This window comes from Pseudophryne corroboree, chromosome 5, assembly GCF_028390025.1.
Source record: "Pseudophryne corroboree isolate aPseCor3 chromosome 5, aPseCor3.hap2, whole genome shotgun sequence".
NCBI classification, from domain to species: Eukaryota; Metazoa; Chordata; class Amphibia; order Anura; family Myobatrachidae; genus Pseudophryne; species Pseudophryne corroboree.
In genome coordinates this window covers 696,001,830-696,545,474 of record NC_086448.1, presented here as the reverse complement: position 1 = coordinate 696,545,474, position 543,645 = coordinate 696,001,830, and the positions used below count along the sequence as shown (strand labels likewise).

The 543,645-nt window shown below is 45.4% G+C and overlaps 1 protein-coding gene across 3 annotated transcripts; it reads left to right on the top strand.

The window, feature by feature from the left end:
* The first annotated feature begins 260,478 nt into the window (after positions 1-260,478).
* On the top strand, positions 260,479-540,870 carry CPA6 (carboxypeptidase A6). Of its 3 annotated transcripts, XM_063923868.1 has the most exons (11): positions 260,479-260,817; positions 437,613-437,688; positions 455,504-455,628; positions 465,738-465,852; positions 466,450-466,551; positions 479,283-479,402; positions 479,680-479,790; positions 500,430-500,517; positions 518,116-518,318; positions 539,503-539,587; positions 540,571-540,870. In XM_063923868.1, the coding sequence occupies exons 1-11, from the start codon at positions 260,717-260,719 to the stop codon at positions 540,756-540,758; spliced, it is 1,314 nt and encodes a 437-aa protein (XP_063779938.1). In that variant the 5' UTR covers positions 260,479-260,716; the 3' UTR covers positions 540,759-540,870. The 3 variants fall into 3 exon arrangements, with proteins under 3 accessions (XP_063779938.1, XP_063779940.1, XP_063779941.1); XM_063923870.1 differs by lacking the exon at positions 479,283-479,402; XM_063923871.1 differs by lacking the exons at positions 260,479-260,817; positions 437,613-437,688 and adding an exon at positions 454,564-455,172.
* Positions 540,871-543,645: the final 2,775 nt, after the last annotated feature.

Genomic DNA, 543,645 nt, shown 5'->3' with positions numbered 1-543,645 from the left:
CATTACCTCGAGTGTGACTGGGTAATAAACTAGTGTCGGATAGGCATTTCAAAGCTGGCTCAGATTGGATGTATGTATATATATATATATATATATATGTATGTATGTATGTATGTGTATATATATATATATATATATATATATGTATATATATATATGTATGTATATGTATATGTATATGTGCGTGTGTGTCACTCTATGTGTATATATATATATATATATATATACACGCACATACACATATATATGTGTGTGTATTTATATTATACTTTGTAGTGATTACGATTTTAATATTACATTTTAGGGCCCCCCTGTCGTAAGTACCCCAGGCCCCCCAAAGCCTTAATCCAGCTCTGGTCCAGATCGAGCATGCATGCACAGCCGACAGCGTCGATCGTTGCCGACCCGTGGGGCCGCGCATTGGTCATCGCTGGCGGCATACACACTTGCCGATAAAATGAGCAACGTCACTCAGGGAGGGGGAAAATGAGCGACGTCGCTAATTTTATCGGCAAGTGTGTATGGGCCTTAAGACTTCCTCTATTGTAATTGGGGCTATCAGAGAATCTGCAAGATCTTGTAAAATTTGAGGTAAATTTAATGAGGACCAAAAGGTAGACCTCTTGGCGTCATATATCTGTGGAGAGGAGTACAGCTCTGCATAAAACGAGTGGAGGACTTTAGAAACCTGTTTCCCTGAGGTGACACGAGTACCAGTGGGGGTCTTAAGAGATTTAATGATGGAAGGAGGGTGTTGTCCTCGTAACATATTGGAAAGCATTTTGCTTGATTTGTTTCCAAATTTATGAAATCTCCATTTAGAGAGAAAAGAATAACAAGACTCATATTGTGATAATAAGTTATCAAACAAGGACTTGTGCCGCAAATAATTAGCCTTACGTATTGGAGTAGGAGATCTTTGAAACTCTTGATATACTTTACTCAAAGCCTCCTGCATTTCTAAATACAATTTATTGGAGTCCTTATTCCTCAAAGCGCAAAAAGAAATAATATCCCCTCTTACTACTGGTTTAGAGACTTGCCAAAAGACCAGGGGAGAACTTCCTTCCATCTCTAAGTTATTATGCTTATATGACATCCAAGACGCCTCAAGCATATTTCTGAATTTAATTGAATTAGAGAGATGATAAGGGAACCTAAACTGCCTATAAGGGCCTCTGTCAACTGAAGTAGAGATCTTGACCCAGCATAAAGCATGGTCAGATATGCAATTTGGTTCAATCACAGACTCCAAAACATGGGAAAAGAGCGATGATGATAAAAGGACATAATCTATGCGTGAGAGTGTGCCATGGGCGGATGAAAGACAGGTGAATTCTCTCTCAAGAGGATGATATACTCTCCAAACATCAATCAGATGTAGTTGTTGCAATATATATTGAATGCTTATCTTACAGGGAGATGGTGTAACTCTGGAGGGAGGAGATCTATCCATTTGGGAAGATGCCATAATATTGAAATCGCCCCCCAGAAATATAGATTTATCAGCATGACTATACAAAAGAGAAACCACATGGAGAAAAAATATCTTTGGAGTACACATTTGGGGCATAAACATTATAGAAAACAAATCTATTCGAGAATATAGAGACATCGGAGAGGACATATCGACCCTGAGGGTCAGCAATTGTCAAGTGGACAGTGACAGGTAATAATTTCTTAATTAAGATAACCACACCTCTTGCCTTGGACTTATAGGGAGCTGAGGCCAACACAGGCCACCCAAGAGTATTAAGTTTCAAAACCTCACTAGGAATAAGGTGTGATTCCTGTAATAGGACTACATCTAGTTTAAGCTTAGACAGATATAACAGTATTTTCTTTCTCTTAATCGGGGAATGAAAACCCCCAACATTGAGGCTACCAACAGTAATATCTGGCATTAGATCATCAGGTAATGAAATTATACATGACATAAGCACAGTATAGTGTGTATGGGGAGACAAGACAGGATACAGGAAGAACACGGGGGAGGGAAAGAGAGAGAGAGAGAGAACCGTAGTATCAAATACAACAGTGTCTATGCAACCATACATCACTTGCACAGAATCAAGAGGGGAAAAAAACAGAACAAAAGGAGCACAGATAGTCTTTGTCCTCTACAAGGAGATAACAGAGACTTCCAGAAAATCTGTATTTGCGTTAAACAAACAATAAACAACTGATAAAGTGTGCACTTCAAGCCAACCCCAGCTGAAAATAAAATTATAAATTAAAGACAATAATGGCTAGAGAACCCACGCACCTCTCTTCATTCAATGTATAGCCGGCAAATAAAATATAGTAGAACCATTCGGAAAATATTGCCTAGGTATAACCCTCATTAAATCTAGAAAGGAGTGAATAGTAGTAATAATAAACAAGTAAAGGTAACAGCAGTAGACAGGGTTCGCTGAAAGTACTTGGAAAAATTAATCTTGCTTAATTAAGATAATGTAGCATCCAAACTTGTTCAGCAGGTGGAGGAGGAAAGCAAAGAAAAAATGGGCAATAATAAGAGTTTGAAAAATTAAACCAGCATGACACCAGCAAAAATAGTCCACATATCCGGGCCCAATGTCTCGGAGTGGGAGTCCTGCGAGGCAGGAGAAACGTCAGCCAGATAAGCCTCAGCATCCGCTACAGTAAGAAAGTCTTCAAAACAATCATTCTCAAACAGATGCAATCTAGCAGGAAAAAGAAGAGAACATTTCTTGTGATCTTTAAACAGGTGGGAACAGAGGGGGAAAAATTCTTTCCCAGCTTTCGTGACCTCCACTGAGTAATCGTGAAAAATATGCAACCAGGAGCCATTCTAGTGAAGATCCAGATGACGGTATGATGCCAACCAGATCGTTTCCTTGTGTATATAATTATGACACCAAAATATTACAGTGCGTGGCCGACTATCTGCAATGGTGCTGGGAGGACCCAGTCTGTGCGCTCTCTCCACAATTAAATCAGAACAAGCATCTCGGATCTGAAGAATTTCTAACAGGGTATCAGTTATAAAAGACAGTAATGCTGGCTCTTTAAGAGACTCAGGAATACCGATTATTCTGGGGTTATTCCTCCTTAATCTGTTATCCAGGTTGTCTAATTTATTCGTAAATTGGTAATTTACTTTCTGCAAATGAGACACCTGTGTTTTTAATTCAGAAATATCTTGAAAAGATTCCCCCCAACCTTTGCTCATTGCTGGTGACCTCTTTGGCCAGTTGTTTGATCTGTAATTGTATGTCCTGCACAGCTTGGGGGAAATTTACTAAGCTCCCGATTTTGACCGAGATGCCGTTTTTTCATCAAAGTGTCATCTCGGTAATTTACTAAGCACTAATCACGGCAGTGATGAGGGCATTCGTAATTTTTTGCAAGTTCAGGTAAAAAATTACGAATGAATACACCATCGGTCAAAACGCGGCTGTTTAAGTATGAATCTCGGTCATTTACTAAGAAGTGCAAAGCAAAAAAAGAACAAACACTGCCGTGAAAAATTACAACTCGTAAAAAAGTGCTAAAAAAAAACAGACCTGCTTTTTTTATTCGTGATTGGATAGGCATGCACGGATCCATGAGATCCGTGCATGTATATCAGTGGGAAGGGGTGGGAAAGTTGTTATTTTATTAAAAAAAATTGCGTGGGGTCCCCCCTCCTAAGCATAACCAGCCTCGGGCTCTTTGAGCCGATCCTGGTTGCAGAAATATGGGGAAAAAATTGACAGGGGTTCCCCCATATTTAAGCAACCAGCATCGGGCTCTGCGCCTGGTCCTGGTCCCAAAAATACGGGGGACAAAAAGAGTAGGGGTTCCCCGTATTTTTAAAACCAGCACCGGGCTCCACTAGCTGGACAGATAATGCCACAGCCGGGGGTCACTTTTATATAGTGCCCTGCGGCCGTGGCATCAAAAATCCAACTAGTCACTCCTGGCCGGGGTACCCTGGGGGAGTGGGGACCCCTTCAATCAAGGGGTCCCCCCCCCCCAGCCACCCAAGGGCCAGGGGTGAAGCCCGAGGCTGTCCCCCCCCATCCAATGGGCTGCGGATGGGGAGGCGGATAGCCTTTGTTGTAAAAGAAAAGATATTGTTTTTAGTAGCAGTACTACAAGGCCCAGCAAGCCTCCCCCGCATGCTGGTACTTGGAGAACCACAAGTACCAGCATGCGACGGAAAAACGGGCCCGCTGGTACCTGTAGTGCTACTACTAAAAAAATACCCAAAAAAAGACAAGACACACACACCGTGAAAGTATAATTTTATTACATACATACACACATACATACATACTTACCTTAAGTTCCCACGCAGGTCGGTCCTCTTCTCCAGTAGAATCCAAGGGGTACCTGTTGAAGAAATTATACTCACGAGATCCAGGGGTCCAGGCTCCTCGGGAAATCCAGGGGTAATCCACGTACTTGCATAAAATAAGAAAACGGAAAGCCGAGCCACGAACTGAAAGGGGCCCCATGTTTTCACATGGGACTCCTTTCCACGAATGCCAGAAACCCACTCTGACTGATGTCTAAGTGGGTTTCTTCAGCCAATCAGGGAGTGCCACGTTGTAGCACTCTCCTGATCGGCTGTGTGCTCCTGTACTGAGTGACAGGCGGCACACGGCAGTGTTACAATGTAGCGCCTATGCGCTCCATTGTAACCAATGCTGGGAACTTTCTGCTCAGCGGTGACGTCACTTTAGGTCAACCGCAGGGCAGAAAGTTCCCAGCATTGGTTACAATGGAGCGCATAGGCGCTATATTGTAACACTGCCGTGTGCTGCCTGTCAGTGAGGACAGGAGCACACAGCTGATCAGGAGAGTGCTACAACGTGGCACTCCCTGATTGGCTGAAGAAACCCACTTAGCCATCAGTCAGAGTGGGTTTCTGGCATTCGTGGAAAGGAGTCCCATGTGAAAACATGGGGCCCCTTTCAGTTCGTGGCTCGGCTTTCCGTTTTCTTATTTTATGCAAGTACGTGGATTACCCCTGGATTTCCCGAGGAGCCTGGACCCCTGGATCTCGTGAGTATAATTTCTTCAACAGGTACCCCTTGGATTCTACTGGAGAAGAGGACCGACCTGCGTGGGAACTTAAGGTAAGTATGTATGTATGTGTGTATGTATGTAATAAAATTATACTTTCACGGTGTGTGTGTCTTGTCTTTTTTTGGGTATTTTTTTAGTAGTAGTACTACAGGTACCAGCGGGCCCGTTTTTCCGTCGCATGCTGGTACTTGTGGTTCTCCAAAAACCAGCATGCGGGGGAGGCTTGCTGGGCCTTGTAGTACTGCTACTAAAAACAATATCTTTTCTTTTACAACAAAGGCTATCAGCCTCCCCATCCGCAGCCCATTGGATGGGGGGGGACAGCCTTGGGCTTCACCCCTGGCCCTTGGGTGGCTGGGGGGGGGGGGACCCCTTGATTGAAGGGGTCCCCACTCCCCCAGGGTACCCCGGCCAGGAGTGACTAGTTGGATTTTTGATGCCACGGCCGCAGGGCACTATATAAAAGTGACCCCCGGCTGTGGCATTATCTGTCCAGCTAGTGGAGCCCGGTGCTGGTTTTAAAAATACGGGGGACCCCTACTCTTTTTGTCCCCCGTATTTTTGGGACCAGGACCAGGCGCAGAGCCCGATGCTGGTTGCTTAAATATGGGGGAACCCCTGTCATTTTTTTTCCCATATTTCTGCAACCAGGATCGGCTCAAAGAGCCCGAGGCTGGTTATGCTTAGGAGGGGGGACCCCACGCATTTTTTTTAATTATTTTACAGTGTTTAATTAAAAAAAAAAAAAATAAGAACCCCAGCACGGATCACACAGATCCGGCCGAGATTGATTGTAAAAAAAGTCGGCAGTGTTTTGCTAATCACTGCCGTAAAAATAGGTAAAAAACCACGAATGACATCGACATCGGAAGAAAAGAAAAACCCGAATACGACAGCTTAGTAAATCCATCGTAATCAATTCAAAAAGTTGCAGTTTTACACTGTCGATGTCATTCGTGATTGAACTTTGACCTTTTTTAGGAAATTACGAATCTTAGTAAATTTACCCCCTTGAGTCTGCTTGGCTGCATATGTATCTAGTATAGGAGCCATAATGTTCTGTATTGCCCTAACCATATCCGAGTATGTGACAGGTTTATCAGGGGCAGGAGGGAGAGTAAAGTGTAAAATGAGCGCTAGATGGTTAAATGAGTGGGCTTATAATTGTAAATATAGATATCGGTATAAATATAAACCGTGGCACCTGTTATTTTTTAGGTTAGTAAAAATGTTTACACTCCTTTTATGGACAATATGATGAGTGGTGGATGTTGTTTACCAGGTTAGCACAGTCCGTTTTTGCCATTCTAAAAGAATCCGTTGGTGAGTCCGGTGAATAGTCCGGGACTGACTGGCGTGTCAGACTCCCGCTGCACGTGGAGCGGCCGCTGTGTCCAGCGGCTGCCATCTTCGGCTGATGACATTATTCCAGCGGGCGGCAGGTGGCAATCGGATGCGATGGTGTTCTCTGCTGTTTGTGCTTCCACTCCTGTAGTCTCCAACGCATTTCGTGCGGCTAGCGCACTTAGTCATGGATGACTAGCTCACTAAAAGATTGTTTATACAAAAAACTTTATTGTTCAGACCGGAAGTTCCGGCCGGAAATCTAAAATTAGGTGGTAACCATGTGGTAAAAAAGGAGTAATCCTCCAATTTGATCCATTTAATAATAATTTAATATAGATGGTCCAAAACAATTAAAAATAAAAATAAAATAAAGGTGCCACGTTTATACAAATAAAAATGTATATATGAAAATATTATTGAAATTTAAGTAAAAAGATATTAAGATAAAAAGGCATTGAACTCGAAGTCTATATTTAATCCTTGTGGTTCCATTGTTCTCAGTTCGTAGATCCATCGACTCTCACTTTGTTTTAATTGTGTTATAATATCCCCTCCTCTCCAATTTTTCTTGACATGTTCAACAACTATGAATTCTAATCCCGAAGGGTTTTTGTTATGTACTTGAAGAAAGTGGTTGGAGACACTATGGCCCTCATTCCGAGTTGATCGCTAGCTGCTGTTGTTCGCAGCGCAGCGATCAGGCTAAAAATTGGCACTTCTGCACATGCGTATGGTGCGCACTGCGCACGTGCGACGTACTTTCACAAAAGCCAATGCAGTTTTACACAAGGTCTAGCGACGCTTTTCAGTCGCACTGCTGGCCGCAGAGTGATTGACAGGAAGTGGGTGTTTCTGGGTGGTAACTGACCGTTATCGGGGAGTGTGCGTAAAAACGCAGGCATGCCAGATAAAAACGCAGGAGTGGCTGGTGAAACGTAGGCGTGGCCGGCCAAACGCAGGTCGTGTTTCTGACGTCAAAACAGGAACTAAACAGACTGAATTGATCGCTAGCTAGGAGTAAGTCTCGAGCTACTCAGAAACTGCACAATTTTTTTTGTAGCAGCGCTGCGATCCTTTCGTTCGCACTTCTGCTAAGCAAAGATACACTCCCAGAGGGCGGTGGCTTAGCGTTTGCACTGCTGCTAAAAGCAGCTAGCGAGCGATCAACTCGGAATGAGGGCCAATGTGTCTTTAATCCTTTTTTAATATTGTATATATGTTCTGATATCCTAATTTTCATTTTACGTTTCGTTTGTCCTATGTACTGAAGTCCACATGGACATTGCAGTAAATATATTACTTTCTCAGTTTCACAACGCAAATGTTCTTTGATTCGATATTCCTTTGCTGTAATGTTCGAACGAAATTCGCATGTTGGTTTTGTGTTCAATTTTCTATTATTTTTACACCCTTGGCAATTTAGACAGTAGGAGAGAGAGTGTCAACCAGCTCACCTAGGCTTTGCACAAGCGGGGCAGGTAGCGTGTCCTCACACGGAGAGGAGTCACAGTTCTGGCGCGGCGGCCATAGAAATGTGATCGCATACTTGGGCGGTGAATATAAACTTCCCTTGGGCGGCGGCTACAATTTTAGCAGCCTAGCGATCAGGTCTTTATCATCCACCATAGAACACATAAATACTGTATACTATACACACACATAGAACACATAATCATACCTATACACACTCACACAAAGAACACATACCATAGATACATATACAGGCAAACACACATAGGTCAAATACACATAAACACTTACTTTTAAAGCCTGGCTTGGTGGATGAAGTTATTGCAGGATGTCATTGATGGACTGTAGGCATTGGCACTTTTCATAATTATGCCAATATGATGTGATTCACCTGTCTCTGTTGCCTCAAACCCAGCCCAGCTACCCCACCTGGCCCTGCCGCCTATCATCGTGCCCAGACATCCCACTTGTCCCTGTCGCCTCTTACCCTGCCCAGTAACCCCACCTGTCCTGGCCTCCTCACCCTGGCACAGCCACCCCACCTGTCGCCTCTCATCCTGCCCAGCCACCCCACCTGTCCTCGTCGCCTCCAACCCTGTCCAGCCACCCCATTTGTCCCCGCCGCCTCGTTCCCTGCTCAGCCACCCCACCTGTCCCCGCCATCTCTCACCCTGCTCAGTAACCCCACCTTTCTCCACTGCCTCAAACCCTGCTCAGCCACCCCACCTGTCCCTGCCGCCTCAAACCCTGCCCAGCCACCAATGTCCCCACAGCCTCTCACCCTGCCCAGCAAACCCACTTGGCCTCACCACCACAAACCCTGCCCAGCCACCCCACTTGTCCCTGCCACCTTTTACCCTGCCCAGCCACCCCACCTGTCCCTGCTGCCTCTCACCCTGCACAGACACCCCACCGTCTCTCACTCTGCTCAGTAACCCCACCTGTTCCTGCCACCTCAAATCCTGCCCAGCCACCCCACCTGTCCCTGCCACCTCTCACCCTGCCCAGTAACCCCACCTGTCCCCACTGCATCAAACCCTGCCCAGCAACCCCACCTGCCCCGACTCCTCAAACCCTGCCCAGCCACCTATGTCCCCAATGCCTCTCACCCTGCCCAGCAACCCCACCTTTTCTTGACACCTCGAACCCTGCCCAGCCACCCCACTTTTGCCAGCCGCATATTACCCTGCCCATCCACCCCACCTGTCCCCACCGCCTCACCCTGCACCAGTGGCGTGCGGTGAGGTCAGTTGCTGGTGAGGCACTGACTGGTATCAGAGCCAGATTTACACCCACATATACTATGGACCCGAAAGAGGTACCTTAACTCTACCATTTATTGGCAGTTTGCCTAAGTACATAAATTTTCCTGTATCTCAATAGGATTTACAGCACAGGAATACTCAAAAAAAAAACATGTAGGGGGTCCCCCCTATTTAATGGACCAGCACCAGGCTCTAGGAGCCAGCCTGGTTCTAAAAAATATGTGGGGGAAAATTGTATGGGTCCCCCATATTTTAAATTGTATATCCCCCCCAGGCTCCACCAACAAGGGAGGGTAATGCCACAGCCAGGGGACACACTTTACGGGGTCCTGTGGCCAAAGCATTCAGGCCCCCCCTAACTAGTCAGCCAAGGCCAGAGGTTCCTAGGGAAGTGGGGACCTCCCAATACAGGGGTCCCCCTCTCCAGGGTACCCCAGGACTTTGCTGAAGCCCAGGGCTATCCCCCACACCCCTGGGCGGTGGGTGCAGGGTTGATAGTTTGTGCAAAAAGCAATATTGTCCTTTACAATGGGGACTACAAGTCCCAGCAAGCCTGCTACTCATGCTGGTACTTGGAGAACCACAAGTACCAGCATGCAAGGCATTAAAGGCCTGCTGGTACCTATAGTCCCCCTGTAACAGAAATATTTAAATAAAAACACAACACTGGCTTTTTTTATATTTTTTTTATCTGCAGCTTTGCCTGGTGGGTCGGCGGCCATATAGCTCTTTTGCGCGGCCGCCAACCCACCAGGGCTTCCGTCGTCTTCGCACTAGGGCTTCTGCCATCTTCGCCTGGCGGGTTGGCGGCCATATAGCTCTTTTGTGCGGCCGCCAACCCACCAGGGCTTCCGCTGTCTTCGCCTTGCAGGTCTTCGCGCACAAGGGCTTCTGCTGTCTTCGCCTGGCGTGTCGGCGGCCATATAGCTCTTTTGCGCTGCCACCAACCCACCAGGGCTTCCGCTGCCTTCGCCTGGTGGGCCAGCGCCCACCAGGGCTTCCGCCATCTTCGCCTGGCAGGACGGTGGCCATATAGCTCTTTTGCGTGGCCACCAACCCACCAGGTCTTCCGTCGTCTTCGCCTGGGTGGCAGCAGCCTGTAAGCTCTTTTTCATGGCTCTGCCCACCAGGACTTCACTTATCTTCTTTTTTCTGGAGCTCTTCCCTGCCCCTACCCGGCCGACAAACTGACTGCCATGGCTCGTGCTGGCTTCTATAAGCCAGCCCTGGGGGATGGGGCAATGATGCGGCAAGCCGTTATTGGCTCGCGGCGGCCATCTTGGATTTCAAGAATGGCTCTGCAGCACAGTGCCATTTTTGAAATTGGAAATGCCTTTAACTGTGGTGCCCTAATGGCTGCAGGGACTGGATCCATGATCCAGACCTGCAGCCAAAATGTTCGCTGAGTCCGGCCGCCGATCCCCGCTGCCCGCCACTGCTAAAGTCCAGCCGCTAAAGTCCCGCCGCATAAGTCCCGCTGCCTCTGCCGCATAAGTCCTGCTGCCGCCGCATATGTCCCGCAGCTGCCGTCCGCTACAGCTGCCCGCTACCGCCCACCGCCCCTGATGCCGGGTTCCGCGCCCCAAAGTGCCTGCTCATCAAACGTGATGAGCAGGCACATATAGTGAATTTTAGTGAATGAAAATAAAAAATCCTCATGTTTGGAACTGGGGTGGGGAAGGGGGAGGAAGGACATTAATATAATATTGTTGTTCAGGACTTCCATTAACTTAGTAGCACTGCGGTTGTGGCGCTATTAAGTTACTGAAAGACCTGGACAACAATAAAGCACTGGTAGTGAGTGTGACAGTGTCAGTGTGTGAGTGTGTAAATAAACACTTACATGCACTGACACTGACTGCAGCAGACACTGGCTGGCCTGGCACTAGCTCTCTCCCTCCCTGTACAGCAGCAGCACTGACAGCTGAATGCAGGTCACTGTTACTGCTGTATCTGCCCCACACTGCCCAATCACATTGTCAGCAGCCTCTGTGCACCTATACAAGTGCACAGAGGCACTTGTATAGGTGCCGCTTAGTGTGTGTTTTTTAATGGGCTTTTACAGTCCTTTGCTTGGCCCCGCCCCCTGCCTGTCCCCTGCTTCCTGCCGTTTACAATGGGCAGCGTGAGGCACTGCTCTCGGTGCCACAGAAATCACTTTTTAAATACTGAAAATGATTAGATTAATATAAGAAGATACTTATGACACAGAATATGTGTCATAAGTATCTTCTTTGTATTATTTTAATCCTTAATGACAGCCTCTCACCCTGCCCAGTAACCCCACCTTTCCCCGCCACCTCTTACCCTGCCCAGCCACCCCACCTGTCCCCGTGAACTCAAACCCTGCCCAGCTACCCCACCTGTCACCGCTGCCTCAAACCCTGCCCAACCACCCATGTCCCCACCGCCTCTCACCCTGCCCAGCCAACCCACCTGGCCTCGCTGCCTCAAACCCTGCCCAACCACCCCACCTGTCCCTGCCGTCTCACCCTGGCACAGCCACCCTACCTGTCCCCGCCACCACTCACCCTACCCAGTAACTCCAACTGTCCCTGCCGCCTCAAACCCTGCCCAGCCACCGCTGTCCCCGACGCCTCAAACCCTTCCCAGCTACCCATGTCCCCACCAACGCTTCAAACCCTGCCCAGCAACCCCACCTGGCTTCGCTGCCTCAAACCCTGCCCAGGCAACCCATCTGTACCTGCCGCCTCACCCTGCACAGCCACCCCTCCTGTCACCGCCACCTCTCACCTTGCCCAGTAACCCCACCTGTCCCCGCTGCCTCAAACCCTGCCCATCCACCCCACCTGTCCCCGCCACCTCTTACCCTGCCCAGCCACCCCACCTGTCCCCGCCACCTCTCACCCTGCCCAGCCACCCCGCCTGTCCCCGCTGCCTCAAACCCTTTCAAGCCACCCCAGATGTCACTGCTGCTTCTCACCCTTCCCAGCCACCCCACCTGTCCCCGTCGCCTCTCACCCTGCCCAGCCACCCCACCTGATCCTGCCACCTTTCACTCTTCCCAGCCACCCCACCTGTCCCCGCTGCCTCAAACCCTGGCCAGCCACTGCACCTGTCCCTGTTGCCTCTCACCCTTCCCAGCCACCCTCATGTGTCCCCGCTGCCTCTCACCCTGCCCAGTAACCCCACCTGTCCCCGCCACCTCAAACCCTGCCCATCCACCCCACCTGTCCCCGCCACCTCTTACTCTGCCCAGCCACCCCACCTGTCCCCGCCGCTTCTCACCCTGCCCTGCCACCCCACCTGTCCCTGCCGCCTCAAACACTGTGCAACCAGCCCAACTGTCACTGCTGCTTCTCACCCTTCCCACCACCTCACCTGTTCCCGTCGCCTCTCACCCTGCCCACCTGATTCTGCCACCTCATCCTTTCCAGCCACCCCACCTGTCCCCGCTGCCTCTCACCCTGTCCAGTAACCCCAACTGTCCCTGCCACCTCTTACCCTGCCCAGCCACCCCACTTGTCCCTGCTGCCTCACCCTGCACAGCCCCCCCACCTGTCCCTGCCACCTCTCACCCTGCCCAGTGACCCTGTCAAAGTCGAAAAATATCATGAATCACTTGCCTTGTACTAACCCCTCATGCACATGCCCACTGCACGTGCACACGCTCTGCCGTGAGTGCACATATCCGCAATTTGCGTAAGATCGCTCCGGCGATCACGCGCGGTGTATGTGCATTTACGGTAGAGTTTGTAGGCGTCTAGCGTGCGACTCGATCATAACATATTTAACCCATATAGCGTATATTGTAGTGAATATTCCCCTTAACAATGTCAGCAAGTATGTTTAGTTTAAACGGTTCTTGGACAGAGAAATTCCTCTTTGCATGGTGGGAAGGGTCAGATAAAGGTTGAACGGTGGTGTCTAGTATCCAGCTGTAGAGTATTTTAATAGTAACATTTCGGTGTTGGTTAGGAAGAGATTGCTCGCTCCTGCGCATAGTTATGTACAAAAGTAGTTTATAGACATTTTCTGTATTTGCTGTTCATTATCCATGCGGGGGGAATCCAGAGGATACCACCCACTACAGCAGTTGGGGAGAGACACAGCCCACCTGTTCGAACCCACCTATGACCTTTTGTTATAATGCAGAGACACATTCCTGTGTCCAATGAACCATGAGATTATAGGGACCATTGTATTGTTACTGTATGCTGTGTATATAAGGACCACCATTGCTGGGCCAGTCACTCACTCTCTCTGCAAGGTTTTCACATTGAAGGCTGAGGGCTGGATTCAGGACGCGCCTGCGAATCATTCCCACGTGTATAAGTTCTCTGTAGCCATTTTGTTATCCTCTGTGTTTGCCATTTGTTCTCATTGTGTACTCACTCTGTTTGCTTGTGTTTGCGATCGTTCGCTATTGTTCATATTATTCCTTGTTATTCTGTTTAGATTTTGATGTTAGTTTTGTAGTGTATAAGCTGTACTGTTTTTCCCCTTTTTACACTAAAAGAATTATCCACGAGGGTGTTAGAGCCTAAGTGGTTTTTAAATCCTAACCAGGTCTTGTGTTTTCACTAGTTACTGTAAAGGGTTTTCTGAGCGTCTCAATCGTTCAAACAGCTTCTCATATTATCAAGGTTAATAAGCATTACATCGTTATAGTATTTCATTGCCAAGGTTTAAAGTGTAAGCATACCCTTACGGTGTGTTGTTACTAAGGGTTACTGTGTAACATTCCGTGAGCGTGCGTGTCGCTCGTGCGTCGCGCCCACGGCCTAGCGTCTGCTACGCTAGGTGCGTACCCTTACGGTACTCAGTGCGCCAATAGCGTACTTAGTCCATAATAGAATATAGCTTAATGTTTATAGGTAATATTCGACATTGTCAACCCCACCTGTCACCGGCGCCTCAAACTCTGCCCATCCACCATACCTGTCCCTGCCACCTCTTACCCTAGCCAAGCCACCCCACCTGTCCCGGCTGCCTCTCATCTGCCCAGCCACCCCACCTGTCCCCGCTGCCTCAAACCCTGTTCAGCCACACCATCTGTCACTGCTGCCTCTAACCCTTCCCAGCCACCCAACCTGTCCCCATCACCTCTCACCCTGACCAGCCACCCCACCTTATTCTGCCACCTCTCACTCTTCCCACCTGTCCCCGCCACCTCAAACCCTGCCCAGCTACCCCACCTGTCCCCACTGCCACTCTCCCGTCCCAGTAACCCCACCTGTCCCCACTGCCTCAAACCTTGCCCAGCCACCCAACCTGTCCCCGTCACCTCAATTCCTGCCCAAACACCCAACCGGTCCGCACCACCCAGGGCCAGATTTACAGCAAGGTCACCTAGGCACCCACCCGGATTCCACAAAATCCATTCCTAGAGAAGCAGTGTGTGTGCAGTGGATGTCATTCTGTCTTCGGCTCTCTCTCTGGTGACTTCTTTCCAATGGTCAATGTATCCCTTTTCTTCCGGTGGCCAGATGTCTCCTGTCTGCAACACGAGATCCTGTCTATCTGTATTACCCATGCGCTGCCTGCTAAAGCCTCCTTCAGGGTCCACTGCCACTAAGGCAAAATAAATATATGTGGCTGCTTATATTTATGTATTTACAGTATATAACACAATAAGCATTATAAGTCATAGTAATATTTGTTAATAACTGTATTAAATGTATTTATATGTGGCACCACTAAAGGGGACTCACACAAACCCAAAAGATCATGTTTCATGCCTCCATAGATTAAAACGTTTAGATGGATTCGGTATGGGATCCCGGTGGTCAGGAGACCACCACCGTAATCCCGGCAGCGAGTGCCGTGGGTACGCTCGCCGCGCTCAGAGCCCGGTGGCAAGCTTAGCTTGGCACACTATTTTATTCCCCTTTTGGTGGTGACATGTACCACCACCCAAGTGGGAATACCGGGCTTGTGTCGGGATTCCATTCAAAGGCATTAACCCGGCTGTTGGGATTCCGGCGTCAGTATCTTGATTGCTGGGATCTCAACAGCTGGTAAGTTAATCGCATTCTGTTTAGATACCAGCCATAGATCTCCCTAGTCAAGAACTCAGTTGCAGAAATACAAGTAGTTAAGCACAGCTCAGGACAAACATATGTCTGATAAAACTAAGTTGTGTCGCAATTGCTTCTTCAAGTGGGATAATAATCCAAGTAGGTAGAGGCTTTAAGAACTCAGAGAGCCGCTGTCTATGGGTCTGATTCTCAGTTGTACACAGGGCTGCCCAGCATGTATGGCGCTGCCCAGCATTGCGATTGCATTTACATTGCGATCGCATCACAGCAGCTCAAACAGAGGATGACCCTCTGCATACGCAGCAGAGTACGTATTTAGGGGCACCAGCGACATGTTTCTGATCACAGGAACTACTGGCTACGTACTCAGTCTACTCCGAAAATGGCCATGACACACCTGCGTTTCCTGTTCCACTCCCCCCCAATGCCACATAGGTGCTCCCGAATGCCCGTTGCCTGTCAATCAAATTGCATTTGCATCCTTCCGGGAAGGCAGCGCATGCACCGATGGCCAAAATTGGTCTAGCCTCCACCTCTAAATAAGGCCCAATGGCATTTTGCGAGTGCATCTGAATTAAGCCCAATGTGTGGTGTATAAAGTGAGCGGTTTCTTAAAGGACAAACTTCACAGGAAATCTGTAAATTTAAACCACTAGGGTTACCTCTCCATCCCAATTTGCATACATGGGAGGTATAGAAACCGTTCCCTGTATTGGGCAGTGATTTGCTAACCTACACGGCAACCAGTCACGAAGTAATGTTAAGAACAATCTGCCGCTAACAGGCCAAATAGTTCACACTACATGAATTGTGGAGCCTGGACATCAGGGTGCAACCTTAAATATTTTGACCAAAATATAAAGTATTACCTTGCTATAGTTTCGCTGACCTGCAGGGGTAAGGACAAGCGCTGACCATTGTTTTCTTCCTCTCTGAATTGAAATAATGAAGAAAACATTGTCCTTCCCTTCCACTTTCTATAAGCCCAGAGTTACTCGGCCTCAGGCAAAGTCAATTGAAAAAATGATGAGGCTAATGCGCCGAGCATGACCTGCCCAGTGAGCAGCCTTATATTTGTCCAGTCACTAACCTTATGTGAATAGCTTTTCCGGTGATATCGCCTACTGCTGGTGAGCTGTATGTTGCCAGGGCTCTGCAGGACTATGAGACAGGATAGCAACAGCAAAGTCCTTGTATAGGCAGTTGTTACCATTATGACATCACAGCATGACCTCACAGACAGAGCGGACAGACAGACACACAAACAAACAGACCAATGCATTTTCTATATGCAATTTTGTGGTTGGGGCCCTGGATTTTTTCACTTGAATCCCCGCCAGTATCACATCTGCCCCATTATCATATAAATAATATGTGGCAGCATTCATGTCAGTGACTATATTCTGATGTATTACATGGCTGAAATAAAGACCTCATATAACTCAGTTCTGGTGCTAAGGTTTCAGGTATAGTTCAGTTTTGGACCCCCCTCTATTTCAACTGCTCTGTATGTACCATCTATTTAACTGTATGGGAGATAGCGCAGTGGGCGGAGCCTTCATTTGCTGTAAGGACACAGACAAATCAGCTTCCCGGGGATCACAGATAAATGACGGGTCATAAAGAGATTTTAAGACAGTGTAAAGTTGGAGAATCATAAATTGACATTTCACAGTATATAAAAATGAATGAATGTATATATATATATATATATATATATAGATATGTGTGTGTGTGTGTGTGTGTGTGTGTGTGTGTGTGTGTGTGTGTGTGTGTGTGTGTGTGCGCGCGTAAATGTATTCATACAGTTTTTTATATTTTATTCCGGAACTATGAAAATAAGGTCTACCTGATGATGGGCCAAATATAATAGCCACTGAGGTTTCGAAAGTGCAGATATTTTGGATATTTAGCCACAAGGTTTAAAGTGACAATTTAAATTTAAAGGCAAAACCAAGTTGGATTTGCCTTTACAATAATTGCTACTTTACTTTACAAAGCTGATTCATGAAACGTGTGTCTCTTTGTGCTGGGCGGAGGCTATAACATTTGGCATGATATAAAGATATGGTGAGATCACAGCCAATCAGAATAAAGATAAGTAGCACCAGAATGTGGAGATTGGTTACTTACAGTTACAAGCGATGATCTCAGAAGTTCTAAAGTATGCACTTTCCAAGAGGTCACTGTCTCGCTGGAAACTGTCTCGATGCTTAGCTAGAAGTGTGCATGCGGTCACAGTGTCCTCAGCTGTCATCCAGGAGGGCAAAGACTCCTTTATGACATCACAAGGCCATGACATGACATCACAGAATTATACAGCAGAAGTAACGCATTAAAAGTAATGGTTAAATCAACTCACTAATGAAATCTACATATCTAAAAATGATCATGCATTCTATACAGCACCATATAACTGAGCTAGTATAGGAGAGAAATTGTTACTTTTTGGCCAATTGTTGAAGTTGCTGCAGTTATTCCAGTAAAATCACCATTTTCAATCATAACTCCTCAAACAAACATAAGGAGCACCCGCCTCAAATCCCCCAAAGTAGAGGCAGTTGTGATAACTTAAATTGCTGCAATGTTGCTTGTCATTCGGTAAAAATGAAATTAAAGAAATAGAACCCCGCCCTGCACATCCTTTCTCAGTGATCTATGGTTCTGGTCCTATGGGCAAAGGAGGTGGTGGGCCGGGGGCGCATACATTCATCCCTGCAAACTCAGGAATGTCTGGGTCCAATGCTAAGTAACATAGGGGTCTATGTATTTAGCTTTGGAGAGAGATAAAGTGGACATAGATAAAGTACCAACCAAACATCTCGTACAGTAACTTTCATTTTTCAAACACAGCCTGTAACATGGCTGTTAGGAGCTGGTTGGCTGGTACGTTATCTCTGTCCACTTTATCTTTCTATCCAAGGCATAGGGCCCGATTCAGCATGGAACGGAGGTGCGATTGCGTTCGCATGCTGAGGCCTTTTGAAGTGTGCGCATGCGCAGAAGCCGCACTGCACGTGTGCACACTGGGAGATGCGATAGCTTCTCACATCTGTAAATGCCTTTGCCTGATTGACAGGCAGAGGCATTCGCGGGGTGGGAGGGAGCGTCACAGGGGTGTTGGGGGGGACGCGGTCTGGACAACGCTAGGCTGGTTAGGCAGAGGGCTACCCTAAACATGCACAAGCATTACCGCCAGGTGATGGCTTCACATGTGTGCTGGGGGGATGGGGGCATGACCTGGCATGCAGGGGTGGACTTGCCCTGTACTGGGTGTCCCCCGCATGTCAATGTAATGGATTGTAGATGTGTGATTTTTCAGACATCTATGATACATGCTGAATTAGGCCCTTAGTACGTAGACCCTCTAATCCCACTCCTGGTATACCTGACTGGCAGGTACAAGGGTGGCCCTATAGTTTAATAAACTATGTCCCATTACTATATTAATATATGTATATATGCCTCCTCTCTTATACTAATTCATATATGTGCCTCTTCCTTATAATAATAAATGTGCTTCTGTTAAAACGAGAAATTATTACTGTGCTCACTTTCTTATAATAAACAAATTATGATCTCCTTTCAAAGAATAAATACTCTCTATTCCCTTTTATTTTTAAATACTTGGTTTTTTTTATTATATGTAATACAGCACAGAGTGCCAGTCATCAGTGGCAGAGTGCCCATAGGCAGTGGCGTAACTAGAAAATTTGCTTCCCCAAGCCAAAAAATAGTGCAGCTGCAGCATAAGTAACTCTGAATTATTTTAATACTAAAAATGGTCCTGTAAGGGTCTGCACAATATCAATATTGCTCAGAACACCTGTCATGCACATGTAATGAATCCTGAATGATGCAATGCTGTTTGCAAGCACCTGTGAGGTTGTATAAAGTGAAACAATACTGAGAAAGCCAAGGATAATGCAGTTGCAGCATTAGTAACTCTGCATAATCTTAATGCTCAAATTGGTCTGTAAGGGTCTGCACAATATCAATATTGTTCAGAAAACCTGACATGCACATGTAATGAATCCTGAATGAGTCAATGAGTCTGCCGGCACCTGTGAGGTGGTGTAGTGACAATACTGAGAAACCCGAGGATAATGCAATTGCTACTAAAGTAATGGTAATCCTATAACCATTAAATACTGTGCAGTTACATAGCTTAAGGAACATAGAAACAATAGGCTTTGTGCCATAGCTTGCTCCAAGTTGTCTAAATGATGAATGCACACATGGTCAGTGTAAAGTAGATAGCAAGTACATCAGTAATGAGAGGCATCGATGAGTGGCATCTACAATGGTGTCCAAGAGTTATGGGCCCTACACACTTGCGATCCACCGCCGAGCTGCTACACTTCCCCATCACCCGGCTCCATAGCAGTGCAGGCAAATATGGACGAGATCGTCCATATTGCCCTGCAAGCACAAGCGACGGTGCAGCAACGATGAACGAGCGCAGGGCCGCGCATCGTTCATCGTTGCTGCATCCACACTGAAAGATATGAACACTATCTCGTTCCTTAATGAACGAGATTGTTAATATTTTTCAGTATTATCGCCCAGTGTGTAGGGCGCATAAGAGTCAGAAATCCCCTCTGCGGCCTCTCTTAACTGAGCAGAGGGAAGGAAGAGAGTGATCGCAGACACTGCTTTTGGAAATAGAATAGAGTGAGTGTGGGTACCATATCCTGTGCGCGGTATTAGATGGTTCCTGGCATTGCAGAGACCAAATGTGCCACAGGAACTTGGACCCACACACTGAAAAGGGTACCTGGTAAGTGATGTGTGTAGTTACACACTGTCAGAACTTGTTACAAAGTAATTCCCTAAAAAAAGTCCTCTATAAGCGAGAGTGAGGCTTGGAATGCACAGGAAGCACACATGCGCAATGGAGTGAAATACATTTAGAAGGATTTACTTTTAACATTACCATTCATTTCAATGTGAGGAAGTCACCGAGACTGGTCACAGGCGGGGAAACACGTCAATTTGACCTGTTATACACCATCCTGTAATTAATTTATTTGATCCCGCTGCTCTGGAAGAATCCAGCAGAAATGTTTTATCATATTGCACCTTACAGCGGTGTGATGTGCTGACGGGAGCGTTCTGCGTGTCTTTGCAACTCTGACACAACTCAGCTGCAGACTGACGCTGTACAGCTTGGGGAGATAAGTCCCCATACCACCTTTGTCACCAATAAAATCCTCCTCTGGATAAAACCGCGAATAAAGGATGGATTACCACCGGCCGGGAGGACTGCATCAAAGAGTGACTCCGTGGATGGGTAAAGTGTCCCTGCACCTTTTAAATAAATAATATAAGGCGTTTTCTCTCTGCTGGACACATATGATAATAATTATCAGTCTCCACAAGTGCTTAAATTTGCAGTGGACCAATTTAGTAAGTGCTCCTTAATGTTGGGACTTTATTACTTATGCACTGCTACACATTTCCTTCAGTTACATTTTTTGGAGCTATCTGAATTTCTGTTTCCGTGATTTAGCTTCAGCAAAATCATCGATAACTTTCTCCATGTTCATTTTTCTAGCCGCGTCACATTCGATGATTAGGATTGAAAGACATTTCAGCCGCTCCTGAGACATTGTGCTTCGAAGGTAATTCTTGATTAATTTGAGTTTAGAGAATGATCTCTCACATGAAGCCACTGTGACTGGTATGGTCAAGAACAAAAGAAAAGCTGTGCATACATTACAAAAGCTGCTTGCAATAGAACAGTTTTCCACGATCAGCATATGTGCAAAATCAGCTATGTTTTTTAACTTCTGAATGTCCACCTTTAATGCAGTTATCAAGGTTAGCAACTCTTTGGCTAGTGAGCTTGACAAAAAATTTGGATAAAATGCTACAATCTTATTTGCCGACCTTACAACTACTTCATCTGTACCCTTCAACAAGTTGGCAGGTATAAGAATGCCAAACCTGTCTACAACTTCCTTCATGCCTTTAAACCTGTTTTTAAGCTGTGCAGTAACTACATCAAGTGTGGCATAGAACACGTTAACTCTTCAGGGTCTTTGAAGGGCTCATGTTTGGCCAAATCATCAAAGTGTTTTGATACAACGCGTAAGCGTTTTCTGTAAAAACTGGCATCAATCTTCCAAGTTTTTGCTAATGTCACAGCTTCCTCCTTGGTTGGCTGTTAATTCTTTCTTAGTTCAGTCATGTCATTGGTAGCCTGTGCCAGAAAGTTTACACTTTTTGACAAGTCTGTATCTTTTGCCTGAAGAGACTTCGAAGTTGCTTGAACTGATTTCAGGACCTTGTACCAAATAACAAGGATGAAAACAAATTCAAAAGATTCCATAGCTTTTTTTCAGGCCCTTAGCCTCAGCTTTTTCATCTGGTTTTCCTTCCAAAATAATTTTTGTTAGTGCCTTCATTACTGTAACAAATCGACACTTCACTGCCATTACAGCATCAAACCTACTAGCCCATCGAGTAGGACACAATTTCTTCAATGTAACATTAGGATGATCCTGTACACAAATGCTTTTAACTTCAAGGTACGGTTCTAGAAGACTCCACCGTTTAATGCTTGCTGCTAAAAAAAAGTGTACAACTTCTGCAAGACGTCAAAGAACTTTTGAACATCTGGAATTTCTGCTACGTCATTCACAACCAAATTCAGATTATGGGATGCACAATGGACATACAAAGCATTTTCTGATACCTTTTTAATTTTAGCTTGGACACCATTGTAGATGCCACTCATCGATGCAGCTTCATCGTACCCTTGGCCAACACATTTTGACACATCAATTTTTTTTTGCTGTAAACCATTCAGAATTTCATTAGACATCCCCAAGGCACTTTGATCAGTGATCCGTCTAAATCCAAGAAACGTCTCTTTAATCAGTACTTCTACTGGTCTGCCACTCTCATCCTTATTTACAGTGACATATCTGAAAACTTCACTCATCTGATCACACTTAGAAATGTCTTGCGTCGTGTCAATGAGAATTGAATAGAATGGTTTTTCAGCAATCTCATCTACCAACGTCTTCTCCAAATGTGATGAAAGTACATGAATGAACTCATTTTGAATTAGTGGACTTAGGTACTTCACTTTATACTTCGCAGCACCAGAATCCTTCTCCAAAAGTTCTTTAAGAACAGGATCGTATTCGGTCAAGAGCTCAACAATAGCAAGAAAGTTCCCACTGTGTGACTGCCCTATAACTTCACGATGACCACGAAATGGCAAATTACAAATTGCCAACGTCAATGTAACATTTAGCAGACGATCCAAGATTTTCTTCCAAAACCTTTTCTCATTTTGTATTCCGCTCTCCAACTCCTTGTCTATTCTTCCATGCAACCTCCACTGATCAAACACGCAACAGGCACAGGTATGTATGGCGCTATGTTCATGATCCATCACTTTTCGAGACAGTCCCTTCCAATCAGAAATTCCCGATACCCAGGTTTCATGGTATCCTTTCCCATTACGATCCGCAAACAGCCAACAAGGTTCACAGTACACTTTGTTTAGTATTGGTGAATAACATAGCCACATTCTTGGTATTTTATATCCACAACCAGACAGTTTCTCATAGTAGAACTCAGTAAAACTTCTACGGTTTTTATCACGTGGAAATGGCCGCACAGGCCTGCAGGAACCATGTTCTATGATGAAAGCTTTAATGTGTGGATCAAGAATATTTACAGGGGAGTGTGCTCTGTCCGTGGGATTTACTGCAGTAATTGGTAATTGAAAGCCAACATTGTCATCCTGGCGAGGCTGTGTTTGTTCGGGAACTTGACTAGCGTCTGTGTTTGTGTGGCTGTTGGCTGGCAGCGGCAGAAGGGTGTCTTCATTATTATTATTATCATCATCATCATCATCATCATCATCCGTGATTAAGGCTGTTGATACTTCCTCATTTTCTAAGCGTGACACTGGCATGGACGTTTAAAGGTCTTCCGTACATTGACATTCTGTACTTGGCACTATTTCCCCATTTTTTGAATTAGAAGGTGTTTGTACTCTTAGAAAAAACTTGAGCAGTTTTTTAACAGCTTCTTGTTCCTTCTTGCGTTTTTGTCTATTCTGCGCTCCACTAAGTTTTTTCATAATGTGCAACATTTTGTATTTGCTTGAACCTTCAGAGTCCACACTCCAAATCAGAGCCCTTTATGGCCACCAGAGGACAATGCAATCCTAATACAATAACCTGTCCACTAATTCAAAATGAGTTCATTCAGGTACTTTCATACAATTTTAATTGGATTAAAGCCAAATGAAGCAAAATAAATCCCAGTGGGGCAGTAATTTTGTAAACTGAAATACTTATTAATAAAGTTAAAATATAGATTTTATTAAGAGGAGCCTCTAAAATATAAGAGTTATATGTAGTCTGTTATTTTATTCTCCCTTTTTTGGTCAGCAGGAAATTGTTATATTTGAGAAATATACACATAAAAGGTAAAAACAGATACCACAAATGGTCCTGTAGTGAGAATATAGAATAATTGTAATTGATTACAGGAGTGGATGTAGTTATGTATGAACAGTATGAATAATCAAAAGGTACAAGTGGATCATATTGGACAGTTCTTTCAGAAAAAGATTGTAGGTAGAATACCATATGTCTGGGAACCATTCATTATACTTTAAACAACTGAGAGGTAATTATAATAACATGCATATAAATATAGTGACTAAAGTCACTCTCAACCTACAAAGAGTACCAACATGAATCAGCGTAACGACAGCAAGTTAGTAGATACAATGGGAATATCTGGTTTTAGCACCTAGTCCTAATAAGTAAATTGCAATCTGTGCTGCAGCTAGAGATTGCAAATATTACCCGGTGCAAAACCTGATACAATGAAAATGGCAATTAATATCATAAATTTATATTACTCATAGTTTATAAATTTCAGCATAGCCAAGGGTTAACAATCCTGAGAAAGGCTGCAGCAGATAATTGTAAGAGATCAATCTCTGCATGAAGAACTTTATCAATTGATACAAGGTAATTCAATTATGCTTCGCATCAGCGACTATAGCAGACACAAGTAGAAAATAGTGCAATTGGTATAGCATATACAGCTTGTATGGTTCAATTGTTGCTGCTACATATGGTGAACTGAGAAACCAGATAATGTGTGTGCTGTAGTATACATATGATAATGTGGAGCACGGCAAATATAGTAAAAGTATAGCACTAGTAAGGCCTCTGACGGCTGACCCTTCAGTTTTCCACTGTCTTCGTATGAGCTGGCAGCGGATGAGAACAGGAGTGGGGGAAACGCTGACAGAAATAGATCAGACAGTGTGTGGGAGACTACTCTGTAGTCAGTTAGATGGTCCCTAATATAGTTCAAACGCCGCAGGAAAGTCCATCTCCACACCACAAGAAAACATGGAGGGAGTGTGCGAGTATAAGTTGTTGTGGAATCCTGTGCAAGTCAGCTGTGTTGTCTCCCCTTGCAGTGAGGAGCCGTTGGGTGTTTCATAGAACGATCATTTCACCATGTTTGACTTGATCACCAATCAGCCTCAATGTAATCCTGCAAGTGGTTCTGCTGCTGCCTGCAATATCAAACTGGGGGGGGGGGGGTGTTAGTGAAGGATTTCCAGTCCTCTGTATTGTTGCCAACTCAGACTTGGCTAAATATCCCTCCTCCTTAACCTTTGATTTGACACTGTGCTTTTGTTTTAAACAGCTGTACACACTCACAGTATGTTTTTGGATTGTGGGAGGAAACCCACACAGGTACGGGGAAATTACACAAACTCCACACAGTTAGGGCCATGGAGAGTATCAAACCCATGACCTCGGTGCTGTGAGGCAGTAATGCTAACCATTACACCATCCGTACTTACTTTAGAATGGAAGAAGAATATTTGTGAAGCTTGTACTTGCTCCAGGCACCATGGGTCCTCTGGCCATGAGATCTTTCCCAGAGATTATCTGTCAGGCACATTCACTTGTTATGGGCTGGATATTCCATATAAGCTACAAACTGTGCCTAATGGACATGTAGAACTTTATTAGAGGTTTTTTTTTTGTTTTTTTTTAACAGTTGTTCATCATTTGCAAAAGATACCACAAATGATAAATCATTGTATTTTTAAATTGCATTCGGAAAAATAAATAACATTGATATTAATTTGTATTAAGTCACCCATATGTTTTATTATTATGCAAACTAGAACCAATAACCTAGAAATAATGACACGTACAACTGTATAGATTGGAAAAATTGGAGGTCACAGCCAAATTTATTAAATTGGAATCAGAATTGTTAATCACCGGTGGCGAAAAAAGCAGTGCCAACTCGGCCATGGCTTAAAACTTTTGAATCTTTAAATAAATGGGGCGGAGTTTCCGCCCCTTGCGCAGTCCGTCCTGGGTAGAACCATCTCCCCTTAATTAGCACAGTGCTGGTCCCTCCTTAAGATGGTGACCTGGTCCTCCCCTGAGGTAGTGACCGACTCGCCTTTCTCAAAGGGGAAATGCTAGCCAAGCTCTGCTGCGCTAAATTGAGCCGCCGAATAGCACTGCTTTCCGCCCGCTGCGCCTCGCGCTTGCTGGAATAATTATAGCTTATTATTCCAACGATAAAAAACTTTCAAAGTACATTGAAATAAAAACACAATTCACAAATTTAAAAATTGCTGGGTGGGTGGGTGGGATCACAAAATGGCAAGAGGAATTTGAATCCTCTGCCAGCACTTAAATAAACTAATCTACCCCGCCTACCTAACTACTACCTATTGGATAATGCTTGATTGACATCTATTAACAACCTATTAGAAAATATCAACACAAAAACCAGATCTAACTAGCTTGGCTACCTAACAAACAGGGAACCCGCCTACCTAACTACTCCCTATTGGATAATGTTTAATTGACATACATCAACACCTATTAAAAATTATCAACACAAAAACCAGCTCTAACTAGCTTAGCTACATAACAAACAGGGTGCTTATATTCACTCTATCCTATACAGTCTCTCGTTCTTTTTAAGTCACCCATGTGTTTTATTATTATGCAAACTAGAACCAATAACCTAGAAATAATGACACGTACAACTGTATAGATTGGAAAAATTGGAGGTCACAGCCAAATTTATTAAATTGGAATTAGAATTGTTAATCACCGGTGGCGAAAAAAGCAGTGCCAACTCGGCCATGGCTTAAAACTTTTGAATCTTTAAATAAATGGGGCGGAGTTTCCGCCCCTTGCGCAGTCCGTCCTGGGTAGAACCATCTCCCCTTAATTAGCACAGTGCTGGTCCCTCCTTAAGATGGTGACCTGGTCCTCCCCTGAGGTAGTGACCGACTCGCCTTTCTCAAAGGGGAAATGCTAGCCAAGCTCTGCTGCGCTAAATTGAGCCGCCGAATAGCACTGCTTTCCGCCACATTCGAAGACTCCAGACTTCGAAACCGCCACCAACAGCCTACCTTCACAATTCGTTTAAACCTTTCAACAATGCTGTGACAAACAACTCCAAACCATCTTCAGATAAATGCACTCCATCTAATCTGTACAATTCTACCTTCTCGTAACGCAAATCTGGATGCTTAACCACTTTCCCTTTTAAACTAATAACAAATCTGTAGGTTGCGGCATTGAGCTTCCTTCTTACTTTATCTAAGGCCACTCCCCCTTGGGTGCCCCTCCAAAATCTACGCGGTACCACTTCTGACCACACCACCTTAACCGCCGGCCAATGTTCTGCAATTATTTGAAAATCTTTCTTTATGCTGTTAATTAACTCTATACCCTTACAAGTACCTAAATCATTGCCTCCTAAGTGTATCAACAAGCAATCAGGGGCACCCCAATTCTTCTCGCCATCCCAAAGCACACTCAATAAATTGCTCCATCTCATTCCCCTTATACCTATCCACCTCACTTTAAAAGGGAACGACTTAGATGCCTTGTGCCTACTGGCCCAATAGACATATGAATGACCCACAATCCACACCCGGCTTGACAATGTCAAAAAACCTGCAGAAAAAACAGCAAAACAAATAATATTTTATTTAAATTATGATTCAACAAACCTTTAAAAACAGGGAGGGATAAAACTTAGTTATTTTGGCGACCCAGATGGAGGTGAACGACACCAAACCTCAAAAATTCTTGTGAGGGAAAAGGTGAAAAGAACTCCAATCCCCCTTTAACGGCGGGTAGCTTATGGCCCTGGGTTTCCTAAATAACAAACTCGCAGGATGCCTCTATTCATGCAACTTATCCCCTCTAACATAACGCTTGTAAGCATCTGACTTCCACCGTCCCAACCTCTTAATCTCTTCCTTGGATGAGCCTGCCACTGCTGCGCAAGTCGCTGCTCCTATCCTGAAAGAATGCGTCCCATAATGCTCTAATGGAAGGCCCAATGCTATTAAACATTTATTAAAAATACTCGTGAATTGAAATTTAGATAAAGGACTCCGATCCCTATGTACCAACCACTGATCCCCCCCTTTCGGACGAATTCGCCCGAAGGCCTCAGCTAATCTTACTGGGCAGATGCTCGGCTCCAAATGCATAGGAACAGAAATCCATTTACCCCTTCCCAACTGATCCGTTTTGGACCGGTGTATCTTGATAAGAAGCTTATCACTCCTAACTACTACATTACTCAACAATATACCCGTATCAACTGAACACTTGTTTTTTGCAACTAGTTCACCTACTCTTAATGCACCAAAAAAGGCCACTGCAAATGCCAAACTAAAAAGGTTAACCTCGAACTCTCCTATCGCAATACCCGAAACGCCCCTAATTAGATCTCTCAAAAGCTCGATGTCAATTGGCCTACGCTCATCTCTTATATTTGCCTGCTCCTTAGACCACCCCTTCATTGCCTTTGATAACATAAAAGATTTAGTTGGGTCGATCAACCCTTCTAAACGTGAAAAATACGAGATTCCTGCTAAAGCACCCGACATAGCCGCTTTAGAACGACCCTTTTCATGCCCTAACCATACAAACGCTAACATAACATCCTGTACACTCTTACCACCACCTTCCGAATTCATGTACGCCTGCCACTCATTCCATGCTGCAGAATACGATCTCAACGTCCCAGGTGCCAATGCCTTCAATGCTAACGCTTTCATGCCGGATTGATGATCTGCCATACAAATTTAGGACATGACAAACCCTCTAATCTAGCCTCTGGAGCTAATGCTCTAAATCTATCCCATTGAAAACGGGACAAAGCATCCGCTATCTCGTTCCTCACCCCAGGCACATGCCTAGCACTTAACTCTATATTCTTCTGCATACATCTAAGAGTTAAATGCCTCAACAACTTCAACGCATGATAACATGAAGACTTTTGGTTGTTGATTGCTTGAACTACCCCTAGATTGTCGCACCAAAACAAAACCCTTTGATTACCTAGCTTATAGCCCCATATCTCCACCGCGACAATGATTGGAAAAAGCTCAAGTAAAAGCATGTTATTAGTAAGCCCTTTCCTACACCATTCCTCAGGCCAAGCTTCCGCACACCATTCACCTTCAAAATATGCACCGAAACCTAGGGACCCTGATGCATCTGTGAAAAATTGCAAATCTCTATTGCTTACTTCTTCCTGCAGCCAAATACAAACCCCATTAAATTCTCTCAAAAATTCTAACCAAACCTTACAATGTTCTTTCAATTCCGATGAAATGCGAATAAAATGGTGCAATTTCTTTACCCCTGCAGTGGCTCTTTCTAGCCTACGACTAAAAATCCTTCCCATCGGAATGACCCTACAAGAAAAATTTAATAACCCCAGAAGTGATTGTACCTGCTTCAGAGTCATCTTTTTTGCAGAAATAAAATTCTCCAATAAACTCCTTAAACCATTCACTTTTTCCGCTGGCAACCTACAAAGGCCTGCTTCAGTATCAATCTCTATACCCAGATAAGATAAACGGGTCACAGGCCCCTCCGTTTTTTCCTTAGCTACGGGTACACCCATTACTGAAAAAAGAGCTTGAACCGAAAACAGCAATTCATTACATGCCGAGCTACTCGCAGGGCCTGCTAACAAGAAATCATCCAAATAATGAGCGACTCCTGTCTGACCTGTGCCAGCCTTCACACACCACTGTAAAAATGAACTAAAACATTCAAAATAAGAACACGAAATTGAACAGCCCATCGGCAAACACCTGTCCACATAAAATTGGCCCTCAAGCTTGAAACCCATGTATTTAAATGAATCCGGATGCAGCGGCAACAATCTAAAAGCCGATTCTATATCTACTTTTGCTAACATAGCTCCTACACCAAAACCTTGAACCATATCAACGGCTTCCTCAAAAGACTGATACTTAACGCTACACAAAGAAGGGTCCAGAGCCTCGTTTATTGAGCCCCCCTCCGGATAGGAAAGGTGCTGAATTATCCTAAATTTACCCGGCTCCTTTTTTGGAACTACCCCCAATGGTGAAACACAAAATTCAGCTAAAGGCGGACTTTTAAAAGGTCCACACATGCGCCCCAAACTAACTTCCGCAGCAATTTTGGCTCTTACTATTTCTGGATAATCTCTAGCTGATTTAAGATTCCTCCTGGCTAAAACTAAAACTGACCTAACTATTGGCAATTTAAAACCGAACTTAAAACCTTGCAATAAAAATGGCGCCTCCTCCCTGAGAGGATAGCGGTCCAACCAACGCTCTAAAACTACTACATCTACTGGGGACTCGGCTTTACCTATTAGCGGCCCTCTGCTCCCCTCTACCCCCTGATTGAGTTGCGGACCTGCTGCAATCCTTTGCTGCGCGACCTCCGCCGCACAGCATGCAGATATGCCTATATCTACATGTTGTTCCCCTACTGCATTGCGCGTTATTGAACGCGTAACATTTTCCTCTTCCTCCTGTGTTAAAGCCTGGTCTAAACTGAAAGGGCTGTTTACGACCCATCGACTCCGCAAAAGACCTATTACTATGAGTTACCTCCAACCAAACCTCTACATCTTTGAAACCTAAACTTAGCAATTTCTGACCGTCTTGCTTCTTCCTAAATAATTTGTCGTACTGACGCCAAACATTATGTCTAGCCGTCAGAAACATATTATGAATAAGATGTAGATATTTAATCACGTTAAGAAACTCCGATGGACGAGATTCTATATAACAAGCCGCAAAAATGTACATCCCCGTAAGCCAATTGGGATAACTCCTCCTTGCCTCTTCCGCCACCGGCCCCCCGGCCTTTGCTGTATCTAGAGCCTTTTTAGCTTCGTGTGTAATCGCGAACATATCTACGAAGCGCCCTTTCTTTATACGCTCCCTCACCTTAGACCTTACTCCCCTCAATATTGCCGTATTTGCACAATGCACACTATCGCCTGACGCATCTGGAGCCGAACTGCCCGCTAAACTGCGCCCTCCCTTTGAAACCTTACGCTTTCCCCTAAGATGCTGAATGAATGTCCGCATAAATTTACGCGGATTCTCCAGCGAGCTAGACGTATCCGACGATTCGTCAGAATGCGAAGATTTTGCGCTAAGCTGAATTTCTGTAATTATCTTACCAGCTCCTGATGTAGAAGGACCTTCGCCTGCGTCTCCTGCGGTCTCCTGTCCCACGTTGTGCGACGCGCCCGCCGCAACTTGACTCGATGATTGTTGATCCTGCGAAATCCCAACGTCTGCTGACGAATCTAACGAAGCTGCGTGAGACGCTAACACCTGCGGACTCAATAAAACAGCGTTACTTCCTGCCTGCCCCGCCCCGTCTGACCCATCGGCTGCTACCGACGATGCACGTGCTTGAGAGTGCACGTTTGTCTGACTCTCTGACTGCCCTGGTGATGGGGGTCTAGCTGGTGGAGGAACTTGTGGCAGAGGCGGCATCCCTATCTGATGAACACCCATAAACTGATTAGGCGCAGGCTGAAACCAATGCCCATATTGAGGGCCCGCCTGCGGGGGGCTCGGAATATGCATAAACTGTGGAAAAGCAAACGGTTGATATAAATTACCTAACTGCTGGGTATATTGAGGGTTAAAGAAATGCTGCTGTCTTGTTAAAGGCAGCTGCGCGACATTTTCTTGTGCCCCTTGACTAAAATACGGGGACCAGGACCCTTGCTGGGGTTGAAAATTCCCCCTTGTCTGCACTTTAAATTGATGGGAAAAAGGGGGAGGGGGGGGAATTGCAAACAATCCCCTTGTCGTACCCAAACCTGCTACTGCAGGCCCTGGGGAACTCCTCATATTCCCTGTTGCCCCCACCACGTTTACATTATTATTACTTTCACCCAAAATGGGAGAGGCTAATATATTGCCTCTCCCTTGGGTTACTAATGGCTGCTCGCCTATCCCTGCCCCTGCTCTCCCCTCCCCAGCTCCTGAAGCTGTGGGAGAGGGGCTAACGGCCGCCGGGTCCGTCGCCATGGCAACGGGGGCGGGGCTTGGAGCAGCGGGTGCCGAGGCACCGGACCCGCTGCTTAATGCTGGGGATGGCCGGCGGGGTGTGCTCGCAGGGCTGGCTGTCGCTCCCGACAGCCAGGCCCGCAGCACTGAGGGAGACGGAGAGGGAGGCGGGTGACTCGTCACCGCTACCTCCGACGGAGCCGCGCGAGTGCTGGAAGCCGCGCGAGCGCTGGGAGCCGCGTGACCGGCTCCCCTCACAGAGAAACGCCGCGCTCCCCTCACGGCCGGAGAGGCAGCTGCTGCAGAAAGAGGTCTGGATACCTCGACCAAGCGGCGGGGAGGGGGCGCACTGCGGCGGGGGCGAGGCATTATAATAGCTAAAGCACTTAAGTGGCAGCAAAAACCCTACCTAAGCCTAACCCTTAAAATTACCTCACAATTTTTTCTTTTTACCGAATAAAACTACAATATACAAGCCACCAGATTTAATATGCTTTACCACATAAGTGTTAATAATATTATAAAGAAGTAAATTTATCTTAAACCAATTAGCAATATATGAAACACCTGTGGAGTGATACTAAATACTTTACCAGCCCCAGGGATCACAAAATGGCAAGAGGAATTTGAATCCTCTGCCAGCACTTAAATAAACTAATCTACCCCGCCTACCTAACTACTCCCTATTGGATAATGTTTAATTGACATACATCAACACCTATTAAAAATTATCAACACAAAAACCAGCTCTAACTAGCTTAGCTACATAACAAACAGGGTGCTTATATTCACTCTAGCCTATACAGTCTCTCGTTCTTTTTTTAAATAATACTCTGAAACATTACAACGGTGACATGGTGCCAGATGAATTAACCTGGAGAAGGCATAAGGAAGTGATAAACCAATGATCAGTGCAAGGTGATTAACGCACCAGCCAATCAGCTCCTAACTGTTAATTTACATATTGGAGCTGATTGGCTGGTTCGTTTACTGCTCACTGATTTATCACTTCATTATGCCTTCTCTATGTTAATACATCTGCAGTGGTTTAAATGTAATCTATTATACGTGTACACTACACATGTAATTTAAACGGGTGCTTTATACTTCAATTACATCATACAACACCGCTTAAACTAAGCGAACAAAGTTGATCAATGGCATAGACAACTCTCAGTGAAAAAGTGTATGGGAGCTGGTGGTGCATAGAGGAGGGAGAGTACTTTCATATATGGGAGACTTTTTGCAAACTCATTTACATGACTCTTACCTGATCTGGAAAGGTCTACATTGAAAATCTGAATATACTGTATTATTTCAAATAGCAGACGATATCGGGAATCAGAGTCAGCAAATGTATCATCCTGTGGACAAGAGTCATTACTTTTTAGCTACTAATATGAATACGACTTTTGTAAATAAAAATAAAATAAAAAAAAACATTTTTGGGAAATACCACTATTTATTAACTATCTTTATCAAACTTCTCAAATGCATGCTGCCTCTCTCCTGCCAACTGATTACATCCTACCATTCCTGCCAACAAGGTTTTGACTGTGGTGCTCCCTACCTCACTTCACCTTCAGAATGTAAGTTCTCATGAGCAGGGCCCTCTTCTCTCATGTGCTTTTCCTTCTCTTACTTACACTATCTTCTCAATACTCCCTACAATGGCACCTGACCCTCAGTTGCAGCTATACTGAGGCATATATCAGTGTCATGTTCCCTAATGCAGAATTTTTTATATACCATGTACGTGTCCTACATTATTTTTGTACTGTAAGTCACTGTTCTTGTTTTGATCATTCGTTTATGTATTTTGTTAGGCGCTGGGGCACCAGAAAAATAAAGGATAATAATACGTTTGCTGTGATTCTGTATTTACTGTATACTGCTACTTTAAATGCCTTTAAAAATACATCTTATTTCAACTGTAAGGGTGTGTACACATGGTGAGATATTTTCTTTTGATTTTGACTATATAGTCAAAATTGCAAGAAAAGTTAGTGCAGCCCGATTCGATCCCGATGCGCAGTCTCGCCAGGTCGGCATCGCAAGAAAAGATAGACTGTGCAGGCAAGTCAATCCTTGCTAGATCGGTGTACTATCTAGTTCATCTCACATGTCAGTGACATCTCACATAAGCCAAAATCTTACATAAGCCAAAATCGTAAGCACACATAGTCCATATCTCAAGAAAACTTAGTCAAAATCTGTGCTATCTGGGCTCCGGGGAGTTCAAGGGAAATCACAAGTGAAAATCGGGCATAGCAAGGATCTCACCGTGTGCACACACCCTTACGTTCATTTTACACATACACCCCACTAGTATCAGAAACAATCCACATCACTTTTGGCTACACTACTTCAAAGTACAGATAACTTATTTGTTTGGGACGCTAATAATTCCATGGCGCCCTCAGAAATAAATGAGTAGCCAAAGGGAATCTGCACCTTCCATTTTCTCACATATTTGTAAATTTTGCTGCCCTTTGCATATGAAACCAATGCCAAACAGAATCTAAGAAATTACATCACATAGAAAACCATAATGTAGAATAGTCATCAAGTACAAAAAAAATATGTATTCAATTAATCACACCTGGTTTCTCTCCAACAAAAGGAAGTCTTTGCATCCACCAGTCAGTCCAAGCTCATTGTATGTTCTTACTAAGCATAGGTCAGACTCAGCGTGAGCACTATTGCCTGTCATAAAAACATAATAACAATCACTGATGCACCATCACCTGGAGTTTTTCCTCTAAAATATAATTAGAGATCAGTTCTCAAAAAGCTATAACAATTCAGGGGCAGATTTATTAAGCTCGGTGAAGTGATAAAGTAGACGGAGATAAAGTACTAGCCAGTCAGCTCCTAACTGTCATTTTTCAAACCCAGCCTGTGACATGGCAGTTAGGATCTGATTGGCTGGTCCTTTATCACCTTCCACTTTATCACTTCACCAAGCTTAATAAATCTGCCCCTCACTCCCTAATACCTGCCCCCTGGGGTAAATTCAATAGGCGCCAAGTGCAGAAGTGAATTATTCATTTTACACATTCTCTCAGTCTCTCCAGACCAGAGACCAAGTGGAGATGGGTCCTGACTCATTAGTCCTTACGCTTGAAAAGAAGAAAAACCGCGCTGTTACTGGGATTTTTTGTGTTTGAGCAGCCCTGAGCAAAAAAGGATACTGACAATGTGTTTGAGGACAAGGCGCTTGTAACAATGTGTAATGTGTATTGCAACAAATAATTGTTGCAATACTGCAGTGCAATACCTGTAATTTAAAAAGGATTAGTAAATGTTTACAGCCCCTTTTGTGTTTTATTTCCCGGTCCTGCCGGATTTCTGTATTGCCGGCTCTTAGTCCCGTTAATGTCTCTGTGCGGGATGGCAAAAACCCTATCTATCCCTATACTACCCACCTTGTACTTGGCAGTGGTGGGACGGGATCTTCACTCCTGGCGGCTGGCTGTTATTTCTCCGCAACAGCTGTTTGCTTTAGCCGCGTCTTCTGTGTGCCGAGCTGTGCGGCTGCAGCCGCTCGGGATCCCGGCTTGTGAGGACGGACGGAGGGTGTCTTCTTCTGTGCGCTCTGTGTAACTGAGAGTGCACGGACCGTGTGATTGCTTCCCGTCCCACCACTGCCAAGTACAAGGTGGGTAGTATAGGGATAGATAGGGTTTTTGCCATCCCGCACAGAGACATTAACGGGACTAAGAGCCGGCAATACAGAAATCCGGCAGGACGGGAAATAAAACACAAAAGGGGCTGTAAACATTTACTAATCCTTTTTAAATTACAGGTATTGCACTGCAGTATTGCAATAATTATTTGTTGCAATACACATTACACATTGTTACAAGCGCCTTGTCCTCAAACACATTGTCAGTCCTTACGCTTGGCCTGGGGACTGGGGCAGCTGCATATGTTCAGGTTCAATCAGCCAGCCTCTCTCTCCACACACACCAGCAGCAGCACCACGCCATGCTGGAGTGGAGAGACTGACTCGTTCCTCACTGCCTGCGGCGCGCTCACTGCGTATGTGTGACTGACTGAGAGTCTCACCACACACAAACAGTATGGAGCTCCTGCTCTGCGTGGCCGGCGACTGCGACCCAGGCACTGGTTTAGAGAGTCTCCCAAAAGCCGCACTCGTACTGCAGGATACGCAGAGAAACTAGGTCATCTGGACGTGGACATCCCAGTGATATACTGTAGGTCCGACACTCACTCATTTAATCGAGATAAAGGCCACGCCACATAAATATTAAAAATCATGAACAGTACATTTACATCTACTGCATTAGGGGCTGTGACTCACAGTGCTGCAGTGAGACTTTAAGTCAGTCACTCACAGCCCCTAATACAGTAGATTTAAATGTGTGTATTGTTCTTGCTCTTTAATATCTATGTGGCGTGGCCTCTATCTTGATTAAATGAGTGTCAGTTTTAAACAGAACTTCATGAAAAATAAATATTTGGGTAATTAACCCCCTTGCCTCCCCTCCCCAGCTAAGAACTGCTGTAGTTATTGGTAACCATACCAAGACAACTGAGTGGAGAGCGGCAGCGCAGCTCACCCTGCCCAGTGCCCTGCCCTAATTAACAGCCGCGCACACTAACCAAGAGAGCGGGGTCGGCAATTACAATGGGCAGGCGGCTGGGAGCGGCGGCGATGTCTTCCCAGGTGGCGTGGTGCGGCGGGATGGAGCGGACTAGGCCACAGTGACAGCCGCACGCAGCCGCGCACTTACCAAGAGAGCGGGCGGCAATGAAAATGGGCAGGCGGCCGGGAGCGTCAGCATCAGCGATGTCTTCCCAGGCGGGGCGGCGGGACGGACCGGACTAGTCTAGGCCGCAGTGACAGCCGCATGCAGCCGCGCACTTACTAAGAGAGCGGGCGGGCCGCGGGCGGCAATGGGCATGGATGGCGGCAGCAGCGGCAATAAACTCCTGGCTTCCTTCCACTGCTTCCGAATCCAGACCCTCCGGCAGCACAGCAGCAGGACTCGGACGGAGGACCCTGCACGAACTCCCAGCATCGCCCGCCAGTACAGTCTCTCCTCCTCACTCACGTACAGGGGGCGTACACGGCTGACATGAGTGACCCTCCCTCAGTCACAGTGAGATATATATAAAGCCGCCCACCCTACAAACCGCTCCTTCCTCATCTCTATGTAATTGGCTGGCCAATCTATCTGTCAGCATAGCTGACAGCCAAAGCTAGTCGCTCAAAGTGGCGTTGCCCCCACGCCACGGCGGGGTCTGCGGGGGCAGTAGTTACGCCAGTGCCCACAGGAGGGATTGGGCACTGGGAATAGGCATGTACTGGGAGCATGTGCACTCGTGTACGAGGCATCCACGTCTGCTGTTGCTATTTTACACATGGTTTAGGGGATTTTCTTTGCTGTTTGTTAACTACTGTACTACTATTACTTTTGAGCAATGATAGTCCACACACTATTTTTAGTAAATTTCTGTGTTGGATTGTTTTCTATTGAAAGTACTTGTGAGTTGGTTCAATTGGATACTTATTGCTAATGCATTACTAAAATTTGCATGCAGTGTGATATGGAGGAGGAATGGGGACCGGTGTGCGGTGTAATATGGAGGAACGGGGACCTGCATGCTTTGTGATATGAAGGAGGAATGGGGGACCTGTGTGCAGTGTGATATGAAGGAGGAATGGGGACCGGCATGTGGTGTGATATGGACGGATGGGGACCTGCGTGTAGTGTGATATGAAGAAGGAACAGGGACCTGCGTGCTTTGTGATCTGAATGAGGAACGGGGACCTGCATGCAGTGTGATATGGAGGAGGAATGGAGGAGGAATGTGGTGTGATATGGAGGAGGAATGGGGGCCTGCATGCGGTGGGATGTGAAGGAGGAACCGGGACCTGTGTGTGGTTTGATATGAAGTAGGAATGGGGACCTGCATGCGGTGTGATATGGAGGGATGGGGACCTGCATGCAGTATGATATGGAGTAGGAATGGGGACCTGCGTGCAGTGTGATATGGAGGAGGAATGGGGACCGGCATGTGGTGTGATATGGAGGGATGGGGACCTGCGTTCAGTGTTATATGGAGGAGGAATGGGGACCAGCGTGCGGTGTGACATGGAGGGATGGGGACCTGCGTGCGGTATGATATGGAGCAGAGACAGGGACCTGCGTGCTGTCTGATATGGAGGAGGAATGGGGAATCTGTCCTTGCACATTTGGACGCGCGGCTGAATACCAGGGAAGGGCTATGTAGTGGCATTAGCATGAAGTCGCAGACCCAACTGCAGTAAAAGACGTAAGGAAGGCCTTGTCAGGCTTTATGAGGAGGGAGTATCCCGCCCACCTTGACAGACCCCACCCCCTCAACAGACCCCACCTCCATTAGGGCTGCTTCCAGAAATTTCCTGGGCTGGTTTTCCATCCCAATCCGCCCCTGCTTCTACCATGTGTGCATCTGACCTGATCCACATGTGCCTCTGCCTATACCTATGTGTGTCTCTACCCGTACCCATGTGTGCCTCCACTTTTACCCATATGTGTTTCTGCTTCTACCATGTGTGCCTCTGCTCCTAACCATATGTGCCTCTACTTCTATTCATGTGTGCCTCTGCCCTGACACATATGTGCCTCTGCCCGTACCCATGTGTGCCTCTACCCATACCAGTGGCGTAACTAGAAATTTTTCTCCCCCAAGCCAAAAAATTCTTCGCCGCCCCCCCTCATCCCCCATCCCCCATAATTGGCACTAGTAAAGGGATAAACATGCCGTGTCGCAAAAAGGGTGTGTGGCTTCATTGAAATGGGCGTGGCTTTGCATAAAGGGGCGTGGCATTGCAGGAAAAGACTACCTAATACCCCAGTTTTGCAATCTGCACACCCAGACGTTAGCCACCACAGGAAAGAAAAATAATCCTGATTCATGCCCCTTACATTATTTGTAATTTTTCCTCCTTATAGTAATGCCCAGTATACATTATGCAACGCACTGCAATGGCCCTTAGACATTATGCCACACACAATAATGCACATGACACAATATGCACACATCTGCGCTAAATCAGTGGCGGCGCCCCCGCAGCCCTGTGAGTGTGCCCCCAAGCCACCGCGAGGGCTGCGGGGGCAGTAATTACGCCACTGACCCATACCCATGTGTACCTCTGCTTCTCCCATGTGTGCATCTGCCTTGACCCATGTGTGCCTTTGCCCCAACCCATGTGTGCATCAGCCTGTACCCATGTGTGCTTCTGCCCGTACCCATATGTGCCTGTGCCCGTACCCATGTGTGCCTCTGCCCTTACCCATATGTGACTCTGCTCTTACCCATATGTGCCTCTGCCCCAGGCCATGTGTGCCTCTGCTCCTACCCATATGTACCTCTTCCCATACCCATCTGTGCCTTTGCCCATACCCATCTGTGCCACTGCCCTTACCCATATGTGCCTCTGCCCTGACCCATGTGTGTCTCTGCCATGTGTCCCTCTACCCGTACCCATGTGTACCTCTGCTGCCTCTGCTGCTCATGGGCCAGTGCTTTGGACTTGCCCCCAGGCTAATATTTGCTAGCCAGCCCACGTGCAATAGTCTTGTCAGGCATTGTCTCCACTCCATTCGGGCCTATTACCTCCGCATCAGAGTTCCCTCCAAAACACTTGCAATCAGCTGACCATGGATTCCCCAACCACAGGCTCTGCACCTGTTACATGACTCTGCTGTCCTCTGCTTTACCAATCCCTGGCCTAGCAGTGATCATCTGATCTGTTCCTCCTATAACCACTCATCAGGGGGAATATATGGATTGCACTGGCAGAGTACAGGTGCCTAGAACGTCACTTCCTAGAGCTACGATCCTGGGCTCCAGACTCCTGACTCCTGCAGCTAGAAGATCCAGTCTGTATCATTTGCACTTCAGTCCAGTCCTGGTCCAGTTTCAGTGTCATCCCGGTTCCAGCCCGGTCAGCACTCCAGTCCAGTCTTGGTCCAGTTACAGTGTCATCATCCCGGTTCCAGCCCGGTCAGCAGTCCAGTCCTAGTCCGGTTCCAGTGTCATCATCCCGGTTCCAGCCCTGTCAGCACTCCAGTCCGGTTCTAACCCAGTTCCAGTATTAACATTTCAGTCCCAGTCCAGTCTGTCTCCCCAGCTTCCAGATTCCATGGCCCACCTGAGTCACAGTCGGGAACATAAATATCTCAGACCTGACAGTCTCTTATGATCTTAACCGCATAATTTTGCATCCAGTCACTAGCACGATTTTCCTTGAATCCAAAGACACTCATACACAGTTTCAATATGCACGTTATGCATATGTATGTTACCAAATATGTAAAGTAGATGCAATTTCTTATTCACATTAAGAGATGTCCATCTCATGACACATGTAAGACATAATCATGTCCCCACAAGGTGTGTAAAGGAATGACAATAGTGAGAGTACATTGACACCTTCAGGAAATATCCATATCAAAATGATATAAGGAATTAAGGGTAGATTGGAAAAGCAAAACACGGGAGTGTTCATAACACGGGTGTAATCACAAATATGATCAAATACACCATCGGCCAAACTGTGAGGTACTTTTCATAGAAAACAACAGAACACGGAAATTCACCAAGATTCGTGTTTGCAAATCCACCAGTGAATTGTCCAAACTCGCTCCAAAATAGAAGTTTCAAATGCACCACCTCACCAGCAGCGTGTTTGCAAAATCACCCATGATAATTTTATTTACTTACAATAGAAAATTTCTAATTTAATCCAAAAAACTTTAAGAATAACCAATATACTTATCATTATAAAACAACAATTAAAAGAGAACAGTTCCCAATGATTTTGGATACAATAACCATACATGTTCATTTTAGTTTTAATTAATAAACTGTATATACTGTACACAGGTCCTTTTTTTAAAAAAAATGTGAAGGTATTGTGATTTTTTTTTCTTATTTGGGTTACTTGTATAACTGTTTAAAATAAATACACATACAGTATACCTTTCCCATGGATACTTAAAAATGAAAATATCTAAATAGGTTTTGTAGTCAGGAAATACAAAAAAATATATGATGTAAACCTTTATTTGGTAACATTTAAACATAAATGAACAGGTTGCACTTTTCATAAGAAATGACATATTACTTTAAGAACAACATACACAATGGTGTACAGTTTGTACATTTTGCAAACACGGACCAGAATACGGGCACAATGGAAAAACATGGACCGGACTCAAAACCAGTCATTTACAGGAGTGTTTGGTGATTCTCGCCTGAAATATGCCTGTAAAATACAATTGTATACACCATCGGAAAACACGATCCCCCAAAAAATGGGAGCATAGTAAATTTCCGTATTTCAGTATCAAAAATACTCCCGTGTTTGATCAGTCCCACCCATGTTTAATCTAGGACAAACACGGGTGAGATATGATTTTTAGTAAATTTACCCTACTCTGTCATATTTACAGACTGCAGCCAGATACAAATCTATAGAACCTCAATAGGTTTAACTGTTAGCTCTAATAATCTGGTAGTCCTAATTTAAATCAAATTAAAATGAAAAAACAAAAACAAACCTACGCGTATTGAGAGTTTGTGGAGAAGAAAGAGAGTGTGGAGTATTACCTTATTAACTGTGCATTTATGTGGCTGCTATTCAGTGTGGGGATCCCAGTGTGCATACAGCAAGATATCCCCTTGGACCTATGGGGGTCATTTTGAGTTAATTGCTCGCTGCCGTTTTTTGCAGTGCAGCGAACAGGTTACCACTGCGCATGCATATGCACCGCAATGCGCAGGCGCGTTGTACGAGTACAAAGCGGATCATTGCTGGGCGATGGATTTAACAATGAATCCATTCGCACAGCTGATCGCAAGGAGATTGACAGGAAAAGGGCGTTTGTGGGTGTCAACTGACCGTTTTCAGGGAGTGTTTGGAAAAACGCAGGCGTGTCCAAGCGTTTGCAGGGAGGGTGTCTGACGTCAATTCCGGGACCAAAAAAACTGAAGTGATCGCAAGGGCTGAGTAAGTCCAGAGCTACCCAGGAAATGCAAAAAACTTTTTCGTCCTGCTCGGCTGCACACGCGTTCGCACACTTGCAAAGCGAAAATACACTACCCGTGGGCGGCGACTATGCGTTTGCACGGCTGCTAAAAGCAGCTAGCGAGCGATCAACTCGGAATGACCTCCTATGTACGTTTTACCCAGTGGGCTTGGTCACGGTCTGTGTTGCACGTGGCCAAGCTCACTGGGTGAACTATACGTAGGTCACCTCTCTGCAATGCTTCCCAGGTTTACCACATCGCGATGGCCCTGCACACTGTAATGCTCCAATTGATAATATGCCACACCTTAATGCCTCATAGATACTATGTCAAACTGTTATGTACCAGTTGATAATATGCCACACCTTAATACTACCAAATGATAATATGCAGCACAGTAATGCCACCAACTGTTAATATGCCCCACAGAGCCCCTTTATGTACCAGCAGCCTTAAAGTCCCCTCATTTGCCTCTTCAAGTGGCAGCCTCAGAGCCCTCTTGGGGGAGATGTGTAGAGAGATAAAGTAGCAGCCATTCTGCTCTTGGGGCCTAATTCAGACCTGATCACAGCAGCAAATTTGTTGGCTAATGGGCAAATCCATGTGCACTGCAGGGGGGGGGGGTAGATATAACATGTGCAGAGAGTTAGATTTGGGTGGGTTATTTTGTTTCTGTGCAGGGTAAATACTGGCTGCTTTATTTTAACACTGCAATTTAGATTTCAGTTTGAACACACTCCACCCAAATCTAACTCTATCTGCACATGTTATATCTGCCCCATCTGCAGTGCATATGGGTCTGTCCATTAGCTAACAAATTTGCTGCTGCGTTCAGGTCTGAATTAGGCCCCCTACCTAATTTCTCAAACAAAGCGTGTAAAATGACAGTTAGGAGCTGCTTGGCTGGTACTTTATCTCTCTCCACTTTATCACCATCCAAGGCTTAGTACAACTGGCCCCTTGTGTCCTATATACTAGCCCAGAGCCCCCATCAATACCTTGCCTTAACTTCACCACTAAAGTGCTCTTCTACAACCACTGTCCATCTATTCAATTGTCACTTGCGTCTGTACACAGCTGCCCTATGCCAATCACAAGCCCAGGGCAAAGTGGAGCAGAAGAAGAGGCTGGCCCAGCAGTGAAGTTGGCACACCGCACCAAGTGACAGCGGGATCCGGTCTGAAGATCGACAGTGTCTAGGTCGACAATGTTTAGGTCGACCACTATAGGTCGACAGTCACTAGGTCGACATGGATGGAAGGTCGACAGGGTTTCTAGGTCGACATATGCTAGGTCGACAGGTCTAAAGGTCGACATGAGTTTTTCACATATTTTTTTCTTTTTTTAAATTTTTTCATACTTAACGATCCACGTGGACTACGATTGGAACGGTAAAGTGTGCCGAGCGAAGCTGTAGCGGAGCGAAGGCACCATGCCCGAAGCATGGCGAGCGAAGCGAGCCATGCGAGGGGACGCGGTGCACTAATTTGGGATCCCGGTCACTCTACGAAGAAAACGACACAAAAAAAAAATCCTCATGTCGACCTTTAGACCTGTCGACCTAGCACATGTCGTCCTAGAAACCCTGTCGACCTTCCATCCATGTCGACCTAGTGACTGTCGACCTAAACATTGTCGACCTAGACACTGTCGATTTGATGAACCACACCCGTGACAGCGCCTCCGGACTCTGGACAGTTGCTAATTAACCGTTTCATACTAAGGTTCGCACTTTTGGTGCGTTCTGTTGTTACTTACGGACTTCTAATGCTCATGATTGACTCCATGTAAGATTTAAGATGACATGCTATTTACTTATTCATTTGATATCTTAATTGTGAAATTACTGATTACATTTTACTATTTCACTGCAATTGATGCTTTATACAGTAAGTTAAAGAGGATTGTGGCCACAGCTTCAGCTTTTGGTGATATACGTTGTATTTACCTTATAGCCTAGAACTTCTCAGAAAAAGACCCACAAAAGGGGTTATTGTATTAGCTGTTCAGCAGTTTTTTGTGATACAGTAGTGTTCTGGTAAATGCTACTCTCTTTTTTCAAGGAATATTTGAATTAATCATCGGTGACATCTTTGTTTTCCAGTAATTATGCCAATGTTTATTGACATTTTAATGCATTATTCTGAAGAAACAATCATATGTCTTCTCCTTTTTGCAAGAGAGTGCATAGTAATGAGATTATACTGACAGCAAAAAAGAAATCCGCATGGTGAGAGAAGTTTTACAAATATGAATCCATATGAAAGACTATCCAAGGACAACCTAAGTACACTGTAAAGGAAAAGCAAGCGATCATTGTCCGTGACATCTTCCTTAAGTGAATTGAGGTCTGCATAGTGAACATTGTTTAAATAATTTTCTAAGCAGTTAGGAAAAACAAATCCATAAACAACGTTATTTAGAGCTGTTTCCATACTCATATATTGGATCATTTCCAAAATCAGCATTATAACAGACAAACATCATATCCTCCAGCCATTCACATTAATTCCTTCATGTTCCGAATAGGCACTTGTTCCAGGAAGCATCCCATACGAGGTTCACTTGTCAAAGTAAAAATAATAAATAAATACCTGCCAACAGTTAAATCATTAGGTCACACTTCCCAATCTCAGACTGGCAATTACCAACCCCCAATCTACCTAGTCACACCTTGATCCACCCAATGACATTCTCTGGGCCAGATGTACTATTCTTTGGAGAATGATAAAGTACCAGCCAACCCGCTAATAACTGGCTGTGTTTAAAAAATGACAGGAGCTGATTGGTTGGTAGTTTAACTCTTTCCACTTTATCATTCTCCAAGGCTTAGTACATCTGCCCCAATGGTCATCTTCTAATCAGTAGGCTGCGATAATCATTGTGATAACATAAATGACTTCCACTAAAACAGGTTTCTCCCATGAAAAATACTAAAAAAATTTCCCCCTTATTGCAAAATAATAGCTTAGACTAAAACAGTAGCTAGTGCGCCAAAAGTAACACCCTTCTGTAGACACCACCCTTTTTTCTAGATTCAGTTCAGATTTATTGTTTGAAATGTCTGTAAATTAGTAATTTCATCAATATGCTGTTCTGTATTACATTGTGTTCCATTAGTCCGTTATATGTCATTGTATGTTGTGTTTTGTTCCATACCTCTCAGCATGTGGAGCAGGTGAATAGGGCCTCCTTTGCGCGCAACCAAAAAGGGGCATGGACTATGGAAAAGGGGCATGGCTTCATGGGAGTGCAGCGATCGCGAGTCACTACCCCATTTACGTCACTGTGGGGGGATGCTCAGCGCTCTATGAGCTGCTGGCATGCTCCCAGTCCCTCTGTCTCCTGTGAATAGACGCTGTGCACATCTATTCACCTCTGCTCTGGTCAGCAGAGCAGTTAGTGAAAGGAGCCTCCCAACTGCCCCACCCCCCCTTCCACTGTGGGACACTGAAGCTCGCGGGTGAAACAGCGGGACAGTTCCAAAAAAACGGGACTGTCCTGCGAAAATCAGGACAGTTGGGAGGTATGTTGTTCTGCTGTCTCACCAAGTGGTTCCCAAACTGTGTGTCTAGGCACCCTGGGGTGCTGTGATACTCTTGCAGGGGTGCCTCAGGAGGGTGGTCCAGGACCAAATCAAATTGTGTTAGGCAAAATAAGTACTAGTGGCTGCCAATCATAAAACATGTGGAATCACAACCACAACTGTACATCACCACATAAATGACCCTAAGTACATACCTTGCAACATGACCCAATTCAGGTGGGACAAAATGCTCTGTTCCTGAACGTCTATCTTAATTTATGATTGTGATAATCTGTGTTGAATTAGTTAATTAATAAGAAAGGTGTTTCACCACAGTTAATGACAAAACCTTAAATTAAGAGGTAAGTCTAGGAACAGAGCATCTTGTCCCTTTGGGATGGTCATTTTTAATTTAATTTTTTTTAAACAAATGTATCAATAAAAACTTTTATCCTAGGCTTACCATGAAGAAAATGCTGATACTCTAGGGTACCGTGATTCAAGTAAGTTTGGGAGCCACTGTTATAATCTCTTTATCGGTAGTAACCATCGGCAGATACTGTATATCTGCAGATCAATTGAACTACAGATATATCTGCCAGTGCATACCCAGCTTAAGTGTTACGAGCCGCATAGCGGCTCTCCTCCATTGTGGGTCCTGGTTGTTGCTAGGTGCCCGGGATGCTGTATCACACCGCCGCACTGCCCGATAGTCCTGACGGTTGCTAGGAAACTGGGACTCCAAGCGGCCATGGTAGTTCCTGATCCCAGCTGTTGCCTAGCAGCTGGGATGCTGGCAGTATGTGCAACTTTACAGCTGCAATCCATTCCTGTTAATATGGGTCTGGTCTCCTGTTGGTGTTAAAAGGCAGTCAGTCCAACACACCCATGCCAGTGATAGTTCTTCCTGGAGCCTTGTCATTTGCTCTCAATTCTTGGCTGACTAAATTCTGGTGTCTTGCTGCTGCTGCCTGGCTATGCTTCTACAACTGTTTCAGCAGCTGCCTGGCCATGCTTCTAGAACTGTTTCGTCAGCTAGAAATATCATGCCTATATCATTATTACCGCTCTAACTCATATTGAAGGTTAAGTGCTAATCTGTGTACATTCTTCATTGTGAATCCACCTGTACAGTATCTAGAATCATTGAGTATTACCGCTGCTACTCATAATGAAGGTTCTGTGCAAATCACCACTGCTACCTTTATAGTTAATGTGAGAACCTGTACTGTCCTGCATTGCTCTAATACTACACCTGTCAGCCATATATTGTTTTTCTGCTTTCAGAGATCTGTACACTCCTGCACTGCTGCTTTAACAATTTTATGTTGCTATTCTGGCCCAGCCATACATATATCATTTTTTGTGTTTCAGTCCTGCTGTTGTTACCTGCTTCAGATTATCTCCTGCAATCTCTTGTTTATTATATAAGCTACTACTGTCCAGAGTTGAAGACCTGGTGGTATCCTAAGTACCGATGAGTGCATCATACGCTATGGGAACAATGGGGGTCATTCCGAGTTGATCGCTCGCTAGCTAGTTTTAGCAGCCGTGCAAACGCTATGCCGCCGCTCACTGGGGAGTGTATTTTAGCTTAGCAGAAGTGCGAACGCTTTTGTAGCCAAGCTCTGCAAAAAAAGTTTGTGCAGTTTCACAGTAGCTCTGAACCTACTTAGCGCTTGCGATCACTTCAGTCTATTCTTGTCCGGATTTGACGTCCTACACCCGCCCAGCGAACGCCCAGCCACGCCTGCGTTTTTTCAGACACGCCTGCGTTTTTTTACTAACACTCCCTGAAAACGGTCAGTTGACACCCAGAAACGCCCCCTTCCTGTCAATCTTTTTGCAGCCGTCAGTGCGACTGAAAACTTCGCTATAACCTGTGCACAACCACAACGGGCTTTGTACCCGTACGATGCGCGTGCGCATTGCGGCCCATACGCATGTGCAGAAATGCAGATTTTTAGCCTGATCGCTGTGCTGCGAACAATGGCAGCTAGCGATCAACTCGGAATGACCCCCGATGGGCGGTTGTTATAGGCAGAAAACCTCTCTAGCATGACTCTAGGAGGGGGAGGCCTTAATGTCATGTAGGCTAAGGTCATGATTAACAGCGGTTGTTGCAATATGTTTTATTTCTAAAAGTAGCAGAAAAACAGAATAACAACTTGGTAAATATTCTAGAGAAATTTGCTACATTCAGGAGACTTGAAGAAAGGAGTAAGGAAGTATTTATTTCTAATAAAGTAAATTGAAAAGACAATTTACAAGATACATAAAAATATATTTTAAAAATAATTGCTTTGAGATAAAAAGCAAATGATGAGCATGTTTTCATGTAACAGAAATATATATATATATATATATATATATATATATATATTAGTGCTGGGCAAGATAACACGTTATTAACGCGTTAACGCCATAAGGCAATAACAGCGATAATATTGTTAACGCCGTTAACGCTGCTGCGCCGGAAGAAGCCGCCGGAAGCAGTAATTCATCTGACCCCCTTGATGGAGAAGCCGCTGGATGCCGCCGGAGAAGAGGAAGCCACCAGATGCCGCCGGAGAAGAGGAAGCCGCCAGCCGCCATAACCTCTTGAGACTGAGACATCTTCACAATATCTCTGTGAGTACTGGTTTTTATACAGAGCCCTAGCAAAGGCATAGGATTCCCTTATAGCTGCTCTTTAGCATTTAGTTTTTAGTTAGATAGGTAGCGATTAACTTAGAAGTTCTAACTAAGTTACCCAGCTCCGGCCAGCGCGCGCTACGGGATCCCACTCACCCAGTCCCACCGCGGCGCAGCTCCCGCTTGTGTTCTAAGCTAGAACACAAGCGGGAGCTGCGCCGCGGTGGGACTGGGTGAGTGGGATCCCGTAGCGCGCGCTGGCCGGAACTGGGTAACTTAGTTACGTGGCTTAGGAGAAACCTCGGTCGCGTGGGTTGCAGCGAGCAGGGCAGCCCTTCTCTTCTCTGGCGGGCGCCGCTGTGGGACTGGATGAGAATGGTCCCGCAGCGTGCGCGCTGACCGGCGCGCAAGTATCAGAGACAGCGCAGGAAGCACTTCTTATCACCAGGAAGCACTTCTCACCGGCGGCTATTCACTGGTTCTATCAACGCCGCTGTGGGACTGGATGTGACGGGTTTATGTACATTGGGGCTGATATTGCTTATATTAACAGGAGAGTTAGTGGATGGGATTGGAAGTTTGGGCCTCCTTCGTTCATTAAGGTCTCCCTGCTGAGCTATTATACTCCCTTTTATTGCTGGGGTGCCTAATCTGCTATAAACAAACTGTTGTTCATATAGAAGTACTAAAAGTGCGCAATACACCACTTTTGAATTCATTATTGACTTTAGTCGGCTAACAATACGATTAATCGCTATTAATCGCATGAAATCCTGTGATTAAAAATTTCCATCATTGCCCAGCACTAATATATATATATATATATATATATATATATATATATATATATATATATGTGTAGGGTACTAGACCCGGCACTCACCCTGTTTCTTTATGCTCCGGTGCCCTCTGGAATCATTGACATACAACCAGTAGAGACATGCAGCGGCACTCAGAGACTCCTCCCAAATGATTAAAGTGCAAACTGTATTTTAATGCATCATAAAATGGGTGACCAACGTTTTGGGGACGTGGCGCCCCTTAGTCAAGGTGATACAAGTGTAGTGCAAAACAACATACCTTAAATATAATGAGAAGACCCGCGAACGGGACACGCGCCGGAGGTAGGGGGTGGGAGCTGCTTCCGTCCCTGACTTCTCCGGCCGTGGTGACGTCAGGGCGATCCAGCGTCATAGGCCGTCGTTGCCTGGAAACCGAAGCTTGCACGGTAGCCTTGACAACCGGCGCTCGTGTGTTAGCCAGGCGTCGGATAGACTCGGGCGCCCCTGTGTACAAAAACGTGACAAGTGCATGGGTAAAACAGTGTTAAAGCTATAATGAATGAACAAATTGCTCCTGCAGATCTACCATCTGAACGTACACCACTAGTGGCTGTAGATGTACTTCTAGGGGACAGTTATAACGGGAGACACAACGCCTGACTCTAAACAGTATACAGTACATGGCAGATAATGGAAACACAAAATGTGTACCCACAACTATACTACTGTACATAAAAATTACGTGTATGTGAATGTATATACAGGACCATAGTATAACTGTGACTACTTCTGCATAAATGCACGTAGCATCCCAGTCACTGTATACTGTAACCAATATACATAAGACTGTATTGAAAACAAAAATATGCTATAACTGAGTAATCCTGATGATCTAAAGAGTGCATGTCACAGCTAGATGGACAGAAAATCACTGGAATATACTCCACGCAATTTTGTCATTGAGACCTTTAGGTCGTATTGTGTCCAGAGTGTACAGTATATCCATCTAGCCTCCATGCGGTCGCCCCCCTGTATAGATTTGGGGATGTGGTCAATGATTTGAAAATGTTATTCATGAAGAGAGTGTTTGAGTTCAGCATAGTGTTTCGCGACGGGTTGATCCGAGGGCTTCCCAGCGATGGCATATGTGAGCGCTGATCTGTGCATGGCCAACCGTTCACGGGCAGTGCCTACAGTCTTGCCCACATACTGTAACTTGCAGGGACAAGTAATTAGATATATAATGTGAGTAGTGGTGCACGTAACAACGTGCCTGATGGAAAACCTTTTACCATTGACGGAAGAAACAAAGGAGGCACCAGGTTGCATATTGACACACGTCTTACACCCAAGGCATTTGTAGCAGCCTGGTGGTTTGGTCAGAAAGTTAGAAGTAGATTGATCCTCGAAGCCTGTGATGTCAGTGTGTACAAGATGGTCTTTAATGCTCTTGCCTTTTCTATAACATGTAAGGGGCCTTTTGTTTCTAAATGTAGGTAATTTTTTATCTGAAGATACTATAGGCCACATGGCTTTAAGGGCTCTAGGTACGACAGGGGTAGAAGTATTGTACTTGGTGACCAATGGTAATATTTGTTCTTGCTGCTTAGGCTTCTGACATAGCAGTTGTTCCCTAGGTGGCAACTACCTGCTTGTGTTTTTGAAGCTCCTTGGAATCATAACCTGGTCAGGTTCAAGCGCAACAAATGCACCATTGTCAGAGAGGACTACGAAGCGAATAGGGTCTACCGTTGGGTTGCTGTCGGCGAACCGGGTAACCACCGATCATACAACCAGAGAGCCAAACATTCCTGGCGCAAACGCAATGACTCGCGCAATAGGGACTATGCTACTTCTAATAGCGACAACTAATTTGTAGTCGTCGACTCTGACGGACCATCTGACGCCACCAGCATCCCTTTAGGGACCTCCCCTGTCGGCGTAGAAGCAAGCAAATCAAGAGGACGCCCACCAGCAGGGGCCAACAGAACAACCGGATCCAGAAACAGCACTCCCAGAAGGAAAACTTAATTTACAATCTTTCGGACCGTACCCTTACTGATTTAGAAATTAGGGTACTTAATAACGGTTTATCGTTTATACCTACCAATAGGTTCGATGGACTCACATGGCAAGCTGAGTTACATCAAATTGCCCGCAAATTACGTCTGCAGGAGTACTTTCAGGATCACCAATCCAGCCCAGTTATGGACACACATCAAGATTTCATAAACAGAGGCTCAGATCATCTTTTGATCACCAGTCCAATAATCCTTCTAAATAAATCTGAAATATACAAACAACTAGCGGATGTTACTGTATATGCAAGCCTTCCAACGGACCCTACGTCTAGATACAAGCTTGAAGTGGACGGTATTTTGGATCAAGCCTGTCGGTCCTCTCTGATTTCCGAGAAATTATGTTGTGCTCTTAAACAAGATTTTCCCAGAGTTCTGATCCTATTTACAGTGCCTAAAATCCACAAGAACCTGACATGTCCCCCAGGCAGACCTATCATTTCTGCCCATCAATCACTGTATCATGCGATCTCTGTATTTCTGGACAGTATCTTAGAACCCCTCATTTCAAAGCAACCCAACTTTGTGAAAGATACCACCACATTCTTGAACCGTCTAGCAGCACTCAATCACATTCCGGATGGCACCCTTATGTGTACCATTGATATATGTAGCTTGTATACAAGCAATCCTCATACACAGGGTCTAACAGCCATGAAGCAGTTTCTCATTAAAGAAAAAGTAACCACATTTGACTTGGAGTTATTTCTTAAGTTATTGGAAATGACTCTCATTAGAAACTATTTTTTGTTTGACGTAAAGTTTTTTGCCAGACTAGCGGATGCGCCATGGGGAGCAACGTCTCCCCCTCCTTCGCTAATGTATTTATGATACAGGAGGAGCAAGAGATGTTTTTTGCCGATACAACCAGTAGTAGACACATGTTACACTACACGCGTTACATCGACGACATGTTCATCCTTTGGACGGGCAACCAGGCACAGTTTGATCAGCTAGTTACCAATATTAACAATAGAGACTCCCCCATCAAAATCACAGCACAGAGTGTTTCCAATTCTCTCAACTACCTGGACATCAAGGTCACTATCGACAACAAGAAAATTCACACTGATGTCTTTTACTAACCGACCGACAAGAATACCTTGTTGAGAGCCAACAGCCACCATCCAAGGGCGTTGAAGAAAGGCCTTCCTAGATCTCAATTGACATATATATTGGTAGATGCTCAATTAGCTTAGTGATATCATTCAGGTGCTCAAAAGGGAGGGGTATTTCTGAGCAAGAAAAAAAGGCAATTGGTTTCCCCCAGCACCCTGAATGATAACAGTAACTAGATGTAAATCCCACATAATAATAGAATTCAGAGATCTTCGTTACACATATTTGCGCAAATGTGTGGTTAAGCCCCATCAAGGCATCTCTGTATATTTGGGGTCCCTAGCGCTATATCTAGGTGCAGGGTGTGGGCACCCCAAAACACCAGCATAAGCCAGAAAGCCCAGCGTAGCATACCAGTGAAAAAACTATAGTGTTACTAAATTAGTATTTAGGAAGCCAAAGCTATAGAGAGGGTGATACAAACATGAACTGTAATTAAAATAGAGAAATAGTGTTGAAAAATTAATAAGTGAAAAGTGTTAATAGAATGTAAAGGTATGCCACACTAAAGCCATCCAGCTCAGCAAGTCCAGAGGCACCACACCTCACACCTCCATTACCCCAATATGGGTCTAATATTAACCAGCAAGGAGCCACATGATAATGGCTCCTTACTACAATGTGTCTAAGCTAAGAGCTACCCACCTTGGAGCAACCCCATAATGCTCCATGTGGCATATCAGGGCCTGCACCTCCTCCTAATGCAGGAACCTCTCTGCCTCTCACAACAGACATATATATTGGTAGATGCTCAATTAGCTTAGTGATATCATTCAGGTGCTCGAAAGGGAGGGGTATTTCTGAGCAAGAAAAAAAGGCAATTGGTTTCCCCCAGCACCCTGAATGATAACAGTAAATAGATGTAAATCCCACATAATAGAATTCAGAGATCTTCGATACACATATTTGCGCAAATTTGTGGTTAAGCCCCAAAGCCGCATCAAGGCGTCTCTCTATATTTGGGGTCCCTAGCGCTATATCTAGGTGCAGGGTGTGGCACCCCAAAACACCAGCATAAGCCAGAAAGCCCAGCGTAGCATACCAGTGAAAAAACTATAGTGTTACTAAATTAGTATTTATGAAGCCAAAGCTATAGAGAGGGTGATACAAACATGAACTGTAATTAAAATAGAGAAATAGTGTTGAAAAATTAATAAGTGAAAAGTGTTAATAGAATGTAAAGGTATGCCACACTAAAGCCATCCAGCTCAGCCAGTCCAGAGGCACCACACCTCACACCTCCATTACCCCAATCTGGGTCTAATATTAGATCTCAATTGATGAGGGCCGCAAGAATCACAAGTGATCCGTCTAAACTTGATCTAGCCTTATCTACAATGGTACATCGGTTCTCAGCCAGAGGGTATGATTCCAAGGAGCTTCAAAAACACAAGCAGGAAGTTGCCACCATACCTAGGGAACAACTGCTATGTCAGAAGCCTAAGCAGCAAGAACAAATATTACCATTGGTCACCAAGTACAATACTTCTAGCCCTGTCGTACCTAGAGCCCTTAAAGCCATGTGGCCTATAGTATCTTCAGATAAAAAATTACCTACATTTAGAAACAAAAGGCCCCTTACATGTTATAGAAAAGGCAAGAGCATTAAAGACCATCTTGTACACACTGACATCACAGGCTTCGAGGATCAATCTACTTCTAACTTTCTGACCAAACCACCAGGCTGCTACAAATGCCTTGGGTGTAAGACGTGTGTCAATATGCAACCTGGTGCCTCCTTTGTTTCTTCCGTCAATGGTAAAAGGTTTTCCATCAGGCACGTTGTTACGTGCACCACTACTCACATTCTATATCTAATTACTTGTCCCTGCAAGTTACAGTATGTGGGCAAGACTGTACGCACTGCCCGTGAACGGTTGGCCATGCACAGATCAGCGCTCACATATGCCATCGCTGGGAAGCCCTCGGATCAAGCCGTCGCGAAACACCATGCGGAACTCAAACACTCTCTTCATGAATAACATTTTCAAATCATTGACCACATCCCCAAATCTATACAGGGGGGCGACCGCATGGAGGCTAGATGGATATACTGTACACTCTGGACACAATACGACCTAAAGGTCTCAATGACAAAATTGCGTGGAGTATATTCCAGTGATTTTCTGTCCATCTAGCTGTGACATGCACTCTTTAGATCATCAGGATTACTCAGTTATAGCATATTTTTGTTTTCAATACAGTCTTATGTATATTGGTTACAGTATACAGTGACTGGGATGCTACGTGCATTTATGCAGAAGTAGTCACAGTTATACTATGGTCCTGTATATACATTCACATACACGTAATTTATATGTACAGTAGTATAGTTGTGGGTACACATTTTGTGTTTCCATTATCTGCCATGTACTGTATACTGTTTAGAGTCAGGCGTTGTGTCTCCCGTTATAACTGTCCCCTAGAAGTACATCTACAGCCACTAGTGGTGTACGTTCAGATGGTAGATCTGCAGGAGCAATTTGTTCATTCATTATAGCTTTAACACTGTTTTACCCATGCACTTGTCACGTTTTTGTACACAGGGGCGCCCGCGTCTATCCGACGCCTGGCTAACACACGAGCGCCGGTTGTCAAGACTACCGTGCAAGCTTCGGTTTCCAGGCAACAACGGCCTATGACGCTGGAGCGCCCTGACGTCATCACGGCCGGAGAAGCCAGGGACGGAAGCAGTTCCCACCCCCTTCCTCCGGCGTGTGTCCCGTTCGCGGGTCTTCTCATTATATTTAAGGTATGTTGTTTTGCACTACACTTGTATCACCTTGACAAAGGGGCGCCACGGCCCCGAAACGTTGGTCACCCATTTTATGATGCATTAAAATACAGTTTGCACTTTAATCATTTGGGAGGAGTCTCTGAGTGCCGCTGCATGTCTCTACTGGTTGTATATATAAATATATATATATATATATATATATATATATAAAACAAAATAGAGGTAATGGCGCCAAGGGAGTTATATCAACGCCCTACCTTAAAACGGACCCTTACAGTACTCTCCAGATAAATTACGTCAGATAACAAATACTAACATAAAATTTATTAAAACAACATATAAACTCAACACCAATGTTCATAAGTATACAGAGTTGGTACATTTACATTTGTCGCACAATTTGAACAATCAGTTTGTGGTGATGAGGAAAAGTGTAGATATATCACTACAATTTCCTACTTCTCCTTATTGTAGATTCGGAGGTAACATCAGATAATAGATAGATAAATAAACCAACGCGTTTCGTCTTGTTCCAAGACTTCATCAGGGGTAAAATCTCTTCATTTCAGAACATATTGTCTGCACATAAAAGGTCATTCAAAGATGTATGAACAACGTTTCAATATTTCAATGGAAATAGCTCATTTTACAGAGACTTGGCTGTCAGCACTGCACTACTGGAGGGTCTACTACGTGTTCTAAACTGGTTAGACATTATACCTATTTGAATTACCTTCACTCCTGAGTCTCTGAGTGTCAGGTTCAAGCTGTTGACCGATGAGGTTCTTTATGCTTGTGAACCAGTTAAATTCTATACACATATGAATCTTCCCCATATTCGAATATCTTAATGTCAGATTCAAGCTGATGATATATGAGGTATGGTCCTCGCTGTATCAATCAAGTTCCATTGAAATATTGAAACGTTGTTCATACATCTTTGAATGACCTTTTATGTGCAGACAATATGTTCTGAAATAAAGAGATTTTACCCCTGATGAAGTCTTGGAACAAGACGAAACGCGTTGGTTTATTTATCTATCTATTATCTGATGTTACCTCTGAATCTACAATAAGGAGAAGGAGGAAATTGTAGTGATATATCTACACTTTTCCTCATCACCACAAACTGATTGTTCAAATTGTGCGACAAATGTAAATGTACCAACTCTGTATACTTATGAACATTGGTGTTTAGTTTATATGTTGTTTTAATAAATTTTATGTTAGTATTTGTTATCTGATGTAATTTATCTGGAGAGTACTGTAAGGGTCCGTTTTAAGGTAGGGCAGTGATATAACTCCCTTGGCGCCATTACCTCTATTTCGTTTTATATTCTCACACATTTAGTTCCTCCTAACTGGGAACTTAGAGGATACAGGCAGCCATATAATTAATTTTAGTGTTTTATTCAAAATAGCGCAGTAGGAGAGTAATTCTTGTCATATATATATATATATATGTTTCCTCTTCTTAATAAACTAGCAAAGATGGTCAATAATATATATAGTACAGTATGTCAAGCTTTAAAGTCTTCAGATTGCCCTCTCTGTACATATCAACAACCCCAAGAGGAAGCGCATGCAGAGCTTTGGTAGAAACCAGTTTTACTAGTTTGACCAAGTATTAACACTATCTTTACTTGTGTACAGTGCCGTAACTAGCTATGGGCGAGAGGTGCCTTGCACACAGCGCGATGCGCTGTGAGGCGGAGAAATCTTCGCTGGCACCCGCTGGGCCACGCCACACTACCAACCCGCCAAGGCACCTCTCGCCCCTAGGCTAGTTATGGCACTGACCCGCCCGCCATCGCCACAATGCTTCCAGGTGCATCCCCCTTCTCCGTCCCACCCCAGACTGGGCTGCGCCGCTCCACTCACCAGCATTACTACAGCATGTGGACGGAGTGGAAGACTGGAGGCGTCACCTGGCATGAGCTGTCATGGGGGAGGAGGCTGAGCATGCTCTGGTCTTCCCCAATCCCTTCTCCCCTCGGCTGCGCCGTGCGTGACGTCATCATGCGACCCAGGGTAGGGACATCCTCTGACTTACCCAGCGTTCGACGGCTGATTTTGGGAGCTGTAGTCGGGGAAGAGCTGGGGAAAGAGTTAAACAAGGATGGAGCAGGGACCGTGCACCAGCGCCTGTCAGCGCTGCACTCCTCACTCCAGGAGTTGGATTCACTGGTGCGCACACCATCACCACAAGGTAGGGACTTACTACAAACCCCCCATCCCTCCCTCCATGGTGTGCCTCTCAGTTGCTCTCTCCATAGCTCTCCCCTCTATATTCCGCTCACCTGTATCCCAAGCCCTCCCCCAGCGTTCCTCTCATCTGCTCTCTCCCTAGCCCTCCCCCACGTTCCTCTCACCTGCTCTCTGTAGCCCTCCCCCCGCATTCCTCTCACCTGCTCTCTCTAGCCCTTCCCCTGCGTTCCTCTCATCTGCTCTCTCCCTAGCCCACCGCCCGCGTTCCACTCACCTGCTCTCTCTAGCCCTCCTCCCGCGTTCCTCTCACCTGCTCTCTCCCTAACCCTCCCCCGCGTTCCTCTCACCTGCTCTCTGTAGCCCTCCCACTGCGTTCCTCTCATCTGCTCTCTCCCTAGCCCTCCCCCCGTGTTCCTCTCACATGCTCTCTGTAGCCCTCCCCCCCGCATTCCTCTCAACTGCTCTCTCTAGCCCTTCCCCCCGCGTTCCTCTCACCGGCTCTCTCTCTAGCCCTCCCCCCGCGTTCCTCTCACCTGCTTTCTCCTTAGCTCTCCATCAGTGTACCACTCTGCTGCTTTAATGTGTAAAAAGGGGGACTGTCTGCTGTAATGTGTAAAAAGGGGGACTCTGCCGTAATGTGTAAAAGGTGGAGGCTGTCTGTCGTAATGTGTTAAAAGGGGACTCTGCCGTAATGTGTAAAAGGTGGATGCTGTCTGCCGTAATGTGTAAAAAGGGGACTCTGTCTGCTGTAATGTGTAAAAAGGGGGACTCTGCCTGCCGTAATGTGTAAAAAGGGGGACTCTGCCTGCCGTAATGTGTAAAAAGGGGGACTCTGCCTGCCGTAAAATGTAAAGGGGACTCTACCTTTTTTTCGCGCGCCAACGACGCTCACTGGCATGTATTGTATATGGGAGGGGGGGGGGGGGCGCTGATGCTGTTTTTTGCACACAGCGCTAAAATGTCTAGTTACACGCTGTTTGTGTATATTTCTCACATACAGCCAAATGCTTCTAAATGAACATCGATGTCCCATATCAATGCTGATCTATAATGCTGTCACTTTTATATAGAGATTCCACAAAAGTAATTTAGGCTGTAGTCATTGTTAATTTGGCCCTGGTGTAGAGAGAGCAATTTATGTGAGTGTGTCAATAAAAATGTTTAATAAGCACAGCTGTGGCTGTGCACGTGTCAAAACTTAGGAAACACAAAAGGAAATGCACAAAACCTGTAAATACTTGTGTATTCCTCAATGCTTATGTTATTTGTGCCTACTGTGTATACATATATGTAAAAAAATACATTCATTATTATGAGGAAGCGCAATACTTTGTAGGCCTAAATGGTGGCATGTGCACTTTTTGTCTGCCTTTTTGTGTTGTTGCCAGTGATTGGTCTGATTCTGCAGGGGTCATTTCTGCACACCAAACGTTGCCTGAAACAGATTCAATCTGTAGAATTATTTGGAACTTAAATTTTTAGAATTCAGATGGATCAGTGTGTTCTACCACCCACATATTAGGATAAATTAATTTCTCACTCTGTACATGATTGAAAACATTCCTAAGAGATAATAACACTCTGGAGCATAACATCACATAGCATTAGCATCCACATTTATATCCACAGTGCAAATAATTTAAAAACATTGCAATGAATAATTTTTTTAACATTAAATAGTTTGTCAAATTTCATATGGATACACACACAGACGGTAGAGAACAATGGCCCTCATTCCGAGTTGATCGCTCGCTAGCTGCTTTTAGCAGCAGTGCAAACGCTAGGCCGCCGCCCTCTGGGAGTGTATCTTAGCTTAGCAGAAGTGTGAACGAAAGGTTAGCAGAACAGTGCTGAAATTTTTTCAAGCAGTTTCAGAGTAGCTCCAGACCTACTCCTTCCTTGCGATCACTTCAGTCTATTTAGTAACTGTTTTGACGTCACAAACACGCCCTGCATCCAGCCAGCCACTCCCCCCGTTTCCCCAGGCATGCCTGCGTTTTTATCTGACACACCTGCGTTTTTTTAACACACTCCCGGAAAACGGTCAGTTACCTCCCAGAAACACCCACTTCATGTCAATCACTCACCGATCAACAGAGCGACTGAAAAGAGTCACTCAGCCTTGTGTGAAACTGCATAGTTTTGTGTGAAAGTACGTCGCGTGTGCGCACTGCGGCCCATACGCATGCGAACAACGGCAGCTAGCGATCAACTCGGAATGACCCCCAATGTACCAAAAATAAAAAAAGTCCAAAAATTTTATTAAATTAAATATATATATATATATATATATATATTTCCCTATGTTATTTGAGCATACATTTGGCTGCAAAATTGAATACCCACATTGTTTTGCTCTAACAATGTAATATTTAGATCCCGTCCTTTCACATCACTGGACGCTCTGGCAATTCCATTAACTGTTTCTTACATAGTTTATGAGGCATGAACCTGTGCACACAAACTGCAATAACTATGTCACATAATATTTTATAGCCATGCAATGTGACTATCTTTGTATTTATGCTGGTATGAGCTGTGCCCCACATAATATAGGGAATCTTGTGTGTTTTTTTTCTTTCTTCCATTTTTTAGAAAATGATTGGTATTCTTTGCAGGCTGAAATCTGTAAATATAATCATTCAAAGAAATATCTCTTTTGGTTCCTCATACACATTATGTACAAAGCAGTCATCAATTCAATTGGGATATTGCTCAGTGGCAAACGCAGGATTTCTAGAGGGGGGTTTCCAAATAATCCACAATCTCCACTCTGTGGAACATTAGCGCCAGTGCAGGAGTCTGGGGGAGCGGTAGAAGAACCTAGTGACAACCCTTACACATTGGTCTTTTTATGCACTGGACACTGTAAGGAATACAGTATTAATATTTAGCACTATAGATGGTCTATAGTATAGGCTATATCAAACATATTTAAATAATATAAATAAGTCGTCAAGAAAAGGTTAAACAAACCATAATAAATACACAAATATAATAGAACCAGTACTGTACTTTCTAAGCACACTTTCTCTCACCTCTTGGTAAGACTCCTGTGTCTTCTTCCTGGAAGCTACTCTCTGGTCTAATGCAATGACTGAGGACTCCACACACACTGCAAACTTGGTAGAAGAAGCTTCTACCACTGGACATATGCAGCAGCTCTGCTCTGTCCCTTACACTGCACGTTGTGGCAGCAGCTCTCACATTGCTATTGTTGTCATAATTTGAGCCACTTTCTAAGTGGAAGGGGGTTTCTGGGCAACCGGAACCCCCCTCCATGCGTTTGCCTATGTTGCTGTAATGTGTTTCTCCGCCAGAAGACTCAAAATTCAGAGAGGTGTCACGTGTGTTGGGTTTCTGGCACAATAACTGTTCATCTGACTTAATGGAATATATCTACCAAGCTTTGGAGAAAGTTAAAGTACCAGCCAAACAGCCACGTTACAGGCTATGGGGTCTACTGATGTAAAAAAAGAAAAAATGAATTGATACTTATCACTATACATTGCTTTGGTTTGATCAACATGATCTGGATATAAATAAGGAGATTTATGGTAAGACTTACCATTGTTAAATCTCTTTCTGCGAGGTACACTGGATTCCACAGGGAATAACATTGGGGTGTAGAGTTGGATCTTGATCCGAGGCACCAACAGGCTAAAGCTTTGACTGTTCCCAAGATGCACTGCACCGCCTCCTCTATATCCCCGCCTCTAGGCACTAGAGCTCAGTTTTGTTAACCAGTCCAATGCAGTAGCAGGTAAAAGAGACGACAGTAGTTAGTAGCCACAGATAACCACATTCTCATGACAGGAGAAGGTACCAGCGGCTAATGCCATACAAACCCAGAGACGCTAAGTGCGTCAGGGTGGGCGCCCTGTGGAATCCAGTGTACATTGCAGAAAGATATTTAACAATAGTAAGTTTTACCATAAATCTCCTTTTCTGCAGCGGGGTACACTGGTATTCCACAGGGAATAACATCAGGGGTGTCTTGAAGCAGTTCCTCATGGGGGAAGACGCACTGTAGCGGGCACAAGAACCCAGCGTTCAAAGGAAGCATCCTGGGAGGCGGAAGTATCAAAGGCATAGAACCTGATGAATGTGTTCACTGAGGACCACGTAGCTGCCTTGCACAATTGTTCTAGGGACGCGCCACGGCGGGCCGCCCAAAAAGGTCCAACAGACGAGTAGAATGGGCCTTGATAGTGGCAGGAGCTGCAAGTCCAGCCTACACATAAGCTTGTGCAATCATCATTCTAATCCATCTGGCCAAGGTCTGCTTATTCGCAGGCCAGCCATGTTTGTGAAAACCAAAAAGGACAAAGAGAAAATCAGATCTCCTAACAGAGGCGGTTCTCTTCACATATATACGGAGAGCCCGTACCACATCCAAAGACCATTCTTTGGAAGACAAACCAGGAGAGATAAAGGCCAGAACCACAATCTCTTGGTTAAGGTGGAAAGACAACACCACCTTAGGCAGATAACCAGGGCGAGTTCTAAGAACCGCACGGTCGCTGTGAAAAATCAGATAGGGTGACCGACAGGATAAGGCACCCAAACCTGAAACCCTTCTAGCAGAGGCAATAGCCAGCAAAAAACGAGACCTTAAGTGTAAGCTACTTAAGGTCCACAGACTCAAGAGGTTCAAACGGAGACTCTTGTAGGGCATCCAGAACAACCGACAAATCCCAAGGAGCCACAGGAGGGACATAAGGAGGTTGAATCCATAAAACACCCTGAGTGAAAGTATGAACGTCAGGCAGAGACGCAATTTTTCTCTGAAAACATACCGACAAGGCTGAAATATGAACCTTGAGGGAGGCCAGACGAAGGCCTAAGTCCAAGCCCTGTTGCAGAAAAGCCAAAAGTTTGGCAATACTGAACTTGTATGCATCATAATTCTTAGCCGCACACCAGGTGAAGTAAGAATTCCAGACCCTATAATAAATCCGAGCCAAAGTCGGTTTACGTGCTTTCAACATAGTTTGAATGACCGCCTCAGAAATTCCTTTGGCCCTCAGAACTGAAGCTTCAAGAGCCACGCCATCAAAGCCAGTCGGGCCAGATCCTGGTAGACACAAGGGCCCTGAATGAGGAGGTCTGGGCGTTGCGGAAGTAGAAGAGGACACTCTATCGAGAGACCCTGCTGTTCTGAGAACCAATGCCGCCTGGGCCACGCCGGAGCAATTAGAAGTAGTATTCCTCCTTCTTGCTTGAACTTCCTTATTACCCTGGGCAGGAGTGACACCGAAGGGAACACATCGGAAGCAGCCGAAAGTTCCATGGAATTGCCAACGCGTCCACGAACGCTGCTTGAGGATTCCTTGTCCTTGCTCCGAAGACCGGAACCTTATGATTGTGTCGAGACGCCATCAGGTCTACATCTGGTAGGCCCCACTTGTCCACTAGGAGCTGAAAGACTTCCGGATGAAGGCTCCACTCTCTGGCGTGTACGTCCTGATGACTGAAGAAGTCCGCTTCCCAGTTGAGGACCCCCAGAATGAACACTGCCGATATGGCTAGAATCTTTGACACTTCCATCATTGCCATGCGGCTTCAAGTGCCGCCTTGATGATTTATGTATGCCACCGTGGTGGCGTTGTCCGACTGTACTTGAACAGGCCTCTTCTGTACTAGAGGCAGAGCCAGTTTCAGAGCATTGAATTCTGCCCGCAGCTACAGAATGTTTATCGGAAGGAGAGATTCCTCCCTGGTCCACCGACCCTGAAGAGAGTGTTGCTCCAACACTGCGCCCCAACCCAGCAGACTGGCATCCATCATTAGGAGGACCCAGTTGGAGATACAGAAGGGACGACCCCTGCTCAATCGTTGGTCCTGGAGCCACCAGCTCAGAACCAGACGAACTTCAAGGAAATCATGTGAGACCTGAACCGGTGAGGCAGGCCATCCCACTTGGAAAGGATTAACCGCTGCAGAGGTCGAGAATGAAATTGAGCGTACTCTACCATGTCGAAAGCCGACACCATGAGGCCTAGTACTTGCATCGCTGAGTGTATCGACACACGTGGGTGAGAGAGGAAGCATCTTATCCTGTCCTTAAGTTTCAGGACCTTCTCCGGAGACAAAAACAACCGTTGGTTGTGTGTGTCCAGTAATGCCCCCAGGGTGCACCATGCTCTGAGCAGGGACCATCGAGGATTTCTACCAGTTGATGAGCCACCCGTGGGCTTGCAGGAATTGCATCATCAGTTCCAGATGACAGAGGAGAACCTCTAGGGAGTTCGCCAGGATCAACAAGTCGTCCAGACACGGCAGGATCCTGATACCCTGATGATGGAGAAGGGCCGTCATGACCGCCATGACCTTAGTGAAGATTTGCAGAGCCATGGTCAGTCCAAACGGCAAGGCTTGGAATTGATAATGTAGTTTGCCAATAGCAAACTGCAGATATTGCTGATGTGACATGGCAATAAGTATATGCAGGTAAGCATCCTATATGTCCAGGGATACCATATAGTCCTTGACTCCAAGGCCAGAACAATAGAGTGAAGAGTTTCCATATGGAATTTGGATACCTTCACAAATTTGTTCAAAGACTTGAGGTTGAGAATGGGCCGGGAGGATCCATTCGGTTTGGGAACTAGGAACAGTGTTGAATAGTACCCCTTGCCTCTCTGAGCCAGAGGCACCGGCACTATCACTCCTGTGTCTAGGAGGGATTGTACCACCAAATGTAGAGTTTTTGCTTTAAACGGATCCGAAGGGATATTTGTCGAGCAAAACTGGCGAGGGGGACGTTTCTTGAAAGAGATGGCGTATCCTTGAGTGACGACTTCCCTCACCCAGGCGTCCGAAGTGGTCTGTAACTATACCTGGGGGAAACGCAGAAGTCGGCCTCCTACACTGGGGTGCCTCAGGGGGAGGCCCGCCCTGTCATGCAGCAGGCTTGTCTGGTTTGGAAGCAGGCTGACGGGCAGCCCAGGAACATTTAGGTTTTGGCTTAGAGGTTTTGGATGTGCGAGCCTGTTTCGGGTACGCCTGACCCTTTGCTTTTCTTGGAGGTTGAAAGGAACGAAAGGTGGTACTCTTAGCCTTCAGAGCCGAAGGATTAGTACTCGGCAGACATGCAGTTTTAGCAGACGCTAAGTCAGCAACAATCTTGTTCAGATTTTCCCCAAAAAGGATGTTTCCCTTAAAAGGGATCACCTCCAAGGTCTTTTTAGAGTCCAGATCCACAGACCAGGACCGCAGATCCACAGAACAGAATCCAGCGATCCAGAATGGACGTAGTAGACGCTTTGGCTACCAGCACAACGGCATCAGAGGTAGCCTCCTGAATGTAATGAGAGGCTGTGGTAATATATAAAAGAAACTGTCTGGCATTATCAGAAAAATTCAGAGGTAGCTCCGCTTCAACTTCTTGAACCCAGGCTTCAATAGCTTTTGCAGCCCAAGAAGCCGCTATAGTAGGTCTACGCACAGCACCAGTAGGAGTGTAAATAGACTTCAAGCAACCCTCCACACGCTTATCTGTCGGTTCCTTCAGAGAGGTGACGGTAGTGACAGGCAGAGTAGAAGAAACCACCAGACGTGCAACATGTGAGTCCACCGGCGGCGGTGTTTCCAAATTTATACTTAACTCTGCAGCGAGGGGATAACGAGCTAGCAGCTTTTTAGACAGGGAGAATTTCTTTCCTGGAGACTGCCAGGATTCCTGACGTCAGGGCCGTAACTAGGGGGGGGGGGGGGGGGGCTAATGGGGCATGCGCCCCGGGTGCAGGATTTGAGGGGGCGCCAAGGAGTTACAGAGGAGCAGGGGTTTTTTTGTGTTTTTTTACTGGCAGTGCTGTGCTGCTCCAGTGAGACAGCAGACAGCTCCCAGGGCAATGTATCTGACCCACCTGTCTGCTCGCAGCTGGCTCCGACGCTGGGCAAGTCAGCTCCAGTATCTGGGATCGCGCAAAATTACTGCCTTGCCCCGGGTGACAAAAAGCCTAGTTTTGGCCCTGCTGACGTATGTCAACTAAATGGTGATAATGTGGCAAAACTAATTTAGTAACCTTCTGACGTTTGAACTTATCAGGTTTCTTAGACATATCTGGAAGTTCAGGTTCATCATCAATCTGAAGAATCAGTTTGATAGCCTCCAAGAGGTCAGGAACATCTACCTGTGTTGTAGATTCCCCATCAGAAGCATCTGCATCAGTGTCTGATGGGTCAGTATATTTGCCATCTTCATCGGATGAAGTATACGAAACATGCGTGGACTGTGAGCAAGAAATGGCCTGCTTAGATGACCCTTTGGTCCTAGGAGGACGAGGGTCAGGCTTTTGTTTAACCAAAGTCGGATTTAACTGCTGTAACTGAGCAGTCAGAGTATCCACCCATGGTGGATTTACAACAGGGACACTATGTGATTTTACAGGCACAGGAGGTCCCACAGGGGGCGCAAGTCTCATTACTAGCGCAGTCAGTTAATTAGAAAAAGCAGCCCAAGGTGGGTCTTGGTGTGCCACCGGTGCTGCAGGCTGACCGAGGGGTACAGAACCCCCACCACCTGGACCCGCAGCTGGAATATTTTCCTCAGATAAATCCGCGGCGTCAGCACTGCATGACGCAGGATCAGCTACGGATCTCCCGCCAGGTGACACAGACATTATTGGAGAATGTAACCCTAGGGCGTAACAGTACAATATAGCCAGACACAGTACTGACAAAAAAAACCTGTGGAGTGTGACTGCAGATCACAAACAGAGGATTTAAGTGGTATAAAGTGACTGAAGTACACAGAGAAAAATACTAAACAGTATTTCCTGTGAAACACTATATAAATAGGACCCTGATGCACTTAGCCCCCGTCAGGGTACAGAATATAGAGATAGCAATATGTTTGAGATACACAGAATAGGAACCACATGGCAGCTGTAGGCACACACAGTCACATGTACAATGCAGAAATTATTACAAACAACAATAAAATTGCACTGGACTAGCAATACTACGTAAAGCTATGTACGTATACAGATATAACAATGCACAGTAAATACTGGATGTATATCACAGAATACTTGTACTAAATATTCCTGTAGTTATGCATTTGTTCTTAACTAACACTGTCTAAACGACATGTAGAATACTTAAGTGTCCTGTAAATGAACAGCGCTGATGAGGCAGGCGGCTTTACAGAGGAGACAGTGCCCAGCAGTCCCAGAATCAGCGCAGCTCTGTGCAGGGGCGGAACTAGACTTCTCATATAGTGGGGGGGGGGGGCGGTTTTACAATTAATCCAGACTCCCCCCACTTCCAGTCCACTAGGCCCTAGTGATACACCATACATACACTACTAACACACACACAGACACTAGTGATACAGCGTACATACACTATTAACACTGTAACACACACACATGCACTAGTGATAAACCATACATACAAAACTGACACACACACACACACACCACACACTAGTGATACACCATACATACACTACTAACACACACACAGACACTAGTGATACACCGTACATACACTATTAACACACACTCATGCACTAGTGATAAACCATACATACAATACTGACACACACACACACACACTAGTGATACACCATACATACACTACTAACACACACACAGACACTGGTGATACACTGTACATACACTATTAACACTGTAACACACACACATGCACTAGTGATAAACCATACATACAAAACTGACACACACACACACACACACACCACACACTAGTGATACACCATACATACACTACTAACACACACACAGACACTAGTGATACACCGTACATACACTATTAACACACACACTCATGCACTAGTGATAAACCATACATACAATACTGACACACACACACACACACTAGTGATACACCATACATACACTACTAACACACACACAGACACTGGTGATACACTGTACATACACTATTAACACTGTAACACACACACATGCACTAGTGATAAACCATACATACAAAACTGACACACACACACCACACACTAGTGATACACCATACATACACTACTAACACACACACAGACACTAGTGATACACCGTACATACACTATTAACACACACTCATGCACTAGTGATAAACCATACATACAATACTGACACACACACACACACACACTAGTGATACACTATACATACATACATACATACATACACTACTAACACACAGACACTACTGATGCACCATACATACACTACTAACACACACACACACACACACACACACACACACTAGTGATACACCATACATACAATGCTGACACACACACTAGTGATACACCATACATACAACACACACATTAATGATATACCATAAGTACACTACTAACACACACACACACTAGTGATACACCATACATACAAAACTGACACACACACACACACACACACACACACACACTAGTGATACATAATACATACACTACTAACACACACACAGACACTAGTGATACACCATACATACACTAACACACACACACACACACACACACACACACACACACTAGTGATACACCATACATACAATACTCACACACACACACACACACACACACACACACACACGATAGTGATACATAATACATACACTACTAATACACACAGACACTAGTGATACATCATACATACACTACTAACACACACACACATGCACACACACACACTAGTGATACACCATACATACACTACTAACACACACTAGTGATAAACCATACATACAATACTGACACACACACACTAGTGATACACCATACACACACTACTAACACACACACACACACACACACACACACACTAGTGATACACAGCACACACAACCCCTAGTAACACTTCATGCACATATAGACACTAGTGATGTACTATACAGCACAGACACAATAGGATAGTGTCTCTGGCTTTCCCCAGCACAGCACTCCGTCCGCTCTCTCCACATCAGCGAATCGCCTCCCGTCCTCTCCCCGCCCCTCACCTGTCAGGTGTCACTGTCCTTGAGGTTCCCGGGCTGTTAGACATGGCGGCAGCAGCTCCTCCGCGGCTGATGGAGCGAACAAGGATGCGCCGCGGAGAGTTGTGCTGCTGATGCTGCTGGTAGCAGGGGCCAGGGCAGCGCGGTCTCAGCTGCCCTTTCTATGCGGCCAGGTCCCGGCCGTTGCACTCAGCTCCCCCGACCTATGCTGCCCGCAGGAACAAGTGGGCGGGGCTGGGTCGCTGTGCTACGGGGGCGATCGCCCTCATCGCCCCCTGCTGGATCCACCACTGGCTCTGTGTAATGGCGCCCAAACGCTGACAGGGAGTGAGGGAGAGAGATGCAGCTCCAGGGCGGGAACATCTGCTGTAGATGGCGCCTGGGGCTGGGGGAGGGGTTACAGATCAGAGCCTTATCCCCTCTGCTGGTCTTCACCACTGGGTACTATGGAACCTGTACTAAACGGATTTTAGTAATTCCGACCTGTGCTCCTTGCCCTGGTGGATATAGTGGGGTCCCTGCACGGCCACAGTGTCCATGCCAGTGGCGTGGTCCGTCTCCGGAGACCGCGACCGGATTGCGATTTTGTCGGGTCCCGCCTGGCGGACCCTCTTACCTCCTCCCTATCGTGTGGCCACGCGATCCAGGAGAGCAGCAGCGGTATGTATGCCTGTGAGACCGGAGCGCCTCCGCTGTAAGTACCCAGCATCCAGGGCGCGGGAGTATACAGCGCCGCTGGGGGAGATGATGGAGCCGCATCACGATATGTCAGCATTACATATAGCACCAAGTGCCTCTGCTGCTGCCCTTGAAGTCTCCTTTCTTGTCAGAAAAGCTCTTTTCAGGGCTGCCTGCACTGCAGGTACCAACTTACAAACTGAGCTCCAGTGCCTGGAGGCGGGGATATAGAGGAGGCGCATCCTGGGAACAGTCAAAGCTTTAGCCTGTTGGTGCCTCGAATCAAGATCCAACTCTACACCCCAATGTTATTTCCTGTGGAATACCAGGGTACCCTGCTGCAGAAAATGTACTTTTTGGGCAGATCATGGTAGCTGTATAGTAGTAATATAGTTTCTGTAATGTTGCCGGCTCAGCCATTTCCAGTATAAGCACTTATTTTCATGCTGATAACAAATAAGTTTAAAAGCTGGAAGCATAATTGGATTGTCTTTCTTTTACTCACTACATGCACAGCCACCTTAACGAATCCTAGGGCCTTCGAGCTGGGGCAGTCTGGGCCGGGGAGCTTCTTGGGAGGCTGCCAGGACACTCTCATTGTGATTACACACAATCACAATAGCCAGACAGCATCCCCTACCTGCCTCCCAGCCTGCAGCCAGACAGTGAATGGATGTCAGCATGCTGATTGGTGGGTGGCTAGAGCTAGCCACCAATCAGAGTGCTGACAGTCCTTTACTGTATGAAAGCATGTGGAAAGACAGTTGGGACCACATGAGGTGTACGTTCTCATTTTTTATCATTATTATTTTTTATTTCCATGAATAGGTGGGGAGAGGTCACAATTAATTGCTGTGCCCAGGGCCTACAATGCTGTTGAGACGGTATCCGGTCTATAGGTTGACAGTAACTAGGTCAACAGTGTCTAGGTGGTCCACTATTGGTCGACAGTAACTAGGTCGACAGGGTTTCTAAGTCGACAGGGTCTCTAACTTTTTTTTCTTTTTCTGAACTTTTTCATACTTAACGTTCTACGCGGACTATGATTGGGAATAATAACCTGCATGAAGCCATGCGAGTGGACACGATGCACTAATTGGGGTTCCCGGTCACTGTACGGAGAAAATTACACAAAAAAACCCATGAAAAAATCATGTCGTCCTTTTGACCTGTCGACCTAGACCCTGTCGACCTAGCATCCCTGTCGACCTAGTTACTGTCGACCAATAGTGGTTGACTTAGACACTGTCGAACCCACTGTTGACCTAGTTACTGTCGACCCTCCATACCACACCCGTTGAGACAGCCCTGACTACATAGTATAGGACATTTGTATTTGCAGCTTAATCAGTGAATCTTTGCAAATGATTTAACTCCAAATGTGCTTTGTGTTTCTTTATACTAATCTTCTTTCTGTGTACATATGACAGATATGGGCAATGTAACTTGTAACTCCGTATAAAAAATATTCCAATTAGGTTGTTACATTTAGCAGAAAAGCATTTGATTGAAAAGTTAAACATTGCAACATTTCCCTTCCAGTTATCTCTCCTGCTGAAATTGACTGAGATAATCATGCAGAGAATTCTTTTAGATACACAAACAACAATATTTTTCATTCAAAATGCAAATGAGGTTATGGTGCGGAATACATTCTAAGTAATCCTAGATAACAGAAAAGACTCCAAGCAATCTTAAAATAAAGAGTTTCAGCAAAGTTTCAAAAAAGCATCTGCATTACAGTGTCATTACTTACAACCTTGGTCATTTTAAGAAGAGTTTATGATGGATTACAGTCAGATCAAGATCTGCATTACACGAAAGTTTGAATCTATTAATTTTATATCCTCAATTCTGTCTTATTGTAATCACTTTACCCTAATTTGGCCACTGCATTCTACAGGTTGTTGTCCACATAAAAATCCAAACTCCCATCTTTCAAACGCCATTGAAACTATTAATTCATGTTTTCCACCCCTTCTCCTAATTTTGCAGTCTAACCCTATTGTATCCACCAAGATATCCTCTATTAATGTTAAGGTGGTGGGAAAAGAACCCTCCCCTTTTTGTCTTCTCCACATAATTATGCTAAATGCACACTGTAATTATGCATTTATGTGAAATTGTTAACTTGTTTGTATAAATCTATACTAAAGTCACATACTGTCAGTTTTAGTCCCCTTTACAGAGCTAGTGACCTCTTGTGGCGCCTTATTAACCAAATGTATTAATAAAAAAATTATATTAAATGCACAGAGAGCACATTTTACTGTTGAACCATTCTGTATATTGTGAAATCATTAAAGGGAAATATTGTGTCAGGTTTTACACCATACAGTACTTGCCTACTGTCCTGCAAGTTGCAGGAGACTCACAAATGTTTGGCCAGTCTCCTGCACCCACAGAAGAGTGGCCGAATATTCCGCATTCTGCCTGTTTCTTAGTAAAGTGGGCAGGATGAGGATATCATACCCGGGATTCCTGCTCCGTACAGAGGGGGCGGGACTAATTGATGCAAATTCATATAATTTAGCCCCACCTCCTCCCCGCAGACCCACTAATCGCGGCATTTGTGATAACGGGGGCAGGGCTTAGCGAGAAGACAGCCTGGCCCAACCCCCCAAAGTGTCCTGCAGTGTCTCCTCTCTGGGCTTCTCCTGGAGAGGAGACCATAAAAGTAGGTAAAGATGATTTACACCTACATGAAAAATATCTAGTATGTAATGTGTATAGGCCATAGGGAGGGGTTGTGTGTGCGGTGCCATTGCCCAGGACGCTGGGCTCTGGGGGGGACACTGTTGCTGCCTCACAGCACTTGCATTTGGCTAGCCTGGAATAGCACTCTGCAGGCAGTAGTGCAGCTTCAGTGCTGCTCAAACCATCCAAGGGATGCTCCAGACATGAACCCTGCAGCAACCTGGCAACTTTCCACATTTCTATTTACACCCCCTGATGTGATGTCACAGGTTGGGGAAAGGGGCCTGCACAATGCACCGGAGAGCACTGCTCCTGTGCTATCTGCTATCTGGCTATAAGAGTATATATGCCTGATTCCAGCTGTATCTTTAGCATCTAGTATAGGCCAGGGGTGGGTGCAAATGCATACTGATGATGGCAGGGGCGGATCCAGAAGAAAATGATAGGGGGGGGCACCATGGAAGGGGCAAGTACATTTGCGTGCGGCTTCGGTGCATGTGAGGTGGCGCTTCTTATACAATGCCCACAGTTGTAGCGCTCATTATGCAATGTCCACTGTACTGGTAGTGCCCCTTATATAGACCCCATAGTAGTGGTGCCCCTTATGCAATGCCCGTATTGCCCCCAGTAGTAATGTTGCCTGTAGTAATGCCCCCAGTCATTTAGCGCCCTAGTAGTTATGCCCCCAGTGGTAATGCCCCTGCAGTTATGACCCCAGTAGTTTACCCCCCTTTAGTTTAGCCTCCCAGTGGTAATGCCCCCAGTAGTTTGCCTGCTTGTAGTTTAGCCCCTGTAGTTATGCCCCCCTTGTAGTTTAGCCCCCAGTAGTAATCCCCCCAGTAGTTTGGCCCCTGTAGTTATCCCCCAGTAGTTTGGCCTCTGTAGTTATGCCCCCAGTAGTTTGGCCCCCCTGTAGTTTAGCCCCCAAGTAGTAATACCCCTGTAGTTACGCCACCAGTAGTAATGCCGTCCTGTAGTATGCCCCCAGTAGTTAGCCCCTTTGTAGTTGGCCCCCAGTAATAATGTCCCCTAGTAGTTTGCCCCCAGTAGATGCCCCCCAGTAATAATGTCCCCCAGTAGTTTGCCCCCAGTAGATGTCCCCCAGTAATAATGTCCTCCAGTAGTTTGCCCCCAGTAGTAATGCCCCCTAGGAGTTTGCCCCCAATAGATGACCCCCCAGTAGTAATGCCCCCAGTAGATGCCCCCCAGTAATAATGCCCCCAGTAGATGGCCCCCAGTAAAAATGTCCCCAGTAGCTGCCTCCAGTAGTAATGCCCCCAATAGATGACCCCCCAATAGTAATGCCCCCAGTAGTAATGCCTCCCCAGTAGTAATGCCCCTTGTTGATGCCCCCCAGTAGTAATGCCCCCAGTAGATGCTCCCCCAGTAATAATGCCCCCAGTAGTAATGCCCCCCCACCCAGTAGTAATGTCCCTTGTTGATGCCCACAGTAGTTATGTCCCCCCCTAGTTTGCCCCCAGCAGATGCCCCTGCTGCACTGAGGTAGAGAAAAGAGAACATACTTACCAAGCCACGTTCCCGCTTCCAGACCGCTGCAGTACTCCTCCTCCTGGCGTCCTCTCCTCAGCACTATGAGAGAGACGTCATGACTGACGTCTCTCCCATAGCGCACGCCGCATAGTGACAGCGCCAGAGGCAGGAGCTCAGTACTGAGCTCCTGCCTCCGGCTGCCGCTGTGCAGGGAGACGGGCGCCCGCTGGTAACACAAATCTCAGCAGGCGCCTGTCATCTCCCTGTGCAGCGCCAGGGGGGGGGGGACTAACGGACGGGGGACGGAGGGACTGGGGACGGAGGCACAAACGACAGGGGGGGCACGGCCCGAGTGCCCCCCCCCCCCCCTGGATCCGCCACTGGATGATGGTAATTAACTCTGCATATGGGGGAATATACACATTTATTTCTGTGCAATGATGGAGCATATACACCCAATTTCTGTCCAACTATGCATCAGAACTTTGTGTGCATGTAACTTGCCCAGGTACCAAGTCTAGGAAACAAGTAATTCAGACCTGATCACACGCTAGACTTTTTCACTGCGCTGCGATCAGGTCAGAACTGCGCATGCGTAGGCACCGCAATGCGCAGGCGCGTCGTACGGGTGCAAAGCGGATCATTGCTGTGCGATGGGTTTTATGAAAAATCCATTCGCACAGCCGATCGCAAGGAGATTGACAGGAAGAGGGCGTTTGTGGGTGGTAACTGACCATTTTCTGGGAGTGTTTGGTAAAATGCAGGAGCGTCCAAGCGTTTGCAGGGCGGGTGTCTGGGGGTCAAATCTGGGACCTGACAGCCTGAAGTGATCGCAGTGGCTGAGCAAGTTCTGGGCAACTCAGAAACTGCACAAAACTTTTTTGTAGTGCTCGGCTTCACATGTGATCGCACACTTGCAAAGCAAAAATACACTCCCCTATGGGGTTCATTCCGAGTTGTTCGCTCATTGACGATTTTCGCAACGGAGCGATTAAGGCAAAAATGCGCATGCGCATGGTTCACAGTGCGCATGCGGTTAGTATTTTAACACAATACTTAGTAGATTTACTCACGCCCGAACGAAGATTTTTCCTAGTTGAAGTGATCGTAGTGTGATTGACAGGAAGTGGGTGTTTCTGAGCGGAAACTGGACGTTTTCTGGGAGTGTGCGGAAAAACGCATGCGTGCCAGGGAAAAACGCGGGAGTGTCTGGAGAAACGGGGGAGTGGCTGGCCGAACGCTGGGCGTGTGTGTGACGTCAAACCAGGAACGAAACTGACTGAACTGATCGCTATTTGTGAGTAAGTCTCGAGCTACTCAGAAACTGCTGAGAAATTTATTTTCGCTATTCTGCGAATCTTTCGTTCGCAATTCTGCTAAGCTAAGATACACTCCCAGAGGGCGGCGGCTTAGCGTGTGCAATGCTGCTAAAAGAAGCTAGCGAGCGAACAACTCGGAATCACCCCCTATAGGCGGTGACTATCTGATCGAAGCGCGGCAAAAAAAAAAATAGCTAGCAAGTGATCAGAAACAAGAAAAGAACAGCAGCGCTCGTGGGAGCAGATGATACAAAACCAGTGCAGGGTTAATTTATAAATTCATTATTAAATAAAACATATTAATATTACACCATAAAAAAACACAGTTAAAAACATAATAATTAAAAAAATATTCTATATGGAATCTGCTGATTCACTGGGTAACCGCAGTAGTAAATCAGCTGTTAAAGCAATAGACAAATGCTAATATACAGAGTCTTGAAGCTGTATTAATCAGCTAGTGTGCCGTTATTATCCTCAGTAAAGAACCAAACTGGATACAATGTTACATGTGGCAACTGTAGCATATGCCGTCTGCAAATTGATGATGAGTGTTACAGAGTATCTCAGCAAAGTTACTATGTACGTATTGTACCTGAGAACAAATTAAATAGCGGAGCTCCCAATAACCATTGAGGATAGCGGTAATTTGTCCACTAAATGACCGGTGTCTGTCACAGCAAATTCATAATGAGGTAGAAAGCAGGTATTTGAATTACCTCTCCGGTGGGCTGGTCAACCTGAGCGTCCTCTGGTGAAGTCCACTGTTGTGCCCACTCCTGTGTTATGGGGGAGAGATAAACCTGCGGCAGGCTTGCCAGAGTGTGCCGTAGGACACAGCGGTGTTCCGCTCTCAGTGAGGTGGGGAAGCCGCTTCAGTCTTAGAGGGAGTGCCGGTAGTGAAGCTGCAGAAGCTGTGCGGTAGGGTGGCCAATCCCGGGATCAGGATCGGCGGGATCCCGGGATTTAGGCCTAAAATTGGCCGGGATTCAATCCCAGGATTGGAGCTTCCAATCCCGGGGATTTCGGGATTATAAAGCTCCTTGTTTTTTCAGTGTTGGGCAGCATCCTCAGGAGGCTCAGACACTGCCCGGCTCCACAGCGTGATGTGAAGTTAGGGGTCACGCTGTGCAGCCAGCAGACTGTCACCCGCCGCCGAACCTGGAGGAAGTGTGCGCAGCCAGTCACCCGTCATCTGCCGCACCTGGAGGAAGTGACCCCCCTCCCGCCCATGTGGTATGGTGAGTTGTGTGTGGGGTGGGGCGGGAAGGGGGGCGGCCACACAGGAGACAAGTCAATCCCAGGTATCCTGGGAATCCCGGGATTGACCATTTTTCAATCCCGATACCTGGGATTGAAAAACTGGCCCGGGATTGGCCACCCTACTGTGCGGTGGTCCAGTGACGTAGGGGGAGGAGTCCTGATGCGTTTCGTCGCGGATCACGTGACTGTAGGGGAAGGAGTCCTGATGCATTTCGGCATGGATCACGTGACTTTTTCAAAAAAGTCACGTGATCCGTGATGAAACGCATCAGGACTCCTCCCCCTACGTCACTGGACCACCGCACAGCTTCTGCAGCTTCCCGCTAAGACTGAAGCGGCTTCCCCACCTCACTGAGAGCGGAACATCGCTGTGTCCTCCGGCACACTCTGGCAAGCCTGCCGCAGGTTTATCTCTCCCCCATAACACAGGAGTGGGCATAACAGTGGACTTCACCAGAGGACGCTCAGGTTGACCAGCCCACAGGAGAGGTAATTCAAATACCTGCTTTCTACCTCATTATCAATTTGCTGTGACAGACACCGGTCATTCAGTTGACAAATTACCGCTATCCTCAATGGTTATTGGGAGCTCCGCTATTTAATTTATTCTCAGGTACAATACGTACATAGTAACTTTGCTACATGTAACATTGTATCCAGTTTGTTTCTTTACTGAGGATAATAACGGCACACTAGCTGATTAATACAGCTTCAAGACTCTGTAGATTAGCATTTGTCTATTGCTTTAACAGCTGATTTACTACTGCGGTTACCCAGTGAATCAGCAGATTCCATATAGAATATTTTTAATTTATTATGTTTTTTACTGTGTTTTTTATGGTGTGATATTAATATGTTTTATTAAATAATTCATCTATAAATTAACTCTGCACTGGTTTTGTATCGTCTGCTCCCATGAGCGCTGCTGTTCTTTTCTTGTTTTTGTTTTCTATCAGAGGTATACACATTACCTTTACAGCAGCGAATGAGGGACCACTAATTAGTATTTATTTGTTCATTGGCGCTTTATAGCAGTAATTCTTTTGAGCGAGTGATCAAGTCTGAATTAGGCCCTCAATGCAAGAAAGCACTTATATGACTTGTGCATGTATTTATCCAACATTCTGTGTTTTGGTTTGGTGCTAAAACCTTTTCCAAGCATCTTCATTGTCTTCAGAAATAGCGCAAAAATCAACTTTGTGTAAATAAATTTCATGGTAGTGTTGCGCTTTCAAGGATGTAAAAATATGTATTCACAGCTTCTTCGTGTAACTTTTCTTCTCTCTGTGTGCCGTCATCTATTGTACAGATGCATCCTCATCCATCTAGCCTCAATACACCATGCAGTGCAAGATGCCGGCGCGAGTGAGTCACTAAGTCCTGTGCTAACGTCAGGCATCTGTTTTGCTGATGCAACGCAAAGTGACTAGGACGCACGAGGAAACTGCTGATTTGTTTGATATATGACACATATATTGTGTGTGACTGAGTCTGTATACTGAGCAGAACATAACTTGTATTGGATAAAAGCTGCATTGTAGCGCTTTGTGTGCAGATTCGGGGACTCAGGCGCACAGATATACGAGTGTCATAAATCAAATTAATCAGAGACTCACGGGACCTGGCGCGCTGAGAAGGGGGCATTTGGAGCAACTGCAGCAATGATAAATGAGGACACATCAGTATGTAGATAGATAGATAGATAGATAGATAGATAGATAGATAGATAGATAGATAGAGGCATATCTAGAGAGGAGGGGACCCGTGTGCAGTCTCCATGTGTTGGCCCCCTCCTCTCCCATAGCCGGCAGTGCCGCTGTTAGCGCTCTGAGCACTAGAGACTCTGGCACAGTGCCACAGTCTACGGCGCATGCGTAGTTCTCCGGGAAAATGGTGTAGCGGACATTTTTTCGGAGACCTGCGCATGCGCTGTAGACTCTGGCACTGTGCCAGAGTCTCTAGTGCTCAGAGCGCTAACAGCGGCACTGCCGGCTATGGGAGAGGAGGGGGCCCACACACGGACACCAGAAAGGTAATTATACAAGAAATGGGTGCAGTGTGTGCGACGGGGGCCCCCTCTGGACCCAGGGGCCCATGTGCACCGCACACACTGCACTCATTATAGATATGCCACTGTCTAAGATAGATAGATAGATAGATAGATAGATAGATAGATAGATAGATAGATAGATAGATAGATAGATAGATAGATAGATAAAGATAGAGATATATCATGAAAGCACAGCTGCAGGAGATATGGTCATACAGTATATACTTTGGTGTGGTCTTGCATATATGAAGGAATCCTTTGGTACTTTCTACCTCCCCATCACCATTTATCTTGCTAGCCCTTTGTTCTGCCTGTTTCGGATAGAATTGTTGAAGAAATGCCTGTATGGTGCCTCATACTGTATGTTCTATATAAATGTGGGGCCTGCACGTCTGTCCTTTTGCTGACAATAACAATGTGAGGGGTCAGTAGAGACTAACACGAGGAAGGCAATGAATACAAATGTAGAACTTTTATCCACTTCAAAGACTGTAATAACTTGAAATCCCCTCTTCCCTCATATGCAGAAGTGAGACAGATAAATGATGTAACTGCTACTACAGTGCAGAGACTGATGCAGATTGCTGTGTAGTTAGACTCAATTCCTGATCTAGGTCAGAATTATTTTAAATTGTAGCCCTATTTGTGTTTTTGTTTTGTACACCTGCCCTGGACGTACTGATATCGACTAGCAGCTGGGTAAGCGGAGCCAATACACTTACAAAGCTTTCACACGATCTTGCAGTGCCACCTCACTTATATGTAATATGCATAATACAGATATTATTCAGCTATGATAAAACATGTAGACCTAAGGGTTTTATAGAAATCAAGTAAGAGGTGCACTTTAAGAGTTTGCCAGGGGCCTCCAACTCTCTAGTTATAGAGATTTTGCTATGGAACTCCGCAACGCTCCTGCAGAGCCGGCCTTAGCTATAGGCAGGCTAGGCATTTGCCTAGGGCATTCAAGCATGTCTAGGGGCATCCAAGCATGTCCCTGCAGCATCTCATGCTGAGAGGGACAGTCCGCAAACTAACTGTTACTTTCCAAATGTATTCAATCAGTACTTGTATACACTGCTGTTTACATTTGTCAAAAAAATGCACACTGTGCCTTAAACTTCCTCTGATATGTTTGAATGCCCCTGACTTGTGAGACCTCAGACAGACAGCAGAAGCCCAGTAAATGCAATTCCTGGACCTGTGACATTTTTACTGACTATATAAGGTTATTACTGAATGGCTTCTTATGATAACACATGTGTATTTTGGAAGACTGCTTCACAGAAACCTGACATCACCTATACTGCTTGTGCACATGGGGGAGGGGGACCCTGCCATCCTGTGTGTGTCCCTTATCCCTGTGCAAACCCCAGGTGTCTGCAGGGACATAACATGGGCAGTGTTCTCCCCACACTTTATTTCCTAGTCAGTCCATACCGTAAAATTCCCCTGCCATCTAGCACTGTAACGTGGTCAGTAAGTTGCGTTGTGCTATTTCTATATGAAACATCAGTGCAGCGTGACTTTTGGACACATCAGGCTGGAGGGCAGAGCATTTAGCTCCCACAGTATAAAGTAAAGTGCATGCAGTTAACGGGAGTAACAGAGTAAGAGAATGGACAGTTTCTACATGTTTGATACTGATCTTTTTGTATAACCAGCAAGTGTGGCAGTATCTGTGGCAGTATATGTGTATTATGGGCATTACTAATGTGGGGCATATGTGTAAGGTGCATTACTGTGTGGCATTATGTGTATTATGGGCATTACTAATGTGGGGCATATGCAGGGGCGGATCCAGAAGAAAATGATAGGGGGGGCACCATGGAAGGGGCAAGTACATTTGCGTGCGGCTTCGGTGCATGTGAGGTGGCGCTTCTTATACAATGCCCACAGTTGTAGCGCTCATTATGCAATGTTCACTGTACTGGTAGTGCCCCTTATATAGACCACATAGTAGTGGTGCCCCTTATGCAATGCCGTATTGCCCCTAGTAGTAATGTTGCCTGTAGTAATGCCCCCAGTCATTATGCCCCCAGTGGTAATTCCCCTGCAGTCATGACCCCAGTAGTTTACCCCCCCTTTAGTTTAGCCCCCAAGTAGTAATGCCCCTGTAGTAAAGCCGCCAGTAGTAATGCCCCTGTAGTTACACCGCCAGTAGTTAGCACCTTTGTAGTTGGCCCCCAGTAATAGTCCCCCAGTAGTTGGCCCCCAGTAGATGCCCCCCCAGTAATAATGTCCCCCAGCAGTTTGCCCCCAGTAGATGCCCCTTAGTAATAATGTCCTCCAGTAGTTTGCCCCCAGTAGTAATGCCCCTTAGGAGTTTGCCCCCAATAGATGACCCGCCAGTAGTAACGCCCCCAGTAGATGCCCCCCAGTAACAATGCCCCCAGTAGATGCCCCCCAGGAAAAATGTCCCCCAGTAGCTGCCCCCAATAGATGACCCGCCAGTAGTAACGCCCCCAGTAGATGCCCCCCAGTAACAATGCCCCCAGTAGATGCCCCCCAGGAAAAATGTCCCCCAGTAGCTGCCCCCAATAGATGACCCCCCAGTAGTAATGCCCCCCTACGAGTTTGCCCCAATAGATGACCCCCCTGTAGTAATGCCCCCAGTAGATGGCCCCCAGTAGCTGCCCCCAATAGATGACCCCTCAGTAGTGATGCCCCCAGTAGATGCCCCAGTTATAATGCCCCCAGTAGTTTGACCCCCCAGTAGTAATGCCCCTTGTTGATGCCCCCTAGTAGTAATGTCCCCCATAGTTAGCCCCCAGTAGTAATGTCCCCCATAGTTGGCCCCAGTAGTAATGTCCCCCATAGTTAGCCCCCAGTAGTAATGTCCCCCATAGTTAGCCCCCGGTAGATGCATTAAGGAAATAAAAAACATACTTACTGAGCCCCGTTCCCGCGCCGCTGCAGTCCTCCTCCTGGCGTCCGCTCCTCAGTCACTCAGCACTTTGAGAGAGACGTCATGACTGACGTCTCTCCCATAGCGCACAGTGACAGCGCCGGAAGCCGGAGCTCAGTACTGAGCTCCTGCCTCCGGCTGCCGCTGTGCTGGGAGACGGGCGCCCGCTGGTAACACAATCTCAGCGGGCGCCCGTCATCTCCCTATGCGGCGGCGGCGGCACAGGGGGGGGGGGTGTTCCCAAATGACAGGGGGGGCACGGGCCCGAGTGCCCCCCCCCTAAATCCGCCACTGCCTGCCCCCCCCCCTTAATCCGGCTCTGCTGCTGGAACCCCCCCTTAATCCGTACCCCCTGATGCCTCCTCTCCCTCTGTCTCCACTATTCACCGCTGCTCTGCTAAGCAGAACAGCGAGTACAGGAGCTTTCCAACTGCCCCCCCCCACCGCAGGACACTGCGACCCGCGGGTGGGACAGCGGGACAGACCCCAAAAAATGGGACTGTCCCGCGAAAATTGGGACATTTGGGAGGTATGGGGGTGTGTGAGGGGGTATGCCATACTTGACCCCCACATCAGCATACTCAGCAGGGTCTCTCTGGCGGGGAGGAGCGTCACATTCTGGCACACTCCACGCTTCTTAGCTGTAGTTTTGTGGGTCACCAGCCGCTGTGCACTTTCCGTACTGCCTCTGTTATCTCCAGCCCCTGCGACCCCACCGCTAGCTGCAGCGCTGCCACCCGCAGTGAGTTGCGCCCAGCTCCTTCACACACTTTAGCCGGCGGGTAGCGCTGCAGAAGTCCGCGCTGCTTGCAGGCTCTGACCCCCTCCTCCCTCCAGCATCAGCGTCTCCTGGGAGCTAACCAGTCACTCCCAGTCTCCCCTTACCATAGTGCCCAGCAGCCGTGAGGTCCGCGCCACGTGCATGCTATGACCCCCTCCTCCCTCCAGCCGCAGCATCTCCTGGGGGCTAACCAGTCACTCCCAGTCTCACCTTACCACAGTGCCCGGCAGCTGCGCGAGGTCTGCGGTGTGTGACTGAGGAGGGGGGGAGTGATGCGGACGGGCAGAGGAAGCAGGAATACAGCCTAAGAGAGTCAGCCATGCCAAGTCTCCACCAGCAGCAGATGCCAACAGGTTGGAGTGGAACAGCAGCAGCCAGCAGCAGTGACTCCGGTAAGACACATCTGTCTGTCACCACTGTTCTGTCCCTAATACCAATCTCTCCCGTGCCCTGTGTTCTGTCATGTCCCTGTCACCCCTGGCCTTGACCTGCCACCCTTATCCTGGCCCTGTCACCCTTATGCTGGCCCTGCTACCCCTATCCTGGCCCTGTCACCCCTGTGCTTGCCCTGTCAACCCTATACTGGCCCTGTCACCCCTGTCCTGGTCCTGCCGCCCCTACACTGACCCTGTCACCCCTATCCTATCCCTGTCATTTCTGTCCTGGCCCCGTCGCCCATGTCCTGGCCCCGTCGCCCATGTCCTGGCCCCGTCACCCCTGTCCTGGCCCCGTCACCCCTGTTCTGACCCTGTCACCCCTGTTCTGACCCTGTCACCCCTGTCCTGGCCCAGTCAACCCTGTTCTGACCCTGTCACCCCTGTCCTGGCCCTGTTACTGCATACCCTCCAACTACCTTTTTGGCAGGTACAGTACCCGCAGCACCTCCAGACCTCTCCCCAATGCACCACACCTCCTCACCTTCCCCTCCACCACATGCGGCACTCCACCCCTCCCCCACATGCTGTGCCTCCAGACCCCCTACACCACCCGCGGCTCCCACTCCTCCGCCCCTTCACCACCCCCAGCAATCTCCAGGCCCCCTCCACCATTCACCCCCCTTATATGTCTCCCCCACACCTGCCCCCCTCCACCCGCAGCATCTGCAGACACCCTCCTCCATCCGCGGTCCCCCCCTCACCCACCCCTCCCCCACCAATGGCACCCCCGCACCTGCCCCACCACCACCTGCAGCACCTCCGGACCTCCTTCCCCATCTGCCGCAACACCCGTACCTGCCCCTCCCCTACCCATGGTGCCTGCGGACCCCTACCCCACCAGTGGCACTCCCGCCCCTTCCCATCCCACAGCACCTCCGGAACCCTTCACCCATCTGCAACATCCCCACACCTGCCCCTCCCCCACCCATGGCACCCCTGCCCCTCCCCCACCTGCAGTGCCTCCGGACCCCTCCCCCATCTGCATCCCCCACTCCTCTGCCCCTCCCCCACCCGCAGCACCTCCCAACCCTTCCCCATCCGGGCCCCACCCCCACTTCCGCCCCCCTCCTTCCGCAGCATCTACAGACACCATCCGCAGTACCCCCCGCACCCGCTACATTCTGTACATTGTGGCCTGCAGGTGCTGTTCACGCCGTTGCAAGGGGCTGCGCCTCCTTTACCATCGCACACCCTTTCATTGTGCAATATTTAACCACTAACAAAGGAATGCAGGTGATACTCCATATAACACAAATATTGAACCCCAGAAAGGCATGCAAGGGTTAAGGGGGCGTAGCCCCTTGCGACGGTGTGAAGAGCGCCCGTAGGGCGCGATGAAGCACCTAGTTTATATATATATATATATCTGTACTTTAGCACAGCCACACAACAGAATGAAACAAGTACAGTAATATGCAGTCCTGGAGATGTAATGCAAGTACCGTATATTATCTGTTCTGATAGTTTCTCTTATTCCAAGTTTAGATGTTTTTTAAATTAAGGTGCTGCCTGAAAAGAGGATGCAGCAGTTACTCTCATGCCTACACAAGATACCTTAAATAAAGATGAAACATTTACAATTGTCTGAAATAGGCAGTTTTTATCTTTCTTGGTCCTATTGAGCTTATTAAACTGGAAAAAAATAACCTTTTTTGTGCCGATGATATAAATACATGGCTAAAACACACACAAAAGCTAGACATAATGTGTATAGGAAAAGGTGTAGGAGGGAGAATAGGGGGTATATTTAATAAAGTGCGAGGTTATAGAAGTGGAGATGTTGCCCATAGCAACCAGATTCTATTTATCTTCTAGAAGGTGCTAGATAAATAAGTACAATCTGGTTGCTATGGGCAAGTCTCACAGAGTAAGACGCATGTTTGATAAAGAGGCCATCCAAACTTACAGAGGAGATTGGAAGATTTCCTAAAGAGATGCCAGATCACCAGAGAAAGCTGCCAGGCAGGCAGGCAGGAGAACTGTCGGCCCCAGAAGATAGGCTGTTATTGCCAGAGAGAAGCTGTCAGTAATCCTGTGCAAGCTGCCAGAGATACTGTACGAAGGGTATCCAGATTCAATCCAGAGGTCAAGGGAAAGATTAAGTCCTGCCTTCTTGCCCAGAGTTAAGGCTCATCCATTTCACAGGTCAAGATAGAGTCCAGTTACAGTCTAGAGGGGGATCAGAATTGGTCCGTTGTTTGGTGAATATCCAATTCCATTTTCTTTGTACTGGCAATGAGAGTCTGTTGCTGCTGTTGCTAATACTACTGCATTATATCCAATAGAAGACAGTCACTGCAGAATCATCTAGGCATTCAATTCTTATTTAAAGGGCCTTCCAGTTTTGCTGAACTGGTCAGTGTCGATGAAAATTGTTAGTAAATTGTTACTAATACCACGTTCACATTGCCATTACCGGGTCACACCCGGATATTGGATACGGGTCCTTCCCAGGTAGAATACAGCATTGGACCTGTGCAGTGTGAATATGCCGGGTCTGGTTGCCATCCGGGGACAGGGCCAGAGGTGGCATCAGCGGCGGGTGCGGAGGCGGCGCAAGAGATTACATCATCTTTGCACCACCTCTCCCTATGCTGTGAATGGGTGCCGGGACGCATGGACCCGGGTAACCTGTTCACACTGTGCCTGACCCGGGAATAACCCTTCTTTATTCCAAGGTTGAATTACTGGGTCAGGCAACCCGGGAATTCGTCAGTGACCCGTTCACACTGCACAGTGACCTGTGTTGACCCGGAAAAATACCGGGTATTTTGTACAGTGTGAACGGGGTATAAGTGTATTGTCACTGTGAACCAATTCACCAATGCTGTTATTGGCTTTCTTAATTTAGTGTTACTGCTGTATGTTGTCAGAATTGATTGTCTGTAATCAATGCAATTGTTGAATGCCATTGTTCAGTTATCTTTCCTGACATGCTATTGTATCATTGTCATTGTATGCCATTCCATTTCATGGCTATATTAATCTGACCTAGTTTAAGTTTGTCAGAAAATACACTTTTTACCCTTCATCCACTATTTATCAGGTTACAGACCTTGAGATTTAATAAAAGTGCCTAGAGGTTATCCCCTTTCCTGGTGTCATTTTTAGGGAGTCCACTTCTGGCCGACCTGATCACATCTACCGGATATAGAAGAAATATCACAACTCAGGTAAAAAAAATGCTGTATTTGAGAAACTGAGAATGAAGTAAGATAACATTAAGGGGCATACTGTGTGTAATACTGTAGGGTCTGAGTTTGCTGGAGGTGCGGGATGCTGGCTGTTCTTGCACCTTTTTTTTTTACAGAGGCAATCATTTACAATCAGGCTTGGACTGGCGCACAGGGGTACAGGGGAAACCACCGGTAGGCCCCACTGCCTGGGGGCCCACTTCCTGCTCTAAGGATCAGGTTCTAGACTGTGCACTTGAATTATACATTATACATACTGTATGTTACCTTATACTAGACGTTGGTGTATTTTCTACAGTGCATTACAGTTATTAATCTGGTACATTATCATGCGTGCAGCAGCTGAATTTACGGTATATATTTATGAAGGGGTCAAGATGTTGCACTCTCTAATAGTTAGTCAAACCAATGAGGTGGCAGGCCACACCCCCTCTGCAGACTCGCCACACCCCTAAACACGGGCCTCTACCACTGCATTCCCCCGGTGGGCCCTACATGCCCCAGTCCGACACTGTTTACAATGCATGAGGTAGTAAATCTGGCTGCTGGTGGACCCTTCATGGCCCAATCTGACACTGACAGCAGGAATAAAGAACTGGAAGAAATTATTGCCGCTTTAAAAAAAACATCCAAGATTGGCTGGCATCCCACACCTCCGGCAAACTCAGACCCTATAACATATGCCCCCTAGCGTGTCTTACCACCACTATTACCTCCTGGTACAGAGAGGTGCCTGGTGGCGCAGGCTTAGGTAAGGCTTCCATATGCCTGGCGTGAGATAAGGAACACAGTGAGGGGTAAATTTACTGAAATGGGAGTTCTATTTAAGATGGGATGTTGCTCATAGCAACCAATCAAATTACAGGTATTATATTCTAGAAGATGCTAGACAAATGAGAAGTAGAATCTGATTGGTTGCTATGGGCAACATGCCATTTTAAATAGAACTCCCATCTTAGTAAATTTACCCCTATTTTCCCTGCTCATTAGATGAAAAAGAGTGACTAAGTTATATTACACTACCTAGTTTAGATTTTTCCTGTCTTTCCTGACTATTGATTAATCTGCCTCATGTATTATTTCACTCTGTGACAGTAGCTTGAGCAAACGCTATCAGAGACAATGCAATGTATGGATTCCAGAAGACCACATGGGAGGTGTAATGTTTAGATTTTTTATTTTTTTTTTAGTCTTTTTTTGTTATCGTCTCTCAGGAGGATAAACACTGTGTTGTGTGCCGGCTTTCTTCCACCGCTTTTCTGTAGAAATAACTAGTGCCCATCCATTGCAATGCAAGTCTCTATCTCAGCGGGTGGTCTTCAGGTTGCCGGCGGCCGGGCTCCTGGCGACCACCATACCGGCGCCGGCATACCGACATCTTTTCTCCCTCTTGGGGGTCCACGACCCTGCTGGAGGGATAATAGATAGCATGGCGCGCATAGCGCACCACCGTGCCCGCAGCATGGCGAGTGCAGCGAGCCCGCAAGGGGCTCATTTGCACTCGCCCAGCTGTCGGTATGCTGGTCGCCGGGACCCTGACCGCCGGCAAACCATACTACACCCATCTCAGCAATGCATGGGAGACAGTGCTTGAGTTTTAGTCAGCACCAACATGTATATATGTATTATATGTAGAGATGAGCCCCACGAACTGGGTCGCTTAGATTAGTCATCCAGCTACCTCATTGCACCTCTTTTTCTTCTTTGCATTATGTGCTCTTTGGGGCCTGGTTTTTAAAAGTGCCATCCTGTCTGACACTGCCATGCCACTCCTAGATGGGCCAGGTGTTTGTGCTGCCCACTTGTGTTGCTTAGCTTAGTCATCCAACGACCTCGGTGCAACCTTTTGGCCTAAAAACAATATTGTGAGATGTGAGGTGTTAAGAATAGACTGGAAATGAGTGGAAATTAATGTTATTGAGGTTAATAATACCGTAGGATCAAAATTACCCCGAAATTCTGTGATTTTAGCTGCTTTAATGTTTTTTCAAACATCATCCATATCCAAAACCAAAACCCGAAAGGGTGGTTTTGGCAAAACCAATCCAGATCCAAAACACGAGCAATGATCCAGATCCAACACCAAAACCCGAAAAAGTGCCCGCTGCACATCTCTATTATATATGATATATTATATACAGATAAGAGTACATGTTATGGAAGCATAGTATAGTTATCAAGTTTACATTAATTTAAGACTTCCGCTGACTTCCTCTCATCAATCCACCTTCCTACCAGACTGTATACCAGCCTGCACTGCTTCAAATGCTTCCCCAGGAATGCACCTTTTCCTCAGAGCCTATCAGCTCTCTCCAGTCTCTTGGTTCTCATTCCCTGTCCTGCTACCTTGTTCTTCCCAATTCACCTCCCACAAGCAGTGCCCTCCTCCCTCTTGTTCTCTCCTTGCACTATATGTCTACTTCTAATTTCAATGTGTTTTCAATGTAATTATTTCCTTATTTGGAGATACAAACACTTGGGGGCCTATGTATCATCCGATATTGGCCTGTTACGCATGTGGAAATGCTAGATTTCACATGTTTTAGTAATGAGCCCATTCATTATTAGGGGCCCAATGGGGACACCTAGTATTTAGCAAACGCTGCAAACTTTTAGTATTTGGAGTTTACATGTGAGAACAAACGCTATTTGAAGATGGCGTTGGATCCCAGAGTCCCACTCCTTCCTATGGGAAAGAGGTCTGGGTGGCCAAGAGGGGTCCGATCACTGCGTGGCCTATGTTCAATCGTGAACTTAGGTCATGCATATGCAGTCGGCCAGATCGGCAGGGGCAAACTGCTTTTCCTCATTAACGTCTCCCACCCATGACATTGTCCTGTGTAATTTATGTCTGTGGTTTCTGGTTGCTTGAAGTACTCCGATGAGCAGGACCGTCAAGTGTGGATACAGGCCTGGGTACTAGGTTGTGGCCCCCGTTCCAATGCTACCGAAATCTAACTGCCATGTTACAGGCTGAGTTTGAATAATGAGAGTTAGGAGCTGGTTGGTTGGTTGGTTGGTTGGTTGGTTGGTTGGTAGGTACTTTATCACTGTGCAATTTATCACTTTTCAAGGCTTCTGGACAGTGTTTCTGTAAACAACATTCCAGATGCTATTTTCCTGTCTGCTTTCCAGTGTTTTGACCATTGGTTTTGGTCAACTACCTCTATGCTCTTGATCCCTCCTTTTTTGGCAACAACCTCTCCAGCTCTTGATGTCTTCCTTTCAAATAAATACTTCTTTAACTCTTGACCCCTGTCTTTCAGATAACTATGACTCAGTCTCTTCACACCTTGCTTTTGAGATACTACCTCTGTGACTCTGGGGTCTATTTACTAAGTCTTTGATGGAGATAAAGTGGATGGAGATAAAGGGGTCTATGTACTAAGCCTCAATGGAGATAAAGTGGACGGAGGTAAAGTCCCAGCCAACCAGTTCCTAACTGTCATTTTTCAAACACAGCCTGTAACATAGCAGCTAGGAGCTGACTGTCTGGTACTTTGGGGGACATTTACTAAGCAGTGATAAAAGTGGAGAAATGAGCCAGTGGAGAAGTTGCCCATGGCAAACCAATCAGCATTGATGTAACATTTATAATTTACATACTATAACAGTATACAGAGCAGCTGATTGGTTGACATGTGCAACTTCTCCACTGGCTCACTTCTCCACTTTTATCAGTGCTTAGTACATGTCCACCAAAATGGCTGCCTCCACTGTTTGCAGACAAGTACACTACAAGCTTCAGCCCTACAACTATTGCTATACTACATTTTTCATGATGCCCAATCAAAAAACTTGACTGGTCAACAAGTGAAATCTAGTTCTGTAAACAATGCAGAAATGTTGCTTTACTTAAATTTCTGTAGGTCAACATAAAAGTTATACACATTAGAATTTTATGTATTAAAAAAAATCACATTTTGATCACACAGAATTTTCATCATTCTGATATTCTAGATAGAGCATTTAATACCACATTTAATTAAAGAGTTAGGTCAGTAGATAATGGTTCTGCCTAAGAAATTATTGAAATGCATTTATCATTTTATATTTAAAAATCACAAATCTTTTTTTATGACCCAAAGGATGCGTGGGTCTTTTATTTATCATAGCAGCAGAGAGACACATTTCTATGGGCCGTTTAATACATTCTCAGAGGCAAGGCAATCGGTGAGCCATGCCTGTGTGACTAAAGTGGCTATATGACGTTTCTAAACCCCTTAGAATGAGCTGAATTCCTGCATTCATTTCACTTAAAAGTGTTCTGATCTAAATAATAATAATAATAATAATAATAATAATAATGTAGGGTAGTGGTTATGGGTAGGATGTACTAAACCTGAAAATGTGGACAAAACTCAGAAAATACCTTTTTTGGAGGACTGGCTGCATTTCTATATGTTCCAAGCTCTGGAATGGCTTGGACCTGAAGAACAATGCCTTCTTTAAATGGTGTTGCCCAATAGAAGTCTATGGACTTCTTTTCAAATTCCTTCTGAGAGGGATTCAATCGGATCCCTCCCAGGTTCCCACATGGCTCAGGCATCATTCTGTGCATATGCTGAAGAACTCTTGGGTCATAAACACGGAAATTCATCTATTGCAAAGGGTAGCTCTTATCAGGAGGGCTGTCTTATGCAATTTTAATCGCATTTGTAGGTACACACTGGCGTTATTACGTGGCGGGATGTATCGCATCCATGATGCGATGTGTAATACATCCCGCCCTATAGGCCTGATTCAGATGTGGTTGGAGCACTCCTTGGAAGCAGTAGTTATAGCGCAGTATGGTAATGTGAGGCCCATACCATACTTTGCGCATCCCACACCAAATGCTTTGGGATCTGAAAAACTCCCTATATATTTTATATTCCACTTATGTATAAAGTCCCTAAGAATGATTCTCATCTCCTGGATCGACGTATGTAGCAATGTTCTTGTGAAAGAGCAGTGATTCATCCTTAGGCTGTTGAACAAGTTTAAAAATATTGGGCCTAATTCTGAGTTACAGAGATGCAAATGGCGAGTCTCTGCATACAGTACATGTCCGGATGCAACTGGCTAGTCTCTGTATGCAGCGCATGTATGAATGCAAATGGAGAGTCTCTGCATGTAGCGCACTAGGGCAGTACGGATGGTGTAATGGTTAGCATTACTGCCTCACAGCATTGAGGTCATGGGTTTTTCTTCCCACCATGGCCTAACTGTGCGGAGTTTGTATATTCTCCCCGTATTTGCGTGGGTTTCCTCCGAGTAATCCGGTTTTCTCCCACAATCCAAAAATATACTGGTAGGTTAATTGGCTCCCAACAAAATTAACCCTAGCGTGAATGTGTCTGTGTGTACATGTGATATGATTATAGATTGTAAGCTCCACTGGGGCAGGGACTGATCCGAATGGGCAAATATTCTCTGTACATCGCTGCGGAATATGTGTGCGCTATATAAATAACTGGTAGTAATAATAATAATGTACAGATCCAAATGGAAAGTCTCTGCATGCAGCGCATGTACTAATGCAAATGGAGAGTCTGCATGCAGCGTATGTACACATCCAAATATATCTGCATGCAGCAAATCTATGGCTGTAAATGGTGAGTCTCTGCATGCAGCGCATGTATGAATGCAAATGGAGAGTCTCTGCATTGAGTGCATGTTCGGATGCAAATGGCGAGTCTCTGCATGCAGCGAATGTTCGGATGCAAATGGCTAGTCTCTGCATTCAGCGCATGTACGGATGCAAATGGAGAGTCCCTGCATGCAGCACACGTACGGATGCAAATGGTGAGTGTCTGCATGCAGTGAATGTACGGGTGCAAATGGTGAGTCTCTGTATGCAGCGCATGTATGGATGTAAATAGCATGTCTCTTCATGCAGCACATGTATGGGTGTAAATGGTGAGTCTCTGCATGCAGCAAATGTACGGGTGCAAATGGTGAGTCTCTGTATGCAGCGCATGTGTGGGTGTAAATGACATGTCTCTGAATGCAGCACATGTACGGGTTGCAAGTTTATGCATTTTTGTGTATGTCCGTCCTATTCTGTCCTATGCCGTGTGCATGTCCATCTGAACATGGCTGAATCAGTCTTTCCATGAAATTGGTGATTTCAGTGTGGGAACATGGTGGGGACAATGTGATTGCATGGAACTGCCTTGATTTGTGGGAGTGCCATGGAAGTGTTGTGTATCTAATGTACTGTGCAATTCTGAATGGTGCATACAGGGAAGGGATAAAGAGCTGGAAGATGCAGCGGCTGTTTCTGACAGATCTCTTGTACCTAGTGTAGGGCTGGAGTAAGTGTCGATACCAATGATGGCCCTTGTGGCAGCCTATGTAAAATCCAGGGGCATAACGGATTGCCATTTGCAGATGCACAAACCTCCACATTAGCCCTACTGATTCTCGCATATGCATAAGGTATATAAGGCATAATCTGGCTGCTGGTGGACCCTTCATGGCCCAATTCGACACTGACTGCAGGAATAAAGAACTGGAAGAAATTATTGGCATTTTAAAATAACTTCAAAGATCCCGCACGTCTGTCAAACTTGGACTCTATTACATGTGCTAGTTACTCTCATTGTGGGGCAATGTGAGTGAGTCTATGTGCCAATCAGTATACTGTACATGGCAGTAGATATGTGCATGGACCCCCGTGTTTTGGTTTTGCCTTTAATTTTATCCTCATGTTGTAGTTTTTGGTTTTGGTTCAGATTCCATTTTTGGTCCAGTTAAAACTCAATAAAGAATCGATAATCATTGCTAAAAAATCAATAACAATAGCTAAAATCATTTAATTTCTGCAATACAAACCATGAAATTTGGATTTGAAATCCGTATTCCGAACCGCGGGAAGCTCTGAGCTGGGACTCGGTTTGAGCCGGATCTCCTTGGAATATCCGGGCCAGGTTTTGGTTTGGTTCAGATCCACAAAATTCGTGTGGATTCAGATTTCTGGAGAACCGAACAGCGCATCTCTACATGGCAGCAAGGTTGAACTAGCCCACTGGGGTACACTGGAAACCCCCAGTGGGCCCCACTGCCTGGACCCCCACCTCCTCCTCTAGGGATCAGGTTCTAGACTGTGCACTTGAATTATAAATATTATATATGTTACCTTATACTGCACAGGGCTATGGTGTATTTTGTACAGTGCATTGCTGGTATTAATCTGGTACATTATCATAGAAGTATTTGCTATATATATTTATCATATATGCACTCTCTTATTTGTTACTCAAATCAATGTGGTGACTGGCCACACCCCCACTGGAGACTGGCCTCTCTCCTAAACACTAGCCCCTACCCCTAGTCCCCCCGGTGGAACTTTCATGCCGCAGTCCGACACTGCATGGCAGTCTGAGTTAATGTGAGGCTGTGTGTCAGTCTATGACATCACTGGTCACTGGTGTGATCTCCCTGCTGGAGAATCGTTTTTTATTTTTAAATATTTAAGAGATAATGTACTTTCTAATGTAAATTATTACCAGAGTCGGCCCTAGGCATAGGCAAAGTAGGCAAATGCCTAGGGCATTTGGAATGCCATGGGGCACAAGCAGCTTCTGCTGATTAAAATGATATGCAGCATGCCTATATTCTGTGTGTGACTGCGGCTCTATCTGCATAGGAAATGCATTACTAATGTGCGGTGTTATGTGTATAAGGTGTACTACAGTACCTTGTGGCGTAACGTATAGAAATGGCACTACTGTGTGGTCTAATATGAATAAAGAGCAATATGGTGTGGTGTAATGTGAATAAGGGGCACTAATATGAGTAGTAACGTGGTACTACTGTGTGATGTAACGTGAATAAGAGACACTATTGTGGCGTAATTATTGTGTGGCGTATTATTGTGTGGCCATGCCTCTTCCCAGCAAGAACACGTACCATTTTGGTCTGCGTACCGAATGTGCACACTGTTCCTATTTAAAATATAGTAGGTATCAGCACCAAAATGAGGACTGCTATGAGTGAGGGGTGATGGTGTTGGGAAAGGGGTACAGGGCCAGAGGCAGAACTAGCGCCTGTGCAAGGGGATACCAGCCAAAATCTTGCCTAGGGCATCATATTGGTTAGGGCCGGCTCTGATTATTACAGCTATACAAAGTTGTATAAAATCAGTCTCTGGCCTTTTAAATGGTCATGCAATTTCAATTAGTTTTAGAGTCCTTTTAATTTAGAGTCCTTTTCATTTACAGTAGGTATTATTATCATCCCATTTTTCCCAATATGTCAGTGACCTTGTCATCTTATCAAGTAAAGTGGTAACACGTGCTGCATACTGCAGATTCTCCATTACAGCTGCACTCACATCACTTTAGAATTATAAGTGGGCCATGGCAATAAGATGTGAGGCGTCTAACATACTGTATGTGCCCTGTATAATCCACAAAAAAAGGTATAGCGGAAGGATTTGGTTGCAAAAATAAAAATCATTAAAGAAAGAAAAATAAATAAATAATTAAAGAAAGAGAAAAAAGGAAAGAAATACAGTCACTCTGTACTAGTAACAGGGAGGGTTTTGTATGTTGTAGCACAGAAATCATTGTTAAAGACTGCCCTCTAGTGGCTCTCTGCTATGAGCTTTGCAATACTGTAGATTATATCACACCAACCTTGTACAGAAAAAAAGTATAAATGTATTTGCTTCCCTTGCATGGCAACGTAGTTTGTTTAAGACACAAATTTACTTGCTTTTTTTGGGGGGGGGGCTTTACTTGCAAATCTGAATCAGGCACTGATTATACACTATCTCTTCATACATCTAATAATTAGTTGTGAGGTCTTAACCAGTTGCCTGGTGTGGAGATGTGCCCTGTATCACAGGGCACATCGTTGCAGCGGCAGAGTGCAGGGGATCTGCGTCCCCTGCAAGGTGCGGCGGTGGCCGGCGCTGGGGCAGTGTGTCTGTCCCCAGCGCCGGTCAAGATACGGAGGCGGGCAGCGGCAGCGACGCTTTAAACTTGGCGCCAATCTGGGCGCCAATGAAAAGCGCCGCCCGTGGCCTTTCAAACCCGGCGCCGCCCGCAAGCCAATCAGAAGAGGGTGCGGCGAGCCAATCGGCGCTCGCTGCGTCCTAGGCCCCGCCCCTGGCGTCTGATGTCAGACGCCGGGCGGGAGCCGAAGAGAAGAAGCGCGTGGAAGAGCGCTGAAGAGGACGCCACCAGGAGAAGACGGGAGGCCGCGCCGAAGAGCGGTGAAGAGCTCCGGTGGCCGCGGAAGAGGCCAGAAGACTCCAGGCTCCAGAAAGAGGCGACGGCGGCGCCGCTGGCCAGGACGGGCCAGCGGCCGAAGACTGAGAAGGAGTGCCGGAGAGGCCACCAGGGGTGGAAGGGAAGAGAGCTGACGAAGCTCCCCCCTGGTGCCTCTCCCAGCGGGTCAGATAGGCCCTTCTCAGGTGGCCCTGTACCTGCTCCTCCCTAGACCACCGGGTGTTCGGGCATTAGGCCCGTGGGCACAGTCAGGCCCATCCGGCCTGTGGGCACATAGTCGGGCCCTCCCGGCCCGTGGGCACTTATGGTCGGGCCCTCCTGACCCATTGCCCTGTCAGCCGGGCACTAGGACCGTGGCCACATGTAGTCGGGTCCCCCCCCCGGCTCGTGGTGCAACTTCGGAACCGGGTGGCTGTAGAGCCCGTGTGTGCGCTCTGCGAGGCTAGGGGACATGAGCTTCCCGATTGTCCATGGAATGAAGACCGGATGATTGCGGATGGTCGTGCCCAGCTCTGTCCCAAGAAAGCGACCCCAGTAAGGAAGAATCCTTTCCCGCATAAGGCGGAGGTGGACGACTGGGAGGTGAAGAGACCACGCTGCGAGGAAAAGCGTGAAGACCCAGTGACGGGGACGTCCGGAATCTCCCCGCGTTAGAACTGTCAAGAACTGTCCACGACCAGGACGTGTGGAACAGGTGTGTACTGGGTACCAAGAGATGCCAGCGGAAGCGAAGGAGTACGCTGAGGAAGTAGAGATGCCAGCGGAAGAGAAGAAGTACGCTGAGGAATTAGAGATGCCAGCAGAAGAGAAGTACGCTGAGGAATTAGAGATGCCAGCGGAAGGGACTAAGTACGCTGAGGAGGAAAATAATCCCCTAGTCCAGGTATCGGTGGAGGAGGACTCAGACTACTGTGAGATGTCCGCCGACAAATCCCTCCAAGAGCAGATGGAGGACGACTCGGGCATCGGGAGTGCCGACGAGTGTGACTGGCAGGATCGGGTGGAGTCGTGCTCCCAGTTGATTGCCCTCCGTGAAGAGGAGGAGATAGTCCTGGAGCAAGAATACCTGCCGGAAGTGCTGAGTTGGACGGACGTACGGGGAGAGGATCATGATGCCGTGGGAGGACCCGTTCCAGAGGAAGACATGGGACCTTTGGAGATGCCCCACAAAGAAATGCGACAGATGGTGGTTAATTGCCCGGGAGGAAACGGATGCCCCGGAGGATTCCGCTGTTGGGTGGTGGTCGGTACCACACCCTGAAGACAGGGACGATACCCCAGACGATATGGGAGGCCAAGAGTGGGTGTCTGTTGTCCCCGTGGAGGAAGATTCCCCTTGGTGGCCCACGTCGAGCGACCGTGAGGAGATGCCACTCCCCCAGAGGATCCACCGATGGAGGTCAGGAGGAACGAAGAGGAGGAATCCGGAACCAGTGGAAGAAGGATGTGGGGTCACAGTCTGTCCGGGCTGGGCCCTCGAATACAACCTTGCCAGAGGGACCTCGGAATTCCCTGACCCGTGGTCGATGGACGTCGTGGAGACCTTTGTAGGAACTACAAAGGAAAAAAAAGGGGGGGAAATGTGGAGATGTGCCCTGGATCTGCGTTCCCTGCAAGGTGCGGCGGTGGCCGGCGCTGGGGCGGTGTGTCTGTCCCCAGCGCCGGTCAAGATACAGAGGCGGGCAGCGGCGCTTTAAACTTGGCGCTAATCTGGCCGCCAATGAAAAGAGAGGAAGAGAAGAGGGCGCGGCGAGCCAATTGGCGCTCGCCGCATCCTAGGCCCCGACCCCGGCGTCTGACGTCAGCTGGTGGCGGCTGGACGCGGAGAGGCGACAGCGGCACCGCTGACCAGGACGGGCCAGCAGCCGAAGACTGAGAAGGAGCGTCGGAGAGGCCACCAGGGGTGGAAAGGAAGAGAGCTGAGTGCCTCTCCCAGCGGGTCAGGTAGGCCCTTCTCAGGTGCCCCTGTACCTGCTCCTCCCTAGACCACCGGGTGTTCGGGCATTAGGCCCGTGGGCACAGTCAGGCCCTTCCGGCCTGTGGACACATAGTCGGGCCCTCCCGGCCCATGGGCACTTATGGTTGGGCCCTCCCGGCCCGTGGCCCTGTCAGCCGGGCACTAGACCCGTGGCCATGTGCAGTCGGGCCCCCCCCCCCGGCCCGTGGCGCAAGATAGGCGGGCATTAGGCCCGAGGGGCAAGTGCAGGCAATAGGCCTAGGGTACATTAGAGGGCATTAGGCCCTACAGTAGTTCAGTTGGCGGCCGCTAGGGACATAAGGTGACCCTGGGCACTAGGCCCAGGTAACCCAACAGGCGACAAGTTAGGCGGGCGCTAGGCCCGAGGGTGATGTCAGGCCTCTGGCCTGTATAATTAGGGGTGCTAGGCCCAGTAAATAAGTGCCCCCCCAAGGTGAATAAAGGTGGCACTGGGCGCTAGGCCCAGGCCACCCCAAGGTGTATAGGTAGGCAGGCTCGCTTGGCCTGAGCCCCACATAAGAGAGGGTACAGGAGGTGGGTAGGCTGTACGGCGTCCACCCCTCAGAGTGCAGGTAGGGATTTAAAGGAACAGCACCGTTTGATTTTGTACTCTGATGATGTTATGTGTGTTGTTACCGTGCAGGGCAAAGTGTTGTTTTAAAGTTCGTGCATAGTTTGTGTTGCACCACCCACACTTGAGCCATTTGGAGGGCTTTGTTTATGTAGCTAGTGTAGTGGATGCACACTAGGGTTGTTCTTGGCCCTGCACGGCTGTTTCTCTCTTTGCCTCCTTACAGGGACCTGTAAGTGGAGAAGATTGGAGTACAAGATGTAGGACGGTGAGTATCATCTGTCCGTGTGTTCCTTCTTTGTTGGTCCCTATCTGTCTCCCTTCCTTCAGGGCGAACGGTGAGCCTTGCACGCCGGTGCAAGGATGAATTTCCACCTGGTGCGAGAGTGCCAATAGGTGAAATTCGGGCTCTGAGGCCGTGCGCCCAGGATGACTCTCACCTAGCCCGAAAGCGCTATTTTCCTCGGTTCCGGAGGGCGTTTCGGTCCACAGTCAGGAGGACGGCACTCGGCAATCTCCTTCCTCCTAGGTCATAGTGTCCGGGTCCAGTCTGAAGACTTCCAGGTCCGTTGAAGGTTCCGGTACCTGAAGGTGAGAGAGTGCGGCGCCTGGTGAGTAGCGAAACTACACCTGCACGGCAGCAGGCACTACACGCACCGCCCCCCCCTCTTACACTGGCATAGTCGCATCAGATGCGACCATGCCTGCAAGCGCTTAATCTGACCTGGTCGCACAGGATGCGACCAGTCAGATAAAGTGTGTTAGCAGCGTCAGGGAAGAGAAACTTCCCTCCGCTGCAGTTGTCAGAGGGAAGCCACCGCCAGATCACCCCGTGTACCTGGCAGCTGTCCGGGCTCTAAAAACTAAAGTTGCAATGGTACCAATGTTCCAATGGTCACGATGTTCCCGATCAATGTTTCGATGTTGTGGGGATAAATGTAATGTAAAATATATATATATATATATATATCTATCTCCAAAACGATGTATCAGATGGCGCTAATAATCACTTATTTATTCAACCAGCCATACGATTGACCACATCAATAAATAAATAATATCAATTTATTAAAAGCATATAATGCAAAAAGAGATAACCCTTTCATAGATACATAGCATTGATGAATGTTAGATGAAATAATGAAGGGTATATATTTTCTCTTCCACCCTGACGCGTTTCGTCCTTAACGTACTTCTTCAGAGGGGTGATCAATACAGCTATACTCCAAAATGAATCTTCAGATCCTTAGACCATTTGTCAGTATAGGTTTGTATAACAATTTTAAAAGTTTGAAAGACTTCTGTCTTAGTTCGTAAGGGTCAATTAGTTAAAATCTGAAAAATAGCCCACCTCAGGGAGAAACTCATATATAAATTCGCGTATATCCACATAAGGACCACAGAATCCTGTGTGCTCCTGTGTGCTCTCCCAAAGTGCATATATATATATATATATATATATATTTTTTTTTTTTTTTTACTAAAATCATTTTGGAAAGGGTTAAATTCATGTTCTTCACCTAATTCACTTATTTAAAAAAAAAAAACAATTTCTGAGAGTTTTTTTGGAGAAAAAATCGTCAGTTAAGTGGTTAAAGCAGCAGTCCCATTTAAAATTAGGTCTGTTTTTTTTAACATAAATCACTGTGACAGGCTATAAGAATGCTGCTGTTTATCTTTTTATCTAGATTGTTTCATGAGGTTGTTATTAATGATTTATAAGCTATTTACAGTGTCATACACTGTCATAGCAACCAAATGATGAAATGAGCAGAGAGGAATGACCCTCCGGGCTCTGTCTGCTCTGTGACATACTCCACCTCCTTCTCCCTGGACTGTCATCAAATGACTTCACTAATTCACACCACAAAACCTGGGTCCATCCTGGGTTACTGAACACGGTTTCAAGTTGTGTCACAGCAACTTGAAACCCTGTTTACACAACAGGCTGGACCTGGAATATTGCAAGGTCTTCCCTTTGCCGGCGTTCGGAGATGACATCACCTCCAAGCTCCAGTAATCCGGCACTCTGTACGCTCTTAGCATGACCTGGATCACTCTGTTTACACTGCAGGCTATCCGGGTTGGTGCCAGATTCCATTCTGGTTGCTAACAGTGTTGGATTCCCGGGTAACACAACCTAGGTAGACCATTTCACACAAAACCTGGTGTCAAGACGCGCAACCAGCATCAGCGTCCTAAACACGCACCAGTGTCACTGCGGGTGTGGCAGGTGGTCTGTCAGGTCCTCTGACAAGGGGGCTCCGACGTCTGGCAATCTGTGATGATCCTCTGCAGGGTTCCCAGGGTCTCTATACTAATTTCCAAACTGCAGCACCTTCCCAGGCTGATTGCACAGAATCTGTGGGATGCCAAGGGATCACGATGTATAGACCGCACCCGTGCTCCCTAACTCATATGAATTTTGGACCATACTTTTTAATACCGATATCTGTTTTGTTTGTCTGTCATGGATACACCCTGACATTTCTTTTTAATAAATATTTAATAAATGTGAAATTTTAATGACTTACTAACTTTGGATCATCTCCTTTTGCTATAAGAGTGCACCCAAACAGGAGTCTTCTTTTCTTTTTGTGTAATCCTGATATACCCACTGACTCTGAGTGCACCACCCAGTTTACAGTATCAAGAGGGCTTTCCTCTTACTGATAATTTTGGTTTCTACTTATCAACTGTGATAATTTTCAGACTGGTGTGGTGTCACTCACCTCCTGTACAGTTTCCTCAGCCGGTAGCCAGTCCGGTCCAGCAGCATCTCTTCAGCTGGTAGCCAGTCTGTCCAGCTGTATTCCTCAACTGGTAGGCAGTTCGGTCCTGCAGCATCTCTTCAGCTGGTAGCCAGTCCATTCCAGCTGTATTCCTCAGCCAGTAGCCAGCCCGGTCCATCAGCATCTCTTCAGCCGGTAGCCAGTCCAGTCCAGCTGTATTCCTCAGCCTGTAGCCAGTCCAGCAGCATCTACTCAGCTGGTAGCCAGTCCGATCCAGCTGTATTCCTCAGCTGGAAGCCAGTCCGGTCCTGCAGCATCTCTTCAGCCGGTAGCCAGTCCGGTCCAGCTGTATTCCCCAGTCCAGATTTCTTCAGCTGGTAACCAGTCTTGTACATTACCATTGCGTGGTTCATAGTCTTGAACTCACATCAAAGGCAGTTCTAACTGCTACCCAAATCCCATGCAAGCTATATTCAGCCTCCTCAACTCCAGCTCCAAGTCTCAGATCCTGGACATCGGTCATCCCCTAACCTAGGTAACCTTGTGCACAAAACCGTGACACCTGGACCTGGGTTGCCCTGTCAACCCAGTTTTTAAGTTTGGTGTAAAAGGGTATAACTTTACTAAGTGGCAGGTTTGCAGGGATTAAGAAAACTATTGAATCCAAGGTAGCAGTAATAGTGTAAGTCAAAACCACTGTATTTAAAAAATATACCAAGAGTAAAACAGATATTAACAAGTGCGCGGTCAGCAGCAGCTGGTATGGGGATGGTCAATACCCCCAAATACAAATTAGTGAAGAAATAAGATAACCAGCGCTGGCTGTATAAATATATATATATATATATATATATATATATATATATATAGTGTGTATGGTGTATACTCGGATCGGCACTCTCCATATAAATTCAATGGTGCTCCGGTGCCATCTGGAAAATGCATGCAGACGTTTACACAGAGAACAATCAGCGGCACTCAGAGACTGCAATATCCACAAATAAAGTGCAAGTGCTTTTAATCCATTGTAGCAAAAACAAGGGGGGATCACCCCTTGTTTTTGCTACAATGGATTAAAAGCACTTGCACTTTATTTGTGGATTTTGCAGTCTCTGAGTGCCGCTGATTGTTCTCTGTGTAAACGTCTATATATATATATATATATATATATATATATATATATATAGATATAACTACCAGCAGATCGGCACTCAATATAATAAAACACAAATACCCTGCGGGTTCTATTATGTGGGCAAGACTATCCGCCCTTTCAAGGAAAGAGCTAATCAACATCGCTCAGCAATTCGGGCGGCTTTAATTTCAGGCAAAAAAAGCCTGGAAAAAAAAAGCCGGTGGCCCAACATTTTGCCAACAGGAACCATAGTCTGGCCAGTTTGAAATATATGATCATTGATCACCTCCCCGAATTGAAACGGGGCGGTGATAGGAACCAGAAATTATTGGTTATGGAGGCTCGTTGGATTGTCCGTCTGGACACTGTTGCTCCCCGTGGGCTGAACGAGAAGATTTGTTGGAATAGTCTGTGTTGATCAGTGTTGTTTAGTATGATTATTATTATTCATGCATTATAATGTGTTATTCCTGTAAGCTTCACTTTTGCTCAGCAGCTTATCATGTACGCAGTGTGATGCACATTGCGTTTTTAACCTCTTCCCACATGTGTTTCTATCATGTGTGGTTTCTCTTTTGTTTCATACTTTGGGATCCCGTTCCTGTCCCGCAGTAGACAGCAGGGGTCGCTAACCCCTTGGTGCTGCGGTGCGTGATGTGTCCTAGCAACAGGGGTGGTTGCGTCCTGTTGCCTTAGCAGCGGCGTCGCGTCACTCTGGCGCACCAGTGGGTGACGTCATTGCGATGCGTCTCGCCGCGCCAGCGGGCGGGCTGGGCGGCTTCACAGGTGTGGGTGTTTTCTGGTACTTTGGCTCCTTTTATAAGTGTGGTAAGTGGCTCTTTGTAGTTGTCTTGGTCACGTTTATTTACAGTTATATATCCTGATGACGGTGCTGTGACACCGAAAAACGTCGATGAAGTTCTGATTTCTGATATTTTTGGATTACAAATGCTATAATCAAAACCCTGTGAGTGCCGTCCTCTTTCTTTGGAGTTATTTATATATATATATATATATATATATATATATATATATATATATATGTGTATATACTGTATATAAAATTATATAAAAAATGTGTATATATAAAACAGCTTGTTTATAAAAAACACATTTATTAAAAAAACATATTCAATTAAAAAAGTTCACAAGGTACAAGTCACATACCAGTAGTGTAAACATATGATACAGATGAGAATACCACTTAGGATGCCACTGGATTTTATCTGGCCAGAATTTGTAACATTTAGAGTGTTGCACTCTATAGGAAAATTGATGATCAGTGGGAGTCAGTTCTTATTAAGTCCCAGTGTTCATGTAGGAGATCTGTTGGTTACAGTTGAATTTTTCCCATGAAAGGCCGTTTGGCAGTGAATCCTTTCTATGCAGGTGGGGTGAACAAGTTCATCCAAGGTCTTTCATCACACAGCCATCTCCATAAATTGTTTATTCATTTAGAAGAGTCCTTAGAATGGTAAATTACATTTTTAGGACAAACCTCGATTGTATCCAGAATGGGATCCGGTCTGAAGGTCGACACTGTCTAGGTCGACCACTATAGGTCGACAGTCACTAGGTCGACATGGATGGAAGGTCGACATAGTTTCTAGGTCGACATGTGCTAGGTCGATAGGTCTAAAGTTCGACATGAGTTTTTCAAATTTTTTTTCTTTTTTGGAATTTTTCCATACTTAACGATCCACGTGGACTATGATTGGAACGGTAATCTGTGCCGAGCGAAGCGGCAGCGGAGCGAAGGCACCATGCCCGAAGCATGGCGAGCGAAGCGAGCCATGCGAGGGGACGTGGTGCACTAATTGGGGTTCCCAGTCACTTTACGAAGAAAACGACACAATAACAAACAAACCTCATGTTGACCTTTAGACCTGTCGACCTAGCACATGTCGACCTAGAAACCCTGTCGACCTTCCATCCATGTCGACCTAGTGACTGTCGACCTATAGTGGTCGACCTAAACATTGTCGACCTAGATACTGTCGATTTGATGAACCACACCCATCCAGAATACAGATTACTCCCAGTGCTGTCAAGAATAATTACCAGGGTCCCAGTGGTAGCTGAAAGGCTCAACGCATTTCCCTGGTGGTCTCTCGCTATCCTCAGGAGCATCTCTCCTGAATTACAGTTAGGAGCTGATTGGCTGGTGAGTTATCACCTTCCACTTATCACTTCTTTATCACTTATTTATCCCTTCTCCAGGCTTAATTCATCTGCCTCTGTGTTTGCAAAATGACAGGAGCTGATTGGTTGGTAATTTATCTCTCACAACTTTATATCTCTCTGAGCTTTGATAAATACCCCCCTCAGTCACGATAATCCACTGGATGGTACTAGCAGTACAATAATTTGGTGTCAGTTTAAAATGTAATAGTTTACTGGCATCTGTTATTATTGCATTAAAATATTAGACTGCATCGTACTGTAGTCTTTCTTTTTGTTAAGTTACTCGCACACTAAAAGGCAGCGCTCGATTGGATAATACATTTAACTGCATGCCACTAGAACAAACAACATATACAGCTGACACATTAATAGTTGCAAAAGGTTCCATGTGCGGACCGCCTGCATTCACAGCCTAGTTGCGGCTGCAGGGGGTCGTCCACAGTTGCTGGGACTGCAATTAAATTGAGGTCGCAGCCACTGGGCAGGCCATTTAGCATGCTTGGCAGACTTGCCCTGCAATGGGCAGCCCCCTGCATACAATAAAAAGGATTGCAGATTCTGCTAAAAAGTAGAATCTGCAATTCTAACTGAATAACCCCCTTTACCCTTTGGTTAAGGTGTTTACTGAAATTTGAGCTAGGGGTTGTTTATTTATCTAATATGAAAACGTTTTCCTTATGTATCAAAGGATGCTGCCACAATATTCAGTAAGCTGTAGAAATCCTAAGAAGAAATGCTTTGTTATATTTATCCATTTACAGTATCACAAAACAACATTGTTAAAATACCTTTAATTTTAGTGGTGTGAACTGTAGACAATTGTCTTCTCTTTGTTCATCTTTCATGCCCAGATTCTTCTTTTTGTGACTATTCAAATTTAATGCCAATCAATCAATCAATCAATCAATCAATCCTCACTTTCAATCCAGAGTCCATTGCAGCTCAATAAAGACATCATGTTGGAATTGATGACTCACATTTGTTTCATATCAATCTACCCTACCTTTCTGAACACGGTATGGGACAAGGTACAGGGAGAAACATTTCACGGGGAAGGTCTATCACATAGCCACCAAACACCTTTGACACCTCTCTCAACCACTTAGACATTCCCTCCAACCCCAGGGTGTTACACTTGCTCCCAATGGCTGATAAAATCCATATACAGTATATCATCTGTATCTATGACACTTTATCTGTTAGGCAGGTTAATCTATGTGGCACATCTCAGTCTCTATTCTTCTGCCTTGTTCTGAGGCACAGTACTCACACTAGAGAAAAACAACAATTTCTACACCTGCATGAAAATGCGCATATGAGCAGCAGAAGGATGGGAACCTGAAAAGGGTGTTACCCTCACCCCAATGAACACTCTAGATTAACAACAAAATACAGGTATCCCTTCTCCTGCGCTCCTTTAATTAGTGAGTGATATAAAGAAGTCAACTCTACTTATCTTGAAGCAGAGGATTTCTTCGTGTCCCGCTATCTCCTGGATTTAATTTGCACTTCAATAATAATCAAGTGTACTTCCAGTGACGTTACATGCAAAGAAAGAATTAAAACACAATCTAGTGTAATAAATTCATAAAACTTTTTGAAGTTCTACAGCAGATATTTTCACTTCAAATATAATAGATCTCAGTCCAATGGATAAATAAAAGTCTCTTTTTTAATGTTAAAAAATGCAATCCAATTTCAGCAATCTTCATCATAAGAAGAAAAGATATATAATCATTTCACATCTCAGACTTATGAGGGTGGCCTCCTACCAGATTTTGGGATTTCAAAGTGCACGTATAGAAGCTGTATAGATGTTATATATCCCCAAGGATGCTGGCTCCAATCGTGGATACTTTGTCCTCTCCTCGTCTGGTCAGTCCGCCACCGATCTCCTCTGTTACCCAACGCGTTTCGATCGGATGATCTTTTTCAAGGCATATTCCAAATGATCCATCTTCCCTGATATTTATACCCATATGAATTAATATCCCTAATTACTGGGAGGAGCCACTCTCACTTACAATTCAAATCCATTTATAAACATCTTGTGCATGTAAATTCCTAATCTAACATCTGTATGCTACTCTATAACATATATCCTAACACATTCAATTAAAATGGGCTACATAAGAACCTTATTTCATAGTTAAAAAACTATAAACATAAAAAATCTCTGATACCGGAAGTGGTCTGTGTACATAAAATCATCCACCGATTTTCCTTTACAAAAGGTTCCCCATCCTGCCTGAACTGAAAAAACGGGCCGTGACTTCCGGTCACGTGACCACCAAACACTGTGCATATAGAGCTCACACACTTCCGGTGAGAGGCCCGGTCACATGATTTCGTCGACCGGAAGTCCTCCCGCGGCCATTGCGATGGAATTCTCCATCCTGCACAGACATAAACATCGGCCGTGACTTCCGGTCACATGACCGTGTTTGCTGAACTCACACATTTCCAGTAAATGACCTGGTCACCTGATCGCCTTAACCGGAAGTTCTACCGCGGCCATTTTACAAAATCCCGGAGAGGAAAGAAAAACACATGACATCTATAATGATTGATAAAAAAGACACCATATTGATTCCTGGAAAAAAACTTTTTTATCCCTCTTAGTTATACCTTAATTATAAATATACACAGAAACATCAAACATTGTATCTTATTAAGTCTTGAATGCTGTCCAGATGGTATTGTTCAATTTCCAAATTTTTCCAATTCATCCATAATACCAAGAATTCCAATATGATGGACCGCAAAATTGATGTTTCTCTGATGGATAATATAAAATATAATTATACATCCTTTTATGTTATCTTTACAATCCATTACATATAGAGGTGTTCATACAGAAGAAATATTCTATTTAAGGAACCATTTGACCTCAAAGTCCTTATTCAGACCTCCCGGAATTAAGGTCTTCGGGGAGTGTATATACTGCATTTCCGTCCTTGCTAGGACTGTTGCTATGTTATTACACCTCCAATTCCCCTTTACCTGTTTAATTGCTCCAAATTTTATCAGTTGTCTTGTATCTTGATTATGAACACTTTTAAAATGGGCTGAAAGGGCATGTGTTTCCATACCATTTCTTATGTTGCGTAGATGTTCCGCAAACCTTATCTTTAAATTCCTGCCAGTCCTACCGATGTAAAACAAACCACAACTGCACCCCAGGAAGTAAACTACATTTCTTGAGGTGCAAGTTATAAATTCATCGATCTTTATATTTTGGCCATTTATCTCAATTTCAGTACATTTGCTAGTGCCACTAACTGTTTTGCACATACTACAAATCCCGCACCTGAAAAAGCCTTTAGTAAGGGTGCGAACATTAGCCCTTGGGGGAGACAGGGCACTTCTAACTAATTTATCTTTAATGTTCTTAGCTTTACGGCAAATGAATTGAGGCCTATCTGGTAACACTTTTTCTAGCAAAGGATCACCTTTCAGAATCATCCAGTGATTTCTAAATATTTTTTCTATATGTTTATGATCAATGTTGAAATTCGTAATGAATGCCATCGAGTGATCCTTATTGTCACTTCCAGTTACCTTCAATTTCCTCTTTGGGACTAATAGGTCCTCCCTATCTATACCTTCACATTTAATTTTCGCTTTCTCAATACTTTTATCGCTATAGCCACTTTTTTTGAATTTCTTTACCATTAATCCAGCTTGTTCCTCATACACCTCTTTATCTGTGCAGTTCCTTTTTAGTCTCTGTAGTTGACTGTTCGGTATGGAGTCCAACCAGTTGCTGTGATGGCAACTGGTGGTATGAATATACATGCCCGAATCAGTAGGTTTTGTGTAATTACGGGTTTTTAAGTGTCCCTTATCCACATAGATATTAAGATCAAGGAAATTGACACTGACATTACTGATATCAAATATTAATGAAATGTTGTAAAATGTTGTAATCATTCTCATTCAGCTGTTGACAGAAGGTGGATAAAGTCTCCCTATCTCCTCTCCAAAAGAAAATTATATCGTCTATGTATCTAGACCAGGATACCAGGCTCGCCCCGAATTGATTATTTTGCCACACATGTCGTGCCTCCCACATGCCCATAAACATGTTGGCATAACTTGACTTCTTTATATCACTCACTAATTAAAGGAGCGCAGGAGAAGGGATACCTGTATTTTGTTGTTAATCTAGAGTGTTCATTGGGGTGAGGGTAACACCCTTTTCAGGTTCCCATCCTTCTGCTGCTCATATGCGCATTTTCATGCAGGTGTAGAAATTGTTGTTTTTCTCTTGTGTTTCTTACCACCAAATACACCAGTAGATTTTGCTGCTTACAATTATGTTCTCAGTAAGAGAGAATAGGCACACTATGTGCACTAAATTTTTTGATCAGAATGAGGATATCGTGTCTATAGAGGACGATGATTTGGAAAGTAGTATGAAAAAAAATGGAGAAATTGTTGTTGAAAGAAGGAAGGTTATGGTGGGAGGTTACCTCCCTTGAGAAGTATCTATCGAATAAATTAATTCCTAAAGGCCTCAAAATAAATAAAACAGCTACTTTTTCCGATTCCACCGAAGAGTTCAAGAAGGAATGGGAAAAAATAGTAGAGGGCTGCTCATTTCGATTAATGGAGTTGATTATACAGGAAAGAAAGGGGAATTTGAGAGCTGTAGAAGAAGAAATCAGTTTATTAAGATCACTGATTGCACCTTTCTCTAAATTAGCTGATTATAAAGAGCTGGAGGCAAGTATTGCATTCAGATTACAAAAAAATGAGAAGGAATTAATGTTGAAAAAATCTAGAAAATTCAATAGAGATAAGAATGAGGTGGGGGATACATATCAAAAAGAAAAGGCTCAGCCTGTTCCCATAATTGAAGGTGGTAGAGAACGGGTGAAGGATCAAAGAGAATATCGGACTGCTCAAACTGGGGGAAGGAGAGATAAATATGAAAGATATAAGAGGCCTGAAACACCATTAAGGTGGAGGAGGAACAGAGGAAGGATCTATTCTAGGGATCTAGATAGATATGCCCCACAAGTCCGACGGGAAAACCACTCACCCATTAGAGAAAGCAATAGATATGAACCAGGTAAATAATGGAGAAGGGATGATTTCCCCCCCCCCCCCCCCCCCCGCCCCAGAAATAGAGTAAGGGATTTTGATAATCCCCTTTATCTCCGGAATCGCTTCAATCATTGTCAGGAGGATAATCTTTTTTTAGGAGGTGGGAGGAAAGAACACTTTTACACATAACAGATAGGAAGCATAGAGGTAAAAGAGGAGGGAAGAAAAGAAAAGTTACTAAAAGGAGGAAATGTAATGGTAGAACAAAAAAGAGGAAGGATAGGAATGAAAGGAATGAGTTACCAGTAGGTACTGAGACATCAGAAGTAAGAAATAAGGTTAAAATTTTCAATTTAAGTCAGCATATATTAAGGGAATCAGAAATTTCAGTACTTGAAAAGGGATTGAAATTTGCCCCAATGGCAAAATTGAATAAATTTGATGTTTATGTTGACCTTCAGAAGTACGTTAGAAAGTTATCATTAAAAAGATTCTTTGCTAACAAATCACAAATGGAAGATGAAGGTACTAATGATGTTGCTCAGATAACATCATTTAGACCGAAGTCCGTTTTCAACCCCACTTTCATGAGGGGTAATTTTGTAGAAACTTTTTTCTCCTTAGTAAATAGGGACATCGAGGCCCTCAAATTGTCCAAAGTTAACTACAATTTAACGAAAAAAGAAAACGAGGCCCTGAAAGAATTAAAGTTAAACAAAGAAATTATAATAAAACCCACAGATAAGGGTGGAGGGGTCGTAGTAATGGATATTGGTAAATATGAGACCGAGGTATTAAGACAACTGAATGATGGTCATGTGTATAAAAAATTAAGAGGAGATCCTACCAAAAGAATTTTATCAAATTTAACAACGTTGGTAAAAACTTATGTAGATAATGGGACTATCACGGACACGATAGGTCAGTTTTTGATACCTGTAGAACCGAGCAAACCAGTTATTTATGTACTTCCAAAAGTCCATAAGGACGCCCAGAATCCGCCAGGCAGACCCATTGTGTCCGGGGTCAACTCCATTACCGCCAATATGTCGGAGTTTATAGACTCTCATTTACAGCCGTTGGTATTAAAGAATCCCTCCCATTTAAAAGACACTAGGGATGCATTGAATATTATTAAGGATATTCAATGGGACGATAATTGCTACATGGTTACAGCGGACGTAAGTTCGCTGTACACAATTATCAATCATGACTTAGGGATAGAGGCGGTGGTTACCTACTTGGAGAAAAGCGATTATGGAACGGAACTTTGTGACTTTCTGGTAAAAGGAGTTGATTTTATTTTACGTAATAATTATTTTCACTTCAAGGACTGTTTCTATGTGCAGAAAGTTGGAACGGCCATGGGTACCAGGTTCGCCCTGAGTTATGCCAACATGTTTATGGGCATGTGGGAGGCACGACATGTGTGGCAAAATAATCAATTCGGGGCGAGCCTGGTATCCTGGTCTAGATACATAGACGATATAATTTTCTTTTGGAGAGGAGATAGGGAGACTTTATCCACCTTCTGTCAACAGCTGAATGAGAATGATTACAACATTTCATTAACATTTGATATCAGTAATGTCAGTGTCAATTTCCTTGATCTTAATATCTATGTGGATAAGGGACACTTAAAAATAAGAATTTACTTACCGATAATTCTATTTCTCGTAGTCCGTAGTGGATGCTGGGGACTCCGTAAGGACCATGGGGAATAGCGGCTCCGCAGGAGACTGGGCACATCTAAAGAAAGCTTTAGGACTATCTGGTGTGCACTGGCTCCTCCCCCTATGACCCTCCTCCAAGCCTCAGTTAGGATACTGTGCCCGGACGAGCGTACACAATAAGGAAGGATCTTGAATCCCGGGTAAGACTCATACCAGCCACACCAATCACACCGTACAACTTGTGATCTGAACCCAGTTAACAGCATGATAACAGAGGAGCCTCTAGAAAAGATGGCTCACTACAGCAATAACCCGATTTTTTGGTAACAATAACTATGTACCAGTATTGCAGACAATCCGCACTTGGGATGGGCGCCCAGCATCCACTACGGACTACGAGAAATAGAATTATCGGTAAGTAAATTCTTATTTTCTCTAACGTCCTAAGTGGATGCTGGGGACTCCGTAAGGACCATGGGGATTATACCAAAGCTCCCAAATGGGCGGGAGAGTGCGGATGACTCTGCAGCACCAAATGAGAGAACTCCAGGTCCTCCTCAGCCAGGGTATCAATTTTGTAGAATTTTACAAACGTATTTGCTCCTGACCAAGTAGCTGCTCGGCAAAGTTGTAAAGCCGAGACCCCTCGGGCAGCCGCCCAAGATGAGCCCACCTTCCTTGTGGAGTGGGCATTTACAGATTTTTGGCTGTGGCAGGCCTGCCACCGAATGTGCAAGCTGAATTGTACTACAAATCCAACGAGCAATAGTCTGCTTAGAAGCAGGAGCACCCAGCTTGTTGGGTGCATACAGGATAAACAGCGAGTCAGTTTTCCTGACTCCAGCCGTCCTGGAAACATATATTTTCAGGGCCCTGACAACGTCTAGCAACTTGGAGTCCTCCAAGTCCCTAGTAGCCGCAGGCACCACAATAGGTTGGTTCAGGTGAAACGCTGAAACCACCTTAGGGAGAAACTGAGGACGAGTCCTCAATTCCGCCCTGTCCGAATGGAAAATCAGATAAGGGCTTTTACAGGATAAAGCCGCCAATTCTGACACGCGCCTGGCCCAGGCCAGGGCCAACAGCATGACCACTTTCCATGTGAGATATTTTAACTCCACAGATTTAAGTGGTTCAAACCAATGTGACTTTTGGAACCCAAAAACTACATTGAGATCCCAAAGTGCCACTGAAGGCACAAAAGGAGGCTGTATATGCAGTACCCCTTTTACAAACGTCTGAACTTCAGGGACTGAAGCTAGTTCTTTTTGGAAGAAAATTGACAGGGCCGAAATTTTAACCTTAATGGACCCCAATTTCAGGCCCATAGACACTCCTGTTTGCAGGAAATGTAGGAAAGGACCCAGTTGAATTTCCTCCGTCGGGCCTTACTGGCCTCGCACCACGCAACATATTTTCGCCAAATGCGGTGATAATGTTTTGCGGTTACATCCTTCCTGGCTTTGATCAGGATAGGGATGACTTCATCCGGAATGCCTTTTCAGGATCCGGCGTTCAACCGCCATGCCGTCAAACGCAGCCGTGGTAAGTCTTGGAACAGACAGGGTCCTTGCTGGAGCAGGTCCCTTCTTAGAGGTAGAGGCCACGGATCCTCCGTGAGCATCTCTTGAAGTTCCGGTTACCAAGTCCTTCTTGGCCAATCCGGAGCCACGAATATAGTGCTTACTCCTCTCCATCTTATCAATCTCAGTACCTTGGGTATGAGAGGCAGAGGAGGGAACACATACACTGACTGGTACACCCACGGTGTTACCAGAACGTCTACAGTTATTGCCTGAGGGTCCCTTGACCTGGCGCAATACCTGTCGAGTTTTTCCCAACGGTTTATAATCATGTGGAAGACTTCTGGGTGAAGTCCCCACTCTCCCGGGTGGATGTCGTGCTGAGGAAGTCTGCTTCCCAGTTGTCCACTCCCGGAATGAATACTGCTGACAGTGCTATCACATGATTTTCCGCCCAGCGAAGAATCCTTGCAGCTTCTGCCATTGCCCTCCTGCTTCTTGTGCCACCCTGTCTGTTTACGTGGGTGACCTTGAAGCAGAGGACTTGCTAAGCTTAGAGCATTGTAAATGGCCCTTAGCTTCAGGATATTTATGTGAAGTGATGTCTCCAGACTTGACCATAAGCCCTGGATATTCCTTCCCTGTGTGACTGCTCCCCAGCCTCGCAGGCTGGCATCCGTGGTCACCAGGACCCAGTCCTGAATGCTGAATCTGCGGCCCTCTAGAAGATGAGCACTCTGCAACCACCACAGGAGGGACACCCTTGTCCTTGGTGACAGGGTTATCCGCTGATGCATCTGAAGATGTGACCCGGACCATTTGTCCAGCAGGTCCCACTGGAAAATTCTTGCGTGGAATCTGCCGAATGGGATTGCTTCTTAGGAAGCCACCATTTTACCCAGAACCCTTGTGCATTGATGCACTGAGACTTGGTTCGGTTTTAGGAGGTTCCTGACTAGCTCGGATAACTCCCTGGCTTTTTCCTCCGGGAGAAAAGCCTTTTTCTGGACTGTGTCCAGGATCATCCCTAGGAACAGAAGACAAGTCGTCGGAACCAGCTGCGATTTTGGAATATTGAGAATCCAATCGTGCTGCCGCAACACTACCTGAAATAGTGCTACAACGACCTCCAACTGTTCCCTGGATCGTACCCTTATCAGGGAATCGTCCAAGTAAAGGATAACTAAAATTCCCTTCCTTCGAAGGAATATCATCATTTCGGCCATTACCTTGGTAAAGACCCGGGGTGCCGTGGACCATCCATATGGCAGCGTCTGAACTGATAGTGACAGTTCTGTACCATAAACCTGAGGTACCCTTGATGAGAAGGGTAAATTTTGACATGAAGGTAAGTATCCTTGATGTCCCGAGACATCATGTAGTCCCCTTCTTCCAGGTTCGCAATCACTGCTCTGAGTGACTCAATCTTGAATTTGAACCTCTGTATGTAAGTGTTCAAAGATTTTAGATTTAGAATCGGTCTCACCGAGCCGTCCGGCTTCGGTACCACAACAGTGTGGAATAATACCCCGTTCCCTGTTGCAGGAGGGGTACCTTGTTATCACCTGCTGGGAATACAGCTTGTGAATGGCTTCCAAAACAGTCTCCTTGTCAGAAGGAGACATCGGTAAAGCCGACTTTAGGAAACGGCGAGGGGGAGACGTCTCGAATTCTAATTTGTACCCCTGAGATATCACCTGAAGGATCCAGGGGTCTACTTGCGAGTGAGCCCACTGCGCGCTGAAATTCATTGAGACGGGCCCCCCACCGTGCCTGATTCTGCTTGTAAAGCCCCAGCGTCATACTGAGGGCTTGGCAGAGGCGGGAGAGGGTTTCTGTTCCTGGGAACTGGCTGATTTCTGCAGCCTTTTTCCTCTCCCTCTGTCACGGGGCAGAAATGAGGAATCTTTTGCCCGCTTGTCCACGAAAAGACTGCGCCTGATAATACGGCGTCTTCTCATGTTGAGAGGCGACCTGGGGTACAAACGTGGATTTCCCAGCTGTTGCCGTGGCCACCAGGTCTGAAAGACCGACCCCAAATAACTCCTCCCTTTAATAAGGCAATACTTCCAAATGCCGTTTGGAATACGCATCACCTGACCACTGACGTGTCCATAACCCTCTACTGGTAGAAATGGACAACGCACTTTGACTTGATGCCAGTCGGCAAATATTCCGCTGTGCATCACGCATATATAGAAATGCATCTTTTAAATGCTCTATAGGCAATAATATACTGTCCCTATCTAGGGTATCAATATTTTCAGTCAGGGAATCCGACCACGCCAACCCAGCACTGCACATCCAGGCTGAGGCGATTGCTGGTCGCAGTATAACACCAGTATGTGTGTAAATACATTTTAGGATACCCTCCTGCTTTTTATCAGCAGGATCCTTAAGGGCGGCCATCTCAGGAGAGGGTAGAGCCCTTACAAGCGTGTGAGCGCTTTATCCACCCTAGGGGGTGTTTCCCAACGCACCCTAACCTCTGGCGGGAAAGGATATAATGCCAATAACATTTTAGAAATTATCAGTTGTTATCGGGGGAAAACCACGCATCATCACACACCTCATTTAATTTCTCAGATTCAGGAAAACTACAGGTAGTTTTTCCTCACCGAACATAGTACCCCTTTTTGGTGGTACTCGTATTATCAGAAATGTGTAAAAACATTTTTCATTGCCTCAATCATGTAACGTGTGGCCCTACTGGAAGTCACATTTGTCTCTTCACCGTCGACACTGGAGTCAGTATCCGTGTCGGCGTCTAAATCTGCCATCTGAGGTAACGGGCGCTTTAGAGCCCCTGACGGCCTATGAGACGTCTGGACAGGCACAAGCTGAGTAGCCGGCTGTCTCATGTCAACCACTGTCTTTTATACAGAGCTGACACTGTCACGTAATTCCTTCCAACAGTTCATCCACTCAGGTGTCGACCCCCTAGGGGGTGACATCACTATTACAGGCAATCTGCTCCGTCTCCACATCATTTTTCTCCTCATACATGTCGACACAAATGTACCGACATACAGCACACACACAGGGAATGCTCTGATAGAGGACAGGACCCCACTAGCCCTTTGGGGAGACAGAGGGAGAGTTTGCCAGCACACACCAGAGCGCTATATATATATACAGGGATAACCTTATATAAGTGTTTTTCCCCTTATAGCTGCTGTATCTTTAATACTGCGCGTAATTAGTGCCCCCCCCCTCTTTTTTAACCCTTTCTGTAGTGTAGTGACTGCAGGGGAGAGACAGGGAGCTTCCCTCCAACGAAGTTGTGAGGGAAAATGGCGCCAGTGTGCTGAGGAGATAGGCTCCGCCCCCTTATCGGCGGCCTTATCTCCCGTTTTTTTATGTATTTTGGCAGGGGTTAAATGCATCCATATAGCCCAGGAGCTATATGTGATGCATTTTTTGCCATCCAAGGTGTTTATTATTGCGTCTCAGGGCGCCCCCCCCCAGCGCCCTGCACCCTCAGTGACCGGAGTGTGAAGTGTGCTGAGAGCAATGGCGCACAGCTGCAGTGCTGTGCGCTACCTTGTTGAAGACAGGACGTCTTCTGCCGCCGATTTTCCGGACCTCTTCTGCCTTCTGGCTCTGTAAGGGGGCCGGCGGCGCGGCTCTGGGACCCATCCAGGCTGGACCTGTGATCGTCCCTCTGGAGCTAATGTCCAGTAGCCTAAGAAGCCCAATCCACTCTGCACGCAGGTGAGTTCGCTTCTTCTCCCCTTAGTCCCTCGATGCAGTGAGCCTGTTGCCAGCAGGTCTCACTGAAAATAAAAAAACCTAAACTAAAACTTTCACTAAGAAGCTCAGGAGAGCCCCTAGTGTGCACCCTTCTCGTTCGGGCACAAAGATCTAACTGAGGCTTGGAGGAGGGTCATAGGGGGAGGAGCCAGTGCACACCAGATAGTCCTAAAGCTTTCTTTAGATGTGCCCAGTCTCCTGCGGAGCCGCTATTCCCCATGGTCCTTACGGGGTCCCCAGCATCCACTTAGGACGTTAGAGAAAACCCGTAATTACACAAAACCTACTGATTCGGGCATGTATATTCATACCACCAGTTGCCATCACAGCAACTGGTTGGACTCCATACCGAACAGTCAACTACAGAGACTAAAAAGGAACTGCACAGATAAAGAGGTGTATGAGGAACAAGCAGGATTAATGGTAAAGAAATTCAAAAAAAGTGGCTATAGCGATAAAAGTATTGAGAAAGCGAAAATTAAATGTGAAGGTATAGATAGGGAGGACCTATTAGTCCCAAAGAGGAAATTGAAGGTAACTGGAAGTGACAATAAGGATCACTCGATGGCATTCATTACGAATTTCAACATTGATCATAAACATATAGAAAAAATATTTAGAAATCACTGGATGATTCTGAAAGGTGATCCTTTGCTAGAAAAAGTGTTACCAGATAGGCCTCAATTCATTTACCGTAAAGCTAAGAACATTAAAGATAAATTAGTTAGAAGTGCCCTGTCTCCCCCAAGGGCTAATGTTCGCACCCTTACTAAAGGCTTTTTCAGGTGCGGGATTTGTAGTATGTGCAAAACAGTTAGTGGCACTAGCAAATGTACTGAAATTGAGATAAATGGCCAAAATATAAAGATCGATGAATTTATAACTTGCACCTCAAGAAATGTAGTTTACTTCCTGGGGTGCAGTTGTGGTTTGTTTTACATCGGTAGGACTGGCAGGAATTTAAAGATAAGGTTTGCGGAACATCTACGCAACATAAGAAATGGTATGGAAACACATGCCCTTTCAGCCCATTTTAAAAGTGTTCATAATCAAGATACAAGACAACTGATAAAATTTGGAGCAATTAAACAGGTAAAGGGGAATTGGAGGTGTAATAACATAGCAACAGTCCTAGCAAGGACGGAAATGCAGTATATACACTCCCTGAAGACCTTAATTCCGGGAGGTCTGAATAAGGACTTTGAGGTCAAATGGTTCCTTAAATAGAATATTTCTTCTGTATGAACACCTCTATATGTAATGGATTGTAAAGATAACATAAAAGGATGTATAATTATATTTTATATTATCCATCAGAGAAACATCAATTTTGCGGTCCATCATATCGGAATTCTTGGTATTATGGATGAATTGGAAAAATTTGGAAATTGAACAATACCATCTGGACAGCATTCAAGACTTAATAAGATACAATGTTTGATGTTTCTGTGTATAGTTATAATTAAGGTATAACTAAGAGGGATAAAAAACTGTTTTTTTCCAGGAATCAATATGGTGTCTTTTTTATCAATCATTATAGATGTCATGTGTTTTTCTTTCCTCTCCGGGATTTTGTAAAATGGCCGCGGTAGAACTTCCGGTTAAGGCGATCAGGTGACCAGGTCATTTACTGGAAATGTGTGAGTTCAGCAAACACGGTCATGTGACCGGAAGTCACGGCCGATGTTTATGTCTGTGCAGGATGGAGAATTCCATCGCAATGGCCGCGGGAGGACTTCCGGTCGACGAAATCATGTGACCGGGCCTCTCACCGGAAGTGTGTGAGCTCTATATGCACAGTGTTTGGCGGTCACGTGACCGGAAGTCACGGCCCGTTTTTTCAGTTCAGGCAGGATGGGGAACCTTTTGTAAAGGAAAATCGGGGGATGATTTTATGTACACAGACCACTTCCGGTATCAGAGATTTTTTATGTTTATAGTTTTTTAACTATGAAATAAGGTTCTTATGTAGCCCATTTTAATTGAATGTGTTAGGATATATGTTATAGAGTAGCATACAGATGTTAGATTAGGAATTTACATGGACAAGATGTTTATAAATGGATTTGAATTGTAAGTGAGAGTGGCTCCTCCCAGTAATTAGGGATATTAATTCATATGGGTATAAATATCAGGGAAGATGGATCATTTGGAATATGCCTTGAGAAAGATCATCCGATCGAAACGCGTTGGCTAACAGAGGAGATCGGTGGCGGACTGACCAGACGAGGAGAGGACAAAGTATCCACGATTGGAGCCAGCATCCTTGGGGATATATAACATCTATACAGCTTCTATACGTGCACTTTGAAATCCCAAAATCTGGTAGGAGGCCACCCTCATAAGTCTGAGATGTGAAATGATTATACATCTTTTCTTCTTATGATGAAGATTGCTGAAATTGGATTGCATTTTTTAACATTAAAAAAGAGACTTTTATTTATCCATTGGACTGAGATCTATTATATTTGAAGTGAAAATCTCTGCTGTAGAACTTCAAAAAGTTTTATGAATTTATTACACTAGATTGTGTTTTAATTCTTTCTTTGCATGTAACGTCACTGGAAGTACACTTGATTATTATTGAAGTGCAAATTAAATCCAGGAGATAGCGGGACACGAAGAAATCCTCTGCTTCAAGATAAGTAGAGTTGACTTCTTTATATCACTCACTAATTAAAGGAGCGCAGGAGAAGGGATACCTGTATTTTGTTGTTAATCTACAGTACTCACACTGGCTATATGCTGTGCAGGCTGTTTGCTCTTAGTATGACTGTCTTCAGGACTTTTTCATTCACAGCTCTCAAACTCGCTATGGGTCTACAGTATCTTCCCTTCACAAGTTCAGCAGCTGTGCAGACACCTGTTTCTGTTACGATATGGTCTCTCAGTGGGCTATGATGTAATTTCCTGGTGTCTTACTACTCAGGTATGATGGGACTTGTAATTTCCAGTACCTGAGGCTGCCATCTACTACTGACAACTCAGCAGATCCTGCCAATTAACTCGCAGGATCTACTCATTTCCCCAAATATGATTGCTATTTCCGGGCGTTATGCTATTAATCTATTTTATTAATTCTACCTTATTACAGATTCTAGTAAACGCAAATGTAACTAATGTCTGTACTGCAGCTACATCAGCATGAAGATTTTGTTGCATTTTAAGCATATGACTCCCTACTAGCGTCGGACTGGCGCACAGGGGTATAGGTGACATCCCCAGTGGCAAAGCTTGATTAAGCAAGGATCACATGGGCCTGGGGCTGAAAATAGTCCAGGGAGGAGCTATGACCAGTGCTGCGTGGGTGTGGCCATAAACACGTGGGTGTGCACACCCACTACACTATCATCCCCACTGTCTCCTTGGCCTGGATACATACAAACTGAAAAATGTCACAATTTGGACAGAAAACAAAGGGGGGGGGAATGAATACTTATGATTTTTGGCTGACTGGGTGGCCAGCAAGGGAGGTGATCATCATCATGCAGTCATTGTGATGGGGCTATTTTAATGTGGAGTCCTGGAGTTGTAGCTTCATCCACCCTATTGTTAATTTGGCCCTGCCTGGTGGGTCCCACTGCCTGAGGGCCCACCCCCACACTTTCTCTCCCCGCTGGACACTGCAACCCATTGGTGGGATGGCAGGACAGTACCCAGAAAATGGGACCGCCCTGCCAAATCGAGACATGTGGGAATTATGTATATAGACATGATCACCATCATGAGCTTAATAAATATACATATATTACATTATACTGAATTCACAGGTCTCCGGTGTATTCACTACAGTGCATTTCTATTATCAATCTGGTACACAAGGTTTCATCCAGTTTTAAGCAGTCACGGGTCTGGGTCTGCCTGTAGCAGTGTCTGGGAGGTTTGGCTGCAGCTTGTCCCAAGCAATGTGCAGTGTTTGCCTGGTTACAGGACCTGGAAGTGGGAGATATGCTGAGGAGGATGCAGATAATTATGGGTACTTTCCCTACCATAATCCTCATATACTGTATACACAATGTGGGACTGTAGTTACAGTACATATAGGTGTGAGAAGGATGACATTGTGCACAATACAGAGAGTCCAGCAGGCAGCAAGGGTATAACGTGGATACACAAATTGTAATATGGAGAGAGCAGCATCTGTATAACATGGGTACACTAGGGATGTCACTGTGTGTGACAGGATGTAATTTGAAGTTTACAGTGTATTGGCAATTGCCCTTTAGGACCTAATAATAAAAAAATAAAAAAACTTCTTTTTTTGGGGTGGGGGGGGGGGGGGGAGGCGGGGGGTTTGCCCAAAATTACCACCTTTCCCCCGGGTGATGAAATCCCAGAGAAGCCCGTAGGAGAAGTAGGTAGGCGGTAACGGGTGCGGGGTCAGACTAACCACATCATAAGGTCCCGTCCCCTCACAGTTAAATGCTGCAAGTCATGGGGCTAAAATGACATGATTACCATAAAATCACATGATTAGACCCCGCCCCTCCTGACGGACCGCAAACTTACTGGATTTATCTCCCCATTCTGCTAAAGATGAGCGGGTTCGGTTCCTCGGAATCCGAACCCGCCCGAACTTCAGCCTTTTTTGCACGGGTCCGAGCAGACTCGGATCCTCCCGCCTTGCTCGGTTAACCCGAGCGCGCCCGAACGTCATCATCCCGCTGTCGGATTCTCGCGAGACTCGGATTCTATATAAGGAGCCGCGCGTCGCCGCCATTTTCACACGTGCATTGAGATTGATAGGGAGAGGACGTGGCTGGCGTCCTCTCCGTTTGAATAGATTAGAGAGACACTTGATTTACTAATTTTGGGGAGCATTAGGAGTACTCAGTACAGTGCAGAGTTTTGCGGATAGTGACCACCAGTTTTATTTATAATCCGTTCTCTGCCTGAAAAAAAACGATACACAGTCACATACCATATCTGTGCTCAGCCTCAGTGTGCTGCATGATATATCATCTATGTATATCTGACTGTGCTGAGTGCTCACTGCTCACACAGCTGAATTGTGGGGGAGACTGGGGTGCAGTTATAGCAGGAGTACAGTGCACACTTTTGCTGCCAGTGACCACCAGTATATTGTCTGCCTGAAAAAGTTAAACACTCCTGTGGTGTTTTTTTTTTTTTTTTATTCTATAGTATAAACGCATTCTCCTGACAGTGTCCAGCAGGTCCGTCATTCATTATATTATATAAATATTTACCTACAGTAGTGTTATATTTATTTATTTTCATCTCTATCATCTTTATCATCTCTATATTAGCAGACGCAGTACGGTAGTCCACGGCTGTGGCTATCTCTGTGTCGTCAGTGCTCGTCCATAACTGTATACCTACCTACCTGTGGTGGGTTGTTTTTTTCTATCTTCTTCATACTAGTAGTTTAGGAGTCTGCTGACAGTGTCCACCAGGTCCGTCATTATATTATATACCTACAGTAGTAATATATTTAGTATATTATCTATACTAGCAGACGCAGTACGGTAGTCCACGGCTGTGGCTATCTCTGTGTCGTCAGTGCTCGTCCATAATTGTATACCTATTTACCTGTGGTGGGTTTTTTTTTTCTATCTTCTTCATACTAGTAGTTTAGGAGTCTGCTGACGGTGTCCACCAGGTCCGTCATTATAATCCTACAGTAGTAATATATTTAGTATATTATCTATACTAGCAGACGCAGTACGGTAGTCCACGGCTGTGGCTATCTCTGTGTCGTCAGTGCTCGTCCATAATTGTATACCTACCTACCTGTGGTGGGGTTTTTTTTTCTATCTTCTTCATACTAGTAGTTTAGGAGTCTGCTGACAGTGTCCACCAGGTCCGTCATTCTAATCCTACAGTAGTAATATATTTAGTATATTATCTATACTAGCAGACGCAGTACGGTAGTCCACGGCTGTGGCTATCTCTGTGTCGTCAGTGCTCGTCCATAATTGTATACCTACCTACCTGTGGTGGGGTTTTTTTTTCTATCTTCTTCATACTAGTAGTTTAGGAGTCTGCTGACAGTGTCCACCAGGTCCGTCATTATATTATATACCTACAGTAGTAATATATTTAGTATATTATCTATACTAGCAGACGCAGTACGGTAGGCCACGGCTGTACCTACCTCTGTGTCGTCACTCGTCCATAATTGTATACCTACCTACCTGTGGTGGGTTTTTTTTTCTATCTTCTTCATACTAGTAGTTTAGCAGTCTGCTGACAGTGTCCACCAGGTCCGTCATTATATTATATATACCTACAGTAGTTATATATATATTTTTTTTATATCATTAATTATCATCTCTATACTAGCAGACGCAGTACGGTAGTCCACGGCTGTAGCTACCTCTGTGTCGTCAGTCACTCATCATCCATAAGTATACTAGTATCCATCCATCTCCATTGTTTACCTGAGGTGCCTTTTAGTTGTGCCTATTAAAATATGGAGAACAAAAATGTTGAGGTTCCAAAAATAGGGAAAGATCAAGATCCACTTCCACTTCGTGCTGAAGCTGCTGCCACTTGTCATGGCCGAGACGATGAAATTCCATCAACGTCGTCTGCCAAGGCCGATGCCCAATGTCATAGTACAGAGCATGTAAAATCCAAAACACAAAAGATCAGTAAAAAAAGGACTCAAAAATCTAAATTAAAATCGTCGGAGGAGAAGCGTAAACTTGCCAATATGCCATTTACCACACGGAGTGGCAAGGAACGGCTGAGGCCCTGGCCTATGTTCATGGCTAGTGGTTCAGCTTCACATGAGGATGGAAGCACTCAGCCTCTCGCTAGAAAAATGAAAAGACTTAAGCTGGCAAAAGCACAGCAAAGAACTGTGCGTTCTTCGAAATCACAAATCCACAAGGAGAGTCCAATTGTGTCGGTTGCGATGCCTGACCTTCCCAACACTGGACGTGAAGAGCATGCGCCTTCCACCATTTGCACGCCCCCTGCAAGTGCTGGAAGGAGCACCCGCAGTCCAGTTCCTGATAGTCAGATTGAAGATGTCAGTGTTGAAGTACACCAGGATGAGGAGGATATGGGTGATGCTGGCGCTGGGGAGGAAATTGACAAGGAGGATTCTGATGGTGAGGTGGTTTGTTTAAGTCAGGCACCCGGGGAGACACCTGTTGTCCGTGGGAGGAATATGGCCATTGACATGCCTGGTGAAAATACCCAAAAAATCAGCTCTTCGGTGTGGAAGTATTTCAACAGAAATGCGGACAACAGGTGTCAAGCCGTGTGTTGCCTTTGTCAAGCTGTAATAAGTAGGGGTAAGGACGTTAACCACCTCGGAACATCCTCCCTTATACGTCACCTGCAGCGCATTCATCATAAGTCAGTGACAAGTTCAAAAACTTTGGGCGACAGCGGAAGCAGTCCACTGACCAGTAAATCCCTTCCTCTTGTAACCAAGCTCACGCAAACCACCCCACCAACTCCCTCAGTGTCAATTTCCTCCTTCCCCAGGAATGCCAATAGTCCTGCAGGCCATGTCACTGGCAATTATGACGAGTCCTCTCCTGCCTGGGATTCCTCCGATGCATCCTTGAGTGTAACGCCTACTGCTGCTGGCGTTGCTGCTGGGAGTCGATGGTCATCCCAGAGGGGAAGTCGTAAGACCACTTTTACTACTTCCACCAAGCAATTGACTGTCCAACAGTCCTTTGCGAGGAAGATGAAATATCACAGCAGTCATCCTGCTGCAAAGCGGATAACTGAAGCCTTGGCATCCTGGGCGGTGAGAAACGTGGTTCCGGTATCCATCATTACTTCAGAGCCAACTATAGACTTGATTGAGGTACTGTGTCCCAGGTACCAAATACCATCTAGGTTCCATTTCTCTAGGCAGGCGATACCGAAAATGTACACAGACCTCAGAAAAATACTCACCAGTGTCCTAAAAAATGCAGTTGTACCCAATGTCCACTTAACCACGGACATGTGGACAAGTGGAGCAGGGCAGACTCAGGACTATATGACTGTGACAGCCCACTGGGTAGATGTATTGACTCCCGCCGCAAGAACAGCAGCGGCGGCACCAGTAGCAGCATCTCGCAAACGCCAACTCTTTCCTAGGCAGGCTACGCTTTGTATCACCGCTTTCCAGAATACGCACACAGCTGAAAACCTCTTACGGCAACTGAGGAAGATCATCGCAGAATGGCTTACCCCAATTGGACTCTCCTGTGGATTTGTGGCATCGGACAACGCCAGCAATATTGTGCGTGCATTATATCTGGGCAAATTCCAGCACGTCCCATGTTTTGCACATACCTTGAATTTGGTGGTGCAGAATTATTTAAAAAACGAGAGGGGCGTGCAAGAGATGCTGTCGGTGGCCAGAAGAATTGCGGGACACTTTCGGCGTACAGGCACCATGTACAGAAGACTGGAGCAACACCAAAAACGCCTGAACCTGCCCTGCCATCATCTGAAGCAAGAAGTGGTAACGAGGTGGAATTCAACCCTCTATATGCTTCAGAGGATGGAGGAGCAGCAAAAGGCCATTCAAGCCTATACATCTGGCCACGATATAGGCAAAGGAGGTGGAATGCACCTGTCTCAAGCGCAGTGGAGAATGATTTCAACGTTGTGCAAGGTTCTGCAACCTTTTGATCTTGCCACACGTGAAGTCAGTTCAGACACTGCCAGCCTGAGTCAGGTCATTCCCCTCATCAGGCTTTTGCAGAAGAAGCTGGAGACATTGAAGGAGGAGCTAAGACATAGCGATTCCGCTAGGCATGTGGGACTTGTGGATGGAGCCCTTCATTCGCTTAACCAGGATTCACGGGTGGTCAATCTGTTGAAATCAGAGCACTACATTTTGGCCACCGTGCTCGATCCTAGATTTAAAACCTACGTTGGATCTCTCTTTCCGGCAGACACAAGTCTGCAGGGGTTCAAAGACCTGCTGGTGGGAAAATTATCAAGTCAAGTGGAACTTGATCGGTCAACAGCTCCTCCTTCACATTCTCCCGCAATTGGGGGTGCGAGGAAAAGGCTCAGAATTCCGAGCCCACCCGCTGGCGGTGATGCAGGGCAGTCTGGAGCGACTGCTGATGCTGACATCTGGTCCGGACTGAAGGACCTGCCAACGATTACGGACATGTTGTCTACTGGCACTGCATATGATTCTCTCTCCATTGAAAGAATGGTGGAGGATTATATGAGTGACCGCATCCAAGTAGGCACGTCAGACAGTCCGTAAGTATACTGGCAGGAAAAAGAGGCAATTTGGAGGCCCTTGCAGAAACTGGCTTTATTCTACCTAAGTTGCCCTCCCACAAGTGTGTACTCCGAAAGAGTGTTTAGTGCCGCCGCTCACCTTGTCAGCAATCGGCGTACGAGGTTACTTCCAGAAAATGTGGAGAAGATGATGTTCATTAAAATGAATTATAATCAATTCCTCCGTGGAGACATTGACCAGCAGCAATTGCCTCCACAAAGTACACAGGAAGCTGAGATGGTGGATTCCAGTGGGGACGAATTGATAATCTGTGAGGAGGGGGATGTACACGGTGATGAATCGGAGGATGATGATGAGGTGGACATCTTGCCTCTGTAGAGCCAGTTTGTGCAAGGAGAGATTAATTGCTTCTTTTTTGGTGGGGGTCCAAACCAACCCGTCATTTCAGTCACAGTCGTGTGGCAGACCCTGTCACTGAAATGATGGGTTGGTTAAAGTGTGCATGTCCTGTTTATACAACATAAGGGTGGGTGGGAGGGCCCAAGGACAATTCCATCTTGCACCTCTTTTTTCTTTAATTTTTCTTTGCGTCATGTGCTGTTTGGGGAGTGTTTTTTGGAAGGGCCATCCTGCGTGACACTGCAGTGCCACTCCTTGATGGGCCAGGTGTTTGTGTCGGCCACTAGGGTCGCTTAGCTTACTCACACAGCTACCTCATTGCGCCTCTTTTTTTTCTTCTTTGCGTCATGTGCTGTTTGGGGAGTATTTTTTGGAAGGGCCATCCTGCGTGACACTGCAGTGCCACTCCTAGATGGGCCAGGTGTTTGTGTCGGCCACTTGGGTCGCTGAGCTTAGTCACACAGCTACCTCATTGCGCCTCTTTTTTTTCTTCTTTGCGTCATGTGCTGTTTGGGGAGTGTTTTTTGGAAGGGCCATCCTGCGTGACACTGCAGTGCCACTCCTAGATGGGCCAGGTGTTTGTGTCGGCCACTTGGGTCGCTGAGCTTAGTCACACAGCTACCTCATTGCGCCTCTTTTTTTTCTTCTTTGCGTCATGTGCTGTTTGGGGAGTGTTTTTTGGAAGGGCCATCCTGCGTGACACTGCAGTGCCACTCCTAGATGGGCCAGGTGTTTGTGTCGGCCACTAGGGTCGCTTAGCTTACTCACACAGCTACCTCATTGCGCCTCTTTTTTTTCTTCTTTGCGTCATGTGCTGTTTGGGGAGTATTTTTTGGAAGAGCCATCCTGCGTGACACTGCAGTGCCACTCCTAGATGGGCCAGGTGTTTGTGTCGGCCACTTGGGTCGCTTAGCTTAGCCATCCAGCGACCTCGGTGCAAATTTTAGGACTAAAAATAATATTGTGAGGTGTGAGGTGTTCAGAATAGACTGAAAATGAGTGGAAATTATGGTTATTGAGGTTAATAATACGTTGGGATCAAAATGACCCCCAAATTCTATGATTTAAGCTGTTTTTTAGGGTTTTTTGAAAAAAACACCCGAATCCAAAACACACCCGAATCCGACAAAAAAAAATTCGGTGAGGTTTTGCCAAAACGCGTTCGAACCCAAAACACGGCCGCGGAACCGAACCCAAAACCAAAACCCGAAAAATTTCCGGTGCACATCTCTACATTCTGCCCACTTCACTAGAAAGTGGGTGGAATGTGGGAGGGGTGCCTACTTTTCTGGGGGTGCAGGGGACTACCCAAAAAAACAGAAGTCTCCCGCAAGGTCTGGGAGAGTAGGCAAGTACGACTTTAGTTTGTCAGTGATCCTATGTAACTGCGAACTAGCTAGTTTTAGTTTGCTTTATTTGGGCAAATTTAGTAAAGAATAATTTTTCTTCCACAAAATGAAATGACAAATGAACTGGAGACGTCATAAAGTACCACCAGCCTAGTTCAACTGTTTCAAAACATTTAATTTAAATTGGAATTTGAGAAAAGTATCACTGTAAGAATAAATCCTGCTATAGTCTGTGGGGGTGTTAACTGCCAAAACTATATTAAAACCACTGAACTAAAAAGTACAACCACATTATGAATAAGTATTCAAAAGCGTTAATAGTTATGGAATCACAATACTCTAAAATAAAGACATTTGAAAGAAGATCTTGGAGCTTGGTAGCTACAAAAATGTGTTTTAATAAATCAAGAAATAATTGACCTACTTGCCAATACTCCTACACCTTATCTTCTTCATGGACCGATTCCTGCTATTGATCTTGGTCTGTTTACATGATTATGTTTCATGGATTTCTTGTGTTGACATCGGGCCTTATTTTGACTGTGTCTTGAGCCGAAATATTCTGCTTTCTTCTTGATTATGAGCCATGGCTCGCTCAGCTGTGTTCCTACCTTCAGCTGAGTCCATTATCTCCACTACGTATGTTCCCAGATGTTGGAATCCTCTCATGTATCTTTGCACGGAGCACCCAACAAGAAGCCAGTACTTTATTTATTATTATTATTATTATTATTATTATTATTATTATTTATTATTATCAGTTATTTATATAGCGCTCACATATCCCGCAGCACTTTACAGAAATGATTTGCCCATTCACATCAGTCCCTGCCCCAGTGGAGCTTTCAATCTACTGTATATTCCATACCATATGTACATGCATACACATTCACACTAGGGTTAATTTTGTTGGGAGCCAATTAACCTACAGTACTAGTATATTTTTGGATTGTGGGATGAAAATGGAGTACCCAGAGGAAACCCACACAAGTACGGTGAAAATATACAAACTCCACACAACTAGTGCCGTGGTGGAAATCAAACCTATGACCCCAGTGCTGTGAGGCAGCAATGATAACCATTACACCATCTGTACTGCCCAAGTCAAAATCATGGGCAGCACAAATGCACTGGGGTCATGGGTTTGATTTCCACCACGGCACTAGCTGTGTGGAGTTTGGATATTCTCTCCATGCTTGTGTGAGTTTCATCCACAATCTGAAAATATACTGGTAGGTTAATTGACTTCCAACAAAAAATAATAATCCGAGTACGTCTGTTTGTATAGGGCAGACTAGATAGACCAAGGGGTTTTTATCTGCTGTAAAATTCTCTGTTTCTATGGGAGATTTTTATGAAAGCATTGAGAGAGATAAAGTAATCTACTCCTTTCAAAAAAGAGCTGTAACATTACTATACTAAACAAATTCTTTTTTACAGGTATGTGCGTTTAGTTTATACAAGCGCTCCTTTTTAATATTTTAAATGGTCACAATTTTTATGGAGCTGCTACACATATTCATAGCGCAGTATTGATATTACATATAAAATTACGTTTCTTTTATTTTACTGCTGCTTACATAATGTATATTTCACACCCCAGTAGAAACAATATTAGCAATATATTCATTACGGATAAACCACCACCTGAAACAAAGCCCGAAGATGAAGGCTTTTGTGCACAATTCCTGTTATTGGAAAAAGATTATGGGCAGGAAATAAAACACTGGTGGGAAGTTACTACCTTATCCAAATATCTGGAAATGAATATGATTCCTAGGGGCCTGAGGATTCAAAAGAATCCAACATTTGATCCAATAGATCCAGAATTCTTTATCAAATGGAATCGGATTTTGGACAAATGCTCCCAGGAATTAATCTCTCTAATTGTGGAGGATAGAAAAAAAATCACTTGAGAGCCTTTTTAGGGGTATATGCAATCAGCGGCGAATCGCGGCAAATTATCGCCGTTTTTTAATTCGACACAATTCGACCATCCAATTTCGGCAAGTGGTTGCCGAAATTCACCATATTCAATGGAAAACGGATTCGACAGTCCCGTGGGCGAAAAACGGCCGATTTGCCGGATTTTGCTGCGATTTTAAAAAACGGGGAAAAACTGGAAAAACCCGAAAAAAAATGGCGTGGGGTCCCCCCTCCAAAGCATAACCAGCCTCGGGCTCTTCGAGCTGGTCCTGGTTCTAAAAATCCGGGGGGGAAATTGACAGGGGATCCCCCGTATTTTTAAAACCAGCACCGGGCTCTGCGCCTGGTGCTGGTGCAAAAAATACGGGGGACAAAAAGAGTAGGGGCCCCCCGTATTTTATACACCAGCATCGGGCTCCACTAGCTGGACAGATAATGCCACAGCCGGGGGTCACTTTTATACAGTGCCCTGCGGCCGTGGCATTAAATATCCAACTAGTCACCCCTGGCCGGGGTACCCTGGGGGAGTGGGGACCCCTTCAATCAAGGGGTCCCCCCCCAGCCACCCAAGGGTCAGGGGTGAAGCCCGAGGCTGTCCCCCCCATCCAAGGGCTGCGGATGGGAGGCTGATAGCCTTGTGAAAATGTAAAGAATATTGTTTTTTCCTGTAGTACTACAAGTCCCAGCAAGCCTCCCCCGCAATTGCATATACCACTTAATAGTAAAATACAGGCACTGAAAAGAGATTCGACCCATTAAAAACGATGCCAGACTATATAAATTGAATGAAATTAACCAACGATAAAATGGAGAAACTGGAAAGCGACATCATTTTACAAAAACAAAGGAAGTTCTTCAGGGACCATCAGGAGAAGTCACACTTCTCAAACTCAGAAAGAAGAAAAAATGGGATTCCGAATATTCCTCATAAACAAACAATAAAACAATCAATTCCATACAGACGGAGATATCAGTATAGTAAAGGGGGGTACTCACGGGAGAGATGTGTGCTGAGCGATCTTAACACAGACCGCTCAGCACACATCTCTCACCCCGCTCAGCACAGCGCGATGTGCTGAGCGAGGGGGAAAGCCGACGGGGGGCCGCTCACTTCACACAACGGTGAAGTGAGCGACCCGCTAGATTGAGCCTGCATGCAGCTCAATCTAGCATCGGCGATAGCGATGCGCGGGGCCGCGCATCGCTATCGCTGGAGGGCATACATACGGCAGATCCGTGCTTAAAATCTAAGCAATCTAGCAAGATTGCTTAGATTTTAAGCACGGATCTCTCCATGTGTACCCCCCTTAATCCCGGATCACAGAGTAACAATTTACAAAAGAAAGGCATAGATGGACCACGAAAGACTAAAGAACCCCTTATTAGGGAACAACCACGAACACCAGCATTAAAGAAACAGTATCCACCATATAATCCTAGAAATTTCCATTATGAACGCAAATCCAGTATTTCAATTGAAAGGGAGTCGTATAATAAGGGAAGAGCAGAAGCACGAAAAGAGGAAAGATCAAATTATCAAGCGCTATTGAAGAATATAGAAAAACAAAAAGAGGCTGATAATTCTGCTTTGAGGCATGGAAAGAGATCATATACTGCAGAAGAAGATGAAGATACTGAGGATGATTTTTTAGGAGAACTCATGGACGACGAGCAACAACTAGAGTGGAAAAAAAAAACCTGGAAACAGAAAACAAAACGCATGGCCCTCTCGCCAGGAGAAGGGGGGTCAGGGGTGGGAAGAACAAAAAATTAAAAACCAAGGACCCACAGAGTGATGGGATTTTTAATTTAAGTCAAAAGACATTATCTATACACCAAATTTCTCTTTTAAGGAAAGGGTTAAAATTCTCACCACACTCGAATATGAACAAGTTTGATCTATTTATGGACACTCAGAAATTTGTTAGAAAATTATGTATCAAAAAATTATTTTCTGATCAAAAAGACATCCCTCAGACATCAGCTCCTCAAGACCCCTTCAGACATAGCAAGTTTAAACCGGTGTCAACCTTCAATCCATCACACATCAAAGGACCCCATATTGAAACTTTTCAGAGATTGGTAGAAAAGGATATTCAAAAACTCACAGGAGGAGAAAAGAAAAAGTATAACCTTACTAATGATGAACAAAAAGCCCTACAAGAACTGAAAGCAGACAAGTCAATTGTATTAAAACCTGCGGACAAAGGTGGAGGATTAGTTATTATGGACCAAGAAAAATATCAGGAGGAGGTCCAGAATCTGCTAAGTGATACAAGCACCTATAAAATCCTTCCAGGAGATCCTACAAAAGCATATCAGAAAGAACTTAAAGACCTATTGGAGGAAGGTTTGGAAATTGGAATTTTAACAGAAAAAGAATTTGCTTATATATTTGTTGATCATCCAAAAATTCCCACATTTTATCAACTTCCTAAACTCCACAAAAATCCTGTTAACCCTCCGGGCCGCCCCATAGTCTCAGGAATAGGTTCTTTGTCATCACAACTCTCAAAATATATTGATTCCTACTTGCAGGACTTAGTTCAAAATCAAAAGAGTTATTTAAAAGACACTCTACATGTTTTGCAGATTCTGGAGACATTAGACTGGCACGATCATTATATACTCTGCACAAGTGATGTTCGTTCGCTATACACCTGCATAGCACACGATATTGGCTGTGAAGCGAGTCGACACTTCCTTTCGAACTGTACACAATTACCTAATTCTCAGATAAACTTCATAATTGGTTGTATGCAATACATACTTAATAGAAATTATTTTTGGAATCAGGGACAATTCTACAACCAAGTCAAGGGGACCGCGATGGGATCATCTTTTGCACCGAGCTATGCAAATCTTTTCGTGGCCAAATGGGAGGAGGAAAGAATTTGGCAAGGAAATCCGTATAAGAAACATCTTATACTTTGGAAAAGATATATAGATGACCTACTGTTCGTGTGGAGTGGACCAGAAGAAACACTGACTGAATTTCTGGAATATATGAACAATAATGCTTATGGTTTAGAATTTACAACAACAGTTAGTAAAAAAATGATCATATATTTAGACCTAGAGATTTTTATTCAGGATCAGAAAATTTGCACAAGAAACCATACTAAGGAATGCAGCGGAAATAACATGTTAAGCCAGACAAGCAATCATCATGCCCATTGGCTTAAAAATATCCCCACTGGTCAATTCAGAAGGCTGAGACGAAATTGTACACATCAGGAAACATACCAGCAACAAAGCACGACCATGAAAGAAAATTTCTTGGACAAAGGGTATAAAGATGAAGTGTTACAAAATGAAATTGAACGAATTTCGTCTATGGAAAGACAAACATTACTCCAGTATAAGCAAAGAACGGATGAAAATAACTTCAGTACAGCCTTTATAACGCAATTTAACAGTCAACACCTTCAGTTTGAGCCCATTCTTAATAAACATTGGCATATTTTAAAACTAGACAAACAACTGGTCCCACATATAAAGGAAAAACCGCAAATCATATACAAAAAAGCAAGAAATTTAAAACAAAATCTGGTTAAGAGCTATTTGGATATGGATGAAGATAGACCGGTTGAAGAAAAAGGAAGTTTCCATTGTTTAAACTGCAGAGCATGCAAATTAACTGGCAATAAGTCAACAAGGCCAATTACAGAATTCACATCGACTATAACAAAAAAAGTTTATAAAATAAAAGAAAGGATCACATGTAACTCAGAAGGGTTAATTTATTTATTACAATGCCCATGTGGATATCAATATATTGGCCAGACTAAGAGAGTCAGAATTGCAGAGCATATATACAATATACAGCGGGGATTGGAAACTCATAGCGTCTCCAAACACTATAAAGATTGCCACAATAAAGACCCCAGCAGTTTAAGATTCTTGGGCATACAAAAAGTATTGAATAATTGGAGGGGGGGTAATTTATGCCTTGAACTAAGGAAAAAAGAAACAAAGTGGATATACCACATGCAGACCCTCCAGCCAGATGGTTTAAATGTAGAAATTGACGTGAATGCCTTTTTATAGTATTCTTATCCACTCACATTAGGGATTTTATTTAATGCCATATTAATTTTTTAATTAATAAATAGTACATAGAAAAATATATTTATTCATTATAACAGTCATTGACAGTCACAATCATAAACGCCATACCTATAATTTAAGTTCTAATAAAAATAGATATAATTTTATTTTTGAATCCATTGGATTTATAGGCACATGGTTGCCGCTTTTTATTAACTACATCCGTTTTTAACATTTCCTGTTTTAAAAAAGAATAATAAAGTTTTTTTATCATAAAAAGGAGAATAGGAAGTTAATCCATATCCTAGTAAAAGGGTGGATAGCCCGAAACGTGTTGGATACGGACACAGCAGGAGATTGGGAAGAACTCTGAAAAAGGTTCATAAATACTGACACTTCAAAAAGCCGTGAGCCTCACGGAGGAGTGTAAGCCGGAGCGATCAGAGAATGGGAGCCGCTAGCCGCAGCCGCTAAACTGCGCTCCCCACAGCCGTACAGGCTGTACAGCTTTCATCGTAAGCCGGAGCCATCAGAGAACGGGAGCCGCCAGCCGCAGCCGCTAATTGCGCTCCCCACAGCCGTATAGGCTGTACAGCTTTCATCACCAGCCGGAGCGGTCAGAGCATAGGAGCCGCTAGCTGAAGCCGCTAATTGGGCTCACCATAGCCGTACAGGCAGCCCAGCTACACAACCATCTAAACCCGGCATGTAAGGTAGGGAAAAACAGGGAAAGTTATTTCATTTAACCTTTAAAAATAATCAATTCTCACCTCCTGCACTTTTTCAAAAAAGAGCTGTAACATTACTATACTAAACAAATTCTTTTTTACAGGTATGTGCGTTTAGTTTATACAAGCGCTCCTTTTTAATATTTTAAATCTACTCCTGACTGTAATTTTTCAAACGGGTGGTCTTCAGTATGCTGACTGTCGGGATCCCGACGCACAGTATACCGGCGCCGGAATCCCGACAGCCGGCATACCGACAGATTTTCTCCCTCGTGGGGGTCCACGATCCCCCTGGAGGGAGAATAAATAGCGTGGCGCGCGTAGCAAGCCACCGTGCCCACAGCGTGGCGAGCCCGCAAGGGGCTCATTAGCGCTCGCCACGCAGCCCGGCCGCCGGCATACCATACTACACCCTTTCAAACATATCCTGTAAAATGAGAGTTATGCTCCTTTCACATCGCAAAACCTGCTTTTGAAATGGTTCTTTAAACGGTTCTTAAAACGGGTCTGAGCAGTTAAACCCCCTTCACATCGCATGTTGTAACCAGTATATTACCGTTTTGGTACCTTTCACACTGAACCCGTTTCACCCATACAAAACAGTGGTTGTCATTTTAAATGTTTATTTCCTGCTTCTGCCTGGTGACATCACACATGGAGACAGCATATCATCTTCTGGGGCTTGCAAATACCGTTTCAGACCCTTTCACACTGCACAATGAAACGCGTCTGAAACAGGTAGGACCCTGCTTTTTTACCGTTTCAAAATACCGGTATTTTGAAAACGGTAAATTGAAGGTGACCCTTTCACATCGCAGCTCGAACCGTTTAGGAAGCCTTAAAAATCGTCAATTTACCGGGTTCAAGCTGCGGTGTGAAAGGGGTATTACTATTAGAAGCTGATTGGTTAGTGCTCTAACTCTCTTCATGCTTTGATAAATACTCCCCAATGACTCACCTGTCTTCTTGAGCAGAGGGTGTCCTCTGGGAACAATAAAGAAGCTCACAGCCATTACAGCTACTGGGATGAAAAACGGAGCTGTCGGATAAACTGGAGAAAATTTATTTTAAGATATTCACATTATGAAAGAAACTATTAAAGTTGTACATGTCCTTGAATAGCTACTGACTGACTAAAGCTATATCTATGCAATTACCCTCACTAGCAGAACCTCAACATTAACACTGCAATGAGATGTGCAGATATCTTCATTAGTACTTTCATCTATCAATCAGATAAAGGATGCTCTGTGACTAATAAAATTACATCAAAATGAGAGCGCAGGTATTCTGTGAAAAAAGTAAACATTAATTTATTACATATAACTTAAAAAGTATATAATTAAAACCATTTAAAAAGACACCATAGTATACAGAAAAAAATATATTACTGAGCACAATATAGTGTATTTTTGTGTGCTCTGTGGACTATTTTTAATTGGTTTTAATTGTTTTTTTTAACTATATACTTTTTCAGTTATATGTAATTATATTTTCTGTATAATTAATGTTTACCTTTTGCACATAATACTTGAGCTCTCATTATTATTTAACTTTATTTGTCTTAGCTAGTAACCCAGATAACTAATTGGGAGCTGCATCTTTATGTTATGCTGGGTACACACTGGCCGATATATCGGCCGTTCTATTAAATGGCCGATATATTGAGGGTCTGTCAGGCAGTGTGAACCAATGAACGCCGTTGATCACAGACATATCATGTCGGCTCTGCAGCACAGCCGATGACCAATATATCTACCGATATATTGATGCATCGCTGTATGTGTACGGGCCAGGGCCGTAACTAGGTGTGTGCCGATGGTGCCTTGCCCACAGCGCAAATGTACTGAAGGTGCACCATCGGCAGCACCCCCCGCATGGCGATTTTTGCCAGGCAGCCACTCACTACCACTTGAAGTTCTGGCACCGCCGCCTCTTGTGTCCCGCCTCCAAAAGGAGTGCGAGCGCTGTTGTAGGCACCATCTGGCAGCACACCTTCCCCCTGTACTGCTGCCGCCGTCTCTAAGTCCTGCTGTGTCTGTGGGTGGTGTGCCGCAGCCGCCATCCCCCCACTCCGTGGCTGAGTCCCGCTGGCGGCTGTCTCCCGCTGGTAAGGGCTGCGGAGCATCGCTGCTCCCCCCAACTCTGTCCCTGAGCCCTGCTTGCGCCGGCTGTCTTCTGCTGAGGACTCCATAGCGTGGCTGCAGCTGCCGGACCCGAGGAGCGTTCTGTGGATGCTGGATCATGGCCTTCCCCCAGGTGAGTAGACACACACACACACACACACACAATCAAATCTGCCAGGACTCTGTTACTGTAATGTGTAAAAAAGGGGGACGCTGTCTGCCGTAATGTGTAAAAAGGGGACGCTGTCTGCCGTAATGTGTAAAAAGGGGATGCTGTCTGCCGTAATGTGTAAAAAGGGGACGCTGTCTGCCGTAATGTGTAAAAAGGGAGACGCTGTCTGCCGTAATGTGTAAAAAGGGAGACGCTGTCTGCCGTAATGTGTAAAAAGGGAGACGCTGTCTGCCGTAATGTGTAAAAAGGGAGACGCTGCCTGCCGTAATGTGTAAAAAGGGAGACGCTGCCTGCCGTAATGTGTAAAAAGGGAACGCTGCCTGCCATAATGTGTAAAGAGGGGACGCTGTCTGCCGTAATGTGTAAATAGGGACGCTGTCTGCCATAATGTGTAAAAAGGGGACGCTGTAAAAAGGGGATGCTGTCTGTCATAATGTGTAAAAAGAGGGACGCTGTCTGCCGTAATGTGTAAAAAGGGCATGCTGTCTGCCGTAATGTGTAAAAAGGGGACGCTGTCTGCCATAATGTGTAAAAAGGGGGACGCTGTCTGCCGTAATGTGTAAAAGGGGCTCTACCTGGTGTAGTGGTGCTTCTGTGCGTCGTAATTTGAATAATGGAGACTACTGTGCACCGGTGTATGAATTAGTATTATTTTGTGGCCACACCCCTTCCATGCGAAGCCACGACCCTAATTTTGGTGCACTGCCCATATTATACATAAGGGGGGCGCCAATGCCGTTTCCTGCACACAGCGCTAAAATGCCTAGTTACGGCACTGGTACGGGCGGTCAGCTGCATTGCTGGTAAGTTCAGCTGCCAATGCAGGGTACATACATGGATCTTCCCGCCGCTGGTATTTGCTGCATATACAATACACGCTGCACTCTTTCTATACCTTCAGTCATGATCTACATTGCTGGATCCAGGCAGGTGTATGGCTGACCTGACAGACAAATCCTGCTGCAAGTGCAGCTTCACCGGCACTCTCCTACAGCTAGAGCTGGTAAGTTATACTGCATAATGATTATCATCACTGCAGCCACTGGAGGTTTTAACAAAGTTCAGGAGGGAAACATTCTTCAAAGGAAGAGAAGTATTAGAACTCGAGGACATACACTGAAACTGGAGGGGGGGGAGGTTCAGGGGAAATTTAAGGAAAAATTACTTCACAGAAAGGGTAGTGGATAAGTGGAATAGCCTCCCATCAGAGGTGGTAGAGGCTAAGACTGCAGAGCAATTTAAACATGCTTGGGATAGGCATATGAATATTCTTTCAAAGAATTAAGGTTCAAAAAGGGTTGAGATTACCTAAAGCAGTGGTTCTCAAACTCGGTCCTCAGGACCCCACACAGTGCATGTTTTGCAGGTAACCCAGCAGGTGCACAGGTGTATTAATTACTCACTGGCACATTTTAAAAGGGCCACAGGTGGAGCTAATTATTTCACTTGTGATTCTGTGAGGAGACCTGTAAAACATGCACCGTGTGGGGTCCTGAGGACCGAGTTTGAGAACCTGTGACCTAAAGGATAAAAAAAAGGGGCAGACTAGATGGGCCAAGTGGTTCTTATCTGCCGTCAAATTCTATGTTTCTATGTTTCTATGGATTCACTCTGTATTTGGCAGTGACACCTGGACCCTCATTCATAAATGATGTGGTTGGAGTTTCTATTGCTGCTGCTTACATAGAAGCAGCAACGACAGCACTAATATGGTAATGCAGCTGGAGGCGTCACACATTATAATAATAATCATTTTATTTATATAGCGCTCTTTCTCCAACAGGACTCAAGGCGCTTTACAGACATCAAAAACAATGCACATAATACAGAAGATTTAAGTAATACAGCAGTAGAGGAGCCATCCTAGGACGCAGTATCGGATCATTTCTGATACTTTCGGCCACTGTATAATCCATGGGGACGCACAAGCTGGCCAGCGATGCTGCTACTTAGAGGACAGGAATTCTCTGTCCTCTGATGGAGATCCTGGCCTCTTTCCTCTACTGCAACGGCGCTGACATGCCTCCGTTTGGCGAAACTGAGGCTGTTGCTGTCCCCTCCCCACTTCCACACAGCATCAGACTGTCAATCACTGACAGCCTAATGCCATTCCTGCGTCCGTCGTCGCAGGACCCATTCGCTCACGCACAGAATGGGTCCTCCACATGCGCAAATACAGATACTTTGCGACGTACAAAGCTACTCTGTCCACATCTGAATGACCCTCCTGGATAACAGTGGTACAAAGCGATTGGTATCCCCTAATCATCATACAGATCAAATCAGACTTGCCAGGCCCCTTCCACAGGCCTTTTCCAAGTGTGCGGCTTATGTCCCTAATTGAAAGGGGAAGGGAGGGGGGGTGCCAATGTTCTTTCTTGCCCAGGGCACCAAAAAGTATTGTTACGGCTCTGCATACTGGACCCTATGTGTCAGATCAAACAACCACATGTGCCTCATGCAAACCAATATATCCAGTACAGAATGTTATAACTACAGAGAGTACTCAGTCTAATAAATTCACTTTTATGTAAGGTTACTCTTGTTTTAAATTAAGCAGTAATAATAGCTATAATAACTTCTTTGGAATAGACAATATAACTTGAAGGACAATTTAGCTGTCATGTGACATGACTACATTCTTGCAGTACTGCATACAATTACCACATTGATTATTTGAGCCAGAAAAAAAAAATGGAAACAGACCTCCCTGATACATGCTTCACCAAAGCACATGACTATAACCTGAAAATTATAATGTCAAGTTTCTGCAAACATACTGGCTGAATTTGGCTGGATGCTTAGGCCCCTGAACAGACAGTCTGTTCGGGGGCCTGAGGAAAGGGCGGATGCCCTGAAACAGCTGTAGCCCGAAATACATATTTTTGCATCTTTACAATGCCTCCAGTGCCGTTCTTGTTTGGATGGTATTGCTTATTTATGACTCAGGCACGGAGGGTCTAATTATTTTGATTTGAGTGCCGGCTGCTGTGGACGTGCTGCTGCACTCAGGGTCTTGTGAAGAAGTCAAACTGTATTGTTACATCACAAAGTAGAACACCAACGTTTCGGGGTGTCTAGCCCCGTTGGTGTTCTACTTTGTGATGTAACAATACAGTTTGACTTCTTCACAAGACCCTGAGTGCCGCAGCCGTTTTTTCAGTATAACTACTTCCACTGAGGGCACCGGGGCAAGCATCAATTACGAGGAGTGCCGGGCTAGTCTTTTGATATATATATATATATATATACACACACACACACATACAGCCTACTAAAACTACAGGGTGGACACTGACACCTTTCAATTAATTAAACTGCCTTACTGTATTAAATAAATGTAGTACCGACCTGGCAGAGCCCTCACTTTTAAAGCTGTTGCTCTGCTTTGCGGTGACAATGTAGAAGAGCAAGAGCTCGGTTACAGCTGTGAAGAAGCAGTGCCTGGAGTCATCCTGACTCCGCAAAGGACCATGGGAGGAGGAGCTGCTACGGCCGGGCATGCGCAGCAGCCTTCCTCCCGGTGCAGTGGCAATCTTTGTTAGGGGCAACAGACGCTAGAATGCCCAGACTGCCCCTCAGTAGCTCCATAGCCGCAGGTACACTCTCAGGCGCTACCGCTGGCGGCTCTGCTCAGATAAGAGCAGAGCCACCGGCGGGCGCTGAACATCGGGTGCCCCACTACCACCAATGATTACTGAGCCAGCCACTAGGTGAACGCAGATGCCCTAGGCAATTGCCTAGTCTGCCTATAGCTAGGGCCAGCTCTGCAGAATGCGATCAGGATATTATGCAGTTCAGGCAGAGACACAGGAGAGATACCGATGGAGCTTTCCAACCATCGGAGAGATAGGTGGGTGGAGAGAGCTGGGGGTTCCAGCTTTTTCTCCTCCCCACCTTGGTGTCTAGGTCCTGTGTTATAAAATAGTTGTCTTTCAATTAGGTGGAGCTATAAACAGTACCCAGGCATTATTACACTGCTAGTTTAAATCTAATGGGCCCTACACAGATAAAGATCCACCGCCGAGCTGCCCTACGGCGGATACGGCCGACGGGCGATCTGGCGGCGGGGGGGCAGTGACGGGGGGAGTGAAGTTTCTTCACTACCCCCGTCACCCGGCTCCATTGAAGTGCAGGCAAATATGGACAAGATCGTCCATATTGGCCTGCATGTACAGCCGACGGGGCACCAGCAATGAACGAGCGCGGGGCCGCGCATCGTTCATCCCTGGTGACTCCACACTCAAAGATATGAACGTTATCTCGTTCACCACCAACCACTATTCACCCTCGCAAATTAACACCTCAACCCTGGCACACCAAATGCACCAGATATCTGCAAAAATGCTCACGTACTGCTGAGCGACACTGGAGGAAATCACGCTCTAAGGCAGACTTCCTCCATTTCAAACTTATGCTCTCATCCTTCAGTGCTGCCCTTTCTCTTGCTAAACAGTCATACTTCAAGAACCTCATCTCCTCCCAGTCTTCCAACCCCCGGCGCCTCTTTGGAACTCTCAACTCACTCCTCTGCCCACCTCCACCTCGTCTCCCTTCCTCACTCTCTGCTCTTGACTTTGCCACTTACTTCACATCCAAAATTGACTCCATACGTCAGGACATCACATCACACCAGACCATCAGTAACCAGCTTTCTCCCATCCCTTACCAACCCTCCCCATCCCTCGCACCTACTCTGACATCTTTCTCCCATGCATCTGGAGTGGAAGTCATGGCCCTCATTCGTTCCTGTCCCCTCACCACCTCCCCACTTGACCCTATCCCCTCCCGCCTCCTCCGCTACCTCTCTCCTTCTGCTTGTTCCCATCTTTCCCACCTTCTCAATCTATCCCTCTCATCAGGCACTGTCCCCTCTGCCTTCAAGCATGCACTCATCTCTCCTATTCTTAAAAAACCTACCCTTGATCCAAACACTCTCTCCAACTACCGACCCATCTCTCTCCTCCCTTTTGCCTCCAAACTCCTTGAGCGTATTGTCTACAACCTCCTTACTTCCTTTCTTTCCTCACACTCACTGCTTGACCCATTCCAGTCTGGTTTCCGTCCTCTCCACTCCACTGAAACTGCCCTTACAAAAGTATGCAATGACCTCCATGCTGCTAAATCTAAGGGACACTACTCTATACTTATTCTACTTGATCTCTCTGCTGCTTTTGACACTGTGGACCATCCTCTCCTACTGCAAATTCTTCACTCCAGTGGTCTGCGTGACACTGCCTTCTCTTGGCTGTCCTCCTACCTTTCTGACCGTTCTTTCTCTGTCTACTCTCATGACTCCACCTCCCCCTCACTTCTACTAACTGTAGGGGTACCCCAAGGTTCTGTCCTTGGTCCTCTTCTTTTTTCTCTCTATACGTCCTCACTAGGTAAGCTCATTAGTTCTTTTGGTTTCCAATATCATCTTTATGCTGATGACACCCAAATCTATCTTTCTTCTCCAGACCTCTCCCCTGCTCTCCTCACTCGTATCTCCAACTGTCTCTCTGCTACCTCTTCCTGGATGTCCCAGCGCTTTCTTAAACTTAACATGTCTAAGACCGAGCTGATCATCTTCCCTCCCTCCCGCATAACCTCCCCTCCTACAATCTCATTATCTATTGATGGCACTACTATCTCCTCTAGCCCCCAAGTGCGCTGTCTTGGAGTAATCCTTGACTCCTCCCTCTCCTTCAAACCACACATTCAGCACCTCTCACAAACCTGCCATTTTCATCTAAAAAATATTTCCAGAATCAGACCCTTTCTGATCCAGGATGCTACTAAGACTCTTATCCACTCACTGGTCATCTCCAGACTGGACTACTGTAATCTGCTCTTGACTGGCATTCCTGACAAATACCTCTCTCCATTCCAATCTATCCTCAATGCGGCTGCCCGGCTCATCTTCCTCACCAAACGCACTACGTCCACCTCTCCTCTCTTACTAGACCTTCACTGGCTCCCCTTCCCTTTCAGTATCCATTTCAAGCTTCTCAGACTCGCTTACAAAGCCCTCACCCACTCCTCTCCCATCTACATCTCTGACCTTATCTCCCTTTACACTCCTCCCCGTCCTCCCCGTCTTTATTCCAGTGTCATCTGCTGATGTAACTATGTTTATTTACCCTGCACTTGTCCTATACTGTCATCAACTGTAAGTTGCTGTTTTCCTGTTTGATTATTTGTTTATGTACTCTCTAATTGGGCGCTGCAGAACCCTTGTGGTGCCATATAAATAAAGGATAATAATAATAATAATAATAATAATAATAATAGTTCATATCTTTGAGGAATATCGGCCAGTGTGTAGGGGCAATAACATACACCATACTTGCCTACCTGACCCTCTCCATGAGGGAAAATATGCTCTGTTCTTGGACTTTCTTATCAATTAACTAGCTCACCACAGGTGATGGCAATCATACCAGGAAAGTCCAGGAACAGAGAATTTTCTCCCTCATGGAGAGGGTCAGGTAGGCAAGTATGGTTGCACTGGGTGAGTAACTGCAGCCCTGATCTTGTTTTACTTGAAACTTTTTTTTAGCATAAAAGGGCTGCACAGCGTTTGCAACCCTGCTATGCTAAAATACACTCCCCCATAGGCGGCGTCAGGTTGATCGCACGAGCAGCAAAAAGTTGCTACGTGCGATCAACTCGGAATGACCCCCAAAGTCTCTAATGATTAACACTGCAGTGAATGCCTGATATAAGATACTCTGTAGCAATAGCCTGCTGAAATTTATAAAACACCTGACACTTATCTATAAGTAAATACAAAGTATCTTTTTGGAATAGAGCTATAGGATTACTGAAATAAATCTTTGTGTTTATAACGAGGTGGTTTTAAGGCATACTTGCCTACCTGACTTGCCTACCTGACCCTCTCCATGAGGGAGAAAATGCTCTGTTCCTGGACTTTCCTGGTAATGTATGATTGCCATCACCTGTGGTGAGCTAGTTAATTGATAAGAAAGGTGTTTCACCACAGGTGATGGCAATCATACATTACCAGGAAAGTCCAGGAACAGAGCATTTTCTCCCTCATGGAGAGGGTCAGGTAGGCAAGCATGAGTGCAACGGATCCAGCGATGAAGATCCCGGTCCTGACGTCAGACATCCGCCCTCCAAACGCCTCGACACGCCTGCGTTGGACTCACCACGACTGGAAAACGGTGAGTATCCGCCCCGGAACGCCTCCTGCCTTCTTGAGATTGCCGCTGCGATCACATTTCTCACGATCGTCGCCAGGTAACAATGCACGTGCGCAATGCGACCGCCGCACATGCGCATTTTCGACCCGTTCACACCGCAGCAAAGAACCACTGCGTGCGAATGGGTCGGAATGACCCCCTTTGTATCCAGCTGAAAGGTGTCACTTAGCAGGCATTAGTATATATTCTTTATCCGATGCTAGTAATCATGCAAATAACTGATCAGTTTCTAGTTAGACTTTTCAATGCAGACAACTAAACAGTTCTTAATCAAACTTTTCCATGCAGAGTGATTGTTAATTAAACATGGCCATGTTAGTATTATTCAACATGTAGTCATTACCAAATCCTCTCTCTGGTGAAGAAAATGTTCGTTAGCTCCCGGCTCTGGTGCTCCAACCTTTTATTGAGCCATATCCGGAGGTAAGTCGAATTCCCAGTTGAGAGACAGGGTTTGGATTGTTCCAACAGCTTTAGTTTAAGGGCGATTGAGTACAAATCCCTGTAAAATTTTAAATCTAAATACACGGAAAGGTTGATGGGAGCTACAATGGGATGTAGTTAATATCCCGGTGGTCAGAATACCGACACTGGGATCCCGACCGCCAAGAATGCTGACAGCTGCGCCAGAGCTATTCACTCTCACGGGTGTCCACGACACCTATGGAGTGGGAACAGAACTTGTGGCAAGTGCAGCAAGCACCGAGCCCGCAAGGGGCTTTCTAGCACTCGCCTCGGTGCTGGCATTCTGATGGCCGGGATCCCAGTGTCGGTATACTGACCTCCGGGTTCCCGTACGCTGTGATTCCATCCCCGACCCGCTAAAACATACTTTGGGCCTAATTCAGACCTGATCATAGCCGTGCAAAATTTTGCACGGCTACGATCAGCCACCCTGACATGCGGGGAGACGCCCAGCACAGGGCTAGTCCACCCCACATGTCTGGCCATCACCACCCCCGCACAGGTACAAAAGCATCGCACTGCGGCAATGCTTTTGTACCTGAAGAGTAGCTCCCTATCAGCGCAGCTCCTATGTTGCAGCCGCTGCGGCCTCCCCGCACGTTCAGGGCACGCCTGCGTTGCCCGGATCGCACCCCCAAAATGGCGGCCTAACGCTGCTGGCCTGCCCCCTCCCGCCCAGCGACCAACTCTGCCTGTCAATCACTGGGCTGAGATGCCAATAGCATCTCTAGCATGCACCTGGCGCACTGCGGCACCTGCGCAGTTCAAAGCTGATCGCCTGCTGTGCGAAAACGCACAGCAGCGATCAGGTCTGAATTAGCCCCTATAACTGCCATGACAATTGCAAATAAGTATGGTAGGAAATATGTCCGATCTGGTTGTCTGTCTTACAGCTTCAGATATTTCAGCATAACCGGCTCTATAAGGCTTTAATAATTGTTTCCACTTTCAAGCTATTTTGTTCCTGGACAGTTTGGGAATCCAGGAAATTTTACTGCAAAGTCTTTTTCCCCCTCCATTTCCAAAGTTTCTATTTATTTTGCAGTTATGTTATTTAACTGCTTCATGGGGGTAATTCTGAGTTGATCGCAGCAGGAATTTTGTTAGCAGTTGGGCAAAACCATGTGCACTGCAGGGGAGGCAGATATAACATGTGCAGAGAGAGTTAGTTTTGGGAGTGGTGTGTTCAATCTGCAATCTAAAATGCAGTGTAAAAATAAAGCAGCCAGTATTTACCCTGCACAGAAACAAAATAACCCACCCAAATCTAACTCTCTCTGCACATGTTATTTATGCCTCCCCTGCAGTGCACATGGTTTTGCCCAACTGCTAACAAAATTCCTGCTGCGATCAACTCAGAATTACCCCCCATGACCGGGCAAATTTGAGGTATTTAATGACAAGCCAGGCTACATTACAATTACTCTGTTATTTGGTCGCTTACTTCACTGGATCTGACATTGTTTTGGGGCCTGTTAGAGCCTTTTTTATACCATATATTAAGACTGTTTTTTAATTTTATGAGGAAAAACGGCTACAAAATAAAAAATAAAGCTCCCTGGAATTAATCCAAAAAAGTTATGAAACAGCAATAACAGTGTATCACCAAAGACACCCTGGGGTAAATTTACTAAGTTGGGAGTTTTTTTAAAAAACTGGTGATGTTACTCATAACAACAAATCAGATTCTACTTAACATTTATCTAGCTGCTTCTAGAAGATAATAGATAGAATCTGATTGGTTGCTATGGGCAGCATCACTAGTTCTACAAAAACCTCACACCTTAGTAAATTTACCCCCAGTGTATGCGAGTTTCACTCTCCTCAACAGGGGAAGGATATTGGTGCAAGTAAGACAGGAGTGAGCAGCACAGCAATCTGCAGGGTAATTATTGATATCATTAGTTCACCCCTGACCAGGGCCGGCAACAGAAATCTTGGGGCCCTGTACAGTGATATCTCTGGACCCCCCTCAGATTATATTTATATATTAAAGTGCAACGGAATTTGCTGCGCTATATAAGAAACTGTTTATAAATAAATATATATATTTCTCTATACACATATATAAATATGTATATCTCTCCTTCCTCCCCCACACAAACCACAGTCTGTCTCTTCCCAATAACTCCATGATGCGTTCCCAGCTCCCTCACCCCATCCCAAAGCCCTGTATCCCCTCACCAATCAATTTTCTCTAATGTCCTAGAGGATGCTGGGGTCCACATTAGTACCATGGGGTATAGACGGGTCCACTAGGAGCCACTTGCACTTTAAGAGTTTGAGAGTGTGGGCTGGCTCCTCCCTATATGACCCTTCTACCAGACTCAGTTTAGAAAATGTGCCCAGAGGAGCCGGTCACAGCTAGGGGAGCTCTACAGAGCTTCTCTAGTAAAAGTTTTCTTAGAGTTTATTATTTTACAGGGCGGCTGCTGGCAACAGCGTCCCTGCTTCGTGGGACTGAGGTGGGGAGTAGTGTCCGCCCTGCGGGGTCTGAGCCATTATCTCCACTGTCAGGACACTGAGCTCCTGAGGGTGCTGATCATTAGCAACTCCAGGCGACCACTCGCTCCTGCAGCATGCCGCCACCCCCTTACAGAGCCAGAAGACTTCGGTGGCGAGTTAGTCACCGCCCCCCCCCCGCTGGCAAGCGGGGAGCCAGTGTGAAGATGGCGGCAACAGGGTAGGGAGCGCAGTACTAACTGCATTCCGGGGCTCAGCGGTACATAGTGCGGCGCTGTGAGGGGCGCTGTGAGGGGCGCCCTGAGCCAGCGCCTATACCCTACACTGGTCAGCAAGCCTGTCAGGGTCCCCGGATCGCTGAAAGCAGAAATCCTCAGGCCTGTATAATAAAATGAAGAGCGGGAAGCAGCACCATGTTCGGGTGGCGGAGCTTCTCCTCAGAGCGGACCCAGCAGCGTTCAGCGCCATTCTCCTGCCTGCAGTTCCTGTACAACAGACGCTGACAGGGAGAGCTGTCCCTCCAAGCAACTCCAGCTATCCTCTTCGGTACCAGGGGGTTGTAGAAGGGGGGGAGGGGGGAGGCTGTGTAAAGTCTGTGTAGTCTATTAAAGTACACAGACAGCGCTGGTAGTTTCATTAGTTCTACCTCAAAAAGCGCTGTGTGTGGGTTGGCTCCAATCTCTGTGTCTCTCTGTGGCATACTTAGGGGGAAACTGTGTCTGACATTTCCCTGTGTGTGTGTGTGTGTGTGTGTGGGGGGGGGGGGGAATTGTGTTTAATATCTCACATAGCTATGTCTAGGGACTCTGGGGGTAATTCCAAGTTGATCGCAGCAGGATTTTTGTTAGCAATTGGGCAAAACCATGTGCACTGCAGGGGAGGCAGATATAACATGTGCAGAGAGAGTTAGATTTGGGTGGGGTGTGTTCAATCTGCAATCTAATTTGCAGCGTGAAAACAAAGCAGCCAGTATTTACCCTGCACAGAAATAAAATAACCCACCCAAATCTAACTCTTTCTGCACATGTTAAATCTGCCTCCCCTGCAGTGCACATGGTTTTGCCCAATTGCTATCAAAAATCCTGCTGCGATCAACTTGGAATTACCCCCTCTGTGTCATATGCTGCAGAAGATGTTTCCTCTCAGGAGGGATCCATTCCATGTACACAGGATTGTAATGCTTTGTCTCAGATCCCTATTGTTGAACCTGAGTGGTTTTCTTCTATCAAAGGAATTATCTCTCAGATCTTTACTAGGGTAGCTAATACTGAGACTGAAACTCAGGTGTTGAATGGTCAGGCTCTGTCCCTATTCCTGCAAAATCCCCTAGCATGTTCCCACAGAAACGTGCACTTGCCCAAATTATGCAAGATGACATGGATACTGATTCTGATACTGCAGATGGTGATGGGGATGTGCTGAGGGGGACGGCATCCCTTGCTAAGGGGGTGCAGCTCATGATTGAGGCCATTAGAGATGTGTTACACATTAATGACATCACACCTGAGCAGGTTGAAGAAAGCCTCGCTAACCTTTCCTGCGTCTAAAGAATTAAACGCTATATTTGAAAAATCCCGGGAAAACCCGGAGAAAAAAATTCCAGATCCTAAAATGGGTTCTGGTTGCTTTTCCCTTCCCTGAGGAAGATAGGGAAAAATGGGAAAACCCATCCATTGTGGACGCATCTGTCTCTGGATCTACCGCGTTAAAAGAACCGGCTGATCGTAAGATTGACACTACGCTCAAATCCATTTACACTGCTTCAGGAGTGGCGTTAAGGCCCACTATTGCCTGTGCATGGATTTCTAAAGCCATAGTAAAATGGTCAGGCACATTACTAGAGGATTTGGATACAATGGATAGAAGTGACATTGAATTGTTTTTACGTCACATACAGGATTCTGCGGGGTTCATGGTGGAATCCATGAAGGACGTGGGTATGCTGACTGCACGGATATCTTCCATGTCGGTCTCAGCTCGCAGGGAACTCTGGCTACGCCAACGGTCTGCAGACGCGGAATCCAGGAGAAGTGTGGATAACCTACTCTACACAGGTCAGGCTCTATTTGGGGTTTCCACGGCAACCGTGGGTAAGTCACCTTTCCTTCCCTCTGCTACACCTTCTATGAAGAAACCATTTCCTTCAGCTGTGCCGCAGTCCTTTCGGACCGCTAAGGCAAAAAAGTCCAAGCCTCCTACCACTTTCTTTAGAGGTGGTCGGGCAAAATCCAAAAAGCCTGCACCCGCAGGCTCCCAGGACCAGAGACCTGCTTCTGGTATCTCAATTTGTTGCAGTCCATTGTTCTCACAACTCATCTGCTCAGGGAACACGGTTGTATCCTGAATCTTCCAAATCACATTTGGAGCCGACCAGGAGGTTGTCTTTTCTGGGAAAGATTCTCGACACGGAAGTGCAGAGGGTGTTTCTCCCGGAGGAGAAAGCATTGGTGATACAAACAATGGTCCGGGATGTCCTGAAGCCAGCCCGGGTTTCGGTTCATCAGTGCATTCGCCTTCTGGGGAAGATGGTGGCCTCTTATGAGGCTCTACAGTACAGAAGGTTTCTTGCTCGGCCCTTCCAACTGGATCTCCTGGACAAGTGGTCGGGATCTCATCTACACGTGCACCAGAGAATACGTCTGTCGCTGAAAGCCAGGATTTCACTCCTCTGGTGGCTGCAACTACCTCACCTTCTGGAGGGCCGCAGGTTCGGGATTCAGGACTGGGTCCTTCTAACCATGGATGCAAGTCTCCGAGGCTGGGGTGCAGTCACTCAGGGGGAAACCTTCCAAGGACAATGGTCAAGCCTGGAATCCAGCCTTCCGATAAACATCCTGGAACTAAAAGCCGTCTGCAACGGTCTTTTCCAAGTGGCCCATCTTCTGCGAGATCGAGCCATTCAAGTGCAGTCGGACAATGTAATGATGGTGGCTTACATAAACCGACAGGGCGGAACAAAGAGCAGAGATAAAACTCCTAAGGAGAACAAGAGTTCAGGCAATCCTCATTGCTCCGGACTAGCCAAGAATTGATTGGTACGCGGATCTTCTGGATCTACTGCTAGAAGAGCCGATGCCTTTTCCTCTTTGGGAGGACCTGCTGCAGCAGGGGCCGTTCGCTTATCAAAACTTACCACGGCTACGTTTGACAGCATGGAGGTTGAATGCTAGATATTAGCTTGGAAGGGCATTCCGAACAAGGTTATTCCTACCCTGATACAGGCTAGGAAAGGAGTAACGTCTAAACATTACTATCATATTTGGAAAAAATATGTATCTTGGTGTGAGTCCAAAAAGTTTCCTACGGTGGAGTTTCATCTGTGACGGTTTCATCTCTTCCTGCAAGCAGGTGTGGATATGGGCCTGAGGTTGGGATCCGTAAAGGTCCAGATTTTGGCCCTGTCCATTTTCTTCCAGAAACAGTTGGCTTCCCTCCCTGAGGTTCAGACTTTTCTGAAAGGGGTTCTGCACATCCAGCCTTCCTTTGTGCTGCCTACGGCGCCCTGGGATCTAAACGTGGTGTTACAGTTCCTCCAATCGGATTGGTTCAAGCCTCTGCCGGAGGTTGAGGTCAAATGTCTTATGTGGAAGGCTGTCACTTTGTTGGCCTTAGCTTCTGCTAGACATGTGTCGGAGTTGGGGGCTTTGTCTTGTACGAGCCCCTACTTGATCTTCCATGAAGATAGAGCTGAGCTCCGGACACGTCAGCAGTTCCTTCCGAAGGTTTGTGTCGGCATTTCATATCAACCAACCTATTGTGGTGCCAGTTGCTACTGACTTCAATTTCATCAAAGTCCTTGGATGTTGTAAGAGCTCTGAAAATCTATGTGAAGTAGTCTGCTCGTCACAGAAAATCGGACTCTGTTTGTCCTGTATGATCCCAAGAAACTTGGGTGTCCTGCTTCTAAGCAGACGATCTCTCGCTGGACCAGGTTTACTATCCGGCATGCGTATTCTACGGCAGGATTGCCGTGTCCTACGTCTGTTAAGGCCCACTCAAAAGTAGTGATGTGCACCGGAAATTTTTCGGGTTTTGTGTTTTAGTTTTGGATTCGGTTCCGCGGCTGTGTTTTGGATTCGGACGCGTTTTGGCAAAACCTCCCTGAAAATTTTTTATCGGATTCGGATGTGTTTTGGATTCGGTGTTTTTTACAAAAAACCCTCAAAAACAGCTTAAATCATAGAATTTGGGGGTCATTTTGATCCCATAGTATTATTAACCTCAATAACCATAATTTACACTCATTTTCAGTCTATTCTGAACACCTCACACCTTACAATATTATTTTTAGTCCTAAAATTTGCACCGAGGTCACTGGATGGCTAAGCTAAGCGACACAAGTGGCCGACACAAACACCTGGCCCATCTAGGAGTGGCACTGCAGTGTCAGGCAGGATGGCACTTCAAAAAAATAGTCCCCAAACAGCACATGATGCAAAGAAAAAAAGAGGCGCACCAAGGTCGCTGTGTGACTAAGCTAAGCGACACAAGTGGCCGACACAAACACCTGGCCCATCTAGGAGTGGCACTGCAGTGTCAGACAGGATGGCACTTCAAAAAAATAGTCCCCAAACAGCACATGATGCAAAGAAAAAAAGAGGCGCAATGAGGTAGCTGTGTGACTAAGCTAAGCGACCCAAGTGGCCGACACAAACAACTGGCCCATCTAGGAGTGGCACTGCAGTTTTCTAGCGAGAGGATGAGTGCTTCCATCCTCATGTGAATCTGAACCACTAGCCATGAACATAGGCCAGGGCCTCAGCCGTTCCTTGCCACTCCGTGCAGTAAATGGCATATTGGCAAGTTTACGCTTCTCATCAGACGTTTTCAATTTTGATTTTTGGGTCATTTTACTGAACTTTTGTTTTTTGGATTTTACATGCTCTCTACTATGACATTGGGCATCGGCCTTGGCAGACGACGTTGATGGCATTTCATCGTCTCGGCCATGACTAGTGGCAGCAGCTTCAGCACGAGGTGGAAGTGGATCTTGATCTTTCCCTATTTTAACCTCCACATTTTTGTTCTCCATTTTTTAATGTGTGGAATTATATGCCAGTATCAATAGCAATGGCCTACTACTATATTTACTGCGCACAACTGAAATGCACCACAGGTATGGATGGATAGTATACTTGACGACACAGAGGTAGGTAGAGCAGTGGCCTTCCGTACCGTACTGCTATATATACTGGTGGTCACTGTCAGCAAACTGCAAAACTAAAATGCACCACAGGTATAGAATCTAGATGGATAGTATACTTGACGACACAGAGGTAGGTAGAGCAGTGGCCTTCCGTACTGTACTGCTATATATACTGGTGGTCACTGTCAGCAAACTGCAAAACTAAAATGCACCTCAGGCATAGGCGTGCGCAGCTAATTGTATTAGGGGGTGCACCGCCAGAGAGGTGTGTCTAGCACCGCCTTTTGGGCATGTCTAGCACCACACAGGGACATGTCTAGAACTATTTTACATTCTTACAGTAAAATCACATGGCTTAATCTAATTTCTCCCTAGTTCCTAATAATAAAGCAGATATAATATACCCCAGTGAAATAAAATAAAACATAATGGTGCGACCGCCGGTACACCACACGGTATGAGATGAAATTCACATTACCCCATACTGTATGAGCTGATATTCGCATTACACCACATGGTATGAGCTGATATTCACATTACACCACACGGTATGAGCTGAAATTACCATTACCGCACACAGTATGAGCTGATATTCGCATTACACCACACAGTATGTGCTGATATTCACATTACACCACACAGTATGAGCTGATATTCACATTATGTTTCACAGTATGATCTGATATTCACATTACGTTTCACAGTATGAGCTGAAATTCACATTATGCCACATGGTATGAGCTAAGTTCACATTATGCCAAAGTGTATGCCCCCAGCAGTGCCAGAGACTCATAATACCCCCAGTGCTCACCATTATAATGTAAGTAAAACACATTATTAATAATATACACTTCGAGGGATATAACTAATCTATAGTAATAAAAAAATAGAAATGTAATATATATTAAACAGACATGTTACATACGGTGACTTACAGTACTGTCTCACTCGGCTCCAACTCAAAGCCTTCCCGAAAGGAATGCTGGCCTGATGCTGTAGCTGCACATTGGCACAAGAAGAGAGAGTGCAGGCTGGAGGGGGGAGAGAGAGCGCGGACGGGAGGGGGGAGAGAGCGCAGACGGGAGAGGGAGAGAGAGCACGGACGGGAGGGGGAGAGAGAGCGCGGACGGGAGGAGGGAGAGAGAGCACAGACGGGAGGAGGGAGAGAGAGCACAGACGGGAGGAGGGAGAGCACGGATGGGAGGGGGAGAGAGAGTGCGGATGGGACGGGGAGAGAGAGTGCGGACGGGAGGAGGGAGAGCACGGATGGGAGGGAGAGAGAGAGCGCAGATGGGAGGGGGAGAGAGAGTGCGGGCGGGAGGAGGGAGAGGATAAAAATATTAGTCCATCTTGACTGGGTGGCGGGCAGGGCCAGATTAAAGTCTGTAGGGGCCCCAGGGCAACAAACTTGTGGAGGCCCCTATCAATAAAAGTGATGTAGTGGCAATTAACAACATAATTATTGAATATAGCAATTGTTTCCCTATATATGTAAAAATATATATATATATATATATATATATATATATATATATAATATTTATCTTATTAATTGTGGTTAGTACAAATTCACTAGTTAATCCTACAGTAGTTTAATCTGTAAAATCACAATTATTATTGAATAAGTAATTCTTACTAAGGGATTATTAGTAATAACCTCTTAGAAAAAATGACTGATTCAATATTTTTTCTGATTTTACAGCTTAAACTACTGTAGGATTAATTAGTGAATATGCACTAACCATAATTATAAGATCAATATTATATTTTACACATATATAATAAAATTAATGCTATACTACAGGCTACTACCTAAAAAACTCACATTTCTGCATACCACTGGTCCAGGCAGCACTGCACCACAATGGGTAGGGGGTCCGGTGTAGTCAGCCAAGCTGCCCGCCAGCACCTGTCAGCTAGCGGCGCTGAAGTTGGAGCCTCATTCACTCATTCACTGAAGCTCCATCACTTCAGTACTGCAGCATCCGCATTGAGTGTCTCGCGGGATTTGGCTTCCCGCGAGACTGTGTTCCGGCAGTATGATCATGATGAGTGGCTCCTCGGCGGCTGCACAGAGGGGGGAACGGAGACACGCTAAATGCTGTGTCCCGTTTCAATAGTGTCTGATTCAAGGGACAGTGTGTGGGGGCCCAGGGATGACCGCCCCTTCTTTAAACCGGGCTTGATGGCGGGAGGGGGGCACAGAAACGAGCAACGATCACTGTGCTGCAGGTGTAGCGTGTGGGGGGTGCCGGACATTAGGGGGTGCCTGTGCGCACCAGGCACCCCCCGTGCGCACGCCTATGACCACAGGTATAGAATCTAGATGGATAGTATACTTGACGACACAGAGGTAGGTAGAGCAGTGGCCTTCCGTACCGTACTGCTATATATACTGGTGGTCACTGTCAGCAAAACTCTGCACTGTACTCCTCCTATATAATACTGCTGGTCCCCAGTCCCCACAATAAAGCAGTGTGAGCACAGATATATGCAGCACACTGAGCACAGATATGGAGCATTTTTCAGGCAGACAACGTATAATACTGGTGGTCACTGGTCAGCAAAACTCTGCACTGTACTCCTCCTATATAATACTGCTGGTCCCCAGTCCCCACAATAAAGCAGTGTGAGCACAGATATATGCAGCACACTGAGCACAGATATGGAGCGTTTTTCAGACAGAGAACGGATAAAACTGGTGGTCACTGATCAGCAAAACTCTGCACTGTACTCCTCCTATATAATACAGCTGCTCTCCAGTCCCCACAATTAAGCAATAAGCACAAATATTTGCATCAACATTAATAAACGGAGAGGACGCCAGCCACGTCCTCTCCCTAACATTTCCAATGCACGAGTGAAAATGGCGGCAACGCGCGGCTGCTTATATAGAATCCGAATCTCGCGAGAATCCGACAGCGGGATGATGACGTTCGGGCGCGCTCTGGTTAACCGAGCCATACGGGAGAATCCGAGTATGCCTCGGACCCGTGTAAAATGGGTGAAGTTCGGGGGGGTTCGGTTTCCGAGGAACCGAACCCGCTCATCACTACTCGTAAGGTGGGTTCTTCCTGGGCGGCTGCCTCTAGGACGTAAGAGAAAATAGGATTTTAATTACCTACTGGCAAATCCTTTTCTCGTAGTCCATAGAGGATGCTGGGCGCCCGCCCAGTGCTTCGTGATCCTGCAGTGGTTACTTGGTTCAGTACTGCTTAGTTCTTGGTAAAGTACTGTTTTGTTACTTGGTTAAGTAATATTGTTCAGCCGTTGCTGATGTTTCAAGCTGGTTAGCTTGGTTTGCCTTGTGTGTGAGCTGATGTGAATCTCGCCACTATCTGTCTAAAATCCTTCTCTCTAAATTGTCCGCCTCCTCGGGCACGGTTTCTAGACTGAGTCTGGTAAGAGGGGCATAGAGGGAGGAGCCAGCCCAAACTCTCAAACTCTTAAAGTACCAGTGGCTCCTAGTGGACCCGTCTATACCCCATGGTACTAATGTCGACCCCAGCATCCTCTACGGACTACGAGAAAAGGATTCACCGGTAGGTAATTAAAATCCTATTTTTACTAGAGATGAGCGGGTTCGAGTCCCAGAGAACTGAACCGTACCGAACTTCCCCATTCGAGTCCGGTTCCGAGTCAGGCTCTGGTTTTCCTGCCTGACTCGGAAACCAGAACGAGGCAAAACATCATCATGCCGCTGTCGGATTCTTGCAGGATTTGGATTCCATATAAGGAACCGCGCGTCCCCGCCATTTTCACTCAGGCATTGGAGAGTGTACAGAGAGGACGTGTTTCCGTTGTCTCAGTGTCCTCAGTGTCCGTGGCTTGTGCTGAATCTGTCCAGTCACAGTGCTTGTGTCCTCTGCTGCCATATGTCCAGTGCTGTCCAGTGGTGCTGTGTTGTGCTGCATCAGTTCAGTGGTGGTGTGTTGTGCTGTATCAGTCACAGTGGTGGTGTCCTCTGCTGCCATATGTCCAGTGCTTCTGTATAATAAGTCCCTTACAGTGTTGCTGTGTTGTCCTGCATCAGACCAGTGGTAGTGTCCTGGCCATCAGTCATTCCAGTGACCATGCAGTCACAGTGGTATACGCTGCTGCTATATGTCCACTGCTGCCGTATAATAATAATGTAACCCAATGTGTAGTGATAATATCTTAAATATTTATATTTAATGTAGTTAGATATAGGATGTATAGACATTGTATATATATATGTGATCAGAACTGGGAAAATTGTGTTTCAATGTGTTAAAACATGTGCAGTTTATAACATAGGGTTAATGTCTTCAATGCCCAAGTGCAGTGAGGGATATGTAGAGTGTGCAGCAGTGGACTGAGCGGGAGACATACGGGGAACTAACAGTAAAAGCTATAAATAGCACAGCTCCGTTCTGAGAGGGAGAGACTCCTCTGAGGTAATCAGACTGAAAACAGCTGTGCTCCTGTCCTGTCACCTCAGCAGGGAGCAGGGTGCTGTGGTTACCTGATTTACAGCATGGAAGGATCAAGAGCCTGCCCCTTGTTAAGTCCTGTCTGAGTGAACTGCTCTGAGAAGGGAAGTCGACAGTGATCAGCTGAATGGGCAGTGCTATGTCTGGGGGAGCAGCAGAGCTGTAAATACAGACATCCAGGTAAAGGAATAGTGGGTAGCAGTAAACTAGCCACAGAAAGCTGGATCAGAAGGCAGATTTAGAAGTGACAGCTACCCAGAAACAGGAGAGGAGGTCAGGCTGAAGAAACATTGAACACAGGCTGCAGTTCCTGGATGTTTTCAGCCCACACAGAGGATCCAGCTAGTAAGTTAAAGCAGACACAACAACACTGTATAAAATTGCAGCCACAGTTAGTTACACAGTAAGCAAAGCTGTAACTTAACCCTGCATCACTAATTAAGGTGGTAACACCAGGAAAAGTGATTTATTAAAGGAGCTACATCAATGACAGCTGAAGTGAGTCCGTATTACACACTGGAGAGGAGATAACTTTAGCTCTATTACTAGTAGTGGACTTGCAGCATTCCAGTCATATATTGTATAGCCTGAATGAGGTATCAACGACTACGGGCTAAATAACTTCAAGTACCAGACTGGTATTTCATATTTGCAGGAGCACAGCCATAACTCATAGACCAATAGAATATATATCACCGTTTCAGTAAACTCTTAGGATCTTCTAAGAGCTGCCCTCTAGACTAAGTCAAATTCTGAGCACTTTTTAGACAGCTAGACAGCAAGTGGGATATATAAAAACAGAACAGTGGTTACCCTGAAACTGAGATTTTGTTTAAAGAAGGGATTAATACCCTTGGATACTACTATATAAAGATCTAGGAGCACGTCACTGACTACAAATGTTGGATATTAACTGATATACAGAGATTATAGTAGAACATCAACTAATTGTAACTTTATTTAATTCAACTCAGCAAGGGAGAACTACAGTGTAATTGAACCCGGGTTCATCAAACAATAAAGAACCATCCATAATAAACAAATTTGTGCACCAACGAGAGTATGGCCAACAACAAAACTTACAAATGATTTACAGTATTTGCTGGCGTATAAGACTACTTTTTTGCCCTGAAAAACATGCCTCCAAGTGGGGGGTCGTCTTATACGCCGGGTGCACTTCAGTTGGAATAGACATAGCTGCCATAGTGGCCTTCCGATACTCGCCCGGTGCCCATAGTGGCCTCCCGATGCCCGCCCACCTCATTCTACATACCATCCAGTATCGCGCGGTATCCAGTGCGGCCACGGCGGGTCACTAGTGTCAATTACAGGGAGATGCAGGGACTGGCCGGAGGCGCCGCGGCCGCGTTGTGGCCGTACAATGGTGACAATGAGAGGTACTGTAATGGCACTAATACTAATGGCACTCATGTGAAACCGGTAACAATAAATGCACACAGGGGTATACTTTTATACATTTTACAACTTTCTCCTCGCCCCCTTCTTATGCATACCTTGATAAATACTCCCTATCCAAATCTCTTATCAGGTCATAATATACAGTATGTCACAAATCTGATGTTCTTTTACGTTTTATTTGGTGTGTGGAAGTAGGTAGTCTTATACGGCGAGTATATAACAAACTCTATATTTTGAGTGGAAATGTTGGGGGGGTCGTCTTATATGCCCAGTCGTCTTATACGCCGGCAAATACGGTAATTCTTAATATTTTAATTATTTCTGTATTTTAGAGTTTCATAGACTATAAGAGTAGTAACGTTCGTACAGCGCGTGAGTGTGGGTTTGTGTGAGGTAGTATATCTTATTGGGTCCAGGACCGTTTTAACTTGTGAAATAAGGGTACAAACTCAAGGGTGCTGGAGGGAGTTATAGCAAATAAATGTATTATTATTTATTCAAGCTTTTATATCAAACAAGTTTCTGTACTCTATATATTTATTGAAATGTGACTGCATCCAAATGTAATATATCAATAGCTTTTGTGGTCATTTTTATATGCTGGCCATGGGAGTTCATTAGCTAATAATTGTTTACAAGTTAATGCTTTATTTTTATTCTGTGCCAGTCTATGGAGGATTTCGGTCGAAGAGCAAGTTCCAGCTTAATAAATTCTTCATATGTATTTTTTCCTTGTGTCAATTTAATTGACTGAGTGTACTTATTTGCTAATGGTATTAGGGTTTCCCAAGACTGCCCTATTATTAGAAATAACACAAAACTTGGGTGGAGGCATAGCCACAATCAACTGAAAAATAAAATTGTGAGTGTAGTTTTGTTTACCACGTCCCATCTTACAGGTGAGCAAGTGTTACACTTTTGGAGCCACAGGCTGAGATTTGAATATAGGATCTCCTGTTTATTAGAGACAAATCTATAGTTGCTATGGGGGATTTTACTTGTGAAGACATATACGATTGGTGTAAGAGGAAAGATGTGAACCCTGATCATTGCATAGGAATATGTGGAAACTTAAATGATGTACCAGAGGAAGACATTGAATCTGTTCTCCGCCCATTATATGGAGTAGTAAGACCTATTATCATCGATCAGTGGAAAGGAGATTTGGGAGTAATTTGTGCTGTATTAGTTGTCACACAAAATCCGTTGGAAAGGGATATGATTCCTATGGCACTTCCAGCTGGCAGGAAGAAAGTGGAAGGTAATGTGGCCCATAGCTAGAAAAGATTCAGAGCGGGAAGATTCCCATGGCATAGAAAATGTTAAATTTTCACCTGGTCTTTTGGCAAAGGAAGAACTTCCTCTGGAAAATACTCCAAACTTGGCACCGAGTGAAGGTAACCAGCTGGCTAATGCTCTTAACAACATAGCAGGAGCATTTGGTCAATTGCATCATGAAGGGGGTTATCGGAGATTGCGAAATTTCTCAGGAATAATGCCAGTTCCATCAGGAGAAGACAGTTATGAAACTTGGAGAGAGAATGCTGTGCAACAATTGGAAGAGTGGCAATGTGCTGAATCAGTGAAGAGGCAGAGGTTAGCTGAAAGTTTGCGAGGGCCTGCAGGAGAAGTTGTTCAAGCTACCCGACGAGGAAATGCCAATGCCACCTCCCAAGACTATTTGAAAGCTTTAGATTTAGAATATGGTTCTCCAGAAGATGTAAACAATCTTGTTTATAGGTTACGTCATACCTATCAGAAACAGGATGAGAGACTTTCTTCCTTTATTTATAGACTAGACAAACTAATTTATAACATTGTCTACAAAGGAGGCTTTCAGAAGACTGAAGTAGACAAGCAAAGACTGCAACAGTTATTGCGGGGGGCACTGGGTTCAGACCCCATTGCTCAAAAGTTGCGATTCACAGAAGTGGGGCGTGAAGCTCTCCCATTTAATCAATTGATGAATATAGTCAAACAAGAAGAGGTTCTCGTAGAAGCTCGAGACAAGAATATGAAAAAAGCTCATACTGCGGTAACCAAGGCTGATGTTACCGTTTCTATGGAAGAGTTGAATAAGAACATAAGTGACTTAAGTAAGAGGTTACAGCAGTTAGAAACCAATCGTGAGAAAGACCAGCAAACAATTGTAACAGCTAGATATCCTTCAATGCCATTTGGTCGAGGTCAAGGTATCCGAACGCAAGATTGTTTTCGATGTGGAAGGCCTGGACATAGGGCATTTGAATGCCGACAGAGATTAAATGCCCCATTTTCCAACTCTGAACTACCCTCACAGAACCCAGAAAGATCGGAAAACGGGAGAGGGCGACCAGTGAACCCCGCACTGGTCCCCTAGATAATTGTATGTGTTTAATGGGGAGTGCCCAGTGGAGTCTTAACATACCAGATGGTCTGATGGGACCAGCTCCTTTAGTGCAAGTAGATATAAATGGGAAGCCATGTACAGCCCTTCTTGATAGTGGATCACAGGTGACCATCATATTTGAGAACTGGTATAAAGAGAATCTGGCTAATGTTCCTATCTCTCCCCTGGCTGGATTAGTAGTTTGGGGCCTTAGTACACAGAGTTACCCATACCTTGGTTACATTGCCATCACTTTGATTTTTCCGAAGGAAGTGGTAGGAACAGAGATACCGGTCACTACTTTGGCTTTGATTTGTCCTGAGTCACCGGAAGAGACAAGAAATGCTTCCATTATTGTGGGAACTAACACGAATATGTTTAGGACTTTGGTTAAGTGGTGTCATGAAATTGAGGGAAAACAATTATTTCAGGATGTGGTAATACCCTTAAAAAGTCTGACCGTTAGTACCCAAAGTCTGCAGGACAAGAAGGCATCAATAGTTGATTTGTCTGGGGATGACTTCCAACAGTGTTTCGAGGGTAGCGATATACCTTTTAATGCTAAAAGCAAATTGATCACTGCTCTAACAGAACGGAAATCTGTTTTTTCTGTACATGAGTGGGATATAGGTCGAGCTAAAGGGGTGGAGCATAAAATTCGGTTAAAGGATGACACACCATTTAGGGAACGCTCTAGGCGCTTAGCTCCTGCAGATATAGAAGACATGAGACAACATCTGCGTAACTTATTGGATCATAATGTGATTATTGAGTCAGGTAGCCCATATGCTTCCCCAATTGTAGTAACTCGTAAGAAGAATGGGGCTGTTCGAATGTGCATAGATTACCGCACTTTGAATGGTCGTACTGTTCCAGACCAGTATACTGTTCCTCGAATTGATGAAGCATTGGACTGTCTGTCCGGAAGCCAATGGTTCTCAGTTTTAGACTTAAGGAATGGTTACTATCAAATCCCAATGAGTCCAGAAGATGCTGAGAAAACTGCCTTTATATGTCCTTTGGGATTTTTCCAGTTTGAAGGAATGCCACAAGGTTTATCCGGAGCTCCTGCTACCTTTCAAAGGAGCATGGACAAGACTATGGGAGACATGAATCTTCGTGAGGTCCTCGTGTATCTCGATGACATCATTGTTTTCGGGAAAACATTGGAAGAGCATAATACACGTTTATTACGAGTACTTGACAGGTTACTGAAACATGGTTGGAAGTTATCTTTGGACAAATGTAAATTTTGTCAGACATCAGTTAAATACATTGGTCATGTGGTTAGCCGAGAAGGCATTTCCACAGACCCTGAGAAAGTAGCTGCAGTAGCTGATTGGCCCCGACCAAAGAAACTGAAAGATTTAAGATCATTCCTAGGTTTCTGCGGATACTACCGTAGATTTGTACCAAATTTTTCTAAAACAGCTAAGGTATTAACAGATTTAACCAAAGGATATCCTCCTCCCAGACGAGCAAACCTTTCAACAAAGAAAGTTCAAGTCCATGGCCCTTATTTTAAGTCCAATGAGGAGTTTGGAAAACGTTGGACTATTGAATGTGAACAAGCATTTTTGAAGCTAAAAGAGAGTTTGACCAACAGTCCAGTTCTTGCATATGCGGATCCTGCATTACCTTATGTGCTTCATGTGGATGCCTCTTTCGAAGGATTGGGGGGAGTGCTTTATCAGCAACATCAGGATCAACTTCAACCTGTGTCATACATAAGTCGTGGGCTTAGTGCAAGTGAAAAGAACTACCCAGTGCATAAATTGGAGTTTTTGGCATTAAAATGGGCTGTAGTGGATAAACTTCATGAGTATTTGTATGGTGCTCAATTCGAGGTTCATACAGATAACAATCCATTAACATACATTCAGACAACTGCCAAGCTGGATGCCACTGGACACAGGTGGATGGCTTCTTTAGCCATATATAATTTTTGTATTAAGTATCGTCCAGGAAGAAATAACACTGATGCGGATTCTCTGTCTCGAAGACCAAATTTATCCTTTCATTCACAAGAGGATGAGTGGGTTGAGGTCCCCGCTTCTGAAATACGGAGTTTATGTCGAGTAGGTAAGGTCATTTTGCCTCAACTCGAGGGAAGTGTTGCTGCCTTGGGGGCGACTGGGAGTGCTCTTCCTTTGGCCTTTTGTTGGTTGTCCAATTTAGAAATTGGGGACTTACAGAGGTTAAGCAGAAACCAAATTATATCTGAACAAATGAATGACCCTTATATAAGGGACGTGCGATTAGACGTGAAACATGGTAAAGTTTTACCAATTAAACATTTAAAATTAGTTAAGGCCAGGCTCTTGGCGAAACAGTACAAATCGTTAGTGGTAGACCATGGCATACTATACAGACGAGTGACTACTAGGAGTGGACAGATAAAAAATCAGTTAGTACTCCCGGAAAAATATCGTGCTATGGTACTAAAAGCTCTCCATGATGATCATGGACATCTTGGCATAGAAAAGACCATGAGTTTAATATCTGACCGTTTCTTTTGGCCTCTAATGGAAAGTGAAGTTTCTGAATATTGTCGGACATGTGGAAATTGTATTTTGAGGAAGACCTTGCCCACTTGTTCAGCACCTATGGTAAATATATCAAGTAGTGGACCTTTAGACTTGGTTTGTATAGATTTATTGTCATTGGAAGGGGACTCAGGACAAGTGAGCAATGTGTTAGTGGTCACTGACCATCTCACCTGGTAGGCTCAAGCTTTCCTTACTAAAGACCAACGAGCTGCTACAGTAGCCAAAACCTTATGGGAGCGATATTTTGTACACTATGGGCTTCCAGCTCGACTGCATTCTGACCAGGGGAGGGATTTTGAGAGCCAGATCATTAAAGATTTGTGTCATCTTTGTGGCATCAGGAAGTCAAGGACTACCCCATACCATCCACAAGGGGATCCTCAGCCTGAAAGGTTTAATAGGACTCTTCTGAATATGTTGGGCACCTTGGATCCACACAAGAAAGTGCATTGGAGTAGACATATTTGTCATCTGGTTCATGCATACAATTGCACTAAAAATGAATCCACTGGGTACTCCCCATATTCCCTCATGTTTGGGCGTGAAGCCCGTCTTCCAATTGATGTTTGCATGGGTCTAGCACATGAAAAGCCTTATCGTTCTCACACAAAATATGTGGAACAACTTAGACGAGAGTTGAAGGAGGCATATACTATAGCTGAAGAAGCTGCAGAGAAGTTGGGAAAACGTAATAAGATTAGGTACAACAGAAAAGTAAGGGAACATACTCTTAATCCTGGTGATAAAGTATTAGTACAACTGCTAGGATTACCTCGGAAAAGGAAATTGTCTAACCGCTGGAAATCTGAACCCTATGAAGTGATTGAAAAACTTCCGGGAATTCCATCTTACAAAGTGAGACCCGACGGGGCCACTGGGCCTATTAAGACATATCACCGGCAGCATTTGCTTCATTTGGGTCATCCAATGAGATTCTCTCAAAAGAGACTAGATAAAGAAGGTTTGGGAAATACCACTAGACTTCGTAGTCATTCTTCACTACATAGTTCTCAGCCTAATCTATTAATTTCACATCTTCAAAGGGATGATGTTGATTCCTCTTATGATTCTGATGAGAGTGGGTGCTTTTATTATGAATCCCCTAAAACTCCTTTGGATATTGCTGCAGAAGAACAGATTATAATGGAAGCATCTCAGGAAGGAGCACCTGAACAGATTCTCCCTGTACCTAATGTCTTTGGAAAAGATGTTGACTCAAGCTTCAAAGAGATGAATATGCCATTAGATAGTGGGGAATTTAACACAAATTTTGAGTCTGAGCAAATGTCAGTATGGGAGGGGGATGAAGTGCAAAATACTTCCCTTCGGCCCAAAGGAATATTCACCCTCCTAACATTCTCACATATGATCGCTTGGGTAGCTCTAAAGATATGCCTAGGGTAGTGCATCCAAGTGTTATATATTCATGGCCTTATTTTGGGTATAACCCTGAGTATGTGTGTGGTGTGAGTGAAAAATATATTGTTTAGGTAAGTTGCATCTACAGTATATATAAAACTTTAGTTGGTGTCCAGTCACCTATAATTGGATAAGTTTTAGGTGTCAGTACACCAGGGGGAGAATGTAACCCAATGTGTAGTGATAATATCTTAAATATTTATATTTAATGTAGTTAGATATAGGATGTATAGACATTGTATATATATATGTGATCAGAACTGGGAAAATTGTGTTTCAATGTGTTAAAACATGTGCAGTTTATAACATAGGGTTAATGTCTTCAATGCCCAAGTGCAGTGAGGGATATGTAGAGTGTGCAGCAGTGGACTGAGCGGGAGACATACGGGGAACTAACAGTAAAAGCTATAAATAGCACAGCTCCGTTCTGAGAGGGAGAGACTCCTCTGAGGTAATCAGACTGAAAACAGCTGTGCTCCTGTCCTGTCACCTCAGCAGGGAGCAGGGTGCTGTGGTTACCTGATTTACAGCATGGAAGGATCAAGAGCCTGCCCCTTGTTAAGTCCTGTCTGAGTGAACTGCTCTGAGAAGGGAAGTCGACAGTGATCAGCTGAATGGGCAGTGCTATGTCTGGGGGAGCAGCAGAGCTGTAAATACAGACATCCAGGTAAAGGAATAGTGGGTAGCAGTAAACTAGCCACAGAAAGCTGGATCAGAAGGCAGATTTAGAAGTGACAGCTACCCAGAAACAGGAGAGGAGGTCAGGCTGAAGAAACATTGAACACAGGCTGCAGTTCCTGGATGTTTTCAGCCCACACAGAGGATCCAGCTAGTAAGTTAAAGCAGACACAACAACACTGTATAAAATTGCAGCCACAGTTAGTTACACAGTAAGCAAAGCTGTAACTTAACCCTGCATCACTAATTAAGGTGGTAACACCAGGAAAAGTGATTTATTAAAGGAGCTACATCAATGACAGCTGAAGTGAGTCCGTATTACACACTGGAGAGGAGATAACTTTAGCTCTATTACTAGTAGTGGACTTGCAGCATTCCAGTCATGTATTGTATAGCCTGAATGAGGTATCAACGACTACGGGCTAAATAACTTCAAGTACCAGACTGGTATTTCATATTTGCAGGAGCACAGCCATAACTCATAGACCAATAGAATATATATCACCGTTTCAGTAAACTCTTAGGATCTTCTAAGAGCTGCCCTCTAGACTAAGTCAAATTCTGAGCACTTTTTAGACAGCTAGACAGCAAGTGGGATATATAAAAACAGAACAGTGGTTACCCTGAAACTGAGATTTTGTTTAAAGAAGGGATTAATACCCTTAGATACTACTATATAAAGATCTAGGAGCACGTCACTGACTACAAATGTTGGATATTAACTGATATACAGAGATTATAGTAGAACATCAACTAATTGTAACTTTATTTAATTCAACTCAGCAAGGGAGAACTACAGTGTAATTGAACCCGGGTTCATCAAACAATAAAGAACCATCCATAATAAACAAATTTGTGCACCAACGAGAGTATGGCCAACAACAAAACTTACAAATGATTTAATTCTTAATATTTTAATTATTTCTGTATTTTAGAGTTTCATAGACTATAAGAGTAGTAACGTTGGTACAGCGCGTAAGTGTGGGTTTGTGTGAGGTAGTATATCTTATTGGGTCCAGGACCGTTTTAACTTGTGAAATAAGGGTACAAACTCAAGGGTGCTGGAGGGAGTTATAGCAAATAAATGTATTATTATTTATTCAAGCTTTTATATCAAACAAGTTTCTGTACTCTATATATTTATTGAAATGTGACTGCATCCAAATGTAATATATCAATAGCTTTTGTGGTCATTTTTATATGCTGGCCATGGGAGTTCATTAGCTAATAATTGTTTACAAGTTAATGCTTTATTTTTATTCTGTGCCAGTCTATGGAGGATGTCGGTCGAAGAGCAAGTTCCAGCTTAATAAATTCTTCATATTTATTTTTTCCTTGTGTCAATTTAATTGACTGAGTGTACTTATTTGCTAATGGTATTAGGGTTTCCCAAGACTGCCCTATTATTAGAAATAACACAAAACTTGGGTGGAGGCATAGCCACAATCAACTGAAAAATAAAATTGTGAGTGTAGTTTTGTTTACCACGTCCCATCTTACAGGTGAGCAAGTGTTACAATAATAATAATAATAATAACAACTACTACAACAAGTCCCTTACAGTGTTGCTCTGTTGTCCTGCATCAGACCAGTGGTAGTGTCCTGGCCATCAGTCATTCCAGTGACCAGGCAGTCACAGTGGTATACGCTGCTGCTATATGTCCACTGCTGCCATATTATAATAATAATAACAACAACTCCCTTACAGTGTTGCTGTGTTGTGCTGCATCATACCAGTGGTAGTGTCCTGGCCATCAGCCATCAGTCATTCCTGTGCCGCATATTGTGTTATATAACTCCAGAAACATAAGGGCGAACAAAAATTTGGAGGATAAAATAGGGAAAGATCAAGAACCACTTCCTCCTAGTGCTGAAGCTGCTGCCACTAGCCATGACACAGACGATGAAATGCCATCAACGTCGTCTGCCAAGGCCGATGCCCAATGTGATAGTAGAGGGCATGTAAAATCCAAAAAGCCAAAGTTCAGTAAAAAGACCCCAAAAAATTAATTTCAATCGTCTGAGGAGAAACGTAAACTTGCCAATATGCCATTTATGACACGGAGTGCCAAGGAACGGCTTAGGCCCTGGCCTATGTTCATGACTAGTGGTTCAGCTTCACATAACTGAGGCCTTGACACTTATGTTGGTGATAGACGTGCGTCCGGTATACGCCATTAGTGCAGTGGGATTTAGACAATTGATGGAGGTATTGTGTCCCCGGTACCAAATCCCATCTAGATTCCACTTCACTAGGCAGGCGATAGCGAGATTTTGCCATTTAATTCCAGTGATTTGGACGTATAATTATTAATTACAGTGATCTTTCCAATTAATTCCAGTGATTTGGACGTATAATTACAGTGATTTGGGTGTATAATTATTAATAACAGTGATCTTGCCAATTAATTCCAGTGATTTGGACGTATAATTATTAATTACAGTGATCTTGCCAATTCATTCCAGTGATTTGGACATATAATTCCAGTGATTTGGACGTATAATTCCAGTGGGAATTGTTTGTGTCGCTTGGCTTAGTCTTACAGCTACTTCATTGCACCTCTTCGACATCTTTGCATGAGGTGCTGTTTGGGGCCTAGTTTTTTAAAAGTGTCATCCTGTGTGACACTGCAGTATGAGTCCTGGGGTACTGCTGTATTAGTCCTGGGGTACTGCTGTATAAATCCACTAATTGGCTTGCAGATTTTTTTAAAAGTGACTGGAGCGTGCTGGAGATGCTGTCAGTGGACTGAACAATTGTGGCCCACTCTCGACATTCAGCCACTGCGTGACATTACTAGATGGGCCTGGTGGTTGTGTCGCTTAGCTTAGTCATCCAGCAACCTCGGTGCAACCTTTTGGCCTAAAAACAATATTGTGAGGTGTGAGGTGTTCAGAATAGACTGGAAATGATTGTTATTGAGGTTAATAATACAGTAGAAGCAAAATTACCCCCAAATTCTGTGATTTTAGCTGTTTTTGTTTTTTTCAAAAATCATCCAGATCCAAAACTAAAACCAAAACACAAAAGTGGAATTAGAACCAAAAGCAAAACAAAAAACATGAAAAGTGCCAGTCGCACATCTCTAATTTTTACCCCGGGGAGAGACTCACCTGCGCTGCATTCCCCAGTATCCAGACCGAAACACCGCACAGCAGGTACCATACGGCCCTACAACTCACCAGAAAAGGTTGGCGCAGGGCACGGAAATCCTGCCCAGCAGGGCTGCTGCCATGTCCAATTACTGCCTGCAACAAAGCTGGACCCATAAGAGATGTTGCACACTCGCGCCATATAGTCATTGTGTGTGAGAGGCTCCTGTCACTCTGAGGCTGTGCCCACACTGCCTATAGCTTACTGCCCTATTTAGACAAGACGGCTCATATACCTGCAGCACACTTGTTAATAGCCAGGACCAGATGTGGAGGAAATTGTGCTGCTAATAGTCATAGGTATTATTATTGCATACTCTTGCACCTGCCCTCCAACACCGCAAGGGATACAACATCCAAAATGGTATCATAATTACTGTACACGAACACCCTCTTTGTATACAACACCCCCTTCCCAGTCCCAAGTTTTCAAAGCCCCTCCTACCCCTGACTGGGATGGACTATGAAGTGTGATTGGGTGGAGGGTCGGGAGGAGGGTGGCTGTTGGGCAAGATGGTGCTGCTGCCTCCAAGTCTGCAGTTGCAGACTGATCTGGTGAATATTGGGCCTCATTCAGTAAGTATTGCATTTACAAAGCTGCTCGCCGCAACCTTAGCAATGCACATACAGGAGGAGGTGCATAGCATTTGCAATCTGTATACTACAATGCAATCGCAGTACTGGATTAACATTGTGGTTCATCTGTGACTGCAGGCTGAGTAAGCCTGAGATTACTCGGACTAGCGGTCACAGTGCGGCTTGCGAAGCCAAGGAAACTACGTCAGGCAAACAGTCCTTGGACTGGCCACTCCCAGAAAATGGGAGCTTCATGTCCCATTTCCTGCTATGTCAGCCGCCGCCAGTGGCAAACGCAGGATTTGCATGGGGGGGTTTCCAGAACTGGGCGGAGCCAATCACGGGGGTGGGGACTGAGGTGACCCAGTATATGCTGGGTCCGTAAAACTAGTGTGTGTGTGTGTATATATATATATATATATATACATATATCTACACACACACACACATATATATATATATATATATATATATACATACACACACACACATACATATACACGGGTGGTCTTCAGTATGCCGGCGGTCGGGCTCCCGGCGACCAGCATACCGGCGCCGGGAGCCTGACCGCCGGCATACGACACTTATTCTCCCTCGTGGGGGTCCACGACCCCCCTGGAGGGAGAATAGAATAGTGTGGCACGCGTAGCGTGGTGAGCGTAGCGAGCCCGCAAGGGGCTCATTTGCGCTCGCCACACTGTTGGTAAGCCGGCGGCCGGCCTCCCGGCGCCGGTATGCTGGTCGCCGGGAGGCCGGCCGCCGGGAGATCGTAGTGAACCCATATACACATATACATAGCATATTAAACATGCATACATATATATATATATATATATATATACACACACATACAGTACACATATATATACACATGTATATATATATATCTATATATCGTGTGTGTGTGTGTGTGTGTGTGTGTGTGTGTGTGTGTGTGTGTGTGTGTGTGTGTGTGTGTATGTATGTATGTATGTATATACATGTGTATATATGTAGGCACATGGATATATATGTACTATAATTGAAATAAAGTAAACTTTTATTGCACTTGCAAGTGCCACCAGGAAGACAGCAGGCTGCAGAGGACGCTAGACAGTCATTAATAGTACTCTTGCAGCTAAAAAAAAAAAATTTTTTATTTTTTATTTTTTTTTAGTGGAGGGGGGTTTCTGGGTACTCGGAACCCCCCCCCCCCCCCTGGGTGCGCCACTGGCCGCCCACCACTGTCCCTGTCCTTCCCCAGAAACACCTCTGCCTCTCAATAAGGCTGAGGCATTCGCATTACTACAATGCGATATCTGGACCCTTTCTACACATGCGCAGAACAGGTCCTGCGGCTGTGCAGTATCCCAACCGCTGGAAAACTGCTGGTTGGATCACATAAGCAATTCAACCGAAATAAGGCCCTTAGTGTATAAGGCCATGTATATTATTATTATTTATTATTATCCTTTATATGGCGCCACAAGGGTTCCGCAGCGCCCAATTACAGAGTATATATGCACATAATCAAAACAGGAAAACAGTGACTTACAGTTGAAGACAATATAGGACAAGTACAGGGTAACTAAGCATAACTACACCAGTAGACGACATAGAGATAAGTTTCAAGGTGGCCAAAAAACTGCGGGATTTGGGCAGTTGAGGATTATTACAGTAAGAAAAGTACTGTATATCCAACTCTAAATGAAACCCTAAGACTGGTTGAGAATTGTTTCCAGACCGGAAAGATGTGCAGTGCTTACATATGTGGGAATCTTTGAAGAAACTCATTGACAATGAATGCCACATTTGTAACTAATTTTTGAATGCAATTTTAAAATATGTAGTGACTGAAAACACATAAATTGTAGATTGTAAATACATTGGCCCTCATTCCGAGTTGTTCGCTCGCTAGCCGCTTTTCGCAGCAGTGCACACGCTAAGCCGCCGCCCTCTGGGAGTGAATCTTTGCTTAGCAGAATTGCGAACGAAAGAATCGCAATATTGCAAAAAGATTTTTCTGTGCAGTTTCTGAGTAGCTCGAGACTTACTCTTCCACTGCGATCAGTTCAGTGCTTATCGTTCCTGGTTTGACGTCATAAACACACCCAGCGTTCGCCCAGACACTCCCCGTTTCTCCAGCCACTCCTGCGTTTTTCCCAGAAACGGCAGCGTTTTTTCACACACACCCATAAAACGGCCAGTTTCCGCCCAGAAACACCCACTTCCTGTCAATCACACTCTGATCACCAGAACAAAGAAAAAACCTTGTAATGCCGTGAGTAAAATACCAATCTTCATAGCAAATTTACTTGACGCAGCCGCAGTGCGAACATTGCGCATGCGCAGTTAGCGGAAAATCGCACTGATGCGAAGGAAAAGAACGAGCAAACAACTCGGAATGAGGGCCATTGTGCGTACTTACAAAGTTTCTAGGGTCCTGCCTTAACTTGTGGTTGTTAGTTTATCCAATATTCCTGCTACTGACATGTTACAGCTCTTTATTTTGTTTTCAAAAGTAGTGTGTAAACTAAAACCAGATTTGTTACTTATGAGATGAACATTGATAGCAAGAAGCTGCTCTGTCCTAGCAGTAGTTGCGGCTGCTAGCCACGTCCTGCAGCAGGGACTGAGGGGATTATTCACAGAGATGAACGCAGATGGCTGCATGCGCATCCAGATCTGCGTTCATCTCTGCACATGCTGGGGGCCGCCAAGCACAGGGCAAGGCCGTCCAGCATGTGTGACATGCTGCCGCCTGATGCGTTCTCAATCTAATTGCGAATGCATTGAATCTAAGGTTGACCACTGGAAGTGCAGTCTGGCTGTGCTGTCAGCTGCCATTTTTTTTATCGGAGCGGCTGCGTGTGATGTCACACAGCCGCCGTGAAAACAGGGCCGGCCTGGCCCCCTTTGCCCCGCCCCCAACGCCGCGTCACCACTCCAAAAACACCTGCAGCTGTCAATCACATTGTGGTCGCATCCATCGGGAATGTGACCTCAATGTATGAGTCCGCATAGCTGCTGTGTGGCCGCTGCGTATGCGCAGTTTGCCGACACCGGCTGGGTCTGAATGACTCCCTCTGTCACTCAGAAGTCCAGACTTTTGGTTTTTCAACGGTACTCAATGTAGGATTACCATAATACCCCTTTATTCTGGGACACCTATGATCTACACAGTCTCTGTGGCTAGCTAAATTCAAACCTGTATTTTACCTGGGTTTAATCAGCCACAGAACCTGTGTAAATCATTGGTGTCCCAGATAAAAGGGGTATTATAGCAGGTCTAATGCAATATTTGCTGTGAAAAAGTTATTCATTAGTTTGCAGTATTTGAAATGCAATGGGTGGGATGTACTAATGCTCTCCGCCACAGAAAGCATTAATATCGTTTACCGCAGAGGCCATTTGGGCACTGAGATGCCCTTCTCACCGTACAGCTGGATGGCCGAGCCGGGTGGGTGGACAGCCAGTAGCATGAGCAGCATGCCGGAGATTCAACAGTGCTGAGAGCCTCCGGAGCCCGCGCCCCCATGAGCTGTAGTACACCGGCAGAGGACACTCATCCCCCGAACCCTGCGTAGCCCAAAGCGGAAGCTGCAGCCACTTGTTGCCGGTCAACATGCTGCTGATCTCCGGCACGCTGCTCCTGCTCCCCCCACCCGGCTCGGCCACCCAGCTGTACGGTGAGAAGGGCATACATATGCACCTTCGGTAAATGGCCTCTGCGATAAACTGTCCTAATGCTTTCCGTGGTGGAAAGCATTAGTACATCCCGCCCAATGTGAGCTGTTGCTATGTTCATTCCACTGCAACTAAGAATAATGTAGCTACCACCTCTTGCTGTGGAGGATCAATAACAAAAATTAAAACAAAATAAATGATAGTCTTTAGATTTTCATCTGATTACCAGCAGCGGCCGCAGCCCCTGGACTACCTTGTGCAGAGGGGAACGCTAAGAACATATAAACATACATGTGTAGATGTATGTAATATATGTACTGGCGTGTGTCCGGATTGGCAGCGGTGCTATATACCACAGCCGCCATGCAAATCCCAGCACTCGCCACTAGTCTTCCCACTCCTAAGCCCGCCCCCAGACTCTCATTGGCTAGTTCCACAGGAGTCTGGGGGCAGGCTTAGGAGAGTTAATCCTAATGCCAAGTCCTGTATTCTGCACAGTGGCTGTGGTATACAGTGCCACTACCGATCTGGACACACGCCAGCACATATATTACATACATCTACACATATATTTATATGTGCATAGTGGTCCCCCCTGCACAAGGTAGTTGGTTGTCAAAGTCGAAAAATATCCTGATACATATGCCTTGTACTAACCCCTCATGCACATGCCCGCTGCACGTGCACACGCTCTGCCGTGCGTGCACATATCCGCAATTTGCGTAAGATCGCACCGGCGATCACGCGCGGTGTATGCGCATTTACGGTAGAGTTTGTAAGTGTCTAGCGTGCGACTCGATCATAACATATTTAACCCACATAGTGTGTTTTATAGTGAATATTCCCCTTAACAATGTCAGAAAGTATGTTTAGTTTAAACGGTTCTTGGACAGAGGAATTCCTCTTTGCATGATAGGAAGGGTCAGATAAAGGTTGAACGGTGGTGTCTAGTATCCAGCTGTAGAGTATTTTAATAGTAATATTTCGGTGTTGGTTAGGAAGAGATTGCTCGCTCCTGCGCATAGTTATGTACAAAAGTAGTTTATAGATATTTACTGTATTTGCTGTTCATTACCCATGCGGCGGGAATCCTGAGGATACCTCCCACCTGAGCAGTTGGAGAAAGGCACAGCCTACCTGTTCGAACCCACCTATGACCTTTTGTTATAATGCGGAGACACATTCCTGTGTCCAATGAGCCATGAGATTATAGGGACCATTGTATTGTTACTCTATGTTGTGTATATAAAGACCACCATTGCCTGTCCAGTCACTCACTCTCTCTGCAAGGTTTTCACATTGAAGGCTGAGGGCTGGATCCAGGACGCGCTTGCGAATCGTTCCCACGTGTGTAAGTTCTCTGTAGCCATTTTGTTATCCTCTGTGTTTGCCAATTGTTCTCATTGTGTACTCTTTCTGTTTGCTTGTGTTTGCGATCGTTCTCTATTGTTCTTATTATTCCTTGTTATTCTGTTTAGATTTTGATGTTAGTTTTGTAGTGTATAAGCTGTACTGTTTTTTCCCTTTTTACTCTAAAAGAATTATCCACGAGGGTGTTAGAGCCTAAGTGGTTTTTAAATCCAAACCAGGTCTTGTGTTTTCACTAGTTACTGTAAAGGGTTTTCTGAGCGTCTCAATCGCTCAAACAGTTTTCATATTATCAAGGTTAATAAGTATTACATCATTATAGTATTTCATTGCCAAGGTTTAAAGTGTAAGCATACCCTTACGGTGTGTCGTTACTAAGGGTTACTGTGTAACATTCCGTGAGCGTACGAGTCGCTCGTGCGTCGCGCCCACGGCCTAGCGTCTGCTACGCTAAGTGTGTACCCTTACAGTACTCAGTGCGCCAATAGCGTACTTAGTCCAAAATAGAATATAGCTTAATGTTTATAGGTAATAACTGACTTTATCAATTGGGGGCATCGTCCGGGCCTCCTCATATCCGCAGCCAAGCGGAACCAGGCAGACTTTATCCATCAGCAAAGGGCGGGAAGGTAGTATCCCCTGTTAGCCGTTTGGTGGTTGGGGATACGGTAAGTGCTGATTAGATAAGCGTCTGCTCCGTTTGGTTTGTAGGGATGCTGGTGGGATCTGGAACCGAAAGGTAAGAACATTAAGCTATTGTCTTTTAAATCTGTTTTAATTTCTGTATTTGTGAAAATTGCGCACGCAACACACGCACACACCTGTATTTCCATTTGCGTATTTTCACATATCTACCTTTCTGTTTGCCATTAGCATTGATCACGTGCTGAGAAAATTTGTTGCTATTTAGTTAAAAGTAAAAGTAATACTTAAGGGAGTAATTGTAAAACACGCACGCAGCCTGACCTAGTTATAAAGGTTATACAGGAGATACTGTGTGGTGCTTGGTAAACGATTATAGTTAAATATCGTTTGCATTTATAGAAGCGTGTTATTTGTGTTACTGCGGGAGTATCCGGCCTGTGTACACGTGTCTCTGACCGAGTGCGAGACAGCGTACGCAACGCAAAGGCCTACACACGTGGCGTAAATTACGCAACGTGCGTACGGATATGCCCACTAAATGCAAATCACACAATAGCATTGTTTTAGTAGTAGATACGGAAGCCACACGATAATAGCACAAATTTGTTCAGTTTCCAAAATTTAGTTTAAAAAGATCCTCCTCTCGTTGCATTACCTCTGGGATTAGCCTGTGTTACCTGAATGAAAGAAATTTGCTGTACAGAAAAATCAAAGTATATATGAAGTGAAAGAGCGTGTGTATGCAAGTAAAGTTTTCTTTGGTGTGAACCCTGGAAAAATCGAGATCTCGTAGAAGGATACCCGTGAAGTGAACACGTGGTGGCGTGGGAGAAGGCCATCTCACGTTAAAAGTGAATAAGGTAAGAGGAGCAATTAGTGTTACAGCAGACCAGAAGGTCCGCGAAAGTCAGAAATCCGTTAAAAGTACCAATACGAAGTTCTGAAGACCCTGACTTAAGAAAGGTCAGAGGTAGTGAGCGCAACCCTGGGGGTTGGCGCAGTACCTATATAGGCCCGTTTTGAGAATACGCTCCGGCTGAAGGTTTCGCAGCCTAAACAACCGATTCCGCTGGTCGTCCTGCGGATAAGTAATAGTTACTTATACGCAATGCGACTGTACCGCATGTAATTGTGTGCATTAGTTGGTTACCTTGATACCCATTACGCAATTTGCGTACGCTTTGCGGGATCATAACCACTATTTGTACACTTTAACGTGATTTGTGTAGGTTTTTTTTATTTTAAGGGAGGTTCGCTGATCACTCAGGAATTCTTCAACAACTGATACTTACTGGGGAGGGTAGCATACTCCCACACGCCCCAGTAAATAGAGGTTACATAGGGGCCCTGGGTTGAGTACGCCAGCGCTGAAGCAGTGTGTGGGCATATTGGTCGATGTGGGCGAGAGTGGGTGAAGGCACTCGTTGGACTTTCACCGTCGCCTTACCTCTGGGAACGTGGCTTTTGTAGGAATTCGCTGAGAAGGCAATACCTGCAAAGAATGGGGGCCAGTTGCTCAAGTAAGGGACGATCAACCAAGGTTCAGGTTGATATTATTCCGCGGCCAGCAGGGTCGGCGAGGTACATAATGTGTGAAAAATATGGATCACACGCAGAGGTTTTATGCAATGAGTGGGAACGTATGACTGTGAACGATGGGGAGAAGTTTCCCAGGGTAGGCAGTTTTAATCCTGAGGTTTTGCAAAATTTAAGGAGAAGATATGTCTAATAAAATCCGGCAAGCAACGGATCAGACATTATGATTATTTACAGTTATGGCAACAGGAAGGCGAGATACAAAGAGGATTAGCTCAAGCAGCTGGTTCCAATCCTATCAGGAAACTGATAGCTACCGCACCACCACCACCATACATAGAGAAAGTGGCTACAGAGAATGGCATACTGGTATATGATAAAAGTGCACTTAATAAGAGTAAAGTAGATAAGTGTATTGATGCTAATGTTAACCCGTGCAAGTTGTATCCTGTCTTAAACTTCCCTCAGGACGGCGACCAGGAAGATGAGCCTACTACAATATCGGCACTCTCTCTAGCAGCCACCATAAGAGAGACTACAGTGGGCACGGCCCAACCAGTAAGAGGAGTAGCAAAGGCCCCTAGTGGAGGGACAGGTGAGGTTGTGTCCGCAGGTAAGTATGGTACTGTACATTATGCAGAAACAATTACACCACACATTGTAGAATCAACCCAGAGTGATGTGATTGAACTTAATCCTGTCAGGGTAATTGTAGTCCCAAATGGAAAAACTGACGCTACAGGAGTCACTCCCGTCAGGAACATTGCAATGCATTGTCCCTTTTCCCGGACAGAATTAAGAAGAATGAAGTCTGAATTCCCTGATCCTAGGAAAGATCTAGTTGCAAGCCAAAGGTTCATTAGAGAATTAGGTAACTCCGCAGAACCCAATAACAAAGATTGGCGGACATTGCTGAGGGCATGTTTGCCCCCCAATATCGACTCTGCGAAATTTATCACTGATTGTAGGTTAGATGAAGAGGTACCTCTCACTGATGAGTACAATCAGGACAATGTAAAACGTATCAACCTGCAGTTAGGAGTATATTTCCCAACTGTTGTCAAGTGGAACAAAATCTTCTCCATAAGACAAAAAGAAGGGGAAACTGCTTCTGATTATTTCCATCGGGCACTGCAGGAAATGGGTAGGTACACTGGAATAGAAGACATTAAGACAAATGTGCACCATAGGGAAGTAGCAGTTTCTGTATTAATGGATGATTTAAAGGAAGTGTTGAGGACAAGGGTACAGACCACTCAACCCAACTGGAGAGGTATGTCGGTGGCTGCTTTGAGAGAGACCGCTATTGAACATGATCGGAACATCATGAGACACAGGGAGTCACAGGGCGATAAGCTGGCAGTAAGTATACAAGCCCTTACAACGAAGCCACCTCAGCCTAAGCCCCAGACCCCTGTGAGTAAGTCAAATGTGATAACATGTTATAACTGTAGCAGAGAAGGACATATTGCATGGAATTGTATGTTTAACGACCCATATAAGGTATATCAACCCCCTAGACAACGACATGACACACGTAATTGGGATCAGGGACCGCAGAGACGGAGTTATGAGCCACATGCAGGGGAAACAAGAAAGTACCCACCAAGAAGAGACTGGCAAGTCTCTGAAGATTCCCTGTTACCCCCTTCACATGTTGTAGCTGCCAGCGCGCTGCGGGGAGGTCACCACATACAATAGGGGTGGGGCCACACCTGTAGTCTGCAGCCAGTGAAATTAATTGCGAGCCGTGGAAGTGAACCCGAGGTCACAATTGATGTAGCTGGTACATCTCTACCTTTCCTTGTAGACACGGGGGCGGCCAAGTCAGTGTTAAATTCAACAGTGGGTATGAAGACCACTGGTAAAACAATTCCAGCCATGGGAGTAACAGGAGTAGTACAACACTACCCTTTAAGCAAACCAGCAGAGATTACGATAGGGCCTTTGCAGACCAAGCACTCCTTTCTGCTAGCTGCATCGGCTCCGACTAATCTACTTGGGAGAGATTTACTGTGCAAGATGGGGTGTGTCATATATTGTACTCCTGGAGGTGTGTTCTTAGATATACCCGAGAATCACGCTCAGGAAGTGCAGGATATGCTAGACTCCCCACAAAGGTTAATGTCACACACTGCTGTTACAGATAGGTGTCCGTCCAAGGTAGAGGAAATGATTTCCCAGATACCGGAGTCACTTTGGACCAAGGATGGACAAGACACTGGATTAATGGCAAATGTAGCTCCTGTAGTAGTTCAAGTAAAAGATGGTAAGATAGCTCCAAAAATCCCACAGTATCCTCTGAAGCCAGAGGTGGAGTTAGGATTTTACCCAGTAATAGAGCGCTTGCTACAACAGGGCATTCTGGTTAGGACGTCCAGCACTGCCAATAGTCCCATCTTCCCAGTGAAAAAGAGCGGAGGGAGGGGTTACAGGCTAGTGCAGGATCTAAGGGGGATCAACAAAATAGTTGAGAGCCAATTCCCCGTAGTGCCAAATCCAGCCGTCATCCTTATGCAAATCCCTCCCACTGCGAAATTTTTCACTGTTATTGACCTCTGCTCCGCTTCTTCTCGGTACCTCTGCACCCTGACAGTCAATATTTGTTTGCATTCACATACAGAGGAGTACAGTACACCTGGACTCGCTTACCACAAGGTTTCATTGACAGCCCAAGTATTTTCTCACAGGCTTTGCATGATTGTCTACAATCCTTTCAACCTGAGAGCGGATCAGTATTAATACAGTATGTAGATGACTTACTGCTGTGTTCTGATTCACTTGAATCGTCCTTGAGAGACACGAAACAGCTTCTGTTTCATCTTTCTGATACGGGACACAAGGTTTCAAAGGATAAGTTGCAATTATGCCAGACCAAGGTAAAATATTTGGGACATTGCTTCACGCAAGGACTGAGACACCTCACCGTTGATAGAGTACAGGCGATTCGCGACATGACTCTGCCACAAACCCAGCAACAGATTCGCACTTTCCTAGGAATGTGTGGGTACTGCCGTAACTGGATCCCAGGGTTTTCCATACTAGCCTCACCTTTACAAGAGATGGTCTCATCAAACAAACCAGATCGGATTTCGCACACAGATGAGTCCGAACTGGCATTTGAGAGACTAAAACAGTACCTAACGCAGGCACCAGCATTAGGTATGCCAGATTATGGGAAACCCTTTGAACTGTACGGTACGGAAAGTGCTGGGTGTGCGGCAGGTGTCTTAACCCAGAAGCATGGTGATGCCAGCAGGCCGGTAGCCTACTACAGCGCTCAGCTAGACACGGTAGCACGATCCCTCCCCACATGCTTGCGAAGTGTTGCAGCGATAGCATTGCTAGTGAGTAAAAGTGAAGATGTAGCGCTAGGACACAACCTGACCATCCATACACCTCATGCAGTGTCAGCCTTACTGAATTCTGCCCAAACCAGACACGTCTCATCCGCACGGTTTACAAGGTGGGAATTAGCACTAATGGCCCCTGTAAACATCACCATAAGGAGATGCAGCGCACTAAATCCTGCAACGTATCTTCCAGGTGTGCCTGGACAGGCACAAAGGGTGGAGGATGAGAGTAATGGTGAAGGAGGATTTAGTACAGACACTGACACACATGATTGTATGGAATATTTGACCCAAAATTTCACTGCAAGGCCTGACATCAGTGACAACCCACTGGAAGGTGTAGATTTCACTTTCTACACTGACGGTAGTTGCCACAGACAGACGGACTCGGGAGACTTGTGTACTGGATACGCAGTCGTAGATGACAAAGGTACCATAGAAGCGGAACCCCTGGGCCCACCTCACTCAGCACAAGTTGCTGAGCTGGTCGCCCTAACCAGAGCGTGTGAATTGGCTAAAGGTAAGTCAGCCAATATCTACACGGATTCTAGGTATGCCTTTGGAGTAGTGCATGATTTCGGGGCCCTATGGCGCCTCAGAAATTTCATGACGGCAGCTGGCACACCCGTGGCGCATGCGACCCACATCAAAAGACTTTTAGCAGCAATACAGGAACCTGACAGAGTGGCTGTTATCAAGTGTAAAGCCCAAACATACAGCCAAGACCCGGTGTCACTTGGTAACAGCCGAGCAGACGAAGCTGCTAAATCAGCAGCCAGTACCCCCATACAGACAGACATCACACAACTGATGGTATTCAATACCGTCAGCACACAGAAATTGAGTGAAATGCAAGATTTGTGTTCTCCACAGGAAAAGGCAGTCTGGAGGTCAAAAGGATATGGCCAGGAGTCCTCAGGACTCTGGACAGATGGACAGGGTAAGCCAGTGGCACCCAGAGCATACCTTCCGAGTTTAGCGGAGGTGGCACATGGGCAGACTCATCTAGGTAAAGAAGGTATGTGCAAGTTGGTAAGAGCCTACTGGTGTGCACCAGGATTTTCTTCCCATGCGGGTAAGAGGGCAATGACATGCCTCACCTGCTTGAGGAAGAACATTGGAAAGGCGATACCAACAGAACCATCCCATATTCTGCCAACGGACGCCCCTTTTCAGGTAATACAAATTGATTTCATACAATTGCCACCCTGTAGAAATTTAAAGTATGTATTGGTTTGTATTGATGTGTTTTCAAATTGGGTTGAAGCGTTCCCCGCTGCCACAAATACCGCTACGTTTACTGCAAAGAAAATTGTGCAGGAATTTGTGTGCAGGTATGGTATCCCTAGGATAATTGAAAGTGATAGGGGTACCCATTTTACAGGTGAAGTCTTTCAGGTAATGTGCAAATTAATGGGAATTAATAGTAAGCTGCATACTCCGTACCGCCCACAGGCGAGTGCGAAAGTGGAAAGAGTAAACAGCACTATTAAGAACAAGTTGAGCAAAGTAATGGCTGAAACTGGATTGTTGTGGCCAGAAGCTTTGCCACTTGTATTGTACAGCATCAGAACCACTCCCAGGTCCCCTCTTAATCTATCCCCCTTTGAAATTCTTTTTGGTCGACAACCCCATGTAATGATTGACCCCCAGGATGATTTGAAATGTAACAATGAAGTCACTGTAAAGTATTTGGTTAAGATGAGCAAGCAGTTGAGGAATCAGAATAGCAATCTAAAGCTGGTGATTCCTGATCTGCCAGACAGTAATTGTCATGACATTGAACCTGGGGATTATGTAATGATTCAGAATTTTCTACGCTCAGGTTGCCTGATTGACCGTTGGGAAGGACTGTACCAAGTCTTACTGACCAGCACGACAGCATTGAAGGATGCCGAAAGAGAGACTTGGGTCCACTCGTCCCACTGTAAGAAGGTCGCTGACCCAGAGAGCCCGTGACAAAGAGCAGAGTGTGGAGGAAACCATATCACTGGAGTGTCTGTTCCGGGAAGGCTGAGAGGCAGGACTGTTGTCACGGCACCTGAGCACAGAGAACTACAAGATCAGAGGCGGTTGTCGCGCAAAGTTTTCTTTCCCTTCTAGTTGTTTTCTTTCCCCCATTACAACTCTTTCTTTCTCCTCCTAAGATGGACTCGCCCCAAGAGACTGCAGTCCGTGTTTTCGTGTTGACCCTGTTGTTGACCAGAGCAGTCTGTTTCGTTGAGAGTACCAGCGAGGTCGAGAAAGGATCTGGAATGGGTTCTGATGACCAGGATGGATTCGTAGAATTCCAAGAGCAACACAATCACCGAGCAAAGGCGAGTATCAGAAAACGATCTGGTAGCCATGACACTAACAGACATTGTGAAGGATTGTTAGCTGAAGAGAATTGTATATGTAGGAATTGTGACAACATAGTTGAGGACGGGTGCATCCAGAGATGTCAGTCCAGCATTAATATCAATATGGACCGTCATCCATTGAGTGACTATCACTCATTAGTGGGTAAGGTTTTAAACCAAACGGAATGCTGGGTGTGCTCACAAGTACCTCAAGGTCATAGAAAGTCAGGACTAGTGCCATACTCTTTAACGATAGATGAGGTACTTGAATTAAGGGGTGGGAGACCGGTGGACAAGAAATTTAATATTTCTAGGCCTCCTAGTTTGAAGCTCCACCAATATCATGTGGATAGGTCCTTAATATGTTTTAACATTTCCAATCCCCGAAAGCCGGGAAATTGGGAAGTGACATGGAACAACCGAACCATGACATTCTCACACAGAGCCGATAGAATGCCCATTGACTCAGAGCTTATACGCCAAATAGCCAACAGTGGAAGATATTTCCAATACAGGTACACTCTAGGAAGTAGGACCATGCGAGTTGGCGAAGTATCACCAGGATACTGTGCGCATATCATACAACCTGATACGTGTACTAGTCAGATGAGAGAGTTAGGGATAGGATTTTTCACCTGGAAGGTTTGTAATATGGTGATGTCATATTCTGTCCCATATGTCCTCCCCGATGATGCATATTTCATATGTGGGAGGAAGGCGTATAAGTGGCTTGCCCCAAACTCAGAGGGATTGTGTTACATTGGAAGAGTGTTACCGGAAGTAATGACCATTACCCATGATAGAATGAAAGACGTTCACCGCAATGCTCAAGCTCCTTACACTCACACCCATTACGAACACATTGTAAAGAGACACCTTATAGATAGGACAGAGCATGCAGCCTCTGATTTGATCCATGAATCCACCGGGATTCAACTCCTGCTCGCGCTAGATATCACCTGTACCGCCAGAGGAGTTATACATTTTAGGTATATTACCGCGCTAGCGAACCTGATAGACAATATCACCGAGATGTATGATGACACCTTTAGGTATACTGGGAGAGAATTGCAAGCTTACAAAACGGAACTGATCCAGCACAGGATGGTTCTAAATTACATCACAGCAGTGACAGGAGGGTATTGTGTCACCCTAACAACTCAGTATGGTGTGAAGTGTTGTACGTATATCACAAACAGCACTGAGGACCCAACCGAGGTCATAGATCAAAAGATGGACGATATCTTGCAATTGAAGTGGGAGTTCCGAAGGAGACACAACCTTACCCTTGCTTCTGTGGGTAATGAACTGACCGGCTGGGTATCATGGTTGAACCCACGCAATTGGTTCTCAGGTTTAGGAGAATGGGCTCAAAATTTTATCGTTACTGTAGGGAAATTCCTCTTATGTATCCTAGGAGTTGTCATAATGATTGGTTTGATATTCAGATGTGTTCGAATTTTAATGAATTGCAAGCGAAGTACCAAATTGATGAGTTTGAGGAGCGAGGGCATTGTAACAACAACTAGTTTAAGTTATGACCCATCAATCGAGACAATGCTGTGATAAGATGTGATTCCACGGTCCGTTTCTTTCACCCGTTTCTCCTTTGTTTTTCTCCAAGGTAAAAAGACACCCACTCGGAAGAAAATTTGATGACCCATTATGCAGACCATTGATGAACTTTGTCACAGCCATTTGATGAACTGTTAGAGACTTTAATTTTTATGGACACTTGAAGAGCTTTGCTTGCCCACAGCAAAGATACAGCAATCCGGACAAGACTTCAACAAGACATCAACAAGACTCCAACAGACGCCAAAGGACGACCACATATATATAATCATACGAATGCATTTATAACGCATGTTTCTTATCTTCATCTCTTCTATCTTCAGGTAGTGGCACACATAGTCGACAGGTGATATAGACACATATATCAGCACTCACATACTTTCCCCCTTCATGTATCATCAACTAATGTGCACCCCATTTGTTGGAACTAAAAGCCAAAAAGAGCTCGGTAGAGTTTGTTAGCCCACTCACAGACCCTTAATACGCGATAAGAAGGATTCAATGTATGCTTCGCAATACCTCGAAGCTTATTTTTAGAACATGTACGGCACGATGATACATGACCCCTCAGACATGGATTTCATACATACATGCTTTTTACTATCTCACTAGGTCATACATTTCCCACCTTCTCTTCTCCTCCCTGCTCCCAATCATAATAAGGTATTTGATGGTAATATATTTTTCTGCTTAATTGTTTAGATAGTAGCAGTTATTGTTGACTGCCAAAGGGTGGACTGTCAAAGTCAAAAAATATCCTGATACATATGCCTTGTACTAACCCCTCATGCACATGCCCGCTGCACGTGCACACGCTCTGCCGTGCGTGCACATATCCGCAATTTGCGTAAGATCGCTCCGGCGATCACGCACAGTGTATGCGCATTTACGGTAGAGTTTGTAAGCGTCTAGCGTGCGACTCGATCATAACATATTTAACCCACATAGTGTGTTTTATAGTGAATATTCCCCTTAACAATGTCAGAAAGTATGTTTAGTTTAAACGGTTCTTGGACAGAGGAATTCCTCTTTGCATGATAGGAAGGGTCAGATAAAGGTTGAACAGTGGTGTCTAGTATCCAGCTGTAGAGTATTTTAGTAGTAACATTTCGGTGTTGGTTAGGAAGAGATTGCTCGCTCCTGCGCATAGTTATGTACAAAAGTAGTTTATAGATATTTACTGTATTTGCTGTTCATTACCCATGCGGCGGGAATCCTGACGATACCTCCCACCTGAGCAGTTGGAGAAAGGCACAGCCTACCTGTTCGAACCCACCTATGACCTTTTGTTATAATGCGGAGACACATTCCTGTGTCCAGTGAACCATGAGATTATAGGGACCATTGTATTGTTACTGTATGTTGTGTATATAAAGACCACCATTGCCTGTCCAGTCACTCACTCTCTCTGCAAGGTTTTCACATTGAAGGCTGAGGGCTGGATCCAGGACGCGCTTGCGAATCATTCCCACGTGTGTAAGTTCTCTGTAGCCATTTTGTTATCCTCTGTGTTTGCCATTTGTTCTCATTGTGTACTCTTTCTGTTTGCTTGTGTTTGCGATCGTTCGCTATTGTTCTTATTATTCCTTGTTATTCTGTTTAGATTTTGATGTTAGTTTTGTAGTGTATAAGCTGTACTGTTTTTCCCCTTTTTACTCTAAAAGAATTATCCACGAGGGTGTTAGAGCCTAAGTGGTTTTTAAATCCAAACCAGGTCTTCTGTTTTCACTAGTTACTGTAAAGGGTTTTCTGAGCGTCTCAATCGCTCAAACAGTTTTCATATTATCAAGGTTAATTAGTATTACATCATTATAGTATTTCATTGCCAAGGTTTAAAGTGTAAGCATACCCTTACGGTGTGTCGTTACTAAGGGTTACTGTGTAACATTCCGTGAGCGTACGAGTCGCTCGTGCGTCGCGCCCACGGCCTAGCGTCTGCTATGCTAAGTGCGTACCCTTACGGTACTCAGTGCGCCAATAGCGTACTTAGTCCAAAATAGAATATAGCTTAATGTTTATAGGTAATAACTGACTTTATCATGGTGCTGCAGCTCAGGGGCTGCAGCCGCTGCTGCTAATAATCCTATTTCCCTTCTGAGCAAACAGACTAGAATAACTATATAAATTAAGTGATTTGGAAAGTCAGGGAGATATTGGAATTTAAAGGTGTTATACTTGTTAATTAGCAAAGTAGTGTGGAGAGTAATGCTTTCAGCTAAACAGACTCTATGGTCACAAAATTCCTGTCTGGAGTGTATTTAGGGCAAGCCTACTTAGTATACAGATAGTACCCTCCAGTGACATCAGTGAAGGGGAACAAACTCAAGTAAATCTATTCTTTAGTATTCTTAAATATTCACAAGTCCGGATTTCGCATGCCCAGCGCTCTTACTGACACTGAAGGAGCTCTTTCGCCACTGCTTTTGTGTTGCAGGTAACGACCAATGCGCTTTGCTTTTCTGATATGCTGCAAAAATCAGAGATATCAGAAGAGTAGTATCGCCTAAGCTCTGTAAGTAGAGCCCTTAACCCTTTGTCTGGCAAAGTCACATGTGATGTGACCAGAGCCAGGAGTACGCTACCTAGCAAGGTCGCATCACAAGTGACCGCGCAACCCCGCTGTGTGCCCGGGTCTAGATTAGGAGACCCGTTCTGAACGGATCTCTTCTGGCTTCCTGGTCCGCTGCAGTGATGCAGGGTCTGTGACCACTAACATCACTGCCGGAATCATGCCCTAGGATGTCGTGCAGCCACATTCTGGAACGAATGCTTCGGGGATTACAGTGCGGGGAGGGGAACTTGGAGGGTCATTCCGACCCGTTCGCATGCAGCGGTTTTTCACTGCGGTGCGAATGGGTGCGGAATGCGCATGCGCGACGGAAGCGACCGCTAAGAAGATTGACAAGAAGGAGGCGTGGACGGGCGGATCCGGACCGTTGGAGACCGTTTTCGGGGAGTGGTGAGTAAAACGCAGGCGTGTCCAGGACAACGGAGAGCGGAGGAGTGACATCAAAGCCAGGCCCATCATCGCTGGATCCATCGCACAGGGTAAGTATGTCCAGCCCTAGTCTAGTTTTGCTTGAATTTTTTTTAGCTTAGCAGGGCTGCACAAGCGATCACAGCCCTGCTAAGCTAAAATACATTCCCCCATAGGGGGTCATTCCGAGTTGATCGTAGCTGTGCTAAGTTTACACGTCACGCAGCCACAGCAGCCTGCCCCCCCAACAGTCCGGCCACGCCTGCGTTGGCCGGACCGCTCCCCCTAAACGGCGGCTTGTCTCAGAGGCGATTGCTGGGCACCGACGACTGCCATGCACCGGCGCATGCGCAGTTCCGACCCGATCGATATGCCTAACTGCAGCGAGCAATCGGGTCGGAATGACCCCCATAGGCATGGACTATTGATCGCAGCAGCAGCTAAAAGTTGCTGGCTGCGATCAAATCGGAATGACCACCTTAGTTCCCCACCAAGCACTATTTGGCTGATCTCTGCAAGTGCATGTTTATAAAACATGGATTTTTTTATTTTATTTTTACTACATAGAGGGTGTGGGGGGTACTATTATTAGGATTTAAGACCATTGCAGGTTCTATTGCCAGTGCAGGGAGTGGGAAGTTATTTTATAAAGGGGGGCGGGGGGATGGGGGTGCAAAACACCACTTAGATATATATTTTTTAAATATAATATTTAAATATATGTTTAAAAATACATTTGAAACTTCATTAAGTCATAAAAAAAAAGACAATTTCTGAGTGGTTTTGTGGGGAAAAATTGTCAGTTAAGTGGTTAAATTCAGATTTTTTTTGCATTGCTTTATTTCAGATAATACTAGTTAATAATATCATCTTATAATGCATGTCCTCGTCACTTGCTTTCCATATCAGATCATATAGGAGTAGATATACTGTACTAAGCCTTGGGGAGTGATAAAGTGGAGTGAGATAAAATCCCAACCAATCAGCTATGGGGGAGAAGTGGTATCGGCACACTTTATGTGGACTGATACCGCTTCTCCGCGTGAGTAGTGAGATCCCGCACATGAGCAGTGGAACCGGCCGGGCAGGGAGACACAGCGCATCAGCACTAATGGGTAAATGTAAGAACAGTCGGTATGTGGGGGAAGTGGTATCAGCGTACGTCATGTGCTCTATACTGCTTCCCTCCGATGTATGACAGCCGTGGTGTGTGCCCAGTGACAGGGGCGCTTTGCTCCCCTGCCATTTTCAGCGCTGCTATCTTAAAGATAGCACGCCGATATGTGAGGGCAATGTGCTGACCGTTCCGCCACCTGCAGCTATCGATTTTGACAGCTGCAGGTGGCAATGCCCTATCTCAACAGCAGGGACAGAGCTGTCCTTGGCTGTGGCAGGTGCTGGCTCTGTACTGTGCTGGGGATCTCGCGTGAGTAGCGAGGTCCTGCATATGTGCAAAGGAGTCGGCCAGCCAGGGAGACACAGTGCATCAGCACTGAGCTGATGTGCTGTATGCTCAGGGGGGCATCAGAGGAGGGGGGAGTTTTCACTCCACCGCTTTGGCAGAGAAGATGTTAATAAATCTTTTCAAGGGGCCTAATTCAGACCTGATCGCAGCAGCAACATTTTTCTGTAATAGGCAAAACCATGTGCACTGCAGGGGGGCAGATGTAACATGTGTAGAGAGAGTTAGATTTGGGAGGGTTATTTTGTTTTTGTGCAGGGTAAATACTGGCTGCTTTATTTTTACGCTGCAATTTAGATTTCAGTTTGAACACACCCCACCCAAATCTCTCTCTCTCTGCACATGTTACATCTGCTCCCCCTGCAGTGCACATGGCTTTGCCCGTTAGAGAAAAATTAGGCCCAATGTCCCTTTCTGCTTCTCCTTGGGAATGAGGCGAAGCAGGAAATGTTATATCGACACAATACATGCCGTTTTAATACATTTAACCCTAAGGCTTAGTATATCTCCCCAAAGTCACTTATCTCTTCTTTAATGAGTAGAGTCAGAATATGAGGAATAATATTATTAATTCTATTTTGGAGTGATTTTATATTAGAACCCAGTAAATGTCATTACATCTTAGTATTCTATAAAATGTATTCTTAAAATGTCATATGATCTTATTAAAATTGTGCAGATATGACAACTACATTAATAGGAGCTGGTATGATTTTTTTTTTATTAGGATGATTATTTAGGCTCAATTCATTACTTACTTCATGCTCACGGATTAGAGAAATGACCCTTTCAATAAATGTCAGTGACTGAGTGTGCCACTGCATAAACCAAGGCATTGCTGCAGACACGAGACTCACTGAATATATACAAGGGTGGTTCAATAAATAAGGTAACAAGACCTCTCATTGCATATATTTATTCAACGTGTTAATATACAGTACATACTCAATGGTATGGCCTTGGTGACTCTGTTGCTCCACCAACCACTATTTACCCTTGCAGATCAACACGTCAACACTGGCACTTCAAATGCACCAGATATTTGCAAAAATGCTCACGTACTGCTGAGCGACAGTGGAGGAAATCGTGCTCTACGGCAGAATTTATCCATTTCAAACTTATGCTCTCAACTTTCAGTGCTGCCCTTTACTTTGCTAAACAGTCATACTTCAAGAACCTCATCTTCTCCCAGTCTTCGAACCTCCGACGCCTCTTTGTGACGCTCAACTCCCTCCTCTGCCAACCCCCACCTTGTCCGCCCTCCTCACTCTCTGCTCTTGACCTTGCCACTTACTTCACATCCAAAATTTACTCCATAACATCACCACCAGACCATCAGCAACCAGCCACCTCCTTTCCCTTACCACGCCTCCCCATCCCTCTTACCAACTCTGACATTTCTTTTTTTTTCAATGTATCTGGTCAGGAAGTTATGGTCTTCATCCGTTCCTCACCCCCTCCACTTCCCCCATTGACCCTATCCTCTTCCGCCTCCTCTAACTCTCTCTCTATCTGCTCCCATCTTGCCCACCTCCTCAATCTCTCCCTCTCATTAGGCACTGTCCCCTCTGCCTTCAAGCATGCACTCGCTTCCCCCAATTCTTAAAAAAACCTACCCTTGATCCACACACTCTATCCAATTATCGACCCATCTCTCCTCCCTTTTGCCTCCAAACTCCTTTAGTGTATTTTCTACAACTGCCTTACTTCCTTTCTTTCCTCACACTCACTGCTTCACACATTCCAGACTGGCTTTCGTCCTCTTCACTCAACTGAAACTTCCCTCACAAAAGTCTGCAATGACCTCCTTTCTGCTAAATCCAAGGACCACTACTCTTTGCTTATTCTCCTTGATCTCTCCTCTGATTTTGAGAATGTTGACCACCCTCTCCTTCTGCAAATCCTTTACTCCTTTGGTCTGCATGATACTGCCCTCTCCTGGTTATCCTCCTATCTTTCTGACTGTTCCTTCTCTGTCTCCTCTCATGGGTCCATTCCCCCCCCCCACCTACACACACACTTCCACTAACTGTTGGTGTCTCCCAAGGTTCTGTTCTTTGTCCTCTCCTTTTCTATCTCTATATATCCTCTTTAGGTGAACTCATTAGCTCTTTTAACTTCCAATGTCATCTCTATGCTGATGATACTAATATCTACATTTCCTCTCCTGACCTCTCACCTGCTCTCCTCACTTGTGTATCCAACTGTCTCTCTGCTATCTCTTCTTGGATGTGTGGTGTATATAGTTCCCATTGCTGTATATGTGTTCTGGTGGAAGGTTACAACGGACCTTATTTTTTATTTGTTTTAGTTGGTGTATGAATCTATTTCTGTGTTCTTTAGTTTCCTGTTCTTCTCCAGTAAAGAAGCATGCAAAACTCCCTGTGTCCTGGTTACATTAAAAACTCTTATTGAAATATAAGTAACAGATTTAACAGGATGTCCCAATGCTTTCTTAAACTTAATATATCTAAGACTTTCCCACTCTCCCACACAACCTCACCTCCCACAATTTCATTATCTATTGATGGCACTACTATCTCCTCTAGCCTCCAAGTGTGCTGTCTTGGAGTAATCCTTGACTCTTCCCTTTCCTTTATACCACACATTCAGCACCTCTCACAAACATGTAATTTTCATGTCAAAAATATTTCCAGGATAAAAACCCTTTCTCATCCAGGATGCCAATAAGATCATTATTCACTCACTGGTCATCTCCAGACAGCTCTACTGTAATCTTCACCTATCTGGCAACCCTGGCAAATACTTTCTCCACTCCATTCTATCCTCAATGCTGCTGCCTGGCACGCCTTCCGCACCAAATGTACTACATCCACCTCCCATCTCTTACAAGCGCTTCACTAGCTCCCCTTCAGAATCCATTTCAAGCTTCTCACACTCACTTACAAAGCCCTCACCCACTCCTCTCCCAGTTACATCTCTGATCTTATCTCCCTTTACACTCCTGTCTGTCCTCTTCGCTCTGCTAATGCACGCCGCCTCTACTGCCTACTGATTACCCACTCCTACCTCCAAGATTTTGCACGTGCTGCTCCCTTTCTCTTGAATTCTCTACCTCTCCCCCTCAGTCTCTCCACCTCCCTACAAAACTTCAAACAGGCTCTCAAGACCCACTTCTTCACCAAACCCAGCAATCTGCCATCCTAAGTCCTCTGTGGCCCATACTCCCTTTTTTCCCCATGTGTGTCACCCCTGTATGTGTGCCCCTCCACTTTAGAATGTAAGCTTTCACGAGCAGGGCCCTCTTCCCAAACTTGCTTTTACGTCTCTTACTGGGTCTACTATGGTATGCCGGTGCTCAGGATTCCGGCGCCCAGCATACCAGCGCTGGGATCCTGACCGCCGGTATACCAGGAGCGGGGCAAGCGCAAAAGAGCCCCTTGCGGGCTCGGTGGCGCAATACGTCGTGGACACCCCAAGAGGGAAAATAGTTGTGTGTATGCCAGCTGTCGGGATTCCGGTGTCGGTATGCTGAGTGCCGGGATCCTGACAGCCGGCATATCAAGTGCTACCCCTCTTACTTAGCCTATCTTTTCAATACTCCCTTTGACATCACCAAATCCCTCGACTTTCTAATACTTATTTCAGTGTTGTTTGTTGATGCAACTATGTTTATATACCACGTACTTGTCCTATATTGTATTGAATTGTAAGTCTCTGTCTTGTTTTACATAAATGTTTATGTATCTGTAATTAGGCGCTGCAGATCCTATGTGGCACCATATAAAGAAAAGATAATAATAATAATTATACCTGCACCATAGCCTTTCCTGTTTTGTCTCTTTACCGAGGCAAAGCAGGAGCAGTAGTGGCAAGATGTATTATCATCTTAGCTGCTAGGGAGGGGGAGTGAACACTCCCCCCTCCGATGGTGCCTGTCAGCTCCCACAGCAGATCTGCCTAGTGCTGATGCGCTGTGTCTTACCCCCCGGCCAGCTCACCGGGCACGCTCAATATATCGCTATTATCACGAGATCTCCTATGCAGCCCGGAGCCAGCACCCGCCACAGCCAGGGACAGCGCCATTCCCACTGTGATGAATGGACAACGACATGTACAGCTGTCAAAATCTATAGCTGCAGCTGTCGGCACAGTCTAATTTATCACTTATTTATGCAATTTATCACTCAACGAGGCTTGATAAATCTGGGCCTACTGTATATATTCTTCCCTGTGCTATAAAATGTATACTCTGCATTATCTAAAAAAAAAAAAATGCCATAAATAATCTCCATATTTAAACTAGAGATGTGCACTTGAAATTTTTCGGGTTTTGTGTTTTGGTTTTGGGTTCGGTTCCGCGGCCGTGTTTTGGGTTCGACCGCGTTTTGGCAAAACCTCACCGAATTTTTTTTGTCGGATTCGGGTGTTTTTTTCAAAAAACACTAAAAAACAGCTTAAATCATAGAATTTGGGGGTCATTTTGATCCCAAAGTATTATTAACCTCAAAAACCATAATTTCCACTCATTTTCAGTCTATTCTGAACACCTCACACCTCACAATATTATTTTTAGTCCTAAAATTTGCACCGAGGTCGCTGGATGACTAAGCTAAGCGACCCTAGTGGCCGACACAAACACCTGGCCCATCTAGGAGTGTCACTGCAGTGTCACGCAGGATGGCCCTTCCAAAAAACACTCCCCAAACAGCACATGACGCAAAGAAAAAAAGAGGCGCAATGAGGTAACTGTGTGAGTAAGCTAAGCGACCCTAGTGGCCGACACAAACACCTGGCCCATCTAGGAGTGGCACTGCAGTGTCGCGCAGGATGGCCCTTCCAAAAAACACTCCCCAAACAGCACATGACGCAAAGAAAAAAAGAGGCGCAATGAGGTAGCTGTGTGAGTAAGATAAGCGACCCTAGTGGCCGACACAAACACCTGGCCCATCTAGGAGTGGCACTGCAGTGTCACTCAGGATGGCCCTTCCAAAAAACACTCCCCAAACAGCACATGACGCAAAGAAAAAAAGAGGCGCAATGAGGTAGCTGTGTGAGTAAGATAAGCGACCCTAGTGGCCGACACAAACACCTGGCCCATCTAGGAGTGGCACTGCAGTGTCACGCAGGATGGCCCTTCAAAAAAATACTCCCCAAACAGCACATGACGCAAAGAAAAATGAAAGAAAAAAGAGGTGCAAGATGGAATTGTCCTTGGGCCCTCCCACCCACCCTTATGTTGTATAAACAGGACATGCACACTTTAACCAACCCATCATTTCAGTGACAGGGTCTGCCACACGACTGTGACTGAAATGACGGGTTGGTTTGGACCCCCACCAAAAAAGAAGCAATTAATCTCTGAAGCTGAACCACTAGCCATGAACATAGGCCAGGGCCTCAGCCGTTCCTTGCCACTCCGTGTGGTAAATGGCATATTGGCAAGTTTACGCTTCTCCTCCGACAATTTTATTTTAGATTTTTGAGTCCTTTTTTTACTGATATTTGGTGTTTTGGATTTTACATGCTCTGTACTATGACATTGGGCATCGGCCTTGGCAGACGACGTTGCTGGCATTTCATCATCTCGGCCATGACTAGTGGCAGCAGCTTAAGCACGAGGTGGAAGTCGATCTTGATCTTTCCCTATTTTTGGAACCTCAACATTTTTGTTCTCCATATTTTAATAGGCACAACTAAAAGGCACCTCAGGTAAACAATGGAGATGGATGGATACTAGTATACTTATGGATGACGAGCGACTGCCGACACAGAGGTAGCTACAGCCGTGGACTACCGTACTGTGTCTGCTGCTAATATAGACTGGATGATAATGAGATAAAATTAAAATATATATATATATCACACTAGTACTGCAGCCGGACAGGTATATATTATGTAATGACGGACCTGCTGGACACTGTCTGTCAGACTCAGCACTGCAGACTCCTAAAGTAAGCTACTAGTATCAAGAAGATAGAAAAAAAAAAAACCACGGGTAGGTGGTATACAATTATGGATGGACGAGCGACTGCCGACACAGAGGTAGCTACAGCCGTGGACTACCGTACTGTGTCTGCTGCTAATATAGACTGGATGATAATGAGATAAAATTAAATATATATATATATATATATCACAGTAGTACTGCAGCCGGACAGATATATATTATGTAATGACGGACCTGCTGGACACTGTCTGTCAGACTCAGCACTGCAGACTCCTAAAGTAAGCTACTAGTATCAAGAAGATAGAAAAAAAAAAACCACGGGTAGGTGGTATACAATTATGGATGGACGAGCGACTGCCGACACAGAGGTAGCTACAGTCGTGGACTACCGTACTGTGTCTGCTGCTAATATAGACTGGATGATAATGAGATAAAATTAAAATATATATATATATATCACACTAGTACTGCAGCCGGACAGGTATATATTATGTAATGACGGACCTGCTGGACACTGTCTGTCAGCACTGCAGACTCCTAAAGTAAGCTACTAGTATCAAGAAGATAGAAAAAAAAAACCACGGGTAGGTGGTATACAATTATGGATGGACGAGCGACTGCCGACACAGAGGTAGCTACAGCCGTGGACTACCGTACTGTGTCTGCTGCTAATATAGACTGGATGATAATGAGATAAAATTAAAATATATATATATATATCACACTAGTACTGCAGCCGGACAGGTATATATTATGTAATGACGGACCTGTTGGACACTGTCTGCAGAATGCATTTATAAAAACACCACACGACGAGTGTTTAACTTTTTCAGGCAGACAATCACAATATACTGGTGGTCAGCAGACAATCACAATACTGGTGGTCAGTGGTCACTGGTCAGTCACACTGGCAGTGGCACTCTGGCAGCAAAAGTGTGCACTGTACTTAAAATATGTACTCCTGCTATAACTGCTCCCCAGTCTCCCCCACAATTAAGCTGTGTGAGCAGTGAGCACTCAGCACAGTCAGATAATGATATACAGTATTACATATGATGCAGCACACTGGGCTGAGCACAGATATGGTATGTGACTGACTGTGTCACACTGTGTATCGTTTTTTTTCAGGCAGAGAACGGATTAATTAAACTGGTGGTCACTGGTCACACTATCAGCAGCAAGTAGTACTCCTCCTAATAATATGCTCCCCAAAATTTGTGTCTCTCTCTAGTACTCTAGTCTAAACGGAGAGGACGCCAGCCACGTCCTCTCCCTATCAATCTCAATGCACGTGTGAAAATGGCGGCGACGCGCGGCTCCTTATATAGAATCCGAGTCTCGCGATAGAATACGAGCCTCGCGAGAATCCGACAGCGGGATGATGACGTTCGGGCGCGCTCGGGTTAACCGAGCAAGGCGGGAAGATCCGAGTCGCTCGGCCCCGTGTAAAAAAACCTGAAGTTCGGGCGGGTTCGGATTCCGAGGAACCGAACCCGCTCATCTCTAATTTAAACAAAAGTGAACAATGTTCTTTTTATTGTTAATAGTCTTATTGGAAACATAAACTTAGTTCGGCACAGTGGCATTTCTATAATTGGTGAAGGGTGTGCAGTGCTGATGAGCCAGGGGAACCCACACTGCCCCCCTGCACCCATAGTCTTAAATAATTACCTCTACAGAGTTCTGCGTCATCAGCTGCAATGCTGCACATATCACCGGGAAAATGGTGCAGCGGGCAATTCCCCAGTGATCTGCGCATGTGCAGCAGAAAAATCGTAGAAGGCTCTGGCACAGGGCCTACTCACTTGCTGCCTGATAGATAGGAGAGGGCCCGCTAGATGACTGCACATGGGGCCACTCCTCTCTTAATACTCTCCTGGTTCACAATGTTTTGTATTAACTTATTTTGCAGTCGCTTCTTGAACTGGCCATACACTGCATGGCAATCACACAAGAGATATTGGGGGTCATTCCAAGTTGATCACTCGCTAGCTAGTTTTAGCAGCTGTGCAAACGCTATGCCACCGCCCACTGGGGAGTGTATTTTAGCATAGCAGAAGTGCGAACGCATGTGCAGCCGAGCTCTGCAAAAACAGTTTGTGCAGTTTCTGAGTAGCTCTGAACCTACTCAGCGCTTGCGATCACTTCAGCCTATTTGTGTCCGGATTTGATGTCATACACCCGGCCAGCGAACACCCAACCACGCCTGCATTTTTCCAAACACTCCCTGAAAACGGTCAGTTGACACCCAGTAATGCCCCCACAAACAGCTTTGTACCCATACGTCGCACGTGTGCATTGCGGGCCATACGCATGCGCATAAATGCCATTTTTTTACCTGATTGCTGCACTGCGAAAATCGTCAGCGAGCGATCAACTTGGAATGACCCCCATTGTTCAGTGTACGAACCTGAACATTAATTGACCACAGCCTGAAAGTAACTGAAACATGAGGGAAAATTTACTAAGATGGGAATTCTGTTTAAGATGGGATGTTGCCCATAGCAACCAGATTCCAGGTATTATCTTCTAGAAGGTGCTAGATAAATGAGACGTAGAATCTGATTGGTTGCTATGGGCAACATCCCATCTTAAATAGAACTCCCATCTTAGTAAATTTACCCCTTGGTCTGAATCATTTGGTTTGGTTCTCAGGCCTGTCCCATCCTGACATAATTCATGCTGTGAATGGAGATTGCTACTCCTCCCTTCATCATCGCCACAAGGGATACAGTTATTACTCTTCCCACTCCAGATTATTCTTATCACTCCGGTTCAGAGAAAGTCCTTACGCTAAAATTGTTATAGTGATATTAAATGCTACAGATTTGTCCATTCTTAAGACGCACCTGGCTGTATTACGGCATCTGCAGATGGTCACAGTGGGCGTCTCAGTTCTTGCACAGTCATGTGGTTGGATGTACAGCAGGGATGGGCTTTGTAGCTGAATTTGCATAAAGTGGTAGATGGGCGACCGCCATAAGACGCAGCTGTGCCTGCCTCTACCTCTGAATCAGGCCCAATATGTTTTCACATACCTCTAATCCCGGTCTACTATGATATCTCGGCTGTTGAGATACAGGCGCCCAGCATACCAGATGTCAGGATTCTTATTTAGTATGTCCCCGGAGGGGGCACTAGTGGGTCAGTGTAGGAGTGATTGAGGAGACTGGGAAACGGACAAAAAGTTCTGCGCTTGATATTTATTATCACACAGGGATAACCGATGACAGGAACAATGAATAATAACTTAATCCGATAAATGAATATTTCAAAAGTCACTGGTAACAAATAAGCAATGAAGATTAACTTGAAACTTGATATAAATAAGGCAATAATGAAATCAGATGCAGCAAACAAAACTCTGGTATATAACGAATAGCCATCAAAGCACACAGTCTCTGTAGAAGCACACGTCTTTAAGCCAAGCAAGGCCCTAGCAGGAGACAGTCCTAACACAGCAAGATGTTAAGTGCTAAAGGCAATGCACAGTGTGGAATGCTGGTAATTAGGTGCACAGGCTGAGAACACACCTGAGGAAAGTCTCTACTGCAGATTGGTGTAGCAGACTGTGGCTGGAGTTTATAGCAAACTGGAACAATGAAGACTGGAGACTGGAACACAGGAACTTGCACACTGAATGTGACTCACAGGAGAGCTGGAGTGGTTGCTGCTACTTGTAGTACCACAGGAACACTGGAACAGGGAAACATCTTGGAGATGCCAGAAATAGGAGATTGCTGGAAACAAAGAATTGAAGACTGGAACCTGGAACTGGAAACTGGAACGGAACTGGAACTGCTGGGACCTGTAGTTCCACAGGTCCAATACACAGGGGTATCTCTGCAGACAGAGGACTGCAAACAGGAGACTTTTTTTTTTTTTTTTTTTATTAAACCATTTAGGTTAGTAAACATAGTCATCTACAATGCAGATTTAGACAGTAAACAAAACATCAGCATGGATTTTTTTTAAAAACAACAATTATTAATATTAACAAAAAAAAAAACACCTGTTCATAATCAAAAAACAATATACAACTTAACACACACCCACACTATTAGGCTATCAATCTTCGTTAACATATCTAACCACATGCCTCCATTTTTTAACTTTCCAAACTCCCTCAGCATCAAGCTCTTTTCTTCCTTTCCTATCTCTCAGATAATAGACATATAACTTACCCAATACCATTCTAACACACTCATTCACAGACCAGCACTCACTCCTAAACACACACAGATTCCTTGCATTCCACAAAACTTCCATCACACAGCTCATGATCAAACACAAAAGTCTCTCTTTTCCTCTATCACATGCTCCCATACCAAATAATGCCACCTTCCATCCAATATACCTAAAACCAGTAATCTCTCTACACAAGCCACCCAAACACTTCCATACATCATTTGCAAAACCACAATTCCACATTACATGCATCACTGTTTCAATATTATAACAATTGTCTCTCGGACAGACATCTGAAGCTACCAAGTCTCTTTTTTTCATAAACACTCTCACTGGCAACCCCTCATGCATACACAACCATACAATCTCCTTTTGTGTATTTGACATGCCATACGAACATAGCCTCTTCCATATAATCACAGCTTCACTTGAGCGCATATAATTGATATTACAAACTATCTCTCTATCTTTTATAACTTTCATAACCTTCTTTCTGTCTTTAAACCCACTTAAAGAAATATTCAAAAGATTTCTTTTTAATGAAAACTTCAATTACATTGTACCACCACGGACTTCTAAACGCCACAGGTACCTTCAGGTCCCTTTTGATCCACCCTAAACCATACCAAGTCCACCCAGCCATATATCTCACCATACAGGCAGTTTTACTCCCCTTCCCCATTAACTCTACTATAACACGAATATAATTAACATACAAAAAGATTTCAATATCAGGGAAATCCAACCCACCCTTCTCTCTTGCCTTTATCAACACTTCACGTTTCAAACGTTCCATCTTCCCACCCCAAACAAACATGAAAAGAACTCTGTTTATTTTCTTGATCTCCAGCACAGACGGAGGAAAAACACATGCCAGAAACAATAAAATAGGTAACACCACACTTTTAATCACCAACACTTTCCCAAACACTGTCATCTGTCTCATCTTCCAAAAATCCACCTTCTTCTGTACCCTCTTACTACATTCTTCCCAACTCACTCTCCCTTTCAAATCATCCTCAAACACCACACCTAATATTTTAATCCCTTCACTCACGCTCATAATCCCTTCCACACTGCAACTTTCATCCCCAAAGCACTTCAATTTTGTTTTACACCAATTAACTTTAAATGCAGAAGCACTGCAAAAGAAACTAACCAGTAATTTAACTCTTCTCAATTCTGCAACACTCATACTCACAACCGCAACATCATCCATATACCCCAATACTTTCACCATCCTACCTCCACTACCTGGTACCAACACCCCCCCTACAACTTTATCTCTCCTAATCATCTGCAATAATGGTTCAATAACACAAATAAACAAAATAGCTGACAATGGACATCCTTGTCGTACTCCTGACCTAATCACTACATTCTTACTTATATTCCCATTCACCAAAAACTTACTCACAACAGAATCATATAACCCTCTTACACATCTTACAAATTCCACCGGGAACCCCATACGTACCAATACTTTAAACATAAAATTGTGAGACACGCGGTCATACGCTTTTTCAAAATCTAAAGCCAATAACATACATACTCTCTTCCTTTCTCTGCAGTCACCCAACACATCTCTCAGCAAAATCAAATTATCTGTTATCCTTCTACCAGGCACACCACACACTTGATCATCACCCACCATCTGATCCACCACATCCCGCATCCTATTTGCCAATATTTTTGCCAGAATTTTATAATCTGAATTTAAAAGCGTAATAGGTCTCCAATTTTCTAACAAGCCCCTATCACCTTTTTTATGCACTAACACCACAATACCTTCTTTCATACTATCACATAATCTTGCATTTCCAAACATAAAAGCACACAAATCACACACATCCTTCCCTATGACATCCCAAAAACAACTATAAAACTCAATCGGCAACCCATCCATACCTGGAGTTTTATTCCTTTTAGCACTATCCACAGCTCTTTTCACTTCATCACCTGTTACCTTATCCATCAAAACCGGCAAATTTCCCTCATACACTCTCTCAGACAAACCACACAATACTTCTTCTTCCATATCACTATCTACTTCCTTCCTATCATACAACTTTTCATAAAATTCTGTAATCACATCCATCATTCTTTCACCACTAACTTCCTCTCCATCTTTATCTAACACATACTTTATCACATGCTTATTTTTCAAGCTTTTTTTGAAAAAAAACCTTGTACATCTTTCATTTTCCTCTAATACCTCCACCCTAGACCTAAAAATAATTTCTTTACCTCTATTATTCAAACATTTACTAACCTCAGATCTTGCTTTAATAATATCATCATTCACATCCACACCTTCCTCTCTTAATTTATAAAGAAAACTAAGCCTGCTATTCCACAGCTGATACTTATTCCTCTCTCTCACAGCTTTCCTATATCCTGCTCTCTGATAGAACTTCTTAACCCTTTCCTTAACCCAGTCCCACCATTCCAATATATTGACAAACTCATTTTTCCTACTTTGCCAGAAACTATATTTCTTACAGAAATCTTTGAATAACACCTCATCTTCTAAAAGCTTAACATTTAGTCTCCACAATCCTTTCCCATATATTGTACTAGACTCACAACAAACATTGCAACATAAAGAATCATGATCTGTAAAAGGCACTTTCTCCTGTACAAACTCTCCAAACATCACATCTTTAGAACAAAGTAAATAGTCTATACGAGACATTACCCCTCCTCTGTCCGCAAAAAAGGTATTTGGGACAGGCTTACCCATACTTGTCTCTGCAATATCAACAAAACCAAAATCCAGAATAATATCCTTCAGGATTTTCCCAGTAATATCAACAACTACCTCTCCTCTCCCACTCCTACCTTCCTTCTCTAGAATACAATTCATATCACCTACAAGCAATGTAGGAATTCTTCCAGACAAAAAAAAACTTTAATTTTTCAAAAAAACATTTCCTCTCTTTCTTCTCTGCTGGAGCATAAACACAAAACACCCTAAATCTCCAGCCTCTATATTTAGCACTTACAGAGATAGCTCTCCCCTCTTCTATCACCAAATAACTTTCTATATTAATTTCTTTATTTTTAAACAAAATACCCACCCCTGCATTCCTGTTACAGCTAGAACCAGACCATATAGCCTCCCCATAGCCCCATTCCTCTTTTTCCGGTATATGAGACAATCCACATTCCTGCAAACAAATAATATCAGCATTTCTTGCTGCCACATATTCTAATACTGCCGATCTTCTGGCTTTACTTGTGATTAATCTCACATTCAGCGAGAATATTTTTAAATTAAACATTTGAAACAAAATAAAACAAACAGACAACAAAAAAAAAAAAAATAAACTTTGTAAAACAAAAACATTAGACATCCACTATGCACTGTTAGCATCACAGCACGTAAACAAAAGTTCACCCTAAAAAACATCAGGGAACTAATTAAGCAGCCCAAGGTACAGCACAAAAAATAGCTATTTTTGACCACCATCTCTTTAGCTGAGATCTAAAGCAGTTCTTCCTCAACAGCTTTGCAGTCCTCCTCACCCTATACCTTGCGGCCCCTTGTAAGAGGCACACTTCTTTACATTTGGGATAACATTCCCCCCATCTAAAAAATAAGCCGATGCCTCTTGTGATCTATCGCCATCCTCCTCAGCAGAGGACACATCTTCTATACCTTCAGTATTATGTCCTGTTGTATTCTCCATCCGTGGCTTCTTAGCTCTGCGCACCTGTCGTTCAGCTTTCCTAGCCACTGAGCCAGACTCCTCAGGCCCACTGCTGAACTCCTCCACTCTAGTAGAGTCCACCGATGGTACAGGACTCTGACAGTCATCTATTACCAGACTAAGAGCTGGACTCTCCACACAGTCACTTGATGCTTCCACCACATCCTCCATTACATCAGCAAACTCCTCTTGCTGTCCCTCATCTGCAGCCACACATGCAGGCTCATCAGACCGAACAAGCTGTTCCTCATTATCAGCACTGGGTCCAGACCTAGCCTGCTCTTCACTAGTGGAATTCCCACCAGGCACAGACTGTTGTATATTAACCCCACGATCTGCAAAGTTTTTTGCTCTCATCTCAGCATCAAGCTCTTTAAACATTTGCCTTCGCATACTGACTTTAGCAGCAGGACAGTTTCGGACACTGTGTCCTACCTCTCCACAGATATCACAGCTTTTTGCCATTGGGCAATTGCCAGCCTCATGATCTTTTTGCTTGCAATTCCTACAAACTTTGCCTGTGGAACATTCCTCCTTAGTGTGTCCATACATAAAGCACAGTCTGCAGAAGCTTGGCTGTCCAAAATAGTACAAGAATCCTCTATTACCACCAATGCAGAAACTAGCAGGGGGATGCTTAGTACCACCCACATTATCTGGGTCAGGTTTTAGTCTCACCCAGAACCGTATTTTGCCATTGAAAATACCCAGGGCATTTTTTTGTTTTACTCCACCCCGCACATTAGAACAGGATTGCAGTAGGAAGGCTTTTAACAAGCTCACCTCTGTGTATGGGTTATAAACATGAACAGTAATTGAAATTTCTTCAAGGGCAAAAAGAGGTTTCATTCTCACCAACCTCATTGCAGGCTCATGTTCCTTGCCCCTCAAAACCTCATACACATTGAGGCAGAAGCCATTTGAATGAAATGTCACATCATAAATACCTTGTTTAGGGAAGTCTTGAATACAATAAAGGTCACTCAGAGTCACTTTCCCTAGCTTCTCCAGTATCTCATGGAAGACAAATTTCAGATCATTCTGCGATGAATCCTTTTCCAACTCCAAACGAATAGTATTCTTTACGCCAGACATTTCCAATCAGGGAAGATGTACCCAAGGTACTAATGCAGAAGTGTGCACCGGTGTGCGATCACCACTCAAAGCCAGGGGCTCCCCGCAAGGGGAAGACCCCAAAAGGCCCCTGCCCCAGACCAGGCAAGCCGGTCGTTCAGGCAGGAAAGTTGTATAATATCACCATCCATACAGGAGCCGCCTGTTCACAGGATGTGACGTGTTGTCCAAGGCGATGAGACTGAGCCAGGAACTGGAGTTTAAACACCTTGGTCTGTGATGATTGGATGATCTCTGTGAGAACACACCCTGCTGGATTAGGTGTTCAGATCAGCTGTGAGTTAGCTGAAGCACTGTGTACTCCAGGCTGCAGTAGACTGAAAACTAGAACTGGAACAGAAATGAACTGCTGGAACCTATAGTTCCACAGTAGTGATGTGATGGAGAATGCAGATTCATGACACCAGAGCTGGGATCCCGACCGCCGGAATGCTGACAGTAGGGCGAGTGCAAAAAAGTGCATCTTGCGGGCTCGCTATTTATTCTTCCTCCAGGGGTGTCATGGACAGCAGCCTATTTCCCTGGGTGAGACCATGCAACATTGCTCCTTGTAATTTTTATATATTTTTTGGACATTTCTGTATTCCCCTTCTTGTTAACCAATTTGGGATACATCTTTTTTATGGAATAAATTCATTGGACTTTTCATCCATTGTTTGGTTTTTCCTCTGGATGTTGAAAGAAACCTTTATATGCTTACGAAAATCAACTGAATTGTGAGTTGGGGTACGCTGTCATCTCTTGTCACTTCAGAAAGAAACCTTTATGTGTTTTATATATCATCATTCGCTGTGAGTTGGGGTACGCCCGCTAGACAGTCTTTCTTGGGGATCTAATACATCTGTTTAAAGATACCTTTTTATGTTTGAAAAAACATCTTGCCTGTGAGTTGGGGTATGCATACCTGAATATAACCATCTAACTGAAAGGGAAGTTTTTAAAGTTATGGTGAAGGATCTGCACTATTCCCTAACTTCAGAACCTACCACTCGGGTGCAACACTACCTATCATAGACATACTACACTATTGTATTGTTATATCCTTTCACATGTACCATCTACATTGAGAGTGGAAGGAGAGACCATCAACTGGGAAGTAGAAAGAACTATCCTCTACAGGATTTTCCATACCTAAGGGAAGTTTTCCATTTGTTTTGGCGCTTGATGTTATATGTTGACATTTATTTTGTACCATTGGTTATTTGTTTAGAGAGTGGTGTTCTCTCTGTTGTCATACATCACTCAGCAGCCAGGGGCGCCTTAGACAGACCCATTCCGTTTTTTGTTGCTAATGTAATATGCTGTGTTGTTATTCCTTTGTCCATAAATGTACATACAATTGTATGTCAAATCCAACCCCCCCTTCCCCCACCAAATTGGCAGAACAGCAGCTTTCCATGTCTGTGATTTGCACAGTTCCCTATAGTCTCTTGACAAATTCTTGACAGTTCTTGACATTCTGAGGATCGCTATGCATATTCACTAAACAATGACAAATATATTGACATACCTACAATCAAAATCCAGACGGTCAAAATACTGACAAAATCCAGACGGTCAAAATATCGACTACCATTGACTAATGGTCAAAATACAGACAAGGTCAAAATACTGACATTTAAAATAATCACAAATAGCAACATTTAAAATGTCGACAGGTCAAAAAACTCGACACAAGTTTTTCATTGTTTTTGGGTTGTGTATGTCGACATGGACACCGTATAAGTGTACCGCATCCCCTTGCATGGCTCACTGCGCTCGCCATGCTTCGGGCACGGTGCCTCACTGCGCTCGGCACACTATTAAATTCTCCCTCCAGGTCCACTGGGATGGCAAAGTATTAACAAGTCGGTTTCAATGAAAAAATCATGAAAAACTCATGTCGACTTTGTGACCTGACGACATTTTAAATGTCATTATTTTGATCTTGTCGGTAGTTTAAATGTCGGGATTTTGACCATGTCGGTATTATTGACACAGCTGTCATAAAAGATATATACAGACTTCTGGGCATCAGTGCAAAACACTACAAGCCATTATATGACCCACACCAAAGACAATGATGGATAGGGGCAATTGATATAAAATGTACCTTGATACTCTGCAGCAGAGAGCACTAGAGAGATTCAGGAAAATTGGTGAACAATGGCCTTTAGATCTCACAGTGAACAAATCATCACCCACTTTAGGGGGACATTTACTAAGCAGTGATAAGAGCGGAGAAGTGAGCCAGTGGAGAAGTGCCCATGGCAACCAATCAGCACTGATGTAACATTTATAATTTGCATACTATAAAATTATACAGAGCTGCTGATTGGTTGATGGGGCAACTTCTCCACTGGTTTACTTCTCCGCTCTTATCACTGCTTAGTAAATGTCCCCCTTAGTCAATGAGGTGTATGTGGAGTTTTGGGAATAAAAAAAGCCAGACTCAAGTTTGTCCAATTTGTGTGAGGCAAGAAAGTGTGTGAGACAGGTGAACGCAGATCTCTCAAACAGTTTGGAGGGACATGAGAGCTGAGAGATCTAGTAATTGGAGAGCGTTTCGGAAGGATGTAATGGAGTCCGAGATCGCCAGAGGTGTGGGATGCCGGTCGATCTAGGACAGGGGTGGCCAACCAGTCTGAGGCAAAGAGCCAGAAAAGATCTGTAGTCAAGGGCAAGAGCCAGTATCATGCGCGCGCCGAAGGGACGCGCTCAAAAATGGGGGTGTGGCCTCGTTTTCACAAAGCCACACCCCATTTTGTGCGCACACCTTTCGTTATGACGTTTGTAGGAGTATGACCTGGTGTCATAATTCCGTTTTTAGTCATGTTGTACAGTGCCACATACATATAATGCCCCAGTACAGTGCCACATATATATAAAAATGTCAAAAAATGTGTGCCTCCACACTGCCAGAAACATATACCCCCACAGTGCCAGATACATATATGCCTCACAGTGCCAGATACATATATGCCTCACAGTGCCAGATACACATGACCCCACAATGCCAGATATACATGTCCCCCCAGTGCCAGATATACATTTCCCCCCAGTGCTAGATATGCCCCCAGTGCCAGATATATATGTCCCCACAGTGCCAGCTATGTCCCTAGTGCCAGATATATATGTCCCCAAAGTGCCAGCTATGCCCCAATGCAGTGTCCCCACAGTGCCAGATATGTCCCCAGTGCCAGATATACATGTCCCCCCAGTGCCAGATATGCCCCCAGTGCCAGATATATATGCCCCACAATTGCTAGCTATGCCCCTAGTGCCAGATATATATGTCCCCAAAGTGTCAGCTATGCCCCCAATGCCAGTGTCCCCACAGTGCCAGATATGCCCCCCAGTGCCAGATATACATGTCCCCACACAGTGCCAGTTCTGCCCCCAGAGCTAGATATACATTTCCCCCCAGTGCCAGCTATGCCCCCAGTGCCAGATATATATGTCCCCACAGTGCCAGCTATGACCCCAGTGCCAGATATACATGTCTCCCCAGTGCCAGCTATGACCCCAGTGCCAGGTATACATGTCTCCCCAGTGCCAGCTATGACCCCAGTGCCAGGTATACATGTCTCCCCAGTGCCAGATATGACCCCAGTGCCAGGAATACATGTCTCCCCAGTGCCAGCTATGACCCCAGTGCCAGATATACATGTCTCCCCAGTGCTAGCTATGACCCCAGTGCCAGGTATACATGTCTCCCCAGTGCTAGCTATGACCCCAGTGCCAGGTATACATGTCTCCCCAGTGCCAGCTATGACCCCAGTGCCAGGTATACATGTCTCCCCAGTGCCAGATATGACCCCAGTGCCAGGAATACATGTCCCCACAGTGCCAGCAATGCCAGATATACATGACGACCCCCTCCCCTTCCCCCGTGCTGTTGTTGTCTGTGAGGGGAGGAGAGCGCAGTGTGCGCCTCTCCTGCCCCTCACTCTCCGGCTACTGTGTCTCTCTTTAATTAGGCGCCAGTCTGTGAGCCAATCAAAGCTTGCGGTGATTGGCTCACGGACCGGCGCCGGAGAGTGAGGGGCAGGAGAGGCGTATGCTGCGCTCTCCTCCCCTCACAGACAGCAGCAGTGCAGTGAGCAGCACGGGAGCAGGGGGGGCCAGGGCAGCGGTGGCCAGGAGCTGGCTGAGCCGCATGCAGCTTGAGAGCCGCGGGTTGGCCACCCCTGATCTAGGAGGTTGTTGTTTTTTTAAAGGGGCAATCACAATTACTTAATATTTTTTGCACTGTGGCTGGCAATATTATCCTGCTGAAAGAGGCCACAACCATCAGGGAATACCGATGGCATAAAGGGTTGTACTGTACTTGGTCTGCAAAATGTTTAGGTAGATGGCATGTGTAAGTAACAGCCACATGAATGCCAGGATCCAAGTTTCCCAACAGAACATTTCGCCTGGTTCCTTCTCTGTGTGGTGAGACTCAGAGTCAGTAAGCAGGTAGGAGGAGATGGAGTACCCAGAGCCCATCTCCAGCTCTCCGAGACAAGGTAGGCAGCTGGCTTCCACAGGCTCCTCCCACCATAGTCACAGGGCCTCCAGCAGGGGGAGCTCTCTGTCTCACCCGTCAGTCCTGGGATCCATCTCTGACAGACCAGGGTTCCTGAGGGAAGATTGTGCTGCAGCCCTGGCCAGATGAGCACAGGATGAGCCTGGCGGTGACCAGTATACTCCCTTCCCCAGTGCTGTCTGATAGTTGCGTGCGCCCTGACCTTGGCTGTGGTGAGTGCTAGCTTCTGAGGTTGATGGAGGGCCCGGGGTATGTATATGGGCCCTTCTATGTGCTGTACCGAGGCCTCAACCTCACCGAGACCGGTAAGAGCAGAAGGGAGTCGGGGGTATGACACAGTGACGTAACTATAAATTTTGCTCCTCCTTGCCCAAAATATTTTTGCCCCCCACTCCATTGCCATGTGAAAAGTAAAGAATTTGTCCCAATAAGGAAGTGTGGCCTCACTGCAAGGGGCGTGGTATTGCAGGAAAACACTACGTTATAACCCAGTTTTGCAACCTGCACGCCCAGACATTGGCCACCACAGGGGGAAAAATCCTGATTCATGCCCCTTATGTAATACCCTGCTACATGGTTAGCTCACTTTATGTCAGTTCTTCTTTATACTCTTGGTATGTCAGAGAAGTAAGAAGGATTTTCCTGGTGGCAAAGAGCAATACCTAGTGTTTTTTTTTTTTTCTAATAGCTTTCAATTTATTTAATAAAACAGTTTTTAAGATAGGTTTGGATAACCACAATTTAAATTCCAGCTACTCAGAATACATTAATTATCTTATCAAACATTTACATATATAATACACTCCAACAAGAAATAAATTAGGTTATTTTTCAGTAACACTGGAATTTAAATTGATTGGAAAGAAATAATCAGTTATGCACTTTTCACAATACCGCTACAAATATGGGGCCTAATTCAGATCTGATCGCTGGGCTGCGTTTTTAGCTGCCCTGTGATCAGATTGTCGCCGCCTACAGGGGAAGGGTTAAATCATTGTGCAAGTGTGCGATCGCATGTGTAGCAGAGCTGCACAAACCAATTTTGTATAGTCTCTGCGCAGCCCAGGACTTACTCTTCCCGTGCGATTGATTCCTGCTGATCAGGGCCGGAGTGGACATCAGACACCCTCCCTGAAAACTCCTGAGCCTGCCTGCGTTTTTTCCGGACACTCCCTGAAAATGGTCAGTTGCCACCCACAAACGGCCTCTTCCTGTCAATCTCCTTGCAAACGCCCGTGCGAATGGATCCTTCGCACCATCCCGTCGCTGACCGGCAAAGCCCGTTGTAGCTGTGCGACACCAGCGCAGTACGGTGCATACGCATGCGCAGTTCGGATCTGATCGCACAGCAATGATCAGATCTGAATTACCCCCATGGTGACGCTTCAGGAAATGCAATCCTGGGGATAAAAGGTTATTCTGTGAAATATTAAGTAGGCACAACATTTAATAGAACAGAAACATTGGTTGCAAAATTATCACCAATGACAGTTACAATATTTCACATTTTACCAAAAAGTACCTGTTGTATACATCCTGTTCACTAGTTATATTTGTGTTAAGTCAATCTCCTTTCTACTACAAAATGCCAACACAACTAGTTATTCTCAGTTCAATTGCTCAGTTATTAAACTTTAGAGGATGACAGATGAAAAAAACCCAGTTACAATCCTTTAACAATCCTAAAATCAACTGCAAAGGTTGAGTACTTTTTTCCTCTTTGGTCAAGTGCAGAGGTTCCCAAACTGTGTGCCGTGGCTCCCTGGGGTGCCTCGGGACACTTGCAGGGTGCCCTGGGTTGGTGGTCCAGGACCAATTCAAATTATTCATGGTCAATATAATAGGCAAAACCAGTACTGGTGGCTGCCAATCATAAAATATGTGGTCAAACAGAAGCACATCTTGTCCCTCACCACACAACTGACCCTAAGGATGACATATAAACGCGATCTACTTAATGTAATATTTCTTTCTAAATTTCTCAATAAGAAATTTTTGGCCATGGGGTGCCGTGAAAAAAAGTCTGATATTCTAGGGTGCCGTGATTCAAAAAAGTTTGGAATCCACTGGTCTAGTGCAATAACGAATGGTTCATATACAGTATATTCATATATACTATATTGTAGTTGACTCACTGGGTGGAATTCAAATGATATATCACGCCCAATCTCCTGTCTAAAATGATCCCCGTTATCATGCATATCGCGCCCATAGTAATTAGGTGTAAAGGTTGGGTGCCTCGCTACTCCAAGGGCATCAAGCTGAAATAATGATACCATGCCCCCGAGGGCAGAAACAGAACGGGTGTAGAAAGGGGTGAAAAAATTGAATCCCACCCATTGAATCACTTAAAGATGAGGAAATAAGTGTACTTTTAATCCTGGTGAGTTAAATAAACACTGTTTTATGCTTTATTAGGGAATTGGGGAGACTTGATGTAGATATGGTAGCTACACCCATGTATACACCTAGGTGCAGGGAGTGCAGCTGCTATGGGACCCAGAGCTGAGAGAGGGGCCCACCTTTCCTGTCATAGTTACATTTGTTATATTCATTTTTCACCATTGGGTGGTACATAGGGAACCTTACAAACCTACAATACATCTAGTTATGTCCCTTGACTTGTTCATTGTAATGTGCTATAAAATGAACTGGAGTGTATTAATGTTACATAATATGAACTGGGGAATTGTAATGTGGCAAAACATTAAGTGGAGGCACTATAGTGTGGCATAAAATTAACTGGGGGCACCATGTCATAATGTGAATTGGAGATACTGTGTTAAATAATGTGTACTGGCAGCCCTACAATGGGAAATACTGTGAACTAGGATACTACTGTCATGGACCGGGGACTCACCTCCAGCGATGGTCTCCGGGGGCACTTTGTCAGCTGGCTAGAGCTGCAGCGGCAGAGGTCTGTGAGGGCCGCTGGTGTGCTGCAGCTGAGAGGAAGTTGGTGACTGCACAGCCTGCTGTCACTGGAGCACTATGCAGGGAGGCTGCCTGTGTCAGATTCCATGCTCTAGAGCACTGTGCAGGTAGGCTTGCTAAGCAAGATTTCCTTCTCTGGCATGTCTGCAGTACTGCGGGCCGCCATCTTGGAGACCAATTCATAGTATGCCAATGGGATTTGGTCTCTGGTCTCTTCTAGCCAATCACAGGCTGAGCTCTCTGGTAAAAGGGGGCAGTACGGTTTCAAACCTTGCCAGTGCTTTATGTTTCTGTTCCAGTACAGGTGTCTTATCTCTGCGAGTCCACCTGTGTACCTTTCCAGTGTCCCTTGGATTTTCTGCTCCACGGAATTGTCACATCAGCTGTCCTTTGCTGCGCAAATGCCAGTGGTTACCCCGGCCCCACAGGCCACACTCTGCCACGTAGCACTCCAGGAGACACTGTCCTATCGGTAGAGGATTTCCTAGCAGTCATACAGTGCTCATTAGCCACATCTAATAATCATCCACTCTGCAAAACTCTTTCAGTGTTCTTCAGCCACGTCTAATAATTATCCACTCTGCGAAACTCCTTCAGTGTTTTTCAAACAGCTTATAATCTTTAATTATATGAACTCATGCAATTACCTCTACTCCACAAATACTCTGCATTGAGGTCTTCTGGAATTCTTCATCTATGTTCTCCAAATACAGGCAAAACTCAGAAAATTAGAATATCATGAAAAAGTTAATTTATTTCAGTAATAAAAGGTGAAACTAATACATTATATAGACTCATTACATGCAAAGTGATATACAGGTTGAGTATCCCTTATCCAAAATGCTTGGGACCAGAAGTATTTTGGATATTGGATTTTTCCGCATTTTGGAATAATTGCATACGATAATGAGATATCATGGCGATGTCAGAATTCGTTTGGATCTCCCAGTGTGAAAACATATTAGCAGGGACTGAGGTTCACGGAATAACAACTAGTTTATTAAAGCAACGTACAACTGTAAACAATAAATATAAAGCAGGAATAACTAGAGAACACAAAGGGAAAACTGAGGGGACATGGGATGCCAGGAAACGGAGTACATGAGAATGATGTAGACTGTGGTAGAGTATGCACGTACCAGGGTTGCAGGATTGCACTGTAGCTGGACTGCAGGACTGCACTGTAACTGGAACACAGGATGGCACTGATGATTTGTAAACGGTGATTAAAGGTGCTGATGAGTTTAGTAACTTGTGAATGATGATTGAAGACACTGGTGATTTGCAGACTTGTAAATGGTGACTGAAGATGCTGATGAGTTAAGGAACTTGTGAATGATGACTGAAAACACTGGTGATTTGCAGACTTGTAAATGGTGACTGAAGATGCTGATGAGTTAAGGAACTTGTGAATGATGACTGAAAACACTGGTGATTTGCAGACTTGTAAATGGTGACTGAAGATGCTGATGAATTAAGGAACTTGTGAATGATGACTGAAAACACAGATGATTTTCAGACTTGTAAATGGTGACTGAAGATGCTGATGAGTTAAGGAACTTGTGAATGATGATTGAAGACACTGGTGATTTGCAGACTTGTAAATGGTGACTGAAGATGCTGATGAGTTAAGGAACTTGTGAATGATGATTGAAGACACTGGTGATTTGCAGACTTGTAAATGGTGACTGAAGATGCTGATGAGTTAAGGAACTTGTGAATGATGATTGAAAACACAGATGATTTGCAAAGTGGTAAGCGATGACTGAAGACGCTGATGATTCAAGGAACTTGAGAATAATGGTTAAAGACACTGGTGGTTTACAGAGTAGTAAATGGTGACTGGAGACGCTGATGATTCCAGGAACTTGAGAATGAAAATGAAAGACACTGGTGGTTTGCAGAGTAGTAAACGGTGACTGAAGACGCTGATGATTCCAGGAACTTGAGAATAATAATTAAAGACACTGGTGGTTTGCAGAGTAGTAAACGGTGACTGAAGACGCTGATGATTCCAGGAACTTGAGAATAATAATTAAAGACACTGGTGGTTTGCAAAGTAGTACACGGTGACTGGAGACACTGATGATTCTAGGAACTTGAAAATAATACTTAAAGACTCTGATGCAGACACTGACTCCCAGCACGCTGATGACCGAGACACATTAAAGTCCAGAAGCTGCTTGAGAACGCTGGAAGCTGTGCAGACGTTAATGCTGGAAGCACCGGAGACACTGGGGTAGACTACGGAGAAACTCGCCGGGAACAAGAGCACTGGCAGTTCTTTGGTCGATTTAGCAGCAGAAATCAGCATGACCAGGACCAGGAGCTGTAACAATCTTGACTCGATGAACTGGCAACAGGGAGCCTGTGTGGCTGGCCTAAGTAGTGAGTACAGGTGCTGCTCACAGCTGTGGTAGCAGCTACTAATCAAGCTGCAGATACAGAGCAGAACTCTGAACACCAGAGCAGAGAGCGCCACCCCAGGCATGGAGGAGAAACTACATGGGATTGTGACAGGCGATGGGACCTAAGTCTAAGCACAGAATGCATTTATGTTTCATATACACCTTATACACACAGCCTGAAGGTCATTTTAGCCAATATTTTTAATAACTTTGTGCATTAAACAAAGTGTGTGTACATTCACACAAATCATTTATTTTTCATATACACCCAGGGTCGGTTCTAGCCCTTGTGGCGCCCCGGGTGAAAATAGGGGTGTGGCTTCACAACAGGGGCGTGGTCAATGTGCCCCCAATAGTACTTCCCCCGTTTGTACCCCCAGTAGTATTGCCCCCGTTTGTTCCCCCCAGTTGTATTGCCCCAGTTTGTGCCCCCGTTTGTGTGGCTTTTAAAAATAAAAAATAAAAATACTTACCATCCCCGTTCCAAATTCTCGACTGCTGCTGCCCGCTGCCCTCTCTCTCCGTCTCTGGCCGCTGGCGCCGCTCCTCTTATCTATGGGAGAGACGTCATGACGTCTCTCCCATAGAAACGCATAGACACTAGAGGTCAATCATAACCCCTAGTGTCTAAGTGCCGCTCCCACAATGCCGCACGGTGCATCGCGCACCGCACAGCAGTACCGGTATGGGTGGAGGGGGGGCACCACTAGTAGCGGATCTTGCGGCGGCGTCCTCCGGAAGGCGGCGCCCCGGGCAAAGGTACCGTGTGCCCGTACCATAATCCGCTACTGTATACACCTTATACACACAGCCTGAAGGTCATTTAATACTAGTGATGAGCGGGTTCGGTTTCTCGGAAACCGAACCCCCCCGAACTTCACCCTTTTTACACGGGTCCGAGGCAGGTTAGAACCTTCCCGCCTTGCTCGGCTAACCCGAGCGCGCCCGAACGTCATCATCCCGCTGTCGGATTCTCGCGAGATTCGGATTCTATATAAGCAGCCGCGCGTCGCCGCCATTTTCACTCGTGCATTGGAGATGATAGGGAGAGGACGTGGCTGGCGTCCTCTCCGTTTATTGTAGAAGACAGTTGATTCTTGTTTGTTTTTTATTGCTTAATTGTGGGGAGGATTGGGGAGCAGCTGTTAGGAGTACAGTGCAGAGTTTTGCTGATAAGTGACCACCAGTTTTTTTATCCGTTCTCTGCCTGAAAAAAACGCTCCATACCATATCTGTGCTCAGTGTGCTGCATGATATATCTGTGCTGAGTGCTCACACTGCTTAATTGTGGGGACTGGGGAGCAGCTAAAGCAGGAGTACAGTGCAGAGTTTTGCTGACAGTGACCACCAGTATACGTTGTCTGCCAGAAAAACACTCCATATCTGTGCTCACAGTGTGCTGCTTTATTGTGGGGACTGGGGACCACCAGTATAATTAATATTATATAGGAGTAGTACAGTGCAGAGTGCACTGCTGTATCTACCTCTGTGTCGTCACTCGTCATCCATTAAGTATACTATCCATCTGCATTGTATACCTGTGGTGCATTTTAGACTAGTTTAGCAGTTTGCTGACAGTGTCCACCAGTATACTATATATAGCAGTACGGTAGGTCACTGCTGTACCTACCTCTGTGTCGTCACTCGTCATCCATTAAGTATACTATCCATCTACATTGTATACCTGTGGTACATTTTTTTAGACTAGTTTAGCAGTTTGCTGACAGTGTCCACCAGTATACTATATATAGCAGTACGGTAGGCCACTGCTGTACCTACCTCTGTGTCATCACTCGTCATCCATTAAGTATACTATCCATCTACATTGTATACCTGTGGTGCATTTTTTTAGACTAGTTTAGCAGTTTGCTGACAGTGTCCACCAGTATACTATATATAGCAGTACGGTAGGCCACTGCTGTACCTACCTCTGTGTCGTCACTCGTCATCCATTAAGTATACTATCCATCTACATTGTATACCTGTGGTGCATTTTTTTAGACTAGTTTAGCAGTTTGCTGACAGTGTCCACCAGTATACTATATATAGCAGTACGGTAGGCCACTGCTGTGTACCTACCTCTGTGTCGTCACTCGTCATCCATTAAGTATACTATCCATCTACATTCTATACCTGTGGTGCATTTTAGTTTTGCAGTTTGCTGACAGTGTCCACCAGTATACTATATATAGCAGTACGGTAGGCCACTGCTGTGTACCTACCTCTGTGTTGTCACTCGTCATCCATTAAGTATACTATCCATCTACATTCTATACCTGTGGTGCATTTTAGACAGTTTTGCAGTTTGCTGACAGTGTCCACCAGTATACTATATATAGCAGTACGGTAGGCCACTGCTGTGTACCTACCTCTGTGTCGTCACTCGTCATCCATTAAGTATACTATCCATCTACATTCTATACCTGTGGTGCATTTTAGACAGTTTTGCAGTTTGCTGACAGTGTCCACCAGTATACTATATATAGCAGTACGGTAGGACACTGCTGTGTACCTACCTCTGTGTCATCACTCGTCATCCATTAAGTATACTATCCATCTACATTCTATACCTGTGGTGCATTTTAGACAGTTTTGCAGTTTGCTGACAGTGTCCACCAGTATACTATATATAGCAGTACGGTAGGCCACTGCTGTGTACCTACCTCTGTGTCGTCACTCGTCATCCATTAAGTATACTATCCATCTACATTGTATACCTGTGGTGCATTTTTTTAGACTAGTTTAGCAGTTTGCTGACAGTGTCCACCAGTATACTATATATAGCAGTACGGTAGGCCACTGCTGTACCTACCTCTGTGTCGTCACTCGTCATCCATTAAGTATACTATCCATCTACATTGTATACCTGTGGTGCATTTTTTTAGACTAGTTTAGCAGTTTGCTGACAGTGTCCACCAGTATACTATATATAGCAGTACGGTAGGCCACTACTGTGTACCTACCTCTGTGTCGTCACTCGTCATCCATTAAGTATACTATCCATCTACATTCTATACCTGTGGTGCATTTTAGACAGTTTTGCAGTTTGCTGACAGTGTCCACCAGTATACTATATATATACTTATAGCAGTACGGTAGGCCACTGCTGTGTACCTACCTCTGTGTCGTCACTCGTCATCCATTAAGTATACTATCCATCTACATTCTATACCTGTGGTGCATTTTAGACAGTTTTGCAGTTTGCTGACAGTGTCCACCAGTATACTATATATAGCAGTACGGTAGGCCACTGCTGTGTACCTACCTCTGTGTCGTCACTCGTCATCCATTAAGTATACTATCCATCTACATTGTATACCTGTGGTGCATTTTAGTTTTGCAGTATGCTGACAGTGTCCACCAGTATACTATATATAGCAGTACGGTAGGCCACTGCTGTGTACCTACCTCTGTGTCGTCACTCGTCATCCATTAAGTATACTATCCATCTACATTCTATACCTGTGGTGCATTTTAGTTTTGCAGTTTGCTGACAGTGTCCACCAGTATACTATATATAGCAGTACGGTAGGCCTCTGCTGTACCTACCTCTGTGTCGTCACTCGTCATCCATTAAGTATACTATCCATCTACATTGTATACCTGTGGTGCATTTTAGTTTTGCGCAGTAAATATAGTAGTAGGCCATTGCTATTGATACTGGCATATAATTCCACACATTAAAAAATGGAGAACAAAAATGTGGAGGTTAAAGGGAAAGATCAAGATCCACTTCCACCTCGTGCTGAAGCTGCTGCCACTAGTCATGGCCGAGACGATGAAATGCCATCAACGTCGTCTGCCAAGGCCGATGCCCAATGTCATAGTAGAGAGCATGTAAAATCCAAAACACAAAAGTTCAGTAAAATGACCCAAAAATCAAAATTAAAAGCGTCTGAGGAGAAGCGTAAACTTGCCAATATGCCATTTACGACACGGAGTGGCAAGGAACGGCTGAGGCCCTGGCCTATGTTCATGGCTAGTGGTTCAGCTTCAAATGAGGATGGAAGCACTCATCCTCTCGCTAGAAAAAAGAAAAGACTTAAGCTGGCAAAAGCACAGCAAAGAACTGTGCGTTCTTCAAAATCACAAATCCCCAAGGAGAGTCCAATTGTGTCGGTTGCGATGCCTGACCTTCCCAACACTGGATGGGAAGAGCTTGCGCCTTCCACCATTTGCACGCCCCCTGCAAGTGCTGGAAGGAGCACCCGCAGTCCAGTTCCTGATAGTCAAATTGAAGATGTCACTGTTAAAGTACACCAGGATGAGGATATGGGTGTTGCTGGCGCTGGGGAGGAAATTGACAAGGAGGATTCTGATGGTGAGGTGGTTTGTTTAAGTCAGGCACCCGGGGAGACACCTGTTGTCCGTGGGAGGAATATGGCCCTTGACATGCCTGGTCAAAATACAAAAAAAATCAGCTCTTCGGTGTGGAATTATTTCAACACAAATGCGGACAACAGGTGTCAAGCCGTGTGTTGCCTTTGTCAAGCTGTAATAAGTAGGGGTAAGGACGTTAACCACCTCGGAACATCCTCCCTTATACGTCACCTGCAGCGCATTCATCATAAGTCAGTGACAAGTTCAAAAACTTTGGGTGACAGCGGAAGCAGTCCACTGACCACTAAATCCCTTCCTCTTGTAATCAAGCTCCTGCAAACCACACCACCAACTCCCTCAGTGTCAATTTCCTCCTTACCCAGGAAAGCCAATAGTCTGCAGGCCATGTCACTGTCAAGTCTGACGAGTCCTCTCCTGCCTGGGATTCCTCCGATGCATCCTTGAGTGTAACGCCTACTGCTGCTGGCGCTGCTGTTGTTGCTGCTGGGAGTCGATCGTCATCCCAGAGGGGAAGTCGGAAGACCACTTGTACTACTTCCAGTAAGCAATTGACTGTCCAACAGTCCTTTGCGAGGAAGATGAAATATCACAGCAGTCATCCTGCGGCAAAGCGGATAACTGAGGCCTTGGCAGCCTGGGCGGTGAGAATCGTGGTTCCGGTATCCATCGTTAATTCAGAGCCAACTAGAGACTTGATTGAGGTACTGTGTCCCCGGTACCAAATACCATCTAGGTTCCATTTCTCTAGGCAGGCGATACCGAAAATGTACACAGACCTCAGAAAAAGACTCACCAGTGTCCTAAAAAATGCAGTTGTACCCAATGTCCACTTAACCACGGACATGTGGACAAGTGGAGCAGGGCAGACTCAGGACTATATGACTGTGACAGCCCACTGGGTAGATGTATTGCCTCCCGCAGCAAGAACAGCAGCGGCGGCACCAGTAGCAGCATCTCGCAAACGCCAACTCGTTCCTAGGCAGGCTACGCTTTGTATCACCGCTTTCCAGAATAGGCACACAGCTGAAAACCTCTTACGGCAACTGAGGAAGATCATAGCAGAATGGCTTACCTCAATTGGACTCTCCTGGGGATTTGTGACATCGGACAACGCCAGCAATATTGTGCGTGCATTACATCTGGGCAAATTCCATCACGTTCCATGTTTTGCACATACCTTGAATTTGGTGGTGCAGAATTATTTAAAAAACGACAGGGGCGTGCAAGAGATGCTGTCGGTGGCCCGAAGAATTGCGGGCCACTTTCGGCATTCAGGCACCGAGTACAGAAGACTGGAGCACCACCAAACATTCCTGAACCTGCCCTGCCATCATCTGAAGCAAGAGGTGGTAACGAGGTGGAATTCAACCCTCTATATGCTTCAGAGGATGGAGGAGCAGCAAAAGGCCATTCAAGCCTATACATCTGGCCACGATATAGGCAAAGGAGGTGGAATGCACCTGACTCAAGCGCAGTGGAGAATGATTTCAACGTTGTGCAAGGTTCTGCAACCCTTTGAACTTGCCACACGTGAAGTCAGTTCAGACACTGCCAGCCTGAGTCAGGTCATTCCCCTCATCAGGCTTTTGCAGAAGAAGCTGGAGACATTGAAGGAGGAGCTAAAACAGAGCGATTCCGCTAGGCATGTGGGACTTGTGGATGGAGCCCTTAATTCGCTTAACCAGGATTCACGGGTGGTCAATCTGTTGAAATCAGAGCACTACATTTTGGCCACCGTGCTCGATCCTAGATTTAAAACCTACGTTGTATCTCTCTTTCCGGCAGACACAAGTCTGCAGAGGTTCAAAGACCTGCTGGTGAGAAAATTGTCAAGTCAAGCGGAACGTGACCCGTCACCATCTCCTCCTTCACATTCTCCCGCAACTGTGGGTGCGAGGAAAAGGCTAAGAATTCTGAGCCCACCCACTGGCGGTGATGCAGGGCAGTCTGGAGCGAGTGCTGACATCTGGTCCGGACTGAAGGACCTGCCAACGATTACTGACATGTCGTCTACTGTCACTGCATATGATTCTCTCACCATTGAAAGAATGGTGGAGGATTATATGAGTGACCACATCCAAGTAGGCACGTCAGACAGTCCGTACGTATACTGGCAGGAAAAAGAGGCAATTTGGAGGCCCTTGCAGAAACTGGCTTTATTCTACCTAAGTTGCCCTCCCTCCAGTGTGTACTCCGAAAGAGTGTTTAGTGCAGCCGCTCACCTTGTCAGCAATCGGCGTACGAGGTTACTTCCAGAAAATGTGGAGAAGATGATGTTCATTAAAATGAATTATAATCAATTCCTCCGTGGAGACATTCACCAGCAGCAATTGCCTCCAGAAAGTACACGGGGACCTGAGATGGTGGATTCCAGTGGGGACGAATTAATAATCTGTGAGTAGGGGGATGTACACAGTAAAGGGGTGAGGAATCGGAGGATGATGATGAGGTGGACATCTTGCCTCTGTAGAGCCAGTTTGTGCAAGGAGAGATTGATTGCTTCTTTTTTGGTGGGGGCCCAAACCAACCAGTCATTTCAGTCACAGTCGTGTGGCAGACCCTGTCACTGAAATGATGGGTTCGTTAAAGTGTGCATGTCCTGTTTATACAACATAAGGGTGGGTTGGAGGGCCCAAGGACAATTCCATCTTGCACCTCTTTTTTCTTTCATTTTTCTTTGCATCATGTGCTGTTTGGGGACAATTTTTTTGAAGGGCCATCCTGCCTGACACTGCAGTGCCACTCCTAGATGGGCCAGGTGTTTGTGTCGGCCACTTGTGTCGCTTAGCTTAGTCACACAGCCACCTTGGTGCGCCTCTTTTTTTCTTTGCATCATGTGCTGTTTGGGGACAATTTTTTGGAAGGGCCATCCTGCCTGACACTGCAGTGCCACTCCTAGATGGGCCAGGTGTTTGTGTCGGCCACTTGTGTCGCTTAGCTTAGTCACACAGCCACCTTGGTGCGCCTCTTTTTTTCTTTGCATCATGTGCTGTTTGGGGACAACTTTTTAGAAGGGCCATCCTGTCTTGATTGACACTGCAGTGCCACTCCTAGATGGGCCAGGTGTTTGTGTCGGCCAATTTGTTTCGCTTAGCTTAGTCACACAGCGACCTTGGTGCGCCTCTTTTTTTCTTTGCATCATGTGCTGTTTGGGGACAATTTTTTGGAAGGGCCATCCTGTCTTGATTGACACTGCAGTGCCACTCCTAGATGGGCCAGGTGTTTGTGTCGGCCACTTGTGTCGCTTAGCTTAGTCACACAGCCACCTTGGTGCGCCTCTTTTTTTCTTTGTATCATGTGCTGTTTGGGGAGTATTTTTTTGAAGGGCCATCCTGTCTGACACTGCAGTGCCACTCCTAGATGGGCCAGGTGTTTGTGTCGGCCACTTGTGTCGCTTAGCTTAGTCACACAGCCACCTTGGTGCGCCTCTTTTTTTCTTTGCATCATGTGCTGTTTGGGGAGTATCTTTTTGAAGGGCCATCCTGCCTGACACTGCAGTGCCACTCCTAGATGGGCCAGGTGTTTGTGTCGGCCACTTGTGTCGCTTAGCTTAGTCACACAGCCACCTTGGTGCGCCTCTTTTTTTCTTTGCATCATGTGCTGTTTAAGGACTATTTTTTTGAAGGGCCATCCTGCCTGACACTGCAGTGCCACTCCTAGATGGGCCAGGTGTTTGTGTCGGCCACTTGTGTCGCTTAGCTTAGCCATCCAGCGACCTCGGTGCAAATTTTAGGACTAAAAATAATATTGTGAGGTGTGAGGTGTTCAGAATAGACTGGAAATGAGTGGAAATTATGGTTATTGAGGTTAATAATACTATGGGATCAAAATGACCCCCAAATTCTATGATTTATGCTGTTTTTTAGGGTTTTTTGAAAAAAACACCCGAATCCAAAACACACCCGAATCCGACAAAAAAATTTCGGTGAGGTTTTGCCAAAACGCGTCCGAATCCAAAACATGGCCGCGGAACCGAACCCAAAACCAAAACACAAAACGCGAAAAATTTCCGGTGCACATCATTATTTAATACAATATTTTTCAATAACTTTGTGTGTTAAGCAAAGTTTGTGTACATTGAGCCATTAGAAAACAAAGGTTTCACTATCTCACTCTCACTCAAAAAAGTCTATTTCGGAATATTCCGTATTTCGGAATATTTGAATATGGGATATTCAACCTGTATTTCAAGCCTTTATTTGTTATAATTTTGATGATTGTGGTTTACAGCTTAAGAAAACCCCAAATCTCAGAAAATTAAAATATTACATAAAATCAATTAAAAGAAAAAGGATTTTAAACACAGAAATGTCAGCCCTCTGAAAAGCATAATCATGCATATGTACTCAGTACTTGGTTTGGGCCCCTTTTGCATGATTTACTGCTTCAATGCGGTGTGGCATAGATTCTATCAGCCTGTTGCAATGCTGAGGTGTTATGGAAAATCAGGATGCTTCAATAGCCGCATTCAGCTCTTCTGCATTGTTCAGTCTCATGTCTCTCATCTTTCTCTTGGCAATGCCCCATAGATTCTCTATGGCAGATGTTCCCAAACTGTGTGCCGTGGCTCCCTGGGGTGCCTCGGGACACTTGCAGGGGTGCCCTGAGTTGGTGGTCCAGGACCAATTCAAATTATTCATGTTCAAAATAATAGGAAAAACCAGTGCTGGTGGCTGCCAGTCATAAAATATGTGGCCAAACAGAAGCAAATCTTGTCCCTCACCACACAACTGACCCTAAGGATGACATATAAACGCGATCTACTTAATGTAATATTTCTTGTTAAATTTCTCAATAAGAAATTTTTGGCCTAGGGGTGCCATGAAAAAAAATCTGATATTCTAGGGCGCCGTGGTTCAAAAAAGTTTGGAAACCACTACTCTATGGGGTTCAGGTCAGGAGAGTTTACTGGCGAATCCAGCACAGTAATCCCACGGTCATTGAACCAAGTTTTGGTACTTTTGGCAGTGTGGGCAGGTGCTAAGTCCTGCTGGAAAATGAAGTCAGCATCTCCATAAAACTTGTCTGCTGACGGAAGCATGAAGTGCTCTAAAATGTCCTGGTAGATGACTGCATTGACTCTGGACTTAATAAAGCACAGTGGACCAACACCAGCAGAAGACATGGCTCTCCAAATCAACACAGACTGTGGAAACTTCACACTGGACTTCAAGCATCTTGGATTGTATGCCTCTCCATTCTTCCTCCATACTCTGGGACCTTGGTTTCCAAATGAGATGCAAAATTTGCTCTCAACAGAAAAGAGGACTTTGGACCACTGAGCAACAGACCATTTCTTTTTTTTCTTCAGCCCAGGTAAGATGCTTCTGACGTTGTTTGTTGTTCAGGAGCGGCTTGACAAGAGGAATACAACATTTGAAGCCCATGTCCATGATCCGTCTGTGAGTGGTGGCTCTTGATGCACTAACTCCAGCCTCAGTCTATTCCTTGTGAAGCTCTACCACACTTTTGAATGGTCTTTTCCTGACAATCCTCTCCACCTCCCCAGGCTGCGGTCATCCCTGCTGCTTTCTTCCACACTTTTCCCTTCCACTTAGTTTTTTATTCATGTGCTTTGATACAGCACTTTGAGAACATCCAACTTCTTTGGCAATTTCCTCTTGAGGCTTTCCCTCCTTATGGAGGGTGTCAATGATGGTTCTCTGCACAACTGTCAGGTCAGCAGTTTTCCCCATGATTGTGAATTGTACTGAACCAGACTGAGAGACCATTTAAAGGCTGAGAAAGTCTTTGCAGGTGGTTTGGATTAATTTGCTGATTAGGATTGTTGAAGTCAAAAATATTACATAGAGAGAACATACAGACTCCACACATTATGAGTCGCTATACTTGCAAATACACACAGCGAGCACAGCAATATATGGTAACATATGCATTTTACACAGACATGCTACAGAGACAGATTTGACACATATTTCATACAGCACATAATTTGAACATATCAAGTGCCAGACATCATAATGTTTTAAAATTATATAATGGAGTAACGTCATGTATGTGTATTATTGGAACAAAGCAAGATGGACATGTCATGTTTGGTATTAAAGCAACCAGATTAATGTGTATATCAATTTGATGCCTGTTATTAAGTTGTAGCTCATTGCAACAAGTAGATATGATTAAATGTATAAAAGCTAAAGTCACTCTTATTAGAACAATGGATTTCCTGGAAGACAGCATGCCTGACCAGTGGCTATCTCCTGTAATTTGTCCATCAAGGCTGAACCTTGTTTGCATATGAATTGACCAGTGACTCATCATGAATGTGAAAGTTCCCTCCCCTAGACTAGTCTGTGCACTCCCCTCAACTACATAGTACATTGCTGAAGAGACACACAGAAGTCTTTGTTCTTTTTCCCCTGGGTCCTGAGCAAGATGGAGTGTTGGTAATAATTTGTTTCTGTTAGCTGGAGTTGAGACACAGCTGAAGATGGAGGAACTGGAGCGATTATAAAGTGCATTGAGGGAGATGGTGATGTATTTGCTGGCTGTGGCTGTATTTTGAATAAGATTGTAATAACTGCTTACTGTATAAATTGTAACCATATATATATATATATATATATATACACTGTACATTGTGATATATTGAATACATATCCTTTTAATAACAAATATATACATCAATGAGCTTTGGAACTCAGATAATGTTGTGGTGTATTGTTTTCTCTTATGGGATGCAGTGTTTTGCGATGTATATATTAGAGCGGGCATTTTAAATATTTGTTAGAAAGCAATTTGGCATTTACAATTGGGGGCTCGATACGGTTTTTCACACACTCAAAGGCTAGCAGATCATGGCAGACTTTAATCTATCAGCAAAGGGTGGAAATATATCTACGTTAAACCTTTTTCTGGTTGCTGGATGTCTTAAAACCCTATTTGTGTGCTGTTAGATTGCGTCTGCTCTGTCTGGTCTGCAGAGGTGCTGATAGAACCCGTAGGTAAACAGGAAAAAAAAAAAGCTATATAAAAATCTGTGTAATTTTTTTTTGGCGCCAAAAGCATAACAAAGCATACCAATATTTTGCATACTCCCCCCACATAGTGTTGCCATAGGTTATTAGTCATTTCTAAACCTGTGTGAAATCGGATACATTTGTTTGCTATATAGATAAATTTGAAATAAATGTATTTAAGGGAGTACTATAATTATAAAAACACAAAATGCAGTTCTGGCCCAGTCATAAAGGGTTATACAGAAAAAGTGTGGGTTGTGTTTGTGGGTGATTATAGTTTGTATTGCTCACATTTATAGAGATTGTGTGATTTGTTTTATTGCGGACGCACGTTTGAACACGTGGTCCAGACAAAGTACAGGAGAGCGCACGTGGCGTAAAAGGCACGCTGGTTTCGTGTTTACGCAAGGTTGCGTAGGAATACAGACGCTAAGTACAAATAAACACGATATTTGTTCAATTAAAGGCGGGATAGTATACATTTAATACAATAGCACATAACAATCCGATTTCAAAAACAGGTTACCTTAACAAATTTAGTTTAAAAACTGTAAGTACCTCTGGGGTAAAGCGGCCGACCTAATGGAGTAAACATTTTCTGTACAGAAAATAAAAACAAGGTGTATTTGAGTGAGTGAAAGTGGAGTGAGAGGATTTGAACCTCGGAAATTCGGGTACCGTGGGTACACCAAGTAAGTGGAGGCTTGGTGGCGTGAGGCGGCTGACTCGCGTTAATATAGAGATAATACGCAAATCGTGAGGAGATTTGTAGAGTAGCGTAATATACAATTGTGCATTGTGCAGAAGTATAGAAATTGTGAATTGAAGTTTAAAGGTTTTGTATTACGCTCCGGCTGATGTTTCGCAGTTTGTGATTCGATTCCAGTGGTCGTAGGGCGGATAAGTAACAAGTACCTATACGCTGTGTGATTGGACCGCATGTTTGTGGGTGCAATACATAGCGCAACTTGATACCCCTTTACGAGCTTTTGCGTAAAATCGCAGTATCATTAGCGATGTCTAGAGCATACACAAGTGTGATTTGTGTAAGTCAAAAAGGGAAGTTTTCACTGGTCTCTCAGGAAAATCTTCAACGGTGAATATTCACTGGAAAAGGTAAGTTATTCCTAAAACTTCCAGTGAATAGAAGCCAGTTGGGGCCTCACTGGGTACGCGGTGGTCACTATTGGAGTGAGTCATGGTACGTCAGCGGAGAAGGAGCAAGTAAAAGCGTTAGGTGTCTTTCACCGTCTATTGTATTGTGCATTTGGGTATTGCGTTTATAGGCAAAAAGTGCGCGATGGGATCCAATTGCACAAGCAGTGGGCGTTTGGTAGCTAGGGTTCAGGCTGAAGAGTTGGGACCGAGAAGGTCAGCATTGCGGCCGAGAGGGTCAGCAAGGTTTATTATGTGTGAAAAATATGGTTCACACATGGAGGCTTTGTGCAATGAGTGGGTACGTATGACTGCGGAAGATAGGGCCCCATTCCCAAAGGGTGGTCTTCAGTATGCTGGCTGTCGGGATCCCGGCGCACAGTATACCGGCGCCGGAATCCCGACAGCTGGTATACCGACACTTATTCTCCCTCATGGGGGTCCACGACCCCTCTGGAGGGAGAATAAAATAGCGTGGCGCGCTTAGCGCGCCACCGTGCCTGCAGCATGGCAAGCGCAGCGAGCCCGCAAGGGGCTCATTTGCGCTCGCCACACTGTCGGTATGCCGGCGGTCGGGTTCCCGGCGCCGGTATGCTGGTCGCCGGGAGCACGACCGCCGGCAAACCATACTACACCCTTCCCAAAAGGTGGGTAGCTTTGAATCAGAGGTGTTACAGAACATAAGGATTAAAGTATGTCTGATTAAATACAGAAAACAAATGGTCAGACATACAAATTGTTTAAACCTGTGGCAGCAAGAGGGGGAGGTGCAGAAGGAACTGGCTTGCACAGCAAGTTCCAAATTTAGCGGGAAAGCGATTGCGAGCGCACCACCACCACCATATATTGATGGGGAGAAATTGGCTACAAGCAATGGTGCATCAGTAAAAGATAGGAAAGTCATAGATAAATGTTTTAACCCTAACCCTTGCCAGTTGTGTCCCATCTTAAATTTTCCCCAGGATTGTGAGCAGGAAGATGAGCCCAGCACGGTATCGGCACTCTCTCTAGCAGCCACCATACAGGACACCCAGGTGGGCATGGCCCAACCACCAAGAGTAGTAGCGATACCCCCCCAGCGGACGGGTGAGTGAGGTTGTGTCCACTGGTGAGTACGGTACCACACACTATGCAGAGACAATAGCTCCCCGCATTATAGAATCAAGTCAAAATTATACAGTTGAACTAAATCCTGTCAGGGTGATTGCAGTCCCCAATGGGAAGACTGACAGTCAGGGAGTGACTCCGATCAGGAAGATTGCCATGCATTGTCCCTAGTCCCAAGCAGAGTTAAGGTCAATTATGTCAGAATCCCCCGATCCCAGAAAAGATCTAGTCGGATGCCACGAGCCCACAAATAAAGATTGTCGACCAGTGCTACGAGTGTGTCTACCCTCAAATATTGACATGACGAAATTCATAACGGATTGTAAGTTAGACGCAGAGGTACCTCTCACTGATGAATACAATCAGGAGAATGTACGGCAAATCAACCTGCAATTAGGAGTGTATTTCCCTACTGTTGTTAAATGGAATAAAATCTTCTCTATAAGACAAAAAGAAGGTGAAATGGCATCAGAATATTTCCATCGAGCACTGCAGGAAATTGCTAGATACACTGGGATCGAGGATATTAAGGATAATGCACATCACAGAGAGGTAGCTGTCTCTGTATTAATGGACGGGTTAAAGGAGGCACTAAGGACAAGGGTGCAAACCTCTCTACATAACTGGAGGGGTATTTTGGTGGCTGCGTTGAGAGAGTCCACTGTCAAGCACGATCGGAACATCAGTAAGCACAGGGAGTCGCAAGGGTATAAGCTGATGATGGTGAGTATACAGGCTCTTACAGGAAAGTCCCATCAGCCAAAACCCCAGACCCCTGATGGTAAGTCACGGTCAATAGTATGCTTCTATTGTAATAAGGAAGGACATTTTGCAAGGGACTGTAGGAATAAAGGGACACATGTTTATAGACCCCCTAGATCTGAATACGAGCCATACTACAATTCACATAATTGGGTTCAGGGAAACAAGGAGGTACCCACCAAGGAGGGACTGGCAGGCCTCCAAAAAAAATCCCAGCTACCCCCCTAACATATTGTAGCTGCCAATGCGCTGCGGGAGGGTCCCACTACACAATAGGGGTTGGGCCACACCTGTAGTCTGCAGCCAGTGAAGTTGATTGCTAGCCTTGGTAGTGAACCTGAGGTCATGGTTGATGTAGCTGGTGTACCATTACCTTTCCTTGTAGATACAGGGGCGGCCAGATCAGTGTTAAAACGATTTTGGCAATAGGAGTAACAGGAACGGTGCAACAATACCCTTTGAGTAGACCTGCAGAGATTATGATAGGGCCCTTGCAAACCAAACATTCTTTTCTGTTGGCTGCATCAGCTCTGACTAATTTACTCAGCAGAGACTTATTGTGTAAAATGCGGTGTGTCATATACTGTACTCCTGAGGGTGTCTTCTTGGATATACCTGAGAACCACGCTCAAGAAGTGCAAGATATACTAGACACCCCTCAAAGGCCAATGTCGCACTCTACTGTTATAGACACGTGTCCATCAAAGGTAGAGGAAATGATCTCGCAAATACTGGGTTCCCTTTGGACCAAAGATGGACAGGACACTGGATTGATGGCGAATGTAGCTCCAGTAGCAGTACAAGTAAAAGATGGCAGCATAGCTCCAAAAATCCCTCAATAACCTCTGAAGCCAGAGGTAGAGTTAGGAGTGTTCCCTGTCATAGAGCGGCTGCTACAGCAGGGCATCCTAGTCAGGACATCCAACACCGCCAATAGTCCCATCTTCCCTGTGAAAAAAAGTGATGGGAGGGGTTACAGGCTAGTGCAGGATTTAAGGGGGATAAACAAAATAGTTGAGAGCCAATTCCCCGTAGTGCCCAATCCAGCTGTCATCCTCATGCAAATTCCCTCTACTGCAAAATTCTTCACTGTCATTGACCTCTGTTCTGCTTTCTTTTCTGTCCCTCTTCACCCTGACAGCCAATACCTCTTTGCTTTTACGTACAGGGGAGTACAGTACACCTGGACTCGTCTCCCCAAGGTTTCATTGACAGCCCGAGTATTTTCTCCCAGGCCTTGCATGACTGTTTACAATCCTTTCAACCTGAGAGTGGATCAGTACTAATACAGTATGTCGATGACTTGTTGTGGTCTGACTCACTCGAATCGTCCTTGAAAGATACGAAACAGCTTCTGTTTCATCTTTCCCATACAGGACACAAGGTTTCAAAGGATAAGTTGCAGTTGTGCCGGACCAGGGTCAAATATCTGGGACACTGCCTGACACAACGACTTAGACACCTCACCGCTGATAGAATACAGGCGAGTCGCGACATGACTGCCACAAACTCAGCAACAGATCCGCACTTTCCTTGGAATGTGTGGGTACTGTCGTAACTGGATTCCAGGGTTCTCTATACAGGCTTTACCCTTGCAAGAAATGGTCTCTTCGAACAAACCGGAATGGATCTTTCACACAGATGAGTCCGAACTGGTGTTTGAGAGACTCAAACAGTGTCTATCACAAGCACCTGCATTAGGTATGCCAGATTATGAGAAGCCCTTCGAATTGTACGGTACTGAAAGTGCTGGGTGCGCGGCAGGAGACTTAACACAGAGACATGGTCATGCCAGCAGACCGGTAGCTTACTACAGTGCACAGTTGGACACTGTAGCGCGGTCTCTCCCCACTTGCGAAGTGTTGCAGCGATAGCTTTGCTGGTAAGTAAAAGCGAGGACGTAGAGTTAGGACACGACTTGACCATCCATACACCCCATGCAGTATCAGCCTTACTAAACTCCACCCAAACCACACATGTCTCATCTGCTTGGTTTACAAATTATCACTGATGGTCCCTGTAAACATCACCATTAAGATATGCAGCTCACTAAATCCTGCAACCTACTTGCCAAGTGTGCCTGGACAGGCACAAAGGGTGGAGGATGAGAATGATGGTGAAGGAGGATTTAGTGCAGAAACTGATACTCATGATTGTATGGAATACCTGAACCAAACTTTCACTGCGAGACCTGACATCAGTGACAACCCACTGGAAGGAGTAGACTTTACCTTCTACACTGACGGTAGTTGCCACAGACGGAATCGGGAGACCTGTGCACCGGATATGCAGTTGTAGATGACGAAGGTATCATAGAAGCTGAACCCCTTGGACCACCGCACTCAGCGCAAGTCGCTGAGCTGGTCACCTAACCAGAGCATGCGAGTTGGTCAAAGGTAAGTCAGCTAATATATACACAGACTCTAGGTACGCCTTTGGAGTGGTGCATGATTTTGGGGCCCTGTGGCGCCTCAGAAATATGACGGCAGCTGGCACACCTGTAGTGCATGCATCCCACATAAAAAGGCTTCTGACAGCAATACAAGAACCAGACAGAGTGGCTGTTATCAAGTGCAAAGCACATACTTACAACCAAGACCCAATTTCACTTGGTAACAGCCGGGCAGACGAAGCTGCTAAATCAGCAGCAAGCACCACCATACAGACGAACATCACATCATCACATCCCATATCCCTCCTGCAGATGGACCTTTTCAGGTAATACAAATCGATTTCGTACAGTTAACACCCTTAAGGTATTATTGTTATGTATTGGTGTGCACTGATGTTTTCTTAAACTGCGTAGAGGCATTTCCTGCCGCCACAGGTGCTGCTGTGTTTACCGCAAATAAAACTTGCGCAGAAATTTGTGTGTAGATAATGGTACACCTAGGAGTAGGAGCAAATCTTGAAATTGGACTATTGTGATCATACACACTGCCACTGGTATTGTGTAGCATCGGAACCACTGCCAGATTTTCACTTGACGAATCACCCTCTTCGAAATTTTTGTTTTGGTTTTTGTGTTTTTTTGTTGTTTATGGAAGACAACCTCATGTTATGATTGATCCGGACAATGATCAGAAATACACCAATGAGGTGACAGTACAGTACCTTATCGAGATGATCCAGCATTTGAGAACTTGACAAAAGAACTTGAAACTGTTGATTCCTGGTATGCCAAATACTAACTGTCTTGATTGTGAACCAAGAGACTGTGTGATTGTTCTTACGCTCAGATTGCCTAATAGACAGGTGGGAAGGACCATACCAAGTTTTGATGACAGCACTATCCCAGTGAAAGTAGCCGAGAGAGAGACTTGGGTCCACGATGCCCATTGCAGGAAAGTCGGTAGTCTGGAAGGAACTCATAAATGGAGTGAGATCGCAAAAGTATCACCAGAGAGTCTGTTCCGTGTAGACTGAGAGGCGGCACTGTTGAACACTACCTGAGCGTACTAAAGTATTACAGAAAGACCAGTCGTTGTAATTGATTTGCTATTAACAAGAGTTGTTTTGTTCTATTTCTCTTTTCTCTCTTTCCCGCTGACAAACATTTTTTTTTCAGGACATTCTATTTTTGCAAGGTTTTTCATGAGGAGTCGAGTGTGGGACTGGAACTGGTTCTGGAGGAAGGAGTGATTTCCTTATAGGATCCCAGGATTAGCCGATCAGTTTGTTAAAGCCAGAGAAAAGGTCTAGTAGTTACGGAGTTCGGAGGTAACGTGATAGGCTATTTTCTGAGGAATACTGTATTTTTTAGTTATTGTGACCCCATATTTGAAGATGAGAGCATCCAGAGATGTCAGTCTAGCAATAAGGTGACAGACATCCCTTGAGTGATTACCACTCACTAGTGGGTAAGGTCTTAAACCAAACAGAATGTTGGATGTGCTCGCAGGTACCTCTAAGACGAAAAGATGCAGGATTAGTGCCATATTTTTTTTTTTAGAGTTAGCTGAGGTACTTGAATTACACGGAAGGGGGAGGGGACCGGTGGACAAAGACTATAATACAACTAGACCCCATAGCCTTAAGATCCACCAGTACCATAGATAAATCCTTGGTATGTTTAAATCTCACCAATTTCAGGAAATTGGGTAATCAGGAACAATCAGACAATGGCTATTCCCACATTGCAGATAAAGAGCTCATTAATATGTGTGAAAGAAAGGTTTATGAGTGGCTCTCCCCGAACTCCGAAGGTTTACGTTATCTAGGAAGGACACTACTTATAACCCTTGTTCAACGATTAAACAGACCTAGCATACGTTCCAGAAATGGAAACAATGTTCAGAAAATGATAGGAATATGTAAATCATGAAAATTGTATATGTCACTTTCACGATTTGTTTGTGTTTTCTTCATCTACCCAGCAGAACCTTAATCGAATCCGAACATCAGTGTACAAAGACGTGGGTACATGCATGTGTGAAATGTTCATCCAAATCAGACATTATAGGCCAAAGCACTGTCCCAGCATACTCTATAGGTTGAATGTTGTCCCACACCCAACCAGTGGTCCCGTGACTGCCGAGTGCATATAGAGGATGTCTCGTCCTCCTCCCTGTCTTCCCCAAATATAGTCAAATGTCTGATTTGCGAAATGAATACATATGTGTGTCTAGGTCACCGATTATTGTCTGAAATATTTTTTCTTATGTTAATAATTGATGGCAGTTATTGTTTACTGCCAAAGGGTGGACTGTCGAAGTCAAAAATATTACATAGAGAGAACATACAGACTCCACACACTATGAGTCGCTATACTTGCAAATACGCGCAGCGAGCACAGCAATATATGGTAACATACGCACTTACAGACATGCCACAGAGATAGATTTGACACATATTTCATACAGCACATAATTTGAACATATCAAGAGCCAGACATCAATGTTTTAAAATTATATAATGGAGTAACGTCATGTATGTGTATTATTGGAACAAAGCAAGATGGACATGTCATGTTTGGTATTAAAGCAACCAGATTAATGTGTATATCAATTTGATGCCTGTTATTAAGTTGTAGCTCATTGCAACAAGTAGATATGATTAAATGTATGAAAGCTAAAGTCACTCTTATTAGAACAATGGATTTCCTGGAAGACAGCATGCCTGATCAGTGGCTATCTCCTGTAATTTGTCCATCAAGGCTGAACCTTGTTTGCATATGAATTGACCAGTGACTCAACATGAATGAGAAAGTTCCCTCCCCTAGACTAGTCTGTGCACTCCCCTCAACTACATAGTACATTGCTAAAGAGACACACAGAAGTCTCTGTTCTTTTTCCCCTGGGTCCTGAGCGAGATGGAGTGTTGGTAATAATTTGCTTCTGTTAGCTGGAGTTGAGACACAGCTGAAGATGGAGGAGCTGGAGTGATTATAAAATGCTTTGAGGGAGATGGTGATGTATTTGCTGGCTGTGGCTGTATTTTGAATTAGATTGTAATAACTGCTTACTTTATAAATTGTAACCATGTAAATATATATATATATATATATATATATATACACACATATATACACACACACTGTACATTGTGATATATTGAATACATATCCTTTTAATAACAAATATATACATCAATGAGCTTTGGAACTCAGATAATGTTTTGGTTATTGTTTTCTCTTATGGGATGCAGTGTTTTGCGATGTATAGCGCACATTCATAGCACATGGTAATAAGATGCGCAGGCGTCTACAGTATATATTAGAGTGGGCATTTTAAATATTTGTTAGAAAGCAATTTGGCATTTACAGGATGTGACACTTTGAGCCTATAATTTTGAACATTTCAGAATATTCTAATTTTCTGAGATTTTGGATTTGGGGTTTTCTTAACCAGTAAGCCACAATCATCAAAATTATAACATATAAATGCTTGAAATATCTCACTATGCATGTTATGAGTCTATATAATATATTATAACCCTTTCACACAGAACATGAAATTACCGGGTGAAGCAGTTTCACCCAGTAATTTTATGAAACACACAGGTCTTTTTCTGTGTGAAAGGGTCAACCCGTGTTGTAATTCCCGGGACTTCGACCATGGAATTTACCATGGTCGGGGACACGGGAATTATAAACGGGTTGACCTTTTCACACAGACAAAATACCCGTGTTGATCTGCAGATTACCGGGTCGAAATTCTCGACCCAGTAATTTGCATGCCTTTGTGAATGGGGGGGGGGTCAGGCAGGTCCCGGCAAAACGACCCGGCACTGAAATGCCGGGTAATTACCGGGACTTTCAGACTTTTCTGTCTGAAAAGGGTATTAGTTTCACCTTTTAAATTGAATTACTGAAATAAATTAACTTTTACACAATATTCTAATTTTCTGAGTTTCACCTGTATTTGCTCTTATATGTCTTTTCTTAAATAAAAGTAATGAGAAGAAATTACATTTGTCCTCCTCAGTTTCTCTTTGCAGAAGCATCTACTACTTTTGTTAGCACTCACTCAACGGATTCCCAAACTCTGCAGTTGTTACGTTCTTGGTGCTCAGAACGAAAGAGGTGTTGCGTAATGAGTCCAAAGCACCAGAACGTGACGCTGAAATAAAGGCAAGGTGTAGAAATAGCCCCTAGCAGCCTACCTCCGTTGTTTCACCCGCATGGTCAGTTTACGCCTGCGAGACTGTGGTTTCTTGGGCCTACGGCAGCCGCGTTTGAAGGGCGGATTAGGTCTGCCCAACTCCAATGCCCCCAGGTCTTAATGTGAGACAAGGCGTAAACCGAGACGGGATGATAACAAGGGGACCTCTAACTCAACAAAACACAGAGCTAGGGGCTACTAAGAGACCTAAAACTAAACGTATATGCAGCACAGCTGCCAAGACAAAAACTACAACTCAGGCAGTGCTGTCCACACGCCGACACAACACCGTTGTGCTCCGGCGAGGACAGCATATGCAGAACCCTCTGCAGATAAATCCAAAGTAAAATATAACAAGACGCTGCGGCCTAGGCCGAGGGATGCGGCAGAGCTGCTTCTCACGAAACCGGTACGAATACTGGCAGAAGGACAGGAACCCCCAAAGTAGCTGACACAGGCTCTCAGGACCGGAGGACAGGCAGAATCCCAAACGACAGACCGGTGGACACCTAGAAGCCAGATACTGGATCAGGCACAGACAAAGCCACAGGACTTCTGGACAGGCATGCTTCAAGGCAAGACACTGGATCAGACACTGGATCAGACACTGGATTAGACACTGGAAGCAGCTAGACAGAAACTATCACCGGCGTCTGTGTAATGCACTGAGACAGAATATAACAGGGGTTTCTTCCAATCACAGCAGGGACCCTGATTAATTATGTCGTGCAGCTGCCCTGCTGCACGACTCCAAACTGACAAGATGCAATTAACAGACAGGTGAGACTAAACACATGGAAACAGGCTGCAATTACACAGACTCACCACCGGCGGCAAACAAGAGTCTTCTAAACCAGAGCAAAGGGAAATCCTGGCCTGCAAGAGAACTATAACATAAAATACATGAACAGGAATGAACCACTGCTTGTGGTTCATAACAGCAGTTTGTGACAACTACCATGGTTCATAAAATAAACTAGGACACTACTATGGGACATAACATTAACTTAGCTCTACTGTGGTTCAGAAAACACTGGTTTTGTAGGAATCTATGACCTGCAAACCAGATTTGTTCTAGGTAACAGGGTTGCCGCCTAGTGACAGCAGGTGGGTTAGGCAGCAAGACTCCCAAAAAACGCTGAGGAAGAGGAGAGTGAAAGAGTTTTCACTCCCTCTCCCAGCACAGCTCCAGTGGTGCGCGGGCGCCTCTGCATCACATGTATACGCACGGTCACATGAGCGCGCCACCCCACCGCTGATTAGATTTTTTGGAAGCTCACTGGTGACAAACCTGTCTCCAAAACATATAGGAAGGCAGTATAACCTTCAAGCTTAGTTACCCCTGGATCAGTCACTGTAAGAAAAACACAAATGATTTATTAAACTGTAAACTGACAGCCCTTTCGAAGGAAGTGTGCCATGGCAATGGCTTTACAAATGGAATGATGTAAGCAAAAGTAGTAGAAACAAAAACTTGAAACAGGCAGAGCCCGGTGCAACATCCGGCTTAATTCTTGGAGGTCGGACAAAGTCTACTTCTGTTCTTTATTGGCAGCTGCTTGCGGCTTCTTTTGGTCCCTCGGTACAGCTTAGGGAACAAAAGAGGGGGGTATCAATCACAGTTCTCAAGAGGAAACAACAGACCTAGCAACATTGGTGCAAACCAAGGGTGGGATGGGTGGGCAAAATAGGCAAATGCCTAGGGCATTTGGTATGCTTAGGGGCACCAGCAGCTTCTGCTGATTAAAATGATATGTGGCATGCCTATATTCTGTGCGTGACTACGGCTGTATCTGCATACAAAATGCTATGTTGCGTGTATTCCTGGAAATCACTGTAATGTAGCATTTCGTATGCAGATACAGCAGCAGTCACACAGAATATAGGCATGCTGCATACCATTTTAATCAGCATAAGCTGCTTGTGCATCCTAGCCATATAGTAATGCAAATAATATGCATTTTCATAAACAAAAGGTGCCCGACGTTAGCAGAGCTGCCAGCTGACTCATGCCAGGCATCTCCTGCAGAACTAGCGATGGTGCTAGGAGGTACCAGCCAAAATCTTGCCTAGGGCATCATATTGGTTAGGGCCGGCTCTGTGGGTGGGAGCTGTTGCTAGGTCGCAACCCTGTTCCCTAGAACAAATCCAGTTTGCAGGTCATACATTCCTGCAAACCAGTGTTTTATTCTTCGGGAGGCTTGCCACCTAGCAACAGCAGTTGGGCAAACTACCACATACCTGGTGGTTGCTCTGAGAAACTCGATCTTTTGCAGATCGATTGGTCTCCAATAGTGTTTTGCAAAGGTACGGGTGGAGGACCACCTTGCTGCCAGCATAATTGACTGCAAAGGAATGCCTTTAGCAGCCGCTCTTGTTGCAGCTGCTCCCCATAGGGAATGGCTTTTAAAATGGTCCATATCGATTCCTGCTTCCCTCATAGATGCTACTATCCATCCCCTGATAGTAGAGGATTTAGCGGGGCGATAAGGTTTTCTACAGGTGACGAAGAGCTGGGTGATATTGTCCCTAATTGGTGCCGTTAGGGTAAGGTAGGCTGATAAGCATGAAGCCACACATAGATTAGGTTCTGCGGGATCTTGTTTGAGATCGAATTCCACTATTGGGGTATTAAAAGAAGAGGTTTCTGTATGCCCTTTAAGGTTAATGTGGTATCTTTTTGGGGTGTGCGATAGCCATGGGTCTGAAATGTGAATAAGGGTAAGTTCAGCCCCTCTCGCTGCTATGGCCAGAGCTAGTAAGGATGCCAGTTTGCGGGAAAGTACACTGATATTAGTATCTGCTTGCCAAGAGGCCAGGAAAAAGATGAATGGTTCAATGTCCCAGGCATTGGAGTATTTTGGTAGAATGGGCCTAGAGAGGTGGATACCACTGAGTAGGCAGAGGAAAAGTTTGTTGTCTGTTAGATATGGGATCATAATGGCTAAAGCAGAGCCGTATGACCTTATGGTAGCCAAGGCTAGACCTGTTTGGTATTTAGAGGCGAGAAAGTCTAGAGCAGCGATCTTCAACCCGTAGCTCGCGAGCTACCGGTAGCTCGCCGTAGTATTTTTGGTAGCTCACAGAGCGCACGGGCTTGGCCAGTCACTGACACTCCTCCTCCCTTCATTTTTAATATGGTGCTGGCCATCAGGCAAACAGAGCTCGTGGACCGGCAGTGGCGGCACCTGATTGGCTGCCAGACCGCGAGTTTTGATTTGCTCACCTACCAGCACCATATTTTATATGCCCACCGCCACCGGAGACTCTGTCACCCTCACCGTAGCCGCTCTCCGGACTTCACAGGAGAGGCGCGCACTGCACTCTCCACCCCTTCCGTCCCTCATACAGGAGGAGCAGCACCGGCGGCAGTAGAAGAAGCCAGCAAGGGTTAGTACTGTGTGGGGCACTGTATCGGACACTGCGGGGGGGAATTATTTGTGTATCTGGCACTGCTGGGAGGCATTATTTGAATATATAGCACTTCGTGAGGGGCATTATTTGTGTATCTGGCACTACGCAGGGGGGCATTACTTGTAGTTGTAAGGCCACACCCACTTTTGTGAGGCCACACCCACTTTCGCAGGAACGCACGTGCATTGGGGGGGGAGTGGGTAGCTCCTTCGGAGGTTTTATTTTCCAAAAGTAGCTCACACCCCAATTAAGGTTGGAGACCACTGGTTTAGAGCTAAATGAAGTAATGAGCCTCGAGTAGATGAAATTTGTTGAGCTCTCCAGAGATCAAATTCTTTAATAATTGCACAATTTCTAGTTCTAGTGCGGGGTCTTAAGGAAGCATTAATTAGTGCTTTTGTGGGAGATGCTAGGGAAAGGTCGGTTACCAGTCCAGTGATATTACCATCCACATGCACTGGGGAAGAGATTTCAGTATATTGGGAGTTCCTTGGAAGCATTCCCTAGATAGTCCCAGGGGAATTTTGGGGCCTATGTATAGTTAGCTGATCAGAGGAAACCATACTCTGGATGGCCACACAGGGTACACTAACACTATCTGGGATACCCAGTCTTCACTGATTTTCTGAAGGACTTTGAGGAGAAGGGCCGGGGAGGCATAGGGGTGAGGAAGGTCCGTCCAGAGAAAGGACATCGCATCCATCTTCCATACCTCTTCGGTGCATATTCTGGATGCAAAGCACAGGGTCTGAGCATTTGTGGGATTGGAGAAGAGGTCTATTCCTAAGTTTCCCAAAGGTTTCTAGTATTTTTTTGAAAGACCTGACTTCTTAGTGCCTCAGAGTCTAGGGAAATTTTTTCGCGGGGTAACGAGTCTGCTAGTTAATTTAGTTGACCCAGAATGTAAGATGTGAGAAGCATGATGTCTCTTTGAGTTGCCCATTCCCAAATTTCTAATGCTTCTCTGTAAAGGGATATTGATTTGGTGCCCCCCATTCTGTTTATGTACGACACCGCAGTCGTATTGTCCAAACAAAGCTGTATACAAGTGTTGGTCATGTGTTTGGGAACTAGAGCTTTTAAAGCGAGAATGTTTATGAACAACTGGGCTTCCTCAGCCAACCAAGTGCCCCTGACTGCTCTATCTTGTGAGAAGCCTCCCCATCCTGTTAGAGACGCATCTGTGGTTATTGTCATGGAGGGTGTGGGTCTAGGAGAGTATGAGGAGGAGGAATAGAAAGACTATTCCATTGGAACAATTCTGTCTTCACTCTTCTGGACAAAAATATTGTATCTGATCAGGTATATTGCGTATGAATTAGAGATCTGAGAAGACCCTGCATTTCTCTGCATAGTAGGAGTACATGTCGAAACCCTGGGGACATGGTAATCATCTTCCCAATGATTCTCGCTAAGTCCCGAAGGGATAATCTGTGTTTGTTTACAGTTTTTTGTATATAAAGCTTTGTGTCTAGCCATTTCTCTGGCGGGACCGCTAGAGAGAAAGAATGGGTATCCAGGTCGAACCCCAGAAATGTCAATGTTTTGGTTGGGGTAAGGATGGACTTCTGGGTGTTCAGAGTGAAGCCCAAACTGGATAACAGGGAGAGGGCTAGTTCTCTGTGTTTTAGAATAGTATTGAGGTCCGGGTGCACCAGTAAAATGTTTCCCAAATAAATGATGCACAGTACACTCTGCTGGCGCAGATGGGATATTACCGCTTTCATGACCCATATAAATGTACATATAGGGTGCACAGGAGAGGCCAAATACCATGACAGTCCACTGATATATACTGTCTTTCCAAGCGAATCTGAATTTTGGGGTGAACCGATATAGAGTGGAAAGCTTCTTTTAAATCTATTTCTTTACAGAAGCAGTTCCACGTAAGTAGGTAGGGAATGTTTGCCATACCTTCCATGCAAAACTTTTTTGTTTTTAGGTATCGGTTCAGCCCTCTGACATTTAACACTGGTCTTACGGAACCGTCTTGTTTTAGTATTACATACAAGTGACTTATCCAGCCCAAAGCTGCTGGATCTGCTGGCTCTATTTTCCCCTGAAGCATGGCTATTGTAAGTACCTCGTCTAGCTGAGAACTGCAATTCCTTGAACAAGGAATGTGACTTTATAGAATATAATATCATGTGCGCTATCACACTCAATGAGTATAGGTTAAAGTTCCAAACCCGTTTGCTTCCAAATGTCCACAGGTTCGTAATTACAGTCTTAATGGGTTTTCTCCAATGGGTGGGCATTGCTTCCTGTGGACATTTGGAGGCAAACGGGTTTGGAACTTTAACCTATACTCATTGAGTGTGATAGCGCACATGATATTATATTCTATATTGTGATATTCTGTTGTTTCCGGTGGATAACTCCGGAATATATCATTGTTTGCAGCTGTCTTACGTCCAGCGCAGGGAAATACTATTCTGTTTGTTCCAAGAAATGTGACTTATCTGGTGAGGGAACTGAATTAGGGGGAGGTTCAACCCCAAGCAAATTGTTTTTAGCAACCATTTGTCTGTGGTGATCATTTGACATTCTGCAACGGCTTGTTTGAGTGTTTTTCGTGGAACAGGGTGTGTGGGTATGCTTAGCAAAGTTGCAACCTCTGTTGGAGTTGTTCAAAGCATTGGAGGATGATGCTCTAGGGGCGTCATTTGTTTTGTTACCGAAGCCTCCTATCTGGGCTCTTCTTATGCCCTGAAAGTCTCGGGTCGGACCTGTGGCTCTCGAAGTCCGGCCCCTTTAAGGGAAGGGGCTTTTGAACTGCTTGTTCCTGAGGAAGATGTATTTAGCTTAAGCAGTGTCAGCCATTTTGTTAAGTAGCAGCCATGATGTAGTGAAGTAGAAGTATGCTTTGCTGAGTTAATCATAATAATGCTGACATTTCATAGTTAGTACATTCTGTGCGAAGCAAGGTCTTAGCTATAAGTCTTGAAAACATGTTATTAGACAGTCTCTGTGTGTTTAGACTTCTCTGAAGGACACATAGGGGGATGTCAGCCTGAGAGGAGTTATGAGAAGAGATGCATTATTGTTTTGAAATATAACGTGTATCAAATGTTCATGCAAGTAGCTTTTTCTCTATATAATGTCATGCTAAATAAAGTGAAGGCAGTCTCATTTTAACGGACATAACTACGTGTGGTGTCAGTTTCCTGGGATTCCTAATCGATTGGTAAACAGATTGATAGGAGGAGGCTCATCTCCAGTTACATGGGGGCTCGTCCGGGATCGATGAGCTTATCAATATCAGATAACGATCCGGCTGCTGGATGTGTGTGCAACTGCTGACATACATGTTTTTTGAGATCAGAGAAGGATTTACGAGCCCTATGCCGTATTTTTACTTCCTCAATGAATTTGGGACCAAAAAGGTCAGCATTATCCAAGTTAGGGAATTCTAGTGACCTTGGTGCTAGGTCTGCCAGACCTGCACTAGTATGCCTTCTAGACCTGTGGGTATTTGTGATGGGATTAAAGGTCTGGCCAATAATAATCGTTGCTCTGCTAATGGCCTTAAGTAGAGCAAGCTTGGATAGCACTAGTGAGTCTAGGGAGATGCTGGATTTCCCTTCTCTTTCAGCTTTGTCCAGTACGTATAAGAGGGGGCCAGCTGCATCCGCTATTTTATACTGTATCTTTCTCAAAGTGCGGTCAGTGGGGTCGTTATATTTTTTCACCCACTGTGGAAGTTAGGGCCGGATCAATACCCGGAGCGAATAGTGTAGAAATATCTGGTAACCCTGTATAAGAGCGCAACACTAGCTCATCCTCTTTAATCAATGTTGCCCTAAATGCCAGCTGAGCAAACTTTTGGACTTCAGACTCTTGCTTTAGTGCCCAGTGAATGGCATATAGTTTAGGTGGAGGAGTTTTTCCCGCTAAAGCCACTCTGGCCATTTGGATATCGCTAAATTCCCCACACTGCGAAGAAGCGGATGATCTTGTCACTTCCTCAGATTCCTAGTCTACTGAGGAAGAGGGGCCTTGTTCCCTATGGGAAGAATGTGGCTGTCTGGTAGGTGACTCCATGTACTGAGAGTGGGTACCTTCAAGCTGCCTGCTACAGGCAGAAATATTTTGCCAGCTACGGCAGGAATAGCGTGCTTGCTCCGAGCACTGTTAGGTTGTCTGCTACGGACAATACTGGGAATTTCACTTGAACAGGTCCCCTTATTATAAGACTTACTTTTATCTGTCTTTTTAAGCTTTTTCTTGTGTGTCAAAGGGCTCCCTGAGTTGGGGGATATCCCTGCATTCTGCTGAGGTGATTTTCTTACCTCAGAATCATAGGACTCAGAATCAATGAAACTCCTGACTTATTTCACTTTTTTATTTCTTGTAATAATTTCCTCAGAAGAGGCTGAAGATGAAGGGGAATGTGTTTGTGGTATGGGTCATTAGGTCGACAAGATTTAGGTCTACAGTCATTAGGTTAACCACTGTTGGTTGACATGCATTAGGTTGACATGGTCAAAAGGTCGACACGGTCATTATGCCAACATGAACAAGGTCGACATGGAAAAGGTTGACGCGAGTTTTTCTACTTGTATGGGTGTTGTTTTCTTCGTAAAGTGACGGGGAACCCCAAATAGTGCACCGTGTCCCCTTGCATGACTCGCCAGGTGCCTCGCTGCGCTTGGCACAGGTTACCATTCCCAATCGTAGTCCACGTGGATCGTAAAGTATGAAAAAGTTAAAAAAATGTGAACAAAATGTGAAAAAACTCATATCGACCTTGTTCATGTCGACCTAATGGCCATATCGACCTTTTCACCATGTCGACATAATGCATGTCGACCAACAGTGGTCGACCTAAGTCTTGTCGACCTAATGACCGTAAGCCATGTGTTTGTGCCCTTTTAAGGGCTCTTTTCCCCACAAAACTGCCAGCCATGGAGGACAGAGAGAGTGACTCTGTAGCAGATACAGAAACACTGTTCTCCATGTCAGCGCTGACAGAAAAATCGAATCAGCGGTGGTGGGCGCCTGTGGTCATGTGCAAACGCGCGGTCACGTGAGCGCGCGCCCACCACCGCTGGAACTGTGCAGGGAGAGGGGGTGAAAATTCTTTCACTCTCCTCTCCCTCACCGTTTTCGGGAGGCTTGCTGCCTAACCCACCTGCTGTTGCTAGGTGGCATTCCTCCTGAAGAACTAAATGAGTGGTCTCTCTAGAAGCATTGGGTACATACAGTAGATGTAGGATTAGAGCATCGCTGATGCACAGTAGGTAAAGGCTTTTCTTAACCTTAACTCAGGCATGAGAAAGGCTGGTCATTCTGCTCTGCAAGACGTTTACTTTGCCTGAGTGGTAATAATTCTAACGGTCTCTGTGTTACACAGGCAGACTCGCACAAAGTCTGAAGCTTTGTGAGCTGCACTTGCGCAGGATCTGTACTGCGCATAGGCACATCTATGCTACAGCATGACTGATACGCTGCGTCAGTTTGGGAGTGGGGTCGTTAGCGTTTCACAAAACCAGGGCAACGGCCTTGGTTATTGACAACTTCTTTCAACAAGGGAATACAGTAGCAGGACTCAGGGGACACTAATTAGTGAGGGACAAACACCCTTTCCTTGATTTCAGGGAAAATCTAACTTAAGTAGAGACATGTATTTAGCTAGTTAATAATAGACCTTCTATGTTACCCCCTGACTTACTTATTTATTCCCTTTGTTGCATGGCCAGTGCTGCAGAGAACTTTTCAGGTTTCACTACCTAATGCACAAATGAACATTGTTCCCTGTTGTAACTTGCTAGTGACTATTAGTGTCATTTATCTGAACACTGGATGTTCGACTACTGGAGTGTGGAAATGCATAGTGCTCTTTAGAAAAAGGGCCTATGCAAGGTTTTAATTTTGTAGACAAGACATTCAGGGGCAAACCAGGATTTCTAGAGGGGAGTGGACAAATGCTTGATTATTGTCACGATCCGGGTATCTGGACGCCATTTCTTACCCATCAGATGCCTCCTAAGGCTGGCTCAGCGCTCCAGGACCGGATCCCATCTGTTATCCTGATGTGTACATTCCTGTATCCTCTCCTGTCACTCTGGGACGCTGTCACAGTAAACGCCATATTACACCTGGCATGGCGTCTCCCGCGGCCTCCGCCGCCGTCCCTGAACTTCTGCATGCAGAGTGTCTGAGTGGCGATTACGTCAGCCGCGGCCTCCGCTGTGTCCGCGTGGTTGGATGTGCTTCTGTCAGCCTGGCGCCTCCTGTCTCCGGTGGCCGGCGCCGCCATTACTGTTTTCATTACCACATGGATTACAAACCAAACTTCCCTCCAAGTGTCTGCATGGGCGCAGCCATCTTGGATTCTGTCAGCTGATCATTTCCACCAATCTGTTCTCAGTATTGATAATCTGCATAATTGCCTAGCCAATCCCTTCCTTGCTGCAGGTATAAATACACTGTGCTTGAGCAAGGAAGGCGTCAGTGCTTTGGTTGTCAAACCTAGTTCCTGTTTGTCTCTCTCCTGTGATTGTCTTCCAGGTTCCAGCTCCTGTCTCAAGACTTCCACCATAGAGACCCGCACCAGCATTCCACCTGCGGTGTAGCCTGACTCTCCAATCCATTGTGGATTCATCTGTTTCCAGCTACAACATTACCTGCTTCCAGCTCAGCTTCCAGCAGAGTACAGCTTCCCTTAAAGGGCCGGTGTCCTTTCTACACTTTATCACTCTCCACCGGTATTATTATTTCTCCGCTCTCAAGTTCTACATTTCAGTTCATATTTCATCGCTCCCAAGTTCATTTATTATTTAACTGGTTCCAGCCAGTATCCACTCCGTGCTAACAACAGTCTGGTTCCAGCCAGTATCCACAGCAGCTGTTTTACCTTCAGCAACCCAGCTTTTCCTGGAACACCAGCTGGCACAATCCTGGGTTATCTCCATTGCTACAGTCGGGCCTGGTAAGGACTTTCCATCTAGAAGATCATAAGAACTATCTCACACTACCAGTGCCCTGTGGCTCCTGCCATCCTGTAGTGCCCAGGAACTGTATTTATTGTTTGCTGACTTTTACGTTTTCTTTTGCTGCTGCTGTGTTGCGGAGTTGTCATGGTAGACATCATTGACTTTTGTCTAGGTTGTCGTGGTCACGCCTTCGGGCAGTTATTATTCATGTTACTTACATGTCCAGGGGTCTGATACAACCTCCCAGGTTCCGGTACATCTCAGCCCCTACAACTGAGGCTGCCTCCCGTCAGCTCAGGCCCTCAGTTGTGACAGTAAGCACTGACCTAATGAATCCAGCCGGAGACCAGGATCAAGCGGCCAGGCCGATGCAAGAACTGGCAGCCCGACTAGAACATCAGGAGGCTGCACAGGGCCACATCATCCGCTGTCTCCAGGATCTCTCTACTCGGCTGGATGGGATTCAGACAACTCTCCGTGGATCAGGCGCATCTGGTGCGTCAACCACAGTGACTCCAGCTATAACCCCACCCACCTTACCCATTTCTGCTCCACGTCTTCATCTTCCAACGCCAGCAAAATTTGACGGATCTCCAAGATTCTGCAGGGGATTTCTCAACCAGTGTGAGATTCAGTTTGAGCTACAACCTGGCAATTTTCCCAGTGACCGTACAAAAATTGCCTACATCATCTCTCTTCTCAGTGGCTCCGCCCTTGACTGGGCATCACCGTTATGGGAGAGGTCCGACACCCTGCTATCTTCTTACACTGCATTCGTGTCAACATTCAGGCGCATCTTCGACGAGCCAGGCCGGGTAACCTCAGCTTCATCCGAGATTCTCCGTTTACGCCAGGGGCCACGTACTGTAGGACAATATCTGATACAGTTCCAGATCCTGGCATCCGAACTGGCATGGAACGACGAGGCCCTGTATGCTGCATTCTGGCATGGCTTATCTGAGCTTATTAAAGATGAGTTAGCTACCAGAGACTTACCTTCTAAGTTAGATGAGCTAATCTCACTCTGCACGAAAGTTGATTTACGTTTCAGAGAGAGAGCAACTGAGCGTGGAAGATCATCTGCTCCAAAATCTTCTGCTCCTCCTCCTCGTCAACTGTCACCATCTAAAGATGAGCCCATGCAAATTGGCCGTTCCCGTTTAACTCCTGCTGAGCGCCGAAGACGTCTCTCTGAGTCTCTTTGTCTTTACTGTGCAGCTCCGTCTCACACCATCAATGCCTGTCCCGAACGTCCGGGAAAACTCCAAACCCTAGCTCGCCCAGGAGAGGGCCGGCTAGGAGTAATGATCTCCTCTCCATCTCCTCATGATTGTAATCTCCCAGTCTCGCTTCAAGTTGCTCAACGTTATCGGAACGTCATTGCTCTCCTTGATTCCGGAGCAGCTGGGAACTAGAGATGAGCGCCTGAAATTTTTCGGGTTTTGTGTTTTGGTTTTGGGTTCGGTTCCGCGGCCGTGTTTTGGGTTCGAACGCGTTTTGGCAAAACCTCACCGAATTTTTTTTGTCGGATTCGGGTGTGTTTTGGATTCGGGTGTTTTTTTCAAAAAACACTAAAAAACAGCTTAAATCATAGAATTTGGGGGTCATTTTGATCCCAAAGTATTATTAACCTCAAAAACCATAATTTCCACTCATTTTCAGTCTATTCTGAATACCTCACACCTCACAATATTATTTTTAGTCCTAAAATTTGCACCGAGGTCGCTGTGTGAGTAAGATAAGCGACCCTAGTGGCCGACACAAACACCGGGCCCATCTAGGAGTGGCACTGCAGTGTCACGCAGGATGTCCCTTCCAAAAAACCCTCCCCAAACAGCACATGACGCAAAGAAAAAAAGAGGCGCAATGAGGTAGCTGTGTGAGTAAGATTAGCGACCCTAGTGGCCGACACAAACACCGGGCCCATCTAGGAGTGGCACTGCAGTGTCACGCAGGATGGCCCTTCCAAAAAACCCTCCCCAAACAGCACATGACGCAAAGAAAAAAAGAGGCGCAATGAGGTAGCTGTGTGAGTAAGATTAGCGACCCTAGTGGCCGACACAAACACCGGGCCCATCTAGGAGTGGCACTGCAGTGTCACGCAGGATGTCCCTTCCAAAAAACCCTCCCCAAACAGCACATGACGCAAAGAAAAAAAGAGGCGCAATGAGGTAGCTGTGTGAGTAAGATTAGCGACCCTAGTGGCCGACACAAACACCGGGCCCATCTAGGAGTGGCACTGCAGTGTCACGCAGGATGTCCCTTCCAAAAAACCCTCCCCAAACAGCACATGACGCAAAGAAAAAAAGAGGCGCAATGAGGTAGCTGACTGTGTGAGTAAGATTAGCGACCCTAGTGGCCGACACAAACACCGGGCCCATCTAGGAGTGGCACTGCAGTGTCACGCAGGATGTCCCTTCCAAAAAACCCTCCCCAATCAGCACATGATGCAAAGAAAAAGAAAAGAAAAAAGAGGTGCAAGATGGAATTGTCCTTGGGCCCTCCCACCCACCCTTATGTTGTATAAACAAAACAGGACATGCACACTTTAACCAACCCATCATTTCAGTGACAGGGTCTGCCACACGACTGTGACTGATATGACGGGTTGGTTTGGACCCCCCCCCAAAAAAGAAGCAATTAATCTCTCCTTGCACAAACTGGCTCTACAGAGGCAAGATGTCCACCTCATCTTCACCCTCCGATATATCACCGTGTACATCCCCCTCCTCACAGATTATCAATTCGTCCCCACTGGAATCCACCATCTCAGCTCCCTGTGTACTTTGTGGAGGCAATTGCTGCTGGTCAATGTCTCCGCGGAGGAATTGATTATAATTCATTTTAATGAACATCATCTTCTCCACATTTTCTGGATGTAACCTCGTACGCCGATTGCTGACAAGGTGAGCGGCGGCACTAAACACTCTTTCGGAGTACACACTTGTGGGAGGGCAACTTAGGTAGAATAAAGCCAGTTTGTGCAAGGGCCTCCAAATTGCCTCTTTTTCCTGCCAGTATAAGTACGGACTGTGTGACGTGCCTACTTGGATGCGGTCACTCATATAATCCTCCACCATTCTATCAATGTTGAGAGAATCATATGCAGTGACAGTAGACGACATGTCCGTAATCGTTGTCAGGTCCTTCAGTCCGGACCAGATGTCAGCATCAGCAGTCGCTCCAGACTGCCCTGCATCACCGCCAGCGGGTGGGCTCGGAATTCTGAGCCTTTTCCTCGCACCCCCAGTTGCGGGAGAATGTGAAGGAGGAGATGTTGACAGGTCGGGTTCCGCTTGACTTGACAATTTTGTCACCAGCAGGTCTTTCAACCCCAGCAGACTTGTGTCTGCCGGAAAGAGAGATCCAAGGTAGGCTTTAAATCTAGGATCGAGCACGGTGGCCAAAATGTAGTGCTCTGATTTCAACAGATTGACCACCCGTGAATCCTTGTTAAGCGAATTAAGGGCTGCATCCACAAGTCCCACATGCCTAGCGGAATCGCTCCCTTTTAGCTCCTTCTTCAATGCCTCCAGCTTCTTCTGCAAAAGCCTGATGAGGGGAATGACCTGACTCAGGCTGGCAGTGTCTGAACTGACTTCACGTGTGGCAAGTTCAAAGGGCATCAGAACCTTGCACAACGTTGAAATCATTCTCCACTGCACTTGAGACAGGTGCATTCCACCTCCTATATCGTGCTCAATTGTATAGGCTTGAATGGCCTTTTGCTGCTCCTCCAACCTCTGAAGCATATAGAGGGTTGAATTCCACCTCGTTACCACTTCTTGCTTCAGATGATGGCAGGGCAGGTTCAGTAGTTTTTGGTGGTGCTCCAGTCTTCTGTACGTGGTGCCTGTACGCCGAAAGTGTCCCGCAATTCTTCTGGCCACCGACAGCATCTCTTGCACGCCCCTGTCGTTTTTAAAAAAATTCTGCACCACCAAATTCAAGGTATGTGCAAAACATGGGACGTGCTGGAATTTGCCCATATTTAATGCACACACAATATTGCTGGCGTTGTCCGATGCCACAAATCCACAGGAGAGTCCAATTGGGGTAAGCCATTCCGCAATGATCTTCCTCAGTTGCCGTAAGAGGTTTTCAGCTGTGTGCGTATTCTGGAAAGCGGTGATACAAAGCGTAGCCTGCCTAGGAAAGAGTTGGCGTTTGCGAGATGCTGCTACTGGTGCCGCCGCTGCTGTTCTTGCGGCGGGAGTCCATACATCTACCCAGTGGGCTGTCACAGTCATATAGTCCTGACCCTGCCCTGCTCCACTTGTCCACATGTCCGTGGTTAAGTGGACATTGGGTACAACTGCATTTTTTAGGACACTGGTGAGTCTTTTTCTGACGTCCGTGTACATTCTCGGTATCGCCTGCCTAGAGAAGTGGAACCTAGATGGTATTTGGTAACGGGGGCACACTGCCTCAATAAATTGTCTAGTTCCCTGTGAACTAACGGCGGATACCGGACGCACGTCTAACACCAACATAGTTGTCAAGGCCTCAGTTATCCGCTTTGCAGTAGGATGACTGCTGTGATATTTCATCTTCCTCGCAAAGGACTGTTGAACAGTCAATTGCTTACTGGAAGTAGTACAAGTGGGCTTACGACTTCCCCTCTGGGATGACCATCGACTCCCAGCGGCAACAACAGCAGCGCCAGCAGCAGTAGGCGTTACACGCAAGGATGCATCGGAGGAATCCCAGGCAGGAGAGGACTCGTCAGAATTGCCAGTGACATGGCCTGCAGGACTATTGGCATTCCTGGGGAAGGAGGAAATTGACACTGAGGGAGTTGGTGGGGTGGTTTGCGTGAGCTTGGTTACAAGAGGAAGGGATTTACTGGTCAGTGGACTGCTTCCGCTGTCACCCAAAGTTTTTGAACTTGTCACTGACTTATTATGAATGCGCTGCAGGTGACGTATAAGGGAGGATGTTCCGAGGTGGTTAACGTCCTTACCCCTACTTATTACAGCTTGACAAAGGGAACACACGGCTTGACACCTGTTGTCCGCATTTCTGGTGAAATACCTCCACACCGAAGAGCTGATTTTTTTGGTATTTTCACCTGGCATGTCAACGGCCATATTCCTCCCACGGACAACAGGTGTCTCCCCGGGTGCCTGACTTAAACAAACCACCTCACCATCAGAATCCTCCTGGTCAATTTCCTCCCCAGCGCCAGCAACACCCATATCCTCCTCATCCTGGTGTACTTCAACACTGACATCTTCAATCTGACTATCAGGAACTGGACTGCGGGTGCTCCTTCCAGCACTTGCAGGGGGCGTGCAAATGGTGGAAGGCGCATGCTCTTCACGTCCAGTGTTGGGAAGGTCAGGCATCGCAACCGACACAATTGGACTCTCCTTGTGGATTTGGGATTTCGAAGAATGCACAGTTCTTTGCTGTGCTGCTTTTGCCAGCTTGAGTCTTTTCATTTTTCTAGCGAGAGGCTGAGTGCTTCCATCCTCATGTGAAGCTGAACCACTAGCCATGAACATAGGCCAGGGCCTCAGCCGTTCCTTGCCACTCCGTGTGGTAAATGGCATATTGGCAAGTTTACGCTTCTCCTCCGACAATTTTATTTTAGGTTTTGGAGTCCTTTTTTTTCTGATATTTGGTGTTTTGGATTTGACATGCTCTGTACTATGACATTGGGCATCGGCCTTGGCAGACGACGTTGCTGGCATTTCATCGTCTCGGCCATGACTAGTGGCAGCAGCTTCAGCACGAGGTGGAAGTGGATCTTGATCTTTCCCTAATTTTGGAACCTCAACATTTTTGTTCTCCATATTTTAATAGGCACAACTAAAAGGCACCTCAGGTAAACAATGGAGATGGATACTAGTATACAATTATGGACTGCCTGCCGACTGCAGACACAGAGGTAGCCACAGCCGTGAACTACCGTACTGTACTGTGTCTGCAGCTAATATAGACTGGTTGATAAAGAGAAGATGTCTATGTAACTATGTATGTATAAAGAAGACTGAAAAAAATCCACGGTTAGGTGGTATACAATTATGGACGGACTGCCTGCCGAGTGCAGACACAGAGGTAGCCACAGCCGTGAACTACCGTACTGTACTGTGTCTGCAGCTAATATAGACTGGTTGATAAAGAGAAGATGTCTATGTAACTATGTATGTATAAAGAAGAATGAAAAAAAACCACGGTTAGGTGGTATACAATTATGGACGGACTGCCTGCCGAGTGCAGACACAGAGGTAGCCACAGCCGTGAACTACCGTACTGTGTCTGCTGCGACTGGATGATAAATGATATAAAAAATATATATATATCACTACTGCAGCCGGACAGGTATATATTATATATTATATAATGACGGACCTGCTGGACACTGTCTGTCAGCAGAATGAGTTTTATTTTTATAGAATAAAAAAAAAAAAACACACAAGTGAAGTCACACGACGAGTGTTTAACTTTTTCAGGCAATCACAATATAAGTATACTACTAACTATACTGGTGGTCAGTGTGGTCAGGTCACTGGTCAGTCACACTGGCAGTGGCACTCCTGCAGCAAAAGTGTGCACTGTTTAATTTTAATATAATATGTACTCCTGGCTCCTGCTATAACCTATAACTGGCACTGCAGTAGTGCTCCCCAGTCTCCCCCACAATTATAAGCTGTGTGAGCTGAGCAGTCAGACAGATATATAATATATATAGATGATGCAGCACACTGGCCTGAGCCTGAGCAGTGCACACAGATATGGTATGTGACTGACTGAGTCACTGTGTGTATCGCTTTTTTCAGGCAGAGAACGGATATATTAAATAAACTGCACTGTGTGTCTGGTGGTCACTCACTATATAATATATTATGTACTCCTGGCTCCTGCTATAACCTATAACTGGCACTGCAGTAGTGCTCCCCAGTCTCCCCCACAATTATAAGCTGTGTGAGCTGAGCAGTCAGACAGATATATATAATATTATATATAGATAATAGATGATGCAGCACACTGGCCTGAGCCTGAGCAGTGCACACAGATATGGTATGTGACTGACTGAGTCACTGTGTGTATCGCTTTTTTCAGGCAGAGAACGGATATATTAAATAAACTGCACTGTGTGTCTGGTGGTCACTCACTATATAATATATTATGTACTCCTGGCTCCTGCTATAACCTATAACTGGCACTGCAGTAGTGCTCCCCAGTCTCCCCCACAATTATAAGCTGTGTGAGCTGAGCAGTCAGACAGATATATATAATATTATATATAGATAATAGATGATGCAGCACACTGGCCTGAGCCTGAGCAGTGCACACAGATATGGTATGTGACTGAGTCACTGTGTGCTGTGTATCGCTTTTTTCAGGCAGAGAACGGATTATAAAGTAAACTGCACTGTCCTCACTAGTAAACTCTCTCCACTCAGTCTCTACACTTCTACAGTAACAGTACTCCTCCTAGTCAGCTCCAGTAAATCTCTCTCAGTCTCTTATAATCTAAATGGAGAGGACGCCAGCCACGTCCTCTCCCTATCAATCTCAATGCACGTGTGAAAATGGCGGCGACGCGCGGCTCCTTATATAGAATCCGAGTCTCGCGATAGAATCCGAGCCTCGCGAGAATCCGACAGCGTCATGATGACGTTCGGGCGCGCTCGGGTTAACCGAGCAAGGCGGGAAGATCCGAGTCGCTCGGACCCGTGAAAAAAAACATGAAGTTCTGGCGGGTTCGGATTCAGAGAAACCGAACCCGCTCATCTCTACTGGGAACTTTATTACTGAAGCCTATGTTAAACGGTGGTCCCTACCCACCGAGAGACTTCCTTCCTCCTTTTCCTTAACTGCCGTGGATGGCAGTAAAATTTTTGATACTGTTATTGCTCTAAGGACTCTACCAGTTCGTCTGAGAGTGGGAGTTCTTCATTCCGAACTTATTTCACTTTTAGTGATTCCAAGAGCCACACATCCTGTGGTCCTGGGCCTTCCATGGCTCCGTCTTCACAATCCTACAATTGATTGGACGACTACGCAAATCCTGGCATGGGGTTCCTCCTGTGCAGAGACATGTTTGTTTAAAGTATTGCCTGTCTGTTCTTCCTCCCCCAGGTCGTCTGATGTTCCACCTCCTCCATATCAAGATTTCACGGATGTGTTCAGTAAAGCTTCTGCTGATATCCTTCCTCCTCATAGAGAATGGGACTGCCCGATTGATCTCGTTCCAGGGAAGGTTCCACCTCGAGGCCGAACTTATCCGTTGTCTCTGCCTGAGACGCATTCTATGGAGGAATACATTAAAGAGAACCTAGCAAAGGGGTTCATTCGACCTTCTTCTTCCCCAGCCGGCGCAGGCTTCTTTTTTGTAAAAAAGAAAGATGGTGGTCTGCGGCCGTGCATCGACTACAGAGGTTTGAACGACATTACCATCAAGAACCGTTATCCTTTACCCCTGATTACTGAGCTCTTTGACAGAGTTAGCGGAGCTACCATCTTTACAAAGCTGGACTTGCGAGGTGCATACAATCTCATCCGGATCCGTGAGGGTGACGAGTGGAAGACCGCCTTTAACACCCGTGACGGACATTATGAGTACCTCGTCATGCCCTTCGGATTGAGCAATGCTCCAGCTGTCTTCCAGCATTTTGTCAATGAGATTTTCAGAGACATTCTATACCGTCATGTCGTGGTCTATCTAGACGATATCCTCATTTTTGCCAACGATTTAGAGGAACATCGTTTTTGGGTTAAAGAGGTTCTGTCCCGTCTCCGTGTCAATCATCTCTATTGCAAATTAGAAAAATGCGTCTTTGAAGTCAAGTCCATTCCGTTTCTAGGGTACATTGTGTCCGGTTCCGGACTAGAGATGGATCCTGAGAAACTACAAGCAATTCAGAATTGGCCGGTACCCTTAACCCTCAAAGGGGTCCAGAGGTTCTTAGGGTTCGCCAATTATTACCGAAAGTTTATACGAGACTTTTCCACCATTGTGGCGCCTATTACTGCTTTCACCAAGAAGGGTGCTAACCCGTCCAAGTGGTCTGAAGAAGCCATGCAAGCTTTTCATCTTTTAAAACAGAGGTTCATCTCTGCGCCTGTCCTGAAACAGCCTGACATCGACTCTCCTTTCATCCTAGAGGTGGATGCCTCCTCCGTTGGAGTAGGAGCGGTGTTATCTCAGAGGGCTAAAGATGGCCATTTACATCCTTGCAGTTTCTTCTCCCGGAAGTTCTCCCCAGCTGAGCGCAACTATGCCATTGGCGACCAGGAGTTGCTAGCCATCAAGCTCGCTCTAGAAGAGTGGAGGTATCTGTTGGAGGGAGCTTCTCATTTAATCACCATACTTACAGACCACAAGAACCTTTTATACCTGAAGGGCGCACAATGTCTCAACCCTCGTCAGGCCAGATGGGCACTTTTCTTTTCCAGGTTCGACTTTAAACTCCAGTTCTGTCCGGGCTCTCAGAATCGCAAGGCCGATGCCCTTTCCCGCTCATGGGAGCAAGAAAATGAGTCAGAGTCTTCAGACAAGCATCCTATTATAAATCCGTTGGCATTCTCCACGGTAGGGATGGACTCTACGCCCCCATCAGGGAAAAGTTTTGTGAAGCCGATGCTAAGGAAGAAGCTCATGCATTGGGCCCATGCTTCCCGTTTTGCCGGACATACAGGTATCCAAAAAACCCTGGAGTTTATCTCTAGGTCCTATTGGTGGCCAACTCTGAAAAAGGACGTCTTGGAGTTTATTGCATCTTGCCCAAAGTGTGCCCAACATAAAGTATCCCGCCAGTCGCCTGCGGGGCAACTGGTTCCACTATCCGTTCCCCGTCGACCATGGACCCACTTGTCGATGGATTTCATTACAGACTTACCCATGTGCAACAAGTTCAATACCATCTGGGTGGTAGTTGACCGGTTCACCAAGATGGCACACTTAATTCCTCTCACCGGTCTTCCGTCAGCTTCCAAGTTGGCTCAAGTATTCATACAAGAGATCTTCCGACTCCACGGTCTTCCTGAAGAAATTATCTCAGATCGAGGAGTTCAATTCACAGCCAAATTCTGGCGAAGTTTATGTCAAGTCCTCCAAGTCAAGCTAAAGTTTTCCACGGCTTACCATCCTCAGACCAATGGTCAAACCGAGAGGGTGAATCAGGACTTGGAGGCCTTCCTCCGCATCTATGTGTCCTCCTCTCAAGATGACTGGGTTCAATTACTTCCCTGGGCTGAGTTCTGTCATAACAACCAGTATCATTCTTCATCTGCTTCAACACCATTCTTCACTAACTTTGGATTCCACCCTAAAGTTCCTGAGTTCCAACCGCTTCCAGCAACTTCTGTTCCCGCAGTGGATATCACCTTGCATCAGTTTGCCAATATCTGGAAGAGCGTACGATCAGCTCTGCTCAAGGCATCGTTCAGGTACAAGAAGTTTGCGGATAAGAAGCGTCGAGCAGTTCCTGCTCTCAAGGTGGGTGATCGGGTATGGTTATCCACGAAGAATTTGAGGTTAAGAGTTCCCAGTATGAAGTTTGCACCTCGCTATATCGGTCCTTTCAAGATTGAACAAGTCATCAATCCTGTTGCTTACAGACTCCAGTTGCCTCCCTTCTTAAAAATACCCAGGACATTCCATGTTTCCCTGTTGAAACCGCTGATCTTGAATCGGTTTCATTCCTCACTTCCTCCAACTCCGAAAGTCCAAACTCAACGAGGCGTTGAGTATGAAGTGGCCAAGATCCTGGACTCACGTCACCGTTACGGTCAACTACAATATCTTATTGACTGGAAGGGTTATGGTCCTGAGGAACGTTCATGGACCAATGCTTCTGATGTCCATGCTCCTGCCTTGGTCCGGAGATTCCATTCCAAGTTTCCTCAAAAGCCAAAGAAGTGTCCTGGGGCCACTCCTAAAGGGGGGGGTGCTGTCACGATCCGGGTATCTGGACGCCATTTCTTACCCATCAGATGCCTCCTAAGGCTGGCTCAGCGCTCCAGGACCGGATCCCATCTGTTATCCTGATGTGTACATTCCTGTATCCTCTCCTGTCACTCTGGGACGCTGTCACAGTAAACGCCATATTACACCTGGCATGGCGTCTCCCGCGGCCTCCGCCGCCGTCCCTGAACTTCTGCATGCAGAGTGTCTGAGTGGCGATTACGTCAGCCGCGGCCTCCGCTGTGTCCGCGTGGTTGGATGTGCTTCTGTCAGCCTGGCGCCTCCTGTCTCCGGTGGCCGGCGCCGCCATTACTGTTTTCATTACCACATGGATTACAAACCAAACTTCCCTCCAAGTGTCTGCATGGGCGCAGCCATCTTGGATTCTGTCAGCTGATCATTTCCACCAATCTGTTCTCAGTATTGATAATCTGCATAATTGCCTAGCCAATCCCTTCCTTGCTGCAGGTATAAATACACTGTGCTTGAGCAAGGAAGGCGTCAGTGCTTTGGTTGTCAAACCTAGTTCCTGTTTGTCTCTCTCCTGTGATTGTCTTCCAGGTTCCAGCTCCTGTCTCAAGACTTCCACCATAGAGACCTGCACCAGCATTCCACCTGCGGTGTAGCCTGACTCTCCAATCCATTGTGGATTCATCTGTTTCCAGCTACAACATTACCTGCTTCCAGCTCAGCTTCCAGCAGAGTACAGCTTCCCTTAAAGGGCCGGTGTCCTTTCTACACTTTATCACTCTCCACCGGTATTATTATTTCTCCGCTCTCAAGTTCTACATTTCAGTTCATATTTCATCGCTCCCAAGTTCATTTATTATTTAACTGGTTCCAGCCAGTATCCACTCCGTGCTAACAACAGTCTGGTTCCAGCCAGTATCCACAGCAGCTGTTTTACCTTCAGCAACCCAGCTTTTCCTGGAACACCAGCTGGCACAATCCTGGGTTATCTCCATTGCTACAGTCGGGCCTGGTAAGGACTTTCCATCTAGAAGATCATAAGAACTATCTCACACTACCAGTGCCCTGTGGCTCCTGCCATCCTGTAGTGCCCAGGAACTGTATTTATTGTTTGCTGACTTTTACGTTTTCTTTTGCTGCTGCTGTGTTGCGGAGTTGTCATGGTAGACATCATTGACTTTTGTCTAGGTTGTCGTGGTCACGCCTTCGGGCAGTTATTATTCATGTTACTTACATGTCCAGGGGTCTGATACAACCTCCCAGGTTCCGGTACATCTCAGCCCCTACAACTGAGGCTGCCTCCCGTCAGCTCAGGCCCTCAGTTGTGACAATTATGAAGCAAGTATGGCTAGCCCATGAAGAGGGCATAATCAACAAGCTGTTGTTTACCTCATATAACGAGCAATGTATGTAATACATAAGTCATACAGCGCCAGCGATCACAGTAAGCCATCAGATGCATCAGAAGGACCATTTTTTTTTCAAGATGTGGGCACCATGGAGGAAATCCCATGCTCTGCGGAGCTTTGGAGCAAATATGGGAGTCTCGGGGAACAGCAGAAGATACTAACCCAGACCCAGGACACACTCTATGGGCCTCATTTTCAGTTGCATGCAGATGCATCAGCGCCTTTTGTTGCAGCCATGTCTGTTTCCTTATGCTAATTCCGCAGCCGATTCCTTCAAAACTGAGAAACCCACTTGCAGCATCTTGCGCCTGTAGGAATCCATCTTGGTGGGATGTAGTTATGTGACCGGCGGTCAGGACACCACCGGTCACATTACTTCCTCCTACATCCCGCCCCTTCACAATCCCGACGATCGACATGCCAACCATCAGGTACTATTGCTTCTGTTTGTCCTCATATTTTATAATTGGCAGCCACAAGCACTGGTTTTGTCCATTACTTTGACCAAAAATAGTTTGAATTGGTTCTTGGCCACCAATCCAATGCACCCCTGCTAGTGTCCTGAGGCACCCAAGGGTGCCTAGGCACACAGTTTGGGAACCACTGGAATAGGCTGTAGGGAAGAGAGTCTATAAAAATATCTTTCTGTATAAAATATATTTATCTCATATAAATAACATCAGTGGTCAAGAAAAGATGACATATCCCGTAATAAATATACATATATAGTATAACCATGGGATGCAGGGCCTAATTCTGTGAAGCCTTGTGATCTTCACTTGCGCAGGATCTGTACTGCGCATAGGCACATCTATGCCACACCATGACTGATATGCTACATCAGTTTGGGAGTGGAGTCGTCAGCGTTTCACAAAACCAGGGCGTCGGCCTTGATTATTGTTAACACTTTCCACAAGCTCAACTCCACAGATTACACGAGGAGATGTTGCTGGCAGAAGCCCAGTAAGTTATCTCTGTAATGACGTCCTGATGAGGAAGAAAGGTTTCGTGTGTGTATGTATGTATGTATGCAGAGCCGGATTAAGGGGGGTGCACTGGGGGTAAGTACCCTGGGCCCCCCTTTTTAAATGGGCCCCCCACCACAGATCAGTGCGGTGCTGCCCTTCAGGTTCCCCTACTGCACTAGCAAATGCTGTCACGGCGCCGCTGCACGCAGGGCAGGCAGAGATACGGCTGTCCCAGGCGGCTGCCCACTGCTTTAACAAAAGTCATCGTCGCACGTAGGTCAGCTGTGCAAATGGTGTGGAGTACAGGGCAGGCAGGACAGCGGAGCGACAGCTTCTGAGGTGGCACTCAAAGGTATCTTGCAAATAACAACACTGTAATCCATAGGTTATGATCAACGTTTCATGGTTTTCATACCATTTCTTCAGGATGGTATAAAAACCATGAAACGTCGATCATAACCTTTGAGTGCCATATATAGTGAGTCTCCAAATTTAGCTGGCACTCAAGGATAATATCACAGTGTGCCCAGGTTCTCATTTGAATTATCACAATCTAATATACAATCCCCCCTTTCCCTGGACCCCTCTGTCTTAAGTGCCATGCCCCCCCAAGGCTTTATCCGGCTCTTTATGTACAGTCTGGCCCGATGACAGGGGGGGTCAAAGGGGACAGTCATCCCAGGCCCCAAGGTTCAGAGGGGCCCCAAGGCTCAGAGACGTAGCAACGGCGCCTTTTATTTGCATGTTGGCCGGCCACCGCTACACTAAACAAATCCCCCGCACGAAAAACCCCCCACCGCGATCTCATCCCCATCAACCCCCGGCAGCCCCCGTTAACGCGCACATGCAGCACAAGCACCATGGTAACGGATGCTGGCGCTATCCTGACATCATTAGACGCGACGTTGACTGTGCTGGCTCCTCTGATACTCCCTGCCTCCAGTGGGTTCTTGCAGCGCGATCTGGCTGCATGCAGAAGAATCCGGCTGCGGTATCAGCAACACTGCATTTCTCAACACTGAGATGGGGTACACTTGTATGGTATTTAAGTATGTATATTCTATTTTATCCTAATGTGTGTGTATACAGTATATATGTGTATATATATATATATACATATATATATATAAGCGTGAATTAGGCGGCACTCAGACAGACGTCTCAGCGGAATCCCTCCGCGTCCTCTCCTGCGCTCTGCTGTGGGGGTGCGGTTGGAGCAGGTCTGGACTCCCTGAGGGCCTTGGCCTAAAGGAAGCGGCCCTTCCGATTGTGAGGTCATCCCAGTTACACCTTCAGAGTCACTGGCTGATGTACTAGTGCCCACTTGTTGCTCCCTCCAATGTCGCGATTGTTGTCGCCGGTTTGAATATTTATATTCCTGAGGTGTGCGAGTGCCCCCCAACCAAGGGTATACTTGTCTCTGTTGGTATTCTCTGGGATGTGGGATGACCTCACAATCGGAAGGACCGCTCCCTTTAGGCCCTCAGGGAGTCCAGACCCGCTCCAACCGCACCCCCACAGCAGGCCGCGGGAGAGGACGTGGAGGGCGGGGCAGAACCAAAGGATCATCCGCAGCAAAACCTCCTCGACCTTAAAGGAGTTAATATTCAACTTATCCTCTACTCCCCTCACAGAGCAGGAATATCGAGCATTAGCCAAGGGATTGTCTTTTGTTCCCACTGTCCTCCCAGACCCGTTGGAATGGAAGGTGGAAGTACACCATCTGGGTAGATCTTTAAGAAGACAGGAACACTTTAACAACCAAGCACTTGAACTCCCCACTTTCCCTGTTTCTGAGCAGTTACGGAGGATAGCTCCCCGTTCACAATTTGATCCCCCAAGCCTGAATCCCTCCATTCTGACTTTTTTTACGGATGCTCGAGCTAGATGACAGTAGACAGAGAAATTACCCCATCCATTTGAATATGTCTAGGTCAGAAATGACCACTCTGAAGGAATTGTCCCAAAGAACGGACATTATTATCCGCAAAGAGGATAAAGGAGGGTCCATCGTGGACAGGATTTGGATGATTATCTAAAAGATAATATATACCAAATCTGTCTTGGGTTCAACTTTAGCAGAAAATGTTTGGGGGTTGGGGGGGCAGAGACTTAATTGTACCGGGCCCCAAGATTTCTGTTGCCGGTCCTGTGTACAGTATGTATGTATGTGTGTTTGTGTGTGGTGTATATGTACAGTATGTGTTGGCTAACCATACTGCTCCTTTAAACCGGGACACTCATGAATTACACAGGTTCTGTGGCTGATTAAAACCAGGTGAACTGCAGGCTTGAAGTCAGCCAGCCATAGATCCTGTATAATTCATGTGTGTGTGTGTGTGTGTGTGTGTGTGTGTGTGTGTGTGTGTGTGTGTGTGTGTGTGTGTGAAGCATGTATATGTGTGATATGTGTGTGTGTGTGTGTGTGTGTGTGTGTGTTGTGTGAATATGTGTGGTGTGTGTCTGTGTAGCCAATTAACTTGATAGCAAGATGATTCATAGCCTACATTACACCATAACTGCTCAGTCTGTAATTTGTAGCCTAAAAGCCATCTACTGTTTGGCCACAAGATGTCCTCACACAGTTTATTCTGTTTATTTGCTAATTAGCATGATAGCAAGATGATTCATAACCCGTGTTACTCGGAGGATCCCAAGAATCATTTAAGTGGAACCCCAATAGAATAAATTCAGTAGTTGTCGAGTTTATCCCATACGTATGTACATACATACAAATGAACTATTTTATAGATCAGGAGAGAGAGAGAAATAGGGTTAAGGAGCTTTAACCAGCATATGTGACACTGGTACCCTGCTACTTTTATGTAAGAATTTTCTTATGTATTAAAAAAAGCTAACATTTCAATAAAAAAATTACTAGATTTTGATTTTTTTTAAATAAATGTGTGTGTGTATATATATATATATATATATATATATATATTTGGGTAAGTCCACACTCCAGGCTTGACCAAATCAACAATGCGATGCTCCACAAGGGCCCCAAGGGCCAGTATATAGCAAATTGGAAATGTATGCACTCACCAATAGACTTCAACATGCATTTTTAATGATAACTCACAAAAAATGAAAGCGGTATGTCGACGTTTTGGTCACCTCATGACCATCTTCAAGACATCATATAGGAGCAGCAAGGAGACAACTGCCCAGTGCAACACCATTGTATATATATATATATATATATATATATATATATATATATATATTGGACAAAATGGTGTACAGGTGCGCTGGTGTTTTTCAAATTGATCGTTTACAGTTCACAGGTGATCACCCATTGGACTGTTGGCACTGGTGTAACGAACACCGCAGCAATTCCCCAGGAGCTAAGAACCCCCTTGAGCAGAGATGTCTGGAACAAGAATTTTAAGAGAATGCGCCCATAGTGCAGATCATTTTTATTTCATGAATGCATCAATAAAAAACACACATCACGAGTTAAGATATTCTCGTACCAAATCAGACCCACTCTTTGGGCTAGTTCATAAGCATAAAAACATCCACAAGGCAAACCTCCACCGCTGTGTGCAGAAGCCGGGACCATGCACCGCGCCGGTAATCCGAACCCGTCTGGCCACTCGCGACGAACACAGGGAGAGGTGAGAGCCAAGTGAAAGCGAGCACACACGTCTGGCAAGCTCCGCCCCAACGCGTTTCGTGGATACTTCGTCAGGAGGCTGGCTTGTCAGACGTCATCTAGATCCTGATATACCCCATCACACATTGTCACAGGTGGTATAAATAATTTACAATAATTAGTGATGAGCAGAAAATGCTTCAGCCGGCAATTTACAAACATTTACCACAATAGGTTAAACAATACTAATAATACCTATATAATAAAAAATATACATAATAAAAACAAGATATATAATAAAAAAGAATTGCAATAAAACTTGTTACACCATTAATTAGTGTTAATAGGAATCAAGGGGGTCATTCCGAGTTGTTCGCTCGTTCGTTTTTTTTCGCAACGAAGCGATTAGTCGCAATCTGCACATGCGCAACGTTCGCAGTGCGCCTGCGTCAAGTAAATTAGCACAAAAGTTTGGTATTTTAGTCACGGCCTAGCGAAGATTTTTCATCGTTCTGGTGATCGGAGTGTGATTGACAGGAAGTGGGTGTTTCTGGGCGGAAACTGGCCGTTTTATGGGAGTGTGCGGAAAAACGCAGGCGTTTCAGGGAAAAATGCGGGAGTGGCTGGAGAAATGGGGGAGTGTCTGGGCGAACGCTGGGTGTGTTTGAGACGTCAAACCAGGAACGAAACTGACTGAACTGATCGCAGTGTAGGAGTAAGTCTCGAGCTACTCAGAAACTGCTAAGAAATTTCTATTCGCAATTCTGCTAATTTTTCGTTCGCAATTCTGCTATGCTAAGATACACTCCCAGAGGGCGGCGGCTTAGCGTGTGCACAGCTGCTAAAAGCAGCTAGCGAGCGAACAACTCGGAATGAGGGCCCATATCATTGACTGCTACATGAATAATCACTTCAACCAATTCATCATAGCTATCATAGTATCCTATATGTGCATATATTTTATTTTCCACAGATTTATTCTATACACCATCCATATATATATATTTCTGGATTCATAAAGGAGCATGTCAAGAAAGGCAAAATCATAATGTACAAGGACATATATTTAAATGGCCATTTTAAATAATTTTTTCCTTTTTTCTTATTTACTTATATCAGGTCCCAAGAGGCATTAGTCAATTCTGTAACAGTTGGATTACTATCTATAATTAGAGAGGCTATATAGCTATACTCTAGCATAGGAAAAATATACTAGCAATAATGGAAGAGATACACGTTTATACCACACCATATAGATTTCACTGAGAGAGCCAATGGTGAGTATCTCATTCTTGTTAAACATACTCTCAAGCAACTCTCAGAACATTCTCATATTAGCCTGATACTCTAGTACTTTCATCCTTCTATTACTACCATTACCCACATTGATTATAGATTCGATCAAAGCCATAAAGTATTATATTGAACTAAACCAATTATATATATAAATGAAACAGAGGACCCGGGATCCACTACCGTTCCCTAATGAACGGAGTGATCTCGTAATTCTCATTTAGGCCACGTGGGACCAGTGTGTTCAGAGTCAGAATCCAAAAGGTCTCCCTTCTAAGCAGCTGTTCTTCTCTGTTTCCACCATCTTTGCCTGCTGCTACATGTTCAATACCCGCAAATTTCAGGAGAGATGGATCGGCATTGTGTTTCTCTACAAAGTGTCGTGGAACACTTAAGGGGGGTACTCACGGGAGAGATATGTGCTGAGCGATCTTAACACAGACCGCTCAGCACACATCTCTCACCCCGCTCAGCACAGCGCGATGTGCTGAGCGAGGGGGAAAGCCGACGGGGGGCCGCTCACTTCACACAACGGTGAAGTGAGCGACCCGCTAGATTGAGCCTGCATGCAGCTCAATCTAGCATCGGCGATAGCAATGTGCGGGGCCGCGCATCGCTATCGCTGGGGGGCATACACACGGCAGATCCGTGCTTAAAATCTAAGCAATCTAGCAAGATTGCTTAGATTTTAAGCACGGATCTCTCCGTGTGTACCCCCCTTAAGGTTCATAACACGATTTCTAATGTTTCTACTGTGCTCCAATATTCGGATCTTTAATACCCTCTTGGTCTTACCGACATAGCCAACTGCACAATTTATATACATACATATGTATACACACACACACACACACACACACACACACACACACACACACACACACACACACACACACACACACATTCAAATCTGTAGATGTAGATGTATGTAATTTCACATTCACAATATGTATGCATGTCTTATATGCAACAATTCATACTGAGCAGGGAGCACATTGTAGACCTGTCATTTATATACTGTATTTGAAAAGCTTTTGTGCAGTTGTGTGGTAATAGAGGAGAGCCTTGGTACATCCAGCACACAAGCAAGTGTCCAGGTAAGTAACTAAGGCATTGTACAGGGAGGGGCCCTGTGTCTGTATGTTCTGTAACATGTAACCCAAATCACCCCTCCCCTATATCTGTACTGTGCTGCTAATCCTGGCTGAGTGACAAAGCACAAAAATCCTCACCCAAGTGCAGAGACCCTCCCACTGTCATACATCCTTCTCATCAGTGGGTTTCAGCTTCATTTCCAGGGAGAAGCTAACTTCAGAGCACTTGGACTCAAGTTTTCTGAGCAGCTGATTTACAGATTCCATTCCTCCAAGTGCAAACCATATGGATGTATAGTACAGCAGCCCAGCTGTTTTACTGCTACCACTGTGAGGAGATTCTCTTCCACCCAGACCTGTGTGATTATGGGCAGCACATGGAGAATGCCTCATCTCTTTCAGCTCTGCCTTCTCTTTCACAGTTGGTTGTCCGGCTGTTGCCACTTGTACAACAACCGTTACGCTGGGTAAGAGTATCTGCGGATTATCCCTTTATTTGTATTGTTCTGCATTTGTGTTTGCTGTATACTATGCTGTATAAATATTACCTACAGTATGACTTATCCTACTAGATCTAGACAGTCACTAAGGTCCTTACCTAATAACCTGCGAGATGGAGACATGGCCACGGTTCTGCCAAATTAGCCTGTATTTTTAAAGGGGCAATCATTTACAAGCCTGTTTTTGCCTTGTAAATTATTGCTACTTTAAAAATATGGCCTAACTCGTCAGAGACGTACCCGAGCCTGCATGTCATAGGCAATAACATAAGGCCCTAAGCTTGCTTATAGTGTTTAAACAATAAATGATATATACTTTACAGTATACATACTTTGGAGCATTAGCAGCACTGTTTGATTTAGTAAAATGATTCACACATTTAGGTAGATGCAGAGTTGGGTACACGTCACAGATACGTACGTCCCGTTTCTGCTTATGTAGAAAACTGTTTCTTTTTTTATTTAACAAATACATTCACTAAAAACACTTCCCTAATACCACAGAAAGAGCTCACCGTCACCCGCATACCAATAAAAACAAATATTGCCTAAACACGCTCACTAAAGTATAATATATGGCCAGTTCATGAAGAAAGCACCAATCAGCACCAGCAGAGCCAATAACAAATGGTTCCCTAGTCCTGGCAGAATCCGCTGAGCCTGCCCCTGACCTCCTGCAAATAAAATGGCTTTGGCATGGGTATACAGTACATCTTTTCCCCAGTCTGCATTGTTCATGATTGCGGGAACACATCCTTACTGTGCTTGGCACATGCTAGAAAATACAGCTCGTCGGGATCCCGGCTGTCACAATACCGACGCTGGGATCCCAACGGGGGCACCATACCGCCGACGGTATACCAGCGAGGTAGGTGATTCCCCCTCTATGGGTGGAATAGGGAGAATAGAACCTGTGGCGAGCCACCGAGCCCGCAAGGGGCTTCGTTGGGCTCTCACACCCCCCCCCCCCGCCGGCATTCTACCGCTTTGAATGCCGATGTCGTTATACTGACGTTCAGCATCCTGAGTGGTTGTAAATCATACCAAACCACTAAGAACACCCCTGTCCTGTCTTCTTCCATCCATCCAAAAATAGGCATAAGTGGCAGACACACGCAAATCAGTATGATCACATATGTATGTGCACACTACTCTGGACATGCAGGTGATGTAAGATACAGCACGCTGACCGGCATCGTATGTACTCTATTGGCTCTGCATCAGTCCCTCTGTGAGCTACTCTACTTGTTGTCAGTGACTGTCAAGAAATTGACCATCTTCTTTTGTTACTTCCTAAATAGTAAGCAGTGCTGTTGTGATGTAGATGTTAAACATTACTCCTATATTGTGTCATATGTTACAGGTATTGGGCGGGATGTACTAAAGGGAAAATGTGGGCAAAAATCCGAAAACTGCCATTTTCGGAATTTGCCTGCATTTCCCATATGTACCAAGCTCCGGAAGCTTGAAGCCGGTGCGTAACCCAATAAAAGCCTATGGGCTTCTCTCCGCAATTCCCTCTGAGAGGGATAAAACTGGATAGGTATCACCCCCAGCACTTCCTGCGGCCGCCATGTCAGACTGTGCGTGCACAGAAGGGTTCCCGGGTCCTGAATCCGAAGTCCTTCTATTTTAAAGGACAGCTCTTATCTGTAGAGCTGTCCATTGCGCATTTCTAGGCACTTACTGCCATTATTAACGCCAGTATGTACCCAATAAGCAGCAGGATGTACCGCATCGCAGATGCGATGCTTAGTACATCCCGTCCATTGTGTCATATGTTACAGGTACTGTGTCATACTGTATGTTACAGGTGTGTGATCAGTCCTGGATCCTAAGATTTTCTTCTCACCTTCAATAAACATGTAACTGTTTCCTTTAATATAAAGGTGTGGTTGGTAGATGTGATAACTCAGCTGACATTAGCAAATAAGCAACGCATAGCTTCTGTGTTATGTCTTCTTTCCCTGTACACATGAATTTTAGAAAGTAGGCTCAAGAAAAGTATGAGACAACATTTGGCAGTGTGTAGTTTATAACATATGTTTGTGTGCAATACCGAGAAATGTGTTTTACTTCTGGTACTTGCTTTGATACAAATGACTGCAGAGTTAGGACATACCACGGTATATTTGCATTTGCTTGGGCATCCGATAAGCGATATTTCATTCATACAGATCTGGGGTCATGGGTACAATTACAACCAGGGCCCTCTCTGTGTGGCGTTTGTATGCTGTCCCCATGTTTCCTCCCACAATCCAAACATGTACTGGTATACTGTATGACTTTTTCCAAACAATAACGGTAGTGTGTATATGTGGTAGTTAATATAGATAGCAAACTTCAATGGTGCAGGGGCAGGTGTGAGTAACTAGTCTCTGTAAAGTGCTGCACAATATGTAATCGCTATATAAATAACTGTGAATCAATATATGCGCTTGATACACACTCGGTGTGTTGACATATGTTTGTCTGTAGCTGTGTACTTTCTGTCTAAAAACTGGATGAAGTAGAGATTTGTAAGCTAAAACGCTGGGGCGTGGGGTTATGTTCCGGATGCTGGGGAGGGTTAAGGTTAGGCTGCGGGGGTGGTAGGGTTAGGCTGTGGGGGAGGGTGGATTAGGAGTTAGGCACCCCTGGGGGGAGTTCGGGTTAAGGTGTGTACACAGTGCAATTTTTCTTACGATTTTGACTATATAGTCAAAATCGTAAGAAAATATAGTGTATATCGCATCATGTGTATTGTCCTTGCAATGCCGAACTGCTGTCCCGCGAGATCGGCATCACAAGGAAAAATAGACTGTGCAGGCAGCCTAACATTGACTATATCGGTGGGGCCGACTCTGGCCACGTTGTATAGTCAATGTCGGGCTGTACAGTGCATCACACGCACCGTGTGTGTACACACCATTAGGCTGCTGGGGAGGAAGGGTTATTTTTAGGCTGCAGGAAGGGGGTGGTGGTTAGGGTTAGGCACCACCGGGAAGGGTTAGGGTTAGGCTGCGGATGGGGAGGGTTAGGTTTAGGCTGCGGGTAGGGATAGGGGGCTAGTTGTTCCACGCTATAGCGGGACTCAGCGCTGAGCGTCTTTTTCCTGTGAAAATGCATCTTAGTCGCAAAGTAATGCAATAGGACGCACAAGCAGATCCGAAATGCCACGTTACAGTCTTTTCCAGGAAAACACTGTAGCATAGCATTTTGTATACAGTTTCAGTCACACACAAAATGTAGGCGTACCGCATATCATTTTAATCAGCAGAAGCGGCCTGTGTGTCCTATTGCATTACTTTACGACAAAGATGCGTTTTTGCAGAAAAAAACATTAAAAAAAGATGCTCGGCGCCACCGAGTCACGCGGCACTCACATGTTATGTGTAACGCAACTTGTAGCACACAGAGCAAAGATGTAAGAGGACACATCTGTACCTCCCTCTTCAGCTGTCGGAATTCTCATCGACGGGATGCCGCAGTCGGTATTTTGACTGCCAGTATCACGCACACCGGGATATCATATGTAACCCTTGCACATAACTTTCAGAGATACCCAACACCTAGCCTTAATGCAATAGACGCAGTTTTTATTGATAACAGTTCATCAAAATGATACATGTTGCTGTGCCCCAACGGGAGCTTGTCATTACCCTCAGAACTGGTGGTGGCAACTAGTGAAAGCAGAGACTGAGCAATCCAAAGGGCAGTTATGTTACACAAAGGAAAAGATGCTAATATTATAACTAATTTACTGTACAAGCTTTGTGTATGGTTCACTGCCATACCTCACTGCACCCTGACCCACCATAATAGGGTTATGGTATAATAGGTCGACAGTCAAAAGGTCGACAGTGTATAGGTCAACACCAAATGGGCGACATTCACAAAGTTGACATGGTTCAAAGGTCAACAGGTTCAAAATGTCAACGTTGAAATGGTTGACACATGAATAAGTCGATGTAAGTTTTTATTTATTTATTTTGTAAAATTTTACATTGCAGCACGTGGAACCCTAATTAGTGTACCGCTTCCCTTGCCACGCTTCGGGCAGGGTGCCTCACTCCGCTACCACTGCACTCTGCACAGGTTACCGGCCCCATTTGTAGGCCATGTTGATGGTAAAGTATGAAAAAGTTGAAATAGTATAAAAAAATGAAAAACTTATGTTGACCGTTTAGTGTCGACCTATTGACTGTTGACCATTTAACTGTCGACCTATCATCCAGATGATATATAATATAACACCGCATGACAACTGCACCTGTGTTCCAATGTATAAACAGACAATGTCTAGGTCGACAGTCATTAGGTCAATCCCATATGGTCAACATGTATTATGTTGACACTGACAAAAGGTTGGCACTGGAAAATGTGAATTGGTACAAAAGGTCGACATGTTCAAATAGTTAACATGGCAGTGGTTGACACATGTCGACATAACTTTTGTTAGTGGTGTGAGGCACCATGCCCGCATGCAAGGGGACACGGTACACTAATTGGGGTTAGCTGTGCTCAGACAGTGAAAATGACACCCAAAAAAATGTGGCGTCAACCTTTTTTGTGTCGACAATTTTGTGCCCATTGACCTTATTCTGTGTTAACATTTTGTCAATGTCGACCTAATACATGTCGACTTTTTGTCAGTATCAACCTAAGGCATGTCGACCACATGGGGTCGACCTACCGACTGTCGACCTAGACATTGTAGATCTTTCATAGCACACACACTGTACCTGATCTTCGCATTCCCCTTTTATAAATGGTAATTTATGAAATAAAGAACAAGAACGTTTTGAATAAAGCTTTGAATACACAGGTGACCCAGATACCTATGCAGGCCTAGTCACTATAATAATTGCCCTTTATTGGTTTTGTTGCACATCGCTCTGTGCTGCACATTGCTTTCACACCAGTAGCTGTTTAGTCTGTGATAGGATGGAGATGTGTTTTCCCTATATCATCTAACAAAGCAGATGTTCACCTCTTGCTTGGCTCTGTGTACACAATGCACATTGGGGGTCATTCCGAGTTGATGGTAGCTGTGCTAAATTTAGCACAGCTACGATCGTAAACTCAAACATGCAGGGGGACGCCCAGCATGTCAGTGCCGCCCCCCCCCCCCCCCCCCCCCCGCACAAATACAAAATGCCTTTGTATCTGTGGAGTAACTCCCGGCCAGCGCAGCTCCTGCGGCTGGCCGGGAGTTGTGTCTCACTGCCACTGGCCGCAGCGGCCACACAGCAACCGCGCCACACACCCCCAACGGTCCGGCCACGCCTGCGTTGGCCGGACCGCGTCTACTAAACAGCGGCTTAACGCCGTCGTTCAGCCCCCATCCGCCCAGCGACAGCCTCTGTCTCAGAGGCGATCGCTGGGCACCGACGACTGCCATGCACCGGCGCACTGCGGCGCAGGCGCTTGCGCAGTTCCGACCCGATTGCTGCGCTGCGACAAACTGCAGCGAGCGATCGGGTCGGAATGACCCCCATTATACTACTGCTTCAATAATTCCATTGTTTGTTTCCCTCTGATCATAATTTATATTATGCGAGTGATGTTAATCTATTTTTAGCTGCTCAAAATAATATCTGTGCAAATGATTAATTATGATGTCAGCGATTATAGACAGTGAGTTCTGGTGACATCTTCAGTGTTTGTTAGGAAAACGTATATTACATACTGTACCTCCCAACCACCCTGAGTGGACTGTCCCACTCTCCCGCAATGGGAACGTTTGTCCCACTTTCTAGGAAGTTGGGGGTGTAGACACTAATGGACTGAAGTATCTTGTATTTGCGTAATTTTCATACTGTTTCTAGACAATTTGGCTCCCAGTACGAACAGTACAAAATGTGCCCCACCCAGTAGACATTCTGAAATGCGCGCCCCTCCCCCGCTCCCACATACATAAAAAAAACTATTTTGCACGCGGTGTGTCCTTGTAAAAATGGGCATGGCCTCACAGGAAAAGACTACCTTACACCCCAGTTTTTGACCCTGCACCAACAGACCTTGGCCACCACAGGAGAGAAAACAATTCCACCATATTAAGCCCCACACAGTAATGCCCCTTGCAACATATTATACCACACACCGCAATGCCTGTGATACATTATGCCCTACTGTAAGGTTTCTAATTACTTTTAAGTTAACTCCTTATTGCCAGGGGTTTCATGCTCTGGGTTCCATGCTCGTTGCCAGGGGTTTCATGCTCCAGGTGTCATGCTCGTTGCCAGGGGTGTGTAATGTTCATTGCTAGGGGTTCCATGCTTGTTGCCAAGGGTTTAATGCTTTGGCTCTGGGTGTCATGCTCGTTCCCAGGGTTTTGTAATGCTCATTGCCAGGGGTTCCATGCTCGTTGCAAGGGGGTTTCATGCTTTGGCTATGGGTGTTGTGCTCGTTCCCAGGGGTGTGTAATGCTCGTTGCCTGTGTGTGTAATGCTCGTTGCTAGGGGTAATGCTCATTGCCAGGGGTGTATCCAGTCGCTGGCACCAGGCCGCCAGCACTGCTATTCTGCTCCCCCTCCTCCCGCCCATAGTACTCTGCTCGGTGGTTTCGCAAAATGATGAAACTCCGCGCCCGAGCGGAGTACTATGGAAGGGAGGAGGGGGAGCAGGAATGCAGCTAGTAAGTGCTGCGGCGATCGCACGGCTCGCCTGCAGCTAGAAACGGCACTTCTTCCATGGGATGTGGAGACAGAGAATGGTCAGGAGAGTTGAGCATGACTTAACACATTTCACTTCATCATAAGGGTGAAGCAAAGTTTATAACGGTATTGAGAATGATGTTTAGAATGCGCTCTCGCCACACTTCGGGCCCGGTGGCGCCCTTTGTCGGGATTCCGACGTTGGTATCCTGACACCCGGGATCCCGACAGCTGGCAAAATGAATGCCTCCCGTTAAAAGAACCAATCTTGGCAAGTTCTTCAACTATAGCATCCCTTGTTCCCATGGAACACAATATACTTACGCATAGGACTTAAGTTAGCAAAATTGAACTGACAAATTGTCCGATTTTTCAGTCAGTGGAAGATCCTGATGGAAGGTCCTGATAATTTCCAGCAGTATATATTGCTGCACCTGTGTATAATGCTCACATGAACACTCATATATTGTGTGTAAATCTGGCTCTGGTACCAGCCAGTGCCTCCTGATATCTGCACTACACACTAAGCAATTTTATTTAAGAAAAAGTTACCCATTTTCTGCCACACCAAACTGAATCTGCATATGTCTGCCCACAAGGAGGATGAGGTAATCAGGATAAATTGTGGGAAATATGAGTATTGAGAATGCACACACGCTCCTTTATATCGGGACCTTTTGGCCGATAATCTTCTGGCAAGTATGAGAATTGAAAACAAGCATTTCTGTCAGTTTTTGGACCATTTTATCAGTGTTTGCCAATACGCTCATGTGATGCGATACTACAGAACCAGTGCCGTAACTAGAAATTTTAGCGCTGTGTGCAAGAAACAGCATCGGCGCCCCCATATACAAATTGGGGCCAATGTGCGCCGTATTGCGTGTAAAAAATATAGGGGTGTGGCTTCATGGGGAAGGGGCATGGCCACAGACCTCCCTTTTGCACATAATGGCAGGCAGAGTCCCCCTTTTTACACATAACGGCAGGCAGAGTCCCCCTTTTTACACATTACAGCAACAGAGCCCCCTTTTTTACACATTATGGCAGGCAGTCCCCCATTTCTACACATTATGGCAAGCAGTCCCTCTTTTTGAAAGATTATGACAGGCAGTCCCCTTTTTAAACATTATGGGAGGGAGGGAGGGGAGAGAGAGAGTTATACTCACCTGCAATGAGCTGGCATGCGTATCCTCTGTCCTCCTCCTGTTCCTGCCCTGCGCTCTGCCGGCTTCTGTTCCCCTACTTGAGGTGCATTGGGTGGGGTGAGGGGGGCACGGGAAGCACACTCTCTCCGACGTGGATGCGGGGCATGATGAGGGTGTGAGTGGGTTTGGCTTCAGCTGCCTTCGTCTAACACTAACAAGAGCTACGGCCGGAGCGGGGGATCAGGGAGGAGGCGGAGCCTGCAGACACTGTCCGTGCTGCAGGACATGGATTGGGGGGGAGACTTTTAGCAGCCGACTTCTGTGGCACGGGAAGCACACACACTCTCCGTGCAGGGGGGTGGCAGCCGGGCAGCGCTTGTGTCATGTAGGTAACTAGCGCTGGGCGCACCTCGCCGCGGGAAGCGCTCCGCTAGCGGCAGAGGTCCATCATAGACAGTAGTGGCCCTGCGGGTTGTGCCAGCGGTCCTGCGCCCACAGTGCACATGCGCTGTGCGCCAGGCACCGCTGGCACACACCTAGTTACGGCACTGTACAGAACCCCGTTAGGACTCCTTGTGGGGTTACTATGTCCCTTATTTGGATCCTGTGCTGCCAATGCTAGGGCAAGAATCGGGACTGCAGGAGTTAACTTTTCTTCTAGCTGCAGTAGGAGAAGGAGCACAGACCTAGCAACAGGCTGACCTGTAACTTCTGAAGGGGGGAGGAGCCAACGGAGTGGAAGCTGAGCCCTAAGGAGAGGGAGCTGTGTGAGGTGCCAGGGGAAGCCATCCCACCTGTGGAGAGTCTGAGCTGAATGGTGGCAAAACCAATACAGATCCAAAACACGGAGGAGATCCAAACCACAACACAAAACCCGAAAAATGGGCCGGCGCTCACCCCTAGTTATGGTCTAATAGGTCCGCCCCAGTTATTTCTACTGTGAGGAATGTTATACCTGCTATCAGCTACAGACAAAAGAGTTACTCACTACTAGGGATGGCCATCGACCATCGATGAATCAAAATCATTGATGGTCTATGACTATGGTAACTACTTTTACCATTGATGGGGAGAACCAGAGTTTCCCGCCATCGATGGTAAATAGCGATCAAATATTTTTTTTCATTTATTCTCTAGGGTGTCAGGGACATGGAGCATAGCTCCGCCCACGGACACCTGTGAAGCCACACCCCCGGGCTCTGATTGGCCCTCGTCCATCTCAATACTAAAGTAATGGGGACCATCAATGGGCAAAACCATTGATGGTTCCCTTACAGATGGTTACCCACCATCGAGGTTATCCACCGATGATACCATCGATGGATAACCCACCAATGGCCATCCCTACTCACTACTGCAGTCAAAAAGGGGAACTGTTCTAATTGCTTGTGTTACTTGCTCATATAGCCAGCCGTTTAACCCTGCTACCTGTGGGATGCTAAAGACATTGCTGCCACTATGGGGGTAATTCAGATCTGATCGCTGCTGTGCGTTTTCGCACAGCAGGCGAGCAGATCTGAACTGCGCATGCGTATGCACCGCAATGCGCCGACGCGTCGCACAACAGCAACAGGCATCGGCGCCTAGCGACAGGATGGTGCGAAATATCCAAACGCACGGGCATTAGTAAGGTGATTGACAGGAAGAGGCCGTTTGTGGGTGGCATGGGCAAGAAAAAGAAGTAAACTGGTATTTCCAAGACCGGCACTAAAATGGGCTCTATTCACCAAGCTGCTGTGTGAAGTACAGGGATAGTCAATCCCATAGATTATGAACAATAAAACAAAACAAAAGAATACACTGCGCTTCTTTGAGGAAAGAAATTACAAATGCAAGTGAAGTGAAATTGAATTAAATAATATTTATTAATACCAATAAATGTATTAACTGTTTTAATATATCAAATCTGTTAAAAGTTTATGTATATGTTAAAATTATATATATATAGCAGCCAAAAACACAGAATAAAAAGCATGAATTAATGATGTTAAATAATCACCCCTTAGTATTTGGGGATTCTACATCCATACTGTGATGGTATTTGTTTGATGTGTCCTGTTCCTTGATTACCACCTTGTAGTGTGAGTTCAAATCACAAACTTTGGATGATGGGTCTTAGCTTTATATTGCTGTCCCAGCTTGAAAAAAGGGGTCCTGGAGTCAGCAGATGGCACCGCTGTGATGGTGGGGGTCCCCTGGAGCCGGATCGTCAGCTGTATTAGTAATGCCCCAGAGATTTAATATCCATATTCAGCATGATAGTGAAGGTCTGGTTCTCGGGTCACATGTAGAATCCAAATAAGAAACCAGATGAGAATACAATAAATCCTGGGGTGCAGCTGGACTGACGGGTTTCGCTGGGGGGGGGGGGGAAGTGTCCCTGGCTTAGCATTTTCAAGGGTTGTTTGTAGGTGGCAACTGACCGTTTTCCATAAGTGTCCAGAAAAACGCAGGTGGGATCAGGCGTTTTAAGGGAGGGTGTCTGACGCTGGGCAGAAAAAAACGCAGCACAGCGATAAGATCTGAATTAGGCCCTATACCTACTACTGCTTTGCTTGCTAAACACAGTACCATGCTTCCAATTGCCCAAGCACTAGCTGCTATGGAACAGACAATTGCCTTATTAGTGGTTTGGTTTCTTAAATATATTGAAGTGTGGTGAGCGCAGCGAGCCCACAAGGGGACATGCTGCGGAGCACACTGCGCTCGAGGTCGGGATTCCGGCATCGGTATTTCGACTGCCGGGATCCTGACAGTCGGGATTTCATACTGAATCCGTCCAGGCGGTAATAAGGAAAGGTCTGTGTTATATGCAGGAATAAAACCAGGAGCAGACACAGGGGTGTAACCAGAAATTTATGGGCCCCATGGCAGCATTTTGAAGGGGCCCCTCTCCATTGTATCTAGAGAGTCATGCCTCTCCGCAGTAGTTGTTTATTTTATGCCCCATAATATTGCCTTAATTAATTTTATGCAATATACATGCCCCATAGTGAGCGAGTTCATTTTATACAATATACATGCCCCATAGTGAGCTAGTTCATTTTATACAATATACATGCCCAGTAGTGAGCTAGTTCATTTTATGCAATATACATGCTTAGTAGTGAGCTAGTTCATTTTATGCAATATACATGCCCCATAGTGAGCTAGTTCATTTTATACAATATACATGCCCCATAGTGAGCTAGTTCATTTTATACAATATACATGCCCCATAGTGAGCTAGTTCATTTTATACAATATACATGCCCAGTAGTGAGCTAGTTCATTTTATGCAATATACATGCCCCATAGTGAGCTAGTTCATTTTATACAATATACATGCCCCATAGTGAGCTAGTTCATTTTATACAATATACATGCCCCATAGTGAGCTACTTCATTTTATACAATATACATGCCCAGTAGTGAGCTAGTTCATTTTATGCAATATACATGCTTAGTAGTGAGCTAGTTCATTTTGTGCAATATACATGCCCCATAGTGAGCTAGTTCATTTTATGCAATATACATGCCCAGTAGTGAGCTAGTTCATTTTATGCAATATACATGCCCCATAGTGAGCTAGTTCATTTTATACAATATACATGCCCCATAGTAAACTAGTTCATTTTATACAATATACATGCCCCACAGTGAGCTAGTTCATTTTATACAATATACATGCCCAGTAGTGAGCTAGTTCATTTTATGCAATATACATGCTTAGTAGTGAGCTAGTTCATTTTATGCAATATACATGCCCCATAGTGAGCTAGTTCATTTTATGCAATATACATGCCCAGTAGTGAGCTAGTTCATTTTATGCAATATACATGCCCCATAGTGAGCTAGTTCATTTTATACAATATACATGCCCAGTAGTGCGCTAGTTCATTTTATACAATATACATGCCCAATAGTGAGCTAGTTCATTTTATACAATATACATGCCTAGTAGTGAGCTAGTTCATTTTATGCAATATACATGCCCCATAGTGAGCTAGTTCATTTTATACAATATACATGCCCGATAGTGAGCTAGTTCATTTTATACAATATACATGCCCAGTAGTGAGCTAGTTAATTTTATACAATATACATGCCCCATAGTGAGCTAGTTCATTTTATACAATATACATGCCCCATAGTGAGCTAGTTCATTTTATACAATATACATGCCCAATAGTGAGCTAGTTCATTTTATACAATATACATGCCCCATAGTGAGCTAGTTCATTTTATACAATATACATGCCCCATAGTGAGCTAGTTCATTTTATGCAATATACATGCCCCATAGTGAGCTAGTTCATTTTATGCAATATACATGCCCCATAGTGAGCTAGTTCATTTTATACAATATACATGCCCAATAGTGAGCTAGTTCATTTTATACAATATACATGCCCAATAGTGAGCTAGTTCATTTTATACAATATACATGCCCCATAGTGAGCTAGTTCATTTTATACAATATACATGCCCAATAGTGAGCTAGTTCATTTTATACAATATACATGCCCAGTAGTGAGCTAGTTCATTTTATGCAATATACATGCCCAGTAGTGAGCTAGTTCATTTTATGCAATATACATGCCCCATAGTGAGCTAGTTCATTTTATACAATATACATGCCCCATAGTGAGCTAGTTCATTTTATACAATATACATGCCCCATAGTGAGCTAGTTCATTTTATACAATATACATGCCCAGTAGTGAGCTAGTTCATTTTATGCAATATACATGCTTAGTAGTGAGCTAGTTCATGTTATGCAATATACATGCCCCATAGTGAGCTAGTTCATTTTATACAATATACATGCCCAATAGTGAGCTAGTTCATTTTATACAATATACATGCCCCATAGTGAGCTAGTTCATTTTATACAATATACATGCCCAATAGTGATCTAGTTCATTTTATACAATATACATGCCCAGTAGTGAGCTAGTTCATTTTATGCAATATACATGCCCAGTAGTGAGCTAGTTCATTTTATGCAATATACATGCCCCATAGTGAGCTAGTTCATTTTATACAATATACATGCCCCATAGTGAGCTAGTTCATTTTATACAATATACATGCCCCATAGTGAGCTACTTCATTTTATACAATATACATGCCCAGTAGTGAGCTAGTTCATTTTATGCAATATACATGCTTAGTAGTGAGCTAGTTCATTTTGTGCAATATACATGCCCCATAGTGAGCTAGTTCATTTTATGCAATATACATGCCCAGTAGTGAGCTAGTTCATTTTATGCAATATACATGCCCCATAGTGAGCTAGTTCATTTTATACAATATACATGCCCAGTAGTGCACTAGTTCATTTTATACAATATACATGCCCAATAGTGAGCTAGTTCATTTTATACAATATACATGCCCAGTAGTGAGCTAGTTCATTTTATGCAATATACATGCCCCATAGTGAGCTAGTTCATTTTATACAATATACATACCCGATAGTGAGCTAGTTCATTTTATACAATATACATGCCCAGTAGTGAGCTAGTTCATTTTATACAATATACATGCCCCATAGTGAGCTAGTTCATTTTATACAATATACATGCCCCATAGTGAGCTAGTTCATTTTATACAATATACATGCCCAATAGTGAGCTAGTTCATTTTATACAATATACATGCCCCATAGTGAGCTAGTTCATTTTATACAATATACATGCCCCATAGTGAGCTAGTGCATTTTATGCAATATACATGCCCCATAGTGAGCTAGTTCATTTTATACAATATACATGCCCCATAGTGAGCTAGTTCATTTTATACAATATACATGCCCAGTAGTGAGCTAGTTCATTTTATACAATATACATGCCCAGTAGTGAGCTAGTTCATTTTATGCAATATACATGCCCCATAGTGAGCTGGTTCATTTTATGCCCCATAGACGTGCACTAGTTCACATTATACCACACTGTGCCACCGATTTATCTAATGCTACATTGAATTCACCACAGTTAACACTGTGCCACATTGTAGTGCTGCCAGTTCACATTATGCCACACAGGGGACCAAGCAACTCCTACCTGAGGGGGATACTTCCTAATGCCAGACATTCCATGTTGAGTGTAGACCTTCTTAATTCAAGCACTCTGTCCTTTTCTGGGACAGTCGTATTCACAACCCCCCACTCCCCAGCTTCACACAGGCTGTAAACAAGGAGAAGCCTACTATCCGACAGTGCTGGGCTTACAGATTTGCCCAGCTGTGCCTATGAGTGTGAAACAGGATTGTGGGAAATGGATCATATCATAATGGAACTTTACTGAGAGGGAGAAGAAGAGATCGCCACTGATGAGTCCCCATTTTAATGCCCAGGCAATTGGCCGGACCCAATTTCTCAGCAGGCAATTTCAAGAACTTGGTAGACAACTATCTGAGCTAGGTCCAGGGCCCTCTGTTCCTTTGGGCCCCATAGCAATGGTACCTTTTGCACCCTCTATAGTTACGCCCATGAGCCAACAGGATACAGATTAGCACAATGACAGGAACACGGAAATGTTAGCGCATGAACACTATAACCAGCAAGTTGTCAGTAACAGGTGGCTATTTAATGCAGCTGGCAAAAATGAGAACCAAGTAGGAGACCAGCCCCCAGATGACATAAATAAAATGAGACCAAACCAGCACCGTCAATGAGCACCAAAATATCTGATCTGCATCATCGCAGCACATCTATGCCCGCCTTGCAGGCAGGTAAGCACTCTTCTGGGAAATTACTTGCTCTGCCAGGAGTCCAGGCAGGGGTGTTTCTAGAGAGGAGGAGGCCCATGTGCAAGCTCCGTCAGGGCCCCCTCCTCTCTAGCCGGCAGTAGTGCTGTAGCTCTGAGCACTAGGTTCCCTAAGGGACCCTAGCGCTGTCCCAGAGTGTAGAGTGCATGTGCAGATCTCCAGGAAAATGGCTCGATGGCCTAATGCATGTCTACCATTAGTAAATCTAATAATCCACACCCACTCACACATTGTTAAGCAAAACTGGTTAAAGAAACAAAAATCTTCAGAAGTGCATTCCACACCGAGCATGAGTACATCCACCAGACAGGAGAATACTTGTGGTGAACTGAAACCATCACACACAATATATAAATACCTTTACTATCTACAATTGCAAAACCTGCATAAAGAGTCTGACTAACATTTTTCAATTACTGCCTTTTCCTTTTATGACTTACTTCCAATTACTGTGGAAAAGCAAAAACCCACATAATAATCACAGAGCATAAAGCAGATTTTCTGGCCAAAATAATAGCAATCTTCAAAAGTGTAAACTAGACTAATGAACACGCATAAACTTAAAAACCATATGTGTCCCTTAGTACATCCCCCTGACAGAATACTCTGACTCATCACTCATGTTTATTGTGACATAAAACACAAATTGTACTCAGTTGCTAAAATTGTATATAGAGCCAGACTGATCTTCTGGGCTGGATACTCTAATGTACACAGAACAACTTCCATTATGAGTCATTCAGATTCTGCAATTATTCCAAAGTACTTGCCTATATTTTTTATGTACTCAATCTACCTCTCTTATTGACCTTCTCAGTCTCACTCTCATGTAGAGATGAGCGGGTTCGGTTCTTCGAGATCCGAACCCCCCCGAACTTCACATATTTTACACGGGTCCGAGGCAGCCTCGGATCCTCCCGCCTTGCTCGGTTAACCCGAACGAGGGCGAACGTCATCATCCCGCTGTCGGATTCTCGCGAGATTCAGATTCCATATAAAGAGCCGCGCGTCGCCGCCATTTTCACTCATGCATTGGAGATTGAACGGAGAGGACGTAGCTACGTTCTCTCCCTGAAAAGCTCCATATCTGTGCTTAGTGTGCTGCAAATATCTGTGCTCAGTGTGCTGCATTGTGGGGACCACCAGTATTTCTCTGACGTCCTAGTGGATGCTGGGAACTCCGTAAGGACCATGGGGAATAGCGGCTCCGCAGGAGACTGGGCACAAAAAGTAAAAGCTTTAGACTAGCTGGTGTGCACTGGCTCCTCCCCCTATGACCCTCCTCCAAGCCTCAGTTAGATTTTTGTGCCCGAACGAGAAGGGTGCAAGCTAGGTGGCTCTCCTGAGCTGCTTAGAAGTAAAAGTTTAAATAGGTTTTTTATTTTCAGTGAGTCCTGCTGGCAACAGGCTCACTGCATCGTGGGACTAAGGGGAGAAGAAGCGAACTCACCTGACTGCAGAGTGGATTGGGCTTCTTGGCTACTGGACATTAGCTCCAGAGGGACGATCACAGGTTCAGCCTGGATGGGTCCCGGAGCCGCGCCGCCGGCCCGCTTACAGAGCCAGAAGAGCGAAGAGGTCCGGAGAAAGCGGCGGCAGAAGACGTTCCTGTCTTCAAATAAGGTAGCGCACAGCACTGCAGCTGTGCGCCATTGCTCTCAGCACACTTCACACTCCGGTCACTGAGGGTGCAGGGCGCTGGGGGGGAGCGCCCTGAGACGCAATAAAAACGATATAAAAACCTTATATGGCTAAAAAAAATGCATCACATATAGCTCCTGGGCTATATGGATGCATTTATCCCCTGCCAGTTTCCTGAAAAAAGCGGGAGAAAAGGCCGCCGTGAAGGGGGCGGAGCCTTTCTCCTCAGCACACAAGCGCCATTTTCTTTCACAGCTCCGCTGGAAGGACGGCTCCCTGACTCTCCCCTGCAGACTACACTACAGAAACAGGGTAAAACAAGAGAGGGGGGGCACTATTGGCAGCTAATATATAATACAGCAGCTATAAAGGGAGTAACACTTATATAAGGTTATCCCTGTATATATATAGCGCTCTGGTGTGTGCTGGCAAACTCTCCCTCTGTCTCCCCAAAGGGCTAGTGAGGTCCTGTCCTCTATCAGAGCATTCCCTGTGTGTGTGCTGGGTGTCGGTACAATTGTGTCGACATGTATGAGGAGGAAAATGAGGTGGAAGCAGAGCAATTGCCTGTGTTAGTGATATCACCCCCTAGGGAGTCGACACCTGACTGGATGGTAGTAATTAAAGAATTACGTGACAATGTCAGCACTTTGCAAAAAACTGTTGACGACATGAGACAGCCGACAAATCAATTAGTGCCTGTTCAGGCGTCTCAGACACCGTCAGGGGCGCTAAAACGCCCGTTACCTCAGATGGTCGACACAGACCCTGACACGGATACTGAATCCAGTGTCGACGGTGACGAGACAAACGTAATGTCCAGTAGGGCCACACGTTACATGATCATGGCAATGAAGGAAGCATTGAACATTTCTGACACTACAAGTACCACAAAAAAGGGTATTATGTGGGGTGTGAAAAAACTACCAGTAGTTTTTCCTGAGTCAGATTAATTAAATGAGGTGTGTGATAAAGCGTGGGTTTCCTCCGATAAAAAACTGCTGATTTCTAATAAATTATTGGCACTATACCCTTTCCCGCCAGAGGATAGGGCACGTTGGGAAACACCCCCTAGGGTAGATAAGGCGCTCACACGCTTATCAAAACAAGTGGCGTTACCGTCTCCTGATACGGCCGCTCTCAAGGAACCAGCTGATAGAAGGCTGGAAAATATCTTAAAAAGTATATACACACATACCGGTGTTATACTGCGACCAGCGATCGCCTCAGCCTGGATGTGCAGCGCTGGAGTGGCTTGGTCGGATTCCCTGACTGAAAATATTGATACCCTGGATAGGGACAGTATATTATTAACTATAGAGCATTTAAAGGATGCATTACTATATATGCGAGATGCACAGAGGGATATTTGCACCCTGGCATCTAGAGTAAGTGCGATGTCCATTTCTGCCAGAAGAACGTTATGGACGCGACAGTGGTCAGGTGATGCGGATTCCAAACGACATATGGAAGTATTGCCGTATAAAGGGGAGGAGTTATTTGGGGTCGGTCTATCGGACCTGGTGGCCACGGCAACGGCTGGAAAATCCACCTTTTTACCCCAGGTCACCTCTCAGCAGAAAAAGACACCGTCTTTTCAAACCCAGTCCTTTCGTCCCTATAAGGGCAAGAGGGAAAAAGGCCGCTCATTCCTGCCCCGGGGCAGAGGAAGGGGAAAAAGACTGCACCATGCAGCCTCTTCCCAGGAGCAGAAGCCCTCCCCCGCTTCTGCCAAGTCCTCAGCATGACGCTGGGGCTCTGCAAGTAGACTCGGGCACGGTGGGGGGCCGTCTCAAGAATTTCAGCGCGCAGTGGGCTCACTCGCAAGTGGACCCCTGGATCCTGCAGGTAGTATCACAGGGGTACAAATTGGAATTCGAGACGTCTCCCCCTCGCCGGTTCCTGAAGTCTGCTCTACCAACGTCTCCCTCCGACAGGGAGGCAGTATTGGAAGCTATTCACAAGCTGTATTCCCAGCAGGTGATAATCAAGGTACCCCTCCTACAACAGGGAAAGGGGTATTATTCCACGCTGTTTGTGGTACCGAAGCCGGACGGCTCGGTGAGACCAATTTTAAATCTAAAATCTTTGAACACTTACATAAAAAGGTTCAAATTCAAGATGGAGTCACTCAGAGCAGTGATAGCGAACCTGGAAGAAGGGGACTATATGGTATCTCTAGACATCAAGGATGCTTATCTCCATGTCCCAATCTACCCTTCTCACTAAGGGTACCTCAGGTTTGTGATACAAAACTGTCATTATCAGTTTCAGACGCTGCCGTTTGGATTGTCCACGGCACCACGGGTCTTTACCAAGGTAATGGCCGAAATGATGATTCTTCTTCGAAGAAAAGGCGTATTAATTATCCCTTACTTGGACGATCTCCTGATAAGAGCAAGGTCCAGGGAACAGTTAGAGGTCGGAGTAGCACTATCTCAGGTAGTGCTACGTCAGCACGGGTGGATTCTAAATATCCCAAAATCACAGCTGATTCCAACAACACGTCTACTGTTCCTAGGGATGATTCTGGACACAGTCCAGAAAAAGGTGTTTCTCCCGGAGGAGAAGGCCAGGGAGTTATCCGAGCTAGTCAGGAACCTCCTAAAACCAGGACAAGTGTCAGTGCATCAGTGCACGAGAGTCCTGGGAAAAATGGTGGCTTCTTACGAAGCGATTCCATTCGGAAGATTCCATGCAAGAACTTTTCAGTGGGATCTGCTGGACAAATGGTCCGGATCGCATCTTCAGATGCATCAGCGGATAACCCTATCTCCAAGGACAAGGGTATCTCTCCTGTGGTGGTTAGAGAAGGCTCATCTTCTAGAGGGCCGCAGATTCGGCATTCAGGATTGGATGCTGGTAACCACGGATGCCAGCCTGAGAGGCTGGGGAGCAGTCACACAGGGAAGAAATTTCCAGGGCTTGTGGTCAAGCATGGAAACGTCTCTTCACATAAATATCCTAGAGCTAAGGGCCATTTACAATGCCCTAAGTCAAGCAAGGCCTCTGCTTCAGGGTCAACCGGTATTGATCCAGTCGGAGGAGTGGACAACTGGGAAGCAGACTTCCTCAGCAGACACGACCTCCACCCGGGGGAGTGGGGACTTCATCCAGAAGTCTTCCAAGTGATTGTAAACCGTTGGGAAAAACCAAAGGTGGACATGATGGCGTCCCGTCTCAACAAGAAACTGGACAGATATTGCGCCAGGTCAAGGGACCCTCAGGCAATAGCGGTGGACGCTCTGGTAACTCCGTGGGTTTTCCAGTCGGTATATGTGTTCCCTCCTCTTCCTCTCATACCAAAAGTACTGAGAATCATAAGAAGGAGAGGAGTAAGAACGATACTCGTGGCTCCGGATTGGCCAAGAAGAACTTGGTACCCGGAGCTGCAAGAGATGCTCACGGAGGACCCGTGGCCTCTACCTCTAAGGAAGGACCTGCTCCAGCAGGGACCTTGTCTGTTCCAAGACTTACCGCGGCTGCGTTTGACGGCATGGCGGTTGAACGCCGGATCCTGAAGGTAAAAGGCATTCCAGATGAAGTCATCCCTACCCTGATCAAGGCCAGGAAGGATGTAACTGCAAAACATTATCATCGCATTTGGCGAAAATATGTTGCGTGGTGTGGGGCCAAGAAGGCCCCTACGGAGGAATTTCAACTGGGTCGTTTCCTACATTTCCTGCAAGCAGGATTGTCTATGGGCCTAAAATTAGGATCCATTAAGGTTCAAATTTCGGCCCTGTCGATCTTCTTCCAAAAAGAACTGGCTTCAGTGCCTGAAGTTCAGACGTTTGTCAAAGGGGTACTGCATATACAGCCTCCTTTTGTGCCTCCAGTGGCACCTTGGGATCTCAATGTAGTTTTAGGGTTCCTAAAATCACATTGGTTTGAACCACTTGCCACAGTGGATTTGAAATATCTCACATGGAAAGTGGTAATGCTGTTGGCCCTGGCTTCAGCCAGGCGCGTATCAGAATTGGCGGCTTTATCCTATAAAAGCCCTTACCTGATATTTCATTCGGATAGGGCGGAATTGAGGACTCGTCCTCAATTTCTCCCTAAGGTGGTTTCAGCGTTTCACATGAATCAACCTATTGTGGTACCTGTGGCTACTAGGGACTTGGAGGACTCCAAGTTGCTGGACGTAGTCAGGGCCCTGAAAATATATGTTTCCAGGACGGCTGGAGTCAGAAAATCTGACTCGCTGTTTATACTGTATGCACCCAACAAGCTGGGTGCTCCTGCTTCTAAGCAGACGATTGCTCGTTGGATTTGTAGTACAATTCAACTTGCACATTCTGTGGCAGGCCTGCCACAGCCAAAATCTGTTAAAGCCCATTCCACAAGGAAGGTGGGTTCATCTTGGGCGGCTGCCCGAGGGGTCTCGGCTTTACAACTTTGCCGAGCAGCTACTTGGTCAGGGGCAAACACGTTTGCTAAATTCTACAAATTTGATACCCTGGCTGAGGAGGACCTGGAGTTCTCTCATTCGGTGCTGCAGAGTCATCCGCACTCTCCCGCCCGTTTGGGAGCTTTGGTATAATCCCCATGGTCCTTACGGAGTTCCCAGCATCCACTAGGACGTCAGAGAAAATAAGAATTTACTTACCGCTAATTCTATTTCTCGTAGTCCGTAGTGGATGCTGGGCGCCCATCCCAAGTGCGGATTGTCTGCAATACTTGTATATAGTTATGGTTACAAACAAATCGGGTTGTTTATTGTTGGAAGCCATCTTTTCAGAGGCTCCTACGGTTATCATACTGTTAACTGGGTTCAGATCACGAGTTGTACGGTGTGATTGGTGTGGCTGGTATGAGTCTTACCCGGGATTCAAGATCCTTCCTTATTATGTACGCTCGTCCGGGCACAGTATTCTTAACTGAGGCTTGGAGGAGGGTCATAGGGGGAGGAGCCAGTGCACACCAGCTAGTCTAAAGCTTTTACTTTTTGTGCCCAGTCTCCTGCGGAGCCGCTATTCCCCATGGTCCTTACGGAGTTCCCAGCATCCACTACGGACTACGAGAAATAGAATTATCGGTAAGTAAATTCTTATTATTATATTAGTACAGTACAGTAGGCCATTGCTGTATCTTGCAGCTCCATGTCAGACTCAGTTCTAGACAGTATCCTGATCAGTGCTCAATATCTGCTGCATTGTTGTGTGACCAGTATATACTATATATATAATAGTAGTACAGTGCAGCATTTTGGTGACCAACAGTATATAGTTGTACAGTACAGTAGGCCATTGCTGTATCTTGCAGCTCCGTGTCACTGCAAGTATCCATATCTGTGCTGAATTGTTGCGAGCAGTATATATAGTAGTACAGTGCAGCATTTTGGTGACCAACAGTATATAGTTGTACAGTACAGTAGGCCATTGCTGTATCTTGCAGCTCCGTGGCACTTCAAGTATCCATATCTGTGCTACATTGTTTTGAGCAGTATATATAGTAGTACAGTGCAGCATTTTGGTGACCAACAGTATATAGCTGTACAGTACAGTAGGCCATTGCTGTATCTTGCAGCTCCGTGTCACTGCAAGTATCCATATCTGTGCTGCATTGTTGTGAGCAGTATATATAGTAGTACAGTGCAGAATTTTGGTGACCAACAGTATATAGTTGTATAGTACAGTAGGCCATTGCTGTATCTTGCAGCTCCGTGTCACTGCAAGTATCCATATCTGTGCTGCATTGTTGTGAGCAGTATATATAGTAGTACAGTGCAGCATTTTGGTGATCAACAGTATATAGCTGTACAGTACAGTAGGCCATTGCTGTATCTTGCAGCTCTGTGTCACTGCAAGTATCCATATCTGTGCTGCATTGTTGTGAGCAGTATATAGTAGTACAATGCAGCATTTTGGTGACCAACAGTATATAGTTGTACAGTACAGTAGACCATTGCTGTATCTTGCAGCTCCATGTCACTGCAAGTATCCATATCTGTGCTGCATTGTTGTGAGCAGTATATAGTAGTACAGTGCATCATTTTGGTGACCAACAGTATATAGTTGTACAGTACAGTAGGCCATTTCTGTATCTTGCAGCTCCATGTCACTTCAAGTATCCATATCTGTGCTGCATTGTTGTGAGCAGTATATAGTAGTACAGTGCAGCATTTTGGTGACCAACAGTATATAGTTGTACAGTACAGTAGGCCATTGCTGTATCTTGCAGCTCCGTGTCACTTCAAGTATCCATATCTGTGCTGCATTGTTGTGAGCAGTATATAGTAGTACAGTGCAGCATTTTGGTGACCAACAGTATATAGTTGTACAGTACAGTAGGCCATTGCTGTATCTTGCAGCTCTGTGTCTGTCAGACTAGGTTTTGTCTGTGTCCCCGGAGGGGGCACTAGTGGGTCAGTGGAGGTAGGAGGGAGAAAGTGAGGAGGCTGGATTAAGTTTCTGCGCATGGGCGCAATGATGTTTATTAACACAAAGTTCACAAAAGGCAGCAGAAATAAACAATAAGGAATGCAATGTCAATGGTACAGCGTGGGAGCTGAAAGTCTATGGTAACAGAGATTATGATAATGGATGAATGATAACTGATGAATGATAACTGATGAATGATAACTTGATAGAAGATAATCTGGTATGGGAACCAGAGCAGTTTAAAACATGGAACCAGCAGAGATGGTAACATACAGCAAACCTGGTAGCAGAGGCAGGAGACTGGCAATGTTCACAGTGCAGGTGATGAGGCACAGGCAGCAAGCAAGCTGCATCACAGGTGAGGAGATGGAATGCACCTGGAGCGAGTCTCTACTGCTAGGCTGAAGCACACTGAGTTGGTGATTAGTGTGAAGCCTGTAAACAGAAGCAGGTAATGCTGAGGCTTGTAGTTCCACGGAGCTGTAGAGGATACCTGGAGCACAAAGTCACAGGTAGGTAACCAGGAACACGGAGGTATAGGCAGGTAACCAGGAACACGGAGGAACAGGTACCAGATCCAGACACATGGGTCGCAGGAGTGACACAAAGTTCAGGATGATCACAGACTGATCCTGCAGCTCCAGATAAACCCCCTGATGTGCAGGCATTGGTGGGAGTGAGGAAAGTAGGTGCGGCCAAGCACCGGATTGGCCGCCGTGCTCTGACCGATGGAGACTGTCATGGCGGCGCCCATGCCGCGGCCCGGCGGGAACGCGGCGTGCTACACGCCAGCTGTCACAGGAGCGCTCCCAAGCCCAGGATGACATCTGAGGGCAGAGGTGCGGATGACAGCAGAACGCAGGGACCCTGGACGGAGTCCGCACCGGCGGACAGATGTGACTGTGGTGAGTCGATTCCTGACAGTACCCCCTCCTTTAAGGGTGGGCACTGAACACCCACGTGGCTTGGAAGGATGAGTGTTATGGAAGACACGGACCAACCTTGGAGCATGGACATCTGCGGAATTCACCCAACTTCTCTCCTCCGGACCATAACCAGACCAATCGATAAGATATTGTAGACGACCGTACCGGCAATGGGAATCCAGAATCTTCTCTATCTCGAACTCCACGCCCCGCTGAGTTCGAACTTTGGGGCCGACTGGAAGAGCTCTTTGGAAGCGATTCAGGACTAAAGGTCTGAGGAGAGAGACATGAAAGGCATTAGGTATTCGCAGAGAAGATGGTAACTTAAGCTTGTAGGCCACAGGGTTGATGACTCTTTCAACGGGAAAGGGACCGATGAAACGTGGTGCAAATTTAATCGACGGGACCCTAAGACGGAGGTTCCAGGTAGAAAGCCAAACCTTGTCCCCAGGTTTCAGGCTAGGAACTGCACGTCTTTTGCGGTCAGCAAAGTACTTATACCGGCTGGAGGCCTTCTTGAGAGAAGCATGAATCTTCCTCCAGGTTGAAGAGAACTGACTCAGGGCAGTAGTGGCAGCAGGAACATCAATGTGAGAGAGTTCTTGGAAATCTGGAACACGAGGATGTTGCTCATATACAGCAAAGAACGGAGTTGTGTCAGTAGCAGTGTGATAGCGGAAATTGTGGGCAAATTCGGCCCACGGGAGCAGATCCAACCAGTCATCCTGAGAAGATGAAACATAAAGTCTTAAAAATGTCTCCAATTCCTGATTTACCCTCTCTGTCTGCCCATTCGTCTGAGGGTGGTAAGCTGACGAGAACTTCAGTTTAACTTGCATGGCAGAACAGAGAGCCCTCCAAAACCTCGCTACAAACTGAACACCTCGGTCGGATATTATTTCTGAGGGTAGACCATGTAGACGGAAAATCTCCCGTAGGAAGATTTGGGCGAGTTTTGGGGCAGAAGGGAGACCCTGGAGAGGAACAAAATGGGCCATCTTGGTAAATCTGTCCACCACAACCCAGATGGTATTATATCCTTGAGAAGGAGGAAGGTCGGAGATAAAGTCCATGGACAGGTGTGACCAGGGACGGCTGGGAACAGATAATGGTTGTAACTGACCTGCTGGAGACTGACGAGGAATCTTGTGCTGTGCACACTTAGGACAGGATGCCACGAAATCCTTGATGTCAGCTTTCATCTTTGGCCACCAGTATGTCTCAGAGAGGAACTTGAAAGTTTTCAGGACACCGGGATGTCCAGTGAACTTGGACTGATGGGCCCAAGACAGCAACTTGGGACGGAGTTCTGGGGAAACTAAAGTCTTACCAGGAGGAGAAGCCGGAGAAACTTGAGATGCAGCAAATACCACTGGACTCAGGATGGAATGCGGAACTGAGTTAGACGTTTCCTCTTCGGACTCCATAGATCGGGATAAGGCGTCAGCTTTAATGTTCTGAGAACCTGGGCGGAAATGAAGCTTAAAATTAAAACGAGAGAAAAACATAGCCCACCGGGACTGGCGAGGATTAAGGCACTGGGCTGCCTTTAAATATAGCAGATTTTTATGATCCGTATAGATGTTGAACGGATATTTGGCCCCTTCCAGGAGATACCTCCATTCCTCGAGGGCCAGCTTAATCGCCAGTAGTTCTTGATCTCCAACGGAATAGTTAGCTTCTACAGGGAGGAATTTACGAGAATAGAATCCACAGGGGTGGATCTTCCCATCAGTTCCCTTCTGGGAGAGAACCGCTCCAACTCCTACGGTAGAGGCATCCACCTCCAACTCGAACGGCTTGTTTACATCTGGTTGAGACAGAACTGGAGCAGACATAAAGGCCAGCTTGATCTTTTGGAAGGCCGCTAACGCCTCTTCTGACCAGTTGGAATGATCTGCCCCTTTCCGAGTTAAGTTGGTAATAGGAGCGATGAGAGTGGAGAATCCTCGAATAAATTTCCTATAGTAATTGGCGAATCCCAGGAATCGCTGAATAGACTTGAGAGAATTTGGAATGGACCAATTGGCAATGGCTTCCAACTTTGTCGGGTCCATCTGGAGATCCGATCCGGAAATTATATACCCCAGGAAGGGTATAGAAGAAACTTCAAAGGTACACTTGGATAGTTTTCCGTAGAGCCGGTTCTCACGAAGACGTCGGAGGACTTCACGGACTTGTAGACGATGAGAGGAGAGATCTTGAGAGAAGATGAGGATATCATCCAGATAAACCACAAGGTATTTGTACAGAACGTCACGGAAGATTTCGTTCACGAAGTGCTGGAACACTGCTGGGGCATTACTCAACCCGAATGGCATTACCAGGTACTCGTAATGACCATCTCGAGTATTAAAAGCTGTCTTCCATTCATCACCACTCCGGATTCTGATGAGGTTGTAGGCACCGCGGAGATCTAACTTGGTGAAGATGCGGGCTCCCTTAACTCTGTCAAACAATTCGGTGATGAGTGGTAATGGATAGCTATTTTTGATGGTAATGTCATTGAGACCCCGGTAGTCGATACATGGACGTAATCCTCCATCCTTTTTCTTAACAAAGAAGAAGCCCGCACCAGCGGGTGAAGATGAGGGACGGATGAATCCTTTCTGTAAGTTCTCCCTGATGTAGTCGCTCATCGCTTCAGTTTCAGGAACGGACAACGGATAGGTACGCCCCCTAGGTGGTTTCTTGCCAGGAATGAGGTCAATGGGGCAATCCCACTCTCTATGGGGCGGTAAAACATCAGCGGCTTTTTCACTGAAGACGTCAGAGAAATCTTGGTAAGCCGCAGGAAGACTTGACTGGGTTTTGACTTCGGTAGACTTGATAGGACAAACTTGGGCTAAACAGGACTGGTGGCAATGTGAACCCCAGGAAGTAAGTTGTAATGTAGACCAATCAATCTGTGGATTATGTAGCTGGAGCCAGGGCATACCTAGAACGATCTCTTGGGTTGCCTGAGGAATAACTAAGAACTTTATTAATTCTGAGTGCAGGAACCCAACTCCCAAAACCACTGGTACAGTTTGGTGAGAGATATTCCCATTGGAGATTCGGCTACCATCCACAGCGGTAATGTAGACTGGGTATGAAAGCTCACAGACTGGCAAACAAAATTTATTTACCGCAGCTTGAGTGATGAAGTTTCCTGCGGCTCCACAGTCCACTAACGCAGATGCAGATTGAAGACCAGCCGAAGTTTCTAAAGTCACGGGAAGAAGAAGGTCTTGATTTGGAGGAGCTTGACTAGAAGATCCCAACTTGACTCCTCCTTTACAAGTCAGGATCTGGCGTTTCCCGAACGCACTGTACAAGAATTAATCTGGTGACCTGCAGCCGCACAATAAAGACACAGTCTCTCACGAAGTCTTCTTGACCTCTCCTCAGGAGTTAGGCGGGACCTATTTACTTGCATAGGCTCATCAGAAGGTGGAGACTGAAATTGTACAGGAGGTACCATTCTTGACCTGTGCGGCTCACTACGAGCACGTTCACTGTTGCGTTCGCGAATGCGAGAGTCCAACTTGATGCACAGGGAAATTAAATCGGACAATTGCTCAGGGAGATCGCGGGTTGCCAGTTCATCCTTAATCCGATCTGAAAGTCCATGCCAGAAGGCTGCTACCAGGGCTTGATTGTTCCACTGAATCTCTGAGGCTAACGTCTGGAACTGGATGACATATTGGCCCATACTACGGGTACCTTGACGAAGTTGCATAAGATCTGCAGAGGCTGATGTTGCACGACCCGGCTCGTCAAAGATCCGTCTGAAGGTTGACACGAATTCAGCGTAGTTGTTCATCAGAGGGTCAGCACGTTCCCACAGAGGAGACACCCAACTCAGGGCAGAACCTGAGAGCAGTGAGATAATGTATTCAACCTTGGATCTTGGCGTGGGGAAATTGTGTGACAATAATTCGAACTGGATTTCGCATTGGTTAAGAAACCCGCGACATGACTTTGGGCTGCCATCATACTTGCTAGGCACAGGCAGGTGCAAGCGTGACACTGGAGTTGATGCAGCCGGTATGGAAGAACTCACAGCACTTGCAGGTGCTGGAGTAACCAGAACTGTAGTAGTAGGTACACTAGGCAGGGTTTGCTGTAGTGTATCAATCCGGGAGGACATCCCTTGCAGGAACTGAAACATCTGCTGCTGCACAGCCTCTTGACCGTCCAAACGGGAGACCAGATTTTGTAAGGCCTCTGACCCCACACTCCGACCACCGTCCGAGTCCATCGATCCTGAACTTACTGTCAGACTAGGTTTTGTCTGTGTCCCCGGAGGGGGCACTAGTGGGTCAGTGGAGGTAGGAGGGAGAAAGTGAGGAGGCTGGATTAAGTTTCTGCGCATGGGCGCAATGATGTTTATTAACACAAAGTTCACAAAAGGCAGCAGAAATAAACAATAAGGAATGCAATGTCAATGGTACAGCGTGGGAGCTGAAAGTCTATGGTAACAGAGATTATGATAATGGATGAATGATAACTGATGAATGATAACTGATGAATGATAACTTGATAGAAGATAATCTGGTATGGGAACCAGAGCAGTTTAAAACATGGAACCAGCAGAGATGGTAACATACAGCAAACCTGGTAGCAGAGGCAGGAGACTGGCAATGTTCACAGTGCAGGTGATGAGGCACAGGCAGCAAGCAAGCTGCATCACAGGTGAGGAGATGGAATGCACCTGGAGCGAGTCTCTACTGCTAGGCTGAAGCACACTGAGTTGGTGATTAGTGTGAAGCCTGTAAACAGAAGCAGGTAATGCTGAGGCTTGTAGTTCCACGGAGCTGTAGAGGATACCTGGAGCACAAAGTCACAGGTAGATAACCAGGAACACGGAGGTATAGGCAGGTAACCAGGAACACGGAGGAACAGGTACCAGATCCAGACACATGGGTCGCAGGAGTGACACAAAGTTCAGGATGATCACAGACTGATCCTGCAGCTCCAGATATACCCCCTGATGTGCAGGCATTGGTGGGAGTGAGGAAAGTAGGTGCGGCCAAGCACCGGATTGGCCGCCGTGCTCTGACCGATGGAGACTGTCATGGCGGCGCCCATGCCGCGGCCCGGCGGGGACGCGGCGTGCTACACGCCAGCTGTCACAGGAGCGCTCCCAAGCCCAGGATGACATCTGAGGGCAGAGGTGCGGATGACAGCAGAACGCAGGGACCCTGGACGGAGTCCGCACCGGCGGACAGATGTGACTGTGGTGAGTCGATTCCTGACAGTGTCACTTCAAGTATCCATATCTGTGCTGCATTGTTGTGAGCAGTATAAAGTAGTACAGTGCAGCATTTTGGTGACCAACAGTATATAGTTGAACAGTACAGTAGGCCATTGCTGTATCTTGCAGCTCCGTGTCACTTCAAGTATCCATATCTGTGCTGCATTGTTGTGAGCAGTATATAGTAGTACAGTGCAGCATTTTGGTGACCAACAGTATATAGTTGTACAGTACAGTAGGCTATTGCTGTATCTTGCAGCTCCGTGTCACAAGTATCCATATCTGTGCTGCATTGTTGTGAGCAGTATATATAGTAGTACAGTGCAGCATTTTGGTGACCAACAGTATATAGCTGTACAGTACAGTAGGCCAGTGCTGTATCTTGCAGCTCCGTGTCACTGCAAGTATCCATATCTGTGCTGTATTGTTGTGAGCAATATATATAGTAGTACAGTGCAGCATTTTGGTGACCAACAGTATATAGTTGTACAGTACAGTAGGCCATTGCTGTATCTTGCAGCTCTGTGTCACTTCAAGTATCCATATCTGTGCTGCATTGTTGTGAGCAGTATATATAGTAGTACAGTGCAGCATTTTGGTGACCAACAGTATATAGTTATACAGTACAGTAGACCATTGCTGTATCTTGCGGCTCCGTGTCACTTCAAGTATCCATATCTGTGCTGCATTGTTGTGAGCAGTATATATAGTAGTACAGTGCAGCATTTTGGTGACCAACAGTTTATAGCTGTACAGTACAGTAGGCCATTGCTGTATCTTGCAGCTCCGTGTCACTTCAAGTATCCATATCTGTGCTGCATTGTTGTGAGCAGTATATAGTAGTACAGTGCAGCATTTTGGTGACCAACAGTATATAGTTATACAGTACAGTAGACCATTGCTGTATCTTGCGGCTCCGTGTCACTTCAAGTATCCATATCTGTGCTGCATTGTTGTGAGCAGTATATATAGAAGTACAGTGCAGCATTTTGGTGAGCAACAGTATATAGCTGTACAGTACAGTAGGCCATTGCTGTATCTTGCAGCTCCGTGTCACTTCAAGTATTCATATCTCTGCTACATTGTTGTGAGCAGTATATAGTAGTACAGTGCAGCATTTTGGTGACCAACAGTATATAGTTGTACAGTACAGTAGGCCATTGCTGTATCTTGCAGCTCCGTGTCACTTCAAGTATCCATATCTGTGCTGCATTGTTGTTATCGTCTGCCAAGGCTGATGCCCAATGTCATAGTAGAGAGCATGTAAAATCCAAAAAGCAAAAGTTAAGTAAAATGATGACCCAAAAATCTAAATTAAAAGCGTCTGAGGAGAAGCGTAAACTTGCAAATGTGCCATTTATGACACGGAGTGGAAAGGAACGGCTGAGGCCTGGCCTGCGTTCAGGGCTAGTGGTTCAGCTTCACATGAGGATGGAAGCACTCATCCTCCCGCTAGAAAAATTAAAAGAGTTAAACTGGCAAAAGCCCAGCAAGAACTGTGCGTTCTTCTAAATCACAAATCCCCAAGGAGAGTCCAATTGTGTCGGTTGCAATGCCTGACCTTCCCAACACTGGACGGGAAGAGGTGGCTCCTTCCACCATTTGCACGCCGCCTGCAAGTGCTGGAAGGAGCACCCACAGTCCAGTTCCTGATAGTCAAATTGAAGATGTCACTGTTGAAGTACACCAGGATGAGGATATGGGTGTTGCTGGCGCTGAGGAGGAAATTGACAAGGAGGATTCTGATGGTGAGGTGGTTTGTTTAAGTCAGGCACCCGGGGAGACACCTGTTGTCTGTGGGATGAATATTGCCATTGACATGCCTAGTCAAAATACAAAAAAAAAATCACCTCTTCGGTGTGGAATTATTTTAATAGAAATGCGGACAACAGGTGTCAAGCCGTGTGTTGCCTTTGTCAAGCTGTAACAAGTAGGGGTAAGGACGTTAACCACCTAGGAACATCCTCCCTTATACGTCACCTGGAGCGCATTCATCAGAAGTCATTGACAAGTTCAAAAACTTTGGGTGACAGCGGAAGCAGTCCACTGACAACTAAATCCCTTCTTCCTCTTGTACCCAAGCTCCTGCAAACCACACCACCAACTCCCTCAGTGTCAATTTTCTCCTTAGACAGGAAAGCCAATAGTCCTGCAGGCCATGTCACTGGCAAGTCTGACGAGTCCTCTCCTAACTGGGATTCCTCCTTGAGTGTAACATCTACTGCTGCTGGCACTGCTGTTGTTGCTGCTGGGAGTCGATCATCATCCCAGAGGGGAAGTCGGAAGACCACTTGTACTACTTCCAGTAAGCAATTGACTGTCCAACAGTCCTTTGCGAGGAAGATGAAATATCACAGCAGTCATCCTGTTGCAAAGCGGATAACTCAGGCCTTGGCAGCTGTGTTGGTGTTAGACATGCGTCTGGTATACACTGTAATTTATTTTTTTTAATCTGAATTTTATATGATGGATATGCACAAAATAGTCTAAGTTGTGAAGTGAAATGAGAAAAATGTATATAAAACAGAATTTTTGTAAATAAAAATTTGAAAATTGGTATGTGCGTATGTATTCGCCCCCTTTGCTATGAAGCCCCTCAAAAGTTCTGGTGCAACCAATTACCTTCAGAAGTCACATAATTAGTGAAATGAAGTCCACCTGTGTGCAATCTAAGGGGTATATTTACTAAGGTCCCGATTTTGACCGAGATGGTGTTTTTTCTTCAAAGTGTCATCTCGGGAATTTACTAAACTCAAATCACGGCAGTGATGAGGGCATTCGTATTTTTTTGGAAGTCCAAGTAAAAAAATACGAATAAATACACCATCGGTCACATTCGCCTGTAATTTGGTAGAACTCGGTCATTTACTAAAAAGTAATTCACAAACACTGCCGACAATAGCCAAACACTGCCGTGAAAAAATACCAATCGTGAAAAAGTGCTAAAATAAAACAGACCTGCTTTTTTTTACCGTGTTCTGATAGGCATGCATGGATCCATGAGATCCGTGCATGTTTATCAGTGGGAAGGGGTGGGATAGTGTTAAATTTGCCAAAAAAAATGCGTAGGGTCCCCCCTCCTAAGCAAAACCAGCCTCGGGCTCTTTGAGCCGGTCCTGGTTGAAAAAATATGGGGGGAAAATTGACCGGGGATCCCCCATATTTAATCAACCAGCACCGGGCTCTGCGCCTGGTCCTGGTTCCAAAAATACGGGGGACAAAAAGCGTAGGGATCCCCCGTATTTCTGAAACCAGCACCGGGCTCCACTAGCCAGATACATAAAGCCACAGCAGGGGGCGCAGAGCCCGGTGCTGGTTGATTAGATATGGGGGAACCCCGGTCAATTTCCCCCCCATATTTTTTCAACCAGGACCGGCTCAAAGAGCCCGAGGCTGGTTTTGCTTAGGAGGGGGGACCCCACGCATTTTTTTTTTTTAATTTTAACAATGTTTTATTTTTTACGAAAAGGTGCACAATGAAGCCCAGCACGGATCTCACAGATCCGGCCGAGATTCATTGTGTTAAAGTCGGCAGTGTTTTACAATTCACTCACGTAAAACACTGCCAAAAGATACGAATGACATCGACATCGGTAAATACGAAAATGCAGAATACGACAGCTTAGTAAATTAGTCGTAATAAATTCAAAAAGTTGCAATTTTACACTTTCGATGTCATTCGTGATTGAACTTTAACCTCATTCGTAAAAATACGAATTTTAGTAAATATACCCCTAAGTGTCACATGATTAGTATAAACACACCTTTTCTGAAAGGCTCCCAGAGGCTGCAACACCACTAAGCAAGAGGCATCACACCATGAAGACCAAGGAGCTCTCCAAATAAGTGAGGGACAAAGTTGTTGAGAAGTACAAGTCAGGGTTGGGTTATAAAAAAAATAATCCAAATCATAGATGATTCCCCGGAGCACCATCAAATCCATCATCTTCAAATGGAAAGAACATGGTACCACAGCAAACGTGCCAAGAGAGGGCCGGCCACCAAAACTCACAGACCGGGCAAGGAGGGCATAAATGAGAGAGGCAGCACAGAGACCAAAGGTAACCCTGAAGGAGCTGTAGAGTTGCACAGCAGAGACTGGTGTACAGTATCTGCGCATCTAACCACAATAATCCGTACACGCCACAGAGCTGGGCTTTATGGAAGAGTGGCCAGAAAAAAAGCCATTATTTAGTGTTAAAAATAGGATTTTTTTACCTACCGGTAAATCCTTCTCTCTTAGTCCGTAGAGGATGCTGGGGTCACTTCAAGAACCATGGGGTATAGACGGGATCCGCAGGAGACATGGGCACTTTAAGACTTTCAAATGGTGTGACCTGGCTCCTCCCTCTATGCCCCACCTCCAGACTCCAGTTTAAGGAACTGTGCCCAGGGAGACGGACATTTCGAGGAAAGGATTTATTGTTAAACCACGGTGAGCATCTTAGCAGCTCACACCTCAAGCATGCCGCAGAACGTGGCATTCAACAGAACACAAGCCAACGGCATGAAGAATTTGCAGCAATATGCTGACAAAAATCATAACACAACCTGTGTGTAACCACAACCAATAACTGCAGATACAGTACGCACTGGGACGGGCGCCCAGCATCCTCTACGGACTAAGAGAAAAGGATTTACCGGTAGGTATTAAAATCCTATTTTCTCATACTTCCTAGAGGATGCTGGGGTCACTTCAAGAACCATAGGGTTTATACCAAAGCTCTAGAACGGGCGGGAGAGTGCGGATGATTCTGCAGCACTGATCGACCAACTTAAGGTCTTCATCGGCCAAGGTGTCAAACTTGTAGAACTTTTGCAAAATGTGTTTGACCCTGACCAAGTAGCTTCATGGCAAAGTTGCCATGCCGAGACCCCTCGGACAGCCGCCCAGGATGAGCCCATCTATTTAGTAGAAAGGGCTTTCACCGATACCGGTAACGGCAATCCAGCCGTGGAATGAGCGTGCTGAATGGTGTTCCGGATCCAGCATGCAATGATCTGCTTGGAAGCAGGACACCCAACCTTGTTGGGAGCATACAGGACAAACAGAGCCTCTGTTTTCCTAATCTGAGCCGTTCTGGCCACATAAATCTTCAACGCTCTGACCACATCCAGAGATTTTGACTGAGCGAAGGCGTCAGTAGCCACAGGCTCCACAATAGGTTGCTCGATGTGGACAGAGGAAACCACCTTCGGTAGAAATTGCTGACGTGTCCTCAATTCAGCTCTATCTTCCAGGACGATCAACTAAGGGTTCTTGAGAGACAAGACCGCTAACTCAGACATCTGCCTTGCAGATGCCAAGGCCAATAGGATGACCACTTTCCAAGTGAGGAATTTAAACTCCACCTTCTGTAAAGGTTCAAAACAATGTGATTGAAGGAACTGCAACACCACATTAAGAACCCAAGGTGCCACTGGAGGCACAAATGAAGGTTGGGCGTGCAACACGTCTTTCACGCAAACTGAATTTCCGGAAGGGAAGCTAATAGTTTCAGAAAGAAAATTTCCAGTGCTGAATACTGGACCATAATGGAGTCCAACTGCAGTCTGCAGTTCCCCCAGCCTGTAGGAAACTGAGAAAACGCTTTAACTGAAACACTTCCGTTGAAACTGTCTTGGATTTACACCAAGACATATATTTTCTCCAAAAACGGTGGTAATGTTTAGACGTTACTCCTTTCCTGGCCTGAACAAGAGTGGTGATGACTTCCTTGGGAATACCCTTTCGGGGTAGGATTCGGCGCTCAACAGTCATGCCGTCAAATGTAGCCGCGGCAAGTCTAGGTACACGCCCGGTACCTACCGTAGTAGGTCCTCGCGAAGAGGAAAAGGCCCAGGATCTTTTAATGAGCAACTCCCGAAGATCTGAGCACCAAGCCCTCCTTGGCCGGTCTGGGGCAGTGAAAATTGCCCGAACCCTTGTTCTTCTTATTATCCCGAGAACTTTTGGGATCAGTGGAAGTGGAAGGAATACACTGACCGGAATAGTCACTGGGTTACCAGAGCCTCTACTGCTATTGCCTGAGGGACTCTTGACCTGGAACAATTTTCCGAAGTTTCTCGTTGAGATGAGAAGTCATCCTGTCTACTGGAGGAACTCCCCAAAGACTTGTCACCTCTGTGAAGACTTCTTGGTGGAGGTCCCACTCTTCCGGACAGAGATCGTGTCACCATGCTTCCCAGTTGTCCACCGGAATGAAAATTGCCGACAGAGCCCTTACATATTTTTCTGCCCAGAGGAGGATCTCCCCTAAGTCCCATGAAGCAGGGAGACTGTTGCCAGTAGTCTCCCTGAAAATAAAAAACCTGAGAAACTCAGTAGAGCTCCTCAGAGTGCATCCAGTCTGCCTGGGCACAATTCTAAACTGGAGTCTGGAGGAGGGGCATAGAGGGAGGAGCCAGGTCACACCATTTGAAAGTCTTAAAGTGCCCATGTCTCCTGCGGATCCCGTCTATACCCCATGGTTCTTGAAGTGACCCCAGCATCCTCTAGGACGTATGAGAAAATAAGTTTTGGAGTTTTCCAAAAGGCACGTGGACGACTCCCCAAATGTATGGAGGAAGGTGCTCTGGTCAGATTAGACTAAAATTTAACTTTTCGGCCACCAAGGAAAACGCTATGTCTGGCGCAAACCCAACACACCCAAGAACACCATCCTCACAGTGAAATGTGGTGTCTTGAAAATAGTTACTCCCAATGGGGGAACCGATAGTCAGGAAGTAATCCTCACCAGGAATAATGCAATGTATTGCCCGTGGTCCAGAGCTGAGCTGCGGTCAATCATTTCAGAATACCCCGATCCCCGGGAGTATTTAGCCAGATGTCAGAAGTTTATCAGAGATCTGGGTAATGCTTATGAACCAGCTAATAAAGATTGGCGGATACTCTTAAAAGCGTGCCTACCCCCTAATATTGACACCCACAAATTTATCACTGATTGTAGGACAGAGTCGGATAGTCCTATGACTGACAGAAACAATCAGGAAAATATAGAACGAATTAATAGGCAACTAGAGTTGTATTTCCCCACTACTGTTGAGTGGAGAAGAATTTTCTCCATAAAACAGAGGGGAAATGAAATGGCATCTGAATATTTCCATCGGGCCCTGAAAACAATGGATAGATACATTGGGGTATCAGATAAAGGGAACGATGCGAATCACAGGGAGGTGGCTGTCTCTGTGCTAATGGACTGACTCAATAAGGCAGTTATGGACAGGGTACAAGCATCTTTGCCTAATTGGAGAAGGGTTACAGTAGCTTGTCTTAGAGCATGCGCAATTGAACATCATAACAATATTGCTAGATATAGAAAACAACAGGAGAATCTGATGACAATAAGTCTAGAGGCTCTTGCAGCAAAGTCTCATCAACCTAAACCCCAAAACCCGGATAGTAAGAAAAGACCTAGGATATGTTACACTTGTAGGAAGGAAGGGCATTTTGCCAAAGATTGTAAGAGTAGTAGAACACATAGTCAATATAGACCCCTAGACAGAGAAAACAAGCCACAGTATTAAACACATAGACGGGATCAAGGGACATATAGTAAGAAATCACGAGCCATATAGAAAACACAGATTCAGTTAATGGGAAGAACAAAAATAAATGCAACATTACCCTTTGACAAAACTTGCTGGGGTTAAGATGGGGCCTCTAAACTTTTGCTTCTGTTTCCTAGCAGAAATGGCCTCTGAATAACTTAATTTTGTTAGATATGATATACATACTGGGCTCCCGCTCAGGAAGTACAAAGTATGTTAGACACCCACGAAAACTAATGTTGCATTTCACTGTTCTAGATGCATGTCCATCACAGGTAGAGGAAATTATCTCAAAGATACCGGGTTCCCTATGAACTTAGAATGGACAGGACACTGGATTGATGGCTGGGATAGTCCCAGTAGAGATATAACACACAGAATTTTATTTTTTTTTTCAAGGAGGTATAGACAGTAGAGAATCATTCCCCGTAGTGTCCAATCCAGTTGTCAAAATTTTATACAATCCTCTTTGCCTCTATAAATTAACCTGTTACTAACTTCTATGTGATTTGTCTTCAAAGTCTCTTCTTCATCTCTTACGTTCACCGACAGGATTACAGTTCAGACGCCACATGCCTACTCGGTCCTTCAATGTTCTGCCCAAATCCAGTATATCTCACCAGCATAAGGACATAAGGACACCAGTATTAATGCAGTGTGCCTGGTCATGCACAAAGGGTGGAGAATGGGAATACTGGTGAAGGGAGACTGTGTACAGACACCAATATGCATGATGGTGTGACAGCCTGTTGGTGAATGCCAAACCTGACATTTTCCTTTTTCATTATTTACTATATTCCTCTCTCTCCTCTCATCCAGAGACGGTTTACTTCACACAACTGATAACACACGATAGTAAATTAAAATGAAAAAAAATTGTGTTCGCCACAGGAAAGGGCAGTCTGGAGGGCAAAGGGGTATGACCAGGAATCCTCAGGACTATGGACAGGTGGACAAGGTAAGCCGGTGGCCCCCAGAGCATATCTTCCAAGCCTAGCTGAGGCGGCACAAGGTCTGACTCATCTGGGCAAAGAGGGTATGTACAGGCTGATGAGAGCCTACTGGTGTGCGCCAGGATTCTCTTCTCATGCAGTTAAGAGAGCAATGACATGTTTTACTTGCTTGAGGAAGAATATTGGAAAGATAATACCAACAGAGCCATCCCATATCCCTCCTACAGACGGACCTTTTCAGGTAATACAAATCGACTTCATACAGTTACCACCCTGTAGGAATTTAAAATATGTGTTAGTTTGTATTGATATATTTTCCAACTGGGTAGAAGCGTTCCCTGCTGCCACAAGTACTGCTACGTTCACTGCAAAGAAAATTGTGCAGGAATTTTTGTGTAGATATGGTATCCCTAGAATAATTGAAAGTGACAGGGGTACCCATTTTACAGGTGAAGTCTTTCAGGTCATGTGCAAACGGATAAGAACAAGCTGAGCAGAGTAAATGGCTGAAACTGGATTGTTGTGGCTAGAAGCTTTGCCACTAGTGTTGTACAGCATCAGAACCACTCCCAGGTCTCCCCTTAATTTATCACCCTTTGAAATTCTTTTTGGTCGACAACCTCATGTAATGATAGACCCCCAGGATGATTTGAAATGTAATAATGAAGTGACTGTGAAATATTTGGTTGGGATGAGCCAGCAGCTGAGAAATCAACAAAGACATTTAAAGCTGGTGATTCCTGACCTACTGAACAGTAATTGTCATGACATTGAACCTGGGGATTATGTGCTGATTCGAAATTTCTTACGCTCAGGTTGCCTTATAGACAGGTGGGAAGGACCATACCAAGTCTTGTTAACCAGCACGACAGCATTGAAGGTCGCCGAAAGAGAGACTTGGGTCCTCTCGTCCCACTGCAAGAAGGTCGCTGACCCAGAGAGAACTCGTGACAAAGAGCGGAGTGTAGAGAATCTCGTATCACTAGAGTGTCTGTTCCGGGAAAGTTGAGAGGCAGGACTGTTGAAGGGCATCTGAGCACAGAGAGTAACAAGATCTAGAACGGTTGCCGTACCATTTTCTTTTTTCACCTCCACCTGTATTTTCCTTTCTTTTCTCCTTCTTATTTTCCTCCTTTCCCCTAACGAAATGGATCGATCACAAGAGACTGCGTTTCGGGTTCTGTTAGTAATTCTGGTTTTGATTAGGACAGTTTGTTTTGGTGAGGGTCCCAGAGAGGTAGAGCAGGGATCTGGAATGGGTTCTGATGGCGAGTATGAATTTGTAGGATCTCAGGAGCAGCACATCACTTTAGTAAAGGCTGGCATCAGTAAGCGCTCTGGTAGTCACGGAGCTCGGAGGCACTGTGAGGGGTTATTATCTGATGAATATTGTATTTGTAGGAATTGTGAGAACATAGTAGAGGATGGGTGCATCCAGAGATGTCAGTCCAACCTTAATATCAATATGGACCGTCATCCGTTGAGTGATTACCACTCACTAGTGGGTAAGGTCTTAAACCAGACAGAATGCTGGGTGTGCTCACAAATACCTCAAGGTCAGAGTAACTCAGGATTAGTACCATACCCTTTAGCAATAGTTGAGGTACTCGAATTGCGGGGTGGGAGACCGGTGGACAAGAAATTCAATATCTCTAGGCCCCCTAGTTTGAAGCTCCACCAGTATCATGTAGACAGGGAAATTGGGAAGTGACGTGGAATAACCAGAAAATTACCTTTTCACACAGAGCTGATAGGATACCAATAGACTCTGAACTTGTACGCCAAGTAGCCAAAAGTGGGAGGTATTTTCGGTATAGGTACACCCGTGGAAGCAAAACCATGTGGGTTGGAAAAGTATCGTCAGGGTATTGTGCCCATATCATCCAGCCCGATACTTGTACTGAGCAGATGGGAGAACTAGGGATTGGTTTCTTTACTTGGAAAATTTGTAATATGGTGATGTTATATTTTGTCCCCTATGTTCTCCCAGATGATGCTTATTTCATATGTGGGAGGAAGGCGTACAAGTGGCTTGCCCCGAGCTCAGTGGGATTGTGTTATATTGGGAGAGTACTACCAGAGGTCATGACCATAACCCATGATAGAATGAAAGATGTTCACCGCAGTGCTCAGGCTCCTTATACTCATACTCACTACGAACACATCATCAAGAGACACCTCATAGATAGGGCAGAGCACGCAGCCTCTGATTTGATCCACGAATCCACCGGGATTCAGTTCCTTCTCGCATTAGACATCACCCGTACTGCCAGAGGAACTATAAATTATAGGTATATCCATGCGCTAGCGAACTTGATATATAATATCACTGAGATGTATGATGACACCTTCAGGTATACGGGAAGGGAGTTAAAAGCTTATAAGAAGGAACTGATTCAGCACAGGATGGTCCTTAATTATGTCACAGCCGTGACAGGTGGGTACTGTGTTACTCTGGCAACTCAATATGGTGTGAAGTGCTGTACTTATATTACAAACAGCACTGATGACCCAACGGAGATCATCGATCAAAAGATGGACGATATCTTGCAGTTGAAGTGGGAGTTCAGGAGGAAACACAACCTTACTTTAGCGACTGTGAGTAATGAACTGACCGGCTGGGTCTCATGGTTGAACCCACGCAAATGGTTCTCAGGTTTAGGAGAATGGGCTCAGAATGTCATTATGAGTGTTGGGAAGTTTCTCCTTTGTATCCTGGGAGTCGTCATAATTATTGGTTCGATATTTAGGTGTGTTCAAATTCTAATGCGGCGCAAGCACGGCACAAATCTGATGAGTCTAAGAAGCGAGGGCGCTGTTATAGCAGCAGATTTAATTTACGACCCATCCATAGAGACAGTGTTATGATAAGGATTATAAATGAATTTCATGGCCTGTTTCTTTCACCCGTTTTTCTTTTGTCTCCCTCTTTGCCCATACACATCCATCCGGAAAAGACATCAGCCCTACCCAAAATGTTTATGTGAATGTATTTTTATATATGTGTCTTATCTTCATCTCTGCAACCTCCAGCTAATGGCACACATAGTCGACAGGTGATATCCACATATACTAGCACTCACATATGTTCCCCCTCCATGTTTCATCAACTAAATGTGCACCCCATTTTTTGGAACAAGAAGCCGAAAAGAGCTCGGTAGTGTTTGTTGACCCACTTACAGACCCTTAATACGGGATGAGAAGGATTTAATGTATACTTCGCAATACCTCAAAGCTTATGTAGAACATATACGGCACGATGATACATGCCCCCCCCAGACATGGATTCATACATACATGCTTTTTACTATCCCACTAGGTCATATATTTCCCACCTACAACTCTCCCCCGACCATCCAAGCTTTTGTAGATATTGTATAGATATTTTTTTGTTTATTGATTAGGTAGTGGCAATTATTGGTGACTGCCAAAGGGTGGACTGTCAAAGTCGAAAAATATTGCAGTACACACATCACGTACAAACTACACACAGATGGCCTCCATGCGTGTACTTGTTCTGCTGTGCGTGCGCATATTCGCAATTTGCGTATGGTCGCTCCCGCGGTCCTGCGCATTAGAGTATTTACGGTAGAGTTTGTGAACGCATGGAAAAGCTATCGAAACACATTACATATTTAATCCAAATAGTGCACAATGTACACATAGTCTCCCTGCACCACACCAACAAGTTTCAACAGTTTAAATGGTAACAGAACAAAGGGATTCACCTTTACAGGATAGGAGGGGACAGAACAAGGTTATAAGGTGGTGTTTGGTACCCAGCTGTAGGGTATTTTAAGGGTAATAGTCCGGTGTTGGTTTGCAGAAGATCGCACGTTCCTGCGGATAGTTATGTGCAGGGGCAAAATATAGATATAAACTGTATTTACTGTACATTAGGTATGCGGCGGGAACCCAGAGGAGACCACCCACAAGTACATCTGGAACAGACATCGCCAACCTATTCAAACCAACCTATGACCTCTCCTGTACTGTAAATAAACATCCCTGTGTCCAATGGACAAAGAGATTACAGTATCCATTGTGTTAAGTTTTGGAAGATTGTATAAAAAGAGCTAGCTGCAGGCCCGGTCTCTCTCAAGACTCTTAAAGTTATCTATCTAGATGACCGAGGACCAGACTGGGTAGCGCTGCGAAACCCAAACAAGTATGTACCATTGACTGTAGCCATTATTCTTTTGTATTGTATTGTTTTGTTATTGTAACCCCCTTTTAGTAATAATAAGCTGTGGTGTCGGAACCCAGCAGTTTAATCACAATCTGGTGTTGTGTCTTCCTTTCCCTGCTAAGGTTTAAAGTGTATTATCATTGCATGCATAGCTGTTAATGGTTCACGGTCTGTCTTTGAGTGTGTACGCGCTGTGTGTACTTTGTACAGCCAGCGCGGCGCTTGTACGCAAAGTCCGTACACGGTACGGGACTCTGTACGCTAATTGTGTAATAAGTACGTAGGTTGTGGATTAGGTATAGCGGACGCAGCGGCTTCATTTAAAGTGTATGAAATGTCTTTTTTAAAGTGTTGCTTTTATTCCTGTACGTAAATCGTCATTTACATGTGTTGAATGCCTTGAATGCTAATGTGGCTCTTATTAATAAGAGATTGGATAAATCTGAATCTCAGAACCAGGCATGGAAGAACTCTGTGGAGGATGTTCTATCACAGGTCCAGACCCCCTCGGGGTCACATAAACGTTAATTTGCTCAATTGGCAGACACAGATACCGACACTGACACTGACTCCAGTGTTGACTATAGTGATGCCAAATTAGACCCAAAGTTGGCAAAGAATATTCAGTACATGATTGTGGCAATAAAAAACGTGTTAAATATCACTGAGGACCCTGCTGTTCCTGATACTAGGGTCTGTATGTATAAGGGAAAGAAACCTGAGGTAACGTTTCCTCCCTCTCATGAACTGAATACTTTTTTTGAGAAAATGTGGGAAAATCCTGACAAAAAGTTTCTGATTCCCAAGAGGATTCAGGTGACGTATCCATTCCCCTCTGGGGATAGAGAGAAGTGGGAGTCTTCCCCCATTGTGGACAAGGCTCTGTCACGGTTGTCTAAAAAGGTGGCTTTACCGTCTCCTGACACGGCAGCCCTTAAGGATCCTGCGTATCGTAGACAGGAAAATACGTTAAAATCCATTTACGTCACCACAGGTTCACTGCTAAGACCAACCAACGGATCGGCGTGGGTGAGTAGTGCTATTGAAAAGTGGGCAGATAACTTGTCATCTGATATAGATACCCTAGATAGGGATAGTATCCTGTTAACTCTGGGTTATATCAGGGACGCTGCGACCTACCTAAAGGAGGCGGCGAGGGATATTGGCATTTTGGGAGCAAAAGCCAATGCCATGGCAATTTCAGCTAGGCGGACATTGTGGATTCATCAATGGAATGCTGATGCTGACTCTAAGAAAGCTATGGAGTTGCTCCCATATAAAGGTGGTATCTTGTTTGGTGACGGTCTCACTGAATTGGTATCTACGGCTACCGCGGGGAAGTCGTCTTTTTTGCCTTATGTTCCTCCACAACAAAAGAAAGGCCATTTTCAGATGCAGTCCTTTCGGCCAAATAAATACAAAAAAGGCCGAGGTTATTCCTTCCTCGCTAATAGGGGAAGAGGAAAAGGTAAAAGATCTCCAGCCGTCGCAGCTTCCCAGGAGCGGAAGTCCTCCCCGGCTTCTGCCAAATCCACCGCATGACGCTGGGGCTCCACTGAGGGAGTCCACACTGGTGGGGGCACGTCTCAAGCTCTTCAGTCAGTTCTGGGCTCGTTCGGCCCTGGACCCATGGGTTTTAGAAATAGTGTCCCAGGGGTACAAACTGGAGTTTCAAGACGTTCCCCCTCACAGATTTTTCAAATCGGCCTTACCAGCTTCTCTTCCGGACAGACAGGTTGTATGCGATGCAATACAAAAGTTATGCCTAAATCAGGTCATTATCAGGGTTACCCCGTCTCAAAAGGGAGAAGACTTTTATTCCAGCCTGTTTGTGGTTCCGAAGCCGGACGGTTCGGTCAGACCAATTCTAAACCTAAAGTCCCTCAATCTTTACCTAAGAAAATTAAAATTCAAGATGGAATCTCTCCGAGCAGTGATCTCCAGTCTGGAGGAAGGGGATTTCATGGTGTCGGTCGACATAAAGGATGCCTACTTACACATCCCCATATATCCTCTGCATCAGGCTTACCTAAGGTTTGCTATTCAGGATTGTCATTACCAATTTCAGACGTTGCCGTTTAGTCTGTCCACGGCTCCGAAGATTTTCACCAAGGTAATGGCGGAAATGATGATTCTCCTTCGCAGGCAAGGAGTCACAATTATCCCTTACTTGGACGATCTCCTGATAAAAGCGAGATCCAAGGACAAACTGGTCCAGGACATTACTCTATCCCTGACGGTTCTACAACAACATGGTTGGATCCTAAACTTGCCAAAGTCACAGTTGAATCCGACAAAACGGCTGTCGTTCTTGGGAATGATTCTGGACACAGAATTACAGAGAGTGTTTCTTCCAGAATAAAAAGCTCTGGAAATCCAGAGTTTGGTCAAACAGATTCTGAAACCGGCGAGTGTGTTTATCGATCAATACACTCGTTTGCTGGGAAAGATGGTGGCGGCCTACGAGGCCATTCAATTTGGCAGGTTCCATGCCAGAGTGTTTCAGTGGGACCTGTTGGACAAGTGGTCCGGATCCCATCTACACATGCACCGGAAAATAATCCTGTCCTCCAGGACCAGAATCTCACTCCTGTGGTGGCTGCACAGCTCTCACCTCCTAGAGGCACGCAGGTTCGGGATCCAGGACTGGATCCTAGTAAACACGGATGCGAGTCTCCAGGGCTGGGGAGCAGTCACACAGGGAGAAAACTTCCAGGGAAGATGGACAAGCCAGCAAGTTTGTCTACACATAAACGTTCTGGAGTTAAGAGCCATTTACAACGGTCTTCAAGCGGAACGTCTCCTTCAAAACCTGCCCGTACTAATCCAGTCGGACAATATAACAGCAGTAGCGCACATAAACCGCCAGGGCGGAACAAAGAGCAGAGCGGCAATGGCAGAGGCCACAAAAGTTCTCCGCTGGGCGGAAAGCCATACAAGCGCTCTGTCAGCTATCTTCATTCCAGGAGTGGACAACTGGGAAGCAGACTTCCTCAGCAGACACGATCTCCATCCAGGAGAGTGGGGTCTTCATCAAGAGGTCTTCGCAGAAGTGACAAGTCTTTGGGGAATTCCTCAAATAGACATGATGGCGTCTCGCCTCAACAAGAAACTTCTGAGATATTGTTCCAGGTCGAGGGACCCCAAGCAATAGCTGTGGACGCGCTAGTGATGCCATGGGTGTTTCAGACGGTGTATGTGTTCCCTCCGCTTACACTCATACCAAGGGTGCTAAAGATCATAAGAAGAACAAGGGTTCAGGCGATCCTCATTGTTCCGAACTGGCTGAGGAGGGCTTGGTATCCAGATCTTCAGGAATTACTCATAGGAGATCCCTGGCCTCTTCCTCTACGAGAGGATCTGTTACAGCAGGGGCCGTGCATATATCACGACTTACCGCGGCTACGTTTGACGGCTTGGCGGTTGAACGCCGGTTCTTAGCCCGAAAGGGTATTCCCAGTGAAGTCATTCCCACACTTCTTCAGGCTAGGAAAGATGTAACGTCAAAACATTATCACTGTATTTGGAGAAAATATCTGTCTTGGTGTGAATCCAAGAGGGCTCCTATTAAAGAATTTCAGCTGGGGCGTTTTCTTAATTTTCTGCAAGCAGGTGTGGATGCGGGCCTGAAGTTAGGCTCCATAAAAGTACAAATTTCATCAATTTTCTTTAAAAAAGAATTGGCTTCACTTCCGGAAGTTCAGACTTTTGTGAAGGGCGTTATGCACATCCAACCTCCTTTTGTGCCCCCAGTGGCACCATGGGATCTTAATGTGGTGTTGCAGTTCCTTCAATCTCATTGGTTTGAACCTTTACAGAAGTTAGAGTTGAAATTTCTCACTTGGAAAGTGGTCATGTTATTGGCTTTAGTACCCGCGAGGCGGGTGTCTGAGTTAGCGGCTTTGCCTCACAAGAGTCTTTATTTAATCTTCCATGAAGATAGAGCAGAGTTGAGGACTCGTCAACAATTTCTGCCGAAGGTGGTTTCATCGTTCCACATGAACCAGCCTATTATGGTGCCAGTGGCTACTGACGTCTTTCAAGTTTGATACCCTGGCTGATGAGGACCTCATGTTTGGTCAATCGGTGCTGCAGAGTCATCCGCACTCTCCCGCCCATTCTAGAGCTTTGGTATAAACCCCATGGTTCTTGAAGTGTCCCCATCATCCTCTAGGACGTATGAGAAAATAAGATTTTAATACCTACCGGTAAATCCTTTTCTCGTAGTCCGTAGAGGATGCTGGGCGCCCGTCCCAGTGCGGACTCTATCTGCAGTTATTGCTTATTAATTATTGGTTAGGTTACACACAGGTTGTGTTTCTGTTATAGTCAGCCTGTTGCTGACATGGTTCATGCCGTTGACTGGTTTTCTGTTAAATGCCATGTTGTACGGCGTGTTTGAGGTGTGTATCCTACCTTAGTTAACAATAAATCCTTTTCCTTGAAATGTCCGTCTCCCAGGGCACAGTTCCTATAACTGGAGTCTGGAGGAGGGGCATAGAAGGAGGAGCCAGTTCACACCCATTCAAAGTCTTAAAGTGCCCATGTCTCCTGCGGATCCCGTCTATACCCCATGGTTCTTGAAGTGTCCCCAGCATCCTCTGCGGACTAAGAGAAAAGGATTTACCGGTAGGTATTAAAATCCTATTTTTCTGTGCACCCAGCACCTCTCTCCAAGTCTCATCTCCGAGTCCCCACTACTCACCTTTCCAGCGCCTCCACCCATCGCACATGCGCTGTGACGTCTTGACGTCACACGTACACTCAGGAGCGCGGAAGGAGGAAGCAGCTCAAGCTGTTACTGACTGAACAGCTTTGAGCTGCTAACTGCAGCAGCGGGCAGCCAGGCGGCAGGTGACGGCGGACTTGGGCTGCATCGCGCCTTCCAATATTTTAGGCACCCGGAGCTTGAGCTCCACTGGAGCCACCCTCTCTGACGCCCCTGCTCAGTGGTTTTTAAAGTTTCCTCAGGAGACATGACATAAATTCCTTCAGTTGGAGTTATCGGGTCGACTTTGCATAAGACATCAATTGCCTGAGTGTCTCTATGGAAGATAGTGATACCAGGGTCGGACTGGCCCACAGGGGTACAGGGGAAACCACCAGTGGGCCCCACTGCCTGAGAGTCCACCCCCTCCTCTAAGGAGATTCCAGACTGTGCACCAGTGGTGCAAGTAGAAATATTTTCTTAGTGGTACTGAGTGCCGAAAAATGGGCGTGGTCACGTATTGTGAGGTGGCGTGGTCACATGTCACTAGTGGAAGTGGCTACATGACACAAGCAGCGTGGCCACATGACACAGCCCCTTTTCTTTGCACTCTTGAGGTAATGCCTCCACTATAATAAAATATATAGTATTGCCCTCATAATAATAGAAATATGTAGTAGTGTCCACATTACAATAAAAATATATAGTAATACCCCCATAATAATCGAAATATATAGTAATACCCCCATAATAATCGAAATATATAGTAATACCCCCATAATAATAGAAATATATAGTAATACCCCCATAATAATAGACATATCTAGTAGTGTCCATATTATATTAGACATTAATTACCCCACACAGTGAAGCCAGAGACATGCCCAGCAGCCCAGCCTGTGAAGATGCGTCACACGAGCTGAGTGAATGGAAACATCTGCACTGCTGCTCGCAGCAAGGGACGCTCCGGGAAAGTGCAATCAGGCTCCTCTCTTCACACCAGCCACAGCCGCCAGAGTAGGAAGCGTGATGTGACATCATGATGTCACCGTCGCGCTCCCAGTAACCCTGACAAAGTGGGAGGCGGCGTCATGCTGCCAAGCACCATGGTTTTGTTGCTTTGTGGTGCATTATGGCGGTCACGGGTGCAAAGTGTGTGGCAGGTGGTACTGCGTACCCGCTGCCAAATTCTTAAGGGTACTCCGTACCTGAGCGTACCCGCATACTTGCACCACTGCTGTGCACTTGTATTATACATGGTAGATATGTTGCATTACACTTCACAAGACAATTGTGTATTTCAAGCCTCTGTGAAGGCTGGCCACACCTCTTTTGTAGGCTGGCCACACCGATAAGTATGGGCCCCCTATCACTGCATTCCCCTGGTGGGCCCTTCATGCCCCAGTCCAACACTGGAAGATACTATAGGCATATTTACCAACTTTTGAAGAAGCATTTCAGCATACCTCCCACCTGTCCCGATTTTCGCGGGACAGTCCCTTTTTTTGGGACTGTCCCTCCCGCAGGCAGCAGTGTCCCGTGGTGGTGGTGGGGGGGGGCAGTTGGGAGGCTTCTGTCAATGCTGCTCAGCAGAGCAGCACAGAATGGGGGTTATTCCGAGTTGATCGCTAGCTGAATTTGTTCGCAGCACAGCGATCAGGCTAAAATCAGCAGTTCTGCGCATGCGTATGCGGCACAATGCGCACGCACAACGTACGGGCACAACGAACGATGTAGTTTTGCACAGGGTCTAGCGATGCATTTCAGTCGCACTGCTTGCCGCAGAGTGATTGACATGAAGTGGGTGTTTCTGGGTGGCAACTGACCGTTTTCAAGGAGTGTGCGGAAAAATGCAGGCGTGCCAGAAAAAACGCAGGCGTGGCTGGGCGAACGCTGGGCGGGTTTGTGACATCAAATCCAGAACTGAATAGTCTGAGGTGATCGCAAGCGCTGAGTAGGTTTTGAGCTACTCTAAAACTACACAATAATTTTTTGTAGCCGCTCTGCGATACAACCGTTCGCACTTCTGCTAAGCCAAAATACACTCCCAGTGGGCAGCGGCATAGCGTTTGCATGGCTGCTAAAACTAGCTAGCGAGCGATCAACTCGGAATGACCCCCAATAGACGCGTCTATTCAGTGGAGACAGGAGGAGAGGTGGCATACCAGCAGCTCACAGAACGCTGGGCAAACCCTTCAGTGACAAAAATGGGGCGTGGCTCGCGATCGCGGACTCTCCCGTGAAGCCACGCCCATTTTCCATAGATTACGCCCCCTTTTCGGGCGCGCATAACGATGTCCCTCTTTGCAATCTGCAAATGTTGGGAGGTATGTTTCAGGGAGATGTGAAAGTAACACCTATCAGTGCGGACGTGTACTGCTGAGGCGTTTCATAAACATGACCTACATCCAAATGTAAATGAGCCCCACAGTTAGTAAGATATACTTGTTGAAGAAAAGACACTGATATTTTTCAGGATGTGTTCGTGTATTGTGTTTTACAAGAGGTTCCATATACTGTAAGTGGCCACAAGAAACTGAATTTTAAAATGCATGTAGCCATAGGGAACATTGTGCCTTATAACCAATGCAGAGAAATGGCTCCGATGAGCCCATTTGAATGTATGTATCTCTGATTTATTTTTTCCCCTGTAACAGCTGCATAATGGGGATCAGGGAGATTTATGGACCATTCAGGGAGTCAGAGAGCTGCTATTTCAGGGAGTCTCGTGCAGAAAGAGGGAGGGTAGGCAACTATGACTATGGGCAGTCCTGTTGTAACAGTAGTGGCAGTGGGCTACTATCCCATGTACAGTACAATGTGGCAAAGTGTCAGTTCTGTTGGTACGCAGACTGAAGGCAATGACACTGTCCCTTTACTAGCAGATCCAAACTGTGATGGATTGCCATGTGCTCCACACGCAATGTGGGTTATTGCAGGGGAATGCACTCGATGCACTATTTGTAGCTCAGTAATTATTTTAGGGTCGGACTGACTCTAGAGTCTAGGCACTGGGGACTAGATAATGTACTTTACTTCTTGGCCAAATGTCTCTTTAGAATCGCTCACAGTTTCTCAGAGGCAGAGTGTGCAGTGGTGTAGGTGAGGATAATAAGCTGTGTCCTGTTACTAACGAGCTCAGTGTGTATACATGTGTGGAGTAGCTTCTCAAGGTTAGATACACAGACCTGTACCATGTAGCTTTGGTGGTTGTTCAGTGTGACTTTGTCTGGCGTCTTTATATATTCACCAGCTCCCGCTCTCCAGCGTCTCTCTGTCTGCAGCCCTGGCTCTTTCTCAGCAGCGTCTGCAGCAACAGCCTGTCTCCAGCTACAGCAGCGTCCCCTGCGTGGCTCTGCTCCCTGCAGCCATGGCTCTCCTGCGTTCCTCTCTCTGCGGTATTGCACTTGGCCCCTCACACAGACACACAGGCAGGAGGAACAAATCACTGAAAACAGCCCCGTGTTCACTGAATCTGTGTGTTGTCAGTAGAAATTGTATTTTTTTTCTGGTGGCCAAACTGGATTGCCTGAAAATAACAAAACAGGAAAATCATCACTCCCGATGTTTATTCTTCTGTCCTGTCCCCTGATGCAGCAATGTTAATATACCATGTATTTTCCTACATTGTCTTGTACTGTCAGTCATTGTTTTTTTGTTTTACTTATTTGTTTATGTACTTTGTTAGGCGTTGCGGATCATTTGTGGCGCCATATAAATAAATGATGATATTAATAATAATAATAATAATTAAATTCCCCCATATATACGAATTCATGTTTCTGTCACATGGGGCAGATGTATTAAGCCTGCAGTAGGGAGAAAGAAGTGATAAAGCAGTGATGAGTGGAAGGTGATAATGCACCAGCCAGTCAGCTCCTAACTGTCATTTTTTAAATCTGTAATGACTGACTGGTGCATTATCACTTTGCGCTTATCACTGCTTTATCACTTCCTTATCCCTCCTCCAGGTTAATACATCTTCCCCATGGTAGTATAACAACACAGAGAATGCTCACACATTTTCAAATCACTTTTTATCTAAAAAGTTAAAATCGTCCTAATTTATATGGCCAAACTGTGGTGGTGATTCAGACCTGATCGCTGGGCTGCTAACTTTGCTGCCCTGCGTTCAGATAGTCGCCGCCTCCAGGGGGAGTGTAAATTCGCCAGGCAAGTGTGCGATCACATGTGTACGCCAAGTTGCTAAAATCCACTTTGTGCAGTCTGTGTACAGCCCAGGATTTACTCCTACAGTGCGATGAGAACAGGCTGATCGGGGCCAGAGCTGACGTCACACATCCTCCCTGAAAACGCTTGGGAACGTCTGCATTTTTCTGGACACTCCCAATAAATGGTCGGTTACCACCTACAAACGGCTTCATCCTGTCAATCACCTGGCGAACGCCCGTGCGATCGGATTTTTCGCACCATCCCGTCGCTGACCGGCGATGTCCTTTGTTGCTGTCTGACGCACGTGCGCATTGCGGTACTGAATCAGTTCTGAATTACCCCCTGTCCACAGTATAATACACAATGGGAGAGTTTTGTTATTTTATTCTCCTGGAACAATAAGGTATATCTTTCCATTGGGGAATAGATGCTAAGTGCAGCGCTCAGACAGCTTTGGCGATTCAGAGAATAGATCAGTGACATTTGACATCTATATAGCTTTTTAGAGTCTCTGCACATTACTTCATTATTGTACATTTTGGGCATAATTTTGTGTTTAATCCATAAAAAGAAAAAAACCCAATAATTCAAATGATACACAAAAGGATATATTTTTATTTTATTTTATTCATTTGTTGATCAAAATTATCCAACACTAAGGGGTCTATTTATTAACATTATTTTTACTAAAATAATGTGAAAAAGGGTGTTTTCACACCCTTTTCACATTATTTTAGTATCACCTGAATGTAGTAAAGGGCATTTAGAGCAGTTTTCATGAAAAACTGCTCCAACCCCTTTAATTCACTTTTTTTTTAGTAACCCACATCGCATTCCCCATACTTATAATGTGATGTGGACAAATTTACTGGAAAAAAAAAAGTTAAAAAATACTGCAGTGTGCCCTGTGATAATCTCGCCAGCTCAGACTGGTGAGTTCACATGGCAGCACTGCAGTAATGTGGCATTTGCCCAGTTTTCTCTGCCCCTGGCAGAGAAAGCTGAGCGGGGACCCGGCAGAGTGATCAGCTATGTGTGTCCGATGGACACACAAGCTGATCACAGAGTAAAAAGTAAAAAAAAAAGTTAAAAAACCCCCAAAACCATACTCACCTGTCCAGGGAGACGGTGTCCGCTGCTCCGGTGAGCGCTGTCGGGCGCCGGGTCCCCCATGTGCTGCAATGTGACCCCAGTGCAGTAAAGTGACGCTGCAAAGCGGCAGCACACTTTACAGCACCGGGGGTCACCGCAGTGCACAGGATCCAGCGCCGGGCAGCCCAGCAGAAACAGCGCGGACCGGCTCCTTGGACTGGTGAGTATATATTGATCTTCTTGGGGGGAAAGTCCGCGGCACGCGGGGGTAGTCGCGACGGGGGGGGTCGACTGGCCAGCAGCAGTAGCGGCGATGTCGGCGGGGGGCAGCGCATGCGCAGCAGGACATCGGGGTATTTTTTACGAAAAATACCCCGATGATGCTGCGGAGTATCATCGCAGGAACAGAGCTTGACCACAAGCTCTGTCCCTGCACGCGATAATTGATACATCCCTGCGATGTAATCAATTATCGCAGTGTGAGTTGGGGTGATTTTATCACCTGCCATCCGCATCCTGGATGCGGATGGTGATAAATAGGCCCCTAAATCTCTAGGATTCAGTAACTGGTGTGACACTTTTTAGCAGGAATAAATTATTATTATTATTATTATTTTTTATTTATTTATTTATTTATTACAATAATAATTATAAGAAGAAGAAAAAGAACATTTTTATTTATAAGGTGCTGCAAGGGTTCCAAAGAACAAGGGGATGAAATTGGCAACAAGAAAAATAAATTGCAGTGAATTCTAAAGTCTCAGTGCATTTTAAATCTGCCCTACCAGAAATGAAACATGGTTTTGCCAAGGTGCTAGATACTCTGCTGTGAGCTCCATCCCTCCTATGGGTCAGACTTCTTCTTTTCCATGGCAGTGGCATACCTGATTGCAAAATAAGTTCTGCTGCCCTGCTGCATGTATACTATTTCCTAAGTAACGGGGAACGCCGTCTGCCAGCGTCGTCCCCGTTGCTAGGAGTCCGGCGGTTCCCAGTGCCCGGCGTCAGCCTGTTGCGAGGCGCCGGCCGGGAACCAGGAGACCTTGCACCCGGCGTCCGCCTATTGCTAGGTACCGGACAGGGGTCAGCGGGAGGTGCAGCGTCCCAGGCAACGGCCGAGACATGCGCCTCCCGGTGCTAACAATGATTTAAAAGCCGGTTGTCTGTGGACAGGTGGGTTCCACCAGAGATCTGCTTGATGGCCTCTTGATTGTGCTTTGGCACTGAGCAATAACAGTGATCAACAGGCATTCTAGTGGATGCTATGATGGTTCCATGGCAGTACCAACAGTTTCCACTTTTTCCTTAGATTGCCATGCTCCTGAGGTGCTCATGAAGGACAAAGAAGAGGGTGTTCTAGAACTTCTGGCGGTGTCATGTTGGCATGATGATCAGGGTGCACCGACAAGTATGTTGGTGGAGAAGCGACCTTTTGCAGATACTACTATGGGTCAGCCTTCAAAGCCACATCCCCTTTATACTTAAAGTCTGGCTAATTGTCTGGTTTATGCCTATGATTATATGGGAGAACAGAACTTTTTGAGTAGATCATTCAGATCATGCCCAGGGCCTGGGCAATGGTCTCTTTCATTGGGGAAGTGGGCAGTATTTGGGAGGTGATCTATTCTACCAGGAATCTGGGAAAGCTCTTCAAAGTACTGAATGCTAATTCTATAAATTCAGGGAGATTATACTAGTATGCTCCTATGCTGTACTGAGCACTTAATACTGTACATACTGTAAAGGGTGTGGTTCATTTTATCGACAGTATCTAGGTCGACAATGTTTAGGTCGACCACTATAGGTCGACAGTCACTAGGTCGACATGGATGGAAGGTCGACAGGGTTTCTAGGTCGACATGTGCTAGGTCGACAGGTCTAAAGGTCGACATGAGAATTTTTTTTTTGTGTGTGTTGTTTTCTTCGTAGAGTGACCGGGATCCCAAATTAGTGCACCGCGTCCCCTCGCATGGCTCGCTTCGCTCACCCTGCTTCGGGCATGGTGCCTTCGCTCCGCTACCGCTTCGCTCGGCACACTTTACCGTTCCAATCGTAGTCCACGTGGATCGTTAAGTATGGGAAAAAAAAATGTGAAAAACTCATGTCGACCTTTAGACCTGTCGACCTAGCACATGTCGACCTAGAAACCCTGTCGACCTTCCATCCATGTCGACCTAGTGACTGTCGACTTATAGTGGTCGACCTAAACATTGTCGACCTAGACACTGTCGATCTTCAGACCAGATCCCACTGTAAAAGCTACATCGATATGGCCAGACTAAATAGTGTATTTGGGTAATTTTTGTGATGTAATATTGACAAAAAATGTAGGATAATGGGTCCATTGAAATATTTGAGGTATTTAGAGGTTTGTGGAAAAATGTGAAATTCCATGAAAGCAGGAATTGTATAATGACTGTATGTTGTGTTATAAAGCTACATTACCAATCACTGTTCATGCAATTTGTATAGTCAGTGTAACTTCTTAATGAAGGCTTCTATTTTTTACAATGGTGCTTGGACTGCAAAGCGTTATTAGATGCCTGGTAGAATGAAAGACACCATTTACAACTACCAAGTTATTCATAATGAGATATCTTAATCTCAGGTAGGCGAGGCAGCTTCATTCCACCAGGCAATCAGGCTGAAATAGTAGACTGTTATTTGGAGAAATGAATGGCGTTATTAATCTGGGCATAGAGAGGATGGACATTTAAAGTCTCTTTAGGAACCAGTTGCATCAGGCAAGAAAGAAAATATATTTCAAACATGTGAAAGTTAATGTAGGAAGAATCTCAAATATATAGTGTTTATAAAAGTTTCTGAAGCCAGTTAGAATGGAAGATAATTGAGATTAAGTAGTTATCTGGGTACGGTGGATTTCCTACACAATAGACGTCTTGTCATTGACCTTTTTGAAAAAGTCAGTATCTTTTGGCAGAAAATGTCTGGTAACAGAGTGCAATAGCTTGGTCTTGACCAACTAATGGCAAACATCTGTCAAAGTTCTGTAAAACTTTGAATTACACTCACATATACTGTATATTTATTAATACTATACTTTATTCACCAGTTCCAGCTGCTGAACTGAGATGGTATAAAGTAGCTCTTCTAATCCATGGAAGCCAAACCAGGTTCCACAAGGACCCCTAACAGTTCATGTGCAACAAGCCCCTTGCGGGACACCCACGAGTAGCAATAGTCCCTGCTAGGCGGCATGCCAACTGTCGGGATTTAAAGGGTGTGATATTTAGCCGTCGGTAGTGTCACCGGCGGGCTCCTGACCGCTGGTAACATAACTACATCCAGTTGATGCTACCATACCATACACTTGTGATGTTATTTATTGGGATTTGTATGGAACGCAATGTATTTGTGTTTCTTCACTTTCACACTGGACCTTTTTCCTGTCCAGCACTTCCGGTTTCTGATTTTGGGCGCTATTTTGGGGTTTGGGAGTTTGTTTTTGTAGTTATTAGTGGAGGTGTATAAGAGGTATACTGTACATTATACATTGTTCCTCTTCAAAGTTGTGACTTAAGTATGATTTCCCAATAAAACTGATATTGCTTCCTTGTGAGTGCATTCTTTACTTCTATCCTTACAAGTAGATTCAGAGCTCTCTGACCTTCTCTTGCACAACCTTACTGATAAGCACTTCTGCATTAGCTGTTACCAGAAGTCACTTTGAACTCTAGGTACAGTGATCCAGGAATCTTACAGCTTGGTTTATGGCCCATCACAAAACCCCAGGCTAGATTGCGCTTTTTTTTTTTTTTTATAGATATTTCTAAAAATCCAAAATTATGCATGTGCCTTTCATTATATTTGTTTGCAAATGTTAATTTGCAGATGGGGTCAAGCAAGGTCTCGATGACTGAAACATGTAGCCTGGGAGGTATATTGTTTATTATATTTTCTTTAAACAAAGTCTTGGATGGATAATGTAAAGTTATTTTATGTTGTATAGAACTGAACTTCATGCATAGAGTATTCCTTCAAATGCACGTATTAAATGCCAATACACTTTTTCAGAAAAATACAAATAATATGTTTGAAATATAGGAAAGCATTGACGAAGTTCAGAGTGATTACAGGCAGGGATGAAACATTGGTGGTCATTCCGAGTTGTTCGCTCGTTGCCGATTTTCGCTATATTGTGATTAGTCGCTTACTGCGCATGCGCAAGGTTCGCAGAACGCATGCGCTTAGTTATTTTACTCAAAAGTTAGGTATTTTACTCACAGCATAACAAGGATTTTTCATCGTTCTGGTGATCGGAGTGTGATTGACAGGAAGTGGGTGATTCTGGGCGGAAACTGGCCGTTTTATGGGAGTGTGCGAAAAAACGCTGCCGTTTCTGGGAAAAACGCGGGAGTGTCTGAAGAAACGGGGGAGTGTCTGGGCGAACGCTGGGTGTGTTTGTGACGTCAAACCAGGAACGAAACTGACTGAACTGATCGCAGTGGCAGAGTAAGTCCCGTGCTACTCAGAAACTGCAAAGAAATTTCTATTCGCAATTATGCGAATCTTTCGTTCGCAATTCTGCAAAGCTAAGATTCACTCCCAGTAGGCGGCGGCTTAGCGTGTACAATGCTGCTAAAAGCAGCTAGCGAGCGAACAACTCGGAATGAGGGCCATTGATTGATAAAGTTCAAAGCATATTTTTCTTATTACTCTGCTCTTATTCTGCAATCAACACTTTGTTATGGTAGCAGTGTCTTATGCATTGTCTTATATTATCTTTCATCCACCAATGCCAGTGTAGCTATTAATGCAGCCTACAGATCAAAGCAATAGGTACCAATATTAATAAGACTAGACAATGTCGGTTTAACTTTCTTGGATCCCACAATTACCGTCACTCTTGACTCCATTGTCTTAGCTGTCACTATTGGCCTTTGTCAGTCCCCAACCATGACCCCACACTTACCTGATACCTACAAAACTGCTCCTGTGCCGCTGAGCGCCTCTGGAGGAAGTCATGCTTATGCCTTCCACTTTAAATGTATACTCTCCTATTACAGTTCTGCCCAGGCTCTCTTCTCTTTCTGTTCCATCCTCTATTTGTCTCCCCATGACTTTTAACTACATCCCCTTCCCTTCCCCGCCTCACTCTCTGCTCTTCTTTTTGCCACCCAGTTCCCAATCTCCAAAATCAAATCCATATGTCACAACCTCTTATCACATCAGTCCCCTCTCACCCCATCCTACCTCTTGTCTATCCACTCTCTCCTCCCCTTCTACCAGCCTCTGAGGACAGTGCATTAACCCATGTCTACCCACTGACACCCTCCCCCTCTTGCCAACCCTCGTTTTCCCCCCTCCACCTGGTTTCTGCAGATGAAGTCCACACCCATTTCCTTTTCAAAAACAAACACTACCTTGAGCTTGCCTGTTTTCATAATTAGCATCCTATATCTATTTGCCTTTGCTTCCAACTTCTTGAGTTAGGTTGTTTACAACCCTCTCAGCTCCTTCCTCTCCTCTAACCCTCTCCTTTACCAACTCAGTCTGGCTTTTGCTCTCTCCTCTCAATGGAAACAGCACTCACCCAAGTCATCAAGATCTTTTTGCTGCTAAATCTAAGGGTCACGTTCTTATATTTCTTGACCTCTGTGCTGCCTTTGACTTACCCCTTCTTCCCCTACAGAGACCCGTAATGATCTGTTTTTAGCCCGTTACACTTGCTCCCTAGGTGATCTCTTAGGTTTATCGGGCCTCCAATATCACCTGTACACCAATGATGTCCACATTTATCTCTCCTCCAATGACCTATCTCCTTCCCTTTGACCCCCTCTCTATCAATGACCTCAACCTCAATATTACACTGATTACTTCTTCATTTATTTATTATTTATTTATTACCAGTTATTTATATATTGCACACATATTCCGCAGCGCTTTCCAGAGAATATTTAGCCATTCACATCAGTCCCTGCCCCAGTGGAGCTTATAATCTATATTCCCTACCACATATATACACACACACACACACACACACACACACACACACACACACACACACACTCACGCTAGGGATAATTTTTGTTGGGATCCAATTAACCTACCAGTATATTTTTGGCTTGTGGGAGGAAACCGGAGTACCCGGAGGAACCCACGCAAGTACGGGGAGAATATACAAACTCCACACAGTTGGGCCATGGTGGGAATCGAACCCATGACCTCAGTGCTGTGAGGCAGTAATGCTAACCATTATACCATCCGTACTGCCACCTACAGGAATTTCATATGTGCACTTAGCTCTCACCTTTTCCTTCCAACATATCAGCCTTTCCTACTGCCCTGCCTTTGTTACCATTATTACTTCTCACTAAGTGCCACCGTATTTGTCTATTCCTCTTCCCTCCAGGATATAAGCTCCTACAATGGTCCTCTTCCATAGTGGTTTCCTTCCTACTACTGCGCACCTGTCACACCAAACTTACTTCTTCAGCCCATGCACCTGGGCCTACTTCACATGGATGCTACTTATCACTGATGCTTGCAGTCATGTCATTATATGAAATTCTGTTTATACTCAGTTTGCTTATGAATGGTAATGGTATAATTTTGGATAGTGTTATGTAGTTTTCATTGTCATCTGTGCATTGTTCAATACTGTTAAATGCAGTGATTAAAGTGGGCCGAAACGGGGTGGAACTGCGTTCCGACACTTCTAATTGAAGGCGGAACCAGTTCCGCCTCCGCCCGGCCACCAAAAAGTAAAAGCTTCAAGACCCGGCTTTACTTTAAAGTTCAATTCTGCATAAGCAGCTGCCAGCCAATCTCTCCTCCAGCTTCAGAGCCAATCACGGCTCGTGGACCGCCAGCCAATGAGAAGCTGCAAAGTGGCAGCTTTTCATTGGCTGAAGGTCCGGCGATCCGAGATTGCTTCGAAAGAGCGAAGAAAAAACCTCGTAATGCCGTGAGTAAAATACCAAACTTCTTAGCAAATTTACTTGGCGCAGTCGCAGTGCGAACATTGCGCATGCGCAGTTTGCGGAAAATCGCTGCGATTCGATGAAAAAGAACGAGCGAACAACTCGGAATGAGGGCCAGTGAGAGGACACAGGCTGAGCACTGACAGAACAAAGGCTGGGCAGTAACAGAACACAGGCTGGGCTGAGCAGTGACAGAACACAGGCTGAGCAGTGACAGAACACAGGCTAGGCTGAGCAGTGACAGAACACAGGCTGAGCACTGACAGAACACAGGCTGAGCAGTGACAGAACACAGGCTGAGCACTGATAGAACACAGGCTGAGCAGTGACAGAACACAGGCTGAGCACTGACAGAACACAGGCTGGGCAGTGACAGAACACAGGCTGAGCAGTGAGAGAACACAGGCTGAGCACTGACAGAACACAGGCTGAGCACTCAAATTCATCCACCCTTTGAACTTTCTAGAGACCTTCACTGCACAACCCACACTATTTGCCTATACTGCTGTGTAATATTTAACCAACAAGTTAGAGAGCTATTTAGAATTTACAGTAAATATAAATGGTGTTGGTTTAAAAATATATGAACATACAGTAGTATGTGTTTTAAATATGGGCCAGTAAATTACAAGGGAGGGTGTGGATATCTGCTGATACAAGACAAGGAGAAGTGACAGACAGGTGTCTTTGTACTGTTAAGCCTACTAAGACACTCCTACTAATGTTTCCCACTCCCGCTGCTCTGCATAACAGAAGTGAGTGGGTGTGCTATAACTCGTCAACATTAATTATGGCAGCATGCTAAGCATTCTTGACGGTCATTGTGTCTACGTGGATGATATTACTAAAATCTGCCTTAAGGAATGCATTCTCTGTAACAAATTAACATCCATACATCACCTCTTCATAACTAACAACTTCAACCTGTTGGCTATGACTGAGCCATGGCTCACACAATCAGACATGGCCTCCCCTGAAGCACTGTCACACAGTCCCTACTTCACTCACACCTCCAGGCCTGGCAATATTAAAGGAGGTGGGGTTGGAATATTACTATCCAAATCTTTCACTTACACAGTTCTACCACAGGTTCTATCACTCACATAATTTTAAATACATTCTATCAGGATGTAAACTCTTTCTACGTGCTGCAGCAACTGCTCTCACCTATTTCTGTATTCACTTCCTTCTCCAGAGATAGCTGTATCACACCTGAACCAGCCTCTAGAAATAACCCTTGATGCAGTGGCTCCAGCTACCCATCACACTCCACGTATGCCTAAATGTCAGCCGTGGAACTGTAAATTAACAAGACAGCTACAAAAACGTCTGTGATGTATATCTTGTACTCCAAGCGACTTTATCACGTATAAAACTATTTACCTATCATAATGCGCTGGACACTGCCAAACAAACATTTCCAAACTCTAATCTCTGCTTGCTCTAACCCTAAGCAACTTTTTAACACATTTAAATCACTTCTCAACCCTCCCTTACATGATCCACCAGCCACTATGTGCAAGATCTTACTTCCTACTTCAAGGACAGCTCAATTCCCTACCTGACCCTCTGGCACCTTCTCTTCATTTACTCCCACAAATGAAGATGAAGTATCAACACTCTTCTCATTCTCCTGCTCTACCACCTCTCCTCTTGAACCTATACCCTCAAAAATAAGTAAAGATCCTGTGCTAAAGTCTCATGTGCTCATCGCAACCTAAACTAAAATCTATAAACTCTCTCTCTACTTCTTTCCTTCACTGTTCATGCATGCAGTAATTACTCCCATTCTGGGAAAAAAAAAACCTGACCCTCTCTTTCTACCAATTTCTGCATCATCTGTACGTGGATGATACTCAAATTTACCTATCCTTCCCAGATTTGTCACCAATTGTATTGGTCCATGGGGCTAATTCAGACCTGATCGCTGCTGTACGTTTTTGCGCATGCACTGGCATGTCTTAGCCCTGTGATCGTCTCTGCCTGATTGACAGGCAGAGGCGGTCGCTGGGCAGGAGGGGGCGGACCGGTGGCGTTTGCCTGTCGTTTAGGGGGCACGGCCTGGAAAACGCAGGCATGCCTGGACTGTTGGGGTGGGTGGGCCACAGCGGGACGTCACGCACAGCCACTGCAACCCGGGCAGCGACCGGTAGCTCCCTGCCAACGTGCACGAGCTGCGCTGGTGGGGAGCTACTCTTCGAGTACAAAAGCATCGCTGCTGTGCGATGCATTTGTACTTGTGCGAGGGGGGGTCGAGCCTGACATGTGGGGCGGACTAGCCCTGTGCTGGGCGTCCCCCCGCATGTCTGAAGACTGATCATACAGTAGATGTGCTATGATCAGGTCTGAACAGGGCTTTAACTACGTGTGTGCCTGGCACACAGCGCAGTTGCCCTGAGGGCACAACGACCAGCAGCATGTAATGAGTCAAATTGACTCATTATATGCCGCCTCTGCTGTGTGCCGTGTGCCGCGCTGGAGAGGAGAGAGCAGCGCTGGGCAGCGGTGAAGGAGGTGGAGGGAGGGGGACTGGAGCCACAGCAGCATTATGTAATTGGTAGTAACGCCGCTGCAGCAGCCCCTTCTCCTTCCGTATTGGCTGCCCGGTGCTGCTGTGAATGCTGGGATGCGGTTCCTCCATCCCAGCATTCACAGCGGCACCGGGCAGCCTATACGGAAGGGGAGGGGACTGCTGCAGCGGCGCTACTACTAATTACATAGCGTTGCTGCGGCTCCAGTCCCCCTCCCTCCTCCTCCTCCTCCCCTGCCTGCACCGAGGGAGCTGCCAGCACGAGGAGCCTGACTGCCAGCGGGGAGATGGTAAGTATCTCTCTCTCTCTCTCTCTTTCTCTATCCTTTCTGCCGCAATGTGTAAAAAGGGGGACACCATCTGACGTAATGTGTAAAAAGGGGGACTGGCTGCCGCAATGTGTGAAAAGGGGGACACTGTCTGACGTAATGTGTAAAAAGGGGGACTGGCTGCCGCAATGTGTAAAAAGGGGGACGCTGTCTGCCGTAATGTGTAAAAAGGGGACGCTGTCTGTTGTAATGTGTAAAAAAGGGGGACGCTGTCTGCCGTAATGTGTAAAAAGGGGGACTGGCTGCCGCAATGTGTAAAAAGGAGGACGCTGTCTGCCATAATGTGTAAAAAGGGGGACGCTGTCTGCTGTAATTTGTAAAAAGGGGGCGCTGTCTGTCATAATTTGTAAAAAGGGGGACGCTGTCTGCCATACTGTGTAAAAAAGGGGATGCTGTCTGCCGCTATGTGTAAAAAGGGGGACACCGTCTGCCGTAATGTGTAAAAAGGGGGACTGGCTGCCGCAATGTGTAAAAAGGGGGACGCTGTCTGCCGTAATGTGTAAAAAGGGGGACGCTGTCTGCCGTACTGTGTAAAAAAGGGGACGCTGTCTGCCGTAATGTGTAAAAAGTGGGACTGTCTGCTGTAATGTGTAAAAGGGGCTCTACCTGGTGTAGTGGCGCTACTGTGCAGCGTAATTTGAATAATGGAGACTACTGTGCACCGTAGTAGGAATTGGTATTATTTTGTGACCACGCCCCTTCCCCGTGAAGCCACGCCCCTATATTTTTTTTGCACGCCTGCGGCGTGCACTGGCCCTGTCTTGCATGTGTGTGTGTGTGTGTGTGTGTGTGTGTGTGTGTGTGTGTGTGTGGGGGCACCAATGCCGTTTCTTGCACACAGCGCTAAAATACCTAGTTATGGCACTGAGTCTGAATTAGGCCCCATGTCACTGAATGTCTTTCTGCCATTTCATATTGTATGTCATCTTGCCACCTCAAACTTAATATTTCCAAACTACAATTAATTATATTTCCACCAACCAATAGTAGTTCAATTCAATCTGTCTCAAAATCATGTTACATCCATCTAAAAAGCATATCCAAATATGACCATACCTTTCACAAGACACTTCAAAAATGTAATCCATGCTTTCATTATCTCCCGTAAAAAAACAGAGACTCTCACCACTACAGTCCATTGTGAATGCAGCTGTGAGGCTAATCTTCTTCGCTAGATGTTCATCGTCTGCAGATCCACTCTGTCAGTTCCTCCATTGGTTACCTGTATTTTACCATAATCAATATAAAATATAGGGGGTCATTCCGAGTAGTTCGTTCGTTGCCGATTTTCGCAACGGAGCGATTAAGGCAAAAATGCGCATGCGCATGGTACGCAGCGCGCATGCGCTAAGTATTTTAGCACAAAACTTAGTAGATTTACTCACGTCCGAACGAAGAATTTCCATCGTTGAAGTGATCGGAGTGTGATTGACAGAAAGTGGGTGTTTTTGGGCGGAAACTGACCGTTTTTTGGGAGTCTGCGGAAAAACGCAGGCGTGCCAGGATAAAACGCGGGAGTGTCTGGAGAAATGGGGGAGTGGCTGGCCGAACGCAGGGACGTCAAACCAGAAACGAAACGGGCTGAGCTGATCGCAGTGTAGGAGTAAGTCTTGAGCTACTCAGAAACTGCTAAGAATTATTTAATTGCAATTCTGCTAATCTTTCATTCGCAATTCTGCTAAGCTAAGATACACTCCCAGAGGGCGGCGGCCTAGCGTGTGCAATGCTGCTAAAAGCTGCTAGCGAGCAAACAACTCGGAATGACCCCCATAAAACACTAACCATTAACCAAACTACAAAAATGTACATCACATTGCTTATCTCAAAATATCTCCCAACCTGACTTCTCCGCTCTTCACAAGATCTACGTCTCTCATCCACTCATTAATCGCTCCCATTCACGATTGCAGGACTTTGTTCGGGTTGCACCCACTCTGTGGAATGCCCTATCACGCACAATAAGACTCTCCTCTAGTCTTCAAACTTTCAAGCTTTCCCTGAAAACGCACCTCTTCAGGCAAGCTTGTCAAATTCCACCCACATAAACTACATAAACTTTCCTATCCAATTACATCCCCTCTGTACAGTTCACACATATATTTTCAATTATGTTCTCTATCTTCACTTTTCCATCCTCCTGACCCCGGGCTAAAATTGCTGACCATATCATGCAGCCCACCAAGAATCTTTGCAATCTGGTGGACCATAATGCTATAGATAGCACCTATCCTTGTGTATCAATGCCAAGCTTACAATATAGATTGTAAGCTTGCTAGCAGGGCCCTCCTACCTCTGTGACTGTTTGTTATTACCCAGTTTTGTTCTATTACTGTTGTTTCCATTTGTAAAGCGCAACGGAATATGCAGAAAAATTGTTAATAAAATCAATAAATAAAATTATATTTTGGTTCCGGCGGTACTGTATGACTTCCACAGATCTGTGATGCTGTAGCTTCCCATTAAGTATTTATATCTCTAACCACAACCCTAAACCCCATACCTACCCGCAGCCTAACCCTAGCCCCCAACAGCCTAACCTTGTTGGCATCCTGAAACTGTTGACATTTCACATGGCGACATTTCAGGTGTTGACATTATGAACCTGTCAACAGTTTTGATGCCTTTCGACAGTTTGTACCTTGTTGACATTGTGGTATTGACATTTTGAATGTTACTGTTGACCATTCGACCAGATGCAATGTGAATATAGGAAGTGTGGATGGGGGATAAGGGGCAGCGCTAGGTACTTACCCCTCACTATGATGATGGCAATGCCCCCATTAAGACACGACTATGCCCCCTGCCTCAATCCACTGAGCTGAAATGTTGGTGGTGCAATCAACACAAAACCAATACTTACCTATTAGTGTTTCTGCATTGATCTGTGAGATTACTAAAACGTGCCATTTATCATATACATTCTAAAGCTATACTCAGTATACATATTTATTATGCATTGTAGCCTTGCTGAGTATATACAATCCTTACCCTACCCCACAGAGCTTTCCCATTTAGTACTATATTTAATAATAGATTAGATCTAATAGTATTATAAGGCTTGTGATAGTGAAAAGGTTAACCGACAATGCACTTTGTGATGTTTTCCACTGACATGCTATATTGCAGCCAACACAGCACATCTCGATAAGCTCTTGGTTTCCGCTAGCAGTGAATAAAACCTTTGCTATGCAGAATTCCATCAGTTGTATAGCAGCCCAATATATTGTAGACAGATTGTAAAAGCTTCTGTTCAATACTTCGTCTGTCCACTGTCATAAAAATCCTGATCTGGTGTTCATTTTGGCATGTGTTCACCTTGCTACACGAGTAGTGTCAGTATAATCAGTGCTGTGAAATACAGATAAGCATCAGATACCCCTAAATGTAAATGGGTGTGGTATGGTATGCTGGCGGCCGGGTTCCCGGCGACCAGCATACCGGCGCCGGAAGCCTGACCGCCAGCATACCGACAGCGTGGCGAGCACAAATGAGCCCCTTGCGGGCTCGCTTCGCTCACCGCGCTGCGGGCACGGTGGCGCGGTACACGTGCCGCGGTACACGTGCCGCGCTATTTATTCTCCCTCCAGGGGGATCGTGGACCCCCACGAGGGAGAAAAACTGTCGGTATGCCGGCTGTCGGGATTCCGGCGCCGGTATACTGTGCGCCGGGATCCCGACAGTCGGCAACCTGAAGACCACCCAATGTAAATGATATATGTGATAATATACTTTCTATTGTAAATCAAAAGGATATTAGGGGTCACAGTGGAAAAATAGGATTTTAGTTACCTACCGGTAAATCCTTGTCTTGTAGTCCGTAGAGGATACTGGGGTTCCATTTAGTACCATGGGGTATAGACGGGTCCACTAGGAGCCATGGGCACTTTAAGAATTTGATAGTGTGGGCTGGCTCCTCCCTCTATGCCTCTCCTACCAGACTCAGTCTAGGAAAATGTGACAGAGGAGACGGACATACTTTGAGAGAAGGATATAAAAGGATAGTGGTGAGATTCCGAACCAGCACACACAAACAAGAGGAAAGCTATGCTAACCCAACTGGAAACAGGAACAGCAATAGCTAAACCAACCATACTTAACCAAGTAACAGTGCAGTAAGAACGAAGCACCGGGCGGGCACCCAGTATCCTCTACGGTCTACGAGAAAAGGATTTACCGGTAGGTAATTAAAATCCTATTTTCTCTTACGTCCTAGAGGATACTGGGGTTCCATTTAGTACCATGGGGATGTACCAAAGCTCCCAAACCGGGTGGGAGAGTGCCGAGGTTCCTGCAGAACTGATTGACCAAACTGAAGGTCCTCAGAGGCCAAAGTATTGAACTTGTAGAACTTAGCAAACGTGTTCAAACCCGACCGAGTAGCTGCTCGGCAGAGCTGTAAAGCCGAGACACCGCGGGCAGCCACCAAAGAAGAACCCACTGACCTAGTAGAGTGGGCCTGTACAGATCTTGGAACCGGCAAGCCTGCCGTGGAATAAGCATGCTGGATAGTGAGCCTGATCCAGCGTGCAATTGACTGCTTAGAAGCAGGACACCCAATCCTATTGGGATCATAAAGAACAAACAGTGCGTCCGATTTTCTGTGACAAGCCGTACTTTTTATAGACACCTTCAAAGCCCATCCAAAGACTTTGAGGTAGCAGAGGTGTCGGTAATCACCAGAACCACAATAGGTTGATTGCTTTGAAATGCCGACACCACTTTCTGAATAAATTGTTGACGAGTTCAGAGTTCAGCTCTATCCTCATAGAAAATTGAATAGGGGCTCTTGTGAGACAACGCCCCCAGCTCCGACACACGCCTCGCCAAAGCCAAACCAACAGTGTGACATTCTTCCACGTAAGATATTTTATGTCTACCTTCGGTAATGGTTCAAACCAGTCTGATTGGAGGAATTGCAGCACGAAATTGAGATCCCAAGGTGCTGTGGGAGGCACCAAGGGAGGTTGGATGTGCAGAACACCTTTCAAGAACGTCTGGACCTCAGGGAGAGAAGCCAATTGTTTCTGAAAGAAAATGGATAAGGCCGAAATCTGGACTTTTATGGAGCCCAGCCGGAGGCCCACATCCACACCTGCCTGCAGAAAAGCAGGAAACATCCCAGATGAAATTTCATCGCAGAATAATTTCTGCTCTCACACCAAGAGACGTATTTCTTCCAAATACGGTGGTAATGTTTAGACGTTATCCTGGCTTGGATCATAGTTGGAATAACCTTGTCAGGAATCCCTCTCCTGGCTAGACTCAACCGTTCAACTTCCACGCCATCAAACGTAGCCACGGTAAGTCTTGATAGACGAACGGCCCCTGTTGCAGAAGATCCTTGCATTGAGGTAGAGGCCACGTATCTTCGAGAAGCATCTCCAGAAGGTCCGCATACCAGGCCCTTCTTGGCCAGTCTGGAGCAATGAGTATTGCTTGAACCTTTTCCCCTTTTTATTATTTTGAGAATTTTTGGGATCAGAAGAAGTGGAGTAACACTGATAGACCCATGGAGTCGTCAGAGCGTCTGCCTGTGGGTCTCAACCTGGAACAATACCGGTTGAGCTTCTTGTTGAGACGAGAAGCCGTCATGTCAACTTGTGGATATCCCCATCAATATGTGAAGCACCTGAACACTTCCGGGTGAATGCCCCACTCCCCGGGTGCAGGTCGTGTCTGCTGAGGAAGTCTGCTTCCCAGTTGTCTACTCATGGAATGAAGACAGCGACAACGCCACCGCGTGTTTTTCTGCCCAGAGGAGAATTCTTGACACCTCTGACATTGCTGCTCTGCTTTTCATTCCGCCCTGTCGGTTTATGCATGCTACTGCCGTCACATTGTCCGACTGGACTTGAATGGCCTTATCTTGAAGAAGATATGAGGTCTGCAGAAGGGCGTTTTATATGGCCCTGAGTTCCAGAATGTTGATTGGAAGGATGACTTCCTGACTTGACCATCTTCCTTGAGACTGTACCGCCTGGGTAACTGCTCCCCAACCTCTGAGGCTTGCGTCTGTGGTTAACAGAATCCAATTCTGAATACCGAACCTCCAACCCTCGACGAGGTGAGAAGTCTGTAGCCACCACAGAAGGGAGATCCTGACTTTTGGCGACAGACGGATCCTCTGGTGCATGTGAAGATGCGATCCGGACCATTTGTCCAACAGATCGAGCTGGAAGGGTCTTGCGTGAAACCTTCTGTATTAAAGTGCCTCATAAGAGGCCACCATTTCCCCCGGAAGGCAAATGCATAGATGCATCGATATCCGGGTGGGCTCCAGGACATCCCAAACCATTGGCTGGATTACTAATGGCTCTTCCAGTGGAAGGAACACCTTCTGCGACGCCCTGTCCAGTATCACTCCCAGGAATGGAAGCCCCCATGTCGGCTCTAGATGCGATTTCGAAAGGTCAGAATCCAGCCTACTGAAAAAGTCTGGTTAAAAGACCAATGCTGTCTAGCAACCTCTCCCTGGATGGTGCCTTTATAAGAAGATCGTCCAGGTACGGAATCATGTTCACTCCCTGTTTGCGGAGTAGAAATATCATCTCTGCCATCACCTTGGTAAACACCCTCGGTGCCGTGGAGAGACCAAATGGCAGGGCCTGAAACTGGTAATGACAGTCCTGCAGTGCAAACCGTAGATAAGCCTGATGAGGCGGCCAGATCGGAATGTGAAGGTACGCATCCCTGATATCCAGAGACACTAGGAATTCCCCCTCCTCCAGACCTGAGATCACCGCTCTCAGAGACTTTATCTTGAATTTGAACACTGTTAAGTACGGGTTCAACGACTTGAGGTTCAGAATCGCCCTCACCGAACCATTCGGTTTCGGTACTACAAACAAGTTGGAATAGTACCCCTTGTTTTGCTGATGAGGTGGAACTGGGACAATGACCTGAGTCAGTACCAGTTTTTGAATGGCATCCTGTAAAGTTATACTTGCCTCTTTTGAGACTAGTTAGCCTGATTTGAAGCATCTGTGAGGTGGGAGCTCTTGGAACTCCAATCTGTAGCCCTGGGAAATAAGATCTATGACCCAGGGATCCTGGCACGAACTTGTCCAGATGTGACTGAAGAATTTTAGCCGGGATCCCACCTGCCAGTCTTCCAGGCATCGTGGTCCACCGTCATGCTGAAGGCTTTGTGAAAGCAGAGCCTGAGCTCTGTTCCTGAGAACTGGCAGTTATTGGTTTGCGTGGTTTACCTCTTGCGCCTCTGGTGGCTGTAGAAGCACCTCTGGATTTGCCCTTAAACTTGGCCGTCCGAAAGGACTGTAAATTTGAAGCTGAGTAAGCTTGCCTGGCTGGGGTAGCTGCGGAAGGAAGATATGTAGACTTACCCGCAGTAGCTTTGGAGATCCATTTGTCTTGTTTGTCTCCAAATATGGCTTCTCCTGTGAATAGTAGACCTTCCACGCCCTTCCTGGAGTCCGCATCAGCAGTCCACTGGCGTAGCCACAAGCCCCAGCATGCTGACACTGCCATAGCAGTGGTGCGTGCATTAAGCAAGCCTTAATCTTTTATGGCTTCCACCATGAAGTTCGCAGAGTCCTGCATATATTGCAAGAGTAAAACAATCTCCCCCCTAGATAAGGAATCTAACCTTACCTGACCATTTAGCAATGGCTTTTGTAATCCACGCACATGCATTAGTGGGTCTCTGGGCCACCCCAGCAGCTGTGTACAAGGATTTCACTGTAGTCTCAATGTTACGATCATGTCTTTTAGGGAGGCTGCACCAGGGACAAGTAATACTATTTTCCGTGACAGCATAGAGACTGATGCTTCCACTATCGGTGGATGTTCCCATTTTTTCCTATCCTCAGGAGGAAAAGGAAAAGGTGAGAGTAACCTTTTAGGGATTTGAAATTTCCTATCAGGATTAACCCATGGTTTTTCAAACAGGGTATTCAATTCCTTTGACGCAGGAAAAGTGACGGAGGACTTCTTTTTTACATTAAAATAAGATTCCTCAGTCTCCTCTGTCATCTTATCAGGAATTTGCAGGATGTCTCTGATAGCCTCTATAAGAGCTGATATTCCCTGTGACAGAGCAGCGTCCCCCCCTTCTGTATCCACCTCCCCCTCCTCCATGTCTGACCCTTCAGCGTCAGAGTCAGACTGCAGGACACGGGCCAGATTTCGCTTTTGTGGACAAATGGTAGGGGACTGAAATGCTGGTTTGGGACCTTTTCATGTGTCGACCTGTCTTCTGACGACCATTTTCATGTGTCGACCATGTCAATGTCGACCAATAGTGGTCGACCTAATGACGGTCGACCTTAACATTGTCGACCATCCAAACGGATACCCCTCTTGACCACCAGCCCTGCTTGATAAATTACATACATTTCACACAGTCATGCTGTTTTCTCCTTGCTCTCCGTCTCACTGCAGCATCTGGAAAGCACCTGGATGCATGCACAGTCCTGGCGACATCCTATTGGGGGAATTCAATTGGGCGCGAGGTAGCAAACAAAACCTCACCCCCGTTGTGCCCCATTTGTGAACTCCTGAAATCCGCAGTATTAAATTTAAAAAAGTGTTCACAGGCTTTTTGGTCTGATAGCCCCGCAGAGCAAGAAAAAAAAAGATACTTACCCCTCCTTTGGTCTCTGCCAGCGGCGGTTGCAGTGCCAACTACCTGGTGCAGGAGAGTGCCACTAAGCATGTATAAACATACATGTGAAGACGTATCTAATATATGTGCTGTCAGTGTATCCAGGATTGGCAGCAGCGCTGCGTATCACAGCTACCGCTCAGAACCTGGGACTCAGCATTAGGCTTCACCCTCTTAAACCCATCTCCAGACTCCTGTGAAACTAGCCAATGAGAGTCTGGGGTGGGCATAGGAGAGTGAATCCTAATGCTTGCTGACGTGAGTCCCGGGTTCACACAGCACTGCACCGCTGCCAATCCCAGATACACTGCCAGCACACATATTTCATACATCTTCACATGTGTGTTTATATGTGCCTTGCAGTACCCCCCTGCACTAGGTAGTCAGCTCTGCAGCCGCCTCTGGTCTCTGCGGTTCCCGGTAGTTTCTCCTCCACCTTTATTTATTTTATTATTTATTTATTAATTAATAATTTCTTACATAGCGCAGCATATTCCACTGTGTTTTACAATTGGGGTAAAAGTAATAGAGACACATAGAGGTAGGAAGGCCCTGCTTGCAAGCTTACAATCTATAGGGAAATAGACATTAATACACAAGGATAGATGATACATATTGCACAATGGTCCACCAGATTGCAAAGGTTCTTAATGGACTGTATGATATGATCACTCATCTCCTTTTCTCTTCTCTAATTGAATAGCAAAACCCTGCAACTGCGTGAAAACCCCCACACCGCAGGTTTTTTTAAATTTCCTGACCTCAGTTGAATTCCTCCCTATGTATCGCACAGGCTGAGGTGCTGAAGTGGGATGCAGTTAACATACCGGCTGTCGGGATCCCGGTGTTCAGGAGATCGACGCTGGAATCCCGACAGCCAGTGAATTACCGACAGACGGAATCCCAAGCACCGCAGATTATTCACACTCCGTTGGTAGGACCACGCCACCAACCGACTGGGAATATAAACTGTGGCGAGTGAAGCCAGCAACCGGGCCCGAGGCGGAAACTTGCTGCTGGGATTCCGACCGATGGGATGCCACTGTCAGTATAATGACAGCCAGCACCCCGTCTGCCGGGAAAACATAAGTATTCCGCCTAAGGGGGTAATTCTGACCCGATCACAAGCCGCTAGTGAGGAAAGTGGTCGCAGCGGCGACCGCAAGACGATTGACAAGAGGAAGGCGGAACCGGGCGGCAGCTCACCCTTTTCGGGGAGTGATGAGTCCAATGCAGGGTTGTCCAGGCGTTTGGAGGGTGGATGTCTGACCTCAATTTCGGGACCTGCATCGCTGGACCGATCGCTGCGGGCACGGTGGCGCGGTACACGTGCCGCGCTATTTATTCTCCCTCCAGGGGGATCGTGGACCCCCACGAGGGAGAAAAACTGTCGGTATGCCGGCTGTCGGGATTCCGGCGCCGGTATACTGTGCGCCGGGATCCCGACAGTCGGCAACCTGAAGACCACCCAATGTAAATGATATATGTGATAATATACTTTCTATTGTAAATCAAAAGGATATTAGGGGTCATAGAGGAAAAATAGGATTTTAATTACCTACCGGTAAATCCTTGTCTTGTAGTCCGTAGAGGATACTGGGGTTCCATTTAGTACCATGGGGTATAGACGGGTCCACTAGGAGCCATGGGCACTTTAAGAATTTGATAGTGTGGGCTGGCTCCTCCCTCTATGCCTCTCCTACCAGACTCAGTCTAGGAAAATGTGACAGAGGAGACGGACATACTTTGAGAGAAGGATATAAAAGGATAGTGGTGAGATTCCGAACCAGCACACACAAACAAGAGGAAAGCTATGCTAACCCAACTGGAAACAGGAACAGCAATAGCTAAACCAACCATACTTAACCAAGTAACAGTGCAGTAAGAACGAAGCACCGGGCGGGCACCCAGTATCCTCTACGGTCTACGAGAAAAGAATTTACCGGTAGGTAATTAAAATCCTATTTTCTCTTACGTCCTAGAGGATACTGGGGTTCCATTTAGTACCATGGGGATGTACCAAAGCTCCCAAACCGGGTGGGAGAGTGCCGAGGTTCCTGCAGAACTGATTGACCAAACTGAAGGTCCTCAGAGGCCAAAGTATTGAACTTGTAGAACTTAGCAAACGTGTTCAAACCCGACCGAGTAGCTGCTCGGCAGAGCTGTAAAGCCGAGACACCGCGGGCAGCCACCAAAGAAGAACCCACTGACCTAGTAGAGTGGGCCTGTACAGATCTTGGAACCGGCAAGCCTGCCGTGGAATAAGCATGCTGGATAGTGAGCCTGATCCAGCGTGCAATTGACTGCTTAGAAGCAGGACACCCAATCCTATTGGGATCATAAAGAACAAACAGTGCGTCCGATTTTCTGTGACAAGCCGTACTTTTTATAGACACCTTCAAAGCCCATCCAAAGACTTTGAGGTAGCAGAGGTGTCGGTAATCACCAGAACCACAATAGGTTGATTGCTTTGAAATGCCGACACCACTTTCTGAATAAATTGTTGACGAGTTCAGAGTTCAGCTCTATCCTCATAGAAAATTGAATAGGGGCTCTTGTGAGACAACGCCCCCAGCTCCGACACACGCCTCGCCAAAGCCAAACCAACAGTGTGACATTCTTCCACGTAAGATATTTTATGTCTACCTTCGGTAATGGTTCAAACCAGTCTGATTGGAGGAATTGCAGCACGAAATTGAGATCCCAAGGTGCTGTGGGAGGCACCAAGGGAGGTTGGATGTGCAGAACACCTTTCAAGAACGTCTGGACCTCAGGGAGAGAAGCCAATTGTTTCTGAAAGAAAATGATAAGGCCGAAATCTGGACTTTTATGGAGCCCAGCCGGAGGCCCACATCCACACCTGCCTGCAGAAAAGCAGGAAACATCCCAGATGAAATTCCATCGCAGAATAATTTCTGCTCTCACACCAAGAGACGTATTTCTTCCAAATACGGTGGTAATGTTTAGACGTTATCCTGGCTTGGATCATAGTTGGAATAACCTTGTCAGGAATCCCTCTCCTGGCTAGACTCAACCGTTCAACTTCCACGCCATCAAACGTAGCCACGGTAAGTCTTGATAGACGAACGGCCCCTGTTGCAGAAGATCCTTGCATTGAGGTAGAGGCCACGTATCTTCGAGAAGCATCTCCAGAAGGTCCGCATACCAGGCCCTTCTTGGCCAGTCTGGAGCAATGAGTATTGCTTGAACCTTTTCCCCTTTTTATTATTTTGAGAATTTTTGGGATCAGAAGAAGTGGAGTAACACTGATAGACCCATGGAGTCGTCAGAGCGTCTGCCTGTGGGTCTCAACCTGGAACAATACCGCTTGAGCTTCTTGTTGAGACGAGAAGCCGTCATGTCAACTTGTGGATATCCCCATCAATATGTGAAGCACCTGAACACTTCCGGGTGAATGCCCCACTCCCCGGGTGCAGGTCGTGTCTGCTGAGGAAGTCTGCTTCCCAGTTGTCTACTCATGGAATGAAGACAGCGACAACGCCACCGCGTGTTTTTCTGCCCAGAGGAGAATTCTTGACACTTCTGACATTGCTGCTCTGCTTTTCGTTCCGCCCTGTCGGTTTATGTATGCTACTGCCGTCACATTGTCCGACTGGACTTGAATGGCCTTATCTTGAAGAAGATATGAGGTCTGCAGAAGGGCGTTTTATATGGCCCTGAGTTCCAGAATGTTGATTGGAAGGATGACTTCCTGACTTGACCATCTTCCTTGAGACTGTACCGCCTGGGTAACTGCTCCCCAACCTCTGAGGCTTGCGTCTGTGGTTAACAGAATCCAATTCTGAATACCGAACCTCCAACCCTCGACGAGGTGAGAAGTCTGTAGCCACCACAGAAGGGAGATCCTGACTTTTGGCGACAGACGGATCCTCTGGTGCATGTGAAGATGCGATCCGGACCATTTGTCCAACAGATCGAGCTGGAAGGGTCTTGCGTGAAACCTTCTGTATTAAAGTGCCTCATAAGAGGCCACCATTTTCCCCAGAAGGCAAATGCATAGATGCATCGATATCCGGGTGGGCTCCAGGACATCCCAAACCATTGGCTGGATTACTAATGCCTATTCCAGTGGAAGGAACACCTTCTGCGACGCCCTGTCCAGTATCACTCCCAGGAATGGAAGCCCCCATGTCGGCTCTAGATGCGATTTCGAAAGGTCAGAATCCACCCTCCTGAAAAAGTCTGGTTAAAAGACCAATGCTGTCTAGCAACCTCTCCCTGGATGGTGCCTTTATAAGAAGATCGTCCAGGTACGGAATCATGTTCACTCCCTGTTTGCGGAGTAGAAATATCATCTCTGCCATCACCTTGGTAAACACCCTCGGTGCCGTGGAGAGACCAAATGGCAGGGCCTGGAACTGGTAGTGACAGTCCTGTAGTGCAAACCGTAGATAAGCCTGATGAGGCGGCCAGATCGGAATGTGAAGGTACGCATCCCTGATATCCAGAGACACTAGGAATTCCCCCTCCTCCAGACCTGAGATCACCGCTCTCAGAGACTTTATCTTGAATTTGAACACTGTTAAGTACGGGTTCAACGACTTGAGGTTCAGAATCGGCCTCACCGAACCATTCGGTTTCGGTACTACAAACAAGTTGGAATAGTACCCCTTGTTTTGCTGATGAGGTGGAACTGGGACAATGACCTGAGTCAGTACCAGTTTTTGAATGGCATCCTGTAAAGTTATACTTGCCTCTTTTGAGACTAGTTAGCCTGATTTGAAGCATCTGTGAGGTGGGAGCTCTTGGAACTCCAATCTGTAGCCCTGGGAAATAAGATCTATGACCCAGGGATCCTGGCACGAACTTGTCCAGATGTGACTGAAGAATTTTAGCCGGGATCCCACCTGCCAGTCTTCCAGGCATCGTGGTCCACCGTCATGCTGAAAGCTTTGAGAAAGCAGAGCCTGAGCTCTGTTCCTGAGAACTGGCAGTTATTGGTTTGCGCGGTTTACCTCTTGCGCCTCTGGTGGCTGTAGAAGCACCTCTGGATTTGCCCTTAAACTTGGCCGTCCGAAAGGACTGTAAATTTGAAGCTGAGTAAGCTTGCCTGGCTGGGATAGCTGCGGAAGGAAGATATGTAGACTTACCCGCAGTAGCTTTGGAGATCCATTTGTCTTGTTTGTCTCCAAATATGGCTTCTACTGTGAATGGTAGACCTTCCACGCCCTTCCTGGAGTCCGCATCAGCAGTCCACTGACGTAGCCACAAGCCCCAGCATGCTAACACTGCCATAGCAGTGGTGCGTGCATTAAGCAAGCCTTAATCTTTTATGGCTTCCACCATGAAGTTCGCAGAGTCCTGCATATATTGCAAGAGTAAAACAATCTCCCCCCTAGATAAGGAATCTAACCCCTCAATTAGGTTTCCTGACCATTTAGCAATGGCTTTTGTAATCCACGCACATGCATTAGTGGGTCTCTGGGCCACCCCAGCAGCTGTGTACAAGGATTTCACTGTAGTCTCAATGTTACGATCATGTCTTTTAGGGAGGCTGCACCAGGGACAAGTAATACTATTTTCCGTGACAGCCTAGAGACTGATGCTTCCACTATCGGTGGATGTTCCCATTTTTTCCTATCCTCAGGAGGAAAAGGAAAAGGTGAGAGTAACCTTTTAGGGATTTGAAATTTCCTATCAGGATTAACCCATGGTTTTTCAAACAGGGTATTCAATTCCTTTGACGCAGGAAAAGTGACGGAGGACTTCTTCTTTACATTAAAATAAGATTCCTCACTCTCCTCCGTCATCTTATCAGGAATTTGCAGGATGTCTCTGATAGTTTCTATAAGAGCTGATATTCCCTGTGACAGAGCAGCGTCCCCCCCCTTCTGTATCCACCTCCCCCTCCTCCATGTCTGACCCTTCAGCGTCAGAGTCAGACTGCAGGACACGGGCCAGATTTCGCTTTTGTGGACAAATGGTAGGGGACTGAAATGCTGGTTTGGGACCTTTTCATGTGTCGACCTGTCTTCTGACGACCATTTTCATGTGTCGACCATGTCAATGTCGACCAATAGTGGTCGACCTAATGACGGTCGACCTTAACATTGTCGACCATCCAAACGGATACCCCTCTTGACCACCAGCCCTGCTTGATAAATTACATACATTTCACACAGTCATGCTGTTTTCTCCTTGCTCTCCGTCTCACTGCAGCATCTGGAAAGCACCTGGCTGCATGCACAGTCCTGGCGACATCCTATTGGGGGAATTCAATTGGGCGCGAGGTAGCAAACAAAACCTCACCCCCGTTGTGCCCCATTTGTGAACTCCTGAAATCCGCAGTATTAAATTTAAAAAAGTGTTCACAGGCTTTTTGGTCTGATAGCCCCGCAGAGCAAGAAAAAAAAAGATACTTACCCCTCCTTTGGTCTCTGCCAGCGGCGGTTGCAGTGCCAACTACCTGGTGCAGGAGAGTGCCACTAAGCATGTATAAACATACATGTGAAGACGTATCTAATATATGTGCTGTCAGTGTATCCAGGATTGGCAGCAGCGCTGCGTATCACAGCTACCGCTCAGAACCTGGGACTCAGCATTAGGCTTCACCCTCTTAAACCCATCTCCAGACTCCTGTGAAACTAGCCAATGAGAGTCTGGGGTGGGCATAGGAGAGTGAATCCTAATGCTTGCTGACGTGAGTCCCGGGTTCACACAGCACTGCACCGCTGCCAATCCCAGATACACTGCCAGCACACATATTTCATACATCTTCACATGTGTGTTTATATGTGCCTTGCAGTACCCCCCTGCACTAGGTAGTCAGCTCTGCAGCCGCCTCTGGTCTCTGCGGTTCCCGGTAGTTTCTCCTCCACCTTTATTTATTTTATTATTTATTTATTAATTAATAATTTCTTACATAGCGCAGCATATTCCACTGTGTTTTACAATTGGGGTAAAAGTAATAGAGACACATAGAGGTAGGAAGGCCCTGCTTGCAAGCTTACAATCTATAGGGAAATAGACATTAATACACAAGGATAGATGATACATATTGCACAATGGTCCACCAGATTGCAAAGGTTCTTAATGGACTGTATGATATGATCACTCATCTCCTTTTCTCTTCTCTAATTGAATAGCAAAACCCTGCAACTGCGTGAAAACCCCCACACCGCAGGTTTTTTTAAAATTTTCTGACCTCAGTTGAATTCCTCCCTATGTATCGCACAGGCTGAGGTGCTGAAGTGGGATGCAGTTAACATACCGGCTGTCGGGATCCCGGTGTTCAGGAGATCGACGCTGGAATCCCGACAGCCAGTGAATTACCGACAGACGGAATCCCAAGCACCGCAGATTATTCACACTCCGTTGGTAGGACCACGCCACCAACCGACTGGGAATATAAACTGTGGCGAGCGAAGCCAGCAACCGGGCCCGAGGCGGAAACTTGCTGCTGGGATTCCGACCGATGGGATGCCACTGTCAGTATAATGACAGCCAGCACCCCGTCTGCCGGGAAAACATAAGTATTCCGCCTAAGGGGGTAATTCTGACCCGATCACAAGCCGCTAGTGAGGAAAGTGGTCGCAGCGGCGACCGCAAGACGATTGACAGGAGGAAGGCGGAACCGGGCGGCAGCTCACCCTTTTCGGGGAGTGATGAGTCCAATGCAGGGTTGTCCAGGCGTTTGGAGGGTGGATGTCTGACCTCAATTTCGGGACCTGCATCGCTGGACCGATCGCACAGGTAAGTAACTCTTACCCTGGTCTTCTTTTACAGGAAACTTTTTTTGCATAGCAGGGCTGCACAAGCGTTTGCAGCCCTGCTATGCAGAAATACACTCCCCCATAGGCAGCGTCTAGTTGATCGCACAGGCAGCAAAAAGTTGCTACGTGCGATCAACTCGGAATGACCCCATAAGTATCCTGCCAGATAATTGCTACTTACCAGGGCCACAGCAAGGAACCAGCTAGGGTTAGGCAGGCATAGACTTCTACACCCACAGCCTGATGCAGATAGCTCTGTATACTTTCTTTGGTACATTCTTTTGTTTATGTGCTTGTCTATCTTTAGTGGATGTTGTAACTAATTGCTTTGGAAATTAATTTTCATTGTTTATTATAACTTTTAGCACTTTCATTCGTTAACTAAATAGTGTACTAAGTAGAGATGAGCGCCTGAAATTTTTCGGGTTTTGTGTTTTGGTTTTGGGTTCGGTTCCGCGGCCGTGTTTTGGGTTCGAACGCGTTTTGGCAAAACCTCACCGAATTTTTTTTGTCGGATTCGGGTGTGTTTTGGATTCGGGTGTTTTTTTCAAAAAACACTAAAAAACAGCTTAAATCATAGAATTTGGGGGTCATTTTGATCCCAAAGTATTATTAACCTCAAAAACCATAATTTACACTCATTTTCAGTCTATTCTGAATACCTCACACCTCACAATATTATTTTTAGTCCTAAAATTTGCACCGAGGTCGCTGTGTGAGTAAGATAAGCGACCCTAGTGGCCGACACAAACACCGGGCCCATCTAGGAGTGGCACTGCAGTGTCACGCAGGATGTCCCTTCCAAAAAACCCTCCCCAAACAGCACATGACGCAAAGAAAAAAAGAGGCGCAATGAGGTAGCTGTGTGAGTAAGATTAGCGACCCTAGTGGCCGACACAAACACCGGGCCCATCTAGGAGTGGCACTGCAGTGTCACGCAGGATGGCCCTTCCAAAAAACCCTCCCCAAACAGCACATGACGCAAAGAAAAAAAGAGGCGCAATGAGGTAGCTGTGTGAGTAAGATTAGCGACCCTAGTGGCCGACACAAACACCGGGCCCATCTAGGAGTGGCACTGCAGTGTCACGCAGGATGTCCCTTCCAAAAAACCCTCCCCAAACAGCACATGACGCAAAGAAAAAAAGAGGCGCAATGAGGTAGCTGTGTGAGTAAGATTAGCGACCCTAGTGGCCGACACAAACACCGGGCCCATCTAGGAGTGGCACTGCAGTGTCACGCAGGATGTCCCTTCCAAAAAACCCTCCCCAAACAGCACATGACGCAAAGAAAAAAAGAGGCGCAATGAGGTAGCTGACTGTGTGAGTAAGATTAGCGACCCTAGTGGCCGATACAAACACCGGGCCCATCTAGGAGTGGCACTGCAGTGTCACGCAGGATGTCCCTTCCAAAAAACCCTCCCCAATCAGCACATGATGCAAAGAAAAAGAAAAGAAAAAAGAGGTGCAAGATGGAATTGTCCTTGGGCCCTCCCACCCACCCTTATGTTGTATAAACAAAACAGGACATGCACACTTTAACCAACCCATCATTTCAGTGACAGGGTCTGCCACACGACTGTGACTGATATGACGGGTTGGTTTGGACCCCCCCCAAAAAAGAAGCAATTAATCTCTCCTTGCACAAACTGGCTCTACAGAGGCAAGATGTCCACCTCATCTTCACCCTCCGATATATCACCGTGTACATCCCCCTCCTCACAGATTATCAATTCGTCCCCACTGGAATCCACCATCTCAGCTCCCTGTGTACTTTGTGGAGGCAATTGCTGCTGGTCAATGTCTCCGCGGAGGAATTGATTATAATTCATTTTAATGAACATCATCTTCTCCACATTTTCTGGATGTAACCTCGTACGCCGATTGCTGACAAGGTGAGCGGCGGCACTAAACACTCTTTCGGAGTACACACTTGTGGGAGGGCAACTTAGGTAGAATAAAGCCAGTTTGTGCAAGGGCCTCCAAATTGCCTCTTTTTCCTGCCAGTATAAGTACGGACTGTGTGACGTGCCTACTTGGATGCGGTCACTCATATAATCCTCCACCATTCTATCAATGTTGAGAGAATCATATGCAGTGACAGTAGACGACACGTCCGTAATCGTTGTCAGGTCCTTCAGTCCGGACCAGAAGTCAGCATCAGCAGTCGCTCCAGACTGCCCTGCATCACCGCCAGCGGGTGGGCTCGGAATTCTGAGCCTTTTCCTCGCACCCCCAGTTGCGGGAGAATGTGAAGGAGGAGATGTTGACAGGTCGCGTTCCGCTTGACTTGACAATTTTGTCACCAGCAGGTCTTTCAACCCCAGCAGACCTGTGTCTGCCGGAAAGAGAGATCCAAGGTAGGCTTTAAATCTAGGATCGAGCACGGTGGCCAAAATGTAGTGCTCTGATTTCAACAGATTGACCACCCGTGAATCCTTGTTAAGCGAATTAAGGGCTGCATCCACAAGTCCCACATGCCTAGCGGAATCGCTCCCTTTTAGCTCCTTCTTCAATGCCTCCAGCTTCTTCTGCAAAAGCCTGATGAGGGGAATGACCTGACTCAGGCTGGCAGTGTCTGAACTGACTTCACGTGTGGCAAGTTCAAAGGGCATCAGAACCTTGCACAACGTTGAAATCATTCTCCACTGCACTTGAGACAGGTGCATTCCACCTACTATATCGTGCTCAATTGTATAGGCTTGAATGGCCTTTTGCTGCTCCTCCAACCTCTGAAGCATATAGAGGGTTGAATTCCACCTCGTTACCACTTCTTGCTTCAGATGATGGCAGGGCAGGTTCAGTAGTTTTTGGTGGTGCTCCAGTCTTCTGTACGTGGTGCCTGTACGCCGAAAGTGTCCCGCAATTTTTCTGGCCACCGACAGCATCTCTTGCACGCCCCTGTCGTTTTTTAAAAAATTCTGCACCACCAAATTCAAGGTATGTGCAAAACATGGGACGTGCTGGAATTTGCCCATATTTAATGCACACACAATATTGCTGGCGTTGTCCGATGCCACAAATCCACAGGAGAGTCCAATTGGGGTAAGCCATTCCGCGATGATCTTCCTCAGTTGCCGTAAGAGGTTTTCAGCTGTGTGCGTATTCTGGAAAGCGGTGATACAAAGCGTAGCCTGCCTAGGAAAGAGTTGGCGTTTGCGAGATGCTGCTACTGGTGCCGCCGCTGCTGTTCTTGCGGCGGGAGTCCATACATCTACCCAGTGGGCTGTCACAGTCATATAGTCCTGACCCTGCCCTGCTCCACTTGTCCACATGTCCGTGGTTAAGTGGACATTGGGTACAGCTGCATTTTTTAGGACACTGGTGACTCTTTTTCTGAGGTCTGTGTACATTTTCGGTATCGCCTGCCTAGAGAAATGGAACCTAGATGGTATTTGGTACCGGGGACACAGTACCTCCAACAAGTCTCTAGTTGGCTCTGCAGTAATGATGGATACCGGAACCACGTTTCTCACCACCCAGGATGCCAAGGCCTCAGTTATCCGCTTTGCAGTAGGATGACTGCTGTGATATTTCATCTTCCTCGCAAAGGACTGTTGAACAGTCAATTGCTTACTGGAAGTAGTACAAGTGGGCTTACGACTTCCCCTCTGGGATGACCATCGACTCCCAGCGGCAACAACAGCAGCGCCAGCAGCAGTAGGCGTTACACGCAAGGATGCATCGGAGGAATCCCAGGCAGGAGAGGACTCGTCAGAATTGCCAGTGACATGGCCTGCAGGACTATTGGCATTCCTGGGGAAGGAGGAAATTGACACTGAGGGAGTTGGTGGGGTGGTTTGCGTGAGCTTGGTTACAAGAGGAAGGGATTTACTGGTCAGTGGACTGCTTCCGCTGTCACCCAAAGTTTTTGAACTTGTCACTGACTTATTATGAATGCGCTGCAGGTGACGTATAAGGGAGGATGTTCCGAGGTGGTTAACGTCCTTACCCCTACTTATTACAGCTTGACAAAGGGAACACACGGCTTGACACCTGTTGTCCGCATTTCTGGTGAAATACCTCCACACCGAAGAGCTGATTTTTTTGGTATTTTCACCTGGCATGTCAACGGCCATATTCCTCCCACGGACAACAGGTGTCTCCCCGGGTGCCTGACTTAAACAAACCACCTCACCATCAGAATCCTCCTGGTCAATTTCCTCCCCAGCGCCAGCAACACCCATATCCTCCTCATCCTGGTGTACTTCAACACTGACATCTTCAATCTGACTATCAGGAACTGGACTGCGGGTGCTCCTTCCAGCACTTGCAGGGGGCGTGCAAATGGTGGAAGGCGCATGCTCTTCACGTCCAGTGTTGGGAAGGTCAGGCATCGCAACCGACACAATTGGACTCTCCTTGTGGATTTGGGATTTCGAAGAATGCACAGTTCTTTGCTGTGCTGCTTTTGCCAGCTTGAGTCTTTTCATTTTTCTAGCGAGAGGCTGAGTGCTTCCATCCTCATGTGAAGCTGAACCACTAGCCATGAACATAGGCCAGGGCCTCAGCCGTTCCTTGCCACTCCGTGTGGTAAATGGCATATTGGCAAGTTTACGCTTCTCCTCCGACAATTTTATTTTAGGTTTTGGAGTCCTTTTTTTACTGATATTTGGTGTTTTGGATTTGACATGCTCTGTACTATGACATTGGGCATCGGCCTTGGCAGACGACGTTGCTGGCATTTCATCGTCTCGGCCATGACTAGTGGCAGCAGCTTCAGCACGAGGTGGAAGTGGATCTTGATCTTTCCCTAATTTTGGAACCTCAACATTTTTGTTCTCCATATTTTAATAGGCACAACTAAAAGGCACCTCAGGTAAACAATGGAGATGGATGGATTGGATACTAGTATACAATTATGGACGGGCTGCCGAGTGCCGACACAGAGGTAGCCACAGCCGTGAACTACCGCACTGTACTGTGTCTGCTGCTAATATATAGACTGGTTGATAAAGAGATAGTATACTCGTAACTAGTATGTATGTATAAAGAAAGAAAAAAAAACCACGGTTAGGTGGTATATACAATTATGGACGGGCTGCCGAGTGCCGACACAGAGGTAGCCACAGCCGTGAACTACCGCACTGTACTGTGTCTGCTGCTAATATATAGACTGGTTGATAAAGAGATAGTATACTCGTAACTAGTATGTATGTATAAAGAAAGAAAAAAAAACCACGGTTAGGTGGTATATACAATTATGGACGGGCTGCCGAGTGCCGACACAGAGGTAGCCACAGCCGTGAACTACCGCACTGTACTGTGTCTGCTGCTAATATATAGACTGGTTGATAAAGAGATAGTATACTCGTAACTAGTATGTATGTATAAAGAAAGAAAAAAAAACCACGGTTAGGTGGTATATACAATTATGGACGGGCTGCCGAGTGCCGACACAGAGGTAGCCACAGCCGTGAACTACCGCACTGTACTGTGTCTGCTGCTAATATATAGACTGGTTGATAAAGAGATAGTATACTCGTAACTAGTATGTATGTATAAAGAAAGAAAGAAAAACCACGGTTAGGTGGTATATACAATTATGGACGGGCTGCCGAGTGCCGACACAGAGGTAGCCACAGCCGTGAACTACCGCACTGTACTGTGTCTGCTGCTAATATATAGACTGGTTGATAAAGAGATAGTATACTCGTAACTAGTATGTATGTATAAAGAAAGAAAAAAAAACCACGGTTAGGTGGTATATACAATTATGGACGGGCTGCCGAGTGCCGACACAGAGGTAGCCACAGCCGTGAACTACCGCACTGTACTGTGTCTGCTGCTAATATATAGACTGGTTGATAAAGAGATAGTATACTCGTAACTAGTATGTATGTATAAAGAAAGAAAAAAAAACCACGGTTAGGTGGTATATACAATTATGGACGGGCTGCCGAGTGCCGACACAGAGGTAGCCACAGCCGTGAACTACCGCACTGTACTGTGTCTGCTGCTAATATATAGACTGGTTGATAAAGAGATAGTATACTCGTAACTAGTATGTATGTATAAAGAAAGAAAAAAAAACCACGGTTAGGTGGTATATACAATTATGGACGGGCTGCCGAGTGCCGACACAGAGGTAGCCACAGCCGTGAACTACCGCACTGTACTGTGTCTGCTGCTAATATATAGACTGGTTGATAAAGAGATAGTATACTCGTAACTAGTATGTATGTATAAAGAAAGAAAAAAAAACCACGGTTAGGTGGTATATACAATTATGGACGGGCTGCCGAGTGCCGACACAGAGGTAGCCACAGCCGTGAACTACCGCACTGTACTGTGTCTGCTGCTAATATATAGACTGGTTGATAAAGAGATAGTATACTCGTAACTAGTATGTATGTATAAAGAAAGAAAAAAAAACCACGGTTAGGTGGTATATACAATTATGGACGGGCTGCCGAGTGCCGACACAGAGGTAGCCACAGCCGTGAACTACCGCACTGTACTGTGTCTGCTGCTAATATATAGACTGGTTGATAAAGAGATAGTATACTCGTAACTAGTATGTATGTATAAAGAAAGAAAAAAAAACCACGGTTAGGTGGTATATACAATTATGGACGGGCTGCCGAGTGCCGACACAGAGGTAGCCACAGCCGTGAACTACCGCACTGTACTGTGTCTGCTGCTAATATATAGACTGGTTGATAAAGAGATAGTATACTCGTAACTAGTATGTATGTATAAAGAAAGAAAAAAAAACCACGGTTAGGTGGTATATACAATTATGGACGGGCTGCCGAGTGCCGACACAGAGGTAGCCACAGCCGTGAACTACCGCACTGTACTGTGTCTGCTGCTAATATATACTGGTTGATAAAGAGATAGTATACTCGTAACTAGTATGTATGTATAAAGAAAGAAAAAAAAAACACGGTTAGGTGGTATATACAATTATGGACGGGCTGCCGAGTGCCGACACAGAGGTAGCCACAGCCGTGAACTACCGCACTGTACTGTGTCTGCTGCTAATATATAGACTGGTTGATAAAGAGATAGTATACTCGTAACTAGTATGTATGTATAAAGAAAGAAAAAAAAACCACGGTTAGGTGGTATATACAATTATGGACGGGCTGCCGAGTGCCGACACAGAGGTAGCCACAGCCGTGAACTACCGCACTGTACTGTGTCTGCTGCTAATATATAGACTGGTTGATAAAGAGATAGTATACTCGTAACTAGTATGTATGTATAAAGAAAGAAAAAAAAACCACGGTTAGGTGGTATATACAATTATGGACGGGCTGCCGAGTGCCGACACAGAGGTAGCCACAGCCGTGAACTACCGCACTGTACTGTGTCTGCTGCTAATATAGACTGGTTGATAAAGAGATAGTATACTACTAATATTATATATACTGGTGGTCAGGTCACTGGTCACTAGTCACACTGGCAGTGGCACTCCTGCAGCAAAAGTGTGCACTGTTTAATTTTAATATAATATTATGTACTCCTGGCTCCTGCTATAACCTATAACTGGCACTGCAGTAGTGCTCCCCAGTCTCCCCCACAATTATAAGCTGTGTGAGCTGAGCAGTCAGACAGATATATAATATATATAGATGATGCAGCACACTGGCCTGAGCCTGAGCAGTGCACACAGATATGGTATGTGACTGACTGAGTCACTGTGTGTATCGCTTTTTTCAGGCAGAGAACGGATATATTAAATAAACTGCACTGTGTGTCTGGTGGTCACTCACTATATAATATATTATGTACTCCTGGCTCCTGCTATAACCTATAACTGGCACTGCAGTAGTGCTCCCCAGTCTCCCCCACAATTATAAGCTGTGTGAGCTGAGCAGTCAGACAGATATATATAATATTATATATAGATAATAGATGATGCAGCACACTGGCCTGAGCCTGAGCAGTGCACACAGATATGGTATGTGACTGAGTCACTGTGTGCTGTGTATCGCTTTTTTCAGGCAGAGAACGGATTATAAATAAAACTGGTGGTCACTGGTCACTATCAGCAAAACTCTGCACTGTACTGAGTACTCCTAATGCTCCCCAAAATTAGTAAATCAAGTGTCTCTCTAATCTATTCTAAACGGAGAGGACGCCAGCCACGTCCTCTCCCTATCAATCTCAATGCACGTGTGAAAATGGCGGCGACGCGCGGCTCCTTTTATAGAATCCGAGTCTCGCGATAGAATCCGAGCCTCGCGAGAATCCGACAGCGTCATGATGACGTTCGGGCGCGCTCGGGTTAACCGAGCAAGGCGGGAAGATCCGAGTCGCTCGGACCCGTGAAAAAAAACATGAAGTTCTGGCGGGTTCGGATTCAGAGAAACCGAACCCGCTCATCTCTAGTACTAAGGGCCTAATTCAGATTTGATCGCAGCAGCAAATTTGTTAGCTAATGGGCAAAACCAAGGCCCTCATTCCGAGTTGTTCGCTCGCTAGCTGCTTTTAGCAGCATTGCACACGCTAAGCCGCCGCCCTCTGGGAGTGTATCTTAGCTTAGCAGAATTGCGAACGAAAGATTAGCAGAATTGCGAATAGAAATTTCTTAGCAGTTTCTGAGTAGCTCCAGACTTACTCTGCCATTGCGACCAGTTCAGTCAGTTTCGTTCCTGTTTTGACGTCACAAACACACCCAGCGTTCGCCCAGACACTCCCCCGTTTCTTCAGACACTCCCGCGTTTTTCCCAGAAACGCCAGCGATTTTTCGCACAAGCCCAGAAAATGGCAAGTTCCCGCCCAGAAACACCCACTTCCTGTCAATCACAGTACGATCACCAGAACGATGAAAAAACCTTGTTATGCCATGAGTAAAATACCTAACTTTTGTGTAAAATAACTAAGCGTATGCGCTCTGCGAACATTGCGCATGCGCAATAAGCGACTAATCGCAATATAGCGAAAATCGGCAACGAGCGAACAACTCGGAATGACCCCCCATGTGCACTGCAGGGGGGGCAGATATAACGTGCAGAAAGAGTTAGATTTGGGTGGGGTGTGTTCAAACTGAAATCTAAATTACAGTGTATAAATCAGGGATGGGGAACCTTCGGCCCTCCAGCTGTTGTTGAACTACACATACCAGCATGCTTTGCAACAGTTTTGCTATTTGGCCATGCAAAATTGTTGCAGGGCATGCTGGGATGTGTAGTTCAACAACAGCTGGAGGGCCGAAGGTTCCCCACCCCTGGTATAAATAAAGCAGCCAGTATTTACCCTGCACAGAAACAAAATAACCCACCCAAATCTAACTCTCTCTGCACATGTTCTATCTGCCTCCCCTGCAGTACACATGGTTTTGCCCATTAGCTAACAAATTTGCTGCTGCGATCAGATCTGAATTACCCCCTAAGTACTTGGGTTAAGGTCCATACACACGGGGCGTTTTTGCCCAGCGTGTATGCACAGCGATGATTGCTGACGACGCTGGGCTGAAAATCGCTCATTGCATACACACTGAGTGCTTTTCCCCCCTGCCCAGCGATGTCAGCGGGGGTGAATGGCAGGACACTATGGAAAGCCGTTCACCTCGCCGTTCATCTGCTGGTGATACCAGAAAATGAACGGCGACCGCCAGTGATGAAGTGGGGGCGCGCCTCAGCGCTCATCGCCAGAGCATACACACTGGGCGGTTTTGAGCTGAAAGCAGCTCAAAACACCAAACGTGACCTGATTCCAGCTCAAAATTGCCCAGTGTGTATGGGCCTTAAGTATTTTTGTCTCGAAGAAATTGGTATCAAGTTGCAACTGTAAGTCACATAATTTAATGAAAAGTTGCATGGCTTGGCTATGTAGCAAAGTCTGTGGCACACCAAATGGGTCTATTTGGTGCAATTTGAGTATACAGATGTAGCCATGCCCATCTTTGCTGTGATGCGGCATGCTGCAACACGGCTTGCTGCATGACGTGCCGGGCTGTGACTATTCACAGCCGGCGATCTCTCCATTAATTCCTCATGAAAATAATGTAGCGATTGCCAGCTGCGAATAGTCACAGCCTAGCGCAGCATGCAGCATGCCGGCAGCAAGATGAGCATATGGATACATCTATATGTAGCATAACATATTTATTTATTCATTTATCTTTTTAATATAAACAAATACACACACACACACACACAAACTTGATGCATGTGTTTGAAAAAAGGTGAAACATTGCCTTGTGCAAATAAACACAACTCTTGTGTAACTTTGGAGTGTCGTAGCTCGTTTGCATCCTTTATAATGTTTTCCTCTGGCACCCACCTGGACGCGACTGTTACATGGAGTGATGGACTGTTATATGGAGTGATGGATTGTTACATGGGGTGATGGACTGTTATATGGAGTGATGGTCTGTTACATGGAGTGATGGTCTGTTACATGGAGTGATGGTCTGTTACATGGGGTGATGGTCTGTTACATGGGGTGATGGTCTGTTACATGGGGTGATGGTCTGTTACATGGGGTGATGGACTGTTACATGGGGTGATGGACTGTTACATGGGGTGAAGGACACACATACATTAAAATTCCAGCTGTAATCAGAACCAAACAGACATTGAGTTGTTTGTAAAGTGCATTATGCCCCCACCTATGTGTGCACCTCCTTCACCATACATTGTTTCACAAACATGTACTGTGACGGCATTTACCCTCTCTATAGTCACCACAGACCCTCTCTTTACAGGGCATACTCACAGCTTCCAGCTGCCATTACTGGCCAGTCAGATGAGGTGACACACTGTAGTACCTGTGCATGTCAGTACTGCAGCCTCTCCTCCTCCTCCTCCTTCCACCACCACCACAGAGGACACACAGCAGTGATCCCAGTAACAGTAGATCACTGACTGCAGCCCAATCATCACCCAGGTATTTGTACAGCAAACATGAAAATTTTAGAAATTTGGCACCTGGCAACAAAGCAGCTACAGTATGTGTGGATAATTGCTCTATCAGGGAACAGTTCATGTTTGTTGGAAATGCTAAAACGTTTTTTCCCCCCGGACTCTGGCTGATATTAAATGTAAAATTCCAGTGAGGAACACCGGCCACGGCTTGCCAGACGCTGTGGCTCGTCTCCTTTCTCTGTGCTCATCACAAATGTAGGAAGTGATGGCGCACCCAACATTTAGGGAGGAGAAAGGAAGACGTCTTCTTCCTGACTTTTATATCCAGGTGGGCGGTGACATTGACTTGCAATCAATGACTGCGCCAGGCTAATTAGCGCTGGTGACGTAAATGCATCCTGGGCAATTGCCCTGCAGGCCCACCCCTGTCTGGCACTGTACAAAGAATACAGAAATTGCCCATTTTTATCTGTTGTCTTATACAACCAATGTAGGAATTCCTCACAGTGTGCAGAAGTTTTCTGTCCAGTGATTTTGTCCACCGGAATGAAAGTTTGCATTGTATGTTGGACTGTTCCATCAGTTAGTAAAGTAAAACTTGTATGTGCAATGGAATCATAATCTATGGCATGTAGGGTCATTATCATACAGCCATATAAATGTTAAGCACAGTGGAGCTGGAGAACCCATCCTCTACGTAATACTCCCATCTCCCTTCTCCTACACTACACAAAATAGAAAAATTTGGAAACAACGCTCGTTACAAATATTTTAACTACACAAAATAGACCTACAGATGTATCCTCCGTTATCTTGACTGGCTGAGGCGTTTGTCCCGATCGGGCACACGCAGCATACTGGGGCACAGGGAAGCGCGCCTAGTCACAGAGAGGCGTGCCCAATCGCACGGAGGCAGACAGAGCGTTTGGCGTTACCTTTACGTGTAATACCTGCGATCATCCACCAGATGTCGCTTTTTACAATCACCACTGCGCATGCGTGTGGTCTCCCGTAAAATACAATACTGAAATATATAATAAGGACTACTTTACTAAGGCGTCTCATTACGCTGCATACAGTAAATACTCATTACGCTGCATTATTTAATACAGTAAATACACATTACGCTGCATTATTTAATACAGTATATATGGTACAGACGCAAATAGTACAGCATACAGTATATGATCCATTTACAGTACTTTATGAATATGTGAGTGTCCAAGTCCCGCAGACAAAACAACTTAAAACCAGTAGTGTACACTGACGCAAATGAACGTGTTAGAAGTTCACTATTGCCTATTGAGATTAGGAATATTGTACAGTATGTTAGCGTCCTAATCCCGTAGCCATTACAGCATAATCAAAACCAATGGATTTATTCATCTGTCTGCGACGAAGTGGTGTAGTGTTCCGCTTCCTATACTCAGAGTCCCGGGTTCGATTCCCAAAGTACGAATGCATGTTAGTTTTTTCCAGACACTTTATTATTATTTTTTATTCACATAAACCAGGACAAAGCTGCAGGAGAGGTTCTACTGTTAAGGTTCTATGCACCGTACGGTACACATACAATTCTGTAGCAGGGCAGACTCAATAGAAATGGATACCACCTGTGACTCCTTGCCCCATGGAGGCCCTAGGCTACGGAGCAAGTAACAGCACAGATTTTGCAGGCCACGGGGCAATGCTGAAGGAGCGTTACAATCCCCTAACTAAAATACACAGGGGCGATAGGGATAAGCGAGGTCTATGCACATTACGTTACACCAGGCTCGATCGCATAGCAAACTGACAAAATGGCCGCCGACCGTGACCCCCCCACCACGTGGCAGCGCTCGGATATGGAGTAAAAGATAGTATAAGTTTTGCAGGCCACGGGGCAATGCTGAAGGAGCGTCACAATCCCCTAGCTAAAATACACAGGGGCGATAGGGATAAGTGAGGTCTATGCACATTACGTTACACGGAACTCGATCGCATAGCAAACTGACAAAATGGCTGCCGACCGTGAACCCCCACCACGTGCAGCGCTCAGATATGGAGCGTGCAACGGCATAGGTTTTACAGGCCATGGGGCAATGCTGAAGATCTACAGTACAGTTTTGCTCAGTTAGTTGCGTCAGAATACACTCATTTACAGTATACTAATTACCGCTGTGTATTTGCATTTAGCGTAAAGAATCGCTCCTCCAGATTTACTCTGATTTATGTGAAACTTGTGTGTACCCTTCCATTGACTGTCTTACAAAGAAAAAAAATTATATGTACTGTAAGTGAATGTCACGGGAACACATTAAAATAAAAAAAAATAAAAATGGCACTTCAGAACTCGAACCCTGGACCCCCAGCGTGGGAGGTGGAAGCCTTCATCGCTAGCCCACGACGCCTCATGAGAGAGTCACAATTTCATGTGTAAAAGTACTGCAAACAGCTACCCCTCCCCATGGGTGTTGGTTTATGCCTTAGGGGACTCGGACGCTCATACGTGCATTTCAAAAGCACGGTATTTTCCACCATCCCCATTATGCCTTAGGGAACTCAGACGCTCATGTACATGTATTTCAAAAGCACGGTGTTTATGCATTGTACATTCTTCCTTTTCCACAATTAGTTGCGTCTCCATACACAAACTTGCGTCTGCACACACAAGTGTTTTAACATGTTCGTTTGTGTCTGTATAAACTACAGTATTTACAGTACTGTATATTGAGAACTCTCACCGTCTGACCATTGGTCACCATCTACAGTATTAACATTACAGTCGTCACTGACCAATTGCCAGAGCTGTAGATAAGTCCGCCGCTATACGATCGAAAGTACTGGATTAGTGGAGCATTAGCCACCCAGTGGTGGTGATGTGTAATGAATGCTGAGTATCTAGTGTCGCCGCAACGCGCCTGCCCGTGATTAAACTCAGCAAGCTAAGCTATCGCCTTAGCGTGACTAAACGTCGGTCTAGGTGGAGGAACAGTCAAGATAACGGAGGCTACATGTGTAAATCACAATACACCACTGAACATCTCCATTTCCAGTCAGACAATTCACTGTCCACAGCAAATGCTCTCCTTTCCCCGCCACATACTGTCCCCTCATTTCCTTTTCCTGGTGCACCTTTGTTCTCCTTCCTCCAACATTAACTTAAACACTCTTCATCATTAACATGCCCAGGCTCCTCTCTCTCATCATGTTCATCCCAGAATGTTGTCGGTGATGATGTCATGCATACCCGGCATTCTGGGAGGAGAGAGAAGGAGTCATCCCTACTTACATCCACCCTTGTTGGGCTGGCGTGACCCAGGGGACCGATTATCATTGCATATTTGCAGCTTAATCCCTGGACACACCCATTTTCGGGAGGTAACTGCAAATATTTAGTATGCCCCAAATTTATCACAGAGGAACCACAGCAGATATCTTAAATATCTTGTGTGATCCCTCTATTCCCACCTGCAGCCAAAGACCCCACAGGTTTCTATTGGGGATGCAATGCTGTCAGATTTACAAAGCTCTGGCATGCAAAGCTTTCCAGAGACTGGCCCTTGCAGCTATGGGCAGTAGGCCGTTGTAGTCTATGGGCTACACAGAGCAAACTTAGTCGAGAGAGGATTCCCCCAGAATTCTCCTTGGCAATGGCTACCGCGCATGTGTGGTCAGCTGAACAGCGTCTGTGCATTAGACCCACTGCCACTTCAAGCATATCACATTCTACTAGCGTCGGACTGGGGCTCTAATTTGGCCTTGCCATTCGTGAACGCACGCGCGCATGTCACGGGGGCGTGCCGCCACGATGTACGGAGGCGTGCCGCAAGTCATGGGGGCGTGGACTCGTGGCAGGCCCCCGTTACCATCGCTTGCTGGGGGCGGGGGCACGCCTCGAGTTTGGGGGCTCAGACTCACGGCACACCACCATTTCCATGGAGACCGGTGGGGGCGGCTGAATCAGAGAGCTGGAGGCTGCGCTGCGCACGGCTGACCTGGCTCTCTGAGAGACCGAATTGGCCCACCTGCCCATCGGCCCTTCTGGCATGTGCCAGATGGCCAGTCCGGCCATGCATTCTATGGTATATTCGCATATTGCAATATGATCCTACTATTTTCTCTGATCCCAAAGGAGGAATTGTATTCTATTAATCAATGATTGGATTATAAATGTACAGGGCTAGGTGCCAACCTGAATAGATTACAGACAGGTGTCAGCCTACATAGTGACAAATCCAGTGCCGTAACTAGACATTTTAGTGCTGTGTGCAAGAAACAGCACCGTCGCGCCAACCCCCCCCCCCCCCCCCCCATTACATATACAAAACAGGACCAGTGCACGCCGCTGGCGCGTGCAAAAAGTATTGGGGCGCGGCTTCGTGGGGAAGGGGCATGGCAGCAATACAGCAGGCAGAGTCCCCTTTTTACACATACTGTAACAGCAGGCAGAGTCCACCTTTTTTACAAATTGGGCAGGCAGAGTCCCCCTTTTTTACACATTACGGCAGCAGAGTCCCCCTTTTTACACATTAGGCAGCAGAGTCCCCCTTTTTACACATTAGGCAGGCAGAGTCCCTCTTTTTTACACATTACAGCAGCACAGTGGCACACTGGGTGAGAGCTAGGGAGAAAGCAGGTGGGAGGAACACTGGGGGAGAGCTAGGGAAAGAGCAGGTGAGTGGCACACAGGGGGAGGGCTAGGGAGAAAGCAGGTGAGAGGAACGCAGGGGGAGGGATAGGGAGAGAGCAGGTGAGAGGAACATGGGGGAAGGCTAGGGTGAGAGCAGGTAAGAGTAACGCAGGGGGAGGGCTAGGGTAAGAGCAGATCAGAGGAACGCGGGGGGAGGGCTAGGGAGAGAGCAGATCAGAGGAACGCGGGGGGAGGGCTAGGGTAAGAGCAGGTGAGAGGCATGCAGGGGGAGGGCTAGGGAGAGAACAGGTGAGAGGAATGCAAGGGGAGGGCTAGGATAAGAGCAGGTGAGAGGCATGCAGGGGGAGTGCTAGGGAGAGAACAGGTGAGAGGAATGCAGGGGGAGGGCTAGGGAGAGAGCAGGTGAGAGGCATGCAGGGGGAGGGCTAGGGAGAGAACAGGTGAGGGGAACACGGGGGGAGGGCTAGGTTTAGAGCAGGTGTGAGGAACACAGGGGAGGGCTAGGGTTAGAGCAGGTGAGAGGAATGCAGGAGGAGGGCTAGGGAGAGAACAGGTGAGGGGAACACGTGGGGGGGAGGGATAGGGAGAGAGCAGGTGGGAGGAATGCGAGGGGAGGGCTAGGGTTAGAGTAGGTAAGAATAACATGGGGGGAGGGCTAGGAAGAGAGCAGGTGAGCGTAACATGGGGGGAGTTGCTAGGGTTAGAGCAGGTGAGAGTACATGGGGAGGGCTAAGGAGAGAGCAGATGAGAGTAACATGGGGGAGGGCTAGGGAGAGAGCAGGTGAGAGTAACATGGGGGGAGGGCTAGGGTTAGAGCAGGTGAGAGTACATGGGGGAGGGCTAGGGAGAGAGAAGATGAGAGTAACAAGGGAGGGCTAGGGAGAGAGCAGGTGAGAGTAACACGGGGGAGGGCTAGGGAGAGAGCAGGTAAGAGTAACATGGAGGGAGGTCTAGGGTTAGAGCTGGTGAGAGTAACATGGGGGTGGGCTTGGGATAGAGGTGAGTGGCATATAGAGGGGAGAGCAAGGGAAAGGCACACCAGGGAGGGGGGGATGGGAAGTTGTAATAAGTCCCTACCCTGTGGTGGTGGTGGTGGTGGTGGTAGTGGTGTGTGCACCTGTGAATCCGATCCCTGGAGTGACATTGCAGCTCTGACATGCTCTGGTGCACGGGTCTCTGCTCCATCCACGCCTTCCCTGGCTCTTCTGCGGCTGCAGCTCCCCGTCAGGCGCCGAACGCTGTGTGGGCACGCATGATCACGTCACGCCCGGCGCAGTTGAGGGGAGAAGGGATTGGTGAAGAGGATACTCAGCCTCCTCCCCCAAGATCAGCTGCTGCCGGGTGACACGGTCCCTCCTCCTCCACTCGTAACGCTGGTGAGCGGAGATGTGCAGACCAGTCTGGGGTGGGTGGAGGAGAAGGGGGATGTAGAGCAGGAGCACGGCACCTAGTAGACCATACCGTGCTCCTCGGGCAGCGCTGCAGCTAACTAGCGGCGATCGTGGGCAGGCCGTAGTGTGGCGTGGCGGGTGCATGCTGAGATTTTTCCGCCTCACTATGCATTGCGCTGTGTGCAATGCCCCTCTCGCCCACACCTAGTTACGGCTGTGGACAAATCACTGGAACATACAAGAAGTGTGCAATAAGTTTTATATTTACAAACAAGTATTACATTTACAAAGCGAACATTAAATTTTTTTCAAAGTATTCCCCAGTGTAGTCTATGCAAAGTTGTGTGCGCTCAAACCACGTGGTGAAGCAGCTGGACCAGTCTGAAGTAGGTACAGTATGTCTTCTACAGGCTCGATAAAGGTCTCCACTGCAGCTTCCGGTGACTCAAAATGAATCCCTCATATCTTGCTCTTGATTTGTGGGAAGTGGAACACGAAAAAGTCGCAGGGCGCCAGGTCTTGACTGTACAGTGGATGACCAAGCTCCTGTATGTGTTAATGTGCCAGAAATTCACAGCCTAACCCTAACGCCCCCAGTGGTGCCTAACCCTAACCATAGGGTCAACTGGCAGCAGCTCCTGATTGGCTTGCGGGTCCCTCTACTGACAGTAGTCACATGGAGGGCCCGCAATCGCATAGTAGGAGTGTATGTGAACACATACACTCCTACTTGTCCAGTGGCTCGGGTTAGCTGTGTTTTTTTTTAATCCCCTGGATGCCTACTGGGAACGAAGAGGGCCGATCTACACCGGATTAGGTGAATATAATTTTTTTTTTACAGGTACACCGTGGATTCTACTAGACAAGGGGAACGAGGGGCTCCGTGGGACACTAAGTATATGTAAGTGTGTGTTTGTGAGTGTGCATGGATGTTTTTATTAAAGTTGTACTTTTGACGGTGAGTCTTTTGTTTATTGTAATATTTCAGGTACCAGTGGGCCCTTTAATGCTCCACATGCTGGTACTTGTGGTTTTCCAAGTACCAGCAAGCGAGGAATGCTTGCTGGGACCTATAGTTCCAAAACAAAAGACAATATTAAGTCTTATTTTAACTCTTAATGGATATCAGCCCAGCACCCACTGCCATGGGGTGTCAGAGACAGGCTCGGGCTTCATCCCTGGCCCTTGGGTGCCTTGAGGGGCAGGACCCCTTTCTTGAAGTCCCCACACCCCCAGGGAACCCTTGCCACAGCTGCAAGCACCTACAGTATATAGATGTGTCCCCGGGATGTGGCATTATCTTCTTGACTAGTGGAGCCCAGTGCTGGTTTCAAAAATATGGGGGACCCCTACATCCTTTCCCCCCATTTTTTTGGAACCAGGACTGGTCCAAGAGCCCGGAGCTGTTTTTTAAAATAATGGGAACCCCTACGCAATTTTTTCCTGGTATTTTAACAATGAGGACCGGCTCAAATAGCCCGGGGCTGGTTACATTCAGGGGGGGAAGGGGACCCCACGTTATTTTTTTTTTTTTTTTTACTTTTTCCTACACTTTTACACAAAGAAGCATATTTGGATCTCACTGATCCATGCATGATTCTCCAAACACGCCAGACAGAGGCAGGTCTATTTGAACGTTCTATTTGTGTATGAATTCCATCCTTTTTTGGTAGTATTTGGCTATTGGGGTCATTCCGAGTTGTTCGCTCGCAAGCTGCTTTTAGCAGCTTTGCACACGCTAAGCCGCCGCCTACTGGGAGAGTGGGAGTGAATCTTAGCTTCTTAAAATTGCGAACGAAAGATTCCCAATATTGCGATAAGACATCTCTGTGCAGTTTCTGAGTAGCTCGAGACTTACTCGCCATCTGCGATCAGTTCAGTGCTTGTCGTTCCTGGTTTGACGTCACAAACACACCCAGCGTTCGCCCAGACACTCCTCCGTTTCTCCAGCCACTCCCGCGTTTTTCCCAGAAACGGTAGCGTTTTTTCACACACACCCATAAAACGGCCAGTTTCCGCCCAGAAACACCCACTTCCTGTCAATCACATTACGATCACCAGAACGAAGAAAAAAACGTGAGTAAAATTCCTAACTGCATAGCAAATTTACTTGGCGCAGTTGCAGTGCGAACATTGCGCATGCGCACTAAGCGGAAAATCGCTGCGATGCGAAGAAATTTACAGAGCGAACAACTCGGAATGACCCCCTTGTCAGCGGTGATTGAAAATACGTACAGTATCCTTAGTAATTTCCCGCATTCTATGAGATGTCTGTGAAAATCCAACCGTGTTTGGCCGATGGTCTATTGATTCGTATTAGTGTGGATTATGTACTGTATCTCATGAATTGTTAGAACTGCCGTGATTGCTGTTTAGTAAATTACCGATTTGCATTTTTGGTATGAAAATGCAAACTCAAATGAAATCGGGAGCTTAGTGAATTCCCCTTGCCTTGACATTTCACAATCATATCAAAACATACTCCTTCATGTAGGAGAACACTGGCCATGGTTCTGGTACAAATGTGCACCTATGAGATGAATTTGCTCTTAATTCTAAATGAGGATAGATAGATCCTTCCTGCCAAGAACATCAAAATGTCTGAGAAGACACCACTATTCCAACTAAAAAATATCTTGGAAATTATGAGTCCATATGTAGATGGCGCCAGTGTCGGACTGGGGCATGAAGGGCCCTTTGGGGAAATGCAGTACATACGCGCACGCAGGGGGGGTTCCGAGTACCTAGAAACGCTGATCTATCGTGGGGAACCGAGCATCTAACGTATTTCTACCCCTGCAGAAATAGGTAAAACCTCCTCCACATCCCCACAGTAAGCGGCGGCAGACAGTAGTGATCTGCCTTGCCTGCTGAGCGGCGACAGCGGAAGCTGACCACCGCAGGTACAGCGGGACAGCGGTGCTGCTGAGAGCCAGGGTACAGTGAGGACAGCCAGCGGCAGCAGTGGAGGCTGACCGCGGCTGTAACAGGGCAGGAGCATCTTGGGCTGACAGCAGCGCTCAGGCTAGAATGAGTGGAAAGCAGCTCCTCTCAAGCGACGTGCGAGAGCTGAGAGGAGCTGGTGCAGCTACACTAGCGGCACTGCTTGTAACTTCATTCCCGGTCAGGCACTGACTCCATATCTCTGTAAAGCACAGCAAGGTGAGACGTGCCGGGGGCGGGCGCCGGTACTCAATAACAGTGACCAGGGGGAGTGATGTCCATCTATGCGGGAGGGGGGAATGTCGGTGTTGTGTATTTCTATGGGGAGGGAGGAATGTCGGTGCTGTGTCTGTCTATGGGGAGGGAGGAATGTCGGTGCTGTGTCTGTCTGTGGGGAGGGGAGTAATGTCAGTGCTGTGTCTGTCTATGGGGAGGGGGGAATGTTGGTGCTGTGTATTTCTGTCTATGGGGAGGGGAGGAATGTCGGTGCTGTGTCTGTCTATGGGGAGTAGAGGAATGTCGGTGCTGTGTCTTTCTGTCTATGGAGGGAAGGAGGGTTGCTGGGGAGGAAATGATGTTCCCATGTTGTCTGTCCTATGGAGGGGGAGGGTATTCAGAGCCAGTTAACCTACCAGTATATTTTTGGATTGTGGGGTAAAACCGGAGTACCCAGAAAAATCCCAAGCAAGTACAGGGAGAATATACAAACTCCACACAGTTCCCATGTTGGGATTCGATCCCATGACCTCATTACACCATCCATACTGCTGTACAGTCGACAGAGGGTTGACATTGGATATTGCTAATGCGTCTTAGCACAATGGTTAAAAATACGTAAATCACGACAGCGCTGAACCTAATAAGTTGCAGCTAAATAATTCACTTTAATCACTACATGGTTCCACAGTATGCAACTAAATTATAAAATAATTCCTTTTAGCGTATACCTTACCTTTTAGCGTATACCTTACCTTCCCATAAAGTAATACATTTTTACATTGGTCTGTAACCAATTATTTGGAAACCCCCGTTTCAAAATCCTGCGTTTGCCACTGCAGTAGTAGGGGCCATGTTTAGGGGTGTGGTCAGCCACCCCAGAGATTTTAGAGAGTGCATGAGCCCCTTCAGGAATATATATAGTAAATGCTGCTAGTGCATGCATGATAGACATATGTATAACTCAAGCGCATAGTTTAGAACTTGATCCTTAGAGGAGAAGGTGGGCCCACAGGCAGTGGGGCCCACAGTGGGTTTCCCCTGTACCCCTGTGAGCCGGTCAGATCCTGGATAGCGCTGAGATAGTCCATGTGTGGATCGTGCCTTAATTAGGTACTAGGGGCAATAGGTAGTTCTTGTTGTTGGAAATCTATCGTAAAACAAGTTTAGCAGTGTTTTTAAATGGATCAAGAAAGTCAAAGGAATTACTGTAAATGGTCCATATATCATTAGGCAGAACATAGGATCATACTGTGCAGGATAGTAAAAAATTCTGAATCTTGTGCAATTTCTCTGAAAACAGTTCTCCACTTAGGCAGAAATATTCCATGGGCTGTAATCCTGTCCTCTGCGCTAAACCTCTCTGGACACAGTGCACCAAACTGCTTTCCAGGAATGTATACACTACTATAGCATCAATTCCATTGAAACTACAGATGTGTCCTCATACACCTAGTCTTTTTATGCCATACGGCATGACATGCATGGGGGGACTTAGACGCTCTGTCACAGGTAGCATTGTACTTTTGTCACGTTAGTGATGCAAATGAGACACAAATTCGGTACATAATTGTGGTCCTTTACACACAGCGCATATTAGTTGCAAAGTATGTGGCACTCCCAATAGATCTGTGTGCACAGCTGGCATTGTACTTTTGTCACGTTAGTGATGCAAATGAGAGGGGGGGGGGGGGGGGGGCTCGTGTTCATTCTCCGTGTGTGGCCCCCCTCCTCTCCCGCGGTGGTCTCTAGTGCTCAGAGCGCTAACAGCGGCGCTGCCGGCTACGGGAGAGGAGGGGGCCCACACGCGGACACCAGAAAGGTAAGTATACAAGAAATGGGTGCGGTGTGGACCCCCTCTGGACCCAGGGGCCCGTGTACACTGCACCAATTATAGATACGCCACTGCCCGCGTGAGGATAGGTGTATGTGGGCGCATCTGTATCTAAATTATATTTACTAGCGTTTTCAAATGACTGGTTGATATACAGATTGCTATAAAAAGATGACTCGGCCTACAGAGCCTGACTAAACTTTGTACAAGATACTGTACCACCATCATTTTTATTATTTTCTTGAAAGAATCTTTAAATGATATGTATGACATATATGTATGGAATAGAATGCGTACAGTGACATGTGTCAGTATAGAATTCCTTACAAATTAATTACAGTTTCTTGAAACAGGTTACACCAAGCCTGATTCAGAGGTACTGTATGGCAGCGGCAGCTTTCCGCGTTCAGATGTAAATGAGGATGTTTGCCTGTATACAGTCATTTGTATCTATGTGACCGCACCGCCCCATCCATCTGCTGGTGAAAGCAGCTGCTATCAGCAATAGGGGCACAGATTTGTACCAGCATTATCCTTGTTGACACACATCCTACGTGCAAACGTCTGGTTGCCTAGTCATCCTTATGGAGGCCCTGTGCCAGTAACACCTAAAATCCGCCAGTAGAGATATAACTAAGATCCATACCCTCTTTGTGAATACAGGGGTAGATGTTATGAAGAGAGTGGAGAAGAGAACCAGTGGAGAAGTTGCCCACGGCCACCATTCACCTTTGAAGTAACATTTATCAAGTGCATTCTATAAAATTATACGTAGCAGCTGATTGGTTGCCATGGGCAACTTTCCACTCTCTTCTAACTGCTTCATACATATCCTCCGCAGCCTCCAATGAATGTGCAGTTTTCCAAAAATAATGAGATCCGACGGGTATGGGTCGTTGGGTTGACCCAACTTAGGTCGACCAGTGAAGGTCGACATGGGCATTAGGTCAACATGTACTAGGTCAACAGGTGAAAAGGTCGACATGAGTTTTTTGGGGAAAAATGGTGTTGTTTTCTTCGTAAAGTGACGGGGAACCCCAAATAGTGCACCGTGTCCCCTCGCATGGCAAGCGAAGCTTACTGTTCCCAATTGTAGTCCACGTGGATCGTAAAGTATGAAAAAGTCCCAAAAATTGGGGGGAAAATGGAAAAACTCATGTCGACCTTTTGATCTGTCGACCTAATGCCCATGTCGACCTAATGTATGTTGACATAATGCCCATGTCGACCTTCGGTGGTCGACCTAATGACTGTCGACCTAAGTTGTGTCGGCCTAACGACCGTATCCCGATACCACAGTATACAGATGGAAGGGAGGTAGTTACATGACCGGTGGTCAGGAGACCGTCGGTCACAATACCAACGCCGGAATTCTGCCCCCATACTGTCAGCATGCAGACTAACAGGGACTATTCACACCACCCCGCCAGGCATCTAAAAGCTGGGAAACCGGTGTGAGTATGGTGACCGGGGGTCACGCATACCCAACCCTAGATGGAATTGCTCAGAATCAGGACCAATAGTGTTTACTGTTTCTGTCCCAATCGTGACCTTTGCAAGGGTGGGATGTCATGGAATCCGGGTTTGCTTTACAGGCGGGATGCCGGACGTTTTTTTAAAACCAACTATAGCAAAATTGGTTAAAAATACAATTACTTCTTGTTTTCCCACGAGTTTTGGTGTCCTTTCATCAGTCTTTTCTTCACTCCGTCCATAGGCTCCTTATTCAACAATGGTGGTCATTCTGACCTGATCGCTCACTTCCGTTCATCGCAGCGCAGCGATCTGGTCAGAACTGCGCATGAGGCACCGGCGCATGGCTGACAGCCAACGGCTGTCGTTGCCTAGCGATCGCCTCTGCCTGACAGGCAGAGGCGGTCGTAGGGTGGGAGGGCGTCGGCACGGCAGCGTTTGCCCACCATTTTGTGGGCGCGGTCCGGCCAATGTGACATCACACGCAGCCACTGCGAGCTGGCCTGTGACGAGTAGCTCCCGGCCAGCGCGCAAAAGCTGCGCTGGCCGGGAGCTACTCCTTAAGTGCAAAAACACCGCCGCTGTGCGATGCTTTTGTACTTCAGCGACGGGGCAGGGACTGACATGCGGGATAGGCATGCCCTGTGCTGGGCGTCCCCCCACATGTCGGTGTGGATGATCGTAGTTTAGCACAGCTACGATCAACTCTGAATCACCCCCCAATATCTCTTTGCCTGGCGGCTTATCTACATATATTTTCTTTCTTAAAAATAAAAGAAAAAACCAAAGCAAAAAGCTCCCCAGATATTCTGATTATAAACTATATTCATTAATGTTTAACATAACAAATGAAAAAGGCACTGAAATGCTATAAATAGTAATAAATACATAGTATCATGCTAACATCATATAGACATAAATAACAGAATTCCATTGTTCTATGGTTTGTAATATTACAATCCGCTTGTTTCTTCTATGACACTTATTTTTACCTGCAGGAGGAACTGCAATCATTTTGTATATTGTGAGTAATACAATGAAGAAAAGACTGTCTTTGTAAGGTTTTATCTCAGATGTTTGCATGTAGGGAAGGGTATATGTGTGAAATAATTTACATAATTGCTGTCTTCTGTTTCTGAGATGACTGCTACTGCAGGATGTCATTAAACATGGTTTTTTTTTTAATCACAATTGTAATTTAGCAGACACATTGCTGTTAATATTTCCACCACTAGATGGCGCCCTAATACTTGCTGGTGTTTGGATGCTCTGCTAGCAGAAAATGCATTAGCCAAATCTGCACAACTATTGAGAAAAACAAACGTATAGGTCACTGATCCGTGCATGGTTATCCAAACTCGCCAGGAAAAAGCAGGTCTAATTTTTTGCTGCTTCTTTTAACGAATCGCAAAAAAATACACCCGCAATTGAGCATTCAGAGACTAACACCCAATTACGAATGAATAGTAAATTCCTGTATTGTATGAACAAACAGCCGCGTTTGACCGATGGTCTATTCATTCGTATTTCTGAACTTTGCCAATCAAACCATTATGAATAGCCCAAACACTGCCGAGACTTGTACTTAGTAAATTCCCGTGTTGTCACTTAGAAAAAAAAACAAAAATCGGACAAACTCGGAATTTTAGTAAATAAACCCCCTTGCCTTGTAAATGCCTTGTAAATGATTGCCCCTTTAAAAAAAAAACGTTCCCACCTATGTCTTTAAAACTGTGAACATTTGATCCGTATGCTAACTGTAACGATAACTGCTGCTGCATACTGTACTGTTTCTTTACGTCCGTAGCTACACTGGTTGCTGTCTGTAGTTCATACATTTTATGTGATCATTTTTTAATTTTGTACTTTTGCCGTTAAATAATTTTATTTTTATTTCATGTTCCCCAGCACTTCTTGGTGTTATATTTGGCTGTTTACTTTATCTACACCAGGGACGGGGAACCTTCGGCCCTCCAGCTGTTGTTGAACTACATATCCCAGCATGCCCTGCAACAGCTTTAGCAAGGCCAAATAGCAACACTGTAGCAAGGCATGCTGGTATGTGTAGTTCAACAACAGCTGCAGGACCAAAGATTCCCCACCGCTGATCTACACGATCTGTTTAGTCGTTTCACCACATGTGCGTGTACCATGGTTTGGTAATTAGGCTGAGGCATCGGATCTGTACATGCCTGGCCACCATGAAACATGCTACACACATTCTAGAGAAGGGATTACTCTTGTTACTGCTTTGTGCTCTGATTCATCTGTACCAGCTCGGCAGTGTGTGTTCTGCCTAACGTCAATGCTCCTTTCTACCTTTGTCTGTCAGTATAATTTAATTTACGCAGGGCAGTGGATTAATGCTGGATGACGTTGTTCCAATAACATTATTTATTATGTAACCTAATAAAGGTCTATCCATCCTGCCATAACTGCGCTGTTCCATTACCTGAAACATTCATACACATTAGTGATTATGGTAAATATTTGCTAACCGTTATCTTCATAAATAAGTGTTTACAGCACTCCCCATAATAAGTCGTCTGTTATAATTCATTATAACTACTGACATGCTGATTATACGTACATTATTTTCCCCAAGTGCCAGCGTGTCCTGGCAGCCATGGGCATGCTGGAGCTTGTAGTCTATAAGCTCCAGTATGCCCAATCATTTGAAGGCAGCTTTTGCATGCTGGGAACTGTAGTACACCAGGACTAATTATTATTTTGATGTTATTATTTCACACATAAACAGACACTCGCCACTAAGGGGTGTTGGAAACAGCCCTGGTGCTTTTATTATTTATGTATTTATTTTTACAGGTACAGCAAGGTCCGTGCTCCTGATCAGCAGCAGCAGCAGCAAAATGGATCTTGTGCCAGGACGGAAACAGCTGCATCAGTTATGCTCCCTTGGATGCATATACTGTATTCCGCTTTTATCCTTTTAGATGGTACATAAGATGCATGAATGTGACATACACCCTGGGGCCATGGTCAGTGTCAGACTGGGGCAAGAAGGGCCCACTGGGGAAATGCAGTGGTAGGGGCCCATGCTTAAGGATGTGGCCTGGCAATAGTGGAGGTAAGGTCAACCACCACAAAGGCCCACCTAACCGTAAGAGAGTGCAGGGGCTGGGCCCATACTCCTGTGCAGTATAAGGTAACATATGTACAATTAAAGTGGTTTTTCCTGTTCCCCTGTGGGCTAGTCCGACCCTGGCCATGGTAACATACACATAGGGCCCTGGGGAGAGCTGAAGACACACATATTGGGGGGGGGTGCAGGGGTGCATAGTGACACACTGTAGCCTAGGGGGGTGGGGACATTGTTGCATACACACTGGAGCCTGGTAGGGTACAGTATAACAAACATACACACACACACACACTGTTGCTTTTGGGGGGACATGGCTACATACACAATGGAGCCTGGACGGGTACTAGATGTCTTACACATATACCCCTTTTACACCGCACAAATAACCCGGTATCGACCCGTGTCGACTCATATTGCCATGTCGACACAGGTTGATGTGCGGTGTGAAAGGGACATGGTCGAATTCCCGGGTTGCCTGACCCAGTAATTCAACACGGGAATAAAGCAGGGTTATTCCTGGGTTGAATACCGGGTCAGTGGCAGCGTGACCCGGGCCCCGTTCACTACATAGGGAGAGGCGGCGCGGAGATGAGCTTGTCTCCCAGCGCCGCCCCTGCTGCCCATTACGCCCCCTGCCGCTATGGCAAATTGCCGGGTCGGGAAGCCTGCAGTTAGGGTTCAATACCGGATCCCACCCAGGAAGGACCCGTTTCAATTCCCGGGTGGGATCCGGCATTGGCGATGTAAAAGGGGTATTACACACACACTCTGTACCTGGGGGGGCATGGTTACATACACACTGGTCCCTGGGAGGGTACAAGATGGAACACACACACACACCTGGGGGGGGGCATGGTTACATACGCACTGGTCCATGGGAGGGTACAAGATGGCGCACACACACACACACACACACACTCTGTATCGGGGGGGGGGGGGCATGGCTTACAGAGACAGCTGTAGCTGTATATTGTAGGACACTGGGACAGAGCAGCGTTGCTTTGATTGTGATTCTGCAGCACCCAGTGGATGATGAGCCCACAACAGGGGATGCAGCTTGTTGACTGTTGCGGGTCCTGAATATGGGCACTTCCATTGGCTCCCCCCATCATTTTTCCATTGGCACACAGCATTGGGGAGAAAGAGAAGGGACGGCAGAAGTATACTCCATCACTGCTGGAGCCTGCTCTCACTCCCAGTCAGCACTTGCGGCTCCCGTTCAGCTGCACCAAGCCCCCACACGTACACGCTGATCAGTGATCACCGGATCGGCTGCTCTGCCCCCTCTACATGTGAGTGCACTAGCACCCGCCCAGTTCCTTTATGGCAGAAGACACTTGTAATAACACGTTCTGAGGGAGGTGACAGACGGGCCTCCTAGGCTTGAGATTCCCATAGGGATTCAGATACCCTAGGCATTTGCCTATTATGTTTATGCCTAGAGCTGGGTCTGCACATCCCGCCTGCCTCCTAGCGAAGCGTGCAGGATGAGGAAATCATACAGGGAATTGTGGTGCCGTTTGGATGGGGTGGGGCTAAATGAGGCAACGTTGCATCATATAGACTTACCCACTGCCCAAGCAACTGCATTTTGAGGGTGGGGCCTAGTGATGTGTATCCCGCCCTGTCTCCTGTAGTGTCAAAATGCATCTCCTTGTCAATGTTGGCAAGTATGCCCCATCTTTGGTCAAATAATAAAAAGTAGTCCCTCATTTAGGTAGGTTGTCTAGTTTATAAAATGGTAGGCCTGGTTGTGCTTCATATTCTTCCCACTCATAAGCATTTAAATTGAGACAGCGAAAATCTGCATTTTCATTCCATGTGCAGCAAATAAACACATAAATTCCTGCTTTTTACTATTTTGGGACGGTGGATTATTGGCTATACAAGAATTCCAAAGTATATAATTGTGGTGTTTATATGATGAAACAAGTAATGTTTGCTTCTGGTTTCCTTTTTTTACATTTCTATAAAAATAACCTGATTTTTTGGCCATATGGGTTACATTTTTCTTATTTAAAAAGACTAATGGTAGTTCCTGAAAATCAAAGTCTGATGGAAAAAAACAAGATATAATGAGCCTGATTCTGATTAGGGAATAAAGTAAGAAAGAGCAAGTAACTTTGCATATGGACAAACCATGTAGCAATGCTGGCAGCTTTATTTTTACACTGCAATTTCGATTTTAGTTTGGACACACCCCACCCAAATCAAACTCTCTGCACATGTTACATCTGCAGTGCAACATGGTTTTGTTAGACAGTCGATCACTCTGCGGTCTGTCAGCATTCCCAACACTAGAGGCAACTTCACTACTCTAGTGTTTTCCCTCCTAGTGTTAGCTCAGTGCAGGAGGAGGTGCTTAGTGCACAGTCTGAGAGAGTGTTTCCTGGAGAGACAACTGTACTGACGTGCAGCTTCTGCTCTCCTCAGTGTGCAACCTTGTTGACCCTGCAGCCGCACCCTGTGTGTATGCAGTCGCATACTGCGTGTACTAAGACGCTGTGTTACCGCTGTACTGCTTCACATATATACTGTGAGTTCCTGCTGCTGCAGAACATCTTCTATATTCTACAAGCTGTTATCTCTGTTATCTGAATAAACCAATCATCCTAGTTAAGTGCCGTTGTGTGGACTAACATCCCTATCCGACACTGCAACACTCTGCCAACAGGTTTTACCAAGGTGCACAGTTTCCTGCTCTTACTTAATCTATTCCCAAATCAGAATCAGGCCCAACGTCTGTGGGCAGGGCTGCCATCAGAAATTGTGGTGCCCGGGACTGACAAAATAGATAGGGCCCTCCCCCCCCCCCCCAAAAAAAAAAGATTCTGCTGCACCGCTCCACCCCTATCGTGACGTTACATATGGGTGGAGCATTACGGACCTGCAGGAATGATTCACAGAGAACTGATAAACAGGGAAGGCTTACTTTAAGAAGTCGTCAGTAGAAGCAAGGGTTGGGCCCCTCTCTCCGTAAGGTCCCAGGACACCAGTCCCCGCAGTCCCCTCTGATGGCTGCCCTGTCTGTGGGTTCTTCACAAAAATCATTAATACTGATGAAGTAATGTGACGAGCACAAATGTGAAAAAATTACCTCCGCAATAGAGTGCGAAAACACTTAGCAGCGAAGGGGTTAAAAACCTCCACTGCTTTCTCTATGGCCACCAACGGCTTTCTATGGGGCACATTTATCATAGATTGTATATTGCATGCGATCTAGGTGGGATCTTACCGCCCAGGATCACATTGCAATATGCGATCCTATCAGCTGGGTGTATCATCCAGCACGTGCAGGAACAGGGGCTCTGAAAGAAACCTGTCACTGCGATGTGCTGAGCGGGGTGTTCGGGTGTCTACGCATGCATGGTCAGCTCGCCATCGTACACAGGGGCCATTTCTGGCGGAGGGTTCCTTGGGGAACCCTGCCGGAACTACATCCCGTGATGTGTGTAGCCCATAGGCTACAATGGTAGCTGCGGGGACCAATATTGACACGGGTTGGGTATGGGTGACCAGCAGTTGGGATACTGATGCCAGGATCCCGGTGTTTAGATTGCCGGCGTGGGGTGGAGGTTGAGCACAACGAAGCCCCATGCAGGAGATACCTGCTGTGATTCCTCCTTCATACATTCCAGAGATACATAGTATTTGCGGCTAGCTAACGAAAATGGGTGTTTTCTGGGACATAGCCGCAAATACTGTTTGATAAATGGGCTCCATAATGGCCTTCCTGTCATACTGTAGTGGATGTAACTATTTTTGGGAGGTTCAGGATGATTTTCCCACTTTTTTCATGCACTTCTTACAATTATTTTTTGCAGAAAAATCATGCGACATAATCATAATGCTCACGAATAGCCATTTGTAATTGACTCTCACACTTGTTGGGTGCGTGCATTGGCCAATGTATTTTATGCTATGAGTTCAATTTTGCAAAACTGTATCTAAACAAACTGACCCCTAACAGTTCCAATGTTTATTACAACAAATGTTTGAATCTAGAAGGAAAAGGGTTTTTGTGGGAACTGCACCAGTCAAAAGTTAGTGTAAATATGGATAATGTCTTCTGAAAAACTGAATCCGTGTCACAGAATTACTTCTTAGTCTGGTAACCATACACATGTAAGATTAACTATCTTTTCAGTTGTTTGTGCGTGTTACCTTCAGTGGTGGTCCCTAGAGTCAAAAGTATCAGCGAAAGAACCAAAAGAAAGAAAATTGGAAAGTAGACTCTTGTTTGGTAGCGCTGAAATTCAGAAGAACTAATATATTTTAATGTCCAATACTGCTAAAATCCAAAATGTAATAGGGTCTCATAAAAATTAGATTATAGGAGTCAAAAAACTCCTATAAATTAATTTTTATGAGACCCTATTAAAATTTAATTTGAGTGCTCCCAAACAAGAATCTACTTTCCAATTTTCTTTCTTTTGGTTCTTTCGCTAACAAATGTTTGAATGTAAGGTACATTGGCGACCTAGGAAAGTAAATGGACCCAGTAGTACAAGGGAAAGATACAGTACTTGGCTATTTTCAGGGCTACTATACATTCATTGTATCAAATCTGTAGCATCTATTGTATTCTGTCTAAGCTAAGCTGAGTGCTCGCTATTTTTGTATTTCCGCTCTGCCGTCTGGAAGCTGAATCATTATTAATACTCTGCAAATGTCAACTTTTATTATTTCATTGTTCCGAGATTTCATAATGACTAATATTATTTTATTTGATTCATGACCTCTATAGCAACTCATTTTACAGAAGCTACCAGATGTACGAGCAATGTTACTGCAGCTAAATATGGGTCTGCTTGGTATTGTCTCTGCTAGTGTTTCATTTACTGAGCTCATAACATGCAGATGAAGGGGTTTGGTGACCTGTGGGAGCCACCGTGGTATTAACAATTATCAATTATTAATATTATTAATTGCATATTAACTATGCAAACATTGGGCCTGATTTAGAATTATATATACTGTAAGTGCATTTGCATCATATAAAGAGGTTTGTCACAATGCACATACACACAAGTTGCTCTAATATTTTGAGATGAGGAGTTCAAGTGCAATACTGTAGCCCAGTGGTTTTCAAACTGTGTGCCATGGCACCCCGGGGTGACTCAGGGCACTTGCAGGGGTGCACCAAATTGGTGGTCCAGGACCAATTCAAATTATTTATGGTGAATGTAATAGGCAAAACCAGTGCTGGCGGCTGCCAATCATAAAATATGTGGACAAACAGAAGCGAATAATCTCCCTCACCTCACAAATGAACCTAAGAATAACATATAAACACAGTTTACTTAATTGAATATTTCTTTCTAAATTTCTCAATAAGAAACTTATCGCCTAGGGGTGCCGTAAAAATAATTCTGATACTCTAGGACGCCGTGATTCAAAAAAGTTTGGGAACCACTGCTGTAGCCTATAGTTGCCCACTCCCGCAGAATTACCGAAAGACTCCTGAATTTGGGAGAGTTGTACCGCCTCCCAGTATAATGTACACTCTCCCGCATGCTGTCCACTTCTTACATGAAGTGGGAGGGGCATGATTGAAATTGTCAATAAGTTGTGTCATCGTGTCAATAAGTTGTGTCATCGTGGTCCTGCCCCTGAGCAGTTATGCTGCAAATCAGGGCAAAGTGACTCAAGCTGGGGGCTGGCCACAATTATGCACATCGTAGCATTACCCCTGTTCTCCTCAATCCCCCCCAAAGGATCACCTGGAAGCCACCCAAAGGTTGGCAACTCTGCAGTAGGCCATGGGGTTGCAGTAGGCCATGGTGTTGCAAGGAGGCATATAAATGTACAATCCATAGTGCAATTGCCTAAGATGATGATGATGATGAGAGAAGGTTAGGGTTAGGCTAAGGGAGGGGAGGTTAAGGTTAGGCACCGGGGGGAGGGTTAGTGTTAGATTTGGAAAAGGTCCATTAGTCCACTTGAAATTAAACTCAACCCCCAAGGACTCCCTACAGAGGGGTATTAAGAGTAACAAAGACAAGAACTGCCGCTGGAAGTTTTAGCTGGAGTAGAGACAGTGCACAGCAGCATCATACCCAGTACCCCCAACCTCCCACACCCAGCAGAGGCACAGAGCACAGGCACAGACCTATGGCTATGGCTACAGCAATGGTGGCAATGAGAAGACAGTGACTGCAGCACATAGACATTATTACTGGCAGTACCTATAATTATGGGGGGAGAACACAGTCACACACTGACTGGGGAGGTCCCTGCATACCCTGCACAGGGCAGGATAAAGTTGCTGTGTGCATACTGCACTGCCCAGTGCTATTACACTCACACATGGGCCTCTGCCAAGGAAGTGAGAGATTGGAGCCGGACAGAGGGAATGCCTCCTAGCAGAACAGCCAGCCTCCTGCCATCGAGATCTGGTCTCATGTGGACCTTTTGATCTGTCAACCTAGAACATGTCGACCTTCTGACCCTGTCGACCTAGTGACTGTTGACCTATAGTGGTCGACCTAAAGATTGTCGACCTAGACACTGTCGATCTAATGATCCACACGCCCTGCCATCATCGCCTTACCTTGCTCATACACTAACTCACCTCGGCCTGTTTCCTGGTGGTGTTGTCCGGGCTCAGCAGATAGAAGCGCTGTTGCTCTGCTGACATGTCCGCAGCGCCTCCACTATATATGCCACGGGGGGAGAGAGCAGCTGGGAAGCTCGCAGAGCAGACTCACCGGAGCTCAGGGATGCAGAGCTTCTAAGCCTCCAGCTGCAGCAGTTGCTATGTAACTGGCTGCTGAAACAGCTTGCCTAGCAGTGCAGCAGTTCTAATAAAGAAAGGAAAATGCCAGAAAATTACACATGTGCCTTGGTGCACATACCCCCTCCCTTAAATCCTCCAGTGCACAGACAAACTTTGTGAAGTCGGAACTGCAGAGGCAGTCAGGCATACGCAGCAGCTCCTCCTGTGGACATTTCCCTGTGTCCCCATATAATAGCTGCTGTGTATGCGCAGAATGAATGCTAACCGATCAGAGCTGAGCCCTGTTTACGGCAGCAGGCCGCATTCAATTGTTTATTAGACTAGCAGATGCGGGCCGCAAAAGTATGTGTTTGGGGCCGCAAGTTTGACACGCCTGGTCTAATGTGTGACCAGCTGTCACCAGGGACACTGGCAAAGAGGTAATGTGTTCCTCTGCGGGAAAGTAGGTCGCATTTGACAATGCATAGACCAGCGACATTGGGATGAGGCCCTGATCTAGTCAAGTCTCTTTGCAAGTGTGTGGTTTTATAGCAAAATATGTTGTTTATAGCTGGATATATACATGCGAGAAGAACAATTTAGAGGTAGCTTTAGGACAAACTTTTATGTGATCTTTGATAATTCCTGCTAGCATAATTTACATCGGCACTAAAGATTCCACCATAAATACAAGATGGTGAAGTTGCTGCTTCTTTCCTTTGTTGCTGATAAATGGAAGCAACTGTTTGGAAATTGTTGTTGTATCACCAAAAAACACACAGCCCAAAGCAATCATCAGCTTTGTCAAATCCGATTGTTGACCAATCAGATGTTGAACTGGACAATGGTTTTGGGGCCACGCATGATCTGATAACTGGCAAGTTTATTCTGAGTTGCCTAAACTAGCCAGTATAAGCAGAGCTGGCCTTAGCTACAGGCAGGCTAGGCATTTGCCTAGGGCATCCAAGCATGTCTAGTGGCACCAAGTATGTCCCTGCAGTATCTCCTGTTGGGAGGGACAGTCTGCAAACTAACTGTTACTTTCCAAATGTTTTCAATCAGTACTTGTATACACTGCTGTTTACATATGTCAAATAGAATGCACACTATCCCTTAAAGTTCGTTAAACTCCCTCCGACATGCTTGAATGCCCCTGACTTGTGAAATGACAGAAGCCTGGTAACTGCAATTCCTGGACATGTGACATTTTCACTGACTATATAAGGTTATTACTGGATGCCTCCTTATGATACCACGTGTATTTTTGAAGACTGCTTCACATAAATTTGACATCACCTATACTGCTTTTCCACATGGGAGAGGGGAACCCTGCCATCCTGTGTGTGTCCCTTATCCCTGTGCAAACCCCAGGTGTCTGCAGGGACATAACATGGGCACTATTCTCCCCACACTTTATTTCCCAGTCAGTCCATGCCGTAAAATTCCCCTGCCATCCAGTACTGTAACGTGGTCAGTAAGTTGCGTTTCACTAATTCTATATGAAACATCAGTGCAGCGTGACTTTCGGACACATCAGACTGGAGGGAAGAGCATATCACTCCCACAGTATAAAATAAAGGGCATGCAGTTGCCGGGAGTAACAGACACCATGAAACACACTGAACAGTGAAGATAATGGATAGTTGCTACATATTTGATACTGGTCTTTTTGTATAACCAGCAAGTGTGGCAGTATCTGGACATTGCTGCTATCTGTTTCCAACGAGCAAGCTAAAATAAAGGGTGAGGCTTGCAAAGGATGGCATACCCTGTGAGTTCACATCCTTGTACGGGTGCCCCTTTAACGGGTGCGAGCGCAAGCACGCACCCACCCATCCTACCACCCCCATCTCACAAAACGCAGTCTTAAGTTTATAAAGCGTTACTAATGTGTCAGGTGCATTATTGTGTGGAATTATGTGTATTATGGGCATTACTAATGTGGGGCATATGTGTCAGGTGCATTATTGTGTGGAATTATGTGTATTATGGGAATTACTAATGTGGGGCATTTGTGTAAGGTGAATTACTGTGTGGAATTATGTGTATTATGGGCATTACTAATGTGGGGCATATGTGTAAGGTGCATTACTGTGTGGAATTATGTGTATTATGGGCACTACTGTGTGGCATTCTGCAGGGTTGAACTGGCCCATAGGGTAACCACCCAGTGGGCCCCACTGCTTGAGTGTTGCTGGGTCAGATGCAGAACTAGCGGCGGTGCTAGGGGACACCAGACAAAATTTTCCCTAGGGCATCAAATTAGCTAGGGCCGGCTCTGAGTATAAGTCTAACTTGCAGTAATCATGCTCTGTGCAATACAGGGGTCAAACACGACCAAGGAAGTAATTACTGGTTACAACTAAGCGAGTAAACATTAAATTTCTTCTGCAACTGGAGGTTTTACTGATTAATTAGTTCAAGTAATTGAGTCTCCACTTAAGAAAGCTTTTTGGTATACTTAAGTATTTTAATTACATGTTTAAAAAATGTAAGGAAAATTGGACACCTGCAGTAAGCATTGACATTGACAATGAAGTGTAAGGAGGGAAAGTGACTTACCAAGAAAGTTTTGATTCATTTTCTGCAGGATATACTTGGTGAAATGAAGGAGGGGGAAGAGGGGGTCACATATACACATGGGGTTGTGACAGTGAGGTGGAACAGACAGTAACCAGTGATCCTTTAACACTATGGGGGTATTCAATTAGTGCCGTTTTTTTCGACCAGTAGAAAAATGGCACTTTTTTGGTCAAATTTACATTCGACCTATACAATGCCCATATCGTTTTTTCGACAGGTCGAACAATCTGGCACTGGCGAAAAATTTGCCACTGATACATGTGTTTTGGCGAATTTGCAGACATTTGTGGCACAATTCTCGCCCATGACGACTCGACAAAAAAAAAGTGAAACAGCATGGGCGAAATTGAATACTAATGTGTCAAATTAGTGCCGTTTTTTCGACTGGTTCAAACTGCCATTTTTTAAACACATCCTCTGATATGGCAGTTTAGAGCTGATTGTCTGCTACTTTATCTCTCTCCACTTTATCACTCTCCAGAGCTTAGTACATTACCTCCTTTAGCACATCAAAATAAAACCTGATGATGTGCAGGAAAACAGTCAGTCTAATTGTTAGCGCCGGGATGTGCGTGTCCCAGCCGTTGCCGTGGAGCTGGGACGCCGCACCTTCCGCTGACCCCCGCCTGGTGCCTAGCAACAGGCGGATGCCTAGCGCAAGGTTTTCTGGTCCCCGCTCGGCGCCTAGCAACAGGCAGACGCCGGGCGCAAAGTCTCCTGGCCCCCGCCCGGCACCTAGCAACAGGCAGATGCCGGGCGCTGTGAGCCGCCGGATTCCTAGCAACGGGGACGCCGGAGGCAGACGGCGTTCCCTGTTGCTGGGTAACTAAGTACCCAGCTGTGTACAAGGACGTGCATCAGGACAGCTGCACGATATTTGCAATTAAGGAGTTTCTTCTGTGATTGGTGCAGCACCATTTATAGTCTCTTCCTGGTCACTCCAAAGATGCTGGTGATAGTTCTTACTTCTGTGTGAACCTGTCAGCTCGTTGGAGATCCTGCCTGTGTTGTGCTGCGACCTGGAGACTTTGACTGATAAATTCTTGGCCAGATCTTGCCAGCCGGTGTTCAGGTTTTCGTGAAGTATCCACGCTAACAGTTCTTTGTTTATATCTATATCTTTAACATCCCTGAGCATTGTTGCTCTCACTGTTGTTTTGCTTATAACATCTAAGACCATTGTTGTTCTCACTATCACTCATGCATTGGTGTAGCAGGGTTAGTTAAGTTCCCCCTTATTCACTCGCTGTCTCGGGTGGTGCCTTGTCACTTAATAAGATCAGGGGGCATCGGAGTTTGGGCGGACCTAATTCGCCCATTCAAACACGGCTGCCATGGGCAGAAGAACACTATCACTGCAGGCACCATCCGACCACTAAGAGGGGTAACGGAGTCGGGTAGAGCACGAGTTGCTGCAGACATCAGTTCTAGCTGCAGCTTCACCTGTGAGTACTGGAACTTCCCAGTTGTCGTATACTCACCTGAGTTCCAGGTACTCATCCATAACACTAATCCTATGCGTATCATATTTAGTATATAGCACTTTATCAGGGAAATGGTGTTTTCCCATTCGCACAGGACATTTAAACATTAGATGAATGAGCTTGATTGGTCAGCATGTGTTGCATACGGTTAATAATTAGAACCATACATAAACAAAAATATTGTCACTATATGCAATTAATTAAATAAATAAATAAATACACCCATCCAAAAATGCCTTAAAGCCCATAATAAAGTGTTACAAAAATTAAACAAAAGTACTTTATTTGACACCCCATTTGAATTAAGTGTGTAGCAACGAAACCTAAATACACTGTAAAAGTAATGTAAAATAGTGGGGTCATATATGTTGACTCCCAGTATTAAACTGTGATAAATCTAAATATTTATCTTACTTAAAACCCTTTAAGAGGTCTAAGAACACTGTACGCTATTAACGTATGGAATACCGTAAGGGTACGCACGTTGCGTAACAATCGCTTAGCCGTAGTCGAGACGCTCAAGCGTCACGTTCGCTCACGGCCAAGAGATCACAGGCAGGCACGCTATTGGCTGCCGACTAACGTAATGATTCGCTATAGCGTAGCGGACGCTCGGGACCACGAGGAGATCACCAGCGGCGCAGACGCTCACAATGTTAAACCTTTATAACTATACCATAAAACAGTGTATTATGCAGTAAATCCTTGCGTAGTGATAAGATGAGAATGCAACACTGTGTAAGCGGGCTTACACTAAAGCTGTTTGAGCGATAGAGACGCTCCTATTACCCACTGCAATATAATGAACACACAATACCGGTCTAAGGGTCTAACGCCTTTTAAGGAAATGAATGAACGTTCAAAAAGAATAATACAATACAAGTCATACACTACCAATATAACATAGACTACCTAACCAGATAACTACACATGAAATACAATATCAGTACAATAACTATATAAGAGAAACGAGAGAGAAAGAGAAGAGAGAGAGAGAGAGATATGGCTCACAATAACAAGAAAGACAATATGATTGCGGAGAAAACTTACGCACAAAGGAAACAATCGCATGCGCCTCTGGATATCCAGCTCCCGATTATCAGCAATGAGAACCGTTGAAGAGAATAGAGCTGGATACGATCGGCTTGTCTATTTATGCCCCACACACAATACAATTCAATGGTCCCTACAATCTCATTGTTCATTGGACACAGGAATTCGTCTTCGCATTATAACAAAAGGTCATAGGTTGATTCATACAGGTGGGCTGTGTCTACTTCCAACTGCTCAGGTGGGTGGGAAACTAGGTTTCCCGCCGCATGGATAAGTAAGTGCAAATAATAGTAAATGGACATAAACTTCTTATGTCCATAACTATTCGCACGAGCGATTAATCCGCTTCAAACCAACACCGGAATATTGCTAATTAAATACTCTTCTGATGGATACTAAACACCACTGTATGACCCATGTCTGACCCTTCGTATCAAACAAAGAGGGATCTCTCTGTCCATGTACATGCTATATTAACTAAACTTTCAGATTCTATCAAAGGGACCATAATCTACAAAATACATTATATGTCAAGGAAATTACCCAACTGCGCCTGCATGCATATAGAATGACATAAATGGGTGATTTGAATAAAGGGGAAATCACAGTACTGTATTTGTAAAATTAATTGGCATTTATTCTTGTGAAAGATGAAGGAAAAAATATATATATAAATTGAAACGAAGGGAGATGCAAAAACAAAAAAACACCTTTTAATACAGGTAAAATATATGTCAGAATCTTTATGTGATAACAAGTCAGAAAAAATCTTCCTGCACCTGTACAATGTTGGAAAAACTTTGGAAAAAACTTAGTAAAAAGACTTGAAAAAAAAATATATATATAGTAAAGTTCCAAATGTCTGGTGTGAATAGAGTGTGGCGTCCCACCTCTTTTCCACCTTGTTGTGGCTGGTTATGTGGTATACTACAGATAAGGTAGATTATCCGGAAAATAAGGGAATGTTCAATTTCCAAGTATAGCCCAGTGGTGATATTAATTTTGAATCCCAGTGGCATGACCGCGTCCCCCCGTCAATAGCGGTCGGCAGACACCTGTGAGTGCAGGCGCCTCCGGCTGACTATAACGGGGAGAAATAGCGGGGAGTCCGGGGTTTCTTTATACCTTCATCCCTGAATACCTTATCCCACATATACCGACGTTGGGGTACCCCGCAGCGACACAGCAGTTATAAATTAAGAACTTGCCTCCACTGGGATTCAAAATTAATATCACCACTGGGCTATACTTGGAAATTGAACATTCCCTTATTTTCCGGATAATCTACCTTATCTGTAGTATACCACATAACCAGCCACAACAAGGTGGAAAAGAGGTGGGACGCCACACTCTATTCACACCAGACATTTGGAACTTTACTATATATATATTTTTTTTCAAGTCTTTTTACTAAGTTTTTTCCAAAGTTTTTCCAACATTGTACAGGTGCAGGAAGATTTTTTCTGACTTGTTATCACATAAAGATTCTGACATATATTTTACCTGTATTAAAAGGTGTTTTTTTGTTTTTGCATCTCCCTTCGTTTCAATTTATATATATATTTTTTCCTTCATCTTTCACAAGAATAAATGCCAATTAATTTTACAAATACAGTACTGTGATTTCCCCTTTATTCAAATCACCCATTTATGTCATTCTATATGCATGCAGGCGCAGTTGGGTAATTTCCTTGACATATGCTAATCTTTGGAGGCATTTGGGTTTAGCCTCTCACTCGTACTGCTGCCACCCCCGTACTATCCATATAAGTGGAGCGTTGATCACATTTGCGAGAAACAGATTATCCAAACCCAGTATCAACAGCTCCTTATATGGGTATACTTGACCTAAGAAAAGATAGAGCCAATAGGGCAGACAAAATCTTTCACAATATTAACCATACCACTACTACACATGAGAGCATAAACAAGTTCTGTGACTTATTTCTAAAACTAGAAAGATTAGCTACCAAAGAATCCAAATTATGGTGGGACAACAAAACACTTAACTGGTACTTGTCACAGAAACTGATACCAAAGGGCCTTAGAATCAAAAAAATTCCAACACACAACAAAAACAATCCACAGTTTATAGAAAAATGGGACACTATATTACAAGAATGCTCCATGCAACTGATTCAATTAATTGTTAGTACACACGAAAACGAACTCAAAGAACTAGAGATAGAAATAGAGTCCCTACAAGTAGCTCTAGAAGAACATAAGGAAGAAAAAGAATTTCAAGAACTAGAAACAATATCGAAAAACAGACTAAGACGAACAGAGGAGGACATAATAGCCACCAAAGAATCAAAAATCCTAAGAGACAAAATAGGAAAGAAGAAGCCTGACAAAAAATCCATAGGCAAACAAAAACACACATCCACACTACTGAAAACACCAACAAAGACAGACATATACAGACCAAAAAAAACAGTCAGACACTACACCCGTATACAAAAGGCTAAATCTTACGTATCAACAATACATGACAAGATTACACTTAAAAAATCCCAGATTACCCGCAAATATTGCAAACAACAAAAGCAGAGAAGACACAGAATATCACTCCATTCTGGATAGCACTTCAGAGACAGACTTCTCCACATACAGTATTGAAGAAGAAATTAATTATGAACAACTAGCTAGATTATCACTTGAAAAGGGATTTCAAGTCTCAGCTCATCTAGAAGACATCTCTAACTGAGAAAGAAACATTAGCCAACGAACCACTAACACAAGAAACATGTGCAGACCATTTTTTAGGAAAGAATGCAGGACTCAAGTCCTGCAACCAAAAAACAACAACACCAAACAAACGAAAACTAATAGAACTAGACGAGGATGTAGAGGTGGAAGAAATAGGGAGACACAAAAGATACAACAACCAGAAGTAGAAAGTAAAGGTATATTCAACTTGAGCACAGTAACTTTAAGAAAGGAACATATTTCTGTACTGAATAAAGGCTTAAAATTTGCACCGACTAAACAGTTGAACAAATTCGAAACCTACCTTGATTTACACAAATTTACAAGAAAATTGACACTTGCCAAATACTACAGTAAAGGACCAATCACACTCAATGAACAAAAAGATGCAGATAGAACATACAAACATACAGATCTAAAACCAAATTCCACATTTTACCCACAACACATGAGAGGCTCACTCATTAATACATTTGAACATTTGGTAACCAGAGACATAGACAAAATGGAAACAAGACCGATGACACTCAATCTGACCAAAACTGAAAAAAATGCACTAAAGGACCTCAGCGACAACCAACAATTAGTGGTAAAACCAGCAGACAAAGGGGGGGGGGGGTCGTATTATTGGATAAGGAGGCATATATCAGCGAATCACTTAGAATTCTGAGTGACAAAGAAACATATGAGACACTCACGCAAGATCCTACTACTAAATACAAAAAAAACTTGGACAGGCTTCTAAAAGAAGGTGTAGACAAAGGAATTCTGAACAAAAAGGAACATGACTACATACACAATGACAACCCCATACTTCCAGTTTTTTACTACTTACCGAAAGTACATAAAGATAGGCACAATCCACCAGGACGACCGATTATATCGGGAATAGGCTCTCTCACATCGAACCTATCACAATACATAGACTCATACCTACAAACATATGTGAAAATACAAAAATCATACATAAAGGACACTACGGACATAATCAGAACACTGAAAGATGTAATCTGGTCAGACGATTATTGGATATGTACAAGTGATGTCACCTCTTTATACACAGTAATAAACCAAGAACAAGGATTATCAGCAACAAAACATTTTCTATCCTCAGACGAGAATTTGGATTCCAGACAAACAACATTCATCATAGAATGCATAAGATTCATTCTAGAACACAATTATTTCTGGTTTAACGACACATACTATAGACAGACTAAGGGTACAGCTATGGGGACCAGGTTTGCTCCGAGCTATGCTAATTTATTCATGAGCCACTGGGAGGACAACAACATCTGGTGTGAGCATGGTTTTGGAGCAAACCTGGTCCTATGGCGAAGATACATAGATGACGTGCTCTTTATCTGGCGAGGTACAGAAGAAAGACTACTAGAGTTTCTCACATACATTAATGCGAACAATAATAATTTAATTTTCACCACAGAACACAGCAAATCAACAGTGAACTTCTTAGACATAACAATATTCATAGAAAATTCTACCATTCATACCAAAACCTTTCAGAAAAGTGTGGATGTAAACAGCTACATTCTAAACAGCAGTGCACATCACCGAAACTGGCTCAAGAGCATCCCACTAGGACAATTCAAACGGATTAGGAGAAACTGTACAAAATTAGAAGACTTCAGAATCCAAGCAGAAGAGATGAAACACCAGTTTATAGAGAAAGGGTATAAAAAAGATATTCTGGAGAAAGATTTAGAAGAAGCAAAAGAGATTGATAGAAACACCCTTCTAACTTACAGAAACAAGGAAACAACAAATGAAATTTTCAAAACAGCATTCATCACACAATACAATACCAATAACAGACAGCTAGAAAAAATCCTGTACAAACATTGGCACATCTTACTAGAAGATGACATGTTAGCTGACAAACTACCAGCAAAACCTAAGGTCATCTACAAGAGAGCACCAGACCTAAAATCTAGATTGTCACACAGCCATATTAGAAGAGTAGAAAAAACACAGACTACCATGTTAGGACAAAAACTAAACAAAGGTTTTTTTCACTGCGGTTCTTGCAACTACTGCAAAACACAGAGAGTCAGCACAAAAAAGGTCACCAACTTTACCTCCAATAAAACAGGAGAAGTCTTCGAAATACAGGAACATATCTCATGTCACAGTAAAGGGGTCATTTACTTAGCCGAATGTCCATGCAAACTACAATATGTAGGAAGAACCATAAGACCCCTCAAAACGAGAATAGCTGAACATGTCAGAAACGTAAAACATGGTCTAGAGACACACAATTTGTCACAACATTTTAAAGACCTACACGAAAGCAACCCGACAGGCTTGAAAATAATAGGAATCAAGTTAGTTCCACCGAATTGGAGAGGAGGAGATTTTCTGAAAAAAATCAACAAAGAAGAACTCAGGTGGATGTACACATTAAAAACACTGAGACCGCAAGGCCTAAACCTAGATAATGAGGTTAGGTCAATAATTATGAACTGACCAACATATAGAAACCGACCATTCCTCTATTTTCGTTCATCAATATATATATATATACATATATATATATGTATATATATACAATAAAATGAGATATTCCATATAAAGGAATATACAGTTTGGAATACAAATAGTTTAAATTTAGTATTGCTATTAATACAACACAGTACTTTAATTATATAGCAGCACTCCATGTACAATTGAGCAACTATAATCAATACAATATGACTATTTATTAAAAACCAACTATATCACCATCCTCATAAATAATGTTCAACAACCACCACAAGCCCCATAAGGGTCAACTATGATAGTAAGAAAGAGTTTTAAAGTTAGAAAAATTATTTTCTACTAGGAGAATCATTTTCTATCACTACACTGTGAACACATAATCATTTCTCATTATCCAAGTTTTTCTTATTACTTATTAGTTATCTATTAACCAACAATTTATATTTATTTTAATTTTTATATTTAATTTTTATATTTAATTTTTATATTTATTATTTTTTATTATTATTATTTTTATTTATTTCATTTTATTTTTATTTTTATTTTTATATTTTATTATTTTTTATTTTCATTATTACTATTATCATTTTATGAATATTTCTATTTATTTTCATTTTATTTTCATTTTTTTCGCTTTATAATTTTCTCCAAAATAGTATAACTAATATCATAACCTGTAGCAGAAACTAAAACTTAGCAACTGTCTTGTCATTTCAAGTACAAAATACCCTCATATACTACTATTTCTGTAATATCAGATACAATAATTTAAGGCCTTTTACTTTTCATTTTTAATTCATCTAACTCCTCCCACTTTTTCTATTTTATCCATTCATTATAATGAATTTATATTGTATTTTCTCTACCATCTATATCCAATACCATAATATAGGAGCAAAACGGTGGTTTTCCTGTTATATACATTTCTTAATCACTATGTTATTACATATAGCCATTTAGTATCTATAATCACTCAGACTAGAATCAATTTGGTTATGTAACAACTCCGTAGACATAATTGTATCCAGCACCACAGAGAAAAAAATGGACACTCCCATTATGATGTCACGAACTATGGGCATAAAAAGCCCTCAAATAAGATGGTGGACACGGACTCCCTGAGGAAGACCCAGACGGGTCGATACGCGTTGGAGAATAAGCATATCATCACATCACCACCCTAATAATAGACTATACTCCTGCAAAATACTGCAAGACCGAGAAGAATATCCGGACGGAACATAACCGCACAGATCAGTGATCCCGTGAAGGTAGAACGGAGCCGCGCGGCTGAGAGGGAACAGACCTACAAGCAGAACACCGAGAGAACAGACCGGAGGAAGAAAGAAGAGAACGGGATCAAGCGCAGGAGAAAAAGGTATCTGACCCCGCAGGAGGGAAGGTTCACGACGGACAGTCCCCTTGTGGGTCCCGAAGTCAGTGTTACCTTCCCCCCAGTGGCATGACCGCGTCCCCCCGTCAATAGCGGTCGGCAGACACCTGTGAGTGCAGGCGCCTCCGGCTGACTATAACGGGGAGAAATAGCGGGGAGTCCGGGGTTTCTTTATACCTTCATCCCTGAATACCTTATCCCACATATACCGACGTTGGGGTACCCCGCAGCGACACAGCAGTTATAAATTAAGAACTTGCCTCCACTGGGATTCAAAATTAATATCACCACTGGGCTATACTTGGAAATTGAACATTCCCTTATTTTCCGGATAATCTACCTTATCTGTAGTATACCACATAACCAGCCACAACAAGGTGGAAAAGAGGTGGGACGCCACACTCTATTCACACCAGACATTTGGAACTTTACTATATATATTTTTTTTTTCAAGTCTTTTTACTAAGTTTTTTCCAAAGTTTTTCCAACATTGTACAGGTGCAGGAAGATTTTTTCTGACTTGTTATCACATAAAGATTCTGACATATATTTTACCTGTATTAAAAGGTGTTTTTTTGTTTTTGCATCTCCCTTCGTTTCAATTTATATATATATTTTTTCCTTCATCTTTCACAAGAATAAATGCCAATTAATTTTACAAATACAGTACTGTGATTTCCCCTTTATTCAAATCACCCATTTATGTCATTCTATATGCATGCAGGCGCAGTTGGGTAATTTCCTTGACATATGCTAATCTTTGGAGGCATTTGGGTTTAGCCTCTCACTCGTACTGCTGCCACCCCCGTACTATCCATATAAGTGGAGCGTTGATCACATTTGCGAGAAACAAAATACATTATATGGTTAAAATATGTTATGAACGAGTCGCCCGCTAGACGCACATAAACTTTACCGTAAATGCGCACACCGTGCGCCCGCGAGTGCCCGCAACGGCGAGTATGCGCATGCACGGCAGGGCCCATGAACGTGCAACAGGCACTCGCATGAGGTGCAAATATGGCAGTGTGTAGCGTGATATTTTTCTGACTTTGACAGTCCACCCTTTGGCAGTCACCAATAACTGCCACTTCCTAAAACATTTCAAAAAGAGAAAAATATATGTCATGTGTAAATATTTCTATGGTTGGGTAGGGGAGGAGAGGAGAAGGTGAGAAAAGGGTATGACCTAGTGAGATAGCAGAAGCATGTGTGTATGAATCCATGTTTGGGGGGTCATGTATCATCGTGCCGTACGTGTTTTAAATCAAGCTTCGAGGTATTGCGAAGTATACATTTGAATTCCTTCTTATCCCGTATCAAGGGTCTGTGGATGGGCTGTCAAACTTTACCGAGCTCTTTTTGGCTGTGGTTGTAACAAAATGGGGAAGCACATTTTAGTTGATGATACATGAATGGGGGAATATGTGATTGCTGATATCTGTGCCTGTATTCCCTATCGACTATGTGTGTCATTACCTGAGGGTTGTAGAAATGAAGATAAAGAACAATTATGGTAAATGCAGTGGTATTCTATGTCAGGTTAATGAACATTTGTCGGTTGAAGTCTTGTTCGGTGTCTGTTGAATGCAGTCTTCTTTGGGCTTTTGCCAACAAGTGTGGGCAAAAGCTTTGTCAATGTCCATAGACTTACAAAAGTGTTGGGCTAGCGTAATTTAAAATTTCTAGGGAAACTGGGGGTCTATGGCATAGTTCATCAAATATCTGTGTATAAGGTTGTCAAAACTTCTTCTTTAATCCATCAGTTGTCTGTATACAGGATCATCAAATTCCTTGTCCAAGTGGGTCTTTTTACCTTGGAGGAAACGGAAAAACAGGTGAAAGAAACGGACCGTATAATCGCATTTTCATCACATCATTGTTTCTACCGTTGGGTCATAAATCAAATCCATTGGAATTATAATTTCCTCACTCCTTAGACTCATTACCCTGGTACTACGTTTGCACTTCATTAAAGCCTGACCGCATCTAAATATCAAGCCAATCGATATGACAACACCTAAGATACATAGGAGAAACTTCCCAACATCCATTATGACTCCTTGAGCCCATTCTCCTAAACCAGAGAACCAATTTCGCGGGTTCAACCATGACACCCAACCGGTCAGCTCATTACCCACAGCAGCAAGGGTGAGATTATGTCTCCTGCGAAATTCCCATTTTAATTGGAGAATGTCGTCCATCTTTTGGTCTATGACCTCGACCGGATCCTCGGTGCTATTCGTAATATAAGTGCAGCATTTTACACCGTACTGCGTTGCCAGTGTGACACAATATCCACCGGTCACTGCCGTGAGATAATTGAGAACCGTTCTATGCTGAACCAGTTCTGTTTTATAAGCTTGAAGCTCTCTTCCAGTATACCTAAAAGTGTCGTCATACATTTCAGTGATATTGTCTAACAAATTTGCAAGCGCTGATATGTATTTATAATTCAACACTCCTCTGGCGGTGCGAGTGATGTCTAACGCGAGTAGAACCTGAATCCCGGTGGATTCATGGATCATGTCAGAGGCCGGATGCTCTGTTCTTTCTATCAGGTGCCGTTTAACTACGTGCTCGTAATGAGTATGAGTATAAGGAGCTTGGGCAACACGGTGTATATCTTTCATTTTGGCATGTGATACAGTCATTACCTCGGGCAGTACTTTTCCAATATAACACAATCCTTCAGAGTTTGGGGCAAGCCACTTATACGCCTTCCTCCCGCATATGAAATATGCATCATCGGGGAGAACATATGGGACGGAGTAGGACATAACCATATTACACATCTTCCATGTGAAATCTCCTAACCCTAATTCTCCCATCTGTCTAGTACATGTATCAGTTTGTACGATATGTGCACAGTATCCTGGTGATACCTCTCCAACTCTCGTAATCCTACTTCCTAGGGTATACCTATATCGGAAAGATTTTTCTCTACTGGCTATGTGGCGTATAAGCTCTGTATCTGTCGGCATTCTATCTGCTCTATATGAAAAGGTCATGGTTTGGTTACTCCATGACACTTCCCAATTTCCCGGCTTTCGGGGATTGGAAATGTTAAAACATATTAGGGATCTATCCACATGATATTGGTGGAGCTTCAAACTAGGAGGACTGGAGATATTAAACCTCCTGTCCACCGGTCTCCCACCCTTTAGCTCAAGTACCTCCCCTACCGTTAAAGGAAATGGTACTAGTCCTGATTTGCTATGACCTTGAGGTACTTGAGAACATACCCAACAATCTGTTTGATTTAACACACTACCCACTAAGGAGTGATAGTCACTCAAGGGATGCCGGTCATGTGGATATTAAAACTGGATTGGCATTTCTTGATGCACCCATCCTCAACTACATTGTCACAGAGCCTACAGATACAGTTTTCTTCAGCTAACAATCCTTCACAATTCCTTCTATGGTCTATGTTATCGGATCGTTTTCTGATACTCGCCTTTGCTTGTTGATTATGTTGTTCTTGGAAAACTACGCCTCCATCTCTGTCATCAGAACCCATTCCAGAACCTCTCTCGACCTCCATGGTACTCTCGCCGGAACAGACTGCTCTGGTCAACATCATGGTCAACAGGAAAATCTGGATCACAGTCTCTTGGGGCAAGTCCATCTTAGAGGAGGAAATGGAGAAAAATGAGAAGGGGGAAAGAAATAATTGAGGGAGATGGGATGGGAAGTGGAGAAAAACAATAAAAGGGAACAGGGAATCGACAACTGCTTTCGATCTTGTGATTTTCAATGCTCGGGTGCCGCCTTAGTCCTCCTGGAACAGACACTCCAGTGATACAACTTCTTCTACCGTCTGTTCCTTATCACGGGACCTCTCTGGATCAGCAACCTTCTTACAATGGGACGAATGAACCCAAGTCTCTCTCTCGGCAACCTTCAATGCTGTAGTGCTAGTCAATAAGACTTGGTATGGTCCTTCCCATCTGTCAATAAGGCAACCTGAGCGTAGAAAATTCCGTATCATTACATAATCCCCAGGTTCAATGTCATGACAATTACTATCTGGTAAATCAGGAATCACTAACTTCAAATTATCATTTTGATTCCTTAGCTGTTTACTCATGTTAACCAAGTATTTTACAGTCACTTCATTGTTACACTTCAAATCATCCTGAGGGTTAATCATAACATGCGGTTGTCGACCAAACAAGATTTCAAAGGGGGACAGATTAAGAGGGGACCTGGGAGTGGTTCTGATGCTGTACAGTACAATGGGTAAAGCTTCTGGCCATGTCAATCCTGTTTCTGCCATAACTTTGCTCAGTTTATTTTTAATAGTGCTGTTCACTCTTTCCACCTTCGCACTCGCCTGTGGACGGTATGGAGTGTGCAGCTTGCTATCAATTCCCATCAACTTACACATTCCTTGAAAGACATCCCCTGTAAAATGGGTACCCCTATCACTTTCAATTATTCTAGGGATACCATATCTACATACAAATTCCTGCACAATTTTCTTAGCAGTAAACATAGCGGTATTTGTGGCCGCAGGAAATGCTTCGACCCAATTTGAGAACACATCTATACAAACAAGTACATATTTCAAATTTCGACAAGGGGGTAATTGGATAAAGTCAATCTGTATTACCTGAAAAGGTCCGCCTGTAGGTGGGATATGAGATGGTTCTGTTGGTATTGCCTTTCCGATATTCTTTCTCAAACAGGTAAGGCATGACATTGCTCTCTTACCTGCATGGGATGAAAATCCTGGGGCGCACCAATATGCTCTTACCAACTTACACATTCCCTCCTTGCCCAGATGAGTCAGCCCGTGTGCTGCCTCAGCTAAACATGGAAGATATGCTCTTGGGGCCACTGGTTTACCTTGTCCATCCGTCCAGAGTCCTGAGGACTCCTGGCCATATCCCTTTGCCTTCCAGACTGCCTTTTCCTGTGTGGAACACAAATTTTGCATCTCACACAGCTTCTGTGTGTTGATGGTATTGAATACCATCAATTGTGTGGTGTCTGTCTGTCTGGGGGTACCGGCTGCTAACTTAGCAGCTTCATCTGCTCGGCTGTTACCAAGTGATACTGGGTCCTGGCTATATGTGTGTGCTTTACACTTGATAACAGCCACTCTGTCGGGTTCCTGTATCGCTGTTAGAAGCCTTTTGATGTGAGCTGCATGCGCTATCGGTGTACCAGCTGCCGTCATGAAATTTCTGAGGCGCCATAGGGCTCCGAAATCATGAACTACCCCGAAGGCGTATCTAGAATCGGTGTAGATATTGGCTGACTTGTCCTTAGCCAATTCACATGCTCTGGTTAGGGCGACCAGTTCAGCAACCTGGGCTGAGTGAGGTGGGCCTAGCGGTTCTGCTTCTATGGTGCCTTGGTCATCTACGACTGCGTATCCAGTACACAAGTCTCCCGAGTCTGACTGTCTGTGACAACTACCGTCAGTGTAGAAAGTAAAGTCTACATCTTCTAGTGGGTTGTCACTGATGTCAGGCCTTGCCGTGAAATTTTGGGTCAAATATTCCATACAATCATGTGTGTCATCCTTTGTATTAAATCCTCCTTCCTCACCACTCTCATCCTCCACCCTTTGTGCCTGTCCAGGCACACCTGGGAGATATGTTGCAGGATTTAATGCACTGCATCTCCTTATGGTGATGTTTACGGGGGCCATTAGTGCCAATTCCCATCTTGTAAACCGCGCTGATGAGACGTGTCTGCTTTGGGCAGAATTTAGCAAGGCTGACACTGCATGTGGTGTATGAATTGTGAGGTTGTGACCTAGCACTACATCTTCGCTTTTCGTTACTAGCAATGCTATCGCAGCAACGCTTCGCAAGCATGTGGGGAGGGATCGCGCTACCGTATCTAGCTGAGCGCTGTAGTATGCTACCGGCCTGCTGGCATCACCGTGCTTCTGGGTTAGGACGCCTGCCGCGCAACCAGCACTTTCTGTTCCGTACAGCTCAAAGGGTTTCCCATAGTCTGGCATACCTAATGCTGGCGCCTGCGTTAGGCACTGTTTAAATCTCTCAAATGCCATCTCGGATTCGTCTGTATGCGAAATCCGATCAGGTTTGTTTGAGGAGACCATCTCCTGCAAAGGTAACGCTAGAATGGAAAACCCTGGGATCCAGTTACGGCAATACCCACACATTCCTAAAAACGTTCTGATCTGTTGCTGGGTTTGTGGCAGAGTCATGTCTCTAATTGCTTGAATTCTATCAGCGGTCAGGTGTCTCAGTCCTTGTGTTAGACAGTGTCCCAAATATTTTACTTTAGTTTGGCATAATTGTAACTTGTCTTTGGAAACCTTGTGTCCTGTGTCTGAAAGATGAAACAGGAGCTGTTTCGTATCCTTCAGGGATGCTTCCAATGAATCTGAACACAGTAGTAAATCATCCACATACTGTATCAATACTGATCCACTCACTGGTTGGAAAGACTGTAAACAATCATGCAAAGCCTGGGAAAATATACTTGGACTGTCTATGAAACCTTGTGGTAATCGAGTCCATGTGTATTGGACTCCTCTATATGTAAATGCAAACAAATATTGGCTGTCGGGGTGCAGAGGTACCGAAAAGAAAGCGGAGCAGAGGTCAATAACAGTGAAAAATTTCGCAGTGGGAGGGATCTGCATAAGGATGACAGCTGGATTTGGCACTACGGGGAACTGACTCTCAACTATTTTGTTAATCCCCCTTAGATTCTGCACTAGCCTGTAACCCCTCCCCCCACTCTTTTTCACAGGGAAGATGGGACTATTGGCAGTGCTGGATGTTCTTACCAAAATGCCCTGTTGTAGCAAGCGCTCTATTACTGGGTAAACTCCTAACTCCACCTCTGGCTTCAGAGGGTATTGTGGGATTTTTGGAGCTATCCTACCATCTTTTACTTGTACAACTACTGGAGCTACGTTTGCCATTAATCCAGTGTCTTGTCCATCTTTAGTCCACAGTGACTCTGGTATTTGGGATGTCATTTCTTCTACCTGGGATGGATTCCTATTTAACATAACAGTGTGGGACATTAATTTTGATGGGGAGTCTAACATGTCTCGTACTTCCTGAGCGTGATTCTCAGGTATGTCTAAGAATACACCTTCAGGAGTACAATAAATGACGCACCCCATTTTACACAATAAGTCTCTTCCCAGGAGATTAGTCGGTGCCGATGCAGCCAGCAAAAAGGAATGCTTGGTATGTAAAGGCCCTATTGTAATCTCGGCTGGTTTGCTAACAGGGTAGTGCTGGACTACTCCCGTTACTCCTATGGCTGGAATTGTCTTACCAGTGGTTCTCATGCCCACTGTCGAATTTATCACTGATTTGGCCGCCCCCGTATCTACAAGAAAGTTTAATGATTTACCAGCTACATTTATTGCAATTTCGGGTTCACTTCCAAGACTTGCAATCAATTTTACTGGCTGCAGATTACAGGTATGGCCACACCCCTATTGGGTATGGTGACCTCCCTGAATCCCGCTGGCAGCAACTACTTGTGAAGGGGTTAAATGGGAACTGCCAGAAGTTTGCCAGTCTCCTTTTGGGGGATATCTTTTTGTTTCCCCTGTATGTGGCTCATAACTCCGTCTCTGTGGACCCTGATCCCAATTTCGTGTGTCATGTCGTTGTCTAGGGGGTTGGTATGATCTTTGTGAATTTTTCGCTCTACAGTCTCGTGCTATGTGTCCCTGTTTATGACAAAAATAACATGTTACCACATTTGACTTACCCACCGGGTTTGGTGATTTAAACAAAGGCTGTTTTGTGGTCAGGGCCTGTATACTTACGGCCATTAACTTATCACCTTGTGACTCCCTGTGTCTGGTGATATTCCGGTCGTGATCAATAGCAGCCTCTCTCAAAGTAGCCACCGACAGACCTCGCCAACATGGTTGCGTGGTCTGTACCCTTGTCTTTAATGCTTCTTTTAAACCATCCATTAGCACAGATACTGCTACTTCTTGATGATTTGCATTGGTCCTAATGTCCTCTATGCCAGTGTATTTTGCCATTTCTAATAGTGCCCGGTGAAAATACTCAGCAGCTGTTTCTGACTCTTTTTGTTTAATGGAAAAAATTCTATTCCATTTGGCTACAGCTGGGAAATACTCCTTTAACTGTAAATTTATTCTTTTTACATTGTCTTTGTTGTACACATCTGTAAGGGGTACATCCTGATCCAATCCACAGTCAGCTAAAAATTGAGCTGAGTCGACATTGGAGGGTAAACATGCCCTCAGCAATATCTGCCAGTCTTTGTTATTTGGCTCTACAGTGTTCCCTAGGTCTCTGATGTATTTCTGGCTAGCAACTAGATCTTTCCTAGGATCAGGGAATTCAGACACTATGGTTCTTAATTCCATTCGGGAAAACGGGCTATACATGGCAATGTTCCTAATGGGAGTGACTCCTGTAGTGTCCGTTTTCCCATTTGGAACAGCTATTACCCTAACGGGAGCAAGTTTAATAATGTCATTCTGATTAGATTCTACCGCCTGTGGTGAAATGGTTTCAGCATAGTGTAAGGTGCCGTACTTACCCGTTGATACGACCTCACCTGTCCCTCCGCTAGGGGCCTTTGTTACTAATCTTAAGGGTTGGGCCGTGCCTACTGTTGTCTCTGATATGGTGGCTGCTAGAGAGAGCGCCGATACTGTTGATGCTTCGTCCTCTTGATCACACTCCTGGGGAAAGTTTAAAACAGGGTACAACTTGCACGGGTTAATACTTGCATTAGTTAGCTTATTAACATTATCCTTAACATTTATACAGTTGCTAAGTGCCTGTTTGTTACCTCCTGATGCGTCATTCTCCGCAACCAATTTCTCTCCTGATATATATGGTGGCGGCGGTGCCGTGGCTACCAGTTTCCTGATGGGGTTAGATCCCGCCGCCTGAGCCAATCCTCTCTGTATTTCACCCTCCTGTTGCCATAACTGCAAATAATCATAATGCTTGATCCGTCTCTTTGTTGATTTAATGAGACATATCCTTCTCCTTAGATTTTGTAACACTTCTGGGCTAAAGCTGCCTACTCTTGGGAACTTCTCCCCGTCATGTACCGTCATTCTCTCCCATTCATCACATAAAACTTCTGTGTGTGAACCGTATTTTTCACACATTACGTACCTTGCCGACCCGATTGGTCGGTTCACTAAATCAACCCGAACCGAGGTTGATCGCCCCCTTCCTGAACAACTGGCCCCCATAATTTGCAGGTGTTGCTTGCTCTACCTCTGACCTTTATATCAGGGTCTTCAGCGAACCCTTACAAAAAAACAAAATATTCAAAGATAGGTTGACGGTGGTAGTTTACCGAGTACCCCACTTACTCGCCCACGCCGACCAATACGACCTCCACACTGATATAGTGCTGGCGTACTCGACCCAGGGCCCCTATGAACCTTTGTTTACTGGAACATGTGAGTGTGATCCGCAGAGCATTAACCCTTTCCAGCAACTGTGGGGTTGTTGGATAATTCCTGAGTGACCAGCGAACTTCCCTTTTAAAAATAAAAAATTACACAAATCACGTTAGAATGTACAAATAGCGTTTATGACCCTTTTCGTACACAAATGGTACTAGGTCAGATTACTAACTAATGCACACAATTACGTGCGGTACAATCGTTCAGTACATAAGCAACTAATCTTATGTACGGAGCGACCAACGGAATCGACATTCAGCAGCTGCGAATTCCTTCAGCCTGAGCTTTATGGCCTATATGGGTTCCGCCCCAACCCTTCTTGGTGTTGGGCTACTTGACTCTATAGCGGACTTCCTTGTCTGCTGTACCTGGACCTCCTGGTCTGTTATGCGACCTCCTGGTCTGACCTCCTGGTCTGCTACAGTATGACCTCCTGGTCTGCTACACTCTAATGCTCTTTATATGTTTAACAAGGGATGCCTCCCTAGCCACCATGTATGTCACTTACACGTATGTACTTCACGAGAACTCGATGATTTCTGTGGTTCAATCCCCAAAATTGTAAAAACTTATATATGCAAACACTCACTCACCACATGTACACTTTTGTTTCTATTTCTATTTCTGCGCAGAAATTTCTTTCCTTTAGACCAGATGTGTTGTAAATTGGAGAAGGATCTATTAGCTTAAATTTCGGACACTGAAATAGACTTGCGCTATTTATCGCGTTGCCACCTCTTCGCCTGCTAAAATAACACTTATCGTGTGATTTGAGTTACGTGGGCGTACCCAGACACTCCGTTGCGTAATATACGCTGCGTGCGTCGGCCTTTGAGTTGCGTGCACGAGTCTCAGCCTTTTGTTAGAGACACGTGTACGCAATGCAGATATCCACCGTAACACAACTAACACGTTTATCAATGTAGATGATCCTTGATCATCTACCGAGCACCACACCAATCTCTCCTTGTATCTTTAGGTAGAGCTGCGTGCGTGCTTTGCAATTTTATCCCTTAATGTATTACTTTTACACTTTAACTATGAAATAGTGACAAATCTCTCTTAGCACGTTTATCAATTATAAAATGGCAAACAGGAGAGTGATATATGAAAATACACGAATAAAAAGAAATGCAGATATGCGTGTGTGCGTACGCAAGATAGAAATAAACAGTTTTAAAAGACACTAGCGTGTTGTTCTTACCTCCGGTTCCGGATTCCCTCAGCACCCTTTACTAAGCGAAGCAGACGCTTATCCAGACAGCACTGCGAGGAATATGATCTCCCGCCCTTTGCTGATGGATAATGTCTGCTGAAATTACCTAGCAGAGATATGTGAAGGATGGACGAGCCGCCAATTGATAAATCTAAATATTTATCTTACTTAAAACCCTTTAAGAGGTCTAAGAACACTGTACGCTATTAACGTATGGAATACCGTAAGGGTACGCACGTTGCGTAACAATCGCTTAGCCGTAGTCGAGACGCTCAAGCGTCAAGTTCGCTCACGGCCAAGAGATCACAGGCAGGCACGCTATTGGCTGCCGACTAACGTAATGATTCGCTATAGCGTAGCGGACGCTCGGGACCACGAGGAGATCACCAGCGGAGCAGACGCTCACAATGTTAAACCTTTATAACTATACCATAAAACAGTGTATTATGCAGTAAATCCTTGCGTAGTGATAAGATGAGAATGCAACACTGTGTAAGCGGGCTTACACTAAAGCTGTTTGAGCGATAGAGACGCTCCTATTACCCACTGCAATATAATGAACACACAATACCGGTCTAAGGGTCTAACGCCTTTTAAGGAAATGAATGAACGTTCAAAAAGAATAATACAATACAAGTCATACACTACCAATATAACATAGACTACCTAACCAGATAACTACACATGAAATACAATATCAGTACAATAACTATATAAGAGAAACGAGAGAGAAAGAGAAGAGAGAGAGAGAGAGAGAGAGATATGGCTCACAATAACAAGAAAGACAATATGATTGCGGAGAAAACTTACGCACAAAGGAAACAATCGCATGCGCCTCTGGATATCCAGCTCCCGATTATCAGCAATGAGAACCGTTGAAGAGAATAGAGCTGGATACGATCGGCTTGTCTATTTATGCCCCACACACAATACAATTCAATGGTCCCTACAATCTCATTGTTCATTGGACACAGGAATTCGTCTTCGCATTATAACAAAAGGTCATAGGTTGATTCATACAGGTGGGCTGTGTCTACTTCCAACTGCTCAGGTGGGTGGGAAACTAGGTTTCCCGCCGCATGGATAAGTAAGTGCAAATAATAGTAAATGGACATAAACTTCTTATGTCGATAACTATTCGCACGAGCGATTAATCCGCTTCAAACCAACACCGGAATATTGCTAATTAAATACTCTTCCGATGGATACTAAACACCACTGTATGACCCATGTCTGACCCTTCGTATCAAACAAAGAGGGATCTCTCTGTCCATGTACATGCTATATTAACTAAACTTTCAGATTCTATCAAAGGGATCATAATCTACAAAATACATTATATGGTTAAAATATGTTATGAACGAGTCGCCCGCTAGACGCACATAAACTTTACCGTAAATGCGCACACCGTGCGCCCGCGGGTGCCCGCAACGGCGAGTATGCGCACGCACGGCAGGGCCCATGAACGTGCAACAGGCACTCGCATGAGGTGCAAATATGGCAGTGTGTAGCGTGATATTTTTCTGACTTTGACAACTGTAGCACACAAATGCAATAGAAATATAATATAATATATAATTTTAACCAATCATTAGCATACAACACAAAATATATAAAATAATATAATACACAATGCAACTAAAATGAAAATGGAATAAAGTTATCAAAATGAATAATAAAACTTTATTGATAAAGAGACCACCTATATTGACCATTACAAATTCATTATTAAACTCACAACTTCTGTAACTTCAGAAAAAGAGATAATATCTATGTCTGGATTGAGAACAAATGGTTTCATAATATTTAACTGATTAATCCAAAAATATTCTCTTTAAGATTTAAGTCTAATTCCTAATGCTCTGTGGGGGTAATTCAGATTTGATCGTAGATTTTTTAAATTTAGCACATCTACGATAATTTACTCTGACATTCGGGGGGATGCACAGCACAGGGTCAGTCTGCCCTTCATGTCAGGCCCTACCCACCCCCCTTCCCCCGCACAGATACAAAAGTTGTACCTGGTCAGTAGCTCCCTGCCAGCGCAGCTCATTCTGTTTAATAGGATTATGCATGGAGAACAATTTCATACTGACAAGCTGAAATCAGTCGTTATTGTAATACCCAAGCTTCAGAAAGATCCTACTTGATGTACTAATTATAGACCAATTTCTTTGATCAATGCAGACATTAAGCTATTTGCAAAAATATTAGTCTATAGATTGAATTCATATCTGCAACAACTAATTGATATGGATCAGGTGGGTTTTGTACTTACCAGACAAGCTTTGGATAATACCCAGCGTACAGTCAACGACAATAGACTCACAACAGTGGCAGTGTTGCTGTCATTAGATGCAAATAAAGTCTGCGACCAATTGTCCCGGACTTTTATGATTCACACCTTGCGGTCCTATGGCTTTTGCCGTAGCTTTTTGTCTGTGATTAAACTTTAACTTTAATCCAGTGGCAACTGTGTTAACTAATGGCCTTTCTTCATTAGCATTTAATGTGCCAACTTTCACCCTTAAGGGCCATACACACTAGAGGATATTTACAGCAGATGTGAACGATACATACGATTGTGAACAATATATCGTTCACAGCGTCTAGTGTGTATGGCCCTCCAACGAAGCGCGCACCCGTGCTCGTTGATTGGATGTCGGCGGTTGGCCCTGCAGCATGCTCAGTGTGAGCAATGTCACTTGTGACATCGCTCATCACGGCATGTGTGTACAGAGCCACAATGAGCGATGTCCACAATGTGACTGTCACAACTGAGGGCTTGTGCCGGTAGCTGGAAGCCTCAGTTGTAGGGACAGACGGATACCGGAACTTAGGAGGAGAAAGTAGGCTCCTAGACATGCGTTAGGACAGTAGCAGTAAATGCCCGAAGGCGTGACCACGACAACTGAGAATGTCTTTGAGGGTTTTTATTAAATGAAAAGTCATATAAGGTGCAATGAGAAAATAAATGTCACAGGTGAGTATTGGGAGCACAACTGGTTATGACCAGTAATTCAGAAAGTAACTAAAAGTTCTGTATAACGCTTGGGAACCCAGGTGAGGTAAAACGTGATGCTGGGGACGACAAGTGAAACTGTAAATCAGGGATGGGGAACCTTTGGCCCTCCAGTTGTTGTTGAACTACACATTCCAGCATGCCCTGCAACAGTTTTAGCATGGCCAAATAGCAAAACTGTAGCAAAGCATGCTGGTATGTGTAGTTCAAAAACAGCTGGAGGGCCAAAGGATCCCCACCCCTGCTGTAAATAATAATAGAGTTCGTGAATAAACTGTAAATGAAGCTGGGGTTTGCAGGAAAACAGTAGATGAAGCTGGGGTTCGCAGGAACACTGTAGATGAAGCTAGGGTTCGCAGGAACACTGAAGATGAAGCTGGAGAGTGGCTGCTGGAAAGCCAGAGTATCACACACTATTAGCACTAGGTGCGGGAACAAAGGAAACAGGCTGCACCACAGGGCTTGGACACAGGAGAGCTGGAACTGCACCGCAGAGGAGAAACACCAGGGACTCAGGCTGTAATGCAGGAGAGGTCCACAGGAGAATCCACAGAGAACTGCACACTGAAAACGCTGGAGGGACAATTGAAGCACTGACAACCTTCTGGGTACTGGGACAGGATATTTATACCTGCTGGACAGCAGGGATTGGCTGACAATTACTCCCTGGCTCCAGCAGCACTACAGATAGGTGAAATGATAACGTGTGATTAGAGTCCAAGATGGCTGCACCCATTGACAGAATCTGAAGGGGAACTAAGCACTGGGCAACATGTGCAAAAAACAGTGGTGGCGGAGGCCGTAGCAACAGAGACTCCACGCGCCCCAACGCGCACCGCGGCCACAGGGATGGAAGTGGCGGCCGAGGCACACAAGGGCGCGCATCCAGCAGAGAACCACAGGTGCGGCAGGGATGGCAGCGTCGAGGCTGAAAGCGCCGCACCTCCGTGAGTACATATACTGAGGCGGCCGCTGAAACCAGCGCTGCAGCCAATAAATATAACTAAAGCCCGGCCCTGGCTCGCTGAGCCAACCTCAGGAGGCACCTAACAGGTAGAAAGCGGTGTCTCAGTACCCGGATTGTGACAGTGACATTGCTCACCTCCACCTAGCAGTGACTCCCTCCCCTCCAGCGGCAGCGGCTTCATATCTGAGCCGCTGATGGGAGCCGCTGACCGCTCAGTGCGTCTTCTCTCCAGCGGCTCCCTCCCCACCAGCAGCTTCATTGTAGCCGAGCCGCTGGAGGGGAGACGCTGACCGCTCAGCATTTCCTTCCACTGCCCCACCAATTAATTTATAAACCCACTGTGCCACCAACCCACTGTGCCACCAACCCACTGTGCCACCAACTTAATATAAAATTAATTATAATGGGTTTAATATTATATATATATATATATATATATATTTTTTTTTTTTTTTTTACATAAATATATATGTATATATATATATATATTATATTGAACCCATTATAATTAATTTTATATTAAGTTGGTGGCACAGTGAGTTGGTGGCACAGTCGGTTTATAACTTCATTGGTGGGGAAGTGGACGGAGACGCTGAGCGGTCAGCGGCTCCCGTCAGCGGCTCAGCTAGGTGCAGCACTCCTAGCGGCTTGAATAAAGGACAATAGCAGGGCATGCGTGTAGGCAACGTTTTAATGCCTTTATGTGATTATTATTTGTGGAGGCACCGGCGCAGTAACGCGGTCTTAATGGGAGAGCCGGGCACTCTGGTCTGTATATATTTGATATATATTAAACCCATTATAATGATTTTTTTATTAAGTTGGTGGCACAGTGGAAATTGGTGGGGCAGTGGGTGAAAAAAACTTCTACAGCCCTGCCCACACACCCAGAAATGCCTCCCCAATATTAAAATATGTAAAAAAAAGGTGCCAATTCCAAAGATATCTTTCAAATTGTTTGAAAAATTGCTTATAGGCCCTACACACTGGCCGATTTTCAGAAAGATATGAACGATCTCGTTCATAAATGAACGAGAACTCGTTCATATCTTTCAGTGTGGAGACTCCAGCGATGAACGATGCGCGTCCCCGCGCTCGTTCATCGCTGGTCTCCCGTCGGCTGTGCATGCAGGCCAATATGGACGATCTCGTCCATATTTGCCTGCACTTCAATGCAGCCGCGTGACGGGGGGAGTGAAGAAACTTCACTCCCCCCGTCACTGCCCCCCCCGCCGCCGGGTCGCTCGTCGGCCGTATCGGCCGTCGGGCACCTCGGCGGCGCATCGGGAAATGTGTAGGGCCCTTTAGTGTGTACACTCAATTTCGTTTGTCAGGGCTCTGGGAAGTTCAAGGGAAATTGCTCATCGTCCACATTGTTCATCTTTCACATTGGTCATGTCTGCTAGTGTGTAGGGCCCTTTACTTTATCCATGAGTATTGAACCACTAGCTGCTAAGAAACAGGGTAATCCTGAAATTAAGGTTATCTCAGTACGTTTTTCTCGGATTATGGGTTATTGACTTTGTCTTCTCCTCTAAGGTGGCCTTATATGGCAAGTACTCTGGGTACAAGGTCAGTGGGATGAAATTAGAGGCGTTAGCATTCCATCTCACTCCACCACCTCAAAACTCTTGGAACTTAATTTTGAATACCTTTGGCACCCCTGAAAGCCCTCATCCTGGAGAGGTGGCAAAACTCATCCCCCCCCCCACACACACACACACACATTAAGTGGAGCCAGGGCCAGTGCTAGTGTTTTCAGCACCTCCCTGCAAACTAAAAATTAATGCCCTACTTCCCATACTTTAGAAAGTGACATTGATCTCATAAAGAAGCAGCGTGTTCATATATTTGTACCCCCAGTTCAAATTACACCACACACAAGCACAATCTTATTCATATTACACCACATGTAGTGCCCCTAACTTGTATTACACCACATAGTAATGCCCCTTATTCAGGTTACATCACTCAGTAGTGCCCTTTAGTCACATTGTACTACACAATGGTACCCTTTATGCACGTTATGCCACACAGTAGTGCCCCTTTATACAATGCCACAGTAGTGCCCCTTATACACAATTCCCACAGTAGTACCCATTACACATAATGCCCTCAATAGTAGTGCCCCTTACACATAATGACCACATAGTGCCGCTTATACACATAATGCCCACAGTAGTGCCCCTTATACACATCTCTGCCTCTGTCACTCCAGCAGCTTCCCCACCTCTCTTGTCCCTTCAGCCACCTCTCATCTTGTCTTCAAGATGCACAGAGCCTGCTCTTCTTCACTTCAGCAGCAGTGACAGCATGATCTCACATACACCGTGCCGGAAAAGGAAACCACTGGGACCTGAGGTGGGGTTGAATGCTGTCCAACTGACACAGCATGTGTGAGTACCAGGAGGTGTGGGCTGTAAATGGAAGAAGACCGTGGAGCCACCAGGACCTGCGGAAGGGGGGAGGTGGCTGCAGCTCTTCAATAACACTAGCGCCGCCTGCATCATCTATTGATGTAGGTGATGGGGCAGGTTTTTCTGTTGGAATTACTATACAGGGCAATGGAGGTGGTGGAACTAGTTCCCCGTACCATTACAGGTGGTGGATCTCAGTTCCACCTCGTTCCCCCTCACTTTAACACCTGGATACACCATGATTTGGTAATACATTATTAATATTATATACGTAGTCTTTCATGTTAATTTTTAAATGTTGCTTATGGTTTACACTATAAGTGCACCCACGTTTACTAGGTAGATAAGTAGATCACGTGCGTTTTCTTTATATATAACAGGTGATTAGTCTTCCAATCTCATGAACCCTTTCCTTAACAGTAAAACAAGTCTTTGAATGTTTACCCATATTTCCACACATACTACGCCATGAACATGGATAACATCACTTTAAGGTGTTATGCGTATTCTAGTTGTTTATATAAATAGGAATAATTGGAAATTATATTAATTGACAAAAAAGTATATATCAATAATGATTATAAATTGGCTTTTTTCTTAGACACGGGTCTGTCATAAAGTACCTTATAAAGAATCAGATACTTAGATAAATACCCCAGTGTTTACAGAAAATTACCTCTATCTTTATTTTCTACCCACATTGCATCTATTGAAGAAAGGGCAAGTGAATTCTAATGCAGAATTTCCTGTCAGAATATTCTCTTTTGATATTGTAATAAACCTCGCGAATGCCTATTTTTTTGCTTTTAACTTTGCTATATCAATATGTGATTTGTCATAGCCCTTTTGTACAAATGTAGATGATCGTGTTATTATAAATGATCATTGCTACTAAGTCTGAAAAATTCTGAATAAGGGCCCTCATTCCGAGTTGATCGCTCGCAAGGCGAATTTAGCAGAGTTGCTCACGCTAAGCCTACGCCTACTGGGAGTGTATCTTAGCTTCTTAAAATTGCGACCGATGTATTCGCAATATTGCGATTACAAACTACTTAGCAGTTTCAGAGTAGCTTCAGACTTACTCGGCATCTGCGATCAGTTCAGTGCTTGTCGTTCCTGGTTTGACGTCACAAACACACCCAGCGTTCGCCCAGACACTCCCCCGTTTCCCCGGCCACTCCTGCGTTTTTTCCGGAAACGGTAGCGTTTTTTCCCGCACGCCCATAAAACGGCCTGTTTCCGCCCAGTAACACCCATTTCCTGTCAATCACATTACGATCGCCGGAACGATGAAAAAGCCGTGAGTAAAAATACTATCTCCATTGTAAAATTACTTGGCGCAGTCGCAGTGCGAATATTGCGCATGCGTACTAAGCGGAATTTCACTGCGATGCGATGAAAAATACCGAGCGAACGACTCGGAATGAGGGCCAAGGTTCATTATCCTTTCATTTCCAGAAAAAAAGAACTGTAAGATAAATAACAGTTGGTATCTACTGGTTTCAAAAAGCACTAGCTACTGTACAATCTTTTTATCGTTTTCTAGAATGTGCTAGACCAGTGGTTCTCAGCCTCTGCCCTCAAGTACTTCCAGCAGGTTATGTTTTCAGGATTTCTGTCTTCGGAAGCAGGTGGGATAATTAACCCAGAAAAGTAGATTAACTGACCTGTGTATGATTAAAGAAATCCATAAAACTTGTTCTATTGGGAGTACTTGAGAAGAGAAGAGAACAACTGTGCTAAATAAGTCATAGCTACTATCAATTTTTTATTTCAGACCATGAAAATCAGTGTTAATTTTATCTAATTTACTAGTAAATGCATGGATCCACCTATTGATATTGATCTATCTATCTAGCTATCTATCTCTAATGTCCTAGAGGATGCTGGAGTCCACATTAGTACCATGGGGTATAGACGGGTTCACTAGGAGCCACTGGCACTTTAAGAGTTTAATAGTGTGGGCTGGCTCCTCCCTCTATGCCCCTCCTACCAGACTCAGTTTAGAAAATGTGCCAGACGGAGCCGGTCACAGCTAGGGGAGCTCCATAGGAGTTTTCCTGGTTTTCTTATTTTTTATTAGAGTTAGGCACAGGGAGGCTGCTTGCAACAGCCTCCCTGCTTCGTGGTACTTAGGGGGGTAGTAGTGTTCAACCCTGAGAGTTTAATGGCCACTATCTCCGCTGACAGGACACTGAGCTCCTGAGGGTGATGATCGTTAGCCGCCCCTGGCGACCGCTCACTCCCGCAGCATGCCGCCACCCCCTAACAGAGCCAGAAGATTCCGGTTGCAAGTGAGTCACCAGTGACCCAACAAGCGGGAAGCCGGTGTGAATGGCGGCAACAGGGTAGGAGCGCAGTACTAACTGCGCTCTGGAGTGCTCAGCGGTACATCAGTGCGGTGCCAGGAGGGGCGCCCTGAGCCAGCGACATTGATATCCTACACTGGTCACTAAAAGGACTTTCAGGGACCTCAGTAACAATGGGGCAGATGTATTAACCTGGAGAAAGCATAAGGAAGTGATAAACCAGTGATATGTGCAAGGTGATAAAGGCACCAGCCAATGAGCTCCAATATGTAAATTAACAGTTAGGATCTGATTGGCTGGTGCCTTTATCACCTTGCACATATCACTGGTTTATCACTTCCTTATGACTTCTCCAGGTTAATACCCCCAATGATTGCTAAAATCCTCCAGCCAAGGGGTGGTGCTTCTCCTCAGAGCGGATCCAGCAGCGTTCAGCACCATTTTCCTCCCTGCAGATCAAGCTACAGAGACGGTGACAGGGAGTGCTGTCCCTCCACACGACTCCAGCTATCCTGTGCAGTACCAGGGGGTTGTAGAAGGGGGGGGGAGGCTGTGTATTTACTGTGTATTCTATTAAGGTACACAGTCAGTGCAAGGTATTTTTGATATAACTACCTAGTGAAGCGCTGTGTGTGTGTGTGTGTGTGTGTGTGTGTGTGTGTGTGTGTGTGTGTGTGTGTGTGTGTGTGTGTTGGCCCCAAGCTCTGGGTTTCTCTGAAGGTACTTGGTGGGGAAACTGTCTGACATTTTCCTGTGTGTGTGGGTGTATACTTTTTCACATAGCCATGTCCAGGGACTCTTTGTCTTATGCTGCAGAGGACATTTCTTCTCCAGAGGAATCCATTCCGTGTACACAGGAATGTAATATCTTGTCTCAAATCCCTATTGCTGAGCCAGAATGGCTGACCTCTATTAAGGGAATGATCTCTCAGATCTCTACTAGGGTAACTCACACTGAGACTGAAACTCAGTTTTTAAGAATTCTATGGCTGTTTGATCAGGTTCTATTCCTATTCCTTCAAAAACCCCTAGCATTTACCCATAGAAACGTGCACTTGCCCAGATTATGCAAGATGACACCGATACCGACTCTGACACGGCAGACGGTGATGGGGATGTGCTGAGGGGGGCGGCATCTCTGGCAAAGGGGGTGCAGCTCATGATTGAGGACATTAGAGATGTGTTAAACATTACTGACACAATGCCTGAGCAGGTTGAGGAGACTTACTTCACAGACAATAAGAAAGCCTTGCTAACCTTCCCTGCTGTCATGGGCGTGGTTTTTGTGAACCCAGTGTTAGTGAAGTCTGTGCGGGTGACTGGAGGACTATGTGTATATTAGGCTGGTCTGTAGGAATCAGTGAGAAGAAGGAGCAATCCCTGACCGGGAATCGAACCCGGGCCTCAGCAGAGGAAGACGTATCCTGACCACTGGGTCACCAGGGACTTGGTGTTCATAGCAGGATGGTGAATGTATTTGTGAGATTGAACTGGATATACTGTCAGAGAAGTAGGTGCTTGTGTACTCAAGGTTACTATGAAATAGGTTCTCTGAAATTGTGCAGAACTGGGCTGGTTACTGGTGAGATTGAGAACCGGACTGGTTACTGGTGAGACTGGAACTGGGCTGGTTTATGGCGATATTGTGAGCCGGGCTGGTTACTGGTGAGACTGAGAACCGGGCTGGTTACCTGTGAGACTGAGAACCGCACTGTGAACCGGGCTGTGTACCGGTATACTGGAACGCAACTGTAATTCGGGCTGGTACCGGATATAACTGGAAATGCAACTGTAAGTAGAACGATGACTGTGGCTGTGACTTTAAGACAAGGCTGAAGAACACTGCGGCTGTGGCTTTAAGAAGAGACTTAAGAATACTGTGGCTGTGGCTTTAAGACAAGACTGGAGAATACTGCAACTGTGACTTTAAGATGAGACTGTAGAATAATGCAGCTGTGGCTTTAAGACGAGACTGAAGAATACTGCAGCTGTGGCTTTAAGATGAGACTGTAGAATACTGCAGCTGTGTCTTTAAGACGAGACTGGAGAAGTTCTGGATATCAATGGTAACACAACTGTAATCCAGACTGGGTAGCAAAAGAGCAGTTTTACAGGAACCGAAGTACACGTGTTACCTTTAGGGAGCTCAGCTTCTAAGCTCACACAGAGCTGTGTGTGACACAAGGAACTGGCAGAGTCTGCAACTCAAGTCTCCAGACTTATACTTCCTGGTCCTTGATGATTGGTGAGCAGAGACAGGTTATTCAGAGAGTCTCAGGCTGGCACAGGATTGGATAGCTCCAGGTCAGGTGATCAGACCCTGTCACGTCAGTACTTTAGATTAGGCTCTGATGTGGAGTGAGGCCTAGCAGGCTTAAAGAACACTGAAGCCTGAACTTCTACAAATGAACAGAGGATGCTGGCTTTTTGACCTAAACTCCAGATTTCTGAGCACAGTGGAGAATGTATCTGGTGACCCCTGGAGTCAGAGAGGCATATAGTAGATTGACAACAATGATTGCTGTGTAGGCACAGCATACAGAGACTTGCTGAATTCACACAGAAAGTTAATCACCACAGGTGGAGCTCATTAACTCTTACCTTCCAGGCAGAGAACTCAGCACTCAGGAAACTAATGGTACTGGCAAGATGTTTAATCCAGTGAGCAGAAAAGACGCAGGATCCAGCACAGATGGCAGAGGTAAGTCACCAAATATGAGAACTACAGTCAGGATCGTGACACCTGCGTCTAAAGAATTAAACGCTTTATTTGAAAAATCCTGGGAAATCCCGGAGAAAAAAATTCCAGATTCCCAAGAGGGTTCTGGTTGCTTTTCCTTTCCCTGAGGAGGATAGAAAAAGATGGGAAAACCCACCCATAGTTGACGCACCTGTCTCCAGACTGTCAAAAAATGTGGTTTTACATTCCCTGGTTCTACAGCATTAAAAGAACCGGCCGATCGTAAAATTGACACTACACTCAAATCCATATACACTGCTTCAGGGGTGGCCTTAAGGCCTACCATTGCTTGTGCATGGATTTCTAAAGCTATAGTAAAGTGATCAGGCACGTTACTAGAGGATTTAGATACAATGGATAGAACTGACATTGAACTGTTTTTACCTAACATAAAGGATTCTGCAGGGTTCATGGTGGAGTCCATGAAGGACCTGGGTATGCTGAATGCAAGGATATCTACCTTGTCGGTCTCAGCACGCAGGGGACTCTGGCTACGCCAATGGTCTGCAGACTCGGAATCCAGGAGGTGTGGAGAACCTACCCTACACAGGTCAGTCTCTCTTTGGGGAAGCGTTGGATGCGTGGATTTCCATGGCAACCGCGGGTAAGTCACCTTTTCTTCCCTCAGCTACGCTTTCTGTGAAGAAACCCTTTTCTTCCTCTGCATCGCAGTCCTTTTGGACCGCTAAGACAAAAAAGCCAAGCCTCCTACCACCTTCTTTAGAGGTGGGCGGGCAAAATCCAAAAAAGCCTGCATCTGCAGGTTCCCAGGACCAGAAGCCTGCTTCTGGTACCCCAAAATCCTCAGCATGACGGTGGACCACACAGCCTAGAGGACGGGCTGGTGGGGGCGAGACTCAGACGTTTCAGCCACGTCTGGGTGTCGTCCGCCCTGGATCCCTGGGTACAGGATATTGTGTTCCAGGGGTACAGACTGGAGTTTCAAGAAACCCAGCCTCACTGATTCTTCAAATCCGGCTTACCAGCTTTGCTGAAAGACAGGGCTATCCTACAGCAGCAAAACATGGGTTACTATTCAAACCTTTTCGTGGTACCAAAACCGGATGGTTCGGTCAGACCGATTTTGAACTTGAAATCACTAAACCCTTATCTAAGGGAGTTCAAGTTCAAAATGGAGTCTCTGAGAGCGGTGATCTCAGGTCTGGAGCAGGAGGAGTTTCTGGTATCCCTGGATATCAAGGATGCGTACCTCCACATTCCGATTTGGCCGCTGCACCAGGCTTATCTCAGATTTGCACTGTTAGACAGTCACTATCAGTTTCAGGCACTGCCATTCAGTCTCTCCACAGCACCGAGGGTGTTCACCAAGGTGATGGCAGAGATGATGGTTCTCCTCCGCAGACGGGGAGTGAACATAATTCCATATCTGGATGATCTGCTGATAAAGGCATCGTCCAGGGAGAAGCTGTTGCAGTCCATTGCTCTCACGACTCGTCTGCTCAAGGACCATGGTTGGATCCTGAACCTTCCAAATTTGGAGCAGACAAGGCGATTGTCTTTCCTGGGGATGATCCTCGACACGGAAGTGCAGAGGGTGTTTCTACCGGTGGAGAAAGCGTTGGTGATACAAGCAATGGTCTGGGATGTCCTGAAGCCAGCCCGGGTATCAATTCATCAGTACATTCGCCTTCTGGGGAAGATGGTTGCCTCTTACGAGGCTCTACAGTTCGGAAGATTTCATTCTTGATCCTTCCAACTGGATCTCCTAGACAAGTGGTCGGGTTCTCATCTACATACAGTATGCACCTGAGGATACGTCTATCACCGAAAGCAAGGATTTCACTCCTCTGGTGGCTACAAATGCCTCACCTTCTGGAGGGCCGCAGGTTCGAGATTCAGGACTGGGTCCTTCTAACCATGGATGCAAGTCTCTGCGGATGGGGCGCAGTCACTCAAGGGGAAACCTTCCAAGGAAGGTGGGCAAATCTGGAATCCAGGCTTCCAATAAACATTCTGGAACTAAGAGCAGCGTACAATGGTCTTCTCCAAGCGGTACACCTTCTGCAAGATCGGGCCATTCAAGTACAGTCGGACAATGTGACAACGGTAAGGATGAGTACACAATCAACGTTGCGCAGTAAAACAGAAAAAGCTGCCTAGACACAATGTTCGATTGGGGGAACAAACACCAGTTCCCTATGAATACAAAAAGAAGTGGATGAACAATGCGTCACTGGCGCTAAATCCGTAAGAATAGGCAGCAAGCCATGGCAAAGGCCTCCACCTTATGAATAATCCTCCCAATCTCATGTATGGAGGAATCCAAAAACCCTCGCGGGGGATAGTGACACCGTTTAATATTTCTCTATCGTCCTAGTGGATGCTGGGGTTCCTGAAAGGACCATGGGGAATAGCGGCTCCGCAGGAGACAGGGCACAAAAGTAAAGCTTTCCGATCAGGTGGTGTGCACTGGCTCCTCCCCCTATGACCCTCCTCCAAGCCAGTTAGATTTTTGTGCCCGGCCGAGAAGGGTGCAATCTAGGTGGCTCTCCTAAAGAGCTGCTTAGAAAAGTTTAGCTTAGGTTTTTTATTTTACAGTGAGTCCTGCTGGCAACAGGATCACTGCAACGAGGGACTTAGGGGAGAAGAAGTGAACTCACCTGCGTGCAGGATGGATTGGCTTCTTGGCTACTGGACATCAGCTCCAGAGGGACGATCACAGGTACAGCCTGGATGGTCACCGGAGCCTTGCCGCCGGCCCCCTTGCAGATGCTGAAGTAAGAAGAGGTCCAGAATCGGCGGCAGAAGACTCCTCAGTCTTCTAAAGGTAGCGCACAGCACTGCAGCTGTGCGCCATTTTCCTCTCAGCACACTTCACACGGCAGTCACTGAGGGTGCAGGGCGCTGGGAGGGGGGCGCCCTGGGAGGCAAATGAATACCTATTTTGGCTAAAAATACCTCACATATAGCCTCCGGAGGCTATATGGAGATATTTAACCCCTGCCAGAATCCGTTAAGAGCGGGAGACGAGGCCGCCGAAAAAGGGGCGGGGCCTATCTCCTCAGCACACAGCGCCATTTTCCCTCACAGAAAGGCTGGAGGGAAGGCTCCCAGGCTCTCCCCTGCACTGCACTACAGAAACAGGGTTAAAACAGAGAGGGGGGGCACTAATTTGGCGTTAGAAATATATAAAAAAGATGCTATAAGGGAAAACACTTATATAAGGTTGTCCCTATATAATTATAGCGTTTTTGGTGTGTGCTGGTAAACTCTCCCTCTGTCTCTCCAAAGGGCTAGTGGGTCCTGTCCTCTATCAGAGCATTCCCTGTGTGTGTGCTGTGTGTCGGTACGTGTGTGTCGACATGTATGAGGACGATGTTGGTGAGGAGGCGGAGCAATTGCCTGTAATGGTGATGTCACTCTCTAGGGAGTCGACACCGGAATGGATGGCTTATTTAGGGAATTACGTGATAATGTCAACACGCTGCAAGGTCGGTTGACGACATGAGACGGCTGACAAACAATTAGTACCGGTCCAGACGTCTCAAAAACACCGTCAGGGGTTTTAAAACGCCCGTTTACTTTAGTCGGTCGACACAGACACAGACAGGGACACTGAATCCAGTGTCGACGGTGAATAAACAAACGTATTCCTTATTAGGGCCACACGTTAAAGGCAATGAAGGAGGTGTTTCATATTTCTGATACTACAAGTACCACAAAAGAGGGTATTATGTGGGATGTGAAAAAACTACCGTAGTTTTTCCTGAATCAGATAAATTAAATAAAGTGTGTGATGATGCGTGGGTTCCCCCCGATAGAAAATTATGGGCGGTATACCCTTTCCCGACAGAAGTTAGGGCGCGTTGGGAAACACCCCTTAGGGTGGATAAGGCGCTCACACGCTTATCAAAACAAGTGGCGGTACCGTCTATAGATAGGGCCGTCCTCAAGGACCAGCTGACAGGAGGCTGGAAAATATCATAAAAAGTATATACACACATACTGGTGTTATACTGCGACCAGCGATCGCCTCAGCCTGGATGTGCAGAGCTGGGGTGGCTTGGTCGGATTCCCTGACTAAAAATATTGATACCCTTGACAGGGACAGTATTTTATTGACTATAGAGCATTTAAAGGATGCATTTCTATATATGCGAGATGCACAGAGGGATATTTGCACTCTGGCATCAAGAGTAAATGCGATGTCCATATCTGCCAGAAGATGTTATGGACACGACAGTGGTCAGGTGATGCAGATTCCAAACGGCACAAAGGTGTATTGCCGTATAAAGGAAGAGGAGTTATTTGGGGTCGGTCCATCGGACCTGGTGGCCACGGCAACTGCTGGAAAATCCGCCGTTTTTACCCTAAGTCACATCTCTGCAGAAAAAGACACCGTCTTTTCAGCCTCAGTCCTTTCGTCCCTATAAGATCATATCTGCCCAGGGATAGAGGAAAGGGAAGAAGACTGCAGCAGGCAGCCCATTCCCAGGAACAGAAGCATTCCACCGCTTCTGACAAGTTCTCAGCATGGCGCTGAGACCGTACAGGACCCCTGGATCCTACAAGTAGTATCCCAGGGGTACAGATTGGAATGTCGAGACGTTTCCCCTTCGCAGGCTCCTGAAGTCTGCTTTACCAAGGTCTCCCTCCGACAAGGAGGCAGTATGGGAAAAAATTCACAAGCTGTATTCCCAGCAGGTGATAATTAAATTACCCCTCCTACTACAAGAAAAGGGGTATTATTCCACACTATATTGTGGTACTGAAGCCAGAAGGCTAGGTGAGACTTATTCTAAAAAAATTTTTTGAACACTTACAAAGGTTCAAATCAAGATGGAGTCACTCAGAGCAGTGATAACGAACCAGGAAGAAGGGGACTATATAGTGTCCCGGGACATCAGGGATGCTTACCTCTATGTCCCAAATTTGCCCTTCTCACTAAGGGTACCTCAGGTTCGTGGTGCAGAACTGTCACTATCAGTTTCAGACGCTGCCGTTTGGATTGTCCACGGCACCCCGGGTCTTTACCAAGGTATTGGCCGAAATGATGATTCTTCTTCGAAGAAAAGGCGTCTTAATTATCCCTTACTTGGACGATCTCCTGATAAGGGCATAGTCCAGGGAACAGTTGGAGGTCGGAGTAGCACTATCTCGGATACTGCTACAACAGCACGGGTGGATTCTAAATATTCCAAAATCGCAGCTGATCCCGACGACACGTCTGCTGTGCCTAGGGATGATTCTGGACACAGTCCAGAAAAAGGTGTTTCTCCCGGAAGAGAAAGCCAGGGAGTTATCCGAGCTAGTCAGGAACCTCCTAAAAACAGTGCATCATTGCACAAGGGTACTGGTAAAAATGGTGGCTTCCTACGAAGCAATTCCATTCGGCAGATTTCACGCAAGAACTTTTCAGTGGGATCTGCTGGACAAATGGTCCGGATCGCATCTTCAGATGCATCAGCGGATAACCCTATATCCAAGGACAAGGGTGTCCCTCCTGTGGTGGTTATAGAGTGCTCATCTTCTAGAGGGCCGCAGATTCGGCATTCAGGATTGGATGCTGGTGACCACGGAGCCCAGCCCGAGAGGCTGGGGAGCAGTCACACAAGGAAAAAATTTCCAGGGAGTGTGATCAAGTCTGGAGACTTTTCTCCACATAAATATACTGGAGCTAAGGGTAAATTTATAATGCTCTAAGCTTAGCAAGACCTCTGCTTCAAGGTCAGCCGGTATTGATCCAGTGGGAAAAACATCACGGCAGTCGCCCACGTAAACAGACAGGGCGACACAAGAAGCAGGAGGGCAATGGCAAAAACTGCAAGGACTTTTCGCTGGGCGGAAAATCATGTGATAGCACTGTCAGCAGTGTTTCATCCCGGGAATGGAAACTGGGAAGCAGACTTCCTCAGCAGGCACGACCTCCACCCGGGAGAGTGGAAACTTCATCGGGAAGTTTTTTCCACATGATTGGAAACCGTTGGGAAATACCAAAGGTGGACATGATGGCGTCCCGTCTGAACAAAAAACGGGACAGGTATTGCGCCAGGTCAAGAGACCCTCAGGCAATAGCTGTGAACGTTCTGGTAACACCGTGGGTGTACCAGTCGGTGTATGTGTTCCCTCCTCTGCTTCTCATACCTAAGGTGCTGAGAATTATAAGACGTAGAGGAGTAAGAACTATACTCATGGCTCCGGATTGGCCAAGAAGGACTTGGTACCCGGAACTTCAAGAGATGCTTACAGAGGTCTTATGGCCTCTGCCGCTAAGAAGGGACTTGCTTCAGCAAGTACCATGTCTGTTCCAAGACTTACCGCAGCTGCGTTTGTCGGCATGGCGGTGGAAAGCCGGATCCTAAGGGAAAAAGGCATTCCGGAAGAGGTCATTCCTACCCTGGTCAAAGCCAGAAAGGAGGTGACCGCACAACATTATCACCACATGTGGCGAAAATATGTTGCGTGGTGTGAGGCCAGGAAGGCCCCACAAAGAAATTTCAACTCGGTCGTTTCCTGCATTTCCTGCAAACAGGAGTGTCTATGGGCCTCAAATTGGGGTCCATTAAGGTTCAAATTTCGGCCCTGTCGATTTTCTTCCAGAAAGAATTGGCTTCAGTTCCTGAAGTCCAGAAGTTTGTCAAGGGAGTATTGCATATACAACCCCCTTTTGTGCCTCCAGTGGCACTGTGGGATCTCAACGTAGTTCTGGGATTCCTCAAATCACATTGGTTTAAAACCAGTCAAATCTGTGGATTTGAAGCATCTCACATGAAAAGTGACCATGCTCTTGGCCCTGGCCTGGACCAGGCGAGTGTCAAATTGGTGGTTTTTTCTCAAAAAAGCCCATATCTGTTTGTCCATTCGGACAGGGCAGAGCTGCGGACTCGTCCCCAGTTCTCTCCCTAAAGGTGGTGTCAGTGTTTCACCTGAACCAGCTTATTGTGGTGCCTTGCACCTACTAGGGACTTGGAGGACTCCAAGTTGCTAGATTTTGTCAGGGCCCTGAAAATATGTTCCAGGACGGCTGGAGTCAGGAAAACTGACTTGCTGTTATCCTGTATGCACCCAACAAACTGGGTGCTCTTGCTTCTAAGCAGACTATTGCTAGTTGGATGTGTAATACAATTCAGCTTGCACATTCTGTGGCAGGCCTGCCACAGCCAAAATATGTAAATGCCCATTCCACAAGGAAGGTGGGCTCATCTTGGGCGGCTGCCCGAGGGGTCTCGGCTTTACAACTTTGCCGAGCAGCTACTTGGTCAGGGGCAAACACGTTTGCTAAATTCTACAAATTTGATACCCTGGCTAAGGAGGACCTGGAGTTCTCTCATTCGGTGCTGCAGAGTCATCCGCACTCTCCCGCCCGTTTGGGAGCTTTGGTATAATCCCCATGGTCCTTTCAGGAACCCCAGCATCCACTAGGACGATAGAGAAAATAAGAATTTACTTACCGATAATTCTATTTCTCGGAGTCCGTAGTGGATGCTGGGCGCCCATCCCAAGTGCGGATTATCTGCAATACTTGTACATAGTTACAAAAATCGGGTTATTATTGTTGTGAGCCATCTTTTCAGAGGCTCCGCTGTTATCATACTGTTAACTGGGTTTAGATCACAAGTTGTACGGTGTGATTGGTGTGGCTGGTATGAGTCTTACCCGGGATTCAAAATTCCTCCCTTATTGTGTACGCTCGTCCGGGCACAGTACCTAACTGGCTTGGAGGAGGGTCATAGGGGGAGGAGCCAGTGCACACCACCTGATCGGAAAGCTTTACTTTTGTGCCCTGTCTCCTGCGGAGCCGCTATTCCCCATGGTCCTTTCAGGAACCCCAGCATCCACTACGGACTCCGAGAAATAGAATTATCGGTAAGTAAATTCTTATTATCAGGGATAAATAATATGAATAGGTATAAAAGTGCACAAGACAATTTATTATAAACATACAACAACAAATAAAATGTGAGTACAGCGTGGAATGATGAAATTCACAAAGGTGACTGATGCTTGCAATATACAATAAAGAAGCTCTCACCCTCTCAGTGCAGTGCGGTGGGCTAGCTTATAAATAAGCTGATGTGGTCCTGGGCTGAAATAGCCTGGCACCACCGCATAAACTTTTTCAGCAAGAGTTCACCCCCAAGTCCACACTGGTCTTCTCCTCAGTCCAATCAACGCGTTTCGGTTCATCAGAACCTTTCTCAAGAGTTGGATGAGGATTCCTATCCTAAAGCACCTTTTATACCTACTTAATTAGCTGAAAAAATTGGATAATTACCAATATCGTCATTTCCGGTCAGAAAACCCGGAAGTGACGTGTGTGCGTTCCAAATACATTAAACTATTGCACATCCCATATTTAAGATCTTAAAAAATACATTTAGTCCTGTCCAGATGAGTGGAATGTTCTTTCTTATCTCCTCAATAATGCCTGCGGCGGTAACGCATAACTGGAACATGGTATGTTACATTTTCGCTGGCCGGAAGTGACGTCATTACCGTTCCGCATCTACTTCCTGTTGCGCGTCACGTTGCGTTCCAGACGTCCCTCCGTTTCGGAAGTGATACGAAAATCGTCGGGTCATTGTGGCTTGTTAACCCTTAGCCTGATGATCAGATGATTGTATATTGCAAGCATCAGTCACCTTTGTGAATTTCATCATTCCACGCTGTACTCACATTTTATTTGTTGCTGTATGTTTATAATAAATTGTCTTGTGCACTTTTATACCTATTCATATTATTTATCCCTGATATATTAAACGGTGTCACTATCCCCCGCGAGGGTTTTTGGATTCCTCCATACATGAGATTGGGAGGATTATTCATAAGGTGGAGGCCTTTGCCATGGCTTGCTGCCTATTCTTACGGATTTAGCGCCAGTGACGCATTGTTCATCCACTTCTTTTTGTAATGTGACAACGGTAGCCTACATAAACTAACAGGGCGGAACGAAGAGCAGAGCTGCAATGTCAGAGGTAACAAGAATTATCCTCTAGGCAGAAAAGCACGCGGTGGCACTGTCAGCAATTTTCATTCCGGGAGTGGACAACTGGGAAGCGGACTGCCTCAGCAGACACGATCTCCATCCAGGAGAGTGGGGCCTCCATCCGGAGGTGTTCATGGAGGTGACAGATCTTTAGGGTGTACCTCAAATAGACATGATGGCCTCCCGTCTCAACAATAAGCTTCGGAGGTATTGTTCCAGGTCAAGAGACCCGCAAGCAGTGGCGGTGGGCGCCCTGGTAACACCGTGAGTGTTCCAGTTGGTGTACGTGTTTCCTCCACTTCCACTCATTCCAAGGATTCTAAAGCTCATAAAGAGAACAAGAGTTCAGGCAATCCTCATTGCTCTGGACTTGCCAAGAAGGGCTTGGTACACGAATCTTCTGGATCTACTGTTGGAAGATCCGAGGCCTCTTCCTCTTCATGAGGATATGCTGCAGCAGGGGCCGTTCGCTTATCAAGACTTACCGCGGCTACGTTTGACGGCATGGAGGTTGAACGCCAGATATTTGCTCAGAAGGGCATTCCGAACAAGGTTATTCCTACCCTGATACAGGCTAGGAAAGGAGTAACGTCTACACATTACCATCGCATTTGGAAAAAGTATGTATCTTGGTGTGAATCCAAGAAGTTTCCAACGGTGGAGTTTCAACTGGGATGGATTCTCCTCTTCCTGCAAGCAGGTGTGGATATGGGCCTGAGGTTGGGATCCGTGAAGGTCCAAATTTCGGCCTTATCCATCTTCTTCCAGAAACAGCTGGCTTCCCTCCCTGAGGTTCAGACTTTCTTGAAAGGGGTTCTGCATACCCAGCCTCCCTTTGTGCCGCCTACAGCACCCTGGGATCTTAACGTCGTGTTACATTTCCTCCAATCGGATTGGTTCGAGCCTCTACCGGAGGTTGAGGTCAAGTTTCTCACATGGAAGGCTGTCACTTTGTTGGCCTTAGCTTCTGCTAGACGTGTGTCGGAGTTGGGGGCTTTGTCTTGTAAAAGCCCCTACTTGGTCTTCCATGAAGATAGAGCTGAGCTCCGGACACGTCAGCAGTTCCTTCCGAAGGTTGTGTCGGCATTTCATACCAACCTATTGTGGTGCCAGTTGCTACTGACTCCGCAATGTCATCAAAGTCCTTGGATGTTGTAAGGGCTCTGAAAATCTATGTGAAGAGGACTGCTCGTCACAGAAAATCAGACCCTCTGTTTGTCCTGTATGATCCCAAGAAACTTGGGTATCCTGCTTCTAAGCAGACAATATCTCGCTGGATCAGGTTCACTATCCAGCATGTGTATTCTACGGCAGGATTGCCATGTCGAAAATCTGTTAAGGCCCACTATTCTCGTAAGGTGGGTTCTTAGTGGGCAGCTGCCCAGGGTATTTCGGCTTTACAGCTATGCCGAACGTCTGGGTCAAACACGTTTAAATTCTACAAGTTCGATACTTTGGACTCTGAGGACCTAAAGTTTGGTCGTTCAGTTCTGCAGGAGCCTCCGCGCTCTCCCTCCGTTTCTGGGAGCTTTGGTACAGATGGGTCCTCCATTATCTTGGCTGACTGAGGCATTAGTCGCGATCAGGCATAGAGTTAATTAGAGTACTAATTAGCACGAATAGCTAATTAGTACCCTAATAGAAAATACTGTACAGAGATACTAAGGATGGTGATTTGGCATCCAGGAACTTAGGGAGGAGCTTTTATCTTTCTCCGTTATACACAGAAAGATTAATCTTACTGCTGTCCATTACAAGCTGTTCGTGCTAATTAGTACCCTAATAGAACATATTACAGAGATACTAAGGACGGTGATTTGGCATCCAGGAACTTAGGGAGGCGCTGTTATCTCTCTCCGTTATACATAGAAAGATTAATTTTGCGGCTGTACGTTGCAACTTACAAGCTGTTCATACTAATTAGTACACTAATAGAACATACTGTACAGAGATACTAAGGACGGTGATTTGTCATCCAGGAACTTAGGGGGAGCTTTTATCTCTCTCAGTTATGCATAGAAAGATTAATCTTGCCGCTGTACGTTACAGCTGTTCGTGCTAATTAGTACACTAATAGAACTTACTGTACATAGATACTAAGGACGGTGATTTGGCATCCAGGAACTTAGGGAGCAGCGTTTATCTCTCTCCATCGTAATCTTTCTAAGTATAATGGAGAGAGATAAAAGCTCCTCCCTAAGTTCCTGGATGCCAAATCACCGTCCTTAGTATCTCTGTACAGTATGTTCTATTTGTGTACTAATTAGCATGAACAGCTTGTAACGTGCAGCGGTAAGATTAATCTTTCTATGTATAACGGAGAGAGATAAAAGCTCCCCCTAAGTTCCTGGATGCCAAATCACTGTCCTTAGTATCTCTGTACAGTATGTTCTACTAGTGTACTAATTAGCACGAACAGCTTGTAACGTACAGCCGCAAGTTTAATCTTTCTATGTATAATGTCAGTTCCTGGATGCCAAATCACTGTGTGTATAGTTTATACAGACACAAATGAAAGTGTTAAAACACTTGTGTATGCAGATGCAACTAATGTGAGAAAGGAATAATGTAGCTCATTGACTTTACAGTATGTACAGTGCACTAAATGAGCGTCCGAGTCCCCTAACTGCATATACGAACACCAATGGGAAGGAATCGCTCTTTGCAGTACTTTTACACATGAATTCGTGAATCTTCCATGCAGTGTTGTGGGCTAGTGATGAAGGCTCCCGCATGCCTCGCTGAGAGTCCCGGGTTCGATTCCCAAAGTGCCAATCTTTTTTTTTTTTGTGTTCCCGTGACATTCACTTTATTATTATTATTATTATTATTTTTTTCTGTGTAATCCATTGTAAACCATTCAATGGAAGGGTGCACACAGGTTTCACACAAATTGGGGTAAATCTGCAGGAGCGACTCATTCGCTATCTACACAGCGGTAATGAGCACCTGTAGACATACCAGTAAATATAAATTAGTGTATTCTGATGCAACTAACTGTTCGAGCAACACAGTACTGTAGATCGTTGCGTTAGGGAATCTGTGTTGTACGTTACAGGCTGTTCATGCTAATTAGTACACTAATAGAACATACTGTACATAGATACTAAGGACAGTGATTTGGCATACAGGAACTTAGGGGGAGCTTTTATCTCTCTCCGTTATACATAGAAAGATCAATCTTGCCGCTGTACGTTACCATCTGGTTGTGCTAATTATTACACTAATAGAACATACTGTACAGAGATACTAAGGACGGTGATTTGGCATCCAGGAACTTAGGGAGGAGCATTTATCTCTCTCTATTGTAATCTTTCTAAGTATAACGGAGAGAGATAAAAGCTCCCCCTAAGTTTCTGGATGCCAAATCACCGTCCTCAGTATCTCTGTACAGTATGTTCTATTAGTGTACTAATTAGCACGAACAGCTTGTAACGTACAACACAGATTCTCACAACACAGATTCTCTAATGCCGGCGATCTACAGCACTGTGTTGCTCGAACAGTTAGTTGCGTCAGAATACAATAATTTATATTTACTGGTATGTCTACAGGTGCTCATTACCGCTGTGTAGATAGCGAATGAGTGGCTCCTGCAGATTTACCCCAATTTGTGTGAAATCTGTGTGCACCCTTCCATTGAATGTTTTACAATGGATTACACTGAAAAAAAAATAATAATAAAGTGAATGTCACGGGAACACAAAAAAAAATTGGTACTTTTGGGAATCGAACCCGGGACTCTCAGCATGTCAGGCGGGAGCCTTCATCGCTAGCCCACGACACTGCATGGAAGATTCACAAGTTCATGTGTAAAAGTACTGCAAAGAGCGATTCCTTCCCATTGGTGTTGGTTTATGCCTTAGGGGACTCGGACGCTCATATTTCAAAAGCACGGTATTTAGTGCACTGTACATACTTTAAAGTCAATGAGATACATTATTCCATTCACACATTATTTGCGTCTGCATACACAATCTTTAGTTGCGTCTGCATACACAAGTGTTTTAACATGTTCATTTGTATCTGTATAAACTATTTATTTATTTAACTCTCTCCGTCTGACCATTGGTCACCATCTTTGTGTACACTATGCAGTACAGGACTGTATATTAACATTACAGTCGTCACTGACCATTTGCCAGAGCTTGTAGATCAATCCGCCGCTATTCGATATAAAGTACTGGATTAGTGGAGCATTAGCCACCCAGTGGTGGAGATGTGTATTGCATGCTGAGTATGTAGTCGCGCCTCAACACGCCTGTCCTGATTAAACTCAGCAACCTAAGCTATCGCCTAGGCGTGACTAAACCTCTGTCTAGGCGCAGAAAGAGCCAAGATAATGGAGGACCCATCTGTACATCCCCTTGGCACTAACGTGGACCCCAGCATCCTCTAGGACGTTAGAGAAAATAGGATTTTAATTACCTACCGGTAAATCCTTTTCTCGTAGTACGTAGAGGATGCTGGGGTCCACGTCTTCGTTATCCTGCAGTGGTTACTTGGTTCAGTACTGCTTTGTTCTTAGTTATGTACTGTGTTATACTTGGTTCAGTAATGTTATTCAGCTGTTGCTGAGTTTTCAAGCTAGTTAGCTTGGTTTGCCTTGTTTGTGTGAGCTGGTGTGAATCTCGCCACTATCTGTGTAAAATCCTTCTCTCGAAGTTGTCCGTCTCCTCAGGCACAGTTTCTAGACTGAGTCTGGTAGGAGGGGCATAGAGGGAGGAGCCAGCCCACACTCTCAAACTCTTAAAGTGTCACTGGCTCCTAGTGGACCCATCTATACCCCATGGTACTAATGTGGACCCCAGCATCCTCTACGGACTACAAGAAAAGGATTTAACGGTAGATAATTAAAATCCTATTATCTGTCTATCTATCTATCTATCTATCTATCTATCTATCTATCTATCTATCTATCTATCTATCTGCAATTTCTCCACCTGTCCTATTTAGAAGTTTTGATACATGTCAATCATAGTCTATTATCAGCTACTATAAAAAGTTTGAACATTGCATTCAGATCATGTTTTACAGACCTCCTAAGTATCCCAAGTCAAATAATTAGCTCCACCTGTGGAACCTTTTAAATCGCGTCAGCTCGTAATAAGTACACCTGTGCAACAACTAGGAGATCTGTAAATATGCACTGTTAGGCTTGGCCCACACATAGCGGTTTAGGGTCCCGCTGCTTGGCAGGAAGGAGCCTGCACATGGTCTCCTTTGCGGCCGTCCACACATATGCAGCGGGGTTCCGGTATGAATGGTCGACCATGTTATGGTTGACAGTCATTAGGTCGACATGGACAAATGGTCGACATGAGTTTTTTTACTTTTTTTGGTGTCGTTTTCTGCGTAAAGTGACGGAGAACCCCAATTAGTGCACCATGTTCCCTCGCATGGTGAGCGAAGATTACAGTTCCCAATCATAGTCCACGTGGATCGTAAAGTATGGAAAAGTTCCACAAAAGAAAAAATTTGAAAAACTCATGTCGACCTTTTCATGTGTCGACCTTTCATGTGTTGACCATGTGTCCATGTTGACCATGACAATGTCGACCAATAGTGGTCGACCTAATGACTATCGACCATAACATGGTCGACCATCCAAACGGATACCATGCAACGGTGCTTCATCCACTGGACCCAACCGCAGCATGCTGCAGTTGAGCGGGATGACAAGACGACCGGATTTCAACTAGAACACATACATTTGAATGTATGTGTTCACACGGTGCGGCTGTGCCACACTGTGTTCTATCTGAAATCTGGTTGTGACACTGGCTGGATCCTGTGCAGCGCCATTCTGCTGAAAGGTTAGTGTTTGAACCCAAAACGCTCCTTCCTGCCAAGCGAGTCCCGCTGAACGGGACCCACTAAACTGCTATGTGTGGCCCAAGCCTAAGATGGTCCTTGAGGACTGCAGTTGAGAAACTAGAGAACTCCTGTTAAACGATACACACTTTAGCAGGGATTTAGAAGAACGGAAAGCAGGGGGAGGGCAGAGAAAGGCAGTGTGGCGAGAGAGAAATCAAACAGATTCATTTGCTATAAAACAGTGTTTATGATAATATTTTTCATCTTTTAGCTTAATTCAGTAAGACATGTATGCCAGAAATAAGAGCTACACGAGATGTCCATGCCTTGAGAGAGAAACCAGTCTCCCAAATGACATGCTACGGAAAGGAAGCAATTGTTAATAAATAATATTTATCCTCTTTCGTCAGGGGGGATGCGGTTATGTGACCGGCGACAGGGTGTGTGCAGTTATTTTGCTGCCTGATATTGGGGGTCATTCTGAGTTGATCGCTAGCTGAATTTGTTCGCAGCGCAGCGATCAGGCTAAAAATCTGCAGTTTTGCGCATGCGTATGCGGCGCAATGCGCACGCGTGACGTACGGGTACAACGAATTATGTTGTTTTGTACAGGGTCTAGCCATGCATTTCAGTCGCACTGCTTAACGCAGAGTGATTGACATGAAGTGGGCGTTTCTGGGTGGCAACTGACCGTTTTATCATTATTATCATTTATTTATATGGCGCCACAAGGGTTCCGCAGCGCCCAATTACAGAGTACATAAATAATCAAACATAAATAATCAAACAGGAAAACAGCAACTTACAGTTGATGACAGTATAGGACAAGTACAGGGTAAATAAACAGTTACATCAGCAGATGACACTGGAATAAGTATCAGGTGGCAGGAGACTGCTGGATGTGGTACAGTTGAAGATTATTAAAGTAAGACAAAGGATAAGCACATGAGGGAAGAGGGCCCTGCTCGTGAGAGCTTACAATCAGGGAGTGTGCGGAAAAACGCAGGCATGCCAGGAAAAAACGCAGGCGTGGCTGGGTGAACGCTGGGCGGGTTTGTGACGTCAAATCCGGAACTGAATAGTCTGAAGTGATCGCAAGCGCTGAGTAGGTTTTGAGCTACTCTGAAACTACACAAAAATTTTTTGCAGGTGCTCTGCGATACAACCGTTCGCACTTCTGCTAAGCTAAAATACACTCCCAGTGGGCGGCGGCATAGCGTTTGCACGGCTGCTAAAACTAGCTAGCGAGCGATCAACTCGGAATGACTCCCATAGACAGTAGACAGCTACTCTTGTTATCCCTTGTACAAACCATCAAAGACTTTTTGCAGGTGTATCGGGTCAAACGCAGGATTCTTAGCAGTTGGTTTCTGTGTGTGTAACTGTCTGTAGGGAAGACACTCATGTTAAATAAGTATTGCTGCAGCAGTGCCCATGCACTCCAGAATACACCAACCACAGCACATAATACAATACCAATGCGGCTGTACTCAGGTTAAATAAGAGGCTTTACACCAGCAGGTTACTCCAATATATCAATGTTTTTACACATTGTCATCAGGGATACAATCTGTAATGCGGACAGGCGCTAACCGTAACTAGACGCCTCCCAACACTACTTAGATATAGTAAGAAATCCTTGGCTTAAACACCCTATCAGAAACATCTATAAATATAAACTCCCTGCTCTATGCGGACAGATAAAAGCTAAGAGGACCATAGCTAAATACCTCTAAAACAAAATCTCACAAGAAACAATGGGGGCAGATGTATTAACCTGGAGAAGGCATAAGGAAGTGATAAACCAGTGATAAGTGCAAGGTGATAAACGCACCAGCCAATCACCTCCTAACTGTTAATTTACATTTTGGAGCTAATTGGCTAGTGCGTTTATCACCTTGCACTTATCACTGGTTTATCACTTCCTTATGCCTTCACCAGGTTAATACATCTGCCCCAATGTAAGCCCATAGTCTTGTTCAATCCTCTGGAGAAAGGCAAAGTGTCCCTAACCTAAATATCCATCAGGCTTCACATTTCAATAAGTTAGTACCACTAAATTGGTAGTGTGTGTGTGTATACTGTATATAGATAGATTTAATACATTTATACACACGTGTATGCTACATAGAACAAAAACATATACGTACATTGAGCTCGTCCCCCCCGGCGGCCGGGATCCCGTGGTCGTGATGCTGACGTCCGGGATCCCGATGGTTGGCATTACAGCCCCAACCTAATGTAACAAAGCAATGAGGAAGGCTAGTCAGTTGATTGGTTGCATAGGGATAGGAATCAGCAGCAGAAAGAAAAAAATAGGATTTTAATTACCTACCGGTAAATCCTTTTCTCGTAGTCTGTAGAGGATACTGGGGTCCATTTAGTACCATGGGGTATAGACGGGTCCACTAGGAACCTTGGGCACTTTAAGAAATCAATAGTGTGCGCTGGCTCCTCCCTCTATGCCCCTCCTACCAGACTCAGTCTAGAAACTGTGCCCGAGGAGACGGACATACCTTGAGAGAAGGATTTAAAGGACAGTGGTGAGATTTGAACCAGCACACACAAACGAGGAAAACCATGCTAACCAAACTTGACGAGGAACAGCAACAGCTGAACCAACAACAATACTTAACCAAGTAACAGTGCAGGAACACACAAAGCACTGGGCGGGCGCCCAGTATCCTCTACGGACTACGAGAAAAGAATTTACAGGTAGGTAATTAAAATCCTATTTTCTCTTACGTCCTAGAGCGTAGGTCTGCAAACTCGGTCCTCATTACTCCACACAGTGCATGTTTTGCAGGTCTCCTCACAGAATCACAAGTGAAATAATTAACTCCACCTGCGGACCTTTTAAAATGTGTCTGTGAGTAATTAATACACCTGTGCACCTGCTGGGTTACCTGCAAAATATGCACTGTGTTGGGTAATGAGGTCCGAGTTTGCAGACCTATGTCCTAGAGGATACTGGGATCCATTTAGTACCATGGGGACATACCAAAGCTCCCAAACCGGGTGGAAGAGTGCTGAGGTTCCTGCAGAACTGATTGACCAAACTGAAGGTCCTCAGAGGCCAAAGTATCGAACTTGTAGAACTTAGCAAACGTGTTCGAACCTGACCAAGTAGCTGCTCGGCAGAGCTGTAAAGCCGAGACACCCCGGGCACCTGCCCAGGAAGAACCCACTGACCTAGTAGAGTGGGGCTGTACAGATTTAGGAACTGGCAAACCTGCCGTAGAGTAAGCATGCTGAATAGTAAACCTGATCCAGCGAGCAATAGACTGCTTTGAAGCAGGACACCCAATTTTATTGGGATCACAGAGCACACACAGCGAGTCCGATTTTCTGCGACGCGCTGTACACTTCACATAGATTTTCAAAGCCCTCACAACATCCAGGGACTTTGAAGTAGTAGACGTGTCGGTAATCACCGGGACCACAATAGGTTGGTTGATATGAAATGCAGACACCACCTATGGAAGAAATTGCTGACGAGTTTTGAGTTCAGCTCTATCTTTATGAAAAATCAAATAGGGGTTCTTTTGAGACAACACCCCAATTCCGACACACGTCTTGCAGAAGCCAAGGCCAACAGTGTGACGGTCTTCCACGTAAGAAACTTTGCGCCAACCTCCTGTAAAGGCTGAAACCATTCAGATTGGAGAAACTGCACACTACGTTGAGCTCCCAAGGTGCCGTGGGAGGCACAAAGGGCGTCTGGATGTGCAGAACATCTTTCAAGAACATCTGAACCTTAGGGAGGGAAGCCAATTGTTTCTGGAAGAAAATGGATAAGTCCGAAATCTTGACTTTTATGGAGCCCAGGCGTAGGCCCACATCCACACCTGAATGCAGAAAAAGCAGAAAACATCCCAGGTGAAACTCCACCGCAGGAAAGTTTCCGTTTTCACACCAAGACATATTTTCTCTAAATACGGTGGTAATGTTTAGACGTTACCCCTTTTCTGGCTTGGATCAAGGTAGGAATTACCCTGTCCAGAATGTCTTTCCGGGCTAGAATTTGACGCTCAACCTCCATGCCGTCAAACGTAGCCGCGGTAAGACGAACAGCCCATTTTGCAGAAGATCCTCTCGAAGAGGTAGAGGCCACGGATCCTCCAGGAGCATTCCCAGTAGATCCGCGTACCAAGCCCTTCTTGGCCAATCCGGAGCAATGAGAATTGCTTGAACCTATTCCCTTTTTATTATTTTGAGAATTCTTGGGATCAATGGAAGTGGTGGAAACACATACACCATCTGATAGACCCATGGAGTCGTCCACTGCCTGTGGGTCTCTCGACCTGGAACAATACCGCCTGAGCTTCTTGTTGAGAAGAGAGGCCATCATGTCGATCTCTGGAATTCCCCACCGACGTGTCAAGCACCCGAACACTTCCGGGTGAAGGCCCCACTCTCCTGGGTGGAGGTCGTGTCTGCTGAGGAAGTCTGCTTCCCAGTTGTCTACTCCCGGAATGAAGATTGCGGACAATGGCACAGCGTGTCTTTCTGCCCAGAGGAGAATCCGTGTTACCTCTGACATTGCAGCTCTGCTTTTCTTTCCATCCTGTCGGTTTATGTACATTACCGCTGTCACATTGTCCGACTGAACCTGGATGGCCTGATCTTGAAGAAGATTTGATGCCTGTAGAAGGGCGTTGTATATGGCCCTTAGTTCCAGAATGTTGATTGGAAGAATGGTTTCCTGACTTGACCATTTTCCTTGGAAGTGTTCCCCCTGGGTGACTTCTTCCCAACCTCTGAGGCTTGCGTCTGTGGTTAGCAGAATCCAATTTTGAATCCCAAACCTTCAGCCCTCTGTCAGGTGAGAGGTCTGAAGCCACCACAGAAGAGATTTCCTGGCTCTTGGCGACAGACGTATCCTCTGGTGCATGTGGAGATGCGATCCGGACCATTTGTCCAACAGATCCAGCTGGAAGGGCCTTGCGTGAAACCTTCCGTACTGCAGCACCTCGTAAGTGGCTACCATCTTTCCCAGAAGGCGCATGTACTGTAGAGATGCACCGATATCCGGGTTGGTTTTAGAACATCCTGCACCATCGTCTGGATTACCAATGCTTTTTCAAATGGAAGGAATACCTTCTGTGCCTCCATATCCAGTATCATCCCCAGGAATGGAAGCCTCCATGTTGGTTCCAAGTGAGCTTTTGGTAGGTTCAGAATCCATCCGTGATCCCGAAGTAGTCGAGTTGAGAGGGCAATGTTGTCCAACCGCTCCCTAGATGGTGCTTTTATCAGCAGATCATCCAGGTATGGGATTATGTTCATTCCCTGTTTGCGGAGGACAAACATCATCTGTGCTATTACCTTGGTGAACACCCTCGGTGCCGTGGAGAGGCCAAATGGCAGGGCCTGGAACAGGTAGTGACAGTCCTGTAATGAAAACCTTTGACAAAGCTGATTCTTATACTCTACAACACAAGCTATTAAATCTATACCGTGAAGCCGTAATGGCCGCTGAACCTCGTGCACGTGCTACGCACTCCGTACACTATTTGTGTAAGAATACCTTGCACGTGGTACGCAAGTCACGTACACACGCTGCGCTGGGTGTACTGAACACACAGATAGCGTACACACAGATAATAACCTTCTATACCTTTCACAGAGTATGCTTATACTGTATATCTTAGTGTTAGATACTGTAATGATATAATGCTGTTTAACCTTGGTTTGTAAGCTAGTTGTTTGAGCGATTGAGATGCTCCGATCACCCTCAGTAATGTAATAAACACTCAATACCTTGCTAAGGTTCCAACACCTTTACTAACAATATTTAACTAAGTAAATGGGAAAAGATAACAGTGAACAGTTCATACACTACAGGCTAACATTAAAATCTAACAGAAAAACTAAACAGAAATATACACAATAGCGAACGATCGCAAACACTAATACAACAAATAAGAATGAATGACTAACATTTAAACGGGTAACAAAGTGGCCACAGAGAAACATACCATACGGGGAACACTCGCAAGCGCAACCGGAATCCAGTCCTCCAATTATCTGAGATAAATGTTTAAGAGTGAGAGTACTGGCCGGTCTGGGGACAGTGACCCTTATATACACAACATACAGTGTACTACAAAGGGCCCTACAATCTTATTGTTCATTGGACACAGAAATGTCTCTCTGCACTGTAACAAAAGGTCATAGGTGGATTTGAACAGGTGGACTGTGGCTATTACAAACTGCTCAGGTGGGAGGGAATCGCCGGATTCCCGCCGCATGGATAATGAACTGCAAATATATGAAATGTCCAGAAACTACTAATGGCCATAACTACACGCAGGAGCGATTAATCTTTACCTAACCAACACCGGATTATTGCTATTAAAATACTCTTCGGTTAGGTACCAGACACCACTGTTCAACCTTAATCAGACCCTTTGTACCACGTAAAGAGGGATTCCCACGTCCGTGAACAAGTCACATTAAACAAACTTACAGTTATCACTAAGGGGAACATTATCTATAAAACATACTATTTGGTTTTATTATTTAATGATTGAGTCGCCCGCTAGACGCACACAAACTCTACCGTAAATGCACATACCACGCGCCAATGCGCACGGCCGTAGAAGCTCCATTACGCAGCTGCGAGTATCCGCACGCACGGGAGAGAATGTGCGCGTGCAGCAGGCACGCGCATGAGGTGAATATATGGCAACGTGTAGCATGATATTTTTCTGACTTTGACACCTTAGATAAGCCTGATGAGGCGGCCAGATTGGGATATGAAGGCACGCATCCTTGATATACAGAGACACCAAGAATTCCCCTTCCTCCAGACCTGAGATCACCGCTCTCAGAGGCTCCATCTTGAATTGGAATACCCGTAAATACGGGTTCAGTGACTTGAGGTTTAAAATGGGTCTTACCGAACCGTCCGGTTTCGGTACCACAAACAGGTTGGAATAATAATCTTTGTTCTGTAGCTGAGGTGGAACTGGAACAATGACCTGAGTCTGTACCAGTTTTTGAATTGCATCCTGTAAAATTATACTTGCCTCCTGAGAAGCTGGTAAGCCTGATTTGAAGAATCTGTGAGGTGGGAGTTCCTGAAACTCCAGTCTGTACCCCTGGGCGATGAGCTCATTGACCAAGGGATCCTGGCATGATGTCGCCCATATGTGACTGAAATCTCTTAATCGGGCTCCCACCTGCCTGTCTTCCAGGCAGTGTGGTCCACCGTCAAGCTGAAGGCTTTGAGGAAACAGAACCTGAGTTCTGTTCCTGTGAACCTGCAGTTGCATGTTTTCTGGGTTTAACTCTATTGCCTTTGAAGGCCGTAGAAGAACCTTTGGTTTTATTTTTAAATTTTGCGGTCCGAAAGGACTGCAGAGTTGGAGCAGAGTAGGTCTTCCTAGCTGGGGGGGCTGCGGAAGGAAGGTATTTAGACTTACCCGCCGTTGCCTTGGATATCCACGTATCCAGTTCATCTCCAAACAGGGCCTCACCTGTGAGTGGTAGGCTTTCCACACCTTTTCTGGAATCCGCAGTCCACTGACGTAGCCATAGGCCCCTGCGTGCTGACACTGCCATGGCCATGGTGCGTGCATGGAGCAAGCCTATCTCTTTTATAGCCCCCACCATAAAATTTGCAGAGTCCTGTATATGCTGTAGGAGTAAAACTATCTCCCCTCTGGGTAAGGAATCTAACCCCTCAATTAGGTTACCTGACCATTTTGCAATGGCCCTAGTGATCCAAGCACAAGCTATAGTGGGTTTTTGGGCCACCCCCGCAGCTGTGTACAGAGATTTGAGAGTGGTCTCAATCTTGAGGTCAGCCGTGTCCTTTAAGGAGGCTGCCCCGGGACAGGTAAGATTATCTTACATGACAACCGAGATACCTATGCATCAGCAATCGGTGGGTTTTCCCATTTTTTTCTATCATCCTGAGGAAAAAGGAAGGATGCCAGAAACTTTTTAGGGATCTGAAACTTCTTCAAATAGGGAATTTAATTCCTCAGATGCAGGGAAAGTAGCAGAGGATTTCTTTTTTACATTAAAATAAGATTCCTCATCTTCCTCTGTCACTTTGTCAGGAATGTTCTTAAGTATTGCGTCTCTTTCTCATTTTGGGACAATTTATGCAAAATATTTGGGATCATCCCTTTTAATGAATCCAACCATGCTTGTTCGGACCCACTAGCCTGAGAATGTGTACTATCCTGAGTACACTGTAGTGATCTTCCTGGGGAAGAAAAACACTCTGCCATGCATGAAACACACTCCTTTGACATTGTAAACGTGAAAGAACACACCCATACAGGAGAAAGGTTAAAAGCACAGTTAACCCACACAGAGCCCTGTAGGGAGACACAGAGTATGATGGAGCCAGCTACACCGCGCCCTTATAGGTAATGCCAAGCTTAGCTGGGTCACAAACTAAGTATCCTTAATAGGGGCTTAGTATTCTAATATTGCTCCCCCACCCCTTACTATGACGCCCTCGTACCGCTAAGGTAATCTGGAGTCCTTGTGGAGCAGCTGCACTTCCCTGCCAGTCTCTGTGTAAGCTGCAGAAGGAAAATGGCGCTGGTGAGCTGCTGGATCCGCTCATAGTGAAGCCCCGCTCCCTCAATGGTGTGCGGTCTTCCCGTTTTCTCTATCGTCCTAGTGGATGCTGGGGTTCCTGAAAGGACCATGGGGAATAGCGGCTCCGCAGGAGACAGGGCACAAAAAGTAAAGCTTTAGGATCAGGTGGTGTGCACTGGCTCCTCCCCCTATGACCCTCCTCCAAGCCTCAGTTAGATTTTTGTGCCCGGCCGAGAAGGGTGCAATCTAGGTGGCTCTCCTAAAGAGCTGCTTAGAAAAGTTTAGCTTAGGTTTTTTATTTTACAGTGAGTCCTGCTGGCAACAGGATCACTGCAACGAGGGACTTAGGGGAGAAGAAGTGAACTCACCTGCGTGCAGGATGGATTGGCTTCTTGGCTACTGGACATTAGCTCCAGAGGGACGATCACAGGTACAGCCTGGATGGTCACCGGAGCCTCGCCGCCGGCCCCCTTGCAGATGCTGAAACGAGAAGAGGTCCAGAATCGGCGGCAGAAGACTCCTCAGTCTTCTTAAGGTAGCGCACAGCACTTCACACGGCAGTCACTGAGGGTGCAGGGCGCTGGGAGGGGGGCGCCCTGGGAGGCAAATGAAAACCTTTTTTTGGCTAAAAATACCTCACATATAGCCTCCGGGGGCTATATGGAGATATTTAACCCCTGCCAGAATCCGTTAAGAGCGGGAGACGAGGCCGCCGAAAAAGGGGCGGGGCCTATCTCCTCAGCACTCAGCGCCATTTTCCCTCACAGAAAGGCTGGAGGGAAGGCTCCCAGGCTCTCCCCTGCACTGCACTACAGAAACAGGGTTAAAACAGAGAGGGGGGGCACTAATTTGGCGTTAGAAATATAAAAAAAAGATGCTATAAGGGAAAACACTTATATAAGGTTGTCCCTATATAATTATAGCGTTTTTGGTGTGTGCTGGCAAACTCTCCCTCTGTCTCTCCAAAGGGCTAGTAGGTCCTGTCCTCTATCAGAGCATTCCCTATGTGTGTGCTGTGTGTCGGTACGTGTGTGTCGACATGTATGAGGACGATGTTGGTGAGGAGGCGGAGCAATTGCCTGTAATGGTGATGTCACTCTCTAGGGAGTCGACACCGGAATGGATGGCTTATTTAGGGAATTACGTGATAATGTCAACACGCGCCAAGGTCGGTTGACGACATGAGACGGCTGACAAACAATTAGTACCGGTCCAGACGTCTCAAAAACACCGTCAGGGGTTTTAAAACGCCCGTTTACTTTAGTCGGTCGACACAGACAGGGACACTGAATCCAGTGTCGACGGTGAATAAACAAACGTATTCCTTATTAGGGCCACACGTTAAGGGCAATGAAGGAGGTGTTACATATTTCTGATACTACAAGTACCACAAAAGAGGGTATTATGTGGGATGTGAAAAAACTACCGTAGTTTTTCCTGAATCAGATAAATTAAATGAAGTGTGTGATGATGCGTGGGTTCCCCCCGATAGAAAATATGGGCGGTATACCCTTTCCCGCCAGAAGTTAGGGCGCGTTGGGAAACACCCCTTAGGGTGGATAAGGCGCTCACACGCTTATCAGAACAAGTGGCGGTACCGTCTATAGATAGGGCCGTCCTCAAGGAGCCAGCTGACAGGAGGCTGGAAAAATATCATAAAAAGTATATACACACATACTGGTGTTATACTGCGACCAGCGATCGCCTCAGCCTGGATGTGCAGAGCTGGGGTGGCTTGGTCGGATTCCCTGACTAAAAATATTGATACCCTTGACAGGGACAGTATTTTATTGACTATAGAGCATTTAAAGGATGTATTTCTATATATGCGAGATGCACAGAGGGATATTTGCACTCTGGCATCAAGAGTAAATGCGATGTCCATATCTGCCAGAAGATGTTTATGGACACGACAGTGGTCAGGTGATGCAGATTCCAAACGGCACAAAGGTGTATTGCCGTATAAAGGAAGAGGAGTTATTTGGGGTCGGTCCATCGGACCTGGTGGCCACGGCAACTGCTGGAAAATCCACCGTTTTTACCCTAAGTCACATCTCTGCAGAAAAAGACACCGTCTTTTCAGCTTCAGTCCTTTCGTCCCTATAAGAGTCATATCTGCCCAGGGATAGAGGAAAGGGAAGAAGACTGCAGCAGGCAGCCCATTCCCAGGAACAGAAGCGTTCCACCGCTTCTGACAAGCTCTCAGCATGACGCTGAGACCGTACAGGACCCCTGGATCCTACAAGTAGTATCCCAGGGGTACAGTTTGGAATGTCGAGACGTTTCCCCTGCGCAGGCTCCTGAAGTCTGCTTTACCAAGGTCTCCCTCCGACAAGGAGGCAGTATGGGAAAAAATTCACGAGCTGTATTCCCAGCAGGTGATAATTAAATTACCCCTCCTACAACAAGAAAAGGGGGTATTATTCCACACTATATTGTGGTACTGAAGCCAGAAGGCTAGGTGAGACCTATTCTAAATCTAAAAAAATTTGAACACTTACAAAGGTTCAAATCAAGATGGAGTCACTCAGAGCAGTGATAACGAACCGGGAAGAAGGGGACTATCTGGTGTCCCGAGACATCAGGGATGCTTACCTCCATGTCCCAAATTTGCCCTTATCACTAAGGGTACCTCAGGTTCGTGGTACAGAACTGTCACTATCAGTTTCAGACGCTGCCGTTTGGATTGTCTACGGCACCCCGGGTCTTTACCAAGGTAATGGCCGAAATGATGGTTCTTCTTCGAAGAAAAGGCGTCTTAATTATCCCTTACTTGGACGATCTCCTGATAAGGGCAAAGTCCAGGGAACAGTTGGAGGTCGGAGTAGCACTATCTCGGATACTGTTACAACAGCAGGGGTGGATTCTAAATATTCCAAAATCGCAGCTGATCCCGACAACAAGTCTCCTGTGCTTAGGGATGATTCTGGACACAGTCCAGAAAAAGGTGTTTCTCCCGGAAGAGAAAGCCAGGGAGTTATCCGAGCTAGTCAGGAACCTCCTAAAATCAGTGCATCATTGCACAAGGGCCATGGTAAAAAAATGGTGACTTCCTTCGAAGCAATTCCAGGCGGCAGATTTCATGCAAGAACTTTTCAGTGGGATCTGCTGGACAAATGGTCCGGATCGCATCTTCAGATGCATCAGCGGATAACCCTATATCCAAGGACAAGGGTGTCTCTCCTGTGGTGGTTACAGAGTGCTCATCTTCTAGAGGGCCGCAGATTCGGCATTCAGTTTTGGATGTTGGTGACCACGGAGGCCAGCCCGAGAGGCTGGGGAGCAGTCACACAAGGAAAAAATTTCCAGGGAGTGTGATCAAGTCTGGAGATTTTTCTCCACATAAATATAGCTAAGGGTAAATTTATAATGCTCTAAGCTTAGCAAGACCTCTGCTTCAAGGTCAGCCGGTATTGATCCAGTGGGATAAAACATCACGGCAGTCGCCCACGTAAATAGACAGGGCGGCACAAGAAGCAGGAGGGCAGTGGCAAAAACTGCAAGGACTTTTCGCTGGGCGGAAAATCATGTGATAGCACTGTCAGCAGTGTTTCATTCCGGGAATGGAAACTGGGAAGCAGACTTCCTCAGTAGGCACGACCTCCACCCGGCAGAGTGGGAACTTCATGGGGAAGTTTTCCACATAATTGTAAACCGTTGGGAATTACCAAAGGTGGACATGATGGCGTCCCGTCTGAACAAAAAACGGGACAGGTATTGCGCCAGGTTAAGAGACCCTCAGGCAATAGCTGTGGACGTTCTGGTAACACCGTGGGTGTACCAGTCGGTGTATGTGTTCCATCCTCTGCTTTTCATACCTAAGGTACTGAGAATTATAAGACGTAGAGGAGTAAGAACTATACTCATGGCTCCGGATTGGCCAAGAAGGACTTGGTACCCGGAACTTCAAGAGATGCTCACAGAGGACTTATGGCCTCTGCCGCTAAGAAGGGACTTGTTTCAGCAAGTACCATGTCTGTTCCAAGACTTACCGCTGCTGCGTTTGACGGCATGGCGGTGGAACGCCGGATCCTAAGGGAAAAGGCATTCAGGAAGAGGTCATTCCTACCCTGGTCAAAGCCAGAAAGGAGGTGACCGCACAACATTATCACCACATGTGGCGAAAATATGTTGCGTGGTGTGAGGCCAGGAAGGCCCCACGAAGAAATTTCAACTCGGTCGATTCCTGCATTTCTTGCAAACAGGAGTGTCTATGGGCCTCAAATTGGGGTCCATTAAGGTTCAAATTTCGGCCCTGTCGATTTTTCTTCCAGAAAGAATTGGCTTCAGTTCCTGAAGTCCAGAAGTTTGTCAAGGGAGTATTGCATATACAACCCCCTTTTGTGCCTCCAGTGGCACTGTGGGATCTCAACGTAGTTCTGGGATTCCTCAAAACACATTGGTTTAAAACCAGTCAAATCTGTGGATTTGAAGCATCTCACATGAAAAGTGAACATGCTCTTGGACCTGGCCTGGACCAGGCGAGTGTCAAATTGGTGGTTTTTTTCTCAAAAAAGCCCATATCTGTTTGTCCATTCGGACAGGGCAGAGCTGCGGACTCGTCCCCAGTTCTCTCCCTAAGGTGGTGTCAGTGTTTCACCTGAACCAGCTTATTGTGGTGTCTTGCGCCTACTAGGGACTTGGAGGACTCCAAGTTGCTAGATGTGGTCAGGGCCCTGAAAATATAGGTTCCAGGACGGCTGGAGTCAGGAAAACTGACTTGCTGTTATCCTGTATGCACCCAACAAACTGGGTGCTCTTGCTTTTAAGCAGTCTTTTGCTAGTTGGATGTGTAATACAATTCAGCTTGCACATTCTGTGGCAGGCCTGCCACAGCCAAAATATGTAAATGCCCATTCCACAAGGAAGGTGGGCTCATCTTGGGCGGCTGCCCGAGGGGTCTCGGCTTTACAACTTTGCCGAGCGGCTATTTAGTCAGGGGCAAACACGTTTGTAAAATCCTACAAATTTGATACCCTGGCTAAGGAGGACCTGGAGTTCTCTCATTCGGTGCTGCAGAGTCATCCGCACTCTCCCGCCCGTTTGGGAGCTTTGGTATAATCCCCATGGTCCTTTCAGGAACCCCAGCATCCACTAGGACGATAGAGAAAATAAGAATTTACTTACCGATAATTCTATTTCTCGGAGTCCGTAGTGGATGCTGGGCGCCCATCCCAAGTGCGGATTATCTGCATTACTTGTACATAGTTACAAAAATCGGGTTATTATTGTTGTGAGCCATCTTTTCAGAGGCTCCGCTGTTATCATACTGTTAACTGGGTTCAGATCACAGGTTGTACAGTGTGATTGGTGTGGCTGGTATGAGTCTTACCCGGGATTCATAAATCCTTCCTTATTGTGTACGCTCGTCCGGGCACAGTACCTAACTGAGGCTTGGAGGAGGGTCATAGGGGGAGGAGCCAGTGCACACCACCTGATCCTAAAGCTTTACTTTTTGTGCCCTGTCTCCTGCGGAGCCGCTATTCCCCATGGTCCTTTCAGGAACCCCAGCATCCACTACGGACTCCGAGAAATAGAATTATCGGTAAGTAAATTCTTATTTTTTTATACTGGCTAAGGTGATTTTGGTGCTTAACAGTGGGTCAGAGCCCCTGTAAGTGCTGTGCCAGTGTGGGTAGTTGTTTAAAAATTGCTCAGCTCACCCCTTATAGCGGTGCAGCAATGCTGATCTGAGCCTGGAGACGCAGCCTGCACTCAGAGCTGCGCTCTTACCCTTGTGCCGCCATAATAGCCAGCGACCCGCTAACCGGGACACCGGCATAGTACTCACCACTCTTCTAACTTCTGGCTTTGTTAGGGGTGGCGGCGTGTTGCGGGAATGTACGCTCGCCGTGGTGGGGCTTGCGAATGGTTCCCTCAGGAGCTCTGTGTCCTGTCATCGGGGAACGGGACCATTAACCCTATAGCAGGTTGGGCCGTTCCTTCCCCTAAGTCCCACGAAGCAGACAGGCTGGTGCCAACCAGCCCTGTCTGAAAATAACAAACAGAAAATGAATGCAGAAAACTCTTCAGGAGCTTCCCTAAGCGTGATTGGCTCTTCCGGGCTCATTTTATAAACTGAGTCTGGTAGGAGGGGCATAGAGGAGTTTGGAGTTTGCACATTTGGAATGGAGATTACTTTTTTCTAACAACAGAATGTGTAGCCTGACTTCCAAACTCACAGAGTATCACACAGCATTTTTACAGAAATCATTTCCAAAACCCTTATACAGACCATCTCCATTAAGGGCATATTTCAATATCAATAATCAGGTTTTAGATCCGATAATTTGAATTTACGATTGATGCTGTTTGAGGTAATGCGAAATGATGGCCACATTTATTAAATTATGCAGTCTGCCCATGAAAATGAAGAACCTTATCACTGCAAATCGCATCAATAATGATTATTTTTCCAATAAAATTAATAATTTTGAGTCTCCGTGACATGGGGTCCAATAGGTGTAATGAGGCGATTTGGGAAGCAGACAGAGGGGGGGGGGGGGGGGGTTTGCAAATCCCACCCCTACATTTCCCTTCAGCAAACTAAAAAATTACCTTACCATACCATACCTGAACCTATCTGGTAATAGAAATTCAGAGAATCAGTTTACACGTTTGCAAACACATGTTTAAGCTGCTGTGCCACTTCACGGCTTCTCCGATGTCAGCAGTCCTAACACTACATGATAGCAGTGCCCACATAGGGCCATGTAATTTGTCACAGTAGGCCTCATGATAAAGGCTATTACTAAAACACATCCAGACAGAGAGCTAACTTACCCAGGAGCCACCCCCAGGATCTCCCATTGGCACTACAAGGAACAGCATGCCTTCCAAATACTGCTCCCATTCAATGCCTCTCGCACACAAGCAGACAAACAATGGTAACTGCTCGATCATTCCTGGAGATAATTATGTTTCAGGTGCTGGAAAGGGGGAGGGGTCACAGACAAACAGAGGGGGGGGGGTTGCAAATCCCACCCTTACATTTCCCTTCAGCACACTAAAAAATTACCTGTAACCATACCTGAACCTATCTGGTAATAGAAATTCAGAGAATTAGTTTACACATGTTTGCAAACACATGTTTAAGCTGCTGCGCCACTTCACAGCTTCTCCAATGTCAGCAGTCCTAACACTACATGATTGTCTGCTTGTGTGCGATTTGGGAAGACCTGCAGCCCATCAGAGAGAGATAGAAAGATTCCCCTCTTCATATTTGTGCTTTATTGGAACCAGAAGCACTCATAGAAACAGCATATATCAAGATCCCTTACCTTTGGGACTACTGACTTATTTGCACATATATACTGTATGGGTTTAAATAATTAAATATTCACCATAATTATTCTAATGCTTTACATTATGTATTCAATTTACCTATTAGCGCTACTTCATCTTGTTGTTTTTATTTTTGTATATAGGAGATTGACTACCTCTGTTATAAGTAGCTGCTAGGAATTAGCAAACCATATCAGCACCTGTATATAACCTCTTTTGATACCACTTGTTTGCATAACTCAATCTGAGGATGGCATTAGCCCACACAGGCAAGCTGTGCTTTGCTGATCTTGTTAAATACAGTCCCCATAGGAAACTATGGAAATGGCTGCTGTAGGAGCCGGCAGATGGTAAGTGCAAGTGTCCTCTTTGGTACATTTAAGTGATACTTAATGCGTGTGCACAGGTCTCCAGAAACGTGACCGTGGCGGCCATTCTTCCAGTGATTTTTGCCATGGCTGCAGTGTGACACGGGACACCAGAAAGGTAATCAAACATGGGTGCAGTGAGTGCGGTGGGAGGCCCCCTGGACCCATGTGCACTGCACACTCTGCACCCAGTATAGATACGCCTATGCCCTGTTTACAACCCAAATATATTAAAATGCACATGCAGAAGAGTGGCTCCAAAATGACCCTGTCCCTACTTTGTGTAAGGAGTGAAGAGACCACTAATAGGAACACTTCACTTCTCTAACAGGACGCTGCAATACTACTGGGCATGTGCTATCTGCTTACCATGCATGTGAGAATGGCCATTGCACAAAAAATTTCAGCAATCTGGAGCCCATAGGCTACTACACATGAGCGGCCATCTTAGCATGCATGTGAGCATGGCCATTGCCAAGCAATTTTTGGCGATATGTAGCCCATAGGTTACAATGGCTAACGCCATCTGAAGCATTCAGGAACTTAGTAAATCCGACAGCCTATCAACCACATAGAAACGGAATACATACTTTTTACCGGTGGTTGGGATCCTGGCTGTCATGATCCCGACTTCGGGATCCCGGCCACCAGTATGCTGGCAGCGGGCGCTATAAAGCGATCTATTTTTCCTCTATGGGTGTCATGGACACCCATAGAGGGAGAAAAGCCTGTGGCGCCGGTATTCCGACCCCGGTATTTTATCGCCTGATGGGATTCCGGCATCGGCATTGTGACCGCCAAGATCCCAACAGGTGGTCTGGTGATTGCCTGCCATAGAAATCCATAAAGGCTGCTTCTGTTGTCAGAAATGGAGGGGCCATGGCAGATATTGGAAGTCATGGGATCCTTAATATATGCGTGCACCCCTTATTTGAGGAATAGGACCTTATGCGAGTATTTGATTAGGAACACTTGCAATACATAAAATGAACTAACTGACTAGATTTTATGGTATACAAATGACCTAAACTGTCTCTTCCTTTCTATTTTTGTGACTTACTTTGTTTGATGTTGTATCTGTACAAGGAAAGAAGCCAAAATCACCATAATCAGCATCGCTACCTGACATTACAGTTAGTTACATAATAAATCAGTAAAATTGCTTTTAATAGACATAGACAAATATCCTAAGATGTTATCACTATGATGCATTTTACAAAGCCCAAACTGCCTTATCTCTAATGTAAGTATTTTATTTGCTGTGTTTGGTTGTTTTTTTTGACAGTGACAAAGTGATACGAATTGTTCCCAAAAGTAATAAAGAAGCCAATGAACTAAAGAATATGTATCGCCAGCTCCAGGTAGGCCTGGCATCTTCTTTTAAAAGTTGCAATGACGTCTAATGCATACATGAGTCTGTAAGTCTCTATCTGTGTCTGGTTCTAGACTTGTGCCTGTACACGTTTATGGGATATTACTGCACTGTGGGCCTAATTCAAGGTTGATTGCAAAAAAACATTTCTGCAGTGGAGTACACTGTGTTCCACTGGGAAAACATCGGGGTGCAGAGCGGGATCTTGATCCAGAGGCACCATCAGGCAAATCTTTGACTGTCCCAAGATGCACTGAGAGCTCAGTTTCGAGTGGTGCCTGCAGGCATCAGGTCACCTAACAGGCGGGCTGCACTGGGCAGCCCTGAAAAAGCTTGGAAGACTTCAAGGGCCGCAGCACTGTTATGTCAGGGTGACATTCAGCGCTGCGTCTCCGTCACCTCCCAAGCGGCGTTGCATACTCCCACGGCTCAGATCCCAGGTACTTGCGGCAAAGACGCTCTGGCTTAGGCACACTGTCACAGGCACTCTCCTGGTCCACGTGGCTGCTACAAAGGGAGGAGGTAAGAGGGTCCCCCAGGTGGGACCCGCCACTAAATCGCATTCCTGGTCGCAGTCTAGGGAGATGGACTGCAATGCTGGCGTGGACACTGTCACCGAGCAGGGACCCCACTATATCCACCAGGGCATAGGAGTACAGGTCAGGTGTACTAGCGCCCCTATTGGTAAGGCTCCATAGTACCGGCGGTGAGGCCCAGCATAGGGGAGCCGGTGCTTGACCTGTAGCCCCTCCCCCGGCCCAGGGCACCATCTCCTCGCAGATTTCCCGCCCTGGAGCTGCCTCACTCTTCCCTCAGTTCCTGACAGAGACACTGGGCGCCATCTTCTGAGCATACAGTAGCTGCTGCCAGTCTCTGGGATTGCAGGGCAAGGTCTTCCCTGTAAAGCCGCCTGTACACAGCGCTGAGACTTTACAGACACTTGAGTATTCTACATGTCTTGTTACAGAGAGCATTAGTTAAGAAAGAGTGTACCTATTTCAGAATATATTTTATGAGTATTCTGATATATACCTCCAGTCTAGGACCACGCTGTGTTATATATATATATATATATATATATATATATATATATATCATATATATATATACATATATATGTGTTGCTGAAGTGCATTTTGTTCATGTTTCATTCAAGCTGAGTGCCGCACCTCTTCCGACTATATATATATATATATATATATATATATATATAACACTAGTCCAGTGCAGTCTTATTGTGCTTATAATAATCTCTGCATTGCCTGTGACAGTGTGTGCCTGTATCTGCTGTATAGTTTCACTCTCATGTGTATCCCATGTAAGGCAGCTGTAACTATATTCTGTACACGAAGGGGCTAGGTGCGTCAGGGTCCTATAATATAGTGTACACAGTACTTATTGCTATACGGATATTTTACTGTGTTGCAGTCACATACACTGGGATTTAGTTCACAAGTGTGTGTACTCTTACGCTGGTTGTGTACTTTGTCCGCAGGTTGTGTACTTTGGCTTCATCGTACTATTAGCCTGATTGTTGCTTTATTACAATGTCTAACAATAAGGGCAGTAAAACTCTGGAGGCTCCTGTAAATTGCAAGGTATGCTCCAGAGGTTTACCTGAGGGGGAAGTATTGTGTGATGGTCTATGTTCTAAATGTCATTCACCTCCCAATCTGCCTGCAGCTCCTGTAAACAGTGGCCAAGAAAACTGCTCTGTTTTAACAACAGAAGGTGGTTAAAACTGTATTACCCCATTCTGATCATCTTGTGGACATCAGGAGGGAACCCTGATCTACCCCAGGTAAGAAATTCCCACTCCCTAAATAGGCTTTGGCTCGCTATCCTCTCCCTGCAGAGTTATGTAGTAAGTGGGAAAATCCACCGCTGGTGGATTCTCACGTCACCCGTCTTGTGGGGTCATCTACTCTGCCTGTCACCACTGTCACCTCCCTGAAAGAATCGACATATAAGCGTGTGGAGGGATGCCTGAAATCTATATATTCCCTCGCAGGGGCCATTCATAGACCCACCATAGCTGCTTCTTGGGCCGCAAAGGGTATTGAGACGTGGGTTCAAGTGTTAGAGGATGAGCTGCCCGAGGATATTTCTGACAAGGACAGACAATACCTGTCTCACATATGCACCGCCGCCTATTACATTCAGGAAGCGTCCTCTGAGACGGGGGTACAGACAGCCAAAGTGTCATCCATGTCTGTCCTGGCTGTGGATCGTGGAAAGTGGATTTGGACTCCAAGAACCTCCAAGACCTTGGAGGTGCTCCCCTTTACTGGGGACATTTGATTTGGAGAGGATAGTGTCTGAATTAGCAGCTGCTAAGACTGCTTTTCTTCCTCCTACTAATCTCTCTACTCAGAAGGCGAGACTATGACTTTTCGTTCCTTTTGACCTCAAGGGAAAGCCAAGGGTCAGTCTTACCCCAGACAATCTCATGCTCCCAAAACCACCAAGCTCAAGACAAAACAGTCCTGGGCAGCCCGTCAGCCTGCTTTGAAACAAGACAAGCCTGCTGCATGATGAAAAGGGCCTCCCCCTTTTCTGGTTAAAAAACACTTCAGATGCTTGGGTACGGGAAGTTGTCTCTCATGGGTACGCTGTCCCCCTCACAAGTTCTGCATTAGGGTACTCCCTTCGGACCCGTTGAAGACGCAGTCTCTACAAACGGTGGTCGGTTCCCTGCTGAGTACAGGAGTGGTTGTGCCGGTACCTCAGTCCCAGCAAGGCAGAGGCTATTATTCGACCCTGTTTCTGGTGCAAAAACCCAATGGGTCTTTTCGGCCTATACTCAACCTCAAGTCACTGAACAAATTTGTGAGGGTAGCCAAGTTTCGTATGGAAACATTTTGCTCTATTGTGCTGGCGAGAACCTGGAGATTACATGGTATCCCTGGATATACAGTATGCTTATCTGCATATTCCTACTGCCATATCCCATCAGCAGTTTCTGCCTCCAGACAAGGTCCTGAAAATCCAGGACAGGATAAGACACTTCATCCGTCACAGCAGGGTCCTGATGGTGTCGACATTCAACATGGTGGAGTATGCTCAATTTCATTCCCACCCTCTGCAACAATTAATTCTGTTATGCACACCAGTGCCAGCAGGAAACAAATGAACTCACAGACAGACTGGGGAATATGACATTACATACACAGAAGGTGATAGGGTAACAAAATAAACACAAAGTGAACAGAGAAGCCCAAAGGCTAAGAAACTGGGTGTCTCCCTAGTATTAGGAATGCTCAGATGGAAAGAAGCGAGATGTAGTGATTTAATACGTAGAGAACCCGAAATGCTGTTGCTAAGGGCAACAGCAAAACCCTAAAGGGTTACCAACGGGTGTGGCAGTAAACTCCTTGGTCAGAGATGGAATAATAGACACAAGGAGAGTCTCCACAATCCTAGTCCTCACTTGCAGTGCACTGGTTCAGCTTACTGCCACTAAACTTACACCTGAACACCTTGCACAGTGAGAAAGGATTTTGGCAGGCAAGTCTGAGAATACAGCCGCAAACTTGCTAGGTTCTCAGAGTAGCAAAAGAACCCCAGCAGGTTAAACGACTGACTCCAGTCTTACTGCTAGGTCTGGATTGGCAGAGTGTAATACCAAATCCCAAGGCCTATTTGCAGTAAGCAACAAACAAATACAAAGTTTACACAGTACTAGCTAGCTTTCAGGAACTGACTAACCAACAAAGATTCAGCAGCATCTGCCTAACCTGAGAAGAGGGTTTATATAGCAGGTGCTGTCCACGCCCCACTCAGACCTCACAGACTGTGAGCACAAAAACCAGCACCGAATCCCCTGCCGTGCACAGAGCCTTTAACCACTGCACAGCAAAAGACCCGAACCGGAGTATCAGCTACGCTCAGGTTACTCCGCTAGCACTTGTCTCCCGGTTGCCATGACGACGTGGCAGCACAGAGCAGGAGACCCTAACAGTACCCCCCCTCTGACGAGGGGTCAAAGAACCCCTACCACTGGGTTTATCGGGGAACTGCGAGAAGAAAGAGCGTAACAGTCTGGGGGCATGAAGATCACAACTGCGCACCCACGACCGCTCCTCCGGGCCATACCCCTTCCAGTGCACCAAAAATGACAGCCGACCCCGAACCATCTTGGAGTCAAGAATCCTTTCAACAACAAACTCCCTCTGGCCACGTATCAGAAGAGGGGAAGGTCTTCCACTGGAAGAAGGATTACTAATCGCCCGTTTTAAAAGGGAACAATGAAATGTTTTATTGATACCCAAAGAACGGGGTAGATCTAACTGAAATGCCACCGGATTGATAACCCTAGTGATCTTATAAGGACCGATGAACCGGGGGCCTAACTTATGAGATGGCTGTCTCAACTTCAAATTCTTGGTAGACAACCAGACGAAGTCTCCTAATTTGAAGCTGCAGGGTCTTTTCCGCTTATCAAAAACCCTTTTGGTCACTAATGACACAGACACAAGGGCTTTCTTCACTTTCCTCCAAATACCTCTAAGGACCGAAACCACAGAGGAACCACCAGGCGTGGAGTCCAGGGGGTCAAAAGAATTGGCCTTAGGATGATGCCCATACACACAAAGGAAGGGAGAGATCCCTGTAGCAGAGTGAGCCGCGTTGTTATAGGCAAACTCCGCCATGGACAGATGAGCCACCCAGTCAGTCTGACACTTGGAGACATAACACCTGAGGAACTGCTCCAAGGACTGGTTGACCCTTTCAGTCTGCCCATTAGACTGCGGATGGTAGCCTGACGACAAGCTGACAGAAATCTGGAGATCGGAACAAAATGCCCTCCAGAATTTGGCCACAAACTGGGATCCGCGGTCAGAGACCACATCAAGTGGCAACCCGTGGAGGCGCACAACATGCAGCATAAATAATTCAGACAGGCGTCTGGCCGATGGCAGCCCAACCAATGGAACGAAGTGCGCCATCTTCGAAAACCTGTCAACGACAACCCAGATGGCTGTCATCCCCGAGGATTTGGGCAAGTCCACCACAAAATCCATTGAAATGTGGGTCCATGGCTTAGATGGAATAGAGAGGGGTTCCAACAGGAACCCCTCTAGGAGTCTTATTTCGGGCACAGATGTCACATGCCCGAACCCACTGATCCACATCCCTAGCCACCGAGGGCCACCACACCGCCCTAGATAGCAACTCCCGAGTTCTGGCAATACCCGGGTGACCTGCCGACTTCTTGGCATGGAATTCCAGGAACACTCGCTGTCTTAACCTAGGAGGCACAAACAAAAGACCTACCGGAAGGTCTGGAGGAGCCTGCTCCTGTGCTCTAAGGACTAATGACAAGAGGTCCTGGGTAATGCCCACTTTAATACATGATGGGGACACAATGGGCAATGGCTCCTCGGTGGTCTCCTGGATTGGAGCAAAACTCCGCGAGAGCGCATCAGCCTTGATGTTTTTTGACCCAGGGCGATATGTTATCAAAAAATTAAAGCGAGCAAAAAACAAAGCCCATCGTGCCTGCCTGGCATTGAGGCGCTTCGCTGACTCTAAATATGCCAAATTCTTATGGTCGGTGAGAATTGAGACCACAAACTTAGCCCCCTCAAGCCAGTGTCTCCACTCCTCGAGTGCATCCTTAATAGCCAACAATTCCCGGTTACCCACGTCATAATTCATCTCGGCAGGCGAAAATTTACGGGAAAAGTAAGCACAGGGATGAAGGCGATTATCAGACAGCCCCATCTGAGAGAGCACTGCCCCAATACCCATCTCAGAGGCATCCACCTCCACCACAAAAGGACGCTCTGGATCTGGGTGTCGCAGCACCTTGGCCGAGACAAATGCCCTTTTGAGACGGGCAAAAGCCGCTTTGGCCTCACAAGACCAGTGAGCAACATCCGCCCCTTTCTTAGTGAGTGCCACCAAGGGCGCCACTATAGACGAAAATCCAGCGATAAATCGTCTATAAAAATTCGCAAAGCCCAGAAAACGCTGAAGCGCCTTCAAACTTGTGGGCTGCACCCAATCCAGGACTGCCTGTACCTTGGAACCCTCCATTTGGAAACCTTCTGGGGAGATAATATATCCTAGAAATGCGATTTGCTGAACTTCAAATTCGCACTTCTCCAGCTTCGCCCCAAGCCGGTGGTCTCTGAGTTTCTGGAGGACTAAGCGTACATGCTTCCGATGTTCCTCCAGGGAATTGGAGAAGATTAGGATGTCATCTAAGTATACAACTAAGAATCTATCCAAATATTCCCTGAGCACATCGTTCATGAAGTCCTGGAAGACTGCCGGGACATTACAGAGCCCAAAAGGCATCACCAAATATTCATAATGCCCTGAGTGGGTATTAAAGGCAGTCTTCCATTCATCCCCCTCTCTTATTCGGATTAGATTGTACGCACCGCGTAGGTCAATCTTAGAAAAAATGGTGGCAGTACGAAGCTGGTCAAACAAGACCGAAATGAGAGGCAGTGGGTATGAGTTTTTAATCGTGATACGGTTCAATTCCCTGAAGTCGATGCAGGGTCGCAACGAACCGTCCTTTTTACCCACGAAGAAGAACCCCGACCCAACTGGAGACTGTGAAGGTCTGATAAATCCCTTAGCCAAGTTCTCCTGAATGTACTCTGCCATAGCCTGAGTCTCAGGACGTGACAGGGAGTACAACCTGCTCTTGGGAAGCTTAGCATTCGGCAACAAATCAATGGCACAGTCATAGGGGCGATGGGGAGGTAGTACCTCTGCAACTCTTTTGGAGAACACGTCCGCAAAATCTGCATAACATCCTGGCAATCCTGGCAAACTTAGCTGCGAAAGCCTGACTGGAAGGCTCAAGCAACTCCTGAAACAATCAGTACCCCAACTAAGAATCTCCCCAGAGACCCAGTCAAATTGAGGATTGTGGGCCCTTAACCAGGGTAACCCCAACACCAATGGGGCAAAAGTACAGACAGTCACATAAAAGGACAATTTTTCAGAGTGTGTGGCTCCAATAAACAAAGAAATCTGGCTAGTGCAAGAGGTAATTTTACCCTGGGATAATGGTTCCCCGTTTAACCCACAAATCTCAATTTCCGATGCCAAGGGTACTAAGGGAACAGAGTGTTTCAGGGCGAATTGGCGGTCCATAAAAACCCCGTCGGCCCCACTGTCCACAAAGGCCTCAGTCTTGACAGTTTGACCGAGGATCTTCAAGGTCACCGGAATGATAAAAGTCTTCTTGGGAAATTCCGACTTCTGACCTGACAGGATATTTCCCATCACCCTCAGGCCCTGAAGTTTTCCGGCTTTTCTGGGCATGATACTACCACATGACCTTTATTCCCACAGTACAAACATAACCCCTGCTGTCTCCTCCGCGTCTTCTCACGCGAGGAGAGGCGGGTAGCCCCAATCTGCATAGGCTCCTCGGAAAATTCCTCAGAGTCTGAGGTTCCCTTGGGAAAGAAGGAAACCTCGGTCTCCCTTTCAAGCCTGCGCTCTCTCAGCCGTCTATCCACCCGAATGGATAACTGCATGAGCTGATCCAAGCTATCAGGCAAGGGATATTGTACCAGTTGGTCTTTTAACTGGTTAGAAAGACCTCTTCGGTACTGGTGTCTCAGGGCTGGGTCATTCCACTGAGTATCATGGGCCAACCTCCGAAACTCCGTACAATAAACCTCAACTGGCCTTCGCCCTTGCTTAAGGATCGAAATCTAAGCCTCGGCTGAGGCCGTCTTGTCAGGGTCATCATACAACATGCCCAGTGCCGTAAAAAAAGCATCAACACTTTTAAGCGACGGACAGTCAGGCTGCAACCCATATGCCCAGACCTGTGGGTCTCCTTGTAGCAAGGAAATCACTATGCCCACCCGCTGAATCTCCGACCCAGAAGACTGAGGCCTAAGCTGGAAATATAGCTTGCAGCTCTCCTTGAAACAAAAGAACTGCGAGCGATCTCCAGAAAAACGATCCGGGAGATTTACTTTCGGCTCCTTAACCCCTGAAGGTACTGCTGCTGCGGGAGCTCCGCCAGCGGCCTGCGAGGTGTGCATTTTAATGGACAAATCATTAAATTGTCGAGTCAGGACCTGCACCTGATCGACCACCTGTTGCAAAGTATTTTGAGGGGTATGCTCCATATTCCCACAAAATTTCAACAGGAGTATTAGGCTGCTGAATATGTTATGCACACCAGTGCCAGCAGGAATGTACTGGTGTCTGAACGGTGAGGGATGCAAAACAAATGAACTCACAGACAGACTGGGGAATATGACATTACATACACAGAAGGTGATAGGGTAACAAAATAAACACAAAGTGAACAGAGAAGCCCAAAGGCTAAGAAACTGAGTGTCTCCCTAGTATTAGGAATGCTCAGATGGAAAGAAGCGAGATGTAGTGATTTAATACGTAGAGAACCCGAAATGCTGTTGCTAAGGGCAACAGCAAAACCCTAAAGGGTTACCAACCGGTGTGGCAGTAAACTCCTTGGTCAGAGATGGAATAATAGACACAAGGAGAGTCTCCACAATCCTAGTCCTCACTTGCAGTGCACTGGTTCAGCTTACTGCCACTAAACTGACACCTGAACACCTTGCACAGTGAGAAAGGATTTTGGCAGGCAAGTCTGAGAATACAGCCGCAAACTTGCTAGGTTCTCAGAGTAGCAAAAGAACCCCAGCAGGTTAAACGACTGACTCCAGTCTTACTGCTAGGTCTGGATTGGCAAAGTGTAATACCAAATCCCAAGGCCTATTTGCAGTAAGCAACAAACAAATACAAAGTTTACACAGTACTAGCTAGCTTTCAGGAACTGACGAACCAACAAAGATTCAGCAGCATCTGACTAACCTGAGAAGAGGGTTTATATAGCAGGTGCTGTCCACGCCCCACTCAGACCTCACAGACTGTGAGCACAAAAACCAGCACCAGATCCCCTGCCGTGCACAGAGCCTGTAACCACTGCACAGCAAAAGACCCGAACCGGAGTATCAGCTACGCTCAGGTTACTCCGCTAGCACTTGTCTCCCGGTTGCCATGACGACGTGGCAGCACAGAGCAGGAGACCCTAACAAATTCTTGCCAAGTGGGACGGCCTGCCTCATCGGATCAGATCCCAAATGATCTTGCTGACTCCAGAGGTTTGTTTGTCACTGACCTGGTGGCTCCAGGACCAGCAATGGAGTGGGGACTGTCGCTTCCGGATCCTCAACTGGGTCCTCCTGATGATGGATGTCAGTCTGAGGGGATGGGGAGCAGTGTTGGAGCAAGACTCTTTTCAGGGTCGGTGGACCAAGGAAGAATCACTCCTTCCAATAAACAACCTAGAGCTGAGGGAGGTGTTCAATGCATTATCACTTGCCCTGCATCTGGTACCGAACAGACCAGTTCAAGTACGGTCAGGCAATGCCACGACAGTGGCATACATAAACCATCAAGGTAGCACTCAAAGCCGCATGGCTATGAAGGAAGTGTCAAAAACCCTTTGTTGGGCAGAACGCCATCTGCCAAGTTTATATCGGCAGTGTTCATTCCGGGTGTCCTCAACTGGGAAGCGGACTACCTCAGTCGTCAGGACGTACACGCCGGAGAGTGGAGTCTTCATACGGAAATCTTTCAACTCCTAGTGGACAGGTGGGATCTACCGGACGTAGACCTCATGGCATCTCGACACAATCACAAGGTTCCAGTCTTCGGATCAAGGACAAGGGATCCTCAAGAAGCGGACGCACTAGCAATTCCATGAAACTTTTGGCTGCCTTACATGTCACTCCTACCCAGGTTTCTACGGAAGTTCAAACAGGAAGGAGGAATGCCGCTTGTAGTCGCTCCGGCATGGCCTAGAAGGCATTGGTTCTCAGACCTGCAGGGTCTATCGACAGGGCATCCCCTTCTACTTCCTCCATGACCAGACCTCCTCGTACAGGGCCGTTGTCTCTACCCAGACCTGGCCAGACTGGCTTTGACGGCATGGCTTTTGAAGCATCACACCTGAGAGCCAAAGGATTTTCAGTGGCGGTTATGCAGACGATGCTGAAAGCCCGCAAACCGGCCTCTGCCCGGATCTATTACAGGGTTTGGGTAATTCTTACTTCACCTGGTGTGCAGAGAAGAATTACGATGTCCATATATTCAGAACTTCCAGAATACTGTTTTTTTCTGCAAAAAGGCCTGGACTTAGGTCTTCGTCTGGCCTCCCTCAAGGTTCATATATCTGCCTTGTCGGTTTGGTTTCAGAGAAAAATTGCCTCTATACGTGATGTTCAGATGTTCATACAGGGCGTTATTCGGATTCAGCCTCCCTATGTCCCTCCTGTGGCTCCATGGGATTTGTCTGTTGTGCAAGAGTCTCCATTTGAACCTCTTGAATCGGTGGACCTTAAATATCTCACAGCCAAGGTCCTGTTATTGCGGGTGTTGGACTTAGGCGCTTTATCCTGTCGTCCACCCTTTCTCATATTCCACCGGACCAGGCGGTTCTACGAACTTGCCTAAGGTGGTGTCATCTTTTCACCTTAGCCATTGGACCTCATTCCGAGTTGATCGCTCGCTAGCTACTTTTAGCAACCGTGCAAATGCATAGTCGCCGCCCACGGGGGAGTGTATTTTCGCTTTGCAAGTGTGCGAACGCGTGTGCAGCCATGCGGGATGAAAAAGTTTTTTGCAGTTTCTGAGTAGCTCTGGACTTACTCAGCGATCACTTCAGTCTTTTTGGTCCCGGAATTGACGTCAGACAACCGCCCTGCAAACGCCTGGACACGCCTGCGTTTTTCCAAGCACACCCAGAAAACGGTCAGTTGCCACCCACAAACACCTTCTTCCAGTCAATCTCCTTGCGATCGGCTGTGCGAATGGATTCTTCATTAAATGCATCGCCCAGCTATGATCCGCTTTGTACCCGTACGACGCGCGTGCGCATTGCGGTGCATGCGCAGTAGTAACCTGATCGCTGCGTTGCGAAGAATGGCAGCGAGCGATCAACTCGGAATGACCCCCTTTGTCTCTTTAGATTTGTCCCCAAATAACGTTCTTTGGATGTGGTTAGGGCTCTCCGTGTCTATGTGGAGAGGACTGCCTCCATCAGGAGGTCAGATTCGCTTTTTGTACTGTTTGGCTTTCACAAACGTGGCTGGCCTGCGAATAAGCAAACCTTGGCCAGATGGATTAGAATGGTGATTGCACAAGCCTATGCGCAGGCTGGACTCGAAGCTCCTGCTGCAGTTAAAGCCCATTCTACTCGGTCTGTTGGACCTTTTTGGGTGGCCCGCCAAGGCGCGACCCCAGAACAATTGTACAAGGCAGCTACGTGGTCCTCAGTGAAGACGTTCATTAGGTTCTATGCCTTTGATACTTTCGCCTCCCAGGATGCTGCCTTTGGACGCCGGGTTCTCTTACCCACTAGGGCGCGTCCCCTCCCTTGAGGAACTGCTTTAGGACATCCCCTATGTTTTCCCTGTGGAACACAGTGTACCCTGCTGCAGAAAAGGAGAGTTATGGTAGACTTACCATGGTTAACTCTCTTTCTGCGAGGTGCACTGGGTTCCACAGGGTGCCCACCCTGACGCACCTAGCTTCTTTGGGTTGTATGGCATTAGCCGCTGGTACCCTCACCTGTCGTGAGATTGTTGTTCTATGTGACTAACATCTGCCTTCTCTTTTACCTGCTCCTGCATTGGACTGGTTAACGAAACTGAGCTCTCAGTGCCTGGAGGCGGGGTTATAGAGGAGGCCCCAATGGATCCTGGGACAGTCAAACCTTTGCCCGATGGTGCCTCTGGATCAAGAACCCACTCTTACACCCCAATGTTTTCCCTGTGGAACCCAGTATACCTCGCAGAAAGAGAGTTAACCATGGTAAGTCTACCATAACTCTCCTTTTTCCTCTAATGGGCAAAACCATGTGCACTGCAGGTGGGGCAGATATAACATGGGCAGAGAGAGTTAGATTTGGGTGGGGTGTGTTCAAGCTGAAATCTTAAATTGCAGTGTAAAGTAGAGTAGCCAGTATTTACCCTGCACAGAAACAATATAACCCAACCAAGTTTAACTCTCTCTGCACATGTTATATCTGCCCCACCTGCAGTGCACATGGTTTTGTCCATTAGAGGAAAATTTTATTTTGCAATCAACCTTGAATTAGGCCCTGTATGGCAGAGCTGAAGAGCAGCCTGTCAGCAAATGATCAGGGTAGCACCTAGTCATTCTGCACCCCTAAGAGATAGCTAACATCCCTTCTCTTGCCTTATACATTCCCCTAAACCATGCCCAGATCCAATCATCCACATCCTCAAAAAGGACATGCTCCTTTCTATGTCTTACAGTTAGTACAGTCTAGAGAAAATATGGACTGTTGGGATATAATCATAAACATTTGTATATAAGTTGAGTGCACTTTAAAATACAAGTATTGTAAGTAATTAGCAAATACAGTACAATTAATTTTAATGTAATTTTTTTTCATCTAGAAATGTTATTATTACTGTATCAGTACTTTGCTAACTTTCTCAGACCCATGCCCTCCATGAAACAGCTGCCTCAGATTATTACAGGCACATCTGCAGATTTTAATGGATCTATTCCCTCCACTCATTTTAGCATCCAGACTCTGCGGAGTTACCAGCTATCTTTTACCTACTTTAGATAACTTCATTATGTCAGATCTTATACGCATCCATTCCCCTATGTATATTAAAAAAGAATGGGCCCAAGACAGATCAAGGATGGCGCCACCTACTGTTAGAAATGCAGAAAACAGATACTGAATAAAACCCAGAAAACATTAAAAGAAAAACATGAGAAAAGTTGTATCCTGCATTTGTTAATTATTTTAATAAGAGAAAAAATACAGGGCTAATCTTTAAAACCAGTGACTGTATGTGCCAATGAAGACAGTACACTGTAGTGTTTCTGTTTGCTTGGGATTATTAGTCTACTCTACACCACCTAACATGTGGACATTCAGAAATGGGCAAAACTACACTTTGTGCCGATCCACCAAAGCCATGTCCTGATCCCGCAAAACCCCTCCCCCATCAACCAAAGAAACACCCATTTTTGGTCAAAACACCACCCCGATCAAGGACCTGTTCCTCCAAAACCCTTCCCCTATCAATCAAAGAAACACACACTTTTGGTCAAAACTCCACACCAGATAAAGGACCAAATCCAGGAGGCATGTACCCCAAACAGGTCTCCCCCTTGGACATTTATGGCTAGAAGAGCACAACCTGAACACATTCTAGTTTACATTTTTCACCATCAAAACAAAATTGTTGACCTCATTGGAAATGAAATAAAATAATACCAAAGGCCCCTATCATAAAAGCTATATAGAAATAATGTATAGGGTGGCTCATGTTATATAGCCTCAAAATAATTGCGTATTTTCAAATTGTTAATCCTATTATTTTGTTGATTGTATGTTTATATAAATGGTGAAGTAAGTGTGCTGGCCTACGGTACTGTATTCATTTATAGCATGTCTAACAGGCTGCGACAAATAACTCAATAGATTGCTTGTGGTCCTAGTGCTTCCATTAATAATGCTTAATATAATGTTTACTGCTGGCTGTTCTTTGTCCTGTACCTTTCTTCTGAAAGGAGTTACATTAGTACATACTGAAAATGGTAAAAAAGAGAAAACACTTGAACTGCATTTGTGCCCCATAGACTGTTTTGTATTAAATAATGGCCCTTACCACATATAATGGTCTTTGTGAATGCTGTATTCCCAGAAGCCATTAAAGCTGTCACATTCTCATGGCCAACTGTGTCCTAATATTGTACAATTACAGGACTGACTTAAAGGGGTTGCACCTAAACTCACTGCTAGAAGTTGTGGTATGGAAAATGTATCATTCTGAATGACTGGGGGCCATCTAACTCCCCAAGTGTTAAGGCATTTGATAGGTTTACATTATTATTTGTTCTACATTTAGATGCCTTTTAACACTGTTTAATCAAATACCAATACAGAGTGTTTTAATGTGTCTTTGCATTTTACTAAATAGTACAATACTGTATAGTGTAAAATATACTATTATACAGATGGCTGACTTTACTACAACCCAGAGAGCAATATCCAGCATAGACATGCTCATTATAAGTCGTGTACTGTGATTATCACAGGACATGACCAATTATCAAACGCACTGGAGGTATAATCACCTCAGACTAAACTAACATAAGTAAAACAACTCTTTTCACAGTTCCAATTGAAAGGGAAATCTATCAATTGAACACCTTTTTAGATGTACAGTGCATGTACTAAGTGCATTAAAACACTGTTCTCCATATCGCTATCACAGCATGAGTTCAGAACTGTCACATCATCACGGCATCACGTTAATTGGTTAATTCATGCTTTATATGTGGCTTATATGGAGTTCAGCGCAACTCAGCTGCAGATGCACCCGCTTTGTGTGTATGGAATAAAGGCCCTCATTCCGAGTTGTTCGCTCGCTACTAATTCTAGCAGAATTGCTAATAGGCTAAAATCCGGCAGTTCTGTGCATGCGTATGCACAGCAGGGCACACGCGCTAAGTAAATTTACACAAAACTATGCTATTTTACTCACAGGCGAACAAAGCTTTTCAATCGCTCTGCTGATTGACAGGAAGTGGGTGTTTCTGGGCGGAAACCGTCCGTTTTCAGGGAGTGTGCTAAAAAACGCAGGCGTGCCAGGTAAAAAGGAGTGGCTGGAGAAACGGAGGAGTGGCTGGTCGGACGCTGGGCGTGTTTGTGATGTCAAACCAGGAACTAAACGGACTGAGGTGATCGCAATCTAGAAGTAGGACTGGAGCTACTCAGAAACTGCAAGGAAATTGCTTTCGTTAGCAATTCTGCTAATATTAGCCGAATTGCTAATCTTTCGTTAGCAATTCTGCTATGCTAAGATACACACCCAGAGGGCGGCGGCTTTGTGTTTGCATTTCTGCTAAAAGTAGCTAGCGAGCGAACAACTCGGAATGAGGGCCAAAATCTGCTTATCCTTCCGTATGTGGCGCGGGACTGTACACATCTTTGCAAGCTGGCCTCCCTATCTGTATGCTGGCTTTATAAATGTCATCATCAGTGCATGCTTGCACCTGCCTGCTCTATGCTTGATACAAAAGCTACGTCAGAAAACATGCGTATTTATGCTTCATGCAAACTGCGCAGACTGAGCCCGCAATTCCATTGTCACGCCTTCTCTAAACACCCGGTTACAGCGGAGCTATGATTCTTCAGTTGCAAGTGAGTAGTTACTTGCAGTTCTGGGGCAAGTGCAATGCAAACAACACACAAGATATGCCATCAAGCAAGCGTATATACTACGTCAGCCCTTATCTCTCTATCACTGTTTTAGATCCATGTGGGAGCTCTCATTGGTTGAACTGAGGGTGAGGTCTTTTGGTCATCACTATGGGGCTGATTCTGCATTGTACACTTTTCCCCTGTGGCTGCGGCATTGCAGTTACTTTCATATGCTAATGCAACAATCTGCCAAAGTGAGTCACACATCTGTGCATCTGAAAGTTCAAGCCTATCCCGGAAGCAAGCATCATTATTAGTATTGGCTAATGCACCAGCTATACTATGTACAAGAGTTCCTACAAAAACAGGCATCCCTTCCCCATATACATGGCTCAAAATCGCCCAGTCATGGATGCACGCTCATGACCCTCCCATCAGAAACAGCCGCTCTGTGCATCTCACCACCCAGCCACCTCGCAGAACTGTTAAGGGGGGTACTCACGGAGCAATATTCTAAGCAATCTGACTAGATTGCTTAGAATTTGAGCATTATCGTTCCGTGTGTACCCCCTACAGCGATAGCGATGCGCAGCCCCGCGCATCGCTATCGCTGCTGCTAGATTGGCCTGCAGTGCAGGCCAATCTAGCGGGTCGCTCATTTCACCCGCTGGGTGAAATGGTCGGCCCCCCCGTCTCCCCCCCGCACACTCAGCACAGATCGCGCTGTGCTGAGCGGTGGGAGAGATGTGTGCTGAGCGGTTCGCTCAGCACACATCTCTCCCGCATCGGCCCGTCTAGATGGGCCTTTAGGGTTATATTTACTAAAGTGTGTGTTCCTAGAAGTAGAAATGTTGCCCATAGCAACCAATCATATTCTACTTATCATTTTTCTTGTATCTTCTAGAAAATCACACATACTTACCTACTCTCCCAGAACAGCCAGGAGGCTCCCAAAAATTGAGTGGCACTTCCGGCCACCCGGAAAATTGGGCAGATCTCCTGAGCCAGCTGCTATCCCCCCACAGCCGCCCACTAACAGTGCAAAAGTGGGTGGTCCGGTCGGCAGATGATGCAATTTGCGTTGAATCATGTCATTATGGCCCTGCCCCTCGCTTCAGTGCCATTATTACCGGCATTTTGTAGGGGGAGCAGTACCATGACGACACAATTGTGCCATGACTCCTGAGGGAGTAGGCGAGGAAGTCAGTAAGTATGAGATAATAGCTAGAATCCGATCGGCTGCTATGGGCAACATCACCGCTTCCATAAACACGCAGTTTAGTAAATACACCCTCTGGTGTCTGTTCACACAAGATGTGACATGCATTCATCTACTCGCAACTTCGGTCATATTGTGCGGCGTATTTTCACTTACCATGTTTTGCAATACAGGCGCACGAGCAGTCGGTTCAAAATCTGGAGATGGGTCCACTTTCAAAGATGCGACTCAGAGTCACCCCATATGTCTGCTAGGGCTTGCCCTTGTGTGGTCATTCTTCAACTGCACTAATAGGCTTCAGTGACCCCAGCACTTATCTGGACACCCTGCCACAAAGTCATTTGGGGCCCAATTGTCTGTTGTGATATTGCTGTTAGGGTTCATAAAGGTAGCTCTCTTTCTCCACTCAACCCCCCCTCTCTCACCCCACTCTTTCTCTCGCTTCCCTCTCTCCTCTCTCTTTTGCTCCCCCTCTTTCTCTCTCACATCCCTATCTCTCCCCTCCTCTCACTCTCTCTCAACTCTGTGTTTCTCCCTCTCTCTCTCTCCCCCGCCACCCCTTTCTTGCTCCCCCTCTCTTTTTCTCCCTCTCTTTCTCTCTATGTCTCATTCCTCTCTCTCTCTAGCTCCCTCTCACTCTCTTGTTCCCCTCTCACTCTCTTGCTCCCCCGCTCTCTTTCTCTCCCCTCTCTCTTACTCCCCTTCCCTCTCATTTCTCCCTCTCTCTTGCTCCCCCTCTCTCCCCCACCTCTCTATTTCTCCCTCTCTCTCTCTCTCTTGTTCCCCTCACACTCTCTTTCTCTCCCCTCTCTCTCTTACTACCCTTCCCTCTCACTTCTCCCTCTCTCTCTCTCTTGCTCCTCCTCTCTCGCCCACCTCTCTATTTCGCTCTCTCTCTCTCTCTCTTTCTCTCACCCTCGCTTTCCCCTCTCTCTCATCCCCCACCTCTATTTCTCCTTCTCGTTCACACACCCACTCCCCTTTTTAGAGAGAGGGCAACCATAGCTATGATGCTGCCAGCCAGTGGGGGGTCCTTAAGCAAGGTAAGGGAAATAGTAGCGGCAGCGGGGGAAGGGGGTTGGGTGTCAGTTTTAATGGTGGGGGCCTCCACAACTTAGTTGCCCCAGGGCTCCCACTAGACTTAATCCATTTCTGATTAACATTTATCACGTTTATTCTGTAAAATGATAGGTAGGAGCTGATTGGTTGCTATGGGAACTTCTCCCCTCTTTTGTGACAGTTTGTGCAGTTTACACACTGTGCTACGGAGCTTGCAGTATTGGGCCTGAATGGCTACAGTTAAAGCATACGGTACATCTGTGTCAGTGCATACATTACATGAATATGGCTTACAGGTTAGTTCCTGCACTGCAGGTGGATCTATGGCAGCCCAGCAGCATTAGCAACATCTGGGGAAACACAGTAACCGATGTGCACACGTCAAACATCAGCACCGAGGCCCTGCTCTCTTACCTGCGACACGCCAACATTCAGCACAAGTAAGAAACACCTTCTGTATTATGACATATGCTTGTTTTTTATACTCCCGGATTTATTGATATGATACACACATGCATGGATTAATGACAAGTTCATCATTAACAGCCTCCAAAAATGAATGACGGCTCTGGTGATTTTTGGTGCACAAAATGTACAAAGCATTCCCACTACAATCTCTAGCCCAACATCTATCCTACATAGTATAGCTGAGGGTCCTACCATTGCCGTGTGATGCCATATTCCAAAGTCTGCAGCAGTAAACTACGGGGTTTATTGTACTGTTTGGAGTCTTGACGAAAAGGTCTTGCGACCTTGCAACGTTGACGACCACTATTATGAAGTGTATTTGATTAATACACATCTATCGTCACAAGAAGCAAGGAGTGCCACCTATTCTTTCTTAGAGGGCTTGTACAGCTCAATTAGTAAATAGTGAAATATACCCTGCTCAAAAAAATAAAGGGAACACTAAAATAACACATCCTAGATCTGAATGAATGAAATATTCTTATTAAATACTTTGTTCTTTACATAGTTGAATGTGCTGACAACAAAATCACACAAAAATCATCAATGGAAATCAAAGTTATTAACCCATGGAGGTCTGGATTTGGAGTCACCCTCAAAATTAAAGTGGAAAAACACGCTACAGGCTGATCCAACTTTGATGTAATGTCCTTAAAACAAGTCAAAATGAGGCTCAGTAGTGTGTGTGGCCTACACGTGCCTGAATGACCTCCCTACAATGCCTGGGCATGCTCCTGATGAGGTGGTGGATGGTCTCCTGAGGGATCTCCTCTCAGACCTGGACTAAAGCATCCGACAACTCCTGGACAGTCTGTGGTGCACGTAGCGTTGGTGGATGGAGCGAGACATGATGTCCAAGATGTGCTCAATTGGATTCAGGTCTGGGGAATGGGCGGGCCAGTCCATAGCATCAATGCCTTCGTCTTGCAGGAACTGTTGACACACTCCAGCCACATGAGGTCTAGCATTGTCTTGCATTAGGAGGAACCCAGGGCCAACCGCACCACGGAGACGGAGATTTCCTTGCTCTGCGACAGGCGGCTTGCATGGCGCCATGGGGACCGCAAACCACCCAATGGTGGCTGAGTGATCCGATGTTGCTTCCTAAGATGCAGTTCGGATCACTACTGCAGCAGAAGGGGGTCTGCTTGTAATAGATGCCTCCTACTGCATTAACATACAGCGCTATCACTGCTGCTTCCAAGGAAGCAGCAGTGATAGCACCTCCAACCACATTTGCTCAGAATTCCATCTGTTGTCTTTGTTTCACCTGGAATTTCCCACACGTACAGTACAACACAAAGGCAGAACTTCACCACTGGTGCCTGGAGTTGAAATATATTCTGGATGTGTCCTCCTAACTCTCGGAAACCCCTGCGGCACCAACATCCCCCAACCCACACTGTCACTGTGACAAACTTTTGTTTGTTTCAGGAGTTACTGTGTGCTACTGTAGGAACGAATTGCCACCATTGTCATCTCAGATGTATGCATTCTGTGAAATGCAAATTTTGCAAATATAGGGCCTGATTCAGGTTGGATCGCAATACAACCACAAAAACTGCTAAGAGAGGATGCGGGCGCATGCATAAGGTCTGTCCAGCGCATGCACCCGTCCTGCACATGTGCCTGCATTTTCTGCGGAGCTCTGCAGAAAATGCGATCGCATCTGCCTATCAATCAGGCAGAGGCGTTCGTGGGACGGGGAGGGTGGGAGATGGAGCGTTGTGGGGGCATGGCATCAAGACGGGGGCATGGTGGTGCAAACAGTGGGCGTGGATTGTGGCGGCTGCATGACATCACACGCAGCCACTGCGATCACTAAAATGGCCAAGCTGCGCTGGCAGGGTGCTACCTCGTTTTTAGCGATCATGCTGAAATTGCGGTTGTACCGCAATTTCAGCGTGGTCAAGGGCAGGAACGGCTGTTAGCATGCTGGGCGGCCTTGCCCTGCGATGGGTGGACCCCAAGCATGTGATCCCAAGGTTTGCAAATTCTGCTACTTATCAGAATTTGCAATCCTTACTGAATCAGGTCCATAGCACCAAATTTAGCATGGATCGAAATTTTGCTTTTGCTTGAATTGATCAATTATTGAAACTGTGCATGCTCTATGTACGCATTGCACGTGCGTCAATGGCGCATTGCCAACACAGTGTGGTCACAATTTGAAAGCGATGCAATCACAAAGTGATTGACAGGAAGTGAGTGTTTAGGGGTGGTAACATGGCGATTTGTGGGAGCGGTGGCAAAAACGCAGGCATTTCATGGTTGTTTCTCTATCGTCCTAGTGGATGCTGGGGTTCCTGAAAGGACCATGGGGAATAACGGCTCCGCAGGAGACAGGGCACAAAAGTAAAGCTTTCCGATCAGGTGGTGTGCACTGGCTCCTCCCCCTATGACCCTCCTCCAAGCCAGTTAGATTTTTGTGCCCGGCCGAGAAGGGTGCAATCTAGGTGGCTCTCCTAAAGAGCTGCTTAGAAAAGTTTAGCTTAGGTTTTTTACTTTACAGTGAGTCCTGCTGGCAACAGGATCACTGCAACGAGGGACTTAGGGGAGAAGAAGTGAACTCACCTGCGTGCAGGATGGATTGGCTTCTTGGCTACTGGACATCAGCTCCAGAGGGACGATCACAGGTACAGCCTGGATGGTCACCGGAGCCTTGCCGCCGGCCCCCTTGCAGATGCTGAAGTAAGAAGAGGTCCAGAATCGGCGGCAGAAGACTCCTCAGTCTTCTAAAGGTAGCGCACAGCACTGCAGCTGTGCGCCATTTTCCTCTCAGCACACTTCACACGGCAGTCACTGAGGGTGCAGGGCGCTGGGAGGGGGGCGCCCTGGGAGGCAAATGAATACCTATTTTGGCTAAAAATACCTCACATATAGCCTCCGGAGGCTATATGGAGATATTTAACCCCTGCCAGAATCCGTTAAGAGCGGGAGACGAGGCCGCCGAAAAAGGGGCGGGGCCTATCTCCTCAGCACACAGCGCCATTTTCCCTCACAGAAAGGCTGGAGGGAAGGCTCCCAGGCTCTCCCCTGCACTGCACTACAGAAACAGGGTTAAAACAGAGAGGGGGGGCACTAATTTGGCGTTAGAAATATATAAAAAATGCTATAAGGGAAAACACTTATATAAGGTTGTCCCTATATAATTATAGCGTTTTTGGTGTGTGCTGGCAAACTCTCCCTCTGTCTCTCCAAAGGGCTAGTGGGTCCTGTCCTCTATCAGAGCATTCCCTGTGTGTCTGCTGTGTGTCGGTACGTGTGTGTCGACATGTAGGAGGACGATGTTGGTGAGGAGGCGGAGCAATTGCCTGTAATGGTGATGTCACTCTCTAGGGAGTCGACACCGGAATGGATGGCTTATTTAGGAAATTACGTGATAATGTCAACACGCTGCAAGGTCGGTTGACGACATGAGACGGCCGACAAACAATTAGTACCGGTCCAGACGTCTCAAAAACACCGTCAGGGGTTTTTAAAACGCCCGTTTACTTTAGTCGGTCGACACAGACACAGACAGGGACACTGAATCCAGTGTCGACGGTGAATAAACAAACGTATTCCTTATTAGGGCCACACGTTAAAGGCAATGAAGGAGGTGTTACATATTTCTGATACTACAAGTACCACAAAAGAGGGTATTATGTGGGATGTGAAAAAACTACCATAGTTTTTCCTGAATCAGATAAATTAAATAAAGTGTGTGATGATGCGTGGGTTCCCCCCGATAGAAAATTATGGGCGGTATACCCTTTCCCGCCAGAAGTTAGGGCGCGTTGGGAAACACCCCTTAGGGTGGATAAGGCGCTCACACGCTTATCAAAACAAGTGGCGGTACCGTCTATAGATAGGGCCGTCCTCAAGGACCAGCTGACAGGAGGCTGGAAAATATCATAAAAAGTATATACACACATACTGGTGTTATACTGCGACCAGCGATCGCCTCAGCCTGGATGTGCAGAGCTGGGGTGGCTTGGTCGGATTCCCTGACTAAAAATATTGATACCCTTGACAGGGACAGTATTTTATTGACTATAGAGCATTTAAAGGATGCATTTCTATATATGCGAGATGCACAGAGAGATATTTGCACTCTGGCATCAAGAGTAAATGCGATGTCCATAACTGCCAGAAGATGTTATGGACACGACAGTGGTCAGGTGATGCAGATTCCAAACGGCACAAAGGTGTATTGCCGTATAAAGGAAGAGGAGTTATTTGGGGTCGGTCCATCGGATCTGGTGGCCACGGCAACTGCTGGAAAATCCACCGTTTTTACCCTAAGTCACATCTCTGCAGAAAAAGACACCGTCTTTTCAGCCTCAGTCCTTTCGTCCCTATAAGATCATATCTGCCCAGGGATAGAGGAAAGGGAAGAAGACTGCAGCAGGCAGCCCATTCCCAGGAACAGAAGCGTTCCACCGCTTCTGACAAGTTCTCAGCATGGCGCTGAGACCGTACAGGACCCCTGGATCCTACAAGTAGTATCCCAGGGGTACAGATTGGAATGTCGAGACGTTTCCCCTTCGCAGGCTCCTGAAGTCTGCTTTACCAAGGTCTCCCTCCGACAAGGAGGCAGTATGGGAAAAAATTCACAAGCTGTATTCCCAGCAGGTGATAATTAAATTACCCCTCCTACTACAAGAAAAGGGGTATTATTCCACACTATATTGTGGTACTGAAGCCAGAAGGCTAGGTGAGACTTATTCTAAAAAATTTTTTGAACACTTACAAAGGTTCAAATCAAGATGGAGTCACTCAGAGCAGTGATAACGAACCAGGAAGAAGGGGACTATATAGTGTCCCGGGACATCAGGGATGCTTACCTCTATGTCCCAAATTTGCCCTTCTCACTAAGGGTACCTCAGGTTCGTGGTGCAGAACTGTCACTATCAGTTTCAGACGCTGCCGTTTGGATTGTCCACGGCACCCCGGGTCTTTACCAAGGTAATGGCCGAAATGATGATTCTTCTTCGAAGAAAAGGCGTCTTAATTATCCCTTACTTGGACGATCTCCTGATAAGGGCATAGTCCAGGGAACAGTTGGAGGTCGGAGTAGCACTATCTAGGATACTGCTACAACAGCACGGGTGGATTCTAAATATTCCAAAATCGCAGCTGATCCCGACGACACGTCTGCTGTGCCTAGGGATGATTCTGGACACAGTCCAGAAAAAGGTGTTTCTCCCGGAAGAGAAAGCCAGGGAGTTATCCGAGCTAGTCAGGAACCTCCTAAAAACAGTGCATCATTGCACAAGGGTCCTGGTAAAAATGGTGGCTTCCTACGAAGCAATTCCATTCGGCAGATTTCACGCAAGAACTTTTCAGTGGGATCTGCTGGACAAATGGTCCGGATCGCATCTTCAGATGCATCAGCGGATAACCCTATATCCAAGGACAAGGGTGTCTCTCCTGTGGTGGTTATAGAGTGCTCATCTTCTAGAGGGCCGCAGATTCGGCATTCAGGATTGGATGCTGGTGACCACGGAGCCCAGCCCGAGAGGCTGGGGAGCAGTCACACAAGGAAAAAATTTCCAGGGAGTGTGATCAAGTCTGGAGACTTTTCTCCACATAAATATACTGGAGCTAAGGGTAAATTTATAATGCTCTAAGCTTAGCAAGACCTCTGCTTCAAGGTCAGCCGGTATTGATCCAGTGGGAAAAACATCACGGCAGTCGCCCACGTAAACAGACAGGGCGACACAAGAAGCAGGAGGGCAATGGCAAAAACTGCAAGGACTTTTCGCTGGGCGGAAAATCATGTGATAGCACTGTCAGCAGTGTTTCATCCCGGGAATGGAAACTGGGAAGCAGACTTCCTCAGCAGGCACGACCTCCACCCGGGAGAGTGGAAACTTCATCGGGAAGTTTTTTCCACATGATTGTAAACCGTTGGGAAATACCAAAGGTGGACATGATGGCGTCCCGTCTGAACAAAAAAACGGGACAGGTATTGCGCCAGGTCAAGAGACCCTCAGGCAATAGCTGTGGACGTTCTGGTAACACCGTGGGTGTACCAGTCGGTGTATGTGTTCCCTCCTCTGCTTCTCATACCTAAGGTGCTGAGAATTATAAGACGTAGAGGAGTAAGAACTATACTCATGGCTCCGGATTGGCCAAGAAGGACTTGGTACCCGGAACTTCAAGAGATGCTTACAGAGGTCTTATGGCCTCTGCCGCTAAGAAGGGACTTGCTTCAGCAAGTACCATGTCTGTTCCAAGACTTACCGCAGCTGCGTTTTGTCGGCATGGCGGTGGAAAGCCGGATCCTAAGGGAAAAAGGCATTCCGGAAGAGGTCATTCCTACCCTGGTCAAAGCCAGAAAGGAGGTGACCGCACAACATTATCACCACATGTGGCGAAAATATGTTGCGTGGTGTGAGGCCAGGAAGGCCCCACAAAGAAATTTCAACTCGGTCGTTTCCTGCATTTCCTGCAAACAGGAGTGTCTATGGGCCATCAAATTGGGGTCCATTAAGGTTCAAATTTCGGCCCTGTCGATTTTCTTCCAGAAAGAATTGGCTTCAGTTCCTGAAGTCCAGAAGTTTGTCAAGGGAGTATTGCATATACAACCCCCTTTTGTGCCTCCAGTGGCACTGTGGGATCTCAACGTAGTTCTGGGATTCCTCAAATCACATTGGTTTAAAACCAGTCAAATCTGTGGATTTGAAGCATCTCACATGAAAAGTGACCATGCTCTTGGCCCTGGCCTGGACCAGGCGAGTGTCAAACTGGTGGTTTTTTCTCAAAAAAGCCCATATCTGTTTGTCCATTCGGACAGGGCAGAGCTGCGGACTCGTCCCCAGTTCTCTCCCTAAGGTGGTGTCAGTGTTTCACCTGAACCAGCTTATTATGGTGCCTTGCACCTACTAGGGACTTGGAGGACTCCAAGTTGCTAGAGGTTGTCAGGGCCCTGAAAATATGTTCCAGGACGGCTGGAGTCAGGAAAACTGACTTGCTGTTATCCTGTATGCACCCAACAAACTGGGTGCTCTTGCTTCTAAGCAGACTATTGCTAGTTGGATGTGTAATACAATTCAGCTTGCACATTCTGTGGCAGGCCTGCCACAGCCAAAATATGTAAATGCCCATTCCACAAGGAAGGTGGGCTCATCTTGGGCGGCTGCCCGAGGGGTCTCGGCTTTACAACTTTGCCGAGCAGCTACTTGGTCAGGGGCAAACACGTTTGCTAAATTCTACAAATTTGATACCCTGGCTAAGGAGGACCTGGAGTTCTCTCATTCGGTGCTGCAGAGTCATCCGCACTCTCCCGCCCGTTTGGGAGCTTTGGTATAATCCCCATGGTCCTTTCAGGAACCCCAGCATCCACTAGGACGATAGAGAAAATAAGAATTTACTTACCGATAATTCTATTTCTCGGAGTCCGTAGTGGATGCTGGGCGCCCATCCCAAGTGCGGATTATCTGCAATACTTGTACATAGTTACAAAAATCGGGTTATTATTGTTGTGAGCCATCTTTTCAGAGGCTCCGCTGTTATCATACTGTTAACTGGGTTTAGATCACAAGTTGTACGGTGTGATTGGTGTGGCTGGTATGAGTCTTACCCGGGATTCAAAATTCCTCCCTTATTGTGTACGCTCGTCCGGGCACAGTACCTAACTGGCTTGGAGGAGGGTCATAGGGGGAGGAGCCAGTGCACACCACCTGATCGGAAAGCTTTACTTTTGTGCCCTGTCTCCTGCGGAGCCGCTATTCCCCATGGTCCTTTCAGGAACCCCAGCATCCACTACGGACTCCGAGAAATAGAATTATCGGTAAGTAAATTCTTATTTTTTCAGGCGGGTCTCTGACATCATCTGCAATCACTTGCATGCAACAGCATTGTGCAGACTTGTGGATGCTCTGGCTTGGCGCAGATTGAATTTACCCCTTCAATGCTCCCGATCTTGTGTTTGAATTGTGATGCATGCACAAAACTGCAGTGGGCGTTTTTACCATTTCTGGGCGGCAGCTTCCTGTGTGATTCTCTGCAATTGAGATTTCAAAAAATCACGCTTTTAATAGCAATGACGATCTATGCTGAATTAGGCCCATAGTACGGAATAGTATTTCTCTGAATTGCAAAGCAAATGCAGAACCTAAAGACTGTCTCACTGGATCTTCACAACGTTGCCAGTCAGTCTGTTCCGCTGAGGTTCGCTGTGTGAAATTCTGCCACATCTCTAAATCAAAGATAATTAAAATTAAATGTTGATGACAATTAACTTGCTTTGTTGGAAACATCATCATTGGGGGGTATTCAATTAGTGCCATTTTTTCAACCAGTCGAAAAAAGTGCACTTTTCGCCCGTTTTTACATTCGACCTATTCAATGCCCGTGCCGTTTTATCGACTGGTAGAAAAATCCACACAGGCGAAAACCATGTGGTTCGCTGCCGATCCACGTGTTTTGTCAAATTTGCGGGCGTTTTCAACAGTTTTTTGGTCCGTTTTCGGTCATGCTGATTTGACAAAAAAAATAATGAAAAGACCTGGGCGAAAATGAACCAAAAAACTGTCAAAAACGCCCGCTATTGAATATCTACAGGTCGAATTAGTGCCGATTTTTCGCCCAAAAAACTGTCAAAAACGCCCGCTATTGAATATCTACAGGTCGAATTAGTGCCGATTTTCCGACTGTCAGAAAATTTGACCCTAATTGACTATACCTCATTATCTATAATTGCCTAATTTAATCTTGCTAACATACATAATAATAAACAAATTGTGACCCTTGGAATCCCTAGTAGGTTTTATGCCAGGGTTTATAAGTAGGCCACAATGGTCCTCAATGTCACACTCCTCTCTGGCAGACCATTCTGCTGTTTACCACTAGTAACCAGCCGAACATGTTACAGAACTGTGCACATCTATCTAGTAATCACCTCAGTGTAGAGATCGGTGAAACCTTTCAGAGGAATATTCAGTTTGTTCAGCATTTTGCCTTTACTGTTTATTAATTGAATTAATTGACAGTTGTTTCCCCGATCTACTGTCTTCTACATTTACAAATACATTACGGAAGCTGTGATGCAAAAGGATTTTGTAGACTTCACAATGACTACATACAAAACCTGTAATTAAACCTAATAAATGGATCAGAAAAATATGCTTTTTAACATAAGCTCTATTTTGTCTTTCCTAAAGACAAAATAGAGGCAAAATGTATGCCCTTATTTATCAATGAGTGATAAATTTCACTGTGAGTGATAAATTGCACCAACCAATCAGCTCCTAACTTCCATGTCACAGGCTGTGTTTGAAAAATGACAGGAGCGGATTGGCTGGTGCAATTTATCACTCAGTGAAATTTGTCACTCATTGATAAATAAGGGCATAAATTTTGTGATGGTAAATAAACCGGTTGCGAGTTGATACCTTTATTTGGCTTTCTGTTTAGGAAAGACGAAATAGAGCTTATGCTTACCAGATATTGGCTATTGAAATTCCAACAATAACATGATAAGCAAGAAAATGTTTTAAAGTAAAATTATAATATGCTAGATAAAAGAGATTGGGATTACGGGAATTGCAAGTTTGTACAAGTTTGGTTATGGCTCAATGGGTCGACATGGATTAGGGCGACAGTAAATAGGTTGACCACTATTGGTCAACATTAACATGGTTGATACATGAAAATTGTCGACACATTAAAATGGTCGACACTGGACAGATCGACACATGAAAAGGTCAACATGGCCTTTTTACACTTTTTTTGGTGTCTTTTTTTGTTAAATGACCAGGAACCCCAATTAGTGCACCACGCCGTAGTCCACATGGACGGTAAAGTGTGAAAAAGTAAAAAAATAAATTTTTTTAAAAGAAGTCATGTCGACCTTTTCATGTGTTGACCTGTCCCACATCGACCATTTTAACATGTCAACCATTTTCATGTGTCTACCATGTCAGTGTTGACCAATAGTGGTCACCCTTTTGACTGTCGACCTAATCCCTGTTGAACTACAACCTGGATACCCACAAGTTTATAGGTCACAGGTTTATTGAACAAATATTATGTGATTATATAATAGTAGTGGATTAGCCTCTATTCTGATGATGTTGATACTTTTTTTTAGAATTATTGTAAAAAATTTGCAGAAGGTGGTTGAAAATCAACGTGCTTCTACACCAAGACGGAATCGTAGGTCAATATCAAAGTATGATTATGAAGATTACCATACCCTAGAAGAGGTACGCTCACAGGTCCACACGGCAGACAATTGGACATGTAAAACAGTTATTTCATATAATATTTATGTAGTAGATTCTGGTTATCACTCAATGCCGATGTTCAAGTAAATTGGCAATTTTTTGCTACTGCCCATGGAAAATCCCTACAAACTTGCACAGTGTATGCGTCCTGCAGTGTCTATGCTAGAGATGTGCGGGTTGGAACTTGCTTGGATTTACACGGTTTTACTCGGATCTCAAAAATGGCATCTTATTGGCTATTGGCTTTCACATGTTTTGGATAGCCAAGAAAATAAATCCAATTTGTGCTAGTTTGACGAAAAGAATCAAGTAAATCCGAACCCGTAAATCTCTATTTTCCTGGATGTAATGGGAGCCGAGTTTGAGCCATGTTTGTAAAATGTCCGATTTTGCCACAAACGTTGGACATTTTGCAAACTCAGCCGATGTAATAGCGTCCAAGTTTGTGAAAAGTCGGATGTTTTCTACTTAGAAGAAGTTTTCTACTTTAGTACATTTTTCACTGATTAAATTAAGATAATTATGTTATTATAATATAATACAGCACCTTTGTGAACTACAGTATCTCTGTTTCAGATTGTGAAGTGGATGCATCATATGAATAGCACGCATTCTAATCTTGTTCACATGTTTTCGGTGGGAACGTCATATGAAGGGAGACCATTGTATGTGCTCAAGGTAATAACATTGGTAACTAAATCTTAAGACCAGGAGTTTAGGTTTCTTTAAAAACAATTTGAAACAAACTCTAATCATATCCACTACTCACACATTTCATCTTCCTTAGAATCTCAGTAAGACCAATGACTGTTCGCTCTTTCCACTGCTAGTTGGTGAAGGCTAAGAGAACATGGGTCAGGTATAAGGCTGTCCAAAGTTCATATTTATGCTGCCAAATAATCCCTCAAATTACAGCTGAAGGCAGAGCCGGCCCTAACCAATATGATGCCCTAGGCAAGATTTTGGCTGGTGCCCCCTAGCACCACCGCTGGTTCCGCCTCTGACCTTGCACCTCTTTCCCAGCACCATCACTCCTCACCCATAGCAGTCCTTATTTTGGTGTTTGTACCCCCTATATTTTAAATAGGAACAGTTTGCACATTTGGCGCACAGCCCAAAAAGAGGGTGTTTTTGCTGGCAAGGGGCATGGCCACACAATAGTAACTCCAATTCCAATTACGCCACACAGTCAGCAACTTTATTCACATTTGATCATGCGATAGTGTCCATAATTCATATTACATCCCACAGTAGTATCACTTTACCTCAGTGGTTTCCAAACTTTTTTGAATCATGGCGCCCTAGAATATCAGAATTTTATTCACGGCACCCCTAGGCCAAAAATTTCTTATTGAGAAATTTAGAAAGAAATATTACATTAAGTAGATCTCGTTTATATGTCATCCTTAGGGACAGTTGTGTGGTGAGGGACAAGATTTGCTTCTGTTTGGCCACATATTTTATGACTGGCAGCCACCAGCACTTGTTTTGCCTATTATATTGACCATGAATAATTTGAATTGGTCCTGGACCACCAACCCAGGGCACCCTTGCAAGTGTCCTGAGGCACCCCAGGGAGCCACGGCACACAGTTTGGGAACCTCTGCTTTACCTTATAAACGTTACTCCTCACAGTAGAGCCCCTTATTCACATTACACCACACCCTATTGCTCTTTATTCACATTAGACAACACAGTAGTGCCCTTTCTATATGCAACGCCACATAGTAGAGCACCTTATACACATAATGCCACAAATTAGTAATGCATTTATACACAATTCCACACAGTAATGCCCCTTACACATTAGACACATTATTAATGTCCTTATAAACATAATGCGCCTTACACATTATGACAACCTTTATTAATGCCCTTTTACACATAATGTCCCTTACACATATGCCGCACATTATTAATCCCCTTATACACATAATGACACACATAGTGCCCCTTAACACATATGTTGCACATTATTAATGCATTTTTATATGACACACATAATGCTCCTTACACATATTCTGAACACTACTGCACAACCAACCCACTCACATGCACACAGCACTCACACTGCCACCAACACTGTGACTTCTGCCTCTGCTTGGATACAGATGTGTCCTCATAAATCTTGCCTCAATGCTAATGTCGGGCACCTTTTTTTAATGAAAATGCATCTTATTTGCATTGCTATTGGCTAGGATGCACAATCAGATTCTGCTGATTAAAATGATATGCAGCATGCCTATATATTGTGTGGCTGTATCTGCATAAGAAATGCTACACACAGATTATAGGCATGCCGCATATCATTTTAATCAGCAAAAACTGCTGATGCCCCTAGGCATATCAAATGCCCTAGGCAATTGCCTAGTTTGCCTATGCCTATGGCCGACTCTGGCTGAAGGGATAGTATTTGGGATATTTATATTTTCAGCTTTCTATTGCCTATATTTACCATTTCTTGTTACAGCATTTTGCCCCTAACATATAATTTATTGGAAACTAGGCAAATTCCCTTAAAAGAAAGACATGGCAATCATTAAAAAAGCAATAGGCACTATTACAATTAATATACAGACGTTATAAAGTGAGGCTGAAGTTATGGGCTTAAGCATAGTCAAAATAATAAATGACCAAACAAAATGCATCTCCTTCTGTTCTTAAAATTTGCAGACACATTGAGCACAAGGGAAAATATGTCAACAAATGGTAATTTAAAATAATCCTAAATCCCAAAGGGACCTTAATAGCAGAGGAAAGATCATGCCTTTGAATATGAAACTGCTCACACAGGTGACTAATGTCAACAACCTGAAAATAGAAGAGATCAAAGTTTGATCTAGAGCAGTGTTTTTCAACCACTGTGCCATGGCACACTAGTGTGCCCCGAGCAGTCTCCATGTGTGCCGCCATAGAAGCAGAGCCATGCCCGTAAGTGTTTTGCCGCTACTGAGGCCCTCGAACGATCAATACTGGTGGGTTTAGTGGTTGCAGAGCCAGTGCTGATTTTGGGCCCAGGCAGTGTTGGTCTCTTCTAGCATTCTCACATGTGGCTCAGGTGTTACCTATGGAGAAGCTGCGACATGACATCCTAGGACACGCTACTGCTCCATGCATCACCATTATATTTGAGTGTGCCTTGGCAATATTTAAATCTTGTTCAGTGTGACGCGAGTTGTAAAAGTTTGAAAATCTCTGCGCTACAGTGTCATCACTATGTTGTTAGAAAAACGCCCCAAAACCACCGAAGGACATGCATTGGTGGAGGGGCCCGGCAGGGGCCCCAGTTTGCTACCCCTCCCCAGTATGCCTGTGCTGTAGCCAGTGGCAGTGGCGCCATCCTCCCGGTGATCTCTTTGGGAAGATGGCGCCGCACATAGAAAGCAGAGACTCTGGCACTGTGCCAGAGTCTTTGCTCTCTAGTGGCCAGCGTCATCTTCCCAAATATCACTGGAATAATGGCACTGGCCGGGGAGGAAGGACCTGCCTCCGAAGATTGTTCTACTGTGAGGCATAATCTGAATTAGGGGTACTATTGTGTGACCACACCCATCCTTGTGAGACCACACCCCTTTTTGTTTTGCTACCAGGGGGGTGCCTAATGTCTTGCAATGGTCCTGGCTCTGCTTATTGAGGTAGTAGGCGGGGGGATTTAGTTCCACCACCACTCCAAGTCCACTTTAAACACTGCCAGGTACAATGTATAAATACAGACATTTTTCTATACTTGAACAAGGGGATCTTTTAATCTGAAATGTCTGCTTCTTCTGTTACTGTTTGCCTGCTTTAATAAAAAGAAAAAACTATTGAGCATGTTTTGGTGCAACAATTCACTAGCATGTAAACTTTCTTTTGCGACAGAAGAACCTGCCAATGCTGCGAGATTGTGTAACAGATTGTAACCAGAGCAGCCAAGAGGGTGTGGTGAAATGGCAGCGCCTCCTAAACACCCCCGCTCTGGAAGCATAGCTTTCTCGGTGCTGGGAGTCACTCAGGGGGCAGCGTTGAACATTTGTCCTCCTCAACGGTGGACGGGGCGACTGCGTGATGTCACACACAGCTGTTCCGATGAAGAAAATGGTGGCGGTGCGGCTGCATATGCAGGGGGCATCTGCTATTCCCTGTTCAGCAATGAGATTGCAAATAGATTGCGATCGCAATGCTGGGCGGGACTTGGGGGGTTATTCAGGTTGGGTTGCAGATTCTGATAAAAAGCAGAAACTGCAATCCTTTCTTTCTCATGCTGAATAACCTGCTCAGTGGTTCATAAACTTTTTTGAATCATGACTCCATAGTGCAGGCATGTCCAAACTGCGGCCCTCCAGCTGTTGAGAAACTACACATCCCAGCATGCCCTGACACAGCTTTAGCATTCTCTGACAGCAAAACTGTGTCAGGGCATGCTGGGATATGTATTTTCACAACAGCTGGAGGGCCGCAGTTTGGACATGCGTGCCCTAGAGTATCAGAATTTGTTTCACAGCACTCCTAGGCCAAAGTTTCTTATTGAGAAATTCAGGAAAAAAATATAAAATGAAGTCAATTGTGTTTATAATATGTCATCCTTAGGTTCAGTTATGTGGCGAGGGACTGGTTTTGCCAATAAAATTAAGTATAAATAATTTGAATTGGACCACCGAACTACGGCACCACTGCAAGGCTCCCCTAGCCACCCCCCCACCCCCCCCCCCTTCCTTTCCAGAGGCACCGGTTTGGAAACTACTGCCATGAAATAAGCTTTTTTTTTTTACTACATGTAATACACCTTAGATCTCAGTTCCTGTAAGGTTGTAAATCCTGTCATGGACACCCACAAGTGGGAACAGTCCTTAGCCCCCTGCTGGCATTCTGGTTGCCGGGATCGCGGCGGTGGTATGCTGACTGCTGGGATGGTGACTACATCCCATTTAGATGACTATGTGGGATTTTTATCATTATTATCCTATTTGTATGTAAAAGGTGTTGAAAGGTGAGAGCGCTACTGCGCAGATTCCATACTGTTCCTCCAGGGAGGTTTCGCTCCCTGTACCGAGATGGCTGCTGACCTAAATACTGCACATAAGTGCGGCGCCATCTTGTCAATGTCTTAGAGCATCACAGTGGGAGACGGTAGTTTTTCACTTAACTACCCAGAGACCTGAGATAATCAGAGATTCACAACACTTCCAGTGATCCTGCACTGCTACCTGTTGCATACACTCAGCATCTGGGGAGCCGAATGACACCCCTCTCGTCTCAACCTCCGCTCAGTGAGAACCAGTGTGTATCAGTGATTATGTGGGATTCATATAAATACCGTATATACTCGAGTATAAGCCGACTTTTTCAGCACTTTTTTTGTGCTGAAAAAGCCACCTCGGCTTATACTCGAGTCAGTGGCAGTGCAGTGTGACAGGCAGAGCAGTGTGAAGGAGGGACACGGAGCGCACAGCGCGCGCCTCTCCTGTGTCCCTCCTGCATCTCCGGCGGCAGCGGCGGGTCTATTAAAGGAAGTACCCGTTCGTGACCTCTGATCACGAACCGGCACTTCCTTTAATAGACCCGCCACGGCCGCCGGAGATGCAGGAGGGACACAGGAAAGGCGCGCGCTGTGCGCTCCGTGTCCCTCCTTCAGAAGACAGCGCGGGATCGACGGAGGGGTAAGTAACAGGCACTGGGGGAGGGGGCCTATGTGGCAGCATGAGGGGCATATGTGGCAGCATGAGGGGCATATCTGGCAGCATGAGGGCATATCTGGCACTGTGGGGCATATCTGGCAGCATGAGGGGCATATCTGGCAGCATGAGGGCATATCTGGCACATCTGGCACTGTGGGGCATATGTGGCAGCATGAGGGGCATATCTGGCAGCATGAGGGCATATCTGGCAGCATGAGGGCATATCTGGCACTGTGGGGCATACGTGGCAGCATGAGAGGCATATCTGGCAGCATGAGGGAATATCTGGCAGCATGAGGGGCATATCTGGCAGCATGAGGGCATATCTGGCACGTCTGGCACTGTGGGGCATATGTGGCAGCATGAGGGAATATCTAGCAGCATGAGGGCATATCTGGCACTGTGGGGCATATTTGGCAGCATGAGGGCATATCTGGCACTGTGGGGCATATTTGGCAGCATGAGGGCATATCTGGCACATCAGGCACTGTGGGGCATATCTGGCAGTATGAGAGCATATCTGGCACTGTGGGGGCATATCTGGCACTGAGGTCTGTGTACGGCTAGAGCTGCATTTCCCACCCTAGGCTTATACTCGAGTCAATAAGTTTTCCCAGGTTTTTGTGGTAGAATTAGGTGCCTCGGCTTATATTCGGGTCGATTTATACTCGAGTATATACGGTATTTTATGCAGTTCACAATATGAGTTTACCATCTTTGAAGTGTTGGAGAATTATTATACATTTTTATTTTTTATTTTTTGGTCAGATAAAAAAATTTTTGTAAATTATTTCAAAATGTAACTGGACCCTCCTTTTTTATTTTCGCCTCAGCTCACTTTGAAATTGTTACAAAGGATAAAAATGTCTAAAAGTAATTACAGAGTAAGACCATTTTCCTTACTGTTTAAGCTGCAGAACTAGGTGTCCTGTTTGTTGCTTTTCATTTTTACCCTTGTATGCCTTACTACAGCCTACTACCATGTTTTGCTAATCGCACAGTGTAACCTACGTAGTGTGCCCAACATGGCTGCACGCCTGGCACTCTCTTGTGTAGAATAAACAATGCATGGTTCTCCTAACTCTCCTCATATATTTGTTTCCCCAAATATCTGTAATTTCTTCACCTATGAAAGAATTTATTAATAAAAATAGACAACTTTAAGCAAAATATATTTAAAAAATAAATGTCTATTTTAATTTTAAGTAAAATTTAGCCTGTTTTTCTTTTTGTTCTGATGATGATGATGATGATGATGATGATGATGGTGATGATGATGATGATGATTTTTTTTTATTATTATTATTATTATTATTATTAAGATTATTATTTACTCTGCACTATAAAATATTGAATTTGGGACTAAGATTGGTCCAGTAATCTTACAAACTTGTCCTATAAGAGGAACAAGATGGCAGAAGCCTCATGACTCATGAAGAGTCATCCTTCAGCACTCAGGAGAGGAAAACCTCCTTGTGGAGGAAACCTCTGGGGACCCTTGGCTGAAGGACTGCCCGTCCCTCTAGGCATTAAGAGACTATGCAGGGTTTGCCCAGATCACCCGCCCACCCACTAAACTTGCACTAACCCAGTCATCCCTTCTGTCGCCTCACATCTGCTATTTTGACCTTTTACCCTGCCAAAGAACGCACCTACACGTCAATGGTGAGAAAGTGAAAAAAAAGAGCAAGAGATGATTGGAAGTGAGGGGGGGGGGGGGGGGACAGTCATAACCTCCATAGCGCTCATTTCTGATGCTAACAGGGATTGCAACTGTAGAAATATAGCCATTCTCGTCGTGACTACATCTTACCGCGATTGTGCCTTGTTATGCGCGACCGTGCCTTGTTTTGCCCGACCGCACCGTGTACATCTGGACGATCAGCATGGCTACATCTGTATATAGTATTGGATAAAAACAAAAGTAATGATTAAAGCACAATATAATTCTCTTACACCTCTGCACATTAATCAAAATGGATCAGCCTGCAATACTGGCACACTGGGATTTAGGCAGACAGAGAGAGAGAGTAAAGTATTACATTTGCAACATTATAGGCCCATCTAGACAGTGCTCTTCAAGTATCTCCAATGACCCATTTGCATGCGCTTCTGGTTGTTAAGTAACAGCACTGTCCCAGTAGGTATGAGATTTTGGTTTTATCCAATAATATGCTATCCCCAAGGTCATAAGTCATATGTTATAATAGTCAAACTAAGCTGCTCTTATCTTTGTCCAGTCACTAACCTTCTGCCAGTGTGCTATGCCGTCCCAGGCCTCTGGAGTCATATGTGAGAGACAGCAACAGCACAGCCCTGATATAGGCAGTTGCCATTATGACATCAGCATGACCTCACACACCAAACCAGACTGGCCAAGACTATTTATGTCCGGTTTGAGGCCCCTGTTATCTTTTACATGACTGACCAAAGGGAAATGTGATTTAACTTATTATTCAAAACTATTACTTTCAGATCAGAATATTTTTATTACTAACATTTGCTTGCAGTTTGGCTCGCTTAGTGGCACCTAATATTGTGATGTATGTTTTATATTGTACACATAGGGCCTGATTCAGGTTGGATCGCAATAAGCGATCCAACTGCAAACACTGCTAAGAGGATGCACATGCGCCCGCATTTTCTGCAGAGGTGCTGGGGGGGGGGGGGGGGGTGGCAACGCTCCATTCCAATACGGAGATGCAGCGTTGCGGGGGCAAGGCCGCAAACGGGGGCTGCAATAAAGAAATGGGGCGTGGTCGGGGCAGCTGCGTGACGTCACACGCAGCCGCTGCGATCAGAAAATTGGCGGCAGATTTTGTGACATTTTTTACAATCACGCTGAAATTGCAGTGCGACCGCAATTTTTTGCGTGATCAAGGAGGGGAGGCGGCGTGCTGGACGGCCCCCAGCATGCGATCCAAAGGATTACAAATTCTGCTACTTAGCCGAATTTGCATTCCTTACTGAATTAGGCCCATTGATCACAACATTTATCTGTAAACAATATTTGCAGTTTTTTTTCAGGGACTAACACAAAAGATGCTTGGGGCTACTAACACGTGGGTAAGCCATGTAAAGTTTCCCATGGGTCAGTGGCGTCGCAACAGGGGTACTTCTCCTTCAGTAACAGGAGCCGGGTGTTGCACTGTGACATTAAGTGCAGCACCCAGCTCCTGTCACTGTGCAGGAGCCAGCATCGCACACACAGTAGTCCCGGGTGCAGCCCGCAACCCCCGGGACACCCTGAGCGACAAAATGGAGATTCGGGCCATTAGACCACGCCCCTACCCACGAGACCACGCACCCTTTTTGCCGTTGCTGCATTACCTCCTCCCTCCCCTCTTCTCCGGGTGTCACCAGTGACAGTGACGCCTCTGCCATGGGTGTAGCAGCTGGTCCTAAGATCTACATCTGCAGCCCTGAGTGTTTGCCCCTGTGACTTGTTGATTATCATAGCGAAGCAGATGCTTATAGGAGCTGCAGGGGCTTGGATTGAAAAGAAAAAAAATTGATGGGGATAAGGGGTATACATGGTAAACACAGCACCACATCCCATTAGAATCTTTGCCTCAATTGAGTTCCTCTGCTGAGCAGTCACTTTAAGTCGGGCTCTGTTGTATAACCTGGGCAGAGTCAAGTTCTGAGTCAAACATAACCGGAACACCAACTTTCAGTGCAGTGCTGGAAGTACAGCTGCACTAAGTGAGTTTAAAATTTCCACACATACTCTATAGTTATTTTGGACGGGTTGGTATCGGGTGACCGGAAGTTAGAAGACCGCCGGTCACCCTACCGACGCCGGGATCCGTCTGTCAGATGGCCGGCGGGGGGGAAGAGCGCAACAAAGCCCCTTGTGGGCTCACTGATGCACCAAGCCCTTCCACAAATATCTTCTCTGAGACTATTACATCCTCTAATACAGGCATGTCCAAACTGCGGCCCTCCAGCTGTTGAGAAACTACACATCCCAGCATGCCCTGACACAGCTTTAGCATTCTCTGACAGCAAAACTGTGTCAGGGCATGCTGGGATATGTAGTTTCACAACAGCTGTAGGGCCGCAGTTTGGACATGCCTGCTCTAATACAACATAGCTATTCTTTCTCTCCCTAATTATATATATGTATATATACTCATATATATATATATATATATATATATATATATATATGTTAAAAAGAAAGAAAAACAGCGCCACTTGTGGTATTCTACCTGAAAAAACAAGTATATAATAAATAAATGTCCAAAATAACACTCCCTTGGTACAAAGGGTGTCAGCAGGCCCCTAAATAAAACAGCGATGGTAAGCTGCTGTAAAATGATATAAAAAACAGGAATATGGGCATCAGCGACCAATGGTCTCTATTGTAAAGGAACATAACATTTTTTTATAAAAAATACATATTTATTTTACAAAACACAATCTGATTTTACTAAAAAAAATGGCTTGAGCATAAAAGTTCATATAAAAATGGAGAAAATGAGAGTAAAAGAATAATAGTACAAAGTACACATAAAAATAGAATATATATATATATATATATATATATATATATAAAGTGCTTATCTTCGATAAAGGAGGTCAGTCTGGGAAAGATCATGAAATTACCAACGCGTTTCGTCCGTCAGGACCCTTGATGAAGTCCTGACGGACGAAACGCGTTGGTCATTTCATGATCTTTCCCAGACTGACCTCCTTTATCGAAGATAAGCACTTTATATATATATATATATAAGTGGAAATCAGCGGCACTCAGCAGGCGGAGTAATGAATTAAACCGTCTTTAATGTGGTCTACATTAAAGGCGCTTTAATTCATTACTCCGCCTGCTGAGTGCCGCTGATTTCCACTTCTATCTATTGGATCTTGCTACAGATCACAGAGGGCACCGCAGCAAGTATTATGCTATATACCCGACTGAGTGCCGAACCTAACCGCTGTCTATATATATATATATATTCTATTTTTATGTGTACTTTGTACTATTATTCTTTTACTCTCATTTTCTCCATTTTTATATGAACTTTTATGCTCAAGCCATTTTTATTAAGTAAAATCAGATTGTGTTTTGTAAAATAAATATGTATTTTTTATAAAAAAAAATTATGTTCCTTTACAATAGACACCATTGGTCGCTGATGCCCATATTCCTGTTTTATATATATATATACATATATATATATATATATATATATATATATATATATTACTCCTTAACAGCAGAAAGCAAAATGCTAAATGATGTTTAGTTGTAAAGTTTCAAAGTAACACTTTACAAATTTGGCAAAAATAGATAAAAAAAAAAAAAAGTTTTTTATTGTTATTGTTGAGAACAGTAATTAGTGAGCTTGGAGAAATGTGTCTTGAAACATGTTCCCCTAGTGCTGTAGTTTTCTCAGTTTAGGAAATGTAACAAGGACTAGAAGTGATGGGTTTTTTTTCTATTCATGTTTTTATTTGTAATTTTTTCCTTTTAATATTTTTATTTGTATTTTTCTTCTGCTTTTGATATTTGTTTTATGTAGCTGATATCATCTCCAGTTGACACTGAAAAAAAACAGTTCTTATTTCACTTTTTAAAACTCAAAGCTAATCTGGGTTATCTTGGACCCAGCAGCTGTCACTCATGCAGGGTTCACAGATGTGAAAGTATAATATCCTGTATGTGCAGCTCAATGTTCTGGTGAATGCTGATACTTAAATACTGTGCAGCTGTATTCTCTCCATCAGTAACAGCCGAGCTACAGGTATGCTGCCAAACTCAGGATTGTGTGGCTGCCATTCCTATGCTCCTTCAAAACACAGCCTGAGCATAAATGGTTTTCAAAAAAAGAATTTCTATACATAATCAAACTAATTAATATACCAAATATAATGTATTAACTAAAAATACTAAAATGTTTGATTTTATTTGTTAAATAAGTACCGCCTTGAAGTTCTGTGGCGATACTGCTAAGTATAGACTTGGATTGACGTTTGACATCTATGGGGAGAATTCAATTAACTGCGGTAACTTACAGCGAGCTAATTGATCCCATGGGACTATTCAGTTAGCCCCGAATGCAGTCTGCAAGCTGCAGTTAATGGGGATTACTTTTCCGGTCTGAGCACACCCGAAAACATTTTTATTTCGGGTACCGGATCCATGTTAACACATAGGTCCAGGATCTTGTCCCAGATTCTATGGGGTAAATGTACTAAAGCTTCTAAAATTGAAAAGTGGTGATGTTACCCATAGCATCCAATCAGATTCTGTCTATTATTTTCTAGGATGCTATAGAGAAATAATAGACAGAATCTGATTGGCTGCTATGGGCAACATCACCACTTTAATTGAATAGGACTCTAATTGAATAGCCCCAAACGCTCAAAGGCCGAGGCTACCACCTTTTTTCACAACTGGTAAATTATCGGTTCTAATTGAATTCCCCCTTTATATTTCATAGTAGGAGGTGCATTATTATACATTTGTAAAAAAAATCTTCATAATCGTCTACACTTGTTTATTGTTAATATAGTAATAATATGGAAATTATAAAAACATACTATATAGATACATAAGGGGATATTCAATTGTTTGAAAAGTCAGTTGGGTGTCTGTTTTTTCCTATCTGATAGACAGGAAAAAACAGACACCCAACCGACTTTTCAAACAATTGAATTCTCCCCATATAATTTGAGGACAAAAAAAATATTGTCTTGCTGATGTTTATTATTTTTTTTACTGTAAGAGCCGACAGGTGAACATTTTGGAGAGGGTAGGGAAAGAGAGAAAAGGGAGGACAGAAAAGAGAGAGAGTGGAGGAGGTGTGAGTAGGGCTGTAGAGAGCAGGGTCGTGTACAGGTGTTATATAGACTAAAACTATCAACGGCATAGTTATTTAACTAGTGGTGTTGGTTTATTGCTAGATAGCAGGTACAGTCGTGCTCACTGTTACATGTATAGTGGTGATGGAGTGGGGCTTAAGCAGAGTGGTGTTTCAGGCAGCTCAACAGCCAGTTAGTGAGTGTATACTGCAAACGGGTAGCAATGCAGGGATACTGGAGCAGCTTTACAGCAGGTACTAACCAGGTCTCTCATAGGAAGTAAGTAGGAGACTTCTGTTTCCCACCATGTTCCTCTACACAGTCTAGACATGATGGCCCCTGCACATGCTCAGTAGTGATCTTGGTGACCATCTTGGGATAAGGCATGAAGCCTCCCTGGAAGACGTGGAAGGTACTGTAGGGGAAAAAAGGGAGGGCAGAGGGAAGAGGAGCGAGTGTAGACCAGGTAGGAGATATATATAGAGAGAAGGGAGGACAGAGGGAAGGGTGGAGGTGAAAGAGTGGAGGAGGTGGGAGGGAGAAAGAGAGAAAAAAAGTGGAGGAGGTGGGAGAGACGGGTGGCACTCGATATACCGGGTGTCGGGATACCGGCGCCGGGGTCCCGACCGCCGGTATACCGACAACTATTCTCCCTCTTGGGGTGTCCACGACACCACTTGAGGTAGAATAACGTGCCCGCAGCGTGGCGAGCGCAACGAGCCCGCAAGGGGCTCTTTTGTGCTTGCCCCGCTGCCGGCTTTACACCAGTCGGGATCCCGGCGGGGAGACAGATAGAGAGAAGGGAGGACAGAGACGGGGAGAGAGAGATTAGAGGAAGTGGGAGAGAGAGAAGGACAGAGTGTTTATGCATATAACTCATTGGCCCCTTTCCTCTGTTACTGGCCTTACTTCACTATTCACTTTTATATTCACCTTCTTCAGGTGGGTACAACAAAGCCCTCAACTTCTAAGAAATCCTCTAAGAGAGAAATATGGATAGATTGTGGTATTCATGCAAGAGAATGGATTGGACCTGCATTTTGTCAGTGGTTTGTAAAAGAGGTACCATAATTAACATAATTCATGTGTAATATATGGGGGGGGATTCAATTCTGAGTGATGAGTGCGGAGTGTTGCTGGAACAAAATGGCAAAGGGACCAATATCTGTGCTCATTTTTCCTCACACCATTTAAAGGTGCATGGGAAAATGAACAAAGTTTCTTACCAATCTAAGCAGCAACATCGCCTCACTCAGATTTCAGTTTTCCACATTAATTGTACATTTTCACTTTCTAAACTTGTTATTTGCTGGAAACTAATTTCTCTTTCCATTCTTAGGCTATAAATACACATAAGAGTGATCCCGTAATGAAAAAGATTCTTGACCAATTCTATGTTTATGTAATGCCAGTGTTTAATGTGGATGGATATCGCTATAGCTGGACTCATGTAAGTATTGTAGTGATAACGGGATTTGTGTTCGAAACTCAGTGCTCTGAAAACTCTGTGTGTGTGTGTGTCAGGGTCATTTGGGTAGTTTCTGTTGTCATTATGATTTAAAAAGAGTAAACACAGTTGTTTGACAATAAATGGCTTCACCCAACCACTAACCATGAGTGAAAGAAAAGTTAGTGAGTTATCATTCATATTCTCTGACAAATGGCCAGAAAATCACAATTTCTGCTAGTGTATGTAAACTTATGAGCACAACTGTATATATCGAGAAGCAGGTGTAGCACTCCTGGCGTCTAAAAATCTTAAAAGGAGACATGCATGTTGAATGGCAACGTTTCAGTGCCCTTTATTCCCGGCACTTTCAAAAGTGCCAGGAATAAAGGGCACTGAAACGTTGCAATTCTACATGCATGTCTCCATTTAAGATTTTAGACGCCAGGAGTGCTACACCTGCTTCTCGATATACACTATTCAATGTGTGGCCACCCAGCGCAATATATCCATTACAGGGAGAGCTGGACCTGCGTTCTCTCTCTTTTTCTCTCTCTCTCTCTATATATATATATATATATATATATATATATGTGTATATATAATATATATATATTTTTTTATTATTTATATATTCTTTATTTATTTTTTCAGTGATAAATATGCACATTCAAAATGAAAATTCTCTATAAAAAATGACTGAGGGATAAATGTAAGAGCCTCCTGGTTGTGAGATTTAAAGCAGCAATTTATTTAAAGGCAGAACCAACCTGATTTTGGCCCTCATTCAGGTTCAGACTCAAGACGTCTGGGGCATTTTTGGATGCCTGGGCATGCGCTGCAGCCTGCACACCACGTGCGCGGACTTTCAGATTGCAATCGCATCCCAGAAGGATGCGATCACAACTTGATTGACAGCGATGGGGGGGGGGGGGGGGTGACGATAAGGGAGAGTGGTCCGGACAACGCAGGTGTGTCTGCACTGTGTTAGGGGTCGGTGTGGGGAAAAACATGGCGCGGGTGCGCCTGCATACGCAGCCATGCTACGTATGCAGGGGGGCTACCGGTAACCCGCTGACTGCGCTGCACTTCTCATGCTGGGCGGCCTTGCCTGTGCTGGGCGGCCCCCAGCATGAAATTTTTTTTTGTGTGGCAGTTTTTGCGATTTTGCTAAATCTGCTACTGATTCTGAATGATGCCTTTGGGGTCAATTTACAAAGCATTGGATGGAGATAAAGTGGACGGAGATACAGTACCAACCAATCTAACCTAACTGTCATTTCTCTTATACACTACTACCATGGGGTATAGACGGGTCCACTAGGAGCCTTGGGCACTGTAAGAAATCAATAGTGTGCGCTGGCTCCTCCCTCTATGCCCCTCCTACCAGGCTCCGTTTAGAAAATGTGCCCGGAGGAGCCGGTCACGCTTAGGGAAGCTCCTGAAGAGTTTTCTGGTTTTTGTTTTCAGACTGGGCTATAGGGTTAATGGTCCCGTTCCCCGCTGGCAGGACACTGAGCTCCTGAGGGTCCTATTCGTAAGCTCCCCCACGGCGAGCGTACAGTCCCGCAGCACGCAGCCACCCCTAACAGAGCCAGAAGTAAGAAGAGTGGTGAGTAGGTGGCCGGCGTCCCGGCTGTAATGGCAGTATCAGGGTATGGAGCGCAGCAATGACATGCAGGCTGCGTCTCCATGCTGTATGTGTGTGTGTTTCCGCTGTGAGGGGCGAGCTGAGCTTTTTAACATTACCCTACACTGGCAAAAGGCTTACAGGGGTTCTAACCCGCTGTTAAGTGTCTCGGACACCTCAGCCAGTATAATAAAACCAGGAAGACCACACGCCATTACGGGGGCGGGGCTTCACTATGAGCAGATCGAGCAGCTCACCAGCGCCATTTTTCCTCTGCAGCTCACACTGACAGGACTTGCAGGGAAGCGCAGCTCCTCCACAAAGACTCCACGTTTCCTCAGCGGTACCAGGGGGTCATAGTAAGGGGGAAGGGGGGGAGCAGTGTTAGAATACTAAGCCCTATTAAGGAGCTTAGTTTGCGACCCAGTTGAGCTTGGTGCAGTGTGGCTGTATCCATCTTCTCTGTGTCTCCCTGCGGGCTCTGTGTGGGTTAACTGTGTTTTCACCTTTACGGTGTGTGAGTGTGTGTGTCCCTTCACATTACCATGTCAAGGGAGTGTGTTTCCTGCACAGCAGAGTGTTTGTCTTCCACGGGGGATTCACTACAGTGTACCCAGGATAGTACACATTCTCAGGCTAGTGGGTCTGAACCCGCATGGTTGGATTCCCTTAAAGGGATGATCTCACATATTTCTAATAAATTATCCCATAATGAGAAAGAGACGCAATACTTAAGACAGTCTGTGGAGGACCTGATGACTAGAGATTCAGTTCCCATACCAGCGTCTCAGACCCCTGCCATTTGACCACAAAAGCATACTCTGGCCCAAATCCTGCAGGCTGACACTGATGATGACGTATCGGACACAGAGGAGGGTGAAGTGGACTTGTGTGGGGGGGATGCAGCCCTGTCACAAGGAATACAGGCCCTGATAGAAGCTATTAGAGAAGTCCTGCACATTCCTGACAAGCTGGCGGAGGTGGATGAGGAATCTTATTTTAATGTAAAAAAGAAATCCTCTGCTACTTTCCCTGCTTCAAAGGAGTTAAATTCTCTGTTTGAAGAAACTTGGGTTAATCCGGACAAGAAGTTTCAGATCCCGAAAAGGTTACTCACATCCTTCTCGTTTCCTGAGGATGATAGGAAAAAGTGGGAAAATCCACCGATTGTTGACGCATCGGTATCTAGGTTGTCACGTAAGATAGTCTTCCCTGTCCTTGGGGCAGCCTCCTTAAAGGACATGGCTGACCGCAAAATTGAGACCACTCTCAAATCCCTGTACACAGCTTGCTGGGGTGGCCCAGAGACCCACTATTGCTTGTGCATGGATCACTAGGGCCATTGCAAAATGGTCAGGTAATCTAATTGAAGGTTAGATTCCTTATCCAGGGGGGAGATCATTTTACTCCTACAGCATATGCAGGACTCTGCTAATTTTATGGTGGAGGCCATAAAGGAAATTGGTTTGCTCAACGCACGTACCACTGCCATGGCAGTGTCAGCACGCAGGGGCTTGTGGCTAAGCCAGTGGCATGTGGATGCGGATTCCATGAAAGGCGTGGAAAGCCTACCATTCACAGGTGAAGCCCTTTTTGGAAATGAACTGGATACATGGATATCCAAGGCTATGGCCGGTAAGTCTACATACCTACCTTCCGCAGCACCCCCAGCTAGAAAAACCTACTCTGCTCCAATTCTGCAGTTCTTTCGGACAGCAAAATTTAAAAGTAAATCCAAATGTTCTTCTACAGCCTTCAAAGGCAATAGAGGTAAACCCAGAAAACCTGCAACTGCAGTTTCACAGGAACAGACCTCCGGTCCTGCTTCTTCAAAGCCTTCAGAATGACGGTGGACCACACTGCCTGGAAGACAGGCAGGTGGGAGCACGATTAAGATATTTCAGTCACATATGGGCAACATCATGCCTGGATCCATGGGTTAAAGATCTTATCGCCCAGGGCTACAGACTGGAGTTTCAGGAACTCCCACCTCACAGATTCTTCAAATCAGGCTTACCAGCTTCTCCAGAAGCATTCATAACTTTACAGGCAGCAATTCAAAAACTGGTACAGACTCAAGTCATTGTGGGAGTTCCACTTCAACTGCAAAACAAGGGTTATTATTCCAACCTGGTACCGAAACCGGACAGTTCAGTAAGGCCCATTTTAAACCTCAAGTCACTGAACCCTTACTTACTGGTGTTCCAATTCAAGATGGAGTCTCTGAGAGCGGTGATCTCAGGTCTGGAGGAGGGGGAATTCCTTGTGTCTCTGGATATCAAGGATGCGTACCTTCATATTCTGATTTGGCCGGCTCATCAGGCTTATCTAAGGTTTGCATTACAGGACTGTCACTACCAGTTCCAGGCCCTGCCATTTGGCCTCTCACGGCACCAAGGTAATGGCAGAGATGATGTTTCTCCTCTGCAAGCAAGGAGTGAACATAATACCATACCTGGATGATCTGCTGATAAAAGCACCATCCAGGGAGAGGTTGTTAGACAGCATTGACCTCTCAACACGTCTACTCCAGGATCAGGGGTCAATTCTGAACCTACCAAAATCTCACCTGGAACCAACACGGAGGCTTCCGTTCCTGGGGATGATACTGGATATGGAGGCACAGAAGGTATTCCTTCCATTGGAAAAGGCATTGGTAATTTAGTCGATGGTGCGGGACGTTCTAAGACCGACCCAGATATAGGTGCATCTATGCATTCGCCTCCTGGGGAAGATGGTAGCCTCTTACGAGGCATCTTCACATGCACCAGAGGATACGTCTGTCACCAAAAGCCAGGATTTCTCTTCTGTGGTGGCTTCAGACTTCTCACCTGACCGAGGGCTGAAGGTTCGGGATTCAAAATTGGATTCTGCTAACCACAGATGCAAGCCTCAGAGGTTGGGGAGCAGTCAACCAAGGGGAACAGTTCCAAGGAAAATGGTCAAGTCAGGAAACCATTCTTCTGATCAACATTCTGGAACTAAGAGCTATATACAATGCCCTTCTACAGACATTACATCTTCTTCAGGATCACGCCATTCAGGTTCAGTCAGACAATGTGACGGCGGTAACTTACATAAACCGACAGGGTGGAACGAAGAGCAGAGCAGCAATGTCAGAGGTAAGAAGGATTCTCCTCTGGGCAGAGCGGCACGCTGTGGCGTTGTCGGCAGTCTTCATTCCGGAAGTGGACAACTAGGAAGCAGACTTCCCCAACAGACACGACCTCCACCCAGGGGAGTGGGGCCTTCACCCGGAGGTGTTTGGGTGCTTGACACGTCGGTGGGGAATTCCACAAATCGACGTGATGGCTTCTCGTATCAACAAGAAGCTCAAGTGGTATTGTTACAGGTCGAGAGACCCACAAGCAGTGGCGGTGGATGCTCTGGTGACTCCATGGGACTACCAGGTGGTGTACGTGTTTCCACCACTTTCATTGATCCCAAGAATTTCAAAAGAATAAAAATGGAAAAGGTTTAAGCTATTCTCATTGCTCCGGACTGGCCAAAAAGGGCCTGGTACGCGGATCTACTGGAGATGCTCCTAGAGGGCCCATGGCCTCTACCTCTTCACGAGGATCTTCTACAACAGGGGCCATTCATCTATCACAACTTACCGCGGCTACGTTTGACGGCATGGAGGTTGAGCGTCAAATTCTAGCCCGGAAAGGGATCGCGGACAGGATTATTCCAACCTTGATCCAAGCCAGAAAGGGGGTAAACGTCTAAACATTGCCTCTGTATTGGAAAAAAATACGTCTCTTGGTGTGAGAACAGGAAATTTCCTGCGGTGGAATTTCAACTGGGAAATTTTCTCCTTATTCTGCAGTCAGGAGTGGATGTGGGCCTACGTTTGGGCTCCTTAAAAGTCCAGATTTCAGCCATACCCAGTTTCTTTCAGAAACAATTGGCTTCTCTACCGGAGGTTCAGACATTTTTGAAGGGTGTTCTGCACATCCAACTGCCCTTTGTGCCTCCTACGGCACCTTGGGATCTCAACGTGGTATTGCAGTTCCTGCAATCGGAATGGTTTGAGCCTTTACAGGACGTTGATATCAAGTTTCTTACATGGAAGGCCGTCACACTGTTGGCCTTGGCTTCAGCAAGGCGTGTGTCGGAGCTGGGGGCGTTGTCTCACAAAAGCCCCTATTTGATTTTTCATGAAGATAGAGCTGAACTCAGAACTCGTCAGCAATTTCTCCCAAAGGTGGTGTCTGCGTTTCATATCAACCAACCTATTGTTGTTCCGGTGGTTACCGACACCTCTGCTACTTCAATGTCCTTGGATGTTGTGAGGGCTTTGAAGATATATGTGAAGCGGACAGCTCGTCACAGAAAATCGGACTCGCTGTTTGTTCTCTATGAGCCCAATAAAATTGGGTGTCCTGCTTCAAAGCAGTCTATTGCTCGCTGGATCAGGCTTACAAATCAGCATGCTTATTCTACGGCAGGTTTGCCGGTTCCAAGATCTGTACAGGCCCACTCTACTAGGTCAGTGGGTTCTTCCTGGGCGGGTGCCCGGGGTGTCTCAGCTTTACAGCTCTGCCGAGCAGCTACTTGGTCAGGTTCGAACACGTTTGCTAAGTTCTACAAGTTCGATACTTTGGCCTCTGAGGACCTTCAGTTTGGTAAATCTGTTCTGCAGGAACCTCAGTACTCTCCCTCCTGGTTTGGGAGCTTTGGTACATCCCCATGGTACTAATGTGGACCCCAGTATCCTCTAGGACGTAAGAAAAAATATGATTTGAATTACCTACCAGTAAATTCTTTTCTTATAGTCCATAGAGGATACTGGGCGCCCGCCCAGTGCTTCGTGGTTTCCTGCACTGTTACTTGGTTCAGAATTGTTGTTTGTTCAGCTGTTGCTGTTCCTGTTCAAGTTCGGTTAGCATGGCTTTCCTCTTGTTTGTGTGTGCTGGTTCGAATCTCACCACTGTTCTTTTAAATACTTCTCTCAAACTATGTCCGTCTCCTCGGGCACAGTTTCTAGACTGAGTCCGGTAGGAGGGGCATAGAGGGAGGAGCCAGCGCACACTATTGATTTCTTAAAGTGCCCAAGGCTCCTAGTGGACCATCTATACCCCATGGTACTAATGTGGGCCCCAGTATCCTCCACGGACTATGAGAAAAGAATTTACCGGTAGGTAATTAAAATCCTATTTTTTCAAACATAGCCTGTGACATGGGCACTTTCACCAACCTGGGGGCTGTGACATTTGGCCCTTCGAATGAAAGCATAAATTAACAATAACAATATTAATAGAACAAGTGTGTAGTAATAATAAGGTAGAATATAATCAGTAAGGCATACTCTTATCTGTTCAATGTTGGCAATGATATCAGTAAAAACAAATTCTTCCGTATTCGTTGTTTAACACTTTAAATATCCCATTATTATTTTTACTGATAAAAGATTCCGTAACGTATTTCTATGATAGGGATGTGCTATATGTAATAACACACAGGAGCGGATATAGGGGGTCCGGCCAATCCTAGGCACAACAGTAATGGCCATCCCCTGCTGCCTAAACGTATTATGTACATTGTTTAGATATAAGCCCTGATTTGATGATTGTCAATTTAATATAATAATTTTAAAAAAGTTATGAAAGATGGCATTTAATTTTTTTTTTTAAATATTTATACATATTTACTGAGTAGGACAGCTGAAGGGAATTTAACCCTTTTTGTGCCTCCTCGATGTAACCATCTCTGGTACCAGTGAAAGCAGTTCTTAACCCCATACAGACAGCACACGAGTCAGTGGTTAAGAATTACTCTGTTTATTTAATAAATTACAGCGTACTATATAGAAAAGAAACATGGGTGTATACAATATGTGCAAGCATATGATTGGATAAATAGAAGTAGCATACGACATTACATGCAGGATATTTTAGTAACACACAGAAGTAACAGTTTTGATCTGGTATGTAATTGTCCTTGAAGATAAGACACACACAAGCCTTATATTATATGAACAGACAAAGGCATCTTGTAGAGAGTGCGTACGTGTTTATTCAAACACATAACAATTCATATAGCATGTTTAACCCTTCAATCCCCTCTTAGAATCATATATTTAAATAACATGATTCTGTACATGGAGCTTTTTATTTCTATATTCAGTTAGGTATTGCTTATAGGCTGCAGGGGAGTTAGGAGGGATTGTAAGGACGGCTTCATACATAAGCGAGTTTTCAATACCTTTTGTGGCGAGTTTTCTGCAGCAGGGTATAATGCAAAAGAAAACAACACAAAAAATTGCTATCACAATTAATATGTAGATTCCTAGTTGAACAAGACCCTGTTTCCAATTTTCAAACCAACCAAAGTATTGGCTCCATGGGTTATCAATACCTGAATTCTTTTTTAGCTCTATGGATAAATCATCTAGTTTTTTTATGGCTAGGGTAACTTTACCATTTGGCCCTGTGTTGTCAGGGATAAAGGTACAACATCCTTCTACCTGTTTTATGTAGACACAAACTCCACCCTTTTCAGCCAGTATCATGTCTAAGGCCATACGGTTTTGGAATGTCATTTGAGAGGTGGCTTCTAATTGTTCAGCTATACCTTTGAGTGCAACTTTGGTATCATTAATGAATCTCTGTTGGTTATAGTAGATATAATTGATCCATGCAACATTTTTATTGGCAGTTATTATAGGGATTAAGGATTCAAATCCTGCAGCTACTTCATCTCTAGCTTTGAATTCGTCTGGCACCCCTCTTGGGACCCCAATTGTGTCAATATAAACATGTGGATCGAAGCTACCTATTGGAGTTTCCCTTTTTCTTCTATGTGTGGGAGCAGTGTTTGAGGTAGGGGAACCTTCATTAGTTGGGAGTATGTGTAATGGCATAATTATTTTGGCTAAGGCACATTGACCTTTCCATGGGATATTTAATCTAGTTCTGAGTTTTAAATCTCCACAGATATAATAAATGTCCCCTAGGGACTTGGTTTGATTAACTAGGATGGTGTTACGTGTTTCTGAGCAGTATCCAGGAGGGAAATATTTAAAATCCTTGCCAGAGTGGCTAGTGGAGTTGTAGCAGGTGTAGTTACCTGGGTATATGGTTATTGTGTTACCAAGGTTGGGGTTTTTTGAGAGTATGGGGTATTCCTTTTTCCACATTTCACATTGGCTGTCATTGATTTTGGTGCCGTTGTAAAGGCTGAAAAAACAACTTTCTTGTTCTAGGGGTATATTAAGGGGCACGGTGCCTAGGTGAGGCCTAGATCTGCCACAAACATAGCAGTTACTTTTATTATGTTTATTGGCGCTATATTTCATCCATTCTAACCAGAAATTGATGTCAGAGAAACCAGTTTCAATAGCTAGGGTGTCTTCAAGGGTGGGATTGTTAATGGCTATCATATCCTTGAAGGTAGCTATATGAGGTTTCAAGAGGTTGGGGCGTGGTTTAGGGGACTTGAGCTGGGCATACTTTTCATTGTTAAACATATCCTGCAACAAGAATTGTGTAAGGGATGGATTTATAAAAAAGGATTCACCCAGGACATAGGTGCCTGCATCAGTAGACTGGGGATGTTTTATGCTTAACATGAATTTACTATCACATCTGTTTTGTCTATAAAGGGTAAGACGGGTAAGCAGGGACTCGCCATGTTTGTCTTTACTTGAGAAAGCCTCCTTGGGCTGATATCCATAACTATGACCAGAATTCCATCCCACTGATCCCCAATACGCACATTTATTTCCCCAATATTTGCTAGTAACACAAATATAGGCTTCAGTGGGGGTATTACGTGTTCCATACTGATCACACTTCCAGGCATAATGTTTGTTAACACAGGGAGCAATGGTACAGAAATCTATTTTGTAGGTGGCAACCTCAGTGTTTGAGGAGTTATACCAAAATGTATAGGTGCCGGATTTTTGTGTGATGTCTACTTCAGCTGTGGCTTGGTAAATGAGGACCATGAGGGCTATCGGCATAGTCCCCTGGCCATAGATAGACGTCTTCTTCTTCTTCTGCATCACCTGCTTCTCCATGTTGGAGGTCAGGGCTGTCTGCCCCGGTTAGTACCTCGCTGGAATCTCCTGGACTTGCTTCGTGATATGGGCTGGGTATCTTCTTCACTCGGGATGCGTGTATCCACGTGGGCCCCTCTTCAGTAAGTACAGCCGTTCTGGTTACTGCCACGACTTCCGTCTCTGGACCATAGGTGAAATCTCCTGGACCTTTATTCCTCGGGAGCACTTTCACAACGACTTTGTCTCCGACCTGAAAAGGATGTGTCGGTTCCTGTGGATTAAAAGGATTTTTACAAACAATTTTGTGTTCAATTTCATCTAGTTTTGTTATGAGGGACCTGACGTATTCTTCCCTTATGAGCTCTAAGTCTCCTTCCTGTACTACTAATGGTTTCTTAGCCCAGGGTGTAGGGAAGGGCCTACCCATAAGTATTTCAAAGGGTGAGTATCCTAGGGTCTTTTGTGGGGTCATTCTGATTTCTGCTAAGATAATGGGAAGGACCTGTTTCCATTTGTGGAAGGTACCTCCTGTGGCCTTCCTAAGTTTGTCTTTGAGGGTCCTATTCATCCTCTCTACGACCCCTGAACTCTGCGGGTGATATGGAATATGGAATTTCCATTCAATTTGTAAGGCCTTCACCAGGGCCTGTGTGATTTTTGCTGTAAAGGCTGCGCCTTTATCACTGTTTATCTGTAGTGGGCATCCCCATCTAGGGATGATTTCTTGGGTTAAAATCCTTGCTACAGTCTTAGCATCTTCTGATTTTGTTGGAAATGCTTCTGGCCACCGTGAAAACATATCAACTATGACCAAAGCATATTCCTGTTTGCCTTTACCTGGTATGTGTGTGAAATCAATTTGCAAATGCGTAAAGGGTGTAGTAGGGTATTCAAGATGCTGATGTTTTGCTTTATCAGGATTATTTGGGTTGTTACGTAGACAGGTAACACATCTACTGACGTAATGATCTACCAGTGTTTTAACATCAGTGATATAAAAGTCTTTGCTTAAAAGTAAGGCTGTGGTGTTCTTGCTATGATGTCCCACCCCATGGTAATGAGCAATGAACAAAGGGGCACTTGTTTGGGGTATACAAGGTTTCCCCTCTTTGCAGATTAATCCTGATTTGGGATTTTTCTGCAATACAGGATATATCCAGTCATCCAAATCCTTGTTGGAGGCTGTGGCCTGTAGCTCCGTGATAAGATATTGATCATTAATGGCAGGGGGGGTCATGACAGTCATATGGGACTGGGCAATGGGTTGTAGAGCTGCTTCTTTGGCAGTTTTGTCAGCAAGGGCATTGCCTTTGGATATGTCGTCCTTGCCACCAGTATGGGCCCTGCAGTGCAAAATTGCAATATCAGAGGGCAGTGTGATGGCATGGAGGAGGTTTGTGATAAGCTGTGCATGGGAAATGCCTTTTCCATCGGCTCCTACAAAGCCTCTTCTTGCCCAAATAACTCCATGGTCGTGGACAACGCCATGGGCATATTTGGAGTCTGTGTAAATTGTAACGGGTTTGTTTTGGTACATTTGGCAGGCTCTGGTAAGGGCTATGAGCTCTGCAGCCTGTGCCGACTGGTAAGGTATGGGCTTTGCTTCAAGAATGTCATTGGGCAGGCGCACAACGGCATAACCTGCTTGGTATGTGGAGTCATTTGGTCTGCTACAGGAGCCATCAACAAAGACATTGTCCGAACCGGGTATTGGCACAGGGGACATGTCTAATCTCGGGGAGGTCTCTGATTCTATTGATGCTGAGCAGTCATGGTCGTCAGGTATGTCATCTTGGGGACCCTTTTGTCCTAGGAGTGCATTAAGAATGGGTGCTGGGCCTGATGACGTGTTTGCATATTTGATGATGAGGGATGGGTTGCTTTGCAATAGGACTGCATACCCACTAAGGCGTTGGGCTGACATATGCTGTGTATGCAAGCCGTTAAGTATTGCTACTGCATCATGTGTTGTGTGTAGAATTGTTGTGTGACCTAAGGTGAGTGTAGTTGCCATCTCAGCCACCATTGCACAAGCTGCCAGTGCTCTGAGGCAGGCAGGCATACCTTGGACCGACACAGGAATACCACAGGGCGCAGTTTGCCTCCATGTGAGTTAGTACCCCCGCCATGGTTTACAGTTGTCCCTTGCATATAAATGAAACGGCAGTACAGTTTGGGAGGCTCAGTGCCGAACTTTTTACCAACATACATTTTAGACTTTCATATGCAGTTAACATTTCTTGTGACCATTGAATCTGTTTAGGTTTGTTATTGAGAGTAGCTTGTCTCAAGATATTGTCATATTAGGAACAATCAGATATCCACTGTCTGCAATAATTAATCATGCCCAGAAAGGATAACATTTCCTTCTGAGTAGTTGGGGTGACCAGGCCCAATACAGACTGAATGCGTTGTGGACTGATTTTCCTTTCTCCCTCTGTGAGTACAAAACCCAGATAATCAACATGCTTTTTACACCATTGCATTTTTGCTTTTGACACTTTGTGTCCACATTCACAGAGCCAGTTTAACAGTTTGACTACAGAGAAGCAGATCATCTGCATACTGTAGCAGGACAGGACCATAGGGGGGGTGCCAGGGAGCCAATGTGGCTTGGAGTACAATGCTATACACAACAGGTGAATAAACATACCTGTGGTAATCTGCACCATGTTAACTGCTTGCCCTCAAAAGAAAAAGCAAAAAGTGACTGTGTCTGGGGGGTCCACTGGTATGCTGAAAAATGCATTTTTTTTTTTTTTTTTAAATTAATCACTGAAAAAAATGCAGCATCTACAGGGATGGCTGAGAGGAGTGAGTTTACATCAGGTACAATTGGTGCAATGGGAACAATTAGCTGATTAATTGCTCTAAGATCTTGCACAAACCTTATAGTCCCATCTACTTTTGCTACAGGGTTAACTGGTGTGCAGTATGGGGATACTACATGTCTAAGAATGCCTTGCTCTAAAAATTGCTGTACCATAGGTCTAAGACCTTCTATTTTTTCTTTTAGACAATGAATATTGTTTCTGGTAAAGGGGTGTACATCAGGTTTCAGTGTGGCCTTGTAGGGGGTACAAGATATTAGGCCAGTGTCATAGGGCCCCTCTGACCATACCTGGGGGTTTACAGTCTCTAACTCAGGTGGTGTGTCAATAGGGATAGGTACAGTGGAATAAGCTTTTGTGGGTATCCCATTGATTCCTATTGAAGGAGCGGACTTTTTTTAAGGATTCATGGTACTGGTCCCTACACAGGACACTGGTGGTGGCTTCACTGTCCTTCCAGTGACCAGTGAGCTGCATGAAAGTCGGGACACTCTCCTCCGGGCCCCATCAGCGGGGCTGTCCCTGTCAGTCAATTTGGAACCTTGGGGCGTCTCTGGGAGTATTGTTAGTGTGGGCAGGTTCAGGCAGCAGTGGTTGTTTAAGTATGCTAAGGGTTAAGGACAGTCCCTAGCCCAATGTCCATCCTTGCCGCAATTAAAGCAGGATGTATGTCATCTGCTCGGAGGTGCAGGGGGCCCCCTATTCTGTGGGGTGTCCCGCTGGCGGTGAGGGTTCCTGTACTGACAGATTTCCTCATTTCAAAACAACCTGCTGCTTTCTTTCTCATATAAATGTTTTTCAAAATCTTTAAAATTATCAGAAATCCAACTGGAAACACTCTGTTTTACAGTTAATGACACTGTTGGCAACAAGTTGTTTATAAATGTAGAAATGAGTAAGTTGTGGTATTAACTAGGGTGAGACCTGCCTCCTCTGACCAACACTTTTAAATCACTTCCAGAATTCTGTTACTGATTCACTAGGTTTCTGTTTGCAAGCTACTGCTGCTGCTGGGACAGAGCAGCACATTCTTTGCAGGTCTCCCCCGGGAGGGGAGGGGAGGGGGGTATTCAGTCTCTTTACTCTGATCTAATCTCATATTATCAACAAGTAACTAACGTGTCTAAACTGAATTAATAACAATCTTTATCATAAAAAAAACAAAACATAGATTGTTCCAAACACAGTGTCATATAATGCGTGTACACCATACTTGCCCACCCACGCAATATATTTCTAAAAGAATTCACAAATAACAGGGATGGGGAACAAGTCTATGTATGCATTCGGCTGATCTGATCATAAATCATTGGTAACATGTGGGATTACACATTCCTACATAAACTACCAGAGACAGAACAGAGAAGATTATTATTATTATTATTTATATGGCGCCACAAGGGTTCCGCAGCGCCCAATTACAGAGTACATAAGCAAATAATCAAACAAGAAAACAGCAACTTACAGTTGGCTACAATATAGGACAAGTATGGGGTAAATAAACATAGCTACATCAGCAGATGACACTGGAATAAGTATCAGGTGGCAGAAAGCTGCTGGATTTGGTGCAGCTGAAGATTATTAAAGTAAGAAAAGGGTAAGCACATGAGGGAGGAGGGTGAGTACAAAAGATAAGGAATAACAGCACAACTTGTGATACCAAATGTACGTACACTTACAACCCGTACAATTAATATCTCTGCAATCGTGGACAATGTTATTTGTTATAAATCAACTTTCAAATGTACTTAAAATCACTGTAAACAACAATGCCCTCTGAGACTCAGCGCCCGTGCACTTACCACCCGTTCACTGAGTGTCCTTAATAGAAAAAATTACAATATAAGTACTTATAAGACAAACATACAAACATTTAGGTGATCAAATCGAGGAGGCGTTGTTATTTGGACTTCTCGTCCATCTTATGGTATCCCAGATACCTGTGCCTTTTAAAGATTTCGTGGACCCCTGGTCCTGGTATCCCTGATACCTGTATGTGGCGCCCGGCGCCTTTAAGAAAACAAGTTTCTTTTCTGCCAAGTCCCAGACTTGGATTGTATTTTTGGTCACGTGTTCCCGGAACACGGAATGAGTTCAAATCTAGTAGTAATCGCAATCCCTGAACGGAAAAGACAGACAATAAAATTCTCTATCTTACCGGGCAGGGGACGATCACCTAGATCCCGGACCTAGCCCCCAGCTGAAGGGAATTTAACCCTTTTTGTGCCTCCTCGATGTAACCATCTCTGGTACCAGTGAAAGCAGTTCTTAACCCCATACAGACAGCACACGAGTCAGTGGTTAAGAATTACTCTGTTTACTTAATAAATTACAGCGTACTATATAGAAAAGAAACATGGGTGTATACAATATGTGCAAGCATATGATTGGATAAATAGAAGTAGCATACGACATTACATGCAGGATATTTTAGTAACACACAGAAGTAACAGTTTTGATCTGGTATGTAATTGTCCTTGAAGATAAGACACACACAAGCCTTATATTATATGAACAGACAAAGGCATCTTGTAGAGAGTGCGTACGTGTTTATTCAAACACATAACAATTCATATAGCATGTTTAACCCTTCAACAGCTTACAAGGACAATATGTGCCTGCCCTACACATTTTCACTCTACTTAAGATGGCATATGGTAGAGTGGAAACTCTGTTACTGGTAAACAGTGGTGCCCCTAGGCACGTGCTTCACATGCCGAATGAGAAATATACCACTGACAACATGTTATATGAGAACTCAATTCATATTAATATTATTCTTCCATATTAATTCATTAATTAAAATAAGAATCCATAAGGCTACGCTCAATGTTATTCTGGGATGCGGTCATGTTACTGGGGCTTGGAATCCCAGCTGTCACTATGCCAACGCCGGAATCCCGAGTGCTCAAAATGCCGGCCGACGGAATGCCGACCCACAGGGTCTATTTCCACTCATGGGTGTCCACGACACCCATAGAGTGGGAGTAGAACCTGCTGGAAGCACAGCGAGCCACCGGGCTCGCTGCGTGGCGAGCAGAGTGAGCCCACAAGGGGCTTTGTTGCGCTCGCCCCCCTCTCTGGCATTCTGCTGCCAGGATCCTGGGGTTGGTATGCTGACCGCTGGGATCCCGCCAGCCGGTAATGCGTTCCTAACCCGTTATTCTTACTATTCTTTATTAATAAATGGTGCTGAATATTACTACTGCTGCTCCTGTACCACAACTGTTGGTATTGTACGGTTGCAGTAAGAAGAGACAGTGGATGGGACAGACATGAAAGATAATCTAGTCATTGTGGAAATCTAAAGTTAATTAGCTGCTGGCAACATACAGTAAAGCTGTGGTTCTCCACTAAAGATAGCTGAGTGGGTTGATAGCTGGGTGTACAGGTAAGTATGTCCTATATAGTGGGGTCACAAACATTGGGCCCTGAATGTTCTGCCTGCTGGAAATAGCAGATATATATTAATGTGAGTGGAGTTTTAAAACAACAGTTTATTAAATATCAAGAAGTTAATACACCGCCTGTCGTGATCACGGCGTTCAGGATCCGGATGGCGGAATCCCGACAGGCGGCTAAATGCCGGTGGTCGCAATCCCGACCGCAGCCCCGTATTCCCACTCAGGTGGGGGGTCCACGCCACCACACGAGTGGGAATATAACCTGTGGCGAGCGCAGTGAGCTCGTGAGGGGACTCGCTGCCAGTATGCCGCTGTCGGGATACTGGCAGACGGCATACAGACACCCGGTATATCGTATGTATTCTGCAAAACATCAGAAGCAAAGTAAAATAATTAATTAAAATAATAATAATAATAATAATTAACAGCCTAGAAAAAGGCTGTTAAGCTGAAACGCGTTGGAGACCTGAGATACACACCAAAAACACCACTGCACGCCGATATACTCCTTTCTCCGGCTGGAGAAAGTGAGAGACACAGACCCGGAGCCCTATTGCCCGCTCACGTGACAACACACGTGACGCGTGACGCCAGCACAAGGGAGAAACAAACGAGAACACGGAAGGAGCAGAGAGAAGCGGCGCCGACTGCAGAGACGGAGACCGGCGCCTCTGCTAGGACACACCGAGGAAACAAGGAAAGCGGACACGGACTGCAGACACCGGCGGCAGACGGTCAGTCTAGCCCCCGGCGGTAAGTGAGATCTCACAGCCCCGCATCCGCCACCCACAGATAAGGACATATGATACAGTGTGACAGGCGGGACGCCGCAAACTGTCACACTAGAGACATACATGAACAAATCCACCAGAATCACATAGGCTTGCTACACCTATGGTAAAGGTAACCTAATTAAGGTATACCTGACATTAACCCCGGCAGGGGTTCTCTGAGAAGGTATACCATTAGGAAGGTATACCAGCAAAGGGTAGTCTGCAAGACACACCTGAAAGTGGCATATGGACACAGTATATAAAGGGCCCTAACACTAGTGTACCATTAAGGAAGGTACACACAGAAAGGGTAGTCTGCAAGACACACCTGAAGAGGGTCCAACATATTGCAATTGTACATCAAATAAAATCATAAAACCAAATCCATGGTCTAAGGTTTATAGTTATGCACATCAGCAAAACTCAATAGACACAATACGTTCATCCCCATAGCACATATAGATCCCCCATCCTATCCTCACCACCCCTGTCCCATCCGATCCCCACAGAGCGCGCTGACCTACCATTTCCAAATACATGTACAGGAGGTAGGACACCTCCAGGTCAAGCAGCACTCATCCCCAATCTTCCCCAGTGAGCGCATTCTCTCTCTCTCTTCTCTAAACCAATAGAACATACTGTATAAACGGGTTCGGTATGATTTACCGGCAGATGGGATGTCGTCTGTCAGTATATCGACAGCAGCATCCCATCTGCCGGAATCCCGTAAGCAAGTCCCCACGCGGGGTCACTCCACTTGATACTTAGTTGGTGGCGTGGGTACACCGGGCAGCGGTCGGGATTTCATCTGTAGGTAGTTCACTGGCTGCCAGGATTCCGGCGTCAGTCTACTGGACACCGGGAACCCGATAGCCGGCATTTTAACTGCATCCCATATAAACAATGTTTCTACACTCCATACACAATTTCAAGCATCCAAAAATGCCCAATACCATACATAATAGAGCATACCATGTACAGTACTGTGCAAAAGTTTTAGGCATGTGTGGAAAAAATGCTGCAATGTAAGAATGCTTTAAAAAAATAGAAGTGTTAATAGTTTATTTTGATTAATTAGCAAAATGCAAAGTAAATGAACAGAAGAGAAATCTGTATTTGGTGTGACCACCCTTTGACTTCCAAACAGCATTAATTCTTCTAGGTACACTTGCACACAGTTTTTGAAGGAACTCGGCAGGGAGGTTGTTCCAAACATCTTGGAGAACCAACCACAGATCTTCTGTGAACGTAGGCTTGCTCAAATCCTTCTGTCTCTTCATGTAGTGTAATCCCAGACAGACTCGATGATGTTGAGATAAAGGCTCTGTGGGGGCCATATCATCACTTCCAGGACTCCTTGTTTTTCTCTACGCTGAAGATAGTTCTTAATGACTTTGGCTGTATGTTTGGGGTCACTGTTGTGCTGTAGAATAAGTTTGGAGCCAATCAGATATAAATCATATCCAAAGTTACAGGTTTTCCCTTTATAATACACCTAACAATTACTATCTGACTTCTGACTATGGGCCTAATTCAGACCTGATCGCAGCAGCAAAATTGTTCTCCAATGGACAGAACCATGGGGGTCATTCAGAGTTGATCGTAGCTGTGCTATATTTAGCACAGCTACGATCAGGCACTCAGACATGCGGGGGAACACCCAGCACAGGGGGGGGGGGGGGGGGGGGTGCAGTGCACATGGGGGTTAATTCCAAGTTGATCGCAGCAGGAATTCTGTTAGCGATTGGGCAAAACCATGTGCACTGCTGGGGAGGCAGATATAACATGTGCAGAGAGAGTTAGATTTGGGTGTTGTGTGTTCAATCTGCAATCTAATTTGCAGTGTAAAAATAAAAACAGCCAGTATTTACCCTGCACAGAAATAAAATAACCCACCCAGATCTAACTCTCTCTGCAAATGTTATATCTGCCCCCCCTGCAGTGCACATGGTTTTGCCCAACTGCTAAAAAATTTCCTGCTACGATCAACTTGGAATTACCCCCATGGTTTTTCCCATTAGAGAACAATTTTGCTGCTGCGATAGGGTCTGATTTAGGCCCCATATATTTATCAGCGATAAATGTATTACATTTGTCGGTGTCCGAGGGATGCCACAAAAACCTTTTGTCCTCTCATTCTAAATATAAGCGATGCTAAGTAAAAAAAAATTAGTATGAGCAGAGTCTCTTGCCGCATACCTGACACTGCGCTGTGTTTATCCACAGTTTATCAGCTTCATTAAATGTGATTTCTGACAACGCCTGGAACAGGACTGTGCGAGGTGACAGAAGGATGTTACCCCATATCAGCATGGAAATGAGTGCACATATTTTCAGCTCTCAACCCTTTCATTTATTCGCTCTGTATATGTATTCGTTGCAACCAATTATCACTCATTAATTTTAACTGGTGTTGTCACTATGCCAATTACCAGCCCCAGGAATTATTGCCATCAAGCCTCATTAAATCTACGAATGAGGTCATTTCTTTTGAAATGCAATATCATAGAACTTGTCTTCTATTCTGCTGTAATTATTTCTGTGAGTCCCATACGTACAGTAGCCAAGGTATGACTCGTATAATTATTAAATGTACTGTATAACGAGCTGGTAGCACTGGTACAGTAATTATTACTGGAGAGGCTACACCCGGACCCTTTCTCTTTGGAGCGTGCATGGCATGCTTTCAGTTTAAGGGAAAATATATTTTGTAGATACTAAGTAAAAGACGTACTAATAATTGGCTCCTTACTGCCAGATCCTGTATGCGTGATGTCAGGAAACACTTTTACAATGAGTCGTGGTCTCCCTTCAGATGTGTGACCTCCCATTGCCATAGAGGCATCAATAAAGTTGTTTTGGAGATACCGGCAAAGTGTATGGCTGAAGATGCTGGTTAATTTATTTATTTTTTATTACCAGTTATTTATATAGCGCACACATATTCCGCAGCGCTTTCCAGAGAATATTTAGCCATTCACATCAGTCCCTGCCCCAGTGGAGCTTACAATCTATATTCCCTACCACATGTACACGCACACACATTCATGCTAGGGTTAATTTTGTTGGGATCCAATTAACCTACCAGTATATTTTTGGATTGTGGGAGGAAACCGGAGTACCCGGAGGAAACCCACGCAAGTACGGGGAGAATATACAAACTCCACACAGTTGGGCCATGGTGGGAATCGAACCCATGACCTCAGTGCTGTGAGGCAGTAATGCTAACCATTACACCATCCGTACTGCCCACCTCCGGCTGCAGGGGGAGGAGGAAGCGCCGGGGGCAGCCTGCTGCTGCTGCTTCCCGGGGTGTAGGCAGTGTGAAGATTCCGGGGAGGTGATGGAGACCTCCGCAGACCACCTCACAGGTATCGCGGGGGGCCTCCGTCACTGCATTGCGATATTGATCGCACATGTTAGTACATATGCGATCAACATCGCTGCGAGGGGCGGCGATGTATCTTAATACATCCCGCACTAAGTGAGGACAGAACTGCATGTGATAGGACAGGGCCATGATGTTAGTAAAGGGAAAGAGGCCTATAGGAAGCTATCGCCTGAGTTAGATGGTGAGAGGAGCAGGGTCCCCGGACAGCACAGAGTAGAAATGTAAATCTGTTTTATAAGGGCATCAGGCATGCTGCAACATACGTATAACAGTGTGCTAATCGCACTACAAGGCCAATGATGCTGAAAGTGATTCAGCTGTTTGTCTTATGTGCCAAATGCTCGTCTCCTGTCCAGTTTGGCCACCTATGACAGTATACAGGGGTTTTGTCAATCAAATCTCTGATGAGCACCAGGATCTGCTGGTGTTTGACCACCTTTCGGCCCCTTTCAAAGTGATGTTGAAATATGATGTCAAACTCATCTCTAAATGGAAAATGAATTCCATGCTCCCAATTCCCAGTTTCCCATGTAACACTGCTGTATGGTAAGGTTTAACATTGCCCAGATTTTTGAAAGGATATTTCTGATTTTTTTGTTTCTAACTAGGATCGGTTTTGGAGAAAAACAAGATCTAAAATGAGACTTAACTGCTATGGCGTGGATGCTAACAGAAACTGGAAAGTAAACTTTTGTGGTAAGTATACGTAAGAGTGTCAGAGTTTTATGGAGCAATCTAGCTTGCTGGAGTCATTCTCAGTGGCGTCCCTTTTGCACAGAACTTTGATGTCATTTATAATATAAGTATAAATGGCTGTCCCCCCTCCGCCATGCACTTGGAGCCAGAGCATGCGCTGTAGGTGGGGGGTGGACTGGGGGGACAGCGGGGAGTAAGGGTTGAGAAGCGGACTGAGAACCCAGCATGCTGAGAGACGGGTTTCACACAAGAAGATTGCTGTGATATTGGAGAGGATGATTACACACGACTGGAGGGACAGCAAGGGGCAATATGGGGACACAAAACTCAGTATGGCCTTGACACTGATGGAAAATGAAAGCATGACTGAATGCTAGACTGGGGTAAGGGGGAGGAGAGGGGGGGCGGATAGAATGAGACCCCTCCATTAGGCATAATTCAGGTCCAAAGTACTAGTAAAGGATAAACACTTTAGTGTAGTAAGGACATTAGAAATCAAATTATGTGCATTGTGAAAAGTACTCATATTATTTCAAGATTTGTTGCCTTTATGTGGTTATAGAACTTATAGATATGTGGTGTCAGAAATTGTTATATACTGTATCCTTGAGGGATTGCACTCTGACTCTGGTCCGATGCAGTAATTTGAATACCTAGATGGTAACACATTTCTATTACTGCCATCACCAATGGGGATTACTCGAAGGGGCCACCGGTTACCAAACACACGTATACTGTATCAGCGTATACAGCGTACCCATCGTATACTGTATCACAATTATGCAGGCTCAGCAACAAAGACTGCCACATACTGTAATTAGCTGGTCTACCCCCCGCTCCTAGCAAACACTAACAGTTAAGGGGGTACACATGTAGCGATGTGTGCTTAAATTCTAAGCAATATGACGAGATTGCTTAGAAATGAAGCACGGATCTCTCCGTGTGTATGCCCCATAGCGATAGCAATGTGCGGCCCCGCGTGTCGCTATCGCCGGTTCTAGATTAACCTGCATGCAGGCACAATCTAGTTAGATTGCTCACTTTACTGCTGGGTGAAGTGAGCACCCCCTCCCTCGCTCAGCACACATCGCGCTGTGTGCTGAGCGGGGGGAGAGGTGTGTGCAGAGCGGTCTGTGCTAGATCGCTCAGCACACATCGGTACGTGTGTACCCCCCTTTATAGTATAACCTTGCAATCTAATAGTTTCCTCAAAAACTGGGTCTGGAGCATACATGAATCAGACTGTAAATAAGACTAATAAATAATATTTATAAAAGAAGTGCAATGCTTAGTTACAGAAATGTTATCAAGAAAGCAGTTCCAAAGTACATGCATGTGTTGCAATTTCAATTAAACAAGGGAAATGTCCAGATATAATGTACAGCTACTGTAATCTGCCCAGGAGGAATGGCAGAAAAACAAACTTCAACGCAGAAAATTGATTCCCCCAGTCTGAGCCTAGAACAAAGTGTCCTCATCCCTTTTATCAGACGATCATCACACATCCTGGATGAGGGCATCCAAATCTCTGTTGACTGGCTGACCAGTTAACTGTGTCTGGGACCACCCCAGAACTGCCCACAGAACTTAAATATAAATAACTGGGTATAACTCTCCCTGTGTAATTGCTACCTAAAATACGGTTTGCTCATATTAATCTTGATAATGTCAAATATTACCTTTAAACATAAAGCTATACACTATTACCGATGAGCCGCTATGGCCGCTAGACCACGTGCACGTGCTATGCACTTTGCACGCTATTTGCGTACAGAGTACCGTATGTGGTACGCACGTGGCGTACACACGCTGCGCTGAGTGTACGGAATACACACAGCGAGCGCACACACAGTTGATAACCTTTAAAACCTTATTAATAAACACAGTAAGAATATGCTTATACTCTAAACCTTTAGTAGTCAGATACTACAATGATGTAACGCTTAAAAACCTTAACAATGTGTATGCTGTTTGAGCTAATTGAGACGCTAAGAAAAGCCCTTTGCAGTAAACAGTGAAAACACAAGACCTGGTTTGGATTTAAAAACCACAGCAACTCTAACACCGCCGTGGATGGTTTAGAGAAAAAGGGAAACACAATACAAGTTATACACTACAAACTAACATAAAAATCTAAACAGAATAACAGAAAATAACATGAACAATGGCGAACAATTGCAAACAAGAGCGAACAAATGAGAACATAAATGGCGAACAAAGTGGCTACAGAGAATAATGCATACGTGGGGATGATTCGCATGCGCCACCTGGATCCAGTCCTCAGCATTCAGGGAGAAAGCTTTCAGAGAGAGTGAGACTGGCCAGGCAATGGTGGTCTTTATATAGCACAACATACATTCACAATACAATGGTACCTTGTATATCATTGTTCATTGGACACAGGGATGTGTCTCTACACTATAGCAAAGGTCATAGGTGGATTTGAACAGGTGGGCTGTGTCTTTCCCCAACTGCTCTGGTGGTAGGTATCCTCAGGATTCCCGCCGCATGTGTAATTTACAGCAAATACAGTTAATGTTTATAAACTACATTTGTACATAACTATACGCAGGAGCGAGCGATCCTTTCCTAACTAGCATCGGAATGTTACCCTTAAAATACCCTACAGCTGGATACTAGACACCACCTTTCAACCTTTGTCTGACCCTTCCTATCATGTAAAGAGGAATCTCTCTCTCCAGGAACAGTTTAAACTAAACATACTTGCTGACATTGTCTAGGGGAATATTTACTACAAAACACACTATATGGGTTAAATATGCTACGATCAAGTCGCACGCTAGACGCTTACAAACTCTACCGTAAATGCGCATACCACGCGCGTGATCGCCGGAGCGATCTTTACGCAAATTGCGGATATGTGCACGCACTGCAGAGCGTGTGCACGCGCAGCGGGCATGTGCATGAGGGGTTAGTACAAGGCATATGCATCATGATATTTTTCAACTTTGACAGTCCACCCTTTGGCAGTCAACAATAACTGCCACTATCTAAACAATTTAAGCAGAAAAATATATATTACAATGAAATACCTATAAATGATTGGGTGTAGGGAGGAGAGGAGAAGGTGGGAAATGTATGACCTCGTGGGATAGTAAAAAGTGTGTATGTATGAAATTCATGTCTGAGGGGCATGTATCATCGTGCCGTACATGTTCTAAATAAGCTTCGAGGTATTGCGAAGTATACATTAAATCCTTCTCATCCCGTATTAAGGGTCTGTATGTGGGCTAACAAACACTACCGAGCTCTTTTCGGCTTCTTGTTCCAACAAATGGGGTGCACATTAGTTGATGATACATGGAGGGGGGAAAATATGTGAGTGCTAATATATGTACCTATATCACCTGTCGACTATGTGTGTCACTACCTGAAGATCGTAGAGATGAGGATAAGAAACATGTGTTATAAATGCATTCTTATGATAATGTGTGTGATTGTCCTTGGGCGTCTGTTGAAGTCTTGTCCGGATTGCTGTATCTTTGTGTAAGTGGTAAGCAAAGTTTTTCAAGTGTCCATAGAAAGTTAAAGTCTCTAAAGTATCTTGCAAAGTCTGTGAAAAAGTTCATCAAATGTCTGTAGAAAATGTTCATCAATGGTCTGTAGAAATGTGCATCACAATCTTCTTCCGGGTGGATGTCTTTTTACCTTGGAGAAAAACAGAGGAGAAACGGGTGAAAGAAACGGACCGTGGAATCACGTCTTATCACAACCTTGTCTTGATTGATGGGTCATAAATTAAACCAGTTGTTGTAACAATGCCCTCGCTCCTTAAACTCATCAATTTGGTACTGCGCTTGCAATTCATTAAAATCCGAACACATCTAAATATCAAACCAATCATTATGACAACTCCTAGGATACAAAGGAGAAATTTCCCTACAGTAACGATAACATTTTGAGCCCATTCTCCTAAACCTGAGAACCAATTGCGTGGGTTCAACCATGAAACCCAGCCGGTCAGTTCATTACTCACAGAAGTAAGGGTAAGGTTGTGTCTCCTTCGGAACTCCCACTTCAATTGCAAGATATCGTCCATCTTTTGATCTATGACCTCGGTTGGGTCATCAGTGCTGTTTGTGATATATGTACAGCACTTCACACCATACTGAGTTGCTAGGGTGACACAATACCCGCCTGTCACCGCTTTGATGTAATTGAGAACCATCCTGTGCTGGATCAGTTTCGTTTTGTAAGCTTGCAATTCCCTCCCAGTATATCTGAAGGTGTATTCATACATCTTGGTGATATTGTCTATCAGGTTCGCTAGCGCAGTTATATACCTAAAATTTATAACTCCTCTGGCGGTACGGGTGATATCTAGCGCGAGTAGGAGTTGAATCCCGGTGGATTCGTGGATCAAATCAGAGGCTGCGTGCTCTGTCCTATCTATAAGGTGTCTCTTAACAATGTGTTCGTAGTGAGTGTAAGGAGCTTGAGCATTGCGGTGAACGTCTTTCATTTTATCATGGGTTATGGTCATAACTTCTGGCAACACTCTTCCAATGTAACACAATCCCTCTGAGTTTGGGGCAAGCCACTTAGACGCCTTCCTCCCACATATGAAATATGCATCATCGGGGAGGACATATGGGACAGAATATGACATCACCATATTACAAACCTTCCAGGTGAAAAATCCTATCCCTAACTCTCTCATCTGTTCAGTACACGTATCAGGCTGTATGATATGCGCACAGTATCCTGGTGATACTTCTCCAACTCGCATGGTCCTACTTCCTAGAGTGTACCTATACTGAAAATATCTCCCACCGTTGGCTATTTGGCGTATAAGCTCTGAGTCTATGGGCATTCTATCGGCTCTGTGTGAGAATGCCATGGTTTGGTTGTTCCATGTCACTTCCCAATTTCCCGGCTTTCGGGGATTGGAAATGTTAAAACATATTAAGGACCTATCCACATGATATTGGTGGAGCTTCAAACTAGGTGGCCTAGAAATATAAAATGTCTTGTCCACCGGTCTCCCACCCCTTAATTCAAGTACCTCATCTATCGTTAAAGCGTATGGCACTAGTCCTGACTTTCTATGACCTTGAGGTACTTGTGAGCACACCCAGCATTCCGTTTGGTTTAAAACCTTACCCACTAATGAGTGATAGTCACTCAATGGATGACGGTCCATGTTGATATTAAGGCTGGACTGACATCTCTGGATGCACCCGTCCTCAACTATGTTTTCACAATTCCTACAGATACAATTCTCTTCAGCTAACAATCCTTCACAATGTCTCCTAGTGTCATGACTACCAGATCGTTTTCTGATACTCGCCTTTGCTCGGTGATTGTGTTGCTCTTGGAATTCTATGAATCCATCCTTGTCATCAGAACCCATTCCAGATCCTTTCTCGACCTCTCTGGTACTCTCACCGAAACAGACTGTTCTGGTCAACAACAGGGTCAACAGGAAAACACGGAATGCAGTCTCTTGGGGCAAGTCCATCTTGCAGGAGGAGAAAGAAAGAGTTGTAATGGGGGAAAAGAAAATAATTAGGAGGGAAAGAAAACTGGTGCGACAACCGCCTCTGATCCTGTAGTTCTCTGTGCTCAGGTGCCGTCTCAACAGTGCTGCCTCTCAGTCTTCCCAAAACGAACACTCCAGTGATACGATATTCTTTTTGAATCAGCGACCTTTCTGTAAGGAGCATAAATCTTGCATTACCATTTGTTTAACTGTTGTGTGACATACCATCCGTAGAACATGAAAAAACAAAAAGAGAGAGAATAATAGAAAAAGAGAAAAATTGTCAGATTTCCGTTCACCATCAGGCTGTCACACCAACATGTCTATCGGTATCTCTGCACAGTCTCCGCCACCAGTATTTCCACTCTCCACCCTCTGTGCGTGGCCAGACACAATGATGCTGGTAAGATATACTGGGGTTGGGTAGACCTCTGAAAAGACCAAGTAGACATGTGACGTTTGAGCTGTAGTTCTGCTGGTGAATGTCAGAGATGAAGAGGAAACATTTAAAGATAAATCACAGAGTTTACCTGGCCGCCCTTGTGTCTACAAGGAATGATCTACCAATTACACCGACTGTAACCTCAGGCTTACTATCAAGGCTAACAATCAACTTCACTGGCTGCAGACTATAGGTGCGGCCCAAAATTTTTCCTATATGATCCCTGATTACAATTACGTGTGTCATACAATGTGTCATAACTTTGCTCGTGTTCTTGTCTAGGAGGTCTGACTTTATGTGTGCTGTTACAGTTGCTGGCATAATGCCCTTCCCTTTTATACAGATAACAAACCCTTGGCTTCCTCCATGTGCCAGGGGCTGGGGGTTTTGGTCGATTTGATGCCTCTTCTAGTGCTTGGATGCTCATCACCATCAACCGCTCTCCCTGTGCTTCCCTGGTTCTTTGGATATTATGGTCATGTTCGATAGCGGACTCTCTTAATGCAGCCACCGAGATACCTCTCCAGTTAGGTTGAGTGGTCTGTACCCTTGTTCTCAACATTTCTTTTAAACCTTCCATTAATACGGACACCACTACCTCTCTATGATGTACACTTTCCTCAATGTCCGCGATCCCAGTGTATCTAGCCATTTCCTCTAATGCTCGATGGAAATAATCAGAAGCAGTTTCACCTTCTTTTTGTCTAATGGAGAAAATTTTGTTCCACTTGACAACAGTTGGGAAATATACTCCTAACTGCAGATTGATCTGTTTAACATTTTCCTGATTGTATGCATCAGTGAGAGGTTTCTCTTCATCTAACTTACAATCAGAAATTAATTTCAAAGGGTCAATAGTAGAGGGCAAACATGCCTGCAGTACTGTCCGCCAATCTTTGTTAGTGGGTTCGGCGGCGTTACCTAGTTCTTTAATGAACCTTTGGCATGCGGCTAGATCTTTCCTGGGATCGGGAAATTCAGACATAATTGTCCTCAATTCTGTCCGGGACCAGGGACAATGCATAGCAATGTCTCTGACAGGAGTGACTCCCTGAGCGTCAGTCTTTCCATTTGGGACTGCAATCACCCTGACAGGATTAAGTTCAACTACATCATCTTGTGTTGACTCTACAATGTGAGGTGCAATTGTCTGTGCATAATATACAATACCGTACTTACATGTGGACACGACCTCACCTGACCCTCCGTTAGGGGGCTTTACTACTGCCTTTACCGATTGGGCCGTGCCCACCTGGGTGCCCTGTATGGTGGCTGCTGGAGAAAGTGCTGACATCGTGCTGGGCTCACTTTCTTGCTTGTAATCCTGAGGGATGTTTAACATGGGGTGCAACTTGCACGGGTTAGAATTTGTACATTTATCAGTTTTACTCCTATCGTCATTAACACATTTATTACGTTTACTCTTATTGTCATTAATACATTTATTAAGTGCACTATTATCATCATATCGCAGTATGCCATTCTCTGTAGCCATTGTCTCTCCGGTTGCCATCAGTTTCCTGCTAGGGTTAGAACCAGCTGTGTAAGCTAATTCCCTCTGTATATCACTCTCTTGTTGTCATAAATGTAAACAGTTTGTGTGTCTGATCCTCTGTTTTTGAGATTTTATGAGACAGATCCTAAGCCTTAGATTATGCAATACCTCTGAGTCAAAACTACCTATCCCAGGAAATGGTGCTTTATCCCCCACAGTCATTCGTGTCCATTCATCACAAAAGGTCTCAGTGTGGGGACCATACTTCCCCCACATTACTAACCGGGCAGATCCCCGGGGTCTGAACTCTGCAGTCTGAACCCTGACTGCTAAACGTCCCTGTGCTGTGCACTTGGCTTCCATTGTGGACCTTTTTAACACAGAAAAACTTCCTAAAATGCACCAAACACGGTAGTCTACGGTGGAAATCCTTAAAGCTCTTCCACTGAACGTCTTCTGCTCCGGGTATCCCCGGTCCGCCTTCTAGCAGACTCGTGTAGCCGTTGCAGGCCCTACCTCTATTTTACACAAATCATGCTTGCATGTGCTCACTACAACGCGTATGAGGATAAGATTTACGCACGAATATGCAACCTCATATCATGTTGCGTCAATTGTTTACACATACAACCGTGCGGTTCAATCGTACCACTTATAGACACTTGTTATCTATAAATGGTAGGATCATTGGAGTCTCCCTACTGTGCTCCACAACAGCCGGAGCGTAATACCACGAAAACTTTTATCACACTCCGTCGCACGTGTACACCTGGACTGTGCTCGCACGTTTTCACCTAGACCGTGCTTCACCAAGATCACCAAGATCACCAAGACCACCAAGCGGGGTTCAATACACTCGTACCTTTTTTTCAGCCCACACTATCATTCTATAGTTTTCTGATCAGAAAAATCATTTCCTGTTAACTGATAGCTTTCCCCAGAGGTAATACAGAAAACAAGGTGTTTTTAAACTAAATATTGGATACTGATCAATGTGTGCTATTATCGCGTGGCTACCGTATCGCCTAAACTAAAACAATGCTATTGTGTGATTTGTATTTAGTGGGCGTACCTGTACGCACGTTGCGTAATATACGCCTCGTGTGTAGGCCTTTGCGTTGCGTACGCAGTCCCGCACGCTGTCCGGGACACGTGTACAAAGGCCGGATACGTCCGCAGTAATACAAATAACACGCTTCTATAAATGTAAACGATATTCAACTATAATCGCTTACCCACACCACACAGTATCTCCTGTATAAACCTTTATAACTGGGTCAGGCTGCGTGTGTGTTTTACACTTACTCCCTTAAATATTACTCTTAACTTTTAACTAAATAGCAACAAATTTCTCAGCACGTAATCAATGCTAATGGCAAACAAGCGGGTGGATATGCAAAATACACAAAATACAGGTCTGAATGAATCTAGTAATCAATGCTTCCAATAGTATGATTCATATTGGATAGCTATCTTGCAGAACATACATTGATATAAACACACACACATAATTATAATATTATATCTATGTACTATTCACTGGTCTCCTGAGACTCATTTACTCATTAAGTGCTTCTAATTTGCATATGAATGTGCTTTTGACTGTCTGTGAAGGTGGTTTTTCACTGCCAGGAAAAAGCAGTTGCACAGGTTAATTTGCATTTCAATGGCTTTCTTACAACAAGCAGAGTTTAACTGAATCCTAGAGGTAAAGAAAAAAAACTTTGTTTATCTGTATGTGGTTCTTACTGTACATCACGTATTCATCTTACTATTAACTTTTATTAAGCCCCATCTGAATCTATGTGTAATTGACTATGGCATGGGTTAAATAAATGCATTGGTAACTCATAAATGGTGATTTCTTTTTGACCAAGGACGGCTGATTATTCCTGAGCAGACTGAAAATCAGCCATTTAGAAAAAAATGACCTTCCCAAAATGGCCGCTGCTCCTCCCCCTTCCACATCCATGAGGGTTACAAAAAATGGAGGACAGACCATGCGGCTTCCTTTGTCACAAAAAAATCACCATGCAAGCCCCTGAAGTTATTTTAGGCCTGAGTTAAAAAAAAAAAAACACAACACTATATCAAGGCTTTTGCAGCAACTTTTAAATATACTTTTAAACCTACTTAAACAGATAAGCAATCCAATCTGAATCAAACACAATATGACTCATTTGAACCTTGTTTTTGCAACAATATAATCAGATATGCAGAGTACAGGTGTATGCTTGTATTCAGAAATTCACAGACTTTAAAAATAGCTTTACGTTCTTACCTTCCGGATCCCACCAGCATCCCTTTAAACCAAGCGGAGCAGACGCTTATCTAATCAGCACCAGTGTATCCCCGACCACAAAACAGCTAACAGGGGATACTACCTTCCTGACCTTTGCTGATAGATAAAAGTCTGCCTTGTCCTGCTAGGCTGCGGATATGAGGAGAACCAGACGATTGCCCCCAATTGATAATGTCAAATATTACCTTTAAACATAAAGCTATACACTATTACCGATGAGCCGCTATGGCCGCTAGACCACGTGCACGTGCTACGCACTTTGCACGCTATTTGCGTACAGAGTACCGTACGTGGTACGCACGTGGCGTACACACGCTGCGCTGAGTGTACGGAATACACACAGCGAGCGCACACACAGTTGATAACCTTTAAAACCTTATTAATAAACACAGTAAGAATATGCTTATACTCTAAACCTTTAGTAGTCAGATACTACAATGATGTAACGCTTAAAAACCTTAACAATGTGTATGCTGTTTGAGCTAATTGAGACGCTAAGAAAAGCCCTTTGCAGTAAACAGTGAAAACACAAGACCTGGTTTGGATTTAAAAACCACAGCAGCTCTAACACCGCCGTGGATGGTTTAGAGAAAAAGGGAAACACAATACAAGTTATACACTACAAACTAACATAGAAATCTAAACAGAATAACAGAAAATAACATGAACAATGGCGAACAATTGCAAACAAGAGCGAACAAATGAGAACATAAATGGCGAACAAAATGGCTACAGAGAATAATACATACGTGGGGATGATTCGCATGCGCGACCTGGATCCAGTCCTCAGCATTCAGGGAGAAAGCTTTCAGAGAGAGTGAGACTGGCCAGGCAATGGTGGTCTTTATATAGCACAACATACATTCACAATACAATGGTACCTTGTATCTCATTGTTCATTGGACACAGGGATGTTTCTCTACACTATAGCAAAGGTCATAGGTGGATTTGAACAGGTGGGCTGTGTCTTTCCCCAACTGCTCTGTTGGGAGGTATCCTCAGGATTCCCGCCGCATGTGTAATTTACAGCAAATACAGTTAATGTTTATAAATTACATTTGTACATAACTATACGCAGGAGCGAGCGATCCTTTCCTAACTAGCATCGGAATGTTACCCTTAAAATACCCTACAGCTGGATACTAGACACCACCTTTCAACCTTTGTCTGACCCTTCCTATCATGTAAAGAGGAATCTCTCTGTCCAGGAACAGTTTAAACTAAACATACTTGCTGACATTGTCTAGGGGAATATTTACTACAAAACACACTATATGGGTTTAATATGCTATGATCGAGTCGCACGCTAGACGCTTACAAACTCTACCGGAAATGTGCATACCACGCGCGTGATCGCCGGAGCGATCTTTACGCAAATTGCGGATATGTGCACGCACTGCAGAGCATGTGCACGCGCAGCGGGCATGTGCATGAGGGGTTAGTACAAGGCATATGCATCATGATATTTTTCGACTTTGACAATCTCTAGATATTTAAGCAGGGCAGGCCAATTTGATGCCCTAGGCAATATTCTGGCTGGTGCCCCTCACACCCCCAAGTGTGACCCTTTGGGGGAGATTCAATTGTTTGAAAAGTCGGTTGTGTGTCTTTTTTTCCCTATCTGATAGATAGGAAAAACAGACACCCAACCGACTTTTCAAACATTTGAATTCCCCCCTTTGTGTGCTTCAAAGGTGCTCGCACACAAAAATGGGGCGTGGCCTCACTGAATGGGCATGGCCTTCTGAAAATGGGTGACTGAGGAGACAGAGGGTGTCAGTGTCTCCATCCATCAAATCTCTCCCCCTTATGTCTCCAGCCATCAAGTCGCCCCCCGCCTTGTGTCTCCAACCATCAAGTCTCTCTTCCTTGTGTGTTACCTGCAATCATATCTCTCACCCTTGTACAGTATGTTTCCAGCAATCAAATCTCTCCTCCCCCTTGTGTGTCTCCAGCAATCAAATCTCTCCTCCACCTTGTGTGTCTCCAGCAATCAAATCTCTCCTCCACCTTGTGTCTCCAGCAATCAAATCTCTCCTCCACCTTGTGTCTCCAGCAATCAAATCTCTCCTCCACCTTGTGTCTCCAGCAATCAAATCTCTCCCTCCTGTTTGTCTCTTTGACAAGCTCTTGTAATTTACTTACCTTTGCTGTCTTCCCTCTGCTTCACTCCACTGTGGCAGGCTCTCTGCTTTGAATGACACTGACGTGACCTTAGATCATGTCAGCGTAGCAAATCACTGAAGCTGCAGGAGCTTGTATGATCGGCTCTGGGCTGTACAGGCCTTCTGCTGCTGATGCTTTGCTGCCTGTCATATATAATATATGACAGGCAGTGGCGCAGCAGTGCTGGAAAGCCTGTACATCCCATCGGAGGACAGCCACTGTCAGCCAGGACTTCTGAAATCTGGAGCTGGTGCAGCGGAGCTTAAATGCCCAACTTGCCCATATGCCCCTAGACTTTTTCAGAAGCCCCTAGGCATTTGCTTATACTGCCTATGCCTAGGGTTTGGTCTATGTATTTATGCTACAATATAAGTGGAAATATGATGCATTGTGATGTGTGGTAGGTTAGATAGTTAGGTAGTAGTGTGTACAGACCGCTAGGCACATATAAATATACTACATATGTAGATGCATCTAATATATGTACTGGCGTGTATCCGGAACGGCAGCGGCACTGTATATCACAGCCGCTGTGCAGAACCCAGTACTAGGCATAAGGCTTCCCTCCCCTAAGCCCACCTCCAGCCTCTCATTGGCTAGTTTCACAAGAGTCTTGGGGCGGGCCTAGGATATGCAGAGTCCTGGCTCCAGCATGGCGGCTGTGGTTTACATATCCACTGCCGATCCAGACACACGCCAGCACATATGTTACATACATCTACACATGCATGTTAGAAACATAGAAACATAGAATTTGACGGCAGATAAGAACCACTTGGCCCATCTAGTCTGCCCCTTTTTTATTTTATCCTTTAGGCAATCTCAACCCTTTTTTAACCTTAATTCTTTGTAAGGATATTCATATGCCTGTCCCAAGCATGTTTAAATTGCCCTACAGTCTTAGCCTCTACCACCTCTGATGGGAGGCTATTCCACTTATCCACTACCCTTTCTGTGAAGTAATTTTTCCTTAAATTTCTCCTGAACCTCCCCCCCTCCAGTCTCAATGTATGCCCTCGAGTTCTAATACTTCTTTTCCTTTGAAGAATGTTTCCCTCCTGAACTTTGTTAAGACCCTTGATATATTTGAAAGTTTCTATCATGTCCCCCCTTTCCCTTCTCTCCTCCAAACTATACATGTTAAGATCTTTTAGCCTTTCCGGGTAAGTTTTGTGATGTAGGCCATGCACCATTTTAGTTGCCCTTCTTTGTACACTCTCTAATGTATTTATATCCTTCTGGAGATAGGGTCTCCAGAACTGGACACAGTATTCCAGATGGGGCCGTACCAATGACCTATACAGTGGCATTATCACTTCTTTTTTCCTGCTACTGATTCCTCTCCCTATGCAACCAAGCATCTGACTTGACTTTCTCATTGCTTTGTTGCATTGCTTTCCTGCCTTCAAGTAACTTGAAATAGTGACTCCTAAATCTCTTTCCTCCTCAGTAGTTTCCATTATAGTACCCTTGATACTATACTTAGCCTTTGGGTTTTTGAGACCCAAGTGCATGATTTTGCATTTTTTAGCATTAAACTGTAGTTGCCACGTTCTTGACCATTTCTCAAGCCTACCTAGGTCATTAATCATTTGTTTGACCCCTCCCGGTGTGTCTACCCTGTTGCATATCTTTGTATCATCTGCAAAAAGGCATATCTTCCCTTCAATACCATCTGCAATGTCACCAACAAAGATATTAAAGAGAACTGGACCAAGTACAGATCCCTGGGGTACTCCACTGGTAACATTTCCCTCCATAGATTGCACTCCATTAACTACGACTGTCTGTTTCCTATCCTGCAACCAGGTTCTTATCCATTTAACTGATTTATAATCCACCCCCAGGCTTTCAAGTTTATTTAGCAGTCTGCGATGTGGGACAGTGTCAAATTCCTTACTAAAGTCTAGATATGCTACATCTACAGCTCCCCCTTGATCTATTATTTTCATCACAGAGTCAAAAAAGTCAATAAGATTTGTTTGGCATAATCTCCCACCAGTAAATCCATGCTGTTTTGGATCCTGTAAGTTGTTTGATTTAAGATATTCCACTACTCTTTCTTTTAATAGTTTTTCCATTACTTTCCCTACTACTGATGTAAGGCTTACTGGTCTGTAGTTACTTGCTTCTTCCTTGCTTCCACTTTTGTGCAGTGGAACTACATTTGCTCTTTTCCAGTCCTCTGGAATAGCACCTGTATTTAGTGACTGGTTAAATAATTCTGTTAAAGGTGTAACCAGCACATCTTTTAGCTCTTTGAGTATCCTTGGGTGTATCCCATCTGGTCCCATTGATTTATCCACTTTTAGTTTTGAAAGTTCTGTTAGGACCTTCTCCTCTGTAAATGTATTTTCATCTACCTTATTTTTATGAATGTCCTTGCAACTTAACTGTGGCCCCATCCCTTCTTCTGTAGTAAATACTGAGCAAAAATAATTATTTAGGTGATCTGCTATTGCCTTGTCTCCCTCCACCAAATGCCCACTCTCTGTCTTAAGTCTTATTATTCCTCCATTTGATTTTCTCCTTTCACTTATATACTTAAAAAAAGTTTTGCCCCCTTTATTTACTGACTGGGCCATTTTCTCCTCAGCTTCTGCCTTTGCACGTCTGATCACTTTCTTAGCATCCTTCCGTCTGTCCAGATACACCTCTTTGTCGTTATTATTTTGAGTCTGTTTGTATTTCCTAAAAGCCATCTTTTTTGCTTTCACACTAGTTGATACTTCTTTTGTGAACCACACTGGCTTCCTTTTCCTGGTGCTTTTCCTAACCATTTTGATACAAAGGTCTGTTGCACTTAGCATTGCACTTTTCAGTTTTTTCCACCTCTCCTGCACTCCTTCCAAGTTCCTCCAGTCTGCCAATGAATCACTTAAACATCTCCCCATTTTTGCAAAGTCAGCATTTCTAAAATCCAACACCTTTGTTTTTGTGTGACAGGAGTTGGATCCTGTCTTTATACTAAACCATACTGCTTGATGATCACTGGATCCCAGGTGCTCACCCACATATATATCAGATATCCTATCACCATTTGTAAGAATTAGATCTAATATTGAGTCTTTGCGAGTGGGCTCCCTCACCAATTGCTTGAGAGATGCTCCCTGTAAGGAATGTAGAAATTTGCCACTTGTAGCTGAACTTGCAAAAGACCCCTCCCAATTTACATCAGGTAAATTAAAGTCTCCCGTGATTATGACTTCTCTCTTAAAAGCCATTTTAGAGATGTCCAACAATAGGTTCCTGTCCAAATCCTGCCCCTGGCCTGGTGGTCTATAGATCACCCCAATGCGAATAATGTCCTTCTTCCCAGTTTCTATGGTGACCCAAAGGGCCTCAGTTTTGGCTTCAATATTTTGTATTAAAGTAGCATTTATGCTTTTTTTCACATACATTGCTACCCCTCCTCCTATTCTTCCTATTCTATCTTTCCTAAATAAATTGTATCCTGGTATAGCTAAGTCCCAGTCATGATTCTCATTGCACCAAGACTCTGTAATTGCCACAAAATCCAGGTTATCCCTTGTATTATTGCAATTAGCTCTGGAATTTTGTCTCCTAAGCTCCTAGCATTTGCACACATAGCTTTAAGAATTTTGTCTGTGCATTTGTTATTAGTAGCCATGTCCAGAGCGTACAAAATAAATGACAAGTTTAAAGTTGAAATTACCTGTTTGGGGATGTTGCTCAGTATTTGTTTTCTTTTACTAATCGGTAATCATACTCTGTCCTTTACACCATGACTACACCTTACTAAATATAAAGATATAGTACACCTGACCACAATGATAAATGTTCAAAGGAGGTAAACACCAGTCAGTATGCAATAATAAAATGTTTATATGTGCGTAGCACCCTTCAACTGCTCAAGGTAGTCGGGTCTGCAGCCACCGCTGGATATCACACATTAGCTGCCAATTAAACTAGCCAGTATTTGATTTGTGATATGGGTATTAAGCAAACTTCCATTGTTAATGGTTTAAGTACCAGCAACAGTACTGCATGGTGACTACCCCAGTACAAACTGTGTGTTCTACTAAATGTATGGATAGTGTAGCGCAGAGGTTAAGGCTCCCCTACACTACAACGATATGTCTGAGGCTGAAGTCGGAGGCGATTTCCCTTGAACTCTCCTTGGAGCTTCCCGGGAGTGGTTCCATACGATTCCATACGATTTGATACATTTTGTATGCGATATATCTTATGTGATCCCAGCCATGCCTGTGGGAGTGCAGCACTAACGATCTAGGGGAACCGATCTGACCCTCACGGGAACACGCATAGGATCGGATCAGAAATACATCCAAAATGCCTGATTTCACTCGATAGATCGGCCCGAATGCCCGAAATTGGATGAAATCGGGCATGATCGTTCTTGTGTATGGGGCCCTTTACTCTCGTCATGGTGCCGCACGTACTATTAATCTGTAATGTATCAGCTGAAGGAGACTGTAAGCCGGGCCGCATCATCACTTGTGCCGATGACGCATCACACATAGCACCATCTGCACATCAGCCATAGCACCAGGCAGCCCACAAGCCACACATGCAGCCCTCCAGTTCCATATGGCCAACATGCAGCCCTGGACGATGGTGACGGTCCTGCACCTTCATTATAGCCCTGTACTAGTCAAGTATTGCAAATAGACTGCAGAAATGTCTTATAATATAGCTATGATGCGGTTTTTTTGTTTTTTTTGAGGGGTCATTATCCAATCAGCCAAAATTGAAGCACCTAAGTAGTACTATTAATCATCATCATCATTCTCATCATCATTACGTATCTCTTCACACCAACCTTCCAATACCAACCAGAGATATATCTCAGGCAAATCTGTGGATGCTTCCATGTGTCATTATTACGTCACATCCTTACTGTACATTTGCCCAGTTTAGGAGATGCAAACTGATGATATATAAAATCAATGGGCCTAATTCAGACCTGATCGTAGATGTGCTAAATTTAGCACATCTACGATCAGCTTCCCTGACATGCGGGGGGACACCCAGCACAGGGCTAGTCCGCCCTGCATGTCAGGCCCTTCCCCGTCGCACAAGTACAAAAGCATCGCATTGCGACGATGCTTTTGTACTTGAAGAGTAGCTCCTTACCAGCGCAGCTCCTGCGCGTTGGCAGGAGCTACTTGTTGCTGTAAGGGTCACATCGGCTGCGTGTGACGTCATGCAGCCGCTGCGGCCCACCCCCCCAACGGTTCGGGCATGCCTGCGTTGCCCGGACCGTGCCCCCTAAACGGCGGCCAAACGCTGCCATCCCGCCCAGCGACCGCCTCTGCCTGTCAATCAGGCAGAGGCAATCACAGGGCTAAGAGAGCCGTCGGCTGCCTGGCATGTGCAGTTCAGACCTGATCAGCTGCTGTGCGAAAACGCACAGCACCGATCAGGTCTGAATTAGGCCCAGTGTACGGATGTTTGTATAGAAATTTTTGGTGCACATTTCCAATACTGGAATACATATCTCACCTAAAGAAAAATTGACATGCATCCATCTTTACATAGGCCCCCAAGTATACACCATCAATGAGGCGCAGTGGGAAAGAGCACTCATTCAGACTCTGTATTCAGTGTTTGTTACTCTTTCTCCTCCCTCTACGATTGCCTGCTTCCAGAATATGTTACGATTATCCAAAAGTGCTTCATACAATTATTTTCTCCCTGTGCTTTAGAGGAAGGAGCATCTTTCAATCCTTGTGACAGCACCTACTGTGGACCATACGCTGAGTCTGAGCCAGAAGTAAAGGCAGTTGCTCATTTTATTCAGAAAAGGAGAAAACGTATGAAAATCTACATATCATTCCATGCCTACGCTCAGATGTTGCTGTATCCGTTTTCCTACCAGTATGGTGCCATTCCAAACTACAAGTGTGTGGTAAGTCTGAGTAATGTGACCGCTTATTGTATTGTCATGTGTGAGTATGTATCTATAACATTTAAATAAGAGGGAATAAGTGGCATTCACTTATTTCCCAATAGAATAGGATGATCCACCATTAGTACTGGATCCTGGATGGATATTGTGAAGTACTTGCAAAACAGTGGGAGTTACTCCAGCAGCAAACTGCAAATTTGAGTAAGATGTTCTGCATCCTGCACCCCAGATGTTAAAAAGAGAAATATTCCTGAACTATAAGTCCCTGTTTGCAGATGTAATAACACTTCAAATAACACTTCAGGGCCTCAATTCTTTCCTTTTACCAAGTACTCACAGCCCAGTGGTGCCGGAAAGAACCCAAGTATTTTTCAATACTTGTCTATTAGCCCATTGGATGGAATGTATGCTGCTTTTTGTAGACTGGTCCTTTAGCATGAATGCTATAATCAGGGGCATATTATCTCTCTGAGCAGCATGCACCCCCAAAATCAGGTTCGCACGTGGTACAAAAAAAAAAAGTTTACGCGGAATCAGTGGGTTTCCGTGCCTGCATCCTGATTTTTCAGTGCTGGAAAAAGGATATTTAATAGATTGTAAGCTTGTGAGCATGGCCTTCCTACCTCTATGTCTGTCTGTTATTACCCAATTTTGCTCTATTACTGTTGTTCCAATTGTATATCGCAACAGAATATGCTGCGCTATATAATAAATAAATAACAATTGAATAGCTTTTCCCCACGCCGTGGGGATTTTTGCTGGCAACTAGTCGCGGGGCAAACCCCATGGTTAATTGGATACCCCCTTTTGTATTACTTTCTACATCTGTATTTTAGGAGAAAAAGTGAAAAATTGTATTTACGTAAAGCGGTAGGAGGTTGGACATTGATGCTTGCACTTTTGCAAACTGGGAGTTTTCTGCCTCCCCACAAAGTTAGACACACTCCAAATATGCAGAGGTGCCACCTGAGAGAGTAGAGTGACCAGTGCTGGGTGGACTGTCCAAGTGCAGTAGTGAAAAAACAACGATCTTTGTGTACACTGAGTGCATTTGTGCCCACAGTTCTCCTCTATAGAAGCTGTTTTATTTAAAATTTCTTGACTCTTTTTGAATTAGATTTTATGTAAAGCGTTCCAGGCAACTTATTGCGCATTATATTTCTCCTGTAAAAGTAGATTTATGTTGTACTCTTATTGCTAGAACATGTTTTAAAACCCTTTATGGACCATTTCAGTAGGGTGAAATGTTTGGGGTGTGTGATTGCAATTCGTACATGAATCTGGAATTCTATATCCTGCTGTGTGTTCTCTTAATTGGTTTCATGTTTTGTTCTTATAGTTAAATTATGCCTGTTTCCAGTATGACTGCCTTAAATAATGTACCCCTGCATTTTAAAATATAGCTACTATGTGTCCTATGTACACAATAAATGATTAACCCTGAAAATCCCTTTTGCTCAGGTAGTTTTAGCGTTAAATGCAGTTTGATAGAAATGAATTACTTTTCTACAGCATATCCTTTTGTGTACCTATTATTAAACACTAGAAATTCTGTTCTGGATTTTATCGTCTGTATAAGCAGCCTGCGTTAGCATATGCTGGATTTTGTTTGTGCAAATTGCTTTTATTTAGTGCAGTATATGATTAAAAATTCACATTACCGCCCAATAACTGCTGTCTAGTCTGTAGACTTCAATAGAGCATACACTGTTCTCCGCTGAGGAAGATAACCTGTGAGTCAGGCCATACTGTAACTTGTAGTTCCACAACAGCTGGATAGCCACAGCCTATGAGGATAATCTCTGTATCGTGTGTTGCTACTGAAGTTATCAACAAATTTACCAGAATCTGGATAATATCTGTCATTGTGAATTATTATTTGTGAACTGTCGGGTATCATTCATCGCTACCATTGTTCTCATTTCATTTATTCCAGATGAATCTTACCTTATCCTCTTTACCCAGCAATACATCTATGCCCTTATTTTGGACACTAATTGCAAAGCCAATGCTGTGTCTGCTTATTCCATATCTGCCGACTCACTAAAAGCTTGTGGCTGTTTGCCATTCTTCTACCTGCTGCTTTTTCATGAGGTTAAAGCATTTTCTTAGTTTACTTTGATGAAATTCCCTTTTGGAGGTTAACCCCTTATATTTGAGACTAAGGGGATAATTCTGAGTTGATCGCAGCAGGATTTTTGTTAGCAGTTGGGCAAAACCATGTGCACTGCAGGGGAAGCAGATATAACATGTGCAGAGAGAGTTAGATTTGGGTGGGTTATTTTGTTTCTGTGCAGGGTAAATACTGGCTGCTTTATTTTTACACTGCAATTTAGATTGCAGATTGAACTCACCCCACCCAAATCTAACTCTCTCTGCACATGTTATACCTGCCTCCCCTGCAGTGCACATGGTTTCTCTGACGTCCTAGTGGATGCTGGGTACTCCGTAAGGACCATGGGGAATAGACGGGCTCCGCAGGAGACTGGGCACTCTTTAAAGAAAGATTAGGTACTATATCTGGTGTGCACTGGCTCCTCCCTCTATGCCCCTCCTCCAGACCTCAGTTAGAATCTGTGCCCGGCTCGAGCTGGTTGCACACTAGGGGCTCTCCTGAGCTTCTAGTAAAGAAAGTATTTATTAGGTTTTTTATTTTCAGTGAGATCTGCTGGCAACAGACTCACTGCTACGAGGGACTTAGGGGAGAGAAGCGAACCTACCTGCTTGCAGCTAGCTTGGGCTTCTAGGCTACTGGACACCATTAGCTCCAGAGGGATCGAACACAGGCCCAGCCTCGGTCGTCTGGTCCCGGAGCCGCGCCGCCGTCCCCCTTGCAGAGCCAGAAGCAAGAAGAACGTCCTGGAAATCGGCGGCTGAAGACTCCGGTCTTCATTAAGGTAGCGCACAGCACTGCAGCTGTGCGCCATTGCTCCCTATGCACACCACATACTCCGGTCACTGATGGGTGCAGGGCGCTGGGGGGGGGCGCCCTGGGCTGCAATTAGAGTACCTTACATGGCGAACAGCACATAATATAGTCTAATAAACTATATATGTGCAAAAATCCCCCGCCATAATATAAATATAAAGAGCGGGAGAAGTCCGCCGAGAAGGGGGCGGGGCTATCTCCCTCAGCACACTGGCGCCATTTCCTCTTCACAGCTCCGCTGGAAGACAGCTCCCCAGGCTCTCCCCTGCAGTTTCCAGGCTCAAAGGGTAAAAAAGAGAGGGGGGGCACTAAATGTAGGCGCAAAACTGTATTGTATAGCTGCTATAGGGAAAATCACTTTGTGTTAGTGAAAATCCCTGATTATATAGCGTTGTGGTGTGTGCTGGCATACTCTCTCTCTGTCTCCCCAAAGGACTTTGTGGGGTCCTGTACTCAGTCAGAGCATTCCCTGTGTGTGTGCGGTGTGTCGGTACGGCTGTGTCGACATGTTTGATGAGGAGGCTTATGTGGAGGCGGAGCAGGTGCCGATAAATGTGATGTCACCCCCTGCGGGGTCGACACCAGAGTGGATGGATATGTGGAAGGTTTTACACGACATGTCAACTCCTTGCATAAAAGGTTCGATGACATAACAGCTGTGGGACAGCCGGCTTCTCAGCCTGTGCCTGCCCAGGCGTCTCAAAGGCCATCAGGGGCTCAAAAACGCCCGCTACCTCAGATGGCAGACACAGATGTCGACACAGAGTCTGACTCCAGTGTCGACGAGGACGAGACTAATGTACATTCCACTAGGGCCATCCATTGCATGATTACGGCAATGAAAAATGTGTTGCACATTTCTGACATTAACCCAGGTACCAATAAAAAGGGTATTATGTTTGGGGAGAAAAAGCAACCAGTGGTTTTTCCCCCATCAGATGAGTTGAATGAGGTGTGTAAAGAAGCGTGGGCTTCCCCCGATAAGAAACTAGTGATTTCTAAAAAGTTACTTATGGCGTACCCTTTCCCGCCAGAGGACAGGTTACGTTGGGAGACATCCCCGAGGGTGGATAAAGCGCTCACACGCTTGTCAAAAAAGGTGGCACTGCCGTCTCAGGATACGGCCGCCTTAAAGGAGCCTGCAGATAGAAAGCAGGAGGCTATCCTGAAGTCTGTATATACACACTCAGGTACTATACTGAGACCTGCAATTGCTTCAGCTTGGATGTGTAGTGCTGCAGCAGCTTGGTCCGATACCCTGTCTGAAAATATTGATACCCTCGACAGGGATACGATTTTGCTAACCATAGAGCATATTAAAGACGTAGTCTTATATATGAGAGATGCACAGAGGGATATTTGCCGGCTGGCATCTAGAATTAATGCAATTTCCATTTCTGCCAGGAGAGTATTATGGACTCGGCAGTGGACAGGTGATGCGTATTCTAAAAGGCACATGGAGGTTTTGCCTTACAAGGGTGAGGAATGGTTTGGGGATGGTCTCTCGGACCTCGTTTCCACAGCAACAGCTGGGAAGTCGACATTTTTACCTCAGGTTCCCTCACAGCCTAAGAAAGCACCGTATTATCAGGTACAGTCCTTTCGGCCCCAGAAAGGCAAGCGGGTTAAAGGCGCGTCCTTTCTGCCCAGAGGCAGGGGTAGAGGGAAAAAGCTGCACCATACAGCCAGTTCCCAAGAACAAAAATCCTCCCCTGCTTCCACTAAATCCACCGCATGACGCTGGGGCTCCACTGGTGGAGCCAGGTGCGGTGGGGGCCCGTCTCCGGAACTTCAGCGACCGGTGGGTTCGCTCACAGGTGGATCCCTGGGTTCTACAAGTGGTATCTCAGGGATACAAGCTGGAATTCGAGACGTCTCCCCCTCGCCGTTACCTCAAATCAGCCTTGCCAGCTATTCCCCAGGACAGGGAGGTAGTGCTGGTGGCAATTCACAAGCTGTACCTCCAGCAGGTGATAATAAAAGTTCCCCTCCTTCAACAGGGACGGGGTTACTATTCCACAATGTTTGTGGTACCGAAACCAGACGGTTCGGTGAGGCCCATTCTAAATTTGAAATCCTTGAACACTTATATAAGGAAGTTCAAGTTCAAAATGGAATCGCTCAGGGCGGTTATTGCAAGCCTGGAAGAGGGGGATTACATGGTATCACTGGACATCAAGGATGCTTACCTACATGTCCCCATTTACCCACCTCACCAGGTGTACCTCCGTTTTGTGGTACAGGACTGCCATTACCAATTCCAGACGTTGCCGTTTGGTCTGTCCACGGCACCGAGGGTATTTACCAAAGTAATGGCCGAAATGATGATACTCCTTCGAAAGAAGGGAGTTATAATTATCCCGTACTTGGACGATCTCCTTATAAAGGCGAGGTCCAGGGAGCAGTTGTTGGTCGGAGTAGCACTATCTCAGGAAGTGCTACAACAGCACGGCTGGATTCTGAATATTCCAAAGTCGCAGCTGGTTCCTACGACGCGTCTGCTGTTCCTGGGTATGATTCTGGACACAGAACAGAAGAAGGTGTTTCTCCCGGAGGAGAAGGCCAAGGAGTTGTCATCTCTGGTCAGAGACCTCCTGAAAACAAAACAGGTGTCGGTGCATCACTGCACACGAGTCCTGGGAAAGATGGTAGCTTCTTACGAGGCAATTCCATTCGGCAGGTTCCATGCAAGGATCTTTCAGTGGGATCTGTTAGACAAGTGGTCCGGATCGCATCTTCAGATGCATCGGCTGATCACCCTGTTCCCGAGGGCCAGGGTGTCTCTGCTGTGGTGGCTGCAGAGTGCTCATCTTCTCGAGGGCCGCAGATTCGGCATACAGGACTGGGTCCTGGTGACCACAGATGCAAGCATCCGAGGTTGGGGGGCAGTCACTCAGGGAAGAAACTTCCAAGGACAATGGTCGAGTCAGGAGGCTTCCCTACACATAAATATTCTGGAACTAAGGGCCATTTACAATGCCCTAAGTCAGGCAAGACCCCTGCTTCAAAACCAGCCGGTGCTGATTCAGTCAGACAACATCACGGCGGTCGCCCATGTAAACCGACAGGGCGGCACCAGAAGCAGGATGGCGATGGCAGAAGCCACAAGGATTCTCCGATGGGCGGAAAATCACGTGATAGCACTGTCAGCAGTGTTCATTCTGGGAGTGGACAACTGGGAAGCAGACTTCCTCAGCAGGCACGACCTCCACCCGGGAGAATGGGGACTTCATCCAGAAGTCTTCCAGCTGATTGTAAATCGTTGGGAAAGGCCACAGGTGGACATGATGGCGTCCCGCCTCAACAAAAAGCTAAAATGATATTGCGCCAGGTCAAGGGGCCCTCAGGCGATAGCTGTGGACGCTCTAGTGACACCGTGGGTGTACCAGTCGGTTTATGTGTTCCCTCCTCTTCCTCTCATACCAAAGGTGCTGAGGATAATAAGAAAGAGAGGAGTAAGAACTGTACTCATCGTTCCGGATTGGCCAAGAAGGACTTGGTACCCGGAACTACAAGAAATGATCTCAGAGGACCCTTGGCCTCTGCCTCTCAGACAGGACCTGCTACAGCAGGGGCCCTGTCTGTTCCAAGACTTACCGCGGCTGCGTTTGACGGCATGGTGGTTGAACGCCGGATCCTGATGGAAAAGGGCATTCCGGTTGAAGTCATTCCTACGCTGATAAAAGCTAGGAAGGATGTGACGGCAAAACATTATCACCGCATATGGCGAAAATATGTTGCTTGGTGTGAGGCTATGAAGGCCCCCACAGAAGAATTTCAGCTGGGTCGATTTCTGCACTTCCTACAGTCAGGAGTGACTATGGGCCTAAAATTGGGATCCATTAAAGTCCAGATTTCGGCCCTGTCTATTTTCTTTAAAAAAGAACTGGCTTCACTGCCTGAAGTTCAGATGTTTGTTAAGGGAGTGCTGCATATTCAGCCCCCTTTTGTGCCCCCAGTGGCACCTTGGGATCTCAACGTTTTGTTGGATTTCCTAAAATCACATTGGTTTGAGCCACTTCAGACCGTGGAGTTGAAATATCTCACGTGGAAAGTGGTCATGCTTTTGGCCTTGGCTTCGGCTAGGTGGGTGTCAGAATTGGCGGCTTTGTCCTGTAAAAGCCCCTATCTGATCTTCCATATGGACAGGGCAGAATTGAGGACTCGTCCCCAATTTCTCCCTAAGGTGGTATCAGCGTTTCATTTGAACCAACCTATTGTGGTGCCTGCGGCTACTCGGGACTTGGAGGCTTCCAAGTTGCTGGACGTAGTGCGGGCCCTGAAAATCTATGTTTCCAGGACGGCTAGAGTCAGAAAGACTGACTCGCTGTTTATCCTGCATGCACCCAACAAGCTGGGTGCTCCTGCTTCAAAGCAGACTATTGCTCGCTGGATCTGTTCCACGATTCAACTTGCACATTCTGCGGCTGGACTGCCGCATCCTAAATCAGTAAAAGCCCATTCCACGAGGAAGGTGGGCTCTTCTTGGGCGGCTGCCCGAGGGGTCTCGGCTTTACAACTTTGCCGAGCTGCTACTTGGTCGGGTTCAAACACTTTTGCAAAATTCTACAAGTTTGATACCCTGGCTGAAGAGGACCTTGAGTTTGCTCATTCGGTGCTGCAGAGTCATCCGCACTCTCCCGCCCGTTTGGGAGCTTTGGTATAATCCCCATGGTCCTTACGGAGTACCCAGCATCCACTAGGACGTCAAAGAAAATAAGATTTTACTCACCGGTAAATCTATTTCTCGTAGTCCGTAGTGGATGCTGGGAGCCCGTCCCAAGTGCGGATTGTCTGCAATACTTGTATATTGTTATTGCTTAACTAAAGGGTTATTGTTATGAGCCATCTGTTCAGTGAGGCTCAGTTGTTATTCATACTGTTAACTGGGTATAGTTATCACGAGTTGTACGGTGTGATTGGTGTGGCTGGTATGAGTCTTACCCTGGATTCCAAATCCTTTCCTTGTAGTGTCAGCTCTTCCGGGCACAGTTTCCCTAACTGAGGTCTGGAGGAGGGACATAGAGGGAGGAGCCAGTGCACACCAGATACAGTACCATATCTTTCTTTAAAGAGTGCCCAGTCTCCTGCGGAGCCCGTCTATTCCCCATGGTCCTTACGGAGTACCCAGCATCCACTACGGACTACGAGAAATAGATTTACCGGTGAGTAAAATCTTATTTTTGCCCAACTGCTAACAAAAATCCTGCTGCGATCAACTCAGAATTACCCCCTAAGATTTGGATTAGTATAAACAGTAACTGCTAGTAATGTTAAAAAAAAGAAACGGTCATTAAAACCACTCGCAATGTTGATGCGGTTATCTGGCCACTCACCACCGAGCCTACAGGCAGCTGTAGTGATGGTAGTTACACCTCTTCTCTGGCTGCTGACATGCGGTGAACCCTTAAAAATGGATTACAGGTGACTCTTAATCACCTCAGTCCAATAATATCTGTATGTAGGGCCTAATTCAGCATGAATCGTAGATGTGCGAGAAAACGCACATCTACGATCCATTGCACTGACATGTGGGGGGACACCCGGCACAGGGCAAATCCGCCCTGTTTGCCCGATCCATACGCACACATGCGAAAGCATCACATGGCGGCTTTCGCACGGCGGCGATGCTTTCGCATGTTTAGGGTAGCCCTCTGCCTATGCAGTCTAGCTGCTAAGGCAGATAACTACCCACCATGTGATAAAGCTGATTCTTATACTCTACAACACAAGCTATTACATCTATACCGTGAAGCCGTAATGGCCGCTGAACCTCGTGCACGTGCTACGCACTCCGTACGCTATTTGCGTAAGAATACCTTGCACGTGGTACGCAAGTCACGTACACACGCTGCGCTGGGTGTACTGAACACACAGCTAGCGTACACACAGATAATAACCTTTTATACCTTACACAGAGTATGCTTATACTGTAAATCTTAGTGTTAGATACTGTAATGATATAATGCTGTTTAACCTTGGTTTGTAAGCTAGTTGTTTGAGCGATTGAGATGCTCCGATCACCCTCAGTAATGTAATAAACACTCAATACCTGGCTAAGGTTCCAACACCTTTACTAACAATATTTAACTAAGTAAATGGGAAAAGAAAACAGTGAACAGTTCATACACTACAGGCTAACATTAAAATCTAACAGAATAACTAAACAGAAATATACACAATAGCGAACGATCGCAAACACTAATACAACAAATAAGAATGAATGACTAACATTTAAACGGGTAACAAAGTGGCCACAGAGAAACATACCATACGGGGAACACTCGCAAGCGCAACCGGAATCCAGTCCTCCAATTATCTGAGATAAATGTTGAAGAGTGAGAGTACTGGCCGGTCTGGGGACAGTGACCCTTATATACACAACATACAGTGTACTACAAAGGGCCCTACAATCTTATTGTTCATTGGACACAGGAATGTCTCTCTGCACTGTAACAAAAGGTCATAGGTGGATTTGAACAGGTGGGCTGTGGCTATTACAAACTGCTCAGGTGGGAGGGAATCGCCGGATTCCCGCCGCATGGATAATGAACTGCAAATATATGAAATGTCCAGAAACTACTAATGGCCATAACTACACGCAGGAGCGATTAATCTTTACCTAACCAACACCGGATTATTGCTATTAAAATACTCTTCGGTTAGGTACCAGACACCACTGTTCAACCTTAATCAGACCCTTTGTACCACGTAAAGAGGGATTCCCACGTCCGTGAACAAGTCACATTAAACAAACTTACAGTTATCACTAAGGGGAACATTATCTATAAAACATACTATTTGGTTTTATTATTTAATGATTGAGTCGCCCGCTAGACGTACACAAACTCTACCGTAAATGCACATACCATGCGCTCAAGCGCACGCCCGTAGGGGCGCCGTCACGCAACTTGCGAATATGTGCACGCACGCCAGCGAAAGTGCATGTGCAGCGGGCAAGCGCATGAGGTGAATATATGGCAACGTGTAGCATGATATTTTTCTGACTTTGACAGTCCACCCTTTGGCAGTCATCAATAACTGCCACTTACTAAAACAGTTCAAAAAGAGAAAAATATATGTCATGTGTAAATACATTTCTATGGTTGGGTAAGGGAGAAGAGAGGAAGGTGGGAAAAAGGTATGACCTAGTGAGATAGTAGAAGCATGTGTGTATGAATCCATGTTTGAGGGGTCATGTATCATCGTGCCGTACGTGTTTTAAATCAAGCTTCGAGGTATTGCGAAGTATACATTTGAATCCTTCTTATCCCGTATGACGGGTCTGTGGATGGGCTGTCAAACTTTACCAAGCTCTTTTCGGCTTTTGGTTGCAACAAATGGGGGAGCACATTTAGTTGATGATACATGAATGGGGGGGTATGTGAGTGCTGATATCTGTGTCTATATTCCCTATCGACTATGTGTGTCATTACCTGAAGGTTGTAGAAATGAAGATAAGAAGCAATTATGGTAAATGCAGTCATAAACTATGTGAGTTTAATATACATTTGCCGATTGAGGTCTTGTCTTGTGTCTTGTCTCGATGTACATGTTGACTGTAGTCTCCCGATGCTTTTGCTATAAATGCTGAGCAAAAAGCTTTCTCAATGTCCATAGACTTACAATCTTTAAAGTATTGGGCTATCGTAAAAGTTAAAGTCACTAGGGATATTGGGGGTCTATGTCCATCAGTGGTCTGTGTAAAAGGTTGTCAAATTATTCTTCCAAGCGGATGTCTTTGTACCTTGGAGGAAAACAAAGGAGAAACGGGTGAAAGAAACGGACCGTGGAATCACATTTTCATCACAACATTGTCTCTATCATTGGGTCATAAATCAAATTAGTTGTTGTTAGTACAGTGTCCTCGCTCCTTAAACTCATCACCCTGGTACTGCTTTTACGCTTCGCTAAAACCCGAACGCATCTAAATATCAGGCCAACTAATATGACGACCCCCAGAATACACAAAAGAAATTTCCCTACATCCATAATAATATCTTGGGCCCATTCTCCTAAACCCGAGAACCAATTTCGTGGGTTCAACCATAACACCCAACTGGTCAGCTCATTACCCACAGTATCGAGTGTGAGATTGTGTTTCCTTCGAAACTCCCATTTTAATTGTAAAATGTCATCCATCTTTTGGTCTATGACCTCGGCTGGGTCCTCCGTGCTGTTTGTAATGTACGTACAGCACTTGATTCCATATTGAGTTGCCAGGGTAACACAATACCCGCCTGTCACAGCTGTGAGGTAATTGAGAATCATCCTATGCTGAACCAGTTCCGTTTTGTAGGCTTGTAACTCTTTCCCAGTGTACCTGAATGTGTCGTCATACATTTCGGTGATATTGTCTAATAAATTTGCAAGCGCAGATATATATTTGTAATTTATCACTCCTCTGACGGTACGAGTGATATCTAACGCGAGTAGGAATTGAATCCCGGTGGATTCATGGATCAGGTCAGAGGCCGAATGCTCTGTTCTTTCTATCAGGTGCCATTTAACGATGTGCTCGTAATGAGTGTGAGTATAAGGAGCTTGGGCACTGCGGTGAATATCTTTCATTTTGTTATGGGTTACAGTCATTACTTCAGGCAGTACTTTTCCAATGTAGCACAATCCCTCTGAGTTTGGGGCAAGCCACTTATACGCCTTCCTCCCGCATATGAAACATGCATCATCGGGGAGAACATATGGGACAGAGTATGACATTATCATGTTACAAATTTTCCATGTGAAATCTCCTAACCCTAATTCTCCCATCTGTCTAGTACACGTATCAGTTTGTACTATCTGTGCACAGTATCCTGGTGATACCTCTCCAACTCGCATGGTCCTACTTCCTAAGGTGTACCTATACCGGAAAAATTTCCTATGGTCGGCTATCTGGCGTATAAGTTCTGTGTCTATGGGCATTCTGTCGGGTCTGTATGAAAAGGTCATGGTTTGATTACTCCATGACACTTCCCAATTTCCCGGCTTTCGGGGATTGGAAATGTTAAAGCATACTAAAGACCTATCCACATGATATTGGTGGAGCTTCAAACTAGGAGGACTAGAGATATTAAACCTCTTGTCCACCGGCCTCCCACCACTTAGCTCAAGTACCTCTCCTACAGGTAATGGGAATGGTACTAGTCCTGAAGTGCTATGGCCTTGAGGTACTTGAGAGCATACCCAACAGTCTGTCTGATTTAACACTTAACCCACTAAGGAGTGATAGTCACTCAATGGATGCCGGTCCATGTGGACATTAAAACTGGACTGACATTTCTTTATGCACCCATCCTCAACTATATTGTCACAATGCCTTCAGATGCAGTTCTCTTCAGCTAACAATCCTTCACAATTCCTTCTATTGTCAATGCTACCAGATCGTTTTCTGATACTCGCCTTTACTCGGAGATTGTGTTGTTCTTGGAAATCTACGCCTGCATCCTGGTCATCAGAACCCATTCCCGATCCTTTCTCGACCTCCATGGTACTCTCACCGATACAGACTGCTCTGGTCAACATCATGGTCAACAGGAAAATCCGGATCACAGTCTCTTGGGGCAAGTCCATCTTAGAGGAGTAAAAGGAGAAAAATAAGAAGGGGGAAAGGAAATAGGAGGGAGGTGGGAACTGGAGAAAATAACAAATGGGAAAAAGAAATCTGGCTCGACAAGCTTCCGGTCTTGTTATTCTCAGCGCTCAGGTGTCGTCTCAATCCTCCCTGAACAGACACTCTAGTGATACAACCTCTACCGTCTGTTCTTTATCACGGGACCTCTCTGGGTCAGTGACCTTTTTACAATGAGACGAATGGACCCAAGTCTCTCTCTCTGCAACCTTCAAAGCAGTTGTGCTGGTCAATAAGACTTGATATGGTCCTTCCCATCTGTCAATAAGGCAACCTGAGCGTAGAAAATTCCGTATCATTACATAATCCCCAGGTTCAATGTCATGACAATTACTGTCTGGCAAATCAGGAATCACCAACTTTAGATTATCATTCTGATTCCTCAATTGCTTACTCATCTTAACCAAGTACTTTACGGTTACTTCATTGTTACATTTCAAATCATCCTGGGGGTTAATCATAACATGGGGTTGTCGACCAAACAGAATTTCAAAAGGAGACAGATTTAGAGGGGACCTGGGTGTGGTTCTGATGCTGTATAGTACGATTGGCAAAGCTTCAGGCCATAACAGTCCTGTTTCAGTCATTACCTTGCTCAATTTATTTTTAATAGTGCTGTTTACTCTTTCCACCTTTGCGCTCGCCTGGGGGCGGTACGGAGTATGCAGCTTACTATTAATTCCCATCAACTTACACATTGTTTGAAAGACTTCACCTGTGAAATGGGTACCCCTATCACTTTCAATTATTCTAGGGATACCGTACCTACACACAAATTCCTGCACAATTTTATTTGCAGTAAATACAGCGGTATTTGTGGCCGCGGGAAATGCTTTAACCCAATTTGAGAACACATCAATACAGACCAATACACATTTTAAATTTCTACAAGGTGGCAATTGTATGAAGTCAATCTGTATTACCTGGAAAGGACCATCTGTCGGAGGGATATGGGATGGCTCTGTCGGTATTGCCTTTCCAATATTCTTCCTCAAGCAGGTGAGACATGTCATTGCTCTTTTACCCGCATGGGAGGAAAATCCTGGGGCGCACCAATAAGCTCTTACTAGCTTACACATCCCTTCTTTGCCTAGATGAGTCAGCCCATGTGCTGCTTCCGCTAGACTTGGAAGGTATGCTCTGGGTGCCACTGGTTTTCCCTGTCCATCTGTCCAGAGTCCTGAGGACTCCTGGCCATATCCTTTTGACCTCCAGACTGCCTTTTCCTGTGGGGAACACAAATTTTGCATTTCACACAATTTCTGTGTGTTTACAGTATTAAATACCATCAGTCGTGTACTATCTGTTTGTATGGGGTTACCGGCTGCTGATTTAGCAGCTTGGTCTGCTCGGCTGTTACCAAGTGATACCGGGTCTTGGCTATATGTGTGAGCTTTACACTTGATAACAGCCACTCTGTCGGGTTCCTGTATCGCTGTTAGAAGTCTTTTGATGTGGGCTGCATGCGCTACGGGTGTGCCAGCTGCCGTCATGAAATTTCTGAGGTGCCATAGGGCTCCGAAATCATGGACTACTCCGAAGGCGTACCTAGAATCTGTGTAAATGATGGCTGATTTGCCCTTAGCCAATTCACATGCTCTGGTTAGGGCAACCAGTTCAGCAACTTGTGCTGAGTGAGGTGGGCCTAGCGGTTCTGCTTCTATGGTACCTTGGTCATCTACGACTGCGTATCCAGTACACAAGTCTCCCGAGTCCGTCTGTCTGTGACAACTACCGTCAGTGTAGAAGGTAAAATCTACATCTTCCAGTGGGTTGTCACTGATGTCAGGCCTTGCCGTGAAATTTTGGGTCAAATATTCCATACAATCATGCGTGTCATCCCCTGTATTAAATCCTCCTTCACCATCACTCTCATCCTCCACCCTTTGTGCCTGTCCAGGCACACCTGGGAGATACGTTGCAGGATTTAATGCGCTGCATCTCCTTATGGTGATGTTTACGGGGGCCATCAATGCCAATTCCCATCTTGTAAACCGCCCTGATGAGACGTGTCTGGTTTGGGCAGAATTCAGTAAGGCTGACACTGCATGTGGTGTATGAATTGTGAGGTTGTGTCCTAGCACTACATCTTCGCTTTTTGTGACTAGCAATGCTATTGCTGCAACACTTCGCAAGCATGTGGGGAGGGATCGCGCTACCGTATCTAGCTGAGCGCTATAGTAGGCTATCGGCCTGCTGGCATCACCATGCTTCTGGGTTAAGACACCTGCTGCGCACCCAGCACTCTCTGTTCCGTACAGCTCAAAGGGTTTCCCATAGTCTGGCATACCCAATGCCGGTGCCTGCGTTAGGCACTGTTTAAGTTTCTCAAATGCCATCTCAGATTCGTCTGTATGCGAAATCCGATCAGGTTTACTTGATGAAACCATTTCCTGCAAAGGTAAGGCCAGTATGGAAAAACCTGGGATCCAGTTACGGCAATACCCACACATTCCTAAAAACGTTCTAATCTGTTGCTGGGTTTGTGGCAGAGTCATGTCACGAATTGCTTGAATTCTATCAGCGGTGAGGTGTCTCAGTCCTTGTGTCAGACAGTGTCCCAAATACTTCACCCGGGCCTGGCATAATTGTAACTTATCTTTGGAAACTTTATGTCCTGTGTCTGAAAGATGAAACAGGAGTTGTTTTGTATCTCTCAGGGACGCTTCCAGTGAATCTGAACACAGTAGTAAATCGTCCACGTACTGGATCAATACTGATCCACTCTCTGGTTGGAAAGACTGTAAACAATCATGCAGGGCTTGTGAGAAGAAACTTGGACTGTCTATGAAACCTTGTGGTAAGCGAGTCCATGTGTATTGAACTCCTCTGTATGTGAATGCGAATAAGTATTGACTGTCAGGGTGCAGAGGTACCGAGAAGAAAGCGGAGCAGAGGTCAATCACAGTGAAAAATTTGGCAGTGGGAGGGATTTGCATAAGGATGACAGCTGGATTTGGTACTACGGGGAATTGACTCTCAACTATTTTGTTGATCCCTCTTAGATCCTGCACTAATCTGTAACCCCTCCCCCCACTCTTTTTAACAGGGAAGATGGGACTATTGGCAGTGCTGGACGTTCTTACCAGAATGCCCTGTTGTAGCAAGCGCTCTATTACAGGGAAAACTCCCAACTCCACCTCTGGCTTCAGAGGATATTGTGGGATTTTTGGAGCTATCCTACCCTCTTTTACTTGCACAACTACTGGGGCTACGTTTGCCATCAATCCAGTGTCTTGTCCATCCTTGGTCCAAAGTGATTCCGGTATCTGGGAAATCATTTCCTCTACCTTGGACGGACACCTATTTACAACAACAGTGTGTGACATTAATCTTGTTGGGGAGTCTAGCATATCCTGCGCTTCCTGAGCGTGGTTTTCGGGTATGTCCAAGAACACACCTTCAGGAGTACAGTATATGACGCATCCCATTTTGCACAGTAAATCTCTCCCTAGGAGATTAGTCGGAGCCGATGCAGCCAACAGAAAAGAATGCTTGGTCTGCAAAGGCCCTATCGTAACCTCTGTTGGTTTGCTTAAAGGGTATTGTCGCACTACTCCTGTTACTCCCATGGCTGGAATGGTTTTACCAGTGGTTCTCATGCCCACGGTCGAATTTATCACTGACTTGGCCGCCCCCGTATCTACAAGGAAATTTAGAGATTTACCAGCTACATCAATTGTGACCTCGGGTTCACTTCCAAGGCTCGCAATTAATTTCACTGGCTGCAGACTACAGGTGTGTCCCCGCCCCTATGGTGCGTGGTGACCTCCCTGCATCGCACTGGCAGCTATTACCTGTGAAGGAGGTAAATGGGAATTATCAGAGACTTGCCAGTCTCTTCTTGGGGGATACCTTCTTGTTTCCCCTGCGTGTGGCTCATAACTCCGTCTCTGCGGTCCTTGATCCCAATCTCGTATGTCATGTCGTTGTCTAGGGTTTTTATATGCATTGTGTGGATTACTGGTGCAGTTACGTGCAAAATGACCTTCCCTATTACAATTGTAACATTTTACCGTATGTGGCTTACCACCAGGGGTCTGAGATTTAGACTGAGGCTGCCTTGTTGTGAGGGCTTGGATACTTATAGCCATCAGTTTATCACTCTGTGACTCCCTGCGTCTTGTGATGTTCCTGTCGTGGCCAACAGCAGTCTCTCTTAAGGCGGCCACCGACATACCTCTCCAGTTAGGTTGAGTGGTTTGTACCCTATTCCTTAATACCTCCTTTAAACCGTCCATCAAGACGGACACCGCTACCTCTCTATGGTGTACATTTGCCTCAATTTCCACGATCCCAGTGTATTTAGCCATTTCCTCCAGTGCCCGGTGGAAATAGTCAGCGGCAGTTTCTCCTTCCATTTGTTTGATGGAGAAGATTTTGTTCCATTTTACCACAGCTGGGAAGTATACTCCCAGCTGCAGATTGATCCTGGTTACATTATCTTGATTATACTCATCCGTAAGGGGTACTTCTTCATCTAATTTACAGTCAGCTAAAAATTTCACAGGGTCAATACTAGAGGGCAGGCATGCCCTCAGTAGTGTCCGCCAATCTTTGTTATTTGGTTCAGTGGAGTTACCCAGGTCCTTAATGAACCTCTGACATGCGGCTAAATCTTTTCTGGGATCAGGAAATTCAGACAAAATTGTTCTTAATTCTGCTCGGGACCAGGGACAGTGCATTGCAATATTCCTGATGGGTGTGACCCCATTTGTGTCGGTCTTCCCATTGGGGACCGCTATCACTCTAACAGGATTAATATTAATTACTTCACTCTGGATTGATTCTACAGTGGGTGGTGCAACAGTTTCAGCATATTGTACAGTGCCGTACTTACCTTTAGATACAACCTCACCTGTCCCTGAACTATGTGCCTTTGATACCAATCTTACTGGTTGGGTGATGCCCACTGAAGTATCGTTTATGGTGGCCGCTAGAGAGAGAGCTGAAATCGTAGTGGGCTCATCTTCCTGGTCGTATTCCTGGGGGAAGTTTAAAATGGGATACAACTTGCATGGGTTAGCGTTAGTCTCAACATTTGCATTAACTTTCATTTTACTCTTATCATTACTACATTGGTTAAGTGCACCCTTATCGTACACCCGCATGTCATTCTCTGCAGCCACTTTGTCCCCTACTATATACGGTGGTGGTGCCGTTGTTATCAGACTCCTACCAGGATTTGAATTTGCTTTCTGAGCTAATTCCTGTTGTATTTCACTTTCCTGTTGCCATACCTGTAAACAATCATAATGTCTAATCCTCTGCTTTGCAGATTTTATTAGACCTATCCTTTTTCTTAGATTCTGCAATACCTCAGGGTTCAAACTGCCTACCCGGGGAAACTGCTCCCCATCATCCTCTGTCATTCGTTCCCATTCTTTGCAAAATACCTGTGTGTGTGATCCGTATTTTTCACACATTATATACCGTGCTGACCCTTTGGGCCAACAATTACCAACGTGAACCCTTGTTGGACGTCCCTTCTTTGAACAACTGGCCCCCATTGTTTGCAGATATTGCTGTCTCAGCAAATTCTTACAAAACAAACCAAGTTGCCCGCGGTAAGGCGACGGTGAAAGTTCCACTAGTGCCTTCACTCACTCTGCGCCCCAATTGGCCAATCCAATCCGTGGGATCTTTTGTAACCTCTATTTACTGGGGCGCGTGGGAGTATGCTACCCTCCCCAGTAAGTATTGGTTGTTGGAGATTTCCTGAGTGAACAGCGAAACTCCCTTAAAATAACAAAAACCTACACAAATCACGTTAGAATGCACAAATAGCGTTTATGATCCCACAGTAAATTTGAATGGGTATCAAGGTAACAAACTAATGCACACAATTACGTGCGGTCCAGTCGCACTGCGCATAAGTAACTTAATATTTATATGCTGTACGACCAACGGAATCAGTTGTTTAGGCTGCGAAACCTTCAGCCGGAGCTCAATCTATATGGGTAATACGCAAAACCCCCCGGGCTGCGCTTAAACCTTCGCAGTCGTTTTGTCTGCGGATACTACTTGCTCCTTTTGCTCCTTTTACCTTGTATAATGTTAACGCGGGCAAGCCAGTCCCACGCCACCAAGTGTCCACTCACCTGATGTGGTCTCCGACGGGATCCCGATTTGTGGGTTCACAGAAAATAATACCTTTATTTCCACACTCACTCCTACTCACTCATATACACACTGATCTTTCTGTACAGAAATTCCTTTCATACAGGCAGTAGTTCAATCCCTGAGTATTGCAATGGAAAAAGGTTCTCTTTTAACTAAGCTTTTTGGAAAACTGAACAAACCTGTGCTATTATTCAGGTGGCTATACTATACCGCCCCCACTAAAACAATGTTATCGTGTGATTTGAGTCTCGGTGGGCGTATCCGTACGCTCCGCTGCGTAAACACGCCACGTGCGTATGCCTTTGTGTTGCGTATGTAATCTCGCACGTTGCCCGAGACACGTATGCACAGTCCAGATATGCTCACAGCAACGCAACCAACATGCTTCTATCAATGTAAACGATGTTCAACTGTAATCGCTTACCGTACACCACACAGTATTTGCTATGCTGTGTGCGTGTCCTTTACAATTATTTCCTTAAAAAAAATTATCCTTTATAATCTCAACTAAATAGCACCAGATTTCCTCAGCACGTTTCTAATGGCAACAAGAGAGTGAGCCGCAACAATGCAGGTGTGTGCGTGCGTGCGTGCGTGTGTGCGTACGCAAAAACAGAAATGAACAGTTTTAAAAGATAATAGCGTATTGTTCTTACCTCCGGTTCCGGATTCCACCAGCACTCCTACAACGTAGCGAAACAGACGCTTATCTAGCCAGCACTACTGCCTTCCCGCCCTTGCTGGCAGATAACGTTTGTTTTCGTTAGTGCGGATATGTGGAGGACGGACGAGCCCTCAATTGATAAAGCTGATTCTTATACTCTACAACACAAGCTATTACATCTATACCGTGAAGCCGTAATGGCCGCTGAACCTCGTGCACGTGCTACGCACTCCGTACGCTATTTGCGTAAGAATACCTTGCACGTGGTACGCAAGTCACGTACACACGCTGCGCTGGGTGTACTGAACACACAGCTAGCGTACACACAGATAACCTTTTATACCTTACACAGAGTATGCTTATACTGTAAATCTTAGTGTTAGATACTGTAACGATATAATGCTGTTTAACCTTGGTTTGTAAGCTAGTTGTTTGAGCGATTGAGATGCTCCGATCACCCTCAGTAATGTAATAAACACTCAATACCTGGTTAAGGTTCCAACACCTTTACTAACAATATTTAACTAAGTAAATGGGAAAAGAAAACAGTGAACAGTTCATACACTACAGGCTAACATTAAAATCTAACAGAATAACTAAACAGAAATATACACAATAGCGAACGATCGCAAACACTAATACAACAAATAAGAATGAATGACTAACATTTAAACGGGTAACAAAGTGGCCACAGAGAAACATACCATACGGGGAACACTCGCAAGCGCAACCGGAATCCAGTCCTCCAATTATCTGAGATAAATGTTGAAGAGTGAGAGTACTGGCCGGTCTGGGGACAGTGACCCTTATATACACAACATACAGTGTACTACAAAGGGCCCTACAATCTTATTGTTCATTGGACACAGGAATGTCTCTCTGCACTGTAACAAAAGGTCATAGGTGGATTTGAACAGGTGGGCTGTGGCTATTACAAACTGCTCAGGTGGGAGGGAATCGCCGGATTCCCGCCGCATGGATAATGAACTGCAAATATATGAAATGTCCAGAAACTACTAATGGCCATAACTACACGCAGGAGTGATTAATCTTTACCTAACCAACACCGGATTATTGCTATTAAAATACTCTTCGGTTAGGTACCAGACACCACTGTTCAACCTTAATCAGACCCTTTGTACCACGTAAAGAGGGATTCCCACGTCCGTGAACAAGTCACATTAAACAAACTTACAGTTATCAATAAGGGGAACATTATCTATAAAACATACTATTTGGTTTTATTATTTAATGATTGAGTCGCCCGCTAGACGTACACAAACTCTACCGTAAATGTACATACCATGCGCTCAAGCGCACGCCCGTAGGGGCGCCGTCACGCAACTTGCGAATATGTGCACGCACGCCAGCGAAAGTGCATGTGCAGCGGGCAAGCCCATGAGGTGAATATATGGCAACGTGTAGCATGATATTTTTCTGACTTTGACACATGTTACGGGTTGCAGCGGCTGCGCATGACATCACGCAGCCGCAGCCCGCCCCACAAACGTTCTGGAAAACGGTCCCCCATCGTCGCTGCAGCGCCCCCACCTGTCAATCAGGCAGAGGCGTTCACAGATGTGAGATACCGTAACATCTTACAGTGTGCGTACGCTCAGTGCAGCTTCTGTGCGTGCACACACTTCAAAAAGCCCCAGCATGTGAACGCAATCGTACCTGCGTTCCATGCTGATTCGGGCCGGTAGTCACTTTGTTGTTTCACTTATAAAACTCATATTAACACAACATAACTGTATTACGTATATATAATATACTTAAAGATTTGTTATTGCGTTGCTAATATATACATATTGTATATATACTTTATCTATGTAAACAGGAATCGGCTGCACAAAAAGCTGTTGAAGCTATAAACTCTGCATATGGTGTGCGATACAGACATGGTCCAGCATCCACTACTTTATGTGAGTATTTTGTTATAATAAACAGCGTTTTGCTTTTTCAAACTGCTTTAAAATTAATCTTACACACAAAAAAGTACTTGCTGCGCATGAGCTATATCTGTTTAATTCACTTTTAGAGGGGTTTTTTTTCCAAAGGGCTGTAGCTTCAGAAACACCAATCTAAAATGTTACTGCATTTAATAAAATACGTTTGTTGCAATTCCTCTGAGTGCCGTTTATTCCTTTGGGTTATAATACTTTTCTTGCATGTCAAGGAGAAACGCGTTGAGGACACTTTGAGCTTTATTTCTGTGGCTGTACGATATCTGCCCAGGGGACACAGAACTCTGTTTGCCAGAGTCTATGGGTACTCACAGTAATCCCCACACCCTTATCCCTGTGCATTTTGGACACGGGGGCAGGACCCTGAAATCTGCTCACTTCTGCCATGGCTCAGGAGGGTTCCCGCGTCACAGAGGCGTCCAGTTATACTAGAATGGGTAGATGTGGGCATGAATGATATAATGGAGTCAGTGCCAGTATGCCAGAGTACACCAGAGAGCAGAGGAAAATTGCGGGGGTAGCCGCAGTTGCAGATTATAAGATTCACGGCCGTTGCCAGCACCATATAATGTAAGGATAGCCTTCATTTTTGTGGCAGATGGTCTCAGTGTCTTCCCTCCCCCCTAGTGCCGGAAACCTAGGCAGCAAACTAAAGCTGCCTAATGTTAGCGCCAGCCCTCCTTTCTCTCATGTGATCCCAAGTTGGCGTCATTGTCTTTCTTAAGATCAACACGATTAGAATTTATAAGTTATGTTTGGATTCTTACTCCCAGGTTGTCCCGCTCCCTTTGTAATTAAGAGTTTTGTTTTAGAAGAACATGAAGTTGTTGTTTTTTAACTGACAATATAAACTTTTAATACGTCAAAAATAGTTTCCAATTAAAACTGCTTTTCTAAAATGTTGGCAATTGACTAATATGCTAAATGTTTTTTTATTTTAGATTTGAGTTCTGGCAGCTCTATGGATTGGGCCTATAATAATGGTATCCCATATGCGTTTGCATTTGAACTTCGTGACACTGGATATTATGGCTTTATGTTGCCCGAAGGACTTATTCGACCAACTTGTATAGAAACAATGCTCGCTGTTAAAAATATCACAATGCATTTGCTCAAAAAATGCCGCTAGACAGATGTATTGTTTTTAATTTGTGTGGGTGTGATTTACCACCTTACATTATAGATCGTCTTTCAGAGATAAGGAATTGCCCATGTGCACAATAAAGTGTTACTAAATACTGTCTCTGTATAAATCTCTCTAATATGGAACATATAGGGGTGTATTCAATAGCTGTCGGAAGCTTCCGTCTTGTCGGAAAAACGGCAGCATCCGACAGATTTTGGTCGGAAGGGGTTCCGACCTATTCAAAAAGTGCAGTTTTATTTCCGACAAGTTGGGAATTCCTGACTTGTCGGAAAACACGTGGATCGGTGGAATAGCCGCCGATCCGCATGCTTCTGTCGGAAACGGGGCCAAATCCGACATGTTTTGGCCCCCTTTCCGACAATCTTAATCTGACTTTAAAAAAAGTCGGATTGAGGTGAGGAGACGGGGAGCGGTGTGACGTGGCGGGCTATTGGGAGCGGGGATGAGAGGTATCTTGACGGCCGTCCCCCGGCCAGGCACCTCTCTCCCTGCAGCGCGGCACTGGGCAGCCGTGATGTGCGGCTCTAGCAGCTCCCTGTGTTCTCACACACGGGGAGCTACTGACAGCCACACGGACACCAGCCAAATCCGACAGTCGATTAGGCTCAAATCCGACAGTCGGATTTGGCCACTCTATTGAATAGGGGTTGTCGGATCCATTCCGACAAATGCATGTCGGAATGGATCCGACTCTTATTGGATATATCCCATACTGTAGGATATAAAAGTATATCCTCACTTTCTGAGAATGACAGTGAATCTAATGCAAGGTTTATAGTCATTGCTGATTGCACATTTGCATGTGATATGACCTTGGACAAAACAGTTAAATATGATGATTGCATTTATGTACTTAATTTACGGTAGTGTTTGCCCATACCTTCATTTAATAGGCTTGAATCATAATGACAATGAGGGTGATTCAGAACTGATCGCTGGGCTGCAAACTTTGCTTTCCTGCGTTCGGATAGTCGCCGCCTCCACGGGGAGTGTAAATTCGCTGTGCAAGTTTGTGATCCCATGTGTACGCTGAGCTGCAAAAATCCACTTTGTGCAGTCTCTGCGCAGCCCAGGACTTACTCCTACAGTGCAATGAGAACGGGGTGATCAGGGCTGGAGCAGACGTCAGACACCCTCCCTGAAAACTCCTGCATTTTTCCGGACACTCCCAATAAACGGTCAGTTACCACCCACAAACGGCTTCCTCCTGTCAATCACCTTGCGAACGCCCGTGCGATTGGATTTTTCGCACCATCCCATCGCTGACCGGCGATGCCCTTTGTAGTTGTCTGATGAGCATGCGCATTGCGGTTTATACGCATGCGCAGTTACTACCTGATCACCCGTTGTGCGAAAACGCACAGCAGTGATCAGGTCTGAATCACCCCCAATACCAATAGTATATAATATTACTAGAGCTGCAGCTGTAACATGCAGTATAAGCGATATAACATAGCTGCTGTGCATGTCCAGTGGCACTCTGCTGTATGTGAAGACCGGAGCACTCAAACAGTGCATCAGACCAGAGAGCAGCTGCCAGCAAGAAGATACAGGTATCTTAACATGAGTTGGAAGAATGTCTCCTATTTTATATGCATATTTATTATGGAATGTTTGACCTTTTCCTGCCCACTTCAGTTATTTATACCGTAGGAGATAAATATGGTACAGAAAGTTTGTTTTTTTGAGACCTTCTCCCCTACTGCTTATATTGTAGACCATCATTTCCCAAACTTGATCTTCAGGTACCACTAACAGTACAGATTTTCTCAGTATAGCAAAGAAAATATTTAGCACTAGCAGATGATCCTTTAAATGTTTTAGTCAGTAACGAATACACTTCTGCACCAGCTAAATCTGAAAACATGCACTGTTAGGGGCCCCTGAGGACTTAGTTTGGGAAACAGTGATATAGACCATCAATAGTGCTAATTATTAATACTGTATTACGTCCACTATCCAGTGTATAAGGAGACCAATGTGTACATATCTGTCTAGGGCTAGTGCTAGGTTTTTACTTCGCTTTCCCAGACTCCCAGACTTGCTCCAATGCTTGGCAGAGCAGAGAACATGGATTGTTAAATGTTGCCCACATCTGGGGAAAAAAAGAACTGCTCAGACAGGCTAGCCCTGTTGCCACGTGGCTTAATGTTATCTCTGGCCCTGTATATGTCTGAAGTATTACATAAATTAAACATTGTATGAAGCTGAGTATAGCTTGTTAACTGCTAATTGTGCCCTCTTCATGGGCTGGCCACACTCACTATAAAATCCAGCACTTGAAAACATCCCTCTAGAAATTGTACATTTGCCTCCGCAATGGGATGAATACTTATTTAATTAATCTAAATTAATCTGTTTATTAATTACATTTGTGAAAAGCAGTAGAATGGTTCTGTTTTCTATTTGACCTGTATGGGTAGTGTCAAGAGTTGATGGTAGTACACCTACTCTCAGTGCCCAGACAAGGGCCATATCAGCCTGGGGCTGAAAATGATTAAGGAGTTATTGTGAGAAACAAAACAGTTGTGACCTGTGCTGTATGGTTGTGGCCAGTGCTGTATGGGTGTGACCTGTCTTGTGTGGGTGTGGCCAGTGCTGTATGGGTGTGACCTGTGTTGTGTGGGTGTGGCCAGTGCTGTATGGGTGTGACCTGGTTTGTGTGGGTGTGGCCACTGCTGTATGGGTGTGACTTGTGTTGTGTGGGTGGGGCCAGTGTGATGTGGGTATGTCCATACCCTACACTATAGGCCCCAATGTCTCCCTAAATATTTAAAAGTACAAAAAAAATATTTATGCCAACTGTGTGGCTAGTTGGGAGGCTGGTCATGATCCTGCTATCATTAGCAACATACGCAGTGCGTCCCAG

Bases quoted from the DNA above. Each gene is read 5' to 3' on its own strand.
- CPA6 (XM_063923868.1), top strand. From the start codon at position 260,717: ATGGGCAGCACATGGAGAATGCCTCATCTCTTTCAGCTCTGCCTTCTC. The intron at 500,518-518,115 runs GTAAGTATACGT...CCTGTGCTTTAG, and splicing joins CTGGAAAGTAAACTTTTGTG to AGGAAGGAGCATCTTTCAAT. The intron at 518,319-539,502 runs GTAAGTCTGAGT...CTATGTAAACAG, and splicing joins TTCCAAACTACAAGTGTGTG to GAATCGGCTGCACAAAAAGC.